At 44.5% G+C, this 576,716-nt stretch overlaps 1 protein-coding gene across 1 annotated transcript; it reads left to right on the top strand.

Moving 5' to 3' along the window:
- Window positions 1-155,637: 155,637 nt before the first annotated feature.
- SKAP2 (src kinase associated phosphoprotein 2) lies at window positions 155,638-518,662 on the top strand. Its single transcript, XM_073677891.1, has 13 exons — window positions 155,638-155,849; window positions 199,652-199,757; window positions 225,472-225,497; window positions 261,186-261,287; window positions 349,697-349,771; window positions 351,182-351,265; window positions 365,399-365,523; window positions 366,402-366,456; window positions 376,618-376,683; window positions 424,246-424,329; window positions 454,650-454,759; window positions 517,130-517,231; window positions 517,575-518,662. Exons 1-12 carry the CDS (start codon window positions 155,807-155,809, stop codon window positions 517,220-517,222), a joined length of 969 nt encoding a protein of 322 aa, XP_073533992.1. The 5' UTR covers window positions 155,638-155,806; the 3' UTR covers window positions 517,223-517,231; window positions 517,575-518,662.
- Window positions 518,663-576,716: the final 58,054 nt, after the last annotated feature.

The raw sequence follows: 576,716 nt of genomic DNA, 5'->3' as shown, positions 1-576,716 counted from the left end.
GACAAGAAATCATCACTTGGTTGGTTTATTGATTCAGGAGCAACGAGTCATATGACAAGTGACAAAAATTTCTTTACTGATCTTGATTTAGATAAGAAAGAAGCCATTTATCTTGCAGATGGAAGCAAAATAACCGCATAAGGTATTGGACAAGGTATGCTTAATTGTTCAAACAAGTTCGAACAAGATTCAAAGATACTTGTACAGGATGTGTTGTATGTTCCAAAATTGGAAGGCGGATTATTATCTGTGAAACATTTAACAGCAAAAGGACTTACAGTAAAATTCAAAGACAATGAGTGTGCAATTATTGCAGGAAACAAGGTGATAACTAAAGTCAAGGCAGGTGAACAATTAAATCATTTTGACACACCAAAGGAGCAGATGAAGGTATGTACACATGATCACAAAAACTGTATTCACATGTGGCATAGACGTCTAGGACATAGACACCCTGACAGTATAAGGGAACTACAGAGAAAAGAATTGACAAAAGATTTAAAGATATCAGATTGCTCAATTACCATAAGATGTGAATGTTGTATAAAATCCAAAGCCATAAGGATATCTATTCCAAAAGAAAGTGAGATGAAAAGCGAAAGACCACTTGATTTGGTGCATACTGACGTATGTGGACCCATGAAAGTGACTACATCAGGAGGCAATAGATACATGTTGACTTTTATAGATGACTACTCAAGATACACAGTCACATACTTAATTAAAAACAAAAGTGAAGTTTTTGATAAACTTGTAGACTATGTAACAAGATCAAGTAACTAATTTCAAAGGAAGCCAATGGTCATCAGAAGTAATAATGGAGGTGAATTTACAAGTCACAGAATAGAAGACTACTTAAGACAAAGTGGAATAGAACACCAGAAAACTGTTCCATATACACCTGAACAAAATGGAGTAGCAGAAAGGAAAAACAGAACTCTAACAGAAATGATAAGATGTATGCTGACGGATTCCAAACTACCAGAGAAATATTGGGGTGAAGCAGCAATGACAGCTACATATCTACAGAACCGACTTTTTTCCAGAAAACTGATGAAAACGCCATATGAACTGTGGCAAGGTATGAAACCAAGTGTCAATCATTTAAAAGTTTTTGGATGTAAAGTTTTTATATTCATTCCAACAGAAAAACGTTCCAAACTTCAAAACAGATCCATGGAAGGAATATTTGTTGGATATAGTGAAAATTGCAAAGGATATAGAATCCTAGATCCCAAAACAGACAGAGTTGCGGTGAGTAACAGTGTGACATTCATTGAAGATTTAAATGAAGACATTATGATTTCAGTTGAAACAAAAAATGAGAAAAACAATAGTGACATAACTGAAGAAATATCTGATGAGAAAGAAGTAGAAATTAATGAAGAACAAAATACTGAAAGTGAAGAATCACAACTACAAACAGACACAGTACAAAGACGTTCTATGAGAGAGAACAAAGGAAAACCACCAAAACGTCTCTCATACAAGACAAGCATAAGAAAAATCTATGAGCCTACCTCTTGGGAAGACATATCTAAACTTCCTGAAGAAGATAAATGAATAGAAGCAACAAAAACAGAAATTAAATCCATGCATGATTCAAATACATGGACACTAACAGATTTACCAGAAGGAAGAAAAGCCATAGGATGTAAATGGATTTTTAAAGTAAAATACCAAACAGATGGCACAGCTGAAAGATACCGAGCAAGACGCGTAGCTATAGGGTATTCTCAAAAATATGGAGAAGACTATGATGAGACATTTGCTCCAGTTGTCAAACACACTACAATAAGAACTTTACTTACAGTTGCAGCAATGAAACAGATGGAACTAAGACATCTGGATGTAAAGACAGCTTTTCTGAATGGAGATTTAACAGAAGACATTTACATGGAACAACCTCCAGGATTCAAAGATGAAAGAAATCCAAACAAAGTTTGCAAACTACAGAAAAGCATATATGGTTTAAAGCAAGGAGCTAAAGCGTGGAATGACAAAATCACGGAAGTACTTACAAATGAAAAATTTCAAAGAAGCAAAGCTGATCCATGCTTATACTCAAAAAGGCTGATTAATAGATGGATTTATGTACTCATATATGTTGACGACATTTTGATTTGTTTTAAACAAGAAAGGGATAAAGAAAACATTCTAAAAATCCTGAAGCAACATTTCGAAATCAAAGACTTGGAAATGTAAAACAGTACCTAGGAATACAGGTAGAAAGAGAAGAAGACGGAAGTTTCCTACTGAATCAAAATCACATGATTCAAGACATAACAGAAAAATTTGGATTAAAGGATGCAAAAACAGTAAAGTCTCCAATGGAAACTAATTATCTCAAAGAGATGAACAGTGAAAAAATATGCTACCAAATAATGAAGAATACAGAACAGCAGTAGGAAAACTACTGTATCTAGCGACCGTTACAAGACCAGACATCGCAGCAGCAGTAGGAATCCTGAGTAGAAAGGTATCAAAACCAAATAAAGCTGATTGGAATGCCGTGAAGAGAGTAATGCGTTATTTGAAAGGAACTAGCAATGTTAAGCTGAAATTACCCACAAGTGATAATTGTATTTTAACAGGATATGTTGATGCAGATTGGACTGGAGATCCAACTGACAGAAGATCTACCAGTGGACATATTTTTTTCTCTCAGGTGGACCAATAAGTTGGACAAGTAAGAAACAGTCAATTGTGACACTGTCTTCAACAGAAGCAGAATATGTTGCCGCAGCACATGCGAGTCAAGAAGTACTGTGGTTAAGACAATTGTTGACAGAATTAGGACAACCACAGTTGGAACCAACAAAACTGAAAGAGGACAATCAAGGATGTCTTGTTCTTGCTGAGATGGAAAGAATCAATCCAAGAACCAAGCATATTGATGTGAAATATCATTTCTTGAGAGATCATCAGGAACAAGGAGTCTTGAAATTAGAGTATTGTCCTACTGAAGAAATGACAGCAGACATCTTCACGAAGGCGTTGAATGCTGATAAACACCAGAGACTAATAAAAAAATTGGGTTTGATTGAATAAGTCCTTACTGTTGAGAAAGGGTGTTGGCATATGCAACAGATTAGGACTTATTATAAGTGAAAGGAGGACTTTATACTAACCAGACAGCAGATGGCGATAGTGTGTAAAGTTATATGCTTGCTGTAATATGGGGAGGGAAGCTCTCAATTGTTGGTTGTTTTCTACTTCCTGTGTGCTTTTTTCTTTCCTGTATGTGTTATGTTAGCAGCACACGGACTGTGTGACACTGAATTGTATCTCATGTTTATCCAGTATGAAGTAAATACTTTTTACTCAAGATATCTTGCTGATTGAAGCTCTCGTAAGTACAGTGGTGACTGTAAGAAGATGCACTCTGCGACATGAGGTAGCTAAGATGATTGTCTATATAATGATGGTAGTCTCACGTTCGAAGCTTTAGTGGATGGTGAGATATGGAGCCTGAAAGTCAAAAGTTGAAATCATTGCTACCCTTTTGCTTGTTAGTGTATATTTGTCCACCATCCTGGTATATATGTTCCCCAACCTCGAATATATGTCCTTTATCCTGGACCCCATCCCGGTGTATATGTCCCTTATCCTGGGTCCCATCCTGGTATATATGTCCCCCATGCTGGTGTATGTCCCTAATTCTGCCGCTTTTCTTTAATGCATAGAAAAGAAAAAGATTCTACTCACCTTCTCTACTTTCCTCCACCGTGTGGGGTCCCCTTCTGAAGATGACAGCTGACTTCTGCGTGCAAGCGACGAGCATATGGCGTCACTACCATAAATGAGTATATACCAACATTTTCCCTTTAAGGAGAAAGAGGGGGAGATATCAAGCGCAATAGAGTCTTATCTGGAGGACAGATTGGTCTAGGGGTTGCTTATCCCACAACTGAGGAATCAAGGTGTGACAGCTGCTGTGCTACCCTCAGGTCGGGAAATCCTGCCGTATAGAACAATTGGTGGAGGATAGGCGTAGTAGTCTGCGCTGCTGTGCTAGATTCAAGAAATCCGGAGGATGTGATGAGATATTAGATCATGCGGTTTATTCTCAACACCTTTTGAAGTTGACCCAACTTCTTCATCAGGAGAACCACAATGTTAACAAAAAAAAAGATTTTTTCCTTTAGTAACTCAGAATTCTTTAGCACTGTGTGTGAAAATGACTTTATGTCATAGTTACAAAATAAATGCTCTTGCCATTCAGTCTTATACTTCACTGTGTTCCAAATTATTATGCAAATAATATTTTCTCAGATTTTCCCAAATTACCTATATGAATTGCAGTCATTGTAATTTTCCAGTCAAATAACTATTAGAGTACAATTGAAAGGTTTTTGTACAAACTGCCTATGATAACAGTATATTTTTAAAAAAATAAAAAACTCAAACTGCACTCAAAATGCATGTTCCAAATTATTATGCACAGCAGAGTTTTCAACCTTTTCATTTTAATAAAGAACAAAAAAATGGTCATTTTTGAAATTATAAGCATCAGCAGGTTATTACAAACTGAAATCAAACAGTTTTCAACTCAAAACTTTATTCTAGGTGATGTTACATTTGCACATAGGACCCCTTGTTCGAAAGGAGCTTCTGAACTCTCTCGTCCATTGAATTTGTCAGGTTTTGGATGGTTTCTGCTTTAATTGTTTTGCATGAGGACAGAATACCCTCCCAGAGCTGTTGCTTAGATGTGAACTGCCTCCCGCCATCATAGACACTCCTTTTGATGATGCTCCAGAGGTTCTCAATGGGGTTGAGGTCAGGGGAGCTTGGGTGCCACACCATAAGTTTGTCCCCTTTTATGCCCATAGCAGCCAGAGATGCAGATGTGTTATGTGCAGCATGAGACAGGGGCATTATCATGCATGAAATGATCTCGATGGTCCAGATGGATGGAGTGGAGGATGGCTGGTTGATGGACACCCCATGCAAATGCGGCTACGGCGCTAACAAGGAGGAGGTGGAGTAATGTTTTGGGCTGGAATCAAGGGGAGAGAGATTGTCGGCCCTTTTAGGATCCCTGAAGGGGTAAAGATGAACTCCATAATGTATGTTGAGTTTCTCAAACAGCACTTCCTTCCATGGTTCAAGAAGAAGAACCGTGCATTCCGCAGCAAGATCATTTTCATGCATGATAATGCCCCGTCTCATGCTGCATATAACACATCTGCATCTCTGGCTGCTATGGGCATAAAAGGGGACAAACTTATGGTGTGGCACCCATGCTCCCCTGACCTCAACCCCATTGAGAACCTCTGGAGCATCATCAAAAGGAGTGTCTATGATGGCGGGAGGCAGTTCACATCTAAGCAACATATCTGGGAGGGTATTCTGTCCTCATGCAAAACAATTAAAGCAGAAACCATCCAAAACCTGACAAATTCAATAGACGAGAGAGTTCAGAAGCTCCTTTCGAACAAGCGGTCCTATGTGCAAATGTAACATCACCTAGAATAAAGTTTTGAGTTGAAAACTGTTTGATTTCAGTTTGTAATAACCTGCTAATGCTTATAATTTCAAAAATGACCATTTTTTTGTTCTTTATTAAAATGAAAAGGTTGAAAACTCTGCTGTGCATAATAATTTGGAACATGCATTTTGAGTGCAGTTTGAGTTTTTTATTTTTTTAAAAATATACTGTTATCATAGGCAGTTTGTACAAAAACCTTTCAATTGTACTCTAATAGTTATTTGACTGGAAAATTACAATGACTGCAATTCATATAGGTAATTTGGGAAAATCTGAGAAAATATTATTTGCATAATAATTTGGAACACTGTATATGACAATATATTTTATGCTTTGTGGTTTTTAATTATTAGTTAATTATGTATATCTTTGAAAATAGGTAAAAACACCATTTCTGCATCTGTTAAGTAAATTAGGTTACTTGCGGTGTTTTCATTGCTTTTGTGTGTGTTTTTTTACATGCGTTTTATCATGTTTTTGACTGTGATTTTTGTCTATTGTTGGTGTGTCACGTTATCAATGAAGCTGCTTTGTTTTTGATACTTCCTGGTATTTGGCTTTGACAAAATTTTGATATAGTCATGTGCGGATTGCATGCAGGTCAATTTATGCTGAGTAAAAAAAGCACAGTGGGCATGAGATTTCTATAAATCCCATCATTTTGTTGGAACGATAAGACCAGATGCACACGTTGAGTATTTGATGAGTTTATTTCCTCAGTATTTGTAAACCAAAACCAGGAATTGGTGAAAAATGCAGAAGTGGTGACGTGTTTCTATTATACTTTTCCTCTGACTGTCCCATTCCTGGTTTTGGCTTACAGATACTGATGTAAACTACTGACTAGTGTTGAGCCACCCCCGTAGTGTTCGAGTTCGGTTCGGTTCGTCGAACACCCGTGTGTTCGCCGAACTGTTCGTCGAACACCTTCGAACACCGTTAAAACCAATGGCAGGCAAACAAAAACACATAGAAACACATAGAAAACACCTTCAAAGGTGTCCAAAAGCTGACAAACTGCTCAGAAGACACAACTAACACATGGAAAAGTGACAAGTACATATAGTCATGCGAAAAGAAAAGAGGTGGAGGAGTAAAAGGAGGGGGAGACACAGATATAGGCATGTCATGCCCTTCTAAAATCCAAAAAGTGAGAAGCCGAGACGGCCAGTCCGCTCCTGCCCGTGCCACCTCCGTGTCGCCGGGTTTGTGCCAGAGCCGCGGTGAACCCTGACGGCCAGCCCCCCTCTCCCAATACTGGTGCCTGTCCGCTGGTGGGTCGAGAGAGCCCCCGTGTGGTGGAGGCAGCTCTAAGCTTTTTAATTTAAATTGTCCCTCTAATTTGAATGAATACACTTTAAATCCATTTACAAGGATCTATTGGAGGGCAAGTCTCATGCCAGCAGCCGCGTAATTCCAGCTCCAGTAGCGTCCACTAAAGCTGCTGCAGTTAAAAAGCTTTTATAAGGATCGAGCTCGGCTGTCCACCGCAAGGCATCCTAGTGCCAGTCCCAGCCCCTATGCCTTGGGGTGCCTCCTGATGCTCTTCACTAAGTATCCCGTGGTCCCGAAGCATTTCCTTTGAAAAAATTAAGTGTCCAAACTACAGGTGGTGTAGCTTGCTTAACAGCCGGGATAATCCGCTGACTAGCAGACACTGCTACTAGGCACAAAGTATTTCCTGGGCTAGATGCAGTTAAAAATTTGTAAGTAGATACTCTCGTTGGATGCTGAGAAAGCATTCCATAGAGTCTCCTGGCACGCCATATATGATTCTCTTAAAAAGCTTGGGGTAGGGGTCTAGGGGACCCTTTTATAGCCAAAATCACGGCCCTGTATCACAATACGTCACCTAGGCTGAAGATAAATGGAACTGTAGCACCGAGGGCTCGGTTGCTACAGACGTATTGCACCTCACCCAGAGGTGTGATATCTCACTCTCAGATAAGGATGGAGTGTGGATCAGGACCCGACACCTGCATGCATTACACCACATTGCCGTGGGGCAGGGCGACCAATATGCCCCTGAGATGGGCACGACAGTCCCTGTCCCTGGCTGGAGTGGGGGGAGGGAACACTGAGGAAGGGGAACCCTGCAGTGCAGGAGCAGGGAGGAAGCAGTTCCTGGGTGCATTGAGAAGGGAGTATAAAAGGTGGGCACCATCTTAGTTCAGTGCAGAGAAGTCTGAGCAGAAGTGGCAGGGAGCAGGGGCTCTGCATGAGCTCTGCTCCGGAGGCGGGCCTAGTAACAGAGGCCCAGGCCTACAAGAGGGAGAAGGAAGGAAGAGGAGCGGAGAAGGCTCCAGGAACGAGGAATGAAGGGATCCCAGGGGTGCGGACGGGCGAGTCGCCACCGCACGCCCGAATCCACCTGCGTGGAGGGGTCAGGCCAAAGGGGGAGACCGGTCCCCGAACTAGTGGAGGCAGGAAACGACCCTCAGCTAGAAACCGGAGGCTCTGACATTTTATGTGGCGCAGCCCCTTGCTCCACCCGCTAGGAAGGCACCACATAGGGTCAGGGAAACTGGCGCCAAGTTTACCAAGAGGAGGCCCGAGGCAGCCGGACAGAAGTGTTGGTAAGAAAGGCCAGACAAAGGACACACAAAGGGGGTCCTGTGAAGCGCTCCAAAGTTATCTGGGAGTTGTCTGAGCCCCTCACCTGGTGAGCACAGTACGACGTGGGCAGCCGTTACCTGCAGACGTGGTCTGGATAATAAGAACTGTGAGTAAAGGCCCTGAACTGCATCACTGACTCCGTGTCGTTACTGCTGCTGCCCTGCACCATCACCCCCATCCTCCGCATACACTGCCCTGAGGCTATACTCCTCCCGTGGGGAGTTATGCTACGCTCTGCTGCACCCACAACACCAGCCTTAGCGGTCTGCCCTGTAGCGGCGGTTCACTCTGACCGCAATCCACGGGTGGCGTAGTCGGACATTTAAACATCAAAACCACATAAATAGTTCCGCCACTGGTTTGACCGCCCTGAGCCACGGAACCGGATCGCCGCCACGAAGACTACAACCACCAGCATCCACCAAAAAGGGTCCGGCTCCGGGTGTCCCAAGGCCCAGGGGGTGCGTCAGAACATTTTCATCACCTTTCACAATCACCAATGGGACAAGGCAGGGATGTCCTCTGTCCCCTCTCTTATACATCCTAGTGACGGAGCACCTGCTCTCATCAATTCGCCATAACCCCAATATTAGGTGGATTGAGGTGGGAGGCACCGAGTACAAGTGCTCTCTATTTGCTGATGATGTCCTAGTATATATCACTCAATCACATATATCCATCCCTGCTGTTATGGCTGAAATAGATCACTTTGTTACATGGTAAAATTTTAAAATCAATGCAGCGAAGTCTGAGGCCCTCGATGTCTCCCTCCCTAAATCCATATAGGATTCCATCCAGTCCAACTTTCCCTTTGCCTGGCCCTCACAGGGTATCAAATACTTAGGAATTCCTATTCATAGAGACCTCTCCCATCTATGTTATCTTAATTTTGGGCCCTTTATTGAACAATTCCATACAGACCACGGTTGGCAAGTTAGAACTGTAAGATTCACTACGTGAACCACTGGTGTTTTGTGGAAAAGCACATGTACACCGCGTTCCAAATTATTATGCAAAAAGTGTTTAGGAGTGATAAGGGAAGAATTTGTTTGTTTGTCAGTTAAACTCATTGATGGTGATGTGTGTCAGGGCTCTTTATATCACTGTAAGCAATTGCAGACACCTGTGCTAATTAGTTTGGCAGGTGTGTCCAATGAAAGGCAAGACTACTTAAGAAGGCTCTCTCACATTATTAAGCAGCCTACATTTTCTGCCAAAATGGGAAAGAAAAAGGATGTGTCGGCTGCTGAGAAGCAACAAATTGTGGAGTGTTTAGGTCAAGGCATGACTACAATCAACATTGTGCGATGATCAGGATGAAGTGTCTTGGCAATCAAGAAGTATGTAGCTGATTCACAGTACACACGTGTGCGTGCTGATAAGGGCAAATTGAGGACTCTTTCCTACAGGCAATTACGTCAGGTTGAAACAGCAGCGGCAAAAAAGCCTTGTCATAGCAGCAGACAAGTTTTTGAAGCTGCTTGTGCCTCCAACGTCCCCCGAACAACAAGATGCAGGGTCCTTCAGAGGTTTGCAGCTGTGCATACGCCATCCTGTCGACCTCCTCTATCCACTTCACACAAGCAGAAACGGCTCCAGTGGGCCAAACATTACATGAAGACTGATTTCAAAACTGTTTTGTTCACGGATGAGTGCCGTGCAGCGCTCGATGGTCCAGATGAATGGAGTGGAGGATGGCTGGTTGATGGACACCCCACGCAAACACGGCTACAGCGCCAACAAGGAGGAGGTGGAGTAATGTTTTGGGCTGGAATCATGGGGAGAGAGATTGTCGGCCCCTTTAGGATCCCTGAAGGCGCTAAAGATGAACTCCATAATGTATGTGGATTTTCTCAAACAGCACTTCCTGCCATGGTTCAAGAAGAAGAACCGTGTATTTCACAGCAAGATCATTTTTCTGCATGATAATGCACCATCTCATGCTGCACATAAAACATCTGCATCTCTGGCTGATATGGGCATAAAAGGGGACAAACTTATGGTGTGACCCCCATGCTCCCCTGACCTCTACCCCATTCAGAACCTTTGGAGCATCATTAAAAGGAGTGTCTATGATGGCGGGAGGCAGTTCACATCTAAGCAACAGCTCTGGGAGGGTATTCTGTCCTCATGCAAAACAATTGAAGCAGAAACCATCCAAAACCTGACAAATTCAATGGACGAGAGAGTTCAGAAGCTCCTTTCGAACAAGGGGTCCTATGTGAAAATGTAACATCACCTAGAATAAAGTTTTGAGTTGAAAACTGTTTGATTTCAGTTTCTAACAACCTGCTAATGCTTATAATTTCAAAAATGACCATTTTTTTGGTCTTTATTAAAATGAAAAGGTTGATCGAAAAGTTTGGGGGATCTAAGAGTGTGGCAACCCAGTAGTCATGATTACTTCGAATTCTGACAATATGAGGGTCATGCTGCAGGTAGTGCAGCAAGAAGGCACTTATGTGTCTTGCGCATCTCGGAGCCCCAAAATTATTTTCCGGGCTAGATGCAGCTAAAAATTATTTTTAATTTTAAATCTGGTGAAGCTTATTATAGATGGCCTAATAGGATCAGTGCTGCACACTGCTACAAAGCCCAAATTATTTTCCAGTCAAGATACAGATAAACATGATTAGTAATTTGAAAGCTTAAAACGGTTGGTAGGGTGATTTTAACCAATCATCAAGCTTTTACTCTCCCCAGGATGACACAGGGGTAGAAAAGTCGTTTCGGATCCATGATTTGTTCATCTTTATGAACGTGAGTCTGTCTACATTATCAGTGGAGAGCCGCGTGCGCTTATCTGTCAGCACACCACCAGCAGCGCTGAACACACGTTCAGACAGAACGCTGGCTGCGGGGCATGACAAGATCTCCAAGGCGTAAGTGGCTAGCTCCGGCCATTTATCCAGATTGGAAGCCCAAAAAGAGCAAGGGTCCAGTGACACAGTCGTGGCTTCAATGTTTACTTGGAGATACTCCTGTACCATCGTCTCTAGGCGTTGACTATGTGTCAGACTTCTTGTCTCCTGTGGCCTTGCAAAGGATGGGCTAAAAAAGTGGTGAAATGATTCCGCAAAATTGATGTTACCAGCAGATACTGTGGTTCTGTTACGGTTTGAGTGCTGAACACTTGACGGTCCCACGGTTGGCAAGTTGGAACTGTGAGATTCACTACGTGCACCACTGGTATTTTGTGGAAAAGCACATGTAAGATTCTGCAACAGTCTCTGCTGATACTCCTGCATGCGTGCATCCCTTTCTATGGCAGGAATAATTTCTGCAAATTTACTTTTGTACCGGGGATCTAACAGTGTGGCAACCCAGTAGTCAGGATTATTTCTAATTCTCACAATTCGAGGGTCATGTTGCAGGTAGTGCAGCAAGAAGGCACTCATGTGTGTTGCGCATCCAGGAGCACCAAGTCCCTGTTGTGTTGGTGGCGAGGTAACAATCATGCTTCCTTCCTCTGTCCTCTCCCCCCAACCTCGCACAACAGAAATGTGATCAAGGTCTCCCTCATCTGATGAGTCTTCCATCAGTTCGTCCTCCACGTCTTCCTGGGCTCCTGCACCTTCCTCACTAGTTTGGCTGCTACCATGCGCCCTGGTAAAATCATCTCCCCCACCCTCACATGCCTGCCGCCCTGGTGCTGCCGACCATCTGGACCTTGCAGATGTTAGCCCTTCCGCATACAACTCCTCCTCCTCTACTTCCTCCACCTCCTCTTGTGCCACCACCTGACTCCGAATTCTGTTTAACATGTGCTCCAGCATGTAAATCACCGGAATAGTCATGCTGATAATGGCATCGTCAGCACTAAACATCTTCGTCGCCATTTCAAAACTGTGCAGAAGGGTGCATAGGTCCCTGATCTGAGACCACTCCTCCAGCGTGATTTGCCCCACCTCTGAATCTCGTTGGCCCAGGCTATACGTCAGAACGTATTGCACCAGGGCTTGTCGGTGCTGCCACAGTCGCTGCAACATGTGCAGAGTTGAATTCCACCGGGTAGGCACATCGCATTTTAGCCGGTGAAGTGGCAGGCCCAACGACTTCTGTAGAGATGTAAGTCGCTGAGCTGCGGGATGCGAACGGCGGAAGCGAGCACACAGCGACCGTGCCCTCTGCAGAAGGCCATCTAGTCTGGGATAGTGGGCTAAAAATTGCTGGACAACCAGGTTCAACACGTGAGCCATACAAGGCACGTGTGTGACATTGCCCCGGCGAAGGGCCGCACCCAGGTTTGCAGCATTGTCGCACACGGCCTTCCCTGGTTTCAGGTCCAGTGGAGACAACCATTCATGAAATTGGTTCTCCAGAGCTGACCACAACTCCTCAGCTGTGTGACTCACATTTCCCAGACATTTCAATGTAAAAACCGCCTGATGACGTTGAGCCCTACTGCCAGCATAGTAAGGAGGTGTGCAGGATCCCTTCTGCGCAGTTAGAAAGCTTGTGGCATGACCAGACAGGCTTTGGGTGCAGGTGGAAGACCGAGAGGAGGTTGAGGAGGCAGAAGCAGTGGAGGAAAAATGACATAAAGAGGATTGACGCACAACTCGTGGGGACGGCAAGACTTGGACAGCAGCCCCTTGTCCTGCTGTCACCATAGTTACCCAGTGCCGAGTCAGCGACATGTAACGCCCCTGTCCATGCCTACTCGTCCAAGTGTCTGTGGTGAAATGCACCCTGTCACACACAGAGTTTCTCAAAGAAGCGGTGATGTTGTGTGCGACATGCTGGTGGAGCGCAGGCACACCTTTCTTTGAGAAGTAGTGCCGACTGGGCATCTGGTACTGGGGCACTGCGACGGACATAAGGTCTCGAAAATCCTCTGTGTCCACCAGGCGGAAAGGCAGCATTTCTGTAGCCAAGAGCTTGCAGATGGTGAAATTCAACCTCTTAGCTTTCTCCTGGCTAGGAGGAAATGGTCTTTTACTTGTCCACATCTGAGGGACCGAGGGCTGGCTATTGTGCTTAGACGGGGTTGATAAGGGTGTCCCCGGCAAACTGCCGGTCTGTGAGGAAGATGCAGGCGGACATGTTAGGTTGCCTTGATCCAAAGGTGGTGCTATCGATGTCGGACAGCGCTCAAGACCAGCTGGTGTTACCACCTCCAAAGAAAATGATGACCTGCCAATCACGCTGGCTGTTGCGGGTAAAGAGGTGGCAGGTCTGCGCCCCAAAACAGGTGTGACTGCTGTCCCCCCAGTCACAGAGGATGAAGAGGCCGCGGATGCACAAGATATGGCAGACGGTGGTTGGCCCGGCCGGCTAGACCGCATTGTAGCACACTGAGCTTCCCACTGCAACTTATGCTTCATGTCCATGTGCCGGTTCATGCATGAAGTACTCAAACTATGTATTTTTTGGCCTCTACTTAGCTTTTGCTGACAAATGTTACAGATAACACGAGTTGGGTCATCTTTATCGATCTGAAAAAATGCCCAGGCTATGCAAGGCTTAGCACCCATGCGACCTGAAGAGCCACCACGACTTGTGGTGAGAGGCAGAGTTGTGTTTGAGGATGCAGTTGTTGACGTGCTTCCAGTACTACGTCTCTTTCCAGGAAGGCGCAACCTGACCTCGTCGTCACTAGCATCTTCCTCCACCTCCTCTGCTGACCTCATCTCTTGGCTGACTGTGGGTTGACAGTAAGTGGGATCTCCGACCTCATCATCATCACCCTGTGCGTTATCACACCCGTCGTCCTCAGAGCCAACCTGTTCCTGCCCTGACAAAAAACTAAAGTTGTCGCTCCAATCAGGTATTTGAGTCTTATCATCGTCCTCCTCATTGTCTCCACCAACAGGAGTTACAGTTTGGGAATGAGGGTCTACATTATGGTCAGAACCTTCTGCGTCTGGTCCTGGATCCGACTCATAAAGATTCTGGGCATCAGTGCAGATCATTTCCTCGTCTGGATTCACAGAAGCGCTGGAGTCGACCTCTGATTCCCAGGCTATAGTATGAGTAAACAGCTCTGCAGACTCAACCATCTGTTCTACCTCATACTCAGACGGGCAGCTGGAGATTTGGGAGCTGTGAGGAAGCAAGTGCGATTTGGGTGACACCTTTGAGGACTGGAGTATTTGTGATGTTGAAGTTGATGTGGAGGAGAGCCCACTTAAAGGAGCACTTGATATCCGTTGAAGCACCTGCTGTTTTTGTGCCTCATCTGGAATTTGTAGCGATTGGCGTGGCTGTAAGAAAGGGATCTTATCACATTGTCCGCTAAAAGAAGTAGACATTTTAGTTTGGCTGGAAGATGGTCTTTCTTCTGCACCTACCCCACGGACACAACCTTTTTTCCCCTTCCCAACACGCCTATTCCCCTTTCCACCAGCAGCAGGCCTTTTTCCACTCATTTTGGTGGTTAACTAATTCACAACTCTGGAGTTGTTTGCACAAAAAAACAATGGATGGTAACCGAACAGAGCTGAGTGGCCAAACTGTGGTATTAGGCCAAAACTATTGGCTGGGTTAGATGCAGAAAAAAATTATTTTTAATTTGCAACCTGATGGAGGTCAGTATAGATGGACTAATAGACCAAGTCCCACACACCGCTAGAAGCCCAAATATTTTTTCAGAGCTAGATGCAGAAAAAAATTATTTTTAATTTGCAACCTGATGGAGGTCAGTATAGAAGGACTAATAGAACAAGTCCCACACACTGCTAGAAGCCCAAATATTTTTTCAGAGCTAAATGAAGAAAAAAATTATTTTTAATTTGCAACCTGATGGAGGTCAGTATAGATGGACTAATAGACCAAGTCCCACACACTGCTAGAAGCCCAAATATTTTTTCAGAGCTAGATGCAGAAAAAAATTATTTTTAATTTGCAACCTGATGGAGGTCAGTATAGATGGACTAATAGACCAAGTCCCACACACCGCTAGAAGCCCAAATATTTTTTCAGAGCTAGATGCAGAAATTTTTTTTATTCAATTTGCAACCTGATGGAGGTCAGTATAGATGGACTAATAGACCAAGTCCCACACACTGCTAGAAGCCCAAATATTTTTTCAGAGCTAGATGCAGAAAAAAATTATTTTTAATTTGCAACCTGATGGAGGTCAGTATAGATGGACTAATAGACCAAGTCCCACACACTGCTAGAAGCCCAAATATTTTTTCAGAGCTAGATGCAGAAAAAAATTATTTTTAATTTGCAACCTGATGGAGGTCAGTATAGATGGACTAATAGAACAAGTCCCACACGCTGCTAGAAGCCCAAATATTTTTTCAGAGATAAATGAAGAAAAAAATTATTTTTAATTTGCAACCTGATGGAGGTCAGTATAGATGGACTAATAGACCAAGTCCCACACACCGCTAGAAGCCCAAATATTTTTTCAGAGCTAGATGCAGAAAAAAATTATTTTTAATTTGCAACCTGATGGAGGTCAGTATAGATGGACTAATAGACCAAGTCCCACACACCGCTAGAAGCCCAAATATTTTTTCAGAGCTAGATGCAGAAAAAAATTATATTCAATTTGCAACCTGCTGGACGTCAGTACAGAAGGACTAATAGAACAAGTCCCACACACTGCTAGAAGCCCAAATATTTTTTCAGAGCTAAATGAAGAAAAAAATTATTTTTAATTTGCAACCTGATGGAGGTCAGTATAGATGGACTAATAGACCAAGTCCCACACACTGCTAGAAGCCCAAATATTTTTTCAGAGCTAGATGCAGAAAAAAATTATTTTTAATTTGCAACCTGATGGAGGTCAGTATAGATGGACTAATAGACCAAGTCCCACACACCGCTAGAAGCCCAAATATTTTTTCAGAGCTAGATGCAGAAATTTTTTTTATTCAATTTGCAACCTGATGGAGGTCAGTATAGATGGACTAATAGACCAAGTCCCACACACTGCTAGAAGCCCAAATATTTTTTCAGAGCTAGATGCAGAAAAAAATTATTTTTAATTTGCAACCTGATGGAGGTCAGTATAGATGGACTAATAGACCAAGTCCCACACACCGCTAGAAGCCCAAATATTTTTTCAGAGCTAGATGCAGAAAAAAATTATATTCAATTTGCAACCTGCTGGAGGTCAGTATAGAAGGACTAATAGAACAAGTCCCACACACTGCTAGAAGCCCAAATATTTTTTCAGAGCTAAATGAAGAAAAAAATTATTTTTAATTTGCAACCTGATGGAGGTCAGTATAGATGGACTAATAGACCAAGTCCCACACACTGCTAGAAGCCCAAATATTTTTTCAGAGCTAGATGCAGAAAAAAATTATTTTTAATTTGCAACCTGATGGAGGTCAGTATAGATGGACTAATAGAACAAGTCCCACACGCTGCTAGAAGCCCAAATATTTTTTCAGAGATAAATGAAGAAAAAAATTATTTTTAATTTGCAACCTGATGGAGGTCAGTATAGATGGACTAATAGACCAAGTCCCACACACTGCTAGAAGCCCAAATATTTTTTCAGAGCTAGATGCAGAAAAAAATTATTTTTAATTTGCAACCTGATGGAGGTCAGTATAGATGGACTAATAGACCAAGTCCCACACACCGCTAGAAGCCCAAATATTTTTTCAGAGCTAGATGCAGAAAAAAATTATATTCAATTTGCAACCTGCTGGAGGTCAGTATACAAGGACTAATAGAACAAGTCCCACACACTGCTAGAAGCCCAAATATTTTTTCAGAGCTAAATGAAGAAAAAAATTATTTTTAATTTGCAACCTGATGGAGGTCAGTATAGATGGACTAATAGACCAAGTCCCACACACTGCTAGAAGCCCAAATATTTTTTCAGAGCTAGATGCAGAAAAAAATTATATTCAGTTTGCAACCTGATGGAGGTCAGTATAGATGGACTAATAGAATGATGCTATGCCCAAAAGATTTTACTTCACTAGGTGCAGTAAAAAAATTGGTATTCTATACACAGGTGGTATATCTTGCAACACAGATAGGCTACTCCACTGACTAACACACTCTGCAATAGGCCAAAAAGGATTAGCTTTGCTAGATTCAGCCAAATGCTGTGAAAAAAACTTGCACAGCACTGGCACAGACCTGCCTGGCAAAAACTGATAGGAACTGATGTAACCTAGTCCTGAAAAGGACTCCAATTACAATTAGTCTTTACTCTCACAATCTATCTATTTAAGAGCACAGACCTGCCTGATAAAAGTCGTAGGAAATGCTGTAACCTAGTCCTTAAAAGGACTGCAATCACAACTATTCCCTACTCCCAAGCTATCTGTATATTTGTGCGAAAATTGGCTTGAAATTAACAAGGTATAGCGCACACAGCAACAGCGGTGCCGTCTAACACTCAGCTGCAGCAGTGAGAAAATGGTGGCGACGGGGAAAATGGCTTGGTCTTATAGGGCAAGGACATGTGACATACACTGCCAATCACACATGCCCTTGCTTGTGTGAAAAAAAGCACTTCGCTCCGTGTGTGCGCTGCTGATAGGCTGACAGATTGCACCTCCCCACTGCAAATGCGGGAAAGAGAAAAAAAAATGGAGATCTTCATTGTTCCTGCAGAGATCCATCCCCTGCCCCTCCCCCCGCCCCGCTGTACACTCAAACTGCGTATTAACATTAATTTTCATCATTACTGAGAAAAAATCCAGTTATGATTTTGGTGCACGAACAGTTATCGAACATAACCTCGAACAGCCGAATTTTTCTCAAATTGTTCGTGTTCGCCGACCGGCTCGAACACCGCCCAAAACAGCTCGAATTTGAGATTGGCGAACAGTTCGAGTAGAACAACGCTCATCTCTACTACTGACCAAATACTGAACGTGTGACCGTGGCCTAAGGCTACGTTCCACGATGAGTTTTTGACGCTGCGTATTTTTGAAAAAAATGCAAGTAATCTAATAGGTTCAGAAATGCTGTAGAAAATCTACAACATCAAAAACTCACCAAAAAGCTCATCATGAGCACACAGCCTTATAATTGGAGCACACCTTGTCAAACTTCAAGATAGACATTGACTGAGTCCAAAAATCAAATATTCCAAACGCCACTGCTGCTTTTACCAATCACAAAACTTTTTTAATTGTGTTAGGGTGAAGGGGTTTCTAAGTGCTACTGATTTATCAAAAGATTAAACATTATCTTTTTTTATCAAGTAACAGAACCACTTGTGTCCACAAGCTGTGACTGATATTGTATCTTTTTTTTAATCAGATAAATTTTTATTAAACATAACAAAACTTGGAACAGATATTACATGACAATACTCGTCTTACAATATTACAGTAAGTCTCCCCCCTTCCCTTACCCCCCCCCCCACCATGGAGACCTTTCTTTCTGTTTCTTTTTTTATTTTTATTTTATCCCCCCTTCTTTCCTTTCCTTTTCTTCCCTACTTTACTCCTTTTCTTTCCTTCCCCTACTCCCTTTCCTTCTCTTCCCCTTTTCTTCTTTCCTTCTTCCCTCTACACTCCGCCATACAGTTTAGCAAGAGTTTTACTCTACAGTAGTATATATAGGTCATACGCTAATTAATCTTATCCAACTATGGCTGCCATAATTTATGGACAAATATTGTATCTTAACCAAATTCAAGTGAATGAGTTTAACCTCAAAGAATTGCACAATTATTTTTTTAAAAGTTCATCACAAAAGTTTAAGGAGGGTCTTAATGTCTTTCTTGAAAAATATAATATCACAGGTTACATGCATCATATTCTGTGATGGGACATTGATACAGGGAATTAGTCTGATTGCTGTACATGGAGACGGGAAGCTATATCCGTATAATTTGAGGCAATTAGCATCTGCCTCATGGGGTTTTTGCTTCCCTCTGGATTGACATATTAGGTTATAGGTTGTAATTGTTGGATTTGTGTCTACCTTTATCCTTAAAAACTATTGTGAAGGATCCGCACCTCTTCACCCCTCCTGACGTCACTATTAGAGATGAGCGAACCTCTCAAGGTTCGACTCGTTTCAGATCGGTGAACTTCCCGATGTTTTCCAAACAACTCGCTGAACAGTTCATTGAACATATCCGAATCCCATTGCATTCAATGGGAAGCAAAACCAAACGCATGCACAACACCTTCAAACGGTCGCAAAAGCTGCCAAAACAGCTCAAATTATGGGCAGACACCAGAAAAAGTGGCAACAATTGACCCACAGTACAAATTTTATAATGGCACAGCAGCAGTCAGCCATGGGCCATGCATGAGGTATCAGGGTCTGTGTCAGCATTTACAGCTTTGAATTTGACTTCAAATTAAGACGAGGTAGGTGAGGGATTAGTGTAGGCCTGCTATGCTGAAAGCCCTGATACCACATGCAACAGTTCAAGCTGCTTTTCTGCTCAGCCACACTCAGGTGGCACAAACGTCAGTTTCATAGAGTACTATTGGTACAACAATTTAGGCACACAGGTAGTTGACTGACAGTAATTTCATCAGAGTAGAACTAGTATAATGGGCCACTGACACCCCTTCCACTACAGCCAACCCAGCAGATGGAGACCCACTCAGGAGTCTCCAAATGTCCAAAAATTAGGGGCAGACACCACCAAAGTGGCATCAATTTCACTAGAGTAAATAGTATAATGGAGACCGACACCTCTTCCACTACAGCCAACCCAGGAAATGGAGACCCAATTAGGAGTCTTCACATTTAAAAAAAATAGTGTTAACATCAGCAGCAGCAGAAACAGCAGGCACAGAAGCCATGACAAAGATATCACAGACTGCAATAACGCGAGATCATCATCTAGTCTGCACAGTCTACGATTGGGGTGCAAAAGTCCTTGGAGATTTTTAAGCGGTCTACACTTTCAGGGGACAGCTGGATGCACTTATCCATTAGGACACCACCAGCAGTGCTGAAGACACGTTCTGAGAGAACCCTGGCTGCTAGGCATGACAAAACCTCCAAGGTGTGACAGGCGAGCTCAGGCCACTCTTCCATTTTTGAAATTCAAAATGTAAAAGGGTCCAAACCCTCCCTGATCGTATTGATATTGAGCTTGAGATACTCCTGTACCATCCTCTCCAGTCGTTCATCACATGTCAGACTTGTACTCTGTTGTTCTGATGCACGAGCTGGTCTAAAAAATGTGTGAAAGGACTCACAGAAATTGCTTCTGCCACTTATGCTGCTGCTAATGTTTTTGCATTGACGAATTGATGTTCCTGAGGTTGGAAGTCTAGAGCTGCTATGCACACTGTGTGCCTCACTGCTGTCTTGGGGAAAACCTCTCTTAAGGTTGTCTAAAAGCGTGTGAGGGTCCCTTTCCATGGCGGGAAGCATCTGGCAAAATTTACTCTTGTACCGTTGATCTAACAGTGTGGCAACCCAGTAGTCAGCAATATTTCGAATCCTAACAATACGGGGGTCATGTTGCAGATAGTGCTGCAAGAAGTGTGTCGGGCTCTTCCATGAGGTCCAAGCCCATGTTGTGTTGGTGACTGAGCAACACTGATGCTTGTTTCCTTCATCCCCTCTCGACAACCACGGTCAATAGAGAGGGGATCATTATCCTCTTCATCTCCTGACTGTTGCTCGCCCATCACCTCTTCCTCCTCATCCTTCTCCATTTGTTCCTCGGCTCCTACACCTTCACTAACAGTTTGTCTGGTAACATGAGCCCTCCTCGATTGCTGTAATACACCCTGTGTTGGAACCCGCCTGTGTGACGACAATGTGGAACTTAGAGACATTATTATCCCTTCCGTATTCTCCTCTGATTTATCCTCTTTAGCCATTCCAGGCTCCAGGTTCAGCCATTGCTGAAACTCAGCCTGTATAGCTATCCACAACTCTTCATCTGTGTGACTGCGATCTCCAAGACATATTAATTTTAACTCTGCCTGATTGCAATGAGCCCTGGCTACGCAGTATCGAGGTGGTGGGGATTCGCTCTGCACTGCTGGAACGTGTGTCTCATTTAGGCAGAGGTTGAGGGCACAGGTGGAGGCCCTAGAGGAGGTGAAGGAGGCAGAATCAGTGGAGGAAGTGTTCGATACAGAGGTTTGTCCTGCAAGCCTTGGGGATTCCAAAACTTGTGGAGCAGCCCCTTCCCTGCCTGGCCCCACAGGCACTAGAGTCACCCAGTGCCCAGTCAGTGAGATGTAATGCCCCTGGCCATGCTTACTCATCCAGGTGTCTGTGGTGAAATGCACCCCGACAGACGTAGATTTAGTCAAGGAATGGGTGATGTTGTCTGCGACATGCTAGTGTAGCGCAGGCACAGCTTTCTTAGAGAAGTAATGGCGAATGGGCAACTGGTACTGGGGGACTGTGACGGCCATCAGCTTTCGGAAACCGTCTGTATCCATCAGGCGGAAAGGCAGCATTTCCGTGGCCAACAGATTGGAGATGGTGGAGTTCAACCTCTTAGCTGCGGGACCGCAGCTTGCTGCTGTGCTGAGAGAGTGTGGAGTAGGGTGAACACGACAAACTGCTGGACCGTGAGTGAGGTGCAGGCGGAGATGTTACAGTGGATTGAGAAAGATGTGGTGTGCTCGGTGAAGCAAAAACAGCAGTCATGTCCACTTCCATTACAGCTGAAGGGCTCTCACTCAGCCTGACTGTAGTGGGTAAACAAGTGGAGGTTCTGCGGCCGGAGAACTGTGTGACAACACTTGGCACGGTGACGGAGGAGGAAGAAGCAGCAGATGCAGGTGATGGGGCAGCCGATGGTTGGTGAGGCCCACTGGTCCGCATTTTATCGCAGTGAGATTGACATACTAATGCATGTTGATCATACATGTGACTGTTCATGCATGTAGTAGTCAAATTATGCAATTTTTCCCTCTACTGAGTCTTTTTTTGCAAAGTTGGCAGATAACGTGAGTTGGCTCATCCTTTGCGGTCTTAGAAAAGGCCCAGGCTAGGCAACTTTTGCCACCCCTGCAAGCTGCAGACCCGTGACCGCTGCTGGCCACAGCCACAGTTGTGGCTGAGGATGCAATGCTCAGCATTGTTGCATCACTCTATGTCTGTGCGGTAGGCCGCAAGGTAACCTACTCGTCTTCTTCCTCCTCCACCTCCTCAGATGAGCTACTCAGCGACGTGCCTCTGGGTTCACACCAAGTGGGATCTACAACCTCATCATCATCCTCTGTGTTCTCCCATTCCTCGCCCTGAAAGTCACCCTCCTCCTCTTCCTGCCCTGACATCACAGTACAGTCTGCATGCGCCTCAGGTATCTGAGTGTCATCAGGATCAACTCCCCCCCTCAGGGGTTAACATCTGGTGACGAGGGTCAGGATTCTGCTCAGACCCTACTTCGTCCTGCCCTGGATCCAACATAAAAAAATTTTGGGCATCGGTGCAGATGCTTTCCTCCTCTTGAGTCTGTGATTTTTTGGAGCAGACCTCTGATGCCCATGGCATAGAGTGGCTGAACAGCTCTGCAGACTTGCCCATCTGTGGCTCCCTACAGTCAGTTGGGCGATTGGGCAGTTCCCGTGGGGAAATAAGGGTAATTGGGGTGTCACCTCTGAGGAGGCTTGTATACAGCAGAATATATGCGTCAAAAAAAATTCAAGCTGAGATGTGGCCTACTGTATCAGGTTAGTAACAGAAGACATTTGATTTTTTTTACTGTGGACGAGCTCTGGATACAGCTGAATTTCACTGCCAAAAAATTGCAAGCTGAGATGTGGCCTGCTGTACTGCGGTATCACGTTAGTAACAGTAGAAATTAGATTTTTTTTACTGTGGACGAGTTCTGAATACAGCAGCATTTCACCACCAGAAAATTACAAGCTGAGATGTGGCCTGCTGTACTGCTGTATCACATTAGTAACAGAAGAATATATATACTGTGGAGGAGGCCTTTAAACAGCAGAATATATGCGCCAAAACATTTCAAGCTGAGATGTGGCCTGTTGTATCATATTAGTAACACAAGAAATTAGATTTTTACTGTGGACGAGACTTGTATACAGCAGAATATATGCGCCAAAAAATTTCAAGCTGAGATGTGGCCTGCTGTATCACATTAGTAACCGAAATAAATTAGAGGTTTTTTTACTATGGACGAGCTCTGGATACAGCTGAATTTCAGAGCAAAAAAATACAAGCTGACAGGCCTGCTGTATGTATCATGATAGTAAAAAAAAATTAGAGTTTCAAAGGTGTACTCCTGCATGCAGCACAATATCAGCAGTGGACAACTGAGTTCTATGCTGAAATGTGGCCTGCTGTCTCTGTCTGGATCACACTAATAGCAAATATGATTGATCTGCTGGAAGGTTGATTTCACAGCCACACATGATCCTATCTATCTAAACTATCTGACTTAGAAGGAACCGCCTAGCTAACTATCTCAAATCTCTCAGTATCCAGGAGCAGCGTCAGGAATAGCCTCTCTGCGCTGTTACACTGACAAAATGGCGCTAAAACAACATGTCTGCTCTTTATATGAAGAGGGATGTGTGACTTCAGCAGGTGGTTTCTGTGCCCTGATTGGCTTGCCTTAATCTGCACACATTAAGTTAAGAAAAAAAAAAATAACAGCCCGCCTCTACTCTGAACGCTCCCATACCTTCCCCTCATCAAGCACTCCCCCCCACGCTCATCATACAGCACCACTACTCCAGCAAAAGTCCTAATAAATACGGTAGTGGAAACGCGAACATTTCCCGCACTTTTACCAATTTGGGGTGGTTTTCAGTAAAAACACTCGGGTGTCCGATCACGAATCCGAATGTGCAATGTTCATGATGAATTTGAACATTTTCGAACATGTTCGCTCATCTCTAGTCACTATTACATCATACAGATCACGTAATGCGGTCTCCCCACTTTCACTAACATGACATTCCGCACCTCACTGGGGACACATAAGGTTAGATTGGTACAGTTTTACACAGACACCCCCTGTCCACATGGGTCCAGGAAAGCACAGGGAGTGAGAGGAGGTGTCCCACATAGTCACTGACGTGGCATCACACTCACTCACACCCCTAACAGGCTGAGAGGCCCCTTTTCACTAGCCCCAGTGAAACAGAACCTTATCAGCCTGGTAGAACTGCCACCAGTTACTCGTTCGATATAAGCCCGGTGTAACGGGTCCGGGAGGCGGACTGTAACGGGTCCGGGAGGCGGAACCTCTGAGCTACTATACAAGGGGGCGGCCCTTGTAAGGGAGCGGGTGGCAGTCTCTGGGTGAACGGACAGGGAGTTACGGCAAGTGATTAGGGCAGTCTCTGGGTAAGGGGTAGGTACGACCTGTGATGGCAGAGCCTCCGGGTAGGCTAGCAGGCAGGTGGTAGATGTGTGCTCCCAGGTGAGCAAGCGAGAGTCTCTGGAATAGCTGATGGTCACCGCACGTGACAACGGGACCTCCGGGCTGGCAAGCAGGCAGGTAACGGAGATGCGCTCCCAGGTGAGCGGGCAAGAGTCTCTGGAATAGCTGATGGTCACAGCACGTGACAACGGAGCCTCCGGGCTGGCAAGCAGGCAGATAACGGAGAAGCGCTCCCAGGTGAGCGGGCAAGCTGGTCCATAGACAGACTGACCGGAGTAGTAAGGCAGACCGTCGGACCTCAGGCAAGCAGGCAGGTAGCTGACATGCGCTCCCAGGTGAGCGGGCAGGCTGGTCCTTAGACAGACTGACAGGAGAAGTAAGGCAGACCGTCGGACCTCAGACTGGCAGACAGGTAACAAGTATTCAGGCAGGAATCAGGCAGGTAACTGGCAGGTACTGGCAGGTAACTAGCAGGAAACTGGCAGGTAACTGGCAACGGGACCTGAGGGCTGAAGCACAGGTGAGACACAGGTGCAAACAACATTGCTCGGGCACCTCCATTTTGGAGGAGGTGCCTTTTATATGATGAAGTCCTCCGGCCATTGGCCGGGGACTCTTTAGGGCGGCGCGCGCGGCCCCTTTAAGAGGAGGGGAGCGCGCGCGCGCGCGCCCTAAGCACAGGGGCCGGGAAGGAGCGCGCGCCGAGAGCAGAGCAGGAGGAGGACGCCGGGACGGAGCGCGCGCTGACAGCAGAGCGGGGAGAGGACGCCGGGCAGGAGCGCGCGCTGACAGCAGAGCGGGGAGAGGACGCCGGGCACGGAGCAGAGCGGTGAGGGGAGCAGCGTCCCTGCCTAGCAGAGGGCAGGGACGCCAGCGCTACAGTACCCCCCCCTTTAGGCCCCCCCTTTTTTAGGCCAGACAGAAATTTAGCTAGGATGAGAGGGGCATGGATGTTCTCCCGGGGCTCCCACGTTCTCTCCTCAGGACCAAACCCCCTCCAATCTACCAGAAAAAAGGTCTTTCCTCTTACCCTTTTGCTGGCAAGAATGTTCTCTACCTCAAACTTGTCCTCAGCAGAAACCAGAGCAGGAGGCGTACCTGTAGACTTAGAAAAAGAGTTAAGTACCACAGGTTTGAGGAGAGATACATGGAAGGAGTTAGGGATCCGTAAGTTGGCCGGGAGTTTCAATTTATAGGCTACCGGGTTGATCTGACCGATGACCACCAGTGGGCCGATGAACCGAGACCCTAACTTATAGGAAGGGATCTTGAGTCGGACATATTTGGACGAGAGCCAGACTTTATCCCCAGGACGGAATTGAGGAGGGTCCATCGCTAAATGCTGCCAGGGGGCAGCAGGTACTGGCAGAGGAAGAAGGCGGCCGGCCGACAGGTGTCTCGGAACTTTGTTGCGGGCGCAGGTCACACAGGCAGAAACAAAGTCCATAACATCCTTGTGCAGGTTAGGCCACCAGTAGTGTCGGGTAATAAGCTGGAGGGTCTTTTTCCGACCGGCGTGGACAGCTAGTTTAGACGAATGACCCCAGTGTAGGATTCTCTCCCGATCAGGTACCGATACGAACGTCTTACCAGGAGGGAGACAATTTAGACTCACGGGAGCCACCTGCATTACTCTGGCGGGATCGATGGGGCAGTCACATGGTCTATGAGGTGGTGATGTCTCTGCCTCCTCCTTAACAAAGACATCAGCACTAGACCAATAAGGAATCGGAAGTCCAGGTAGATTAGCTGGGATAGGAGAGGGACGGACGGAATGGACGGGAACCAGGCAGGTTTTATGACAGGCCTGTCCCCAGTGAAGGACTTCTCCGGTTTGCCAGTCAAGCACGGGTGCATGTCTCTGGAGCCAAGGCAGACCTAGCAAGAGGGCGTGAGGGAGACCAGGCAGAACGTGAAAGGAGATACTCTCTGAATGCAGCATTCCCACCTGCAGAGTAATGGATTCGGTGATGAATTGGATGGGGCGAGGTAAGAGGCCCCCATCCACGGCAACAACAGACAAGGGTACAGCCAGAGGTTTGGTGGGGATGCGGAATTTCTCCACCAGGGACTGTGAAATAAGATTTCCGGCTGCTCCAGAGTCAAGTTGGGCTAGTTCGGAATAACGATTCTCCCCGCAGATGATTGAGACTGACAACAGCAGGGATGGAGAGGATTTATTTTTGTCTAGATCGACCCCTCTGAGTGAACCTAGATACAGGCGTTCTCCCGACCTCTCCGGGCAGGCACGGATCAGATGCTCCTTACTGCCACAGTAGAAGCAGCTCCCCTCGGCACGGCGGAAATCCTGACGGGATTTGACCATCTTGGTCTGGTCGACCTGCATAGGCTCAGGAGAGTGTACCTGTGGAGAAACGGAAGGAATGACGGGTTCCTGGAAAGTAGGAGCTAGACGTGGAATCCTTCTCTCACGGGTGACCTCTTTGGCACGCTCCTGGAACCGTAGGTCAATCCGGGTGGCAAGGGTTATTAGATCATCGAGAGTGGTAGGAATGTCCCGACCAGCAAGTTCATCTTTAATACGGCCGGACAGACCCTCCCAGAAGACGGATACCAGGGCTTCGTTATCCCAGGCCAGCTCCGAGGCAAGGGTACGGAACCGTATGGCATATTGGCCCACGGTGAGGCTTCCCTGACGGAGGCGAAGCAGAGAAGATGCGGATGAGGTCCTCCGTCCGGGTTCGTCGAAGGCTTTCCGGAAAGCCATGAGAAAGGCAGGCAAGTCGGACACCAGGGGATCTCCTCTCTCCCATAGAGGATTTAGCCAGGCCAGGGCCTCCCCGGTGAGATGGGACATGATAAAGGCAATTTTGGCTCGGTCGGAGTTAAACTGGTGGGATAATAGTTCAAAATGCAGGGTGCACTGATTTATGAAGCCCCGAGCCAGGACGGAGTCGCCTCCGAAGCGAGGAGGTGCAGAGAGCCGGGGTCCGGAAAAGGATACCATGGTACTGGCGGAGGTTGTTGGTGGATCAGACAGAGTGTTCAGGCGAGTATTAACATTCCGCAGGTGACCCAGGATGGTCTCCTGTTGGGACCTCTGACGGGACAGTTCAAGACAGAGGTCCGAGAGCGAGGGAGCTTGGGTGCCACCGGGTTCCATGGCTCGAGCAAACTGTAACGGGTCCGGGAGGCGGACTGTAACGGGTCCGGGAGGCGGAACCTCTGAGCTACTATACAAGGGGGCGGCCCTTGTAAGGGAGCGGGTGGCAGTCTCTGGGTGAACGGACAGGGAGTTACGGCAAGTGATCAGGGCAGTCTCTGGGTAAGGGGTAGGTACGACCTGTGATGGCAGAGCCTCCGGGTAGGCTAGCAGGCAGGTGGTAGATGTGTGCTCCCAGGTGAGCAAGCGAGAGTCTCTGGAATAGCTGATGGTCACCGCACGTGACAACGGGACCTCCGGGCTGGCAAGCAGGCAGGTAACGGAGATGCGCTCCCAGGTGAGCGGGCAAGAGTCTCTGGAATAGCTGATGGTCACAGCACGTGACAACGGAGCCTCCGGGCTGGCAAGCAGGCAGATAACGGAGAAGCGCTCCCAGGTGAGCGGGCAAGCTGGTCCATAGACAGACTGACCGGAGTAGTAAGGCAGACCGTCGGACCTCAGGCAAGCAGGCAGGTAGCTGACATGCGCTCCCAGGTGAGCGGGCAGGCTGGTCCTTAGACAGACTGACAGGAGAAGTAAGGCAGACCGTCGGACCTCAGACTGGCAGACAGGTAACAAGTATTCAGGCAGGAATCAGGCAGGTAACTGGCAGGTACTGGCAGGTAACTAGCAGGAAACTGGCAGGTAACTGGCAACGGGACCTGAGGGCTGAAGCACAGGTGAGACACAGGTGCAAACAACATTGCTCGGGCACCTCCATTTTGGAGGAGGTGCCTTTTATATGATGAAGTCCTCCGGCCATTGGCCGGGGACTCTTTAGGGCGGCGCGCGCGGCCCCTTTAAGAGGAGGGGAGCGCGCGCGCGCGCGCCCTAAGCACAGGGGCCGGGAAGGAGCGCGCGCCGAGAGCAGAGCAGGAGGAGGACGCCGGGACGGAGCGCGCGCTGACAGCAGAGCGGGGAGAGGACGCCGGGCAGGAGCGCGCGCTGACAGCAGAGCGGGGAGAGGACGCCGGGCACGGAGCAGAGCGGTGAGGGGAGCAGCGTCCCTGCCTAGCAGAGGGCAGGGACGCCAGCGCTACACCCGGTCCATGAACGAGAATTATATTGGGCCAGAAACCAGCCCCGGTAGCATGGAAAGATAAACCGAGAAACGGATGCATGGATTTGTGGATTAAGATAAAATGGCAGCCCAAGGTTAAATTATATATTTAATCGCCTTAAGGGCACACTAGACAATACACTATATACACGATGGGGTATACATAAATAATGGTCACATATGCAAATACAGGGTATACTACAACAGATATGAGCAAATGGATCATGTCAATTACCGATTTGATCCTCGACCATGTGTGCTGGGCCTCATGGGGGCCTGGGCTACCAGCTGGCTCCTAGTTCCTTCTTAGCACGTTACTCATTATGGGCCCCCCTTTCGAAGTGAACAGCAAGCATGACAGAGACAGTGAGAACATGGCCTTACCTTAGCTTTTATCCCCTTTTGGGTTACTCCCCTCCTGCCCTCTGGGCTGAACCTAAATCCCCTCCCCTTGAGGTTTGTAGCTAAATCTCCCAAAACCTATGAAAGATCATAACTCCTTTCTAGACGATCCTAATGCGGCGGTCCTGACGCCATCAGATCTGGCCAGGCCCCTGCTACGCGTGGAAACTAAACACTGCTTTGCTACCTAGCTTCTACTAGCTGCTCTATGTATCTCCATACCCCTGAGTGCTAGAACGGATCGAGACCCTGGAAGGAGTTCGGTCTGGTTCAGAGATCACAAAAATGTAACCGGTGTGTGATCAGGATGTATGATAAGTCCTTATTCTCCTTATGAAATCATAGCTGACTTAAAGCAATTTAGACAGCATGGTATCCACATGGCAAGCAAGCCTTTTGTTCTGTTCTGAGCTGGTCAAGGTGTGAGATCTGTCACTCATAGCCCTTTGACTCTCGACCTCCTCTGCTGCTAGCTGTTCTGTTACAACTGGATTTTAGAATCCCATGCCAAATAGGATACAAATGATTGATATGGAATTATATCTTCAATATTTTTCACAACTTTCAAAGAAATATTTTTACTTCTTAGACCACTTCTTTACTCTACTACTCTTTTGCTTGTTGACAAGTTGCAGTGAACAATGGAGGTCCAATAGGATATTGTCCTATAATAAAATCGACACCAAGCTGACCTATAAACATATCAGGTCGTGAGACGGACACTTTCATAATCAGATCTACTTTCAGATGAATTGACCTGTACCTAGTTAATTTGTAATCCTCAGAGTTGTATTACCAAGTAAACTCTGTGTAAATTATTCCTAATATGTCTATTTCACATTTCTATTGTACTTTCTGTAAAGTAATAGTTAAGTCTCCCTACCAGGGTAGCTTCTAGACAAGTGGCCTGGTGGGAGGAGCCCCTGGGTGTACAAAAGTGAGCTTCAACCATTATTCTAGTGAAGTTCTAGAGTTTCAGAGTTTCAGGAAACACCTTAAGAGTTGGGAATCAGCCTGAAGAGCATGTGAGGGGATTATTCTTACTCGTCCAGCAGGCTGAATAGGGATGGACTGACTGGAGGAAACCTGTAGGATAACTTGAGGACTAGAACCTTTGAGGCAGATGGAATTCCCTGGTCTGCACAGCACCCTTAGCCTACCAGAATACTACGCTATGGACGCAGGAGGAGTACGGGTCTGGAGAGTGGTCCCCCATGGTGGAGAACAGGAATCCCACAACATAATGAAGGTCAGGGGGAGCAGGGATATAGGGGTCTGCTGGGGAACACCACCCCAGTGGGATAGAAGAAGACTCGCTGTCTATCACACCTTATATCTGCTGTTTCCCTGCATCTGTCGCTAAACGCCCATCTGAGGAACTTTGTCATCTACACATATTTACTCTGTACCATCTGTGGCTGTGATCCTCCTTGGCTGTGTTTACAAGTAAAGTTCCATCAGCTTGAAAAGTTCACCTACCTCTGTCTCTTGCCTCTCCTGTCTCCCTCCGCACCAACATCACAGGGAACATCAGCAACATCACAATCAGAAGAAACAGTAAGAAACTAAGTTTAACCCCTGCACACCCGCAGCCATGTGCCCTTATTATTTTGTGCCTCTGAAGCATCAGGCATTGGGCATGGCCACCACCGACAGTGTAACGAGGGACCACAGAGCATCCGACCTATGCCCGGCGTACTGGAGGGTTCCCATTGCTCTGCGCTCTGGTGCGTTACACATTGACAACATTACACACAGATCCTTTCCTAACCATGACTTGGGTTTTTATGTCATTACAAAAAAAAAGATAAAAATAGTAAAGAAAGCCATGAAACATGACATGTGTATGAACAGATCATGCCTGTGACACAAGGTTTAATGTCTGATATCGTCCTACAGATGGTTTGGGTCAATGGAAAGATTTTTTAAACAGCGGAAGCATCTGATTGTGCAATACTTAAATCAGGAACATTGATTATTCACACCGCCTGGCTTCTTAAAGCTTGTGAAGTAATTAGGGCTTTTTGTGTGGATTATCCACTCAGAAAAGGTCAAATAACTACAAACAGTGCCAAAAAAACAAAAGCCACCAAGGACCAGTGCAATCCGTGATCAGTTAAGAAATGCTAAGGCAGGTCCTGATAATTATGTGCTTATTCCAGGTTCTGCAGAATTTGATCGCACTGTCATAGAAATCCAATGAAGATTGAATGATTACCGCTTTTTTTCCTTGAAGTTGCTTCAGGTCCCTGATGCCTGTCAAATAAACTAGTTTGTCAGAGACACCAGACTGCAAGACTAAGGAATTCACTTTGGGTTCCAGAAGAATGAAGATTTTGCATATTGCTCTGCACATTAAAACTGTCTAAAGGAAAGATTACACTTGCTTATCGCATGAATATTTAAATTAATTTTCGGGAAGATACTGCAGGAATCAGGACATTGGATGAGCACATATTTTGCAGTCATTTTGTGTATAATCATCCATGTCTTTTTTTCAATGGGAACAAAATGCACAGGCTTTAAGTTTAAGAAACTGATAAACTTTACTGATAAAATGCTCATTTACTATTCTAAGATGCTCCATTTTATGATGCTGTATTTTCTTATATTTGTGTGATGACATCACTGTGTTTATTATTCCTGTGCTGTGACATCATTGTGTTTGTATCCTCTATAGCCTTATCCTTGAGATATGATGCTAGGTTTATTTTCCCTATACTGTAACATCACTGTGGACCCTAGCAATTAGCTGAGCCTGAGACATCACAATGTTCATTACTCAAAAAACTACAACATCCCTGTGTGTGTATTTTCCATACTCTGACTTCTGTGTGTGCAATAAGCCTCTTTAAGCTTCACAGTTTTTATTATCCATGCACTCTGGCATCATACAGTATTTAGTCAGTATTTCACGTCAGTATTGTAAGCCAAAACCAGCAGTGGGTAAAAAATGCAGAAATGGTGACGTGTTTCTATTATACGTTTCCTCTGATTGTTCCATTACTGATTTTGGTTTACAAGTACTAAGGAAAAATACTGAAAAAATACTGATAGTGCGAATGTAGCCTTATCCTGCTGTTGTGACATCAATCTAGTCTTTAGTTATTAGCTGTAACATCATTTTGGTAATTATTCTTATTCTGTCACATTTTCACTGTTGCGCAACATCACTTTTTCCCATAGGGTGACATCATCTTTGGCAATGGGGCATTCCTTATTTCCTTATGACTTCACAATGTTATTCTACATATACAGTGCAATCATTATGTGCACTTTTCCTGTTTTATCCTTGTATTATATGTCATCTCGATGTGTATTATTTGCATACAGACATAGCAACACTACATATTATTTTCCAGGTACTATGAGGTCACTGCGTTTGTATGTCAGTATGCAACTTTATACATAGAAAGTAGAAAATCATTGAGTAGACCCACCTACTGGACTCTTAAAGGCCCCAATACACAGCAGACTGAAGTCAGCGGAAGCGATATTGGCAGGATCATCCAACAATCTAATTTCTATGGCAACTTCTTACTCTTCCCCGACAGGGGCGAGAAAGATTTGGCCTATTGAATTTCAAAGGCGATTCTTTTGTTTGCCACAAAGATAAACGCTTGGCTCATAGAGAGGACAAGATTGCTGAGTATGCCTGCGTATGGGAGAGTTGGGAGAGAGCTGTCAGCTGAACATCTACCTAATGTGTAACATCATCACAGTAAATGCATACTTATTGCTAATATACAGACTAAGCCTAACATAATGTTACTTTATTATACTTTGGTATCTTTTTTCAACTATTTTTATTATTAATTTATTATGCTTTGCTTATACAGCGCTACCATAGTCCACAGTGCTTTACAGACATTATCATCACTGTTCCCAAAGGGGCCCATGATCTAAATTCCCTATCAGTAGGTCTTTGGAGTGTGGTAGAAAACTGGAGAACCTGGAGGAAACCCATGTAAACAAAGGGAAAACATACAAACTTCTTGCAGATGTTGTCCTTGGTGAAATTTGAACCCTGGACCCCAGTGATGCAAAGCAACAGTGCTAACCACTGAGCCACCGTGCTGCCCATTTATATCTGCTGTGGCGCCCCTGAGGGTTCAGTCGCCACAGGGGTATTGCACCTCAGTTTGAGGTGTGGTATCTCCTCTTCCAGGTAATGATGGAGCATCACCCAGGACCCCACTTCACACTCAACACTACACCACTCCAGTCCTGTAGGGGGCCTAAATGCACCAGGGTGCTACCCTGTCCTGGGATAGAGGAGATGGGGGGAACCAAAAGATAGGGGGAACCATGTAGTGGGTGAGGGTGGAGGACACACTTTTAGGAAGCACTCATTGATTCATATTTAATCTACGGCCATCTTAAGTTCAAGGTCTTTGATTGTGGTCTTCTGCCAGGGTCCAGCGAGTGTCTGCAGCTGACTGAAGATACACGGTCCTCGTTCTCTGGCCTTGAGACGAGGAGCGGGCCAGAGTTAACCTGTGTCTACCCGGTCAAGGTCCTGACCTAAGAAGGCCTTGGAGGGGAGCAGAGGAGATAGGCTCCACAGGAAAAAGGATCCAAGGGGTTATGGACGGAGCGGAGTCGTCACCTGTATACCTCACTCTGGCCTAGTCAGATGGATTCCTGCTGCAAGAGGGGTGACCGGCCCCCGATATCTGACTTTGTTACTTCACGTCCGGAGGCTTAGTGGATCCCAGGGAGATACGGATGGAGCGGAGTCGCCACCTGTATCTCTTAAACTGCGGTTATCCAGTGGGACCCTGCCTTACACCACGTTCATTCCACACAGTCAGGAGAAGGAGAGGAACACGCTGACGGGGTCTTGACAGGTGCTCCTGATCTACCTGGGAAGTGCTGAACCCCCTTCCTGGTGGCTGCAGTACGCCGTGTGTAGCAGAGGGAAGCTTTGCGGCTAAAGTTCATCTGAAGTGAGTAAAAAACCCTGGATGACTTCACACACCGCCTCAGCCTGTTATTTCCTGCGCGGCACTGCACCCACCATCCCTTCTCACGCTGCCCTGAGGCCTGCTCCGCCTGTGGGGAGCCGTCCCATCTTAGCTGCCCATAACATCAGCCTCAGTGGACTGTTGCAGTGCTGGTGTCCATCACAGGAAACCACAGGTGGCGTAGTCGAAATACCACTCATCCTAAAAGAAGCTCATTATTTTGATGTGACAGCCCTGGGCACGGAACGGGTCCAGGCTGCGACTGCATCCCTGCGACACCTACACTGACCCGGCTCCGAGTAACCCCATTTCCCAGGGAGGGCGAGGCTCTGTGCATCCAGCTTCAAATAGCTGAATGTGCAGTGCCTTACTTACACTTGCTTCTCAGTGCTGCAAGCTCCTTCCCCATGTTGTTTATGGCTCATGCCTGGTTCCACTTCTTCCAGTTATCATAACTCTAACCTAAGTGTACAATTTACATTATGCTAGTGTGCACTTTCTACTCCTTTGCAGTACCCTTCCTGGGAAATTATATTTTTTACAAAGCTGCCTGTGTGTTATTATATCATTGGTAGCTCATTTCCAGCAGAACTCAATTCTACTGCACTCCTCCACAACAAAGCTTTTAATTACTAGGCAGCACAGAGCTGGATTGTGTTTGTTGCCTGTGGCTGATATATCAGTGATGTGAAACTGCTAATACTGCTAAATTGATGCATATAGCAAAGGTTTATCTTTTGACATATGCATAAATAGAGCAGCATTTGGGTTTTCACATCACTGATCTGTCCTAAGTAGGCAACAAATACAGCATGGCTCTGCATTCACTATTAATTACAAGCTCTTTTGTGAAGTTGTGCAGGGGAGATGAGCTCTGCTATATGAGCTCTGCTCAACTCTTCTCTGCCCCATCCTGCAGTTTATCAGTACTCTCAGCTGCCGATATATAGCCCCATTCTGCAGTATAGCACTCCTCCCTATATAGCCACATCTTGACATATATCTTTCCTCTCTGCTCCTCTATACACAGTCCTGTCCTGCAGTACATCTCTCCTTTCAGCCTGCTTTATATACAGCAACATCCTGCAATTCCTCTATATACAGCTTTGTCGGCAGCATTATATACAGCCACATCTTGCAGTATATCACTCCTCTCAGCATCTCTGTAAACAGCCCCACCCTGCAGCATATCTCTCATTTCATCCCTCTCAATTCATAGCCCTATTCTGCAGTATATCTTTCCTTTAAGCCCTCTCTGTATACAGCCCCAGGATATTACTATCAGACTCCTCTCAACTGGAGCCTTGAAGGGCATCATTTGGAGGTGATATGAGCAATATGGGGTAGATTTATAAATGGGTTATATTGCCATAAACAGATAAATAAATGTGTACATTATTATGAGACCACATTGTGATTTTGGGAATAACTTTAAACGTTTTCCACAAATCTGAATATACAGTAAATCTACTTAGGAGCTCCTTTTCATTAGAAAGCTACTTGTGCATTTATATACTTTCTATGAACATATCTTCTAGGTGTGCTGATGTACCATAATATCCATATAGTATTTGCAAACCAGCATGCACAGAAAAAATGGGGCAGTTACCTATGGTAGCCAATTAGATTCCACCTTTCCCTCCAGGTTTCAGATCTTCACTTTTTAACACTGGTTCTCATCCATTAGGTTCAAGCGCTGTAAAGAATAGTATCTGTTCCTCTGTGTTGTAATCTCACATGTGTTACAAAAGAGCTCAATATTGCTACAATAATTGCACAACCCTGGAAATGCCTTCACAAATCGATTGTCATATTACCTGTAAAGTACATACAGTTTTTAAGATATGTGTGCATTCCGTAAATCACTACAGTTTACTATAGGTTAACTATATTTATTCTACGTGTTTCTACTAATTCCAAAATATTGATCATTTTAATTAAGGATTAACCTGCTATTTTCCTTCTCAATGGTTTACTTATGGAGGGCCATTCCTCAAAGTATTCTAAGTGTCAGGTACATGAAGCTGATGATGGCTGTGTTTGTATTCCCTTAATTACTGCTGCTAACATAAGAATTCAACAAAGACATAAACCCCTGGACACTCAAAAATAAATGTGGGATGTTTGGAGAGATCAATTCTTCAGAAGCTTCTGTTTATATTATTTGTAGAATAAGAAGCTTTGATTGGTTGGCATCTGAGTACTTTGACCCCCCCTACTGATGGCTAGGAAAAGGGCTCTGTGGTGGGCCTCTCGCCTTTAACTCCGGTTGGCTTCTGTATGCATAATTTGGAAATGGTGAATATGGGCATTAAGTGTCATGATTTCTCCACTCAGTGTGTCTAGGACTCAGTGATGGACAGCTCTGTCATCCTATCCTTTGCTAAATTGGAAAAATGTACTTTTTCTATTCAAGAAATAGCATTCCTGGGGTTCATTGTATCAGCTGAAGGGTTTAAGATGGACCCTGGGAAGACTCAGGCTATAATTGATTGAGTTAAACCTCGTGATCTGAAAGCATTGCAATGATTTTTAGGATTCGCCAATTACTATAGAAAATGTATTAGGGGTTTTTCTAGGATCGTTGAACCCTTTGCTGACCTCACATGTAAGGAGGCAGATCTTAAGATTTGGTCATTGGATGTTATTGGCTCCTTTGATAAATTAAAGTAGTGCTTCATGTCCGCTCCAGTTTTGATTCAACTCGATCTCCAGAAACCATTCATCATAGAGGTGGATGCCTCAGAGGTTGGGATTGGGGCTGTTTTGTCTCAATGTTCCAAAACTCTGACCAACTTGCAACCATGTGCATTTTTCTCTAGGAAATCTTTGTCTGCTGAGAGAAATTATGATGTTGGTGTAGCATCGGTGTCTCTGGCCCCTGACAGGCAGAGACGCCGTCCCGCTTACCGCCGCGCTCCCGGCCCGGCGTCTTCCAGCTCTCCTGCTGCTGCTGCTGTCCCAAGGAGTCCCCGGCCAATGGCTCGTTCAGGTCCCGCTGCTAGTCTGACTTCCAGTCCAGTCCGCCAGCCTGACTACCAGTCCAGTCCGCCAGCCTGACTACCAGTGCAGTCCGCCAGCCTGACTACCAGTCCAGTCCGCCAGCCTGACTACCAGTCTAGTCCACCAGCCTGACGTCCAGTCCGCCAGCCTGACGTCCAGTCCGCCAGCCTGACTACCAGTCCTGTCCGCCAGCCTGACTACCTGTCTGCGCCAGCCAAGTGTACTCTCCAGCCCGACGGTCTGCCTACGATCCAAACCCACCAGTCTGTCTATGGGCCAGGCTTGCCTGTCTACCCAGAGAACGTACCAGTTACCTGCCGTGCCTACCAGCCAGCCTACCTGGAGGCTCCTACCAGTTACCTGCCATGCCTATCAGCCAGCCTACCTGGAGGCTCCTACCAGTTACCTGCCATGCCTACCAGCCAGCCTACCCGGAGGCTCCTGCCAGTTACCCATGGGAGTCACCTGCTCTCATACAAGGACTGGCCCAGAGTAGCACCTGGTCCCTCTGCTCGGTCCTTCCCTGGTTCACGGAGTCGATTGAGCCGCCATGCGACCTTTGTCAGTCCGAGTTGATACCTAGTTACGCCCCTCTGGTCCCTCCTTGCACCGCAGCACAGAGGTTCCACCACCCGGATCCGTAACAGTTGGGAATCATAAGCTGCTCGCTGTCAAGTTAGCTTTTGAAGAATGGAGAAATTTTTTGAAGTAGCTATTCATCCGGTTACAGATCATAAAAAAATAGCTTATATTGAATCTGCCAAACGTTTAACCCCTAGACAGGCCAGAAGGTCCTTATTTTTTTCTAGATTAATTTTTCTATCACGTTCAGATCAGGGTCTAAGAATGTTAGGGTTGACACTTTGTTACGCAGCCTTCATTCTGTTTTTCCTCCTGCTCCATCCTCCATTCTTCCTCTAGGAATTGTGATTTCTATGGTATCCTCAGAATTGTAAGCTGAAATTCGTGAAGTCCAATCATTAGCCCCATCAGCTACTCCTGAATCTAAATTATTTGTGCCTATGTATCTAAAATTGCAGGAGTTTCATGATTTCGTCCTAAGTGTTCACCCGGGGGCCACAGCTACACAGAAAGCTGTCGCTAGACTCTTTTGGTGGCCATCCATGCTTAACAATATTAAGGACTTTGTATCTGTTTGTGAGGTTTGCGCATGAGCTAAGTTTTTCATAACCGGCCGGGCAATTTGTTCCATTGCCTATTTCATAAAGACCATGGATTCATCTGTTCATGGATTTCATTACTGATTTGCCTTTGTCTGGTTGAAAAAGTGTTACTTTGGTGGTATCTGACCATATCAGTGAACAAGTTCAATTTGTTCTGTTATCGGGGTTACGTAATGCTGAAACGCTTTCCAGGTTATTCATTAATCATGTGGTGAGATTACATGGCATTCCTTTAAACATTGTATCAGATAGGGGGTGCAATTTGTCCCTAAATTCTGGAGAGCATTTTGTAGGAAATTTGGGATTGATTTGTCATTTTGCTCTGCTTACAACACTGAAACCAATGGTCAGACAGAGAGGACAAATCAATTGTTAGAACAAATTTTAAGATGTTTTGTTGCGGCTCAGCAGGAGGACTGGTCCTCATTTTTGCCTTTTGCTGAGTTCACCTTTAACAGTCAGGTCAATCAGTCCACTGGAACCTCGCCTTTCTTTTGTAAGTATGGCTTTCATCTTCATTTTGGTGAATTTTATAGGATGAGTTCTGGGTGTCCTGGAGTAGAGGTAACCATTCAGAAACTTGGGTATGTTTGGAGGGAGGTTCAGAGGAATATTGGGGTTGCTCAGTTTCGTCAAAAACGTAAGTCCGATAGAAAATGTTTGGCAGATTCCACTTTGAAAGTTGGTGATAAAGTTTGGTTATCGTCAATAATATTAGGCTAAAAGTACCTTTGGCGAAGTTGGGTCTTAAATTTATTGGCCCATATGAGATTCTGGAGGTAGTCAATCCAGTTGCCTTTAGAATAAAGCTTTTGCAGTCCCTTCGTGTCCCCAATGTTTTCCACAGATCCCTGTTGAATTTGTTTGTTCCTTTGGTGTTGTCTATCTCATCCCCGCCTCCTCCAGTGTCTGTTGATGGAGATGCAGAGGATCGTGGATTCTCGGAGGGTCCGAAATTCCCTCCAATATCTTGTTCAATGGAGGGGATACGAACCCGAGGAGAGATCCTGGGTTTCAGCTCGTTCGGTGAAGGCTGATCGTTTGGTTGGAGCTTTTCATTATAGGTTTCCTGGGAAGCCTGGTGATCCGGTGGCCCTCCCTAGAAGAAGAGTGTATTGATTCCTCTTCTCATTGTGCCTGGGACTCAGTGATGGACATTTCTGTTTTCCTGTCCTGTGCTGGGGCATGCTGAGGTGTCGGTGGTTTGATTGACAACTCAGTTGACCTGTCTGAGACTGGGAGGTGCAGAGATTTCTCCAGGTGTTCCATGGTCTTAGTAATTGCCATGTTATTTAGGTGAGCTGTCAGGCCCAGATCATTGCCAGTCAAAAGCTTCTGCTCTCTGGTGTGTGTTTGTCTGGTTCCTGTGCTGTGAGTTCTGATCTACTGCTGCCTGACCTTTGGACCGTGTTCTGACTACCCGTTTGTTTTTGCTCCTTTGCTTAGATCCGCTATTTCTCTGGTATTCTGACCCTGGACTGTAGCCTGACTTACGCCTTCGTCTTTTCCCTTAGTTGACTACGTGCTTTTTTGGTACTGACACCAGAACGTCTGACTTCTCTGCCTCACGACCTGTCTGTGAGTATTGACTAGCGTCACATTAAGGTTCTTTTACATGGGCCAATAACCTGATGAGCAAACGTTCATAAGAACAGCTGATTGTTGACAATGTAAATATACAGTATTTATGCTCCTGTAACCTGAAGAGCAAGCAAAAGGCGCGCTCATAAGGTGATCTGTTTATACCAGCATAAATACCTATGTTGGCATCACATCTCACCAGATAGAGATGAGCGGATCAATTTGTGGAGGATCAAGTTTGAGGCAAATTTACTGAAGTTTGCGGGTTCACATGAATTCAAGCATTTTGAGATTCAATTTGGAGCTTGCAGAACAAACTTGCAGAGCACTAATTTCCCACACTGCTGAAGCATCAGAGAGCAGGCAATCGTAATTTTGCATTACCACACGGACCTCCTCATAATGCCCTTATGATATATTACGGATTATCATACCATGTATAGTGGTGGTTAGTACCTGGGACATCACAGATCAACAGTTCCCAGCACAGTAAGTACGGTAGAGTCATTTTACATCTCCAGAGTCACTAAGTTAGTCTCTCTCTTCTGTAGAGTATAAGTTCTTATGATCAGCGGGGTCCTCTCTCTCTTGGCCAAAAAGTGTAATCCCTTATGATGAACGAGATTCTATCTTGTCGCCCTCGTGTATTTTACAAGCCATTACAAGCTTTCCAGTATTGAAATCTGCGCAAATGTATTTGCTGTAAATCTAATTTTTGGGGAAAATTTGGTGAAGTCGATGAATTTGAATTTCAAAAGATCTGCTCATCTCTAGCACCAGATAAACACAGAATAATAATAATAATAAACTTTTTATTTATATAGCGCCAACATATTCCGCAGCGCTTTACAATTCAGACAATTTACAGACATTATCGGCACTGTCCCCATTGGGGCTCACAATCAACATGTGCCATCAACAACATAATTCTGTAAGAGGACAGAATGGTCCTATTAGCAATTGTCCTTTCCCATACAGTTTTGGCCGGCCAATGGGAATGCGCCATCAACTTGTATACAGTCGATTGGTGCTCAGTGATGGCACCCATGTAAATGGGTCTTTAGTTTATGACTGATAAGTCTCATTCTAGGTTTTCTGATTGTAAGATAAATAAGGTATGAGTTACAATGACTATGGAAAACCCAGTGCAAATTTTAATTGAGTTTGTTCCAAACTTTGAACTTTGCTGATTATAAAATGAGACAACCCATTGAGTATGTTCTCACTGTGGTTTTTTAAGAGTTTTTAGAGTAGAAACTGAGCAGAAATTTGTTAAATCTGCCTCAAAAACTTAAAACCACTCAAAAAATTGGAGTTACTGCTCCAAAAAGACTCATTGTGAATATACCCTTGTGCTATGTCCATACAGAGTCTTTTTGAGGTTTTGTAGCAGAAACTGAGAGGAAAACTCAATGTTATTGGGGTGTTTTGAGATTTGGAGAGTTTTCACATCTGTGTGCAAATGGTCCTTGGGTAAAAGTTTAAAGTGGGGCCCCAAATGCTAACATATTGCACCATCACACAGAAACATTTTCAACAGGGTTCGGAAGGAAAGGGGCGCCATTTGACTTTTAACTGCAAAATTTGCTTGAATAATTAGTGCTCGCCATGTCGCATTTGGGGAGCCCCTGATGTTCCTAAACAGTGGAAACCCCCCACAAGTGACACCATTTTGGAAATTAGACCTCTCAGGGAACTTATCTAGATGTGTAGTGAGCACCTTGAAACTCCAGGTGCTGCACAGAAGTTTATAACATTGAGCCATAAAAATAAAATTTTCACATTTTTCCCACAAAAATGTTTTTCAGCCCCCAATTTTGCATATTATTAAGGGTAACAGGAGAAATCATAAAATTTGTTGTGCAATTTCTCCTGAGTAAGCTGATACCCCATATGTGGGGGAAAACTACTGTTTGGGCTCGGAAGGGAAGGAGCGCCATTTGACAATTTAAATGTAAAATTTGCTTGAATTAGTGGATGCCATGTCGCATTTGGGGAACCCCTGATGCTCCTAAACAGTGGAAACCCCCCACAAGTGACCCCATTTTGGAAACTACACCCCTCAAGGATTTTCTCAAAAGGTATAGTGAACATTTTGAACCTAGAGGTACGACACAGAATTTGATAACATTAGGTTATCATATTGAATTAGTTGTCATTAGTCTTGAGCGCAAGTGCTCAAGAAAAAAATGATGACGATATGGCGACTAGTGTTGAGCGCAAGTGCTCGCTACTTGAGTTTGCATCGGGTATCGCGGGTGCTTGAGTGACATGCTCGAGTGCCCACATGTTTCACGGTTGTTAGACACCCAAAAAAAACATACGGGGATCGCTCGTGTATGGCAGGTAATCCCGCGTGTTTGTTTTTGCTGTACAACAACCGCGAAACATGCGGGGCGAGGACTCGAGCATGTCACTCGAGCACCCGCGATGCTCGGTGCATACCCGAGCACCCGATGCATACTCAAGTAGCGAGCACTTGAGCTCAACACTATTCGCCATATCGTCATCATTTTTTTCTTTACTTTGAAAAAATCCCAACCCAACACAACCGTAAAAAAAACCCTAGCCCTAATCCTAATCGTAACCCTAACCCTAACCCTGGGCTAACCCTAACCCTAACCCTGGGCTAACCCTAACCCTGGGCTAACCCTAACCCAAACCCTGGGCTAATCCTAATAAAAAATATATATTTTTTATTTTATAATTTTTATTTACCTAAAGGGGGGACAAAAGGGGGTTTGATTTATTATTTTTTTATTTTGATCACTGTGATAGGGTTTGTCACAGTGATCAAAATGAACCAATAGGGAAAATTCCCTGTTGTTGCCGGGCACCGGCCGGCAGATCTCAGCGAGCTCACTGCGCACGCAACCGACATTTTTTTTTACAGGAAGATGCCGGGGAGCCGGGGGACGATCAGTGGGAGATCTGAGGACCGTACAGGTACCGGGTGGGCTCGGGGGGCTTCATTTCTCACTCCTCTGACATGTATATCATGTCAGAGGAGAGAGAAATAATTGCAACCACCGGCACACTTTTTTTTTTCGTGATCGCTGTTATTCACTGACTAATGGTGATCACGTGATCGGGGACCAGAAAAACCAGCCCTAATCATATTTTCCAGGGTCTCAGCTACCCCCGGTAGCAGAGACCCCGGAGAATTTCCAACTCTGGGGGGCGCTACAGCCTTATTCCTTAGCGACGCATTTTCACGGTGCTGAGGAATAAGTACCCTTAACTGACGCCGTGAAAATGAGTTACAGCAGTCATTAAGGGGTTAAATGAACGTTAATCGACAATATTGAAGTCGTTCAACGCTTGTTTCCCAGCCTCTTTACAATGGCTGAAAAAGATTGATAGGAGCAGAACAATCCCTAATACATCAACCTGTCCCCATACAATATCTTGTTATCAGCAGCATATATGCAGTTTTCACCGGGCGATGTGCTGCTGAGAACAATGATTTTTGTCCTGGCATAAACAAGCCAATCACCCAATGGATAGGCAACTTTTTGCTTGTGTAGTATAACGCACCCCATAGTCCTCCACATAGTATAATGCACCCCATAGTCCTCCATATAGTATAATGCACACTCCATAGTCCTCCATATAGTATAATGTACACCCCATAGTACTCCACATAGTATAATGTGCCCCATAGTCTTCTATATATTATAATACACTCCCCATAGTCCTCCATATAGTATACTACATTCTCCATAGTCTTCCACATAGTATAATGCAGACCCCATAGTCCTTCATACAGTACAATACACTCCCCATAGTCCTCCATACAGTATAATGCACTCCCCATAGTCCTCCATACAGTACAATGCACTCCCCATAGGCCTGCATACAGTATTATGTATTCCTCATAGGCCTCCATACAGTATAATGCACTCTCCATAGGTCTCCATACAGTATAATGCACTCCCTATAGGCCTCCATACAGTATAATGCACTTCGCATAGGCCTCCATACAGTATAATGAACTCCCTATAGGTCTCCATACAGTATAATGCACTCCCTATAGGCCTTCATACAGTATAATGCACTCCGCATAGGTCTCCATACAGTATAATGCACCCCATAGTCCTCCATAGAGTATAATGCATTCCCCATATAGTACATATAGTATAATACACTCTCCATAGTCCTTGATAGAGTATAATGCAACCCCCAAAGGGTATAATTCAGCCCCCATAGGGTATAATGCAGCCCCAATAGAGTAAAATGCAACCCACATAGAGTAAAATGCAGCCGCCCATAGAGTATAATGCAGCCCCATATAGAATAATACAGCCCCATATAGTATAATACAGCCCTATATAATAAAATACTGCCCCATAGAATAAAATGCAGCCCCATAGAATAAAATGCAGCCCCATCTAATAAAATGCAGCCCCATAGAATATATTGCAGCCCCATATAATAAAATGCAGCCCCACAGAGTAAAATACAGCCCTATAGAATATAATGCAGCTCCATATAATAAAATGCAGAACCATAGAATAAAATGCAGCCCCATAGAATATAATGCAGCCCCATATAATAAAATGCAGCCCCATAGAGTATAAAGTATTAATGCCATCACATCCTCACTGATTATAAAAAAAATACAATACTCACCCTTCCCCAGCAGCTATGGTCTCTGCAGCGCGTCTCCTTACCTCAGTAGCTCCATTGCCTGATACAGCTTGTTGCGCGATGAAGTGACGTTATCGTGCCCACGGCGTCAAGACGCAAAGGGGGATGATGGGAGATGGAGCATCATGTGATGCTCCCTCCTCCATCATTGCTTTCGATTGTTGATACAGTTGAATTAGCAATGCAGGGGTGGGAGGGGAAGCCCGCACTGCTGCTGGGCACACCTGACCCACGGGCCCCCTATCGGCCACTGGGGAGGCCCCTGGAGGAGTAGGAGCCCTAGGCAAATGCCTAGTTTGCCTGCCCTTAATGCAGGCTCTGGCCTTAGGATATGTGAAAGCAGATTTTTTTTAGGAGTTTTTGTAGCAGAAACTTATGGGAAACTGAGCAGAATATCTAAAAATCCTCCTCACAAAATTCAAAACTTCATAAAAAATGATTACATTAAGCTTCAAAGACTCAGCCAAAAGACTCAGTTTCACATACCCTTGGTCTGTCTTTAAATCGCGCACATTGACAAACATTCAAACAAAAACACACATTGTGGGAACTATTTAAAAACATATAAGTTATAAATAGTTCCTTAATTTATGATAATTATTTCTTAAGTATAAAAGGGGCCTAAACTTTAAAAAAAAATACAAATAGGGAGCATTATCCAGTTCTTGCTTTCTGCAGCAACCACTATTATGTAAGTGAATGCAGGATGAATCAATGCATCAGCCATAAATTCCACCTAGTGGCAGCTTTAGTTATGCAGCATCATGTCAGACACTGTAGTTTAGTTGGCTCTTTAAGAAAGCAATCATTTTCAGTGCATCCCATGGGGTTATCAGTCTTCTATAGTTGTCATCTTTTAATGGAAGAATATGTATATTTTAAATTGTTTACTAAACCGCCCTGCTTGTCTCATGATTGTCTTTTTTTGTGATATTCATAAAAATTGTAAAATAAACTACTAAAAAGGATTACAAATCTATTAAAAACACAACAGCTAGAAAACTGGCATCAGGATCGTGGCAGTGGTATTCCTTAATGTCAGTGACCTCTGTCAATGGTGTCTTACCACTGAAAAAATTGTTAAAGAAAGATTTGAGATATTAAGGTGTTGACTTGGCCTCCAATTTCCACAGATTTAAATTTGATTGATCTGCGGGATCCGCTGCAAATACAAATAAAATCCATTGATGGATCCACATACAGCAGCCAGAATATAATATACCACCTGTCCCAAATTCGATAAAACTGTCCTGATTTTTTTTTAAAACAGCATCTGCAAATTTGTGGCATCCCGGACTGGAATAGGAATTTGTGGTAGGGCAGGGAGCGATACTAAAGCATCTTTGAATCTCCGACACCAATGTTGGAAACTATACTAATATTATATTAGTCATAGTACCTATGATTAGCTAAAGGGAACGGGGCACTTTGTCTACACGGGCAGAGCTGCTGAACTGAGTCCTTGGCTGCAGCGCTGCAGGCAGTAGCTGACACCAGGAACAGCAGCGGAAACTCAGCACTGGACCTGGGAAGGGTGAATAAAGAACTTTTTTTTAGCACCCCAAGGACCAGGATTTTCTGAAAGGGGACAACCCTTTAAGTTACTTTAAACAGAACCAGTTGGCCACAAAGTTAATAAAACATTCGACAGCGGTTCACATTCTTCATTTTCTTTATCATCAAGAGAAGACTCAGCATTGGAGGCAGGAGCCCTATTTAATGGTCACCTCTAATATAGAAGAAAGGAGGCTTTTCAGAGTGACTGTCCAATAAAAATATTTCTAAATATTCTCCTAATTTAGCCCAAAATCATAAATTAATCTGACACGTTGGTGATCATATTAATGTGGGGTTCTCATGTATGACCTATTGCAGGTAGCTATAGCTTTTCGCTCTGTACCCGCATTGTATGCTCATAGACTAAATAACACATCATACTTTGAGGGAACGCACAGACTGAAGTGCTAAAGCGCTGCAGAATTTGGGTGACCCAGTTACAATGTGTATCACCACCAGTATAAAATTAGAAAAGCCTGATATAAGTGACTAACAACGTCCCCTGGGACAGACTCCCAGCCATATTTTTGCTTTTTTTGTGATTTCTTGAATAATTTAAGGTGAAACATAAATGCAGTAGTAAGTAGAACCATGTGTGCCTTCACAGAAAGTAGCCGGGATTTCAATTTAAAAAGACAGTTTATAATTTTTCTGTCATCGTACTTTAGGAAGCGTGATTCCTGAGCTTATAAAGTGGAATGATTTGGCCTGAGTTATATAATAAGCAATAAAAATACATTTACACCTCCTTGTTAGCAGTAGATTTATTAACGGTCTGAATCACTTCATGTCATGTCTAACAGCCTCAGGAAATACCGGCTGTGTGGTTCCCTGTACATGACCTTTAAATAGGATATTCGCAGTTGTAAAGTGGGCGCATATTTTCATATCATAGATTTGTGTCTGGGATTTGTGTCATGTCTTGTAATGTCATGGAACATTATTTTCAGTGGTTATTCAATTATTAGAGAATTATTCAGTTATTAGTCATCTGAACCGATGTCATAAGAACTGGTTGATTATCTTAATCTGGTTTCACCAACAACTGACAGCTATCTCTCCTGACTCCCCCACACATGAGCGCTTTGTTCAGCCCACCATTTGTGTGTTTTCAATGGGGATTGAAGTGTAAGACACCAATAGACATTCCTCAAAGTAGCTTATTTCCCACAACATCTTTCAGGGAGTATTGAGAGGATCTCATACATGATTAGGGTATTGCAAAATGTCTACTGCACACATGTCAAACTCTGGCCCGCAAGCCAAATCTGTCCCTCAGGGTGATTATATTTGGCCCGTGACACCGGGGACTATGTGGAGCCATTATACTGTATGGAGGACTATGTGGGGCCATTATACTGTATGGAGGACTATGTGGGGCCATTATACTGTATGGAGGACTATGTGGGGCCATTATACTGTATGGAGCACAATGTGGACCCATTATACTGTATGGGGGACTATGTGGGGCACATTATTCTGTATGGAGGACTATGTGGGCCCATTATACTGTATAGAGGACTATGTGGGGCCATTATACTGTATGGAGCACTATGTGAGGCCCATTATTCTGTATGGAGGACTATGTGGGCCCATTATACTGTATGGAGCACTATGTGGGGCCCATTATACTGTATGGAGGACTATGTGAGGCCCATTATTCTGTATGGAGGACTATGTGGGGCCCATTATACTGTGTGAACGTCTATGTGGGGCCATTATTCTGTATGGGAGACTATGTGGGGCCATTATACAGTATGGAGGACTATGTGGGGCCATTATACTGTATGGAGCAAAATGTGGACCCATTATACTGTATGGGGGACTATGTGGGGCACATTATTCTGTATGGAGGACTGTGTGGGGCCCATTATACTGTATAGAGGACTATGTGGGGCCATTATACTGTATGGAGCACTATGTGAGGCCCATTATTCTGTATGGAGGACTATGTGGGCCTATTATACTGTATGGAGCACTATGTGGGGCCCATTATACTGTATGGATGACTATGTGGGGCCCATTATTCTGTATGGAGGACTATGTGGGGCCCATTATACCGTGTGAAGGTCTATGTGGGGCCATTATTCTGTATGGGAGACTATGTGGGCCCATTATAATGTATGGAGGACTATGCAGGGCTATTATACAGCATGGAGGACTATGTGGGTGCCATTATACTGTATGAAGGACTATGTGAGACCCATTATACTATATGGAGCACTATGTGAGGCCCATTATACTGTATGAAGGACTATGTGGGACCCACTATACTGTATGACGGACTATGTGAGGCCCATTACTCTGTATGGAGAACTATGTGGGTCCCATTTTACTGTATGGAGGACTATGTGGGGCCATTATAATGTATGGAGCACTATGTGGGGCCCATTATACTGTTAGAAGGACTGTGTGGGGCCCTTTATACTGTATGAAGGACTATGTGAGGCCCATTATTCTGTGTGGAGGACTATGTGGGGCCCATTATACTGTGTGAAGGTCTATGTGGGGATCACAGTTGGGGCAACATACTGTGATGGGTCACCATACTTTGCTGGGGGGGGGTACAGTAGGGTCATCATACCGAGCGTGTGGAGGGAATTGTGGAGGAATTCACTGTGGGGGTATCATACTGTGTTTGTGGGGCACTTTTGTTGGCATCATACTTTATTATCTGTATTATTTATTAATTCAAGGTTTTTTATCCTTTGTAATTACATATTTAAAATTAGGCTATTGGGGCAATGCCTTTGGAATCCTAGGGGAACTGTTACTCAGGGTGACCATAGGCTGCAGCTTCTCTCAGGCACACAATAGATTCAGTTGCTGACCAGACACATCTGACAAGAGTCTTTTTCAACAGTTTAACAGTGGAATTTAATCTGAAGCATGGCCAGTGCAATTTAGGAATATTACAGCAGCAATCTTCATTACAGTACAGTCTGAGTTTCTTGAGCAACCGACTCCAGTAACAATACAGTAGTTTCTTCACAAGGCACAGTATTACAGTCTCTTCAGTAGCATAATTCAGCATAGATTAGATCTCTTAGCAGTACACTTCTATGCATACACAACCACAGGCTTTTCCTTCACAAGGACACAATGGTACAGAGCATTCTTTATCCTGCATGGAGATAGAGGGGGGAGAGTGTGATGAGGGATATGATCCCTGTCACACAATTTCTTCCAGTCCTTATCTTCCTGCCGATAACTGTTAGTTCAGGGATTTTATCTGACCTGTGTTTAGTTTCTCTCCTGATCTGAATCCTGTTCAGTTGCCTTCAGTCAGATACAGATAACACACTACCTTTCTATTCGGCTTCAGCCAGACTACAATAACAAGTTCCCCACAATCCCTCTGGAGCTCTGCTAAAATACTCCCTGTCTCCTGTGACTTGTGTTATTTGTAACAATTGCTGGATGCTTTGGAAGCAACAGCACTACTTCTGCATGTTACACATACTATATTATTCCAGTATGCCCCATTTGTGATTATGTGCTAATTTTTTTCTAAGATCTATTAACTAAAATGTACTTTGTTTGTGGGACAACCCCTTGAAGTTTGTTTCCACATGAAAAGTTGCATCATTATATTTAATGATAAGGAAAAACTTTCTCAATTGTAGACATTTTTTTTAATAAACATTAAGGTTGGCACTCGACGTCCAAGCTTTTAATTTTGGCCCTCTGCATATTTTATTTTGACATCCCTGGTTTACGGCAAGACATAACGCTGAGTGACGAGGAAATAAATGGCCACAGCAGCTTTTATTGATTACAACATATATCAAACAAGCATAAATGCAATTGATGAGGAGGAGGAGATCCTGGATGGACTTACACCTTTGGACAGCATCAAAATAAATATACCCCAGTCGCGCCGCTCCAACTCGGGGTTGACAATTGTCACAATGCTGTCCCCTCTACAAATTTCTACCTGTGCCCCTGGAACCGTTCTAGTGGGAAGTAAACCATATAGTAACTCAACCATGAAGGGTCATCCTACCACCAAAGTGATCTTACCCCCATTAACCTAGGGTTAATTAACCCTGACCTCCTCACCTCCACTAGAGCAGGCTTAATTCTCTGATGCACATACAGCTGAAGGGTATTGCGGCATGCTGGGCAATCAGAGGCCAGCAGCTGACATTGACACGTGACGGGGCGCATGACAATGACGTCCCGCTGCACGCCGAGCACTGCTGGCTTCACAAGAGGACGCACACAGTGTGGGAGCGAAGGAACGGTGAGTATTTATTTATTTTTTAAAAAGCATTGGCCATACTAGTGTGGATGTGTATGGGGTGCATTATATTACTATGGATGTCTATAGGGTGCATTATACTACTATGTATGTCTATGGGGGTGCATTATACTATTATGGATGTCTATGGGGTGCTTTATACTACTATGCATGTCTATGGGGTGCATTATACTACTATGGATGTCTATGGGGTGCATTATACTACTGTGGATGTCTATGGGGTGCATTATACTAATATGGATGTCTATGGGGTGCATTATCCTACTGTGTATGTCTATGGGGTGCATTATACTACTGTGGATGTCTATGGGGTGCATTATACTACCATGGGTATCAATGGAGGTGCATTATACTACTTTGGATGTTAATGGGGCGCACTATATTACTATGGATGTTTATGGGCTGCATTATACTACTCTGGATGTCTATGAGGGTGTATTATACTAGTATGGATATCTATGGGGTGCATTATACTACTGTGGATGTCTATGGGGTGCATTATACTACCATGGATGTCAATGGGGGTGCATTATAGTACTTTGGATGTCTATGGGGGTGCATTATACTACTCTGGATGTCTTTGAGGGTGTATTATACTAGTATGGATGTCTATGGGGTGCATTATACTACTGTGGATGTCTATGGGGTGCATTATACTACCATGGACGTCAATGGGGGTGCATTATAGTACTTTGGATGTCTATGGGGGTGCATTATACTACTATGGATGTCTATGGGGTGCATTGTACTACTATGGATGTCTATGGGGTACATTATACTACTATGGATGTCTATGGGGTGCATTGTACTACTATAGATGTCTATGGGGTGCATTGTACTACTATGGATGTCTATGGGCTGCATTATACTACTCTGGATGTCTATGAGGGTGCATTATACTAGTATGGATGTCTATGGGGTGCATTATACTACTGTGGATGTCTATAGGGTGCATTATAGTACTGTGTATGGGGTGCATTATACTACTATGGATGTCTATGGGGGTGCATTATACTACTCTGGATGTCTATGGGGGTGCATTATACTACTATGGATGTCTATGGGGTGCATTATACTACTATGAATGTCTATGGGGTACATTATACTACTATGGATGTCTATGAGGGTGCATTATGCTAGCATTGATGTCTATGGAGTGCACTGTACTACTGTGGATGCCTACGGGGTGCATTATACTGCTGTGGATGCCTACGGGGTGCATTATACTACTGTGGATATCTATGGTATGCATTGTACTACTCTGAATGTCTATGGGGGTACATTATACTAATATGCATGTCTATGGGGTACATTGTACTACTATTGATGGCTATAGGGTGCATTATACTATGAGTTGTGCAGTATACTATATAGGGGACTATGAGGAGTTTGTTTATACTTCTTCTATGGAGCCCCATGACTTCTATGTACAGTATGCTGCTGTTGAGTATAATGGTTTATTTTCTTCTATACGTTAAAGAACAGCGGCAGAACGGGGAACATATATACCAGAATGGGGACTATATACCAGGATGGGGCCCAGGATAAGGGACATATACCAGGATGGGCGATATATATACCAGAATGGGGCCAAGATGAGGGACATATACCAGAATGGAGGATGCATAAATAAAATGTATTCAGAATGGGGGGGCCCTGGTCCAAATCTTGCACCGGGGCCATCAGACTATAGTTGCGCCACTGGGTACAAGTCAAACTTTATGTCTCTGATATTATCCCTGGATGACTGCATGCCAAGATCATTTCCTCCAACATGTAAAACACGATAGTCCTGGGGGCAATCGAGCCTAAAACAGTAATGTAATTGAGGGAGGACCCCACCCCATGCCATTCCATTGTACTTTAGACTTTTCACCATTAAGGCCCAATAATCCGCCCTCCAGCCAAGAATCTGCTCTCCGCATGCCCCAATACACGAACCTGTGTCCCACAATCTAGACCAAACACGTGGGGAAAAAAACCTGTGGGGAAAAAAACTAATTGGCAACCCCGAACATGAACACTGTCACACACGTAGATCGTGGACACACTTTGCCACTGGGCCGGGCTTACCTAGGAAGGGCGTAGCTAAGTGGCGACCTGGTTTTTGCTAGAGCTCCTGATGGTGGAGTTAGGCTTCAGCTGCAGGTTAGCCGCTAGATACCACTTCTAGGCAGTTCCTGGTACTGCAGTTGCTGACTCCAGGGGTCAGGATCGCAGATGCGGACACGGGCTCGGAGTCACAGGCAGGACAGGATTTGGAGTCTGTTTAGATGACATAGGTTCTGGGTCACTGGGCAGAACGGACACTGACTCAGAGTCACAGGCAGGACAGGATTCAGATACTGGAACAGGTTCTGACAGTACAGACTTGGGAATGCTAACCAGGACAGACACTGTTGCTGGTTCAAGTCTCCTTGTTTTTTAGAAGAAAGAAGATAAAAAACACAATTGGAGATTCATGATTTTGCTTTTCATTTAAATTTTCTTGGATATTGATTTTTTGCCCTCATCTTTTGAAATACACCGAAGCTTGACTTTTTTGGGGAAAAGAAGGAAACGTTTTAATTACCCTATTGTTTTGTTGTTTGTAATTCTGGCAATTAAACTTTATATTAAAATTAATCTACTCCACATTATAATCAGCTTCGTAATAGAATGTAAATCTAGAACAAGTAATATAACTGCCACAATTATGCCTCAGTATGCTACAGAGAATAAGAAAACAGAACAGAACATCTCTAGCACAACAGCAATTCTGCCTCAAGGATATTCTTGATTGTTGGATAAACTCAGAATGTTTTAAAGTGGCCAAACCCATTAGATGAATATTGGCCAAACTTACAGATTTTCTTGGCACCAGTTGTGTATGTAAACAGAGTCCCAACCACAGATATAGAGAGAAAGAGTAGTGGAGCATGTTGGATTTCAACATACTTGATCCTTTTTTTACAAGGAAGATAAGCCGACGTCATAACCGATAATCTAACTGCATGGGAAGGTCAGAGGAATTTAAAGTGTATGGACATTTCATATTCCAAAATCAGAAATCTTGAAAATCATAGAATGTAGAGTGAAGTTCACATACATCTAAACAATGCTTCTGTGGCGCCCCTGAGGGTTCAGTCGCCACAGAGGTACTGCACCTCACCCAGAGGTGTGGTGTCTCCTTCTCTCAGGTAGGGAGGGAGTGCTGCCCGGAACCCCAACACCCACATTCAACACTACACTGCTCCAGGCCGGCAGGAAGGGCAAGATGCATGTGCACAGTGCTGAGCCCTGTCCCTGACTGGAGTGGGGGGAACCCAGAGGTAGGGGGAACCAGTAGTGGGTGTGGGTGGAGGAAGCAGTTAAAGGGAGCATCATTGTAGGAGGTATATAACGGGGAGCCATCTTAGGGTGGCAGGTCACTCAGTGAGAGGAGAGAGTGAAGACAATCTGGGAGCAGGGTGTCTTTAGGAGCTTCTGCTCCACGAGTGGGGCCTAGATATAGAGGCCCAGGAGGGGAGCAGAGGAGAAAGGCTCCGTTCTATTGAAGGGATCCCAGGGGGTACGGCGAGTGCAGGACGGCACCCGTACGCCCCTAATCTGTCAGAAGACAGAGGGATCAGGCCGCAAGAAGGGGACCGGCCCCTGGACCAGCCGTGTTACTCCAGGTCTCGGCTGGAAAAAACGGAGGCTTCTGGCTTTTATAGTGCAGTTGCCAAAGCCTCGTTCTAGTCACCGTGAGGCTCAAGCAGGTCCAGGAACTGCAGTGGGGAAGCGCAGGGCAGGAGGGAGAAGACCCAGCGTGAAGTCGGTCTGGAGAGGAACATAAGAAAGCAGGGTTCCGTCAGGTGCTTCTAATCTACCTGAGAAAGAGCTGAACCCCCGGTCTGGTGAACGCAGCGCAACGTGGGAGGCTGTAAGCTAGACAGTGCAACCTGAGGAACTTAACAATTGTGAGTAAACTTGGAAGACTGCACCCCACCGTCTCTGTGATTATTGTCTGCGCCATCACCCCCTGCACTACAACACCCAGTGCAACCTCCATCGTCCACACTGCCCTGGAGCTAGCTCTTCTTGTGGAGAGCCACACCATCCCTGCTGCAGTAACATCAGCTTCAGAGGACTGCTCCGCAGCGGCGGCTCCCTTTAGCCACATTCCACAGGTGGCGTCACGAACTCTATAAATCCCATATAAATAACATTCCCCCCCCTTTTTATTGACTGCCCTGGGTCACGGACCGGGCCAGCCACTGTGACATATTCCCCCCGGCATCTACCGGCCCGGCACCGGGTTCCCCACGGCCCAGGGGGCGCGTCACTTCCCATGCATCACTTAAATATTAAGAGCCAAGAGAGGGATTGAATCCCATCCTGTGAGATCAAAAAAGCCTTTCCCAATGCCTTCTGTGGGAAAGGATTTACTGATTTCACTGGACGGGATAGGAAATTTGCTCTAAATATATGGTTACTGCTATGAACGCTCTGTTCAAAGGCCTTTTGTAAATAGGTTCCCACAAACATGGTCAGAAGTTGGTGGCGATGTCTAGTTCTACTATGGGAAATAGGTTTTCAGTCTAAAAGTCCTATACACATTCTGTTCTTATATAGATTTTCTCCCCTAACGAGACACCCAATGAAATCAGTAAGAAAAGTCGTACAGGCACATATTGCTCTGTCTTGTCTATAGGACCTCACATTCACAATCATTATTCCGAGCATCTGTCTTAATCGATTTCATTGTAATGAGCTTATAACGTGGCTCACCCTCAGTTTCATATCAAATTTCAGACCACCTAACAGATTTTTGTTGGAAAAATTATTAAAAACATGCATTTCAAGTGAATTCTTACCTTGATTCACCGAAGACTATTAAAAGCAAATGGTCTAAACAATTGAATAAAACAAGTTCAGGCTTTTTCACTATGGGATTTTACCTTGTTTTACTGCCAGGACATTTTGATGTATAACATTAGAAGAAATTTTCTATGACCATAATCTGCAACAGGTGTGTAACAAGCTCCAGATTTTTATTCACACTGAATAAAGCGTGGCTTGTGGTCTACCTTAGACACGTGATGCGATAATGCCATTGGACTCTCATCTCTGGAAATAATTGTTCCATGATGTCCAGTAGTCCTCAGTGCTGAAAGATCTTCAAGCTGATGCTTTCTCAGGACAGCATTTCTTTTTATAAATGCAATACATCTGAATATGATTACCAGTCAGGATCCAAGCTGGGATAAGCATGGGAGGATAGGAAATGGAAAATCAGTTTCAGAAAATAGTCATGGGTCAATGATTTATAGCATTCTATTCATTACATTGGTGGTCACCAATAGAAAGAAGAAAAGACGTTTTTAGGATTTTGCACAGATTCTGAAAATTCTTCACAGAAAAAAATATTATCTGAAAGTTTCAGATGGGGTGATCTTTTTAAAATGCATGGAAAATACGGTCCTACAAGATAAAACAAACAGATCCATCAGTTGTGCATTTGCTCATTAGTCTACCTACTGACAATTGCATCCAGCATATAAAAGAGGAGTAAAAAAAAGCTTCATGCACATTAGTGTATCACAGCTATTATATCTAAGTGTCCCTCCAATTTCATATTTCTGTTGGATTTCATGTGAGTTTAACAGAATTCTTTTTGGCATTTCACAATATGTATTAACTCTGGCCACTAGGGCTACTTTATAGTCATACTTCCTGTTCTTTCAAGAAGAGTTTTCAGCAGATTATCATCCCAGACAGGATTATATTGACAAGTAACACCTCTATAAACTCCTGAAAAGTCAGAATTATTATTATTATTTATTATTAAAGTGTCATTAATTCCATGGCACTATACGTGTGAAAAGGGGTATACATAATAAAACAAGTACAATAATCTTAAGACAATGGAAGTCACTCACTGGTACAGAAGGAGACAGGACCATGAGAGACCACAAGAGAATTCATGAATTCCAAAAAGTGATGACGTTTGCACATACTCATTAGATGCTTCATTACTAAAGATAGGGTTGGAATAAGTCTATTGCTGCTAATGGTACATATGGATTTCCTGAAAGAACAAAAACTATGAGCCTACAATAGCTCCTTGAGAGGGTGAATTGTGGAAACCTGGAATCTTTTAATAGGGCTTCCACGGATAGACTTTGCTCAATCTACTCCATTTAGCAGGTCCAAGAGGTACCCTGGCCTTCACCCTTTAATTACTATATATAGATCGGAACTTACTACCATGGATTGTATCCACAAAGTCGTTGCTGGAGTGGACTAGTTGATGGAGTAACTTGGAAGAGGATAGTCGACTAGCCAGGTCAAAACCAGAGAAGGCTTGTAGAAGACAAAAATTAGGAGACATAGACAAGGCCAGGTAGGTAGCCAAGGTCAGAACCAGGAGGATAAAGTCAGAGGTAGAATCGTCAATCAATCCAAGGTCAAGAACAGATGTCATGCAAATAGGGTTAGGTAGTAATGAGTCAGGAATCAGTGCGCTTATAATGATCAAACTCCAAGCAGACTATTGGGAGTTTAAATAGGTAATAGTTTGGGCTTGTGGGTCACAGCAGGGAGCTGTCACGGGTGTGTTGCCACGAAGATCGTCACGAGTACACAGCCTGACTTCTCGCAGCTTTTCATTCAGACTTACAGAGCGGATCGTGGTGTTTGGAGTTGCTGAGATAAGTGTATTTGAAAGTGTTATTTCCCTTTCCTCGCTTTATCATTTATCTCCTTTCCCGTTGGTGTTCCCTCTGTTGTAGTTTTGTTGAAGTTGTATGCAAGGTGGTTTTGGTTTTTCCCTTGTACTGTCTCGTTCGTCTAAATACTGTGTGTGGGCATATTATCGCTGGTTCCCAATTGTTGTGATCGGGGTCCTTCTCAGGACTAGATTACTGTGGTGCAGGGATCCTCAGGAGGTAGGGGTTACGCTGGCGGCCTGGACCTCTGTACCTTTAACAGTACCTCCAGGATGAGGGATTAGTCAGGGCCCCAGCTTAGGGTCAGCTTAGGCCCCCTACCTCCAGTATTCTGTGACAGTGTGACATTTTCACCGACCAACTTAGTTTTTCTCCAGCTACCATGGATCCAGTAGCCGGTCTAGCTCAGCAGTTGCAGAGTTTGTCCATGGGGCTGGCGGACGTTAGGTCCAAGGTTTTGCATCCTCTGGAGCAAGCCGGACCAGAACCTAAAGTAGCTCTCCCTGACAGGTTCACTGGGGGGCGGGACAAGTTTTTTGTTTTCCGGGAGGCATGCAAATTGTACTTTCGGCTGCGGCCTCGGTCATCGGGCAGTGAAGAACAAAGGGTGGGAATTGTCATCTCGCTCCTACAAGGGGACCCACAATCTTGGGCGTTCTCTCTTCCCCCTAGCTCCCCAGTTCTCCAGTCAGTGGATAGGTTTTTCGCTGCTTTGGGACTCGTATATGATGACCCAGATCGGATCTCCCTTGCTGAGTCTAAGTTACGTAGGATTCAGCAGGGAGATCGTCCGGCGGAGGAATTCTGTTCGGAGTTCCGTAGGTGGGCCACGGACACCCAGTGGAATGACCCGGCTCTTAGGAGCCAGTTTTGTCATGGTTTATCCGACAAATTACAGGATGTGTTGGCACAGTATGACTCTCCCGCGTCACTGGAAGCCGCTATGGCCCTTGCTATTCGCGTTGACAGACGGCTTCGGGAGAGGTGCGGGATAACTCTACCCCCTGTAATGTCTCCACCTCTTACAAGGTCCCCTCATATGGTGGTTCCCCTGGTCAGTCCGGAGGAGCCTATGCAATTAGGAGGGACATCATTTCGGGGAAGGGGACCGGTGGTGCGCCATAAGACAGGAAGGTGTTTCCTCTGCGGGAAAAAGGGACATTTTATTGGGGGGTGTCCATCCCGCCCCTTGCTGAGTAAAGAGTCGTCGAAAAAACTGTTGATCCCAGGTTGTGTGGTGGACGGCAATCTGGGAGTAGGTATTTCGTCCCTAGGTTCGTCTCAGTTTCTCGTACCGGCGGAGGTGGTGGTGGGTACGAGAACTGAGAGGATATCTGTTCTTCTGGATAGTGGGGCCGGGGCTAATCTGGTTGATGCTCGGTTTGCCCGGGTTCAAGGTATGCGATTGAGTGAGTTGGCTAAACCCATCCCCATATTCTCGATCGATGCCAGGCCTCTCGGTCAGGGAAGTTTTTTGCAAGCTGTGCATGGCGTAAAACTTCAAGTGGGGGCAATACATAAAGAACTGTTGTCTTGCTACGTGTTGGAGGGTCTTCCCACTCCTATAGTGTTGGGCCTTCCTTGGTTAGCTAAGCATAACCCTGTTATTAATTGGCAAACCAGAGAGATAAGCCAATGGAGTAAATTCTGTAATAAAAACTGCATGAACACGGTCATCGGTGCGGTTACTCCTTGGGTCTTACCTCCATTTCTGGCAGACTTTGAGGATGTATTCTCGGAGAATGGGTGTCAGGAACTACCTCCTCATCGCGAGTATGACTGTTCTGTAAAACTGCTCCCTGAGGCCAAGTTACCTAAAGCTAGGTTGTATAACCTTTCTGGTCCTGAGAGGCAGGCCATGAAGGATTATATTTCTGAAAGTCTGGCTAAGGGGCATATTAGACCTTCATCTTCACCGGTGGCCGCGGGGTTCTTCTTTGTTAAGAAGAAAGATGGAGGCCTACGCCCTTGCCTGGATTTCCGTGAACTTAATCGGATTACGGTCCGAGATCCGTATCCGCTCCCACTTATTCCCGATCTCTTTAATCAGATCGTGGGCGCCAAATGGTTCTCTAAGTTGGATCTCAGGGGGGCGTACAATTTGATTAGGATGAAGGAGGGGGATGAGTGGAAGACGGCTTTTAACACTCCGGAGGGGCATTATGAGAACCTTGTCATGCCATTCGGTCTGACTAATGCCCCGGCGGTGTTTCAACACTTTGTTAATGATATTTTTCGCCACCTGGTGGGACAGTTTGTTGTCATATATCTGGATGATATCTTAATTTACTCGCCGGATCTGGTGTCTCATCAGGAGCATGTTAGACAGGTGTTACAGATCTTGCGGGATAATAAACTGTATGCCAAGTGGGAAAAGTGTGTGTTCGCCGTACAGGAACTCCAGTTTTTAGGCTTCCTGGTTTCTGCGTCCGGTTTTCGTATGGACCCTGGGAAAGTGCGGGCAGTTCTTGAGTGGGATCGGCCGGAGAATCTTAAGGCACTACAACGTTTCCTGGGGTTTGCTAACTATTACCGGAAGTTCATTCGTAATTTCTCGTCCGTGGTTAAGCCTCTCACAGACATGACTAAAAAGGGGACGGATTTTTCTAGGTGGTCTGACAAGGCTTGTCAAGCATTCTCCTCCTTGAAAAAATGTTTTGCCTCGGCACCCATACTCATTCAACCTGATGCGTCTCAGCCATTCTTTGTAGAGGTAGACGCTTCCGAGGTAGGGGTGGGAGCAGTATTGTCACAGGGTTCGTCCCCTGGTAAGTGGCATCCGTGCGCCTTTTTCTCTAAAAAATTGTCGTCCGCTGAGAGGAATTACGATGTCGGCAATAGGGAACTCCTGGCCATTAAGTTAGCTTTTGAGGAGTGGCGCCATTTTTTGGAGGGGGCAGTTCATCCGGTCACCGTCATCACCGATCACAAGAACCTGCTATATCTGGAGTCCGCTAAACGTCTGAATCCCAGACAAGCTAGGTGGTCATTGTTTTTTACCAGGTTTAATTTCGTCGTTACATATCGTCCTGGGTCTAAAAATGTAAAGGCGGATGCCTTATCTCGTAGTTTCCCTGGGGCCGGGAATACGGACGACCCGATTCCTGTTCTTCAGGAGGGGGTGGTGGTTTCGGCAGTATGCTCTGAGCTGGAGGAGGAGATATTGGAGGCTCAGGGGGACGCCCCTGTTGGACCTCCGGGGAGACTGTTCGTTCCAGATCAGTTGCGACAAAAGGTGATCGAGGCACACCATAACTCAGTTTTTGCTGGACACCCGGGGAGTAAAGCAACTGTGGATCTCCTCTCGCGTCGGTTTTGGTGGCCTAACTTACATAAAGAGGTGGTAACTTTTGTCGCGTCCTGTGGGGTTTGTGCGCGCTCTAAGACCTCACATACCCGTCCGTCTGGGGCCCTCTTACCTTTGAAGATCCCGGAGCGTCCTTGGACTCATCTGTCTATGGACTTTATTACGGACCTCCCTCCGTCTTCGGGTAAAACGGTCATACTCGTTGTAGTGGACAGGTTCAGCAAGATGGCACATTTTATCGCTCTTCCGGCTCTCCCTAATGCTAAAACTCTTGCGCAGGTGTTCATTGGGGAGATTGTGAGGCTTCACGGGGTACCCTCCGAGGTGGTGTCTGATCGGGGGTCTCAGTTTGTGTCCAAGTTCTGGAAGGCGTTTTGTGCACGGCGGGGGATGCATTTGTCATTCTCGTCGGCTTTTCATCCTCAGACCAATGGTCAGACGGAACGTATGAACCAGAGCTTGGAGACATATCTTCGGTGTTTTGTGTCAGAGAACCAGGAGGACTGGTCTTCTTTCCTACCTCTGGCAGAGTTTGCTCTCAATAATAGGCGAAGCGAGTCCACTGGTAAGTCCCCGTTTTTTGGGGCATATGGTTTTCACCCCCAGTTTTGTACTTTCAGTAGGGGGGGCTCTTCGGGGGTTCCGGAGGAGGAACGATTTTCCTCATCTCTCGCTTCAGTATGGAGAGGGGTGCTGAAGAATCTGAATACTATGGGGAACCGATACAAACGTATGGCTGATAGGAGGAGAGTGTCTGGTCCGGACCTAAGTGTGAACGATCAGGTATGGTTGTCTACCAGGAATATTAAACTTAAGGTTCCCTCCTGGAAACTGGGTCCCAGGTTCATCGGGCCGTACAGAATCAGTTCTGTTATTAATCCGGTGGCATTCCGTCTTGACCTCCCCCCTACGTTTAAAATTCACAACGTGTTTCACAGATCATTGCTTAAGAGGTATGTGGCGCCGGTGGTACCGTCACCTTTACCTCCCCCTCCTGTGGTTGTCAATGGTAACTTGGAGTTCCAGGTATCGAGGGTCATTGATTCACGCTTTAATCGCCGGTCCCTTCAGTACTTGGTTCATTGGAAGGGGTATGGTCCTGAGGAGAGGATGTGGGTTCCTGCGTCGGATATTAACGCAGACCGATTAGTTCGGGCCTTCCACACGACTCACCCGGATAAACCTGGCCCTGAGGGTCCGGAGGCCCCTCGTAGAAGGGGGGGTACTGTCACGGGTGTGTTGCCACGAAGATCGTCACGAGTACACAGCCTGACTTCTCGCAGCTTTTCATTCAGACTTACAGAGCGGATCGTGGTGTTTGGAGTTGCTGAGATAAGTGTATTTGAAAGTGTTATTTCCCTTTCCTCGCTTTATCATTTATCTCCTTTCCCGTTGGTGTTCCCTCTGTTGTAGTTTTGTTGAAGTTGTATGCAAGGTGGTTTTGGTTTTTCCCTTGTACTGTCTCGTTCGTCTAAATACTGTGTGTGGGCATATTATCGCTGGTTCCCAATTGTTGTGATCGGGGTCCTTCTCAGGACTAGATTACTGTGGTGCAGGGATCCTCAGGAGGTAGGGGTTACGCTGGCGGCCTGGACCTCTGTACCTTTAACAGTACCTCCAGGATGAGGGATTAGTCAGGGCCCCAGCTTAGGGTCAGCTTAGGCCCCCTACCTCCAGTATTCTGTGACAGTGTGACAGGAGCTAATTAAACCTGTTGACCAGCTGTACTCCAGAAACACATACCTCCTGGCCTGGGCAACACCACAAGAACCATACAAAGCAATACATTTGGCTGGATCATGTCTGTATAAACAAGTGATTCTAGCAACACCACCATCTCCATCTCCAGTGGTGTCTGCAGAGTTCATTTAAGCAGGACTGTTTTTTTAAATACAGATCATGAAATAAAAAACATACATATAAGGGTGCTTTCACACTGCGTTCTGTGTCCCTGTCGGGGCATATGTGGCGCCCCTGAGGGTTCAGTCGCCACAGAGGTACTGCACCTCACCCAGAGGTGTGGTGTCTCCTTCTCTCAGGTAAGGAGGGAGTGCTGCCCGGAACCCCAACACCCGCATTCAACACTACACTACTCCAGGCCGGCTGGAAGGGCAAGATGCACTGTGTTCTGCTGAGCCCTGTCCCTGGCTGGAGTGGGGGGAACTAAAGAGCGGGGGAACCAGTAGTGGATGTGGGTGTAGGATGTAGAGTAGGGGAGCACCATAATAGGTCTATATAAGGGAAGCCATCTTAGGGTGGCAGGGGAGTAATGCAGAGGACATAGAGTGAGTAGTAAGGAGAGGAGGGGAGCAGAGTCTCTTTAGGAGCTCCGCTCCATAAGGGGACTAGTAATAGAGGCCCAGGAGGGGAGCAGAGGTGGAAGGCTCCATCGACAGAAGGGATCCCAGGGGGTATGGTGAGTGCAGGACGGCACCCGTACACCCGAATCTGCCAGGTGTCAGAGGGATCAGGCCGCAAGAAGGGAACCGGTCCCTGGACCAGCCGTGATACTCCAGGTCTCGGCTGGAAAACCGGAGGCTTCTGCACTTCCATGGTGCAGTTGCCACAGTCTCACCCTAGTCACCGTGAAGGGCATCCAGTAGGTCCAGGAACTCCAGGTTGCCCAGAGGGACCTCAGAGCACCCGATCGGGACTGTGTGTGGGAAAGCGCAGGGCAGAAGGGAGAAGACCCGGCGCGAGAAGTTGGTCTAGTAAGGAATATAAAGAAAGTGGGGTTCCGTCAAGCGCTCCTGATATACTTGAGAAAGTGTTAGACCCCTTATCTGGTAGATGCCGTGCGACCCGGGAGGCTGACACCTGTACAGTGTACCTGAGGAACTTGAACAGAACTGTGAGTAAACTCGGATGACTGCACTCCACTGCCTCAGTCAGTTATTTCCGCTGCGCCATCTCCCCTGCACCACAAGCCCCAGAATCACCATCATCTATACAACTCTGCCCCGGGGGTCCGCTCCGCCTGTGGGGAGCAGAAACATCCCAGCTGCCATTTCATCACCCCCGGAGGTCTGCAGCAGCGCCGGTAACCATTACCGGAAACCACAGGTGGCGTCACGAAACAAACTATACACTAAAAAAACCTTTTTCAAGAGAAACCCCAGAGTACGGGCCCAGGAGCCGACTGCCATGACATCCTAAGCAAGGTAAAAGGCCCGGGTACCGAGTCCCCCTATATCCCCCTGGGTGACACACATACGTCCAAAATCACCCATCACGCTAACGGGGCGAATACACTGTAATGAGGCAGACAGAGCGAACGTGTGCTCTGATGTGCATCATTTTCAGGAGTGTCCACCTACTGAAGACGTACAATAAGGGCTCTTTCATAGGTCCGTGTTTCTGGTACGTGTAGTGACAGTTTTCACACGTACTGGAAACACTGACACATGCAGACCCATTCAAATGAATACATCTGTGCACATGTCAGTGTGTTTCCACGGACCGTGTTTCCGTGTGCTCCACACGCTGACATGTTCGTTTTTTTGCGGATGCATGGTCGACAAAACGTCCCACATGGATGACATCCGTGTGTCATCCATGTGACACGTACCGGCGCCTGGGAATCAGTGTACAGTTAGTGCTGTTCCCAAGCGCCGGTGCTGAACACTGCCCTCATCATGGTTTCCCTCCGGCGCTGCGGTCAGCACCAGCAGGGACAATGATGATGGTAGTAGTAGTCTGCACCCGAAGTGTCCCTGTGTAAAAATAAGAATAAAATAATAAAATCCTTATACTCACCTGTCCGGAGATGTCCCCTGCTGTAATCCATGCGACTGATTAGCAGAGGAGCCGGGGAGAATGAGCGGCTCCAGAGCTGTGCTTAGTAAGTGACAGGACACCGCTCCTGAGCTCAGCAGAGATCCGGGGCCCGCTCGCTGCAGATCTTCATTATCCCCAATTGGGGAATAAAGTTCGTGACGCCACCCATGGTATGCGGCTATAGGGGGCCGCCCCTGCAGTGCAGATCCATTGGGGCTTATGGTGACGCAGCTGAGATAGTGCAGCTCTCCACAGGCAGAGCTAAGCCCCAGGGCAGTATATAGGACTTGATGAGGTAGATGTTGTTGGCAGGGACAGTGTAGTGCAGGGCCGGTGATGCAGCAATAAATCAAGGACACAGTGGGGTGCAGTCTTCAGGCTTTACTCACAGTTCTTAGGCAGTTCCAGGTTACCGCTGCAGCCGGTTATAACCGCCCATGTCATCCTGTGTCCTCCGGGGAAGTGATCCACCCAACTCTCAGATAACTCGGGTGCACTTGAACGGGACCCCTTTCTTGTGTACCTTCCCAGGTCGTCTCTTTCTGCGCTAGCTCTCTCCCTCCTGCCCTGCGCCTCACACACAGTGTCCCGAGCCAGTGGCTGCGGGTCTTGTTCAGCGACGTCCTGTCTGTCCCCTTTGTCCTATATGGGCACCTATTCAGCGATTGTGTGTGGATTTTCGCTACGGCACATGAAGATACCGCAGCCTCCGGTTTCCTAGCTGAGTCTTGAAGTACTCCACTAGTCTAGGGCCGGTCCCCTACTGCGGCCTGATCCCTTCACGGTCAGCGTGAACTCGGGCTCATGGGTGGACTCGCACTTCTCGTGCTCGTAGGATCCTTTCTCTCTCTGGAGCCTTTCTCACTGCTCCGGTGTCTCTCCTCACTCTCCTACTGGGCCCCTTTGATTGGGCCCCCTCGCCGTCTGGACCTTACACCACACGGTCCTCCCTTGCTCCCCTGAGCAGAACTGAACTCTTCTAGATGTTTCTACCTGTCTTTTATACTCTTCCTTCAGTGCTCCCCTAAGCTACTTCCTCCACCCACCTCCTCCACTTAGTTCCATCCCCCTGACAGGGACCAGGCCTGTGCTCTCCCTTAGGAGCTATCTGGACCTTCCCTAAGGAGTGGTGTAGTGTTGGATGTGAGTGTTTGGATCCCGGGTAGTGCTCCCTCCTTACCTGAGAGTGGGGTACCACACCTCTGGCTGAGATTCAGTACCTCTGTGGCAACTGGACCCGCAGGGGCGCTACACATACACTGCCGAAAATGATGCACGTCAGAGCACACGTTTGCTCTGTCTGCCTCATTACAGTCTATTGGACCCGTTGGAGCATGCGTCCGCAATAAACAGTGCAACATAGAGGCTAAAGGAGGCAAACTGTGAAAATGTTTTAATGAAATCCAATTACTAAAATTATTTTTAGATAAAATTACATGCATTTAAGTAAAGAAAAAACCTGTCCCCAAAGGTGGACATCCCCTTATTAAATGTCCAGCTATTTACTGCTAGCTGTAACATAGGAACTTATTGCTTACATTTATTACTTTAACTCAATAATAAAATGGTATGCATTAGCTCCTTGGTAAATTTAACATGTATTTTATTTTTAGGTTTAAGCCATGTTCAATGCACCTGTTTGCCCATTTGCCATAGAATATACTGTAATATAAACGTATCACTCTCAGGCACAAAGCTCTCCACAGCGCTGCACCGCTACATATATCTCCTGTTGCTTTTTTATGTTTTTTTGTTAAGGTGGTGTATATATTTTCTTCCTTATGTAATGGAAAACAAAGGCAACATAATTATGTCAGGGACACTTTTATTGATTTTATTGATTAGAATAACCAACTAGCAACCACCTGCTTAACCTACGGCAGGATACACCTCAGCATCAAAAAATCACCAGATAAAGCCTTGAGGATTCTCTTAAAACTTAACTTTTACTTGTTATTATAAAAAATATTGACCTCAATTGCCATAGACCCAAGAAGCTTAACCAAAAAAGGCCATGCTAACCTCAGAACATTAAGAGCTACACTGTATATATAACAGACACAATAAACTCTTATATCTATAAATGTCATATCTCTTCACATGTAATGTCCTGACGGTTAGATAACATACATGATCATAAACAAGTGCTCAAAAATAACAAAGAAGGAAAATGTGTGGATCTCACCCATTTCGCTGGTATGCATTTCTCAGCTCAGGGATAGTCGTCCATGTTCATAAGTTCTTTTCCTGGACTATTCTACCCTATCGTGCCCCGGTAATGGCTCCTGCCCTTGCAATGGCAGTACCCAAGTATACCCTCAACTTAGTCCCATAAAAACCCTCCCGACGTGTTTCTTTCTCCTTTCGGAGAAGTCATCAGAGGAGTATGTTAGGCATTTGGGAAGGCACGGGTATTATATAGAAAATAAGTGACTCCGTGCTTAAAAAGTGTAAAAGTGCTTAAAAACACCAAAAGAGATTCCTCACTGTGGTGAGTGATCTCTCATAGTGGTGCAGAGTGCTGCCTCCACTCTTTTCAGCAAAAATAATAGGGAGTTAACCCACACCTATACCTACGCTGTTTAAATAGGCTTGTATTCCCTCTCTTTTCATTTCTTAATCTCCATATTCAGTTACTCTATTTATGAAGATAAACACATTTTTCCTTTCCCTTATCCTTGAAATATGCAAATCGCATTTCAAATAATGTGTGTTACTGCTATTTTTCTTTTTTAATCCCCATATATTAAGTAACTTGAACCAGCTTCGGTAGTCATGTGCTCCATGTCATGTGATTCCCACCGTGACGTCATATCCGGTTACGTGGCCTACCACAGTCACATGACTCTGCTACACACGTGGTCAAAATTGTTGGTACCCCTCGTTTAATGAAAGAAAAACCCACAATGTTCACAGAAATAACTTGAATCTGACAAAAGTAATAATAAATTTCAAATCTATGAAAATGAACAAATGAAAGTCAGACATTGCTTTTCAACCCGGCTTCCACAGAATTTAAAAAAAAATTAAACTCATGAAATAGGCCTAGACAGAAATGATGGTACCTCTGAAAATAATGTGACAAAAGGGACATGTTAAATCAAGTTGTGTTCACTAATTAGCATCACAGGTGTCTACAATCTTGTAATCAGTCAGTGGGCCTGTATATAGGGCTACAGATACTCACTGTGCTGTTTGGTGACATGGTGTGTACTACACTCAACATGGACCAGAGGAAACAAAGGAAAGAGTTGTCTCAGGAGACTAGAAAGAAAATTATAGACAAGCATGTTAAAGGTAAAGGTTATAAGATCATCTCCAAGCAGCTTGATGTTCCTGTGACTAGAGTTGCACATATTATTCAGAAATTTAAGATCCATGGGACTGTAGCCAAGCTCTCTGGACGTGGCCGCAGGAGGAAAATTGATGACAAATCAAAGAGACGGATAAAACGAATGGCAACAAAAGAGCCCAGGATAACTTCTAAAGAGATTAAAGGTGAACTTCAAGCTCAAGGAACATCAGTATCAGATCGCACCATCCGTCGTTGTTTGATCCAAAGTGGACTTCATGGGAGACGACCAAGGAGAACACCATTGTTGAGAAAAAATCATAAAAAAGCCAGACTGGAATTTTCCAAACTACATGTTGACAAGCCACAAAGCTTCTAGGAGAATGTCCTATGGACAGATGAGACAAAAATGGAAGCTTTTGGCAAGGCACATCATCTCTATGTTCACAGACGGAAAAATTAAGCATATCAAGAAAAGAACACTGTCCCTCCTGTGAAACATGGAGGAGGCTCTATTATGTTCTTGGGCTGCTTTGCTGCATCTGGCAGAGGGTGTCTTGAATCTGTGCAGGGTACAATGAAATCTCAAGACTATCAAGGGAGTCTAGAGAGAAATGTGCTGCCCAGTGTCAGAAAGCTTGGTCTCAGTCGCAGGTCATGGGTCTTGCAAAAGGATAATGACCCAAAACACGCAGCTAAAAACTATTCTGAAGTGGCCTTCTATGAGCCCTGACCTAAATCCTATTGAGCATCTTTGGAAAGAGCTGAAACATGCCGTCTGGAAAAGGCAACCTTCAAACACGAGACAACTGGAGCAGTTTGCTCATGAGGAGGGGCCAAAATACCTGTCCAGAGGTGCAGAAGTCTCATTGACAGTTACAGGAATCGTTTGATTGCAGTGATTGCCTCAAAAGGTTGTTCAACAAACTATTAAGTTAAGGCTATGTGCCCACGATGCAGAAATGCTCAGGATTTTTTCCTGAGCGTTTCTGCATCTCCCTGGCAGAAAAAAACGCATGCGGATTGTACATGCGTTTTCCTGCCAGGGACATGTGGAAATGGAGCGTTATTCAATGACATTTCCGCATGCGGATTGACAAGCGCTTTCCAAGCGATTAGCATCACTTGGAAAGTGCTTGTGACAACTAGGTCACACTATATAAATCCATGCAAACTGCATGGATTTATATAGTGTGACCCGAGAGAGTGGTTAAAAATAAAAAAATAAATATATACTTACCCTCCGATGGCCCGCTCTGGCTTGTTTCGCTCGGTCCCGGCTGCCGGCAGCAGTGGATTGAAAGACCTGCCGACGTCAGCGTCGCGTGACCTGTCACATGACTCTGACGTCAGCGCAGGTCCTTCAATCCACTGCAAAGTACCGGGAAGCAAGTAGGAGCGCAGCGTGGGCCGCCAGAAGGTAAATATACATTTATTTTTTATTTTATTCTTTTTTTACAGATTTTTCAATGGTACCTGGGTGTGGATGAGACTCTCCTCTCATCTACACCTGGGTACCATCCGCACATTAGAACGCTTGGATTACGCATCTACATATACAGTGATGCGTACTCCATGCGGTCTAATGCAAGTCAATGGTGGCGAAGACGCAGCACTTCCGCAAAATAATTGGTAGTGCTGCGTTTTTTTCCGCAATGTAATCCACAGCGGAAATTTCCGCAGCATGTGCACAGCACATGCGGATTATCATTGGGGAACATGGCTGCCCTTCTACCATGCGTTTTTAATGCGTTTCCGCAGCTGCAAAAACGCTGCAGAAACGCATTAAAAACGCATCGTGGGCACACAGCCTAAGAGTACCATCATTTCTGTCCAGGCCTATTTCATGAGTTTAATTTTTTTTAAATTCTGTGGAAACAGGGTTGAAAAGCAATGTCTGACTTTCATTTGTTCATTTTCAAAGATTTTTAATTTATTATTACTTTTGTCAGATTCAAGTTATTTCTGTTACCATTGTGGGGTTTTCTTTCATTAAAAGAGGGGTACCAACAATTTTGACCACATGTGTACTTGCCACACTTCTCTGCAAGGTCCTCAAAGTCATGTGCTCCATGTCATGTGATTCCTCTCTACTCTCAAAATCACACCTCACAACCTGTGCACTCAGTCCAATCTCGTCCCACCTGATCCCAAACCTCACCACTGTCTTCATCCCAACCCTAATCCATCTCTTCAACCTATCACTAACAACTGGTGATTTACCCTCATGTTTCAACCATGCCTCGATCACACCTATCCTCAAAAAGCCCTCCTTTGACCCATCCTCTTTGTCCTGCTATCCCTCATATCACTTTTCCTCTATGCCTCAAAACTACTGGAACAACATGCCCATCTCGAACTGTCCACCTGTGACACCCCAGGGGTCTGGTTGCCACAGTAACGTAATGTTATGTCTGAGAGCAGGTGGGAGGTCCTTTAGTCAGGGATCCTGTGCATGCCACACCTCCTGCCCAGTCTTGGGAGGGGAAGAACTTCCCCTATATAAACCTGGGGCTGAGGCAGGGTGAGTGAGTAGAAGAGGAGAAGAAGTAGAGACAGCATAGGAAGAAACAGCAGTTACAAGGAGTCAGGGGCTGGCAGCTGCAGAGTTCGCCCTGACTAAGAAGACTTTTTACCGGACCCGGAGTCCGAGGCTGTGGGGACTAATTCCTGCCCAGCAGCAGAATCCGTCAGGCAGGGGATTTCAGGTCCTCTGGCCCAGAAGCCCGAAGGCACGGTCACACGCGTGGGACCAGCACCGCCATCGTGGAGCGGAAGCCATTAGAAGGCCCCGAGTCACCGGCCATACGGGTGAGCACCACACGGTACACTCAGGGACGTGGGCTACTTACATCAGCTCCTAGCAAGGTAGCCAGAAGAGTACAGTCAGTTTGGGAGGCCTACAACTACGCCTGGCCAGGGGAGATCCCATCTGCTCAAGGACTGACCAGGCCCCATCCGCTAGCAAGTACTCCGGGAGGGTCTTTTGTTGTTACCAGTAAAGACCCTGAACTACACCGTACCGTCTCTGAGTGGTTCCTGCTACCCCCATCATCCACGTCGGCTGCCCTGAGGCCATACCCCTCCCGTTGGGGGTTATACTATCACGCTGCACAATCCCACCATCGGCCTCAGCGGTCTGCCCTGCAGCAGCAGCCCCCTGGCTGCACTCAACGGGTGGCGTAGTCATCAACCATTTACTACTAATGGACTGCCGTCTAGTTTGACTCCCTGGGCACGGACCGGGTCACCGCCACGAGACTACAACCCTCCACAGATCCGGCTCCGGGTAAGCTCCCGCATGCGCAGCGCAGCGCGACACAGGCCCAGGGGCGCGTCAACTTTGGCGTAGTCGGCAGGATTTCGTGCCCGCAACCACCGGGTACTGCGTGCCTGAAAAGCAAAGACTGTTCAAACTTACCAGTGGTGAAGATTCCCGCTATCCGTGGAGGTTTCCCGCCATCCGGCGCCATCTTCTACCTTCTTCCCGCCATCCGCGAAGTTTTCCCGCCATCCGGCGCCATCTTCGACCTTCTTCCCGCCATCCGTGGAGTTTTCCCGCCATTGGACGCCATCTTGAGGACGCCGCGCGGGAAGAAGAGGGGCGTGGACTCCGAAAGCGCGCGAGAACTGAAGCCCCGCCTCACGTCCGGACGTTGCGTAAGGTCCTGGAAGGAGCCCAGCAGACGCCGACGTCACAGGAGCGCGACGGAAGGTCCTCAACCCTGACGATCCACTGCGGAGCCGCGGCCTACGGAAGAGGATCATCGCAAGGTAGGCCACGGTCCACTAGGGGGGAGGAAGATGTCGGATACGGAGGAGAGCTTCACTGCCTCAACCCCCGCCAGCGCTACCGCTGCTGCAGTTATGCCCTTCACCATGCCCTATATCCCGGGAGCAGCTTGGCTACCCCAGTACTCAGGGGAGTCACATACCCTGCATGACTTTAGAGAAAAGCTGGATAGCCTCTTCCAGGTGTACCCCCTCACAGAAGAGCAAAAAGTGAGCATCCTGGTGGCCCAACTAACCGGGGCAGCCAAAAGAGAAGTAAAATCTTGGCCACCTGGGAGGAGGACTGTCGCAGAGATACTAACCCGGCTGAGGGACACCTTCGATACCCGCACCTCAGCCGAGATCAAGCTTAGATTCTACGGGTGCAAGCAGCGAGCGCATGAGAGTATAAGGGACTATGCACTAAACCTACAAGAGGCCCTGAGGGCCATAAAGCAGACCGACCCTGATGGGGTGGGAAACGAGGACAGGCTGTTGACTGAACAATTTATAGAGGGTTTATATTGCAATGCCCACCGAACCCAGTTGCGGGCAATGGCCTTACAGGATCCCCATCTGGACTTTGCACAGTTCAAGGATAGAGCTATCCGGGTGCTCCGAGAACCAGCACCGGGTGGCGTTGTGACCCACAGGCGCCCAGCTATCACTTACCACCAGGAGGCGGCGCCCTTGTCGACAGGGCCTGTGGGAGCTCATGCGCAGGCTTTGGACAATGACCCGGCTCCAGACCTACACCATCAGGTCCAAGAGCTAGTTAAGAGCGTTGCTGCGCTAACCCGAACTGTGCAGTCTTTACAGGTTTCCACCCCAGGGAAGATCCAGCTGGCATCCGGACCGGAGGACATCCCGTGGCGTCGACCAAGGAGGACCCCACCGGCCAGAGGAAGACCCAGTGACCGATACAGCGAGGACGGACGACCCATCTGCCGCCGCTGCAATCAACCCGGACATATGGAAAGGTACTGTTCTTTAAACGGGCACAACCTGGGGTAGAGGGCCAACCCCCAGGAAAAAGATCACCAGGCCCATCGAACTGGCGCGACAGATATGTGGGAGGACGTCCAGTCTTGCCTGTGGTACTGGATGGCATTCCCATGAGTGCCCTACTGGATACCGGGTCACAGGTCACCACCATCCCGTACGTGCTCTTCAAGCAGTACTGGAATGACTCGGATATTACCCGCTACCCTGACGACGACTTGAGTATCATCGCCAGCAATGGCCAGCCCGTGCCACAGATCGGATTTAAAGAGGTGACCCTCAAAATCGGTAGAGTCGAACTGGCCGCACAGGGACTGATCATTGTAGATATTGATAAACATGAGAGTCACCCAAAAATAACTCTAGGAACTAACGTAATTGAAAATTGTCTTGCAGAGGTGATTTTCCTTTTACAGCAGGTTGCCAAGAACGCCAGCTCCGGCGAGCAGCGGGTGCTCCAGAAAGAGATCCGGGCACTGATGCAACGGCAACAAGTGGAACTCTCCGGCGGTGAGATTGGTAGCGTAAGAATGTGTGACCCTTTTCCTATTGCCATGCCCCCAAAAAGTGAAATGATGATTTGGTGCCGGGCAGCTATTGGTCTGAGAGGTAGAGATTACCAGGCAATGGTAGAACCAGTTTACTCAGACAGTAGGCCCACCATTTTGACAGCACGGGGGGTGGTCAATGTACGCCATGGGAGGGTGCCCGTTCGCATAATAAATATCGGGGAGAGGGAAGTGTACCTGCCCCGGTATGCCACGCTAGCCAAATTATATACCACTAATCAAAATTCTATACAATCTGTGGAACCCTTGCCTCCATCTCACCCGGAGGAAGGTAACGGCTCTAAGAAAGACGTGGAGGACTGGTGTCAGCAACTACATCTGGGTACTGACTCCACTCCCTCACATCAGAAACAAGGAGTCTATCGGGTGGTTCAAGAGTATGAGAGAGTGTTTAGTAAACACCCGTTAGACTTCGGGCGAGTCAAGGGGGTAGAACACCGCATCCCCACGGGAGATCATCCTCCCATAAAAGAGAGGTATCGACCCGTACCCCCTGCACATTACCAACACGCCAAGGGGATGCTTAGAGACATGAAGGAGGCTGGGGTAATCCGGGATAGCTGTAGCCCCTGGGCAGCCCCACTAGTTTTAGTCAAAAAGAAAGACAACACCATGAGGATGTGTGTAGATTACCGGAAAATCAACCGTATCACACACAAGGATGCGTACCCCTTACCAAGGATAGAGGAGTCATTGGCTGCTTTAAAATCTGCTAACTTCTTCTCTACCTTGGATCTCACTAGCGGGTACTGGCAGGTTCCTGTAGCAGAGGCGGACCGGGAGAAGACCGCATTCACCACCCCGATGGGACTTAGCGAGTTCACCTGCATGCCGTTCGGACTCTGCAACGCCCCAGGAACCTTCCAACGATTAATGGAGTGCTGTCTGGGCCACAGAAACTTCGAGACGGTCCTGTTGTACCTGGACGATGTCATCGTATACTCCAAAACTTATGAGGACCACCTGAAACACCTGGCGGAGGTGTTCGAAGCTCTGGCGAGTTACGGCCTAAAGGTGAAACCCTCCAAGTGTCACCTCCTGAAACCAAAGGTGCAATACCTGGGACACGTGGTGAGCGCTGACGGAGTGGCTCCCGACCCCGATAAGATCACCGCAATTAAGGGATGGCCAAGCCCCTCCAGCGTAAAAGAAGTGCGGCAGTTCCTAGGGTTGGTAGGCTACTACCGAAGGTTTATTCCCGGTTTCACCAAAAAGGCAGCACCTATGCAGGACCTCCTGATAGGCCAGTCCCGGAAGGCCAAGAACCAGAAGCCGCCCTTCAAATGGGAAAAGCTAGAAGAAGAGTCCTTCCGCCAGCTGAAGATGGCCCTCACGGGGGATGAAATCTTGGCGTACCCGGACTATAGCCAGCCCTTCATCCTCTACACCGACGCCAGTAACATCGGGCTAGGAGCCGTACTGTCCCAGATTCAGCAGGGGAGAGAACGAGTAATCTCCTATGCCAGCCGAAAACTGCGACCCACCGAAAGGAACCCCGAAAATTACAGCTCATTTAAGCTAGAGTTCCTGGCCGTGGTATGGGCAGTCACCGAGCGCTTTAGGCATTACCTCGCTTCTTCCCGGTTCACCGTATACACGGATAACAACCCGTTGACACACCTGGACACGGCAAGACTCGGTGCCCTGGAGCAGAGGTGGATGGCCCGTCTGTCCAACTACGAGTTCACAATCAAATACCGGGCAGGACGCTCCAATACTAACGCGGACGCCCTGTCCAGGATGCCCAACCTGCCGGACGAAGGAGAAGATCCGGAGGGACTGGAAAAAGTTGAACTCCCTGCGTTCCACCGTCATGGGACTATCCAGTATTCCCACCGGGTAAGGGGTAAGCAGGCTGCTACGTTGAACCCCTTACCCCACTACAACTGGGCGGAAACGCAAGACAGCGACCCTGCCGTCCGACTGGTGAAGGAGATGCTGACTCGGCCGGAGGCTCACCTTGAACCAGACGCTCCGGAGGAAGCCAAACAACTATGGGCGGAGAAGAGTCGACTATTCCTTTACAAGGGGAAGTTGTGCCGCAGAATGGTCAACTCCCGGACGCATGAACTACTCTGGCAAGTAGTGGTGCCCCGAAGAGACGCAGCCATGGTGATGGAGGCATACCACGACGGAGCTGGACACTTCGGGTGGAAAAAGCTGGAGTTCCTGCTGCGCGAGCGGTTCCACTGGGTAGGCATGAGGGGAACCATCGAGAAGTGGTGCAGAGACTGTGGCCCGTGCAATCTGAGAAGGAAGGACCGGGCCAGCCAGAAGACTCCCCTGCAGTCCATCGTCACCCGGCAACCGTTGGAACTGGTAGCCTTGGATCATGTAAAACTGACCCCAAGCAGAAGTGGCTACGTCTACGCGTTAACCATCGTGGATCATTACTCCCGGTTCTTGGTTGTCGTCCCCGTCAAGGACTTAACGGCTCAAACAGCAGCTAGGGCCTTCCAGCAGCACTTCTGCCGTCCACACGGGTACCCGGACCAAGTGCTGACGGACCAGGGACCTGCCTTTGAAGCGGAGGTCTTCCAGGAATTCTGCAATCTGTATGGCTGCCGGAAGATAAGGACGACACCCTACCATCCGCAAACTAATGGACTTTGTGAAAAAATGAACCAGGTGGTAATGGATCTTCTAAAAACATTGCCCCTGGAAGAACGCAGTCTGTGGCCTGAGAAGTTGCCTGATCTGGTGGACCTATACAACCACATCCCGGTAGGTTCCACCAACTGTACCCCGGCTTACCTAATGAGGGCGAGACCTGGTAAGTTACCTGTTGACCTGGAAATGGGAGTCCTGACACCTGAGGACACTTCACCAGAAACAGACTGGGACACAGAGAGGCAGCAGCAGTACCGGAGAGTACAGGAGAGCGTGGAGCGAAGTCTCTGTCAGGCTAGGGAAAGACAAGAGAAGACTTACAACCAGTATGCTCCCGCTGTTCCCCTGGTACCCGGAGAGCAGGTCTTGAAGAGGAAAAGACGGCTCCACAAGTTGGATGACCAGTGGGAGAAGGACCCGTACACCGTACTGCCCTCAAGCCACGAGAACCCGAAGGTCTGTACCATCAGTAAAGACGGAGGGGAAACCACAGCCATTGTATCCCGGGACCACCTGAAGAAGTGTCCCGAACAACTGAGGAACCCTGAAGAGGAACAAGAAGACCATCGACCCGTGGGAGAAAGGGAAGATATGGTTAGTACCGTGCTCGGGGACTTCCCTCGGTCTTGGACTCAAGTCAATGGTGCAGTTGTGGTACCCGTACTCACCTTCCTCCAACCATCATCCCAAGAACCTACGGAGCAACGGGTAGAGCTGGAAGAACAGCCGGTCCAGGAGGCAGAAGACTCCACACAAGTAGAACAGGAGAATCAACCCTCTGCTTATAGTGAGCCTGCCGTACCCCTAGTGAGACAAAGAGCCGGTAGACAGCTGCCCAGTTTACCCTTGACAGCTCCTACACCCTGTAGTTCAGGGCCAGACAGTCAGCTCCGTAGGTCCACTAGGGCCACTAGAGGCCAGTTACCCGCACGTTGGAGGATCTAAATGTTTAAGCTATTTTATAATGTTTACCTGTCTATAGTTGCTTGTGTGTAATTTTGTATTTCTAGTTGTTTTTAGGAATCCTTGGTGGATTTACCGGGAATCCTTGTATATAGTTGGAGCGTAACCCAGGATGGACTAAAGACTGTTAAGGACTCGGGGTAGAACAGACCCCTACCTGGTTACGTCTCCCTGTGTTGGTGAAATGGACACCTTGCTTTCTTCAGAGACTGCACCCGGTTGCGGACACGCCGTAACCATCTTTATGTGTTTTCTTATTGTATTATTAATGTTTTGCCTTGTTATGTTTTCTAAATGTGTTTAGTCCCGGAGTACTAAATTTTACTAGGGGGGAATGTGACACCCCAGGGGTCTGGTTGCCACAGTAACGTAATGTTATGTCTGAGAGCAGGTGGGAGGTCCTTTAGTCAGGGATCCTGTGCATGCCACACCTCCTGCCCAGTCTTGGGAGGGGAAGAACTTCCCCTATATAAACCTGGGGCTGAGGCAGGGTGAGTGAGTAGAAGAGGAGAAGAAGTAGAGACAGCATAGGAAGAAACAGCAGTTACAAGGAGTCAGGGGCTGGCAGCTGCAGAGTTCGCCCTGACTAAGAAGACTTTTTACCGGACCCGGAGTCCGAGGCTGTGGGGACTAATTCCTGCCCAGCAGCAGAATCCGTCAGGCAGGGGATTTCAGGTCCTCTGGCCCAGAAGCCCGAAGGCACGGTCACACTCGTGGGACCAGCACCGCCATCGTGGAGCGGAAGCCATTAGAAGGCCCCGAGTCACCGGCCATACGGGTGAGCACCACACGGTACACTCAGGGACGTGGGCTACTTACATCAGCTCCTAGCAAGGTAGCCAGAAGAGTACAGTCAGTTTGGGAGGCCTACAACTACGCCTGGCCAGGGGAGATCCCATCTGCTCAAGGACTGACCAGGCCCCATCCGCTAGCAAGTACTCCGGGAGGGTCTTTTGTTGTTACCAGTAAAGACCCTGAACTACACCGTACCGTCTCTGAGTGGTTCCTGCTACCCCCATCATGTTAGAACCTTGCTGTTAGGTTTTTTTTCCTTTGCTGGTCACATGACCTTGTTGGCCTATTTAATCCTGCTCCGCCCTTCTGGCTTTGCTGGACTTCATTGTATATCTACTTTCTAGCTAGCCTGTGCTCTGTATCTAACTCTGTTAGTTTGCTTGGTCTACGGACCTCTAGGTTCTATCTATTTTGTTTGTTCGTCTGTCTGCTGCTATTTCTGTTAGGAGGTGTCCCATATTCCTCCCAGTCCTTAGTACTTGTAGGGATTCCCTCCCCAAATCTATAGGTCTCCGTACAGACTAGATTAGGACTTTAGCAGGTCTGATCGCAGGATCAGGTTCCCTGTTACATCGTAGGGATTCAGCTGAGTCTTATAGTAGGGACAGATCTCCTCTCTTTCCTTAGCTTTGGTAGCAGAACATAACAGTAAGTCCAGCCTGTAAATTCTCTAAGGAAAGATTTTTTTTTGTTCCATCATGGTGTCGGTTCAGGATTTGGCTAAACACCTGCAGGGACTCTCTCTGGAAGTGGCCGAGCTCCGTCAGCACGTGAGTAACTGTCCTGGAGCATATTTCTTGGAGCCTAAGGTATGTTTGCCGGATTTATTTTTTGGTGAACATCGAGAATTTTTTTCATTTAAAAATGCTTGCTTATTGTATTTTCGTTTGAGACCCAAGTCCTCTGGGGATGAATCCCAGCGCGTAGGGTTCATAATGTCACTTTTGCGCAAAGAGCCTCAGGAGTGGGCCTTTTCTTTGCAACCTAGTGATACATGCTTCAGATCAGTGGATAGTTTTTTTTCTGCTTTAGGACTATTATATGATGATCCTGACCGTGTGGCATCAGCTGAGACTGAGTTGAGACGTTTAAAACAAGGATCAGGTAATATGGAAAAATATTGTACACATTTTCGTCGTTGGTCCACTCAAACAGGGTGGAACGATTCTGCTCTGAAAAGTCTATTTCTTGCTGGGCTCAGTGAAAAGGTTAAAGACCTGCTAATTGCTTATCCTACACCTGAGGATTTGCAACAGGCTATGCAATTAGCTATACGGGTGGACAGAAGACTGCGTGCTAGGGTTAATGAGAGCAAATCCTCTGCTATGTCAGTTTCTGGTTATGATAATGTGTGTACTAACAGTGGTGAACCGATGGAGATTGGATCGGTGGCACCTCGCTCTCAAGAAAAACACCGTCGTTTTTCAGAAGGCTTGTGTTTCTATTGTGGAAAATCTGGTCATTTGATTAAAGGCTGTGAGCTTCGTATGAAGAAAGAAAAAAAAAATGGTCAGTCACGCCCGTATTGCCTGTTTAAATTCCAAGGGTATATTTTTAGCTGCTTCCACGATTGCTCAGGAAAAATTAATGGAATTTCGGGTGTTTGTTGATTGCGGGTCTACACTGAATGTTATTGATGGGGGATTCGTGGAAAAACTCAATTTAAAACCTGAACCTTTATCATCCCCCATTGCTGTGGTTTCTGTGGATGGCTCCCCTTTGAAGAATATTACTCTCAAGGTCAGTGAATTTCCTCTCACTATTAATGGTGTTCACCATGAGAAATTGGATTTGGTAGTGTTGAATAACTTGCCTTCTCCAGTAATATTGGGTTTGCCCTGGTTAAAATTTCACAATCCTGTACTGGATTGGTCTACCAGTGAAATTAAATCCTGGAGCCATAAATGTTATGACAAGTGTTGTAACGGGCGTATTGCAGCTGTGGATAGGGGAGAATTGCCTGTTCCTATTCAGGATTTTTGGAGAGTTTTTTCTGAGAAAGAATCGCAGGTTTTGCCTCCCCATAGAGACTATGATTGTTCTATTGAATTTGTCCCTGGAGCGACTCTTCCTAAAAGTCGTTTATTTAACCTTACTATTCCTGAGAGGAAGGCTTTGGAGGAATACATACAGACAAGTTTGGCCGCCGGTCACATTAGGCCCTCTAAGTCTCCTGTGGCGGTTGGATTTTTTTTTGTAAAAAAAAAGGACGGCGGTTTACGTCCTTGTCTGGATTTTCGTGAGATTAACAAAATTACGGTACGCAATCCTTACCCACTGCCATTGATTCCTGATCTGTTTAACCAGTTATTGGGGGCCAAGTGGTTCTCTAAAATTGACCTTAAGGGGGCATACAATCTGTTGCGCATGAAGGAGGGTGATGAATGGAAGACTGCTTTTAACACTCCTGTGGGTCATTTTGAGAATCTGGTTATGCCTTTTGGTCTTACTAATGCTCCTGCATTTTTTCAGAATCTGATTAATGACATCCTTAGACCTTTGATCGGTAAAAATGTGGTTGTGTATTTGGATGACATTTTGATTTATTCGCCAGATCTGGAGTCTCATTGGCGGAGCGTGCGTGAGGTATTACAGTTATTAATGGACAATTCGCTTTTTGCTAAGCTGGAGAAATGTGAGTTCGCTGTACAGAGAATTAGTTTTTTGGGCTACATTATCTCCAGCAAAGGTTTTGAGATGGATCCGGTTAAGGTTCAGGCTGTGCAGGAATGGCCTAGGCCTATTGGTTTGAAATCAATACAGAGGTTTTTGGGTTTCGCCAATTACTATAGAAAATTCATAAAAAATTTTTCTAGTATTGTCAAACCTCTGACTGATCTCACCAGGAAAGGTGCTGATGCGGTTCAGTGGTCTTCTGAGGCCATTGAAGCTTTTGTGTATCTCAAGGAGAGGTTCACCTCTGCTCCCATCCTTATGCAGCCTGATGTTACTAGGCCGTTTTTGGTTGAGGTTGATGCTTCCTCTGTGGGGGTTGGCGCAGTATTGTCTCAGGATAACGGGGATGGATTACATCCCTGTGCATTTTTTTCAAAAAAATTTTCGGAGACTGAATTGAATTACGATATTGGTAATCGGGAATTATTGGCTATTAAACTCGCATTTGAACACTGGCGCCACTTCTTGGAAGGTGCGGAATTTCCCGTTCAGGTTCTTACGGATCATAAAAATCTGATATATCTTGACGCTGCCAAGCGCCTGAATGCCCGTCAGGCTAGGTGGGCACTGCTTTTCTCGCGGTTTAATTTCTCCGTTACTTACATCCCTGGTACTAAGAATGTTAAGGCGGATGCCTTGTCTCGCAGTTTTTCTCCCATAGTCGGTGCTGAGAAAGAGGAAAACATTTTACAAGAAGGTGTTGTGATAGCTGCTTTAGACTCCGTTTTGGAAGATGAGATTCTTAAAGCTCAGGAGAATGCCCCATCTAACACTCCTCATGGGAGGTTGTTTGTGCCTGGGACCTTTAGGAGAGATTTGTTTGTTGAGTGTCACGAATCTCGGTTGGCAGGTCATCCCGGAATCTCTGAGACCAAGAGACTGGTGGGTCGCAGTTTTTGGTGGCCTGGATGGCAGAAGGAAGTCATTAAGTGGGTGCGCCAATGTACTATATGTGCTAGATCTAAGTCCTCACATACTCCTGCTGCGGGGTTGCTTTGTCCTTTGGAGGTCCCCAGTGCTCCTTGGACACATTTGGCTATGGACTTTATAACTGACCTTCCCCCCTCTGAGGGTTTTACTGTCATCTGGGTGGTCGTGGACCGTTTTAGCAAGATGTGTCACTTGGTTCCCTTCGTCAAACTGCCCTGCGCTAAAACTCTCGCTAAGGCCTTTGTCAAGGAAATTGTCAGACTTCATGGCGTTCCTACTGACATTGTTTCTGATAGGGGTCCTCAGTTCGTGGCTCGTTTTTGGCGTGCCTTTTGTGACAGGTTGGGAATTCATTTGTCGTTTTCGTCCGGATATCATCCTGAATCTAATGGCCAGACAGAAAGGAAAAACCAGGATGTTGAGCAGTTCTTGCGTTGTTTTGTGGCAGACAATCAAGAGGGGTGGTCTGAGTTTCTGCCACTTGCCGAATTTGCTCTGAACAATCATACATCTTCTTCTGCTGGTTGTTCGCCTTTTTTTTGTTGTTCTGGGAGACATCCGTCGTTTGGGTCGTTCTCCAAGTTGGGATCTGCCGTGCCTGAGGAGGAGAATTTTTCCGGTGATTTGGAAAGAGTTTGGACGGATGTGCGTGGTAATCTTCAGGAGGCCAACAGAAAATCTAAAGACTACTTTGATAGGAAACGACAGGAGGTTTTGTTCGCTGTTGGTGACATGGTTTGGTTGTCCTCTAGGAATCTGCGGTTGAGGATTCCTTCTAAGAAATTGGGTCCCAAGTTTGTAGGGCCCTTTAAGGTGCTTCAGGTTGTCAACCAATCTGCTGTTAGGTTGGAGGTTCCTACCTCCTGGAGAATTAATCCGGTCTTTCATGTCTCTCTGTTAAAAAAAGCTGTTGTGTCGGATGGTGACGCCTCTGCCTCTGTTCCTCCGGTGGTGGAGGACGGGGAATATGAAATTTCTCGCATCCTTGACTCTAGACGGTATAGAGGTAGTTTGCAGTATCTTGTGGCCTGGAAAGGTTTCGGACCCGAGGATAACTCTTGGGTGAGGTCAGATGATGTTTCCGCGTCCAGACTTATCAGAGCGTTTCACAGGAGATTTCCTGATAAGCCTGGTCCTAGGGGATCCGGAGGATCCTCTTAGAAGGGGGGGTACTGTTAGAACCTTGCTGTTAGGTTTTTTTTCCTTTGCTGGTCACATGACCTTGTTGGCCTATTTAATCCTGCTCCGCCCTTCTGGCTTTGCTGGACTTCATTGTATATCTACTTTCTAGCTAGCCTGTGCTCTGTATCTAACTCTGTTAGTTTGCTTGGTCTACGGACCTCTAGGTTCTATCTATTTTGTTTGTTCGTCTGTCTGCTGCTATTTCTGTTAGGAGGTGTCCCATATTCCTCCCAGTCCTTAGTACTTGTAGGGATTCCCTCCCCAAATCTATAGGTCTCCGTACAGACTAGATTAGGACTTTAGCAGGTCTGATCGCAGGATCAGGTTCCCTGTTACATCGTAGGGATTCAGCTGAGTCTTATAGTAGGGACAGATCTCCTCTCTTTCCTTAGCTTTGGTAGCAGAACATAACACATCATCCACGTCGGCTGCCCTGAGGCCATACCCCTCCCGTTGGGGGTTATACTATCACGCTGCACAATCCCACCATCGGCCTCAGCGGTCTGCCCTGCAGCAGCAGCCCCCTGGCTGCACTCAACGGGTGGCGTAGTCATCAACCATTTACTACTAATGGACTGCTGTCTAGTTTGACTCCCTGGGCACGGACCGGGTCACCGCCACGAGACTACAACCCTCCACAGATCCGGCTCCGGGTAAGCTCCCGCATGCGCAGCGCAGCGCGACACAGGCCCAGGGGCGCGTCACACCCACCTTTCCTCTTGCTCCCTCTTTGACTGCTTACAATCTGACTTCCGACCGCATCACTCCACTGAAACTGCCCTGACTAAAGTCATCACTGACCTACTAACCGCCAAATCCAAGCGACACTACTTCTCCTCCTCTTGGACCTGTCCTCTGCTTTTCACACAGTGGACCATTCCCTTCAGTATCATCTCTAAGCTGATGACACACAGATCTACCTCTTTGGACCCGATATCACCTCCTCACTGACCAAAATCCTAAAATGTCTGTCCTCTATCTCATCCTTCCCCTCTGCCAGATTTCTAAAACTTTACATGGATAAAACAGAATTTATCATCTTTCCCCCATCTCACTTAACTCCCCCAACAGACCTATCCATTAACGTAAATGGCTGCTCTCTACCATACATCTGTGACATAGTCTCATGGTACTTACCTGCACGCAACCTCCGATCCTCACAAGATCTCCTTCTCTACTCCTCTGTTATGTCCTCTTCCCACATTCTCATACAAGATTTCTCTCGTGCATCCCCCCTACTCTGGAACTCTCTACCCCAACATATCAGACTCTCTCCTACCTTTGAAACCTTCAAAAGGAACCTAAAAACCCAACTCTTCCGACAAGCCTACAAGCTGCAGTAACTCGTGCTCCACCATACCGCTGCACGACTAGCTCTACCCCCACCTACTGTATCCTCACTTATCCCTTGTAGACTGTGAGCCCTTGTGGGCAGGACCCTCTCTTCTCCTGCACCAGTCGATCACTTGTATCGTTTAAGATTATTGTACTTGTTTTTTATTATGTATACCCCTTTTCACATGTAAAGCGCCGTGGAATAAATGTCGCTATAATAATAAATAATAATAATAATATACAAATGAGGCTAAAGAGCTATTTGTAGATCTGAAGCCTCTGTCACTCAAGATCTATTCCCCACCCAGTGCCACCTCTTTTAAAACACACATACTATTGAATAAAGCAGTATCACTGCAGGAAATCATATTTAGCTTTTGCTTAGCACTCTCATGTCTTCCCTAAGATGATGCTGGCAGTGCAATGATGTCATCACGTTGCCAGCATCGCTCAGTAGGAGAGTGGACAAAACCCAGGGCCACATGGGAGCATTGAAAGTGAGGCAAGTGCGTTTTTATTATTTTCCAAGACGCACGCGATCTCTTAAAGCACCTTTTCGACGTTTTTTTTTTTATTTCAACGCTGCAATGGTACCATCAATGTAATTTCCCTGCCCCTAGTAATATACTTACCAGCCACTGTTTTCTTCTCGACGCCGCTCTGGTCATCTTCTGCTGCCAGATTGCTCCAGAGTTTGCTGGGCAAGAGAAGATCACTACTTAATGTAAGTCTATGAGAGCCAAAAAAAGGCCAGAACGAGCCTCTCATAGACTTGCATTGAGAGCTTGTGACCATTACCGCTGACTTTTGGTCATTCAGAAAGTGCAGGCACAAGATGGTGAATCGGGACCGGAGTGATGCCAGGAAGAGCAGAAGACAGTAGCTGGTAAGCATAATACTAGGGGTAGGGAACTTACATTAGGGATATCACTCTGGCGGTAGAATAAAAAATATAAGATGCCGCAGTGATGCTTTAATGAATATAACAGGAGAAACAGAGTTTATATAGGCATAAAACCAGTATAGCTTTATTAGATACAAGATAGTAAAAAAGCCACAACAGTGGCGACACAAAGTAAATAACAGATTACAAAATACAGTACATGGTAACATATGTAGAGAGTATATGTGGCAAAACCCCCCCCCCAAAAAAGGGGGAGTGGTAAGCAGAGAACATATAGAATATACCATAAGTAAAGAGTATCCGCACAAGTGTGCAAGTATGCATCAAATGTCGAGGAGAATTCAAATACCGCTTACCAGTCACTAATAAAGGAGGGCTAGCAGAAGAAAGGTGACAGGTAGACCAGGAACAGGATAAACTCAAGGCACCAAGAGGCCTCTTGAGAAAGCCCATAGCATCGGGGCGAAACGCGCGTCGAGGCTCCCTTTTGGTCACTTGGTGCCTTGAGTTTATCGTGTTCCTGGTCTACCTGTCACCTTTCTTCTGCTAGCCCTCCCTTATTAGTGACTGGTAAGCGGTATTTGAATTCTCCTCGACATTTGATGCATACTTGCACACTTGTGCGGATACTCTTTACTTATGGTATATTCTATATGTTCTCTGCTTACCACTCCCCCTTTTTTTTGGGGGGGGGTTTGCCACATATACTCTCTACATATGTTACCATGTACTGTATTTTGTAATCTGTTATTTACTTTGTGTCACCACTGTTGTGGCTTTTTTACTATCTTGTATCTAATAAAGCTATACTGGTTTTATGCCTATATAAACTCTGTTTCTCCTGTTATATTCATATTTAAAATTGAGTAGGCTTGTGGCCATTAGAAGCTATGTATTTTCTAGTTGTCTTCCCGCCACGACTCTAAAAGATGAAGGCCGTTCTGTGTATAGTGATGCTTTAATGTAGGTTTATATTCAGTGGGCACAGTGTATATTTATTTATATGGGAGGGACGGCATACATTTATTTTTATATATTTAGGGGACTCAGTATATATTTTTAATGTTTTCGGGGCACAGTAAATATTTATTCACTTATTAATTGGACACAGTGTATATTCATATATTCAGGGGAGCAGAACATTTTTTTTTATATATATTCAGGGGACATAGTATATTTATAACATAACCAGGGATGCATCCTTTTGTCTGAAGCCTCTATAGACTGCGCCTGTGCAGTGAGGCCTAATCAGAAGAACGCATCCACAGTTCAGAGGTGACAGGGAGGACTAGGATGGAGAAGTGTGGTGCCGAAGATCGCGGTATGTGTAGGCGCTGATCGCATACCACGATCTCTGGCGCCATGAGGACATATCACAATCACCGGTGAGTCTGAAGGAGAAGTGTGGCACCGGAGTCAGCACCTGCGCATAGCGTCATATCCGGCGTCTTTTTGTTGAAGACAAATTTACACACAGTGTCTTCAACAAAATGGCACCGGATAGCGCGGTATGCACTCCTGCGCTGCAGGATGATGCGCTGCAGGGGAGTGGGGGAAAGGTGAGTAGAATTTTTTTTTTTTGGATGGATGGTTGGAACAACGGCAGTGCAGGCAGGATGAGCAGCATATATTAGGATGGGGACAAGGATGGGGGAGCATACACCAGGATGGGGAAGCATATACTAGGATAGGGAAGCATATACCAAGATGGGGGAGCATAAAACAGGATGAGGGAGCATATACCAGAATGGGGGACTGGCATGGGGGAGCATATAACATAATGAGGAGCCAGGATGGGGGAGCATATACGAGGATGGGAGAGCATATTACAGGATGGGGGAGCACATACAAGGATGGGGGAGCATATACCATTTGTGGGACCAGGATGAGGGAGCATATACCAGGATGGGGGACCAGCATGGGGGGAGCATATAACAGGATGGGGGAGCATATACCAGGATGGGGGATCATATTCCAGGATGGGGGACCAGGATTGGGGAGCATATACCAGGATGGGAGAGCATATACCATGATGGGGGACCAGGATGGGGGAGCATATACCAGGATGTGGGAGTATATACCAGGATGGGGGAGCATATAATAGGATGGGGGAGCATATACCAGGATGGGGGAGCATATTTCAGGATGGGGAAGCATATACCAGGATGGGGGACCAGGATAGGGGAGCATATACCAGGATGGGGAGCATATATCAGGATGGGGGACCAGGATAGGGGAGCGTATACAGTACCAGGATGGGGAGCATATTCCAGGATGGGGAAACGGATGGGGGAGCATATAACAGGATGGGGGAGCATATTCCAGGATGAGGGACCAGCATGGGGGAGCATATACCATGATGGGGGGCATATATCAGAATGGGGTAGCATATACTAGGATGGGGAGCATATAACAGGATGAGGGATCAGGATGGGGGAGCATATAGCAGGATGGGGGAGGGGACCAGGATGGGGGGAGCATTCGGTTTCAGTCATGAGGTCAGTGGCAGCGGTGGTTCAGTCATTGCTCTGAGAATACAGAGAGGCCACTGTAACCACGCTCCCAGCATTTACTGACAGCCGGCCTCCATGTAGAGCGAGTGTCAGTTAGTGCCGTGGGTGCGGTTACAGCGGCCGCTCTGTATACTCAGAGCGGTGATCGAACCGACACCGCTCCCGTCTCCATGAATGAAACCGAATGCTGATGGGGAGAATAAAGTTCATTTTCTCCCCGCTGCATTCAGCTACGTACAGGCGCCAGGCTGCATAATAAATCTGTTAACCTGCAGATTAACTGCATATCGGCAGGTTAATAGTGTTATTTCTGATGACAGAATCCCTTTAATTTTGTAATACAATACTTCAATAAAATGGCGCAGGAGTCAGAGCATGTGCATACCGATCTATCCGGCAGTATTTTTTTGAAGACACTCTGTCTGCGAATTTGCATATACAGTGTCTTCAATAAAATGGCGCCGGACAGCACGGTATGCGCGCGCGCTGACACCGGCACCATTTGGCTGAAGTAATGTACTACAACATCAACATAGCAGTGCGCATGCACCGCCCATTGCCATTAACTCTATAGCTGGCGTGTGCGCACTGCTACGTTGACGCTGTAGTACACTACTTCAATAAAATGGATCCGGAGTCAGCATGTGAGCATACCTCGCTATCCAATGCCATTTTATTGAAGACACTGTATATGCGAATTCGCAGACGCAGTGTATGAAAAAAAATGGTGCCAAAAATGTACCAATAAAATTGCTCGCCACCCGGGCGTAGAACGGGTGCAATAGCTAGTATTTTTATATTCAGGAAGCACAATGTATATTTTTACATGTTCAGGAGGCACATTGTATGTGTTCAGGTCATTTGTAAAAATTGTTTTGTAGGGGTGTCTTTGAGTTTTTTTTCTATAAAGGGTGCTCCAAAGCTAAAGAGGTTTGGAAATACTTTCAAAAGAAAAAATGGGAGAAAAGGGGGGAGGAGAAGTTCAGCTCAACAAGAGTGGAAGAAATGCCTCCTTCAAAAACTGCGGTGCACGGACTCCAGATTGGCTTCTGGGCAGAGAGCAACGTAGAGAAGAAAAATTCCAGTATCCGCCATGATATGAAATATTAAAACATGATTTTTAATTGCGATTTTTTTTAAATATGTAAGAACAAGACATTTCAATAAAATCGAAGAGACAAAAAGAGGGGGAGGGTGACGGGGGTGGGGTGGGGGGGGGGACACAGGTCTACGTGTTTGGAGCTGAATGCTCTTAATCCTGACAGGATCAGGACAGTGTCAAGTGTTCATAACAAATATTAAGATTTCTTTTTTTTTCAGGACCAGGTTAGAAAGGAAACTGAATGATCTCCCCCATTGTTTTCTCAATGCAGGCCAAGGTGTATAATGACAATTTCTGGAATAGCCGAGTAGTAAAGTGAACAAGTATAACTCGTTTATACCCTTATAACTAGTGAATTTTAGAGGCAGCCTGGAAACTTAGAAAATCTTTAATATTTTGAAGATTTTCTACCTTAAACTGTTCTGCAATATATATTTACTTATAGTTATGTTTTACAATGTAGCAAAAATCTGTGTAATGCTATTAGAGAGATATCATAGCTTACAATGTCAGGATTATTTATGAACACAACCTGAGGGGTTATTCGTATTTTAAAATGTTAGAGCGTATTGCTCGGATATGCCAAAACATAAGTGTTGAGGGTCAGACCAATGGGAAATGAATATTGTGGTGTTCTGATCTGTCTCACCACTGTGCTGGCAACAACTGGGAAGGAGTCACTGCATAATTCCTTAACCCTTTAAGGACAGGGCACATTTTTATTTTTTGCACTTTTGTTTTTTCTTTACCTTCTTCCAATAGCCTTAAAGAGTTTTTCCCACAAACAAAAGTTCATTTTAATCAGCAGATCTTGGAAAAATAATAACTTCCACAATTGGATGTGTTTAAATAAAATGTTCCTGTGCTGAGATAATCTTATAAATGTGCCCCTGCTGTGTACTGTGTAATGGCTGTGTCTGACCGTACAGGAATATGGTCTGATCATACCACATCTCCTGGGCAGGGGAGGACACAAAAGAGTATACAGATAACACAGCAGGGGATGGCAGATGATTCTTTCATTGAAGTAATACATTGTTTAAAAACAGACAGTGAAATGTTTTATCTCACAAAAAGAATAAATGCAATTAATACTGATATGGTCCTATAGATAGCAAAAACAGAAATACATGAAGAAGACCAAAAGAATAATAATTAACAAAATAGTGACTGGATTAAGGAAAGGGAAGGAACACTTCAGCCCACGCTATCCGGCACAGTCAGTGGCTTCCTCAGGGGTAATGAGGGTCCTAGATAGTTGTCATTAAATAATGTAAGTGCCAATGCAGCTGATACATTTGATCACTAATCAAGGGTAAATAATGATTACCTGGGACGCACGTGTAGCGCCCCGAGGGTTCGGCCGCTACAGGGGTATTGCACCTCTGCCAGAGGTGTGATATTCCACTCCCGGGTAAGGATGGAGTGTGACCAGGGCTCAGTTAGCTGCATACAGCACACTCACCCCATTTCCGAAGGACAGCTCAACGGTACTCCAATTAGACAGAAATGCAGGTACGACAGACCATGTCCCTGGCTGGAGTGGGGAGGGGGGAGGAATACCCAGTGATGTAGGAGCAGATAGGGGACAGTTCCTGAGCGTAGGTAGGAGCCCATTGGTTGCTGGTCACCTGGGATCATGGCTAGGGGGAGGTATAAAAGGTGGGCACCATCTTAGGACAGTCAGTCAGTTCAGTCTGTGCAGAGAGAGGAGAAGACAGGGAGTAGAGGCTCTGTAGGAGCTCTACTCCAGAGTGGGCCTAGGAAGAGGCCGAGGAAGAGAGTGGAGTGGAGAGAGAGAGAGGAGGTGAAGGGGAGTTGGGATTACTTCTCAGCCCAGCTCCACGAGAAAGGAGAAGAAGGAGGAACAGAGAAGGGAAAAGAAGAGAAAGAAACAGAAGGGCTCAGGAACAAGAAGGAAGAAGGGACCCTAAGAACCCAAGAGAATACAGGGTGAAGGGTCAGGCAGATTAAGGGTGCCGGATCCCAAGTTGGTGGAGGAGAAACTACCCTCAGCCAAAGACCGGACGTTGTGATCATTTATTGGTGCGACACCTCATTAAACCTGCTAGGAAGGCACCATATAGAACAGCGGGGAACGGGATCCACGTTTTCCCGCACAAGTTCGCGGCAGCTGGACAAAAGTGGGTCACTGGTGAGGCAGGCCAGAGGAAGGATTGAAGGGGGTCCTGAGCCATACTTCCAAGCTGCCTGGGAGTTGACCGAGCCCCTCAACTGGTGGACGCAGCTCGGCTCGGGCAGTCATTGCCAGCTGAAGTGACTTGGATATTAACTGTGAGTAAAGACCCTGGACTGCAGTACGTTGTCTGTGTGCTTATTCGCTCCTCCAGCACTACCGGTACTGGGACTCTCAACACCATCACTCCCACCATCCACTACACTGCCCTGGGGCCGCACTCTTCCCGTGGGGAGTCACACCATCCCAGCTGCATACATCATCAGCCCCAGCGGTCTGCCTACGGGTGGCGTAGTCGGACATCATTTAAAACATCTAAAAGACTGTCACTGGTCTGACCACCCTGAGCCACGGGACCGGGTCGCCACTACTACCCCCATCGTCTCCCTACTGCCCGGTTCCGAGTGCCCCACGGCCCAGGGGGCGAGTCACACGGACATGGCAGCACAGAAAGAGTCCTATTGTGCAAGCACTAATGGGTGTAAGTCCATAGTTCGGTGTCATTAGATTAATTATTTTTACATTTCTAATGTTATATCTAATAAAGCTTATATTTTTTTAGTAGCTATAGGTATCTAAGTACATTACTTGGTGCTTACAACATTCTCACTTTTCTTTATTTTCTCAGTACCATAAGTCCAGGTGTGTAGATCCAGTTGGATGAATGCGTAGGTGGGCTGCGCTGCTGGAGTAAATCAATTCTTCAGAGATGATGAGAAAAATGCGTTCCAACACCATACCAGGGTCTTTTTCAAGGGAAAAAAACAAAACTCACTGCCTGTTATGATCTGCTACAAGCACTAAGGAAAGAAAGGAGATCTGTCCCTACAATAGAACTAAGCTAGATCCCTACGATGTAACGGGGAACCTGATCCTGCGATCAGACCCGCTAAAGTCCTCGGCTAGCCTGTACGAAGACCTATAGATGCAAGGGAGGGATCCCTACATGAACTAGGGACTGGGATAAAGTTGGGCACCTCCTAGCAGAAATTGTAGCAGTAAAAGACAAACACACAACATAGAACATAAAGGTCAGAAGACCAAGCTAAACAGACTGAGAAAGGTAACTAAGCACCAGGCTAACTTAAGAGTAGAAATTACAATGAAGTCTAGCAAGGCCAGGAGGGCGGAGCAGGATTAAATAGGCAAACAAGGTCATGTGATCAGCAAGATAGAAAAAACCTAACAGGAGAGTTCTAACAGTACCCCCTCTTCTATGAGGATCCTCCGGATCCCCTAGGCCCTGGCTTATCAGGAAACCTCTTGTGAAACGCTCTGACAAGTCTGGAAGCAGAAATATCATCCGCCCTCACCCATGAGTTATCCTCGGGTCCGAAACCTTTCCAAGCGACGAGATACTGCAAACTCCCTCTATACCGTCTAGAATTTAGGATGCGGGAAATTTCGTATTCCCCGTCCTCCACCACCGGAGGAACAGTGGCAGAGACGTCTCCATCCGACACACAAGCTCTTTTCAACAGAGAAACATGAAACACCGGATTAATCTTCCAGGAGGTAGGAACCTCCAACCTAACAACAGATTGGTTAACTACCTGAAGCACCTTAAAGGGCCCTACAAACTTGGGACCCAATTTTTTAGAAGGAATCCTCAACCGCAGATTCTTAGAGGACAACCAAACCATGTCACCAATAGCAAACAAAACCTCTTGCCGTTTCCTATCAAAGTACCTCTTAGATTTTTTGTTAGCCTCCTGAAGATTACCACGCACATCCGTCCAAACTCTCTCCAAGTCACCGGAAAAACTCTCCTCCTCAGGCACAGCCGATACCAATTTGGAGAATGACCCAAAAGACGGATGTCTCCCAGAACAACAAAAAAAATGTGAACAACCAGCAGAAGAGGATGTATGGTTGTTAAGAGCAAACTCAGCAAGTGGCAGAAACTCAGACCACCCCTCCTGATTGTCTGCCACAAAACAACGCAAGAACTGCTCAACATCCTGATTCTTCCTTTCTGCCTGGCCATTAGACTCAGGATGATATCCGGATGAAAACGACAAATGAACTCCCAACCTGTCACAAAAAGCACGCCAAAAACGAGCCACGAACTGAGGTCCACTATCCGAAACAATGTCAGTAGGAACGCCATGTAGTCTGACAATTTCCTTGACAAAGGCCTTAGCGAGTGTCTTAGCGCAGGGCAGTTTGATGAAAGGAACCAAGTGACACATCTTGCTAAAACGGTCCACGACCACCCAGATGACTGTGAAACCGTCAGAGGGGGGAAGGTCAATAATAAAGTCCATAGCCAGATGTGTCCAAGGTGCACTAGGAACCTCCAGAGGGCAAAGCAACCCCGCTGCAGGAGTATGTGAAGACTTAGATCTAGCACACACCGTACATTGACGCACCCACTTAATGACTTCCTTCTGCCATCCAGGCCACCAAAAACTGCGACCCACAAGTCTCTTGGTCTCCGAAATTCCTGGATGACTGGCCAACCGAGACTCATGACACTCAGCAAACAAATCTCTCCTAAAGGTCCTAGGCACAAACAACCTCCCATGGGGAGTGTTAGATGGGACATTCTCCTGTGCTTTAAGAATCTCATCTTCCAAAACGGAGTCCAATGCAGCAATCACAACACCTTCTTGTAAAATGCTCCCCTCCTCCTCAGCACCGACCATGGGAGAAAAGCTGCGAGACAAAGCATCAGCTTTAACATTCTTGGTACCCGGGATGTAAGTAACGGAAAAATTAAACCGCGAGAAAAAAAGTGCCCACCTAGCCTGACGAGCATTCAAGCGCTTGGCGGAATCAAGATAGATCAGATTTTTATGATCAGTGAAAACCTGAATGGGAAATTCAGCACCTTCCAAGAGATGACGCCAGTGTTCAAATGCGAGTTTAATAGCCAGCAATTCCCGATTACCAATATCGTAATTAAGTTCAGTCTCAGAAAATTTTTTTGAAAAAAAAGCACAGGGATGTACTCCATCCTTGGTTTCCTGAGACAACACCGCACCGACCCCCACCGAAGAAGCATCAACCTCAAACAAAAACGGCTTAGTCACATCAGGCTGCATAAGGATAGGAGCAGAGCTGAACCTCTCCTTTAGAAACACAAAAGCTTCAATGGCCTCAGTAGTCCACTGAACCGCATTAGCACCTTTCCTGGTGAGATCAGTCAGTGGTTTGACAATAATAGAAAATTTTTTAATGAATTTTCTGTAATAATTGGCGAAACCCAAAAACCTCTGTATCGATTTCAAACCAATAGGCCTAGGCCATTCCTGAACCGCCTGAACCTTCACAGGGTCCATTTCAAAGCCTTCGCTGGAGATAATGTAGCCCAAAAAACTAATTCTCTGTACAGAAAACTCACATTTCTCCAGCTTAGCAAAAAGCGAATTGTCAATTAATAACTGTAATACCTCACGTACGCTCCGCCAATGAGACTCCAGATCAGGCGAATAAATCAAAATGTCATCCAAATACACAACCACATTTTTGCCGATCAAAGGTATAAGGATGTCATTAATAAGATTCTGAAAAAATGCTGGAGCATTGGTAAGACCAAAAGGCATAACCAGGTTCTCAAAATGACCCACAGGAGTGTTAAAAGCAGTCTTCCATTCATCACCCTCCTTCATGCGCAACAAATTGTATGCCCCCCGGAGATCAATTTTAGAGAACCACTTTGCCCCCACTAACTGGTTAAACAAATCAGGAATCAATGGCAGTGGGTAAGGATTGCGTACAGTAATTTTATTAATCTCACGAAAGTCCAGACAAGGACGTAAACCGCCGTCCTTTTTTTTAACAAAAAAAAATCCAACAGCCACAGGAGACTTGGAAGGCCTAATGTGACCGACGGCCAAGCTTGTCTGTATGTATTCCTCCAAAGCCTTTCTCTCAGGAATAGTAAGATTAAATAAACGACTTTTAGGAAGAGTCGCTCCAGGGACAAATTCAATGGTACAATCATAGTCTCTATGGGGAGGCAATATTGTGACTCCTCCTCAGAAAAAACTCTCCAAAAATCCTGAATAGGTACAGGTAATTCCTCTTTTTCCACCACAGCAATACGTCCGTTACAACACTTGTCATAACACTTAGGACTCCAGGACTTAATTTCATTGGTAGACCAATCCAGTACAGGATTGTGCAATTTTAACCAGGGTAACCCCAAAATTACTGGAGAAGGCAAATTATTTAATACCACCAAATCCAAATTTTCTTGATGAACACCATTAATAGTGAGGGGAAATTCACAGACCTTGTGAGTAACACTCTTCAAGGGGGAGCCATCGACAGAAACCACAGCAATAGGGGATGACAAAGGTTTGAGTTTTAATTTAAGTTTTTCCAAGAATCCCCCATCAATCACATTCAGAGTAGAACCACAATCCACAAATATCCGAAATTCAATTAATTCTTCCTGAGCAGTGGTAGTAGCAGAAAGAAATACCCCCTTACAATTTAAACAGGCAATACGGGCGTAACTGACCTTTTTTTTTTCTTTGTTCATACGAAGTACACAGTTCTTAATAAAATGATCAGATTTTCCGCAATAAAAGCACAAACATTCAGAAGATCTGCGGTCTTTTTCCTGAGAGCGGGGTGCCATCGCCCCGATCTCCATTGGCTCTCCAATGTCAGTACAGACCCTCTCAAGACTCGGAGCTGACATGGCAAAGGATTTACTTTCATTAACCCTTGCACGCAGTCTCCTGTCCACCCGTATAGCTAATTGCATAGCCTCCTGCAAGTTTCCAGGTGTGGGATAAGCAATCAGCAAATCCTTAACCCTTTCACCTAGCCCCGCAAGAAACAAACTTTTCAAAGCTGAATTGTTCCACCCCACCTGGGCAGACCACCGACGGAAGTGAGAACAATATTTTTCCACATTACCTGATCCCTGCCTCAAATGTCTTAATTCAGTCTCAGCTGATGAGACACGATCAGGGTCATCATACAACAAACCCAAAGCAGAAAAAAACCTATCCAATGATCTAAAGCATGGATCACTAGGTTGGAGAGAAAAGGCCCATCCCTGAGGTTCTTTGCGCAAAAGTGACATTATGAACCCTATGCGCTGTGATTCATCACCAGAGGATCTGGGTCTCAAACAAAAATACAATAAACAAGCATTTTTAAAGGAAAAAAATTCCTGTTGATCACCAAAGAATAAATCAGGCAAAAGTACCTTTGGCTCCACAAAATGTGCTCCAGAACAGCTACTCACGTGTTGTTGGAGCTCGGCCACCTCCAGAGAGAGTCCCTGCAGGCGTTGAGCCAAATCCTGAACTGACACCATGATGGAAACTGGAAGTCTTTCCTTAGAGATATTTTTGGGCTGGACTTACTGTTATGATCTGCTACAAGCACTAAGGAAAGAAAGGAGATCTGTCCCTACAATAGAACTAAGCTAGATCCCTACGATGTAACGGGGAACCTGATCCTGCGATCAGACCCGCTAAAGTCCTCGGTTAGTCTGTACGAAGACCTATAGATGCAAGGGAGGGATCCCTACAAGAACTAGGGACTGGGATAAAGTTGGGCACCTCCTAGCAGAAATTGTAGCAGTAAAAGACAAACACACAACATAGAACATAAAGGTCAGGAGACCAAGCTAAACAGACTGAGAAAGGTAACTAAGCACCAGGCTAACTTAAGAGTAGAAATTACAATGAAGTCCAGCAAGGCCAGGAGGGCGGAGCAGGATTAAATAGGCAAACAAGGTCATGTGACCAGCAAGATAGAAAAAACCTAACAGGAGAGTTCTAACACTGCCAGGCTCAGTCAGTCTTTAATTAGCTAAAGTGTCTGGGCATTTTAACAATCATACTATTACTATCATACAAGGAGGGACCAGAGGGGCGTAACTAGGTATCAACTCAGACCGACCAAGGTCGTACGGCAGCTCAATCGACTCCGTGACCAGGGAGGGACCGAGCAGAGGGACCAGGTGCTACTCTGGGGATCGACCTTGTATGAGAGCAGGTGACTCCCACGGGTCAGAAGGCAGCGACTGACCGGTACAGCAGATGAGCACGGCAGGCAGGCTGACGCGTGATCCGGGCAGACGGACTGGCAGGCACGGCAGGTAACAAGCAGGAGCCTCCAGGTAGGCTGACAGGTAGGCATGGCAGGTAACAGGCAGGAGCCTCTAGGTAGGCTGTCAGGCAGGTATGGCAAGTGACAGGCAGGAGCCTCTAGGTAGGTTGTCAGGTGGTCACGGCAAGTGACGGGCAGGAGCCTCTAGGTAGGCTGTCAGGCAGGCACGGCAGGAGATGGGCAGGAGCCTATAAGAAGGCTGTCAGATGGTCACGGCAAGTGACAGGCAGGAGCCTCTAGGCAGGCTGTCAGGTATACACGGAAGGTGCAGGCAAGAGCCTCCAGGTTACAGGCAAGTTCTCCAGGTAGGCAGGCTAGCCTAGCCCATAGACAGACTGGCGGGTTTAACCGTAGGCAGACTGTCGGGCTGGAGAGTGTCCTTGGCAGGCGGAGACAGGTAGCAGGTGAAGGCTCCGGATAAGCGGACTGGCCAAGCCCATAGACAGACTAGCGGACTGGACTGTAAGCAGACTGTCGGGCTGGACTGGTAATCAGGCTGGCAGACTGGACTGATAGTCAGATGGACTGGACTGGTAGTCAGACAGGCAGCAGGACCTGTGGGCTGAAGCAGAGTTTAGCAAACAGAGCAACAACCTTGCACGGGCACCTTCAAATTGGAGGAGGTGCCTTTTATAGGGGAAGTCCTCCGGCCATTGGCTGGGGACTTTTTAGGACGACGCGCGCGGCCCCTTTAATAGGGAGGGAGCGCGTGCCCTAAGCACAGAGCCGGGGAAGCTGCGTGCACCTGCAGCAGCTGCAGGGAGACCAGAAGACGCCGGAGCAGGACCGAGGCGGTAAGGGAGACGGCGTCTCTGCCGGGCAGGAGGCAGAGACGCCGATGCTACACATACCTCTAGTAATTAGGAAGTGATGGCTTATTCTAGCAATATGCCATCTCTTCAATTCACCAGCACAGGTGGCAAAGAAGTAAAGGGTACATCAGACGCAGCCCACTTACAGGATGGGGCCCACCGAGTTTCCCCAGAACAGGGCACCACTTTTATATGTACAGTTTGAAGCTGATGGTTAAGGCCAGTGGCCTACTATCCTCTAAATTGTAGGCCACCACACTTGATTTATTGCTGCAACTTACAGGATCAAACTTGTGTTGATCCTTAAAGGGATATAATTACTTAATAATTAATGGGGCATTATACAGTTAGGTCCATATATATTTGGACAGAGACAACATTTTTCTAATTTTGGTTCTAGACATTACCACAATGAATTTTAAACAAAACAATTCAGATGCAGTTGAAGTTCAGACTTTCAGCTTTCATTTGAGGGTATCCACATTAAAATTGGATGAAGGGTTTAGGAGTTTCAGCTCCTTAACATGTGCCACCCTGTTTTTAAAGGGACCAAAAGTAATTGGACAGATTAAATAATTGTAAATAAAATGTTCATTTCTAGTACTTGGTTGAAAACCCTTTGTTGGCAATGACTGCCTGAAGTCTTGAACTCATGGACATCACCAGACGCTCTGTTTCCTCCTTTTTGATGCTCTGCCAGGCCTTCACTGCCGTGGTTTTCAGTTGCTGTTTGTTTGTGGGCCTTTCTGTCTGAAGTTTAGTCTTTAACAAGTGAAATGCATGCTCAATTGGGTTGAGATCAGGTGACTGACTTGCCCATTCAAGAATATTCCACTTCTTTGCTTTAATAAACTTCTGGGTTGCTTTGCCTTTATGTTTTGGGTCACTGTCCATCTGTAGTATGAAACGACGACCAATCAGTTTGGCTGCATTTGGCTGGATCTGAGCACACAGTATGACTCTGAATACATCAGAATTCACTCGGCTGCTTCTGTCCTGTATCACATCATCAATAAACACTAGTGACCCAGTGCCACTGGCAGCCATGCATGCCCAAGCCATCACACTGCCTCCACCGTGTTTTACAGATGATGTGGTATGCTTTGGATCATGAGCTATACCACGCCTTCGCCATACTTTTCTCTTTCCATCATTCTGGTAGAGGTTGATCTTGGTTTCATCTATCCAAAGAATGTTCTTCCAGAATGGTGCTGGCTTTTTTAGATGTTTTTTTAGCAAAGTCCAGTCTAGCCTTTTTATTCTTAATGCTTATGAGTGGCTTGAACCGTGCAGTGAACCCTCTGTATTTACTTTCATGCAGTCTTCTCTTTATGGTAGATTTGGATATTGATACGCCTACCTCCTGGAGAGTGTTGTTCACTTGGTTGGATGCTGTGAAGGGGTTTCTCTTCACCCTGGAGATTATTCTGCGATCATCCACCACTGTTGACTTCCGTGGGCGCCCAGGTCTTTTTGCATTGATGAGTTCACCAGTGCTTTCTTTCTTTCTCAGGATGTACCAAACTGTAGATTTTGCCACTCCTAATATTGTAGCAATTTCTCGGATGTTTTTTTTTCTGTTTTTGCAGCTTAAGGATGGCTTGTTTCACCTGCATCGAGAGATCCTTTGACTGCATGTTTACTTCACAGCAAAACCTTCCAAATGCAAGCACCACACCTCAAATCAACTCCAGGCCTTTTATCTGCTTAATTGAGAATGACATAACGAAGGGATTGCCCACACCTGTCCAAGAAATAGCCTTGGAGTCAATTGTCCAATTACTTTTGGTCCCTTTAAAAACAGGGTGGCACATGTTAAGGAGCTGAAACTCCTAAACCCTTCATCCAATTTTAATGTGGATACCCTCAAATGAAAGCTGAAAGTCTGAACTTCAACTGCATCTGAATTGTTTTGTTTAAAATTTATAGTGGTAATGTCTAGAACCAAAATTAGAAAAATGTTGTCTCTGTCCAAATATATAAGGACCTAACTGTAATTTTTATGAGAGTACGAAGGGAGTAATATTACTTTTTAAAGGGCTTTAGGGGACATTATTACTTTTTTAAGAGGCACTGTGTGAGTCTAGTTACATTTAAGAGGGCAATGGCACTAAGGGGGAATAATTTCTTTTTAAGGGGGCACTAAGGAGCATTTTTGTTTTCTAACAAGGGAACTAAGGGGGCAGTATAATTCTATTAAAGGCAGAAAAGAGGCACTATTACTTTCTAAATCTCTCGCAAAGGGCATTATTCCTTTTTAAAAGGGCACACTAGGAATTATTACTTTGTAATGGACACATTAGTGGCAAGTGTAACTATGTGGAGGCACAAGGAGGGCATTATTATTGTGTAAAGCACCAGTACTGTTAAAGGGCACTAAGAAAATCACTATTACTCAGGGGCACAGAAGATTTAGCTTTTACTGTGGTGCACTATTTATTGTGCACTATTACTGGTTGGGGCACAATATTTTTTCCTGGGGGGAACAATCATTTTAGTACTATATTTGTTGATGTAATTATAGCAATACTTGAGCAACTGAAGTACTACTGTAATAGGAGCAGATGAGGCATTAACTGGCTCAGAATAGGGGGTAGTGGCAGAATTGAGAGTTCATGTAGGTTAGGAATTGGTGGAGATGGTGCTAGTAATATGTAAAGTTTGTTGCAAACTCTATACACAAGTCATGGCTGGAAAATGTCTTTGTGGCCGTCCGGGTCAGATGGAAAACATAGGAAAAATGAACAAATCCAATTAGAAAGGATGTCATTGGGATTTATCTGTAGTGAGATCCCCTATACAGTCTGCAGACTTTGTTTCTACTACTATGGGGTCACTGTATGGTGGTAATATTAGTTTTGGCCTTTGTTTAGTGATTTTGACTCCATAACAGCACGGTTGTTGTTGAGGTGCCCATTATACTACCTATAATTAGAGGAGATAGCTGTTGGCTGAACAATCATTTAGCCCACAACTATCAATTGCGTATGGGGTCTTCAGCCTCTGGTCGTTACTTGTTTTGCCTTTGCACTCAGTCCATACACTGGTGAAATCTTCTAAATGCTGAATGTACAGATCCAATGTGGGCAATATATTCCACTAAATCATGGAAATACTCTACTTCGTGAACACATTATTAAAATATAAAACATAAGTGAATATCTAGTGCAAATTATCTATAGTTTAAATCTTTTTTGTCATAAGCATCAAACTGAAAATACACAAGGTTTTTACCACCTAATCTGAGAGCACCTGAAGAACTGAACTGGAATGTGAATTGGTGTGCATGCAGCATGTAAGTGCATGTTCACACATGGCCACTAAACAGAAAAAAACAAAGACAGAAACACAATACACAAATACCCTGCAATAAATAAATAAACTGCAATAGTTCATGAAAATAATAAAAGGTACTTAGTTAACATAATTTTGATCAAAATAATGCGAAAGTCATCCCACCTCGTCACGGTGACCCTATTTGGGACAGTCTTAACTCTAATATTTTAAACCTTACGGTTTGTCAAGTGACATGCATGTGGATAAGGGCAGAGAGACTGAACCACTAGTGGGAAGCAAGATGAATAAACTTTCCAGCTCAGGAAAAGGGCGGCCACACCCTTATATGCACTTGTGCACATTAGACTGAAAAAACCTGAAGAACTGAACTGAACTGAACCATAAGGGTCGCCGTGACGTGGCGGGATGGCTTTTGCATTATTTTGATCAAAATTATGTTAACTAAGCACCCTTTATTATTTTCATGAAATATTGCGGTTTATTTATTTATTGCAGGGTATTTGTGTGTTGTGTTTCTGTCTTTGTTTTTTTCTGTTTAATGGCCATGCGTGAACATGCTCTTACATGCTGCATGGACACCAATTCACATTCCAGTTCAGTTCTTCAAGTTTTTTCAGTCTTATATGCACACGTGCATATAAAGTTGTGGCCGCCCTTTTGCTGAGCTGGAAAGTTTATTCATCTTGCTTCCCAGGTCTCTGCTTCCACTAGTGGTTCAGTCTCTTAGCCCTTATCCACATGTATGTCACTTGACAAACGGTAAGGTTTTAAATGTTAGAGTTAGGACTGTCCCATAAGGGTCGCCGTGACGAGGCAGGTTGGCTTTCGCATTATTTTGATCAAAATTATGTTAACTAAGTACCCTTTATTATTTTCATTCACTATTGCGGTTTATTTATTTATTGCAGGGTATTTGTGTATCGTGTGTCTGTCTTTGGTCTAATCTGAGAGCAGCATAATGTAGAGACAGACACCCTGATTGCAGTGATGTGTCACTTACTGGGCTGCTTTCTGTAGTTTTGATAACATCACTATTTTATTAGCAGGAGATTATCACTAAAGGACTAGTAACCTGCTGCCATGTAGTCAGGGCCGGCGTCAGCACCCGGCGCACCCGGGCAAATGCCGGGGCCCTGAGCAGGCAGAGGGGCCCACTGGCAGTCGCGCACCGCGCTGGGCTATGGGCGGAGGAGAGCGGTGTCAGCGCCCGCCCTTCTCCGCCGCTTGCTCAGGGCCCCGGCAGCTGGATACTTACCTCTCCCCGTGCCTCCGCAGATCCGTTGTCTTCCTGCTCTGAGCTCCCTGTGACGTCTCAGGTCAGAGGGCGCGGTGACGTCTTTTCACCGCGCCCTCCCCTGGCCGTCACAGGGAGCGCTGAGCGGGAAGACACCGACAACACTGGTGACGCACCCCCTGGGCCATGTGCAAGGGATACCCGGAGCCGGATCTCGATGGGGGTAGTAGTCCTTGTGGCGGTGACCCGGTCCGTGCCCAGGGTGTCAAACTAAGTGGCAGTCTATGGCAGTAGATGTTAACTTGGATGTCGACTACGCCACCCGTTGAGTGCAGCTTTGCAGCCGCCGCTGCAGAACAGTCCGCTGAGGCCGGTGGTATGGGTGCAGCGATGATGGTATAACCCCCAACGGGAGGGGTATGGCCTCAGGGCAGCAGGTGAAGATGATGGGGGTTGTGACGGTCAGTAAGAAGAGTCAGAGTCAGGAGATGCAGTTTCAGGGGTTTTACTCACAAGTGTTCTCTCAGTCACTCTGGCCTTGAGTGACCACCCGAGCCGCGCTGCGTCCACCAGGTCCTGGACTCGGCTAACCCCCAGGCAGTTCTGAAGCGTGGTCCTGAGCTCCCTTCTCTCTCTCTGTCTCTGGCCGTTCCCACCAGGGATCCACCTTTGGCCGGCTCCCTCGGGTCTCTTAGTGGTCAAACCTCCTCTGGGTTCCCTGACCCTATGCTTGGTGTGCCTTTCTGGTGGATTTGGTGAGGGTCGTGGCAAATCTTGACCACGACCTCCGGTTCCTGGCTGAGGATAAGTGGCCTCCACCAGTTCGGGTTCCGGTACCCGTGTCCGCCAACCCTTCACCCTTTCTGGTCTGTTTCTGGGTTCTTGGGGTTCCCTCTGTCTTTCTCTCTGGGTCCTTCTTACTCCTCTCTCCTCTGCAGGCTTGGCTCTGGAGCTGGGCCCAGCCGGAGCCACAGCTCCCTGTCAGCCCTCCTGGCTGAACTCCTCTACTCTGCTCCTCAGGCTAAAAAGACCCTGTCCTAAGATGGTGCCCACCTTATATACCTCCCTCTATGTGTGAGCCCAGGTGACTAGCACCCAATGAGCTCCTAGCTTTACCCAGACTACTCCCCCTATCTGCCCCTACACTACTGGGATGTTCCACCCCCCTCCCACTCCAGCCAGGGACAGACGCTGTCGTACCTGCACATATACTGGTGGGAGTACCGTAGTTCTGTCCCCCGGAAATGGGATGTATGTAGTGCATGCAGCCTACTGAGCTCAGTCCCACACTCCATCCTTACCCGGGAGTGGAATACCACACCTCTGGCTTGAGGTGTAATACCCCTGTAGCAGCCGAATCCTCAGGGTGCTACATTCCCCCCTGGTAAATCACAGCACGTCCTCGGGCTGTAAAAGAGCAAAAACATAAAACATACAAGCTTTTTAAAGTGCACTACATATAAAATATATAAACAGTAACCTTCAATCATCCCTTTATGGGAGGTACTTCTCTTTTAAAATGTTACGGACACATCATAAAATAATATTAACTCTTTCATCATAATAAAACTTTTCATATACAACATTTTTGACCTCTGGCCACTTGTGCAAATTGTGACCAGGTAAGTGCCACAGTCTCTGATAGAAAAACCAGTTTCCTATAAAACCGGTAGGGGGCACTTTAGGAAGCGCAACTATTTACAAGGGATATGGCCGCTCTCAGTCCTCGGCCAGTGGGGAAAAGGGGATGGCTGCTCACAGTCCTCAGCCTGTGGGGAGATGGGACACACTGGAACAGTTCACTGGTCCCAACGGGGACTATATTTTAACTAGCAGCAGTACTTATAACAGTTCTCATACCCCGACGGGTAACTATATACAGTGCTCCTACTGTACATCAGTGGCGACGTCCTCCTGCTCCTTCCTCCGTGTACCCTTCAGACCCGTCCGGGTCCTCTTGCTCCTCCTGACACCTCAGCTCTTTCTCTGTCAGTCGGTGTACATGAAGGGCATAGGGTCCTTTGGCACATTGGTGCCGGGTGAAGGTGACCTCATCACCCAGGTAAAGGTCACGACCTCTGTGTCCCTCCGGTAGGTGGGACTCGACATCTCTTCTGGTCACTAAGACGTCGCCGGGGGTGTGATGATCTCTGATGAAGCCCCAACCGTGCTGCAGTTGGAATTTGATTACAGTCCCGGTGGCACGGGGACCGTGGGCTGCACGGGGGTTCCTTCGGGTCCGGCTCTTTTGTTCTGCGCTCTTTACTTGCAGCCGCTCCTCGCGGACCCGTCTCTCTCTCCGTTCTCGCTCAAAGACTTCCAACTGCTGGCGGCAGCACTCCGCACGCTCCGCTGCAGCCGCCCGGGTCTCTTGAGTGAACCCGATGAGGTCTCCTCCTGCGGGGTCCCACTCAACCTGCGCCTCCTCTAACGAGAGCGGGGTCATCTTGACGGGCGCCGGAACCGGGATTAGGGGCTCATCCAGGGGTCTTTCTTTCCGGAGTCGGGGATGATGGTACTCCGGTGGCCACGCAAAGGGCTGCCCATCCGGGCAAGTGTGCTGGGCAAACAAGTCTTCACCCAGGTGCGGCACAGTGGAAGTTGAGGGCGCGGTGGTGGCAACGGCGCCCGGGATCACTAGGCCTTGCGACCAGGCTTGGGGTACCCTGAAGGTAAAGGGCACCGTGAAGACGGCGGCGCCCGGGGGCACTCGGCCTTGCGACCAGGCCGGTGGCGTCTCCTGCTTGGCCGCGCTCAGGGTTGAGGCGCGTAACGTCACAGGGGGCGTGGTCGCGGCTCCTGCTTGGGGCCTAGTCTGGAGCGGTAGCGGTGCGGCAACGGGCACGATCAGTGGGACTTCGGGCTCTGCGACGGGGAGCGGGGGTAGGCTTACGGTGGCTGGGCTTGGGGTAGTGACGTCCCCTTTACTTGCCTCCGTCTCTTCAGCTCCCTCTGCGGCGTCGTCTCCGGCCTCCGTCCCTTCTGCATCCTCTTCAGGGGCAGGCGTGCTCCTCGCTGCGGGTGGTGTGCTCCGCTGGCGGCTTCCAGCCTGCTGGGCCATCTCCCTGCTCCACTCCATCAGCGTTTCTCGCTGCACCTGGGCCATCCTCCGTGCGAGGCCCTCCAGCGCGGTCTGTGCACGCTCCCGGTCTCGGGGGAGCTGTGCCAGGATCTCCACCAGGTCTTGTGGGGTGGTGGCTTGCATCAGGCTCCTGACCACAGGGTCGGTGCTGCCTGCCTCTCCCTCCATCTCCGGGTACGGCTCCTCCAGACTTCACCCATCTTCGCTCTTTTGTTCTCTCTCCGCCCCCAATCAGGGCGGTCCTGGGGCAACTTGGTGATTGTCAGTTCCAGGGGCAGACCCCCCACGCTGATGGACATCTCAATCATTTCAGTCTCTGCTGGTGGGGGCTGTCTTCGTTTTTGGCGCCATTCTTGGTCCTGGCCCACGATGGGAGGTGGCCTCTTGCCACCCTCTGGCACGCCCATAATGGCGTCCGCTCTGCCAGGGCGGGAAATCTTCTCAGATGGCGGGAACCGCTTCCCAGTGGCGGGAAACACTGCAGATGGCGGGAAAAGACTGCAGATGATGGGCAAATGGCGGGAACCGATCCGAGATGGCGTCCGATGGCGGGGACCCTCCGGAACCGGCGGGAGACTTCTTTTTGAGGTAAATGCGAACTTTTCTTCAGGCACGCAGTACCCGGTGGTTGCGGGCACGTTATCCTGCCGACTACGCCAAAAGTTGACGCACCCCCTGGGCCATGTGCAAGGGATACCCGGAGCCGGATCTCGATGGGGGTAGTAGTCCTTGTGGCGGTGACCCGGTCCGTGCCCAGGGTGTCAAACTAAGTGGCAGTCTATGGCAGTAGATGTTAACTTGGATGTCGACTACGCCACCCGTTGAGTGCGGCTTTGCAGCCGCCGCTGCAGAACAGTCCGCTGAGGCCGGTGGTATGGGTGCAGCGATGATGGTATAACCCCCAACGGGAGGGGTATGGCCTCAGGGCAGCAGGTGAAGATGATGGGGGTTGTGACGGTCAGTAAGAAGAGTCAGAGTCAGGAGATGCAGTTTCAGGGGTTTTACTCACAAGTGTTCTCTCAGTCACTCTGGCCTTGAGTGACCACCCGAGCCGTGCTGCGTCCACCAGGTCCTGGACTCGGCTAACCCCCAGGCAGTTCTGAAGCGTGGTCCTGAGCTCCCTTCTCTCTCTCTGTCTCTGGCCGTTCCCACCAGGGATCCACCTTTGGCCGGCTCCCTCGGGTCTCTTAGTGGTCAAACCTCCTCTGGGTTCCCTGACCCTATGCTTGGTGTGCCTTTCTGGTGGATTTGGTGAGGGTCGTGGCAAATCTTGACCACGACCTCCGGTTCCTGGCTGAGGATAAGTGGCCTCCACCAGTTCGGGTTCCGGTACCCGTGTCCGCCAACCCTTCACCCTTTCTGGTCTGTTTCTGGGTTCTTGGGGTTCCCTCTGTCTTTCTCTCTGGGTCCTTCTTACTCCTCTCTCCTCTGCAGGCTTGGCTCTGGAGCTGGGCCCAGCCGGAGCCACAGCTCCCTGTCAGCCCTCCTGGCTGAACTCCTCTGCTCTGCTCCTCAGGCTAAAAAGACCCTGTCCTAAGATGGTGCCCACCTTATATACCTCCCTCTATGTGTGAGCCCAGGTGACTAGCACCCAATGAGCTCCTAGCTTTACCCAGACTACTCCCCCTATCTGCCCCTACACTACTGGGATGTTCCACCCCCCTCCCACTCCAGCCAGGGACAGACGCTGTCGTACCTGCACATATACTGGTGGGAGTACCGTAGTTCTGTCCCCCGGAAATGGGATGTATGTAGTGCATGCAGCCTACTGAGCTCAGTCCCACACTCCATCCTTACCCGGGAGTGGAATACCACACCTCTGGCTTGAGGTGTAATACCCCTGTAGCAGCCGAATCCTCAGGGTGCTACACTGGCGTTCGGACCCGAGCAGCGGGCAGCAGGTAGCAGGTGAGGAGAAGGGAGGTGAGTATTTGATTTATTTTTTTTTTTAATGTATGGAGGCATGGGGCAGTATAAAGAGAAGGGGGGGGGCATCCTGCATGGGGTATTATAAAGAGAGGGGGGGACATCCTGCATGGGGCATTATATAGAGGGGGGGTGACATCCTGCATGGGGCATTATAAGGTGGGGAACAGCCTGCATGGAGCATTATAAGGGGGGGCAGCCTGTATGGGGCATTATGTGGGGGGGTAACAGCCTGCATGGAGCATTAAAAGGGGGGGGCCTGTATGGGGCATTATGTGGGGGGGAACAGCCTGCATGGAGCATTATAAGGGGGGGGGGGCATCCTGCATGGGGCATTATAAAGAGGGGGGGCATCCTGCATGGGGCATTATAAAGAGGGGGGGACATCCTGCATGGGGCATTATATAGAGGGGGGGTGACATCCTGCATGGGGCATTATAAGGTGGGGAACAGCCTGTATGGGGCATTATAAAAGGGGGGGCAGCCTGCATAGTGCATTATGTGGGGGGAACAGCCTGCATGGAGCATTATAAGGGGGGGCAGCCTGTATGGGGCATTATGTGGGGGGTAACAGCCTGCATGGAGCATTAAAAGGGGGGAGCCTGTATGGGGCATTATGTGGGGGGGAACAGCCTGCATGGAGCATTATAAGGGGGGGCAGCCTGTATGGGGCATTATGTGGGGGGTAACAGCCTGCATGGAGCATTAAAAGGGGGGAGCCTGTATGGGGCATTATGTGGGGGGGTAACAGCCTGCATGGAGCATTAAAAGGGGGGAGCCTGTATGGGGCATTATGTGGGGGGTAACAGCCTGCATGGAGCATTATAAGGGGGGGACAGCCTGTATGGGGCATTATGTGGGAGGTAACAGCCTGCATGCAGCATTATATGGGGGCCAGTATCCTGTATGGAGAGTTATAAGAGGACCGGTATCCTGTATGGAGCGTTATAAGGGGACCGGTATCCTGTATGGAGCGTTATATGGGGGCCAGTATCCTGTATGGAGTTTTATAAGGGGACCAGTATCCTGTATGGAACGTTATATGGGGGCCAGTATCCTGTATGGAGCTTTATAAGGGGACCAGTATCCTGTATGGAGCGTTATATGGGGGCCAGTATTCCGTATGGAGCCTTATATAGGAGCCAGTATTCCGTATGGAGCCTTATATGGAGGCCAGTATTCCGTATGGAGCCTTATATGGGGGCCAGTATTCCGTATGGGGCATAATATGGGGGCCAGTATTCCGTATGGAGCCTTATATGGGGGCCAGTATTCCGTATGGAGCCTTACATGGGGGCCAGTATTCCGTATGGAGCCTTATATGGGGGCCAGTATTCCGTATGGAGCCTTATATGGGGGGCCAGTATTCCGTATGGAGCCTTATATGGAGGCCAGTATTCCATATGGGGCCTTATATGGGGGCCAGTATTCCGTATGGGGCCTTATATGGGGGCCAGTATTCCGTATGGAGCCTTACATGGGGGCCAGTATTCCGTATGGAGCCTTATATGGGGGCCAGTATTCCGTATGGAGCCTTATATGGGGGCCAGTATTCCGTATGGAGCCTTATATGGAGGCCAGTATTCCGTATGGGGCCTTATATGGGGGCCAGTATTCCGTATGGGGCCTTATATGGGGGCCAGTATTCCGTATGGAGCCTTACATGGGGGCCAGTATTCCGTATGGGGCCTTACATGGGGGCCAGTATTCCGTATGGAGCCTTATATGGGGGCCAGTATTCCGTATGGAGCCTTATATGGGGGCCAGTATTCCGTATGGAGCCTTATATGGGGGCCAGTATTCCGTATGAAGCCTTATATGGGGGCCAGTATTCCGTATGGAGCCTTATATGGGGGCCAGTATTCCGTATGGAGCGATTCACCGGTTTCTGAGCTATTATGGAATTTACAATAGATAACACTCATGTAATGTAAGAAGTGAAATCTTTGCATTGTAACATATATTTCTCCGCTGTATCTCTGCATCATGAATCGTGGTATGTGTTAAAGGGGCCCACTGAGATTCTTTCGCCCGGGGCCCAGAAAAACCTGGAGCCGGCCCTGCATGTAGTCCTCCATATTCATGAGCCTTGTATAACCTCGCCCCCACCACTGATTGGCAGCTTTCTGACTATGCACAGTGTACACAGAAAGCTGCCAAACAGTGGTGTGGGAGGGCTTATACAAAGCTCAGCATTCAGAGAACTGTGAGATCTGCAGCAGATAAATATGTGATTTTATCAAAACTACAGCACGCAGCCAAGTAAGTGATACATCACTGGAATCAGGGTTTCTGACCCTACATCATGCTGCTCTCAGATGGGGTAGAAAAAACCTGGTGACAGATTCCTTTTACCTAACACAATATCATCTGCATCTTGTATTTTAATTGGAGAAGACAAGAGAACCAGTAATTCTTGTTCAGTGGTAAGCTTTGCAAAATCATGTCCCAAGCACATTTCTTGGTCTCATTCAGATGTCAGTTTTTTCACATATGAGAAAAAACGGACCGATTATTCTGATCAGACTCTGATCGGAGTTTGATCACAGTGTGATCCGAGTGTCATCCAATTTTCTTCGCCTTCTCCATTCTTCCAGTCTGTGGAAATCATCCGAGTGTGATCCGATTTTTTCAGTGATCCATTAACTTTCATTGACGATTTTGTTCTGACAATCGGATCAATATTGGACTTGTCTCTGCAATTTTCTGTGAACCTTTCGGTCCGTGACAAATCAAGGTCATGTGAATGGCTCCACTGACTATCACAGGTACGAGTGAAAATCATGGATAGCACTTGTATGTGAAAATCTGACGTCTGAATGAGGCCTTACAATCAGACAGATGGGATTGGATGTATTCAAATGATTTTTCTTTAACTACAGTAAATGTACAACCTTGAAAATGTCTTTCCTGCACTGACAATAATCTTCCTCCTTTCATTACAACTCTTAGCATCAGACACATAAAGTGACTGTACATGTGCGCTCTGGCATGGTAAGTATCACACATTCGAGTGGCTTTCTAGCACCATATGGCTTATCGCAGTAAGGAAGGATGTGAGAAATTTATAGAAAAAGAAAACAAAAAAAAACATTGCTTCCTGAGTACAAACTGTGAATAGTTCCAGCTAATATATGCGAGAAAAAGTGACACTGGAGGTAATTATGTAGAGTAGGTTTTACAACTGCGCTCATGTATTACAGGAATTTACTAGATTTGACATATTAATAAAAGAGCAAAAATGACATAACACTGATAGAAATATAAAAATTGCCCTCTTACAGCATAAGGATGGTATGCCCCCAGTACACACCAGCACTGGTGGAGCATGGCGCCTCCGTGGCACAATTAGAGTCCCTATGTATCTCTATGGCAGCCCTATTATGGCTCCATACAAAATGGAGTAGTGATCATGTTGCATGAACACAAAAGGAGAGGAGCAGACCAGCTCCAGCTTTGCATAATATGGTGCAATCATGTGTTTTACTGAGGACCATTCATTTTAATTAGAACTGGGTGATCCTACATTATCCCTGCAAAGACCACTCTGCACCTGGGTCCGAATATTTCTTAAATATTACAGTTGATTACTGGGGGTTTCAGGTGCCAGGCCCTCAGCAATCACTAGATCCCATGTAGGTTTACCCTGATATGAAAGCCACATAAAAGGGGTTGTCTCAAAATTGCAAAGTATTTGTAATTACCAACAATTTTCAAATTTACTTATTAATTACAAAGAGATTTTTAATAATTTACTGCTTATTGCCTAGGTTACAGCTACCGCTGCAGTCTGTCAGTGGTGGCCGGTCTCCCAGTCAAGGTGGTCAGTGCTTACAAACTCTTTTTTAAAGTTTTAAGTGTGGCACCCCAGGGGTCTGGTTACCACAGTAATAGAAATATTACGTCTGAGAGCAAGTGGGAGGTTTCCTGGTCAGGAGCCCTTAAACATGCAACACCTCCTGTCCCAGACCAGATAGGGGAGGAACTTGCCCTATATAAACTGGATCTGGGGCGGGGTTAGTTGAGTCAGAGCCTGGAATTTGTTCCAGGCACAGGGAAAGTAACAGCGAGGAGCTCTGTAGGAGCAGAAGCTGAAGACCAGGGACTTGAGCTAACCGGAGTTCGTCCTGGCAGAAGACGCTAAAAACCGGACACAGGAGTCCGAGGCTGTGGGGACTTATATATACCCAGCAGCAGAAACCCGCCGGCAGGGAATTTCAGGTCCTCTGGCAATAGAAGCCCGGAGGCTCAGTCACGAGCAAGGGACCAGCACCGCCATCGAGGAGCGGGGGCTATCAGAAGGCCCCAAGTCACCAGCCATACGGGTGAGCACCACACGGTACACTCAGGGACGTGGGCTACTTCCACTCGCTTACAGCAAGGTAGCCAGGAAGAGTGCAGATAGACGGGGAGGCCTACAACTCCACCTGGCCAGGGGAACTCTAGTTTGCTCGCAGACTGACCAGGCCCCTTATGCTAGCCAGTACTCCCGGGAGGGTCTGCCTTATTATCACCAGTAAAGACCCTGAACTGCACTGGAAAGACTCTGAGTCGTTCCTGCTGCGCCCGTGCACCATCACTCCCATCATCCACATTCCCTGCCCTGAGGCTATACTCTTCCCGTGGGGAGTTATCCCATCCCTTTGCTGCGCACACCACACCAGCCTCAGCGGTCTGCCTCGCAGCGGCGGTACATCCTGACCGCAATCCACGGGTGGCGTAGTCAGACATTAAACCATAAAAACCCTATAAAAGACTGCCACTGGTTTGACCACCCTGAGCCACGGGACCGGGTCACCGCCACGGAGACTACAACCCCCAGAGACCCGGCTCCGGGTAACCCACACTCGTGCACACACGGCCCAGGGGGCGCGTCAACTTTGGCGTAGTCGGCAGGATTCAAACCAACCCGCCACAAACGGGTATTGCGTGCCTGAAAAAGACTTTGCACTTACCTGAGTGAAGTTTCCCGCCATCCGGAGCCGTTTCCCGCCATCTTCAGTCGTTTCCCGCCATCTTCAGTCGCCTCCCGCCATCTTCAGTCGTTTCCTGCAGTCTTCAGCCGTTTTCCCGCCATCGGACGCCATCTTCAGGATGAGACCTGAAGCTCCGCCCCACGCACCGACTCTGCGCAAGGTCCTGGAAGGGAGAGAGAGCGACGCTGACGTCACCAGGACGCGACGCAAGGTCCTCGTCCGGAGCAGCACCAGCGGAGCCGCGGCCTACAGAAGAGGATCGTCGGAAGGTAGGCCACGCTTAACTAGGGGGGAGGAAGATGACGGATACGGAGGGACCCTCTACCACCAGCGCGGCCACTGCCACAGTAATGCCGTTCACAATGCCATACATCCCCGGAGCGGCCTGGCTGCCACAATACTCAGGGGAGTCGCATACCCTAAGCGACTTTAAAGAGAAACTGTACAGCCTATTTAAAGTGTACCCCCTGACGGAGGGACAAAAAGTGAGCATATTGGTAGGCCAGCTAACCGGCGCAGCCCAACGTGAAGTAAAGTCCTGGTCAGTCAGGGATAAGGAGACCGTAAAGGAGATCATGGCCCGTCTGAAGGACACTTTTGATACCCGCACCTCAGCCGAGATCAAAATGAGATTTTATGGGTGCAAGCAGCGGGCCCAAGACAGTATAAGAGACTATGCTTTGAGTTTGCAAGAGGCCCTGGGAGCCATTAAACAGGCAGACCCTGACAGTGTGCGGAATGCAGATGAACTGTTGACTGAGCAATTCATTGAGGGTCTGCTGTCCAACACCCACCGAACCCAGTTACGTGCAATGGCCTTGCAGAACCCTGGTTTAGACTCTGCAAAGTTCAAAGACAGGGCCATCCGGGTGCCCCGAGAACCGGCACCGGGTAGCGCTGTAACCCACCGGCGCCCTGCTATTACCTATCATCAGGAGGCGGCGCCCTTGTCTACAGAGTCTGTAGGAGCTGGTGCGCAGGCTTTGGATAACAACCCGGCTACAGACCTGCACTATCAGGTCCAAGAGCTGACTAAAAGCGTAGCCGCGCTAACCAGAACTGTGCAGTCTTTACAGGTCTCTTCCCCAGGAAAGATCCAGCTGGCGTCTGGACCGGAGGACGTCCAGTGGCGCCGACAGAGGAGGATCCCAACGTCCAGAGGAAGACCCAGCGACAGATACAACGAGGACGGACAACCCATCTGCCGCCGCTGCAATCAACCCGGACTGGCAGGTTCCTGTAGCAGAGGCGGACAAGGAGAAGACCGCATTCATCACCCCAATGGGTCTCAGCGAATTCAACTGTATGCCGTTCGGGCTCTGCAACGCACCAGGAACCTTCCAGCGGTTGATGGAATGCTGTCTGGGACACCGGAATTTCGAGACGGTCCTGTTATACCTGGACGATGTCATCGTTTATTCCAAAACCTACGAGCACCATCTGAAACACCTGGCAGAAGTGTTTGACGCCCTGGCAAGCTGCGGCCTAAAGGTGAAACCCTCCAAGTGTCACCTGCTGAAACCAAAGGTGCAGTACCTGGGACACGTGGTGAGTGCTGACGGAGTGGCTCCCGACCCCGATAAGATCACCGTGATTAAAGACTGGCCAAGACCCTCCAGCATAAAGGAAGTGCGGCAGTTTCTCGGGTTGGTAGGCTACTACCAAAGGTTCATTCCCGGTTTCACCAAAATGGCAGCTCCTATGCAGGACCTCCTGATAGGTCAATCCAGGAAGGCCAAAAACCAGAAGCTGCCCTTCAGGTGGGAAAAGCTGGAAGAGGAGTCCTTCCACCAGCTGAAGATGGCCCTCACGGGGGATGAAATCCTGGCGTACCCTGACTACGGCCAGCCCTTTATCCTCCACACGGACGCGAGCAACATCGGGCTAGGAGCCGTACTGTCCCAGATCCAGCAGGGGAAAGAACGGGTAATCGCTTACGCCAGCCGAAAACTACGGCCCACAGAGAGAAACCCTGAGAATTATAGCTCATTTAAGCTAGAGTTCCTGGCAGTGGTGTGGGCAGTGACCGAACGTTTCAAGCATTACCTTGCCTCTTCCAAGTTCACCGTGTACACGGAAAACAACCCGTTGACACACCTGGACACTGCAAGACTTGGTGCCCTGGAGCAGAGATGGATGGCCCGCCTGTCCAACTATGAGTTCACCATCAAATACCGGGCGGGACGCTCAAATGCCAATGCAGATGCCCTGTCCAGAATGCCAAACTTACCAGACGTAGGGGAAGATCCAGAAGAACTGGAAGAAGTCGAACTCCCTGCGTTCCACCGTCATGTGATTACCCTGCATTCCCACCGTGTAAGGGACAGGCGCTCTGCTACGTTCAATCCCTTACTCCACTACAGCTGGGGGGAGACACAAGACAGTGATCCCGCAGTCCGTCTGGTGAAGGAAATGCTGACACAGGCTGATGCCCGTCTTGACCCAGACGCTCGGGAGGAGACCAAGCAACTGTGGAAGGAGAAAAGTAAACTGTTTCTTTACAAGGAGAAGCTGTGCCGGAGAATGGTCAACTCTAGAACACATGAGCTGACCTGGCAGGTAGTGGTCCCAAGACGAGACGCAGCTATGGTTCTGGAGGCATACCACAACAGAGCAGGACACTTCGGATGGAAAAAGCTGGAGTTCTTGTTGCGTGGACGGTTCTACTGGGTAGGCATGAGAGGAGCCATCGAGGGGTGGTGCAGAGACTGTGGCCCGTGCAGCCTAAGGAGAAGAGACCATGCCAGCCAGAAGACTCCCCTGCAGCCCATCATCACCAGGCAGCCACTGGAACTGGTAGCCCTGGACCATGTGAAACTGGCTCCAAGCAAATCTGGGTACGTCTATTCCCTCATCATCGTAGATCACTACTCGCGGTTCCTGGTGGTGGTCCCTGTCAAGGACTTAACAGCTCAAACAGCAGCTAGAGCCTTCCAGCAGCACTTCTGCCGTCCACACGGGTATCCGGAGCAAGTGCTGACGGACCAAGGGCCAGCCTTCGAAGCGGAGGTCTTCCAAGAGTTCTGCAATCTGTATGGCTGCAGGAAGATAAGAACAACGCCCTATCACCCTCAGACCAACGGACTATGTGAGAAAATGAACCAGGTGGTGATAGACTTGCTAAAAACGTTGCCCCTGGAAGAACGCAGTCTGTGGCCTGAAAAACTGCCTGATCTGGTGGACTTGTATAATCACATCCCCGTAGGTTCCACCAACTGTATCCCGGCTTACCTAATGAGAGCAAGACCTGGTAAGCTGCCTATTGACCTGGATATGGGAGTCCTGACACCTGAGGACACCTCACCAGAGGCATACTGGGATACAGAACGGCAGCAGCAGTATCGGAAAGTACAGGAGAGCGTCGAGCGAAGTCTGTCTCATGCAAGGGAAAGGCAAGAGAAGACTTATAACCAGCATGCTCCCGCTGCTCCCCTGGTACCTGGAGAGCAGGTCTTGAAGAGAAAGAGGCGGCTCCACAAGTTGGACGACCAGTGGGAGAAGGACCCGTACACAGTACTGCCTTCAAGTCATGATAATCCAAAAGTCTGTGTAAGTCAGTAAGGATGGAGGAGAGACCACAGCCATTGTCTCCAGAGACCACCTGAAAAAGTGTCCCGAGCAGCTGCAAAGCCCAGACGAAGATCAAGAGAACCCTCAACCGGCAGAGGAAAGGGAAGAAATGATCAGTACCGTACTCGGAGACTTTCCCCGGTCCTGGACTTAAATCAACAATGCAGTCGTGGTACCCGTCCTCACCTTTCTTCAGCCAGCCCCTCAAGGGCCTACAGAAGAACAGGGAGTGTCAGAAGAGCAGCCAGCCCAAGAGGCAGAAGAATCCATACCAGCAGCCCAGGAGAATCAACCCTCTGCTAGTAGTGAGCCTGCCGTGCCCCTAGTGAGCCTAAGAGTACGCAGAAAGCTGCCAGGCCTACCCGCAACACCTCCTACACCCTGTAGTGCAGAACCAGATAGTGGGTTACGTAGGTCCACCAGGAGCACTAGAGGACAGATGCCCCCTCGCTGGAGAATCTAGAATGTAATGTGAATTTACCTGTAAACTACAAATGTTGAAAATGGTTTGTGTTTGCTGCCTGTTTATTAATTATGTTTCTCTAGTTACCCTGCAGGTTTATTTGGAGTGACAGGTTATGGACGCTGAATAACCGGAACTACATTGTAAATAGTTGCACTTGGTGCCTCTTGCGAAGACGGCCACGGAAGAAAAACCTGTCTGGCGTGGTCCCGTGTGGTCCAAAGTAGTTCGCTTCGCCTTGCAGCCACGCCCAGGGTCAACGTTTGGGGTTTACTTTGGACAGGTCCCCTACTCTGTTCTAAGACTTCACCTTGGGTGATATGGACACCCGGTTACGGAAATGCCGTGACCGTCAAGACGAAATGTACTTTTTCCTGTTATTGTTTATACCCTTGTATTTGTGTTTTTCTTAAAAATGTGTTTAGTCCCGGAGTACTAAGTTTCACTAGGGGGGAATGTGGCACCCCAGGGGTCTGGTTACCACAGTAATAGAAATATTACGTCTGAGAGCAAGTGGGAGGTTTCCTGGTCAGGAGCCCTTAAACATGCAACACCTCCTGTCCCAGACCAGATAGGGGAGGAACCTGCCCTATATAAACTGGATCTGGGGCGGGGTTAGTTGAGTCAGAGCCTGGAGTTTGTTCCAGACACAGGGAAAGTAACAGCGAGGAGCTCTGTAGGAGCAGGAGCTGAAGACCAGGGACTTGAGCTAACCGGAGTTCGTCTTGGCAGAAGACGCTAAAAACCGGACACAGGAGTCCGAGGCTGTGGGGACTTATATATACCCAGCAGCAGAAACCCGCCGGCAGGGGATTTCAGGTCCTCTGGCCATAGAAGCCCGGAGGCTCAGTCACGAGCAAGGGACCAGCACCGCCATTGAGGAGCGGGGGCTATCAGAAGGCCCCAAGTCACCAGCCATACGGGTGAGCACCACACAGTACACTCAGGGACGTGGGCTACTTCCAGTCGCTTACAGCAAGGTGGCCAGGAAGAGTGCAGATAGACAGGGAGGCCTACAACTCCACCTGGCCAGGGGAACTCCAGTTTGCTCGCAGACTGACCAGGCCCCTTATGCTAGCCAGTACTCCTGGGAGGGTCTGCCTTATTATCACCAGTAAAGACCCTGAACTGCACTGCAAAGACTCTGAGTCGTTCCTGCTGCACCTGTGCACCATCACTCCCATCATCCACATTCCCTGCCGAGGCTATACTCTTCCCGTGGGGAGTTATCCCATCCCTTTGCTGCGCACACCACACCAGCCTCAGCGGTCTGCCTCGCAGCGGTGGTACATCCTGACCACAATCCACGGGTGGCATAGTCGGACATTAAACCATAAAAACCCTATAAAAGACAGCCACTGGTTTGACCACCCTGAGCCACGGGACCGGGTCACCGCCACGGAGACTACAACCCCCAGAGACCCGGCTCCGGGTAACCCACACTCGTGCACACACGGCCCAGGGGGCGCGTCATAAGCATGGCTCTGAAGCCGGGAAGATCTCTGCTTGCAGCATTTGAGTGCGCACAGTTCAAGTCATGGTGCGAACCTGACGTTTGCCCAAACTGTCAATCATCCAGGAGTGCACACCTCCGCCCCATGCCCCCGGCAGGCAGGAAGCAGGGAGGCTGGGATTTATTAGGCCACATGCACATGTTGCATGTTTGAGTTTTTTACCTCCATATCTTCCCCATAGCCTGGAAGAGGTCATTTACATATAAGAAAAACGTGGATTTCTCTGGAATAAGACATCAGATCGCAGATATCAAGGTATCATTATATTCAGCTTCCTATGATATACATGCCCATATAGATGGCTTCAGGGGGTTGATCCTACTGACAGATTCACTTTATTGCTGCTGTTATCCTTTCACAACTATATAATTGTGATTCTACTATTTTTACCTGAAAGTTATGCTTGTCATGATATTTAGTATTTACTACACCATATATGCCATTAATAATATTGCTTGAGATGAACTTATTGTTGCCAGCTCCATATTGTGCGGATCTCAGTCATAGGACTTGCACATTACTATTAATGCAAACCGCGCTCTATGGTTATTTAGCTATATAAAGCTTTGAACGGGATTTTTTTCCTTCCAGCAACACTTATTCTCTGCATGTTAATGTTTTTATATGCTTATTTTGATACAATAAAGATTATATCAATATTTAAAATAGTCTCTTGTCATCATAGGATTATATTAGGTAAATTATATTACTTGCGTTTTTTCATTGCATGTTTGAGTGTGTTTTTATTGCTTTTTTACACTGCTGTTTTTGTTTCCTTTTGGTATGTCATGTTTAGAGATGAGCGGTGTTCGACTCGAACTGTTCGCCAATCTCAAATTCGAGCTGTGCTTGGGCGGTGTTCGAGCCGTTCGACGAACCCGATCGATTTGCAAAAAATCCGGCTGTTCGAGATTATGTTCGATAACTGTTCGTGCACCAAAATCGTAACTGGATTTTTTCACAGTAATACTGTTAATCAATGTTAATAGACAGTTTCAGTGTAGAGTGGGCGGGGGGAGGGGCAGGGGATGGATCTCTGCAGAAATAATGCCGATCTCCAATTTTTTTTCTCTCCCGCATTTACAGTGGGGAGGTGCAGTCTGTCAGCCTATCAGCAGCGCACACACGCAGCGAAGTGCTTTTTTTTCACACAAGCAAGGAAGGGCATGTGTCATTGGCTGTGTATATCACATGTCCTTGCCCTATAAGACCAACCATTTTCCCCGTCGCCACCATTTTCTCACTGCTGCAGCTGTTAGACGGCACCGCTGCTGCTGTGGGCGCTATACTTTGTAACTGTGTGAATTGCAAGCGAATTTGCTCTTAAATAGACAGATAGGTTTAGAGAGTAGGGATTAGTTGTAATTGCAGCCCTTTTGAGGGCTAAGTTACAGCAGTTCCTAGCACTTTTTGCCAGGCAGGTCTGTGCCAGTGCTGTGCAAGTGTTTTTCACAGCATTTGGCTAAATCTAGCTAAGTCAATCCTTTTGGGCCTCTAGCAGTGTGTGTTAGTCAGTGGAGTAGCCTATCTGTGTTGCAAGCTACACCACCTGTGTATCTAATACCAATTTTTTACTGCACCTAACCAAGTAAAACCTTTTGGGCATAGTAGCAGTGTCTGATACTCATTGGAGTAGCCCATCTGTACCAAGCTACACCACCTTTGTATTTAGTAACAATTTTTTACTGTATCTAGCCAAGTAAAACCTTTTGGGCATAGTAGCAGTGTCTGGTAGTCAGTGGAGTAGCCGATCTGTACCAAGCTACACCACCTTTGTATTTAATAACAATTTTTTACTGCATCTAGCCAAGTAAAACCTTTTGGGCATAGTAGCAGTGTCTGTTACTCATTGTAGTAGCCCATCTGTACCAAGCTACACCGCCTTTGTATTTAATAACAATTTTTTACTGCATCTAGCCCAGTAAATCCTTTTGGGCCTGTAGCAGTGTCTGTTACTCATTGTAGTAGCACATCTGTACCAAGCTACACCACCTTTGTATTTAATAACAATTTTTTTACTGCATCTAGCCAAGTAAAACCTTTTGAGCCTGTAGCAGTGTCTGTTACTCATTGGAGTAGCCCATCTGTACGGATATGCAGCGATACTAAATAACCAATGGTGCACAAGCTTATGGCCTCTGTATTGTGCAGAACAAGTGCTGACAAAAAAACAGACACTCCTGGAACTCTTCCCAATAGTGGTAGCAATAGAAATATGGGGCGCGCGCCTGGCTAACAAAAATATACGCTTCATAACAAAAAACACCAGCCTAGCGCACTGCATTAATAAGATGGCATCATTGTCTCTCCCAGTGCTAGGCCTACTATGCCGGCTAGCATTCCTGTGCCTAAAACACAATGTATGGGTCCGCGCTCGCCACGATGCTGAGGGGTCTAACGCTGCTGCTAACGCTTTATCACAATTTAATTGGCAGATTTTCACAGAGCTCCTCCCCAACGCCCACCCATCGGGCAACAGTTTCCCACCCTCCCTATGGGATCTAGTGGCGAATAGTTGATGCCATTAATCAGAGCGTCAGTTGCCCCGTCGACGTGGCAAGCATACGGTAAGGCATGGGAAGAGTGGACATGACTAGTAGCAGGCAGACGGGTTGACCAATGTGAACAAGCCAGATTACAAGTCACCATAGAATTTCTCCACCAGCTAATGATGAGGGGCATATCAGGGGGGTCAGCGCAGCAGTGTCTGACCAGAGTAGCATTTCACTTCCAACTACTGAATTGGGGAGATGTGACAAAGAGATTCATCATCAAACAATCCATAAAAGGGTGGAAAAGGGGTCAGCCAAGTCAGGAGTGTAGACGTCCCGTCCCGTGTCAATAAAACTGATTTCTCACATCATATCTCTAACACCATTAACATGACACTCACAATTTGAAACAACACTACTGTCTACTGCATTTGCGATCGCCTTCTTCGGGGCGCTATGCATAAGCGAATTAGTCCCTCAATCCAAAATTACCACCAGTGGAGGCTTATTACACCAGGACGTAGTCATAGCCAATAATGCAATACGTCTACGCATACACAAATCGAAAACGGTTCCAGCGGGCAGGGGCACTTGGGTACTTCTACAACCCACAAACGGTACACTGAGTCGGTAACAATAGTAAAAACATACAGTATAGACCAAAAGTTTGGACACACCTTCTCATTTAAAGATTTTTCTGTATTTTCATGACTTTGAAAATTGTACATTCATACTGAAGGCATCAAAACTATGAATTAACACATGTGGAATTATATACTTAACAAAAAAGTGTGAAACAACTGAAAATATGTCTTATATTCCAGGTTCTTCAAAGTAGCCACCTTTTGCTTTGATGACTGCTTTGCACACTCTTGGCATTCTCTTGATGAGCTTCAAGAGGTAGTCACCGGAAATGGTTTTCACTTCACAGGTGTGCCCTGTCAGGTTTAATAAGTGGGATTTCTTGCCTTATAAATGGGGTTGGGACCATCAGTTGTGTTGTGCAGAAGTCTGGTGGATACACAGCTGATAGTCCTACTGAATAGACTGTTAGAATTTGTATTATGGCAAGAAAAAAGCAGCTAAGTAAAGAAAAACGAGTGGCCATCATTACTTTAAGAAATTAAGGTCAGTCAGTCCGAAAAATTGGGCAAACTTTGAAAGTGTCCCCAAGTGCAGTTGCAAAAACCATCAAGCGCTACAAAGAAACTGGCTCACAGGAAAGGAAGACCAAGAGTCACCTCTGCTTCTGAGGATAAGTTTATCCGAGTCACCAGCCTCAGAAATCGCAGGTTAGCAGCAGCTCAGATTAGAGACCAGGTCAATGCCACACAGAGTTCTAGCAGCAGACACATCTCTACAACAACTGTTAAGAGGAGACTTTGTGCAGCAGGCCATCATGGTAAAATAGCTGCTAGGAAACCACTGCTAAGGACAGGCAACAAGCAGAAGAGAGTTGTTTTGGCTAAAGAGCACAAGAAATGGACATTAGACCAGTGGAAATATGGGCTTTGGTCTGATGAGTCCAAATTTGAGATCTTTGGTTCCAACCACCGTGTCTTTGTGCGACGCAGAAAAGGTGAACGAATGGACTCTACATGCCTGGTTCCCACCGTAAAGCATGGAGGAGAAGGTGTGATGGTGTTGGGGTGCTTTGCTGGTGACACTGTTGGGGATTTATTCAAAATTGAAGGCATACTGAACCAGTATGGCTACCACAGCATCTTGCAGCGGCATGCTATTCCCTCCGGTTTGCGTTTAGTTGGACCATCATTTATTTTTCAACAGGACAATGACCCTAAACACACCTCCAGGCTGTGTAAGGGCTATTTGACCAAGAACGAGAGTGATGGGGTGCTACGCCAGATGACCTGGCCTCCACAGTCACCAGACCTGAAACCAATCGAGATGGTTTGGGGTGAGCTGGACCTCAGAGTGAAGGCAAAAGGGCCAACAAGTGCTAAGCATCTCTGGGAACTCCTTCAAGATTGTTGGAAGACCATTTCCGGTGACTAGCTACCTCTTGAAGCTCATCAAGAGAATGCCAAGAGTGTGCAAAGCAGTCATCAAAGCAAAAGGTGGCTACTTTGAAGAACCTAGAATATAAGACATATTTTCAGTTGTTTCACACTTTTTTGTTAAGTATATAATTCCACATGTGTTAATTCATAGTTTTGATGCCTTCAGTGTGAATGTATAATTTTCAAAGTCATGAAAATACAGAAAAATCTTTAAATGAGAAGGTGTGTCCAAACTTTTGGTCTGTACTGTATATAACCATCAGATCACAAAGTAATTTCTTCCTATCACACATTGATAGAACGCCATTATCAAGATACCAGTTCCAAGCTATATTTAATAAATGCCTAACATCGGCAGGGAACCACCCCAAAGATTACGGGACACACTCATTCCGCATAGGCGCAGCCACGGAAGCAAGAGCAGGACTGTCAGAAACGGAAGTTCAGAGGATAGGGAGATGGCGATCCATGTGTTTGGCGAGATACATAAGGCCACTCGTATATATATTGGGCAGAAAAAAGGGCAAAAGTCCGCCCAGGTGGGAGGAAATTAGAGTTTCATAACACATATTTCAACTGGAGAGGTATTAGAGGCCTGCAATGGCCACAGGTACTAATGGAGGTAATCAAGGTAGGGAGAGAGGCAAGAGGTCCGGTCATCTTAGTTATACAGGGCGGGGGAAACGACCTAGGTCATCACAAGAGCGCATAACTAATGGCAATAATGAAACTAGACACTGAGTGCTTCAGAGAATTTTTCACAAAACTAACTATAGTATGGTCAGAGATTGTGCCGATAGCGGTATGGCAAGGTGCGCGAGACATCACGGCAATCGAACGGACAAGGCTGGTAATAAATATTCAGATGGCAAAATTTAGAAGAGACAGAGGCGGTGTAGTGATACGACACCGACAACTGGAAGGAGATAAAGCAGGCCTCATACAGGCCGACGGTGTTCACTTAATGGATATTGGACTGGACATATTCCTGTCAGGACTCCAGGACGGAGTGGAACAAGCGTTAAGAGTGATGGATGGGGGTCAGAGTCCTGCATACGAGTACGCAGGATCCTCCATGGCCTGGAAATAGAAAGGACATGTTGGATAGTTACACTTGTTGGCCAACTTGCCGGTGTGGAGACACAGGGCATGCTGCAGCAAGCTGAATTATTTTAGAAATAAAATGCCTTTCTAATGGAATGAGTATAAAGAGTTAATAAAGCTGTGACCGATCCTCACCCATCCAGTTGTAAGAGTTACATTATTGTATTGTCAAGGAAAGGGGGGCGGTAGGGGGACTGAGCGTCTGGGTTTGGTTGGGGGTCCCCACAGTCTGCCTAGGCTAGATGCAGTTAAAAATTCTTATTAGATACACAGGCGGTGTAGCTTGCTTCAGAGCTGGGCTACTACGCTGACTAGCAGACACTGAAGCTTTGGAGCAGACCTCTGAGTAAACAGCTCTTCAAACTCAACCATCTGTGTTACCCCAAGCCATAGTGTATGTAGTTTCTTACGGTTAAAAGGGGGCGGGGGAACGACCCAACCCACCTGGAATTGACGATGCCAACGTCACGTAGAAACAAAGCAAGGGGACTCCAAAAAGAGTATCCATTTTTTCCAAAAATTGTGGCACAGACACCACTTAAGTGGCATCAATTGCCCCAGAGTTGCTTAAAATGGTTGGTGAGGTGATTTTACCAAATCCTCAAGCTTTTAGTCTCCTCAGGATGACACAGGGGTAGAAAAGTCCTTGCGGATCCATGATTTGTTCATCTTTATGAACGTGAGTCTGTCTACATTCTCAGTGGACAGCCACGTGCGCTTATCTGTCAGCACACCACCAGCAGCGCTGAACACACGTTCAGAGAGAACACTGGCTGCAGGGCATGACAAGATCTCCATGGCGTGAGTGGCGAGCTCCGGACATTTTTCCAGATTGGAAGCCCAAAATGAGCAAGGGTCCAGTGACACAGTCATGGCTTCGATGTTCATTTGGAGATACTCCTGTATCATCCTTTCTAGGCGTTGACTATGTGTCAGACTTCTTGTCTCCTGTGGCCTTGCAAAGGATGGTCTAAAAAAGTGGTGAAACGATTCCACAAAATTGCTGTTACCAGCAGATACTGTGTTACTGTTACGGTTTGAGTGATGAAGACTCGACAGTCCCACGGTTGGCAAGTTAGAACTGTGAGATTCACTACGTGCACCACTGGTGTTTTGTGGAAAAGCACATGTAAGATTCTGCAACAGCTTCTGCTGATACTCCTGCATGAGTGAATCCCTTTCTATGGCAAGAATTATTTCGGCAAATTTATTTTTGTACCGGGGATCTAAGAGTGTAGTCGGGATTACTTCGAATTCTGACAATCCGAGGGTCATGTTGCAGGTGGTGCAGCAAGAAGGCACTCATGTGTCTTGCGCATCCAGGAGGACCAAGTCCTTGTTGTGTTGGTAGCGAGTTAAGAATCATGCTTCCTTCCTCTGCCCTCTCCCCCCAACCTCGCACAACAGAAACGTGATCAAGGTCTCCCTCATCTGATGAGTCTTCCATGCCCATCGCCAGTTCGTCCTCCACTTCTTCCTTGGCTCCTGCACCTTCCTCAACAGTTTGGCTGCAACCATGCGCCCTGGTTAATCCCTCTCCCCCACCCTCCCATGCCTGCCGCCTTGGTGCTGCCGACCGTCTGGACCTTGGAGATGTTATCCCTTCCGCATACGACTCCTCCTCTACTTCCTCCACCTCCTCTTGTCCCACCACCTGACTCCGAATTCTGTTTAACGTGTGCTCCAGCATGTAAATCACCGGAATAGTCATGCTGATAATGGCATCGTCAGCACTAAACATCTTCGTCGCCATTTCAAAATTGTGCAGAAGTGTGCATAGGTCCCTGATCTGAGACCACTCCTGCAGCGTGATTTGCCCACCTCTGGATCTCGCTGGCCCAGGCTATACGTCAGAACGTATTGCACCAGGGCTTGTCGGTGCTGCCACAGTCGCTGCAACATGTGCAGAGTTGAATTCCACCGTGTCGGCACATCGCATTTCAGCCGGTGAACTGGCAGGCCCAACGACTTCTGTAGAGATGTAAGTCGTTGAGCTGCGGGATGCGAACGGCGGAAGTGAGCACACAGCGACCGTGCCCTCTGCAGAAGGCCATCTAGTCCGGGATAGTGGGCTAAAAATTGCTGGACAACCAGGTTCAACACGTGAGCCATACAAGGCACGTGTGTGACATTGCCCCGGTGAAGGGCCGCACACAGGTTTGCAGCATTGTCGCACACGGCCTTCCCTGGTTGCAGGTCCAGTGGAGACAACCATTCATGAAACTGGGTCTCCAGAGCTGACCACAACTCCTCAGCTGTGTGACTCACATTTCCCAGACATTTCAAAGTAAACACCGCCTGATGCCGTTGAGCCCTGCTGCCAGCATATTAAGGAGGTGTGCAGGATTCCTTCTGCGCAGTTAGAAAGCGGGTGGCATTACCAGACAGGCTTTGGGTGCAGGTGGAGGACCGAGAGGAGGTTGAGGAGGCAGAAGCAGTGGAGGAACTTCTAGATAAAGAGGATTGACGCACAACTCGTGGGGACGGCAAGACTTGGACAGCAGCCCCTTGTCCTGCTGTCACCATAGTTACCCAGTGCCCAGTCAGCGACATGTAACGCCCCTGTCCATGCCTACTCGTCCAAGTGTCTGTGGTGAAATGCACCCTGTCACACACAGAGTTTCTCAAAGAAGCGGTTATGTGTGCGACATGCTGGTGTAGCGCAGGCACACCTTTCTTTGAGAAGTAGTGCCGACTGGGCATCTGGTACTGGGGCACTGCTACGGACATAAGGTCTCGAAAATTCTCTGTGTCCACCAGGCAGAAAGGCAGCATTTCTGTAGCCAACAGCTTGCAGATGGTGAAATTCAACCTCTTAGCTTTGTCATGGCTAGGAGGAAATGGTCTTTTACTTGTCCACATCTGAGGGACCGAGGGCTGGCTGTTGTGCTTAGACGGGGTTGAGTAGGGAGTCCCCGGCAAACTGCTGGTCTGTGAGGAAGATGCAGGCGGAAAAGTTAGGTTGCCTTGATCCAAAGGTGGTGCTCTCGATGTCGGAGAGCGCTCAACACCAGCTGGTGTTTCCACTTCCAAATGAAATGATGACCTGCCAATCACACTGGCTGTTGCGGGTAAAGAGGCGGCAGGTCTGCGTCCAAAAACATGTGTGACTGCTGTCCCCCCAGTCACAGAGGATGAAGAGGCCGCGGATGCACAAGATGGGGCAGACGGTGGTTGGCCCGGCCCGCTAGGCCGCATTGTAGCACAGTGAGCTTCCCACTGCAACTTATGCTTCATATCCATGTGACGGTTCATGCATGAAGTACTCAAACTATGGATTTTTTGGCCTCTACTTAGCTTTTGGTGACAAATATTACAGATAACACGAGTTGGGTCATCCTTATCGATCTGAAAAAATGCCCAGGCTATGCAAGGCTTAGAGCCCATGCGACCTGAAAAGCCACCACGACTTGTGGTCAGAGGCAGAGTTTTGGTTGAAGATGCAGTTGTTGACGTGCTTTCAGTACTCCGTCTCTGTCCAGGAAGGCGCAACCTAACCTCGTCGTCAATAGCATCCTCCTCCACCTCCTCTGCTGACCTCATCGACTGGCTGACTGTGGGTTGACAGTAAGTGGGATCTCCAACCTCGTCATTATCACCCTGTGTGTTCTCACACCCGTCGTCCTCAGAGCCAACCTCTTCCTGCCCTGACCGAAAAGTCAAGTTGTCACTCCAATCAGGTATTTGAGTCTCATCATCATCTTCATCATTGTCTCCACCAACAGGTGTTACAGTTTGGAACAAGGGTCTACATTAAGCTCAGAACCTTCTTCATCTGGTCCTGGATCCGACTCATAAAGATTCTGGGCATCAGTGCAGATCATTTCCTCGTCTGGATTAACAGAAGCTCTGGAGCAGACCTCCGTTTCCCAGGCTATAGTATGAGTAAACAGCTGTGCAGACTCAACCATCTGTGTTACCCCATACTCAGACGGGCAGCTGGAGATTTGGGAGCTGTGAGGAAGCAAGTGCAATTGGGGTGACACCTCTGAGGACTGGAGTATTTGTGATGTTGATGTTGAGGTGGAGGAGAGCCCACTTGAATGAGCACTTGATATCCGTTGAAGCACATGCTGTTTTTGTGCCTCATCTGGAATTTGTAGCGATGGGCGTGTCCGTAAGAAAGGGATCGTATCACATTGTCCACGAAAAGAAGTAGACATCTTAGTTTGGCTGGAAGATGGTCTTTCTTCTGCAGATGTTACTCCTCCCCCACCGCGGGGGGGCTCCACCCACCAGCGGACAGGCACCAGTATTGGGAGAGGGGGGCTGGCCGTCAGGGTCCACAGCGGCTCTGGCACAAACCCGGCGACACGGAAGTCGCGCGGGCAGGAACAGACTGGCCATGTCGGCTTCGCACTCCAGCGTAGTCCCTCTGCCCGCTCGCGCCCGTAACCTCAAAGGGATGCGCAAGCGGCTTTTCTTCCCAGGGCTGTTCCCTGCCCAGCAGGAACGTGGGGGAGCTCAGGTCAGCCTTCCACTGTACTCCCTTACCTCCCTCGCCCTCTTTCCTTCTTCCGTTCTCCATCTAACACTTCGGTTCTGTGGTGTCCGCTCTCCCTCCAGCCCTCGCCTTCTCACAGGTGGACTACCGTGTGTATTCACACTGTGGCGAATCTTTTGGGCCCAGGCATAAGAAGTTGTCGAGGGAATGGATAATATATGCCCCCTTAGAAACGTCCATTACAACCCATTTGAGGAAGCAACTAAACGCCTCAAATAGTGAGCAGGATCTGGACCACCCCATGGGCAAACAGCAATCTATATAGTATGCTCCTTCCCAGAAGCAGCCCAATAGGTGGACACTATTCGGAGGCACAGGTAGTAAGTAACCGGAACGCCACATCAATGTCTGTTTTGGCCATTAGGGTGACCCTTCCCAACTTCTTGATCCGCCTGATTGCCTTGTCAAAGGATGTACAGTATATACTACTGTACTTGGTTCCTCGTCGATGTTGTCGTTTACTGACCTGCCCCTTGGATATGACAAATGGTGGATTAGTCCAAATGTATTGGGTTCCGTTTTTGGCACAACTCACAACGGGGATACCACTACGTCTTGTAAGGAAAGTGTTCTGAATGGAACCGCCATTCTACCTAAAGATATTTCTTTTTTTAATTTTCTTGTCACGACGTCTGGGTGTTGGTAGGCTGATTTTAGATTTTTACTCCAGCCTTTCTTGATTTTAGAAGGGCATGACATGCCTATATCTGTGTCTCCCCCTCCTTTTACTCCTCCACCTCTTTTCTATTCGCATGACTATATGTACTTGTCACTTTTCCATGTGTTAGTTGTTACGGGTCCGGGTGGTGGAACCTCTGTGCTGAGGTGCAAGGAGGGACCCAGAGGGGCGTGACTAAGTATCCACCCGAACCGACCCTGGTCGTACGGCAGCTAACGACACCGTGACCAGGGAGGATCCGGGCTGAGGGACCAGGTGCTACTCTGGGGACAACCTTGTAAGAGAGCAGGTGGCTCCCACAGGTCAGATGGGTGGGACTGACCGGTATGGCGGATGGACACGGCAAGCAGGCGGAAGTCTCCGGTAGCAGACTGGTGGTCACAGTTCGAGAAAGCAGGGCAAGTAGCAGTCTTTAGGTTTACCAGGAAGGTGGTCACAGCAAGTGATGGCAGGTTCTCCAGGCAGGCTGGCAGGAAATAGGCAGGTGCTCCCAGGTGAGCGGGCAGACAGATGAGGCGGGTAATTGGCCGGTAACTGGTGGGCGCTCCCAGGTGAGCCGGCAGACAGACGAGGCAGGTAACTGGCAGGTAACAGGTGGGCGCTCCCAGGTGAGCGGGCAGACAGATAACGCAGGTAACAGGCGGGTGCTCCCAGGTGAGCGGGCTGACGGACACAGCAGGTAACAGGCGGGTGCTCCCAGGTGAGCGGGCAGACAGACGAGGCGGGTAACTGGCCGGTAACTGGTGGGCGCTCCCAGGTGAGCCGGCAGACAGACGAGGCAGGCGGATGCTCCCAGGTGAGCGGACAGATAGCCAAGGCAGGTAACAGGCAGGTAACAGGTGAGCGCTCCAGGTGAGCAGGCTGGCTCGGCAGGTAACGGGCAGATAACAGGCTGGCAGGCAGGACGAGAAGTGAGGCTAGCAGCGGGACCTGAGGGCTGAAGCACAGATCAGACACAGTGCAAACAACTTTGCTCGGGCACCTCCATTTTGGAGGAGGTGCCTTATATATGGGAAGTCCTCCGGCTATTGGCCGGAGACTCCTTAGGACGGCGCGCGCGGTCCCTATAAGAGAGGGGGAGCGCGCACGCCCTAAGCACAGTGCCCGGGAAGGAGCACGCGCCGGCAGCAGAGAGGAAAGGAGCGCTGGAGGACGCCGTGCGCTGAACAGGAAGGTGAGAGGGACGGCGTCTCTGCCTAGCAGGAGGCAGAGACGCCGATGCTACATTAGTTGTGTCTTCTGAGCAGTTTGTCAGCTTTTGGACACCTTTGAAGGTGTTTTCTATGTGTTCCCATGTGTTTTTGTTTGCCTGCCATTGGTTTTAACGGTGTTCGACGGTGTTCGACGAACAGTTCGACGAACCGAACCGAACACGAACACTACGGGGGTGGCTCAACTCTAGTCATGTTTTAAATAAAGCTGATTTGTTTTTGATACTTCCTGGTATTTGGCTTTGACAAAGCGTTATGGATGCAGTCAGGTGCGGATTATATGTGTTTTTACTGTATTCCCACAGCAGAAACGCACTTAATAGGCATATGCACATAATACAATTCCATGGGGAAATTCCGCACATAACACTCAGCGTACCCGCAAGGGAAATTAGCGTGTTGCAGACTTCAAATATACACCGCAGGTCAACTTATGGAGCATAAAAGAGCACAGTGGGCATGAGATTTCTATAAGGGCTCTTTCACATGTTAGTGTCTCCGGTACGAGTGGTGACAGTTTCCACACGTACCGGAGACACTGACACACGCAGACCCATTCATTTCATTCAGACTCACACGCAGACCCATTCAGAACACCCATCTCAGTGTGTTTTCATGGACCGTGTGTCCGTGTGCTCCACATGGAGACAAGTCTGTTTTTTTGTGGATACACGGTCCGCAAAACACACCACACGGCTGACATCTGTGTGTCGTCCGTGTGACATGTACTGGCGCCTGGGAATCAGCGCTACAGTTAGCTCGGTCCCCAAGATTCGGGTGATGAACGCTGCCCTCACCATTCTTCCCTCCCGCAGTGTCCCCACCTATAGAAATAAGAATAAAATAATAAAATCCATATACTCACCTGTCCTAGGTGTCCCCCCGCTGTAATCTATGCGACCGCTGCTGCCGAGGAGCCGGGGAGAATGAGCCGAAGCTGCACTCAGTGAGTGACAGCACATTGCTCCTGAGCTGCAGCTCCAGAGCGGCTCATTCTCTCCGGCTCCTCTGTAGCAGCGGTCGCATGGATTACAGCGGGGGACACCTAGGAGAGGTGAGTACATGGATTTTATTATTTTATTCTTATTTTTACAGGTGGGGGCACTGCGAGAGCAGACTACCACTACCCTCATCACTGCCCCTGTGTTCAGCATCGGCGCTTGGGAATAGCACTAACTGTAGCGCTGATTCCCAGGCGCCGTCCGTGTGATCCTGATGCAGCACATGGGTGGCACACAGTTGCCACACGTGTGACACACTCGGACACACGGTCACACTGGACATTGATATCTCCGTTTTTTCCAGTACCGGAGATATGCGGACATGTGAAACCGGCTTAAATCACATCCACTCTGCTTGAACTGTAAGACTCCATTCCCACGATGAGCTTTTGGTGCGTTTTTCAAGCTGGGTATTTTTCTGCTTCAAAAACATAGCATCTTACAGTTCCAGCAAAGTGGATGGATTTATAGAGATCTCATACCCACTGTGCTTTATTTTGCTCAGTTTAAACTGACCTCTGTCAAGTCCGTAACATGTCAATTTCTCTTGCGGGTACGGTGAGTTTTCTGTGCGAATTTTCCCCATGGACTTGCATTAGATGACAAAATCCACAAGTAAAAAACACGTGCGTTTTTAGTGCATTTCCACGCCAGAGACGCATGAAAACGCATGTAATCTGCACCTAAGTATCTCAATAAAGTTTTCTCAAAGCCATACACCAGGAAGTTGAAGGAGGGTGGCGGGCTGATGAAAAGTAGACGCCATGGCAACAAGTGGGTTAAATGTGTTATCAGTCATGTCTTATGATTAGTGTGATAAAGTTTGCTGTGTTTTATCCCTATGGCCATTATTGTATACTGGTTCTCCTACAGGCTCTGCATAAGGCCATCCCTGGGAATGCGGGAGGTCTGTCCACTAGGGGAACCATACAATAGGTAGGGATATAGTTTGCATTACATTGCTTAGAGACTAGACAGTTAACTCAGGGATTAGCTCATCAGTTGGGAGGGGTTAGAACAGTTTTATAGAAAACAATTTCTGGGTTTCAGGCAGTTAGTCAGAGTTGGAGTTTGTGACTCACACACCCCAGTTCGAGGTCCATGACCCTTACAGCACAGGACTGGTGCAAGTTAAAGAGAGTGAAGTGGAGAAAGGAAGGCTGAACAGACAGGGAGACAGATTCCAACAGCAGATACAGTGGTGGAGAAAGTGTTTTATCAGCGCAAGTTTTCTAACAGAATGAGGAGACCTCTGATTCTCCATCTGGACGCCGGCACAGTCCTGGGCTTAAAGCTTGAAAGAGGTACTGAGAAGCAGACCTCTATATCCCCGATGGGGAAGATGTCAGCTGGGTCACAGAAAAAGTGGAAGATAGTGGGTCTCAGTGACGCGCCCCCAGGGCCGTGGGGTACTCAGCAGCCGGGCCTCTGGATGTCGGTGGGGGATATCACGGTGGCTGGCCCGGTCCGTGGCCCAAGGCGGTCACTGAAAGGGGGGGAATATTATTTATAGGGGATTTTGTAATAGTGTTCGTGACGCCACCTGTGGTATGCGGCTAAAGGGAGCCGCCGCTGCGGACCAGTTCTCTGGAGCTGGTGTTACGGCAGCAGGGATGGTGTGGCTCTCCACAGGAAGAGCTAGCTCCAGGGCAGTGTAGGGGTTGTTGGTTGTGCTGGGCGTTGTAGTGCAGGGGGAAAGATGGCGCAGATGAAAGAATGGACAGAGGCAGTACGGTGCAGTCATCCGAGTCTTCACTCACAGTTGTTAAGTTCCTCAGGTTGCACTGTACGGGTGCCAGCCTCCCATGTCGCACTGCGGTCACCAGGCCGGGGTTCAGCTCTTCCTCAGGCACATTAGGAGCACCTGATGGAACTCCACTTTCTTGTGTTCCTAGCTAGACCGTCTTCACGCTGGGTCTTTCTCCCTCCTGCCCTGCGCTTCCCCACTCTCAATCCCGCTCGGGTTCTGTGAAGTCCCTTCTTTCTCACTGGAGTTTCCAGACCTGCTTGACCCTCACGGAGATTAGAATAAGGCTTCGGCAACTGGACTCTGAAAGCCAGAAGCATCCGGTTTTTCCAGCCGAGACTTGAAGTTACACGACTGATCCAGGGGCCGGTCCCCTTCTTGCGGCCTACGATCCCTCTGTCTTCTGACAGATTCGGGGCGTACGGTTGCTGTCCCCCACTCGCCGTACCCCCTGGGATCCCTTCTTTAGATCGGAGCCTACTCCTGATGAGACTCTGCTCCCTGTCTGACTGTCCTCGCTCACTCCTCTACTCAACTCTGACTGAGAGACTAACTGCCAAACTCCACCCTCCAGTATATATATGTCCCTGACGGGCTCCCTCTGCTGGTCTGAGGTGGTAGGGTGGAGGTGTGTGAATGTGTGAGGGCCTCTTGTGGAGAAGTCCATCCATGCACCCTTCTGGGTTCTGTGGCACCAGTGCGCAGCAGGACGCCACATCAGGACAGTACGGGGACAAACACTAAAAAGGCACATAACCAAGGGAACATCACTAACAAAAGACCATGTCTTAATCTGTATGTTGCAGCTGTGTGTAGAAGAATTGCACAGTAAAAGCAAACCTGTTAATCAGGATCTAAGATCTTGTATGAAGCCGGTTCCGATCCCATGGACGAAGTAACAGCGAGTAAAGAACAGATTCCATCACACAAAGCACTCCACTCTCAGTCCTTTATAGAAGAGGGCTTACAGGGCGCTAAGAACTCAGTTCCGGCCCACAGCATGTTGAAACCAGCCCTGTGTCCCCCTTCAAAGTATCAAAAACAAAGCCGCTTTAATTAAAGCATGACACACCAAAAAGAGACAAAAAACGCAGCATCAAAAATGCATGTTAAAAAAACGCACTCAAAACTGCAATGACAAAACACAAGTAACTTAATTTAAATAATAGGAACATAAATGCTGCAGAAATTCTGCAGTGTCAAAAACTCACCAAAAGCTCATTGTGGGAACATAGCTTAAGATGCTGCATTTATTGCTTAGCAAAATACGCACCATCAAAAACTCATTGTGGGAACTAGCCTAAAGGCTCAGTCAGATGTCAGTTGTTCTTGCACTAGTGCTATCTTTGTTTTTCACGGCTAGCACTTGTATCTATGATAGTCTATGAGGCTGTTCACACTTGATGCGTTATGTGAAGTTTGTGCTAGGGAAATTGCACAGCTATCTATGCCAGCACTCCGCGAGTTTCCCACAGAATAATCCTATGAGGCCCTGAATTGATCTGTCCAAAAGGGGACAGCACCCTTTCTGCCGTTCCTTCCACAATTTCGGGCAGAACATGAAAGAAAACACAGCAAGAAAATAAAAGAAAATGCAAAAATATTTTAATTTTTAAATAAAAATTTGACAGTAGAAGGATTAATATAATGGCAGATTTAAGGCTGTACTACAAGATCAATAATAACTAATTAAGTATCCTCTAAGTCTATGTTAGCTATCACACTGTAAACCATATGGTACATAAATATCTTCTTGTGTCGACCATTAGGACTACACTTTTTATAAAGGATTCATTAGGGAATCTAAAGGGCTCCCTTATGAATAATTACATCAGAATTCACTGATCTTTACTGCAGTTTTCCGGCTATTATCACAGTGCTAGAAAAACATAGGCCAGAGAGAAGGGGGAAAATGTCATATGTTGAAGACTGAAGAAAAAAATGTAACATTTTTATGGATAATTAACATTATATATATATATATATATATATATGTATATATATATATATAATAAACCATATTATTGCTGCCTGCTAATACAAGAGTTTCGGAATCCTTAAATGGTAGTTATCGCTTATCTGATGTTTTTGTACTTTATATGTTTTTATTTATGCTTGGAAATGCTTAGTTATCTCATTGTTACACTGTTTGCAGCATCCCCATCAGATTTATTTTTCCAAATATTTTTTGGGTTACAAGATATCTAACAAGGCTGAAAACACAACAGAATGAACCCAGCTGCAAAAACACAAAGTCATGCTGACAAAAATGTGCCTAAAATTCTTAAGTGGAAATAAAGCATAAAACATACTGAGAGCCAGTAACGGTAGAGGTGAACTGAAACGGACAGGAAGGAGTCCTGCTGGGTGAAGCTAATAGGATTTGAAGGCAAAAAATTTGTATTGTATTCCGAGTTTAATAACCCCTATAGCTCATGAAATCTAACACATTCATTTATTCACTGGCTTCAGTTATTACAATACAGTGCCAATTTAAAATACATTGGCATGGAGTGCAAGAGAACAAACTGCTCCAGTCCATATCTTCCTAGGCACAAGTTAGCAGAGATGGGACAAGCTATTTTAGTGTCCAAAGCAGAGAAGGAACATTTCGCTCCATTTCACCCACACACACCCGCACACATACACACTCACATTCACAGTGTATGTTTGCTATATTAACGAGGACAGCACCCAATGTTTATGCTAATGTATCTTTAGGGTCTGTGAGGTAGTGAGAGGAATCATATATGAGGGTCATTATGTGTACCCCAGAATGTGCATAGAAATACTATACTGAACCCACTGGAGAGCAGTGTAATTACAGCCACAGCTGTGGCTACAATGCAAAGTAAAAGAGAGTATGGACTTGGTCAAACTATTTGACCAAGGCAGATTTAGGAAAACCTGACATGGGCTTTTATTTTTGGAGAGATCTGTAGGAAGGTAGTGGGACAGATCTCTCCCTCCACTCCGGGTCTTGGAAGTGGCCCATGTCTACGATTCGCGCATGCATGCAAAATCCAAAAATGTGGCTGGTCAGGAATAGGGTAAAATGGCTTGATACTGAACTGGTTAAATAGGGTGCTTTGGACCCCTATGAACCTCTAAACCCTGTCTTGCAATTAGTCTGTTGACCGACCCCAGTCTTTGGCCAGTCAGCAGGACCTAATTTGCATACTGAACTAAATGGAAGAGACACATCAGGCTGGGTTCTTGGAATTGCTCTCAGCTGTGGTTTAGTGTTGAAAGTCCTGAATAAAGAACTCCGTACTGCTAGATCGGAATGCCAAAATCCGTATAATAATTGAAAATGGGGTTTAAACCAGACAACCCTATATACTGTACATAGCAAGAAAGTCCATGTGGTTCTCTCCTAGGAATGAGTATTATGTTCTCATCAAGCATGTGTTCCGCAACACAGGCATTTAGGGAAAAGATTGTCTACCTGAAGCTAATACATACATCACCAAAGACAATGTGGTCTGCACAGAACTGTTTATCCTAAGAAGAAAACTGCATCGGACCCCACAGATTATAATGGGTTTAATCTTGGTTCTCTGCTGTGGTTCTAATATAATTAACCTTCCAAAAGTGTAAACAGCCATATTTGTCTAACCCAGCCCTGAATGCCTAATATGTAATATAAATGTTTCTAAACTATTGAAGATAATAAGACAAAATTGTGCTCATAATAGTGTAATAAGTAAAACTTAAACACTTTCAATAAGATGCCATTTAAATAGTAATTAGATTTTGCAACCTTCTAATGCTACTCGGCATTGTTATAAACACTTTAATCAGGAACCCTGGGACGGCCAATGTTTTATTTATGAGCACTTAGGTGGGACTAATGGTCCTTATCATCCATTCATTTTGCTGCTATTACATTTATGTGGACTTAAACAGCTATTACCCTCAATGGGCATTGTATTCATTTCAATGGTTCAGTCTACAAGCAAGGATTATTACTTCAGATAAGAGACATCATTGCATCTTAAAGAAGTGTAGTCATTTTCAATGTTAAATGGTTATTTAGCTGTATCTCTAACTTTTTATTGGTTTGCTTGTCATATTTGAGAAGATTTACTTTTATTATAGTGATGGAGCATTAAAGAAGTTAGAGATTGCTCACAAGTTCTCATGCCGGGATTTTACTGGAGCTGAAAGAGGGTATCTAATACTTATAGGCGTTGTTAACTACTAGGAGAACACTTCTCACTTGCCATTCCAGCGGAGTCGTCACTGAGCCCCAGAAATGCGAGTGCCAACACCGCTGGAACAGTGCCAGCACAGGCGGTGAGTATAGGTGTTTTTATTTTAATGGGGGCAAACATTCAGAGTGAGAAGTGTTGTCCTAGTAGTGGACATCCCCTTTAATTCCCACAAATTCAAACATTTTGAGACTTGATTTGCGGTTCACAAAAAAACCCTTTTTCGGGCACTACTTCCTACACTGCTGAAGCAGCCGAGAGCAGGTAAAAGTCATTTTGCATGGCATTGTAGGCTTCCCCTTAATGCCCTGCAGCTTAGAGATTATCATTATCAGATAATCAGATTTTCATACCCTGTGCAATGGTACCTGGCCCATCACAGATCGGCGGTTCCTAGTGGAGCACAGTTGCTGGGTAAGTCTCTGTCTCCAGTATAGTGTAAGCTCTTATGGTCAACACGGTCTTCTCTCTCGCATCTGCAAATTATAAGCATTAATGGTCAGCAGGTTGCTCTCTCTTTATATCCTCTCCCCCATGTCTATTTTATCAGCAATTTCAAGCTTCTCAGTATTGAAATTTGTGCAAATTTATGCACCACAAATTAAATTTTGGGGGAAAATTCAGCAAAGTTGGCAAATTCAAAATTCAAAAGATTCATTCATCTCTAGTACATTTGTAGGACAAGGATTTTAGGGATGAGGCCTTTGAAGATCTGTTGAGGATGTGAACACTGGGTTTACCACTCGGGTACTCCTTGAGCTTCTATTGTGGGGAGACATATAATTTGAAACTTAAGTTGATGCTTGAGCACAAAATGCCTTCTATGTTTTAGCAAGTGAAGATAAGTACTGCTTCCTAACCTCTTTGAAGACCTTCTATTACATATAGTACATTCACCCTGCTTACTAGTAAAATAAATTACAATCCAAGGCATCCACAGATTTGAGTCTCAGTAAAATGATTACTTAAGAGGTAGCACTTTTTGTATTTGTGATTGGGAACAACAAAATTGGTGCCTGAGATATTTATCCTGTTTTTAGGTCAGTTTTTATCGCTGATTCTAACTCTCCTCTTATTTTTCTTCCATCGGCTCTAGTTAATGAGATGTGATATACCCTGTGTATAAGTATACAACCAATTAAACACTAGGACCGAGGTCTTCTAAACATTATTATTTATGACTTCTTGGTTATTAAAACAAATTCAAACATATAGATTTATTTTATTTATGAATAATTTACATCAAAGAATAACACTTAAACATGCATAAAAAGTTGTCATAGACACACTGTTCATTTACTGAGTTCCCTTGCAAAAGCGACGCTTTAAATATTCCTTGCGGTGAGTTCCACCAGGGCAATCACTTTGAATAGACCAGCAGTAATCCGCATCATGTGGGTAAGCATGGCAAAAATACCCGCCTTTAGCTTCTCCGTGGTCAGGGCTGGAAATCTTCCGCAGATGTAGTTGAAGCATATTCCCTCTTTATTTAGAGCCTTTACAAACTGTTTTATTAAACCTAATTTGATGTGCAGTAGTGGTAAAATGATCTTATTCCTGTCAATCAATGATTCTGCGATTACATTTTTTTCTCCTACTACCATGCGTTCTCTCAGAGGCCCCTGTTTTCTCACCCAGTGCTCATTTTTTGATCTACTATCCCAGATACAGATAAAAGAGGAATACGTAGTGTATCCACTCTGCGGTCCCAGGAGATTATTCACCATCTCTAGATCCATACAAATTGGCCACTGGTGATTGTGGTATGATATTTTGTGTAGGACCAGAGCAATTGTGTTTTGCTCTTCAGTCATCTTAGTTGAGTGAACTATTGGGATTGATCTATATTTGTTTCCATTGTGTAAAAGCACACATTTTAGGCTCCACTGTCTATGAACATCTGCCATTTGCTTGGTCGATATTGTGATATGCCCATTTTCATCAGCAAGCCTTGAACATTGGTGCAATAAACAAAATCACTTTCCTCTGAGAAGAATGGCAGTAAATCCTATTCACTGTTGCGATAGTATGTGATTTTTTTTTCTGGATGTAATAAATTCCTCTCTGCTAGTCTAGACGCCAACAATTCTGCTGATTTCTTTGGGAGATTTAGCTCTCTAATGAGGTCAATGAGCTCTGGCTGATTAAAAACGTGTGGTACTGATGAGGTTCCTTCAAAAATACTGTCATCATGACTACTGTTTATAGGTGAAGAACAGGATTCATCTTCAGAGAGCTCTTCTAGCTTATTGAATGATGGGACAGGTATTTCATCTGAGTGTAAAACAGGTCATTTTGTCGAGTCTAGGTCAGGATACATTAATTTCCTCCAATTATGTCCATTAATGCCCTTTATGTTATCCACACAGAAGTAACAATCACACTGTGATTTCTCTGTTCTCTCCAGACCATAGGTATGCCAAATTTCAGACATTTTCTTGTACCATTTGTCCAATGCCAAAGGTGCTCCTACAAGTTTTACAGACCATGTGTGGAGCCCATGTCTTATCTTGGTCCCCTAGTTTTATTTTGAAATAGCTTTCACAAAATCAGAAATGGATTTTCTTGGTTCCCTCAATGATACTCTCAACAAACGTAGCAAAAGCAATCGGGATGATTCAAACATGATCTTCGTGAGGAGGCCATGTTATCACCTGCCACACATTTCCGTGGAACACGCTGCCGACAAAATCAGTATAGAATCCCAGATGATCAATTATGTATTTGACTAATACCTTAATACATATTTAAATGTGCATTGCATTTAATAAGTATTCAAGTACTTGTCACATACCTTACAGATCATCTTTGATGTTATAATTAATACCCCTGTTGAGGAAAAAATCACAAATTCATGTGTGGGCAACTGAACATTATGTCAAAAAGTAGAGATGCTACAAAAAAACTAAAGACATATTCTGATTCAGAGGACTGAAAATTAGTGTTGGGCGAACATGCTCAAATAAAGTGTTATCAAGCATGCTCGGCTAATATGTTTGCCTCCCCTCGACTGCATGTTTTTTGGCGGTAGACAGACGCAACACATGCGAGGATTGCCTAACAAACAGGCATTCCCCACATGTGTTGTGTCTGTCTACCACTGGAAAACATGCAGCTGCCGGGTCGTAAACATAATAGACCAAGCATGCTCGGTAACACATTATCCGAGCACGTTTGCTCAACATTACTTTATATACATCACACCTAATATCTGAGGCACCAATTTTTTTTCCATCTGTCTCCTATTATTAAAAATATTAGTTTCTACAATTGATTGCTCAATGGTAATTCAGGAATTTAGGAGACATTTGAATTGAGCTTTCTGTCTGTAGAATGGCGTAATGGGGGTTCAAACATTGAAAATTAACTTTTTAAGGGCAGTAACTACTAGTGTCGGACTATTGAGAGTAGTTGTTACAATAGAGGGGTTGTAGGTCCTAAAGGAGTTTTAATGCAAGTCATTTTTTGATGCTATCCCATCTTAATCATAAAGGGTAATTTCAGTAATCCTCTTTGTCTTTCCTCCATTTCGCCAACAGTCACGTGACTACTACAGCATCAAGGGACTTCATTAGTCATCTGGGGTAACAATAACCATCAGTTCCCTGTATCACAATTCTTCACACACGTCTAGTGGTTGTTGTGTCACAGCATCTCCCGAAAAGGACATAAAATTAAAAAAAAATCACAGAAAAAAGTCAGAAGTGTTTGCAAACACAATTTTCAGTGCTGCAGGAAGCAGTATCCTATGAACAGCATCTTATGACATAGTACTACCCCTGCCAGTTTTGTTGGATTGAAATAAAGGGAAGGGGGTTCAGTTGTGTTCAGAAAGCGGAAGGTAGTAAGAGAATTTGAAAAATAAACTTACCATGATGTACAGGGAATTATTAATCCTGAGCCTTTTTTCCAATTTGAACTGGAGGGACCATTTATTAATTATTAATTATTTATTTATTTATTACTAAGTTAGTAGAATGGACAGTGCTTATTAGTCAGCTAAAAAAATTGAGTGATAAACCCTGTTTAACTCCTTCCCTCCTGGGCAATTTTCTGTTTTTGCACTTTCATTTTTTCTTCCCCTTCTTTCAAGAATCTTAACTTTTCTATTTTTCTCGTAGCTTAGCCGTATAAGTGCTTGTTTTTTTTTGTGGGATGAGTACTTTTGAATGACACAATTCATTTTATCATGTGTTGTACTGGAAAGCAGGAAAAAAAATTACAAATGTATCAAAATAACGAAAAAAAAAGAAAGCGCAATTCAACAATTTTTATTTTATTTACATGGTTTATTATACGGTATAAAAAAATTCAGAAATTTGTAAAAAAATAAAATTTTGCTTGTGTCACCATTTTCTGAGAGCCGTAACGTTTTAAATTTTCTTGTGACGAAGCTACATGAGGGCTTGTTTTTTTTTTTTTGCACTTTAAGTAAACATTTTTATATTTATACCATTTAGGGGTAGATACAATGTCTTGATTGACTCTTATTGCATTTTACTGAGCTGTTGCAGTGGTCAAAATACTGCAATTCTGCTGTATTTATTTTTCTCGTTACTCCGTTTATTGCTACTTCATTTTGATAGATTGGACGTTTACCAATATGGGGATACCACATACAGTACAGACCAAAAGTTTGGACACACCTTCTCATTTAAAGATTTTTCTGTATTTTTGTGACTATGAAAATTGTACATTCACACTGAAGGCATCAAAACTATGAATTGACATATGTGGAATTATATACTTAACAAAAAAGTGTGAAGTATTTCCGGTGACTACCTCTTGAAGCTCATCAAGAGAATGCCAAGAGTGTGCAAAGCAGTCATCAAAGCAAAAGGTGACTACTTTGAAGAACCTGGAATATAAGACATATTTTCAGTTGTTTCACACTTTTTTTGTTAAGTATATAATTCCACATGTGTTAATTCATAGTTTTGATGCCTTCAGTGTGTATGTACAATTTTCATAGTCATGAAAATACAGAAAAATCTTTAAATGAGAAGGTGTGTCCAAACTTTTGGTCTGTACTGTATGTGTGTTTTTATTTATTTATTTATTCATTTTTAAATTTTTGAATTAAAAGAAGTGCACAGAAGAAAAGTAAAATCTGTTCCAGAATCAGTATAACGGTGTCAATTAGAGGAAGCTCTCAGTTTAAATTAAACTATCCAGTGAAATGTCCTCTTTCGGTATTTGTAAGCCTAAACTAGGACTGGATGAAAAATATAGAAGTGGTGCACGTGTTTCTATTATATGGGTGTGCTCAAAAGTTTACATACCCCGGCAGAATTTTTCCTTTCTTGGCCTTGTTTCAGAGAATATGAATGATAACAAAAAAACTTTTTCTCCACTCATGGTTATTGGTTTGGTGAAGCCATTTATTGTCAAACTACTGTGTTTTCTCTTTTTAAATCTTAATGACAAGCAAAAACATCCAAATGACCCTGATCAAAAGTTCACATACCCCAGTTTTTAATACTGTGTATTGCCCCCTTTAACATCAATGAGAGCTTGAAGTTTTTTGTGGTAGTTGTAGATGAGGTTCGTTATTTTCTCAGATGGTAAAGCTGCCCATTCTTCTTGGCAAAAAGCCTCCAGTTCCTGTAAATTCCTGGGCTGTCTAGCATGAACTGCGCGCTTGAGATCTCCCTAGAGTGGCTTAATGATATTGAAGTCAGAATACTGAGATGGCCACTCCAGAACCTTCACTTTGTTCTGCTGCAGCCAATGACAGGTCGACTTGGCCTTGTGTTTTGGATCGTTGTCATGTTGGAACGTCCAAGTACGTCCCATGCGCAGCTTCCGGGCTGATGAGTGCAAATTTGCCTCCAGTATTTGCTGATAACATGCTGCATTCATCTTTCCTTCAACTTTACCAAGTTTCCTGTGCCTTTGTAGCTCACACATCCCCAAAACATCAGCGATCCACCGTGCTTTACTGTAGGAATGGTGATTCTTTCATCATAGGCCTTGTTGACCTCTCTCCAAATGTAACATTTATGGTTGTGGCCAAAAAGTTCAATTTTGGTCTCATCACTCCAAATTACCTTGTTCCAGAAGTTTTGAGGCTTGTCTCTGTGCTGTTTGACATATTGTAGGCAAGATACTTTGTGGCATTTGCGCAGTAATGGCTTTCTTCAGGCGACTCGACAATGCAGCCCATTTTTCTTCAAGTGCCTTCTTATTGTGCATCTTGAAATAGTCACACCGCTAGTTTTCAGAGTGTCCTGAATTTCAGCTGATGTTATTTGTGGGTTTTACTTTGCATCCCGAACAATTTGTCTGGTAGTTGTGGCCGAAATTCTTGTTGGTCTACCTGACCGTGGTTTGGTTTTTACAGAGCCCCTGATTTTCCATTTGTTAGTCACAGTTTGAACGCTGCTGACTGGCATTATCAATTCCTTGGATATCTTTTTGTATCCCTTTCCTGTGTTATACAGTTCAACTACCTTTTCCCGTAGATCCCTTGACAATAGCCCCTGATTTTCCATTTGTTAGTCACAGTTTGAACGCTGCTGACTGGCATTATCAATTCCTTGGATATCTTTTTGTATCCCTTTCCTGTGTTATACAGTTCAACTACCTTTTCCCGTAGATCCCTTGACAATTCTTTTGCTTTCCCCATGACTCACAATCCAGAAATGTCAGTGGCTGGATGAAAGATGCAAGAGTCTGTCTGGATCCCAGAAACTCACTCAGCTTTTATACACACACATTGATTACAAGAAAACAGGTCACAGGTGAAGATGTTACCTTTAGTAGCCATTCAAAGCCATTTGTGTCAAATTCTGTGCATGTTATCAGGCCAAAATCACCAGGGTATGTGAACTTTTGACCAGGGTCATTTGGATGTTTTTTGTTGTCATTAAGATTTAAAAAGAGAAAACACAGTAGTTTGACAATAAATGGCTTCACCAAACCAATAACCATGAGTGGAGAAAAAGTTTTTTTGTTATCATTCATATTCTCTGAAACAAGGCCAAGAAAGGAAAAATTCTGCAGGGGTATGTAAACTTTTGAGCACAACTGTACTTTTCTTCTGATTGTTCCACTCCTGATTTTGACTTACAAATACTGATGTAAAGTACTGAATGTGTGAACGTGGCCTTAATGTTCCAGTGTGCATCTTTCTGACTTATAGGCCACTAGGCGCAAAAGCACCTTACCTCCTAAAGTAGTGTTTATCCAATGAGTGCTGAACAAGACTGGTCATGGGCTTTCACTGATTAATATGAATGATATTGTTTTTTGTTTGTGTTTTTTTTTAATGTCCCAGGATGTAGAAATATGTTGTCCTTATAGGATTTTACTAGGAATCTAGGTTTAAAGTGAGCCGGACAGATGATATATGGTGCCCGTTCCACAGGCAGCATACATCAGACACTGGCTGTATGAACTCAGCCGGATGTGTTTGACTCTGAAATGCTGCAGTGTTTCAGAGAAAAACATATTTTTATTAGCCCTGGGGAACTGAGCCACGCTGTAGACTAGTTGAACAGGCGGTTCGCTGGCAGGTTCTCCACACCTGCTGCCCTGGATTGACAGGTCTCTGCTTATATGCGCATGTAGGCAGCAACCTGTCTGTCCAACTAGTCTACAGCATGGGTATGTTTCCGGGGGCTATTAAAGTATGTTTTTCTCAAACTCAAACATACCTGCTGAGTTTATGCAGCCAGTGCCTGATACATGCTGCCCATGGATTGGGCAGCATAAATCGGCTATCAGGGTCTCTTTAATATGTGTTGGGCTATCAGCTCCACAGCCCCCTACCTCTCTGCAAATCATCTGGTCTAGAGCCCAAAGGGTAGATTTAAAGAGTAACTATCATTATAATTTTTATTTCTTGAATATAAGCAACTTTGTAATACATCTTATCAGAGAAATCCGTTTCTTTGTCATCCAGGACTGATCTTTTATGCTCAAAATTCTCGAAAATTAATTTCAGGAGAGCATGCGGCAGAATATCTGTGTCTGCCTATAACTCCTCCCTCCACCTCCCCTCTCCATAGAATGTTATAAGCACCAACTGTCATCACCTATCTCAGTAATGTTTAAATTTGTCATCCTGAATACAGACTCATGAGTCAAGAGTGAGAGATCAATCCAGGAGGTAAAAGAAGAAAATTTCTCTGATAATATATACAGTATTACTCTGCTTATTTCCATAAGTTCTATTAATTTATTAAATAAAAATTAAAATGGTGGCTACTCTTTAACCCCTTTACCCCCGAAGGCTGTTTGCACCTTCATGACCACGCCAATTTTTACAATTCTGTCGAGTGCCACTTTATGAGGTAATAACTCTGGAACACTTCAACGGATCCACCTGATTCTGAGATAGTTTTTTCGTGACATATTGTACTTCATGATTGTGGTAAATTTCTTTGATATGACTTGCATTTATTTGGGAAAAAAATGAAAATTTCACAAAAATCTTGAAAATGTAGCAATTTTCAAACTTTTAGTTTTTATGCCCTTAAATCAGAGAGTTATGTCACACAAAATAGTTAATAAATATCATTTCCCACATGTCTACTTTACATCTGCACAATTTTTGAAACATAATTCTTTTGTTAGGAAGTTATAAGGGTTAAAATTTGACTAGCGATTTCTCATTTTTCCAACAAAATGTAAAAAATTTTTTTTTTCAGAGACCACATTATATTTGAAGTGACTTTGAGGGGTCTATATGACAGAAAATACCCAAAAGTGACACCATTCTAAAAACTACACCCCTCAGGGTGCTCAAAACTATATTCAAGAAGTTTATTAACCCTTCAGGTGCTTTACAGGAATTTTTGGAAGGTGGAAAAAAAAATGAACATATAACTTTTTTTCACAAAATTTTTACTTTAAACCCACATTTTTTATTTTCACAAGGTTAATAAGAGAAATTGCACAACAGATTTTGGGGTCCATTTTTTACTGGGCACACCAATACCTCATATGTGGGGGAAAACTATTGTTTGGTCACACAGCAGGGCTCGGAAGGCAAGGAGCGCCATTTGACTTTTTGAATGCAAAATTTGCTGGAACAATTAGCGGACATTGTGTTGCGTTTGCAGAGCCCCTGATGTGCCTAAGCAGTGGAAATCCCTCACAAGTGACTCCAATTTGGAAACTAGACCCCTCATGGAACTTATCTAGATGTGTTGTGAGCACCTTGAACCTCCAGGTGCTTCACAGAAGTTTATAACATTGAGATGTTAAAATAAACAAATCACATTTTTCCCCCAAAAAATGTTCTTTTAGCCCCAAATTTTGCATTTTCACATAGGAGAAATAAGGAGGGTAATAGGAAAAATTGCACCACACAATTTGTTGTTCAATTTCTCCTGAGTACAATGATACCTCACATGTGAGGAAAAACTATTATTTGGATGCACAGCAGGGCTCGGAAGGGAAGAAGCGCCATTTGACTTTTGAATGCAAAATTTGCAGGAACAATTAGCAGACATCATGTCACGTTTGGAGAGCCCCTGATGTGCCTAAACAGTGGAAATCCCCACAAGTGACATAATTTTGGAAACTAGACCCCTCATGGAACTTATTTATGTGTGTGGTGAGCACTTTGAACCCCCAGAAGCTTCACAGAAGTTTATGACAATGAGCCGTGACAATAAAAAAAATCTAATTTTTCCCACAAAAATGTTTTTTAGCCCCAAATTTTGCATTTACAAAAGGGTAACAGGAGAAATCGCACCATACAATTTGTTGTGCAATTTCTCCTGAGTACTCTGATACCCAATGTGTGGAGAAAAACTACTTTTTGGGCGCAAGTCAGGGCTTGGAAGGGAAGGAGTGCCATTTGACATTTTGAACTCATAATTTACTGGAATCATTTGTAGATGCCATGTCCCATTTGGAGAGCCCCTGATGTGCCTAAACAGCAGAAACCCACCAAAAGTGACCCCATTTTGGAAACTAGACCCCTCAAGGAATGTATCTAGATGTGTGGTGAACACTTTGAACCCCCCAAGTGCTTCACAGAAGTTTATAGCGTTGAGCTGTAAAAATAAAAATCACATTTTTCCTACAAAAATTTTATTTTAGCCCAAATTTTTTTATTTTTACAAGGGTAACAAGAGAAATTGCACCATACAATTTGTTGTGCAATTTCTGCTGAGTACACCGTTATCCCATATGTGGGGGAAAACTACTGTTTGGGCGCTCGTCAAGGCTCGGAAAAGAAGGAGTGAAGTTTTGGAATGCAGATTTTGATGGAATGGTCTGCGGGTGTCATGTCGTGTATGTAGAGCCCATGATGTGCCTAAACAGTGGAAACCCTTGACAAGTGACCGCATTTTGGAAACTAGACCCTCAAGGATCTTATTTAGACATGTGGTGAGCACTTTGAACCCCCAGGTGCTTCACAGAATTCTACAACTTGAAAATGAAACAATATATATTTTTCCCATAAAAAGTTTGTTTTAGCCCCAAATGTTTTCATTTTAACAAGGATAGCAGGAGAAAATTGACCCCAAAATATGTTGTGCAATTTCCCCTGAGCACACCAAAACACCATATGTGGTCTAAAACTACTTTTGAGGCACAGTGCAAAGCTCAGAAGGGAAGAAGCACCTTATTGGAGTTCAGATTTTGCTGAGATAGTTTGAGTGTGCCATGTCACATTGGCAGAGCCCCTGAGGTGCCAGAACAACAGAAGCTCCCATATGTGACCTCATTTTACAAACAATACCCCCCAATGAATTCATCTAGGGGGCAGTGATCGTATTGACACCACATGTGCCTCATAGAATATTATACCATTGGGCGGTGATGAAAGAATAAATTACATTTTTATCACTAAAATGTTGTTTTATCCCTAAGTTTTTAATTATTCTAAGGACTAATAGGATAAATTTTTTCAACAAACTGAGGTCCATTTTTTTCTGTGTCCGCCAATACTCTGCATGTAATCGGGAAATACTTTTCAGGCACAGTGCAAAGCTCAGAAGGGAAGGAGCACCATATTATAGTGCAGATTTTACTGTCATCGTTTGTGGGTGCCATGACCCATGTACAGTACTGCTCAACTGCTTAACCACATGGCGAGACTCTGGAGGGACAGAGCGCTATTTGCCTCCTGGGGCACAGATTTTCCTAGAATAGTTTGCAGACTCCATATACAGAGCCCCTAAGTGCTAGAAGAGCAGACCCCCCACCCTTCAAGTGACTCCATTTTAAAAATTTTGGATTTTATCTTCAGGTCTAGTGATGATTTTGACTCCATGTGTGTTTTCCAGAAACAAGCAGCAATGGATGTTGCTGAGTGAAAATTGCAAATTGATGTTGTAGTGACCAGTATTTTGTGCCCAGCTCATGCTTCTGGGAACATGCACCTGTAAATTATGTGGCTCTCATTGCTACAGAAATGCCAAACATGTGGACACTAAATGTGGTTTAAGCACACTGTGGTGCTCAGAAAGGAGTGGCATTTGGATTTGGGAGTGTAGAATTTGCAGGATTTCTTTTAGGGGGCGAGGAGCCATAGTGCTTTTCCAGAGCCTTTGTACTACCAGTAACGTAGAAGCCTCCTATATTTTCCTTAACAGATGACAGACCTGAGCGTTTTGTTTTTGGAAATTGAGTTGAAACTTTTGTTGGGAACATTTTACATAACATTTTGAATCACATTTATCTGGCGCTCCACACTGAGCTCTACACAGTGCGTCCATCTGAGTCATTCTAGGGTATCTTCTAGCGGGGGTTCCATCTGAATCACGTATTTCAGAGATTTACACAGAAACCCCGGTGTAAGTGCTCAGCGCAGAGTGCAGGACAAATGTGTGCCGAGCTATACTGCGATCTTTGGGAGGCAGAATGAACAAATCAACAGCATGTGAAGCATTGGTTTTATTTATTTTTTACGCAGTTCCTTGTGCAGTATAGGTGCTTAGACAACTTTATTCTTCGTGTCAGTGCGATTACAGCGATACCAGATTTATATCGGGTTTTTATGATTGGCAGCTGTCACACGCTAAAAGATGCTTTTTTTTGCAAAAAATATTTTTTTGCATCACCATATTTTGAGAACTATAATTTTTCCATATTTCAGATGACAGAGTCACGCAATGGCTTGTTTTTTGCGGAATAAGTTGAAGTTTTTAATGGTTCCATTTTCAGGCACATGACATTTTTTGATCGCTTTCTATTCCGATTTTTGGGAGGCAAACTGAACAAAACCCAGCAATTCAGGAATTGTGTTTTTGGAGTTTTTTTGAGGGCGTTTAGCATGTGGTAAAATTGATAAGGCAGCTTTAATCTTCGCATCAGTATGATTACCAGTGATACCACATTCATATAGTTTTTTTATGTTTTGGTGCTTTTAAACAATTATATTGTAATAGTGTAATAAAATAATTATTTTTGCATCACTTTATTCTGAGAGCTATAACTGTTTTATTTTTATGCTGATGGAGCTGTATGGTGGCTTGTTTTTTGTGGGACAAGATGCCGTTTTCAGCGATACCATTTTTATTTACATTTGTCTGTTTGATTGCGTTTTATTCCACTTTTTGTTTGGTTGTACGATGAAAATGCATCTTTTTTTGCTGTTTTTTATTTTATTTACGGTGTTCTTTAAAGGGATTAACTAGTGTTACAGTTTTATGGGGAAGGTCTTTCTGGATACGGCGATACCAAATATGTGTATTTTTTTTAGATATAAAATTAAAAATTTATCAGTACAATATAAAGCATAGCAATGCAGGATTATTGCTATGCTTTGTAACTGTTAGCTCTGCACTGACACAAGCTAGTTAGATCATGCACTGCGCATGATCTAACTAACGTACTAGTGCCTGGTGACCCGGATATCGTCATGACGACATCGGGTCACCATGGCAACGATCGGGCTCCATGACGACGTCGCGGTGTTTCTGATCCAAGAGCAGAGGGGCTTCTATCCCTCTGCCTGCCCACTAAATATTGCGACCGCAGCATTTAGGGGGTTAAAGTGCTGGGCATGCCGTGTGTCAGCTGTCATCCTCAGCTGACACCTGGCGGCGATCACACGAGCACAGTCCCTGTGTGCACAAAATCGCCTGGATGTACTCCTCAGCACGTCCAAGGTCGGTAAGTACTTACCAACCAGGACATACTGAGTACTTCAAAAGTCGGTAAGGGATTAAACGGGCTCTGTCAGCACAAAATGACTGTTCAAACCAAGTACAGCCGTTTGGTGCATCATGGTTGGGACAATTATTAAAATGCACCTTCCCACCTGTTTGCTTTCCCCCTATCTTGACCCCCCCTCTTCTTTGATTGACAGCTCTGGCTTCATATAGCCAGAGAAGGGTGGAGACATATGGAAAACAAGCAGGTGGAAAGGTGTAAGTAAATGATTGTTCCCACCATTAAGCACGAAGTGCCCATACTTCACAGTCATTCTGTGCTGACAGTCTCTTTAACCTCTTTACGGCATAGGGCGTATTAATACGTATCTGTGCCCTGGGCCTTATGGACCAGATACGTATTTATACGCCCTATCTTTAATGCGGCACCGCGACCGAAGTCACGGTGAAAGCATTAAAATTCCGGTGCCATCTTACCTTAGGGTAGATGGCGCCGGCATCTCTGGGGGTGTCGCCACCCCTTCACACCCACGATCGCTGTGATTGGCTGTTCAATTCTGAACAGCCAATCACAGCATTTCTCACTGTTTCCGGCAATCAGATTGCCGGAAACAGTGATGTGCAGCCTAGGATCGGTGCTTCTAAGAGCACCGATCCTAGGCTGTTGCCTAGAAACCAAAGCCCTGTCCCCAAACTGCTAGGATCGGTGCGATCGCCGATCAAATCGATCACACCGATCACAGCGGGACCGCGCAGTAACAGGGAGGTCACGGGCCGGTGACCAGCTTGTGACCTGCCTGTCATCTCCCCATGACCCCCTGTGATGTCATAGATCCCCCAGCCAGCCCCCAGCCAGCTCTGATTGGAGCGATCGATGATGACATCGATCGCTCCAGAGTACCTGAACACAGGTGACAGGGCGGTCACAGGGCGGTGACCGGCTTGTGACCTGCCTGTCACCTCGCTATGACCCCCTGTGGTGCGTGCCCAGGCCCCAGCCATCTCTGATTGGTGCGATCGATGTCATCTTCGATCGCACCAATCAGAGTACCTGACCGGGAGGTGACCGGGTGGTGACCGGCCTGTGACCTGCCTGTCACCACCCTGTCACCCCCCTGTGACTGCCCTGCAGATCCTCACACTTGGTGAGGATTTCTACAGAGCGGTCACGTCTGATCTGCGCTGTGCTGGGCCTTCTAGTGCCACAGAATCTTCTGTTACACTACAAGACCTTTCTCCTACCTGCTCCAGTCGCTGCTGCTGCTCCGGCATCCTGCTGTGGTCTCCAGGGTCCTGGATCTTCTGCTCCGGTGTCCTGCTGCTGTCTCCAGGGTCCTGGGTCTCCAGCTCCTTATCCTGCTGCTGCGGATCCTGCTCCAGAGCCTCTTCCAGAACCTGTTGCTGATCCTGCTGAAAGAAGGGGTATGCGCTGTGCGGTGCCATTTGCTACCCTAGGTATGTCTTATTTCATGATATGACATGATGTGATTTTGTTTAAATCCCTATACATTGTAGTTCCTTGTTCCACCTGGGACTGTTAGTTCCACGTATATGTGCTTGGAGTTTTGGTGCTGCACACACTTGATAGTATACACACACTTTTGACGTAAATAACTTTATTATACGTGTGTGTTATCGCTACTATCTCCTTGCCCATTCACACTGGTCTGGATTTTCCTACTTACTTATATACATTACCTTTTTCCCTCGTGGAATCTTATAGTGTGGAACAGTGTTCTAATTACTTTGTATACACATTTCGGCATAAATTATTACATATATTTCATATATTTATGGGATTTTAATTAAATTATTTGATATGTTTGACATATTAAGATGGAGTATTGAAAAGAATTTTAATCCGTAAAAATAAAAAAGTGTTTTTTTTTCCACTTTTTCATTTTTACGAATCAATTTGTGAAGCACCTGGGGGTTCCAAGTGCTCACTATGCATCTAGATAGGTGCCTTGGGGGGTCTAGTTTCCAAAATGGTGTCACTTGTGGGGGAGCTCCAATGTTTAGGCACACAGGGGCTCTCCAAACGCGACATGGTTCCAAATTGTTAGCGGACACCATGTTGCGTTTGGAGAGCCCCTGTGTGCCTAAACATTGGAGCTCCCCCACAAGTGACCCTATTTTGGAAACTAGACCTCCCAAGGCACCTATCTAGATGCATTGTGAGCACTTGGAACCCCCAGGTGCTTCACAAATTAATCCGTAAAAATAAAAAAGTGTTTTTTTTTCCACTTTTTCATTTTTACGAATCAATTTGTGAAGCACCTGGGGGTTCCAAGTGCTCACTATGCATCTAGATAGGTGCCTTGGGGGGTCTAGTTTCCAAACTGGGGTCATTTGTGGGGGAGCTCCAATGTTTAGGCACACAGGGGCTCTCCAAACGCAACATGGTGTCTGCTAACAATTTGAGCCGATTTTCCATTCAATTTGTTAGCGCAGTGGTCCCCAACCTTTTTTGCACCAGGGACCGGCTTGAAGCAAGATCATTTTTCCATGGCCCAGCAAGGAGGGGGTGGGGTGGGCGGGGCTTTGGTCAAATGGGGGCGGGGTAATGGAGGGATTTGGAGTTTAGTGCATATTTATCATATAGTGTAGACCAGGTCCCCGCCAGGAGCTATGCCAGGAGCCCCACATAATGTGCTGTGCCAGGAGCCGCATCACTGAGGCCCCATCACGCCCTGCAGCAGGACAGGGCAGCTGTCCTGACAGCTGCTGTTCAGCTGCATTTACTTCATCCCAGGGGCGGACACAGACTGTAGTGGGCCCCTGTGCAAGAAATTTTTGGGGGCCCCCCCCGCCCTTCATAAGGCAACAAAGTTATGTAAACATAACCCCCCCATGTGCATCTCTCACCCCCCCATGTGCAGCTCACCCCCGTGCATCTCTCATCCCCCTCCGTGCATCTCTCATCCCCCTCCGTGCATCTCTCATCCACCCCCCGTGCATCTCTCATCCCCTCCGTGCATCTCTCATCCCCTCCGTGCATCTCTCATCCCCCCCGTGCATCTCTCACCCCCCCGTGCATCTCTCACCCCCCCGTGCATCTCTCATCCACCCCCCGTGCATCTCTCATCCCCCCCGTGCATCTCTCACCCCCCCCGTGCATCTCTCATCCACCCCCCGTGCATCTCTCATCCCCCCCGTGCATCTCTCACCCCCCCGTGCATCTCTCATCCACCCCCCGTGCATCTCTCATCCCCCCCGTGCATCTCTCATCCCCCCCGTGCATCTCTCACCCCCCCGTGCATCTCTCATCTCTCCCCTCCCTCCCATGTGCATCTCTCATCTCTCCCCTCCCCCCCATGTGGATCTCTCATCTCTCCCCTCCCCCATGTGCATCTCTCATCTCTCCCCTCCCCCCATGTGGATCTCTCATCTCTCCCCTCCCCCATGTGCATCTCTCATCTCTCCCCTCCCCCCATGTGCATCTCCCATTCCCCCCACTCCTAGTTAATTGTATTTAAAAAAAAATAAAACTTGTTATACTTACCCCCATGCGATCCCTGCAGAATCCTGGCGCTCGTCCAAATCGCTGACACCAGGTTCTCCTGACTTCCGGCCATGTGACGGCGCCGTCACATGACCGGAAGCCAGGGGAATCATGAAGGTGCTGCCGCAGCAGCGCAGCGCTAAGATGTCCCGGACCCGGCGCTTAGCATGCGGCCGGGGGCCCCATGAGGAGAGAGACGCACAAGAAGGGGGCTCCGAGGGGGCTCCTACCGGCCGGGCCCCATACTGGAGTCAGGGCAGTCATGCCCTGATGGCGGCCCTGCTGGAGGCTGGAGGGGCCCCCTCTCCCCGCGGACCGGCTGAAAAACCCCAACGGCCCGGTCCTGGTCCGCGGACCGGCGGTTGGTGACCTCTGTGTTAGCGGACACCATGTCGCGTTTGGAGAGCCCCTGTGTGTCTAAACATTGGAGCTCCCCCACAAGTGACCCCATTTTGGAAACTAGACCCCCCATGGCACCTATCTAGATGCATAGTGAGCACTTGGAACCCCCAGGTGCTTCACAAATTGATTCGTAAAAATGAAAAAGTGGAAAAAAAAACACTTTTTTATTTTTACGGATTAATTTGTGAAGCACCTGGGGGTTCCAAGTGCTCACTATGCATCTAGATAGGTGCCTTGGGGGGTCTAGTTTCCAAAATGGGGTCACTTGTGGGGGAGCTCCAATGTTTAGGCACGCAGGGGCTTTCCAAACGCAACATGGTGTCCGCTAACAATTTGAGCCGATTTTCCATTTAATTTGTTAGCGGACATCATGTTGCGTTTGGAGAGCCCCTGTGTGCCTAAACATTGTAGCTCCCCCACAAGTGACCCCATTTTGGAAACTAGACCCCCCATGGCACCTATCTAGATGCATAGTGAGCACTTGGAACCCCCAGGTGCTTCACAAATTAATCTGTATAAATAAAAAAGTGTTTTTTTCCCACTTTTTCATTTTTACGAATCAATTTGTGAAGCACCTGGGGGTTCCAAGTGCTCACTATGCATCTAGATAGGTGCCTTGAGGGGTCTAGTTTCCAAAATGGGGTCACTTGTGGGGGAGCTACAATGTTTAGGCACACAGGGGCTCTCCAAACGCAACATATTGTCCACTAAGAATTTGAGCCGATTTTCCATTCAATTTGTTAGCGGACACCATGTCGCGTTTGGAGAGCCCCTGTGTGCCTAAACATTGGAGCTCCCCCACAAGTGACCCCATTTTGGAAACTAAACCCCCCCAGGGCACCTATCTAGATGCATAGTGAGCACTTGGAACCCCCATGTGCTTCACAAATTGATTCGTAAAAATGAAAAAGTGAAAAAAAAAACACTTTTTTATTTTTACGGATTAATTTGTGAAGCACCTGGGGGTTCCAAGTGCTCATTATGCATCTAGATAGGTGCCTTGGGGGGTCTAGTTTCCAAAATGGGGTCACTTGTGAGGGAGCTCCAATGTTTAGGCACACAGGGGCTCTCCAAACGCGACATGGTGTCCGCTAACAAATTGAATGGAAAATTGTCTCAAATTGTTAGCGGACACCATGTTGCGTTTGGAAAGCCCCTGTGTGCCTAAACATTGGAGCTCCCCCACAAGTGACCCCATTTTGGAAACTGGACCCCCCAAGGCACCTATCTAGATGCATACTGAGCACTTGTAATCGCCAGGTGCTTCACAAATTAATCCGTAAAAATGAAAAAGTGTTTTTTTTTTCACTTTTTCATTTTTACGAATCAATTTGTGAAGCACCTGGGGGTTCCAAGTGCTCACTATGCATCTAGATAGGTGCCATGGGGGTCTAGTTTCCAAAATGGGGTCAATTGTGGGGGAGCTCCAATGTTTAGGCACACAGGGGCTTTCCAAACGCGACATGGTGTCCGCCAACAAATTGAATGGAAAATCGTCTCAAATTGTTAGCGGATACCATGTTGCGTTTGGAGAGCCCCTGTGTGCCTAAACATTGGAGCTCCCCCACAAGTGACCCTATTTTGGAAACTAGACCCCCCAAGGCACCTATCTAGATGCATAGTGAGCACTTGGAACCCCCAGGTGCTTCGCAAATTAATCCGTAAAAATAAAAAAGTGTTTTTTTTTCCACTTTTTCATTTTTACGAATCAATTTGTGAAGCACCTGGGGGTTCCAAATGCTCAGTATGCATCTAGATAGGTGCCTTGGGGGGTCTAGTTTCCAAAACGGGGTCACTTGTGGGGGAGCTCCAATGTTTAGGCACACAGGGGCTCTCCAAACGCTACATGGCGTCCGCTAATTATTCAAGCAAATTTTACAATCAAAAAGTCAAATGGCGCTCCTTCCCTTCCGAGCCTTGCCATGCGCCCAAACAGTGGTTTTTCCCCACATATGGGGTATCTGCGTGCCAAGGGGAAATTGCACAACAAATTTTGGGGTCCATGTTTTCTTGTTACCCCTGCGAAAATAAAAAAAATTGAGTCTAAAGTAACATTTTTGTGAATGTTCATTTTTTTCTTCCACATTCCAAAAATTCCTGTGAAGCACCTGAAGGGTTAATAAAGTTCTTGAATGTGGTTTTGAGCACCTTGAGGGGTGCAGTTTTTAGAATGGTGTCACTTTTGGGTATTTTCTGCCATAAAGACCTCTCAAAGTGACTTCAAATGTGATGTGGTCCCTTAAAAAAATGGTTTTGTAAATTTTGTTGGAAAAATGAGAAATCACTGGTCAACTTTTAACCATTATAGCTCCCTAACAAAAAAAAAAATTGGTTCCAAAATTGTGCTGATGTAAAGTAGACATGTGGGAAATGTTATTTATTAACTATTTTGTTAGACATATCTCTCTGATTTAAGGGCATAAAAATTCAAATTTTGAAAATTGCAAAATTTTCAAAATTTTCTCCAAATTTCCATTTTTTTCACAAATAAACGCAAGTGATATCGAAGAAATTGTACCACAATCATGAAGTACAATATGTCACGAAAAAACAATCTCAGAATCAGGGGGATCCGTTGAAGTGTTCCAGAATAATTACCTCATAAAGTGACAGTGGTCAGAATTGTAAAAATTGGCCTGGTCATTAACGTGCAAACCACCCTCGGGGTAAAGGGGTTAAAGGAAGCCATGAGACACCCAGTCTTTAATCCAACCTAACACTTCCTCTTTTGAAGTTATGATGCTTTCTATGAGCACTTAGCATGTGTATTCGCACTTTTTGATGTACATAGGAACATAGAGCCATTGACATCTCTGATATCATGCAGCTCTGGTGACTGATGCATATGTTCTAATTTGAATTTCAGGAAATAAATTCTAATTCATTGCACAATTCTGTGCTTCTGGCCTGTGGGAGGAGGAGAGGACATACCAGCTGATTTGTCCAGTTACTTCCTTAAACTCTGCAACCACTCTGTTGCCTGTTCTTTCTTCCTCTGCATAATTTTACTTCCCTGTTTTCATACACAGTGTAAAAACTACGTGCTTCATTGCAGGCTATTCAGTGTTGAAATATCGCTTTATTCGGGCACAACAAGCCATTCACAATGACTCAACTGCTACCCGAGGACATTAAGAACATTATAACAGGTAAATGACACCGGCTGAGGCTAAGTGCGGCTGTACAGGTAGATTCTTAAAGGGGATCTGTACTGATGTTATGACCTGCTCATGTGAATGGCCAGAACAGGTTATGTAGCTTTGTAATTATCTGTATATAATCGCTGAGCTGAACTCTTTGGTAACTTGCTTTTCTACTCATGCTGCTACATTATGGGAGTCAGAGTACAGAATTTATGGTCGTTCTGAGCATATTGGCAAAATCCACATAGTAATTATATTCATTGATAGCACATCGGTATAATGATCAGGGATCAAATAGTCACTTACAAATCCTTGTAATATGTGTACTTTATGTGCATAAATAACCGAATAGCTATTATAAATAATACAGTATACAGCTTCACCTCTTTTATTTAGTCCTCTTTTGTTCTTCAGTTTATGGTATAGACTAGAGATGAGCGAATCTTTTGAAACTCAAATTTGCCAAATTTCCCCAAAAATTTAATTTGCAGCAAATAAATTTGTGGGAATCTATAAATTGGAAAACTTGCAGTTGTTTGAAAAATACACGTGGTGAGAAAAGAGTTGGAAAGAGAACTTTGATGACCATAAAAGCTTACACTCTACAGGAGAGAGATAGGACCCCGCTGACCATAAGAGCTGACATTCTCCAGCAGAAACAGAGGACTCTGCTGACCATAAGAGCTTACACTCTACAGCAGACACAGCAAGGACCCCACTGACCATAAGAGTTTACACTTCACAGGAGAGAGAGATAGGACCCCACTGATCATAAAAGCTTACACTCTACAGGATTGAGAGAGAAGACTCTATTGACCATAAGAGCTTACACTCTACAGGAGAGAGAGGACTCTGTTGACCATAAGAGCTTACACTCTAAAGAAGAGACAGAAAGGGCTCTGGTGACCATAAGAGCTTACACTCTAAAGGAGAGAGAGACCTGCTGACCATAAGAGCTTACACTCTACAGGAGAGACAGAGAGGACTCTGGTGACCATAAGAGCTTACACTTTAAAGGAGAGAGAGACCTGCTGACCATAAGAGCTTATGATGAGCCCCCTGGGCGGCGTGGGGGAAACCCGGAACCGGGCCTTTTAGGATGCTGGGGGTTGTAGTCACCGTGGCGGTGACCCGGTCCGTGCCCAGGGTGGTCAAACCAGTGGTGGATCTGTTTGTTTGGTTTTGTTATTATAAATGTCCGACTACGCCACCCTGGATTGCGGTCACTGTGAACCGCCGCTGCGGGGCAGACCGCTGAGGCTGATGTTGTGTGCGCAGCAGAGGGTAGTATAACTCCCCACGGGAGGAGTATAGCCTCAGGGCAGTGAGTGCAGATGATGGGGGTGATGGTGCGCGGGAGCAACAGTAATGACTCAGAGTCCAGTGATGCAGTCCAAGGTCTTTACTCACAGTTTTACACTCCAAGCCACTTCTGCAGGTAATGGCTGCCCGCGTCATACTGTGCTCACCAGATGAGGGGCTCGGCCAACTCCCAGGTCTCTTTGGAGTGCTTTTCGGGACCCCCTTCGTGTGTCCTTTCTCTGGCCTGTCGTACCCCACAAGTGACCTCGTTTCTGTCCAGCTGCCTCGGGCCTTGGCGGGCAAACGTATGTTCCGTTTCCCTGGGTCCTATGTGGTGCCTTCCTAACGGGTGTAGTGAGGGGCCGTAACACGTGCAATGCCATGGCCTCCGGTTACTAGCTGAGGGTAGTTGCTCTCCTCCACTAGATGAGGGATCCGGTTCCCTTTTCTTGGCCTGACCCCCCTACTCTGGTAGCGGCAGGCATACGGTGGCGACTGGCCGGTCCGCACCCCTGGGGTCCCTTCACTCCACTCCTGGAGCCTCCTCCGTTCCTCTCTTCTCTCTGCTCTTTCTCCTCTCAGTCTGGGGCCTCACAGGCTAGGTCCGCCTCCTGGAGCAGAGCTCCACAGAGCCCCGCTCTGTCACTTCTCCCCTCTGACTGAACACCGTCCCTAAGATGGCTCCCCTCTTATATACTCCTCCTTACAGTGCACTCTGGATCTACTCTCCCCACCCACACACTACCGGGTTCCCCCTCTCTAGGTGTTCCCTCCCGCCACTCCGACCAGGGACAGGGGCAGTTGTGCTCGCTCTTGGGAGCATTGTCGCCCTGTCCCCCGGAAATGTGGTGTAGTGCATGTGGGTGTTAGGGTCCTGAGCCATACTCCATCCTTACCTGAGAGTGAGATATCACACCTCTGGGTGAGATGCAATACCTCTGTAGCGACCGAACCCTCGGGGCGCTACACTTACACTCTAAAGGAGAGAGAGAGAATCCTGCTGACCATAAGAGCTTACACTCTAAAGGAGAGAGGGACCTGCTGACAATAAGAGCTTACACTGTAAAGGAGAGAGAGACCTGCTGACAATAAGAGCTTACACTCTAAAGGAGAGAGAGACCTGCTGACCATAAGAGCTTACACTCTACAGGAGAGACAGAGAGGACTCTGGTGACCATAAGAGCTTACACTCTAAAGGAGAGAGAATCCTGCTGGCCATAGGAGCTCACACTCTAAAGGTGAGAGAAACCAGCTGACCATAAGAGCTTACACTCTAGAGGAGAGAGAGACATGCTGACCATAAGAGCTTACACTCTCAGGAGAGAGGATCCCCCCAATAATAAGAGCTTGCACTCTATAGGAGAGAGAAACTTACCTAGTGATTCTGGGAATGAAGAACTAACCTGCCATACAAACCCCTGATCTGTGATGGCCCAGGTACTGACCACCACTGTACAATGTATGATAATCCTCTAGATGTCATAGCTGTAGGGCATCATGGGGAAGCCAGGGCAGCCACGCAAAGAGACATTAGCCTACTGTCTTATGCATGAGCAGGGTGGGAAATGGTCTTGGGAATGTTCCACTACCACTGTTCCAGTAGTCCCTGACATTTTGTCCTGCAGCAATAACCATCCATGTGCATGCAGCAGCCAATCACTGGCGGTATAGTTTACTGCTGAAGCCAGTGATTGGGTGCAGCAGTCACGTGAGGGAGTCGGTCACATCATTTTTGCTGTTTTTAACTGCTATGCTGCTGTGATGATGCTGAAAATCCTGATGCAGTGGTCATGTGGGTAGTCAGGGATGTCATTGCTGCAGGAAAAAATGTCAGGGACCTATAAAACATTGGCTTTGGGAGAATAGTAGATTTATCCAGTAAGTGATGTGTCTTTCATTATTTTATGCTATTTCTTCCCCTATTTCCCTCTTGGCCAGCAGGGTCTGTGTGCGAATAGTCCACTACATCACCCCAGACAGTCTTGATCTCTACTATTAATGCATTACCTTAGGTCACTAATCCCTTTACTCACCCAGATTGCTAGGGGTATTACCTCTTTATTCTGACTAGTACTATGGAGGACCAGAAGAGTAATAAACACTGTTAATCCTGTACATTGTTTCAGTTTTTTTTAGAGTTGGCATAATTTAAGAAAACTTTCACCCATTATACAGTAGGCCTTTGATTTATTTTTTACTGGTTTATTCCACATTAGAGTGTTCTTTAATGTTTTTTAAGCTCTCTTATGTTGATTGGTGTAGAAAACAAAAATACTGTAGGCATTTATAGTAAATATATTAAGCTCTTGCACAGATAACAAAGCTGTGGTTATGCCTCTTACATTGGAGACAATATATACCGTACCTTTCATACTCCTGTATTTTATAATTAAAGCTTGTCTTGGTAATAACATGTAATAAAAATGCAAGGATAATGCAATAGGGAAATCCTCTTTCTTTTTGGTAGTATTTTGTCTCTGTAGCTTTTATACGCATTTTAGAAAAAACTGTGACATCCGAGGAGTCAAGATGCCCATTCAGTAATTGCCATAGGTGGTTGTTGTTTTCCAGGTATCTGATGTATAATGATTATCAGGAATGGATATGTATAAATCCAATATTAGTGCATAAAACCAATATTAGATTACTAGAAGTTGTGCACATTAGAGGGTGCTGTATAAATAGCAATTTCCTGATTTGCAGTTTTTACAAAGTTAAGATTTTCTGCTGTTGTTCTTAGTTCTCCTGGTGATTACATGTTATAATACTTGAACGGACTCCATATTAGAAGCCATTACTGACCCCTCTGCAAAAAAAATGTACCCAAAATATATTATTTAAAAAATATGACTGTATGAATAGCAAAGACTACATACACATTGAGCGAAATTCAATGCAAGCTCGTGTTGGGTTGGAATAACCACACCATCTTTGCACATTGAGGTCACAATTAAGTAACATAGTAGAGTCCACTTTCCTGTAAGTTTTATATCATTACAGCCATATTTTGCAATAATAGAAATAATCTTTATTGTGATCATCTGACAAATTGTGGGGACCTCAATCAGTGGCAAATCTCACAGTGATGCTGTATAGGTTCCATGAGTCACTTAGTGACCCATGGATGCCATTTAGTATCAGAAATTAGCTTTTACTAAAGGTAATTAAATGTGTTAGTAGTTAATGATACATAGCATTTTGCATTTAGCCCCAAATGTTCTAGTTTGGTCTCATTTGACTAGAGCACCTTCTTCCAAATGCTAGTTGTGTCCCCTACATGGCACATGGAAGAAGGCACTTTGGTCAGATGTGATCAAAGTACAACTTTTGGGGCTAAATGCAAAACACTATGTGTTGTGGACAACTAACACTGCACATCATCCTGAAAACACCATCCCCACCATCAAACATGGTGGCAGCATCATGTTGAGCGGAGGATTTTCTTCAGCAGGGGCAGGGAAGCTGATCAGAGTTGATGGGAAGATGGATGGAGCTAAATAAAGGGCAATCCTGGAGGAACATCTGATAGAGACTGCAATAGACTTGAGACTGGGGCATAGGTTCACCTTCCAGCAGGACAATGACCCTAAACACATTGCCAGAGCTACAATGGAATGGTTGTGATCAAAGCATATTCATGTGTGTGAATTGCCCAGCCAAAGTCCTGACCTAAATCCCATTAAGAATGTGTGTCAAGACTTGAAAATTGCTGTACACAGATGCCTCCATTCAATCTCACTGAAAGAGAACTATTTTACAAAGAAGAATTGACAAAAAATTCAGCCTCTAGATGTATAAAGCTGGTAGAGACATCCCCCAAAAGACTTGCAGCAGTAATTGTAGTGAAAAGTGGTTCTACAAAGGTATTAGACTACAGGGGGTGTGACATACAGAAGTAGTGCTGTTGCTTTAAAAGCATTCAGCAACTATTAAAAGTAACACAAGCACATGAGACAGGAGGTGTTGTGCTCCAGAAGCATCCAGCAACTAGAGGGGTTAACACAGTCACAGGAGAAGGGGAGTGTTTTAGCAGAGCCCCAGGGGGATTGTGTGGAAGTTGTTTACTGTCTGGCTGGAGCCGAAGAGAAAGGTGGTGTGTGTGTTCTCTATCTCACAGAAGTGCCCCTGCAAGTGAAAAGGATTCAAGTCAGGAGTGAAGCTAAGTACAGGTCAGGTAGAGTTCCTGAACTAGCAGTGCAGAGTATTGTCAGGCAGAAAGATAAGGACTGGAAGAAATGGTGTCACAGGGATTATCTCCCTCAGCAAACCCTCCCCCCTCCTTTATCTCACTGTGCTGTAAAGAATGTTGTGTTCATTAATGTGCCTTTGCATTATAACTGTGCTGTCCTGTACTACTGGGAAGACTGTAAACTGCTGTGCTGCTAAAGAAACTGTACTGTTTGTCACTGGAGCCTGTTGCTCATAAGACTTAACTTGCACTGGCTGTGCGGCTTCTTATTAAATGCTACTGTTCTACCGTTTATGAGAACTCTTGTCAAGTGTGTCTGGTCAGCAAGTGAAACAACCTATGTGTCTGTGCCTGAGGGTCCATACCCCTGTGTGCCTGAAAGAAGCTGCAGCACATGGTCTATGGTCGCCCTGAGTAATGGTTCCCCCAGGATTCCAAAGAATTCATGTAACCTGTTTCGCCCCTATCTGAACCTAGCAGCTTGCGTGTAACAGGGGGCGGAATATAAATGCTCGTGACTATTTTCAGCTTTATATTTTTTAAATATTTAGAAAGCCATGTATCATTTCCTTTACAATTCACAAATACTTGCTACTTATTGTTGGTATATCACATAAAATCCCAATAAAATCCATTCAGGTTTTTGGGTGTAAAGTGAAAGAATGTGGAAAAGTAAACGGGGTATGAATACTTTTTCAAGGAATAGTATAGAAAATGGGGCAATTAGTAACTTGTAAAGTAGTGATCCAAAATAATGTTTACAGAAGAATGCAAATACAGTATAGTCCATTTAAGGCTATGTGCCCACGATGCAGAAATGCTCCGGATTTTTCCTGAGCGTTTCTGCATCTCCCTGGCAGAAAAAACGCATGTGGATTATACATGCGTTTTTTCTGCCAGGGACATGCGGATGTGAAGCTTTCTTCACTTGCATTTCCGCATGCAGGTTGACAAGAGCTTTCCAAGCGATTTTAGCATCACTTGGAAAGTGCTTAACAACTTGGTCACACTATATAAATCCATGCAACCGGCGTGGATTTATATAGTGTGACAGTAGAATGTTAAAAAATAAAAAAATAAATCTATACTTACCTTCCGATGGCCCCCGGAGTCTTGCTTCGCTCCGTCCTGGCTTGCCGGCAGATCGCGGTACACTACACTGAAGGACCTGCCGTCACATGACTAAATGACGTCAGCGCAGGTCCTTCAGTCCACCACGAGCTGCCGGCATGTGAAGACAAGGAGACCGGGGGCCATCAGAAGGTAAATATAATATTTATTTTTTATTTTATTCTTTTTTTTACAGGTTCTATGGTACCCGGGTCTGGAGGAGAGTCTCCTTTCCTCAACACCCGGGTACCATCTGCACATTGAAACACATGTTATCCGCATGTACAGATGCAGTGATGCGGAATCCAAGAGTTCAAATGCAAGTCAATGGCGGCGAAAACGCTGCGCTTCCGCAAAATAATTGGTAGTGCTGTGGATTTTTCCGCAAAGATAATCCGCAGTGGAAATTTCCGCAGCATGTGCACAGCACATGCAGATTATCATTGGGGAACATGGCAGACCTTCTACCATGCGTTTTTAAGCATTTCTGCAGCGTTTTTGCCGCTGCGGAAACGCTTAAAAACGCATCGTGGGCACACAGCCTAAAGGTGCCATACACTGCATTTCTGCAGATTATACAGTGATTGGGGCTGCACACTGTTTAGATCTGGCTAATGTTGGAACTTCAAGCAGCTGGATAGGCCATCAATATATTTTGGCCGGATAACTCTTTTAAATAATGTTTCCATTTACAGCCCGTATAATAATATGCAGTTACATTTGCTACATTTTAACATGCTTCAATCTTTATTTTAGTGGAAGATGTCACTTTGTTGTGTCTGGCAGCAACTATTTTCCCTCTCGCCATTGAAAAGCAATGCATGCTCAGCCAAACCTAGCGTGCATGTACGGATGGGTTGAGATTCATAGCTGTCAGCAAATATGCATTTGGACAGCAGCTATCTGAGGTGTATAGCCACCTTTTACTTGGTGTAAATGGCACCTCTTTATTCCTGAGTTTTGGTCACTGTCTCCTTGTACGTGAATCTAATCTTTTTATCCAAGGGGGGTGTGGTCCCCAACACTTCTATATGAAAGCCACACCCACTTGGTTAACAAGAATACATTTATATGCAGATTCAGAAGAACAGCAACATTTACACCAGGTAATTAAATAATAATACAGATTTATGGCAAGTGACAGCTTCTGTTTAAGGGAGTATTCACATCTGCTGGTTTTCATGGGGTCAATAACTGCTAGTAAGTAAAACACAGCATGCACTTTTATGTAAATTAATATGGTTGAGCTGCTGTCTGGTCACTCCTCTGTATTTTTTTTTGCCCTATTTTAATAAATGTTAAAATTATACAGGTGATAATTAGTGTTATATTCAGTGAGTAACATAAAGGTATGTCCCAGGCAAATGTGCATGTTACATTCATGGAAAACATCTGCCAGTTATTTTCTTCCTTGGAAAAAAAAGTTGAAAGTTAAGTGGAAAAAATACAGAAAACTCAATTTTTTTATGCTTTACACAAAAAAGGAGAATTAAAATCAAATAGAAGTACAACTTGAAGTGCCAAAAATAAGACCTCATATTGAGCATTTATGTAAAGATTATAAGTTATGCTATACTGAAAATCTGGTGTGATCCTCAAGGTCAACAATGATTTGGCCCTGAGGGAGTTAAGGCAGCTCTAAAAGTAGACTTTCTCTTTACAGTAAACACATTAGTAAACAGCATGATATCAAATGCAGGAGGCTGAGGACTGGTGTCATATACAAGGGTTGCAGAACCACAGATTGTTTGCATATTTATAGTTTCTTAGTTCTGGCCTTGGTTGAAGCACCATTATAGCAGAATCTCATGATGCCTTGCTGCTTTAGACCTGCAGGCACGGTATACCCCTTGCGTTAAAAAAAGTTAGGTATTGTCTCAACAGTAGGACGCTGGAGGTGGCCACATATTTCCTTTCCATGACCAAATTAACAGCTCCATGCAACTTTGGTAGTTAATACCAATTGTTAAATATACTTATTTTCTATATTTATTTATTCAGGACTTCTTACCAGATGCAATACTCCAAAGAAAATGTCAATATATCTCTTATAAAAAAAGGAATGATTTATTGGATTGTCCACCAAAAAGAATCATTGCAGAAAAACATAAAATAGGTGAAGTAGTTACAAACAGATTGTCCAGTTGTTCATAATTAGTTCATTAGTTGAAGTTCATCCATCTTTTCCTAGATTCTGAATGGTAATTTATGTCTGTCTGTGTCAATATCATGGCTGCACGTGTATTAGGCCTTTAGAAGTACATGTCAGCTGCTCAGCATACAGACCCTTGAATGAGAAGTCAAGTAAAGAGAAGAGCAACCCCTCCCTGTGTGTCACATGGTTTATATATGTGTCTCACATAGCACCTGTTTCTATATATGACGCTACCATCTACCCTGAACCAAGTGTACAAGAATAACCTAAATGTCATGTCAGCAAATACACCCAGTACAGAGCTGAGAGTAAAAATTAATAACCATAATTAATATTTAACACCAGTCAGTGTATTGGTCTGAATGTGGTAGGAGAAATCCAGCTCAACGGTATGAAATCTTCAACTTGATTTGTATATGATTAAGACATGTCCACATGCATCATTAGTCCATAGTCTGAGTAAGGGTGCTGAGTTCACCAGAAAAACACAAAGAAGCACGTAGATTTTCCTATCTATGGACTAATGATGCATCCGAAGATATTTTAATCATATACAAATAAAGTTGAAGATCTTATACCGTCAAGCTGGACTTCTTCTACCACATTATGATCATCGTGGGTGGCAGCGACGTTCAGTCATTCTCCGGAGGGACTAGGCAACTGCGTTGAGCTGGTTCTTTTCTTTTTTCCAATGTATTGGTCTGTTCACTTGTTAATAACAATAGATTAGAGATGAGTGGATCTTTTGAAATGATAACTCGCTGGGATCTCTGAGTTTCCCCAAAAATTTGATTTGCGTTGAATTAATTTGCTGAAAATTGCAATGTTGAAGATCCGGAAATGTCTTGAAAATAGAAGGGGAGAGGAAGAGAAAGACAGACCATGTGATGTTAGAGCTTGAAGGCTTTATGGGGAAGCTCGCCTGGCTGCATTCTGAGTTTTCAGCAGTGTGTGAAATAGTGCAGGGCATTTTTTTCGGGGAGCTAATCCTCGTGAATCGAATCGCAGAATGTTCGAATTCCCAAGGACCTGGAAATTTCAGGAAATTCAACTCACGTCGAAGGATCAATCTGTTCATCTCTACAGTAGATACTATAATAACTATTGCTTAGGCTTATAGTATCAGAGCTTCATCTTAAATATTTTATATTTATAATTATCTAGCTATAGAAAAGCTACTTAATGAATTATGACAATCTATCTTTTGTTGGAAAGTTACTTAGAGAGGACAAAAGTGGCCAGCTTTTGCTCTTAGTTTATTCCTGCTACTTCCTTGAGGTTTTTTTTTAATCCACCAAATGGTTCCAGATGTGTGGAATTTTTGATTTTGTGTTAATTTTTACATCTTTTTGACCTTGCAACATGTTCTCTTTAAAGTGGATAATTGTCAAAAAGTATTTTCTGTTTCTTTGAGCAAATTTCCATATTCGAAAAAATATAAAAAAATCTTTGGCACCTATAAAGTCTTAAAATATTTACTTATTTGTCGAAGTTTAAATATAAAAGGCAGAACAATTCATGTTTAGGTGACCTTTATTTTTTTTTACTGTATTTACTAGAGTGAGAAATAAATTCTTCAACTGGAACTTTTCAAATAGACCACAAAACTTCCAGCAACATTGGTGATATGAATATTTCATAAACCTTGTACTCAGGAATCTGACCTGCAGACGGATAATCATTTAAGTATGAAAGTGGATCAATGTAATGAGGCTAAGAGTTTGTAGAATGTCATTTGGGGTTTTATTTCTTCCATGCCAGGTTGCAGTACCTTTTTTTATGGAGTTTCATACTAGTATTGCCCTCTTGCTTTGTGATAAGAACTTTTTTACAAAGAATAATGCAACATATTAGTTTATTCTTTATGTCGACAAAGTACTTAACTGATGTGGAGTCTAATATTAGGAATAAAGGGCTATCTTTTGTCCCAAAAAAGTGTCTGTGTCTGCTATTTCAACATAAACTCATTCAAATGAATAATAGGGTGAGAGCCCAAAAATTTTGTGCAAATTTTTAAGTCTCATCCCTGAGATAAATTCCGTTTGGTGTGATTGTAACATACACAAAATTTCGTGACATTGCAACATTGTTTTCTGGTGGCTTAATCATCGCAAAACTAACAATTTGTAATAAATGTCTTGCAGCAAAGTAAATGTACAATTTTACAGTAGTTTCACTTTTTTTTAACGAAACACGCTTTATTTGGCTCAGAATAGTCATGGCGATGCTTCTCCACACACTGGAGAATAAACTGTTTCTGGTCTTCTGGTCTTCTTGAGTGCTCAGTGACGAATTGAATGGACTCATGAGAGCAATGGAGCATTCAGCGGCATCATTCACTCTTTTCAATCTGGCGACTTTTGAGGATGCATCAATGTAACTTGCATTAGTGAAACAGACAAGGATCTTGATGAAGAAAATCTTGGTATATTTCCAGTGCAACCAACAGTTTTTTTTGTGTTGGACGACATGAAGTGATGAAGCTTCTTGTGTGACACAAGGTCTTCCGCAAGCTGCACGCAAGTTGAGCAGACCATCGTTGCCTTCCTTCTGCAGAGCCAGTACCATCTCAACCTTTTCTGCGGTTGGAGCCTCACTGTCAAAAAAAGTCAGACCCACCATAAGGTGTCTGTTGAAAGTTTTTATTGCTGCCTCAGCAACAGGCATGTTGATTCCTTTGTGTGCCACAAATTCTTGCAGTAATGTCAAGTCATTTTGCAGCGATGTGGCTGAGATCTGACAGAGGTACCAAGCCTTCAAGTATAAGCGGACAGGAAAAGTGCAAAATTGACAGAGAGTTTTTAACTCTGTCAAAGTTCAACGAAATTGGTGACGAAACATGAAGATCTTCAGAGCGCATATCACTTTGGCCATCCATCGAGACCGATGGTAGGCGCCTGGAGTAACATAGTAACGTAGGTTGAATAAAGTCCTAGGTCCATCAAGTTCAACCTCACTTGTAAATTTTGTCTAATTTAACTGTAACCCACCATGTTATGTGAATCGAGGAAATCATCCAGCCCTTTTTTGAAAGCAGTTATGGTGTCTGCCATTACTACCTCTTGTGGTTGGGCTTTCCACAGTCTGACTGCTCTGACAGTAAAGAACCCTTTCCTGTTTAGGTGCCGGAATCGCCTTTCTTCCACTGATAATGAGTGCCCCCTGGTCCTTAGTATGGTCTTTGGAAGGAATAAGTCATGTGCTAGTCCTTTGTACTGACCACACATATATTTGTACATGTAAATGAGATCCCCTCTGAGGCGTCATTTTTCTAAGCTAAACAAGCTCAAACCTCTCATCATATGAGAGGCCTTCCATCCATCCCTTGTAATAATCTAGTTGCCCGCCTTTGAACTGACTCTAGCTTCTGAATATCCTTTTTAAAATGTGGAGCCCAAAACTGGATCCCATATTCCAGATGTGTCCTCATTAGTGATTTATAAAGTGGTAATAGTAAGTTGGGATCGCGGGATTTTCTCTCTCTTTTTATACATCCTAAAATCTTTTTTGCTTTTGCGGCTGCAGCTTGACATTGAGTACTGCTGCTCAGCTTACTTGTAACCAGAATACCCAAGTCCTTCTCCTGTTCTGAGGTCCCTAGTATACTCCCATTTAATGTATATGTAGCAATAGGATTACTCCGTCCTAGGTGCATTACTCTACATTTATCTACATTAAACCTCATCTGCCAAGTGTTTGCCCATTCAGTCATTTTATCCAGATCGTTCTGCAATATCGCAATGTCAAGATCAGATTTTAATATCCTACATGTCATCAGCAAAAACTGACACTTTACTCACAATCCCATCCCCAAGGTAATTGATAAAGAGGTTAAAAAGAATCGGTCCTAACACAGATCCCTACGGCCCCCACTGCTGACTATATCCCATTTAGGGAACGTACAATTTATGACGACTCTTTGTTTCCTATCATTTAGCCAATTCCTTACTCATCTACATATAGTTCCCCCAAGTCCTTGCTTCTGTAGCTTCATTATAAGGCTGCTATGTGGTACAGTATCAAATGCCTTTGTAAAGTCCAGATAAATCACATCAGCCGCATTGCCAACATCCAGATTTGCACTTACCTCCTCATAGAAACCCAACATGTTGGTTAAACACGACCTATTTTTCATGAAAACGTGCTGATTGTCATTTATTATATTATTCTGTGTGATATATCTCTGCAGGTCATCTCTTATGATGCCCTCAAAAACTTTGCACACTACTGATGTCAGATTTACTGGACGGTAATTACCTGGATCCACCTTCTTACCTTTCTTAAATATTGGTACCACATTGGCTATCCTCCAATCTTGCGGCACCACCCCTGTTACAAGGGAGTCTAAAAACATGATTTACAGCGGTCTGTCAATTACTGAGCTCAATTCCTTGAGTATCCGTGGATGAATACCATCTGGGCCAGGGGATTTGTCAATGTTTAATTTGCTCAGACTCAGATGAATGTTGATGTGTACGTCTGGGTTTGCCGGCGAACCAAGGAACAGGAGTGCCAGTGTTAGCAATGCCTTGTAATCATCTCTTGGATGGCATTGTGCAAGCTAGTTGGTGTCTCTACAGTGTTCAAGCGCGCAGGCGCCCGGAAGTCACAGTCACTCCCCGGCGCCTGTGCACTAGAACACTGCAGAGACAAAGGGGGCGAGGAGCAAAAAAAGCGCTCCTGATGATAGCGACGATTTGCGCTTGCGCGGGAAGTGAGTGAGACGAGTGCACGTCACAGGGCCCTGTGACATGCATGGAAGTGGGGAATATGCAAAATAAGTAGTGTTGAGCCACCCCCGTAGTGTTCGAGTTCGGTTCGGTTCGTCGAACACCCGTGTGTTCGCCGAACTGTTCGTCGAACTGTTCGTCGAACACCTTCGAACACCGTTAAAACCAATGGCAGGCAAACAAAAACACATAGAAACACATAGAAAACACCTTCAAAGGTGTCCAAAAGCTGACAAACTGCTCAGAAGACACAACTAACACATGGAAAAGTGACAAGTACATATAGTCATGCGAAAAGAAAAGAGGTGGAGGAGTAAAAGGAGGGGGAGACACAAATATAGGCATGTCATGCCCTTCTAAAATCCAAAAAGTGAGAAGCCGACACGTTCAGTCCGCTCCTGCCCGTGCCACCTCCGTGTCGCCGGGTTTGTGCCAGAGCCGCGGTGAACCCTGACGGCCAGCCCCCCTCTCCCAATACTGGTGCCTGTCCGCTGGTGGGTCGAGCGAGCCCCCCTGTGGTGGAGGCAGCTCTAAGCTTTTTAATTTAAATTGTCTCTCTAATTTGAATGAATACACTTTAAATCCATTTACAAGGATCTATTGGAGGGCAAGTCTCATGCCAGCAGCCGCGTAATTCCAGCTCCAGTAGCGTCCACTAAAGCTGCTGCAGTTAAAAAGCTTTTATAAGGATCGAGCTCGGCTGTCCACCGCAAGGCATCCTACTGCCAGTCCCAGCCCCTATGCCTTGGGGTGCCTCCTGATGCTCTTCACTGAGTATCCCGTGGTCCCGAAGCATTTCCTTTGAAAAAATTAAGTGTCAAAACTACAGGTGGTGTAGCTTGCTTAACAGCCGGGATAATCCGCTGACTAGCAGACACTGCTACTAGGCACAAAGTATTTCCTGGGCTAGATGCAGTTAAAAATTTGTAATTAGATACTCTCGTTGGATGCTGAGAAAGCATTCCATAGAGTCTCCTGGCACGCCATATATGATTCTCTTAAAAAGCTTGGGGTAGGGGTCTAGGGGACCCTTTTATAGCCCAAATCACGGCCCTGTATCACAATACGTCACCTAGGCTGAAGATAAATGGAACTGTAGCACCCTGAGGGCTCGGTTGCTACAGAGGTATTGCACCTCACCCAGAGGTGTGATATCTCACTCTCAGGTAAGGATGGAGTGTGGATCAGGACCCGACACCTGCATGCATTACACCACATTGCCGTGGGGCAGGGCGACCAATATGCCTCTGAGATGGGCACGACAGTCCCTGTCCCTGGCTGGAGTGGGGGGAGGGAACACTGAGGAAGGGGAACCCTGTAGTGCAGGAGCAGGGAGGAAGCAGTTCCTGGGTGCATTGAGAAGGGAGTATAAAAGGTGGGCACCATCTTAGTTCAGTGCAGAGAAGTCTGAGCAGAAGTGGCAGGGAGCAGGGGCTCTGCATGAGCTCTGCTCCGGAGGCGGGCCTAGTAACAGAGGCCCAGGCCTGGAAGAGGGAGAAGGAAGGAAGAGGAGCAGAGAAGGCTCCAGGAACGAGGAATGAAGGGATCCCAGGGGTGCGGACGGGCGAGTCGCCACCGCACGCCCGAATCCACCTGCGTGGAGGGGTCAGGCCAAAGGGGGAGACCGGTCCCCGAAACTAGTGGAGGCAGGAAACGACCCTCAGCTAGAAACCGGAGGCTCTGACATTTTATGTGGCGCAGCTCCTCGCTACACCCGCTAGGAAGGCACCACATAGGGTCAGGGAAACTGGCGCCAAGTTTACCAAGAGGAGGCCCGAGGCAGCCGGACAGAAGGGTTGGTAAGAAAGGCCAGACAAAGGACACACAAAGGGGGTCCTGTGAAGCGCTCCAAAGTTATCTGGGAGTTGTCTGAGCCCCTCACCTGGTGAGCACAGTACGACGTGGGCAGCCGTTACCTGCAGACGTGGTCTGGATAATAAGAACTGTGAGTAAAGGCCCTGGACTGCATCACTGACTCCGTGTCGTTACTGCTGCTGCCCTGCACCATCACCCCCATCCTCCGCATACACTGCCCTGAGGCTATACTCCTCCCGTGGGGAGTTATGCTACGCTCTGCTGCACCCACAACACCAGCCTCAGCGGTCTGCCCTGCAGCGGCGGTTCACTCTGACCGCAATCCACGGGTGGCGTAGTCGGACATTTAAACATCAAAACCACATAAATAGTTCCGCCACTGGTTTGACCACCCTGAGCCACGGAACCGGGTCGCCGCCAAGAAGACTACAACCACCAGCATCCACCAAAAAGGGTCCGGCTCCGGCTGTCCCAAGGCCCAGGGGGTGCATCAGAACATTTTCATCACCTTTCACAATCACCAATGGGACAAGGCAGGGATGTCCTCTGTCCCCTCTCTTATACATCCTAGTGACGGAGCACCTGCTCTCATCAATTCGCCATAACCCCAATATTAGGTGGATTGAGGTGGGAGGCACCGAGTACAAGTGCTCTCTATTTGCTGATGATGTCCTAGTATATATCACTCAATCACATATATCCATCCATGCTGTTATGGCTGAAATAGATCACTTTGTTACATGGTCAAATTTTAAAATCAATGCAGCGAAGTCTGAGGCCCTCGATGTCTCCCTCCCCAAATCCATATAGGATTCCATCCAGTCCAACTTTCCCTTTGCCTGGCCCTCACAGGGTATCAAATACTTAGGAATTCCTATTCATAGAGACCTCTCCCATCTATGTTATCTTAATTTTGGGCCCTTTATTGAACAACTCCATACAGACCACGGTTGGCAAGTTAGAACTGTAAGATTCACTACGTGAACCACTGGTGTTTTGTGGAAAAGCACATGTACACTGTGTTCCAAATTATTATGCAAAAAGTGTTTAGGAGTGATAAGGGAAGAATTTGTTTGTTTGTCAGTTAAACTCATTGATGGTGATGTGTGTCAGGGCTCTTTATATCACTGTAAGCAATTGCAGACACCTGTGCTAATTAGTTTGGCAGGTGTGTCTAATGAAAGGCAAGACTACTTAAGAAGGCTGTCTCACATTATTAAGCAGCCTACATTTTCTGCCAAAATGGGAAAGAAAAAGGATGTGTCGGCTGCTGAGAAGCAACAAATTGTGGAGTGTTTAGGTCAAGGCATGACTACAATCAACATTGTGCGATGATCAGGATGAAGTGTCTTGGCAATCAAGAAGTATGTAGCTGATTCACAGTACACACGTGTGCGTGCTGATAAGGGCAAATTGAGGACTCTTTCCTACAGGCAATTACGTCAGGTTAAAAGAGCAGCGGCAAAAAAGCCTTGTCATAGCAGCAGACAAGTTTTTGAAGCTGCTGGTGCCTCCAACGTCCCCCGAACAACAAGATGCAGGGTCCTTCAGAGGTTTGCAGCTGTGCATACGCCATCCTGTCGACCTCCTCTATCCACTTCACACAAGCAGAAACGGCTCCAGTGGGCCAAACATTACATGAAGACTGATTTCAAAACTGTTTTGTTCACGGATGAGTGCCGTGCAGCGCTCGATGGTCCAGATGGATGGAGTGGAGGATGGCTGGTTGATGGACACCCCACGCAAACACGGCTACAGCGCCAACAAGGAGGAGGTGGAGTAATGTTTTGGGCTGGAATCATGGGGAGAGAGATTGTCGGCCCCTTTAGGATCCCTGAAGGCGCTAAAGATGAACTCCATAATGTATGTGGATTTTCTCAAACAGCACTTCCTGCCATGGTTCAAGAAGAAGAACCGTGCATTTCACAGCAAGATAATTTTTTTGCATGATAATGCACCATCTCATGCTGCACATAAAACATCTGCATCTCTGACTGATATGGGCATAAAAGGGGACAAACTTATGGTGTGACCCCCATGCTCCCCTGACCTCTACCCCATTCAGAACCTCTGGAGCATCATCAAAAGGAGTGTCTATGATGGCGAGAGGCAGTTCACATCTAAGCAACACCTCTGGGAGGGTATTCTGTCCTCATGCAAAACAATTGAAGCAGAAACCATCCAAAACCTGACAAATTCAATGGACGAGAGAGTTCAGAAGCTCCTTTCGAACAAGGGGTCCTATGTGAAAATGTAACATCACCTAGAATAAAGTTTTGAGTTGAAAACTGTTTGATTTCAGTTTCTAATAACCTGCTAATGCTTATAATTTCAAAAATGACCATTTTTTTGGTCTTTATTACAATGAAAAGGTTGATCGAAAAGTTTGGGGGATCTAAGAGTGTGGCAACCCAGTAGTCATGATTACTTCGAATTCTGACAATATGAGGGTCATGTTGCAGGTAGTGCAGCAAGAAGGCACTTATGTGTCTTGCGCATCTCGGAGCCCCAAAATTATTTTCCGGGCTAGATGCAGCTAAAAATTATTATTAATTTTAAATCTGGTGGAGCTTAGTATAGATGGCCTAATAGGATCAGTGCTGCACACTGCTACAAAGCCCAAATTATTTTCCAGCCAAGATACAGATAAACATGATTAGTAATTTTAAATCTGGTGGAGCTTATTATAGATGGCCTAATAGAATCAGTGCTGCACACTGCTACAAAGCCCAAATTATTTTCCAGCCAAGATACAGATAAACATGATTAGTAATTTGAAAGCTTAAAACGATTGGTAGGGTGATTTTAACCAATCATCAAGCTTTTACTCTCCTCAGGATGACACAGGGGTAGAAAAGTCGTTTCGGATCCATGATTTGTTCATCTTTATGAACGTGAGTCTGTCTACATTATCAGTGGAGAGCCACGTGCGCTTATCTGTCAGCACACCACCAGCAGCGCTGAACACACGTTCAGACAGAACGCTGGCTGCGGGGCATGACAAGATCTCCAAGGCGTAAGTGGCTAGCTCCGGCCATTTATCCAGATTGGAAGCCCAAAAAGAGCAAGGGTCCAGTGACACAGTCATGGCTTCAATGTTTACTTGGAGATACTCCTGTACCATCGTCTCTAGGCGTTGACTATGTGTCAGACTTCTTGTCTCCTGTGGCCTTGCAAAGGATGGGCTAAAAAAGTGGTGAAATGATTCCGCAAAATTGATGTTACCAGCAGATACTGTGGTTCTGTTACGGTTTGAGTGCTGAACACTTGACGGTCCCACGGTTGGCAAGTTGGAACTGTGAGATTCACTACGTGCACCACTGGTGTTTTGTGGAAAAGCACATCTAAGATTCTGCAACAGTCTCTGCTGATACTCCTGCATGCGTGCATCCCTTTCTATGGCAGGAATAATTTCGGCAAATTTACTTTTGTACCGGGGATCTAACAGTGTGGCAACCCAGTAGTCAGGATTATTTCTAATTCTCACAATTCGAGGGTCATGTTGCAGGTAGTGCAGCAAGAAGGCACTCATGTGTGTTGCGCATCCAGGAGCACCAAGTCCCTGTTGTGTTGGTGGCGAGGTAACAATCATGCTTCCATCCTCTGTCCTCTCCCCCCAACCTCGCACAACAGAAATGTGATCAAGGTCTCCCTCATCTGATGAGTCTTCCATCAGTTCGTCCTCCACTTCTTCCTGGGCTCCTGCACCTTCCTCACTAGTTTGGCTGCTACCATGCGCCCTGGTAAAACCATCTCCCCCACCCTCACATGCTTGCCGCCTTGGTGCTGCCGACCGTCTGGACCTTGCAGATGTTAGCCCTTCCGCATACAACTCCTCCTCCTCTACTACCTCCACCTCCTCTTGTGCCACCACCTGACTCCGAATTCTGTTTAACATGTGCTCCAGCATGTAAATCACCGGAATAGTCATGCTGATAATGGCATCGTCAGCACTAAACATCTTCGTCGCCATTTCAAAACTGTGCAGAAGGGTGCATAGGTCCCTGATCTGAGACCACTCCTCCAGCGTGATTTGCCCCACCTCTGGATCTCGTTGGCCCAGGCTATACGTCAGAACGTATTGCACCAGGGCTTGTCGGTGCTGCCACAGTCGCTGCAACATGTGCATAGTTGAATTCCACCGGGTAGGCACATCGCATTTTAGCCGGTGAAGTGGCAGGCCCAACGACTTCTGTAGAGATGTAAGTCGCTGAGCTGCGGGATGCGAACGGCGGAAGTGAGCACACAGCGACCGTGCCCTTTGCAGAAGGCCATCTAGTCTGGGATAGTGGGCTAAAAATTGCTGGACAACCAGGTTCAACACGTGAGCCATACAAGGCACGTGTGTGACATTGCCCCGGCGAAGGGCCGCACCCAGGTTTGCAGCATTGTCGCACACGGCCTTCCCTGGTTTCAGGTCCAGTGGAGACAACCATTCATGAAATTGGTTCTCCAGAGCTGACCACAACTCCTCAGCTGTGTGACTCACATTTCCCAGACATTTCAAAGTAAAAACCGCCTGATGACGTTGAGCCCTACTGCCAGCATAGTAAGGAGGTGTGCAGGATCCCTTCTGCGCAGTTAGAAAGCTTGTGGCATGACCAGACAGGCTTTGGGTGCAGGTGGAAGACCGAGAGGAGGTTGAGGAGGCAAAAGCAATGGAGGAACTTTGACATAAAGAGGATTGACGCACAACTCGTGGGGACGGCAAGACTTGGACAGCAGCCCCTTGTCCTGCTGTCACCATAGTTATCCAGTGCCCAGTCAGCGACATGTAACGCCCCTGTCCATGCCTACTCGTCCAAGTGTCTGTGGTGAAATGCACCCTGTCACACACAGAGTTTCTCAAAGAAGCGGTGATGTTGTGTGCGACATGCTGGTGGAGCGCAGGCACACCTTTCTTTGAGAAGTAGTGCCGACTGGGCATCTGGTACTGGGGCACTGCGACGGACATAAGGTCTCGAAAATCCTCTGTGTCCACCAGGCGGAAAGGCAGCATTTCTGTAGCCAAGAGCTTGCAGATGGTGAAATTCAACCTCTTAGCTTTCTCATGGCTAGGAGGAAATGGTCTTTTACTTGTCCACATCTGAGGGACCGAGGGCTGGCTATTGTGCTTAGACGGGGTTGATAAGGGTGTCCCCGGCAAACTGCCGGTCTGTGAGGAAGATGCAGGCGGACATGTTAGGTTGCCTTGATCCAAAGGTGGTGCTATCGATGTCGGACAGCGCTCAACACCAGCTGGTGTTACCACCTCCAAAGAAAATGATGACCTGCCAATCACGCTGGCTGTTGCGGGTAAAGAGGTGGCAGGTCTGCGCCCCAAAACAGGTGTGACTGCTGTCCCCCCAGTCACAGAGGATGAAGAGGCCGCGGATGCACAAGATATGGCAGACGGTGGTTGGCCCGGCCGGCTAGGCCGCATTGTAGCACACTGAGCTTCCCACTGCAACTTATGCTTCATGTCCATGTGCCGGTTCATGCATGAAGTACTCAAACTATGTATTTTTTGGCCTCTACTTAGCTTTTGCTGACTAATGTTACAGATAACACGAGTTGGGTCATCTTTATCGATCTGAAAAAATGCCCAGGCTATGCAAGGCTTAGCACCCATGCGACCTGAAGAGCCACCACGACTTGTGGTGAGAGGCAGAGTTGTGTTTGAGGATGCAGTTGTTGACGTGCTTCCAGTACTACGTCTCTGTCCAGGAAGGCGCAACCTGACCTCGTCGTCACTAGCATCTTCCTCCACCTCCTCTGCTGACCTCATCTCTTGGCTGACTGTGGGTTGATAGTAAGTGGGATCTCCAACCTCATCATCATCACCCTGTGCGTTATCACACCCGTCGTCCTCAGAGCCAACCTGTTCCTGCCCTGACAAAAAACTAAAGTTGTCGCTCCAATCAGGTATTTGAGTCTCATCATCGTCTTCCTCATTGTCTCCACCAACAGGAGTTACAGTTTGGGAATGAGGGTCTACATTATGGTCAGAACCTTCTGCGTCTGGTCCTGGATCCGACTCATAAAGATTCTGGGCATCAGTGCAGATCATTTCCTCGTCTGGATTCACAGAAGCGCTGGAGTCGACCTCTGATTCCCAGGCTATAGTATGAGTAAACAGCTCTGCAGACTCAACCATCTGTTCTACCTTATACTCAGACGGGCAGCTGGAGATTTGGGAGCTGTGAGGAAGCAAGTGCGATTGGGGTGACACCTTTGAGGACTGGAGTATTTGTGATGTTGAAGTTGATGTGGAGGAGAGCCCACTTAAAGGAGCACTTGATATCCGTTGAAGCACCTGCTGTTTTTGTGCCTCATCTGGAATTTGTAGCGATTGGCGTGGCCGTAAGAAAGGGATCTTATCACATTGTCCGCTAAAAGAAGTAGACATTTTAGTTTGGCTGGAAGATGGTCTTTCTTCTGCAGATGTTACTGTTGCTTTAACACCTACCCCACGGACACAACCTTTTTTCCCCTTCCCAACACGCCTATTCCCCTTTCCACCAACAGCAGGCCTTTTTCCACTCATTTTGGTGGTTAACTAATTCACAACTCTGGAGTTGTTTGCACAAAAAAACAATGGATGGGAACCGAGCAGAGCTGAGTGGCCAAACTGTGGTATTAGGCCAAAACTATTGGCTGGGTTAGATGGAGAAAAAAATTATATTCGATTTGCAACCTGATGGAGATCAGTATAGATGGACTAATAGAACAAGTCCCACACACAGCTAGAAGCCCAAATATTTTTTCAGAGGTAGATGCAGAAAAAAAATATATTCAGTTTGCAACCTGATGGAGGTCAGTATAGATGGGCTAATAGAGAAAGTCCCACACACTGCTAGAAGGCCAAATATTTTTTCAGAGCTAGATGCAGACAAAAAATTATTTTGAATTTGCAACCTGATGGAGGTCAGTATAGGTGGACTAATAGAACAAGTCCCACACACTGCTAGAAGGCCAAATATTTTTTCAGAGCTAGATGCAGAAAAAAATTATATTTAGTTTGCAACCTGATGGAGGTCAGTATAGATGGACTAATAGAACAAGTCCCACACACAGCTAGAAGCCCAAATATTTTTTCAGAGGTAGATGCAGAAAAAAATTATATTCAGTTTGCAACCTGATGGAGGTCTGTATAGATGGATTAATAGAACAAGTCCCACACACAGCTAGAAGCCCAATATTTTTTCAGAGGTAGATGCAGAAAAAAAATTATTTTTAATTTGCAACCTGATGGAGGTCAGTATAGATGGACTAATAGAGAAAGTCCCACACACTGCTAGAAGGCCAAATATTTTTTCAGAGCTAGATGCAGAAAAAAATTATATTCAGTTTGCAACCTGATGGAGGTCAGTATAGATGGACTAATAGAACAAGTCCCACACACAGCTAGAAGCCCAAATATTTTTTCAGAGGTAGATGCAGTTAAAATTATTTTTAATTTGCAACCTGATGGAGGTCAGTATAGATGGACTAATAGAGAAAGTCCCACACACTGCTAGAAGGCCAAATATTTTTTCAGAGCTAGATGCAGATAAAAATTATTTTTAATTTGCAACCTGATGGAGGTCAGTATAGATGGACTAATAGAGAAAGTCCCACACACTGCTAGAAGGCCAAATATTTTTTCAGAGCTAGATGCAGATAAAAATTATTTTTAATTTGCAACCTGATGGAGGTCAGTATAGATGGACTAATAGAGAAAGTCCCACACACTGCTAGAAGGCCAAATATTTTTTCAGAGCTAGATGCAGAAAAAAATTATATTCAGTTTGCAACCTGATGGAGGTCAGTATAGATGGACTAATAGAACAAGTCCCACACACAGCTAGAAGCCCAAATATTTTTTCAGAGGTAGATGCAGATAAAAATTATTTTTAATTTGCAACCTGATGGAGGTCAGTATAGATGGACTAATAGAGAAAGTCCCACACACTGCTAGAAGGCCAAATATTTTTTCAGAGCTAGATGCAGAAAAAAATTATATTCAGTTTGCAACCTGATGGAGGTCAGTATAGATGGACTAATAGAACAAGTCCCACACACTGCTAGAAGCCTAAATATTTTTTCAGAGCTAGATGCAGAAAAAAATTATATTCAATTTGCAACCTGATGGAGGTCAGTATAGATGGACTAATAGAATGATGCTATGCCCAAAAGATTTTACTTCACTAGGTGCAGTAAAAAAATTGGTATTCTATACACAGGTGGTATATCTTGCAACACAGATAGGCTACTCCACTGACTAACACACTCTGCAATAGGCCAAAAAGGATTAGCTTTGCTAGATTCAGCCAAATGCTGTGAAAAAAACTTGCACAGCACTGGCACAGACCTGCCTGGCAAAAACTGATAGGAACTGATGTAACCTAGTCCTGAAAAGGACTGCAATTACAATTAGTCTTTACTCCCACAATCTATCTATTTAAGAGCACAGACCTGCCTGATAAAAGTCGTAGGAAATGCTGTAACCTAGTCCTTAAAAGGACTGCAATCACAACTATTCCCTACTCCCAAGCTATCTGTAGATTTGTACGAAAATTGGCTTGAAATTAACAAGGTATAGCGCACACAGCAACAGCGGTGCCGTCTAACACGCAGCTGCAGCAGTGAGAAAATGGTGGCGACGGGGAAAATGGCTTGGTCTTATAGGGCAAGGACATGTGACATACACTGCCAATGACACATGCCCTTGCTTGTGTGAAAAACAGCACTTCGCTCCGTGTGTGCGCTGCTGATAGGCTGACAGATTGCACCTCCCCACTGCAAATGCGGGAAAGAGAAAAAAAAATGGAGATCTTCATTATTCCTGCAGAGATCCATCCCCTGCCCCTCCCCCCGCCCCGCTGTACACTCAAACTGCGTATTAACATTAATTTTCATCATTACTGAGAAAAAATCCAGTTACGCTTTTGGTGCACGAACAGTTATCGAACATAACCTCGAACAGCCGAATTTTTCTCAAATCGTTCGTGTTCGCCGAACGGCTCGAACACCGCCCAAAACAGCTCGAATTTGAGATTGGCGAACAGTTTGAGTAGAACAACGCTCATCTCTAAAAATAAGAATATAGGCGGGGATTTCTTGGCATTCCCCGGGCGCCAAGCATGTGAAAACCAATTTTTATAGCTACACATTTCTCTACAAGCAGACCTCTACTATGGGCCATACAGGTATGTATAGATTTACTTTTCTATAACCTGTATACCCATATTATATCTCATATCTCCCAGGGGGTGACAGATTCCCTTTAATTAGACAGTAAGACACAATAGGAGTGGTGTAGGCTGCTGCATAAATATTTAGAAATTAGACTTACCTAAAACAGTGAATAATACTGAATGTTATCTGTAATCTGGCAAGTTTACATTGAAACATAAAATATAAACTAATATTAAATATTGTTTACAAATTATAAATAAGGAAATTGGAGAGAGTTTCAAGGAGCGGTGGGGCCCTTATTGCTTCTCTATATTGAAACTACCCAAATCCTATTTTAGTGGCTAATAAGTATTCAAAGGCTGACATTGAGCCACTTTTTAAACACAACCAAAAGAAATTTTTTTTTAAAGGATATTATAGATCATTATGTGTAACAATTATAGGGGGTGAGACTTTGAATAAAACTCATTTTTATTTTTTCTATAGAACGTATTGTCACCCTAATGAATATGTACAATACCTAATATAGTCCATTGACAAGTATTGTGCTGTTTTTGGGAAAAAATCAGACCCTATCTTATAATTCTTGGCAACCGTTTTAGCTATAAGTGCTGAAGGTTCAGCAGTAGAGATGAGCAGATTAGGCAAAATTAGAATTTGCCTGTTTGTGCTGATTTTCCTGGGAAATTAGATTTTTAGAGAAGATATACTCAATGAATTGAATGTCTCTCATTATGTACTTGGGTCTGGAGAGACATAAAATGCAATAAATAAAAAAAGTACCTATATTACCGCTAAACTCTCCGACCCTCCACTCCTCACCATCACTCATCCGATGTTCATTACATCTTCTTATGAGCTGTGAGTGTTGTATCTCATAACTTCACGCTAGGCTGGAACTTTTGGGTCCAATGAGACCCTGGAGGGTTCTACGCAAGTGAGCGATAGATTACAATGTCATGATGTCATGACATGTGCCAAGACCTTATATGTGCATTTGTAGAACCATCATGAGCCTCATCAGAGAAAGGAGTACTAGCCTAGCGAGAAGAGGCCTGGGGATTCAATGCTTGCAGTGCTGATAAAAAGATGTGATCAGTAGCAGATAGGAGTCTTTGCCGAATTGTAATATTCGAGTAGAATACAAATCCATTCGAATATATTTGCTCATCTTTATTCAGAAATCATGCCAATGTAGTTGGCACCAGACCGCTAAACCCAGTGTGTGGCTTCCATATTCAAGGGCCGATGCCCCAGATGTCTGGTCGGTTGCCCCAGCACTCAGGGCAAGTGTCTCTTTTAATTGAAATTTTGTCAATATGATGCTAATACAGTTGGATCCTGTGGTAGAGCTGGTAAACATAAGATTCCTGCCTTACCCCTCTTCTTAAAGTATTCAGTGGCATGACCAATTCTCATATAATACTACAAATGGATACTGTTTACATTCTGTAGAGAAGGGCTAAAGACTTGTATCAGATGAGATGAAAATCAGCTGAACCTGCTGATTTTGACCGGTCTGGCCGACCATCTGATGTGCATCGGGGCCTCCCAACTCTTCCACTACAGTTGATGTCGAGGGACAGGAATATCGGCCAGTTAGAATTTCAGCACAAGGTTCTTTTGTTTTCAGGGGAGATAATCCGCAGACAGAGATGTCTACTAGCAATTTTCTCCTTTCACCCATTAAAAACATACGAATGCCGGGCGCGATAGCTGTCAGCCGAATGTTCCTTCAGCAGACAGCTATCTATTGTGTATGACCAGACTAAGGTTTTCATCAGATCATCTGTATAATGATAAATAAGCACATATCGATTCAAATTAGATTCAAATAGAAGCATAAAAGAAAATGAGTGTGTAATCGCTTTTTATAGAAGCCAAAGTTGATGAACATGAACGATTTAATCCATAACGAATATATTGGTTGTAAATTAACAACAAACCATTGTTTTAATTGAAAGGAAGGGGAGAACGGCACATCCAGTCTTAAATAAAAATCTCCAAACTTTAATAGAAGTTCATTTTATTTAAAAACTGTGAACTGGTGAAGTCATGGACGCGTTTCTGGTGCACAATGCTCCTTTAGTCATAGTCATTGCTTTAAAGTGACCAATGACCGTGTCTTATCATTTTAAATGAAGTCAACCATGTTTAAATTTTTGTTTCGACAATTGAAGGAAAGATCTTTCAACCAGATCTTTGAAAAAATATTCGCAGATGTTTGTTGATCGTCTGTGTCATTAAATATGAATGGCCAGTTTGAATGTATTTAATGGCCGATATGGATTAAATTGGCTATGGCTACATCTGTGTCACGCTGGTTCACCCGACCATGGTATTTTTCCATATTTCATAATCCGTATGACCATCTTTAGTATCATCAATAGTAAACAAACACTTCTATATGTCCTCTGTTTTGGTTTTTCTAATCTTTTTGTGACTTGTTTTGCTCAATTTCCGCTGATTATTACAACTCTTTTTATTTTCTCTTCACAAGAAAAAAATCTGAAGTCGTCTGAAATACAGCCGCTGTACTAATCTTTCAAGTTCCTCTCACTCTCACTACTTCTACCAAAATTCAGATAAAAATATGAGGTTACAATAGGAAAATATGAGGTTGCACCTGTTCATTTATGATCTTGTCTTCATGTATGTTCAGCACCATGCTTTCTGATCTGCCAAGGATTTATATCTTTCATCGCTTCTCCCTGTAACCTGCAGTTGAGATTTTGTGCTGAACTGATAGATTTATTATTACATACTATATGCTCTTTAAAGCTCGGCCATGAAATAATATATTTAGCAGAAGGGAGGAGTCCAGTAGTAGAAGAACAGGCACAATTCCTTAGCTGGCTATACTCATAAGATAGCTGCTGGCAAAATGAGTACTTAACATTAAGCTGTGGGCCCCCAAGATGCATGTTCAGGTCACGCACGTGCATGATCATTATCTCTACTGCTGAACAATGGCTGGTATTGCTGTGATCATGGGAAAATACTTATGGTAACAAAATATCGATTTATGCTGTACTAGGTCAATGTTCTTTCTTATACTAGTGCCCAAGATTACCCTTGCCAGTGTGCTTTGTGAGTCAAGTTAGGAACTTCAGAAATAGCAGGGCAGATGAATATTAAAAGAGAACAAGAAGTGTTGCAATAAGCCAATGTCATGTCTATGTGAGAGAAGGTATCAATAAAACTTGAGTAGAGGAACGAAAAAGGACATCTGTCTTAACCACTATTATTCAAAGAAAACAAGAGACCCTTGTTTCAAGGAGTAGTATATTCTTTAAGGAGAGCTTCATGAGTAATGTGGTTATGACCCACTGTGACATATTGCAAAAAAGGCTACAGAGAGATATATTGCTCTCAGACAAAAATAGAACTGGACAGATTTTGAGCAAAATGACATTGTTCATAATCTTCAATAATTATGCCATGCTCCACACAGGGGAGTATAATATGTGAGATCGGCATGTACAGTTCTTGTATTTGTAGCTTTGTGTTCCATGTTGTGCTTTTTCATTCTACATTTCTGGAAAATAGAAATAGCACCAACTACTCAATATAAACAGGGCACATAGAAGTGACAAACCAGGCTCTGAAATATCCTGAACTTGATGTGTTTTTGAACATTTTGGAATGCTCACTTGGAAAAAATGTAAGAGTGTGGAAGAGTCCTGGGATGTATGACAATGTGGCCCATCCTAGGATCAATACCGTGCACTATGAAAGCCTTTGGTCTTTAGTTTACTTTCATATAAAAAAAAATCAGAATGGCAGAGGTCCTCTCAGCAGATCAAACTGGACAGTTTTTGTTTTTATTTTATTCCTGGTGCTCCCCTGATTCTGTTTTTTTTTTAATTTGATGACAGTTTTATGGTCTTTATCAAGGAGGCGTTGCTCACAGAGTAATTTTGCAGAGCAGTCTAAAGATGCGTGAGCAAAGAATTTTCACTAAATAAAAAGGCTTATATCTCTGGTGACCGTATGATGAATTAAAAAAAAAAAGAATTCTCAAAGGAGCAACAGGAGTAAATTAAGGGCAAAAACTGGCCACTTTTGACTTGGTTGCAGGTGCTCTTTAAGAATATTTATCATGAAATAAAAAAGGTCTGAACAAAGCTAGAACGTTTTATGAACAAGCTAAAATATCAGAAAGACCTTCATTGTAGGATACCTATCCACAGCTGGGGGTCAGGCTGCTAAGACCCATATTGAGAATGAGGAACATTAGTGAACATGTGCAACCGCTGCTCCATTTACTGTTTATAATTCCTATAGAAGACAGCTAAAAGACAGTTAATGAAGCAGGGGTTGCATATTCTCACTAAGATCCCGATTCATGAAGACTGGCGTTGTTCACACTGGTCTTGATGAGGGGCTGCGCTGCAGTCAGACGCTCCTGATTCATGAAGAGATGCATGCCTCTTCATGAATCTTGCGTGCCTCATGAGTTGCGTGCGCCTCCCTGTGCTACGCCTGAAGAGATATGGTGTCACACCCGCATCATGCCCCTGTCCTTCCCCAGCTCCGTCCATTTTGGTGGAGCTGGGAGAAACTGCTGTGAAGGGCTAAGGATATGGACATACTGTCTACGTTTCCCTCTTGAAGAAACCAGCTTGTCCTAAAATGTTATGTGATGTATAGTGTGACTTGTGATGTGATTTAAAGGCGTTAGCAATACTGATAGTGTGTGTAGTTTGACCATAGCAACAGTTAGATTTAATGTTTGGGACTAGCCCAAAGTGGGAGGTTATGAGTTGCAGGGAAAGTGACAATTTCCTGTCAGAGAAACTGACCCGGGCCCTGGAGTGCATGGCAAGTGGACGTAAAGGTCCAAGGTGAGCAGTGCCACATTCTGGGGTGTCCCTATGTGAGAGGAGACCAAAGGACAGGGATAGCGAGATCCAAAGCAGAAGTGACTAAGAGACAGAGTGACCTTTCCGGAGATGTGTCCTGGAAGAGGACACCTCACAGAAAGGCCTAAAGTTTACAGCTCACAAGGTAACGGGCCTAAACAGGACTGAGTACGTGAGACGAGTAAAGTGTCCCTGGTGGAAGTTCCAGAGCGTCATCATTATCAGCCATACTGGCACCCTAAAGGGAAAAGAGGACGCAAAACCATGGACAAGTAAACTACTCTTGTGCAGCAGGACTGTAGTGTTAAAGCTGGGTTGTTGTGAAGTAGTGAGAAACAGTGGACATAGAGAACAATAGAGAAACGAAGGAAGGAAACTGTGTGGAAAATGCTTTCAGTTGTAAAGGAAATGTTCATAAGACTGTGTGCCTGCAATCTTTTGTATATATTCCCTACCAAGTTCCCATTTAGTAAAAAGTTTAGTTTTGAATAGTGGTCTCCCTCATTGAACTGTGAAACATCTGGTCCTGGAAAATCAGCAACATCGGTTACATGCGGCCTGCATGGGCGTAGCACTCTCACAGCACAAGTCCACATACCCAGCCAGGTCACGCACTTTCATGTAGTGATGGGTGCCTCCCCCAAGGCTACCACCGCACGTCATGTTGCAAAGGCGTCAAATGTTGCAAAACTTAGACGCAACTCTGAGTTGGGCTTAAATTTTGCAATTTTTCAAAGCTTTTAACCCAGAATTCTGGCATGAAAGTTTTGATGAATTTGGAGCTTACTGCATACAACCTGAGATGCAGACAGAAAAAATCAAACAAACAGAAGTGTAGTGCTGTGCTCACATCTTCTGAAGATTGGATTAGCCAAGCATAGCAGCATATCTTTCTTTCTAAAGAGATGGTGAGATGATTGCATGGGGGCAGGCACACCAACTGAACACGAGAAACAAACCCTGCTTAGCAATACTAATGTTCCAGATTCCTTGAAGTTGGCATCTCGCCATGTCCTGACTAGAGATGAGCAGATCAATCCTCGGAGGATTGAGTTTGATTTGAATTTCCTGAAATTGGCAGGTTAACGCTAAGTCAAACATTTTGAAATTCAATTTGTGGTTTGCAAAAAAATAAAAAAAACTTGCCCTGGAACATTTCTCACACTGCTTGGATGAAGCATCAGGGAGCAGGCTAATGTCATTTTGGGTTGCTGTGCAGCAATCCCAATAGTTCTCTGCATTTATGAAATTTTACAGATTATCATACCTGGTATCGTATTGATCAGTACCTGAGTCATCACAGAGCACAGTTTTTACAGCTGAGTCATTTTCCATCTCATGCATCACTGGGTATGGCTCTCTCTTCTGTAGACTGCAAACTCTTAGGGTCAGCAGGAACCTCTCTCTCTCCTGTACAGTGTAACCTCTTATGGTCAGCGGGGTCCTCTCTGTCCTGTAGAGTGTAAGTTCTTATGGCCGGTCCTCTCTGTCCTGTAGAGTGTAAGTTCTTATGGCCGGTCCTCTCTGTCCTGTAGAGTGTAAGTGCTTATGGTCAGCAGGGTCTTCTCTCTCGCCTGTTTAGTGTAAGCTCTTATGATCAGCGGGGTCCTCTCTGTCCTATAGAGTGTAAGTTCTTATGGTCAGCAGGGTCCTCTCTCTATCCTGTTTAGTGTAAGCTCTTATGATCACCAGGGTTCTCTCCCTACTCTTCCCCACGTGGATTTTCATGGATGCATGATAACATTCTGACTGTCTTTGAGGCTATTTTTTCCCCTATAGAACACGAACCCATTTTCAGGAAGGAGAGGTTTTCTGTCTTTTTATGAGGAGTTTTTTTGTCTTTTTCGAGACTTTTACATTTCACTACACTTTCTAGTGCTATTCTATATTATGTGTTAGGTTTCTCATCATGTACAAGTGCGACTTCAATGCCGTGTTACACTGTAACTAAACTGTGACAGAAGCCATATACCAGTAATTTATCCTTTAAAAGCCCTTCAGTTTTTTATTATGCCCAATTTCCACCTTATTCCTGCTGTGATCAATCATTTCTAAAATTTCAGCTTAGCACTCAACAGCAAAGTAGTTAAGAACTCCATCTAGTAGAAATTGTCACCAGCCTGGCAACTTAGACAGAGTATTCAACAATAATGTTGTCTGAAGCCTTTACTCTGTTAACCTCTTGATGTGGTCTACTTTGGACTACAGGATGCAAAGTTTTTATTGTCCTTTTATCTTTCCCAGATGTAAAAAACCCCACAACTTTTTTCATGTTCTGTGAGAATTAAAAGTTTGATCTTTGCAGGACAAGTCACATTTTTTAATTCCCCAGTTTGGGATGTACAGTTTAACTTTTAACATTTTTGGAAATATAATGGAGAAAAAAACAGCAATTCTGCAATTGCTGGGTTTTATGGTGATCATTATGCAGCATAAATTTAAAAAATCTTTTTGACATTTTTTGGTCCCAGTAGGGGAACTTGACCAGTGTTTCATTTAAGCTGGCCAATCTGTTAAGGAATGAATTAAAACATCATACTAATTAGGTCAATGAGCCCATTAGGGCTCATACTCTTCTGTGAGAAAAACGGACAAGTGTAATCCGACAAAAAATCGGATTGCACTCTAATGTTATTCTATGATTGCCTGCTCATATGTGATTTTTTTTCTCAGCTCAGACCAAACTGAGAAAAAAATATCAGCATGCTGTGTTTTGCCACGTATATCAGACGAGATTCGCCAATTCAAGTCAATGGGTGCGATAAAAAAATCGCACGGCACTCGGACATGGCACAGCACTCGGAAAGTCCTCACGCTAAAAAAATATCAGCATGCTGTGTTTTGCCACGTATATCAGACGAGATTCGCCAATTCAAGTCAATGGGTGCGATAAAAAAATCGCACGGCACTCGGACATGGCACAGCACTCGGAAAGTCCTCACGCTCGGGCTGATGTCAGTGAGGTGAACGGAGTTCATTGGATATGAACTCACTTAATTTGCCAGGTGCCACTGGAGTTGGCGTGTAATGTACCTTGTACCAAGGTAAAGGGCTGTGTGTGAATCAAATCAGGAGGCCTGGCCAGCTTGACTATTGAGAGAAGCATCTCCACCCACATGACTTCTTAAAGGTGATTATAATATAGCACATACTGCTTTTAAAATACTTTTCTGTGATGCCACATCAGGCAGAATATAGAGTGACGCCTTTTGCTTTCCGAAGTAACAGGTTAGTGGGTCTTTGGGGGCCAAAAACGTCCAAACAAGTTCCATTTCATGGGGTTACCCCATTGGACAATCCCAGCTAAATTTGCACTTCTTTAGGACTATAAAGTTATGAGTTGGGTAAAGAATTATGCTAATGAAAGATTTTTTTTACTTTAGCTGGAAAAGAGCAAAATAACTGAGGAATGTTGGAGTCACTAGTGCTGGAAGCCTTTCATGCAGCCACACTACATTCTAATAATCAAAAATTATCCCAGGTTTATTCGGGTGTTCTAGATAGAAAATCCTTAAAGAGGACATTTTACCAAATTTTTCATGTTGAACTGGATACAGGATGCAACAGAGGCAGCAAAGTGGATTTTTTTTATCTTGCTTCTCCATTGCGGAGTTATTAGCATTCAAAGTACTTGACACCTCATGAGTTAATTTTTGAGAAGTTCAAATGGGTGTTATCAGATAGTTTTCACTAGGGGCATGTACTTCTTCACCCTGTATAATGTTGACAAATCATAAGCAGGCAGCAACCCTCAAAGGAAAGAACATAGCCGCAATAGCTTAAAGCACGTTTTTTAGTTGGTAAGATGTAATGATACAGATCTGATCTCGGTCTAACCACCTGCATGGGTGGAGGGGTAGTGCAGCTAAGTTTAGTTGTGTCACATTACAAATCTTTCTATCAGCTCTCCTCTCATAGCACTGTCATCTCTGCTCCTCCCCTCACACGGTCTGTCTAGAGCTGAGACCTCAAGCTGTCAGTAACCAACTATACTTATGTACAGTACAGACCAAAAGTTTGGACACACCTTCTCATTTAAAGATTTTTCTGTATTTTCATGACTATGAAAATTGTACATTCACACAGAAGGCATCAAAACTATGAATTAACACATGTGGAATTATATACTTAACACAAAAGTGTGAAACAACTGAAAATATGTCTTATATTCTAGGTTCTTCAAAGTAGCCACCTTTTGCTTTGATGACTGCTTTGCACACTCTTGGCCTTCTCTTGATGAGCTTCAAGAGGTAGTCACCGGAAATGGTCTTCCAACAATCTTGAAGGAGTTCCCAGAGATGCTTAGCACTTGTTGGCCCTTTTGCCTTCACTCTGTGGTCCAGCTCACCTCAAACCATCTCGATTGGGTTCAGGTCTGGTGACTGTGGAGGCCAGGTCATCTGGCGTAGCACCCCATCACTCTCCTTCTTGGTCAAATAGCCCTTACACAGCCTGGAGGTGTGTTTGGGGTCATTGTTCTGTTGAAAAATAAATGATGGTCCAACTAAACGTAAACCGGATGGAATAGCATGCCGCTGCAAGATGCTGTGGTAGCCATGCTGGTTCAGTATGCCTTCAGTTTTGAATAAATCCCCAACAGTGTCACCAGCAAAGCACCCCCACACCATCACACCTCCTCCTCCATGCTTCACGGTAGGAACCAGGCATGTAGAGTCCATCCGTTCACCTTTTCTGCGTCGCACAAAGACACGGTGGTTGGAACCAAAGATCTCATCAGACCAAAGCACAGATTTCCACTGGTCTAATGTCCATTCCTTGTGTTCTTTAGCCCAAACAAGTCTCTTCTGCTTGTTGCCTGTCCTTAGCAGTGGTTTCCTAGCAGCTATTTTACCATGAAGGCCTGCTGCACAAAGTCTCCTCTTAACAGTTGTTGAAGAGATGTGTCTGCTGCTAGAACTCTGTGTGGCATTGACCTGGTCTCTAATCTGAGCTGCTGTTAACCTGCGATTTCTGAGGCTGGTGACTCGGATAAACTTATCCTCAGAAGCAGAGGTGACTCTTGGTCTTCCTTTCCTGGGGCGGTCCTCATGTGAGCCAGTTTCTTTGTAGCACTTGATGGTTTTTGCAACTGCACTTGGGGACACTTTCAAAGTTTGCCCAATTTTTCGGACTGACAGACCTTCATTTCTTAAAGTAATGATGGCCACTCGTTTTTCTTTACTTAGCTGCTTTTTTCTTGCCATAATACAATTTCTAACAGTCTATTCAGTAGAACTATCAGCTGTGTATCCACCTGACTTCTGCACAACACAACTAATGGTCCCAACCCCATTTATAAGGCTAGAAATCCCACTTATTAAACCTGACAGGGCACACCTGTGAAGTGAAAACCATTTCCGGTGACTACCTCTTGAAGCTCATCAAGAGAATGCCAAGAGTCTGCAAAGCAGTCATCAAAGCAAAAGGTGGCTACTTTGAAGAACCTAGAATATAAGACATATTTTTATTTGTTTCACACTTTTTTGTTAAGTATATAATTCCACATGTGTTAATTCATAGTTTTGATGCCTTCAGTGTGAATGTACAATTTTCAAAGTCATGAAAATACAGAAAAATCTTTAAATGAGAAGGTGTGTCCAAACTTTTGGTCTGTACTGTATGTTGTGCTCAACTTGCTGCAGTGAGATCAGAGCATACTTTCATTACATCTCACACAGGAGTAGTCTAGAACAGACAGATTTCTCATGTGTGAGACATAATGATAGCCCTGATCTAGCTGCTGAGTGATTAGAAGTTGCCTGAGCACAGTAGACATTAGTGTGATAACTTGCACATCTCTGGACAGACTGTGGGGGATGGAGCACTATAACAGATGTGACATGCTATGATAGGAGGCAAAATGACAGAAGTGTTTGTATTATAACACAGATAAACTCAGCTGTGCTGCCTCTCCCCCCACACTGACTCATGCAGGAGGTTAGACCAGTACATCAGGGGTGTATCATTACATCTCATACACGAGAAACCTGCTCTAAGCTTTGGTGAGGCGTGTTGTTCTTTCTCCTGAGTGTTGCTGCCTGCTTATGATTGGTCAACTCAGCATCATACTGTCACACTGACACTGCGTACAGGAGGTCAGGGGCCTAAGCTGACCCTAAGCTGGGGCCCTGACAAATCCCTCTACCCGGAGGTACTGTTAAAGGTACAGAGGTCCAGGCCGCCAGCGTAACCCCTACCTCCTGAGGATCCCTGCACCTCAGTAATCTAGTCCTGAGAAGGACCCCGATCACAACAATAGGGGACAGGAAATAATATGCCAACACACAGTACTTAGACGAACGGGAGAGTACAAGGGTCAAACCAAAAACCACCTTGCATACAAAAACTACACCACAACTACAGAGGGAACACCAACGGGAAAGGAGATAAATGATAAAGCGAGGAAGGGAAAAACCACACCAAATACACTTAGTTCAGAACTCCAAATACCACGATCCGCTCTGTTAGTCTGTATGAAATGCGTTCACCGACACTTCCCTAACAGACCGGCAGGCATTTGAAGGAGTCCCACTACTGCAGCATTGATTGCAGCTGGGCGAGGCTGGACCTGTCTAGCACAGAGAGAGAGAGTTAACTCCCTCACTGCCGAAAAACACAAAACACCAAAAACTCAGCTGCGAGTTGTCAGGCTGTGTAATCGTGACGATCTTCGTGGCGACACACCCGTGACACATACAGGGGGAAGAAGTTTTCACTGGGATGTATACTATCTGATAGCACCAACTTGGACTTCACAAAAATTAACTGACTAGGGGCCAAATACTTTAATTGTTAATGTGCCCACAACATAAAGGTGATAAAAAAAAAAAAAAAAGCAAAAAATGTTTTACTCTGCTCTGCAGCCACTATTACCTCCTCTGTCAAGTTCCACATAAAAAATTTTGTGAAAGGTCCTCTTTAAATTAAAAAGAGATGAACAAGGGTCTATTTTCTAGGTCAGTCACATCCTTTTTGTGAGATGCGACATGGTATTACACGTGCCCCATTGTGTTTATCTATAATTTGCAGGTTCCTGATTTCACTTTTCAGGCCCAATACCAGGAGGCCTCACTCTCCACCTTTAAAATTCCTACCTGAGAGTATTCATCACTGTGTAAGCATGCACATTAGGCATAAGCAGTTTATCACAGCAGTTAAGATTGTCTGAGCTGATCATCCTATTTCATTTTAAAGTCTTTTCCTCTGCTCTATTTTACCCAAGTGCTTGTGGTACATTTTATCTCTATTTTCACAAATCATTTCTCTCTGTAATTGACACTAAGTAATTTGTAAATGGTATGTTATCACTTATCTGTGCTCCGATCCCTCTACGCTTGTATTAACTGTTCCTTTAAGTATTGCAGTACATTTTCCCACTGGAGAGAGCTTGCAGGCAGTCAGGATTGCTAATGTAAACAGTAGCTAAACAAATATTGCTATCTATATTCGGAAGGAATGTCTTGTTAACATTTTTGATACTTTTTTTTCTTATCTCAGCTAGACTTTCCTGGTGAACCTGATTCCTGAGCTAGTTTTCCTGCAGATTTTTCTGGCACATGATGTTAGCCGTTTGTGGAAGACAATACAGTTAGGGACAAAAACATATGAAGTCACAAAAATGACAGAATCAATGTTTCATGTTTATAAGATTGTCGACATGATGTAAAATAACAGGTACCGCTTGTCATACAGTGGGGAAAATAAGTATTTGATACACTGCCAATTTTGCAAGTTTTCTCACACAAAGAATGGAGAGGTCTGTACCTTTTATCGTAGGTACACTTCAACGGTAATAGACAGAATCTAAAAAAAATCCAGAAAATCAAATTGTGTGATTTTTACATAATTAATTTGCAGTTTAATGCATGAAATACGTATTTGATCACCTTCCAACCAGCAAGAATTCTGGCTCTCACAGACCTGTTAGTTTTTTTTTAAGAAGCCCTCCTACTCTGCACTCATTACCTGTATTAATTGCTCCTGTTTGAACTCGTTACCGGTATAAAAGACACCTGTCCACACACTCAATCAATTTATGATTTCATGAGGAGAATATGGACTTATAGTACGTCCGAGACATATATCGTGTACATGTCAGAGATTCCCAAACCAGACCGCACACTGTCCAGTATCCCGATCTGTTCTGGCCTCACAGGGTGGGGAGATACGTAGAATATCTGGTAGGAAACAGATAGTACAGCTGTGCTTAGTCTCCACACGAAGCAGGGGCCCGGCTGTATCCGAAGACACCAGAACCGCCTCCTTAGAACCGTCCATTAAGGAGTTATGACCCATCTGAAGTTTTGGAGTTATTATCTGTCAGGGGCATGGTGAGGGGACTCAGGTTCAGCCCAGAGGGAAGGAGGGAAGTTGCCCAAGGGAGATATAAGCTAGAGTAAGGCCATGTGGCTCTCTCTCTTTGAACCAGTGTGGGGCCACGTCAGTAACTGAGTGGGCCACCTCTTCTCACTCCCTGTACCTTCCTGAGCCCAAGAGGACAGGGGGTGTCTGTGTAAAACTTTACCAATCTGACCTTACATGTCCCTGAGGGGTCCATATCACGTGATCCATCTGACGTAATTGTGACGTCAGGCGGGAGGTTTCTGTGTGGATCCTCCACACCCCTCTTCAGTGCAAAGCAGGAGATTTGATTTGGCTGGGTGAGAGGCCTCTGAAGGGCGGTCTAAGGGGGAAGATTCGCCTTGTGGAGAATGCCAAATCAAATCTCCTGCTTTGCACTGATGAGGGACAAATGACTTGAAACATATGTCTGGAAATGGAGTGTCTGGTTTAGCTTTTCATCATCAGGTGGCAAGCCCTGTAAAGGGTCAATATTGACTTTTAGGATTGCAAAATGCAATAGATGGCATCTCAGTTCAAGTCCTCTTGCTTTCTGAAAAGACTATTTACCAATTTAAATTCCAAGAGGAGCATTGCATGGACTATATGTCTATTTAGATCGGTTTGACGCTCTCCACAAGGAGAAAAGTTTCCCCCTAAAAAGATGCTAAATCCATTTTATCAGCACTTTTACACTGACTTGAACTTCATATGTGACGGCTGTTAGCTTAGTGAAATGAAATAAGCATAAAAATTGTAACAGCGCTCGGACTGTCGGCTATGTGACAACAAGGTGGACTGCGGATGGACAATGGCTTCCTAAAAGTCTTCTTATTTAATCAATAAATGTCATTTGTCATGGGTGTCAGATTTTGTACACATTTTCTGAAGATTCTGTAAATTCATTGCAGTATTCTAAAAAATAAAACTCATAATACAAGTCATATCTTTCTAAGGTTACTTTTAATCTGGGAGTAAAAAAAAAAAATCCCATATCTTTAAAAGGGTTTTCTGGCTTTGGAGAACCTATGCCCCCAGCCACATTTTTTTTACTCAATTTGATTTTAGTAAATAATTCTATTATACTGTATATTATATTAAAAGTAACATTGTACATAGCTAAGCAAGTCAAAGGGTTTTTTCCTGTCCTTTACTCACCCTCACTGGGTCCAGCAGTGAACTTTCGCTGCTGCTCCCAACATCTGTTGTCTGCTAAGTTCACACATCATGGTTTTTTCAGCGTTTTTTGCGGCAGATTTTTATGAAAATTTTCAGCTGCCTTTTGCAGTACCAGCAAAGTCTATGAGAAACCAGAATTTTCTGTTCATACATCTTGTTTTTTTTTTTGTTCAGTATTTTGTGCCTTGGTTGGGTTTTTGGAAAATAGAGTATGTCACTTCTTTCAGTGTTTTTCCAGCGGTTTTTCACCCATAGAAAGTAATGAGTGGTGAAAAAAACGCTGAAAAAATGCACCAAAAACTCAGGTACCATTTTTTTGAGCGGTTTTTCAGCATTTTTTATGGCAAAATAGAATGGGGTTCTTTTTTTCACAGAACTTTATGTACATGCATAAATAGAGACAGAAGGAAAGTGAAAAAAATGCTGAAAAAACGCACCAAAAACGCATAAAATAAGCACCAAAACTGCAAGAAAATCTGCAGCAAACCTCCCTTGAGAGATCAGGCTTTGCTGCAGATTTGTGACGCAAAAAAACCATGATTTGTGAACATAGCCTTAGTGTCTGCAGCGCTGACGTTGAATCGACATCATAAAGGGTGGTCCTCCACTCAGAACTCCCCTCTAGGTGTCATAAAGGAGAGTAAGGGTATGTGCATTACAAGGTCGGCCACTCATTTAAATTTCTTTGAACTAATGTTACATTTTCTTTGCAGTGGCCATTGAGGTCTGGACGCATCTTTCCCTCATTGATGAGGCCACATGTTTATGGCGATCAATTGATTGCCTTGCAGGTTCTTTCTCTTACAAAAAAAATAAGATGCCATATATATTCTCTGGAGGACCTGCACTGTAATAGAACGACTCAGGCAGCAATCCACAAAGAAACTATGCTTGTATTACACGTCTCAACAATGAAATAGCAACACTATGCAACTTAACAATCATGGAATTCACAGGATGTCTAGACATGTTAATGATATGGAAATGATGAAAAAATGAAAAGATTTTCAAAACATCTTGATTTATTCATTAACGAGTATGAGTGCCACACTCAGAAATAAACGCACTTGCACGCCTTGGCTGCTACCACTAAAGTTATTAATGAGTGTCTGACAAATTTTCTGCCACACTGAATGCACTTGGACATGCAAATCATCAAGATCCGCTGCAGACAGCTCCCTTTGCATTTTTTTAAAATATTTCAGTGTAAAAATGAAAAATACAATTGTGGAATTGTTTTTTTTTATTTTGCATTCCTCCATAAAAATAAAATAATTATAAAGGCTATCCAATAAATTATTTATGCATCAAACTGGTACCAATAATGGATGCAACTGATCCCACAGATGCAACTGGCTATGTCTATGAGCTTAAAAAACATTTATGGGCCTTGGAATGTAGTGACATAAATTATGCTTTCTATAACACATTTCATTGCACAAAAATGTAAAAAAAAAAACCTAAATATTTAGCACCACCTCAAATGGCATGTTATTTTCATCGCATTACAAATAGTGAAAAGAACCCACAAAACTTAGTGTTATTCCCACAATTGCATTATTTTTCCCAAAGTACAATAACTATATACTTATTGTTAATATACAGACTAAGACACACATGTTTCTTTCCACCTTTGTGTCTTATATCATCTCTACATGCCCTACTGTGCATCCAAACTGAATGAATGGTCTTATTTATACATTGCTAAAACTGCATTTCCCAGCAGCACTTGCTTATCCACAGTGCTGCAGATCCCTCCCTCTTTCTCCTGTGTGCTCCTAACTAGCCCAATCTCTCTGCTTTATCATCAAGCTGATCTACATGCAAAATTTACCTTATGCTTCTCTACACTCCACTGTCTGGTCCTGGACAGTACCCTGCCTGACCAATTTTATCTTCTTCATCTGTATAAATATAGCTGCCTGTGTTTTTATATAATTGCTATCTGGTTTCTCTCAGAGCCCAACTTTCTTGTATTTCAATGGAGCTTGTAATTACTAGGCAGTGTGGAGCTGTATTTGTTGCCTGCCTCTGCCAGATCAGCATGGCGAAAGTCCAAATGCTGCTCTGTCGATGCATATGGCAAAGAAGGTTATCTTTTGTCACATGCATCAACAGAGCAACATCTGTAGTTTTATATCACTGTTCTCCCCCAGCAAGCAACAAATAACTCAATTCCTCTCAGCTTCTCTATATACAACCCATCTTGCACCATAAAACTCCTTTCAGTTCACTATGCACAGCCCCATTGTTAGGAGGGCGGTTGCAAACTACTTTAATTTAATGGAACGCAACCGACCCCGGGGTCCGCAATGCAGCCTGGAGGACTGCTGCCGAACACTTTCCGGGTGGAAAGGAAAGCGACAACTTAAATATTAAACCCTTCCGTGTTTCTCCACACTGGAACGGGTAGAGCAATTCGCACTATCTCCGTTAGCTGCATGAGAGATAGGCAGACAAAAACTATCTGTAGTCCTGTTACAGCACAGGGACTACAGTGGCGGCGCTAGGATGCGTGTGCGACTGCGCCAACGGGTACACGTGCCCCCCAGCCAGTGTGCTACCGGACTGAAGGGTTCAACTCCACGTGACGGACAGGCGTTAGCCGTGCACAGGACGTCTGCAGGCTGCTCGGGGTGATAGGCGACCCCTTTGGCTGAGCCAGGCTGCTAGACGAAGCTACCTGCCTCTATGGAGCTAACCTGCCTAAGCGACCTGTGCTAATTAGCCGAGCGAACTCTGGCATCGGCAGGTCACGGAGTGAACAGCTAGGGAGCACGTGGAACAGAGTTGTCCACACAACGGCATCACTTGCTCAAATGATCTGAGCGCGTTGCCATGTTTGTGGGCGGGCCTTTTAAAGACTAAGCCCTGCCCACCGACGCGACATTGGTGACGTTACCCGTGGACCACTCAGGCGGTGCCAGGTCACCGGGTCAGGTGGGTGCCAACCCACCAATCATGATCCGCCAGGTCACGGACATGCTTAGTGCGGCAAATCCTGGACTTAGATTCCACAAGCCCTGTCTCCCTCTGCAACCCAGGCTTAACATTGCTAGGCACAAATACCTGGAAGATAAACAGTGCTTGCCGATCAGCTAGGCGTTGAGGCTGATGGTGATGCTGAGCAGAAATGGGAGACCACAGAAGGTCCTGGACCCTTTTCAAATCCAGCACCAGACTGATGCCTAACACCCATTCTGCAGTATATCACTCCTTTCAACCCCTCTATATGCAGCCCTATCATGCAGCACCTGCAATAACCAGCACTGCTGAAGCTTCCTGGCATGAACTTTGCACTGAAATGATGGCTTCCCCCCTTCCAGGGATATGATTCCTCACAGTAGAAGCTCCACTATGGGCACATCCCTAAGCAGAGCTATTCTGCCAGGATGCCAGTTGAGAGAGGCTGTGCTGTGCACGATCAACCAGTAATATTGTAATTTCAGCAAAATGGTTCCAAAGGCAACAGGAGGCTAAATAGAGTCGAGTCTGGAAGGCCATGCTTTGGGGGGAGAGTGATCTGTGCAACATGGGGAAGATATTAAACTGAGCTATATTGGCACAAATGAAAAAATGTATGTATACTTTTATTACAAAACTTTATTTTTACTTTATTAGAAGATTATTAAATGCTTGGGTTGTTTAGGCATCAATCCCTCCACACTGGCTTTAGGGGGTCAGATGCACCTTAAAGGAGTATTCCCAACTCCAAGATCCTATCCCAATATGTAGTAGGTGTAATAATAATAATATTAGCAAATACCTCCAATCAGAAATGTAGTACAGTTTTTCTGATTCGCTGTGTCTCTTTCCTCTCGTGCAGGTATTGCAGGTCCTTAGGTATCCATGGGTACCACCACTAGCAACTAGCTAACTAACTGTCACTATATCAGTGGTCATAACCATAGATACCTAAGGTCCTGCAATGCCTGCACATGAGGAAAGAGACATAGTGAATCAAGTGAATCAGAAAAACTATACTACATTTCTAATTGGAGGTAATTGCTAATATTATTATTATTACACCTACTACATATTGGGATAGGATCTTGGAGATGAGAATTCCCCTTTAAGGGAAAATTTTTGTTTAAAGTCTTTGGTTCTAAAAATGACAATGGATGATTTTAGATATGGAACAATGTGACATAAACTGTTGGGGTTGTTAGTATTTGAGTAGAATAAAAGGATGCATTATGTGGACCAGTTCTCAAACTGTGAGGTGCCCACTAGTTGTTGGTGAGGTACGGCTGGGAAAGCAATTTCATAGAAGCGATCATCTTCTACACAACCCTTCTATGGCTACAACATTATTTAGTTTAGCGATATAACTGACTCACTGTGTACTTGTTACAATGTTATATTGTGTTCAAAAGGCAAAGATTTCCATTACAGATAGTGAGGCCAAGACTTCATCTTGTTTTATCTGATAAGACCCCAGGAGAAAAAAATTGAGAAGCCATCATATAGACCAGTGTTTCCCAAACGCCATCCCTATGGCCCCCAACACGTCATGTTTTCAGGATTTCCTTAGTATTGTACAGGTGAGAGAACTGGTGGCAATTTCTGATGCCATGATAGTAATTCCATCACCAGTGTAATAGCAAGGAAATCCTGAGAACATGATGTGTTGGGGGCCCTGAGGACTGGAGTTTGGGAAACACTGACATAGACAAATAGCGAGGATGTTCTGACATTTGTGTATTCTGACATTTTTGCACAATTTTTGTTGTACTCAGACAGATACATGACCACAAATTATTAAAGTGGAAAAAGAACAGTATAAGTTCAGTTCTCCTCTTTTGGAAGGTAGCAATTACAGTAATAAAAGATGAATGCTACAAATTACATTTTCTAGCATACCTTGATTGCAACTACTTTTTGAATACTGAAGCATAATACAAACCATCATTGGAGATACAATGTAACAAATATTTCCGAATTTCACTTTCTTTTCATTCTAGAATTGGAAACTTATCTGTGTGATGTCTTAAAAGGAGAAGCCTTATCCAAAAAGGCAAAGGATAAAAAAGATTTCCTTATAAAGAAGATAAAAGACATTAAAAACAAGTATGTATCAATAGATTATTTAATTTATTAAAACATAGATAATATACACATGGAAACATATTTAACATCCAATTTCACAAACGCATTAGCTCCAGGCTGGCTTACCATCATGAATATGGTTCGAATGATGCTTTCAAACATGATAATTAATTCCAATCATCCATTATCTACATGTCGACATTATCCAATTTCTGACATTATTTGTGACACATACTGATCAAATGTGCACACATATTGACTGACCTAATGCAAATTTTACAGTTCTAGCAAAATGGCCAAATATCATTTGTGTAACGTTCTTCATATAACTATTGTCACTTGAACAAACATGTCACTTGGCTTCAGAGAAATAAACACTTCATTATTCCCTGTCTAGCGAGACATAGTGAACATACTGTATATATTCTATTATAGCTACTATGATAAACTATATGTATGCTGTATTAGCAACATATTGTGCACGGCTGTAACAATACTTATACAGATTTTGTCCAAATGCTGTTTTTTAACACTTAAAATAAATTCATAGTTTAATAGTTTTTATGGTTGAAGTCCATCGAGTTCAACCTTTAGCCTAACATGTTGATCCAGAAGAAGGCAAAAAGCCCATAAAGCAGATTCTAATATAACACCCTTTTAAGTCGCCTCCGTGGGCAGGGGGTCTGGTAGTTCTCACCTCAATATGGCGCAGTGCCTCCACCCAAATCTTGCTGGGAGCTGTAGTGGGATGCAAGAGGGTGTTCCTCTTCTGCCAGGGGTCGACTCGGGAAACCCCTGTCCACACTCCGCATACCTTCACAAGAGATGAGGTTGGAACAATTAACAGGTTTATTCATGAAGAGGGTATATGATGAATATGGTGTAGCAGGTAACAATAAAACAAATAGTATTACACAATCTACAAATACTAATACAATATAGGGCTTTGCAGTTAACCTGAATGTTAGGGGTGACGCTTCCCTTTTAAATCGTAACAAGCACACTCCTAACTAATTCTGATTAAACTGTAAATGGCTGCAGCAATGGAAACAACACAGTTCAACGTTGGGACCCAGTAGCCGCGGGTGATGGAGCTCTTGCAGAGTCTGTTGGTGCCCGTCATGCTATAGGAACAAGATCGCCTTCATTTACTGGTCCAATTATAACTCCAAGTGTGTTGAACTACAAGTATCAGCAATGCTTCTTTATAGATAGTTCTCATATACTTGTCCCCAGTGGAATCACAAGTCCCAGCAAGCTGCTCACTCTTTGATATGGAATTTCTGCAGTCACACAGGGTTACAGCCTGGAGATTCAGGATTCAATTGTTTAGGGATGGAAGGCAGAGTTCTTCTTTATGCAAAGCCAGGAGGAGGTAGACAACCCCGGATAACCTGGGTGGTCTGTAGTTGTGGTGCAACTCCAAGGCTCACTTTCTTCTCACATAAAGCTGCAGAACTATCAATCCTCACACTGTGCTCTCCTTTTGGATCACTAGAGTCTCCTCTCAGTAATGGATGACAGCCCTTATGTTCTCTGGTAATGTCTCCTCCTCCCCTCTTTTCCAGCTCAGCCAATCAGTCCTGTCCTATGCTGCTGCTCCTCTTCTTCCAGGTGGCCAAGGCAATGCAGCTAAGTGAGGGGTAATGTCTGTTACTGAGGAACACTGTCTGTCCCTATCAGACTCAGTCTTTGTACACCAGTCTGCCCTCACAGGGGTTACACTAATTTCCCCATATTAGTAGAAAAAATCCTTCCCGACTCCACATACTGCAATTCAACTTCCTATCACTGAATTTAATACCAATAACCATAAATATTTTTCAAGAAAGGCATCCAGGCCCTCCTTGCCCTTTGATTGTGAATCAACCATTACAATATCATGTGGCAGAGAGTTCCATAGTCTCACTGCTCTTACATTAAAGAATCACCTTCTGCGATTATGATTAAATCTTCTTTCCTCTAGATGAGGAGGATGACCCCTTTGTCAACATTGCAGGCCTAGGTGTAAAAAGATCATTAGAAAGATCTCTGTACTGTCCCCTGATATATTTGCACATTATAATAAGATCACCTCTAAACGTTTGTTTTTCCAAACTGGCTGGACTGGTTTTCTGACTTTGTATTGCATTCTAACCATTCCCTTAATAACCTTGGTTGCTCTTCTCTGCATCCACTCTAGTACAGCTACATCCTTATTATACACCAGAGACGAAAACTGTACACAGTATTCTAAATGGGGCCGCACTAGTGACTTGTATAGAGGCAAAACTATGTTCTCATCATGAGCATCTTTGCCTTTTTTAATGCATCCCATTATTTTATTTGCCTTGGGAGCAGCTGCCTGACACTGATCACTAAAGTGGGGTTTGCCGTCCACCCAGACGCCCAAGTCTTTTTCAGTGACAGTTTCACCCAGTTAATTATACGTTTCATTTCCTCTGCCCAAGTGTATAACCTTACATTTATCTACTGTACATTAAACTTCAGTTGCCATTTCTAGGCCTAAGTATCCAGTTTACATAAATCCCTTTGTAATATAAAATTGTCCTCCTCTGTGTTGATTACTTTGCAGAGTTTAGTATCATCTGTAAATATTGTAATTCTACTCTGTATGACTCCTACAAGGTCATTAATAAATACGTTAAAAAAGAGGGACTAATACTGACCCCTGTGGTAACCAACTGTTAATTGTTCCATTAATACACATCCTCTGCTTCCTGTCGCTGAGCCAGTTGTTAACTCAGTTATGCATATTTTCCCCTCATTCCATTATTCCCGTTTTATGTACCATCTTTTTGTGTGGCACATATCAAATGCTGTTGAAAGGTCCAGATAAAATTCATGGCATTACCATGGTCCAGTCTGGAGCCTACCTTCTCATAGAAGCTGATCAGATTAGTTTGACCGGAACGATCCCGCATAACCCATGATGATGTTGGTTCACGAGGTTATTCTTATTGAGATACTCCAAGATCGCATCTCTTAAAAATCCCTGAAGGATTTTACACACAGTAGTGGTTAAACTTACCAGACTATAATTTCCAGGCTCAGATTTTGTTACATTTTTGAATATTGGCATTACATTTGCTATTTGTCAGTTCTGTGCAGACCCTATTATTATGGAATCCTTGAATATTAGAAATAATGGTCTACACGCAGTACTTAATTCTTGTTGACTCTGCTGTGTATGCCATCTGGGCCCGAGGATTTGCCTATTTTAGTGTTTTTGAGGCGTTGCTGTACTTCCTGCTGAGTTACACAGTTGACATTTAATTGAGAATTTACGGTATTTCTGATCATGTCATCTGTCATGGGATTTTCTTGTGTAAAACCTGTAGAGAAAAAGGCATTTAATACATTGGTCTTCCACCATTTCTCCCAGATTATTTTTGTGGAGGCTGACACTATCAATTTTGAGATTCTTACTGTTATTGATACATGAAAGCTTATTATTTTATTATCACTATTACCCAAGTGACTTTCAACCCGAACTTTCTTTCTGTCCTATTGGTAAAAATTAGGTCTAGAAGGGCGTCCCATCTTGTTGTGTACTACACTAGTTGTGAAAGATAATTGTCTTTCATTATTGTCAAAAACCTGTTTCCTTTGCTGGACCTGCAGGTTTCTACTCCCCAATTTATATCAGAGTATTTGAAGCCCCCAATAATAATTATTTCTTCCTGATTTGCTGCCTCATCTATTTGCTTTATGAGGATATTTTCTGACGCTTCCATTATATTTATGTTTGGAGACTTATAACAAATCCCTGTCAGTATTTTATTATTCTTTTGACCTCCCCTTATCCCTACCCATAGGGACTCTACATTTTCATTGGCCTCACATATACGATCATTCTGGATGAGTTTTAGGTATGATTTTACATATAAACTAATGTCACCGTCTCTTTCATAACCCAGGTCACTATTTACACCATCTTTCCCTCCTGTAAAGTAATTGTCCTCCCCACAGTACCTAGTTTAAACAGTCCTCCAGCCTTCTAGCCATTTCCCCCCCCAGCACAACTGCACCATGCCCAATCAGGTGCAGCCCGTCCCTAGTGTAGAGCGTGTAGCCTACAGTGAAGTCGGCCCAGTTCACCAGGAACCTGAAACCCTCCTTCCTATACAAATTCCTGAACCACTTATTCCCCACCATAAGCTCCTGCTGCACATTGTACAGGTAGTATTTCAGAGAATACTACCTTTGAGGTCCTTACCTTTAGCTTTCAGCCTAATTTGCTAAAATCATTTCTAAGGACCTTCCACCTACCTCTAATTTTGTCATTGGTGCCAATGTGCACCATGACCACTGGGACCTGACCAAACCCTCCCAGTAATCTGGCAACCCGATCTGCAATATGCCGAACTCGAGCACCAGGAAGACAACACACCATTCAGCAATTCCAATCTTTATGACATATTGCTCTATCTGTTCCCCTAATAATGGAATCCCCCACTACCAGCATCTCTCTGGCCTAATCTTCGCTCCTATTTCCAATTTACTGGAGCAGACACTGCCCCGGCTTTCAGAGGACATGTCTTGCTCAGCAGTGCTACCTCTATACTGACACCCTCCTCATCTGCCAACGTAGCTACTTGATGGAGTGTGTCAGACCAGGACTTCCTGATAATCTTTCTACTGCCTTGCCTCGTGGCACCCAGCTAGCTGCCTCACTGTCCTGCAGCTTTATTACTAACGTCCTCTTCCCACATCTACCTCAGCGAGCACCAGCTCAGTATGCTGCAAACTCATTTCCATATTGTCTATGGATCTGTGTTACCAGCTGCTCATTTAGATCCAGTGTCTGGGCTTCCAAATGTACAATGTGCACTCATCTCGCACAGCAGTATGCACCATAAAATGGCTGGTCAAGCATTGCATACATGCGACAAGCTGTACATTGGATGGCATTGTCTATAATGGATCACATATTACTAATGGGGATTACACAACATAAGAATATAAACAAGTAAATGTATACAGTGAATTAGTGCAAGTTACTCTCGTCTAGACTCCCTGAATCCAAAGTCCTTCAATCACAAGTCATAAACTTATTCCAAATCACACTTAGGAACTAATCACTCACAAGTTCTTCATTCATTGTATTAGAAGCTCTAAATACAGTTGATTTTCCCTTAGCTGCAACACGTCCTGCAACTCACTGCAATATCTGTAAAAAAGATGATAAATTTATTAACTTCATTATATTATTATTAATCATGAAATTGTGAAAGTCACTATATGAGACAGTGTATACGAGGATAACAGGAGGTGGACATCATATATACTATAATGTTTAACCCAATAAAGGGGTTATCTAGCGTTTTTAAACTGATAACCATAAATTATTAACCTCTTCACTCTCCTTGACATATTATTACGTTATGGGATGCGACTGGAACTTGTAGAAGATGGCAGCTATATTGTATATTTGGCATCAAATTAATATCAGTTAATGGTACGTTTGCCGATTGCTGCAGTTAACCTCTCTAAATGCTGTTTCAATCACTGACAGCAGCATTTAAGCACCGCTATCCAGCCCCAACATTAGTTTAGGTGTCGATCCCTTTCCCCCGCAACATGATAACAGGGAGCCAATGGGTTTGTATCACAGGAGGCGACTGGCTGAGGGCCCCAGTGCCTGTCATGTGATCTCTTCTTTGACTTTATAGGAGACCTTCATTTTCACTATATACAACAATACTTCAGTATTGATGTATATAGTACAAGCAATCAAACAATAACAGGATCAAGTCCGCTAGAGTGCTTAAAATCTAATTGGATTCAAGCCCCTTTTCCCCAATTAACAATAAAGAAATGTAAAAAATAAAAAATAGATACATATTTGGTATCACTTCATCCAGAAAGTCTGATCTATGAAAATAGAAAATTAATTAAGCTGATCGGCAAACCAATTTTATTTTTTTCTTTTATAAGAATCTGAATATTTTAAGCCAGTAAAATGGTAAAAAAAAACTATACATGTTTTGTATGAAGTTTAAGAAAGCAGAAGGTAAGGTCCTGAATGGCAGATATGTGCCACCGAGGTGGTTGGCCTCGGTAATGTAAAATCTGTACCAGTAACAGTAGGTTACTCAGAGGATTAATTTGACGGGATTTAGGAGCAACCAAAAGGTTGGGTGAAAAATGTCATTCCCATAATTCAGCCCGGGGCTTACAGGCCTAATAACAACAGCTGGGTTAGCAGAGTGGAATGTGGTGGAGCTGAACAGAGGTGTGTTTGTCTGATGAATGCGTTTAAACTTCTTGCGCTGCTACTGCCTGAAATTCTGAGATTGTTGAGGCTGCTACATTTACTTTGTTTCATTGTGCCTGAAGAAAGGACTGTTTATGTCATTCTATTCATTTGTACTGGAGAAAAGCTGTTTAAAAGCCCTGTGCCGATACGTATCTAAGCGGCTACCAGAGAGTTGAAACCCTACACAAGGTAATTGTACTCACCTGCAAAATCATGTTTCCAGGTAATTTTTACTGCACAATTAGCACCATAAAAATAAGACCCAAACAACAATAGCGGAATTGCATTTTTTTATTTCACCATGTCACCGCACTTGGAATTTTCTTAGTCATTTTCCCTTACTGTTTAAGGTAAAATGAATGGAGTTATTCAAAGCTACAACTCATCTTGCAAAAAGCATGCCCTCATATGTCTATATCAGTTAAAAATAAAAAAGTTATGGCTATTTGAGAAAGGAGAGGGGACAATTAATACGCAAAAGTTAAAATTGGCTGTAGAGGTGGATCCTCTAAGCCACAGTCTGGGTGAGCACATGGATCCCGGGCGTTGATGCATAAAGCAGGGAGACACGTGGGCAGTGAGGATTTGGCACACACAGGAATCTCAGGAGCAGCAGGACAGATGAAGTGGAACCCAGCAGGGATGAATGCAAGCACAAACACAAAAAGCACAGATGGTGGAGCACACCAAACATAGGACTAGAGTCTCAATCCCAAGACACAGGTGTACGTCTTAAAGGGCCTTAAATAGGTCTACGGAAATTATGTCATTAATCCATACCGGGGAACTTGCAAAACCCGATGTGGAGCACAACAGAGGGCAGCGGACTCAGGGGAAGGAAGCAGAGCCGAGGATAACTTTCAACTTCTGATCTGTGTTCAATGTTTTGTTGTGAATAAAATATGGCTATAAGAGATTTCAAAATCATTGCATTCTTGTTTCCTCTACATTTTACACAGCATCCCAACTTTTTTGGAACGGGGGTTGTATACTCGGTGAGGTTTTTGTCTCATTTATATAACAGAGTCATTTTGTTAAATACCTAGAAAGTTCTGAACTGATGAATCTCTTAATAATTTTTGTTGCCAGTCAGAACTTCTTGTTTCCGACACTGAACTCCCAATCCTCTGTATAGACATGAATTTGACTTAAAAAATTCTTTCTGTCCGTGGCCACCACTAGACAGAGCTTAGGAACCTACTGCATGCTGTTATACATTTACCCCAATAATAAAACATTATGCAGTACGTACATAAGCTTCTCTTCTCTAGTGACTACTAAATGTAACCTGCATGACATGTTTTGATTCAGAAAAAATGGTGCTTTGACTTAGGTGACTATATAGAGTATAGCATATTAAGTTGTTAGCACAGAATGTTGAACCTCAAAATAATCTGATGATAAATAGTGAGCAAATGCTACATTATCGAAATAGAAGTAAATTGTAACGTTGTCAACTTTACATTAACTTTTAAATATGGATATCCATTAATGTGAGCAGCTAGGTGATCCACCTTACAAATATAGACTAAGATAAATGCCTCTTTTGACTATATTTATACTTACTGATTAGGAACTGGAACAATTAGAAAATAATCCCATTAGGGTAATTTTGTTAATGTAATTTTTTTTGTCAGCCTTGACATAATAATACTTAACTATAAAAACCTGCCATAAAAATTGTTACAAACATTATCAGAGATGAGCGAATTGATGTGGAGTACCCTAATCCAGCAGCCACATATGTATTCTGTGGCCTCCAGATAGGAGATCAGCGAACCACCTTCTGCCTGTCCATCCTCGGCTCCCGGGAGTGTTGGTATGATGTTAAAAGATAAGGGGCCAAAGCCCCAAAGTACCCCGTCACTTAAAAGAACATCTATACATACAGTGCCTTGAAAAAGTATTCATACCCCGTGAACTTTTCCACATTTTGTCATGTTACACCCACAAATTTAAAGTATTTTATTGGGACTTTATGTAATACACCAACACAAAGCAGCAAGTATTTGTGAAGTGTAAAGGAAATGATACATGGTTTTCTAAATATTTTAAAAATATAAATCTGAAAATTGTGACAAGTATTTGTTTTCATCCCCCTGTATATAATTATCATATACCACTTCTGATGGTATACGAAGACAAAACATTACCATTACCTACACATTAAAACACAATAAAAGACCAATATTACCACTTTAAAAGGCCAATAAACCCTGCTACAACATGATCAGGCGTATGCGCTGACGGGGCCATAGACTAAAATGGTGCCGACCGAGTGAACGTGCGCTCTGTTGTGCATTATTTTCAGGCTTGAACGCCTACTGGAGGTGGACACACAGATGTATAGTGGGGAAAAAAAGTATTTAATCAGCCACCAATTGTGCAAGTTCTCCCACTTAAAAAGATGAGAGAGGCCTGTAATTAACATCATAGGTAGACCTCAACTATGAGAGACAAAATGATAAAAAAAAAACTGAAAATCACATCATCTGATTTGGAAAGAGTTTTTTTTCACATTTTGGTGGAAAATAAGTATTTGGTCAATTACAAAAGTTCATCTCAATACTTTGTTATATATTCTTTGTTGGCAATGACAGAGGTCAAACGTTTTCTGTAAGTCTTCACAAGGTTGGCACACACTGTTGCTGGTATGTTGGCCCATTCCTCCATGCAGATCTCCTCAAGAGCAGTGATGTTTTGGGGCTGTCGCTGGGAAACACGGACTTTCAACTTCCTCCAAAGGTTTTCTATGAGGTTGAGATCTGGAGACTGGCTAAGCCACTCCAGGACCTTGAAATGCTTCTTACGAAGCCACTCCTTCATTGCCCTGGTGGTGTGCTTGGGATCATTGTCATGCTGAAAGACCCAGCCACGTTTCATCTTCAATGCCCTAGCTGATGGAAGGAGGTTTGCACTCAAAATCTCACAATACATGGCCCCATCCATTCTTTCATGTACATGGATCAGTCGTCCTGGTCCCTTGGCAGAGAAACACCCCCAAAGCATGATGTTGCCACCCCCATGCTTCACACTAGGTATGGTGTTCTTTGGATGCAACTCAGCATTCTTTCTCCTCCAAACACGACAAGTTGTGTTTTTACCAAACAGTTCTACTTTGGTTTCATCTGACCATATGACATTCTCCTAATACTCTTCTGGATCATCCAAATGCTCTCTAGCAAACTTCAGACGGGCCCGGACATGTAATGGCTTAAGCAGGAGACACATCTGGCACTGCAGGATCTGAGTCCCTGGCGGCGTAGTGTGTTACTGATAGTAGCCCGTGTAACGTTGGTCCCAGCTCTCTGCAGGTCATTCACTAGGTCCCCCCATGTGGTTCTGGGATTTTTGCTCACCGTTCTTGAGATCATTTTGACCCCACGGGGTGAGATCTTGTGTGGAGCCCCAGATCAAGGGAGATTATCAGTGGTCTTGTATGTCTTCCATTTTCTAATTATTGCTCCCACAGTTGATTTCTTCACATCAAGCTGCTTGCCTTTTGCAGATTCAGTCTTCCCAGCCTGGTGCATGGCTACAATTTCGTTTCTGGTGTCCTTCGACAGCTCTTTCGTCTTCACCATAGTGGAGTTTGGAGTGTGACTGTTTGAGGTTGCGGTCAGGTGTCTTTTATACTGATAACAAGTTCAAACAGGTGCCAGTACTACAAGTAATGAGTGGAGTACAAAGGAGTGTCTTAAAGAAGAAGTTACAGATCTGTGAGAGCCAGAAATCTTGCTTATTTGTAATTGACCAAATACTTATTTTCCACCAAAATTTGAAAAAAAATTCTTTCCAAATCAGACAATGTGATTTTCAGGTTTTCTCATTTTGTCTCTCATAGTTGAGGTCTACCTATGATGTCAATTACAGGCCTCTCTCACCTTTTTAAGTGGGAGGACTTTCACAACTGGTGGCTGACTAAATACTTTTTTTCCCCACTGTAGTAGGCCTCGTCATGTTCACCTCCAGTAGGAGTATACGTCCAAAAATAATGCACGTTTTGCAGGGAAATTGGACGTAAACCCAGATAGGACTAACAAATGAGTGCTAAAACGCAGTGTGAAAGCACCCTAAGTTCTAGCTGACGTTCTTTGTGACTGGGGCCGTTCACTTGTCCCGTCATTTCCATCTGGCCTAGACCTCCATGACAACTTCTTCCATGAGTGACTCATCTACAGTGTTTATAAGAAAGACATATTTGATTTCTCAAATTTCCAGCACCGTCCCCATTTATTCCCAACCTACACAAATTTCTCACCCTGCCTGCACCTGTGGCATGGAACAGTGACCTCAATGCTTTATAAATTGTATTAGTACTATAATTATCTCCTCCCCAAAAAAATGCTACAGTAATAGTAATCATGCCCTCATTGTGCTATCTGGAAAGTAATAAGGACCCCAATGTCCTTAACTTTGAAGGTTACAATGCCCCAAAAGCCCCTTTTAGGTAACAATAACCCCTGAGTGTCTCCTTAAAGTGACAATGCTCTCCAAAAAAGTAATAGTGCGCCAAGAGCCCCCTTAAAAAGTAGTAATGCTTGACTACCTTCCTTAATAACTAATAATGCCCCTTTAGTGCCACAATTAAACCTAACAAGGTCTCTGAAAAGGGGTTGGAAGAGAAAGGGAGAAAAAGCGCGCTATGTGAAGGACCTGATAGGTAGATGTGATGGAAACAGCCAAAAGGCCACTCACCTATTGGAGTTGTGCAACCCTGCACAACTCCGGTGTTAGTGTGAGGATGGAAGGAGCAGGCATGTCTCACCGCAAGGTACAGGTAATTTGGCACACCACGTGCCGTGTGCTGCAGACCGCCGCTCGTGCTCACCGCTTCCAGGTTCCAAAATTGCAGGCCACGTGTCCGCCCACAGATCACGTGACTCAGGATCAGATGTGCATCACCACAGGTCCTGAAAGTTAGGAGAGTGCAGCCCCCAACCACAGGTCCTGAGTTGAGCAGCCAAAGGGGAATTTTATAGTGGGGGGATTTAGGAATGATTAACTAGAATCTGCTCCTGCCGCTAACCCCCAAAGGGGGACTGAAAGTGGTCCAAATTAAATAAAATAAAAAAGCGGTCTATAGGGCGCTAAAAGAATGAACACTAGAGATGAAAAAATTTTTAGGGCTAAAAAATAAATTTAATGAGCCCTTTCCACAACGCGTTTCAATAGTGAACTATCTTCCTCAGGTGAAACAAGGGTATGAGCACAAACATAAAATATATATAGACAAAGATTCACAGTGATTGGTTGATACTAATTAGTTAATCTGGGTCCAAACATAGGAAACCCTTCATGTGCTGGTGCGAAGTGTCCACATTGGTGTAACGGGTCCGGGTGGTGGAACCACTGTGCCGAGGTGCAAGGAGGGACCCAGAGGGGCGTGACTAAGTATCAACCCGAACCGACCCTGGTCGGACGGCAGCAAACGACACCGTGACCAGGGAGGATCCTGGCTGAGGGACCAGGTGCTACTCTGGGGACGACCTTGTAAGAGAGCAGGTGGCTCCCACGGGTCAGATGGCTGGGACTGACTGGTATGACGGATGGACACGGCAAGCAGGCAGAAGTCTCTGGTAGCTGACAGGTGGTCACGGTACGTGACAGCAGAGCAGGTAGTAGTCTCTCGGTTTACCAGGCAGGTGGTCACAGCAAGTGACAGCAGAGCCTCCAGGCAGGCTGGCAGGAAACAGGCGGGCGCTCCCAGGTGAGCGGGCAGACCGACAAGGCAGGTAACAGGCAGGTAACAGGTGGCTCTCCCAGGTGAGCGGGCTGACGGACACAGCAGGTAACAGGCGGGTGCTCCCAGGTGAGCGGTATGACAGACACAGCAGGTAACAGGTGAGCGCTCCCAGGTGAGCGGGCTGACGGACTCAGCAGGTAACAGACGGATGCTCCCAGGTGAGCGGACAGACAGACAGGGCAGGTAACAGGCGGATGCTCCCAGGTGAGCGGACTGGCAGACAGGGCAGGTAACAGGCAGGTAACAGGTGAGCGCTCCAGGTGAGCAGGCTGGCAGGCTCGGCAGGTAACGGGCAGATAACAGGCTAGCAGGCATGACGAGGAGTCAGGCTAGCAGTGGGACCTGAGGGCTGAAGCAGAGATCAGAAACTGTGCAACAACTTTGCTCGGGCACCTCCATTTTGGAGGAGGTGCTTTATATATGGGAGGTCCTCCGGCCATTGGCCGGGGACTCCTTAGGACGGCGCGCGCGGTCCCATTAAGAGAGGGGGAGCGCACGTCTCTGCCTAGCAGTGGGCAGAGACGCCGATGCTACAGTACCCCCCCTTTAGGCCCCCCCTTTTTTAGGCCAGAGAGAAATTTCTCAAGAAGAATCGGGGCGTTGATGTTCTCCCTGGGTTCCCACATTCTCTCCTCAGGACCAAACCCCTTCCAATCCACCAGAAAAAAAGTTCTCCCCCTTACCCTTTTGGTGGCCAGAATACTCTCTACTTCAAAGACGTCCTCAGCAGAAACCCGAGCAGGAGGAGTACCTGGATTGTTGGAAAAAGTATTAAGGATAACGGGTTTGAGGAGAGATACGTGGAAGGAGTTGGGAATGCATAGGGTGGCCGGGAGTTTTAATTTGTAGGCTACTGGATTAATTTGCCTGAGGACTTCGAAAGGACCGATCAATCGAGGACCCAACTTGTAGGAGGGTACTTTGAGCCGCACATGTTTGGAGGAGAGCCAGACCTTGTCTCCTGGACGAAATAGAGGCGGATCCAGACGTCTCTTATCAGCATATCTCTTCATCCACTCGGAAGACAGAAGAGCGGACCTAGTACTCTCTCAAATGGTAGAAAATTCGCTGACAAGAGACTCCGCAGCGGGGTTGTCCACAGAAGCGGAGACGGGAACCGGAATCCGGGGATGTTGGCCACAAACTATAAAGAACGCGGACTTGGAAGAGGATTCGCTCTCATGGTTATTATAAGAGAACTCGGCCCAAGGTAGGAGGTCCACCCAATCGGAATGGTGGGCATTAACGAAGTGCCGGAGGTAGCTGGTAAGGATCTGATTGATCCACTCCACTTGCCATTGGACTGTGGGTGGTAAGCGTAGGAGAAATCCAGGGTGACGTCCAGCAGCTTACATGTGGCTCTCCAGAAGCGTGAGGTGAACTGAACCCCTCGATCCGACACGATGTGGAGGGGTAGGCCATGGAGACGGAAAATGTGGCGGATAAAGTCCTTAGCCAGCTCGGGTGCAGATGGGAGACCAGGCAGGGGAATGAAGTGGGCCATTTTAGAAAAGCGGTCAGCGACCACCCAAATGACTGTACACCCGGCAGAAACAGGAAGGTCGGTGATAAAGTCCATAGCAATGTGCTGCCATGGAGCAGTGGGTACGGGAAGGGGCAGAAGATGACCGGCTGGTAGATGTCTGGGAACTTTGTTGCGGGCACAAGACGAACAGGCCGTGATGAAGTCTACAACATCCTTACGCAGGGTAGGCCACCAGTAATGCCGGGTAATGAGCAGGAAGGTCTTCTTTTGGCCAGCATGGCCAGCTAGTTTAGAAGAATGACCCCAGCGAAGAACCTTCTCACGATCTGGTACAGCTACAAACGTCTTACCGGGTGGAAGACGAGTCAGATCCAAGGGGGCCACATTCATCACCTTGGAGGGGTCGATGATGTGCATAGGCTCCTCCTCTTGATCGGAAGACAGGAAGGATCAGGACAAGGCATCAGCTTTGACATTCTTGTCCGCCGGGTGGAAATGTAAGATGAAGTCGAAGCGGGCAAAAAACAAAGACCACCGGGCCTGACGCGGATTAAGTCTCTGGGCATTTTGGAGATATGCCAGATTCTTGTGATCCGTGTAGATGATCACCGGGTATAAAGCCCCTTCAAGCAGGTAGCGCCACTCTTCCAGCGCCAATTTGACGGCTAGCAATTCTCGGTCTCCTATGGAGTAGTTGCGCTCAGACGAGGAGAAGATTTTGGAGAAGAAGCCGCAGGTTACCATTCTCCTGGTAGAAGATTTTTGGGTGAGTACCGCTCCGGCTCCGGAGGAGGAGGCTTCAACCTCCAGGTAGAATTGTTTATTACAGTCCGGACGCTGCAGGACTGGGGCAGAGGCGAAGGCTTTCTTTAAGGAAAGAAAGGCCTCCTTGGCTTCGGGCGACCATACCTTGGGATTAGCCCCCTTACGGGTGAGCGCAGATATAGGAGTAGTCCGGGACGAGAAGTGTGGGATGAAGAGACGATAGTAATTGACGAAGCCCAAGAATCACTGTATCGCCTTCAACCCCTCCGGACGGGGCCACCTCAGGACAGCAGAGAGCTTCTCGGAATCCATTCGCAAGCCTGTCTGGGAGATAACATAGCCCAAGAATGGAAGGGAGGCCTGGTCGAAGAGGCACTTCTCGTACTTGGCATAGAGGTGGTTCTGCCTGAGTCTAAGCAGGACCTGACGAACATCCCTCCGGTGTGTGGGGAGATCCGGAGAGAAGACCAAGATATCGTCCAGGTATACCACCACGCAGGAGTACAGAAGATCGCGGAAGATGTCATTGACCAGTTCTTGAAAGACGGCGGGAGCATTGCAGAGACCGAAGGGCATCACACGGTACTCATAGTGACCGTCCCGGGTATTGAATGCTGTCTTCCACTCGTCTCCTTGACGGATATGGACCAGGTTATATGCTCCCCGAAGATCCAGCTTGGAGAAGATCCTGGTGCCTTTGAGGATATCAAACAACTCGGAGATGAGCGGCAGGGGGTATTTGTTTTTTATCGTGATTTGATTGAGTCCTCTATAGTCAATACAGGGACGTAGCGAGCCGTCTTTCATTTTGACAAAGAAGAATCCGGCTCCAGCCGGGGGGGTAGATTTTCGAATAAATCCCCTAGCCAGATTCTCTTCAATGTATTCAGACATGGCCCAGGTTTCGGCCGCAGACAATGGCTAGATACGCCCACGGGGCGGAGTGGCGCCTGGTACCAGGTCGATCGGGCAATCATATGGCCTATGGGGTGGCAACGTCTCTGCTTCCTTTTTACCGAAGACGTCCGCATAGGGCCAGTATGGAGCCTGGAGACCGGGTAGATTAGCTGGAGTAGGCGGAGGGCGAGCTGGGCGGACCGGAACCAGGCAGGTCTTATGGCAGCCTGGTCCCCACCGGAGTACTTCACCGGATCGCCAGTTCAATACGGGTTCATGTATCTGTAGCCAGGGTAGACCAAGCAATAGGGAGTGAGAGAGTCCGGACAGCACATGGAATGAGATTTCCTCAGAGTGCAGCATTCCCACTTGCAGGGTTATGGGTTCAGTGACGAGCAGGATGGTCACCGGGAGAAGTCTTCCATCCACGGAGGCGACTGACAATGGTTCAGCCAGGGGCTTGGTGGGAATACGGTATCTCTCTACCAAAGACTTGGAGATGAGGTTTCCAGCAGCTCCAGAGTCCAGGTGGGCGATTTCAAAGTGGCGATTCTCTCCCCAAGAGATAGAGACAGACAAGGTTAGAGATGGAGAGGGCTTACTTTTGTCTAGGACAACCTCTCCAAGCGGACCTAGACACTGGAGTTTTCCGGCTTCTCCGGGCAGGAACGGATCAGGTGCTTTTTACTGCCACAATAGAAACAGCTCCCCTCGGTTCGGCGTGACTCTTGGCGAGATTTGACCATCTTTGTCTGGTCGATCTGCATGGGCTCGGGTGAGTGTGCCCGGGGAGTGACAGATGAGGAGACAGGTCTCTGGAAAGTAGGAGCAAGGCGGGGAAACCTCCTCTCACGGGTGGTCTCTTTGGTACGTTCCTCGAACCGGATGTCAATTCGGGTAGCTTGTGTCACCAAGTCATCCAGGGTGGTTGGAATGTTCCGACCGGCAAGTTCGTCTTTAATCCAACCGGAGAGGCCCTCCCAGAAGACGGACACCAGGGCCTCGTTATCCCAGGCAAGCTCAGAAGTGAGGGTACGGAACCGTATGGCATATTGGCCCACGGTGAGACTCCCTTGGCGGAGACGTAGCAGAGAGGAGGCTGACGAGGTCTTTCGTCCCGGTTTATCGAAGACTTTCCGGAAAGCAGTGAGGAAAGCTGACAAGTTGGATACCAGGGGATCCCCTCTCTCCTACAGGGGATTTAGCCAAGCCAGTGCTTCCCCAGTGAGATGGGACATGTTGAAGGCCACTTTGGCCCGGTCGGTGGTAAAGTGATGTGCCAAGAGTTCAAAGTGCAGGGTGCACTGGTTAATGAAGCCTCGAGCCAAGGCGGGGTCTCCACCAAAACAAGGCGGTGCAGAGAGCCGGGGACCCGCACCGGTTACCATGGTATTGATGGGCAGCGGCGCTGCCGGGGCGTGAGTCGTACGACTGGAGGCAGGTCCTGGTGGAGCAGTCAGTATGTCCAGGTGGGAGTTGACATTACGCAGGTGGTTCAGGATGGATTCCTGTTGGGATCTCTGAAGGGAGACTTTGTGGAACAGGTCAGAGAGCGAGGGAGCTTGGGTGCCACCGGGTTCCATGGCCCGAGCAAACTGTAACGGGTCCGGGTGGTGGAACCTCTGTGCCGAGGTGCAAGGAGGGACCCAGAGGGGCGTGACTAAGTATCAACCCGAACTGACCCTGGTCGGAAGGCAGCAAACGACACCGTGACCAGGGAGGATCCTGGCTGAGGGACCAGGTGCTACTCTGGGGACGACCTTGTAAGAGAGCAGGTGGCTCCCACGGGTCAGATGGCTGGGACTGACCGGTATGACGGATGGACACGGCAAGCAGGCAGAAGTCTCTAGTAGCTGATAGGTAGTAGTCTCTAGGTTTACCAGGCAGGTGGTCACAGCAAGTGACAGCAGAGCCTCCAGGCAGTCTGGCAGGAAACAGACGGGCGCTCCCAGGTGAGCGGGCAGACCGACAAGGCAGGTAACAGGCAGGTAACAGGTGGCACTCCCAGGTGAGCGGGCTGACGGACACAGCAGGTAACAGGCGGGTGCTCCCAGGTGAGCGGTATGACAGACACAGCAGGTAACAGGTGAGTGCTCCCAGGTGAGCGGGCTGACGGACTCTGCAGGTAACAGACGGATGCTCCCAGGTGAGCGGACAGACAGACAGGGCAGGTAACAGGCGGATGCTCCCAGATGAGCCGACTGGCAGACAGGGCAGGTAACAGGCAGGTAACAGGTGAGCGATCCAGGTGAGCAGGCTGGCAGGCTCGGCAGGTAACGGGCAGATAACAGGCTAGCAGGCATGACGAGGAGTCAGGCTAGCAGTGGGACCTGAGGGCTGAAGCAGAGATCAGAAACTGTGCAACAACTTTGCTCGGGCACCTCCATTTTGGAGGAGGTGCTTTATATATGGGAAGTCCTCCGGCCATTGGCCAGGGACTCCTTAGGATGGCGTGCGCGGTCCCTTTAAGAGAGGAAGAGCGCACGCACGCCCTAAGCACAGAGCCCGGGAAGGAGCGCGCGCCGGCAGCAGCGAGGAGGGGAGCGCAGGAGGATGCCGCGCCAGGAGCGGGAAGGTGAGAGGAACGGCGTCTCTGCCTAGCAGTGGGCAGAGATGCCGATGCTACAATTGGTTTCACATAAGCCACCTACACATAAATACAAAAAATCGAAACATATTAAGTAAGATATAGAGTGAAGTAATACATGTTAAAAAACAGTTATTCAAACCTGCATCATAAAAAAGAGAAAAAAAATTTAGGACCCCATTTTAGGACCCTTTATACCTAACAAGCATTAGGTAACAAGCCGAGCATTATTTATAGGAAGAACAGAAATTTGCGAAACTTAATAGCACCAAGTAATACATCCCTGAAATCTAGAATACAACCCTCACAAGAGGGCGTCTGTTCGGGGTGTCTTCCATGTAATATGCCTAAATGTTTGTGTTGTAGAGTCATTCAAAATGGTAATCAAAAGAATTTTTCATCATATACCACAGGAAATTTTTTTTCTATCAAACACAATGTGAATTGTCAGTCGACACATGTGATCTATTTACTTGAGTGCACTTGCAACCTCCAGTACGTGGGTCGAACGATACAAACTATGCAAGCACGTCTAAATAAACATAGACATAACATTCGAATAGGTTATCAATTACAAAGCGTATCCAAACATTTTAGTATTGTTCATCAAAAAGATCCAGGAGATATGAGGCTTACTATTATAGACCACATACCTGATACTGTCCCCGACCGATTAGTGAGTTTGATTAATAAAGAAAGTTTTTGGATCTTCAAGTTGGGCACGTTGGCCCCTGAGGGTCTGAATTTGGCCCTTGAAAATGTAACCAGCTCTTAAGGTCATTTCCTTCTCCTTTCTAATGGATTATTATTGCTATGTTTTAAATGTGTTTTTTTTTTCTATTTTTTATGATGCAGTTTTGAATAACTGTTTTTTAACATGTATTACTTCACTCTATATCTCACTTAATATGTTTTGATTTTTTGTATTTATGTGTAGGTGATTTCTATGAAATTGATGTAGGCACTACAGATGTATTTTTGTATAACTGTTTATCAACATGTATTGCCATATTCTATACCTTATCCAATGTGTTTTTGATACTTTGTATTCATGTGAAGGTGGCTTATGTGAAACCAATGTGGACACTTCGCACCAGCACATGAAGGGTTTCCTATGTTTGGACCCAGGTTAACTAATTAGTATCAACCAATCACTGTGAATCTTTGTCTATATATATTTTATGTTTGTGCTCATACCCTTGTACCACCTGAGGAAGATAGTTCACTATCGAAACGCGTTGTGGAAAGAGCTCATTACATTTATTTTTTAGCCCTAAAAATTTTTTCACCTCTATTGTTCATTCTTTTAGCGCCCTATAGACCGCTTTTTTATTTTATTTAATTTGGACCACTCTGAAAAGGGGTTTACATAGAGATAAAAGCAAAATCCCTAATGGGGCCACCTCCCCACAGAGTTAGTAAAGTCATGATGCATAGGTGCCTACCCCCAAACATCTAAAGACTAGGAGAGATACATGTATTGTTGCACTTATACTGTAATGTTGACCCTTTTAAAGCCTCTTAGTGTTCTCACCTACTATAATGCCACTTTCATGCCCCCTATGGAGTATGATTACTCCAAAAGTGGCACCAACACATATTATGATGACTTCAAAGGTGCCCCCAATGATGTCCCCATAGCGCCTCAAATACAGTATAATGTCACGACAGTGACTTCCCACAATATAACCTCCAGTCACCACCACAGTACAATACCCACAAAATCCCCACACAATATAAATTCCCCAGCCTCCCACACAATATGATGCCCCCAAAACCCATACACAACATGATGTCCCCGCAGCCCACTTCCACACATGGTATGATGCCCCCACAGCTCTACTACACAGTATGATGCCCCCACTGCCTTATACACAGTACATTGGTCCACCCAGCTCCCACACAGTATGATATAGTTTCCTTCACTGTAGGGCTACTAGTAGGGAGCTGGCCACACCCCCACAATGCCCCTTCACCGTGGACTGTAGACAGGGCGACATTATCAGGGGGCTGGTGTGACAGCAGCTGCTCCTCACTGCTCACCCCTCTGGCTGGGACATTACAGCAGTGTGCAGCTCCATGCAGTGGTAATATTAGCCAGTCTGATAATAGCAGTTTCTCTGCATAAAACGGGGGGCTTGGCCACATTCCCTCTTTTCAGGCTGGCTGTTACTCACAGGGGGGAGTAGCACACTGGTGTATGTTGTAATGTCCCAGATGGGAGGGGGGAGCAGTGAGGAGCGGCTCCTGCCACACAGAATTACAAGTGTTATAAAGATAATATAAGTGCACTGGGCATCTCATCTTTATAGTTTATGAGGGCAGGGACAGTACAACATTTTTTTATCTCCCCGGAGTACCCCATTAATGAATGTTATTTTCATCTGGTATTCATCTGAACAATTAAGCACTATGGCACTTTATATGTATGCCATGATATTGTATTTTTCACTTATATGCAATCTCATGTATGTTCACTTGACTTTATTCCTGTATACTTTACAACAATTCTGTAATTGGACTTTATATGTATTTTTGCTAATGATGCACAATTATGCTGTTAATCACTTTTTCTATAAATATATGGCTAATGCACTTTGTTATTGCTTGAAGAAGGATCACACTTCTGAACTGAAACATCGCCACTATGGGCTTAATAAACCACTCTTTTTGCTCCTTTGTGGAGTGCTGCTTATAGTTGTTGCTATTCATCTGGATGGTTTGGTTATTGCCAGGGAGGCTTTGCACCCAAACCTTCTCTGTGCTGCTCCTTTTTTTAATCTATCTATCTACAGCAATGGCTGAAAGTGTTGGCACAATTGAAATTGTTCCAAAAAGTGAAGTATTTCACCCAGAAAATTATTGCAATTACATATGTTTTGTTATACTCATGTTTATTTTCCTTGTGTGTAATGGAACAACACAAAAAAACTGAGAAAAAAAGGCAAATTGGACATCATTTCACACAAAACCCCAAAAATGTGCTGAACAAAATTGTTGGCACCTTTCCAAGATTGTAGATAAACAACTTTGTTTCAACGATGTGATGCTCATTCAAACTCTCCTGTAGCAAGTAACAGGTGTGGGCAATATGAAAATCACACCTGAAACCAGATAAAAAGGGGAGAAGTTGACTCAATCTTTGCATTGTGTGTCTGTGTGTGCTACTCCAAGCATGGAGAACAGAAGAGGAGAAGGAAACTGTCTGAGGACTTAAGAAACAAAATTGTTGAAAAATATCAAGGTTACAAGTCCATCTCCAGATATCTTGATGTTCCTTTGTCCACGTTGTGCAACATAATCAAATAGTTTACAAGCCATGGCACTATAGCTAATCTCCTTGGATGTGGACGGCAGAGAAAAATTGATGAAATGTTGCAACGCAGGATAGTCCGGATGATGGATAATCAAGTTCCAAAGAAATTCAAGCTGTCCTGCAGGTTCAGGGTACATTAGTGTCAGTGTCAGTGCGAACCATCCATTGACATTTGAATTAAATGAAACGCTATGGCAGGAGACCCAGGAGGACCCCTCAGCTGACATAAAAAAACTAGACTGCAGTTTGCCAAAATGTACGTGAGTAAGCTAGAATCCTTCTGGAAAGTGTCTTGTGGATAGATGAAACCAAGATAGAGCTTTTTAGTAAAGCACATCATTCTACTATTTACCGAAAACAGAATGAGGCCTACAAAAAAAAGAAGACAGTTCCTACAGTCAAATATGGTGGAGGTTCCAAGATGTTTTGTGGATGTTTTGTTGGCTCTAGCACTGGGTGCCTTGACTATGTGCAAAGCAGGGGCGGAACTACCGCCCGTGCAGCCGGTTCATTGAACGGGGGCCCCGAGGGAGAGGGGGCCCCTCCAGCCTCCAGCAGGGCCGCCATCAGGGCATGTCTGCCCTGACTCCAGTGTGGGGCCCAGCCGGTAGGGGCCCCTTTGGAGCCCCGTTGGGGGACCCCTCTTGTTAGTCTCTCTCCTCATGGGGCCCCCGGCCCCATGCTAAGCGCCGGGTCCGGGACATCTCAGCGCTGCGCTGCGCTCCTGCGGCAGCTCCTTCATGATTCCCCTGATTTCCGGTCATGTGACGGCGCCGTCACATGGCCGGAAGTCAGGAGAACCTGCTGTCAGCGATTTGGACGAGCGCCAGGATTCTGCAGGGATCGCATGGGGGTAAGTATAACAAGTTTTGTTTTTTTCAAAATACAATTTACTAGGAGTGGGGGGAATGGGAGGTGTGTGTGTGTGTGTGTGTGATAAGAGATGCACATGGGGGGGGGGGAGATGATAAAAGATGCACATGGGGTGGGGGGGATGAGAGAGGTGCACATGTGGGGGGAGGGGGATGAGAGAGGTGCATGTGGGGGGAGGGGGATGAGAGAGGTGCACGTGGGGGGAGGGGGATGAGAGAGGTGCACGTGGGGGGGAGATGATAAAAGATGCACATGGGGTGAGGGGGATGAGAGAGGTGCACATGTGGGGGGGGATAAGAGATGCACATGGGGGGAGATAAGAGATGCACATGGGGGGGGGATAAGAGATGCACATGGGGGGAGATAAGAGATGCACATGGGGGAGGGGGATAAGAGATGCACATGGGGGGATGAGAGAGGTGCACATGTGGGGGGATGAGAGATGCACATGGGGGGGATGAGAGATGCACATGGGGGGATGAGAGATGCACATGGGGGGGATGAGAGATGCACATGGGGGGATGAGAGATGCACATGGGGGGATGAGAGATGCACATGGGGGGATGAGAGAGGGGCACATGGGGGGGAGGGGGATGAGAGAGGGGCACATGTGGGGGAGGGGGATGAGAGAGGGGCACATGGGGGGGTGGTGAGAGCTGCACATGGGGGGGATGAGAGAGGGGCACATGTGGGGGAGGGGGATGAGAGAGGGGCACATGTGGGGGAGGGGGATGAGAGAGGGGCACATGTGGGGGAGGGGGATGAGAGATGTGCACATGGGGGGTGGTGAGAGCTGCTCATGGGGGGATGAGAGCTGCACATGGGGGAATTGGGAGAAAATGAGCTGCACATGGGGGAATTGGGAGTAGGGGGATAATGAGCTGCACATAATGAATGTGGGGTGGGGGAGAGTAAATGATAAATGACGATGGGGTGGGGAGAGCACGGACATGATATAATGAATTGGGGCAGGGGGTGCATGTAAATAATGAATGCAGGGAGCAGGAAGTATAGAGTAGAGGTTCTAATTAAATTATATATTAAGTGCCTATTTACAGTTAATGGGGGCACCGTGGTGGATTACAATTTATATTTGGAATGGTAGGTTGCATAATAACTAACCATATATTGATGGTGGATGCACGTCTGTATTCAGCTGCGTAATGTAGAAGTTGGGGAATGTGCTCTAGATAACTGTGTTATTTTATGCAGAGACGAGTCCTGGCTGGAAGACGTGATGGCGGTCTGTGCTGGATGAAGGAGAAAAGCGTAGCTGAAGGACTTCACCTAGAGACGTCACCAGTGAGTCAGTGCATTACATGTACACTTACACTATATACTATGTACCGGGCTCCTGTGTATAATGTCACTGGTGATCACTGTATTACCTGTACACTATATACAGAGCTCCTGTGTATAATGTCACTGGTGATCACTGTATTACCTGTACACTGACAATATATACGGAGCTCCTGTGTTTAATGTCACTGGTGATCCCTGTATTACCTGTACACTATATACAGAGCTCCTGTGTATAATGTCACTGGTGATCCCTGTATTACCTGTACACTATATACAGAGCTCCTGTGTATAATGTCACTGGTGATCACTGTATTACCTGTACACTGACACTATATACAGAGCTCCTGTGTATAATGTCACTGGTGATCACTAGATTACCTGGACACTTACATTATACATACCATGTATAGAGCTCCCGTGTATAATGACACTTATGGTAATATTAGTAATGTGGTGGTAATATTAGTAATGTGGTGGTAATATGTGGTCTGGTCATGGTGTGGCAGTTTTTCTCCCTTCTGTGTGGTATTATTCGGTCACTATGTTGTGGTAATATGTGGTCTGGTGATGGTGTGGCGGTATTCCCTGTATGTGGTATTATTGGTCATTTTAAAAAAAAATGTATATGACACATTCCCTTAAAGAAAACTAAATAAAAATATATCTAAAAAGAGTATTGGATATTTTAAGAAAATTTTAATAGGTTAGAGTAGGGCCCAGCCAGAAGAGTCTACCTTATCGTGGTGGCGGCTTTAAAAATCTTTTGGCCAAAACAAAAGCTGTTGGCTATGTATGTGGCACCGTCACATGGCCGAACGTCAGGAGAGCCTGGTGGCAGCGACGTGGACGAGCGCCAGGATTCTGCAGGGATCGCATGGGGGTAAGTATAACAAGTTTTATTTTTCTTAAATACAATTAATTAACTAGGAGTGGGGGGATGAGAGATGCACATGGGGGGGGTGAGAGATGCACATGGGGGGGTGAGAGATGCACATGGGGGGGATGAGAGATGCACATGGGGGGGATGAGAGATGCACATGGGGGGGATGAGAGATGCACATGGGGGGGTGAGAGATGCACATGGGGGGGTGAGAGATGCACGGGGGGGGGATGAGAGATGCACGGGGGGTGAGCTGCACATGGGGGGGTGAGAGCTGCACATGGGGAGGTTATGTTTACATAACTTTGTTGCCTTATGAAGCGCAGGGGGGGCCCCCAAAAATTTCTTGCACAGGGGCCCACTACAGTCTGTGTCCGCCCCTGGTGCAAAGCATCATGAAATCTGAAGATTACCAAAGGATTTTATGTCACAATGAAGCGCCTAGTGTCAGAAAGCTGGGTTGGCATCCTAGGTCATGGGTGTTCCAGCAGGACAATGACCCCAAACATACTTCAAGAAACAACCAGAAATGGATGGAAACAAAACTCTGGAAAGGTCTTAAGTGGCCAGCAATGAGTCTGGATCTAAATCCCATTGAAAACCTGTGGAGAGATCTTAAAATTGCAAATGGGAGAAGGCGCCCTTTAGATATGAGAGACCTGGAGCAGATTTCAAAAGAAGAGTGGTTCAAAATTTCAGTTGAGAAGTGTAAGAAGCTTATTGATGGTTATAGGAGACGATTGATTGCAGTTATTCATTCCAAAGGGCGTGCAACCAAATATTAAGTTGAGGGTTCAACAATTTTGTACGGCCCATTTTTGGGGGTTTTGTGTGAAATGATGTCCACGTTGTCTTTTTTTCTCTGTTTTTTTGTGTTGTTCCATTGTTTCAATACACACAAAGGAAATAAACATATGTATAACAAAACATGTGTAATTGCAGTAATTTTCTGGGAGAAATACTTCATTTTCTGGAACAATTTCAAGGGTGCCAACACTTCTCTCCATAAATGTATCTATCTATCTATTTATCTATCTATGTATGTATCTATCTATTATCTATCCCAACTCCGTACCCTCCAATACTAATAGAATAAAGCAGGCAGTACTCCAAGGGGGGTACTGTTATAGACCCATAGCCAAGGGATGTTTTGGTTCTCTAATTATGTCTTTCGAGCCTTAATATCTGAATATATGGTTTCTCTTCCATGTATATGCTACCATTTCCCCAGACCATTCTAGCATTGGCATTTATTACACTTTTACACAATTCGGGCCATTGATAATTGTTAATTTAAAGGCAATAAAATGAGTATAAGTAGAAATTTGGTAATTATATTTGAATAATATGTTTGTTAGAGATCAACCAATTTACATAGTTTGGAATGGCTATATAACACTAAAATGCTTATGAATCCTGACTAATGGCACAAACGACACAGTTAATGTCAGCCGTTCTGACACCTCTAGGGCGAAAGTTCTGCATTTTATTACCTACTATACTTAGAATAATTATAGCCAGGCATATTATCTCAGATTACATAATGGATTTCTTTTTCTAATTAACAGAAGTATGGCCTGATAATATGATTATCCTTACATCAGTTTTCTTTCTTTTTCAGCTACCCACAGGAATTCCATGATAAAGGTAATGCTTGGTGACCCACCGTCCCCTTACATTGTATAGTACAGCTACAGACAAATACAAATTCAGTGTCTGGAGCAAACATGCAGAAATGAGGATCACAGCACACCCTGCTGGTAGAGAATTGCACTGCAACTGAAAGTAGTTTTTTTTTTTTTTTTTTTTCTCAAGGAACTTCTCTTGCATAATCATTAACTATTAATGTACTAGTACAGTTTCATGGCTGAAGATTATTTATCTGTGTTTTATAAAATTATGACAATCCAAAAGTAAATTCATGCAATGAATATATAATTCTAATCTCTTAGACTATATTGTATTGCCATGTTTTTCCAGTCTTTAAGCCATTAACTGAAACTAAATGCAAAAAAAAAATCGCAAATGTGGCAAATAAGAATTGCAGTTTAATCAACCTTTATAATTTTATTTTTAACAGTTTCCTATTATATATGTATTTTGTCAGCCAGAAAACTTCAGAAATGTTGCTTAAGGCTGTGTGCCCACGTAGCATTTTTCAAGCGTATATGCTGCGGAATTTCCGCAGCGTAAATGCTTGAAAAACGCATGTATATCCGCACCCCATGGTCCCCAATGGGATTCCGCAAGTTCTATGCACATGTTGCGGATTTTTCCGCAGCGTTTATGCCGCGTTCAAAAATCCGCAGCATGTCATTTAATTTTGCGTTTCCGCAAGCGGAATTGCCTTAGTCCAATGCATAAAAAACGCAAGGCAATTCCGCGTGTGGAAAACGCGTGATAAACGCGCGAAAAATGCGCGATAAACGCGTGCGGAATTCCGCATGCGTTTTTCCGGGAGAGGACTTGCATTTATGCAGCAGAAATTTTCTGCTTCATAAATGCAACGTGGGCACATAGCCTTATACTTTTTCTACGCTGTCATTGGAACTGTTTTCATACTGATTATCAAAAGTTTTCATAGAATTACCGATGTGCGAGCAAATATTTATATTATATTGACTTTTCAACAAGATCATACCTGAATATTTGTGTATATTCTGGCTAATAGCACATCTAAGTCAGGTCTTTGTGTCTGGTCAGATTTAGATGTTTTGCTTCACAACAGCCTCATCATTATAGGAATAACTTACCTTTATTTCTTACTATTCCTATTGCTGCTGTACCATCCACTCCGTCTCGTATACAATACATCCATAATGATGTCACATCAATCTGCAACAATTGGTCAGATAAGGTCACTCTAGATAACAACATAAGTATCCATTTAAATAGTGTAGGGCAGTAGATACACAGTAAGGTAAGTGTATAGAGACGTTTAAAGGGGAATTCCGATCTCCAAGATCCTATCCCAGTATGTAGTAGGTGTAATAATAATAATAATAATATTATCAAATACCTCAAATTACAAATGTTGTATAGTTCTCCTGATTCGCTATGTTGCTTACCCCATGTGCAGGGCATTGCAGTAGTTTAAGTATCCATGGTTATGACCGCTAACAACCAACGAACTGTAACTGTAACCATGGATACATAAGGTCCTGCAATGCCCTGCACATGGGGTAAGTGACATAGCGAATCAAAGAACTATACTACATTTCTAATTGGAGGTATTTGCTAATATTATTATTATTAGTACACCTACTACATATTGGGATAGGATCTTGGAGATTATAATACCCCTTTAAGGGTATGTTCACACAGTGTTTTTTTGCGTTTTTTTATCCACATGAAAAACATAGACTATTGACAGGAAATATGCTGATTATATTACTCACATTTTTTTATTCGTTTTTTGTGTGGCTTATTGATGGGTTTATGATGTATTTTTTATGCGTTGATTTGATTGGGTAAAAAAATATTCATCAATAACGCTAAAAGAATTAACATGCTGCCGTTTAAAAAAAAAAAGCACCGCAGCTCAAAAAATGCAAGGAAAGAAAACTCACCATGTGACTGAGATTTTATAACTCTCATTTATTTGCTGTTATTGTAAAACGTTATGTTTTTTAAGCACAAAAAAAAACTCACAGAAAAAACGCAGCAAAAACGCTACTTGCGATTAAGCCTTAAGGAGAATGTGTCATCAGAAAATAATCTATTGTTTAAATCAGGTGTTTGTTTTAAATATATTTTGAAAAAACTTTTGGAGATTTTTTTTTCCAGAATCCACACTAAAATTAAAAATAAGAATTTTTTTTTTAAATAATTGGGGGAAACAGGGAAATTGTTGAGGAGATTTTTTTTTTCAAATAAAGATTTTTTTCTGTGTGTTTTTTTCAAATAAAATATTTTTGGGTGTGTTTTTTTTCTCTTTTTACTTACAGGGTTAGTAATTGGGGTGTCTGATAGACGCCTCCCCATTACTAACCTCGGGGCTTGATGTCAGTGGACATTACACAGCTGACATCAACCCCAAAATATTACCCCGCTTGCCGACGCACCAGGACAAGAAGTATGAGCCGGGCAAAGTGCCAGAATTGGTGCATCTAATGGATGTGCCTTTTCTGGGGCGGCTGTGGGCTGCTATTTTTAGGCTGGGGAGGGCCAAATATCCATGGGCCTTCCCAGCCTGAGAATTCCATCCCCTAGCTGTCTGCTTTAGCTTGGATGATTATTAAAAATGGGGGGGACCCCACGCCGTTTTTTTAAAAATTATTTAAATAATTTAAATAAAACCTCGTGTGGGCCCACTATTTTTAATAGCCAGCCGAGATAAAGCAGACAGCTGAGGGCTGCAGCCCGCAGATGTCTGCTTAACCTGTGTTGGTTATCAAAAATATAGGGGACCCCACGTCTTTTTTTTTTTTACATGGTTCACCAGCCAATCACAGCCATGCCAATACTTGGCATGGCTATGATGAGACCGGAAGTGACCACACAGGAAAAGCTTGTTGGTTGGCTGCGCTGCAGTCTTTCAACAAGCTTTGTTTGGGCTGCTGAAACTGAACAGTAAGACCTATTTCAAATGTCCGGATATTTCCAGCACTGGAAAAACCAGTACTGGAGATATCCATGTCCGTATGTACCTGTGTGGAATCAGTGGTACAGATAGTGCTGTCTCCAAGTGCCGGGTGCTGAAGGAATCTCTCATCATTCGATCAGCACCAGCAAGGGACAATGTTGAGAGTAGTATTCTGCTCCTGATGTCCCCAAAACCTGTAAAACTAAGAATAAAATAAAGAAATTTGCGGCGTGCAAAATACGGACATGTCAGCATGTTTTGCCCATGGAGACACAGTCCGTGTAAACACACTGGCATGTGCGAGGACCCATTCATTTGGATGGGTCTACATGTGTAAGTGTCTCCAGTACGTGTGAAAACTGGCACCACATATACTGGAGACACTGATGTGTGAAAGAGGCCTTACAAAGACTTCTGTGAGAAGTCCTTGCCCGGGGTCTGTGCACGGACACTAGATGTCCTGTACGGACCCCAAACTTTACTATTCGGATTCACCCATTTTTAATTGTAATAAGAAAACATTGAAAAAATTAAAATAAATATATATATATATATATATATATATATATATATATATATATATATATATATCTCAAAAACCTGATTTTAAACAATAAGTCATTTTCTGATGACACATTCACTTTAATGTTTTAGTTTTTAAGCTAAGTACCACTGCATTGTCACAGAATACAGGACTGACTGTGCTCAGCCACCAGACTAAAGTCACATGCATAGATGGACAAAGTTCATATTGCTAGTAAAGCCAGGAGGTGCTACCCTCAACATCAAAACTGAATGTCTTTGTATGTATCTTTGAAGGGTGCCACTTTTTAAAAGTGTTAGTAGACAGTTCATTTGTGGTGGCACAACACCTTTAACTCAGCATTCTCACAAATCTTACATTTTACAAAGGACAACCCAAGGCATTCACTGGGAATGTTAGTTATTGTTAGATATTGTTCTAATGTTTTAGTTGATTCAATAGCTTTTAGTGGCAAATTGGTGTCATTAGTAAAACTTAAAGTTATAAAAAACTAAAGACAGACATGTCCTTAGAGCCAGATGTTCGTAATTTCTGCCAAACCTACATGTATATTCTATGGCTCTAGGGTCTGTAGATAGGGTATGTAGTTTACTCACAGAGCTTCCACATACAGTATAATTGTTTAGCCTTATGGACAGTGAATAGGTATGCAATAAACACTCCGGGAGAGGATTTCCTACCACAAGAAGAGTATTGTGTACATGAAATTCTCGTGTAATGTATTTCCTCTTTAGTAAATGATTCTCGGAAGATTCTGTAGCGGAATTTAACCTGGCAAATCAATTGAGCATGGCTAAATATCTATCTATCTATCTATCTATCTATCTATCTATCTATCTATCTATAGCTATCTATCTATCTATCTTTACAATTCCCTTCACCTGGAGTAAAGACTCAGTTTGCAGTTTTTACTGGTATCAAAATAATCTGGTTGTCACGATTAATCTGGTTGTCACGATTCCACCACTCATGGTGTCCTATGGACGCTATGAATGATAGCTCTGCCACCATATGGGATCAAGGGCTAGCTGAGCTGTCAGGTTTGTGAGTGATAGCTAAACTGCCCAATCTGAGGCAGAGATGTGAGTATTGTGATTGACAATTCAGCTATCCTGTCTGGTTTGATCTGTGGGATCTCCTCCAGGCGCCATCCTTCTGGGTGATTTCAGGGCTCTTTAACATTCTGACAATTGTCAGACCATTGCCAGTTGTAGCTTTGTTCAAGAGGTGTGTGTTTACTCTGAGTTGTATTCTGATCTCCGTTGACAACCTTGGATTACCGTTTGACTCACCCCTTTGTTTTGATCCGCTACCTTTCTAATACTCTGATCTTGGACTGTGACCTGACTACGCTTTTTATTTTTCCCTTTGTCTATCACGAGCCATCATGGTACTGACCCCAGACCTCTTGACTATCCTGCCTCACAGCAAGTCCGTAAGTAGTGACTAGCATCCCATTGAGTAGTGACTAGTGTCACACTGGCAAGGGCAAAATGTGCTTTGCTGACACTCTCTTATGGCACCCACCACCTTGGCCACATGCCATCTACTCAGAGCTATTCCACCTCCTTAACTGTGGAGAAATCTTATCCAGTGTGGTTTGGCAATCTTGTATCAAGTTTTTGATATAATTTCTACCATTACAACTATGCAGCATTGAACCATTACTGTGACCTTTAGTTGCCTTAGAACTTAAAATTAATTTCTAAGCTAATTAATAGTTATTATTTTAGCAGTTAGAATTTTGATTTTCTGATACAGAGCTCCAAATCTCCTTATAAAACACATTTTTAATCTACAGCCCCCATTAGAGGGAGGTTAGCTTACTACATACTGTTAAACATTAAAGGGGTTGTACAGTCAAAAGTGATAAGTCTGCGGTCACTCTGTGTGACCCTCCAACGCAGGCACTATGCACTGCGGGGATTCGCTGGTTTCAGATGTGGTAACAGAGGGTATGTACTATATGTGTTATACATACCCCTGGCCAGTGGGCGTGGCCTCACTCTCCATACACTTGTATTGAGCCAGGCCGCGCCTTCTAGTTGGACGCGCCCACTGGCTGCCCGCGTCATTAGATGGGGTGTGGCCTCGCTCCACATGCTTGTATAACTTATACATACCCCCAGTTACCGGGTCTGAAACCGGTGAATCCCTGCAGCGCACAGTGACTATGCTGGGGGGATTCATAAGTCTGCAGTCACACAGAATGACTACAAACTTATCACTTTTGACCGGCCAACCCCTTTAAGCTCAGTATTAAAACAGTATGCAGTAAACTCTGATGCTCCCTCTAGTGGTAGACATAGGTTTGAAATCCATGTCTGTGGAGAGGATTTGGAATATTATATTAGAAAACAAATCTGTAACCACTATAAAAATATATGGAGAATTTAGCCCCTTTCTGCACCCTGATGTGCGTGCCACGCAGGGTTACAGTATATGGAGTGGACTCAGGAGCTGAGCCTGACCCATACAGGTTGGGTGTCAGCTGTGTTATACAGTCGGCACCTACCTCTAACAGGAGTGAATGAACCTAGGTCCCATTGCTGCTGTTTAACCATTTAGATGATGCTGTCCATCACTAACAGCAGCATTTCTATGGTTTCTTAAAGGAGTTGTCCAGGTTTGTCTTTAAAACTGTGCTCACGCTATGTGGTTGCAGACTTGTGAATCCTCACATTGCACACAGCGTGATATGTCAGGATTCTTTGTCGCCTGGAGCAGGCGGTCATGTGACTGTAAGTATGGGATATGCACATCTCCGGCATCATTCCTACTAGACCTCGTTCAATCTCAGTGAATTGAGCAATGCTACGCACGTCACATGACCGCCTGGTCTCGCCACTGGCACCGGAGAATCCTGACAGCGCACGCTTGGCGTGATGTGAGGATTCACAAGTCTGCAGCCACATAGAGGTACTGTAAACTTATTTTTTCGTGGCAACTGTGGACAACCCCGTTCATGCCTGTGCACCCTTTAGGACTCCCATAGACCCCCACAACATATACCACACAATTAACACTGTAAGAACCAGACCCCCACAAAAAACGCAATGGTGTTTTTCACTATTTCACCCCATTTTTTTTCATTTTACAGTACATTATATGGTAAAATGAATGGTGTCATTCAAAACTACAAGTTCTTCTGCAAAAAACAAGGCCTCTCACAGCTATGTTGGCAAGAAAAAATAATACTAATAAAAAGTAAAAAGTTTTGGCTTTTGGAAGTTGGGGAGGGAAAAATGAAAGTGCAAAACCTAAAAATGGTCATAAAGGAATTAATCAACTCAGAAATTTCACTGATAAAACGGTGTGAGGCAGTGACCAGGATCGTATACGAGGGACGTTATATATCCCCCAGAATGTGTACAGAGACCTATTAAAACCATTGGAGTGCATTGCAGTCACAAACTCACCTGCGGCTGCAATGCAGAAATGAAGGTGAGCATTGACCTGGTCTGGCTATCTGGCTAAGGCAGATTAGTAAAACCCGGCAGGGCCTTCATTTCTTGGGGGAGGCTACAGGAAGGCAGCGGGGTGGCCTCCTCCCTCCAACCTGGGTTTTCCAGTGGCTCATGACCACAGGTCCTTTAAAAACCCTGCACTAAGGATTAGTGTTGTTCTATATTGGAACCTGCTAGGAGTATAGCAGGAAAGCTCAGCAGGATTGAGTGTGGCTGAACCCATGCCTGGGAAGGCTCTGCACCTATCAGGCTCTGAGCGGCCCAGCGTGGCCGTTGCCCACGGCAACCGTTGTTTAAGGACTCTTGTTAACCCGGCTGTGAACCGGAGGACTTTTTCTGTTTATGACGCGCCCCCAGGGCCGTGGGGTACTCGGCAGCCTGGCCAATGGATGCCGGTATGGGGAGCAGAGCTCCTAAAAAGACTCTGCTCCCTGTCTGACTTCTCTCTTTTACTGCACTGCCACCTTAAAATGGCTTCCCTTTATATACCTCACTCTATAGTTCTCTCCTAAACTGCTTCCTCCACCTACACCCACTACTGGTTCCCCCTACCTTTGGGTTACCCCCACTCCAGCCAGGGGCAGGGCTCAGCAGCAAAACACATTGCATCTTGCCCTTCCAGCCAGCCTGGAGCAGTGTAGTGTTGAATGCGGGTGTTGGGGTTCCGGGCAGCACTCCCTCCTTACATGAGAGAAGGAGACACCACACCTCTGGGTGAGGTGCAGTACCTCTGTGGCGACTGAACCCTCAGGGGTGCCACATTCCCCCCTGGTAAAACACAGCACGTCCTTTATGGGAGGCACATCACTTTAACGTTACAGGTTATGTTTATCAAACATCATAGAACACTTTTCATAACGTTCTTGTAACAGGGTGTCTTTTTTCTTTAGTAAACAAGTGCAAAGGTAGCAGCATGAGGGACCCATCCGCAAACATCCGGGGTATAGATTCTGGTTGGGATGACCTTGTTCCAGCTCGGGCTCAACATCCCGCCAGTTCACGAAGATGTCCCTCGCGAAGTCGGGATCCCGTATGAAGCCCCACCCAGCCTTCAGGTCGAACTTCACTACAAGTCCTTCTTCGCAGGGGCTGGGGTGGGCTGACTCCGCCTGATGCACTTGAGCCTTTGCGGCCTTGTTCCGGACCTCCAGATGCTCGCAACGTGCCTGCCGAGCGCGCCGCTCCTTCTCCAGCTGCTGGAACTCCCGCCTGAAGAATTCCTTCCTCCGCAGGGCTTCGGCCTGGGTCTCCTGCGGGAACTCCTCTCCGCTGGAGTAGGCAACCAGGGGCGCTGGTGTCAGGAGTAGCGGACACGGCTGCTGGTCCTCACACCGGGCAGACCAATCAAAAGCCGGTGCGTCCTACACCCACTCGGGTGCCGGAGGTGGAGGCTCTGGGAGGGAAGCAAGCAGAAGGTTCCTGGCTTCAGTGCCCGGGAGTGGAGGTTCCGGGAGGGCACTAAGTGGAAGGTCCTCAGGGTCAGCGCCCGGGGGTGAAGGTTCCGGGCAGAGCAGCTGCTCCTGAGAGGCATGACAGAATTTGGGGCGTGCTGGTGAAGGAGGCCCAGGAGCAGGTCGGCGCTTGCAGCGCCCAGGACAGGGGAACTCTTCTTACCTGCTCCTGTGCTGTATACGGCCTCCTGGTGCTCCTCTGGCACCACCGGGGCTGGGGTGCCGCTGCTGGCATCCGGTGCTGCTCTCCGCCATGCTGCCAACTTCTCTAGCAGCTCGCTCCTACATTTGGTGACCGCTGCTTGCTGGGCCCGTTCCACTTGTTGGCTCAGCTCCAGGACTTGACTCTGGAGGAACTCCGCGTCCTCCGGGGATAGTTTTCCAGCTTCTCCCTCCAGGGTGAGGGGGGTCGCTTGCCACTGTAGCAGGCCAGAGTCAGAGGCTTGTTCTTGGCGTCCGTCCATGCTGGCTGCCAGGTGCGGTTTGTCTAGACTGGTTAAGACCACACCCTGTCTCCATTCCTTCTCTTCTCCTCCTCTCCTCTTTCAGGGGCGGTCCCATGACAATCTGCTGTCGGTCACTCCTTGCGACGTCCTCCCTGCCTTGATGGACACATCTATGCGGACAGTCACTGTTGCAAGGGGCAGGGTATGCTTTTGGCACCATTCTGGCACCTGGCCTACGATGGGAGGTTCCATTTTGTTGTCTTTGATCACGCACATAATGGCGCCCGTTCTTCTGGGGCGGGCACCACATTCAGTATCATAACACAGTTCTTTAGGCACACTTTACCCGCCGATAACGGGTTAGTCACGTATCCTGTTCGTGACGCCAGAGCTGACGCGCCCCCAGGGCCGTGGGGTGCTCGGCAGCCGGGCCAATGGATGCCGGTATGGGGAATATCACAGTGGCTGGCCTAATCCGTGACCCAGGATGGTCAGTAAAAAAAAAAGGAAATCTATAGGGGATTTGGAAAGTTTGTGACGCCACCTGTGGTTTGCGGCTAAAGGGTGCCGCCGCTGCGGAGCAGTCCTCTGGAGCTGGTGTTACGGCAGCAGGGATGGTGTGGCTCTCCACAGGTAGAGCTGGCTGTAGGGCAGTGTAGGAAGTGTAGGTTGCGCTTGGCGCTGTAGTGCCGGGAGGGAAAGATGGCGCAGATGAAAGAAGGGATGGAGGCAGTGCGGTGCAGTCATCCGAGTTTTTACTCACAGTTCTTATGACAGTTCCACTGGTGCACTGTACAGGTGTCGGCCTCCCACGTCACGCTGCGTTCACCAGGCAGGGGTTCAGCACTTCCTCAGGCAGATTATGAATACCTGACAGAACCCCACTTTCTTGTGTTCCTAGCTAGACCGTCTTCACGCTGGGTCTTTCTCCCTCCTGCCCTGCGCTTCCTACTCTCAATCCCGCTCGGGTGCTCTGAAGTCCCTCCTGTCACGTTGGAGTTCCCGGACCTGCTTGACCCTCACGGGGATTAGAATGAGGCTTCGGCAACTGACTATATAAGCCAGAAGCCTCCAGTTTTCCCAGCTGAGACGTAGAGTAACACGGCTGGACCAGGGGCCGGTCCCCTTCTTGCGGCCTACAATCCCTCTGTCTTCTGACAGATCCGGGGCGTACAGGTGCCGTCCTGCACTCGCGGTACCCCCTTGGATCTCTTCTGTAGATCGGAGCCTACTTCTCTGCTCCCCACCTGGGCCTCTAGGACTGGGCCCTGCTTGTGGAGCAGAGCTCCTAAAGAAACTCTGCTCCCTGTCTGACTTCTCTCTCTTACTGCACTGCCACCCTAAAATGGCTTTTCTTTATATACCTCACTCTGTAGTGCTCCCCTAAACTGCTTCGTCCACCCACACCCACTACTGGTTCCCCCTACCTTTGGGTTCCCCCAACTTCAGCCAGGGACATGGCTCAGCAGGAAAACACATTGCATCTTGCCCTTCCAGCTGGCCTGGAGCAGTGTAGTGTTGGATGCAGGTGTTGGGGTTCCGGGCAGCACTCCCTCCTTACCTGAGAGAAGGAGACACCACACCTCTGGGTGAGGTGCAGTACCTCTGTGGCGACTGAACTCTCAGGGGCGCCACATTTACCCGTGAGTTGCTGAATAAAGTTGTTTATGTTGGACTTGCTTGGGTCACTGCCTCAGTTACTGCACGGTGTGAACACCGCCGCCTTACAACGGAGAAAATTAAATGATGTCTTTTTTAAATTTTGAACAATTAATTAATTTCTAGGTAACCATGTCGGATTTCAGAGCCAATATCCTTTGCTGAGGTCAATCACGCTGTGGTCTCCATTCACTTCCTCCATTGCCAGAAATACTGCTGTGTGTCAGTGTAATTCATCATTTCTAATTTGATGAAAATATTTGTATTTCTTCCTGTCATTACAAAAGAAGAAAAATATTTTACAACTTTACACAATCTTTTAGCTCTTTGTATATAACTGGTTGCAAAATTTCAGTTATAGAAAAAAATGTCAGTCTCTTACATGTTTCAGCACTTGCTGTAAAAAAATCTGTTGGATTTCTGAATTGTAAGTAGTTCCTGGCATAGATTTAGTGTGTGATCAAAGAATTTAGTAATAGAAACTGATATTTTGCACCTCCCAGGCATATATTCCAGATGGAAAAGAATTCCAGTTCCACCTGATAACATGAGAGAGTACTGACAGTTCATTCACCTCCCTACAAGCAGCAGGATAGCGTCCAACATTTCCAAACTTTGAACCAAAGTGACTAGATGGATTCTCCTAAAAAGAAGCATATCCCACATATGTGCTTCTGCTCTCATTATACTAGGAGACAAAACCATCTGGATGGAGGCTGAAGATGCCCAATGCAAAACATTTCACACACTATGACTTTCGTGAATTTCTGTAAAAAAAAAGTCTTAGGTCAGGTAATCTTGTATAAAGTTTTAAAGAGAACCTGTCAGCAGGATTTTGTTATGTAAACTACAGACAGGGCCAGATTAGTGCTGTAATACTGATTAAAGTGATACCTGTGGTGAAGAAATCAATTTTGTGGTTCTTGTGTAATGAGTGTTTAAAGTTTTGCAGTAATCATGTCTTCGTGCATCGGGGCAGGACTGTGGGGCGGGACCATGGGCAGTGTCTTTTCTTGGTGCTCTGGCCCCTCTGTCTGCCTTCTTTTTGAATGACAGGTCACTGATCTGTCATAGCCTCCTATTTTAAAAATTGTAATAAAATTTAAATATTGTGCCAGTGCAGGACTTTATTTTGTGTCCAAAAAAAATTATGTTTCTCACAAAATGGCAGCGGCTCATGCGCGGTCACATCCAAGGATCTATACTAATTCTCAATATGCACATGCGCTGCCCAGAGGACCATCATGGGAGCACGCAGAAGAGGAGACTATAAACATTGCGCTGGTCCTCTGGGCATGGTGATCTGCGCAGATTGAAAATTATTATAGACCTTTAGATGTGACAGCGCATGTGCTGCCGCCATTTTGTGGGAGACCTAATGTTTGTTTTTTTACACAAAATAAAGTACTGTGCGGGCGTAATATTTAAAATAGGAGGCAGGGCACTTACAAATCAGTGACCTGTCATTCAAACAGGAGGCAAACAGAGGGGCCAGAGCACCAAGAAAAGAGACTGTCCTGTCCTATGGTCGGTCCGCCCTGATGCATGAAGACTAGAGATGAGCGGTGTTCGACTAGAACTGTTCGCCAATCTCAAATTCGAGCTGTTTTGGGTGGTGTTCGAGTTGTTCGACGAACCCGAACGATTTGCAAAAAATTCGGCTGTTCGAGGTTATGTTCGATAACTGTTCGTGCACCAAAAGCGTGTCCTGCATGTCTGGCGCTATTTAGAGCACCAATCATGCAGGGATTGTCTGCCACTCACTGTAATGCCACAGCCATGGTGGTTGTGGCATTACAGTGATTGCCCAAATCGATGGGAACAGTGCCAACAGTGAAACATGAAAAGCCCGCAATTCAGCAGCGGCATACACCGGTACCCGACAATTTAGAACAGAAAGAATAGAGCTTCACACATAGATTAGATAGATAGAAACATGTCAGCCACATATATATGAAGTACAGTGAAAGTGCTGCTTACTGTACTTGTCATTTAGCGTAAAGGATTTATCAAAAAAAATAATAGTGTTTTCATGCACCGTCTCTTTAAAAAAGCCGGCCGGCAATTCAGCAGCGGTACCCGACAATTTATAACAGACAGAATAGAGCTTCACACATAGATTAGATAGATAGAAACATGTCAGTCACATATATATGAAGTACAGTGATAGTGTTGGTTACTGTACTTGTCATTTAGTATTAAAATAAAGGATTTATTATTAAAAAAAATTGGCGTGGGGTTCCCCTTAATTTTAGGCTCTAGCGGAGGTTAAGCAGACAGCTGGGGCAGATGTTTGAAGCCTGGGAAGGGGGTAATACCCACGCAGCTTCCCAGGCTACTAATATCAGCCCCCAGCTGAATACATAGCCTTTACTAGCTATTAAAATGGGGGACACCCCAAAAAAAATGACGTGGGGTCCCCCCTAATTTAATAGCTAGCAAAGGCTAGGCAGACAGCTGGGGGCTGATATTAATAGCCCAGGAAGGGAGCCATGAATATTGGCCCCCTCCCAGGCTAGAAACACCAGCCGTCAGCCGCCCCAGAAATGGCGCATTCATAGGATGCGCCAATTCTGGCACTTAGCCTCGCTCTTCCACGCTGCCCTGGTGCGGTGGCAGGGGGTAATAGGGTTGGGGTTGATGTCAGCTTATAATGCCAGCTGACATCAAGCCCAGGTTAGTAATGGAGAGGCGTCTATAAGACACCCCCATTACTAACCCCATAGTCAAAGTTAAAAAAAACACAAACACCCAGAATAAAGTCCTTTAATTGAAATAAAGACACAATCCTTTATTGTTCTAAATTAAACCATACTTACCGTCACGCCCATTCCAGCTGAAGCCAACGATCTCCTGCAATAAAAGAAAAATAATAAAGCAACCTCATCCTTACCTTTCCATGGTTCCCACGACAGCTTCAGCTCTGCTACATCGAGATGACAGGCTGGACCGCAGCAGAACGCTGCCATCCAGCCTCTCATCCCGCAGACACTGAGAAGCGCAGGCTTGCTTGCGCTGCTCAGCGTCTCTCTGTGACGACATCCAGATGAGCCGAGTTCATGTCCAATGAACTCGGCTCACCTCATGCACGTCACTGACAGCGTGGGAAAATTCTCACGCTGAAGCGGTGAGTGCAGGAGAATTCTCCCACGCTGTCAGTGACGTGCATAAGGTGAGCTCATGTCCAATGAACTCAGCTCACCTCCTGCACGTCACTGACAGCGTGGGAGAATTCTCCTGCACTCAGCGCTTCAGCGTGAGAATTCTCCCACGCTGAAGCGCTGAGTGCAGGAGAATTTTCCCACGATGTCAGTGACGTGCATAAGGTGAGCTCATGTCCAATGAACTCAGCTCACCTCCTGCACGTCACTGACAGCGTGGGAGAATTCTCCTGCACTCAGCGCTTCAGTGTGAGAATTCTCCCACGCTGAAGCGCTGAGTGCAGGAGAATTTTCCCACGCTGTCAGTGACGTGCATGAGGTGAGCCGAGTTCATTGGACATTAACTCGGCTCATCTGGATGCCCTCACAGAGAGACACTGTGGAGCGCAAGCAAGCCTGCGCTTCTCAGTGTCTGCGGGATGAGAGGCTGGATGGCAGCGTTCTGCTGCGGTCCAGCCTGTCATCTCGATGTAGCAGAGCTGAAGCTGTCATGGGAACCATGGAAAGGTAAGGATGATGTTGCTTTATTATTTTTCTTTTATTTCAGGAGATCGTTGGCTTCAGCTGGAATGGGCGTGATGGTAAGTATGGTTTAATTTAGAACAATAAAGAATTGTGTGTTTATTTCAATTAAAGGACTTTATTCTGGGTGTTGTGTTTTTTTTAAATACTTTACTAGAAATTCATGGTGGTCATGTCTAATATTGGCGTGACCCCATGAATTTCGGGCTTAGGGCCAGCTGATAATGCCAAGCTGGCCCTAACCCCTTTATTACCCAGTGAGCCACCGCATCAGGGCCCTGGATGAGTTGGGTACAGCGCCAGAAGATGGCGCTTCTATGAACGCGCCATTTTCCGGGGTGGCTGCGGACTGCAATTTGCAGCGGGGGTGGCCCAGAAAGCTTGGGCCTCCCTGCGCTGCGGATTCCAGCCCCCAGCTGCCTAGGTGTACCTGGCTGGACACAAAAACAGGGCGAAGCCCCACGTCAATTTTCTTTAAATTATTTCATGAAATAATTAAGAAAAAAAGGGCTTCCCTATATTGTTGTGTCCGGCCAGGTACAAATAGGCAGCTGGTGGTTGGGGGCAGCCCGTTCCTGCCTGCTGTACCTGGCTGGACACAAATATAGTGCGAAGCCCCACGTCAATTTTTTTTAAATTATTTCATGAATTTCATGAAATAATTAAAAATAATTGAAGTGGGGCTTCGCACTATATTTGTGTCCAGCCAGGTACAGCAGGCAGGAACGGGCTGCCCCCAACCACCAGCTGCCTATTTGTACCTGGCCGGACACAACAATATAGGGAAGCCCTTTTTTTCTTAATTATTTCATGAATTTCATGAAATAATTAAAAAAAAAGTACGTGGGGCTTCGCCCTATTTTTGTGTCCAGCCAGGTACAACTAGGCAGCTGGGGGCTGGAATCTGCAGCGCAGGGAGGCCCAAGCTTTCTGGGCCCCCCCCCGCTACAAATTGCAGTCCGCAGCCACCCCGGAAAATGGCGCGTTCATAGAAGCGCCATCTTCTGGCGCTGTACCCAACTCATCCAGGGCCCTGGTGCGGTGGCTCACTGGGTAATAAAGGGGTTAGGGCCAGCTTGGTATTATCAGCTGGCCCCAAGCCCAAAATTCATGGGGTCACGCCAGTATTAGACATGACCGCCATGAATTTCTAGTAAAGTATTTAAAAAAAACACAACACCCAGAATAAAGTCCTTTAATTGAAATAAAGACACAATTCTTTATTGTTCTAAATTAAACCATACTTACCATCACACCCATTCCAGCTGAAGCCAACGATCTCCTGCAATAAAAGAAAAATAATAAACCAACCTCATCCTTACCTTTCCATGGTTCCCACGACAGCTTCAGCTCTGCTACATCGAGATGACTGGCTGGACCGCAGCAGAACGCTGCCATCCAGTCTGTCATCCCGCAGACACTGAGAAGCGCAGGCATGCTTGCGCTCCTCACTGTCTCGCTGTGACGGCATCCAGATGAGCCGAGGTCATGTCCAATGAACTCGGCTCACCTCATGCACGTCACTGACAGCGTGGGAAAATTCTCACGCTGAAGTGCTGAGTGCAGGAGAATTCTCCCACGCTGTCAGTGATGTGCATGAGGTGAGCTCATGTCCAATGAACTCAGCTCACCTCCTGCACGTCACTGACAGCGTGGGAAAATTCTCCTGCAATCAGCGCTTCAGCGTGAGAATTTTCCCACGCTGTCAGTGACGTGCATGAGGTGAGCCGAGTTCATTGGACATGAACTCGGCTCATCTGGATGTCGTCACAGAGAGACGCTGAGCAGCGCAAGCAAGCCTGCGCTTCTCAGTGTCTGCGGGATGACAGGCTGGATGGCAGCGTTCTGCTGCGGTCCAGCCTGTCATCTCGATGTAGCAGAGCTGAAGCTGTCGTGGGAACCATGGAAAGGTAAGGATGAGGTTGCTTTATTATTTTTCTTTTATTGCAGGAGATCGTTGGCTTCAGCTGGAATGGGCGTGATGGTAAGTATGGTTTAATTTAGAACAATAAAGGATTGTGTCTTTATTTCAATTAAAGGACTTTATTCTGGGTGTTTGTGTTTTTTTTAACTTTGACTATGGGGTTAGTAATGGGGGTGTCTTATAGACGCCTCTCCATTACTAACCTGGGCTTGATGTCAGCTGGCATTATAAGCTGACATCAACCCCAACCCTATTACCCCCTGCCACCGCACCAGGGCAGCGTGGAAGAGCGAGGCTAAGTGCCAGAATTGGCGCATCCTATGAATGCGCCATTTCTGGGGCGGCTGACGGCTGGTGTTTCTAGCCTGGGAGGGGGCCAATATTCATGGCTCCCTTCCTGGGCTATTAATATCAGCCCCCAGCTGTCTGCCTAGCCTTTGCTAGCTATTAAATTAGGGGGGACCCCACGTCATTTTTTTTGGGGGGTCCCCCATTTTAATAGCTAGTAAAGGCTATGTATTCAGCTGGGGGCTGATATTAGTAGCCTGGGAAGCTCCGTGGGTATTACCCCCTTCCCAGGCTTCAAACATCTGCCCCAGCCGTCTGCTTAACCTCCGCTAGAGCCTAAAATTAAGGGGAACCCCACGCCAATTTTTTTAATAATAAATCCTTTATTTTAATACTAAATGACAAGTACAGTAACCAACACTATCACTGTACTTCATATATATGTGACTGACATGTTTCTATCTATCTAATCTATGTGTGATGCTCTATCTTTCTGTTCTAAATTGTCGGGTACCGCTGCTGAATTGCCGGCCGGCTTTTTTAAAGAGACAGTGCATGAAAACACTATTATTTTTTTAAATAAATCCTTTACACTAAATGACAAGTACAGTAAGCAACACTATCACTGTACTTATTATATATGTGACTGACATGTTTCTATCTATCTAATCTATGTGTGAAGCTCTATTCTTTCTGTTCTAAATTGTCGGGTACAGATGCTGAATTGCCGGCCGGCTTTTTTAAAGAGACAGTGCATGAAAACACTAATATTTTTTTTAATAAATCCTTTACACTAAATGACAAGTGCAGTAACCAACACTGTCACTGTGCTTCTTATATGTGTGACTGACATGTTTCTATCTATCTAATCTATGTGTGATGCTCTATTCCTTCTTGTCTAAATTGTCGGGTACCGGTGTATGCCGCTGCTGAATTTGCCGGCCGGCTTTTTTAAAGAGAGTGTCTTCTGAGCAGTTTGTCAGCTTTTGGACACCTTTGCAGGTGTTTTCTATGTGTTTCTATGTGTTTTTGTTTGCCTGCCATTGGTTTTAACGGTGTTCGACGGTGTTCTAAGGTGTTCGACGAACAGTTCGACGAACAGTTCCTCGAACATCCCGGTGTTCGACGAACCGAACCGAACCCGAACACTACGGGGGTGGCTCAACACTAATGAAGACATACACTCATTAGACAAGAACCGCAAAACTGATTTCTTCACAACAGGTATCATTTTAATCAGTATTACAGCACTAATACGACCCTGTCTGTAGCTTGCATAGCAAAATCCAGCTGACAGGTTCTCTTTAAGAGTATTTCTAGCAGATACAAAGTTTATATATGGCTTTAAACAATAGTCAAGTTGAAATATTAAAGTGAAAGCTAACATCTTTAGTCAAGCTGTAATTATGATTAAAGGGTCAGATACTAATTTACGTTTGTCAGTAGAACTTCTTTCATCCTTTTTTTCCCCTCTCTCTCCCTCCTTCCTTCTTCTTTCCCTCTCAACCCCCTCCATCCGTCTATCTCGCCCTTGTTCCTTCATTCCTTCTCTCCCTCCCTAATTTCTTTCCTTCCTTCTCTCCCTGCCCCCGTTTTGCCTAACCCTTCTCTCCTCTCCTTCTTCCTTCCTTCTCTCTCTATTTCCCTCCATCCTAACCCTTCTACCCTTTCTCCTTTCCTTCCTCCTCTTTATTTTTTTCTTTCATTTCCGCATTTCTTTCCTTTCTTTCTTTCTTTCTTTTCCCAGAGCTGCATCGAAGGTCTCTTATTCATGTTGCAAGGCTTGTTGAAATGTCACTGGCGTTTGTGATTTTTTTTGAAGCTGAAGAAACTTATAAAGATTATTTTGTAATTATCATTATTTTCCAGTTTACAGTGAATGCTGCTGATGTCTTCATATCAGAATTACAGGCTGTGGACATGGATCACTTATAATCATAATGACTTATTATGCTTTTCCAATGTGTTCGTAAAAAATATTGTCTGTCCGTAATTTTTTGATAAGCCATCCAGAAAAAAAATGAAAAGTCAAGTTGGCAACCCTGGTCAGACTTACAGGATAGCTACTTCAATAGGTGGTGCTATTTTTTTCTCCTTTCACGCCCTAATTTGTATATTGCACCATGTTTACCTCAGTTCCTCAGTAATTATTTTTGACAAATTTTACTATTACATACGTACAGTTTTACAGGAAGCCATCATTCTAGATTTGGAGCGTGAGAAGATACCACATATGTACAGGTTTTTTGTTGCTCTTGACTGGATTTCAACCCAACTCAACGATTTTAGGAAAAGTGCCACGGCAGTTTATGATGCAGGTTTTTTTCTCTATATTTGTCACTCCATTTGACTTCACTTCTGGCTTTGCTTTAAAAAAAACTGCATGAAAAACTGTAAGGACTCGTTCATATGTCAGTTTTTCTCATACTAGTGCTATTCGTGTATTTCACACATAGCACTTGTACCTATGATAGTCTATGGTCATATGGTATGATATGTCTATATCATCAATTGGCACTTATTATGTGCCATTGATCCGCAAGTGTAAAAGGACCCTTAGATTTTCCAGTTCCTTCCTAGATACTTCTAGTATTCATTAGTTTACAAAGCCTCCTTTTGCAGCAGTTCCATTTTTGCTTTGCAGTGTATTACCCTAGAATATGTCCAATATTTGCACAGGCGCTAAGTAGTTGAACACATGAGTAGGCTTGTCTTCCAACTGGCAACACAGAAAAGTTACTGATTAAATACCACATTTCTGGAAAACAAATCACAATTATTTGGGAGAAAACATGTTGTTTCAGTTCAGCTTTGATTCCTTAGACTCCTGCACTGTTAATACCGTGTAGCTGTAGTTTTCGACATATGTGTCAGTACTTGTTAAGCAAGCTGCAGCTGCTGGAATCAAAGGCAGAGTAGAGCGTCACGGCCTCGCCATTCAGCATGGAGTGTGAAACACAAACAAACTGGTACAGACATTGTGCTCACCCCCTTTGGAGCAAGAGAAGTAAGCACAGAGGCAAAGAACGTGTTAAAACAGTTCTGGCAATATTTCATTTTGTGGGTGGAATGGCGTTATTTGTGTAGCCCTATACCCCCCGGGATTACAGAATGTGCTTTGGTTACACGGTGCTTATGTAACTGAAGGTGGAGCCGTCACCTGTGGATAGAGATGAGCAAATCTCAATTTAGTCTGCCAAGTAAGGTGCAGAAACGATGCCAAAATGTACCATTTACTTCTACTGTACTTACTGAGGATGTGCAATAGCCGGCTGCTGGTGGATATGTACAAATGACATCCTTACAAAATTGTATTTGGTTCCAGGGGCGTGTATAGAAATCATTGGGCCCCATAACAGAAGTCCTAATTGGGCCCTCGACAAAAAAAAAAAATAGGGTCATAGAAGAGCATGTCTCACAACTTTGCAGCCCTTACAAAGTCATTTTCCTCCTATTCAAGCCCCTAGATTCCCCTTTTATTGCTCTCATAAAGTATGATGCCAACAAAAGTGCCCCCAGATACAGTATGATACCCCCACAGTGAATTCATCCACATGCACAATATGATGACACTACTGTACTCCACCCGCCTTTCCGGAAATGTATGGTGACCCCAACACGAGGGGGTCGTTACCCCCAACATGTCGCACTGGTGTGCAGGCATCCTGTTCCTCCCTGCGGGTGTCTCAGCATGTAGGAGTTTCTCCTGTGGATCTACAACAATGTCTGTTTAAGGTAGCAGTACGCACAGAAAGTGAACTACTTTTTTGTATATATCCTTTCTGGATAGTATTTTTGCACTTTATTGGTATAAATATTTCTATTTGAAGAATACATTTGTCTGGAGTTTCAATTTATATGGGATTGGACCATTTATACTAAAACAAAAATGATCACCTCGGCAGCACATCGGAAACATGACATGTTCTGATAATCAAATAATATTATATTTATTTATTTTACTCACTTATATAGCACGATTCATTTTACAGCGCTTTACAGACATTATGGGCACTGTCCCCATTGGGGCTCACAATCTACATTCCCTATCAGTATGTCTTTGGAATGTGGGAGGAAACCGGAGAACCCGGAGGAAACCCACGCAAACACGGGAAGAACATACAAACTCCTGGCACATGTTGTCCTATCTGAACGGAACACTCTATTAGCGATCATTCTGTCCCCATCATTCTTCACCAGCCTGTGCAAGGAAACCGGCTAATAAGCCGTAAACGACTTGAGTATAATCAATCAAATAAGGTTTAAAGGGATACAGTCATGTGAAAAAACACTATTAACCTGCAAATATGGGGTTAATCTGCAGGTTAATAGTGTTTTGAACCTGCCCGGAACCGGCACATAGACCCCCGCTACCAGGAAAAAATGAAATTTATTTCTCCCAGGGAGCGTTAGGGGGTTCAGTCACTGCTCTGTGTATAACTGCGCCCCTGCACTGACTGACAGCAGGCCCTAATGCTGAGCAGCTGTCAGTCAGTGCCTGGGTGTAGTTACAGCCACCTCTCTCTAAACACTGAGCAGTGACTGAACCCGCATCGGTGCCGCCACTATGACTGTAACCTAATTGCTGCCTAGGGGTTTATAAAGTTAATTTCCTCCCGGCAGCGGAGTCTAAGTGTGGGTGCCACACGGTGTCAGAACGCTATTAACGTGCTGATTAACTCCATATCTGCAGGTTAATAGCATTTTTTCATGTGACAGATTCCCTTTAACAGTCTAAAATCAACTTGTGTAAGTGCACCCTATATATTTTTGCGTGAAATGCAATATGATAGTATTTGGGGCCCCATTGTTAATTTTTGCCCAGGGTCTCACCCTCTCTCTAAAACTGGCCCTGCTGGAGTCATAGGAGAGCTATGCTTGAAGTAAATTTGATGTAAATTGGCCTATACCGCATGTTTTTTTTTTGCCTTCCTCTGGATCAACGCTGCGGAATAGCTGCAGTGCACAAGAAATAGGCTGAACTGGATGGACGCTTGTCTTTTTTCGGCCTTATAAACTATGTAACTATGAAGCAAACTGAGAGAAACTGCAGTGCGCATGATCGACATGAGCTGGGACAACAGGATAGTGGGGCATTTTCTGAGTTTCTCTGGGTTTTATGTACAAAAAGGGGCTTATTGAAAAATGGGTTATTTTGGCACAAATAAATAAATGTGTACTTTATTATAATACCACATTATGATTTTGGGAATAATCCTTTAACCCCTTTAACCCCTTTCTGATGTGAAGTGTAATAATACTTCCTTTGTGCCCTGGGCCTTAATGACCAGGTACATATTATTACGTCTCAAGGAGCGGATCTCCGGTGGGTGTCAGCTGATTCTGACAGCTGACACCCGGCACATTAACCCCCGAAGTGCTGCGATCAAAGTCGATTGCAGAATTTCCGGAGCAGGCAGGGGTAAGACAGCCCCTCTTACCTTGGATTGGAGACCCCGTGACGTCATCTTGGGGTCCCGATCGTTGCCATGGTGACCCGATGTCATCATGACGACATCCGGGTCACCAGGCACCAGCAAGTTAGTTAGATCATGCGCAGTGCATGATCTAACATGCTTGCTTGCAATGCAGCGCTGACAGCCCGCATAGCTTAGGGATGCCCTTGCATCCCTATGCTATACAAGCGATCAGCCTGCAAAAAATGAAAGTCCCATAGTGGGACAAAGTAGAAAAGTAAAAAAAAAAAAATATATATATATATATATATATATATATTGTACCCATAAATAAATATTATTATGGAAAAAAAAAAAAACATATTTGGTATCGACGTGTCCGGAATGACCTGACCTATAAGGGTGTCCCACTAGTTAACCCCTTTAGTGGACATGGTAAAAAAAATAAAATAAAAAACAAAGCAAAAACCGGTGCTTTATCTTCATACTGCCGAACAAAAAGTCGAATAAAATGTAGTAAAAAAATTAAAGTCAATAAAAATGGTACCGCTGAAAACTTCATCTTGTCTTGCAAAAAAACAAGCTGCCATACAGCTCTATCAGCCAAAAAATAAAAGTTATAGCTTTTAGAATAAAGCAATGCAAAAAAAATTCTTCTTTCTATTAAATAGTTTTTGTGCAAAAGCGCCAAAACGTAAAAAAATTATAAATGTAGTATCACTGTAAACATACTGACCCGAGGAATAAAGCTGCCTTATCAATTTTACCACACGCGGAACGGCATAAAAAAGTCCCAAAAAAACAATCCTGAATGATTTTTTTTTGTTTATTCTGCTTCCCAAAAATCGGAATATAAAGCAATCAAAAAATGTCACGTGCCCAAAAATGGTACCATTAAAAACGTCAACTTGTCCCGTAAAAAAAAAGCCATCACATGACTCGTGTCAGCTGAAATATGGAAAAATTATAGCTTTCAAAAAATGGTGATGCAAAAACTAGTCTTTGCAACAAAAAAAGCGTTTTTTAATGTGTGACAGCAGCCAATCATAAAAACCCGATATAAATCTGGTATCGCTGTAATCGCAACGACCTGAAGAATTAAGTCATCTAATCACTTATATCACACGAGGAACAGCGTAAAAAATAAATAAAACCAATTCTTCACCTGCTGCAGATTTGTTCATTCAACCTACCAAAGATCGCAGTATGGCTCTGCTCACATTTATCCTGTGCTCTGCGTTGAGCGCTTATACCGGGTTTCCATGTAAATTTCTGAAATACGTGATTTAGATAGAACCCCTTGTGGAAGATTCCCTGTAATGAGGCAAATAGAGGCACCGTGGACGCCATCTGGCCTGTGATCCGGCGGTGTTCGCCTTTTTTTCATTAGGAGTGGAAAAAAGTGCCGTCGGCCACAGTTTTGTGAACCTCTGGAAAAAAAGGACACTGCTAAACAGAGGCCAGATGGAGTCCAGAGTAACTCTGCTGCCTCATTATAGTGAATGTATCCCTCAGGGTTTTCATCTGAATTATGTCACTTGGAGATTTAAATGGAAACCCTGATATCAGTGCTCAGTGTAGAGCACAGGATTAATGGGAACATTTTACACAACATTTTGGATCACAATAAAAGTTTCGACTCAATCCACAAAATAGCAAGTCCTCACTCAAGTCCCTCATCTGTTAACGGAAATATATTGGGCTTCCACGTTACTAGTAGCACAAAGGCTCTGGAAAAGCGAAATGACCCTTGCCCCCCAAAAAAATGCAACAAATTCTGTGCTCCCAAATACAAATGCCCACCTCCCTTTTGAGCCCCACAGTGTGCCTAAACCACAGATAGCATCCACATGTTTGGAATTTCTGTAGCAATGAGAGCCCGCCTAATTTACGGGTGCATGTCTCCAGAAGCAAGAGCTAGGCATACCATACTGGCCACTACAACGGCAGTTTGCAATTTTCACTCAGCAACATCCACTGCTGCTTGTTTCTGGAAAACACTCATGTAGTTAAAATCCTCACTACACTTGTAGATAAATTCCCAAAGGGGTATAATTTCCAAAATGGAGTCACTTGAGGGGGGATTCTGCTGTTCTAGCACTACGAGATAAGTGGAGTCTGCATACAATTCTAGGAAAATCTGCGCTCCAGGAGGCAAATAGCACTCCGTCCCTCCTGAGTCTCGCCGTGTGGCTAAGCAGTACTGTACATCCACAAATGGTGTATTTCTACATTCAGCAAAAATTGTGCGACAAATTTTGGTGCCATTTTTACCCATTTCCCAGTGTGAAAATGAAAAATTTGGGGCTAAAACAAAATTTTGTTGGTAAAAATCTAATTATTCTTTCTTCACCGCCCAATGGTGTAAAATTCTGTGAAGCACATGTGGTGTCAACAAGCTCACTGCACACCTGGATGAATTAATTGAGTGGTGTAGTTTGTAAAATTGGGTCTCTTATGGGGGGTTCTGCTGTTTTGGCACTTTAGGGGCTCTGCGAATTGACATGGCACCGTCAAACCAGCCCAACAAAATATGAACTACAATATGGCGCTTCTTCCCTTCTGAGCTTAGTACTGTGCCTCAAAAGTAGCTTTCGACCACATATAGGGTATCAGTGTACTCAGGAGAAATTGCACAACAAATTTGTGGGTCTATTTCCTCCTGCTATCCTTGTGAAAATGAAAATATATAGGGCTAAAACAACATTTTTGTGGAAAATTTTTTTTTTTTTCATTTTTACAGTCCACGTTGTAAAATTCTGTGAAGCACCTGTGGGTTCAAGGTGCTCACCACACATCTAAATACCTTGAGGGGTCTAGTTTCCAAAATGGGGTCACTTTTGGGAAGTTTCCACTATTTAGGCATATCAGAGTCTCTTCAAATGCAATATGACTCCCCCAGACCATTTCATCAAAGTCTGCATTCCAAAATGTTACTCCTTCCTTTCTGAGCCCTGCCGTGCACCAAAACAGTAATTTTTCCCTACATATAGGGTTTCAACGTACTCAGCAAAAATTGCACAACAAATTTTGGGGTCCATTTTCTCCTTTTATCCTTGTGAAAATAAAAAAATTGGGGCTAAAAAACATTTTTTGGGGAAAAATGTGATTTTTTTTATTCTTACGGCTCATTGTTATGAACTTCTGTGAAGCACCTGGGGATTCACGGTGCTCACCACACATCTACTTAAGTTCCCTGTGGGGTCTAGTTTTCAAAATAGGGTCACTTGCGGGGGGTTTCCACTGCTTAGGCACATCAGGGGCTCCCCAAATGCGACATGGTGTCCGCTAATTATTCAAGCAAATTTTACATTCAAAAAGTCAAATGGCGCTCCATCCCTTGCGAGCCCTATCGTGCTCCAAAACAGTGGTTTTCCCCAACATATGTGGTATCACCGTGCTCAGGAGAAATTGCACAACAAATTTTGGGGTCCATTTTCTTTTGTTACCATTGTGAAAGTTAAAAAAATTGGGTCTAAAGTTTTTTGTGAAAAAAAAGTTAAATGTTTATTTTTTCCTTCCACATTCCATTAATTCCTGTGAAGCACATGAAGGGTTAATAAACTTCTTGAATGTTGTTTTGAGCACATTGAGAGGTTCAGTTTTTAGAATGGTGTCACTTTTTGTTATTTTCTGTCATATAGACCCCTCAAAGTCACTTCAAATATGATAGGGCCCCTAAAAAAATGGTTTTGTAAATTTTTTTGGAAAAATTAGAAATTGCTGATCAAATTTTAATCCTTATAACTTAAAAAAAAAAAAAAAAAATTATGTTTCAAAAACTGTGCTGATGCAAAGTAGACATGTGGGAAATGTTATTTATGAACTATTTTGTGTGACATAAGTCTCTGATTTAAAGGAATAAAAATAAAAAATTTGAAAATTGCAAAATTTTCACAAAATTTCCATTTTTTCACAATTAAACGCAAATCATATCGAACCAATGTTACCACTATTAGGAAGTACAATATGTCACAAAAAAACAGTCTCAGAATCAGTGGGATCCATTGAAGCGTTCCTGAGTTATTGCATCATAAATTTACACTGGTCAGAATTGTAAAAATTGGCCTGGTCATTAAGGTGCAAACAGCTTTGGGGGGTAAAGTGGTTAAAAAACCTCCTGTGTTGCTTTCACGGTATGTTTAGAGTTATTGTCCATCTGTACTGTGAAACGCCGTCCAATCAACCTTGCTGCATTTCTTTTGAATCTGAGCAGAAAATATAGCCCTGTACGCTTCAGAATTAATCCGGCTGCTTCTGTCTTCAGTCACATCATCGATAAACACTAGTGACCAAGTGCCATTGGAAGTGCCAGTGGAAGCCATGCATGCCCATGCCATCACAATGCCTGTTTTCAGAGGATGTGCTGTGCTTTGGATCATGAGCCGTTCCAAGCCTTCTCTATACTTTCTTCTTCCCATCATTCTGGTAAAGGTTGATCTGGATTAGCTCTAATGAAGTCTTTTCTTTATAGTAAACTTAAACACTGAAACCCTTCCTGGAGAGTGTTCTTCACTTGGGTGGATGTTGTGTAGAGGTTTTCCTTCACTATGGAAAGGATTCTGCAATCATCCACCACTGTTGTATTTCGTGGATGTACAGGACTTTTTGCGTTCTCAAGCTCACCAGTGCGTTTTTTTTTTTGCAGAATGTAAAAAACGGTTGATTTAGACACTCCTAACATTTATTATATCTCTCTGATGGATTTCTTCTTTTTTTTAGCCTAATGATGGTCTGTTTCTCTTCCATTGAGAGCTCCTTTGACTGTATGTGGTGGGTTCACAGCAACAGCTTCCAAATGCAAATGCCACACTTGAAATCACCTCCAGACATTTTACCTGCCTAATTGATGATTGATTAATGAGGGAAGAGCCCATGCAGTCCATTAAAGGGTTTTTGAGATATTGTCCAATTACTTTTGGTCCCTTTAAAAAGAGGCAGCTAAATGTTTAAAAGCTGTAATTTCTAAACCCTTACTCCAAATAGGATGTGAATATCCTCAAGTTGACAATCTGCACTTTAAGCCCACATTGATTATATAACTATATATTGAATATGTTTTTGAAAACAGCTAAAATGCGAAAACTTGTGTAACTGTCCAAATATTTCTGAACCTAACTGTACATACAAGAATAGTTGTGATTGGGAGAAGAAAAGGAACAGCATCCAGCCAGGGTGTTGAATTCAATCTTGTCTTTATTCTTATTATATACAGCGTTTCGACCACAAAATGGTCTTTATCAAGTATTTGATAAAGACCATTTTGTGGTCGAAACATTGTAATGATGGCAGAGTAAAGACAAGATTGAATTCAACACCCTGGACTGGATGATGTTCCTTTGCTTCTCTTCTGTGTATTTATCCCAAGTGGGTTCCTTGGGACGTGGAACAGGCATCTTCCCTCAGCGGGTGCTGTCAGCCATCCTTCTTCTATTATATAGTTGTGACTGGGAGACCAAGAAATTGGTCCGATGAGAGCTTTTATCATGCCTCTCAGCTGTCCCATTAACATAAGGATTGTTGCAAGGGGAGGGGCTTATGCAAATATGCAGCTAAAATGAGCATTCAAAATGGAAATTAAAATGTGGCTTAAAATGTCCTGAAAATGAGGATTAAAGTGTTGGGCAGTATGTTAATGTAACTGATGTGAAGTAGATTTTTAATATGTTTGGAACTCAAAGGAGAGGAATCCTAGTTTTGTATTGACTGTACATAATGAATCAGGAGCACAGAAAAGTCAATCTTTCTAGCTGGAGGAACGATAATATCATCACACAATTGTAAAATCCATAAGGAAATCTCCAGGGAGGAGACATATTATCCTCACATTGAAGATATGGGATTAATTAGTATAACTGGGGAAGTGAGAAACTAATTATAACTGGGGAAGTGATAAAGAGCTGACAGTTCAACCTCCATTGAAGTGGGGCATCCTGCCTTGAACAGGTAAGTACAAAGAATCTGATGAGAACCAGCCAAAGAGGCTAAGATTCATATACTCAGAGGCTGAGAAGTACACTTTGGAGGCAAGAATTTTCTCTGTTCAAAGGAGTTATCTCAGGCTTTCTGGAGCCAGTGGTCACTTATAAATATTGGAGTTTAAATTGTTCCAATATTTATGGGAGATATATTTTCGGCGTCGTAGCAAAGGAATGAACATAATACATTCACTCACATCACCGTAAGACCATTCTAACACCTTCAGTTTAATATCAGCAGATGGATGTTCCTATCCATGCCAAGTTTCACCTACACAGAAAGGCAAAATCGTGATAGGAAACATGAAAACAATATCTACTGCCTGAGACCCCCAGGGGCTAAAATGTCCTGAAAGCCTGATCTAACAAAAATCAGAGTTTGGGTTTTTTGTAATTTGTCATACGCTACCTGTAACAGGTGTCTAATGGGCCTGTATAAACAATAGGTAGTGGCAGTAGTGGGATCTGCGTGATCTCTCCAGTGTCTCCCTTGACAATCTGCTGGCAGTGGTGGGATCTGTGTGATACCCCCTGCTGTTATCCCTGAAACACACCATGCACATTTATGGTTCCTGGTAATCTATTTGACCAGTAATGAAAATTCAGTAGAGGAACAGAGACATGTATTTAATCTTGTAACTGCATTATCATCGAGGCCAGGGCAACATTGTAAAGTCTGTAGCCTGTAGCCGTTGCACAACAGCAATGGAAATGCCTGCTCATGTGTCCAGACTCTGCTGGCTTGGTGCTTTGAATGAGAACTACATTGTTCCATTGTTTTCCAGACAGATTGCAGCTCACTTGTCTGCAGATGGATGTGATGCTTTCACTATATTGTGGTGTGATGTTACTATGTAACAACACTGCATCCTTTATCATCATCTCCAGGAATAAAGTAGTATCTGAATCTCATTCATGTGTTATATAAAAAGTTAATACATGGATGAAGCTAGTTTTTAATAACAATCTGAGCATATGACAATGTGGTTGAAAAACAATTCCCTAAATTATGTTAGATGCCACATGACTATTTTATTGTCCTGTAAACCCGTGCGTTGTACAGAGCTGTAGCATGGCATCAATAGTGAGAGGGCTGCATGAGGATAAAAGGAGGAGATTATTTTTTTCTTGTAGGATATCTGAAATCCACAGCGCCTTTATTTATTTGTCACAACTGAGAAAGAACACCACAATAAAATGATTGATCTCTGATGTCTGGTGCCTTAATAGAAGAGTGGAAGCCGTTATAGCTGTAAAGGGGGACGAGCTCCACATAAGGGCTTATTCACATGTCAGCATTTTGCATCAGTGTTTGTATGCCAAAACCAGGAGAGGAACTTACAGAGAAAACTATAATTGAAAGACTGACATTTGTCAGTTTTGGCACACAAATACTGATCAAAAATACTGATGTGTGAATAAAGACTTAATGTGCATGGATTTGGAATGGGATGTCATAAAATCTCTCGTAGTTGTAATGTGTAAGTGTTCCAATATTTTTGTCCATATAGAGTGATTTTAAAGGGAATCTGTTACCAGGTTACTGCTATGTAATCTGAGAGCACCATGATGTAGAGGCGGAGATCCTGATTACAGTGATGTGTCCCTTACTAGGCTGTGTTTTGCTGTTTCAATACAATCAGTTACCAGGAGGTTATCACTACAGGGCAATCTGGCCTCGTGCCTCCTACTCCGACCCCCAGCACTGATTAGCAGGTTTCTATCAATATACACTGCACACAGAAAGCTGCCAATCAGTGGTGTGGGCGCGTTATACAGCTCAGCATTCTGAGCACTGCTAGATCTGCAGCAAAGAAAACTGTGATTCTATCACAACTGTTGCACCCAGTAAACTAAGTGACACATCACTGGAATCAGAGTCTCCCTCCCTACATCATTCTGTTGTCAGCTTACAAAGCGAAAACCTGCAGACAGATTCTTTGTAAGTCTTTTCTCCTGAAGAAAATGTGGCATGCTTCATCAGATGTTGAATTACGAAGTTACATACTTTCTACCTAGACCCAGTAGGGACAATATCTCCATTAGGTAACATACAGACGGTTGTGTCAGATTTTGTGACCACAAATTGCGATCACTGAAATACAGATAGCAAAGGGCTTCCATGTACATTCTGTTTTTTTTCTTTTGCTATTCAGAATTTAATGGCCAAGTCTGAGATACAAAAATGGCCCAGAATAGGATGTGCAGTGAGATTCTTTCTGATCCGTCACATAAGTCTGTGCCTTATTGTATATGTTCGTGCACATTTTTGTTTTTTCAAATACACAGTACATGGACAAGTAAAAGCTCTTATACATTGCCGTGTGATGGCAACATACAGCGGAGCGCAGAGTGCTATTGCTCTGTAAAATGAGTCGCAGGGACTCTGTGCCATAGTATTGTCCCCATGTACATCTCAAAATATGTTTTTATGTAATCCAATTCACCTACAAAGAATAGTAAGATCCACCATATAGTAGAATAAGACAACTGCCGATTTTTCCACCTGTGTCTTCCCTGCAATTATCTCCATTGACTTTGCAGCCATCGCTCCTCTGTAGCATGCATTTTATAAGATATTTTAATTAGCTGTGAAGTTTTAATTATCCCTCCATGCCTCTAGCTGAGATTCCAGCGTTCGTCTTGTGCTATAACTTTTTACAAAGAAGTATTTTTAAACTGATCATTAATTTTATGATCACAGAAATGAGATGCAGAATTTATGCTGTTGTCATTGGCACAAGCTCAAGGCACCACTGACAGTATTTCTGATTGTAATAGAATGACTGTGAACTAATGGGGCTCTAAGAATTCTTCTCAACATACAATTCATTTCAATGTCCGATTAGTGTGTAATGTTCCTAATTATAATGCCCCTAAACTTCAATCACAGCATTACTTGGCAAAATACAAGTAACAGATATTAAGTGCCTTTAGACAAAGATGAATGAGGATTCAGGTCCCTGTTACAGGTCCAGAAAAGAGGTTTCTTACAGTTCATTGAAATAAACTCATAACATCAGTGACAAACTTTTAGTGGTATTGTTTCAGAGAGAGAAAATGTTTCCAGTGTTGAATTTTCATATGGTCCCATATATACTGTAGATGCAGTTCTTATATTGCTAGATCAGACACCATATACAGATGTAACGGAGCAGGGTTTGTCATTCAGCATGTGCTGTGAGAGATGTGGTTGGTTTTCCATAGGACTCTTGGGAAGCTTATTAGTATTTATTAGTAATGAACTTTTAAGATGGGGAAATAATTGGTGGAATGAGCCTTCATAAAACTCATTCCATATCATTAGTAATGTTGAGTGAATTTGTTCGACATTTCAAATTCAGGTTCGTGTTCGGGTTTCCGACTTGTTTGCGCCAAAAAATCGGCTCTGCCCATGAACATCCCTGATTTGTCACGCTGTCACGCAGATAACATCTCCTCACTCTCCTCCTGGGCCCCTTTGACTGGGCCCCCTCGCTGTCAGGACCTTACTCACCACTGTCCTCTGAACAACCAACAACCCTTCTAGATGTTTCCACCCTGCTTTTATACTCTTCTTTCAGTGCTCCCCTAAACTACTTTCTCTACCCACCTCCTCTACTTAGTTCCATCCCCCTACACAGGCCTGTGCTCTCCCTTAGGAGCTAACTGGACCTTCCCTAAAGAGTGATGTAGTGTTGGATGTGAGTGTGTGGGTCCCGGGTAGTGCTCCCTCCTTACCTGAGAGTGGGGTACCACACCTCTGGCTGAGATGCAGTACCTCTGTGGCAATTGGACCCGCAGGGGTGCCAAATAAACAGTACCTATTTTATCCCTAGTTTAATTCTGTGCTTACCCTGCACTACTCACATTATACATTAACGCATTATATAAGAAGCACATCACTATTCACATTACATGTAACACTGCATGACACTGTACACATAGTGCGATTGTTGTCTTCAGGAGTAGGAACGCAGCAGAGCAGTCCATCATTATTTCGCTCCTACAGATCCTCTCTTCCTTTGGCACCACAGACCTGGCCCTCTGCTGCATCGCTTCATACCTTACCAACCACACATTTAGCATCTCCCATTCAGATACTACCTCCTTATCCCATCCTCTTTCTGTTATTGTCGCTCAAGGCTCTGGAACCTCTTACTTTTCTCAAGAGTTTCTATCAGCCAAATCCTCCTTTTTCTCATAACACTTCCTAAAACTCAAAGCGGAAAAAACTTCACACTTTCTCCTTTCTTACAAGTACGCTGCCTGGGTGCAATCCTTGATTCTGCTCTGTGCTTCAAACCACATGTCTAAGCCCTTACCACCTCCTGGCACCTTCAACTCAAAAGCATTTCTTGAATTCACCATTTTCTCAACCCCTAGTCAACAAAAATGTCAGTAAATACCCTCACCACCTCCTGCCTCGACTACTGCAACATCCTCAGCTGTGGTCTCTCATTTAACAATCTTGCATACATCTACAGTACTGCCCGATAAATCTACCTCTTCCCTTCCTACTCCTTGGTTTCTTCTCTCTGTCAACCCCTTTACTGGCTACAAATACAGCAAACAATTCAGTTTAGAGTACTAACTATAGATCTCCGAACTAATCTCTGGATACCTCCCAGCACATAATTCTGGTCCACACAAGATCTCTTTTTTTCCTGCACCCTTATATGTTCCTCAAACAACCATCTCCAAGATTTTTACTGAGTATCACCCATCCTCTAGAACTCACTATCTCAGTAAATCAGATTGTCTGCCACAATTTAGGCCTCCAGATGCAATCTAAAAACTAAATTCTTCAGGAAAGCCTACAGCCTGCAAAAACTCAGCTGCCACCTCTCTGCCACTAGAACTGCTCCTATCCCCCCTCCACCTACAATACTCTGTAGATTGCAAGCCCATTAAGGCAGATTGCGCTCCTCCTCTATATCAGTCAGTCACTAATTTGCTTACTTTTCTTGAATATTATATAAATGTATGTAAACTCTCATCACAAATACAGTACCCTGGAATTAATGATGCTTTAAAATAAATAATAATAAGCTCGTGCCAGTTTCCACATCTTGCCACATGTTGCATTCGTAATGATCTTGAGTACTGTGTCAGGAGTTTGGCTGTAATACACAATCAGTCTCTTTCTGCCCTGCCAGCATTGGAATTAACCATTATCTCAACAGTTCAACCAGTTATATGTTGAATTTAGTAGCGGCCATGGCATCTGAAGTATTTCAAAGAGGGGGCTCATTTTGTTTGCTTATTGGCACTCCACAATGTGAATGTGGTGTGATGATGGGTTACTTTGTCAGTCTTGAGGCCTAACAATGCCCCCAGATCTGTCTTTTTTGTCTGCCTATTAGGCCTTGCCAGATGCATGGCCTAACAGGTTGCCTGTCAGTATACAATTTTTGCACTGACGAGGGGCAATACCCCGAAAACACAGTGTCTGCAAATTGAGATTTTGATTTGATTTTTATCCTAAGTCATATTGCAAGACTTGTTAAAGAGTCGATATTGACTTGTAGGATTGCTGCTTCCAATAGTTGGGACTAGAGTTCAAGTCCTCTTCCTCTCTGAAGAGACAATTTGCATATTTAATTTCCCAGAGGATCATGCAAGGCATTAAAGCCTCTTCATACTACCAGACCTGGCATGTCACTCTCCAGTAGGAAAGAACTTTCCCCTTAGACTCCAGTCTTAGCCTCTCACCCAGCCAAATCAGATCTCAGGCTATGTGCCCACGTTGCAGAAATGAAGCAGAAAATTTCTGCTTCATTTCTGCATGTCCTCTCCCAGAAAAACGCATGCGGAATTCCGCACGCGTTTATCGTGCGTTTATCGCGCGTTTTCCACATGCGGAATTGCCTTGCGTTATTTATTGCATTGCAAAGACAATTCCTCTTGCGGAAACGCAAAATTAATGGACAGGCTGCGGATTTTTCCACGCATCAAAAACGCTGTGGAAAAATCCGCAGCATGGGCATAGAACTTGCAGAATCCCCTTGGGGACCATGGGGGGCGGATTACATAGCGTTTCACAAGCGTCTACGCTGCGGAATTTCCGCAGCATATACGCTTGAAAAACGCTACATGGGCACATACCCTCATACTTTGCATTGACGAGAGACAATACCTCGAAACACCATGTCTGCAAATTAATATTCTGATTTGGCTTTTATCCTAAATCATATTACAAGGCTCGTTAAAGGGTAGATATTGACTTGTAGGATTGCTATTTCCAATAGTTGGCACTCGAGTTCAATTCCTTTTCCTCTCTGAAGATACAATTTGCATATTTTAATCAAAAACATTATAAAAGCAATCAAAGTATCGCTGGCTGCTTAAAGTTTCCCCTCTTCAATGTCTCCACCTCCAAGAAATGAATAAATAAAAAAAATCTCTTTTTAATTAAAAAATGTCATTTTTTTAAAAGTTTGCCATGTAACATACACATACTTGGTACTACCGAAAATGTCATAACCTGTAAAATAAATATATTTAATTGTTATTTATACTGCATGGCATATTATGGAAAGAAAAAAGAAAGATGGTAGATTTGCGGTGCCACTTAAAATAAATATAATATATATATGTGTATATATGTCATGCGTCTGCGTTCGAACCCTTGAGCCTGTGCTTTGATGGTCGGCTTCTCTGTACACCGAACCACAGCGGACACATCTTTTCTCTGGGTATTTAGTTGCTTCAGTATATTTAGGGTAACAGATGTTTTCATTTACTCATTTTTCTGCCCTATCTCCTTTTGGGTGCGGCTTTATATAATTTCGCTCGCTTTTATTTCCTGCCGGTGATAGTCTCATTTGGATGTCCAGCCATACTTTCAGGCAGCATAGGACCAAGTTGCCATAGTCTAGACTGTGGTTACAGCTATGTCAGCTCACGCAGGAACCACTAGGCACTGCGAGTTCAGGATCTCTAGTCTGTGCAAGAGCCGGCAGTTGCATTTTTTTTTGGTGTGTTTTCTATTTTCTCGAGTGAGTAGCTACACTATCATAACAATACATGTATATAAAATATATGTATATCCTCAAATGGTATCATTATAAACTACTGCTCCTTCCACACACAAAAAAAATCATTTTAGCATCACTAATTGCATAGTGTCGGGCTCATTACAAGCCAGAATTTTGATAACTGTAAAGCAAATGTAACAAGATGTGTGGCTCTGTGAACTCATGACAGACTGATATTTGAACTTTTCAATTATGTGCTGAAGGAGAACATTTTTTTAGGAACATTGGCGATTGGCGTGCGTATAGGTGGGGTCACTTTTGAGCAATATTTATTAAATCAAACTTTTTCATGAGTTGCAAAAATTCTATATGAATGTCAGCAACAGACACAAAGTGATACATGTCAGCTAATGTCTCCAAACTCTGTATTAATCAAAGATAATAATTGTGTGAAATTATAGGTAATTGGAAACAAACAGCGCTGTCACTTTAGGTTGTGCCCATATTATCTACATTGGCTACAAGTGGCCTAAGACCACCCAATCAAGATACCAGAATAAAATAAAATCTAAAGTAATAACAATGTTCATTATATTGTAATCAAATATATATATTAATTTACTTATCCATATTGTTATTGTAATCATCATTATTGTTATTAAAATGAATAATATTCTAATATTAATAACTTGCAGCAAATACAAGGTAATTTCCTATTAAGCTGATTGTAAATTCTACAAGATTTGTTTACATTTTTATTTTATTTTATGTAAACATAATTCCTCTTCATCATTTTACATTTTATATCTAACAAATATTTGCACCTTTTATTGTGCCTATTAATAGTTTTAGGATAAAAAAAATGAATGAGCTGATGCCAGATTTCTCTCTGAACTTATTACACAAGCTGACATTTTTTTTTCTTTCCCTTTAGGAGACTCGGAGGATGTGGAAGAGTCGGATGGGTTTCCTCGCCCCCCTGACACATCTTCTCTTGTTTCAGATCGCGATAGGGATGAGGAACTGCCTTCTGACGGTATGCTTCTGTTTGCTTTACAATATACTGCTCTCATATAAGTGCATGTAACAAGATACTAGAAATAGAATTATAGAACTTCAGAAACAGATAAAAAAAATAGAATAGGGTTACAGCTCCCACGGGTGTTTTCTTTTCCTCTTAATCTTTTAAGAACTGAAGAGCTCCCTCTAGTGGCTCTTTAAACAAAATTGATTTTATTTTACTGCAAAAGTTTTTGTTAAATAGCTATCTATTAACATCATTTTATTTGTATTTTTGGCTTGGACATATCATTTCCCATCACATATTTTATTCATCAAAATAATTTAAAAATATATATTTTTCAGGATTTTTTTGCAGCTTTTGTTTAAAGTCAATTTCAACAGTTTAATGTGTTTTATTATTATATGTATAATTTATCTGTATTAAACAAAACTCCAAAGTACTTCTTCCCTATGAATAAAAGCTACAATAGCTATGTAATGATGCTAGCACTTTATACTTATATATAAATCTAGTTTTATATATCTAAAACAACCGAAACAAAGTATTAAAAATTCTATTGTTTTACCATTTTTTATTCGTTTTTAATTTTTAAAAAAAAAATACATTGGATTATGCATTTATCAATGACTTTAATCTTATAAGTTTATTTTGTATTTATTTTACGTGCCGTTTTTATTTTTTTTTTAGTCTTAATAATTACACTTTTTATTTTAAATAGTGGTATGATGCAAGCAAAATAATGTTTAAAAAAATCTGAGCTTTTTTTTTTTTTTAATTGGAAGAGCTAGAATTTTCAATACTAAATGCAAATACTGTATTATAAACTATGAACGCGCTATGTATGTTAGTAGGGTTAAAAAAAAATAATTAAAAAAAAGTAACACTTGCTTTTTACAGGATTTAGAAGCCTGTTTCAATATGCCGGAGACAAAGCCAGAGAATACTTTCCTCCTAGCCTGCCATTATGTTAACATTTTATTTTTTCCTTACAGCAATAATTGATGATGCTGTATATAAAGAACCGTTTAGGAAAAGTTAGCAAATGATATTTTGCAGTAACTTCCATGGGCATTGTATGTAGTCTCCGGCGATTTAATTACATGCAGCGAGTGAAAGCATTATAAGTTGGTTATAAAGTTATGATTGAGTAATGCTTGGTGACATGATATGATGATCAGGCAGGGCCACTCTGTCTCTAAGTACAATTGCTAAACTAAAATATGCTTCCTGCAATACAGCACTCAAGGTTTTATGTTATCCAGATCATTCCCGTTGGATACATAAATTGCCTTTATGGGGTATAAAATTATGTCTATTGCAGAACAGGGATAAGTGAGCTGCATGCATGTGTAATAAATACTGTACTCGGCGATTCGGGGAAACAGGTTTTGTCATCTTTACCCCTATATATTGGAGCAGTTAGTATATTCCATCGTCTTCTGCCCAAATATGATTTACTTTCGCTGGAAATGAAGCACTATTTTGCTTTCCTGGAGTATTCATCAGTAACTAACTGAAAACGGCTCCCTAAATGCTCGCTTATTAGATTTAGATAAGGCCGGGACTTAATATATGTTTATTGTATGAACAATATCATTTGACGATAAGTCTGTAATAATGACCGTAAAATCCACTGATTTAACATGAATTCAGATTTTACTACTAGATTAAAAAATATTAAGTTCAAAGGTATATAGAGCGAGCGCCTGCAAACCAGGCATATGCCCAGTTCACTGGAATCGCCCATTGGGCCGTAATCAGACGGGTCGTATTGTGCTCGTGTTTAACCATTCAGTCTCCGAATGTGACACCTTGACGTCCTGCCGTTCGTACAGCGCCATATTGATCACCGGTTCTGTAAGTTCACTCGAGCAGTAAAAAAAAACAAAACTCCAGGACGTCTGAGTGTTGCATCCGGAATACAAATAGTTAAACACGGGTACAATACACCCGTCTGGACGAGCCCTGGCCTCTTTCCTTTCACTGCACAATTTTTGCAGTTGTTTCTATGAAATGGATTATTTTGCAACATTAAACTCGATTCATTTTAAAAACACATGCAGCTTCAATTTTAAAATTTAAAACCAGAAATTAAAAAAAATATATTTATTTGTTTTTTTTTCTAATAAATTCTTCAGCTGTCACACAATTCTTTATTAAATCTATTCTACCAGGCAGAATTTTCACAATGAGCGAAACCAAATTAGCCCAGGTCACGGCGAGGTCTGTTATTAAATCTTATTGTTATTTTGTCCTTTTGACTTTCGTCTTTGTGGTTCATACCAACAAAAGTATATAAACTGATAGATTATGAACTCTAAACATGATAAGTATTTTTCATAATGTTAATGTAATTTTCAAGGAACCCAAAAGGTCACATCCCTATATTTCTATATGCATTAGGAATCTCTCATTCTGCTTAATATTTCTCCCTCACTGTTCCTCTGGTTCAAAAGTTCATCCGGTTCCCCAACGGCCACCTAATTTTCTAGTTATTCCCCGAAGCCATATGTGTTTTGGTTTCTTTATGGATTATTAGGTACTGTAGGAAAGTCAAATAAGTTATATCTTCTAATGAAATCCGAGCGCACTTCAGATCAGTGATGCCTGGACTTGATTGCTAGTGGCAATTATCACCGTCTGGGTGTAAAGTGATTGGTTTTACATGGTACTGAGCAGAAGAACAGAAATCTACAGTCAGAGGCATACAAATAATGTAATTACATATCACAAATATATATTACGTAGGTAATATGGAGAATGTGTTTTATGCTGATTCATAGCAAAATGGCATCAAACCAAGTTCACATGCAGGTTATTGTGAGCGAGTCACAGGCTTCGGGTAGAAATGTACATTTTTACATTGGACTTTGATGCTGAAGATTAATGGAATTTCAATGAGAGGCTAAAGTGGTCACCAATTTGTCAGGACAAGTAATGGGGATTCTATAGTCCTGTCTTCTCATTAATATCAATTGTATGAAAGGTGCTTCATACAATAGAGGAGGGATAATTGATTTTGGAATAGGGATCCTGTTTCATTTATTGACGTGTTGGTTATATGACATCTAAATGACAGATTTCAATATCTGCACTCATATTAAAGGTATCAGAATTGTATTATTTTTTCTATTGATGCGCACTGACTAATAACTCCCTGCTAATGAAAATAAACCTGGCTTGAAAGAGCTTGCGTTGAATACGTTTTGGTTCGGCAGCTGAAACAACATTTCGTTGCGTTTTTGCTGCGTTTTTTATGCAAAATTTAAGCTGCGTTTTACAGTACCAGCAAAAGCTATGAGATTTCAGAAATCTCATGCACACACATTGTTTTATTTTCTTGACTGATTTGGAAAACTGTTGTGTTTTTGCAAACTGCAGTATGACACTTCTTTCAGCATTTGTGCAGCGTTTTTTTTACCCATGGAAAGCAGTGCAAAAATGCAGCAAAAAAATGCAGGTATCAGGTTTTGCTGTATTTTTGGTGCCAAAACCTTAAAGGGGTTGTTCAGTACTATTAATATTTGGCCATTCTATTTTTATGGTTAAAAGAAGTATCTTTGTGAATACCTTGCTTTGCAGTTACTGCCTGTGAGCGGCGCTATCGCTGGCCGCTCACAGGCATCATGTGACCCCGCGCTAATGTCATTTCAAGTGAGGCATGACATCAGTGACTTTCTCCCCGCGATGACTGCTGGGCTGTGGGCGGGGTTATCCCGCACGTCACACCCAGCATCCACCGCGCGCTTTCCCAATGAATGGGGAGAGGGAGAGCGCGCGGTGGATGCCGGGTGTGATGAGCGGGGTAACCCCGCCCACAACCCAGCATCCACCGTGGAACGCAGAAGAGAGAGACCCCCGACTGCATCCGGAGCCATGAGGTAACATCAGCGGATGTCAGAGCCGGCTGCAGCCGGAGGTCACGTGATGCCTGTGAGCGGCCAGCGATAGCGCCGCTCACAGGCAGAAACTGCAACGCAAGGTATTTACAAAGATACTTATTTTCAACATAAAAATAGAATGGTCAAATATTAATAGTAGTGAACAACCCCTTTAAGGAAGTTGCATTATCTTTTTTTGGGGGGCACTAAAGTTTTTTAGGATGCACAAGAGACAATAAAAACGCAGCAAAAAATGCAGCAAAAGCATAGCAAATACGCAGAAAAAAAATCAACAAAAACTCAGCAAAACCTGCTTTTTTGAAGCTGCTTTTTTACTGCCAAGAGAGCAGGTTTTGCCTGCAGAAAAAAAAGCAGCAAAAACGCAACATATGAACATAGCCTTACATATAGCAAAAGCAATGAACTGGGATGCAAATTGGCGTGCATGCAGCATGTAAGCGCATGTTTACACTGGCCACTAAACAGACAAAACGCAAGAGAAAAGTAAAATGGGCAAATACCCTGCAGCAAATAAATAAATAGCAACAGTGCATGAAAATAATATAGGGTAGCTGGTTAACATATCTTTGATAAAAAAAATGTAAAATCCATCCCACCACGCCACGGTGACCCTATTCGAGACGGTCTTAACCTTACCATGTGTCTAATGACGTAAGTGTGAATAAGGGCTGAGAAGGACCGAGGCTCTTCAATTACATATAGTGGAATCATTTAGTCAGCACGCATGGGGTTAAAATCCAGTCCTGAAAATCTTTCTTTTATGAGTTATTTGCAATGAAATAGGTTTACAGTCTGCTGAAATAGAAAATGTGCCTATGATAACACAACTTGTATTTTGCATTCTACGTCATATTTAGCATTTTTTCATGTTTTTATTACAATTTTTACACCATTTCAGGCTAAGGGATAAGGAACAAATAGCAAACTATGATTCCATTCAGAGATATATGTGTTATTGATATAAAAATCTTCGTACAGTCATTAAAGGGCTGTTTATAAACATCCATACAATAGAAGGAAAGGGGTTTTCATGGGACAAAGGTTTCCATAATAGAATGGCACTAGACATCCAGGGACTCATACTATTGCACCTTATCAATAAAGCTGGCCGCAGCTGCCCTGTCAATAGTAATAAAGTTACAGACCACAATGTGCAGAATTCTAACTAGATCCTTGATCTTCTGGGAAGTCTAATCTCTTCTAGAAACAAATGTCCTTTTGACTCGCCATGTATTTATCTCTCACTTGCTGCAATGGTTTTTAATTACGTGATGTATTTGCTTAGGATGAGTGGTAAATCCTCAGATGGCGAGGATGCAGTTAGGTAGCACAAGGCTTCAGTCTGGACTCTACACATCCATGAAGAGGTTAACATTGCATCATCCAGTTCAGCCCTTTCCCAGTTAGCCATCTCTATGGCTTCTCACAAATTCCAGAACCCTGCTGCCTTTATTATCCTTCCCAATTATTTTTACCAGCATTCAAGACTTTTTGGATGACGAAACTAAAGGTTAAAGGAAGATGGTTTTAAAAGATGTGTTTCTGGAAATGTTTAAAGGTTTACAAAGGAATGGGCAAATCTAAAGTACATTGCATTGTACAATTAAAGCCCAACACAGAAGATTGATCAAGCTGTGAAGCCATATGCAAATTAACCAGAAACACATTAGAGGGAGGGTTGATGCACTCTGACACACCCCAAATGCACTTCCAGACTAATTTGCATGTGGCTGAATTTTTCAGCTCTGCCATATCGGATTGCTGCAAAACAGGTATAGTTTTTATTGTTCTTTTACGAGCTATACAGAAAGATCATTCGTTTTATTAGTAAAATTGTATTGTCAGATTCCATTTAATTATGTCAATGGGCACTGGCAGTTACAGGAATTCAAGCATGTACTGTATATGTCATGGGTGCTGCGTTTATATAAAAAAATATATTTTCAAATTTGAAACTATGTGCCCTTTAAGTAGTGATGCATTTAAGGTTTATGGTTTTGTAGCTGAATTTCACACCTTCCTATAGTATATATACATCAGGTTATTGTATGAACAATTACTAATGAAAAAAACAAGACAAATTGCATGTACATTACTGATTTGGCTCGGGCTAAGCAGCAGTAGTCTACAGGGCACAGTTTGTGCAGAATGACTGCACACATGGTCAAATGGAGTCATTTGGCTGGCAGCGCCACAATGTGCATGGGCTCCTTTCATTACTGTCAGTGGCTGAGAAGTGTGTGATTTATACTCCCTTAGAGGATATTGGAATTTATAGTTCACGCTAATATCTGTGTGTATCATGGTGCATACTGAACAGTGTGAATACAGCGGTATTCTAACTAAATACAGTGACTTAATAAAAATTACACTACCCATAAAGGTCTCCAATATTAGTACATGTGTCCCAGATTGTTGGGCTTAAAATGATTCCACTATTATCTACAGGATAGGTGATAAATAGCTAATTACTGCTTGTCCCACCCATTGGACCCCCCAGCTGCCTTAGACCCCCTTTTTTAATGGAGTCATGGTTGCACATTCATCCTACTACTTCATTAAGTATAATGTCCTTGACCGCCAGTCTCCAAACCCTACCATACATATAAGTTCGTATGGTCCGCAGCCATCTCGGCTGGCTCTAATGTACACAGGACTGCTTGTTAATCTGACAGCACCTATGTTCTTTACAAGAGATATGTCTAGTGGTGGCTTATCTTGAGGAGAACAAAAAGGATCGGCAGTCCAAAATCAGATATGGTGGATCCTTAACTCCCCCAACAATCAGTTGTCTGGGGCTTCCATAAACGTTAGACCATCTGCCCAACCTGTTGATATCAAGGGTTCAGAATAAATTGGTCTAATGTATATATGGGGGGCTTAAAACTTTGTATGGAGCGGTAATTCACATGCCCAACCACTACTTTGCCTAAACCAGTAACTTGAGAGCCTTTTTATGCGATCTGTGGATGTCACTGTGGAGACACGAGGGTCAGTGGGGACTCTTGTCTGCTGGCACAAGACCGCATTGACCTGGGCTCATGCCACTGAACGCCAGCTCTCCTTTCCCGTAATACTACTCAGACAACACAGGGTTAGGGTAAAATACTGTGGCAATACTTTACTGAACCACCACAGACAAAAAACATAGAGAACAGTCCAAGCAAATACCCAAGATGGTGCAAATTACAGTGTCTCCCCTTTCCGTTGACTCACCGGGATGTGAGCAGCTGCGACTTCAGGGCTAGCAGGACCGACAACCCCTACCAGTAGCGCCCCACTTTTGGCGGGCACCCACAGAGAGGAGTTAACGACAAGCTTAGGAAGGTGACAGTCCATTGAGGTACGTGATCAGTTGACCGGAGGGTTCCAACCTGGCTTCTCCGAATGTCTCCATGGGGATGGGGGACTGGAGGGTTCCAATCTGGCTTACCCAAACGTCTCCATGGGTTCAATGATGGTCAATGGAGAAGATCTGTATTCTTCCAGCTAGGTCCATGGGCCTTTAGGCTGGCATCATGTAGAATATCAAATCTGTGTTCCTCTTCATACAGCCAGGGTGTCTTGGCTGCTGTTCTGTAGAGTCTCTCTGCAGAAGGATATAGATCCCTTTTTATACCCACATCAGTGGTTCAGACCATCATTCACAGGTCAGGGGTAAGGTGAGATGATATTAACTCTCATTGTTTGAGTATTAATCAATCTGCATAGTTTGGTCTTCACTGTTATGCAGGTCAACCAGCTACATAGACTTATACAATGGGTAATCAACATATTAGCAAGCATTGATTGTTCAATGACCCTGCGTCCCTATCCTCCAAAGATAGCTACACAATCACCTGTAGGAGCTGATATAATAGGTAAACAGCAGCCATTCAACAATTCACAAACATCAATTCAAGAGTCAACGTTCAGACAATAGTCTGTTTCTTGACCCACTGAAAATATACGTCTGGCATAATTAGCCAAACAATAAGCAACTCATCATAATAAACTAGCCAAGTATTGTATTTTAGTTCTATGCTAGATCATGTATTTTTAGTTCTGTGCTAGATTGTCTTACATTTTAGATTATTGGATGCCAAATTATAGTAATTCCATTTAAAATAAAATAAAACTGTACAGTAATTGTAGTAATTTACTTGGCTTCATTTCACTTTTTGTAAAGCGTGGAGAAGACTAAATATGCCAAATTTTAGGAGTTTGTTCTTCTATCTCTATAGTCAGGACATAGTTTATAAACCTGTTACTTTGTATTAATGCTCTCTATTCTACAGAATTACAGAACGTTATACTTAGAATAACAGTATAGCTACATGACTGTCACTTGCCAGCGAGGAGAGACTAAACATTTCTGAGGTCTTTCTGGCTGCAGTTTTAATGTCTAATTTTTATGGACGACTAAGATGTAAATTAATCAGTCGGTAACTTTATTAAGTGCAGACCTGCTCCATGGCTTGCAGTCATTATAAAAATTACAATATAAATCTGCATACAAGGAAAGAATAAATGAGTGTAATGTCATCCAAAACCTATCCTTAGGATAGGTCATCAATATCTGATCAGTGGGGGTCCGACACCCTACACCCCCACTCATCAGCTGTTACCGGGTGTAAACTGTTTATGGAGTACAAGCAGTATAACTCCATAAACTTTTTTTTGTGGTTGTTTGGTGGTTTTACATCTTATCATCCTATCCACATGATAACTTTATAACTCGTGGTGTCCCTCTATTATTCCTCCTGGCAATGTATAAATAACTAATAGTGTCAGACGATGCAGACACACCCTATTTACACCCAATTATCAATTTATTCATTTGTTTCTAGAAGGAATAACAGAGGAAAGTTACTTTGTTACATTATAAGAAAAGTTGCATCAAAATTGTTATTAGGTAATACAAGTATTTAATAAAAACAGACATATTAGGACTGAGTGAGAAAAATGAAACCTACTGTAAAAAGACTTATCTGAACCCATATTGATTTTCCTTAACCATATGAGTCAAGTATAAGTAAATTATATTTTAAGGTTTTAAGTGGATTGTTGAAATTCCTTTGGTAGAAAGGCATTAACCTCATAACGTGTTTCACTTCTAATTGTTATACATATTTAATTATTTGTGTTATGTCTACATAAAGTGCTAGATTTGGCAGTTTGATTGTGAAAATGATTTTTCTTTACAATATCCTGTTTGCTATTGCTAGTATTACTAATCCTAATGTTACTTATGCTGTGCTAGCTCAGTTGTTAGTGATGTCACGTCCGCCTGCAGGAGTGAATAAGCACATAAGTTTGTAGGTGTTATTGTAAAATCATTCATTCATTAATGTCCACAAGTTGTCATGGCTGTCAATAGTATGTGGTGGCTGCATTATGGGGTCCCAGCCTTAGACATGCAACATAATAACAAAAGAGAAATCTAAATTAAATCAATATTTGGTGGGACCATCCTCCGCCTTCAAAACGTCATCAATTCTTCTAGGTACATTTGCACAACTTTTGATGGAACTTGGCAGGGAAGTTGGTCCAAACATGTTGAAGAACTAACTACAGATCTTCACTGCGCGTATGCGCGGGGAGCCGCTTGTCACAGCGCATGCGCGGCTCCCAGCGCTGCACGCTTTCCTGCCTGGACATGTCATACTGCTCAAGCGCCCCACACTGACTTCAGCTTGAGCCGGGAGCAAAATTCAAATACGTAGGCAATGCCAGCCCTGACTGAATGTGGCGCCTGCCCATGACTGAATACAAGGATCACACCCCTTTGACTGAACGAGCAGGTATGATATAAGTATAGAAAATGTTATATACTCATTATATTGGTGCCAATTTTAATGAAAAAAGCGTGTTAGTGATGCACATTGCATCACTACCAATGCTATGGGGGCAGTTTACATAGTAGATAACACATGACAGGTTCCCTTTAACACCCACACCCTTTGTTAGTGAGTTTGGGCAAAGTTGTCCTCCACAATACAAACCGGTGTCAAGTCCCCCTCTATTGCCCTACATATAGAAATGCCATAGCGTGTCATGCAGTCATCCAACCACATGGTGGCAGTATTAAGGTTACAAACCGACATGGGTTTATATACAGTACAGACCAAAAGTTTGGACACACCTTCTCATTTAAAGATTTTTCTGTATTTTCATGACTATGAAAATTGTACATTCACACTGAAGGCATCAAAACTATGAATTAACACATGTGGAATTATATACTTAACAAAAAAATCTGAAACAACTGAAAATATGTCTTATATTCTAGGTTCTTCAAAGTAGCCACCTTTTGCTTTGATGGCTGCTTTGCACACTCTTGGCATTCTCTTGATGAGCTTCAAGAGGTAGTCACCGGAAATGGTTTTCACGTCACAGGTGTGCCCTGTCAGGTTTAATAAGTGGAATTTCTTGCCTTATAAATGGGGTTGGGATCATCAGTTGTGTTGTGCAGAAGTCTGGTGGATACACAGCTGATAGTCCTACTGAATAAACTGTTAGAATTTGTATTATGACAAGAAAAAAGCAGCTAAGTAAAGAAAAACGAGTGGCCATCATTACTTTAAGAAATGAAGGTCAGTCAGTCCGAAAAATTGGGAAAACTTTGAAAGTGTCCCCAAGAGCAGTTGCAAAAACCATCAAGCGCTACAAAGAAACTGGCTCACATGAGGACCGCCCCAGGAAAGGAAGACCAAGAGTCACCTCTGCTTCTGAGGATAAGTTTATCCGAGTCACCAGCTTCACAAATCGCAGGTTCACAGCAACTCAGATTAGAGACCAGGTCAATGCCACACAGAGTTCTAGCAGCAGACACATCTCTTCAACAACTGTTAAGAGGAGACTTTGTGCAGCAGGCCTTCATGGTAAAATAGCTGCTAGGAAACCACTGCTAAGGACAGGCAACAAACAGAAGAGACTTGTTTGGGCTAAAGAACACAAGGAATGGACATTAAACCAGTGGAAATCTGTGCTTTGGTCTGATGAGTCCAAATTTGAGATCTTTGGTTCCAACCACCGTGTCTTTGTGCGACGCAGAAAAGGTGAACGGATGGACTCTCCATGCCTGGTTCCCACCGTGAAGCATGGAGGAGGAGGTGAGATGGTGTGGGGGTGCTTTGCTGGTGACACTGTTGGGGATTTATTCAAAATTGAAGGCATACTGAACCAGCATGGCTACCACAGCATCTTGCAGCGGCATGCTATTCCATCCGGTTTGCGTTTAGTTGGACCATATTTTATTTTTCAACAGGACAATGACCCCAAACACACTTCCAGACCGTGTAAGGGCTATTTGACCAAGGAGAGTGATGGGGTGCTACGCCAGATGACCTGGCCTCCACAGTCACCAGACCTGAACCCAATCGAGATGGTTTGGGGTTAGCTGGACCACAGAGTGAAGGCAAAAGGGCCAACAAGTGCTAAGCATCTCTGGGAACTCCTTCAATATTGTTGGAAGACCATTTCATGTGACTACTTCTTGAAGCTCATCAAGAGAATGCCAAGAGTGTGCAAAGCAGTCATCAAAGCAAAAGGTGGCCACTTTGAAGAACCTAGAATATAAGACATATTTTCAGTTGTTTCACACTTTTTTGTTAAGTATATAATTCCACATGTGTTAATTCATAGTTTTGATGCCTTCAGTGTGAATGTACAATTTTCATAGTCATGAAAATACAGAAAAATCTTTAAATGAGAAGGTGTGTCCAAACTTTTGGTCTGTACTGTATATATATTAGATATATTATATATATTAGATTATTGTATTCCTCAGGATCAGAGGAAGCGTGATCGACTCGCAAAACGGCTGTCAGTCACATTGTCTCCACAATCTCTGCTTATTTTAACACGCAGTGGTGAGTGCCCCGTTTTTCTTCCCACAATATGAAATGACTTTTTCCTGGTGAGCACCCTTGAGACGGTTTATTAGCTACTGAATCTTGACAATTTTTTCATTCCTGTTTAATGTGTATACTGTGTATGGAAGCAGTGCTGGATCCCTGTTTTTCTACATTTACTGGTCACTATGTATATATTAGATATTAACAGTATGTAGTCAGCGTCTACACTACCCTTAATAGAGACTGTAGATAGATTTCATCTCATCTTATAAATCTTGAAATTTGGAACACTGTTCCAGAAAAACAAAGATGTGATCACTATAACGATATATTTAAAGGTTCGGGGGCTGACACTGCCAGAAGAGGCCCCTGTGCAAGAACAATATATGGGCCCTTTGCAGTCCAATAGTTCATCATAATGCACAAATCCACGGTTTTGGAGGTTGAAGTGCCCCCCTTTATGTCTTGGGGTTGCACTAATGCTGTGTCCACCCATATATAACGGTTTATCGACCACTAAACATCCTCTTATTAATGACCCCAGGGTGCCGCATAAATGAAATAAAAATATTTATTTCCTTTCCGGACTGGTGCCGCGCCTCTGCTCTCAGCCCTATGTCTGCTGCCAATCTCCTGACATAAGCATGGCTGCTGTCTTCACATTTTTGTCCCACTGGAAGACACACAGTAGACATGCACTTTAAGAATTTGCAGCATATCAGTAGTAATTAAAGAGGTTGTCCATAACTAGGTCATCAATGTCTGACTGGTCGGGGTCAGACACTGGCATGCCCGCCGATCAGCTGTTCTCTGGGTTGACGGCAGCTGCCGGCCTGAACTGCTCGATTGCTGAGCTGCTCCGTCTTCTGATAGTGGCCACGGCAGGGTACTGCACATACGCCTCCTATTTAAATCAAGCAGTTGCCGCCGACACTGAGAACAGCTGATCGGCGGGCGTGTCAGATCCTTACCGATCAATGAAAAAGTAGTGGACAGCCTCTTTAATGTCAATTTTGTTAGAAATAAAAAGCATTTACCAATTTTAGCCATAATATTTTAACCTCTTGATCTTACAATTGCTTTAATAATTAAAAATTATAAGATTGTTATACGAACAAGAAAAAAAAACCTTACCATCAAGTTTACAAAATGACTTCAGCCCCTAAAATGGTACTTGTGTAAGTAGCAATGACACAAGCGGTAGGACAGCTACTCCTATGTCTGTATGGCCACTGTTCTCCTAAATCCATACCAACAGCACTTGCAGAAGGAAATGCTTGAGTGGCTCAGAAGCTTTAATAGTAACCTCAGGGCCTAGCACAATTACAAGATATCTTATGTCTGCGGCGTATGAAGGTTGTGACCCGTGAGCAGCATATGTCTGCCTTGGCTAGCTGTGTGATTCATTTGGGAGGCTATCTATGGCCGGTCAGGCCCAGGGAAGGTGGTGTGCAGTGGCATTTTAGATTAGGAAAGATTCAATAAGTGCGAGGATCACTGCCCAGAGCTAGTTATACACATCCCGGATCTTTATCGCGGCTTGTGCACCGTCTTCCAGGGACTTTCACCTATTTACTACTGGAGATTAAAGTGGTCTTAATGTGACCTGCTCTAATTTATTGCTATGATGTTACTGTAATCACATTTCATTACTTGGAAGTCATTAGCGCAGACTTTATCCTTCTGGTATCTATAGCGTATATATATTCATGCGTTCTGTATCTGAGAGATGCATTAGCTCCAGCTTAATAATGATAAACATATCTTCATAATTCTCTCATCCATGATTTTCGGTTCCTTCTAAGCTCTGCGTTGCTGACTAGCAGCATGAGCCCGGCCATCAGGAGGGTATTGATTGCCCAATATTGTTTCATTATGATTGACCCGATGCAAATGATAGCAGAGGGTGCAGGCATATGGACACGATATCCTCAGCACTCCACAATAATGGACATTCATTTCATGTCTGCTACATATGCACTTTCTACATTGCGGTTTGGATCAGTGATTCCAATTAGACGTATGTGTAGCCAATATAGGGGCTTAGATGATAGAGTGGTGACAATTACTTGCATTAAAGTTTTATTACCAGACGTATTTCAGAGCAAAAATAAGCAAAAATGCTTTTTTCCCCCTTCTTTTGGAGTGAGCGAGCTTTTGCAGGAACATTAGTTCCCGATTCTCTGCCAGTGTAAATATACATCATTTGTTCCTCAGGTGATTTTATTTTCATGCATGCATACAAATGCAAACATGCACACAGATGGGGCTTGGATAGGACGCCAGTCACACAGGTACGTGTGATGCACAGTGTCCGGCTTAAAGCCTATTGATGATGCCCATACTATTAGATCAGGCGGGCTGCCCAGCACTATATAAGTGCACCCCACAAGACAGATGCCTCAATTCTCCCAACCAACTGTAAAGGGCCTGGTTCCATCATGCATAAAAATGGAAAATGTGCAATAAAAATATGAAAAAGAATGTATAAAATAAATACATTACGGGAGATATTGGTCGATATTTTGGCCAAAATACGCAAGCTCGCAACCTGTGCCAAGGGTCCTCACTCTTGCAAATCCTAACACAGTCCCCTATCAGTATGTCTATGGAGTGTGGGAGGAAACTGGAGAACCCGGAGAAAACCCACACAAGTATAAGGGAGAACATACAAACTCCTTGCAGATGTTGTCCTTGGTGGGATTTGAATCCAGGACCCAAGGTTGCAAGGTTGCATTGCTAACCACTGAGCCACCGTGCTGCTGTACATGTAGCAACCGTTCTGTCTCCATAATTGCTCATCAGCCGGTGTAAATAGATGAGCATACAAGCGCCAAACAGCCTGAATATAATCAATTTGTTATTAACCTAACATAGGCCCATGTAAATGGACCATAAAGATAATAATAAGGGTAAGGCTACACACAAAGCTTGCAGTGCAGATGAAAACTGAGCAGATAAATGGATTTGTTGCTAATATGTGTGGTATTTAAATAAATTATTAATGAACCCATGATTTTGCCGATAAACAACACTGTAACCAGTAAAATCCCATAACCAATAAACATCTATTTGGTTAAGCTGTGAGAGGTTTACGCAGCAAAACTTGCAGTTTCTTTACTTCCAAGAGAGCAGGTTTTGCCTGCAGAAAAAAACGCAGCAAAACCGCAATGTGTGAACATCGCCTTACACTGTAAATAAATGGGCTGTAATAATGGGCTGTGTAATACACACATATATTGGGTTCTCCAGAGTAGGAGTTGCTCCGTATAGTCAGGTTGTAGTCACAGATTTCCTCACTCCTCATAAGCCCAGAATTCTGCTATGTAATATATGAAGAAAAAAAAAAGTAAATATTTATGTAAAGTGTGAACACGGCTTTGTATTTATTGTGAGGATATGTTTTATATTATGTGATTTTCAAGTTCTTTGTCTCTGGTTTGTAATTCTGATAATAGAGCAGGACAGTGTATTAAATTATACATTAATATGAGCCCTCAATACCTAAAATAAAGGCTGGCAAAAAATGGCAGCTTTTTTTCGGATAGTTTCTTTAGGTCTGTCGAGATGATCTGGATCTAAATACCTACATTTTATCTTGTATCCAGTTTGTTTTCCTAGAGACAAACTTCTCCATTTGTAACGGACATTATAAACGACACTAATTTGTGCATTAGTTCTATAAAATAGATTTTTGATATAAATAAATCTCACTAAATTTAAAATGTTAAAGGAAGCCATATTGGGCTGCAGGTTTGTGGGAAAATACTTCAAGTTGCATTAATATCAGCAGTAGATACAGATGTTCGGAACATTTCTTGTCCTGGTAAAGTTCACTGAAATTGGTCACATACTTATTTACTAAGAGGGCTTTGAGATGACAGAGAAGTTCTGCGGAGCTACTTGCTCTCCACTGAGAGGGTTAACATGCAGGGCAATCAAGGCTGGGAGTCTAAGAGCTTGGCCAATAATCCATTCTCCTATCCAGACCCTTGGGATTGCAAGTTGTGGGAAACAGCACATCCTAAGCATCTGTTCACTGCAAGGTGAAAATCGTCACATGTAGATTTCATATTTCGGAATAGATAAAGCATACTTCATTTATACAGTAGCCTGTACTAAAATGTTTTCTCTTCTGAAGCTTTACAAAGCTGAAACTATTTAAACTATTGGCCAACATTGAGTATAAAAAAAGAGAAATTTCCGTTTTGGACAAATCTGAGCAATTTGCTATTTGATTCATGAGAATCCCCCCAAAAAATGCCTGCTTCCATTTCACACATTGCAGAAAATTGTATCATCCATAGAAAGCTCAAATGACTTCAGGCGGGAACCACACAGGCTTCTTCCAAATAATGCCTTGCAGCTATCACATCACATGTTATAGTGCAGCCAATCAGGAGGGACTAGCATAGCCTGTATAAAAGCAGAGGCAGGGAATGCAGTAGCCATTTTATGGTGATTTAGAGAGAGGGCGTCAGAGCTCACAGCTCAATGTTTGTCCCTAAAACATTGGACAAATACTCCAAACTGTAATGTATTGTACAATGGCAGCACTGAAGAAGATAAGTGCAGTGGTCTGAATAATACAGAGATTTAATTGATAGGTGGAGAGAGAAATAGAAGAGGAGTCAGCAGCAGTCGAAGACTTGGTGTGATTGAATAGTGATATGATATAGCTGGCATCTGTCCTGCTGCATTTGAATTACAATTATATATTTTTTTCTTCACTGTGAATTCACTTGAAAACAGAAGCAAGACCGCACAACATTTTTTTCAGAAAAAAATATTCTTGCTTGTTACAAGCAACTGTAGTAAGTTTTTGCATTTCTTGTGCAATCTTTTTTTGTAAGAGGGAAGCAATAATAATATTTTTTTAAATAGAAAATAGTATTCCCCAAAAATCAAGAATTGAACTGTGACTGTCTTCCTTACAAAGTGTGCATGTCACAAACAACTTTTTTTGCACATCTGTAAAATTGTGTACACACTGCAAGAGTAGAGTGCCCTGTTGTAGGTGTAGTCTTTTTGGATGTGTACCTACTTAGTATTTCTTATGTAATTTTGTGGGCAATGGGGTTTAATTTTGATTTTTGCACACCTGTTTTACCAGTTCAATTTGACAACTATACATATCAGGCCTATGCTGCAGTCTGCTGACACATTTGCTTTTTGTATATGTATCATGTGAACCTACCTACCTACCTAGCATTTCTTGTTAAATCATTTTTGGCAAGGTTAAAATATTTGGGGTTGAAAAGATTGTAAAAAGTGAACTACCGTATAATGTTGTACAAAATGTATGCTAAAAGAAAAATGGCAATGTACAGGATAGTTTTAAGGAAAAAAAACACAATATGGCTAAGGATATAGGATCTGCTAACACCATGCTCACTGGGTCCAGCCATCTGGTGAGAAGTGCTACAAACGCAGGTTACATTTCACCTCCTTGGCCTCCAGCAAGCATACTAATGGGGAACAGGTGAGGGTATTATGGAATATATGGCACATCATTCATCTCAGTCACTTCAAGGTGTGGTTACCTCTGACAGCAACACTGTCAGTTTGAGTCAGTGTTCTCCACAGAAGAGTCTGCACGATCACAAATGATAAAGAGGAATATATTTTGGACTATTTTTATTTAAAAAACATGAAAAGTCTGTAATAGCGCCGTATTATAATAGGGACTGTTAGTTAATACCGGTTATCATCTGTTTCTATTGTGAGGTCACTTTGACATTACTAAAGCTTTGTTTGTTTTAAAAAGCATAAAAGGGGTTGGATACAGTCCTAGGAGACTTCAGAGTATTACACATGTCTTTCCAGGCCAATTAAAGGCTTTGCAGTAATGTGATCCATCAATTCGCTACAAATAAAAATTTTTTGAAAAACATAAATTTGAATGTCAAAAGATTCGATCATTTTTATTGATGAGTGAAAAAACTTGACCCTGAGGAAGGCACAAAATGTAACTAATATGGGGCTCAGTGTATCAATAACTTGAATTTGAAATGGATATTTTCCTAAGTAAAAATTCTAAAAGGGAGGGAGGCAAAATCATCAACTGCCCCCAGTTAAATGTTAATAAAAAAAGGAATACATTCTTTTGAACAGCCCCAGGGAAAATCAGCAAAGAAAAATTCTAAGCATCAATGAACAGGCAGTACCTTGGAGATCCAGCAAAGTCACTCACTGACTTGAGCACCTGCTCCTTGCAATGACCCTAGTCCAAGAATACATCACAATGGATACATTTAAACTCACAGACTTAAAACTGAATGTTATGTTTGTGGAAAACCAAATTTTGTGATAAGGAATTTACTACAAAACAATAAAATCAATGCAAATAATACTCTGTGTATGAACTGAACCCAATCACATAGGTGAGCACATTCTGGATGAATTATGAGAATGAATGGTTAGCTTATGAGCTTCTCAGAACATGAATCACTACATAAACCACATTTCACAACTCTGTAGATGGACGTCAGGCCATAGCTTTATAATAATCACACGTGTCCTTGAGATATAATGAGAATCGCATACACTGCACACTATGAAACTACGTGTCAGTAACAATGTACTAACCCATAACAGCGTGTAGGTAACATAAATGAGTGCATCACTTACAACATGTACTGCCCATAACAACACAAAGGCCACATAAACAGTTAGAATCATTAATGCAATATGTGTTACCTTACCTTATACCTAGCTATCTAAGATGCATATACTCTGTGAATCAGGCAGGATCTGTGCACGCCCCGTACACCGTCTGTCTATGAAGATCAGAATAAAAGCTACATTCATTTAATTGCACTAACGGTACATTCGCATGTTGCTTTCATATTCCATTTTTCTGCCATGATTACTATGAAATTGCAGCAAAATTATTTGATTTTTCCAAAGTCACTGTGAAATCTCGACAGTTTGTTCAGTCTGGCAGTGATTGTTGCAAAAAATGCTATTTGTCCACAACATGTGAATGCCCCCTAGAGGAAAAAGCATAGCGAGTCAGAATCTCATTTTTATTTGATAAATTGTGCCCCACTCATTGGTGCCTTAGGCAGCTGCCTACTTTGACTACTCCTTGTTCCAGCCAAGCCTTGATTTATTTAATCAGTAGAGACGTTTCCCCCATCTCAGCGAATGACCATTGGCCTTTGTCCTAGCCACTTAAATAAACTCTGCCTATGATATACACATGATGGAACAAGTGGCCTCAGTATGATACAAATAATTCTAGCACTGTTTCCTCTGCTCTTATACATTTTTGTCCACTAAGAAATGGCATTTTCCATGATGTATTGCAGGCAAGGCCATTTATACCCCAAATTCAATGCCTAATACTTTAGATTAGCAGCAGACATTAAGTGGGAACCAAACGATTTACTCTGCCATTATAGCAGCTAGTTTGCAAATATTAATTAAATATTGTTATCACTCATTAGTATTATTATTGGGTAATAACAATTGTAACTGTAATAGTAATATTGCTGGAAATGTGCATCTCCCACTGTTTAAATGTTTTCTCAGACTTTTATTTGTTGAACATAAATTGAGGAAATGATTTGTCTATGATAAAAAGAGTAAAAAAAAAAAAAAAAAGTTAAAATTCACCAGACATCATTCTGCTGTAATTTCCCAGTTGTGTCTATGATGCATATTTAATGCTTAGCCTATTCAGTTGTCACCGGTGTTATTTATTATTGACGTGCCGAGATCCGAACGCAAGGTTTTGGAGATATCACATCAGCTTGCAAGCTGTAATTTAAAGATGTAGCAAACCAGCAGCTACCTTTAATTACCCGGCATCAGCGCTCATTAGGATTTATGCATCCAGCATATCGCAAAACGCCTGTGATTGTTTGCTGTTTTTTTTATTTTTTTATTATTCTATTTATTTATTTTTTTTATAAGCCCAAAGATTTAAAAGGAGACGCGGCCCCATTTCTCTTCTGACTCAGAGGGAGTTCAGTGACCTTTTTGCGGCAAATTATGTAGAAAGAAAATATTTATATTCATTTAAAATAACCTCGGTGAAGAAATAGTCTCATTACCCTGTTTGATCAATTCCTTGTAGCCGGGGCTGCAGCATGCCGCTCTTGCCATTGGTTGATGGAATACACTGAGAAGTAGCTAATGGTAATGGTGCTCATCAGGACTGGGTTCAGGCAGCGGTCAGCAACAAATAATGCAGGACTGTTCCTAAGTTTGTGGCTAGTGGAATTTGCTACATGCCCCAAGCCAGCAGCTTCTCTGATTTTGGCTATTTGATTAGGACCGAGGCAAAAACTGCATTTGAACAACATAGATCTCTAGTGCCTCCGAAAGATTTTCTTTTGAAAAATACGTTAATGCGGTGAACAAAATATTATATAGAAATAAATATTATATTTATTGCTCAAATTAAATAGTGTAAAAAAAATATAAAATTAATATGTAAGCATAAATAAATAAATTAAAAAAATACAACTTTTTACATTATGGAAACAAAGCTCATCCTGATGTAAATGTAAACATGATGTGTCACCGGGATTTACAACAGTGCATTTCCCACAGGAAATGAGCCTGGAAGATGGGAAAACCTGTCTCTCTTTTATTGAAGACAGAGGTATTTACAACCCTTCTAGCAAGGGACAAGACAGAGGGGCCCTGATAGCCTTCATTTTATGGTGCTTCAGAAGCCCTTGCTTGGAGGGAAAAAAAAAAGCAGTTTTTATGGCTTTATGGCATCACGGCGAATTAGCACAATGTTTAGATGGGAAGTTCAGACAGACCAGGCTGGTTCTGGGGAAGTCTATGGAGGCAGCTGACATTTATTCATTTATTTACAGGGGTTTATTTTTTACATTTTTGAACCTGTTAAGCAACATTACACTCTAAATACCTGTCAATATATTAAATATGCTATTCACTCCCTCCAAAAATGTTTTCATTTTTTTGTTACTGTTTATTTTTTGTTGCCTTTATGACTATAATATATAACACAGCCCAGTACAGAGATTGGCAGCTCTCATCCTGGCCCTGGGAATTTTTTTAATATGGGATATAAAGTAATATGAGACCTATTGCGTAATTGTAGATTGTTTCTCATCATTAGGATTTACAAATACGGTTTTAACTTGTTTATGGGGGACTGAGTCGTTTTTGTTAAAGCAGCATATTATATTGTAGTGGTAATAAGAGCAGGTCATGAATAAAATATAAACTTTACTTTTATCATTTTTGTGCATGCTAGTAATGCAATTTAATGGAGATGAGTATAAAAGAATAGTGACGATTTATAACAAAATAATCATTAAACTTAGAAAAATGTGTAAGTTGTTGTTTGACTGAACTTGACTCAATCCAGATATTTAATTTTAATTTATAACTATTGGTTAAATATACCGAATGAACTGCAATTACCAGACGGATTTTTTTTCTCTCCAGGCCATAAATAACTTTGGAACTAGTTAGTATGATGTGTTTTTTCACTACTTGTTTTGGATAGGTTTGCAAAATGCTGTACACTATACCTTATAAATGACAAATACCTATAAATACCAATGCTAAAGATGCCATCCAAAAGATGTTATTCATTATGTTTCAGCTGTTTTTGTGCTATGTGGACCTTCTACAATGATGGTTATTACAGCACCTGTAACGGTGGATACACAGCTGCATCTTATTGCACTGCGGTGTGTTAGTTTTCACTAATATTCTGCAATTTTGTCAAGTTTGTATACAAGCACTAAACTCTTTACTTCCTATATCAATGTGTGTGTAAACAGAAGCACAAATGTCTCTGAAATCTCCCAAAAGTGAATTATGTCCAGTGGTCTAATAAACAATAGAGGGTGTAAAATATTTTGGGGTTATCATTTAGACCTCTCAGCTTGTTCCCAGCTGTCAATCACTTCCTATATCAGCTAATTTGCTGTCTATACATGTGAACCTTATTGAGAGTAGAGTGATACAACATTTCAGCCAGGCTTGGACTGGCCCACTGCAGAACAGGAGAATCATCCGGTAGGCCCCTTTGAAGGAGTGCTAATAAGTTGTGCTATTACACTTGATTCAAAATTTGCAGAAACATGTATCTAATCATTCATTAAACAAGCTAGCCAAATTAATATTACATAGAAGCAAAAATAAATTTGTTTACTAGGGTTAAGTTATTTTTGCTTGTAGCTGAACAGTGGCCCCCAAGAGTCAATGTTATTGGTGGGCCTTTGCCAATCCAGTCCAACGCTGTTGGAGAAAGGAGAAGAGTATAACACACAGGTGTACATGTGGCCAGAACTGACAAGTGGGATTTAAAGAGGGGTTTCCATGAGGAATACACTTGCTTTGCTTTTAGCATTGGTACTTTTGTAGTGCTGCTGGATCCTAATGGATGGGAACATTGTGAGATACTTCTGTTTAAAGTTCATCTGTTTCCTATAATTACATCTAATTCAGAAGCAAAAAGTTTTCATCATATTGAAGATTGGGATTGGAGGGGGAGGGTGTTGTTCCTTGGACTAAAGGATGGATTTCCTTAACTATTCTCTGACAGTCACAGGACAAGTAATTTCTGGTTGAATTGCTAAACTTTATCACTGTGTGAAACGTCCTAGAAGTTCTTTAGTGATGCTTCTCCTACAAATCATCTAGTTAAACGGTTATTCCCATCTTTTACAATGGGTAGGTTTACGCTTGATTTTTTTTAAATGTATATGTTCCCCCACTTTCTGGATCCTCTTCTTTTTGTATGTTATGTTTAACAGCTTACTGTTAAGGGGGGGACTTAGCGGTGGCCGAACATGCGCAGTGCTTATACGTTTTTTCCTACTGAGTATAGAAGCAGCGCACTGAGGCCAGCCAGGATTAGCTGGGCCTAATTTCAAGCCCCTAATCCTTAGTCCTCTCTGCACTCCGATGCTGCAGAGGCAAGGCTACCGTAGACAGCAAACACAAACAAAGGAGAAAAAAGAAAATAGTAACAACAATAACATAACAATAATGAGTGGGAAAAAAATAAACTTTATTGATAAAAATATATATATGAATATAGTTAAGGCATGAGTCCTATAGTGAGAATGGGCTCATGCATAGAGGACAAATAATAATGTGCTTGATATCCTATATTGATAAGGACATAATGGCAGCAATAATGTTATTTTAAACAAAACAATACTGAGATAGGGCTGTGACCAAATATACAGGGTAACTACAAAACCAAGTAAAGTAGTTATAAAGTACAACTAGCGTAAAATAACAACATGCCCATCATAGTCCTCTCCTGCTGGAATGACGCCAGGCGTATGCTTATGGATGAATGAAGCAGGAGCGCCCTTTTCCCGGCATTACAGAAGTCGGGACATTGTGGGACATTACACCAATCATTTAAAGTGTAACTGTTGTTTTAGGAGAAGTTGCAGCAGAATATCTGTGTTTGCCTTTAGATCCTCCCTCTACCTCGTCCTCCTTCCCCTCTCCATAGAACTTTATGAAAACCAACTATCATCTCCTATCACATTAACAATGAGATCTGTATTCACTAAAGACAGATTTTGCCTGTGAATTGAGAAAATTAATAATGAAAAATCAGTCTAGAAGAAGAAAGAAGATCATTTCCCTTATAAGATATTTGACAATGTTACTTATTTTCATATTTAATATTGATTTCTGAAACAAAAATATAAAACGACAGTAACTCTTTAAAACAAAAACAGGATTGATGCAGAAATTTTTGCAAAACACACATACTACCTGGGGATTTCTGTGGTCATAACATCTAGTTTTAATCATCGCTAGCATTGCTTTGCAGTGTATCATGTATCAATCAGTATTGCTTGGGATGTTTATAGGTGTTCAGTGCATGTTGAAGCATTCAGCAAGATTTTTTTTATATATTTATCCAAAATTGCAAGACATCTTTAAAATGTTTAGAAAGCCTGATTAATGCATGGTTAAGGCCCACGTAGCAGATTTGATGCAGTGCGTTTTTGCCTCTCTCTGGCAGAAAAAAACGCATGCAGATTTACATGCGTTTTTTCTGCCAGAGAGAAGCGTTTTTTCAGCGTTTTTACATGCGTTTTCGCATTTGTTTTTTCAAGCAGTTTTCCAAGCGATTTTGAGCATCACTTGGAAAGTGCTTGACAAATTGGTCACACAATATAAATCCATGCAACCGGCATGGATTTATAATGTGTGAACCACTGATGCTTTAAATGTAGCATCTATAGTAAAAAAAAAAGAGAATTAAAACGTTAAAAATAAAAAAACCTGTATACTCACCTCTCCGGTCTCCTCCAGTCTGCTCCCGGCCACGTCCTCTCTCTTCATCGTCCCGCAGTGTACTGTCAGGACCTGCGGTGACGTCATTTAGTCAGCTGATGGTCACGCGACCATCACCTGACCGCCGACGTCAGCGGTCGCGTGACCATCAGGTGACTATATGACGTCACCGCAGGTCCTGACAGTACACCGCGGGACGCCAAGGAGAGAGGACGTGGCCGGGAGCAGACCGGGGGCCGCCGGAGAGGTGAATATACAGGTTTTGTTTATTTTTAACTTTTTTATTTCTTTTTTTCACCGCGTGGTAGCCGGGATGAAGAGGAGTTGTAGTCTCGTCTTCATCCCGGGTACCACACGCACCGCGATTACGCTGCAAATTCGCGGCCATTGAATTTAATTGAAAAGCAGCAAATCCACATATACCTGCGGGTTTGCTGCGTTTCAATGTTCCTCAATGGCCGCGAATTTGCAGCGTAATCGCGGTAGAAATGGTCATGCTGCGTTTTGCAACGTAATGAGAATTTGGCGCGTTAATTAGCGCATCATGTGCACAGCACATCCGAATTCACATTGCTTTGCATGGCAGACTGTTTTACAAGCATTTTCGCAGCCGTAAAAACGCCGCAAAAACGCTACAAAAACGCTACGTAGGCACTTAACCTAAGGCTCCATAAATACAAAGAGCATTCATCAAGCTTTTTTTTTAACCCTCGAGTGTTTGAGCCTAAAGATCCCTATTCTGTTTGCTATCTTCTGTTTTGACCATGCAGCACACAGAGTCTCCAGTAATGTAGTACCTGCTGCCATTTGATATATCTCGGTTACTTGTGTCCTATGTACACATTTAAAATTCCACTTACTCATTTCTGCCTCGACACAGAATAGCCATCATTTATCTTTATAATTAATTTTCTTGGCTTGCTAAAGTTGCTGAAGTGTTTACAAAAAAGAAGGATCTTTGACTAATGGCCTAACATTAAAAAATGCACCAGAACAGAATATAGCTAAATAAATATGTTGGTTTAAGTAGCACTACAAATGATGTAATGGACTGGGAACAGTATTTCAAAAGTATACAAATAGTCTCCGGGCCATAATTCTTCCTGAAATGCATATTCTGAAGAAAGCACAGGCTTTAATTCTGTTGATGTATTCTAAGGAACTTGATATAGCCATTTTAGTCTTTTAATTTGTTAATATGTGCCGATTTACCGTAGCAATTTTACGATCATCCTCTTTTTTTTTTCCCTTTTTAAAAGAGCCCTTTCGGTTAAATGTAGCATTCCCTCTAATGATATAATTTCTCCTAGATTGCAGAGACATTGGCTTTTTCTAAACTGAGTTAATTGTTATAAAGCACTTCACTTCAGCAGAACTTCAAACAGTATGTTCACTTCCATCTCATATTGAGGTCATTTTTCTTCTTCTCTCCGTTAGCCCCCACTCTGTCTTACGACTAAAACAATTGCAATAGTTTGCTATTTGTTAGAGGTAGTCTGATGGATTGCCCTGCATCCACTATTAAATTGGTGAGGTATTTATTTGGGATATTGTATATTTTAGAAATAGATCTAGATATACCCTGCTATTTCCGATCTGTTTTTCTCACAAATCCTCAGTGGCATGTGGAGATTTCTTCTCCAGCTAGACAGTGATGAAACGCGTTGTTTGTTTTGAGGTTCGTTACAACAAAGCATCCAAAGCACAATATGAAAAGAATGTTTCGTAAAAGACACCTCGTTGCATCCAACCTCTAAATACACACACGGGTGCTGGACTTTTTGTCTATCGCACACAATGGAGAGGACAAATACTTTGTTGGCTGTCTAAAGATTTGCTCATTCACACCCATTGCAGGTGAGTGATGCATGTCAGAGGCTATGGACGGAGTACAAAAACTATTCAATTGTGTGAACAAACAGGTTTCAGTATGAACCTACTCAACAATTATTTCTACTCCGTTCAGACATTTTTTTCTTATTATTGAAATATATAAAAATAATCAACATCAGAATAAGCAGTAACATATTTAGAGACTTCCAAACTAGGCTCCTTTATACCACCACCCTCCTAACCACCTGCAACTGGGGCCCTTGTGCCCCCATTCCATTTTCAACTACAGTTCTCATTTATTTGCTAAACTTTGCAGCACCTGTAAAGATCACTTTCCTGCAAAGGTTGTTGTCATAGGCTGTAATGGGCAAAAGACCAACTTGGCTTGGGCTCTCCACAAGTATCTGTTCTTTTACCATTTAATCTTTATTTCTTCTACAATTACACTATTCTCCATAGACAGGTATTAATTATTATTACAACTATTATTACTATGCTTGCTTATATAGTGTTAACATATTCTGGAGCACTTTACACACATAGGCATCACTCAATGTCCCAAGTGGGACACACAATCTAAATTCCCTATCACTATGTCTATTGTTACACTCCTTGGATGTTGTATACAGCTGAACTCTGCTCCTGTGTATAAACTCTTGGCATATTTTATAAGGGTGCACATAGGTACTTTTTATCTTCTGTCTTTTTAAATAAATCATCATTGTGTTTCAGGGTAATTAGCTACATATAATAGTCAAAGCTTTTTAATATGTGAAATTTTGCTCCAGAATATTCCACTACAAATGCAACTTCTTAACATTAAATAAGCAAATGAAGCACATAGATCCGGGATGTCAAACTCAAATACACATAGGGCCAAAATTAAAAACTTGGACAAAGCCGCGGGCCAACTGTTAGAACCTTGCTCTTAGGTTTTTTTTTCCTTTGCTGGTCACATGACCTTGTTGGCCTATTTAATCCTGCTCCGCCCTTCTGGCTTTGCTGGACTTCATTGTATATCTACTTTCTAGCTAGCCTGTGCTCTGTATCTAACTCTGTTCGTTTGCTTGGTCTACGGACCTCTATGTTCTATATATGTTGTTTGTTCGTCTGTCTGCTACTATTTCTGTTAGGAGGTGTCCATTTTCCTCCCAGTCCTTAGTACTTGTAGGGATTCCTTCCCCACATCTATAGGTCTCCGTACAGACTAGCTTAGGACTTTAGCAGGTCTGATCGCAGGATCAGGTTCCCTGTTACATCGTAGGGATTCAGCTGAGTTCTATCGTAGGGACAGATCTCCTCTCTTTCCTTAGCTCTGGTAGCAGAACATAACAGTAAGTCCAGCCAGCAAATTCTCTAAGGAAAGATTTTTCTGTTCCATCATGGTGTCGGTTCAGGATTTGGCTCATCGCCTGCAGGGACTCTCTCTGGAGGTGGCCGAGCTCCGTCAGCACGTGAGTAGCTGTCCTGGAGCACATTTCTTGGAGCCTAAGGTATGTTTGCCGGATTTATTTTTTGGTGAACACCGAGAATTTTTTTCATTTAAAAATGCTTGCTTATTGTATTTTCGTTTGAGACCTAAGTCCTCTGGGGATGAATCCCAGCGCGTAGGGTTCATAATGTCACTTTTGCGCAAAAATCCTCAGGAGTGGGCCTTTTCTTTGCAACCTAGTGATACATGCTTCAGATCAGTGGATAGTTTTTTTTCTGCTTTGGGACTATTATATGATGATCCTGACCGTGTCGCATCAGCTGAGACTGAGTTGAGACGTTTAAAACAGGGATCAGGTAATGTGGAAAAATATTGTACTCATTTCCGTCGTTGGTCTACTCAAACAGGGTGGAACGATTCTGCTCTGAAAAGTCTATTTCTTGCTGGGCTCAGTGAAAGGGTTAAAGACCTGCTAATTGCTTATCCTACACCTGAAGATTTGCAACAGGCTATGCAATTAGCTATACGGGTGGATAGAAGACTGCGTGCAAGGGTTAATGAGAGCAAATCCTCTGCTATGTCAGTTTCTGGTTATGAGAATGTGTGTACTAACAGTGGTGAACCGATGGAGATTGGATCGGTGGCACCTCGCTCTCAAGAAAAAGACCGTCGATTTTTTGAAGGCTTGTGTTTCTATTGCGGAAAATCTGGTCATTTGATTAAAGGCTGTGAGCTTCGTATGAAGAAAGAAAAAAAAATGGTCAGTCATGCCCGTATTGCCTGTTTAAATTCCAAGGGTGTATTTTTAGCTGCTTCCACGATTGCTCAGGAAAAATTAATGGAATTTCGGGTGTTTGTCGATTGTGGGTCTACTCTGAATGTAATTGATGGGGGATTCGTGGAAAGACTCAATTTAAAACCTGAACCTTTATCATCCCCCATTGCTGTGGTTTCTGTGGATGGTTCCCCTTTGAAGAATATTACTCTCAAGGTCTGTGAATTTCCTCTCACTATTAATGGTGTTCACCATGAGAAATTGGATTTGGTAGTGTTGAATAACTTGTCTTCTCCAGTAATATTGGGATTGCCCTGGTTAAAATTTCACAATCCTGTACTGGATTGGTCTACCAGTGAAATTAAATCCTGGAGCCATAAATGTTATGACAAGTGTTGTAACGGGCGTATTGCAGCTTTGGATAGGGGAGAATTGCCTGTTCCTATTCAGGATTTTTGGAGAGTTTTTTCTGAGAAGGAATCGCAGGTTTTGCCTCCCCATAGAGACTATGATTGTTCTATTGAATTTGTCCCTGGAGCGACTCTTCCTAAAAGTCGTTTATTTAACCTTACTATTCCTGAGAGGAAGGCTTTGGAGGAATACATACAGACAAGTTTGGCCGCCGGTCACATTAGGCCCTCTAAGTCTCCTGTGGCGGTTGGATTTTTTTTTTGTAAAAAAAAAGGACGGCGGTTTACGTCCTTGTCTGGATTTTCGTGAGATTAACAAAATTACTGTACGCAATCCTTACCCACTGCCATTGATTCCTGATCTGTTTAACCAGTTAATGGGGGCCAAGTGGTTCTCTAAAATTGACCTTAAGGGGGCATACAATCTGTTGCGCATGAAGGAGGGTGACGAATGGAAGACTGCTTTTAACACTCCTGTGGGTCATTTTGAGAATCTGGTTATGCCTTTTGGTCTTACTAATGCTCCTGCATTTTTTCAGAATCTGATTAATGACATCCTTAGACCTTTGATCGGTAAAAATGTGGTTGTGTATTTGGATGACATTTTGATTTATTCGCTGGATCTGGAGTCTCATTGGCGGAGCGTGCGTGAGGTATTACAGTTATTAATGGACAATTCGCTTTTTGCTAAGCTGGAGAAATGTGAGTTCGCTGTACAGAGAATTAGTTTTTTGGGCTACATTATCTCCAGCAAAGGTTTTGAGATGGATCCGGTTAAGGTTCAGGCTGTGCAGGAATGGCCTAGGCCTATTGGTTTGAAATCGATACAGAGGTTTTTGGGTTTCGCCAATTACTATAGAAAATTCATAAAAAATTTTTCTAGTATTGTCAAACCTCTGACTGATCTCACCAGGAAAGGTGCTGATGCGGTTCAGTGGTCTTCTGAGGCCATCGAAGCTTTTGTGTATCTCAAGGAGAGGTTCACCTCTGCTCCCATCCTTATGCAGCCTGATGTTACTAGGCCGTTTTTGGCTGAGGTTGATGCTTCCTCTGTGGGGGTTGGCGCAGTATTGTCTCAGGATAATGGGGATGGATTACATCCCTGTGCCTTTTTTTCAAAAAAATTTTCGGAGACTGAACTGAATTACGATATTGGTAATCGGGAATTATTGGCTATTAAACTCGCATTTGAACACTGGCGCCACTTCTTGGAAGGTGCGGAATTTCCCGTTCAGGTTCTTACGGATCATAAAAATCTGATATATCTTGATGCTGCCAAGCGCCTGAATGCCCGTCAGGCTAGGTGGGCACTGTTTTTCTCGCGGTTTAATTTCTCCGTTACTTACATCCCTGGTACTAAGAATGTTAAGGCGGATGCCTTGTCTCGCAGTTTTTCTCCCATAGTCGGTGCTGAGAAAGAGGAGAACATTTTACAAGAAGGTGTTGTGATAGCTGCTTTGGACTCCGTTTTGGAAAATGAGATTCTTAAAGCACAGGAGAATGCCCCTTCTAACACTCCTCATGGGAGGTTGTTTGTGCCTGGGACCTTTAGGAGAGATTTGTTTGCTGAGTGTCACGAATCTCGGTTGGCAGGTCATCCCGGAATCTCTGAGACCAAGAGACTGGTGGGTCGCAGTTTTTGGTGGCCTGGATGGCAGAAGGAAGTCATTAAGTGGGTGCGTCAATGTACTATATGTGCTAGATCTAAGTCCTCACATACTCCTGCTGCGGGGTTGCTTTGTCCTTTGGAGGTTCCCAGTGCTCCTTGGACACATTTGGCTACGGACTTTATAACTGACCTTCCCCCCTCTGAGGGTTTTACTGTCATCTGGGTGGTCGTGGACCGTTTTAGCAAGATGTGTCACTTGGTTCCTTTCGTCAAACTGCCCTGCGCTAAAACTCTCGCTAAGGCCTTTGTCAAGGAAATTGTCAGACTTCATGGCGTTCCTACTGACATTGTTTCTGATAGGGGTCCTCAGTTCGTGGCTCGTTTTTGGCGTGCCTTTTGTGATAGGTTGGGAGTTCATTTGTCGTTCTCGTCCGGATATCATCCTGAATCTAATGGCCAGACAGAAAGGAAAAACCAGGATGTTGAGCAGTTCTTGCGTTGTTTTGTGGCAGACAATCAAGAGGGGTGGTCTGAGTTTCTGCCACTTGCTGAATTTGCTCTGAACAGTCATACATCTTCTTCTGCTGGTTGTTCGCCTTTTTTTTGTTGTTCTGGGAGACATCTGTCGTTTGGGTCGTTCTCCAAGTTGGGATCTGCCGTGCCTGAGGAGGAGAATTTTTCCGGTGATTTGGAGAGAGTTTGGACGGATGTGCGTGGTAATCTTCAGGAGGCCAACAGAAAATCTAAAGACTACTTTGATAGGAAACGACAGGAGGTTTTGTTCGCTGTTGGTGACATGGTTTGGTTGTCCTCTAGGAATCTGCGGTTGAGGATTCCTTCAAAGAAATTGGGTCCCAAGTTTGTAGGGCCCTTTAAGGTGCTTCAGGTTGTCAACCAATCTGCTGTTAGGTTGGAGGTTCCTACCTCCTGGAGAATTAATCCGGTATTTCATGTCTCTCTGTTGAAAAAAGCTGTTGTATCGGATTGTGACGCCTCTGCCTCTGTTCCTCCGGTGGTGGAGGACGGGGAATATGAAATTTCTCGCATCCTTAACTCTAGACGGTATAGAGGTAGTTTGCAGTATCTTGTGGCCTGGAAAGGTTTCGGTCCCGAGGATAACTCTTGGGTGAGGTCGGATGATGTTTCCGCGTCCAGACTTATCAGAGCGTTTCACAGGAGATTTCCTGATAAGCCTGGTCCTAGGGGATCCGGAGGATCCTCTTAGAAGGGGGGGTACTGTTAGAACCTTGCTCTTAGGTTTTTTTTTCCTTTGCTGGTCACATGACCTTGTTGGCCTATTTAATCCTGCTCCGCCCTTCTGGCTTTGCTGGACTTCATTGTATATCTACTTTCTAGCTAGCCTGTGCTCTGTATCTAACTCTGTTAGTTTGCTTGGTCTACGGACCTCTATGTTCTATATATGTTGTTTGTTCGTCTGTCTGCTACTATTTCTGTTAGGAGGTGTCCATTTTCCTCCCAGTCCTTAGTACTTGTAGGGATTCCTTCCCCACATCTATAGGTCTCCGTACAGACTAGCTTAGGACTTTAGCAGGTCTGATCGCAGGATCAGGTTCCCTGTTACATCGTAGGGATTCAGCTGAGTTCTATCGTAGGGACAGATCTCCTCTCTTTCCTTAGCTCTGGTAGCAGAACATAACACCAACCATGATATTTATTAAAAAAAAGTCTACAATTGAGAAAGTTTATTCCTTATCATCAAATATAATGATGAAACTTTTCATATGGAAAAAAACTTAGAGGTTGTCCCTTGAACAAAGTACATTTTAATAAATAGATCTTAGTCTGCCATACTGAAGAATGGGCCACCTCATAGTCCTCCATACAATATAATGGGCCACCACATAGTCCTCCATACAGCATAATGGGCCCCACATAGTCCTCCATACAGAATAATGGGCCTCACATAGTCCTATATACAGAATAATGGGCCGACATAGTCCTCCATAAAGAATAATGGGCCCCACATAGTCCTCCATACAGTATAATGGGCCCCTCATAGTCCTCTATACAGTATAATGGGCCCCACATAGTCCTCCATACAGAATAATGGGCCTCACATAGTCCTATATACAGAATAATGGGCCGACATAGTCCTCCATAAAGAATAATGGGCCCCACATAGTCCTCCATACAGTATAATGGGCCCCTCATAGTCCTCTATACAGTATAATGGGCCCCACATAGTCCTCCATACAGAATAATGGGCCCCACATAGCCCTCCATACAGAATAATGGGCCCTGCATAGTCCTCCATACAGAATAATGGGCCCCACATAGTCCTCCATACAGTATAATGGGCCCCTCATAGTCCTCTATACAGTATAATGGGCCCCACATAGTCCTCCATACAGAATAATGGGCCCCACATAGTCCTCCATACAGAATAATGGGCCCCACATAGTCCTCCATACAGTATAATGGGCCCCACATAGTCCTCCATACAGTATAATGGGCCCCACATAGTCCTCCATACAGAATAATGGCCCCACATAGTCCTCCATACAGAATAATTGGCCTCACATAGTGCTCCATACAGAATAATGGCCCCACATAGTCCTCTATACAGTATAATGGGCCCCAAATAGTACTCTATAGAGTATTTTGGGCCCACATAGTCTTCTATATAGTATAATGGCACCACATAGTCCCCGACGTCGCGGGTCAAACATAATCACCCTGAGGGCCAGATTTTGACATTTGTGTCTAACTTTTCAACAAATATTGATGTATGCTAATGTTGTATGATAACATTTTGGCAAAATTTGAAGACACATCGTCACATTTTAAATAGCACCCCTTCCACCATACCATACCCACTTTCTACTAAGTCACAATTACACATTGATTAAGATGAAAAAATTTGTAAAGGGGGTGTCCATGACAGTGCCTGGGGAGTCAACACGTGGTGTTTAATGTGTCTTTTGGTTGTTCTCCTTGTGTTTGTCTTGTATGTGAAGGGAGTGGAAGGGTGATTTGTTGAAAACAACATAGATATGTATGCAATCAAATCTGGCATCCAATCAGAGGAGTGAAACAAGGGGTTGTTAAATAGGAGCAAGAATGGCAACGCCGCCGACCCCCTGCTGAGTGTGGCCCTGAGCAGAGCGCCTATTTTATAGTAGAGTTCAGTAATTATAATGGCCAGAGTGTGGTTCCTGCCCGACCTGCACCTGCACGGATCTAAAACTTGTAAGAAATATAGTGAACGGGATGTAGTCCAGTTTTTTTTTTTCTTCTGTTACTTATTTTAAAATAAACTTCTCCCATTGTTCTCAAGTAACCAATTTTTGTCTGAATGACTGGTTCCCCTATGTTCATTATCCATTAAAAAGATATGATCCCATCTTCCTATCTATGGAGACGTTGTTCTCGGTTAACTCTAGCAATCCGAAAGAAAATTAATGGAGCGGAGGTGTGTATGCTCAACCTTGATTCAATACGCTGAAAAAAGAGAATGGACAGCACCTCCAAAAATTATACATTGATCTAATGCCTCTCGGCAAAAATATAAATAACTAAACATGAGGTTCTTAGTTTAACATTGTGATCAGACTGTATGAAGCCCACTACCATGTCATGGCGAACCTCTCAGTGGGTCCTAATTTTTATTGTCGAGGTGCGGTCCATGCTCATTTTTTTGTGCATTGCATATTCTGTCCCCTTTCTTGGACCTGCACTCCTAATACTTGGCACAGGTGATTTTAATTAGCAAGAGACTGCAAAGGGGGTCCAGGCTTTTTTTTGCTCACAAATGTGAGCTTGAGGAAGGTGAGTTTCAATGCTCCTTTCATTTGGTGTTGGTCCTGCACGGCGGCCATTGTTGCTGTGTCTTTGTGCTGGTGGGGCGGTGCGGTCTGGAGTCATGAGGACCCAGTCTTGCAGCATCAGTACTGTGAGGCACCAGGCCACCCATCCTGCTGGTACATTGTTGCTGTGGCGGTGGTTAGCGCACATCGCCACTCCTTTAAGCCACTAAAAGTTAGGACTCACTGAGAGGTTCGCCGTGACGTGGCAATTGTACAATTCACAATTATAACAATGTATACAAGTCACTTGTCAAATTGTTTGGACAAAAGAAATTTTATGTTTATTATGTATTTTAAAAATTATATAAGAACAGTAAAAAAATAAGACAAATTTCTGTCTCTGCAAGGGAATTGTTGAGCTGTGTGCACAGTTAGTTCAGAGACGTGTCCAAGTGCAGCTGTGCTCATTGACGTGCCTCATCTCACCCATTCATCCAGTCTGTGATGTGCTAGTGTGAACAGACATGAGTATATGACTCTGTGTGCGATGATGCCGAGCATGTAATAATCTCTTGATGGTAACTTCCACGCATGGTCTGTGAGGCAGAAACATGAACGGAACGCTTACTTAAGTGGATGAGATTATAAATAAATCTCTAAAGTGGTCACAAATATTTTTTTTCTAGTAAATATGTAAGGAAAATGTGTAAACATATTCTCATAGGGTTTTGACAATCACCCCTCATTTTTTTACAGAGGGCTTCCTGTTTTAAGGAATGTTGTTTGGTTTACAAAACCTGTTTGTATGTGCATTATTAAAATATTATGCAGCCACTTTGTGATTCAAGGACTGGGCCCCTCTCTCCGGGAAAACCTGTTCCTTGCCATTCAGACCACCATTTTTTAATCCGTTCATGATTTTGTGTGTTTTTAACGTAAACAAAGCACTAAAATGTTACAATTTGAAATAAAAGTTGCCAAAACAGAAAATTATATACATTTTTCACTTATTTTAGCAGCATGATTAGCAAAAGTGGGCAAGGCGTATGTATGTATTAATTAAGATGGCCAACAACTCTTAGACCGAACTGGCAAACATAACGTCAGAAACTGGCACAAATTTTGGCCCAACTCTCGTACTAGCTCAAAGCAGAAGTAGATTTTATTTTCTGAGTTCCACTAAGCACCAAATTTAATAAGAAGAGAGCAACTTTTTATAAATTTGTTGGAATTTACACCGCTGATTTTTTTTAGACTGGAGTCTGAAACAGTAGTCGAAATAAATCTGCTCCTCAGAGTTAATCGAATAGATCGTCCTTTTCACAACTTTTGTACCCTTATAGATTGTAAGCTTGCAAGCAGGGCCCTCTCTCCTCCTGGTATCTGTTGATTTATGCGATTGTTATTCTGTAATGTCTTTATTGTCTGTACAATTCCCCTCTAAAATGTAAAGTGCTGCGGAATATGTTGGCGCTATAGAAATAATTTTTTTTTTATTATTAATTACATGGAGTTACAAGTGTCTATCTCATCTGTGCAGTATATGTGCAGTTTCGCATCAAATCTATAGACATCTGCTAGATCACTAACCCCTTCATGACTGGGCTATTTTTAATTTTCATTTTTTTCTCCCCTTCTTTCAAGAGCCATAACTTTATTTTTCCATTCCCAAATCCGTATAAGGGCTTGTTTTTTGTGGGACAAGTTGTATGTTTGTAAGAAAAACATGGATTTCTCTGGAATAAGACATCGGATAGCATACAGTACAGACCAAAAGTTTGGACATACCTTCTCATTTAAAGATTTTTCTGTATTTTCATGACTATGAAAATTGTACATTCACACTGAAGGCATCAAAACTATGAATTAACACATGTGAAATTATATACTTAACAAAAAAGTGTGAAACAACTGAAAATATGTCTTATATTCTAGGTTCTTCAAAGTAGCCACCTTTTGCTTTGATGACTGCTTTGCACACTCTTGGCATTCTCTTGATGAGCTTCAAGAGGTAGTCACCGGAAATGGTTTTCACTTCACAGGTGTGCCCTATCAGGTTCAATAAGTGGGATTTCTTGCCTTATAAATGGGGTTGGGACCATCAATTGTGTTGTACAGAAGTCTGGTGGACACACAGCTGATAGTCCTACTGAATAGACTGTTAGAATTTGTATTATGGCAAGAAAAAAGCAGCTAAGTAAAGAAAAACGAGTGGCCATCATTACTTTAAGAAATGAAGACCAGTCAGTGCGAAAAATTGGGAAAACTTTGAAAGTGTCCCCAAGTGCAGTTGCAAAAACCATCAAGCGCTACAAAGAAACTGGCTCACATGAGGACCTCCCCAGGAAAGGAAGACCAAGAGTCACCTCTGCTTCTGAGGATAAGTTTATCCGAGTCACCAGCCTCAGAAATTGCAGGTTAACAGCAGCTCAGATTAAAGACCAGGTCAATGCCACACAGAGTTCTAGCAGCAGGCACATCTCTTCAACAACTGTTAAGAGGAGACTTTGTGCAGCAGGCCTTCATGGTAAAATAGCTGCTAGGAAACCACTGCTAAGGACAGGCAACAAGCAGAAGAGACTTGTTTGGGCTAAAGAACACAAGGAATGGACATTAGTGGAAATCTGTGCTTTGGTCTGATGAGTCCAAATTTGAGATCTTTGTGCGACGCAAAAAAGGTGAACGGATGGACTCTACATGCCTGGTTCCCACCGTGAAGCATGGAGGAGGAGGTGTGATGGTGTGGGGGTGCTTTGCTGGTGACACTGCTGGGGATTTATTGAAAATTGAAGGCATACTGAACCAGCATGGCTACCACAGCATCTTGCAGCGGCATGCTATTCCATCCGGTTTGCGTTTAGTTGGACCATCATTTATTTTTCAACAGGACAATGACCCCAAACACACCTCCAGGCTGTGTAAGGGCTATTTGACCAAGGAGGAGAGTGATGGGGTGCTACACCAGATGACTTGGCCTCCACAGTCACCAGACCTGAACCCTATCGAGATGGTTTGGGGTGAGCTGGACCGCAGAGTGAAGGCAAAAGGGCCAACAAGTGCTAAGCATCTCTGGGAACTCCTTCAAGATTGTTGGAAGACCATTTCTGGTGACTACCTCTTGAAGCTCATCAAGAGAATGCCAAGAGTGTGCAAAGCAGTCATCAAAGCAAAAGGTGGCTACTTTGAAGAACCTAGAATATAAGACATATTTTCAGTTGTTTCACACTTTTTTGTTAAGTATATAATTCCACATGTGTTAATTCATAGTTTTGATGACTTCAGTGTGAATGTACAATTTTCATAGTCATGAAAATACAGAAAAATCATTAAATGAGAAGGTGTGTCCAAACTTTTGGTCTGTACTGTATATCAAGGTATCATTTATTCAGCTTCCTATGACCTACATGACCATATAGACGGTTTAGGAGGGTTCATCCTACTGACAGATTCCCTGTAAATCAGCCATCATCTGCCAGGAAAGATGGGGGCTCTGCGTGCGAGCCTGCTTCAAAGTCAGGACCTGACATATGTCATATGTTGGGAAGTGGTTAAATCGATTGTCCACTTTAGGGATTTTTTTTTTTGCTGTTTAAATTCATATACGTGGGGCTTAAAGAAACTTTTGCCATTGGGTTTCATTACAAATTTTGCGCCATTTGCCTTCTATAGCCTCAGTGTGGCACTGTTTTTGCTGCTAGCTACAGAATGAGTTAACTGAGGATCCATCAGTCAGCCTGTTCTTTTATCAGTCTTTTTCTGAGCTTCTCCTTTGCAGTTGACCTTCATTAAACATTTTACACTGTTTGGCTTTTGCAGGCTCTTTGTTTCCCCGCCACATTCAACTTTATTGTGGTCTGTGGTCATAAATCAGCTGAGAGGAGCTCAGAAAGTCATTTTGCAGCCAGCAATAGAAGGTGCAACACGGAGGCTAAAGAAGGCAAACAGTGAAACATTTCTAATGAAACCCAATGGCAAATCTTATTATTAGCCCCAACTACAGTAAAAAAAAAATGTCCCCATAAGTGGACAACTCCTTTAAGACATCCATTTTGTGTCATATTGTAGACACAATCATTTTGGAATGTAATAAAATAATAAGTAATTTGTTGCACATATCTTCCACTGAATTGAGCCAGGCTTTCTAACATTTTTGTCCTATGATTTAACCTTTTGCATGAGCATATAATTCAACATAGTCACACTATAACCCTTTGTCTAAACATATTTAACCTACGTCCACTCTCCTTGAAGCGCAAGCCCCCCGTGCTGCGTGTAGAGACGAGGTCCATAGATAGTAATCCCGTAGTTAATGCATTGCGTGTACGTTTATTTGTTAGTGTCTGTATGGAAGGTTCCAAAAATAACAGAATGTCAGCACAGTAGGGAACGGCTGTGCGCCTTCTGTCTCTAGGTGCAAGTCCCTTAAGTCTTATTAAATTTGGACAGGTTGATATTGTCGCGTTGTACTTCTGTCTTGATCAGTTGATACAAGGCTGCTTTGAGATCAGTCACAACCGTATCCAATTTTCTCCAAGATGCAGGTTCATTGCTGGGTCAGTACACTTTTTATTGCGGAGAGAATGAGAGGGCATGCTGGCAGACCACAGGTAATAGGCAGCATTTTGTATCCAGGTGAGCAGGCTTTCAGACCTAAGTAATTAGGGGCTATGACTCCTTTGGTAATTCGGCCAATAAAGGTGTTTAATGATAGTATGAACGGTTAGATGTGGTGATTAATTAGCCTGGGCATTTTGGTCTGGCTAGTGTGCATGCTGTAGAACATACTGGAAATCAGCTGGTAGGCATGCCGTCTTGTAAAGGGCTTTCTGCTGTGACACTGGTTATATATCATTGCAGCTGTGCCCTTTGATTACTGGGAGGGCTTGCAGAGTGATTAATAGCCAGGATCAATGTTTCTGCCCAGCATATGACATTTGGTCACAGAGCAACCATATACTTATTCCCCTTTGGCACAACGCTTAGGAGAAATGAAGGATGATACCTGCCAATTTATAGCTGAGGAGCTTCCAGTTTATAAAATGAGTCAACTTTGACTGTACAAAATTATTCCCAATTGAAATAATTAGTGTACCATTAAACACAATTAGAGGTAAGACTACAGGCGCATGCTTGCTGAACCCCAGCCAGTTGACAGATGGTTAAATTGTCCGATTTGGCCGCATTTAATAAAAGGCATACACTTTATTTGCAAAAATGGATTTAAAAGTAAACTTATTACCGCACGCCATAATTATCAACATATATCATACACAATCATAAGGGAGCCGGGCAATGCATTGACATAAGGGTCAGGGCCAGATGTGTCAACGTGATCATTTAGTACAGTGCAATAGACAAGTAATATCCTGCAGTAATTACCCTAAGATATCACAAGAGAGGCGTTTGTATTAAATAAATAAACAAACTATGAATTTCATTGCTAGTTGTCCTTTTATGACACATATTAAGGGACGCATTCATAGACTTCACAAAACAGTATTCAGTTTAGGCAAGTCAATCAATCTGCAAATAAGTAAATTAATTACTGAGCTATGACAGAGCATGAAGCATTCAGTCTTCTGTTTTCAAGGATACCAGCACTATTGGTAATTATTTGTATCTAGCAATTTAAAGGGGTTGTAGGTATTTGATTACCTATCTACAAGATAGGTAATTAATAGCAGATCATGGGGGTCCGACGCCTGGTGCCTCCACTGTTTTTTGCTCCAGCGATGGCCGTAAACACTTTGATTGCAGCTGTTGAGCTCAGCGTCATCAATGTGTAGTGGACACTGCCGGCTGCTGCAGAACAACTCCTGTTCTTTAGAAAAGAGGTTGTGCAGAAGCTGCCGTCAGTGGCCGTTCCACTATGATCGGAGCTGCACTCGGCAGCTCCACACAAGTGTTTACATCTGGCCACCACTGGACCAAAAAACAGCTGTTTGGTCTCTATTGATGACCTATGCAGTAGATAGGAATCACTACTGTCTGAGGCCACTGGTTCAAAAGAGCTACCAGACTTGGCACAAGCCACTCCATCTGACAGATTCCAGAGGACCCCCCCCCCCCGACCACCTTTTAACCCCTGTACAAGGATCTGGTCTTACAATTGGATTAAGTGGTTTGTTTATATGGAAGGGCTGCGGACTGGAAGAGTGAACTAGAGGCAGGAAGGGTCGCCAATGCAAGCGGTCAAGATAGAGACAAAATCGTAAAGCTAGCGGATAGTCAGAATTCAAGCCAAGGTCTAGGAACAGGAATAATCAGAACAACAAACAGGAGCACAGCAATATACACCAGGACAGCAATGATATTGACTGGCAGTGGAGTGAGAGCTTCAGAGGTTTAAATAGCTGACTGCCCCACCCAGGGCTCTCAGGAAGGCGTGATCAAAACCTAGGCCAAAATTAACCCTTTCATATAAAGCAGCACCAAAAGTCCTAGGGATAAAATAGGACAGGCGCTTGTCACGTGTCACAAGCAATAATGGAGCGCTGCTGCCCTGCGGCCAAAGCGGAAGCAGAGGAAGCACGAATTGGCACAGATGTTACAATAGGTCATCAAATACCTATTCCCGAACAAACCCTTTAAAGTTATTGGGAACTTTGTGAATAGTTGTTTTACCTTGAAACCTTTCAGTTATAATGCAATTAGCTTTTAGTGACAGAACGAGAACTGAATATTTCCTGAACTGTGCAGCCTGAAAATTGTATAATTTATTTTCTTAATGAAATCAGAATTAGACCTCATGCACACTGGCATTTTATGGTTTCATGTAACCTCGGAGTTGTACAGAATTTTAAACAATTTGCAATTTTCAAACTTTCAATAATTATCCCTTTAATCCCGATAGTCATACCACACAAAACCATTAATAAATAACATTCCCTCATGTCTGCTTTACATCGGAACCATTTGTAAAATGTTGTTTTATTTTGTTAGCATTTTAGAAGGTTTAAAAATGTAGCAGTAATTTTTCATTTTTTCAAGGAAATTTACAAAACTTATTTTTATAGGGACCTGTTCAGTTTTGAAATTACTTTGGGGGTCAAATATATTAGAAACCCCCAAAAGTGATACCCTTTTAAAAAACGCACCCCTCAGCGTATTCAAAATTTCTTTCAGGTAGTTCATTAACTCTTCAGGTGCTTTTCAGGAATTAATGCAAAAGTGACATGACAGGAATGAAAAAGTTTATTTTTACCACCTAAATTTTGATAACTTCTGAACAGGCCGCTATAGCTGGAAGACTCTAAGGCCGTTATTTGGCCATGAGCTGCCAAGGCAAACATGAAAACCACACAATCAAGATCTCACGGTGCCAAAGGGGTTGAAGAGGGAGTCTCCACACTCTGTTAATTATTTAGATTCTGTAGTCACTATTGACAGCAGCATCTAAGGGGTTAAATTTATGCGGGGGCATTTATGCATATAGCATTTATGCATACTTTATCGAAGTGCCATAATTTAGCAAAGTGCCCTGGCAGTTAGAAAATGGCATTGCTAATATTCATCTTTCTTCTATTCTTACAGGTATATATTTTTCACTGCTTGTGTGATCTGTCCTGAAAACTGCATTATATCTCCATGCAATGCTCTGCAGCCTATCAATTTCTGGTATATATTTTTCACTGCTTGTGTGATCTGTCCTGAAAACTGCATTATATCTCCATGCAATGCTCTGCAGCCTATCAATTTCTGGTATATATTTTTCACTGCTTGTGTGATCTGTCCTGAAAACTGCATTATATCTCCATGCAATGCTCTGCAGCCTATCAATTTCTGGTATATATTTTTCACTGCTTGTGTGATCTGTCCTGAAAACTGCATTATATCTCCATGCAATGCTCTGCAGCCTATCAATTTCTGGTATATATTTTTCACTGCTTGTGTGATCTGTCCTGAAAACTGCATTATATCTCCATGCAATGCTCTGCAGCCTATCAATTTCTGGTATATATTTTTCACTGCTTGTGTGATCTGTCCTGAAAACTGCATTATATCTCCATGCAATGCTCTGCAGCCTATCAATTTCTGGTATATATTTTTCACTGCTTGTGTGATCTGTCCTGAAAACTGCATTATATCTCCATGCAATGCTCTGCAGCCTATCAATTTCTGGTATATATTTTTTCACTCCTCTAGCTTTTTTATTCCATGATACTTAAAGGTCATCACACTTACTTTAAGAGTTTATGATCCATGCCGAGTTTACTAGTCTGTTTTTTTTTTTTTCCCTGCACTTTATGGTCTCCTGTTGTCTTTTAAGCTAGTGATTGATTGTTAATGAGTTAAATCTGTGCAGATCTAAGCAGATACGTCCCTATATATTGAGACTTCGTTAAGGGGCAGCATTTATGCGGGGGCATTTATGCATATAGCATTTATGCATACTTTATCGAAGTGCCATAATTTAGCAAAGTGCCCTGGCAGTTAGAAAATGGCAGTTGGACAGGGCAGGAGACAGGTAAGACATGCAAGACAAACCAACAAACTTGCTTACAGATCATCTTTTTGGCAAACAGTATTCACCATTTGTATCTGTGCCATTTATTTTCTGGTTGCTACAATCATCCACATTCACCGTTCACCCACAAATGCGGCACACTTCATCCATATTAATCCCTCACTCCTCTCTTCTCCTATGTACAGTTGTCATGCTCTCTTCACAATGTTATACCACGCAGATCCATTCATTCCCACCATACAACGCAGGAAACGCTCTCACAAATCACTCAATCATCTGCTCACTCTCTGTATCTTCCTTCTATTAGTCGCAGGTGATATTTCTCCCAACCCAGGACCCTCCAGTAATAATAACACTAACTCTTTCCCTGTTACATTCAGAAACCCTGCTAATCTCATTAATATTCCCTGCATATCTTCTGTCTCATTCAACTGTGCCCTTTGGAATGCACGTTCAGCTTGTAATAAACTCTCTTACATCCATGACTTTTTCCTCTCTAATTCCCTCAACCTTCTGGCTCTCACTGAAACCTGGATCCAGCAGTCGGACACCACCGCCGCTGCAGCTCTCTCCTATGGTGGCCTACATTTCTCTCATACCCCGCGACCTGACAACAGATCAGGTGGAGGTGTTGGTCTGCTTCTTTCAACAAAATGTACTTTTCAGGTTATCCCCCCTGTACCCTCCCTTATCTTCCCGTCCTTTGAGGCCCACACAGTCAGACTCTACCGGCCCTTCTCCCTGCGAGTGGCGGTTGTCTATCGCCCCCCAGGTCCCCCCCGTCAATTCCTGGATCACTTTGCTGCCTGGCTTACAAATTTTCTATCCTGCGACATCCCCACGATAATCATGGGAGACTTTAACATCCCAATTGGCGATCCTCTTTCCCCATCTGCCACGCATCTTTTATCATTAACCTCCTCCTTCGGCCTTTCACAGCTTGCTAATTCTCCTACACATGAGGACGGGAACACATTGGACCTGATTTTCTCCCGGCTTTGCTCAGTACATGACTTTACTAACTCTCCCCTTCCACTCTCTGACCATAATCTTCTTTCATTCTCTGTCAAGAACTGTGACTCTACTCAAGACACTCCCACCGTCCACACTTATAGAAATTTACGCGCCATTAACACCCAGAAATTTATAAAAAGGTTGCAATCATCATTGGCCCCAATCTCCTCCCTCTCATGTCCTGAATCTGCATTGAAGCATTATAACAAAATAATGCTATGCGCCCTGGATGAAGCCGCACCTCCTACACAAAGAACAATTCGGCATAGACGGCGACAACCCTGGCACACGCCTCAAACACGTCTTCTCCAGAGGTACTCCAGGTGCGCTGAACGGCTGTGGAGAAAATCAAATCTGCCCGAAGATTTCCTCCACTATAAATTTATGCTGAAAACATATAACTCTGCCCTTCACCTCTCCAAACAAACCTACTTTAACAACCTCATCATCTCACTGTCCAATAATCCTAAACGACTCTTTGACACGTTTCATTCTCTCCTCAATCAAACAGCACAGGCCCCGACCACCGACCTCAGCGCTGACGATCTGGCTAACTATTTCAAAGAAAAAATTGACCATATCCGACAGGAAATTTTCTCCCAATCCCCAAATGTTATGCATGCTCCCCCCCGCCACATTGTATCTTGCTCATTTTCTGACTTCGAACCAGTCACGGAAGATGAAGTGATCAGGCTCCTTGCATCTTCTCGCCCTACCACCTGCACCAGCGACCCTATTCCCTCACATCTCCTTCAGTCCCTTGCTCCAGCTGTCACCTCTCACCTAACTAAAATTTTCAACCTTTCCCTCTCATCTGGTATCTTTCCCTCTTCTTTTAAACACGCCAGCATACAACCATTACTTAAAAAACCATCCCTCGACCAGAACTGCACGGCCAACTACAGACCTGTTTCCAATCTTCCCTTTATCTCTAAACTCCTGGAACGCCTGGTCCACTCCCGTCTAATCCGCTATCTCTCAGACAACTCTCTTCTTGACCCTTTACAATCTGGTTTCCGCTCTTTACATTCTACTGAAACTGCCCTCACTAAAGTCTCTAATGATCTACTAACAGCTAAATCTAATGGTCACTACTCCCTGCTGATTCTCCTGGATCTCTCTGCAGCATTTGACACTGTGGATCACCAGCTCCTCCTCACTATGCTCCGCACTATTGGCCTCAAGGACACGGTTCTCTCCTGGTTCTCCTCTTATCTCTCTGACCGCTCCTTCTCTGTGTCTTTTGCCGGCTCCTCCTCCTCCCTACTTCCTCTTACTGTCGGGGTTCCTCAAGGATCAGTCCTAGGCCCCCTTCTTTTCTCCTTATACACCGCTCCTATTGGACAAACAATCAGTAGATTCGGTTTTCAGTACCATCTCTATGCTGATGACACCCAATTATACACCTCTGCTCCGGACATCACCCCTGCATTACTACAAAAGACCAGTGATTGTCTTTCTGCTGTGTCTAACATTATGTCCTCCCTCTACCTAAAACTGAATCTGTCAAAAACTGAACTACTCGTCTTTCCTCCCTCCATTAATCTACCTGTGCCCGATATTGCCATCTCCGTTTGTGGCTCAACCATTACTCCCCAGCTACAAGCCCGCTGTCTTGGGGTCATTTTTGATTCAGATCTTTCTTTCACTCCTCACATCAAATCACTCGCTCGTTCATGTCATCTACACCTCAAAAACATCTCAAGAATCAGGACTTTTCTCACCTTTGACTCGGCAAAAACTCTTACTGTCGCTCTTATTCATTCTCGTCTTGACTACTGCAACGCTCTACTAATCGGTCTCCCTCTTACTAAACTCTCCCCTCTCCAATCCGTCCTGAACGCAGCAGCCAGGATCATATTCCTCGCCAACCGCTACTCAGATGCCTCTTCCCTGTGCCAGTCATTGCATTGGTTGCCCATCCAATATAGAGTTCGTTTTAAACTTATCACGCTTACCCACAAAGCGCTCCATGCTTCAGTACCCCCCTACATCTCCTCCCTTGTCTCAGTCTACCACCCTACACGTGCCCTCCGTTCTGCAAATGACTTGAAACTAAAATCCTCCATAATCCGAACTTCCCACTCCCGTCTCCAAGATTTCTCGCGTGCTGCGCCAATTCTCTGGAATGCACTACCCAGGACAGTTCGATTAATTCCCAATACCCACAGTTTCAAGCGAACCCTAAAAACACATTTCTTTAGACTGGCGTATCACCTAAACACACTCTGTCCATCCCAGCTTTCCCCCATATTAAAATCTTCTTCAACTTCGGGTTCAAACCAACCATGCACATAAAAGCCTCTGTCAGGACTGCACACATACTGGCTGGCGACCAGTCCATGTATTATTATTTATCCTATTCAGTATATCAAGGCTGCATTATACAATATATGTACTTTTTACCTTTTGTGTCTCCCCCACTTCCTCATAGACTGTAAGCTCGCGAGCAGGGCCCTCACTCCGTTCGATATGAGATATGCTTATTCTGTATTGTCTGTATAAGTCCCCCCTAAAATTTGTAAAGTGCTGCGGAATATGTTGGCGCTATATAAAAATAAACTATTATTATTAAACTATTATTAAATGGCCATAGTCGGTGCCAACACTGATCATGGCTGATACAGCAGGGTGTCAGCTATAGTGTACACCTGTCAAGGGATACTAGTCTCTTATATCGCAGGTCAGTTTTAAGTCGTATTGGTGGTCCCTAAGGTACCTGTACTTTCACACAAAATCTGTAGAAAATTATCGTCTTGCTGATTTAATCCCCACAGCAAGTTAAAACTACTTTTGGTGCACATATTCAGGCGGTGTAACTGTCCTTCAACTTTTTTTTGAGTGGGCGGTTTATTTTTATCAGCATTCTGACAGCACTATAGGAGCTGTAACTGTCTTATTCCCAGCATGCATTTCTTCTGCAATTGTCCAATAATTTGTCTTCCCAAAACTGAAAGTTTGCTATCTGCTTTATGACTATATACAGCTAGACAGTAAGGAGGGCAGGAGCAGAGAGACAAAGACCTGCCCCTATCTTCTGTAATCCGTTTCAGCTTCTCTGCTGGGAGAGATGAATTACACTTAACAGCAGGCATTTATGGGTAAGTTGGAAAGTATTACCCAGCATTTTGGACAGATTTTTATTTGGGAGGGGTGAGGGGGGACGTAAGAAAATAACATGTATAAAGAGATTGGCATATTGCATATTTATCACATGATTTGTTAAAACGAGAGCAAGTTGTATTAGAATACAGTCACATTTTAAGGTCTCTCTTAAGCCAATTTTCTGTCTATTTTTTGCCCCTTGTAGCTCCTCAAAATCCTTTGCCTTGTTTATAACGGGTTCTAATAATACTTAAAATAGTTGCTTTTCTCAACTATGACAGATCGATTACAGTAATAAATTGAGGGCATAGTCACACGGTTCTGCATGTGAGGATGTGCATTTGGATTTTTTTACTTTGGTATCTGTCAATTTAAAAATGCTAGATCAATTGGGAAGTTGTGTATACCTCCGCTGCCGGTATTGTATCCAATAGAGGAGACCAATTCACCAGAGGGTATCTGTGTGGTTTATTCTCTACGCGTTTCGAAGTTTTTTTCTTCTTCAGGAGAACCACAAAAATCTGTGGTTCTCCTGAAGAAGTAAGAACACTTCGAAACGCGTAGAGAATAAACCACACAGATACTACGTCGGTCTTGCTAATCTGTGGAGCTGCCGCAGCTGGGATCTTATTTGAAACATGTGTTAGTGTTTTCTTTCGTTATCCCTTCTTGGAGGCTTTTTACCACTGTTGAAGTGACCAGGACACACGCCTTACTAGGCGAGATCTCATATTTTCTGAAGAATAGATTGAGCAGGGTCAATAAAATTAACTGAGATGGACTCAACACCAATGGCGTCTGCTCCTCCAGTCTTCACACCACCTCATTCCTAATGCTCTTTGCTCTGGACACCAGTAGAAGAATGTGACTTTCAACCTGTCAGCTTACACTAACTGCAAAAATATAAACCTACATGATGAATGTTGAGTTTTTATCATACGCGGCCATGGAACTGGTGGTAAGTTACATCCTGAAACAATGTTTATTTCCTCCACTTTTGAAGCTCACTTAGGATAACATAAACAGTAGGATATAATGATAACTGTGGAAGAGGAGTCACTCCTCAGAGGTCAGGAAGAGCAGCCGTGATGCAATTTCCTTTGATCTATAAAACACTGTTGGGCTCGGCCGGCCGTAAAGAATTCAATTTTATTTTCATTTCTATATTTTTATTTCAACTTTTAAGACTGCTCAACTAATAATATGGTTTATACTGATGTTCATGTAATAATGATAAATGCTTTATAGAAATGAACAGATCAGGGAAGATTCGACTTCGCCTGTTCATACAGATTTTCCAGGGAAATTCGAGTTGCAGAGAAGTTATTCTCCACAAATTTTATGTCTCTTATTATGCTCCAGGGTCTATCAGACTCCGGAGCATAAGCAACGAAATCCTTATACTCCCCTCACTGATCACCTCTCCGATCAGTGGCAAGATTATAAAAAATCCACTTTTTAATGAATGCACATTTTTGTGAAATTTGAGTAGAATTCAATTCCATTTGAATTTATCTGCTCATCACTAATTCTATATATTACGTCATTATTATACAACACCACTACTTTACAGCCTTACTCTGACTGTGATACATAGACGTCTGAACAAACTGCATACATTAGTATATAGATCTCTTACATCTGATAAAGATGCAATATTTACTTTGAAAATCCATGACTTCTCCACCCATAAAAAAACTGATGAAACACTAAGGGTAACAATCAGGGGTGGATTAAGAGTAGCAAGGGCCCCGGGCAGTTTAGAAGGCGCGGGCCCCCCACCCCACACACACACACACCTGATGTATCACGTGACATGTCACATGATCCCCTGTGATAGATCTTGTGATAGTTCATGTGAAATTAATTTGGCACAATATTAATTATAATAATTTTTTTTAGGCTGTGTGCCCACTACGCGTTTTTTAAGCGTTTCCGCAGCGGCAATTCCGCTGTGGAAACGCTTATAAAACGCTTGGTAGAAGGTCTGCCATGTTCCCCAATGATAATCCACATGTGCTGTGCACATGCTGCGGAAATTTCCGCTGCGGATTATCATTGCGGAAAAATCCGCAGCACTAACAATTATTTTGCGGAAGCGCGGCGCTTTCGCCGCCATTGACTTGCATTGGAATGCATGTAATCCGCAAGACTGCATCTATACATGCAGAATCCATGCGTTTCAATGTGCGGATGGTACCCGGGTTTGGAGAAGAGGAGACTCTCCTCCGGACCCGGGTACCATAGAACCTGTAAAAAAAAGAATAAAATAAAAAATAAATATTATACTTACCATCTGATGGCCCCCGGTGTCTTTATCCGATGCGTTCTGGCTTGCCGGCAGCTCGCGATGGTCTGAAAAGGATCTGCCGTGACGTCATTTAGTCATGTGATGGGTCACGCGACCACTGACGTCGGCAGGCCATCAGAAGGTAAGTATATATTTATTTTTTACCATTCTTTTACGGTCACACTATATAAATCCATGCCGGTTGCATGGATTTATATAGTGTGACCAAGTTGTCAAGCACTTTCCAAGTGATGCTAAAATCGCTTGGAAAGCGCTTGTCAACCCGCATGCGGAAATGCATGTGAAGAACGCTTCACATCCGCATGTCCCTGGCAGAAAAAACGCATGTACAATCCACATGTACAATCCACATGCGTTTTTTCTGCCAGGGAGATGCAGAAACGCTCAAAAAAAATCCAGAGCATTTCTGCATCGTGGGCACATAGCCTTACATTAATTGTATGACTCAATATTGAGCACACGTAGCCATCTATACACAGCAGGAGGCCGCACGGAGCCATCTATACACAGCGGGAGGCTGCACGTAGCCATCTATACACGGCAGGAGGCCGCACGGAGCCATCTATACACGGCAGGAGGCCGCACGGAGCCATCTATACACAGCAGGAGGCCGCACGGAGCCATCTATACACGGCAGGAGGCCGCACGGAGCCATCTATACACGGCAGGAAGCCGCACGGAGCCATCTATACAAAGCGGGAGGCCGCACGGAGCCATCTATACACAGCGGGAGGCCGCACGTAGCCATCTATACACGGCAGGAAGCCGCACGGAGCCATCTATACACGGCAGGAGGCCGCACGGAGCCATCTATACAAAGCGGGAGGCCGCACGGAGCCATCTATACACAGCAGGAGGCCGCACGTAGCCATCTATACAAAGCGGGAGGCCGAACGGAGCCATCTATACACAGTGGGAGGCCGCACGGAGCCATCTATACACAGCGGGAGGCCGCACGGAGCCATCTATACACAGCGGGAGGCCGCACAGAGCCATCTATACACAGCGGGAGGCCGCACGGAGCCATCTAAACACAGCGGGAGGCCGCACGGAGCCATCTATACACAGCGGGAGGTCGCACGGAGCCATCTATACACAGCGGGAGGCCGCACGTAGCCATCTGTACACAGCGGGAGGCCGCACAGAGCCATCAATACACAGCGGGAGGCCGCACGTAGCCATCTATACACAGTGGGAGGCCGCACAGAGCCATTTATACACAGCGGGAGGCCGCACGTAGCCATCTATACACAGCAGGAGGCCGCACGGAGCCATCTATACACAGCGGGAGGCCGCACGGAGCCATCTATACACAGCGGGAGGCCGCACGTAGCCATCTGTACACAGCGGGAGGCCGCACAGAGCCATCAATACACAGCGGGAGGCCGCACGTAGCCATCTATACACAGTGGGAGGCCGCACAGAGCCATTTATACACAGCGGGAGGCCGCACGTAGCCATCTATACACAGCAGGAGGCCGCACGGAGCCATCTATACACAGCGGGAGGCCGCACGGAGCCATCTATACACAGTGGGAGGCCGCACGGAGCCATCTATACACAGCGGGAGGCTGCACGGAGCCATCTATACACAGTGGGAGGCCGCACGGAGCCATCTAGACACAGCCGGAGGCCGCACTGTGCCATCTATACACAGTGGGAGGCCGCACAGAGCCATCTAGACACAGCCGGAGGCCGCACGGAGCCATCTATACACAGCAGGGAGCCCGCACGGAGCCATCTAGACACAGCGGAGGCCGCACTGTGCCATCTATACACAGCAGGGAGCCGCACGGTGCCATCTATACACAGCGGGAGGCCGCACGGCCCCCCCTCCAGAGACAGCAGGAGGCCGCACGGCGCCATCTATACTCAACAGGAGGCCGCACGCAGTCACGCACACAAACATATACAGACATATACATACACGCATAAACACATTTGAAACACAAAAATGCATATAAACAGACATCACACAATGATATCTGCCTGCACACACATACATACATACATACACATACACACACACACACACACACTCTCTCTCACACACACACACTCTCTCACACACACACACACTCACCATCCCCCGGCTCGGCTCCAGTCCTCCTGGCTCCTGTTCCTCTCCGGTGGTAAGTAGCAGTGCAGGCCGGGCGCGCACTGCGTGACGTCACAGCTAGGAGACATGGCAGCGCACAGGGCCGTGTCTCCTAGCAGTGACGCGGCCGGGCCAGCACACAAGGAAGTTAACTGCTGCAGTGCTGGCCCGGCCGAAGAAGAAGCAGCGGCCGTGCACCGCTGCTGGGGGAGTGGTCCGGGGGCCCCCCCCACCACTGTCTGCCGGTATGTGCCGCGGGGCCGCACATATAATGAGGGCAATCCGGCCATAGCCCCCCCCGGAGCCCCGGGCCCCCTGGAGACCCAAGGCCCCGGGCGGTAGCCCAGATTGCCCTCATTATAATCCGCCTATGGTAACAATGGACACACTGACCAAACACTGGCCCAGCACACTGGTGGAAATCTGTCTATGTTTTTCACATATTAGAAAAAAATGTACATATAAATGGTGTCTTTATCATTTTTGATATGGATTTCTGATGCAGATTTTTTAAAATATTTATATCAGATTTATCATAGGTAAATCCAACATGCCGGCAGGTTTTTGCTTTGTAATCTGAGAGCAGCATAATCAGGGCAGGGCAGGGAACCTGATTCCAGCGATGCGTCACTTACTGAGCTGTGTTTTGCTGTTTAATCAGCATTTTATCAGCAGGAGATTATCACTAATAGGACAACTGATTTCATGCCTCCTAGTCCAACCACACCTCCAGCACTGATTAGCATCTCTCTGTCACTATATAATGAACACAGAAAGCTGTGGAGTTAGCGGGATTATACACAGCTCAACAACTGAGCTCTGCTAGATCTGATGCAGAGAAAACCGTGATTATATCACAACTGCTGCACCCAGTAAACTAAAGGAACATCACTGGAATCAGATCAGGGTCTGGGTCCCTACCTCATGCTGCTATCAGATTACATAACAGAAACCTGCTGACGGATTCCCTTTAAACTATGACATAACTTTAATATATAATTTGCATATCCTTGAATAATCTGGTCGTATATAGAAAGTGGAATGTGTAACCAGCTGAAGTAGGCGCTGGCATTGGTGGGCCCCCTTCCCGCATGGGCTTGGACGAGGATGCACCCTCTGCAATTGCAATCGTTACGCCCCTATCTGTTTCTTTTTAATTCCTTTGAATACAGATATTTTCCTTAATTATAATCAAACTAGAACTAAGTACATTTCAGAATCTAAAATACGCCTTAAAATTTCCTCTTAAAGGCTTTTGATGTCTATGAAAGTGTTTAATACCAGGCTGCTATAAGGCCTTATGCACTTGGCTGTATTATGAACCCATGCTGTATGGGTCTACATTACAACGCCTAAATCCTGCATTGGGGCGATATTGTACCTCCTTCTGATTTCACATAGACGCGCACAGAGGTGTTTATCTAAGGGTTTCCATATGAGCCCATGATATAAACAATGTGACTACTTTTTCCAAAGTTACTCTATAATAGAAGCATTGACACTAGATATGAACACGATGCCTGTCTGTGGCTCAATATGGCGAAACACAAATCTTCTACGTGGATGCACTTATAATCTAACATAACTTTAGGGTCCACTAAGACAAAAATAACTACACAATTATTAACATTCCTAAAATTGGCCATTTTTCATCAGTGACTGGATCTGATTTTTACCTATTTTTTTTTTCCTGGGTCCATTTTTACCGTCAGTGTGGCATATGCTTTTCTCATATGCAGAAAACAAGAAATCCAACCTTCTCCTACTGATTATTCAGTAACAAAACAGACTACACTTCAATGACACACATATTACATCCTGGTGCTATATGGTTTTTTTTTACATTCACGTGATAGGGCGAGTTTGATCCACAAATCAAATTTAAAATGGGCATGCCTCCAGTTTTATTTTATCGGTCTACAAAAAATGGACATGCTCATAAAACAAGCCCATAGTGTATGATGAGAATGTGAAACGCAAAGATCAAACACATAGATGAAAACCAGACGTCAAACAGAGGCCTTAGGGTATGTTCACACTGCGTCTTTCTCTTTCAGTCAAAACTATTAGAGCTCTTTTATTTTAGTTGGACCCAACAATCTAATATTGGCCAGGCCTAAGGATACAACATCAATTTTAACCCCTTTCCAACATATCACATATTTTCACATCATATTTCTGGTCCACTTCTTTGATGCAATCTCACAAACTGATCTTACAGGCAGAAAATGTCTGTGTTACACAGCCATCATCTGCCTCGAAAGGAGCAAGTGGAGCCAAGCTCCGCCAGCTGCTGTTAACCAGTTAAATGCAGGTTCTGACCTGACGCATTTACAGTGTATCGATCAGGGTGTGCCGTTTCACGTGCCCATCGCCCACTTTTCCCCTCACAAAGCGATCGCCATGGTCTGCTGAAGGCCCCCACACATGTCATGACTGTTTTCCTATGAAGACCAGCCTGTGGCTGACATTCATAGGAGACCTTGATTTTTACTATATTCTATAAGTAAATAGTATAAGGGATCAGACGATCACAGGTTCTAGTCTCCTAAAGTGACTAGAAAATAAGTTAAAAAGTAAAAAATTTAACTTTTAAAATTATAAAAAAATTTAAATACATCCCCCCCCCAAAAAAAATAATTTAAATTGATTTATTTGATAATGCTGGGTCCATAAGGCTATGTTCACACATGTTAGGTTTTTCAGCTTCACAAATCTGCAGCAAAACCTAATCTCTGGAAGAAATCAGCTGCGTCAAAAACGTAGATTTTGCTGCATTTTTGATGCGTTTTTTCACTGTCCTTCTATCTCTATTTATGCGTGTACATAAAGTTCTGTGAAAAAAAAAAACCCATTCTGTATTTCCATCAGAAGTGCTGAAAAATTGGTGCTGCAAATTTTGATGCGTTTTTTTTCAGCGTTTTTTTTCACCACCCATTCCTTCCTATGGATGAAAAAACACTAAAAAAAACGCTGAAAGAAATTACATGCTCTATTTTACAAAAACCCAACCAAGGCACTACGCAACAACAAAAAAACATGATGTGTGAACAGAGAATTCTGGTTTCTCATAGACTTTGCTGGTACTACAAAACACAGCTGAAAATCTGCATAACAATCTGCAGCAAAAAACGCTGAAAAACCCAACATGTGTGAACATAGCCTAAAAGTGCAAAATATTAAAATTATAAAATTAATGAACCCAATCTGCAAACGATGTAATGGAAAAAAAAATCAAAACACCGGAATTGAGACTTTTTGGTCATCACAACTTTGCAAAAAAAGAAAAAATGCAATAAGGAACATATACAGTACAGACCAAAAGTTTGGAGACACCTTCTCATTTGAAGATTTTTCTGTATTTTCATGACTATGAAAATTGTACATTCACACTGAAGGCATCAGAACTATGAATTAACACATGTGGAATTATATACTTAACAAAAAAGTGTGAAACAACTGAAAATATGTCTTATATTCTAGGTTCTTCAAAGTAGTCACCTTTTGCTTTTATGACTGCTTTGCACACTCTTGGCATTCTCTTGATGAGCTTCAAGAGGTAGTCACCGGAAATGGTCTTCCAACAATCTTGAAGGAGTTCCCAGAGATACTTAGCACTTGTTGGCCCTTTTGCCTTCACTCTGCGGTCCAGCTCACCCCAAACCATCTCGATTGGGTTCAGGTCTGGTGACTGTGGAGGCCAGGTCATCTGGCGTAGCACCCCATCACTCTCCTTCTTGGTCAAATAGCCCTTACACAGCCTGGAGATGTGTTTGTGGTCATTGTCCTGTTAAAAAATAAATGATGGTCCAACTAAACGCAAACCGGATGGAATAGCATGCCGCTGCAAGATGCTGTGGTAGCCATGCTGGTTCAGTATGTCTTCAATTTTGAATAAATCCCCAACAGTGTTACCAGCAAAGCACCCCCACACCATCACACCTCCTCCTCCATGCTTCACGGTGGGAACCAGGCATGTAGAGTCCATCCGTTCACCTTTTCTGCATCGCACAAAGACACGGTGGTTGGAACCAAAGATCTCAAATTTGGACTCATCAGACCAAAGCGCATTGTCCATTCCTTGTGTTCTTTAGCCCAAACTTGTCTCTTCTGCTTGTTGCCTGTCCTTAGCAGTGGTTTCCTAGCAGCTATTTTACCATCAAGGCCTGCTGCACAAAGTCTCCTGTGTTGTAGAGATGTGTCTGCTGCTAGAACTCTGGTCTCTAATCTGAACTGCTGTTAACCTGCGATTTCTGAGGCTGGTGACTCGGATAAACTTATCCTCAGAAGCAGAGGTGACTCTTGGTCTTCCTTTCCTGGGGCGGTCCTCATGTGAGCCAGTTTCTTTGTAGCGCTTGATGATTTTTGCAACTGCACTTGGGGACACTTTCAAAGTTTGCCCAATTTTTCGGACTGACTGATCTTCATTTCTTAAAGTAATGATGGCCACTTGTTTTTCTTTACTTAGCTGCTTTTTTCTTGCCATAATACAAATTCTAACATTCTATTCAGTAGGACTATCAGCTGTGTATCCACCTGACTTCTGCACAACACAACTGATGGTCCCAACCCAATTTATAAGGCAAGAAATCCCACTTATTAAACCCGACAGGGCACACCTGTGAAGTGAAAACCATTTCCGGTGACTACCTCTTGAAGCTTATCAAGAGAATGTCAAGAGTGTGCAAAGCAGTCATCAAAGCAAAAGGTGGCTACTTTGAAGAACCTAGAATATAAGACATATTTTCAGTTGTTTCACACTTTTTTGTTAAGTATATAATTCCACATGTGTTAATTCATAGTTTTGATGCCTTCAGTGTGAATGTACAATTTTCATAGTCATGAAAATACAGAAAAATCTTTAAATGAGAAGGTGTGTCCAAACTTTTGGTCTGTACTGTATGTGGTGCCCCTGCGGGTTCAGTCGCCACAGAGGTACTGCATCTCACCCAGAGGTGTGGTACCTCACTCTCTGGTAAGGAGGGAGTGCAACCCGGGACCCATCCACCTACATCCAACACTACAGCACTCCAGACCAGCAGGAGGGGCAAGATGCACTGATCCATTGCTGAGCCCTGTCCGTGGTTGGAAGGGGGAAACCAAGAGAGAGTGAACCATGTAGTGGGTGTGGGTGGAGGAAGTATATGGGGAGCACCGTCAGAAAGAGTGTAAGAAGAGGGGGAACCATCTAGAAGCAGTCAAGTCAGTGTGAGTACAGAGGAGAAACAGTGGGGAGTGGGAGCTCAGAAGGAGCTCCGCTCAGGAGAGAGGAGAGCGGGCCTGGTGAGAGGCCCAGGAGAGAGAGTGAGAGACGAAGGGAGCGGAGGGAAGGCTCCAGAGACAGAGGGGATCCCAGGGGCACGGCGAGTGCAGGAAGCCACCCGTGCGCCCGAATCTACACGGACGTGGAGGGATTAGTCCGCAGAGGGGACCGGCCCCTAAACTAATGGAGAATAATCAGGCTCAGCTAGATAACCTGAGGCTGCTGTATTTGCAAGGTGCAGCAGCCAACAACCACAATTACATCGCCGAAAAAGTTGGCCACATAGGGTCCAGGGGATTGCAAGTCGCCCGACAAGACCCGAGGCTACCGGCTTGGGACACTGATTGTGAGGCGCAGGGCAGGAGGGCGAGAGCCAGCACAGGGAAGACGACCGAGAAAGGAACATAGAACGGGGTCCCGTTTAAGTACTACTGAGAGACTTGAGAGTTGCTGAACGCCTTCCCTGGTGAACACAGGACGACGTGGGAGGTTACATACTGGCCCTGGTAACCTGGAGTCTTGAACAATTGTGAGTAAACCTTGAAGACTGCACCCCACTGTGTCCTGGAATTATTGCTGCGCCATCACCAGCCCTGCACTACATAGCACCAACAACATCTACCTCATAAAATCCCTATGTCCTGCCCTGGAGCTAAGCTCTGCCTGTGGAGAGCTGAATCAACTCTGCTGCGTCACCATCAGCTCCAGAGGATCTGCACCGCAGCGGCGGCTCCATATAGCCGCATACCACATGTGGCATCACGAACGTTACTATCCTAAAACCGTTATCCCCTTTTATCCTTTGCCCTTTAATTGACCGCCCTGAGTCACGGACCGGGTCACTGCCACCGTGACATCCCCCAGCATTGACCTGCCCGGCTACCGAGTACCCTACGGCCCAGGGGGCGCGTCATATACACTGCTCAAAAAAATAAAGGGAACACTCAAATAACACATCCTAGATCTGAATGAATGAAATATTCTCATTGAATACTTTGTTCTGTACAAAGCTGAATGTGCTGACAACAAAATCACACAAAAATCATCAATGGAAATCAAATTTATTAACCAATGGAGGCCTGGATTTGGAGTCACCCCCAAAATTAAAGTGGAAAAACACACTACAGGCTGATCCAACTTTGATGTAATGTCCTTAAAACAAGTCAAAATGAGGCTCAGTATTGTGTGTGGCCTCCACTTGCCTGTATGACCTCCCTACAACACCTGGGCATGCTCCTGATGAGGTTGCGGATGGTCTCCTGTGGGATCTCCTCCCAGACCTGGACTAAAGCATCCGCCAACTCCTGGACAGTCTGTGGTGCAACGTGACGTTGGTGGATGGAGCGAGACATGATATCCCAGATGTGCTCAATCGGATTCAGGTCTGGGGAATGGGCGGGCCAGTCCATAGCTTCAATGCCTTTATCTTGCAGGAACTGCTGACACACTCCAGCCACGTGAGGTCTGGCATTGTCCAGCATTAGGAGGAACCCAGGGCCAACCACACCAGCATATGGTCACACAAGGGTTCTGAGGATCTCATCTCTGTACCTAATGGCAGTCAGGCTACCTCTGGGGAGCACATGGATGGCTGTGCGGCCCTCCAAAGAAATGCCACCCCACACCATTACTGACCCACTGCCAAACCGGTCATGCTGAATGATGTTGCAGGCAGCACATCGCTCTCCACGGTGTCTCCAGGCTCTGTCATGTCTGTCACATGTGCTCAGTGTGAACCTGCTTTTATCTGTGAAGAGCACAGGGCGCCAGTGGTGACTTTGCCAATCCTGGTGTTCTGTGGCAAATGCCAAGTGTCCTGCACAGCGTTGGGCTGTGGGCACAACCCCCAACTGTGGACGTCGGGCCCTCATACCACCCCCATGGAGTCGGTTTCTAACCGTTTATACTGACACACAAGGTCATGGAGGTCATTTTGCAGGGCTCTGGCAGTGCTCCTGTTCCTCCTTGGACAAAGGCGGAGGTAGTGGTCCTGCTGCTGGGTTGTTGCTTTCCTATGGCCCCCTGCATGTCTCCTGGTGTACTGGCCTGTCTCCTGGTAGCGCCTCCAGCCTCTGGACACTACGCTGACAGACACAGCAAACCTTCTTGCCACAGCTTGCATTGATGTGCCATCCTGGATGAGCTGCACTACCTGAGCAACTTCTGTTGTAGATTCTGTATCATGCTACCACGAGTGTGAAAGCACAACCAACATTCAAAAGTGACCAAAACATCAGCCAGAAAGCATTGGTACTGAGATGTGGTCTGTGGTTCCCACCTGCGGAACCACTCCTTTTTTGAGGGTGTCTTGATAATTGTCAATAATTTCCATCTATTGTCTATTCGATTTGCACAACAGCATGTGAAATTGATTGTCAATCAGTGTTGCATCCTAAGTGGACAGTTTGATTTCACAGAAGTTTGATCTACTTGGAGTTATATTCTGTTGTTTAAGTGTTTCCTTTATTTTTTTGAGCAGTGTATAAACTGAAATTATTTGCCGAAAAACAAGCCCTTACACAGCTCCATCTTCCAAAAATTTAAAACGTTAAGGGTCTCAGAAAATGACAACATAAGCAATTTTTTTTTACAAATTTCTGAATTTTTTTCACAACTTAAATAAAACAAAACCATAAAGTTATACAAGTTTTGTATCATAATCGTACTGTCCAGGAGAATCCTGTTGAAAAGTGATTTGTACCTGTCAATGACTACCGTAAAAACGAAATACAACAGACAAGTATCATGCAAGGTGTCATTCAAAACTACTCGTACAGCAAAAAAAAAACAATTTCTCATACCATACATCTATGTCGACAAAATTTTTTTAAAAAGTTATGGCTCTTGGAAGAAAAGGAAGAGGACAAAAGTGCAAAGATTTAAAATCGTCCAGTTGGGAAGGAGTTAAAGAGGACATGTCACTAGGTCAAGTAGTAGGTAAGTAGTCTGTTTTTGCCCTCATTTTATTCCCTGTGCTCCCGAGTATTCCTTTCAATGTTTTATCTTTTTTTTAAATTCACTATACGGTTTCAGAGATATGGGCTTTTTAATTACTTTTAATTCTTATAGCCTTTGCCAAGGGGGTGTGGCTCACAGGATTATCTGGGGGAGTGTCTTTAGGATGCTCTGCATTTTTACCCTGTGAACCACGTCCCTTGGTAAAGATAAAAAAAAATTAATACTAAATAAAAAGGCCCATAAATCTGGAACCAAATGGTGAATTGTCAGAGTTCCACAGAGACGACACCAGGGAGATCACACAATATCTCACCGTGCCGTCACTTTGTCAGGATTTCGTCAGGGATCCGAGAGCACACGGTCCCCACTACTCACTACGGAGGTATCGGCAAGCGACCAATGAGCATATGTCATTACACCTCTGGATTCCAACGCATGGAATACATGTTTACGCCCTCCGTACAGTCACTGTCAGCTTCACGATAGCCCGATTATTAATATTATTTGCTGCCACCACCAGCCGAGGTTGAAATAGAATACAAGACTGGCCGGACGCCTGCGTTCTGGTAGCATATATGGCTTCGGGGGAGGGAACAATTACAGGACAAAAGAAACAGAACTATTAAATTTTATATTTAATCCAACAGAAAGGCAGTGTTTAAGAAAGATATACAAGATTTTACAAAGGAGATATTACAATACATAAGCAGTTATACCAAAATAATAAAGATTAAGGAAGAGACTTACTATATGATCACTGAGATGATTCAATATAGGTGGAGGAGAGACACTCCTCTTGATTTGAGCGTTATCAAACACGATCCTTCACTATGATAAACATATATTCCCAAGCCAAGAATGCTACTACAACCTCAGCAGACTATTTTATGCTGAAGGGAGAGACCTGCCCACACCCCCCTGTGCTGACATCACAGGGGCTGGGCTCCACCCTTCGTGTTTTTATTAAAAACGCTAACTTCTGTAATAACTTATCGCTCATTTATCGCAGAAGCTTGAAAGCAACACCATTTTTTTCTGTTATGATTTTACCTTCATTTAGAGACCACGCATGGTGTATTTGCGACCCGTTATTCTGGCGCTTTTGCGCTACAGCTCCACTGAGGGGTTTACAGCTATGGAAAAATAAGCATATCGCGCCTTGGCTGTCACTGCTGCTAAAAATATAGGTCCCATTATTATCGGAATTATGGAATTTACAATATTCCATATTCCATATCGGTGCCGGCCTGACGATAGATTTCCTTTTGAAGCTCGAGTAGCAAGCTTCAACAGTTACATGTAAATTATCGCACACCTGCGTCTAATCATCCCCTGCCTCTATCAGGGGAGAAAGACCCTCGCATTTTAATTAGGTTGTAGCTTTACAAGTCACTTCTACTGTAGGTTATAATTTGCAGAGAGGCAGACTATCAGCTCTCCTATGACAAACGGGGGATAAGGGAGGGGTGATGAGGGGCCTGGGAGAAAGACTTCTTAATATCTATGACGGGGGGGGGGAGAATATTTTTCAATATTTCTCAACATTTCCCTGACACGAATGAAAAAAAAAAAAACACGGCATGCTCAGGGGAGCAGCAGGAATAAGATAAGAGCAAAAATTGGCCACTTTTGACAGTCCTCTGTAAAAGCTGTATAACCCCTTAAGTTTCCTTGGCTCACCAAAGCTAATAATTCTGAGAATCTAGCCCCTAACTACAGAGAACATGTGCACATCATGGCACATACAGGACAGTCATTGACTGGCTCCAATGTCGGCACCAAATGGTGTCCAATTCTGCGGGATATTAGGAGACCCTTTATTGTGTCAGAGACTTGGCTCTTTATAGGATCCCCTGGTAGTGTGGTAAGGCAGGCTGATGCTGTAAGATATTAAAATTGAAATATTGTATAGAAATAGACATGGGCACCATTAGTCAGTAAACCTAGATTCTTCATGCCCTATAGAGGCTTCTGAAACTCCATGAAATGTGCATTGAAAGGCCTTCAGTAGCATAAACAGTGCTACACTGTAACTTTTTTTAACATTTTTAAGAAGTTCATCTAAAGTACAAACATATTTTATTTCAACGCTTTCATTTATTGCTCTGTGTTTCCAGTCAGCAATCAATGACTCAAAGTGCTGTGCTGCTGCCCCACCAATTAAATAAACCCTTTTATGAACGTAGCATTGAAATAAATATCGCTCTAATTATACGTGGCTGTTTACATCAATTCTGTTTTCCACATAAATCCCATTGACGTCTCCAATTTATTTATTAGTGTTCCTTCAGCATTTTTAACTCTAATGAGAAAAACAAACCTGAAAGGTACATTGACCTAAAATCACAATTACAGTTCTCACGCTAATATGACAATAAATTCATTTGATAAAGCTAAATACTGATATACTGAACACCCTGTAAAGAGAATTACGACCTCCATAATTACATCCGTGAATTGACCTTATAAACTTAATGATAAAGGCAACTCTACTTTCAGGAGCAGAAATTTAATTTTTAAAGAGCATGAAATATTTTAAAATATGAGAAATTGGATTTACAATGCGTGTAGTCAGATATAAGAGTCTATAAAAGCTGTGGGAGAGGTTTTAGATCTTCTTTTTGAGATATTGTTAGAAGCACATCCTGATGGAATCTGCTTCAAACTAGGCACCGTCAAATGAAAAGGCTGCAAAACAAGAATCCAGGAAAAAACTCGGGTGTGTGCACATGACATACTTTTCAGGCAGATTCCAATACAAAATTGGCTTTAAAAAGCACTAGTCAGGGCCTCTTTCACATGTCAGTGTGTCCGGTACAAGTGGTGACAGTTTCCACACGCACCGGAGACCCTGACACAGGTAGACCCATTAACCCCTTTAAAGCCTGGGGCGTATTAGTACACCCAGGCCATCACCCCCGGTTCAGTGAGCGCTCCAGCGGTGAGCCCGCACTGAACCGAGCACATGTCTGCTGATTATTACAGCTGACATGTGCCCGCAACAGCCGCGGGTGGAATCGCGTCACTTACCCGCCCATTGGTGACCCCGTCACTTGATCGCGGGTCACTGGTGAATGGGCATGACAACCCTGGATCTGCAGCAGACCCCAGTGGTTGTTATGTAATGATCGCTATGAGCGCCACCTAGTGGTCGGCGCTCATAGCACAGGAGCATTTCTGCTACATAGAGGTGATCTGCTCATCACCTCTATGTGGCAGAGGCAAACGGACAGTTGCTGTGTCTAATCTCCTATGGAGACTATAGAAGCAAGCAAAAAATGTAAAAAAATGTTTTTAAAAATATTAAAAAAAATTAAAAATATAAAAGTTTAAATCATCCCCCTTTCGCCCCATTCAAAATAAAATAATAATAAAAAAAACCCACATACACATATTTGATATCGCCGCGTTCAGAATCGCCCGATCTATCAATATAAAAAAAGAATTAATCCGAACGGTAAATGGCGTAACGAGAAAAAATTCTAAAAGCAAGAATTAAGTTTTTTGGTCGCCGCAACATTGCAATAAAATGCAATTACGGGCGATCAAAACAATGTATCTACCCCAAAATGGTATCAATAAAAACATTAGCTCGGCATGCAAAAAATAATCCCTCACCTGGCCCCAGATCCCGAAAAATAGAGACGTTACGTATCTCAGAAAATGGCGCCTTTTTTTTTTTTAAGCAAACTGTGGATTTTTTTTTACTTAAATAAAAAAGAACCTATACATGTTTGGTATCTACGAACTCATAATGACCTTGAGAATAAGAATGGCAGGTCAGTTTTAGCATTCAGTGAACGTGGTAAAAAAAAAAAAAAAACCATCTGTGATAGTGCACTTTTTTTGCAATTTCACCGCACTTGGATTTTTTTTCCCGTTTTCCCATACATGATATGGTAAAACCAGTAATATCGTTCAAAAGTACAACTCGTCCTGCAAAAAATAAGCCCTCACACGGCCATATTGACATAAAAATAAAAACTCTATGGCTCTGGGAACAAGGGGAGCAAAAAACAAAAATGCAAAAACGGAAAATCCCAGGGTTCTTAAGGGGTTAAAATCTATGGGTCTGTGCACATGTCAGTGTGTTTCCACGGACCGTGTGTCCGTGTGCTCCACACGCTGACATATCCGTTTTTTTGTAGATACACAGTCCGCAAAAGTGCCTCACGCTGAACACACATGGATGACATCCGTGTGTCATCAATGTGACACGGATCAGCACCTGGGAATCAGCACCAGCATGGACAATGATGAAGGGAGTGATAGTATGATCCCGCAGTGTCCCCACCTGTAAAAATAAGAATAAAATAATAAAATGCATGTACTCGCCTCTCCTAGGTTGTAATCCATGCGACCGCTGAAGCCGGGGAGAATGAGAGACTCCGGAGCTGCGCTCAGTGAGCGACAAGACACTGCTCCTGAGCCGCTCATTCTCCCCAGGTTTGTTTAATTGGTGGGGCAGCAGCACAGCACTTTGAGTCATTCATTGCTGACTGGAAACACAGAGCAATAAATAAAAACTTTGCAATAAAATATGTTTGTACTTTAGATGAACTTCTTAAAAATGTTAGAAAAAGTTTTTTACAGGATGGGACACTGCGGGAGCAGACTGCCACTACCCTCATCATTGTCCTTTCTGGTGCTGATGGCAGCGCTTGTAGGGAACCATGATGAGGGCAGCGTTCAGCACCGGCACTTGGGAGCTGCGCTAATTGTAGCGCTGATTCCCAGGCGCCCGTCCGTGTGCTCCGAGTCCTGATGCGGCTCACAGGCGGCACACGGTTGCCAAACGTGTGACACACTCGGATACACGGGGCACGGATATCTCCGGTACCGGAAAAAATATCCGGATGTGGGAAACCGGCCTAAGAACGAACATATGCATTTCTCAGCAAAAACAACTTCCCACTCACATCTTCATCTTACGAGCGTTTTTTAACCACTTCAGGTTTCCAAAGGCGCCAAGCTATTAAAAGAAGTAAACTATTCAGTCTTCTGGCGTTTTCCGCTGTGAAGATGCTCTATACTTTTACAATACAAGTCAATGGGAAAGCTCAAAAGACTCCCGGAGGACGTTCAGGTGTCCTTTTGAGTTTTTTGCCAGTATTTTTACATGAAAAAACACTAGTGGTTTCTTCATTGCTGAATTGGTTTAAAAACAACCAAAAAACACCAGTAAAAATAGCCACAAAAATGCTAGAAAAAAATGCTTAAAAAAACGCCAGTAGCCATAAACATTAAAAAAGCACTCAAGAAATGCAAAATAAAATGCTAAGAAAAGATGCTTCAGGGACAAAAAGTACCCTTCTACTTCTCTTCAAAACGACTCCAGAAAAAGAAAAACTACTTCAAAAACTCCCCAAAAAGGAGCCTTTCTGAAAGCAGTTTTTGTTTCTAAATGCTTCAAAAACTCTGTGTGAACATAGCCTTAAAATGTTTGTGTCATCTTTGTCCTCTTTCACTCAATACTATTGTACTTTGTGACAGATCTAAAAAAAATACAGTAATAAACACCAACAATGTTCAGCCCTTTTGATCTGTGGCAGTGGTTGCAGGTTTCCAATACTAAACATGTGTGCAAATAAGCTTTCTCCCAGAAAAGTAAGCTATTTCACTAATGCTCCTAACATCCCTGTCAGCTCTCTCCAGCCAGTTTATTTAGATGCAGCAGTTAGCTGCTCACCTTCCTCCCCCTCCCTCTCAGCTCCTGAATTCGTATCAGTTCTGTAGAATCACAATCCTCCAGCACCCAGCATTGGCAGTTTCCAGAGCAGTTCTCCTAATCATGGCTCCCACTTTCCTGAAGTGTGTGCTTGTTCAAAGTCACTGTTCTCTTTATATGTGAATATGATAATAACATTGTAGACTCAGAACAAACACTGACAGATCATTAATGTCTAGTAGCAGAATGAAGCTACTCACCAGAACTGTCAGTCAAGAAGAGCACCCACCCCCAAGCAACCAGGAAGTAGGGAGAGTGTAAGGAGACTGTAGAGATATGAGCTGCTCAAGAGACACCTTTAGAATACCCCTTTAAATGTTAGAGAGTTTCTAGACATATTTTAGACATAGTTCAGGCTTTTTCAATTGTCTTGTTATCTCTATATATAAATATGGTGATAGCAGTATACACTCCAGAATAAACCATTGATAGCTGAATGTGCTACAGCAGAACTTGTGCTGAGCTTTTTAGCTCTACTAATATTACAGCATTGACTGCTCAAGATAACTGTCACTCAAGGAGGAGAGCCCGCTCTACCAGAAACCAGGAAGTGAGGAATCTGCATAGCTCTGAGCTGCCCAAGAGACTGCTTGAGAATACCCATTTAAAGCATTAGAGCCGGCTGTCAGTCAGTGCCGGTGTGCAGTTACAGTGGCAGCTCACTAAGCGGTGCCTGAAGCCACGCTGACTTACCCATATGACGGAAAGCCCAAAGCTGATGGGAGGAATAAAGCTAATTTCCTCCTGGCAGCGGAGCTCTCAGTGTTGGCGCTGGGCAGCTTCAGAACACTATTAACCTGCAAATTAATCCCATACCTGCAGGGTTTTTTTACATGACCTGTTCCCTTTAATGATGTTTGGGAAGATTAAATGTTAGAAATAAAATGAAACATCCCCATGTAAGAATTAAAATTGTAATTATCCTTTTTTGTTAAAGAGTTATTTATTACCATGTTCTTATGTGGAAAAAAATGCAAAGAGTTTGTAAAAACAAGCAACATTACAATTTACTTTCTATTAAAGATCCTCTCATTCTTATTTAGGTCACTGACCACCTCAGCAGTCTAGCAGCAGTGGCTGAACATGCTCAGGGCTTACAAGCTGAACATGCACAGGGCTTACAAGCTGAACATGCACAGGGCTTACAAGCTGAACATACACAGGGCTTACAAGCTGAACATGCGCAGGGTTTACAAGCTGAACATGCACAGAGCTTACAAGCTTTTTCTAATAGAGCTGGTTAAGGGGACTCTAGAGTGCATTTTTAGCTCCGAATTCTGGGCAGCTTCACTGCAACTGTGCATCTCTGATGCTTCAGATGCAAAGCTATCGGAGAATTGGAGAGCGCATAGGCACATCAGATCTCTACAAAAAAGGGTATTATTTTTATTATGAGACAAACGCTTTTACAGCCATAGCACTTCTATAACGTGAAAATATATGCTTACAGATTCCCTATAAATGCAAATAAGAATCCGACATTTTAAACTTTAAACATTACAGACAAAAATTCAATATCCAAGAAGAGTTTTTCCTTTTGTTGGTAAAAGCCGACACATGGCTTCTCATATATTGTAAGGTTCATATCATGCTTGTTTGTAAACTTTTGATGTAGCAGGTCTGACATAAAACAGCACAGAAGTGGAGGGTAATGTTTATAAAGATTAGCTTGACATCAATAACCTGTGTGAGCTGTCAAATCGCATGTAGCACGCGGAGATATATTAATCTGACATAGTTAGCATTGTAAGTGGTTAGAATAAATAAAGGGATCAAGCAGATGAAGAGGGATTAACTGTGCAGATTGAGCAAATTTAAGTCACTGCAGCAGTGATTTTACAAAGGATTAGCTCGCTTTTACAAATATTGATTACTGATTTGCTACTCTGAAAGAAGATGAAACAGCTCTCACTTGCTGGACTGGGCGTTAGGTGAAGTTTTCATCATTCACACCAATGTTCCTGTCATGAGCATTATTGAAATTGACAGATATATTATATGATAAATGGTTGGGTTAGGGCACAGAATACATTTGTACAATTTTTTGAGCTGTAATGTTACACATGATTTCTTAACTATGAAAGCGGAGAATGTAGCAATTTTTAGAAAAGGAAACCTGTCAGCTGAATTTATACATGGAAGGGAAGATGAAGAGTTCCAGGGCTCACGTGTCAATCAGTCTATATCACAGATGTGGCACAGAGCAAGCAATGTGTGAGAAAATTAAGCCAATCTCTCATAAATTGCAACAACTCTTCCAATTTTTTTTTCCTTATTTACAACATTAGTAAACAGTAAGTAAAACAAAAATGCTCATATTGAGACATATGTATCATCTCGTCGTAATAATTCCACAAAAAATTGTGTGTACATTGTGTGTGCAATAGGTTAGACCTGATTTGCATGCGCCATAGGGTGTGTCCAATACTAGACCACCCTTATTAATTGCCCCAGGGTGCTGCATAAATAATAATAAAAAAAATCTATACTTACCTCCTAGACCGATGCTGTTCCTTATGTCACTTATGATTCTTAAAGGGAACCTGTCATATGAAAATCGCTATTAACGTGCTGATGTGGGGTTAATCTGCCGGTTAATAGCATTCGGGTTTCAGTCATAGGGGCGGCACTGGTGGGGGTTCAGTCATCGTTTTGTGTATAGAGCATGGTGGCTGAAACCGCGCTCCCTGCACTGACTGACTGCCGGCTCAGAATTAGACGCGGCTGTCAGTCAATGCCGGTGGGTGCAGCTACAGAGCAGTGACTGAACGGTGCCTGTGCCACCCGAACGCTGCCCAGATGAATAAAGTTAATTTCCTCCCGGTAGGGGATGGTTAATAGCAGTTTTTCACATGACAGGTCCCCTTTAATGTCAGGAGAGTAGTCATGGAGGAATAACCTCGGCACTCAAAAGCGGATAATATGAAAATAAGATTTTTATTGCAGTCCAAAAAAAGGAGAAACAAAAACGTTTCGGTCACAATAGACCTTCATTAGTATAACAGACTGCCAATATAGGGGTACAAGGCACGGATGCCGGGACAGAATGTCTCAAGGGCTGCCTTAGTTGCTGCGTATGGGGAGCCAAAACGTCGTGTCCACCGCTTGTCATGGACACATGGCTGAGAGTGGAGGATCAGCAGAGATCTGGGAGGTAAGCAGAGAACTTTTTATATTTATGCAGCACCCTAGGGCCATCAACAAAGGGTTGTCCAGTAGAGGACAGCAAATTTAAATGTTTGGTTAAGTACAGGATAAGCTTGTTTGGTGCCTAAGGCAGGGATTATAGAGTGAGACCTTGTCCTCATTCTCAGTTCCTGAAGTAAAATATGATAGCTATTGAATAGAATATCATTAAAGGGTTAGTACCAAGTTAGAACGTATTAAGATGGCTCACTGCAAAGCTCCTTTCTTGGGATCAATGGGAATCCCGGTGGTGGAATACCCAGCTATCAACAAGGTATCACATTCAAAGATTTAGATTGTGAGCCCCAATGGGGACAGTGCCGATAATGTCTGTGAAGTGCTGTGGAATTAATGGCGCTATATAACAGAGGAAAATAAATATATAAATAAATAAACCTATCTTGTGGAAAGTTGATAAATGGCTGAATTAGTCCAACCCCTGTAAATTATTTGCCCTCCCTTTCTCTCCCTGAAGTTTTTTTCTAGGAGGCCACGTTCACACATTCAGTATTTGGTCAGTATTTCACATCAGTATTTGTAAGCCAAAACCAGGAGTGGGTGAAAAATGCAGAAGTGGTGCACCAAATACTCAACATGTGAACGTGACCTAATGCATTCTCTCCATTTATCTCTTCCATGTGCTATCTACACATTGTGACAGAGTCACTGGTATGATTTATGAGGGGAGGTATGTGTCACATAGGTTGCTAACTTATGTGAACTGAAACCAATAAACTTTCTGTCAGCATGTGATATGCTGGAGGGTCAACTCACTTAAAGGGTGTGGTTTTAGGGGAATGACATAGAGATGGGAGGAACGTCATTACCCATACTTCCACCTCAGGGTGTGACTGAGCAAAGTTTAAATGTTCAGCCCTGTTTTTTTTTTTCTGGGTGTTATGTTTGGAGAGACAAGGTCTCCAGACTGGACAGCCATAGCTCAGTAGGGAGCTGAAGGCTGGACATAACCTGTGTGGGCGAACCGCACACACATATATGGACTGTGCTACAGTTTATCTTTTGTTTTGTTGTTTTGCCAAGTAAGGCTGTGTTTACTTTGCTGGAGTGCAGAGCTTTATGTTGTTTAATAAAGCCTGCAAAGAAAACCCTTGTTCCTGAGTCTACTTTCGGAAGTGGCCGAGCGAGTCGTCCTACCACAGTTGGTGTTAGAGTGCGTGCAAGATTCCAGGAACACCTGTACCTGCCACAGAGACTGGTGGATGTCCTGGGTGAAGGCCGCCAGTCAACCAGAGAAGTCTGGCAGCATGAAGTAGCTCATTAAGCACCTGGTGCAGAGCCAACAACAGATGCACCAGCAGCACTTGCAGAGCATCCAGCAGAGCATGCAGCAGCACCAGGAGACAACCAAACTGTTGCTGCAACAGATCCAGTTGTAGCAAAAGTCGCAGCAGCAGCACCAGCAGGAGCAACAAAAGCACCAGCAGCAGCAGCAACAGCAGATACAGCTTCTGGCGGATGCCATCCAGGGCAGAGCAGCCGCCCCACCCCCATGGCCCATTGATGACTCCCATGTCAGGAATGCAGTAAGATGGGCCATGCAGAAGATGACCCCCCGGGATGATGTAGAAGCCTTTCTGACAGTCTTTGAGAGGGTGGCTGATCGGGAGAGACTTCCACCAGAACAGTGGGCAGAGGTTCTGGCGCCATATTTGTCGGGTGAACTCCAATAGGCATATTACAACTTGGTACTGCAGGATGCCAAGGAATACGCCAAGCTAAAGACAGAGATCTTAGCACACCTGGGAGTGAATATGGCAGTGAGAGCCCAAAGAGTCCACCACTGTGCGTATGCCAGCAACAAACCCCCTCGCTCGCAGATGTTTGACCTACTGCATCTCGTTCAGAAGTGGCTGCAGCCAGAGTCTTCCACTCCGGCCCAGATGGTTGAGCGGGTGGTGATTGATAGATTCGTGCACTCTCTTCTCAAGTCGGTACAGACTTGGGTTGCCCAAGGCGATCCCCAGAACGCAGATTACTTCATCGGCCTGGTAGAGAGGTATCAGATGGTTGAGAAATCCCTCGAGAAACCGAATATACTCACTTCTCCGTACTGGGATACCCAAAAGGGGGCGGGTTCACCATGGAAGGGGTCTAGAGCCGCCACTGGGGGACGTCCCACTCCCACTGAAGGTGCCACGAGGACTGTTGTTAAAGATATAGTCTGTTGGCGGTGTCACAACCCTGGACACGTAGCCGCCCGGTCTCATATGTCCCCTCAGCCCATGAACTGCAGCCTAGGAAGACGGGGTTCCTATTATGCTTATCCCGCCTGCAGTTCAGACTGTCGACTCGCCGAGGGGCCGTAGGCATGTGCCGAATCCATTAATGGAGTAAAGGTGCTTGGACTGACTGTCCTTAATCAGAGCTACCCTTCCCCACTAGTTGATCCCTTCCAAAACTGTGGGCGTTCGGTGCATCCATGGCGACCCCGAGGACTATCCCGTGGCCACAGTGACAGTGGGAACACACTGTGGTGCCCAGTCCCACGAGGTTGGGGTGGTTAAGGACCTGATACATCCCGTCATACTGGGCGGTGATTTTTGTTTATTTTGGAACTTGTGGGGGAAGGGAACCGGACTAAGTAGCATGGGAAAAAGCCACGTCCTTGGAGAAGAAAGCCTGATGAAGTCTCAAGTGGATAAGTTCCCACTGTGCATCCTTGCTGGCGATGAGGGCGAGGCGGTGACCGAGGAGGCCGACCTCCCTGAGTTAGATGTGTCTGGAGAAAACTTTGTGACTGCTCAAGGTCGGTACCTGACCTTCAAGGGGGCGTTTGACCAGGTTACTCTATGTGGGGTTGCCCAAGAGCCAGGGGCTGATACCAGGTTCCCCCACTTTGCAGTTCAGGGGGAGTTGCTATATCGGGTGGCTAAACTAAGGGGCGGTGAGACAGTGGAAAAGCTGTTAGTGCCGGGACCATACCAACGGAGGGTACTGTATATGGCACACTCACATATTCTGGGGGGCATCTAGGGGTGGAAAAAACTCAGGAGAGAATAGTGAGGAGGTTTTATTGGCCAGGATGTTACAGGGAGATCTTAAACTATTGTAGGTCCTGCCCCACCTGCCAGATAACTGCGCCCACCTCCCACTTCCTTGGCCCCTTAGTTCCACTACCTGTGATAGAAGTTCCCTTTGAGAGGATTACCATGGATCTCGTGGGCCCCTTAGTTAGATCGGCCCAGGGCCACCAATATATCTTGGTCATCATGAACTATGTGACCCGGTACCCCGATGCAGTACCATTAAGGAACTCATCCAGTAGGAGCATAGCTCAGGAACTTGTCCACATCTTTGCCAGGAACGGCCTGCCGAAGGAAATCCTGATGGACCAAGCAAACCCCATTCATGAGCAAGGTGATGAAGGAGGTGTGTAAAGTGCTTCGAATTACCCAGCTGCAAACCTCCGTTTGTCATCCGCAGACCGATGGCCTGGTGGAGCGCTTTAATAAGACTCTGAAAGCAATGCTCAAAAAAGTCGTCAAGAAGGAAGGTCGAGACTGGGACTACCTGCTTCCGTTTCTACTGTTTTCCGTCAGGGAAGTTCCCCAAGCCTCCACTGGCTTCTCTCCATTTGAACTTCTGTATGGCTGGCATCCAAGAGGTCTCCTAGATATCGCCAAGGAAACCTGGGAGACCGAGGTCACCCCCCCACCGGAGCATCATCGAACATGTCGCCCAGTTACAGGAGAGAATGTCGAAAGTGAAGCCCATCATGAAGGAACATCTCCTCCGGGAGCAGGAAGCCCAGGCGAGGGTATATAACAAGTCGGCAAGGCTGAGACAGTTCCAGCCTGGGGAGCGCGTTCTGGTTCTCATTCCCACTGTCGAAAGTAAATTCCTGGTCGAGTGGCTAGGCCTGTATGAGGTGGTGGAGAAACTCAGTGAAGTGAACTACCGAGTCCACCAGCCTGGCCGAAGAAAGCCGCACCAAGTATACCATGTGAACTTGCTCAAGCCATGGCGGGACCAGGAATCGGTGGAAAATCCTTGCCTGGGAGCCGCTCCTGAAGGCAAGGTGGAAGAGGTCACTATAGAAGAGACTCTATCGCCGACCCAGAAGCAACAATGTCAAGAACTACTACAGCGAAATCAGGAGTTGTTCTTAGAGTTGCGGGGCATACTCAGGTGGTAGAGCATGACGTACTGACAGAGCCACATGTAAGAGTGAATCTGAAGCCGTACCGGATTCCGGAAGCACGCCGAGAGGTGATCTCCGACGAAGTAAAGAGGATGCTATACCTCGGGGTGATAGAGGAGTCAAAGAGTGGGTGGTCGAGCCCAATCGTCCTCATGCCAAAGCCCAACGGAGGGTGGAGGTTTTGTAATGACTACCGCCTGCTGAATGAGGTGTCCAAGTGTGACGCGTACCCGATGCCCCGCGTCGACGAACTCATCGAGAGGCTTGGACTGGCAAGGTACATCACCACTCTTGACTTGGTGAAGGGCTACTGGCAGATCCCCATGACACACCTCCAGGCTGTGTAAGGGCTATGTGACCAAGAAGGAGAGTGATGGGGTGCTACGCCAAATGACCTGGCCTCCACAGTCACCAGACCTGAACCCAATCGAGATGGTTTGGGGTGAGCTGGACCGCAGAGTGAAGGCAAAAGGGCCAACAAGTGCTAAGCATCTCTGGGAACTCCTTCAAGATTGTTGGAAGACCATTTCCGGTGACTACCTCTTGAAGCTCATCAAGAGAATGCCAAGAGTGTGCAAAGCAGTCATAAAAGCAAAAGGTGGCTACTTTGAAGAACCTAGAATATAAGACATATCTTCAGTTGTTTCACACTTTTTTGTTAAGTATATAATTCCACATGTGTTAATTCATAGTTTTGATGCCTTCAGTGTGAATGTACAAATTTCATAGTTATGAAAATACAGAAAAATCTTTAAATGAGAAGGTGTGTCCAAACTTTTGGTCTGTACTGTATATGGACTGTGCTGCAGTTTATATTTTGTTTTGTCAAGTAAGGCTGTGTTTATATTTCTGGAGTGCAGAGCTTTATGCTGTTTAATAAAGCCTGCAGAGAAAACTTGGGTTCCTGAGTCTACTTCCAGAAGTGGCCGAGCAAGTCGTCCTACCACAACATATAAAGTTGTAAAGTCAGAACCAGCTGCCCCAACCTTATATTTGTATTAGGGCTCATCAGGCTTGGCAGTTTTGTCTCCCATCTCTTATATGTTTCTATGCCATGCCATCTGATATTTATCCCTTGAATAAGCCATTTCCCTCTACATATAACCAGTGTTTGGTTACATGAGGTGCCTGTAACAGTGAAAGTCTATTGGTATGTGATAGATACTGCCCTCCACCAATGTACAGTAATTGCAGGAAATTCTATTTGGACTCTGGTACCTACAGTATTAAAGTATCATTCCTCATGTTTGACCTCGATAAAATAAAAACACTTATTGAATGTATTGAACATCAACAGGAAGTCATGGCTGCGGCTGATCTCTGACTTACTCTTGATGTTCGATTTGTCTGCAGGCGAGGACAGTGATGTCAGCGCTAATTGAGCACAGGGTTTGTGTGACTTAGCAACCTCATGCGAGCCCCAGGAACGCGAGTGCTGACACTGCTGGAACAGCACCGACACAGGAGGTGAGTACCGGTGGTTTTATTTTAACGGGGCAAACATGAGGAATGAGAGGGGGTTGTCCTAGCAACCCCTTTAAATGTATATGACATTGGTAAGTCATGATCCCTATATATACTTCCTGAGAATACATAAGTGTTAAGAGTGAAGCAAAAAGCTTTGCGGACCCTGGTTCAGCATTCATGTTGGTATTCTGTGGCAGCTGGATCAGGGCAGTGCAAAAATTCTTGGTCTGCACCTGAATGCCGTCATCCTAGGCATCTAACTATTACAAGGCGTTTGTAACATCACAACCTTGTAAGCGCCACAAATGCCCAAATTGCCAATATTCGAGTGCCGGTCGAGGAGGTTCGCACTGCCCAGGTCCTCTTGCTGCCAGAGACTACCAACATGGACGCCAGACTAAAGTCCTGGAAATCTTTTTTTGCTTACCTCTAATTATAAAGTATATTTGGTTTCTCTTGGTACATTCTGATGCTTTTGTTAGGCTATGTGCCCACGTAGAGTTTTTGTAGCATTTTTGCGGCGTATTTACGGCCGCGAAAACGCTTGTAAAACAGTCTGCCATGCAAAGCAATGTGAATTCGGATGTGCTGTGCACATGATGCGCTAATTTGTGCGCCGAATTCGCATTGGTTTGCAAAACGCAGCATGACCATTTCTACTGCGATTAATCGCGGTGCGTGTGGTATCTGGGATGAAGAGGAGACAACAACTCCTCTTCATCCCGGCTACCACGTGGTGAAAAAAAGAAATAAAAAAGTTAAAAATAAACAAAACCTGTATATTCACCTCTCCGGCGGCCCCCGGTCTCCTCCGGTCTGCTCCTGGCCGCGTCTTCTCTCTTCAGCGTCCCGCAGTGTACTGTCAGGACCTGCGGTGACGTCATTTAGTCACCTGATGGTCACGTGACCGCTGACGTCGGCGGTCAGGTGATGGTCGCGTGACCATCAGCTGACTGACGTCACAGCAGGTCCTGACAGTACACTGCGGGACGCTTAAGAGAGAAGACGCGGCCGGGAGCAGAATGGAGGAGACTGGAGAGCAGACCGGGGGCCGCCAGAGAGGTGAATATACAGTTTTTTTTTATTTTTAACGTTTTAATTCTTTTCTTTTTTTACTATAGATGCCGCATTTAAAGCATCAGTTGTTCACACATTATAAATCCATGCCGGTTGCATGGATTTATATTGTGTGATCAACTTGTCAAGCACTTTTCCAAGTGATGCTCAAAATCGCTTGGAAAAGTGCTTGAAAAAACGCAAGCAAAAACGCATGTAAAAAATGCTGAAAAAAACGCTTCTCTCTGGCAGAAAATGTAAATGTAAATCTGCATGCATTTTTTCTGCCAGAGAGAGGCAAAAACGCTCTGCATCAAAACTGCTACGTGGGCTCATAGCCTTAAGGTGCCCATTCCCTTTAGATAGCTTTATCTTAAACTGCTATTCTTCTTGACCCACCCATGCAATCTTGGTCTGGCTGAGCATACATGGGTTTGCAATAAGGAGAAAGGAATAAGCTGCCGACAGACACCTCTTATCTCCTGAGAACAACATTATTGAGCTTTGAAATTCAGTATGCTCAACATTTCCTTCCCCCTTCCTTCATTATCATAGTTTGTCTATGAGAGCCTCTGCCAAACTACCCAGGCAGCGGTTATCTCACCGAGAACAAATGGATCAGCAGTCCGAAATTGGACATGATGGATCCTTATTTCCCCCAACATCATCTGTCAGGGAAGAATTAGGAGGCCCCATACACATTAGATGATCGGCTGAGCTCACCCGTATCTGCGGGTTCAGCTGACGTGAGTGTAATGTGTATGGGGACGTTGAGCCACAGCAGTAAGCCCAGGAGCAAAATAACAAAAATCCATGGCATTTGGTTACAAACTAGTTATTTGTCCTAGATGGTGCTGAATATAATCTTGTTTGAGATTTAAAAATCTAGTTTCTATGTGAGCGCTGATCTATTCACAGGTAACTTCATCAATGGAATAGCGCTTTCTTCTTGCTTGGTGTCCTGGTTTACTCAACAGAGCTCTGCTGAGAGCTGTGTAAACACCCTGTCATTTTATGGAATATGCAGTGATCCAGGTTGTCCAGGATAAAAGGATTGTGTCTCTTTGTGAACCCTGAACGCATGGCGCCATCAGAACTATCCTGTAGTCATCTATTGGCTGCTCTATTCTAACTAACTCATTGTGTTTCTAGACTGGATAATACTTAATACTGAATTATAGGGACATGTACAACTTCTTTTATCTACTTTTTTTTCTAGACTGGATAATACTTAATACTGAATTATAGGGACATGTACAACTTCTTTTATCTACTTTTTTTTAACTTTCCGTCTGTAGAGCCCCTAGTGAGTGAATTAGGGGATAACTGGAGAATATAATAAAATTAATAATGAGAGAAAATTGTATCGAAGGTAAAGCAATGTTACACGTGAAAGAGATTTTCGCATAATATTTAACATGTTTTTGGTGCACTTTTAAAAATGCACCAAATGAAATAGCATAAAAAGCTGCACAAAATGATTCAATGGTCACTGATGTCTCAACAAACGTCGCATAAATCAATAGTATGAATGAAAATAAGAAACTTTGTAATATACCTAATGAGAGAAATCAGCTTATTTCTCCACTTTTGGGCCACTTCTTCCCTTCCCCCTTCCTCTAACTCATCATCCAAGAGGAGTGGTGTACAAGTTCAATAGTAAGTCTATTAGTCCGCAAACCCTTCTCACCACAGATCAGTGGACGCACCAATAGACTTACTAATGTGCGTGCAGCTCAGGTGTATCTAGGGAAATTATAAATGAGTCCTTTACACATCTTGATGGATGGTACTATCACATTCAATAGATCACAAAGAGTATTGGTATCTCATTAGTGAAAGTTGTGAATTTTCTTTCGCTGAATTATATTTCATTAAAGGGGTTGTCTGGCCTTAGGCTACAAGTCTGCAGACACGCTATATGACTGTAGACTTGTGAATCCTCATGTCATTCGCACTGCGCGCTGTGAGGATTCTCCGGTGCCGGCACAGGTCAAGCGGTGGGCGCTTGACCACAAGTATGTGATTTGCATACATATAGTCATGTACTGACTAGACATGTGCATCCTCGTCTAATGCAAGTGTATTCAGCGATGCCAGACACGTCTAATCAGAATGTGTCCGGAAATATGCGAATCACATAGTTGCGGTCACATGACCGCCATTCCAGATGTAAGGATTCACAAGTCGGCAGTTAAATAGCGTGACTGCAGACGTGTAGCCTGAGGCCAGACAACCCCTTTAAACAGAGATATTTTTTGTGCCTTTGAGAATGTATTCTGCCATATTTCTATATTTCTTACCCTATATCATTGTTACCTGCTTAGGACCAGTTTATAAGAGGCTAATTAAGGAATTGCATTATGAGGAATTTCTAGATATACCACTGACATATCATTTTGGAAAGATTATTTAGTTGTTTGTAAATTTCTGAAATTCATTGAAATTTATTTTGCATATTGTGTTATTTTTTGTACATGTAAATATCCTAAACTTTTGTAATATATCTAAAAAGGGAAAGTGGCATGTTCAGACACCTTCTCAAATCCTAAAAAGAAAATGTGTGATGTATGACAAAGAATATAAGTCATTGAGGAGGGGGAGGGGAGGGGATGCTGCTGCACTTTAAGCTTAGCATTTTACTAAAATAGAATAGTAACGGCCTACAAGTAGTGAGAGAGAAAAGGTCCAGTTATGGATTGGAGAGCCAAAAAAGATATAGCATTTATAGCTGCACTACATCTAATCCACATGGAAAGTTGCCAGAGAAGTAATATATATATAAATACATATAATATATATGCATATTTATACTGTATATATAAATATGTATATATTTGCTGTGTGTGTATATATATAAATATATATATATATATGTATATTTATTTGTGTATGTGTATATATATATACCGTGTATAAAGTTATGCGTGTGTGTGTATGTATATATATATATATGTAGTATATATTCTATTTTTATTCTTGTTGTGTACTCAACTGGTAATTTATGGAACTTAATCCATGTTATGGCAGTATGATCCCTAAAGACTGCTTTGAGCACATGGATCCTACAAAAAATTACGGGATTATATTAAGAAACATCTGTACTATTTAATGCTCTGTCAAGCCATGACAAATTTTGCAGCACTGGCAGAATTCACAATGTCAGATGCTCAGACTTTTCACATTTAGATGATTTTCAAAGGAAGATTTCTATGGCATTTGTGTTCATACATTTTTGTTACACTGCATGTATAAATCTAGCGTATGTGTGTGTTTATAGTGTATGTGAGTGCGCACTGTGCAAATGTTTTAGGAAGATATCGAGGAAATGCTGCAAAGTAAGAATGCTTTCAAAAACAGAAGTGTTAGTAGTTTATTATTTTAGCAATTAACAAACTGCAAAGTAAATGAACAGAAGAGAAATCTAAATCAAATCTGAATCACCTTCAAAACAGCATCAATTCTTCTAGGTACACTTGCACAAAGTCAGGAATTTTGTTGAATTATTGTCAGGTGTATGAGTAAATAATTATACCAAACAAGTAATAATAATCATCATTTTATAACATCTGCAAGGAGTTTGTATGTTCTCCCCGTTGTTTGCGTCGGTTTCCTCCAGGTTCTCTGGTTTCCTCCCACACTCCAAAGACATACTGATAGGGAATGTAGATTGTGAGCCCCAATGGGGACAGTGCCCATAATGTCTGTAAAGCGCTGCGGAATAAGATGCTGAATAAAATAAATAACAATAAGCAGAATATGTAGGTAGAAGCACAGTTTAACTGAAACAGAAAGAGCTGTGTAGGAATTTTAAAACTGACTGAATAGGCAATATTTCCGACAAAGGGGAGGTTGTGTTTCATGTCACAGGTCATAGAGTATGGAAGCTCTAACTATATAATTAGTTCTACCATGGTGATGACTGTTCTATTAAATGGACTATTAATGAAGCAATAGTTAACCCCTTTATGTCCTTGGGATTTTCCTTTTTTGCATTTTTTGATTTTTTGGTCCTTTTCTTTTCGGAGACATAACTTTTTTTATTTTTCTGTCAATATGGCCATGTGAGGGCTTGTTTTTTGCAGGATGAGTTCTACTTTTGAAAGACACCATTGATTTTACCATATAGTGTACTGGAAAACGGGAAAAAAAATTCCAAGTGCGGTGAAATTGCCATTTTTACCATGTTCTCTAAATGCTAAAACTGACCTGCCATTATGATTCTCCAGGTCATTACGAGTAATGTTGAGCGAATTTGTTCGGCATTTCAAATTCGTGTTCATGTTCGGGGTTCCGGCTTGTTCACGCCAAAAAATCAGCTCCGCCCATGAACATCCCTGATTGGCCACGCTGTCACGCAGATGTTATCTGCATTTCCCACCCTAGCCTTATACTTGAGTCAATAAGTTTTCCCAGTTTTTTTGTGGTAAAATTAGGTGCCTTGGCTTATATTCTCGTCGGCTTATATTCGCGTATACTGTATACGGCAAGTATTTTAAAAAAATCCAAAGTTTGTAAAAAATAAAAATTTTTTAAAAAGGCGCCATTTTCTGAAACTCGTAGCGTCTCCATTTTACTGATCTGGGGCCGGGTGAGGGTTTATTTTTTGCTCGTTGAGCTGACATTTTTATTGATACCACTTTGGGGTAGATACGATATTTTGATTGCCCGCTATTGCAATGTTACAGTGGCCAAAATACCGTAATTCCGGTGTTTTGATTTTATTTTCTTGTTATGCAGTTTACAGATCGGATTAATTCTTTTTCTATTTTGATAGATTCTGAATGCAGCAATATCAAATATGTGCATTTTTTATTGTTATATTTTGAATGGGGCAAAAGGGGGGATATTTGAACTTTTATATTAAATTTTTTTAAATATTTTTAAAAATATATTTTTTTTTACTTTTTACATGCTTCAATAGTGTCCATGGGAGACTAGAAGCTGCGATCATCTGATCTCTTGTGCTATAGATAGAAGGGCTTCAGCCCTTCTATGTGTAGCAGAAATGACCATCTGCTATGAACACTGGCCACAGGGCGGCGCTCATAGCAGATCAGCAATGACAGGCATAGGGGTCTTCTGCAGACCCCTGGTTGTCATGCCAACCCATCGGCGCCCTGTGGTCATGTGACAGGGGCGCCGATGGGCGGGGTTTGACGCATTTCCGGCATGCACATGTTAAATGCCGCTGTCAGAGATTGACAGCGGCATTTAACATGTTAACAGCCGCAAGTGGATCCCGATTCCACCCACAGCTGTTAGAAGCACATGACAGCTGACGAAATTAGTTGTCATGTGCTAGAAAAGATGCGGGCTCGCATCAAATGCAGAGACACGACCTGTGACGTACCTACAGGTGCATCTCACTAAATTAGAATATCATCAAAAAGTTAATTTATTTCAGTTCTTCAATACAAAAAGTGAAACTCATATATTATATAGAGTCATTGCAGAGTGATCTATTTCAAGTGTTTATTTCTGTTAATGTTGATGATTATGGCTTACAGCCATAACACATAAACACAAAAGTCATTATCTCAGTAAATTAGAATACTTTATAACAACAGCTTGAAAACTGTTTTTAAAATCCGAAATGTTGGCCTACTGAAATGTATGTTCAGTAAATGCACTCAATACTTGGTCGGGGCTCCTTTTGCATCAATTACTGCATCAATGCGGCGTGGCATAGAGGCGATCAGCCTGTGGCACTGCTGAGGTGTTATGGAAGCCCAGGTTGCTTTGATAGCAGCTGTCACACCAGGTGTGAATGCAACACAGAGAGTCACGCCAGGTGTGAGTGCAACACAGAGGGGAAAGGGAGCCCAGACACTAGGGAAAGGGGGAAGAGGTGACCTCCTAATCTGGACTAGCGTCACCCTGTCTCCCCCTAACGTCCCTATACAGCCTCCACAGCTGTCGCCGATCACGTGCTTCGCCCTACTATCCCTGGCGTAAGGCTAAAGCTGGGAGTGGAATGAGATGAGCACTAGTCAACCTCCAATAGCACTTTATAGACAAAAGAGGAAGACAACACAGGGAAATAATAACTTAGCTTTAGAAGAACTCCAACAGGGCGCACTCAAGACTCTAAAGAGGATGTGGTGCTGCTTCAGCCAAGTTCCAAGTAGAAATTAGAAATTAGTATAACCGGCGACGCCCACCTAGACACACCAGGTATATTTACACCCAGGTATATTTACACCCAGACTAAAGGGAGGTAGTCGCTGGGTTCTAAACACAGCCTCCTATCTAGGCAGCTGTCTGCATTGCCAAATGTGGAGATCTCCTGCAATTGCTGGGTCTGGTGTCTCTCATCTTCCTCTTGACAATACCCCATAGATTCTCTATGGGGTTAAGGTCAGGCGAGTTTGCTTGTCAATCAAGCACAGTGATACTGTTGTTTTTAAACCAGGTATTGGTATTTTGGCAGTGTGGACAGGTGCCAAGTCCTGCAGGAGAATGACGTTTCCATCTTTAAAAAGCTTGTCGGCAGAGGGAAGCATGGAGTGCTGTAAAATTTCCTGGTAGACGGCTGCACTGACTTTGGTCTTGATAAAACACAGTGGACCTACACCAGCAGATGACATGGCTCCCCAAACCATCACTGATTGTGGAAACTTCACACTACACCTCAAGCAGCTTGGATTGTGTGCCTCTCCACTCTTCCTCCAGACACTGGGACCTTGTAGAGTGTGTCAATGACTGCCTTCTGTACATCTGTCAAGTCAGCAGTCTTCCCCATGATTGTGGAGCCTACTGAAACAGACTAAGGGACCTTTTTAAATGCTTAGGGAGCCTTTGCAGGTGTTTTTGTTAATTATTTTAATTTACTGAGATAATGACTTTTGTGTTTTCATAGGCTGTAAGCCATAATCATTAACATTAACAGAAATAAACACTTGAAATAGATCACTCTGTTTGTAATGACTACAGTGCATTGTGAAAGTATTTGGCCCGCTTGAACTTTTCTGCCTTTTGCCACATTTCTGGCTTCAAACATAAAGGTATAAAATTCAAATTTTTTGGGAAAGAATCAACAACAACAAGTGGGACACAATCGTGAAGTGGAACGAAATTTATTGGATATTTTAAACTTTTTTAACAAATTCAAAACTGAAAAGTGGGGCGTGCAATATTATTCAGCTCCTTTACTTTCAGTGCAACAGACTCACTCCAGAAGTTCAGTGAGGATCTCTGAATGATCCAATGTTGTCCTAAATGACTGGTAATGATAAATAGAATCCACCTGTGTGTAATCAAGTTTCCGTATAAATTCACCTTCTCTGTGATAGTCTCAGGGTTCTGTTTCAAGTGCAGAGAGCATCATGAAGACCAAGGAACACACCAGGCAGGTCCGAGATACTGTTGTGGCGAATTTTAAAGCCGGATTTGGATACAAAAAGATTTCCCAAGTTTTAAACATCTCAAGGAGCACTGTGCAAGCGATCATATTGAAATGGAATGGGTATCAGACCACTGCAAATCTACCAAGACCCGGCCGTCCCTCTAAACTTTCATCTCGAACAAGGAGAAGACTGATCAGAGATGCAGCCAAAAGGCCCATGATTACTCTGGATGAACTGCAGACATCTACAGCTGAGGTGGGAGAGTATGTCCATAGGACAACAATCAGTCGTGCACTGCACAAATCTGGCCTTTATGGAAGAGTGGCAAGAAGGAAGCCATTTCTCAATGATATCCATAAAAAGTCTCATTTGAAGTTTGCCACAAGCCACCTGGGAGACACACCAAAGATGTAGAATAAGGTGCTCTGGTCAGATGAAACCAAAATCTAACTTTTGGCCACAATGCAAAACGATATGTTTGGTGTAAGCAACACAGCTCATCACCCTCAAAACACCATCCCCACTGTCAAACATGGTGGTGGCAGCATCATGGTTTGGGCCTGCTTTTCTTCAGCAGGGACAGGGAAGATGGTTAAAATTGATGGGATGATGAACGGAGCCAAATACAGGACCATTCTGGAAGAAAACCTGTTGGAGTCTGCAAAAGACCTGAGACTGGGACAGAGATTTATCTTCCAACAAGACAATGATCCCAAACATAAGCAAAATCTACAATGGAATGGTTCAAAAATAAACGTATCCAGGTGTTAGAATGGCCAAGTCAAAGTCCAGACCTGAATCCAATCGAGAATCTGTGGAAAGAGCTGAAAACTGCTATTCACAAACGCCCTCCATCCAACCTCACTGAGCTCGAGCTGTTTTGCAAGGAAGAATGGGGAAGAATTTCAGCCTCATGATGTGCAAAACTGATAGAGACATACCCCAAGTGACTTGCAGCTGTGATCGCAGCAAAAGGTGGCGCTACAAAGTATTAACTCAAGGGGGCTGAATAATATTGCACGCCCCACTTTTCAGTTTTTAATTTGTTAAAAAAGTTTAAAATATCCAATAAATTTCATTCCACTTCACGATTGTGTCCCACTTGTTGATTCTTCCCCCAAAAATTAGAATTTTATATCTTTATGTTTGAAACCAGAAATGTGGCAAAAGGTAGAAAAGTTCAAGGGGGGGCAAATACTTTCACAATGCACTGTATATATAATATATGAGTTTCACTTTTTGTATTGAAGAACTGAAATAAATGAACTTTTTGATGATATTCTAATTTTGTGAGATGCACCTGTATATGTCATAGGTCGTAAAGGGGTTAAACATGTAGACTTTGGGACCCCCAATCATATGATCAGTGGGAGTAACAACAATCAGACCCCAGCAATTAATTATTTATCACCATTCACAGGATAGGTAACATATGTTTTTTTTTATGGGACAACCTATTTCAGAAGGTCAGCTCTGTTTATTCATACATTTCCAGGAAGAATAACAGAGGAATAGCACACTAAATTGATCTAAGTAACAGTGCTACAGAACCATTATTGTAGGTTTATCCTCATAGATTGTAAGCTTGCGAGCAGGGCCCTCACTCCTTTTGGTATCTGAGTTATGTTTATTCTGTAATATCTTCTGTACAAATTCTTTCTAAAATAGTAAAGTGTTGCGGAATATGTTGTGTATTTATGTATATAAAAATAAAAAATTTCATTAGTACAAATATATACTAAAACAGACAAAAGACATGTTTAATGCAAAAGCTGAAAAATATTCTCTTCATTAGGAGGGAATGTGAGTACGTATTAACCTGTAAATGTAGATATATTCAGACTCATCACAAGAAGGGCAATGTCAGGGGCGACTATACAGAAGTTACGGTCTTTAGGTATATTTAATAAAGACCAAGTAGGCTAAATTACTGGGATCTCGTCTGGTATTAAAGTTTGGTAAGAACTGTATAATAGTATCATTTGTTCTACTACTTTGTGCAAACATGGAAAGATCAGAATTAATGTATTATTTTTGGAGTCTCACTACAAGTTAATTTACTGTCAATTATGCCTGTAATGGTCTATGTGGCCATAGAAATCCCATTGTATGAGGGCATATTAACTCCCCAACCTTTTGGTGCATGAGCCATTCCGTCACAATAAGAAGAAATTGAGAGAAAAACAACACTGACAGTTGTCACCTAAAGGGCATCTCCGCTGTTAACAGAGACAATGATATTGCATTCTTATCTTTTAACATTAAAGATAGGTTTGTGTAGTGTTAAAAGCAGGAAATGTCAGAGAACGTCCGCTGCCACATGACGGAAATGTAGTCAGCGCGATATTTAAAATATCTGATGGCCCCTTTAACGGAGTGCTCCTTCTCGCTCTTGGCACAGGTTATTGAGAAAGATGAATCTCTAGTATGCTCATTTTGCCGCTACTGTCTCCCTGATATAAAAAATTGCCCTTGAATTACGATGTTTTCATTGTATTTCTTACTTTACTGCAGCGGCTTCTCGTAATAAGGCTAATTTAGATGATGTGTCCTCCGGACCTTGCTCAACCTCCCGTCTATTTTTTTTTCTTCTAGCTGTCATTTTGTGATTACATTTTTAAACATTTCCACAAAGTCAAGTACTATTTGTTACATTGTGATTTAAGCTGTAAGTCATAGAGATAAAGTACCAGCACTTCAGCTTCTGCTTTTTTACAAAAGAGTCTATACAAGAGGTCTTGTCATATTTAGTATCAATCATGTTTCCCATGCCAGGCCATCTCGTATATTGACAACTAGGAAATTATATTTATGTACTGTCCATCCAAAACAATTTGAAATAGCCCTGCCAGCCGAAAGCTATATTAGACCGAGTCTGCGCTACTGACAGATCCTCAAGACATTAACCCCCTTATGAGTATGAAAATCACCGCCTAATCCAATTCTAGTCATTTAACCCTTTCTCCACAAAGCTTGTTTACATCTTCCTGACCAGGCCATTTTTTTAAATTCTGACCAGTGTCACTTTATGAGATAACTCAGGAACACTTCAACGTATCAAAGTGATTCGTGGATTGTTTTTTCGTGACATATTGTACTTCATGTTAGTGATACATTTAAGTCAATATTTTTTGTGTTTTACTTGTGAAAATATTGATTTTTTGACAAAAATTTAGCAATTTTAAAACTTTTAATTTTTATGCCTTTAAAGGGGTTGTTTACTACTTTATATTATCCCCCCAATGTATTCCCCCCGGGGCCCATAATGCTTTTTGCAAATACCTTGTGATGCAGTTTCTGCCTGTGAGTGGCGCTATCACTGGCCGCTCACAGACATCACGTGACCCCCGGCTGCAGCCGGCTCTGACATCCGCTGATGTCACGTCATGATTCCGGATGCAGCCGGGGGTCTCTCTTCTGCGTTCCATGGTGGATGCTGGGTTCTGGGTGGGTTTTTTCCCCTGCGGTAACCCCGCCCACAACCCAGCATCCACCGCAGGGACCACGTCACTAATGTCACACCTCACTTGACGTGACATCAGTGGCGGGTCACGTGATGTCTGTGAGTGGCCAAGGATAGCACCGCTCACAGGCAGAAACTGCATCACAAGGTATTTGCAAAAAGACTTATGGGCCCCGGGGGGATACATTGGGGGGATAATATAAAGTAGTGAACATCTTCTTTAAGCCACATAGTTATATCACATAAGATAGTTAATAAATAACATTCACCACATGCCTACTTTACATCAGCATTAGTGATGAGCAAGTATGTTCCGTTAACCCTTTCAGCGAGCATTCTCGGCCGAGTATCTTCAGCGTGCTCGGGTGTTATGTTTTAGTCACGCCGTGTGCATGATTTGCGACTCTTTGACAGCTTTAATACATGTGAGGAAAGCCTAAGAATCAGGCATTCCTCACATGTGTTAAAGCTGTCAAACAGTCGCAAATCATGCGCAAAGAGTGACTCAAACATAACACCTGAGCACACCGAAGATACTTGGAAAACACCTGTGCATGCTCTTAAATCTCGAGTAGCAAGCATGCTCGCTCATCACTAATCAGCATAATTTTTGAAGCTTTATTTTTTTTGTTAGGAAGTTAAAAGGGTTAAAAGTTTATCAGCAATTTCAAATTTTTCCAACAAAATTTAGAAAGCCAATTTTTTGAGGGACCACATCACATTTGAAGTGACTTTGAGGGGCCTGTGTGACAGAAAATACCCAAAAGTTAAATTATTTTAAAAATTGCACCCCTCAAAGTGCTCAAAACCTTCACTGCCTATTAATATAAACCCTCTACTGTCTGCTTTGCCTTTGCTGGTTATTAAAAATGGGGGAACCTCAAAAAATGATGTGGGGTCCCCCCTATTTTAAATAACCAGCTAAGGCAAAGCAGACAGCTGGGGGCTGATATTAATATATTTGGAAGGTCCATTGATATTGGCCCATTTCCAGCCTAATAATACCATCCCTCAGTCGCCCCAGAAATGGTGCATCCATTAGATGCACCAATTCTGGCGCTTAGCCTCGCCTCTCCCCAATTACCCTGGTGCCTAGGTATCTATCCGACACCCACATTACTAACCCCATATTTAAAAATAAAAAGACACACACAGGAAAAAAAAGACACACACAGAAAAAACAAGTTTATTTGAATAAAGACTCCCCCACAGATTCCCTGGTTTACCCATTTATTATTGAAAAATAATCCCAGCAGCTCTAACGTAATCCATTGTGGCTCCCACGACATCCAGGGATTCTCTATTGCAACCTATGGAGCGTCTTTCTGAGAATGATGTTTCATAGATTACTCGTGGGAATGTCTCACGAGCGATGACATCAGTAACAAGGCTATATAGGTCACTCTCGGTCATGTCTCACATTACTGACGTCATCGCCCTTAAGACATGACCGTGAGTGACCTATGCAGCCTCGAGAACGAGGTTCCATAGGTCACTCGCGGTCTTGTCTCATGGGCGATGATGTTACATATGTTGCCGGAGAGAATCGCTGAATGTCGTGGGAGCCACAATGGATTATGTCAGAGCTGCTGGGATTATTTTTTAATAATGAATGGGTAAACCAGAGAATGTGTGTGTGGGGGGGTGTCTTTATTCAAATAAACTTTTTTTTCCTTTGTGTCTTTTTCATTTTTAAATACAGGGTTAGTAACAGGGGTGTCTGATAGACACCTCTCCATTACTAACCCCTGGGCTTGATTCCAGCTGACATTACACATATTACACAGCTGACTTCAACCCCAAAAACTGTTACCTCGATTGCCACCGCACCAGGGCAATCGGGAAGAGCCGAGGCTAAGTGCCAGAATTGGTGCATCTGATGGATGCGCCATTTCTGAGGTGGCTGAGGGCTGGTCTTATGAGGTTCGGAATGGGTCAATATCAATGGACCTTCCCGGCTTATTAATATCAGCCCCCAGCTGTCTGCTTTGCCTTAGCTGGTTATTAAAAATAGGGGAGACCACACATCATTTTCTCTTGGGTCCCCCCATTTTTAATAACCAGCAAAGGCAAAGCAGACAGCTGGGGGCTGGGAAGGTCCATGGATATTGGCCCATTCCCAGTAAAATAAGACCAGCTCACAGCTGTCCGCTTTCCCTTGGCTGATTATTAAAAACGGGGGACCCCATGTTTTTTTTCATTTAATTATTAACAAGTACAGTAAACTACACACACAAGTCACTGCTCCACTCCTCCACGTGGACCTCCGCCTCCTGGTTCAAGGTTATTATTTTTTTATTCTATGTTATTTTAAGTAATTTCCTTATCCACATTTGTTTGCAGGGCAATTGTCCTGCTCTTACTTTGCTTCCTTTTGCAGCCTCCTAGCCCTTACTATGACCATTTTGCAGCACCAAAGTTCGGGCCCCCTATTAACTTTTATGGGGTTTGGGGTCCAGTTCAAGTCAAGTTCTGGTACCCGAACCGAGCTTTGGACTAAAGTTCTGCCAAACCCAATGTTCCATGGGTCCTTTCATGCCTAGAAATAATTGCACATAGTTCACTCTCCAGTTTTTCTACCTCTAATCTGAAAACTTTTAATTGTATATTATTATAGCCCCAGCAAGAGTGTAAAATTGGTTTTACAAAATCTAAGGTGAATGGCAAATAAACATTTTCTGAAGCAGATGTTTCAGATTCCTCATAGCCCGACGTACAGTAATCTTTGTATGGGGCTGGTAATGGTCTGATATTATAGAAAACAGCTGTATGATTAGTAAACCAGCTCCAACATTATGTCCTGCACTTCATTCATTGTGAGGACAGCATGCTGGCAACCATAACCCACCTGCTCTGGAAATTGTTTTATATATGTAAGAAAGGTTTACGTGCTGTTCATGGTATAATATATATTAATACTGACAAGGAAATTACATTGCAAAACCACTTTTAATTTTCTAGGAAATGTGTATCCACCAGTTGCTGCTCAGGATCTGGTTGTTACAAAAGGAGGTTATCTTGAGAAACGAAGGAAAGGTATGCCATATTTCTGTGTTAAAATATCAAAGCCAGATGTACTTATTTTATGCAATGTTCTGTGTGCAAACGTTCTCTTAACCCCTTCATGAGCAAGATAGTTTAGAGGGGTTGTACAAGATTAGAAAAATATGGCTGCTTTCTTCTTGAAATAGCTCTATACCTGACCACTTGTATTTGATGCTTGAAGCTTAGCTCCACGGACGTGAATACCAATACCAATACTTCGCCTAATTTGTGGATAGGTGTGGCACTGTTTTTAGGAAGAAAGCAGCCATGTTTTCTAATCCTGTACAAGCCCTTTAATAAAATATTATTCATGATCACCAGAAAAAAGATTCTTTATTATACAGCAGTCAAGTCCTTTGGATCTTATAGAGAGAATATATGGGGGCATCTACTTTCAGTGCAGAGCATGCCGTAATATGTTGTGGAATGAATCAAAGCCAACAAAGTAGTATACTGTACAGCAGTACTGAGCACATTAAGATATATATGGATCCCGATGACCCAAGTTGTAATACGCCAACCCCTCCACCTTCTCATCCCAAAAAGTAAAAGAAGGTGGACTAACTGAAAATTCTGAACATATGTTGTTTATTGTGTTTTGGAGATTGTTGGCTAAATATTTGAGTCAAAATGTTTTGACTATGGGTAAAGGAAGAACATTCCTAATTTTAGAAACTTCTAAACGGAACCACGTTAGATTATCCAGAACATTTAGATGGGTCCTTTTTTATCTGTGATCTTCATGAGGACCTTTCTCTGGATTTTTTTTTAATTTAAACTGATTACCTTCTCGGCGCTGCTTTATTGATTCTGGGATAGTTTTTCTTTGTCTTCTGTGCCCTTCCATTCCAACATTATGCCTCCTGTTTAAAAAAACAGTGCAAATTTTCCTTTCAACCAACTGGGAGTAGACCACAGATCTTCTTTGTGCCCAGTTAGTCGAAAGGAAAATTTCCACCTTTATTACTGGGGGGGCAGGGCATAACTTTGGAATGGAGGAGCACAGGAGAAAAAGAAAAATTGTCCCACAATCAGTTTAAATTGTAAAATTCATTAAAATGTTCTCTTTAACCCATCATATCCTGAGATTTGGGGGTGTGAGATGACAAGATTTAAAAAACAACTTGATTTTGTGATACTTTGTCATAATATGTCACTACAACGTAGTGACCACACAGTGGTTGTGATATAAGTTGGCACTTGTCAAGGGTTTTTATTTCATGTTGAAATATTCTTGTATTAACATTGTTTCGCATGAAATTGGTGTTTTTAACTATATTTGGGCGAAGTTAAGGGTAGACTTGGGTAGACTCATCCAGACCTTCACTGTGTGCTCCTAACTCGATGTGAGCAATAGTCTAAGAACCTGTTTTAATACTGAATGCTTTTTCTCCATGTCAGATCACAGCTTTTTTGCATCAGAATGGCAAAAGCGTTGGTGTGCACTGAGTAACAACATCTTTTACTACTATGGGAGTGATAAAGGTAATATTCCTTTTTTTTATTTTATATAAGAAGTGTAAGGCAGCACTAGTCATCATAATGGGGAATACTCGCTGCACCGGGTAAATTAAGCACACGTGCAATGTCCTTCCGGTATTTCACAATACAGCCGTTTATTATTATCATAAACCGCAGTTCACACAGTCCATCTTAGTTTATCACCGGCATGTTTACACACTTAACATCCGGGAGTCTCTCAAGTAGCAGACAGGCCCAAGTGGCCCAAGTAACAGCCTTCAGCAAGGTAATAAAATAGCAATGTCCATATCAATGTCCATATAACACAGTGTATTACCTTTGCCGGGTTTAGCTGCTGCAGTCCATTAGGCTTGCCACCACTGTGGCTTTGCGGCTTCCCAGGTAGGGGTCTCCAGCCGTCGTTCCCTCAAAGGCCACTGAAATCCACACAGGATCCAGGCTTTGCCTTTCAGGACTCTTCACCAAGCCTCTGCCTTCCAAGGCCACTAGCATCCACTCACAGGATCCAGTCTCGACCTCTCAGGCTGCTAGGCTTCACTCAGCCTCACTAGGCCTCACACGAACGGTGTCCCACACACATGGGGAACTGGCCTCATGCCTCTCACAGAACACACCTGTCTCCCATCAAGCAGGGTTTATATATGCATCCCGTGCACACACACACATACTGACAGGACCTTGCTGATGTCACAGTCATGTGATCAGACAGACATTCTGTGCGCGCAGGACCTGTGCTATGTCACAGTCATGTGACCAGTCACCTGAGGGGGAAGGTACATGGTCAGGTAAAACACATCCTGGACCATTACCGTAATGCCAGCAAGTCGCTGCATTACATATCCCCCACTCTGTTCAAACTTGTGGGGTTGAACACATAATATACACAATCACTATAACCCCCAGCTCACATAGAGACCATGTACTTTACAATTGTGCTACTCAGCCCCTGGAACATTAGTCAACGACATTAGCCCATTCCTTAGGGACCTACCATTTGTCACTGTCACTGTCTTCATCAGGTCACCTTTCCGGGTTGTAACCTTGTCAGGTCTCCCCCGCTCCCAGCGGTCAGTCATACAGCGGTGTGACTCACATGCCCTGGTATCTAAGGTCCGGTTCGACTCCGTAATGTCCTGTCCTCTATTGGGTCGTTTGTATGGGCTGCTCAAACCTGAGTTACTGGAGGTCTCACTACCTCTAAACCCACGCCCACTACTCTCAGGACATCTTGAAAGGTCCCTAACTCCAGCTATAGCTGTTCTGTTATTTAGGGGGCCCTTTCTCTGTCTGGTCTCATAATTTCTAGACGGCTGCCATCTTCTGCTACTCAGATGATGCTGTCTAACCACTCGCAGTCTAGCGAGATTCAACTGTTCTACCTCTTGCAGGTAGGTCACTCGGTACTCCAACAGCAGGCTTTCTTCTGTTCCTACAGCGGAGAATGATACCATGCCGTCTTCGTCTGGCATCCGGTCCTGACGATCACGTGGACTGCTTACTTTCACCACACATGACTTCTTGACCATCATCTGCATGGCTCGACCATTTCTCCCAACGAGCTTCCTCACCAGAACATGAGGCAACCGGATGACCTCTTCACGCATACTGTGAGCTTTCCTCATCAACTCCAGTTGTCTAACGGCTTGTTCCGTCTTCAACCGGAGAAACCGCTTCGTGCGAATACATCGCCAGTGCATGTCACTTAGGATAGCCACCCTCTTCACTGTGACTTCGGTCGTGGACAGGACCACCAGCTGTTTAGCTTCTGAGGTCAAGTACACCATACAGGCTCCCACGGCCTTCTTAAGCTCCTCATGCACGGACTCACTGGTGCATTCTTCCCTCAAATCCTCGGGCACATCTACGAGGCACTTGTACCAAGACGTTTCGGTCTCACCAGTGGTTTCCATACGATCAACCAGCTCAGGGTTCTGGGACAACTGACTTTCAGCTTCTTCCCCCTTTACGCTTCCCCTGAGCTGACTCACAGCTACAAATTCACCAATTTTTGTCTTGACCACTTCCATCACATATTTATCTGTGGTTAACACTCTCTTAGCTCTCCTCAGGCCCACCCTCTCTTGGTATAAGGGAGTGAGTGCAACGTGTTCGCCCTTTTCCTTCTCCAAGAAGGCCTCGTTCACTGAGTGATACTTTGTCAGGCGACTTTGAGCCCGGAAACTTCTTCCTCTAGCTCTGCCACTCGCCTCTCAGCGGCCCGTCTCTGAAGCTCCTCTTGCTTCCAATGGGTTTGTAGCGACTCCTTGATCTCGGTTCCTACATCCACCGAATCATCCGAGCTCACATCACTCGAGGAGGTATCTGCTTCATACCTCCCATCACCAGCAGCCCACTCCTGGCCCTGGTCTGTGGCTTCTCCGATAGACTCCTCCATCTGCTTCTGCTCAGCCTCCATCTTGCTGAGCCTTTCCTTAAGGCACGTCTCTGCCCTCTGGAGATTATCACAGAATGTCCGCAGCTCCTTCACCTGAGCTTCCAGACCTAAGGTCTTTCTGCGGAGATCACCATTTTCATTACGGGTGTCCTGCAGAGTGGTCTCAACCACTTGGCGTATGTGCTCTGCATCCACCTTATCATCCTCTAGTTTTCCTTTAACCCTGAGGAGATCCTCATAGTCTCTCTTGATTTGTTGCAGTTCCCTATTTAGCTTTTCACCATATTCCTTCTTGGAGTCACATAGCTCCCGGTTGAACTGTTTGCGCAGTCATTTTAGGTTTTTGTCACGTCCGGAAACTTCAACCTGCAGCGCCTCTTTTAAGGCAGACAGCTCTACGTGTACCAGGGAGAACCTATCTTTCAACTCGCACAGCTCATCTTCAAACTCCGCTTTGTCAAGCCCCAACTGAAAAACCTCCTCTTTATTTCTCTGGAACTTTTCCTTCCAATTGTTGACTTCCTTGCTGTTTTCCTCCAGTTCTCGCTGCAAGTTCCTCACAACCTGGTTTATTTTCTACCGTTCAGACTCCAGGCCCAGCTGGTCTGAGGACACGATCTCCAGGTTTCCACATAGTTGCTGCACGTCACTCTGACCCTGCTGGCTGAAAGGCTCCAGCTCTTGGTCACGACTGGCCGCCTCCTCTTTCAGGGCTGTCAGATCCTTCTGACTCGGTACCGTACCGGAGGTTGCTACTGGCAACGTCACCTCCTCTTCTGCCTCGGAAGGAGGATCCACCCTTGAAACAAAGGTACACGTACTACATTTTCCTTATTTTCACTTTCAGCCAAGTCTACAGGAACAACCTTTTTGTGGCCCTTGCGCCGTCTACGAGATGGGGACTTTCTCACCTCGTCTAGCCCCTCCTGACTGACCTCCCCTTCTACTTTCGTAGTGTCACCGTCAGCTACGGGGTCTGTGTCACTCCCCATGGTGTTGTGGACTAACAGGTCACCTCCCACTTTGACGTCACCCCCTTCTACTGGAGCTACCCTGTTATCAACGGTCACATTGTCATTTTTAGGAGGTACCAACCCACCACCAGTAATTTTTTTCGATTTTCTATCCTCCACGCTGTTTTGAACAACCGCCCCTTTTTTAGACTCCGCCCCATTTTCAACAACCACACCGGCAGGGGAATTTTTACAAGAAAAATCAACAATAGTCTTAGGACTCAGTTCACAACAGCTCTTACCACCTCCCCGGGCACTCTGAGACAACAATGGCGCCCCCGGGGAGTTCACAGAATGGTCCGCTGCTGCCTCTCTGTACCGGGCCAACAGCTCCTGCCCTTCCTGCACCACGACCTCTTGTCGTTTCTCCCATACCTGCTGTTGTTTCTCAAATGCCTGCTGCGAGTCCTGTTGTTGTTTCTCCCATACCTGCTGTTGTTTCTCAAATGCCTGCTGCGAGTCCTGTTGTTGTTTCTCCAATGCCTGCTGCTGCGACTCCAATGCCTGCTGCGAGTCCTGTCGCTGTTTCTTAAATACCTGCTGCTGCGACTCCAACAGGCATTTCAATCGATTAACAGCTTCAGACTCATCTGCTGCTCCCTTCACAGCCATCATTATCTGCTCCTGCATTTCTTCAGGAAACTCCATTATGCCGAAGAGCGATTGCACATGGTCATCTAACTCCTTCTCCATTCCGTCTGGAGATACTGCACCATTCATGGCCATCACGGAACACACTAGACACTTTACACCGCTCTCCCCGAAAATTTTCGTGGCCCCGCCGAGCCACCGCAAAACCGGATTTGAGTGTGACGACAATCTTCGCAACCCCGCCGAGTTGCAGCAAACAACCGGATTTGAGTGCGACGACAATCTTCACAACCCCGCCGAGTTGCAGCAAACGACCGGATTTGAGTGCGACGACAATCTTCGCAACCCCGCCGAGTTGCAGCCAGATGCTTTAATTCCACATTTGTCGTCCTGTGCTGTTGCCCCTAGCAACCGGGCTGCAGTTGCCTCAAGCAACCGGACTGCAGTTGCCCCTAGCAACCGGGCTGCAGTTGCCCCTAGCAACCGGGCTGCAGTTGCCCGCATTCTCGAACCATATGTAAGGCAGCACTAGTCATCATAATGGGGAATACTCGCTGCACCGGGTAAATTAAGCACATGTGCAATGTCCTTCCGGTATTTCACAATACAGCCGTTTATTATTATCATAAACCGCAGTTCACACAGTCCATCTTAGTTTATCACCGGCATGTTTACACACTTAACATCCGGGAGTTTCTCAAGTAGCAGACAGGCCCAAGTGGCCCAAGTAACAGCCTTCAGCAAGGTAATAAAATAGCAATGTCCATATCAATGTCCATATAACACAGTGTATTACCTTTGCCGGGTTTAGCTGCTGCAGTCCATTAGGCTTGCCACCACTGTGGCTTTGCGGCTTCCCAGGTAGGGGTCTCCAGCCGTCGTTCCCTCAAAGGCCACTGACATCCACACAGGATCCAGGCTTTGCCTTTCAGGACTCTTCACCAAGCCTCTGCCTTCCAAGGCCACTAGCATCCACTCACAGGATCCAGTCTCGACCTCTCAGGCTGCTAGGCTTCACTCAGCCTCACTAGGCCTCACACGAACGGTGTACCACACACATGGGGAACAGGCCTCATGCCTCTCACAGAACACACCTGTCTCCCATCAAGCAGGGTTTATATATGCATCCCGTACACACACACACATACTGACAGGACCTTGCTGATGTCACAGTCATGTGATCAGACAGACATTCTGTGCGCGCAGGACCTGTGCTATGTCACAGTCATGTGACCAGTCACTTGAGGGGGAAGGTACATGGTCAGGTAAAACACATCCTGGACCATTACCGTAATGCCAGCAAGTCGCTGCATTACAGAAGGTATATTAAAACCCTAATATTGAATGAACCTTTTAATTTTTCTATCAAGAATAAATGCAGTAATTTATTTTAAAAAGTTGTAGATGTTTTTGTGGTGTACATAAATGGTTTGATAGGACATTTCACACATTTTTTTACTTGATTGAAAACATAGCACAATCTGTTGGCACATGCAACAGATTAGGACTTATTATAAGTGAAAGGAGGACTTTATACTAACCAGACAGCAGATGGCGATAGTGTGTAAAGTTATATGCTTGCTGTAATGTGGGGAGGGAAGCTCTCAATTGTTGGTTGTTTTTACTTCCTTTTCTTTCCTGAATGTGTTATGTCAGCAGCACACGGACTGTGTGACACTGAATTGTATCTCATGTTTATCCAGTATGAAGTAAATACTGTTTACTCAAGATATCTTGCTGATTGAAGCTCTCATAAGTACAGTGGTGACTGTACGAAAATGCACTCTGCGACAGGTTATGGGCCCAGACACTACAGGCCCGCACTACAATCCCAGTTTATAACCCCAGATAATGGAGCACACAGATAAGCTCTGTAAACAGAAGGAAATAAATCCAGATACAGAGTGACAAAGGAATTCATGATCCCAGGAGCTGGATATAATTACAGAGAATTCAACACAGGCAAGACATACAGGAACTATCAGCAAGAAAAAAAAAACAGGAGAATATCTTCAGTACAACTCTCTAAACAAGTAAGAATATATAAAGATGATGAGTAACACAGAACTGAAATTCACAGTAGCTAAACTGAATAGTGAAAATTATCAGTTATGGAAATTCAAAGTAGAGATGTTGTTATCTAAGGATGATTTATGGGAAGTAATTGTTACAGAAAGACCAGATCAAGATAATCAGACATGGGATAAGAAGAATAGACAAGCGAGAGCCACCATTAGCTTATTAGTGGATGATGCTCAATTAAAACATATAAGAAATGAAGAAAAAGTGAAAGGAATGTGGGAAGCATTAAGAAAACTGTATGAAAGACCTAGCTTGAATCACAAGTTATTTTTATTAAGAAAGCTTTAGAGTATGAGATTGAGTGCAAATGACGACATGCAGAAGCACATATTCTCAATGATGGAAGTGATATCACAGCTAAGATCTATTGGTGAAGACATTAAAGAAAGTCATGTAACAGCTATATTATTGTGCAGTTTACCAGATTCGTATACAGCCTTGATAAATGCCCTTAAGACGAGACCAGAAACTGACATTACATTAGATTTTGTGAAAACAAGACTAATAGATGAATATCAGAGAAGAGAAGAACAAAGAAATGATTCTTCTACTGAAAAGCACAGTGAAAATGCTCTTAAAGCTACAGAATTTAAAAAACCCTATAATAAAGAGACAAGAGAATGCTTCAGATGTAAGAAAAAGGTCATTTAAAGAAAGACTGTACCATATGGAAAGCAGAACAACAAAAATTACAACATAAAAAGCATACACAGAAAGTAAAAAACACAATTTCCGATTCATGTGAGAATAATTGGAATGGCACATTTAAAGTAACAGACAAGAAATCATCACTTGCTTGGTTTATTGATTCAGGAGAAACGAGTCATATGACAAGTGACAAGAATTTTTTTACTGATCTTGATTTAGATAAGAAAGAAGCCATTTATCTTTCAGATGGAAGCAAAATAACCGCAGAAGGTATCGGACAAGGTATGCTAAATTGTTCAAACAAGTTCGGACAAGATTCAAAGATACTTGTACAGGATATGTTGTATGTTCCAAAATTGGAAGGCGGATTATTATCTGTGAAACGTTTAACAGCAAAAGGACTTACAGTAAAATTCAAAGACAATGAGTGTGCAATTATTGCAGGAAACAAGGTAATAACCAAAGTCAAGGCAGATGAACAATTATATCATTTTGACACACCAAAGGAACAGATGAAGGTATGTACACATGATCACAAAAACTGTATTCACATGTGGCATAGACGTCTAGGACATAGACACCCTGACAGTATAAGGGAACTACAGAGAAAAGAATTGACAAAAGATTTAAAGATATCAGATTGCTCAATTACCGTAAGATGTGAATGTTGTATAAAATCCAAAGCCACAAGGATATCTATTCCAAAAGAAAGTGAGATGAAAAGCGAAAGACCACTTGATTTGGTGCATACTGATGTATGTGGACCCATGAAAGTGACTACATCAGGAGGCAATAGATGCATGTTGACTTTTATAGACGACTACTCAAGATACACAGTCACATACTTAATTAAGAACAAAAGTGAAGTTTTTGATAAACTTGTAGACTAAATAACAAGATCAAGTAACAAATTTCAAAGGAAGCCAATTGTCATCAGAAGTGATAATGGAGGTGAATTTACAGGTCACAGAATAGAAGACTACTATAGACAAAATGGAATAGAACACCAGAAAACTGTTCCATACACACCTGAACAAAATGGAGTAGCAGAAAGGAAAAACAGAACTCTAACAGAAATGATAAAATGTATGCTGACGGATTCCAAACTACCAGAGAAATATTGGGGTGAGGCAGCAATGACAGCTACATATTTACAGAACCGACTTTTTTCCAGAAAACTGACGAAAACTCCATATGAACTGTGGCAAGGTATGAAACCAAGTGTCAATCATTTAAAAGTTTTTGGATGTAAAGTTTTTATATTCATTCCAACAGAAAAACGTTCCAAACTTCAAAACAGATCCATGGAAGGAATATTCGTTGGATATAGTGAAAATTGCAAAGGATATAGAATCCTAGATTCCAAAACAGACAGAGTTACGGTGAGTAACAGTGTGACATTCATTGAAGATTTAAATGAAGACATTATGATTTCAGTTGAAACAAAAAATGAGAAAAACAATAGTGACATAACTGAAGAAATATCTGATGAGAAAGAAGTAGAAATTAATGAAGAACAAAATACTGAAAGTGAAGAATCACAACTACAAACAGACACAGAAAAAAGACGTTCAATGAGAAAGAACAAAGGAAAACCACCAAAACGTCTCATACACGACAAGCATAAGAAAAATCTATGAGCCTACCTCTTGGGAAGACATATCTAAACCTCCTGAAGAAGAACCTAATAAATGGATAGAAGCAACAGAAACAGAAATTAAATCCATGCATGATTCAAATACGTGGACACTAACAGATTTGCCAGAAGGAAGAAAAGGCATAGGATGTAAATGGATTTTTAAAGTAAAATACCAAACAGATGGCAAAGCTGAAAGATACCGAGCAAGACTCGTAGCTAAAGGGTATTCTCAAAAATATGGAGAAGACTATGATGAGACATTTGCTCCAGTTGTCAAACACGCTACAATAAGAACTTTACTTACAGTTGCAGCAATGAAACAGATGGAACTGAGACATCTGGATGTAAAGACAGCTTTTTTGAATGGAGATTTAACAGAAGACATTTATATGGAACAACCTCCAGGATTCAAAGATGAAAGAAATCCAAACAAAGTTTGCAAACTACAGAAAAGCATATATGGTTTAAAGCAAGCAGCTAAAGCATGGAATGACAAAATCACGGAAGTACTTACAAATGAAAAATTTCAAAGAAGCAAAGCTGATCCATGCTTATACACAAAAAGGCTGATTAATAGATGGATTTATGTACTCATATATGTAGACGACATTTTGATTTGTTTTAAACAAGAAAGGGATAAAGAAAACATTCTAAAAATCCTGAAGCAACATTTCGAAATCAAAGACTTGGGAAATGTAAAACAGTACCTAGGAATACAGGTAGAAAGAGAAGAAGACGGAAGTTTCCTACTGAATCAAAATTACATGATTCAAGACATAACAGAAAAATTTGGATTAAGGATGCAAAAACAGTAAAGTCTCCAATGAAAACTAATTGTCTCAAAGAGATGAACAGTGAAAAAAATATGCTACCAAATAATGAAGAATACAGAACAGCAATAGGAAAACTACTGTATCTAGCGACCGTTACAAGACCAGACATCGCAGCAGCAGTAGGAATCCTGAGTAGAAAGGTATCAAAACCAAATAAAGCTGATTGGAATGCCGTGAAGAGAGTAATGCGTTATTTGAAAGGAACTAGCAATGTTAAGCTGAAATTACCCACAAGTGATAATTGCATTTTAACAGGATATGTTGATGCAGATTGGGCTGGAGATCCAACTGACAGAAGATCTACCAGTGGACATATTTTTTTTCTCTCAGGTGGACCAATAAGTTGGACAAGTAAGAAACAGTCATTTGTGACACTGTCTTCAACAGAAGCAGAATATGTTGCCGCAGCACATGCGAGTCAAGACGTACTGTGGTTAAGACAATTGTTGACAGAATTAGGACAACCACAGTTAGAACCAACAAAACTGAAAGAGGACAATCAAGGATGTCTTGTTCTTGCTCAAAAGGAGTCAATCCAAGAACCAAGCATATTGATGTGAAATATCATTTCTTGAGAGATCATCAGGAACAAGGAGTCTTGAAATTAGAGTATTGTCCTACTGAAGAAATGACAGCAGACATCTTCACGAAGATGTTGAATGCTGATAAACACCAGAGACTAATAAAAAAGTTGGGTTTGATTGAATAAGTCCTTACTGTTGAGAAAAGGTGTTGGCATATGCAACAGATTAGGACTTATTATAAGTGAAAGGAGGACTTTATACTAACCAGACAGCAGATGGCGATAGTGTGTAAAGTTATATGCTTGCTGTAATGTGGGGAGGGAAGCTCTCAATTGTTGGTTGTTTTTACTTCCTTTTCTTTCCTGAATGTGTTATGTCAGCAGCACACGGACTGTGTGACACTGAATTGTATCTCATGTTTATCCAGTATGAAGTAAATACTGTTTACTCAAGATGTCTTGCTGATTGAAGCTCTCGTAAGTACAGTGGTGATTGTAAGAAGATGCACTCTGCGACAGAATCAGACTGCAAACTTATGAATCCCCCCAGCTCACACACTGTGTGCTGCGGGGATTGGCCCGGTTTCAGACCCGGTAGCAGAGGGTATGTATGAGTTGTATATACTCCTAGCCAGTGGGCGCAGCCTCACTTTCCATACACCTGTATGTATGGAGCGAGGCTGCTGTTCATGATTATGGCTTACAGCAAATGAAAACACAAAAGTCATTATCTCAGTAAATTAGAATACTTTATAACAACAGCTTTAAAATGTTTTTAAAATCCGAAATGTTGGCCTACTGAAATGTATGTTCAGTAAATGCACTCAATACTTGGTCGGGGCTCCTTTTGCATCAATTACTGCATCAATGCGGCGTGGCATGGAGGCGATCAGCCTGTGGCACTGCTGAGGTGTTATGGAAGCCCAGGTTGCTTTGATAGCAGCCTTCAGCTCGTCTGCATTGTTGGGTCTGGTGTCTCTCCTCTTCCTCTTGACAATAAGGTCAGATGAGTTTGCTGGCCAATCAAGCACAGTGATACTGTTGTTTTTAAACCAGGTATTGGTATTTTGGCAGTGTGGACAGGTGCCAAGTCCTGCTGGAGAATGAAATTTCCATCTCCAAAAAGCTTGTCGGCAGAGGGAAGCATGAAGTGCTCTAAAATTTCCTGGTACACGGCTGCGCTGACTTTGGTCTTGATAAAACACAGTGGACCTACACCAGCAGATGACATGGCTCCCCAAACCATCACTGATTGTGGAAACTTCACACTAGACCTCAAGCAACTTGGATTGTGTGCCTCTCCACTCTTCCTCCAAACTCTGGGACCTTGATTTTCAAATGAAATGCAAAATTTACTTTCATCTGAAAACAACACCTTGGACCATTGAGCAACAGTCCAGGTCTTTTTCTCCTTGGCCCAGGTAAGACGTTTCTGGCATTGTCTATTAGTCATGAGTGGCTTGACACAAGGAATGCGACACTTGTAGCCCATGTCCTGGATATGTCTGTGTGTGGTGGCTCTTGAAGGAATGACTCAAGCAGCAGTCCACTCCTTGTGAATTTCCCCAAAATTTTTGAATGGCCTGTTCTTAACAATCCTTTCAAGGCTTCGGTTATCCCCGTTGTTTGTGCACCTTTTTCTACCACACTTCTTCCTTCCACTCAACTTTCCATTAATATGCTTGGATAAGCACTCTGTGAACAGCCAGCTTCTTTAGCAATGATCTTTTGTGGCTTACCCTCCTTGTGGAGTGTGTCAATGACTGCCTTCTGGACATCTGTCAAGTTAGCAGTCTTCTCCATGATTGTGGAGCCTACTGAAACAGAGTAAGGGACTTTTTTAAACACTTTGGAAGCCTTTGCAGGCGTTTTTGTTAATTATTCTAATTTACTGAGATAATGACTTTTGTGTTTTCATTGGCTGTAAGCCATAATCATCAACATTAACAGAAATAAACACTTGAAATAGATCACTCTGTTTGTAATGACTCTATATAATATATGAGTTTCACTTTGTGTATTGAAGAACTGAAATAAATTAATTTTTTGATAATATTCTAATTTAGTGAGAACTTGTGTGTGTGTGTGTGTATATATATATATATATATATATATATATATATATATATATATTTTTAGTCGGAACTTAAAGGGTTTGTTTGGGAATTTAAGTTAGATATCAAAAAGATACAGATATACAGTTTAATCCAGAAGTTTCCATACACTATATAAAAAGACTAATATGCATGTTTTTCTCAATATCTGACATGAAATCAGAATAAACCTTTCCCGTTTTAGGTCAATTAGCATTTCCATGATTTTTAATATTTGCCAAATGCCAGAATAATGAGAGAGAGAATGGCATTTCTATTACTTACTGCAAAGTCAAAAGTTTACATACATTACATTAGTATTTGGTACCATTGCCCTTAATCTGAATGACTTAGGCCAAACATTTGGGATATCCTTCCACAAGCTTCTCACAATAGTTGGTCGGAATTTAGGCCCATTCCTCCTGACAAAACTGGTGTAACTGATCCAGGTTTGTAGGTCGCCTACATGAAATTCTCATCAGATGTCAGTAACAAGCCATCCAATCCACAGAGGCAAAGAAATAGATGTCCATAAATTAAATTATGTTTAATAATGAGAAATTATATAGGAAAAAAGTATTGAATACGCTTGCTGAAATTTGTTTAATACTTCGTACAAAAGCCTTTACAGGAGGCTTTACGACACCTCCTGTATGGAGAAACTAGTCGCATGCATTGCTCAGGTGTGATTTTGGCCCATTCGTCCACACAAACACTCTTCAAATCCTGAAGGTTCCATGGGCTCCTTCTATGAACTCTCAGCTTTAGTTCCTTCCATAAATTTTCTATTGGATTCAGATCCGGTGATCGCCTGGGCCATTCTAGCAGCTTTATTTTCCTTCTCTGAAACCAATTGAGAGTTTCCTTGGCTGCGTTTTTGGGATCATTGTCTTGCTGAAATGTTCACCCTCCTTTTAGCTTCATTATCCCAGTAGATGGCAACAGATTTTTATGAAGAATGTCTCTGTACATTTGTCTATTCATCCTTCCTTCAATCATATGAAGTTTCCCAGTGCTGTATGTTTTAAAACCGCCCTGTGCCATGATGTTCCCACCTCCAAAATTCACTAGGGGTATGGTGTTTAGGGGTTGATATGCAGTGCCAAATATGGTGTGTATCCAAAGAGTTCAAGTTTGGTCTCATCTTACCAGACTATATTCTCCCAGTATTTCACAGGCTTGTCCATGTATTGTTGAGCAAACTTTGAACACGCTTGAACATGCTTTTTATTCAGCAATGAAGTCTTGCGTGGTGAGCGTGCATACAGGCCATGGAGGTTGAATTACATATATTTTTTTTAAAACAATTGTACCTGCTGAATTCAGGTCTTTCTATAGCTCTCCACAGGTGGTCTTTGGCCCTTGGACAACTCTTCTGATCATTTTTTTCAATCCTTTCTCTGAAATCTTGCGGGGAGCACCTGGGTGTGGCTGGTTTATGGTGAAATAATGTTCTTTCCACTTCCGGAATTTGTCCCCAACAGTGCTCACTGGGAACTTTAGTAGCTTAGAAATTCCTTTGTAACCAATACCATCAGTATGTTTTGCAACAATAAGGTTGCAAAGGTCTTGAGACAGCTCACTGGTTTTACCCATCATGAGAAGTTTCTTGCCTGGCATCTTGGTAATGAGACACCTTTTTATAGGCAGGATTGCTTTCTCATTACTGATAGATTTCAGTTGGTTTCATGACTTTCCATGGCTTTGTACACATCTCTTTCTTCATATGTTCAATACTTTTTCCCTGTTTCATATCTCATTATTACAAATAACCTAATTTATGGACATCTATGGTTTGATCTCTTCCTTGTGTGGATTGGATGGGTTTTTACCGACACCTGGTGAGAATTTCTTGTCAATAGCACCTTTAGAAATGAATTTACTTAGAAAATTGGTGAGGTGTTCAATACATATTTCACCCGCTGTATATTAATGTGTCATATTAACGGATTATTTATTTGACTCCACCGGATAGTGCAGATAATTTGCCAAGGTTATTTGCCTACAGTATCATAAATATTTCCTTATTTTATGTTTTCTCGATATGATTGTACATGGATTTTTCGAAAATGTGCCTGAAAAAAAAATCTGAAAAGATGCTCATTGACATAGGATAAGTACATAGCACCAGCTGGAGTACTCTTCTCTAGTCAAGACTTTAATGAGTCCCTGGTATAAACTTTGCATATGGCTGCATCTAGCGTGTTTTATGTAATTCTGCAGTGATTTCCTAAAAGCTCCAGGCACAATACCATTATTTGTATGGCCAGCCAATAGAGATTTAACTACTGGTTGTTACTTTTTCTCTATCTCTGGCAGACAAACAGCAGAAAGGTGAATTTTCTCTAGAAGGGTACAGCGCCAGGATAAATGATACTCTACGCAAGGATGGAAGGAAAGATTGCTGTTTTGAAATCTACGCTCCTGATAAACGCGTCTATCAGGTTGGACTTTTTATGCATCTGTGTAAATTAAATTGATAAAACTGTAGCATCGGCAGTCTGGGAGAAAGAGGAACATTTGGGTTGTAACAGCTCACTAATCGGCAGACACATCTGTACAGCGCGCTGTTGCATAGGGGAATGTAATAAGAAAAAAAAATAAAATTCCCATAAAGTTCATGTGTCCCAAATTAATATGCAACATTGCTTCATACATATCAACTGTATCTGTTTCTTCTTCTATGTTTTACCGATGCCAATGATTATTTTTACTGTGTGATATGGTAAAGAAAAGATGAATTCCCAAGAAGATAAATGCTGATTTATCAATACAAACACCTTAAATACTAAATCACAACATGACCGCCAGGGGTATGAGGGAATCAGACCAAACTTGAACGTCAGTGGAGCACTTCAGAGATGTATCGTTTCTCCATCAATACAGAATGTAACTCTAATACACTTTAAATATCTGAAATTGCATTTGAAAATCATTTAATTAACTTGTCAGGTAATGTGTTGGAATCTGACAGGAACATTTTTAAGGAAACTTTACCCAGCAGTCTAAAGATATTCACGGGTGTCTTCTAATTGTCAAGGGCAAATTTCGTTCATCAGTTTTGGCTTTGACATTGATGAAGAGAAGCAGTTTTTTTCTGCACAGCTGCCAGCTGCTGATCAGAGTTTCAAATCCATCATCCTCTGCTCCAATTACGTAAATTTGTCAAAATTAACTGTACATTATAAGAAGCATCCTTGCAAGAAAAGTATCAGTAGACACGTAAAGAATTGCTAATGTCTCCGCAAAGAAATGACATGAATGCTCGTGTTTGCAGCCAACAAATCATTGGTGTCTGTTCCTTTTACATTTTTTTTTTCAGTTTGCTGCATCAACCCCCAAGGAGGCAGAAGAGTGGATAAATGCAATTCAGCAAGGTAAATACCAGAAATACTAGATTATAATGTCATATGTCCTATAAAATATGTATAATTATTTATAATAGTATAATAATACAATATTAAAGGTGTTGTCCATTACTTGGAAAACCTCTTCCAAAATACAACTGGACCTCCTGTAAAATAAAAACACCATACACTCATCTACCATACTGGCACCATTCCAGTGATGTTGGCGCGGTGTCTGCCAGCACAGACATGACTTTGTTATGTCAAGTGAATACTGCAAACTATCAGGGGGCTACTGATGGGCTGCAACGCACCTTTCTCACATCGCACTTTTCAGTTCAAGGAAATTGTGAAGGTGGTAGCCCATCAATGGCCGCTGATAGGCTGCAGTCCTCACATGAATAACAATGTCACGCAAGCGCCAGCAGACACTGTGCTGACATTACTGAACGGTGCTGGTGCGAGAGGTGAGTGTACGGTGCTTCTATTTTACATGGGGTCCTGTTCCATTTAACAAAGGGTTGGAAGAGAAAGGGAGAAAAGCGCGCTATGTGAAGGACTTGATAGGTAGATGTGCCGGAAACAGCCAAAAGGCCACTCACCTATTGGAGTTGTGCACCCCTGCACAACTCCAGTGTTAGTGTGAGGATGGAAGAAGCAGTGCCGTGTGCTGCAGACCACCGCTCGTGCTCACCACTTCCAGGTTCCAAAATTGCAGGCCACGTGTCCGCCCACAGATCACGTGACTCAGGATCAGATGTGCATCACCACAGGTCCTGAAAGTTAGGAGAGTGCAGCCCCCAACCGCAGGTCCTGAATTGAGCAGCCAAAGGGGAATTTTATAGTGGGGGGATTTAATAATGATTAACTAGAAGCTGCTCCTGCCGCTAACCCCCAAAGGGGGACTGAAAGTGGTCCAAATTAAATAAAATAAAAAAGCGGTCTATTGGGCGCTAAAAGAATGACCACTAGAGGTGAAAATTTTTTTCAGGGCTAAAAAATAAATTGAATGAGCCCTTTCCACAACGCGTTTCGACAGTGAACTATCTTCCTCAGGTGATACAACATGGTTTTGGTTATGTTTTGGGGTTGCTTTGCTGCATCTGTAGCGGACCACGGGGCAGGACTCAAATACGGTACAGTAGACGAGAAGGCAGAAACAAAACATCGGCTTTATAGGCCAGAAAATAAGCCTAACAATTATTGTAATGATAATAGCAATGATAGATACAAGGTGAGATAGCTGGAGCATGTCACACAAGCTGCGCTCCAGCTATTTCAATGCAAAGTTCAATACAAACAATATAAACAATTTGTACAAACTACTCTCTGCTAAATTCCTACCTGGCTTCCGATAATCAGGCCGCTCTGCTACAGCGTCCTAGATAAAGAAACCTGCTCTACACCCTAACATAGTTCAACACTGGTGTCACACTCACAGTTCTGTAGCACTTAGAAGAAACTCTGCTGGCTGATGATTGGTCCAGATGTAGTAGAGCCGAGTTTGTTGTTTTGAGATTTTCCTTCAGGTTGATGGATCCTTCCTCTTCCGGATCTGAGAAAGTCTCCTTCCCACTTTCAATGTTGAGGGATCACTGGTACCATAGAGTTGTTTCCTCCCTCAGGTTACAGATGCTGAGGGAGAACTACCCTGGCTGTGCAATGCACCTCTTTCCTTCTGACACGGTCCTGGAGATCGATCCTGTGATAACCAGGCACTATCTTCTCCCTTGCTAGAACACACTTATTGTCCTGCCTGTCCCTCACAGGTACCAATCTCTCACAGGGCAGCACAAGTCTCTCACATGCAAAAGTCTCTCACAGGCACGAGTCTCTCTCTTTACTTCTTGAACCAACACTTCCTGTTTCTTGTTCAAACCAACACACAGAAAGCTGGGGAGAAGCAGGGGAGAAAGGACTAGTCCAAGTGCACACAACTCAAAGGGGAGTATTGTCTCTTAAAGTCACAGTGTAATTCAGTTGTTAGCAGGGGCTGACCCCCTAGAGATCTGGCACAAACATCTGGCAAAACATTGGATTGTTCTGAAGTGGCTACTATGAGCCGTGATCTAAATCTTATTGAACATCTGAGGAAGGAGCTGAAACCTGCAGTCTGGAAAAGGCACCCTTCACACCTGAGACAGTTGGAGCTGTTTGCTCATGAGGGGTGGGCCCAGGGCCGGCGTCAGCACCCGGCGCACCCGGGCAAGTGCCGGGGCCCTGAGCAGGAGGGGGGCCCACTCACCGTCGGGCACCCCGCCACGCTATGGGACCCATGAGCGGTGCAGTGCCGGTGTCAGTGCCCGCTCCCCCCGCTTACTCAGGGCCCCGACACAATACTTACCTCCAGGGCCGGCGTCAATACTTACCTCCAGGGCTGGGCAAGTGCCGGGGCCCTGAGCAGGCGGGGTGGGGCCCAATCACGGTCGAGTACCCCACCGGGCTATGGGCGGAAGAGAGCGGTGCCAGCTCCCGCCCTTCTCCGCTTGCTCAGGGCCCCGGCAGCCGGATACTCACCTCTCCCCGTGCCTCTGCAGCTCCACTGTCTTCCTGCTGTGCGCTCCCTGTGACCTCTCAGGTCAGAGGGTGCGGTGACGTCTTTCCACCACGCCCTCCCCTGAGCCATCACAGGCAGCGCAGAGCGGGAATAAGCCGGAAACGCTGGAGTCCGGACCTGAGCAGCGGCAGCAGGTGAGGAGGAATGAGGTGAGTATTTGATTTTTTATTTCTTTTTTAATGTATGGAGGCATGGGGCATTATATGGGGGGATGACATCCTGCATGGGGCATTATATGGGGGGGTGACATCCTGCATGGGGCATTATATGGGGGGAGTGACTTCCTGCATGTGGCATTATATGGGGGGGTGACATCCTGCATGTGGCATTATATGGGGGGGTGACATCCTGCATGTGGCATTATATGGGGGGGTGACATCCTGCATTGGGCATTATATGGGGGGGTGATATCCTGCATGGGGCATTATATGGGGGGCGACATCCTGCATGGGGCATTATATGGGGGTGACATCCTGCATGGGGCATTATAAAGAGGGGGGTGATATCCTGCATGGGGCATTATAAAAAGGAGGGGTAACATCCTGCATGGGGCATTATAAAGAGGTGGGGTGACATCCTGCATGGGGCATTTTAAAGACAGGGGGGTGATATCCTGCATGGGGCATTATATGGTGGGGGAAAGGGACATCCTGCATGGGGCATTATATGGGGGGGCATCCTGCATGAGGCATTATATGGGGGGAAAGGGACACACTGCATGGGGCATTATATGGGGGGAAAGAAACATCCTGCATGGGGCATTATATGGGGGGTGACATCCTGCATGGGGCATTATATGGTGGATGACATCCTGCATGGGGCATTATATGGGGGGTGACATCCTGCATGGGGCATTATAAAGAGGAGGGGTGATATCCTGCATGGGGTATTATATGAGGGGGAAGGGACATCCTGCATGGGGCATTGTATGGGGGGGAAAGGGACATCCTGCATGGCGCATTACACTGTGTGCCGAATTATTAGGCAAATGAGTATTTTGATCACATGATGCTTTTTATACATGTTGTCCTACTCCAAGCTGGATAGGCTTGAGAGCCAACTACCAATTAAGTAAATCTGGTGATGTGCATCTCTGTAATGAGGAGGGGTGTTGACTAATGACATCAACACCCTATATAAGGTGTGCTTAATTATTAGGCAACTTCCTTTCCTTTGGCAAAATGGGTCAGAAGAGAGATTTGACGGGCTCTGAAAAGTCCAAAATTGTGAGATGTATTGCAGAGGGATGCAGCAGTCTTGAAATTTCCAAACTTTTAAAGCGTGATCACCAAATAATCAAGCGTTTCATGGCAAATAGCCAACAGGATCGCAAGAAGCGTGTTGGCCAAAAAAGGTCCAAAATAACTGCCCATGAATTGAGGAAAATCAAGCGTGAAGCTGCCAAGATGCCATTTGCCACCAGTTTTGCCATATTTCAGAGCTGCAACGTTACTGGAGTATCAAAAAGCACAAGGTGTGCAATACTCAGGGACATGGCCAAGGTAAGGAAGGCTGAAAAACGACCACCTTTGAACAAGAAACATAAGATAAAACTTCAAGAATGGTTCAAGTAATATCTTATGACTGATTTCTCAAAAGTTTTATGGACTGATGAAATGAGAGTGACTCGTGATGGGCCAGAGGCTGGATCAGTAAAGGGCAGAGAGCTCCACTCCGACTCAGAAGCCAGCAAAGTGGAGGTGGGGTTCTGGTATGAGCTGGTATCATCAAAGATGAACTTGTGGGACCTTTTCGGGTTGAGGATGGAGTGAAACTCAACTCCCAGACCTACTGCTAGTTTCTGGAAGACAACTTCTTCAAGCAGTGGTACAGGAAGAAGTCGGTATCGTTCAAGAAAAACATGATTTTCATGCAGGACAATGCTCCATCACATGCTTGCAACTACTTCACAGCGTGGCTGGCCAGTAAAGGTCTAAAGGAAGAAAAAATAATGACATGACCCCCTTGTTCACCTGATCTGAACCCCAGAGAGAACTTGTGGTACATCATAAAATGTGAGATCTACAGGGAGGGAAAACAGTACACCTCTCGGAACAGTGTCTGGGAGGCTGTGGTGGCTGCTGCATGCAATGTTGATCGAAAACAGATCAAGCAACTGACAGAATCTATGGATGGAAGGCTGTTGAGTGTCATCATAAAGAAAGGTGGCTATATTGATCATTAATTTTTTGGGTTTTTGTTTTTGCATGTCAGAAATGTTTATTTCTGAATTTTGTGCACTGATATTGGTTTACCTGGTGAAAATAAACAAGTGAGATGGGATTATATTTGTTTTTTATTAAGTTGCCTAATAATTTAGCACAGTAATAGTTACCTGCACAAACAGATATCCTCCTAAGATAGCCAAATCAAAAAAAAAAACACTGCAACTTCCAAAAATATTAAGCTTGGATATTCATGAGTCTTTTGGGTTGATTGAGAACATAGTTGTTGATCAATAATAAAAATAATCCACTAAAATACAACTTGCCTAATAATTCTGCACACAGTGTATATGGGGGGGGGGTGACATCCTGCATGGAGCATTATATGAGGGGGTGATATCCTGCATGGGGCACTATAAAGAGAGGAGTAAAATCCTGCATGGGGCATTTTAACCCCTTTCTGGCCCAGGGCGTACTAATACGTATCTGTGTCCTGGGCCTGATACGTATTAGTACGCCCTGGCGATTTCGCCCACACACAAGCGGTGTGGGCGAGATCGCCGCCGGGTATCAGCTGATTGTTATAGCTGACACCCGGTGCTATGTGCCATGAGTGGCCCCGCACCGCTCCCTGCACATTAACCCCCGAAATGCTGCGATCGAAATCAATCGCAGCATACCGGTGGCAAGAGGAGGTAAGCGCTATACTTACCTTCTCTGCCTGCATCCCGCGGCGTCTGAGTCCGATCCCGGATGTTGCCATGGTGACCCAATGTCATCATGACAATATCCGGGTCACCAGGAGGCAGGTAGTTGCTTTGGTCATGCGCAGTGCACGACCAAATTAACTTCTCCCTGTGCAGCGCTGACAGGCTGCATAGCACAGGTATGGTTCTGCATTCCTGTGCTATACAGCCTATCAGGCTGCAAAAAGTGAAAGTCCCATAGTGGGACAAAGTGTAAAAGTAACAAAAGTATCAGAAAGTGAAAAAAAAATTGTAAAAATATAAAAAAAATAATAAAAAATAAATAAATAAAAATATATTGTACCCATAAATAAATAATCTTATGAAAAAAACAATAAAAGTACACATATTTGGTATTGCCGCATCCGGAACGACCTGATCTATAAAACTGTCCCGCTAGTTAACCCCTTTAGTGAACACGGTAAAAAAAAACCGAAACATAAAACAATGTTTTATCATCATACCGCCAAACAAAAAATGGAATAAAACGCGATCAAAAAGTCGAATATAAATAAAAATGGTACCACTGAAAATGTCATCTTGTCCCGCAAAAAACAAGCCGCCATACTGCTCCAACAACCGAAAAATAAAAAAAGTTATAGCTCTCAGAATAAAGCGATGCAAAAACAATTCTTTTTTCTATAAAATAGTTTTTATTGTGTAAAAACGCCAAAATATAAAAAAATATATAAATGCAGTACCACAATAAAAGTACTGACCCGAAGAATAAAGCTGCCTTATCAATTTTACCACACACAGAACGGCATAAAAAAAATTGTTGGTTTTTGTTTATTTTGCCTTCTAAAAATCAGAATAGAAAGCGATCAAAAAATGTCATGTGCCTGAAAATGGTACCAATAAAAACGTCAACTTGTCCTGCAAAAAACAAGCCATCACATGACTATGTCGGCCGAAATTATAGCTCTCAAAATATGGCCATGCAAAAACTAGTCTTTGCAAAAAAATACGTCTTTTAGTGTGTGACAGTTGTCAATCATAAAAACCCAATATGGATCTGGCATCGCTGTAATTGCACCGACCCGAAGAATAAAGACGTCTAATCACTTATACCGCAAGAGGAACGGCGTAAAAAATAAACTTTAGGGTTGTGCTAGGGTTAGGGTTCTGCTAGGGTGTGGGTTAGGGTTGTGCTAGGGTTAGGGCTGTGATAAGGTTAGGGTTGGGCTAGGGTTTGGGTTGTGCTAGGGTTAGTGTTGGGCTAGGGTTAGGGTTGGGCTAGGGTTAGGCTTGGGCTAGGGTTAGTGTTGGGCTAGGGTTAGGGTTGGGCTAGGGTTAGGCTTGGGTTAGGGTTAGGGTTGGGCTAGGGTTAGGCTAAGGTTAGGGTTAGGTTAGGGTTAGGCTAGGGTTAGAGTTGGGCAAGGGTTGGGCTAGGGATAGGGTTGGGGTTGGGATTTTTTCAGAAGTAAAGAAAAGAAAATGACGACGATATGGCGACTAATGTTGAGCGCAAGTGCTCGCTACTTGAGTTTGCATTGGGTGCTCGGGTATGCACCGAGTATAGCGGGTGCTCTAGTGACATGCTCGAGTCTCTGTCCCAAATGTTTTGCAGCTGTTATACAGCCAAAAAAAACTTGCGGGGATTGCCTGCCATGCACGAACGATCCCCACATGTTTTTTTTTGAGGAGTGTAATAACCGTGAAACTTGCGGGGCAGGGACTCGATCATGTCACTCGAGCACCCGCGATACATGGTGCATACCTGAGTACCCGATGCAAACTCAAATAGCGAGCACTTGTGCTCAAGACTAGTGACAACTTATTCAATATGATGACCTAATGTTATCAAATTCTGTGTCGTACCTCTGGGTTCAAATTGTTCACTATACCCCTTGATAAAATCCTGGAGGGGTGTAGTTTCAAAAATGGAGTCACTGGGAGCAAGGGGGGGGGTTCCACTATTTAGGCACATCAGGGACTCCCCAAATGCAACATGGCGTCGCTAATTCAAGCAAATTTTACATTCAAAAAGTCAAATGGCGCTCCTTCCCTTCCAAACCCTGTTGTGCGCCCAAACAGTGGTTTTCCCCCACATGTGGGGTATCAGCTTACTCAGGAGAAATTGCACAACAAATTGCATGGTGCAATTTCTCCTGTTACCCTTATGAAAATGCAAAATTGGGGGCTGAAAAACATTTTTGTTGAAAAAATGTGAAAATTTTATTTTTACGGTTCAATGTTATAAACTTCTGTGAAGCACCTGGGGGTTCAGGGTGCTCACCACACATCTAGATAAGTTCTCTAAGGGGTCTAGTTTCCAAAATGGGGTCACTTGTGGGAGGTTTCCACTCTTTAGGCACATCAGGGGCTCTCCAAACGCAACATGGCGTCCGCCAATTATTCAAGAAAATGTTACATTCAAAAAGTCAAATGGCGCTCCTACCCTTCCGAGACCTGCCGTGCGCCCAAACAGTGGTTTTTCCTCACATATGGGGTATCTGCGTGCTCAGGGGAAATTGCACAACAAATTTTGGGGTCCATTTTTTCTTGTTACCCCTGCGAAAATAAAAAAAATTGTCTCTAAAGTAATATTATTGTGAAAAAAGTTAAATGTTCATTTTTTTCTTCCACAGTCCAAAAATTCCTGTGAAGCACCTGAAGGGTTAATAAACTTCTTTAATGTAGTTTTGAGTACCTTGAGGGGTGCAGTTTTTAGAATGGCGTCACTTTTGGGTATTTTCTGTCATAAAGGCCCCTCAAAGTCACGTCAAATGTGATGTAGTCCCTAAAAAAATGGTTTTGTAAATTTTGTTGTAAAAATGAGAAATCGCTCGTCAACTTTTAACCCTTATAGCTCCCTACTAAAAAAAAATTTGGTTCCAAAATTGTGCTGATGTAAAGTAGACATGTGGGAAATGTTATTTATTAACTATTTTGTGTAACATATCTCTCTGATTTAAGGGCATAAAAATTAAAATTTTGAAAATTGTGAAATTTTCAAAATTTTCTGATTTTTTCACAAATAAACGCAAGTGATATCGAACAAATGTTACCACTATCATGAAGTACAATATGTAATAAAAAAACATTCTCAGAATCAGCGGGATCAGTGGTCAGAATTGTAAAAATTGGCCTGGTCATTAAAGTGCAAACCACCCTCGGGAGTAACGGTGTTAAAGAGAAGGGGGTGATATCCTGCATGGGGCATTATATGGGGGGGAGGGACATCCTGCATGGGGCATTGTATGGGGAGGAAAGGGACATCCTGCATGGGGCATTATATGGGGGGGGAAAGGGACATCCTGCATGGGGCATTATAAAGAGGGAGGGAGGGGATATCCTGCATAGGGCATTATATGGGGGGACATCCTGCATGGGGCATTATATGGGGGGGAGAAATTACATCCTGCATGGGGCATTATATGGGGGGAGAAGTGATATCCTGCATGGGGCATTATATGGGGGGAGTGACATCCTGCATGGGGCATTATATGGGGGGTGACATCCTGCATGGGGCATTATATGGGGGGTGACATCCTGCATGGGGCATTATAAGGGGAGGTACAGCCTGCATGGGGCATTATGTGGGGGGAACAGCCTGCATGGAGCATTATATGGGGACCAGTATTCTGTAAGGAGCATTATAAGGGGACCAGTGTCCTGTACGGAGCGTTATAAGGGGACCAGTGTCCTGTACGGAGCGTTATATGGGGGCCAGTATCCTGTTTGAAGCGTTTTATGGGGGCCAGTATTGTGTATGGAGCGTTATATGGGGGCCAGTATTCTGTATGGAGCGTTATATGGGGGCCAGTATTCTGTATGGAGCATTTTATGGGGGCCAGTATTCTGTATGGAGCATTTTATGGGGGCCAGTATTCTGTATGGAGCATTTTATGGGGGCCAGTGTGGAGCAATTCGCCGGTTTCTGAGCTATTGTAACATTTACAATAGATATCTATCATGTAATGTAAGAAGTGAAATCTTTGCATTGTACTATATATATATTTATCTGCGGTATCTGTGCATCATGAATCGTGGTATGTGTTAAAGAGGCCCACTGAGACTCTTTCATCCGGGGCCCCACGAATACCTGGAGCCGGCCCTGAGTGGGCCAAAATACCTGTAGACAGGTGCAGAAGTCTCATTAAGAGTTACAGAAATCGTATCTTGGCAATGATTGTCTCAAAAGGTTGTGCAAAACATATTAAGTTAAGGGTGCCATTATTTTTGTCCAGGTCATTTTGATTTTCATTATTTTTATTTTTCTGTTAAACCACAATTTAAAAGCAGTGTCTAATTTTCAGTAGTTGATATTTGGCAAATTTAAATTAAAAATTACATTTCTCAATTTTAACTTAATTCAATGACCATTGTGGGTTTTTCTTACTTTAACAAAAAGGTGGCAACCATTTTTTCCCACGTTTGTAAAGCCTTAAAACTTTGCATCACCTTATTGTTCTGTGAATTTAATTGGGGAATTTATGAATACATTCACAAATAGGCATTATCATTCCCCATGCCAAAAGGGTGTGACCTTACACTGACCAATCAATGCTGTACTATCATGAAACACACCCTCAATGACAAGAGTAAAGGTAACACCCAATTATAAATGTATTTATGTGTATGGACACACCCTTTAAAGTAACCCCCTGAGAGAAAGCTAAAAGTGCTACTTTTGCTGGAAGAAACTGCCCAACCCATCCAGTAAGGTTATACTTAGCTTTACTGGATACTAAAAAGGTGTTTTTTTTCTCTCTTGTAGACGGTGAAACGTATGATGATGTGAGCCAGTCAGGTCCAAATGATGACATTTATGAAGTGCTTCCAGGTATGAATCCTAATTATTAGATCTCTTACTGTCATGCTCCTAAAACACCTGTGCACATTTGTATAAAGAGATCTCTATAATATATCTGTTACATATACAGTCCATAATAGTCATCCCAACTAGAACATTTATGGGGACAATAGGGGTCCGGAGTCCTATTTCACAGATTCAAGGTCACTTCTTCAATGGACATTAATGAAGAGCTGACTGCAAGAACTGTTCATTAAATGGGTTTTCCCACAAACAAAAGTTCATTTTAATCAATAGATCTTGGAATAATAATAATCTCCACAATTGGATGTGTTAAATAAAATGTTCCTGTGCTGAGATAATCTTATAAATGTGCCCCTGCTGTGTGCTGTGTAATGGCTGTGTCTGATCATACAGGGACATGGTCTGATCATACCACATCTCCTGGGCGAAGACGGGGAGCAAAAGAGTATACAGACATTACAGCACGGGATCACAGCTGATTTTTTTCTGTGAGGTAAAACATTTCACTGCCTGTTTTTAAACAATGTTTTACTTCAAAGAATCAGCTGAGATCTTTTGCTGTAATGTCTGTAGACTCTTTTGCTTCCTCCTCTGTCCAGGAGCTGTGGTATGATCAGACCATGTTCCTGTACAGTCAGACACAGCCATTACACAGTACACAGCAGGGGCACATTTATAAGATTATCTCAGCACAGGAACATTTTATTTAAACACATCCAATTGAGAAAGTTATTAATATTCCAAGAGCTATTGATTACAGTGAACTTTTGTTCATGGGAAAACCCCTTTAAGTCTATGGAAGTTATTGAAAGTGGTAAGTTCTGCTTGCTGTGCCATTATTGTCTTAAAGCGAACCTGTCACCAAAAAATGCAATGTGATCTGTGGGCACCATATTATAGAGAAGCAGGAGGTGAGCAGAATGATATGTGATTTTGTGAGAAAAGATTCAGTATAACCTGTGATTTATTCATTTATACCTCTGCTCTTTCTGGGATTTCCGGTCCTGTGGACGGTCCTATCAGTGACTGACAGTTATTTATGTATGCACACATATATAAAGACAGCTGTCAGTTATTGATAGCCCCACCTACTGGACAAAAACCCCCAGAAAGAGCAGAGGATTAAATGATGAAAATACAGGTTATACCTAGTCTTTTCTCACAACACTATACATCAATCTACTGGTATCCCCATGCTTTATAGCATGGTGGCTGCAGATTATACTCCATTGTCGTGGTGACAGGTTTCCTTTAACTGTCAGCAGACAATGACTGTTCAAACCAAACCCAAGTGCTCTGTGTACCCTGGGTGTGAGTAAGCAGTTCAGTTCCACCTACTGTTTTCCATCTGTCTCCATCCTCCTATTCTTGGATTGATATCTCTGGTTTTACAGTAGCCAGAGTCGCAGGGATAGATGGAAAACAAGTAGGTTGGAGGATTCACTGAACTACTCAGCCACAATAAAGGTGCACGGAGCGTCTGGGCTTGGTTTGAACAGTTATTTTCTACTGACATTTTCCCCGTATGACCAACTTAAAATGTTAATTTCCCTTTGAATCTTGCTTGATTGTGTTACTTGATTGTGCATATATGTTTTCATTCTGGACCAAACAGGCATAAATGTTCATTGAGACCTCTCCTTGGCATTTCCAGGACAGGATCCTTTTTATAATGATTGTTCTGTTTGCATAAATGTAGTATGAATCCTAATCTGCCATATGGATTTCTCATTATAAAGCCTTGTTAAATTGTTCTGCAAGTTTATGCAGCCAATAGTCGTGCTGGTAATCTGCAAATGACAATACAGTAATTTACCATATAGAACAATAAAAGGTCCCTAGAATTGACATTGCTTTCCCCTGAAATTTGCTGGCTGCAAGTGTTTACTTGGCGGCACATAACTATACTGATTCTAGATAATGGCACAAATAGAGCCATTATAATGAAAAGGATCAGTCCTTATGGGAATTCTCTGCTTCTTACCTACTCTAATTTAATGACTTCCATGAACTAGTGAATTTGTCATCTTTTGCTAGGACTAAAGCTTTCCTGGAAATATCATACATTAAAGGGCACCACTTGTCCCACTATTTCGGTACATCAGCCAGGAGTAAACTCAGCCATCATGGTCTAGTACACTCGTGTATTGCAATGTGCTTTTCTCCATAGAAACTCAACCAGAATAAGAGAGTGCAAAAGAGAAAGGTTAATGCAGGGCATGCACTTGAGTCCATGCTAGTATAAGGCAAAGTAATAGTGTCTGTGAAAAACTCTTCATAGGGAAATGGTTATGTGATTACACAGAATGAACTCAACTCGAGTGGACCAGATCATCGTCTCCATTCACACAACGCTATGCTGTAAATACACATTTTATTGATATATAAGACCTGCAGCTCAGCTGAGGTTCAGATAGAGCAGATAGTAGCTGGTTTCTACAGCTTTTAACCATATGACTTCATTTCTAATGCACCAGATAGTAGCATTTTATTTCAATACTCGCCACCTAGTGGCAGAAATATGCAATGTACTGTGATGAAAATGTCATTTCACAAGCCAGCATCTGTAACATCTGTAAATAATCAAGGAGCTCAAAATACACTATATACTGTGCCATAGCAAGCTAAAATGCCATATTGTACCTCAATGTACAGGGGAAGACTGAAATATTATCTAAGGGGCTGTGTACACAACTGTGAAGAATACAGCATTATATACCATGATTAGGAGGTTTACCATCTAGAAGTAGTGCTAAATACAGAAGTTCCCAGAGACATTATGCAGCGGCTCACAGAGTGCCTAAACCTTCACCTGAATGCACTGCCACCGTACAGGGACATGGGATAAGGCATGCTAGGAGGACTCTAACCTTTCATTTAATTTATTTATATATTTATTTTGGAACTTTAAGAATGCATATAAAGTATACCGCTGTTAACAGCTTGCTAGTCCTCATTAATGAGGTTGTCCACTACTTTAACATTGATGGCCTATCCTTAGGGTAGGTCATCAATGTCTGATCGTTGAGGGTATGACACCCGGCACCCCGCCGATCAGCTGTTATCGGTGGCAGTTGCGGGAAGTGTTCAGCTACCGAGCTGTTCCGTTTACTGATAGAGGCCACGGCTGGGTACTGCACATTCGTCCCCTATTCAAATCAATAGGGGGCAGATACGCAGTACCTGGCCTTGGCCACTATCAGTAAACGGAGCAGCTCGGTAGCTGAACACTTCCCGCAGCTGCCACCGATAACAGCTGATTGGCGGGGGTGCCGGGTGTCATACCCTCAACGATCAGACATTGATGACCTATCCTAAGGATAGCATTGAGAAATATACGTTGCTCCTGGTATGTGCAGAGGTGCCCAAGAAGGGTTCCAACCCGTAGGTAATATAGTAGATAAAGCTTGGCACTCAAAAGGTTGCAGTGAAAAACCTCGTTTAATAGGCAATCTTTATGGTTGTAACGTTTCGGTCCTACATTTGAACCGTCATCAGAACTGATTGCCACTGGGTGTCAGAGTGAACTGCTTGTAGTAGCGCTTGGAGCTGCGAAGTTCGTCACCTGGGAATGGCGCTCCCTCGCTGCTACAAGCAGTTCACTCTGATACCCAGTGGCAATCAGTTTTGATGAAAGTCCAAATGTAGGCCCGAAACGTTACAACCATAAAGATTTTTTTTACTGTTTCACATTGTCCCAGTATGTCCCAATATAGGACATCAACTTTCCCAGTCCTGATCATTGATCTAATACTCTGCAATGCTTCTGTACTGCAGAATATCAGATCAGCGTCTGACAGACAGGGGGGAGGCATCTCAGCTTTTGCTCTCTGAGCAGGCACTGGCAGACCACATTCTCTGAAGACCCTGAAGGACCCCGCTGCCATCTTGGGACTGGGGATCATCATGGAGATCATCTGCATAATGCGATCGCATCACATTGTGATGATGGAAGCTCAGAGGGAGCCCATTCCCTCTGCGATGCCCTGCAATGTCCCTGTCAATATTGACAGCGTCGTCACAGGGGTTAAACGCCCGCGATCAGTTCTAGCAGGGGTGTCAGCTGTCACATAGAGCTGACATCAGCACTCGATCGTAGCAGTGCTCAGCATGAGCCCGTGCGATTGCAGCGCCGTATATATTCGGTGCATTGTCGAGAAGGGGTTTAATAGGTTGTTCACTACTTTAACATTGATGATGTATCCGTAGGATAGTAGATAAAACTTGGCACTCAAAAGGTTGCAGTAAAAAACCTCGTTTAATAGGCAATCTTTATGGCTGTAACGTTTCGGTCCTACATTTGGACCTTCATCAGAACTGAATGCCACTGGGTGTGAGAGTGAACTGCTTGTAGTAGCGATTGGAGCTGCGAAGTTCGTCACCTGGGAATGGCGCTCCCTCGCTGCTACAAGCTGTTCACTCTGACACCCAGTGGCAATCAGTGTCAGGACCGAAACGTTACAACAATAAAGATTGCATATTAAATACGTTTTTTCACTGCAACCTTTTGAGTGCCAAGTTTTATCTACTATCCTACGGATAGATCATCAATGTTAACGTAGCAGACAACCTATTAAACCCCTTCCCGACAATGCGCCAAATATATGCGGCGCTGCGGGAGCTGCATTCCCGCAAAGTGCCATATTTAAATGGCGCTGCGATCACGCGGGCTCTCACTGAGCACTGCTGCGATCGAGTGCTGATGTCAGCTCTATGTGAGAGCTGACACCCCTGCTAGCACCGCTCGTGGGCGTTTAACCCCTGTGATGCCGCTGTCAATAATGACAGGAACATCGCAGGGCATCGCAGAGGGAATGGGCTCCCTCTGAGCTTCCATCATCACAATGTGATGCGATCGCATTGTGCTGATGATCTCCATGATGACTCCCAGTCCCAAGATGGCCGTGGGGTCTTTCAGGGTCTTTAGAGAAGGTGGCCTGTCAGTGCCTGCTCAGAGAGCAGAAGCTGAGATGCCTCCCCCCAGTCTGTCAGATGCTGATCTGATACACTGCAGCACAGAAGCATTGCAGAGTATTAGATCAGTGATCAGGGCAGGGAAAGTTTATGTCCTATATAGGGACAATGTGAAACAGTAAAAAAAAATAGTTTATAAAACTTTTAAAAATATTTTAAAAAAGTCACAAAATAAAGAACAAAAAGAAAGAAAAAATATTAATCAAATAAATACATTTATCTGTGTAAAAAATAAAATAAACAAAAAAGTACACATATTTAGTATTGCCGCGTCCGGAACAACCCGACCTATAAAACTGTCCCACTAGTTAACCCCTTCAGTTAACACCGTAAAAATAAAAATAAGGCAAAAAACTATGCTTTATCATTATAGAGCCGAACAAAAAGTGGAACAAAATGTGATAAAAAAAAACGAATGTAAATAAAAATGGTATCTCTGAAAATGTCATCTTGTCCTTCAAAAAACAAGCCACCATACAGCTCCGTCAGTGGAAAAATAAAAAAGTTACAGCATAAAAAAATCCCCAAAAAACAATTGCTGAATTGCTGGTTTTTGTTCATTCTGCCTCCCAAAAATGGAATAGAAAGCGTTCAGAATATTTAATTTGCCCAAAAATGGAAACGGCGTAAAAAATAAATAAAATTAATTCTTCACCTTCTGTTGATTTGTTCATTCTGCCTCCCAAAAATCGCAGTTAGGCTCAGTTCACATTTATCCTGTGCTCTGCGCTGAGCACTTACATGGGGGCTTCCGTGTAAATCTTTGAAATACGTGATTGAGACGGAAACCCTGGCTGAAGATTCCCTGTGAGGCAAATGGAAGCACTGTGAACGCCGTCTGGCCTATGATCCGGCGGTGTCTGTCTTTTTATTAGACGTGAATAAAAGTGCCGTTGGCCACAGTTTTGTGCACTTCTGAAAAGAAGGACGAAGCTGAACACAGGCCAGAAGGAGTCCAGAGTAACTCTGCTATCTCATTATAGTGAACGGATCCCTCGGAAACCCCAATATAAGCGCTCAGCGTATAGTTTTGTTTGTGGTACTAAGTGCTCAGCGTAGAGCACAGGATAAATGTGATCCCAAATGTTATGTAAAATGTTTTCAATAACATCTTCAACTCCATTCACAAAAAAATGAAAGTCCCCACTAAGGTCCATCATCTGTTAACGGAAATATAGGGGGCTTCCACGTAACTGGAAGCACAAAGGCTCTGGAAAAACTAAATGGCTCCTCGCCCTCCAAAAGAAATCCAGGGAATTCTGTGCTCTCAAATCAAAATGTCCCCCTCCCTTCTGAGCTCCACAGTGTGCCTAAACCGCAGTTAATGTCCACATGTTTGGCATTCCTGTAGCGATGAGAGCCTGTCTATTTTACGGGTGTATGTCTCCAGAAGCGCGAGCTGGACATAACATACTGATCACTACAATGCACTGGTCACTACAACAAACTGGTCACTACAACATTTTGGTCACCACAACAGCAGTTTGCAATCTTCACTTAGCAACATCCACTGCTGCTTGTTTCTGGAAACACCCATGGAGTCAAAGTCGTCACTACACCTGTAGATAAATTCACAAATGGGTATAATTTCCAAAATGGGGTCACTTGAGGGAGATTCTGCTCTTCTAACATGTAGGGGCTCTGTATATGGAGTCCACAAACTATTCTAGGAAAATCTGCGCTCCAGCAGGCAAAAATCGTTCGATCCCTCCCGAGTCTTGCCGTATGGCAAAGCAGTACTGCACAGCCACATATGGGGTATTTCTACATTCAGCAGAAATTATGGGACACATTTTGGTGCTATTTTCACCCATTTCCCAGTGTTAAAATGTAAAATCTGGGGCTAAAACAAAATTTTGGTGGTAAAAAATTAAATTATTTTTTTCACTGCCCAATGGTATAAAATGCTGTGACACACCTGTGGTGTCAATATGACCCCCTAGATGAATTCATTGAGAGGAGCAGTTTGTAAAATGGGGTCACTTATGGGGAGTTTAGCTGATCTGGCCCCTCAGGGCCTCTACCAATGTGACATGGCACCTTCAAACCAGTCCAGCAAAATCTGAACTCAGATATGGCGCTTCCTCCTTTCTGAGCTTTGCACTATACCTCAAAAGTAATTTTCGACCACATATGGGGTATCTGCGTACTCAGGAGAAATTGCTCAACAAATTTTGGTGTCCATTTTTTCCTGTTACCCTTGTGAAAATGCAAAGGGCTAAAAAACAATGTTGCGGGAAAATTTTTAAATTTTTTTTATTTTCAACGTTATAAACTTCTGTGAAGCACCAGTTTCAATGTGCTCACCACACATCTAGATAAGTTCCCTGAGACGTTTAATTTCCAAAATGGTGTCACTTTTGGGGGTTTCCACTGTTTAGGCACATCAGGGGCTCTCCAAACGTAACATGGCATCCGCTAATTATTCCAGCAAATTATGCATTCAAAAAATCAAATGGCACTCCTTCCCTTCCAAGCCCTGCCGTATGCCCAAACAGTAATTTTCCTACACATATTGGGTATCAGCATACTCAGGAGCAATTGCATAACAAATTGCATGCTGCAATTTCTTCTTATGAAAATGCAAAATTTGGGGATAAAAAACATTTTTACGGGAAAAATGTGAAATGCACAAAAAATTGCATGGCACAATTTCTCCTGTTACCCTTGTGAAAATGCAAAATATGGGGCTAAAAATATTTGTGTTGGAAAAATTGGATTTTTTTTTATTTTCATGGCTCAACATTATAAACTTCTGTGAAACACCTGGGGGTTCAAGGTGCTCACTACACATCTATACAAGTTCCCTGAGGAGTCTAGTCTCTAGAATGGTGTCACTTTTGGGGGGTTTCCACTGTTTAGGCACATCAGCGGCTCTCCAAACGCGACATGGCATCCGCTAATTATGCCAGCAAATTTTACATTCAAAAAGTCAAATGGCGCTCGTTCCCTTCTGAGCCCTGCCATGCATTCAAACAGCGGTTGTCCCCCACATATTGGGTATCAGAGTGCTCAGAAGCAATTGCACAACAAATTTTGGGGTCCATTTTCTCCTGTTACCCTTGTGAAAGTAAAAACAATTGGGTCTAAAGTAAAATTTTTGTGAAAAAAAGTTTAATGTTTATCTTTTCCTTCCACATTCCATTAATTCCTGTGAAGCACCTGAAGGGTTAATAAACTTCTTGAATGTGGTTCTGAGCACCTTGAGGGGTGCAGTTTTTAGAATGGTGTCACTTTTGGGTATTTTCTGTCATATAGATGCCTCAAAGTTACTTTAAATGTGATGTGGTCCCTAAAAAAAATGGTTTTGTAAATTTAGTTGTAAAAATGAGAAATCACTGGTCGCCTTTTAACCCTTGTAACTTCCTAACAAAAAAAAATGATGTTTCCAAAGTTGTACTGATGTAAAGTAGACATGTGGGAAATGTTATTTATTAATATTTTTGTGTGACATGACCCTCTGATTTAAGGGCATAAAAATTAAAAGTTTGAAAATTGCAACATTTTCACAATTTTGCCCAACTTTCCGATTTTTTCACAAATAAACGTAAGTCATATTGAATAAATTTTACCACTATCATGAAGAACAATATTTCACAAAAAAACAGTCTCAGAATCACCGGAATCCGTAGAAGCGTTCCAGAGTTATTACCTCATAAAGTGACACTGGTCAGAATTAAAAAAATTGGCCTGGTCAGGAAGATGAAATCAGGTTATGGGGAAAAAGGGTTACTACTTTATGTGGAGTCTTCACTTCTATGGTAAATGGTGTGCGGTTTGGCTGAGCCGGACCTCAAGGAATTCACATTTTTTCCATACATTCCTGAAATAAATTGTAGAGATTTTGTAGAAAACCACAGTGTTAATTTCCCCTGATCTTTTCTATTTTGCTAGTTTATGACTAGAGATGAGCGTTGTTCTACTCGAACTGTTCGCCAATCTCAAATTCGAGCTGTTTTGGGCGGTGTTCGAGCCGGTCGGCGAACACGAACAATTTGAGAAAAATTTGGCTGTTCGAGGTTATGTTCGATAACTGTTCGTGCACCAAAATCATAACTGGATTTTTTCTCAGTAATGATGAAAATTAATGTTAATACGCAGTTTGAGTGTACAGCGGGGCGGGGGGAGGGGCGGGGGATGGATCTCTGCAGGAACAATGAAGATCTCCATTTTTTTTTCTCTTTCCCGCATTTGCAGTGGGGAGGTGCAATCTGTCAGCCTATCAGCAGCGCACACACGGAGCGAAGTGCTTTTTTTCACACAAGCAAGGGCATGTGTGATTGGCAGTGTATGTCACATGTCCTTGCCCTATAAGACCAAGCCATTTTCCCCGTCGCCACCATTTTCTCACTGCTGCAGCTGCGTGTTAGACGGCACCGCTGTTGCTGTGTGCGCTATACCTTGTTAATTTCAAGCCAATTTTCGCACAAATATACAGATAGCTTGGGAGTAGGGAATAGTTGTGATTGCAGTCCTTTTAAGGACTAGGTTACAGCATTTCCTACGACTTTTATCAGGGAGGTCTGTGCTCTTAAATAGATAGGTTGTGGGAGTAAAGACTAATTGTAATTGGAGTCCTTTTCAGGACTAGGTTACATGAGTTCCTATCAGTTTTTGCCAGGCAGGTCTGTGCCAGTGCTGTGCAAGTTTTTTTCACAGCATTTGGCTGAATCTAGCAAAGCTAATCCTTTTTGGCCTATTGCAGAGTGTGTTAGTCAGTGGAGTAGCCTATCTGTGTTGCAAGATATAACACCTGTGTATAGAATACCAATTTTTTTACTGCACCTAGTGAAGTAAAATCTTTTGGGCATAGCATCATTCTATTAGTCCATCTATACTGACCTCCATCAGGTTGCAAACTGAATATAATTTTTTTCTGCATCTAGCTCTGAAAAAATATTTGGGCTTCTAGCGGTGTGTGGGACTTGGTCTATTAGTCCATCTATACTGACCTCCATCAGGTTGCAAATTAAAAATATTTTTTTTCTGCATCTACCTCTGAAAAAATATTTGGGCTTCTAGCAGTGTGTGGGACTTGGTCTATTAGTCCATCTATACTGACCTACATCAGGTTGCAAATTAAAAATATTTTTTTTCTGCATCTAGCTCTGAAAAAATATTTGGGCTTCTAGCGGTGTGTGGGACTTGGTCTATTAGTCCATCTATACTGACCTCCATCAGGTTGCAAATTAAAAATAATTTTTTTCTGCATCTAGCTCTGAAAAAATATTTGGGCTTCTAGCGGTGTGTGGGACTTGGTCTATTAGTCCATCTATACTGACCTCCATCAGGTTGCAAATTAAAAATAATTTTTTTCTGCATCTAGCTCTGAAAAAATATTTGGGCTTCTAGCAGTGTGTGGGACTTGGTCTATTAGTCCATCTATACTGACCTCCATCAGGTTGCAAATTAAAAATATTTTTTTTCTGCATCTAGCTCTGAAAAAATATTTGGGCTTCTAGCAGTGTGTGGGACTTGGTCTATTAGTCCATCTATACTGACCTCCATCAGGTTGCAAATTAAAAATAATTTTTTTCTGCATCTAGCTCTGAAAAAATATTTGGGCTTCTAGCGGTGTGTGGGACTTGGTCTATTAGTCCATCTATACTGACCTCCATCAGGTTGCAAATTAAAAATAATTTTTTTCTGCATCTAGCTCTGAAAAAATATTTGGGCTTCTAGCAGTGTGTGGGACTTGGTCTATTAGTCCATCTATACTGACCTACATCAGGTTGCAAATTAAAAATAATTTTTTTCTGCATCTAGCTCTGAAAAAATATTTGGGCTTCTAGCGGTGTGTGGGACTTGGTCTATTAGTCCATCTATACTGACCTCCATCAGGTTGCAAATTAAAAATAATTTTTTTCTGCATCTAGCTCTGAAAAAATATTTGGGCTTCTAGCAGTGTGTGGGACTTGGTCTATTAGTCCATCTATACTGACCTACATCAGGTTGCAAATTAAAAATAATTTTTTTCTGCATCTAGCTCTGAAAAAATATTTGGGCTTCTAGCGGTGTGTGGGACTTGGTCTATTAGTCCATCTATACTGACCTCCATCAGGTTGCAAATTAAAAATAATTTTTTTCTGCATCTAGCTCTGAAAAAATATTTGGGCTTCTAGCAGTGTGTGGGACTTGGTCTATTAGTCCATCTATACTGACCTACATCAGGTTGCAAATTAAAAATAATTTTTTTCTGCATCTAGCTCTGAAAAAATATTTGGGCTTCTAGCGGTGTGTGGGACTTGGTCTATTAGTCCATCTATACTGACCTCCATCAGGTTGCAAATTAAAAATAATTTTTTTCTGCATCTAGCTCTGAAAAAATATTTGGGCTTCTAGCAGTGTGTGGGACTTGGTCTATTAGTCCATCTATACTGACCTACATCAGGTTGCAAATTAAAAATAATTTTTTTCTGCATCTAGCTCTGAAAAAATATTTGGGCTTCTAGCGGTGTGTGGGACTTGGTCTATTAGTCCATCTATACTGACCTCCATCAGGTTGCAAATTAAAAATAATTTTTTTCTGCATCTAACCCAGCCAATAGTTTTGGCCTAATACCACAGTTTGGCCACTCAGCTCTGCTCGGTTACCATCCATTGTTTTTTTGTGCAAACAACTCCAGAGTTGTGAATTAGTTAACCACCAAAATGAGTGGAAAAAGGCCTGCTGCTGGTGGAAAGGGGAATAGGCGTGTTGGGAAGGGGAAAAAAGGTTGTGTCCGTGGGGTAGGTGCAGAAGAAAGACCATCTTCCAGCCAAACTAAAATGTCTACTTCTTTTAGCGGACAATGTGATAAGATCCCTTTCTTACGGCCACGCCAATCGCTACAAATTCCAGATGAGGCACAAAAACAGCAGGTGCTTCAACGGATATCAAGTGCTCCTTTAAGTGGGCTCTCCTCCACATCAACTTCAACATCACAAATACTCCAGTCCTCAAAGGTGTCACCCAAATCGCACTTGCTTCCTTACAGCTCCCAAATCTCCAGCTGCCCGTCTGAGTGTGAGGTAGAACAGATGGTTGAGTCTGCAGAGCTGTTTACTCATACTATAGCCTGGGAATCAGAGGTCGACTCCAGCGCTTCTGTGAATCCAGACGAGGAAATGATCTGCACTGATGCCCAGAATCTTTATGAGTCGGATCCAGGACCAGACGCAGAAGGTTCTGACCATAATGTAGACCCTCATTCCCAAACTGTAACTCCTGTTGGTGGAGACAATGAGGAAGACGATGATAAGACTCAAATACCTGATTGGAGCGACAACTTTAGTTTTTTGTCAGGGCAGGAACAGGTTGGCTCTGAGGACGACGGGTGTGATAACGCACAGGGTGATGATGATGAGGTCGGAGATCCCACTTACTGTCAACCCACAGTCAGCCAAGAGATGAGGTCAGCAGAGGAGGTGGAGGAAGATGCTAGTGACGACGAGGTCAGGTTGCGCCTTCCTGGACAGAGACGTAGTACTGGAAGCACGTCAACAACTGCATCCTCAAACACAACTCTGCCTCTCACCACAAGTCGTGGTGGCTCTTCAGGTCGCATGGGTGCTAAGCCTTGCATAGCCTGGGCATTTTTTCAGATCGATAAAGATGACCCAACTCGTGTTATCTGTAACATTTGTCAGCAAAAGCTAAGTAGAGGCCAAAAAATACATAGTTTGAGTACTTCATGCATGAACCGGCACATGGACATGAAGCATAAGTTGCAGTGGGAAGCTCAGTGTGCTACAATGCGGCCTAGCCGGCCGGGCCAATCACCGTCTGCCATATCTTGTGCATCCGCGGCCTCTTCATCCTCTGTGACTGGGGGGACAGCAGTCACACCTGTTTTGGGGCGCAGACCTGCCACCTCTTTACCCGCAACAGCCAGCGTGATTGGCAGGTCATCATTTTCTTTGGAGGTGGTAACACCAGCTGGTCTTGAGCGCTGTCCGACATCGATAGCACCACCTTTGGATCAAGGCAACCTAACATGTCCGCCTGCATCTTCCTCACAGACCGGCAGTTTGCCGGGGACACCCTTATCAACCCCGTCTAAGCACAATAGCCAGCCCTCGGTCCCTCAGATGTGGACAAGTAAAAGACCATTTCCTCCTAGCCATGAGAAAGCTAAGAGGTTGAATTTCACCATCTGCAAGCTCTTGGCTACAGAAATGCTGCCTTTCCGCCTGGTGGACACAGAGGATTTTCGAGACCTTATGTCCGTCGCAGTGCCCCAGTACCAGATGCCCAGTCGGCACTACTTCTCAAAGAAAGGTGTGCCTGCGCTCCACCAGCATGTCGCACACAACATCACCGCTTCTTTGAGAAACTCTGTGTGTGACAGGGTGCATTTCACCACAGACACTTGGACGAGTAGGCATGGACAGGGGCGTTACATGTCGCTGACTGGGCACTGGGTAACTATGGTGACAGCAGGACAAGGGGCTGCTGTCCAAGTCTTGCCGTCCCCACGAGTTGTGCGTCAATCCTCTTTATGTCAAAGTTCCTCCACTGCTTCTGCCTCCTCAACCTCCTCTCGGTCTTCCACCTGCACCCAAAGCCTGTCTGGTCATGCCACAAGCTTTCTAACTGCGCAGAAGGGATCCTGCACACCTCCTTACTATGCTGGCAGTAGGGCTCAACGTCATCAGGCGGTTTTTACATTGAAATGTCTGGGAAATGTGAGTCACACAGCTGAGGAGTTGTGGTCAGCTCTGGAGAACCAATTTCATGAATGGTTGTCTCCACTGGACCTGAAACCAGGGAAGGCCGTGTGCGACAATGCTGCAAACCTGGGTGCGGCCCTTCGCCGGGGCAATGTCACACACGTGCCTTGTATGGCTCACGTGTTGAACCTGGTTGTCCAGCAATTTTTAGCCCACTATCCCAGACTAGATGGCCTTCTGCAGAGGGCACGGTCGCTGTGTGCTCACTTCCGCCGTTCGCATCCCGCAGCTCAGCGACTTACATCTCTACAGAAGTCGTTGGGCCTGCCACTTCACCGGCTAAAATGCGATGTGCCTACCCGGTGGAATTCAACTCTGCACATGTTGCAGCGACTGTGGCAGCACCGACAAGCCCTGGTGCAATACGTTCTGACGTATAGCCTGGGCCAACGAGATTCAAAGGTGGGGCAAATCACGCTGGAGGAGTGGTCTCAGATCAGGGACCTATGCACCCTTCTGCACAGTTTTGAAATGGCGACGAAGATGTTTAGTGCTGACGATGCCATTATCAGCATGACTATTCCGGTGATTTACATGCTGGAGCACATGTTAAACAGAATTCGGAGTCAGGTGGTGGCACAAGAGGAGGTGGAGGAAGTAGAGGAGGAGGAGTTGTATGCGGAAGGGCTAACATCTGCAAGGTCCAGACGGTCGGCAGCACCAAGGCGGCAGGCATGTGAGGGTGGGGGAGATGGTTTTACCAGGGCGCATGGTAGCAGCCAAACTAGTGAGGAAGGTGCAGGAGCCCAGGAAGAAGTGGAGGACGAACTGATGGAAGACTCATCAGATGAGGGAGACCTTGATCACATTTCTGTTGTGCGAGGTTGGGGGGAGAGGACAGAGGAAGGAAGCATGATTGTTACCTCGCCACCAACACAACAGGGACTTGGTGCTCCTGGATGCGCAACACACATGAGTGCCTTCTTGCTGCACTACCTGCAACATGACCCTCGAATTGTGAGAATTAGAAATAATCCTGACTACTGGGTTGCCACACTGTTAGATCCCCGGTACAAAAGTAAATTTGCAGAAATTATTCCTACCATAGAAAGGGATGCACGCATGCAGGAGTATCAGCAGAGACTGTTGCAGAATCTTACATGTGCTTTTCCACAAAATACCAGTGGTGCACGTAGTGAATCTCACAGTTCCAACTTGCCAACCGTGGGACCGTCAAGTGTTCAGCACTCAAACCGTAACAGAACCACAGTATCTGCTGGTAACATCAATTTTGCGGAATCATTTCACCACTTTTTTAGCCCATCCTTTGCAAGGCCACAGGAGACAAGAAGTCTGACACATAGTCAACGCCTAGAGACGATGGTACAGGAGTATCTCAAAGTAAACATTGAAGCCACGACTGTGTCACTGGACCCTTGCTCTTTTTGGGCTTCCAATCTGGATAAATGGCCGGAGCTAGCCACTTACGCCTTGGAGATCTTGTCATGCCCCGCAGCCAGCGTTCTGTCTGAACGTGTGTTCAGCGCTGCTGGTGGTGTGCTGACAGATAAGCGCACGCGGCTCTCCACTGATAATGTAGACAGACTCACGTTCATAAAGATGAACAAATCATGGATCCGAAACGACTTTTCTACCCCTGTGTCATCCTGGGGAGAGTAAAAGCTTGATGATTGGTTAAAATCACCCTACCAACCGTTTTAAGCTTTCAAATTACTAATCATGTTTATCTGTATCTTGACTGGAAAATAATTTGGGCTTTGTAGCAGTGTGCAGCACTGATCCTATTAGGCCATCTATACTAAAGCTTCACCAGATTTAAAATTAAAAATAATTTTTAGCTGCATCTAGCCCGGAAAATAATTTTGGGGCTCCGAGATGCGCAAGGCACATAAGTGCCTTCTTGCTGCACTACCTGCAGCATGACCCTCATATTGTCAGAATTCGAAGTAATCATGACTACTGGGTTGCCACACTCTTAGATCCCCCAAACTTTTCGATCAACCTTTTCATTTTAATAAAGACCAAAAAAATGGTCATTTTTGAAATTATAAGCATTAGCAGGTTGTTAGAAACTGAAATCAAACAGTTTTCAACTCAAAACTTTATTCTAGGTGATGTTACATTTTCACATAGGACCCCTTGTTCGAAAGGAGCTTCTGAACTCTCTCGTCCATTGAATTTGTCAGGTTTTGGATGGTTTCTGCTTCAATTGTTTTGCATGAGGACAGAATACCCTCCCAGAGCTGTTGCTTAGATGTGAACTGCCTCCCGCCATCATAGACACTCCTTTTAATGATGCTCCAAAGGTTCTGAATGGGGTAGAGGTCAGGGGAGCATGGGGGTCACACCATAAGTTTGTCCCCTTTTATGCCCATATCAGCCAGAGATGCAGATGTTTTATGTGCAGCATGAGATGGTGCATTATCATGCAGAAAAATGATCTTGCTGTGAAATACACGGTTCTTCTTCTTGAACCATGGCAGGAAGTGCTGTTTGAGAAAATCCACATACATTATGGAGTTCATCTTTAGCGCCTTCAGGGATCCTAAAGGGGCCGACAATCTCTCTCCCCATGATTCCAGCCCAAAACATTACTCCACCTCCTCCTTGTTGGCGCTGTAGCCGTGTTTGCGTGGGGTGTCCATCAACCAGCCATCCTCCACTCCATCCATCTGGACCATCGAGCGCTGCACGGCACTCATCCGTGAACAAAACAGTTTTGAAATCAGTCTTCATGTAATGTTTGGCCCACTGGAGCCGTTTCTGCTTGTGTGAAGTGGATAGAGGAGGTCGACAGGATGGCGCATGCACAGCTGCAAACCTCTGAAGGACCCTGCATCTTGTTGTTCGGGGGACTTTGGAGGCACAAGCAGCTTCAAAAACTTGTCTGCTGCTATGACAAGGCTTTTTTGCCGCTGCTCTTTCAACCTGACGTAATTGCCTGTAGGAAAGAGTCCTCAATTTGCCCTTATCAGCACGCACACGTGTGTACTGTGAATCAGCTACATACTTCTTGATTGCCAGGACACTTCATCCTGATCATCGCACAATGTTGATTGTAGTCATGCCTTGACCTAAACACTCCACAATTTGTTGCTTCTCAGCAGCTGACACATCCTTTTTCTTTCCCATTTTGGCAGAAAATGTAGGCTGCTTAATAATGTGAGAGAGCCTTCTTAAGTAGTCTTGCCTTTCATTGGACACACCTGCCAAACTAATTAGCACAGGTGTCTGCAATTGCTTACAGTGATATAAAGAGCCCTGACACACATCACCATCAATGAGTTTAACTGACAAACAAACAAATTCTTCCCTTATCACTCCTAAACACTTTTTGTATAATAATTTGGAACGCAGTGTACATGTGCTTTTCCACAAAACACCAGTGGTTCACGTAGTGAATCTTACAGTTCTAACTTGCCAACCGTGGTCTGTATGGAGTTGTTCAATAAAGGGCCCAAAATTAAGATAACATAGATGGGAGAGGTCTCTATGAATAGGAATTCCTAAGTATTTGATACCCTGTGAGGGCCAGGCAAAGGGAAAGTTGGACTGGATGGAATCCTATATGGATTTGGGGAGGGAGACATCGAGGGCCTCAGACTTCGCTGCATTGATTTTAAAATTTTACCATGTAACAAAGTGATCTATTTCAGCCATAACAGCATGGATGGATATATGTGATTGAGTGATATATACTAGGACATCATCAGCAAATAGAGAGCACTTGTACTCGGTGCCTCCCACCTCAATCCACCTAATATTGGGGTTATGGCGAATTGATGAGAGCAGGTGCTCCGTCACTAGGATGTATAAGAGAGGGGACAGAGGACATCACTGCCTTGTCCCATTGGTGATTGTGAAAGGTGATGAAAATGTTCTGACGCACCCCCTGGGCCTTGGGACACCCGGAGCCGGACCCTTTTTGGTGGATGCTGGTGGTTGTAGTCTTCGTGGCGGCGACCCAGTTCCGTGGCTCGGGGCGGTCAAACCAGTGGCGGAACTATTTATGTGGTTTTCATGTTTAAATGTCCGACTACGCCACCCGTGGATTGCGGTCAGAGTGAACCGCCGCTACAGGGCAGACCACTGAGGCTGGTGTTGTGGGTGCAGCAGAGCGTAGCATAACTCCCCACGGGAGGAGTATAGCCTCAGGGCAGTGTATGCGGAGGATGGGGGTGATGGTGCAGGGCAGCAGCAGTAACGACACGGAGTCAGTGATGCAGTTCAGGGCCTTTACTCACAGTTCTTATTATCCAGACCACGTCTGCAGGTAACGGCTGCCCACGTCGTACTGTGCTCACCAGGTGAGGGGCTCAGACAACTCCCAGATAACTTTGGAGCACTTCACAGGACCCCCTTTGTGTGTCCTTTGTCTGGCCTTTCTTACCAACACTTCTGTCCGGCTGCCTCGGGCCTCCTCTTGGTAAACTTGGCGCCAGTTTCCCTGACCCTATGTGGTGCCTTCCTAGCGGGTGTAGCGAGGGGCTGCGCCACATAAAATGTCAGAGCCTCCGGTTTCTAGCTGAGGGTCGTTTCCTGCCTCCACTAGTTCGGGGACCGGTCTCCCCCTTTGGCCTGACCCCTCCACGCAGGTGGATTCGGGGGTGCGGTGGCGACTCGCCCGTCCGCACCCCTGGGATCCCTTCATTCCTCGTTCCTGGAGCCTTCTCCGCTCCTCTTCCTTCCTTCTCCCTCTTCCAGGCCTGGGCCTCTGTTACTAGGCCCGCCTCCGGAGCAGAGCTCATGCAGAGCCCCTGCTCCCTGCCACTTCTGCTCAGACTTCTCTGCACTGAACTAAGATGGTGCCCACCTTTTATACTCCCTTCTCAATGCACCCAGGAACTGCTTCCTCCCTGCTCCTGCACTACAGGGTTCCCCTTCCTCAGTGTTCCCTCCCCCCACTCCAGCCAGGGACAGGGACTGTCGTGCCCATCTCAGGGGCATATTGGTCGCCCTGCCCCACGGCAATGTGGTGTAATGCATGCAGGTGTCGGGTCCTGATCCACACTCCATCCTTACCTGAGAGTGAGATATCACACCTCTGGGTGAGGTGCAATACGTCTTTAGCAACCGAGCCCTCAGGGTGCTACAGTTCCATTTATCTTCAGCCTAGGTGACGTATTGCGATACAGGGCCGTGATTTTGGCTATAAAAGGGTCCCCTAGACCCCTACCCCAAGCTTTTTAAGAGAATCATATATGGCGTGCCAGGAGACTCTATGGAATGCTTTCTCAGCATCCAACGAGAGTATCTAATTACAAATTTTTAACTGCATCTAGCCCAGGAAATACTTTGTGCCTAGTAGCAGTGTCTGCTAGTAAGCGGATTATCCCGGCTGTTAAGCAAGCTGCACCACCTGTAGTTTAGACACTTAATTTTTTCAAAGGAAATGCTTCGGGACCATGGGATACTTAGTGAAGAGCATCAGGAGGCACCCCAAGGCATAGGGGCTGGGACTGGCAGTAGGATGCCTTGCGGTGGACAGCCGAGCTCGATCCTTATAAAAGCTTTTTAACTGCAGCAGCTTTAGTGGACGCTACTGGAGCTGGAATTACCGCGGCTGCTGGCATGAGACTTGCCCTCCAATAGATCCTTGTAAATGGATTTAAAGTGTATTCATTCAAATTAGAGAGACAATTTAAATTAAAAAGCTTAGAGCTGCCTCCACCACAGGGGGGCTCACTCGACCCACCAGCGGACAGGCACCAGTATTGGGAGAGGGGGGCTGGCCGTCAGGGTTCACCGCGGCTCTGGCACAAACCCGGCGACACGGAGGTGGCACGGGCAGGAGCGGACTGGCCGTGTCGGCTTCTCACTTTTTGGATTTTAGAAGGGCATGACATGCCTATATCTGTGTCTCCCCCTCCTTTTACTCCTCCACCTCTTTTATTTTCGCATGACTATATGTACTTGTCACTTTTCCATGTGTTAGTTATGTCTTCTGAGCAGTTTGTCAGCTTTTGGACACCTTTGAAGGTGTTTTCTATGTGTTTCTATGTGTTTTTGTTTGCCTGCCATTGGTTTTAACGGTGTTCGAAGGTGTTCGACGAACAGTTCGACGAACAGTTCGGCGAACACACGGGTGTTCGACGAACCGAACCGAACTCGAACACTACGGGGGTGGCTCAACACTATTTATGACAAGATAATGGAATAATGCTGAGGTAGGACTTAGGGTTTAACACTCCCAGTGACCTATTACAGATACTGCACTGGTAGAAGGCTCTTACTGAACTCAGTTGCCTTTCTGCCATTATGAAGGGTTGTGTTAACCACTAAGTACTGGAGGGCCAGTACCTAGGGATGCATCTTGGGAATGGAGGCATCAGCTGACAAATGAAACATTTTAGATCTCATATTTTTTGTCATAACCCCTCAAAATCCAGCATATTTCTGAAGTGTGGAGAAAGGGGCTGCATGGCAGAAGATAGTCAATGAGAGAAAATAAATATGCAAATTGCCTCTTCAGAGAAAATGAGGACTTGAACTCTATAGCGCCACCTGTTGGAAGCAGCAATCCTACAAGTCACAATCGACCCTTTAACAAGTCTTGCAATCTGACTTAGGATAAAAGCCAAATCAGAACATCAGTTTGCAGACACGGTGTTTTGGGCTGTTTGCCCTCGTCAGTGCAAAGTATGAGAACTGATTTGGCTAGATGAGAGGCTCTGGACTGAGGACTGAGAGAAACTAGTAATGTTCCTCCTGCATTACGCACAGTCAACTGCACCACCACCAAGGATCCAGGAAGGGACGCTTCACCCTGCTCTGATTGAACCTGTTCTAGGGAGAAAGATTATAAAGCCGCACATTTTTTGGAAAACATAGATCCATTGATGTACTGCTGGCTGCATAAACTCAATAAGAGGGGCAAATATAATGGGAAGCACGGTGGCTCAGTGGTTAGCACTGTCTCTTGCAGCGCTTGGGTCCTGGGTTTAAATCCCACCAAGGACAACATCTGCAAGGAGTTTGTATGTTCTCCCCGTGTTTGTGTGGGTTTCCTCCAGGTTCTTTGGTTTTCTTCCACACTCCAAAGATATACTGATAGGGAATGTAGATCGTGAGCCCCAATAGGGAGAGGAATGGCAATATATTTGTATATTTGTATTTCTGCAGAACATGATGGTTCTATATAAGAATAATAAATACATCATCTGGTGTTTTTGGAGAAGCTCTGTATGGCTGGGACAATAGTATAGACGTCAGAGGAACAATAAATTTCAAGACACTTAAAGAGTAACTGTTATTTCAGAAATTTCAATTGTACATGTAAAAAACTTACTAATACATCTTACTAGAGAAATCTGCTCCTTTCCTCAGGAACTGATCCTTCATTATCACAATTCTCAATTCATGGCTATGACGCGCCCCTGGGCCTGTGTCGCGCTGCGTTGCGCATGCGGGAGCTTACCCGGAGCCGGATCTCTTGAGGGTTGTAGTCTCGTGGCGGTGATCCGGTCCGTGCCCAGGGAGTCAGACTAAGTGGCGCTGTATTAGCGGTAGATGTTGGACGACTACGCCACCCGTTGAGTACAGCTAAGGAGCTGCTGCTGCAGGGCAGACCGCTGAGGCCGGTGGTAGGATTGTGCAGCGTGATAGTATAACCCCCAACGGGAGGGGTATGGCCTCAGGGCAGCCGACGTGGATGATGGGGGTAGCAGGAACCACTCAGAGACGGTACGGTGTAGTTCAGGGTCTTTACTGGTGACAAAGATAGACCCTCCCGGAGTACTGGCTAGCGATTGGGGCCTGGTCAGTCCTTGAGCAGATGGGATCTCCCCTGGCCAGGCGGAGTTGTAGGCCTCCCAAACTAACTGTACTCTTCTGGCTACCTTGCTAGAGGCGGGTATAAGTAGCCCACGTCCCTGAGTGTACCGTGTGGTGCTCACCCGTATGGCCGGTGACTCGGGGCCTTCTAGTAGCTTCCGCTCCACGACGGCGGTGCTGGTGCCATGCGTGTGACCGTGCCTTCGGGTTTCTTGGCCAGAGGACCTGGAATCCCCTGCCTGACGGATTCTGCTGCTGGGTAGGAGTTAGTCCCCACAGCCTCGGACTCCGGGTCCGGTAAGAAATCTTCTCAGTCAGGGCGAGCTCTGCAGCTGCCAGCCCCTGACTCCTTGTAACACTGCTCCCACAGAGCTCCTGTTGTTTCTTCCCATAGCTGCTTCTCTTCTCTGTCTCTACTTCTGGCATGGCCCAGGAGCTGGGCCCAGCCGGAGCCACAGCTCCCTGTCAGCCCTCCTGGCTGAACTCTCCCTCTGAACTCCCTAACCCTGCCTCAGCCCCAGGTTTATATAGGGGAAGTTCTTCCCCTCCCAGGACTGGGCAGGAGGTGTGGCATGCATAGGATTCCTGACCAAGAGACCTCCCACCTGCTCTCAGACATAACATTGCTGTTACTGTGGAAACCAGACCCCTGGGGTGCCACATTCCCCCCTAGTGAAATTTAGTACTCCGGGACTAAACATATTTTTAGAAAAACATAACAAGGTATAAACAATAATAATACAATAAGAAAAACACATAAAGATGGTTACGGCGTGTCCGCAACCGGGTGCAGTTTTGAAGAAAAGCAAGGTGTCCATTTCACCAAAACAGGGAGACGTAACCAGGTAGGGGTCTATCCTGCCCCGAGTCCTTAACAGTCTTTAGTCCATTCCTGGGTTACGCTCCAACCATGTACAAAGGATTCCCGGTAAATCCACCAAAGACTCCCATAAATTACTAGAAACACATAATTATTTACAGGATATGGCCGCTCTCAGTCCTCGGCCAGTGGGGATAAGGAATGGCTGCTCACAGTCCTCAGCCTGGTTTAAGATAGGGGCACATGGGGAACAATTCACTAATCCCAACGGGGACCATATTTTAATTAGCAGCAGTCCTTGTACCCTTACGGGTAACTATTTACAGCTCTTTATTCACGCTACTTCCCTTCAGTAGCTATGTCCTCTTTGTGCTCCCTCCTGAGGGTAGTCTCAGACCCGTCCGGGTCCTCTTGGCTTTCCTCGTTTTGGTAGTACTGCAGATCCTCCTCGGTTAGCTGGGTTAGTATCTCTGCGACAGTCCTCCTCCCAGGTGGCCAGGACTTTACCTCCCTTTGGGCTGCCCCGGTTAATTGGGCCACCAGGATGCTCACTTTTTGCTCCTCTGTGAGGGGGTACACCTGGAAGAGGCTATCCAGCTTTTCTCTAAAGTCATGCAGGGTATGTGACTCCCCTGAGTACTGGGGTAGCCAGGCTGCCCCCGGGATATAGGGCATGGTGAAAGGCATGACCGCAACAGCGGTGGCGCTGGCGGGGGTTGAAGCGGTGAAGCTCTCCTCCGTATCCGGCATCCTTCTCCCCCCTAGTGGACCGTGGCCTACCTTGCGATGATCCTCTTCCGTAGGCCGCGGCTCCGCAGTGGATCGTCAGGGTTGAGGACCTTCCGTCGCGCTCCTGTGACGTCGGCGTCTGCTGGGCTCCTTCCAGGACCTTACGCAACGTCCGGACGTGAGGCGGGGCTTCAGTTCTCGCGCGCTTTCGGAGTCCACGCCCCTCTTCTTCCCGCGCGGCGTCTTCAAGATGGCGTCCAATGGCGGGAAAACTCCACGGAAGGCGGGAAGAAGGCTGAAAATGGCGCCGGATGGCGGGAATCTTCACCGATGGCGGGAAGAAGGCTGAAGATGGCGCCGGATGGCGGGAATCTTCACCGATGGTAAGTTTAAAAGTCTCTTTTTTTTTTTCCAGGCACGCAGTACCCGGTGGTTGCGGGCACGGAATCCTGACGACTACGCCAAAAGTTGACGCGCCCCTGGGCCTGTGTCGCGCTGCGTTGCGCATGCGGGAGCTTACCCGGAGCCGGATCTCTTGAGGGTTGTAGTCTCGTGGCGGTGATCCGGTCCGTGCCCAGGGAGTCAGACTAAGTGGCGCTGTATTAGCGGTAGATGTTGGACGACTACGCCACCCGTTGAGTACAGCTAAGGAGCTGCTGCTGCAGGGCAGACCGCTGAGGCCGGTGGTAGGATTGTGCAGCGTGATAGTATAACCCCCAACGGGAGGGGTATGGCCTCAGGGCAGCCGACGTGGATGATGGGGGTAGCAGGAACCACTCAGAGACGGTACGGTGTAGTTCAGGGTCTTTACTGGTGACAAAGATAGACCCTCCCGGAGTACTGGCTAGCGATTGGGGCCTGGTCAGTCCTTGAGCAGATGGGATCTCCCCTGGCCAGGCGGAGTTGTAGGCCTCCCAAACTAACTGTACTCTTCTGGCTACCTTGCTAGAGGCGGGTATAAGTAGCCCACGTCCCTGAGTGTACCGTGTGGTGCTCACCCGTATGGCCGGTGACTCGGGGCCTTTTAGTAGCTTCCGCTCCACGACGGCGGTGCTGGTGCCATGCGTGTGACCGTGCCTTCGGGTTTCTTGGCCAGAGGACCTGGAATCCCCTGCCTGACGGATTCTGCTGCTGGGTAGGAGTTAGTCCCCACAGCCTCGGACTCCGGGTCCGGTAAGAAATCTTCTCAGTCAGGGCGAGCTCTGCAGCTGCCAGCCCCTGACTCCTTGTAACACTGCTCCCACAGAGCTCCTGTTGTTTCTTCCCATAGCTGCTTCTCTTCTCTGTCTCTACTTCTGGCATGGCCCAGGAGCTGGGCCCAGCCGGAGCCACAGCTCCCTGTCAGCCCTCCTGGCTGAACTCTCCCTCTGAACTCCCTAACCCTGCCTCAGCCCCAGGTTTATATAGGGGAAGTTCTTCCCCTCCCAGGACTGGGCAGGAGGTGTGGCATGCATAGGATTCCTGACCAAGAGACCTCCCACCTGCTCTCAGACATAACATTGCTGTTACTGTGGAAACCAGACCCCTGGGGTGCCACATTCCCCCCTAGTGAAATTTAGTACTCCGGGACTAAACATATTTTTAGAAAAACATAACAAGGTATAAACAATAATAATACAATAAGAAAAACACATAAAGATGGTTACGGCGTGTCCGCAACCGGGTGCAGTTTTGAAGAAAAGCAAGGTGTCCATTTCACCAAAACAGGGAGACGTAACCAGGTAGGGGTCTATCCTGCCCCGAGTCCTTAACAGTCTTTAGTCCATTCCTGGGTTACGCTCCAACCATGTACAAAGGATTCCCGGTAAATCCACCAAAGACTCCCATAAATTACTAGAAACACATAATTATTTACAGGATATGGCCGCTCTCAGTCCTCGGCCAGTGGGGATAAGGAATGGCTGCTCACAGTCCTCAGCCTGGTTTAAGATAGGGGCACATGGGGAACAATTCACTAATCCCAACGGGGACCATATTTTAATTAGCAGCAGTCCTTGTACCCTTACGGGTAACTATTTACAGCTCTTTATTCACGCTACTTCCCTTCAGTAGCTATGTCCTCTTTGTGCTCCCTCCTGAGGGTAGTCTCAGACCCGTCCGGGTCCTCTTGGCTTTCCTCGTTTTGGTAGTACTGCAGATCCTCCTCGGTTAGCTGGGTTAGTATCTCTGCGACAGTCCTCCTCCCAGGTGGCCAGGACTTTACCTCCCTTTGGGCTGCCCCGGTTAATTGGGCCACCAGGATGCTCACTTTTTGCTCCTCTGTGAGGGGGTACACCTGGAAGAGGCTATCCAGCTTTTCTCTAAAGTCATGCAGGGTATGTGACTCCCCTGAGTACTGGGGTAGCCAGGCTGCCCCCGGGATATAGGGCATGGTGAAAGGCATGACCGCAACAGCGGTGGCGCTGGCGGGGGTTGAAGCGGTGAAGCTCTCCTCCGTATCCGGCATCCTTCTCCCCCCTAGTGGACCGTGGCCTACCTTGCGATGATCCTCTTCCGTAGGCCGCGGCTCCGCAGTGGATCGTCAGGGTTGAGGACCTTCCGTCGCGCTCCTGTGACGTCGGCGTCTGCTGGGCTCCTTCCAGGACCTTACGCAACGTCCGGACGTGAGGCGGGGCTTCAGTTCTCGCGCGCTTTCGGAGTCCACGCCCCTCTTCTTCCCGCGCGGCGTCTTCAAGATGGCGTCCAATGGCGGGAAAACTCCACGGAAGGCGGGAAGAAGGCTGAAAATGGCGCCGGATGGCGGGAATCTTCACCGATGGCGGGAAGAAGGCTGAAGATGGCGCCGGATGGCGGGAATCTTGACCGATGGTAAGTTTAAAAGTCTCTTTTTTTTTTTCCAGGCACGCAGTACCCGGTGGTTGCGGGCACGGAATCCTGACGACTACGCCAAAAGTTGACGCGCCCCTGGGCCTGTGTCGCGCTGCGTTGCGCATGCGGGAGCTTACCCGGAGCCGGATCTCTTGAGGGTTGTAGTCTCGTGGCGGTGATCCGGTCCGTGCCCAGGGAGTCAGACTAAGTGGCGCTGTATTAGCGGTAGATGTTGGACGACTACGCCACCCGTTGAGTACAGCTAAGGAGCTGCTGCTGCAGGGCAGACCGCTGAGGCCGGTGGTAGGATTGTGCAGCGTGATAGTATAACCCCCAACGGGAGGGGTATGGCCTCAGGGCAGCCGACGTGGATGATGGGGGTAGCAGGAACCACTCAGAGACGGTACGGTGTAGTTCAGGGTCTTTACTGGTGACAAAGATAGACCCTCCCGGAGTACTGGCTAGCGATTGGGGCCTGGTCAGTCCTTGAGCAGATGGGATCTCCCCTGGCCAGGCGGAGTTGTAGGCCTCCCAAACTAACTGTACTCTTCTGGCTACCTTGCTAGAGGCGGGTATAAGTAGCCCACGTCCCTGAGTGTACCGTGTGGTGCTCACCCGTATGGCCGGTGACTCGGGGCCTTTTAGTAGCTTCCGCTCCACGACGGCGGTGCTGGTGCCATGCGTGTGACCGTGCCTTCGGGTTTCTTGGCCAGAGGACCTGGAATCCCCTGCCTGACGGATTCTGCTGCTGGGTAGGAGTTAGTCCCCACAGCCTCGGACTCCGGGTCCGGTAAGAAATCTTCTCAGTCAGGGCGAGCTCTGCAGCTGCCAGCCCCTGACTCCTTGTAACACTGCTCCCACAGAGCTCCTGTTGTTTCTTCCCATAGCTGCTTCTCTTCTCTGTCTCTACTTCTGGCATGGCCCAGGAGCTGGGACCAGCCGGAGCCACAGCTCCCTGTCAGCCCTCCTGGCTGAACTCTCCCTCTGAACTCCCTAACCCTGCCTCAGCCCCAGGTTTATATAGGGGAAGTTCTTCCCCTCCCAGGACTGGGCAGGAGGTGTGGCATGCATAGGATTCCTGACCAAGAGACCTCCCACCTGCTCTCAGACATAACATTGCTGTTACTGTGGAAACCAGACCCCTGGGGTGCCACATTCCCCCCTAGTGAAATTTAGTACTCCGGGACTAAACATATTTTTAGAAAAACATAACAAGGTATAAACAATAATAATACAATAAGAAAAACACATAAAGATGGTTACGGCGTGTCCGCAACCGGGTGCAGTTTTGAAGAAAAGCAAGGTGTCCATTTCACCAAAACAGGGAGACGTAACCAGGTAGGGGTCTGTCCTGCCCCGAGTCCTTAACAGTCTTTAGTCCATTCCTGGGTTACGCTCCAACCATGTACAAAGGATTCCCGGTAAATCCACCAAAGACTCCCATAAATTACTAGAAACACATAATTATTTACAGGATATGGCCGCTCTCAGTCCTCGGCCAGTGGGGATAAGGAATGGCTGCTCACAGTCCTCAGCCTGGTTTACGATAGGGGCACATGGGGAACAATTCACTAATCCCAACGGGGACCATATTTTAATTAGCAGCAGTCCTTGTACCCTTACGGGTAACTATTTACAGCTCTTTATTCACGCTACTTCCCTTCAGTAGCTATGTCCTCTTTGTGCTCCCTCCTGAGGGTAGTCTCAGACCCGTCCGGGTCCTCTTGGCTTTCCTCGTTTTGGTAGTACTGCAGCTCCTCCTCGGTTAGCTGGGTTAGTATCTCTGCGACAGTCTTCCTCCCAGGTGGCCAGGACTTTACCTCCCTTTGGGCTGCCCCGGTTAATTGGGCCACCAGGATGCTCACTTTTTGCTCCTCTGTGAGGGGGTACACCTGGAAGAGGCTATCCAGCTTTTCTCTAAAGTCATGCAGGGTATGTGACTCCCCTGAGTACTGGGGTAGCCAGGCTGCCCCCGGGATATAGGGCATGGTGAAAGGCATGACCGCAACAGCGGTGGCGCTGGCGGGGGTTGAAGCGGTGAAGCTCTCCTCCGTATCCGGCATCCTTCTCCCCCCTAGTGGACCGTGGCCTACCTTGCGATGATCCTCTTCCGTAGGCCGCGGCTCCGCAGTGGATCGTCAGGGTTGAGGACCTTCCGTCGCGCTCCTGTGACGTCGGCGTCTGCTGGGCTCCTTCCAGGACCTTACGCAACGTCCGGACGTGAGGCGGGGCTTCAGTTCTCGCGCGCTTTCGGAGTCCACGCCCCTCTTCTTCCCGCGCGGCGTCTTCAAGATGGCGTCCAACGGCGGGAAAACTCCACGGAAGGCGGGAAGAAGGCTGAAAATGGCGCCGGATGGCGGGAATCTTCACCGATGGCGGGAAGAAGGCTGAAGATGGCGCCGGATGGCGGGAATCTTCACCGATGGTAAGTTTAAAAGTCTCTTTTTTTTTTCCAGGCACGCAGTACCCGGTGGTTGCGGGCACGGAATCCTGACGACTACGCCAAAAGTTGACGCGCCCCTGGGCCTGTGTCGCGCTGCGTTGCGCATGCGGGAGCTTACCCGGAGCCGGATCTCTTGAGGGTTGTAGTCTCGTGGCGGTGATCCGGTCCGTGCCCAGGGAGTCAGACTAAGTGGCGCTGTATTAGCGGTAGATGTTGGACGACTACGCCACCCGTTGAGTACAGCTAAGGAGCTGCTGCTGCAGGGCAGACCGCTGAGGCCGGTGGTAGGATTGTGCAGCGTGATAGTATAACCCCCAACGGGAGGGGTATGGCCTCAGGGCAGCCGACGTGGATGATGGGGGTAGCAGGAACCACTCAGAGACGGTACGGTGTAGTTCAGGGTCTTTACTGGTGACAAAGATAGACCCTCCCGGAGTACTGGCTAGCGATTGGGGCCTGGTCAGTCCTTGAGCAGATGGGATCTCCCCTGGCCAGGCGGAGTTGTAGGCCTCCCAAACTAACTGTACTCTTCTGGCTACCTTGCTAGAGGCGGGTATAAGTAGCCCACGTCCCTGAGTGTACCGTGTGGTGCTCACCCGTATGGCCGGTGACTCGGGGCCTTCTAGTAGCTTCCGCTCCACGACGGCGGTGCTGGTCCCATGCGTGTGACCGTGCTTTCGGGTTTCTTGGCCAGAGGACCTGGAATCCCCTGCCTGACGGATTCTGCTGCTGGGTAGGAGTTAGTCCCCACAGCCTCGTACTCCGGGTCCGGTAAGAAATCTTTTCAGTCAGGGCGAGCTCTGCAGCTGCCAGCCCCTGACTCCTTGTAACACTGCTCCCACAGAGCTCCTGTTGTTTCTTCCCATAGCTGCTTCTCTTCTCTGTCTCTACTTCTGGCATGGCCCAGGAGCTGGGCCCAGCCGGAGCCACAGCTCCCTGTCAGCCCTCCTGGCTGAACTCTCCCTCTGAACTCCCTAACCCTGCCTCAGCCCCAGGTTTATATAGGGGAAGTTCTTCCCCTCCCAGGACTGGGCAGGAGGTGTGGCATGCATAGGATTCCCGACCATGAGACCTCCCACCTGCTCTCAGACATAACATTGCTGTTACTGTGGAAACCAGACCCCTGGGGTGCCACAGCTACAATCTGTCTTCAGTGAATACACACTTTCTCATTACTAGATAGGAGATGACAGTTGGTTCTCATAAAGTTCTATGGAGAACTGTCATTTCAGGATGATTTGCAAAAGAATTTATGAGTTTCCTTTTAGCTCCTCCCCCTCCTCCATACTTCACAGAAAATTACAGTTGGTGCTTTTAAAATTCTATGTTGGTAATGTGAAAATATGTGTTTGCTAAATACAGATTTTACCCATGAATTAAGAGTGAAAGATCAGTCCAGGAGGTGAAAGCAGATATCTCCGATAAAATATATTACAAAGTTGCTTATATTTTCGTGTACTATTGATTTATCAAAGAAAATTTTAAATGGCGGTTATAAGAATAAGCAAAAATAAAAATAGGGGTAAACAACATACTTGTTTTACTGGCCATCTATGACTATCACTGGTATGGGGGCATGACTGTAATAGGATCATCCTCAGATGCCCAGGCTATAATAGGAACAACTGGGAAAGGCACAAGTTGTAACAAGCCGCAAAGGTTTAACCACAGCCCTATTTGCACCATATATACTGATGCTTATGAAAGACTTGTAGCTGAAAGTTTACTCGTACACCTGTGATGAATATATATTCTTTGTGTCTTTAGGGCACTTAGTCATAGTTATAGAGTCTTCTTGTATGTTCATACATTCTTCATGTGTCAGCCTTTGGCTATATATCCATGTAATGTCAGTGCTGGGATCTGGCAGTGGCAGCGTATGAGTTGTATGAATTTGGCTTGTCTTGTTCTGTTGTGGTATTTTCCACAGTCTCACTTTAAAATGTCACTTTTCCCACCTGCTACATGTTTAATAATTTGCCCTAATGGCTCACTCACACTACCGTATTTTCCATCCGAGTGATCCGATAAAACACTTAGACCAATGTTATGCTATGGGCCCGCGTACATGTCCGATTTTTTACGAGGACCAAGCCAGTACGAGGAAAAAATCACAGCGTGTCCGAGTTTGATCCAATATTCAGATTGCAATCGGCCATGCAAGTCAATGAGTGCGTGGAAATCATCCGTGTACTCGCACAGGGGCCCAAGAGGCAAGGTGGCCTATTTCTACCTCCAAAACAGGTGGAATTGTGTATTATGATGAGCTATTGGATTATAAGGGGCCCATATACTGTTCTTGCCCAGGGGCCCTTTTCTGTCTGTGCCCACCACTGATGTCATATTTCAGCTTATTATATATAAAATCCCTATTAATAAGACACATGAATGACAATTGAGCAGTAGCCATACATAGGGGTGTGTGATGCGCCCAGGGGATGGGGATGACTCGGTACCCGGGCCTTTAACCTGGTTTGTGGATGTCGCGGTGGTCGGCTCCCGAGCCCGTACCCTGGGGTCACTCTTGAAAAAGGGGATTGGAACTTGGATAAAATAAATAAACAGTTTGTGACGCCACCTTTGGTACCTGGTAATGATTACCAGCGCTGCTTCAGACCTCCGGGGGTGTTGGGATGGCAGCTGAGGTGTTTCTGCTCCCCACAGGTGGATCGGGCCCTGGGGCAGGGATGGTGTGAAGGGATGCAGGAGAGAGGGGACCCAGCCGGGTCAGAGGAAGAACAGACACGCACACAGGGGTTCGCTTCAGTACCTTTACTGATGATGATAGTCAGGTACGGTCGGGGGTACTTGTAGGTGGTGTGCACTTCTGGACTTGCTCCCCAGTGAGCAGGTGTAAGGCCTGCTTTCTGTATCTTCCTGTCTCTCTCCCTGGAGCTTCTGACCTCCCTGGAACAGGATCTAGCTTCCTTGATGATTCTCTCACCCGTCTGCTTGGCGGCGACGGCTTTCCCCTGGTTACCACTATCCCTGGACGCCGGGGCCTTCGTGGTACCTAGTCATAGAATCATAGAATGGTAGAGTTGGAGGGGACCTCCTGGGTCATCTGGTCCAACCCCCTGCTCAAAGCAGGATTCACTAAATCATCTCAGACAGATGTCTGTCCAGCCTCTGTTTGAAGACGTCCATTGAAGGGGAACTCACCACCTCTCGTGGCAGCCTGTTCCACTCATTAATCACCCTAACTGTCAAAAAGTTTTTTCTAATATCTAATCTGTGTCTCCTCCCATTTAGTTTCATCCCATTGCTTCTAGTCTTTCCTTGTGCAAATGAGAATAAAGACGATCCTTCTACAATGTGACAGCCCTAGTCCTCTAAATGTGCGGTATTCACGGGTGAACTGAGGGATATAAAATCCTCCTCGGTATGCCAGATTCCCTACTGGGCATAGAGATCCCAATAGGCACGGGCCGGGTGCCCGGCTTGCATCTGGGACGAACCTTCTATGGTCCCTCTGTCCCAGATGGCTCTTTTCCTCTCCTCTGCCTTCTGGCCCACTCTAGGCCCTCACTAGCCAGGCTAGCCCGCAACCTGGGCCTAGCCTGGCTTTGAGCCACACAGACTTCAGCTTGTCTGGTGCTGCAGCATCGTGTCACACTCACTGCTTCCCACTGACTGACTTCCTGAACTCCACCCCCCAGTATATATATACCTGACAGGGCTCCATCTAGTGGACTTGGGTGGAGGTGTCTGCATGTATTGAGGCCACTGAGGAGAATCCATCTGTGCAACACCCAGGAGTTCTATGACAGCCTGCAGCCTCTGGGCGTCACATGTGCATAAACATAAAGCAATTAGTTAATTTTATAGTATAATAAAGTGCATAAAGCTGCTATACATTGTGTCCCAGGGAACAGACGATATGGTCTGGGCATAAACGCCAAATATTATATTACCAGTAGACTTAAACTTTGTACTCTATATAATGTATTTGGCAGAAACACAGTGTATTGGTAATACTGACCCTGCAATATAAAAGCCTGCTCCCAAACACATTTTCACTCCAAATTTCAACTTATTAATATATAAAGTTGGAATCACAGTGAATCCTCAGCAGAATTTTGTAATGATAGATGTCATTGCAGAAGGCCCACTATATGGTGAAATTATTTAGTCACTGACCATGAAGGCTGCATTATTTTGGCAGCTCTGCTTTTAGGGTATGTGCCAACGATCAGGATACAGCAGCGCTTTGGACGCAGCATATTTTTGCAGCTTCCAAAACGCTGCGTTCTAATCACCCAGGTAAATCCGCATGTGTTCATTGAACAATGCAGATTTACCGCACCCTATACATTCTATTGTGGAAAAATTTCTGTTGCAGAGACTGTCGTCTCCGCAACAGAAATTGACATGCTGCGGCTCGTAAACCGGCATCTCAGGTGAGTTTACGCCGTGTCAAATAGAAACACAGCGGGCATGGGATTTATAGAAATCCCATCCACTGTGCTTCTAATGTGGAATGCAGTATTTTGGATGTAGCACAGGTGAGCTGCATCCAAAATGCTGCTATTCCTGATCGGGGGCACGCAGCCTTATAAGTTTAGCGTATTGTTATGATTCTTCTTCTGTACAATTGACATGTGTAATGAACATTGCAAAACTGCAGCAATTTGTGGTAATTCAGCATGTGGTTCTGAGAGGCAGAGTGCAGAGTGCCAGGACTTCCTTAGTGGAGGGAGAGAGCCTTCAGACTAAAAACAGTGGTGTGAAAAAGTGTTTGCCCCCTTCCTGATTTCTTATTCTTTCGCATGTTTGTCACACTTAAATGTTTCGGATCACAAAACAAACTTAAATATTAGACAAAGATAACACAAGTAAACACAAAATGCAGTTTTTAAAGGAAGGTCTTTATTATTAAGAGAAAAAGAAATCCAAACCTACAGGGCCCTGTATGAAAACGTGTAACATGACCCTCTTAGTAACCCACGCTATGTATGTGGGCCTGCTTAGTAGCCCCCAATATGTGTGAGGGCCCCCTTAGTAGGCCCCATGCTGTATGATGGTTCCCTTAGTAGCACCCACGTTGTATGATAGCCCCCTTAGTAGTCACCAAACTATTATGATGGACCCCTCAGTAGCCCCCACACTTTTATGATGCCCCCCTTAAAAAACCCTATACTATTATGATGGTCCCCTTAGTAGCCCCCACACTATTATTAGCCCCCTTAGTGGTAGCTCCCACACTATTATGGCCCCCTTAGTAGTAGCCCCCATACATAATGACACGATCACACAATCTTAAAAAAAAAACAAGCATCATATACTTACCTAAACTTGGCAAGTCCAGCAGACAGTGGCAGGTCCTGGGAAGTCCGACGCGGTGAAGTCATCCCGTCAAGACTCTAGCGTTCGGTGCGTGGCGCAGCACAATGTCATTGCGTTGCTCTGCTCTGAAACTACCATTCTGTAGGCCTCAGGCCAAATGCAAATACAGAACAGAGACCAGCAGTGCAGAGAGACCATTTCTTCCTGCTTTGCCGCATAGTTTAAGTGTATTGGCGAACTGTGCACGCCGATACAGTTGAGGGTAGCGGTAGCTCTGGGTGGGCCCCTCTAGGTCGGGGGCCCAGCGCAAACACACCCTCTGCCTCCCCAGTAGCTAGACTACTGGTTTTGAGTTTTGAGACTTATGGACTTTCTATTGAATCCACACACTCATGGGTGAACGCTCATGTTAAATTAGAGCACTCCTGCTTCTAACGAAGTTCACATGTCAAGTGTTTGAGCGGAGTGATGGATATCAGTACACGGACCCCTACTAATCTACATACAAGAAGCCCAAGAAAAGTGTAGATACTCTTTAAGGCATAAAGAAAACACCGAGAAAGAGTTGTCCTCTAGGGAATCCTCTCTATGAGCCAGGAAGAGGAGCTGTTAATTGCTCTGGTGGACTCAGACTGGCTATTACATAAAATGCTATTCATTGAAGTGATCACTGTGGATTGCAAGTTCTTTACTGGTAGGCGGGGTGCTCTCTCTTAAAGCACCAGTCTGTCACTGGAAGCAACAACTTATCCTGGAATGCGGCCACAATGAAAAAAAAATAGTTTTTCTGGAAAGGGTCCTTACTCCTTAACCCACTGCCACCGTGGACAATTTTCATCACATTTTTGCTTTTTCATTCCCTTCTTTCAAGAGTCATAACTTTTTTATTTTTCAGTTCACACAGCCACGTGAAAGTTTGTTTCTGTGCAGGACAAGTTGTACTTTTGCATGACATCATTCATTTTTCCATACAATGTACTGAAAACTAAAAGCAAATTTTAAGTAGGGTGAAAAAAAATGCAAATGCGTCTTTTTTTTTTTCCGACGTCTTGTTTTTACAGCTTTCAATGTTTGGTAAAAATGACCTGGCAATATGATTCTCCTAATTAGTACGATTGTGATGATACCAAATTGATATAGTTGTGATGCAAAATTTTATAAAAAAAAATTATTTGGTTTGTATTGCCATTTTCTGAGATCCATGAATTTTTTTTCTGTCAACGGAGGTGTTTAAGGTTTTTTTTTGCATGGCGAGCTGTAGGTTTTATTGGTGTTATTGCTACTGTTTTTGGATACTTAAGATTTTTTATCAATTTTCAATAATTTTTCGTGCTTAGTTCCAGTTGCTGCTGTTAGAGGCAGATATCGGCTGTATGGTACAACTGGCATCTGCTACATATGGGTTATGCTTTGATCTTGAGTCCGCGTACATGTACTGCAGATGTCAGAAAAGAGTTAGACTTCCTGTCAATTCAGTACTCAGGGTGAACAGATCAATTTGTCTGTTTTGCCACTTTGCCATGTCGATGATTTAGAGAATGCACTACGAGAATTAATTCAGAATTATTCTCATAAATTTGCCTAAAGTGAAGTACAGATGTAATATTTCTTAAAATGACAAACATACCAAAATGCAGTATGATATCCCGATGCAGAAAAATATAACGCAACACCTAACTATGCAAGTGCAATGACTTTTATTGTGTTAAATGTTAATTTTTTGCATCGGAATATCGATTGTGTGTTCGTTTAAAAAATTCTACTTCTATACAAATGTCGTAGATTAGTTTACCAACATATGTCAATGTGCTGTAAATCAGCAAAAGGCAAATCAGGTAAACAATTTCCTCACTCCAATCTCAAATTAACTGATGGGTATTTCATGCAAAATATTGTTATATATCAGGTACTAAATGATTCATCTAAAAGAGGAGGACGTGGCTGCTTCTAAAGGGTTAATCTACTTCAAGAGATAATAGCTGCTCATAAAGGGTTACCACTATGGGGGACAGAGCTGCTTCTAAATGTTTAATCTGAGTCTTCAACTGCATATACACAGAGCCTACAGCAGACACATCTTTTCTCCTAGCTCAGATGCAGCTGGGTAATAGCAGAAAGAGCCAACTCTTATATTAAATTGGACAAGATATTTTTTACCTTTTATAATTATTTATGTTTGAGAAAGTCTTTTCCTTTACATGTTACATCATGAAGTTTTCCAAGAGTTGATAGATCTTCAAAACCCCAAAAGGTTTTTTTTAACCAAAAACAAAAGTGGGATGGGTCTAATGTAAGAGCTCATCCAGTGTTAAAATGTACTGAAAACAAGGGAAAATGACAGTATTTGTTGTTGTAACATATCACATTAATACAACTCTTGACCTGCGTGCTGCAGAGATTAAACTTTAATGGTCAGAGCTGTGAAAAAAACAAAAATGGAGCTTGTTATTTTTATGTCTTTGGTCACCTTTAATTTCTTTAAATTGCGTTTGTCTGCCGGTCACCCCTGCAATAAGAGCAAAGTCTGTTCTCTAAACAATTTGTAAGCAATTGTGGAATAGAAAAAAACATCTGGTCACCAGACTTTTCCTGCCGAAGCTGCCAAATGCTGGATTTCCTATTTGTAAAGTGTAGTACAGTAAGAAGACTTGTCCCTCTCTAGTCATGTCCTATAAATTACTTTCTCAGGCATTGCTCTCATCTGGGCCAAGTTTATATCAGTGTACAGTAACCGCAGTTACCTAAATTTCCTTGTCTCTGTGTACAGAAGAGGCTGCATGTTGAAATTAAGCGCAGCTTGTAAATACTTCACATTTTTGTGCTATTTGGGGGATGAAGCGCCCGGCTCTGTTCTATATCACGATGTCATTCAGCTAAAATATACAAAAATAAGTTAAACGCGCATTATTTATATCATGACTATTTCTAAAACTCACAGGCTGTATGGTTGGTGATACATTTTACTACAGGCACCTAATGATTCATCATGTATAAAGTACAGAACTTTTAAAACCCCATAGAAGTCTAAATCATTTTCAGCATTCGCATAAGGACTACCAAGCAGAAGATTCATTGGCGGCATCTTGGATCCCTTCATCAAAGCTATAGTTTATCTACATGTGACATGTTTTACCTAAGTGCAGTAAACGATAATTTTAAGACCTACATAACGTGTGCAATCTCAAATTATGAAACTTGGTTTGTTTCCTTAGCCATAAAGTATTTGTATTATTTACTCAATGCATACATTTGGTCAACACAATATAATTATTATAATTCAGAAAACTGCCCTAATAAATAGCTTACCTGCCCCAACCCAAATAAAGGTTAGGGCTACATGGTGATATGATGTTTCTTGGTTTACATTTTGATTAAAGTGTATAAACCCAATGCTACATTACAGCGACCTCAGGGTCCCTACTCTGTTAAATGTACACTGAATTTCAACAATCGCCACTGCAACACAGCATTCACGGGTGGAGTAACCGAGGTGCCCAGCAGCACCGCTGCTGCCAAGCAAAGCCCTCTAGAATCTGTGCCACACAACCCAACCCTGTAATGTCTGCTAATCAGCATCAACACAAATGACTGTCACAAAAAATCCAAGTCAAGCATGCCTGCTACCTGTAAGCGATTAAACGGCCTCCTTACATCCAAGTCGCAACTCTAAAATATTGTTGTTGCGCAACAATTGAAGAAAAATTGCAATGTAGCTGTGTTTAAAACACTCAATAAGTTTTTATTCTGTTTTCGAGGCACTGTTTATTATTTTTATATTTTATCTACGTCGGCCAGTGTGATGTCAAAAGTAGTTTTAATGTCACTCCCATTATCACACACAGCTCACCTGAATCATAAAAGTTGATAGTGGACATAGGAATAATTCTGCTCCAGCTCCTACGGCCATCGATTCCTAATGCGCTTGTGATTTTTACCTGGTTCAGATGTTGTGCTTTACTATTAAATTCTGACTTTACATTATGTATAATTTACTAAACTCTGAAACATAAAATTAGCTCCAACAAGTGGCTGCATCTAATAATCCTTAAGAATGCACACAAAAAACGGACTATGCAACACCCCACTGGAATTAAATATTTAGTCAGTAGATGTGAGAGGATGAAATAATAGGTAGGATATAAAATACTATCATTCTTGTTCCAAATAGGTTTGTAGGAGTAATACTTACTTAAACAAGACTATCTTCCGAGAAATCTTAATCCTGGCTATCCACACTTAAGCATTGATGTACATTTACTGTTTATTATATGAATCCATTTATATGAATCTTTATCATCAATATTTGCTTTAGAATTGGGGATGTGGTGTTCCTCATATTAGGAATCTTATATTATTTAGGGCTACAAATATAACTCCAAATATTTTTAAATTGATACAATATTTTACATTTGTCTGCAGCAGTGGTCCTTAGAAAGGTTATTGAGAAACAATCGATTAATGGAGGTGCCAAAAGCTAGAACCCCACCAATTAATGTTATTAGCCTATTGTAAGGATAGGCCACTAATTTTGTAGGCACAAAAAAACACTTTAAGTTCCATAACAGGACTAGAAAAATTAGGGAAAAAGTATATACAATGTTTAAAAAATAAAAAGTCAAGTAAAAATGCTAGAAAAACACACCTTTTTCCCCTTATACAATGTGCATTTATTAATTAAAATGATTGTCTGTGTAAAAGTAGTAATACTTAAAATGCTATGTAATCTGTACATTGGCTTAATCATAATGACCGGGAAAATACAGTTAACCTATTTCTTATACCTGCTGGGGAAGCACCAAACCATAAAAAACAATGACAGAATTGCTGTTTTTATTCCATCTCCCCCCCACAAAATTAATAATATATGATATGTGTCCCAATGTGTTGTCATTACAAAATATAACATCAAAAACAAGTTTTCAAATAACTACATACATGAAGATAAAAAACAAAAATGTTGCTGTGTCCTTAAGTTCCAAACTCCACATCCCTGAGGGGTAAGGCATAACAATCACTTGCAAATGACTCTTGTGTGTTATTTTTGTCTGTGTAATGCATTCTTTCCTCGGTAAGACATGAAGAAAAATTTGTAAAAATAAGTGCTGAACGTTGATATGACGACTTTTCACATTTGAAAGGCCGGTACTTATGTGTAACAATAATCACGTTTTTTTTATACATTCCAATGCATTTCAGATTACCCGTCTTTCCTCCTGAGATGTCTGATAATGGCTGGCTGACGCCTGTTTATATGATGCCATTAATGACGACAAATGATAAGTTTTAGATCATCAAAGAACAACAAACAGGCAAATTCTTGCTGATACCGCAATCGCTGCGCGTGGTCACATTTAACTATATTAAGGATCATTTGCTCAATACACATTTAATGAGTTAACTGTACACAATAGGCAGCTAACGTTTTGGCCAATCCTGCATGTTTTTATATTTCAAAGGAAGAAAAGTGTGTGAAAATAAAGAATTGTGCATGTTAATATTCAGCAGAGGCTAATTCATCTTTGCCCCAACACCATAAATCAGTGGACTATTCACATCGTGTATGAAGCCTTGGTTGTAGGTATAAATCTGAAGAACTCCCAACACTTACATCTGATGGAAGGCTGCAACGTATCTCCCTGTATAGGCATACAGTGGGATATGTTCAGGGTTGAACGGGCCCACCAGAGAACTGGAGAATCCTCCTGTGGGCCCTACCTTCTCCTTCAGGAGAGTTCATAGTGCAAACCTTGCAGCTGCTATGGGGCTCTTGAGTGGGGGAGAAAGGTAGGCCCTCAGAATCAAATCCTCTGGTGGGCCCAATGTTCTTTAGTCTGACACTGGATATGTTGCATATACAGATTTCTTCCAGGAGCTTGTAACCAGCCATTTATGGGCCCTGGGGCATAGTGGTGTGGGAAGAACGTGACTCACCCACCACACCCTCTATTGTGTTGGTTCCACAGTTGCTCAGCATCACCGACTCTTTTTAGGTCTTCATGGCAATCCCCTCTTTGACCACCTCCAGCAGCAGCTCACTTGCCTCCAGGTGCTCCTCCTACCTAGCGTTCCTGCTACTAGTTATGAACCTGAGAAAGAAGCTTAACCAGCCATTTGGTCAGCAGCCAGAGTGCTCTCTGATCCCTCTCTGCTTGGGGAAATTTCTGTGACATGTCTGTATATGGATAGTGATGTCACAGGCACTTGCTGAGGTATCAACATAACAGATATCTGTGACATATATCATACAATGGCAACTTTCAAATCATTCTTGCAGAGTCCCAAAGTCAACAAATCTCTTAGGCCTGCCTAAATGTGTGTAGAAATCAGTTATGACTAGGGATGAGCGACCCATGAAAGTTTGGGTTCTGGTGCCCGACCAAACTTTAGTCCAAAGTTCTGTTCAGGTACCAGAACTTTACCCGATCTTGAACCAGAACCCGATCTCCATTGAAATGTATGGTGACCTGAACTTTGGAGCTGGAAAATTCTCTCTCTCTCCCACTCTCTCCCTCTTCCCCTGTCCACCTCTCCCTCTCCTCCCGGACTTCTACAGAAACACCGAACAGTAAAACAGACTTCTGGGAAAAGTTTGTGTTCGGAAATCAGCAACGTGTCCGGTATGAACCCTGACCTTTAACCCCTTAACAACATTAGACGTACTAATACGCGTCTGTGCCCTGGGACTTAAGAGCCAGACCCGTATTAGTACGTCATGACGATCGTGCGCGCACACAAGCTGTGCGGGCGCGATCGCCGCCGGGTGTCAGCTGATTGTCACAGCTGACACCCGGTACTATGTGCAGGGAGCGATCACGCATCACTCCCAGCACATTAACCCCCGTGATGCTGCGATCGAAGTCGATCGCAGCATTGCGGTGGGAGGTGATCGCAGATATTCACCTCCTCTTGCGGCTTCCAGCACTGTCTGCCGTGGCTTCCAGGATGTTGCCATGACGACCCGATGTCGTCATGACAACATCCGGGTCACCAGACAGCAGGAAGATTTTTTGGACATGCGCAGTGCATCTCCAAACAATCTTCTCCCTGTCCAGCGCTGACAGCCTGCATGGCACAGGGATGGTGCTGCATTCCTGTGCCATGCAGGCGATCAGAGAAAAAAAAGTGAAAGTCCCATAGTGGGACAAAGTAATAAAGTATAAAAACTATCAGAAAGTGAAAAAAAAAAAAAAATTGTAAAAATATAAAAAAAATAAAAATAAATAAATAATCCACCAAAAATAAAAATATAATGTACCCATCAATAAATATTATTATAAAAAAAAACAAACAAAAGAATAAAAGTACACATATTTGGTATCGCCACGTCCGGAACAACCTGACCTATAAAACTGTCCCACTAGTTAACCCCTTCAGTGAACACGGTAAAAAAAAAAAAAAAAACGAAGCAAAAAACAATGCTTTATCACCATACCGCCAAACAAAAAATGGAATAACACGCGATCAAAAAGACAAATATAAATAAAAATGGTACCACTGAAAGCGTCATCTCGTCCCGCAAAAATCAAGCCACCATACAGCTCCATCAGCCGACAAATAAAAAAGTTCTAGCTCTCAGAATAAAGCTATGCTAAAAAATATTTTTTTCTATAAAATTGCTTTTATTATGTAAAAGTGCAAAACATAGAAATACGATATAAATGTGGTACCGCTGTAAACGTACTGACCCGAAGAATAAAGCTGCCTTATCAATTTTACCACACGAGGAACAGAATAAAAAAAAATAAAAAAAAAAACAATTTCTGAATTGTTGGTTTTTGTTTATTCTGCCTCCCAAAAATCGGAATAGAAAGCGATCAAAAAATGTCACATGCCTGAAAATGGCACCAATAACAACGTCAACTCATCCCACAAATAACAAGCCATCAAATGACTGTCTGCCAAAATCTGGAAAAATTATAGCTCTCAAAATATGGCGATGCAAAAACTAGATTTTACAAAAAATGCGTCTTTTAGTGTGTGACAACTGTCAGTCATAAAAACCCCATATGATTCTGGTATCGCTGTAGTCTCACCGACCCGAAGAATAAGGTCGTCTAATCACTTATACCGCATGAGGAACGGCGTAAAAAATAAACTCTCAGGTTAGGGTTGTGCTAGGGTTAGGGTTGTGCTAGGGTTAGGGTTGTGCTACGGTTAGGGTTGTGCTACGGTTAGGGTTGTGTTAGGGTTAGGGCTGGGGTTGGGGTTAGGGTTGGGGTTAGGGTTGTGATGGGGTTGGGATTTTTTTCAAAAGTAAGAAAAAAAGATGACGATATGGCGACTAGTGTTGAGCGCAAGTGCTCGCTACTTGACTTTGCATCGGGTGCTCTGGTATGCATTGAGTATCGTAGGTATTTGAGTGACATGCTCGAGTCTCCGCCCCATATGCTTCACGGCCCAAAAAACTTTGCGGGGATTGCCTGCCATGCACGAGCGATCCCCGCATGTTTTCTTTTGGGTGTCTAATAACCGTGAAACTCATAAAAATGAAAAAGTGTTTTTTTTTTCACTTTTTCATTTTTACAAATCAATTTGTGAAGCACCTGGGGGTTCCAAGTGCTCACTATGCATCTAGATAGGTGCCTTGGGGGGTCTAGTTTCCAAAATGGGGTCACTTGTTGGGGAGCTCCAATGTTTGGGCACACAGGGGCTCTCCAAATGCAACATGGCGTCGCTAATTATTCAAGCAAATTTTACAATCAAAAAGTCAAATGGCGCTCCTTCCCTTCCGAGCCCTGCCGTGCGCCCAAACAGTGTTTTTTCCCCACATATGGGGTATCTGCGTGCCCAGGGGAAATTGCACAACAAATTTTGGGGTCCATTTTTTCTTGTTAAAATAAAAAAAATTGGGTCTAAAGTAACATTTTTGTGAAAAAAGTTAAATGTTCATTTTTTTCTTCCACATTCCAAAAATTCCTGTGAAGCACCTGAAGAGTTAATAAAGTTCTTGAATGTGGTTTTGAGCTCCTTGAGGGGTGCAGTTTTTAGAATGGTGTCACTTTTGGGTATTTTCTGTCATAAAGACCTCTCAAAGTGATTTCAAATGTGATGTGGTCCCTAAAAAAATGGTTTTGTAAATTTTGTTGGAAAAATGAGAAATCGCTGGTCAACTTTTAACCCTTATAGCTCCATAACAAAAAAAAAAATTGGTTCCAAAATTGTGCTGATGTAAAGTAGACATGTGGGAAATGTTATTTATTAAGTATTTTGTGTGACATATCTCTCTGATTTAAGGGCATAAAAATTAAAATTTTGAAAATTGCAAAATTTTCAAAATTTTCGCCAAATTTCCGTTTTTTTCACAAATAAACGCAAGTGATATCGAAGAAATTTTACCAAAATCATGAAGCACAATATGTCACGAAAAAACAGTTTCAGAATCAGGGGGATTCGTTGAAGCGTTCCAGAGTAATTATCTCATAAAGTGACAGTGGCCAGAATTGTAAAAATTGGCCTGGTCATTAACGTGCAAACCACCCTTGGGGGTTAAGGGGTTAAAGTGATTACATCTCAGGATTGTAGGCTGCAGTGCTGAGTAGACGTGAAGTGGACAGAGAATGGGTGGACTCCTATAAATGGAGTGTGGTTATGACCAAAAATTTTGGAACCATGCTACACATGTTGCGAGGCTTAATCTCTCCCAGTACAAACATCCAAAAGTTTTCAAGTGTGCAGTAAACAGACAAGTTTATCAGGATACCATTATCTGGAATATGGTTGTCTAGTTTCCTTTCAATACTTGATTTGTTTGTGTTACACTGTCTGACAATGGACCTTATGGATACTCTTAGCATGATAAACATAGGGCAGAAAAATGTTTGCTCAGACAACCTTAGATCTTCTTTCTAGTTTTCTAGCGTTGTTGGATTTGCAGTTTTTAATCATGTGATGTTATAGACCTAATGGAAAAGAGAAGAATTAGCTGGGTAGAAAGGCAAAATGAGCAATTGTAAGTACACAGTGCTGTAAAATATGTTGGCTGCAATATTAAGAGGACAGAAACTTTCATCTTCTTTAAGTAAGATTTTCTAGTTTTGTGGCTATAGGGAAGTGCATTTGTAGCATGGAAACGATTATGTTGACTGTATGGAGCTGTGAACTACTGACCTGTCGCACACTTTTTTCCTCACCGGTTCGTTGTCTCTAATGACAGCCGTTAGTTCGTCCAGTTTGTTTTTTGGTCCGTATGTGTTTGGAATAATAAATTATTTGATGGCGACACCCACATTGCCGTTGAGAGGCATGTAAATACAAGCTGCTTATTTGTAAGAATCTTCCAGATTTTCTGTATGATTTCCATGGTAACTATCTAATGAAAACCCCACAGCCATCTGTGCACTTTGATTGATCGTTTTACATGGCAGAAATGGTTTTGTTTAATGTTAAAAAAGAGCATAGAGACCCACATACTAATAGATACATATGTACACACACAAATCCATAGGACCCGCAAACTCTCATTTATTATTATTAAACCACTTAATGTCTGTGCGTTCGCATAAGGCTTTGTAATTCAATGTAAATGAGCCATTGATCGAAATCGCCCAGAATGAATCTAAGCCTAAATGTAATGTATTTTATACTTGGTACATTAGTGACCGCGCAGTCTGCTTTTACGAAGATTGCGTGTAACATGTAATATGTAGCATACTTCTTTTGCAAAAGTCACACTACCATCAATAGTAAGAATAATTGGTCTAATATTTTGCAGACTTGCGTTTATGAAAAAGCAATGAAAAAGGGCAAAAACATGTGAAAAATACATAGTATAAACATTGCCACCTAAGCAGATATGGCAAATCAATCACCTTAGCATGTCAGGTATATATCAATCAATAAAGCAGCTTGCTAGACCTTGAAGCCCACCTTTTATACCCTCAGTCAGCAGAACCCACCTTCCTTTGCTATAATCGTTATCACAGTACAGATTGAAGTATGCTGATGTCTGCTTTCTGGAGGTTTAACAGATAAGACAACAAGAATTTGTAACCTGAAGTGCCAGGATCTCAATGAAAAGTCTGTAAGAAAAGGGCCCTCAACTATCTATGTGCTATTTATAGAGAAAGGGAATATTTTTATGGCACCATGGCCCAGTTGTGACAGTTAGGCCTCTTTCACATGTCCGTGTTTCCAGTACGTGTGGTGACAGTTTCCACACATGCTGGAGACACTGACACACGCAGACCCATTCAAAACTATGGGTCTGTGCACATGTCAGTGTGTTTCCATGTACCATGTGCCCGTGTGCTCCACACGCTGACATGTCTGTTTTTTGAGGATGCACGGTCCGCAAAAGTGTCTCATGCTGAACACACACGGATCCGTTTATCATCAGTGTGACACGTAGCGGTGCCTGGGAATCAGCGATACAGTTAGTGCTGTTCCCAAGCACCGGGTGCTGAACACTGCTCTCATCATTGTTCTCTGCTGGCGCTGCAATCAGCACCAGCAAGGACAATAATGAGGGAATTAGTGTCTGCTCCCGCAGTGTCCCCCGCTATAATCCTCTGACCGCTCACGCTGAGGACCCAGAGAGAATGAACCGCTCCAGCGAGCAGGCCCCAGAGCTGAGCTCAGGAGTGGTCTCCTGTCACTCAGTGAGTGCAGCTCTAAAACCACTCGCTGTAGCAGCTCATTCTCCCCGGCTCCTCTGTTGAGCGGTTGTATGGATTACAGCGGGGGACACTTAGGACAGGTGAGTATATGGATTTTATTATTTTATTATTATTTTTACACAGAGACACTGCATCAGCAGACACTACTACCCTCATCATTGTCCCTGCTGGTGCTGATCGCAGCGCCGGCAGGGAACCATGATGAGGGCAGCGTTCAGCACCGGTGCTTGGGAACAGCGCGAACTGTACACTGATTCCCAGGCATCGGTACCTGTGATCCTGATGTGGCACACAGGCGGCACACGGTTGCCACATGTGTGACACACACGGACACACGGGACACAGATATCTTCGGTACCGTTTTTTTGGGGACCAGAAATATACAGACTTGTGAAACCGGCCTTACTTGAGCATCCCATATAAATTAATTTCTGGGGGCAACACAATTGGACACTGCACCTAATCAATGTGAATTTCAGAAGAGAAGAGGCACTAATGATGATGATGAGATAGTGCATCTCAATGAGATTTTCCCAAATTCCACCACAGTGAAAAGGATTGGAAGTGCGGGGACTCCGCTGACATTTTGTGAAAGCCTGGGGCCCGTCGCAGCTTCCCACTGCCGAACACTCCCTCCTCCCAGCCCAGGGCCACAGCATCGCCACACCCTTGCAACCACTGCCAGGTTCCTGCAGCACCCTGCCTCCTGGAACTCCATTCCACTGTAGCCCCCACCATCCTCAGTAAGCTACCGTAAAAGAAGACTATAAGAGGCATCACCACTTTATTAAAAAAAAGTATTTTTTCCTATTTTCTACTCCCATATTTGGGATGCGTCTTATGGTCCGGTGCATCTTATAGTCCTCAAAATATGGTATGTAAAAAAATACTTGTAACACAGACCTGTGAGCACTCACCATAGATTATTATTGGTACATGTTTTATCGTGAAAGCCATCGATAGAACACAGACGTGACAAACAGACGTCGTCTGAATGAGGCCTTAGGCTGGTTTCACATGTCTGATACTCATGGTCTGATTATGGTATGGATCATTGGACGCAGGTCTCCTGATACACAACACCTTCATAAGTGCAGGTTGTAAGTGTGACAGATTTTTAATTGTGACCCAAGTAACCAGATAAAATCTTTTTTGATCTGGGTATATAGAATGCAGATATATTTGCAAACATTTTATTTGTGTATCTTATGTGTATCTTATTTGTGTATCTTATAAAAATTAAAGGATCATTCCCGTCTTTTACATTTGTAGCATCTGGTTTGCCAGTGCTGGAGTCCTGGGTTCAAATCCCAAACATCTGCAAGGAGTTTGCATGTTGTCTCCATTTTTGCTTGGGTTTCCTCCAGGTTCTCCAGTTTTCTCCTCCAAGAACATACTAATAGAGGATATAGATTGTGAGCCCCAAAAGGGGCAGTGATGATAATCTCTGTAAAGTGTGGGGAAAATAAATGGTGCTAAATAAAATGCTAATAGCAGTCCCACAGCGGGGACCGGTATTGTATTATTTATTATATGTATTATCTCTGAGTAAACTAAATTAGACAAGTGCTGAATCTCAAATACATTTGTTAATTTAGAATTATGGGTATATCTAATAATTGTTCTACTTTTTTTTTATGTATTTCGCTATTTACAGAGCAATGAGGCCATTTTGGGGTATATGCCATAATATGAATACTTTGTTAACAACGTAGTTTTGATAGTGCTGTAATTTAGATGATACTATATTTATAATTGAGAGTTTTTTTTTTAACTTTTAAAATAAACTAATTTAGGCATTAATATTAGGGAACAATATTGCGCAGTATACAGTGTTACAGAATATATCCCAGGGGAGAAAAGTCCTGTGTGTTAAGTCTATGCAGTGTTATGTTTAGCTGTGCAATAATAGACAATTAAGTTCCATTCCTGTGACGAGTGCCTACCTGAGCCTGCATGCGGTAGAGCATTGACGGCAATCACGATTATCTGCAGCCCATTGATTCTAAGTGACCAGAGACGTTGCCTCCTTGAGGCCATGTGAAAAGACTTTGTGGTTTCCATTTTTGAAAGTTGTCATTCTCACTGACAATTTCACGGGGAAGGCCAAAGATTGATGGGACCAGGGAGGCCAACCAATCCGTCACCATGAGAGTAACAGATTAAGTCATATTGGCAGGTTGTTGTGAAAATGTTTGCATTGCAGCTGTTTGTACTTTTACCTGTTGTCTTGCCCACTTCCCCTCCTTTGTATGGATCTCTGCGGAGGAAGCAATGTATTGAACTCCACCAACAATAACCGAACGTGCAGCTATTGTTTTAGCTGATGGGGTATTCTGACTTTGTTTTATTTTCTACATTTTCTGCATTTTATTGACTTGAGTCTGACAATGATATTATCACACAATTGCAATAATTTACACAATCTGTTTTTTGTTTTGTTTTAGAGGAAAGTAATCCCGTGAGCCCACCTGAGATATCCAAGCCTCTGAGTGCCCCTATAATCCCGGCTCCGTCAAGCAGTCCTTCAGGTGATAACAATGTAGTGTTAATTCTCCAGGTTTAATGTATTCATGTCGGTGAAAGTTGTCCGTCTGTTCTGGATGTTGTGTGGCAGCTAAGCTACTTAGATCCATTTAGGATTCACAAAACACACTAGAGAAGGATTTCTAAAGTAAGCCGGTTTATACAAGGCATTCCTTCCTGAATTACTTTGTAATGACTCAATTAGCTTTCATTTCTGCACAAAGGAGATTTACTTGCATAAATTAGCTTATCATCATTGAGGAAGTGTCACCGCTAAAGGACAGTTTATAGATACAACATGCAGTCGCTGTCACACCTATGAGAATGTAATATAGACATCTGTGTATACTTTGTGCTTGAACAGAACAGACTTCTGCCATTCAGAGGATGACAGGGGACAACAAGTAACCCAGGGGACTGGCAATGTAGACGTTTGTGAAAAGGTCAACTTGACACAGGCTCTGACAATCGACCCACAGTTCTGTCTTCTTTGATAAAAATCAGATAAACCTAAGACCACTAATTGATCTGCAGCCTGTTTAAATGTTGGCCATGCATATCTTCATTGCATATGATTATAGCAAAAAGCAATCGAATTGGAGAAAAGAGAGGCCCAACGACTACAACAGATGCATAGAAATGAGTGAAGGACAGAAGTCTGGAAACAAGGAAGTTCAGCTACAGTGCGTTACCGTAGTATGATAGCGTATTGTTAATCATCTTATGCCTTCCCTTAAAATTGGGACATATTTGGGATAAAGCACACGTGTCAAACTCCAGCCTGTGCCCGCAAATCTGACCCGCAGTTTCGTTATATTTGGTCCCCGACACCAGAACTGACACCCCTATGTGGGGTCATTATTCTGTATGGAGGACTATGTGGGGCCCATTATTCTGTATGGAGGACTAGGACTATGTGGGGCCATTATTCTGTATGGAGGGCTATGTGGGGCCTATTATTCTGTATGGAGGACTATGGGGACCCATTATTCTGTATGGAAGACTTTGTGGGGCCATTATTCTGTATGGAGGACTATGTGGAGCCATTATACTGTATACTGGTTGGCCCACAACTTTGTACAAGTTTTTCATTTTGGCCCTCTGTGTGTTTAAGTTTGACATCCCTGGGCTAAAGTCTTGGAATTGCTTCTTGCCATCGCACTGCTCGTGGGGAGGTAGCATTTTTATATTGTCAACAGCTATTTCTCCCGACCCTCCCATACATTCAGCAAAAGCCTGTACGGGGAGAAGGGGAGTAATCCTCTTCCAGATACTTCTGGTGGTTTATCTCTCCCGAGAACAAAAGGATTGGGCATGTTGAAATGTACCTGCCCTATCTTTCTTTCCTTTGAAATCTGTCATAGGGTGAGAGACAGGAGGCCCCTATACACATTAGGTGATTGGCAATTTTATTCAACATTAATCTAAAATTATGGCTAATTAGAGGCTTGCACCAACCATGTTCTCGTGTAATCCTTTTGCTCAAGCACTCAAATCCAAAACCTAAGGTTATGTTTTATATTGCATTTAACATGTAGGATATATTTCTAGTAAAAGATAAAAATGGTATGATAATGTAAAAAACACATGGGACCCGATTCATCAAAACTTTTACACTAGTATTCTACCATAAAAAGCTTTGAAAAGTCACATAATTTTGGCGCAACTTGCGCTAAAATGTTGTAATTTATGACGTTCACAAGCCAATTTTTGCCCAGCTCTGACAAAGGGAGTGGAGCTGAGTGGGTGGGACAGTGGTGTGGGGTGGCGGCCCTAGGATTTGTGGTGAGGTACACGCAGCGGTGTACCTCCCTTGTCTGCCGCTCCTGATTCATGAAGAACCATACACCTCTTTCTGAATCAGAGGCATCTGACTTCAGCGCATCGCCTCATCAAGGTCGGCGTGAACAACACCGGTCTTTATGAATCGAGCCCATGATTTCTCTGCACAAAACTCATATTCTACTCAACTCCATTGGATGACGTGGGGAGCCCGAAATTGAGAAATGATGACACCAATTCCATAGAAGAAGCTACATTGACATCAAATATTCAAAGGAAGCACGGGTACTGGAGGTGTTTTCTGTCTCCCATCCCCATGTCTCATATAGGGAAAAGGTTGTAACTTTTTTTTTTGTATAGAAATAAAATGTCAGGGCTCAGCATAGTGACTATATAATTTTTGTGCAATAGTGATGAAGCTCCACTATTACCCAAGATCTCTCGTTTATGAACTTGACCTTTACTGGTCTTCAAATGATTGAATTCTAATAAAATTGCATAAGTTATGGAAGTTAGATTGAAAGCTTCATTAGGGCTCAGTGGAATATTATTAGATAAAATAGCGTTACAATGGAAACTTTTAGCAAAAAAATTATACAAATATATGATATTTCTGTTATCATATGTCAAATGAGGCATTTGAAGCTTCCCTAAAAATATGTATTCCTGAAAAATATGCATTCCTGAACTCAAGGGCATTGTGCTTTTAATAATACAGAAAGATTACACAACACCGACAGCAGAAGATGTATTTCTTATCAGGGCTTAGCACCTCTATGAAAGCAAAAGCATGGTGGCCCTATCTTAACTGTGTCCTGTAAGGAAATGTAGTCTGGGTCACCCTCTCAGCTGTACGTGCCATATACATCACTTCTCTTCTGCTGTCAGGAGAAGGGTGGACATGGAAACCATGATCAGGAAGTTCCTTTTCATTCTTTCCCTCGTCTGACATGTGGACAGGAAACAAAAGGCTGATTTCAGGGCCCACACAGGAAAGCACAAACTGGTTACCATGAGTTTGTAGGCTCGCTTTGTGTTTTGCAGAAAGGAAGTAAGCACATCACATTGTATGTCACCACTGCAAGGCACTAAAAATGTCTACAAAATTGTGTGAAAACCACTTTCAAGTTCTGCTTTTTATTCAGTGCCGGTTACTAAGAATTCTTCAGCCTTTATCAATCATTGCCTTTTGCTTAGGGTCACACTATATACCAAAAATAAAATATTTTATGCTTTGTAATTGTCTAAACCATGTCTTGTCATCTTTTTTTCTGCAAAGGCCTCACAATCCAGGATATGGAGATTGTTGAAGTCCATGCAAAAATTATATATTTATCTCCATTTATCTGCCACTTGGTTCACAAAGAACACCAATTATGTTGTTAAACCAGAGATTGTTGTAGCCATAAAAAGCCAAACCAACATATAATCATTCTGTTGAGACTGCCTGAGACGCTGAGAAGTACTGGCCGAATTATGTTGCGACTAGTTTTGATTATATTTTAGCATTGCACAATAATATAAGTCAAAGCAGAAAATTGTTGAATATATCAAAATATTTATGGACCAATATGAAAAACGAACGAACGTATCTACCAATTTTTATTGACGTCTTTCCAGGAGGTGTTATCAGTGCTACCAATTTTCCCCAAACCATGCCCCTTTTCATTGGCCATGCCCCTCTACACCCCTACAACATATCCTTTCTTCATGGCCTTCTGCCACGTGAATGAGAGGCTTCGTCTGGTGATGAGACATCCCTACGTGAGACACAGGAAATTCTCTGGAAGAATTGCTTTCCAAGAGGTTTCAGTAGTGCACGGAGGATTTGTCAACTCTTCTGGGACTCTGGAAAGCTTTTCTTTTTCTGGCAGTATTTTGGATGTACTAGGAAAAGTGGCAAATACGCAATAAATAATCTAATAGCAAAATTAGTGTACTACCTTGTGGCGCCCCTGAGGGTTCGACCGCCACAGGGATGCTGCACTTCTTTAATGGAGTGTAGTGTTCCTCCTCTGAGGTAAGAACAGTGCGATGGTCAGGACCCTTCCTTCACATCCAACACCACACTTCTCCCACCAGAGGGGGCTAGAATGCACTAGGTGCTGCCCTCCTGGTTGCAGGGAGACTGGGGAACCAAGAGATAGGGGAACCAATTAGTGGGTGAGGGTGGAGGACTCACATTTTAGTGACACTTAATAATTTCATATTTAATACACAGCCATCTTGGCTCTTGGTTCTTGTTCTTTTGACTGTTCTTGTAATGTGATCACCCTCCCTGAGAGTGGATCCTATGTGGACCTGCAGAGGACGGAGACACGGCCCTCGTACCTTAGCCTTGGGGTCGAGGGGCAGGCTGCAGATAATGAATGTCTCAGCCCGGTCAAGGACCATGACCAAGAAGCCCCGGAGCTTAAGAGTGTAGCTCCATAGCAAATGGATCCCAGGGAGGATGCAGACGGAACGGTGTAAGCCACCTGTCCTCTCTATGCTGATCTAGTCAGAGGGATTCCGTCTGCAAAAAGGGGTACCGGCCCCCGACACCTGATCTTGCTATTCTACGTCCTGGTCAGGGAAGCGCGGGTAGGCCCTGAGGATCCCATCGGGTATCGGAAGGAATGGCGCTGCCACTCGTGCCCTTTTTCTGAGAGGAGTTCAGAGGGAGATCCGGCCTATTTACACACACACAGACAGGAAAGGACCCGGTCTGAAGTTTAGGAACACTCTGGTGCAGGGTCCTGATCTAACACTGGACTTACTCGGAGGTTGTCGGACCCCCTTCGTCTCTGGTGACTGCAGAACTCCGCGAGGAGCAGGGAGTCGCCTTCCTACTACCATATCTTATGTGAGTAAAGCCTTGGAAGTTCACCCCTATGGCCTCCGGACTCTTTATTCTGCACTACACCGCGCTACGCAGCACCAGACCTCCTAGACTACTATCCCCGTCATCCTGCCTCTCTGCCCTGAGGCCTTGCTCCGCCTGTGGGGAGTAGTAACAACTCTGACTGCCATAACACCATGCCTCAGCGGACTGCAACGGCGCTGGTGGCCCCTCACCAGACTCCACAGGTGGCGTAGTCGTAACCAGCCACTCAACCCGGATAAGCGCCCATACCACCCTTTTTTAAATGTGACAGTCCTGGGCACGGAGCGGGTCCGGCTGCACCCCATCTCTCCATCAGGACCCGACTCCGAGTTCCCCATCTCCCAGGGTAAACAGGGGCTTCCGAGAAGAGACGTCACAACCTTAATTATGCATTGATGTGGGTTAAAGAAGTTGTATCCTCTTAATAAATGGGTAAAATTGCAAAGTGCTTGTAAAAACTAGCAACTTTGCAATTTACTTCTTATTAAAAATCCTCTCCATTTTCAAGTATAAAGGGATTTTTAATTCTAAAGTGTACTGCTCGTTTTCTAGACTAGGGGCGCGTGCTTGCAAGTGCTGCTCTGAAGCTGGCTGGATCAATGGATTCAGTGAGCTTTAGCTCCACTTTGCTCTTTCGATGCTGTAGAGCTACAGCTGCCTCTGATTGCAGCATTGGAGAGTCAGTAGTTCAGGTCACACTGTAATCTTCAAGAATGCACCACCCCTGACAAGAAGGAAGCCGATAGGCCAGGAAGCAGTGCGCTCCTGAACATAGTGACTATTTAAAGCATTTTTAGCCTTTACAAATATTCCCTTTAAATCAATAGTACAAGTGAATATAAGAAACTTGGTAATATATCTTATTAGAGAAATATCCTTCCTTCTCCTCTTATGCGCTACTTTTTCCCCTATGACCTACCTCCTGAACTCTACAACCACAAGGAAAAAACAGCTTCACTAAAGCAAGACAGACTGCCAGCACCAGAAAGTGTGATGTTATATGTCCGATTATACTCTATTGGTAGGGGAAGGTGAAGAGGAATGAGCAGCAGAGTCAGACAAGCAAAGGTAGACAAGATAGGCAGATCTGCTGCAGTGTGAGATTAAGTTATCCCAGAGCTGGATTCACAGCTACACTGTTCACTATTGTTGTGTAAAGTGCTGGAGGGCAGTACCCATGGTCAAGCTGCTGCTCCATGTTGCCTGGGCACTTTACATGAAAATTGAGTCCCAGACCCAGTGTGCTGTCATTTGTGTTGGGCGTCACACTCACTTGCAGGCCGCAGGCCTCATGCTTCTCCACGTCTTTGGTTTCTGGAGTCACTGCACATGAATCAGGGGACACCCCGTTTGTTTCATTACAAAGACATTTACTCAACAATCCATATGCATCATATTGCAACATGTAGTATCGAGCACAGCACTTTCCATTTCTTGCTTCCATAATACGTACACTTCCAGATTTTCCTTCCATTCTACCTGGACTATCCCTTTGGCCATTGATCCTGTCATCCCCAGGGATTCCCAGTCCAGATCAGCAGTACACCTGAAATCTATTATCTTTCCCACATGTGGTTCCATGTCCATCTTCCTCTATATGGAAGGGGTGAGGTACTCTCCATAGCACCTGCATCGGGCCTTGACCTCTGGACTAGTGTTGAGCCACCCCCGTAGTGTTCGAGTTCGGTTCGGTTCGTCGAACACCCGTGTGTTCGCCGAACTGTTCGTCGAACTGTTCGTTGAACACCTTCGAACACCGTTAAAACCAATGGCAGGCAAACAAAAACACATAGAAACACATAGAAAACACCTTCAAAGGTGTCCAAAAGCTGACAAACTGCTCAGAAGACATAACTAACACTTGGAAAAGTGACAAGTACATATAGTCATGCGAAAAGAAAAGAGGTGGAGGAGTAAAAGGAGGGGGAGACACAGATATAGGCATGTCATGCCCTTCTAAAATCCAAAAAGTGAGAAGCCGACACGTTCAGTCCGCTCCTGCCCGTGCCACCTCCGTGTCACCGGGTTTGTGCCAGAGCCGCAGTGAACCCTGACGGCCAGCCCCACTCTCCCAATACTGGTGCCTGTCCGCTGGTGGGTCGAGCGAGCCCCCCTGTGGTGGAGGCAGCTCTAAGCTTTTTAATTTAAATTGTCTCTCTAATTTGAATGAATACACTTTAAATCCATTTACAAGGATCTATTGGAGGGCAAGTCTCATGCCAGCAGCCGCGGTAATTCCAGCTCCAGTAGCGTCCACTAAAGCTGCTGCAGTTAAAAAGCTTTTATAAGGATCGAGCTCGGCTGTCCACCGCAAGGCATCCTACTGCCAGTCCCAGCCCCTATGCCTTGGGGTGCCTCCTGATGCTCTTCACTAAGTATCCCATGGTCCCGAAGCATTTCCTTTGAAAAAATTAAGTGTCTAAACTACAGGTGGTGCAGCTTGCTTAACAGCCGGGATAATCCGCTCACTAGCAGACACTGCTACTAGGCACAAAGTATTTCCTGGGCTAGATGCAGTTAAAAATTTGTAATTAGATACTCTCGTTGGATGCTGAGAAAGCATTCCATAGAGTCTCCTGGCACGCCATATATGATTCTCTTAAAAAGCTTGGGGTAGGGGTCTAGGGGACCCTTTTATAGCCAAAATCACGGCCCTGTATCGCAATACGTCACCTAGGCTGAAGATAAATGGAACTGTAGCACCCTGAGGGCTCGGTTGCTACAGACGTATTGCACCTCACCCAGAGGTGTGATATCTCACTCTCAGGTAAGGATGGAGTGTGGATCAGGACCCGACACCTGCATGCATTACACCACATTGCCGTGGGGCAGGGCGACCAATATGCCCCTGAGATGGGCACGACAGTCCCTGTCCCTGGCTGGAGTGGGGGGAGGGAACACTGAGGAAGGGGAACCCTGTAGTGCAGGAGCAGGGAGGAAGCAGTTCCTGGGTGCATTGAGAAGGGAGTATAAAAGGTGGGCACCATCTTAGTTCAGTGCAGAGAAGTCTGAGCAGAAGTGGCAGGGAGCAGGGGCTCTGCATGAGCTCTGCTCCGGAGGCGGGCCTAGTAACAGAGGCCCAGGCCTGGAAGAGGGAGAAGGAAGGAAGAGGAGCGGAGAAGGCTTCAGGAACGAGGAATGAAGGGATCCCAGGGGTGCGGACGGGCGAGTCGCCACCGCACGCCCGAATCCACCTGCGTGGAGGGGTCAGGCCAAAGGGGGAGACCGGTCCCCGAACTAGTGGAGGCAGGAAATGACCCTCAGCAAGAAACCGGAGGCTCTGACATTTTATGTGGCGCAGCCCCTCGCTACACCCGCTAGGAAGGCACCACATAGGGTCAGGGAAACTGGCGCCAAGTTTACCAAGAGGAGGCCCGAGGCAGCCGGACAGAAGTGTTGGTAAGAAAGGCCAGACAAAGGACACACAAAGGGGGTCCTGTGAAGTGCTCCAAAGTTATCTGGGAGTTGTCTGAGCCCCTCACCTGGTGAGCACAGTACGACGTGGGCAGCCGTTACCTGCAGACGTGGTCTGGATAATAAGAACTGTGAGTAAAGGCCCTGAACTGCATCACTGACTCCGTGTCGTTACTGCTGCTGCCCTGCACCATCACCCCCATCCTCCGCATACACTGCCCTGAGTTATGCTACGCTCTGCTGCACCCACAACACCAGCCTCAGTGGTCTGCCCTGTAGCGGCGGTTCACTCTGACCGCAATCCACGGGTGGCGTAGTCGGACATTTAAACATGAAAACCACATAAATAGTTCCGCCACTGGTTTGACCGCCCTGAGCCACGGAACTGGGTCGCCGCCACGAAGACTAAAACCACCAGCATCCACCAAAAAGGGTCCGGCTCCGGGTGTCCCAAGGCCCAGGGGGTGCGTCAGAACATTTTCATCACCTTTCACAATCACCAATGGGACAAGGCAGTGATGTCCTCTGTCCCCTCTCTTATACATCCTAGTGACGGAGCACCTGCTCTCATCAATTCGCCATAACCCCAATATTAGGTGGATTGAGGTGGGAGGCACCGAGTACAAGTGCTCTCTATTTGCTGATGATGTCCTAGTATATATCACTCAATCACATATATCCATCCATGCTGTTATGGCTGAAATAGATCACTTTGTTACATGGTAAAATTTTAAAATCAATGCAGCGAAGTCTGAGGCCCTCGATGTCTCCCTCCCCAAATCCATATAGGATTCCATCCAGTCCAACTTTCCCTTTGCCTGGCCCTCACAGGGTATCAAATACTTAGGAATTCCTATTCATAGAGACCTCTCCCATCTATGTTATCTTAATTTTGGGCCCTTTATTGAACAACTCCATACAGACCACGGTTGGCAAGTTAGAACTGTAAGATTCACTACGTGAACCACTGGTGTTTTGTGGAAAAGCACATGTACACTGCGTTCCAAATTATTATACAAAAAGTGTTTAGGAGTGATAAGGGAAGAATTTGTTTGTTTGTCAGTTAAACTCATTGATGGTGATGTGTGTCAGGGCTCTTTATATCACTGTAAGCAATTGCAGACACCTGTGCTAATTAGTTTGGCAGGTGTGTCCAATGAAAGGCAAGACTACTTAAGAAGGCTCTCTCACATTATTAAGCAGCCTACATTTTCTGCCAAAATGGGAAAGAAAAAGGATGTGTCGGCTGCTGAGAAGCAACAAATTGTGGAGTGTTTAGGTCAAGGCATGACTACAATCAACATTGTGCGATGATCAGGATGAAGTGTCTTGGCAATCAAGAAGTATGTAGCTGATTCACAGTACACACGTGTGCGTGCTGATAAGGGCAAATTGAGGACTCTTTCCTACAGGCAATTACGTCAGGTTGAAAGAGCAGCGGCAAAAAAGCCTTGTCATAGCAGCAGACAAGTTTTTGAAGCTGCTTGTGCCTCCAACGTCCCCCGAACAACAAGATGCAGGGTCCTTCAGAGGTTTGCAGCTGTGCATACGCCATCCTGTCGACCTCCTCTATCCACTTCACACAAGCAGAAACGGCTCCAGTGGGCCAAACATTACATGAAGACTGATTTCAAAACTGTTTTGTTCACGGATGAGTGCCGTGCAGCGCTCGATGGTCCAGATGGATGGAGTGGAGGATGGCTGGTTGATGGACACCCCACGCAAACACGGCTACAGCGCCAACAAGGAGGAGGTGGAGTAATGTTTTGGGCTGGAATCATGGGGAGAGAGATTGTCGGCCCCTTTAGGATCCCTGAAGGCGCTAAAGATGAACTCCATAATGTATGTGGATTTTCTCAAACAGCACTTCCTGCCATGGTTCAAGAAGAAGAACCGTGTATTTCACAGCAAGATCATTTTTCTGCATGATAATGCACCATCTCATGCTGCACATAAAACATCTGCATCTCTGGCTGATATGGGCATAAAAGGGGACAAACTTATGGTGTGACCCCCATGCTCCCCTGACCTCTACCCCATTCAGAACCTTTGGAGCATCATTAAAAGGAGTGTCTATGATGGCGGGAGGCAGTTCACATCTAAGCAACAGCTCTGGGAGGGTATTCTGTCCTCATGCAAAACAATTGAAGCAGAAACCATCCAAAACCTGACAAATTCAATGGACGAGAGAGTTCAGAAGCTCCTTTCGAACAAGGGGTCCTATGTGAAAATGTAACATCACCTAGAATAAAGTTTTGAGTTGAAAACTGTTTGATTTCAGTTTCTAACAACCTGCTAATGCTTATAATTTCAAAAATGACCATTTTTTTGGTCTTTATTAAAATGAAAAGGTTGATCGAAAAGTTTGGGGGATCTAAGAGTGTGGCAACCCAGTAGTCATGATTACTTCGAATTCTGACAATATGAGGGTCATGCTGCAGGTAGTGCAGCAAGAAGGCACTTATGTGCCTTGCGCATCTCGGAGCCCCAAAATTATTTTCCGGGCTAGATGCAGCTAAAAATTATTTTTAATTTTAAATCTGATGAAGCTTTAGTATAGATGGCCTAATAGGATCAGTGCTGCACACTGCTACAAAGCCCAAATTATTTTCCAGTCAAGATACAGATAAACATGATTAGTAATTTGAAAGCTTAAAACGGTTGGTAGGGTGATTTTAACCAATCATCAAGCTTTTACTCTCCCCAGGATGACACAGGGGTAGAAAAGTCGTTTCGGATCCATGATTTGTTCATCTTTATGAACGTGAGTCTGTCTACATTATCAGTGGAGAGCCGCGTGCGCTTATCTGTCAGCACACCACCAGCAGCGCTGAACACACGTTCAGACAGAACGCTGGCTGCGGGGCATGACAAGATCTCCAAGGCGTAAGTGGCTAGCTCCGGCCATTTATCCAGATTGGAAGCCCAAAAAGAGCAAGGGTCCAGTGACACAGTCGTGGCTTCAATGTTTACTTGGAGATACTCCTGTACCATCGTCTCTAGGCGTTGACTATGTGTGAGCCTTCTTGTCTCCTGTGGCCTTGCAAAGGATGGGCTAAAAAAGTGGTGAAATGATTCCGCAAAATTGATGTTACCAGCAGATACTGTGGTTCTGTTACGGTTTGAGTGCTGAACACTTGACGGTCCCACGGTTGGCAAGTTGGAACTGTGAGATTCACTACGTGCACCACTGGTGTTTTGTGGAAAAGCACATGTAAGATTCTGCAACAGTCTCTGCTGATACTCCTGCATGCGTGCATCCCTTTCTATGGCAGGAATAATTTCTGCAAATTTACTTTTGTACCGGGGATCTAACAGTGTGGCAACCCAGTAGTCAGGATTATTTCTAATTCTCACAATTCGAGGGTCATGTTGCAGGTAGTGCAGCAAGAAGGCACTCATGTGTGTTGCGCATCCAGGAGCACCAAGTCCCTGTTGTGTTGGTGGCGAGGTAACAATCATGCTTCCTTCCTCTGTCCTCTCCCCCCAACCTCGCACAACAGAAATGTGATCAAGGTCTCCCTCATCTGATGAGTCTTCCATCAGTTCGTCCTCCACTTCTTCCTGGGCTCCTGCACCTTCCTCACTAGTTTGGCTGCTACCATGCGCCCTGGTAAAACCATCTCCCCCACCCTCACATGCCTGCCGCCTTGGTGCTGCCGACCGTCTGGACCTTGCAGATGTTAGCCCTTCCGCATACAACTCCTCATCATCATCACCCTGTGCGTTATCACACCCGTCGTCCTCAGAGCCAACCTGTTCCTGCCCTGACAAAAAACTAAAGTTGTCGCTCCAATCAGGTATTTGAGTCTTATCATCGTCTTCCTCATTGTCTCCACCAACATTAGTTACAGTTTGGGAATGAGGGTCTACATTATGGTCAGAACCTTCTGCGTCTGGTCCTGGATCCGACTCATAAAGATTCTGGGCATCAGTGCAGATCATTTCCTCGTCTGGATTCACAGAAGCGCTGGAGTCGACCTCTGATTCCCAGGCTATAGTATGAGTAAACAGCTCTGCAGACTCAACCATCTGTTCTACCTCATACTCATACTCAGACGGGCAGCTGGAGATTTGGGAGCTGTGAGGAAGCAAGTGCGATTTGGGTGACACCTTTGAGGACTGGAGTATTTGTGATGTTGAAGTTGATGTGGAGGAGAGCCCACTTAAAGGAACACTTGATATCCGTTGAAGCACCTGCTGTTTTTGTGCCTCATCTGGAATTTGTAGCGATTGGCGTGGCCGTAAGAAAGGGATCTTATCACATTGTCCGCTAAAAGAAGTAGACATTTTAGTTTGGCTGGAAGATGGTCTTTCTTCTGCAGATGTTACTGTTGCTTTAACACCTACCCCACGGACACAACCTTTTTTCCCCTTCCCAACACGCCTATTCCCCTTTCCACCAGCAGCAGGCCTTTTTCCACTCATTTTGGTGGTTAACTAATTCACAACTCTGGAGTTGTTTGCACAAAAAAACAATGAATGGTAACCGAGCAGAGCTGAGTGGCCAAACTGTGGTATTAGGCCAAAACTATTGGCTGGGTTAGATGCAGAAAAAAATTATTTTGAATTTGCAACCTGATGGAGGTCAGTATAGATGGACTAATACAAATAGTCCCACACACAGCTAGAAGCCCAAATATTTTTTCAGAGGTACTGTAGATGCAGATAAAAATTAGTTTTAATTTGCAACCTGATGGAGGTCAGTATAGATGGACTAATAGAGAAAGTCCGACACACTACTAGAAGGCCAAATATTTTTTCAGAGGTAGATGCAGAAAAAAATATATTCAGTTTGCAACCTGATGGAGGTCAGTATAGATGGACTAATACAAATAGTCCCACACACAGCTAGAAGCCCAAATATTTTTTCAGAGGTACTGTAGATGCAGATAAAAATTATTTTTAATTTGCAACCTGATGGAGGTCAGTATAGATGGACTAATAGACCAAGTCCCACACACTGCTAGAAGCCCAAATATTTTTTCAGAGCTAGATGCAGAAAAAAATTATTTTTAATTTGCAACCTGATGGAGGTCAGTATAGATGGACTAATAGACCAAGTCCCACACACCGCTAGAAGCCCAAATATTTTTTCAGAGCTAGATGCAGAAAAAAATTATATTCAATTTGCAACCTGCTGGAGGTCAGTATAGAAGGACTAATAGAACAAGTCCCACACACTGCTAGGAGCCCAAATATTTTTTCAGAGGTACTGTAGATGCAGATAAAAATTATTTTTAATTTGCAACCTGATGGAGGTCAGTATAGATGGACTAATAGACCAAGTCCCACACACTGCTAGAAGCCCAAATATTTTTTCAGAGCTAGATGCAGATAAAAATTATTTTTAATTTGCAACCTGATGGAGGTCAGTATAGATGGACTAATAGACCAAGTCCCACACACTGCTAGAAGCCCAAATATTTTTTCAGAGCTAGATGCAGAAAAAAATTATATTCAATTTGCAACCTGCTGGAGGTCAGTATAGAAGGACTAATAGAACAAGTCTCACACACTGCTAGGAGCCCAAATATTTTTTCAGAGCTAAATGAAGAAAAAAATTATTTTTAATTTGCAACCTGATGGAGGTCAGTATAGATGGACTAATAGACCAAGTCCCACACACTGCTAGAAGCCCAAATATTTTTTCAGAGCTAGATGCAGAAAAAAATTATATTCAGTTTGCAACCTGATGGAGGTCAGTATAGATGGACTAATAGACCAAGTCCCACACACCGCTAGAAGCCCAACTATTTTTTCAGAGCTAGATGCAGAAAAAAATTATATTCAATTTGCAACCTACTGGAGGTCAGTATAGAAAGACTAATAGAACAAGTCCCACACACTGCTAGAAGCCCAAATATTTTTTCAGAGCTAAATGAAGAAAAAAATTATTTTTAATTTGCAACCTGATGGAGGTCAGTATAGATGGACTAATAGACCAAGTCCCACACACTGCTAGAAGCCCAAATATTTTTTCAGAGCTAGATGCAGAAAAAAATTATATTCAGTTTGCAACCTGATGGAGGTCAGTATAGATGGACTAATAGAATGATGCTATGCCCAAAAGATTTTACTTCACTAGGTGCAGTAAAAAAATTGGTATTCTATACACAGGTGTTATATCTTGCAACACAGATAGGCTACTCCACTGACTAACACACTCTGCAATAGGCCAAAAAGGATTAGCTTTGCTAGATTCAGCCAAATGCTGTGAAAAAAACTTGCACAGCACTGGCACAGACCTGCCTGGCAAAAACTGATAGGAACTCATGTAACCTAGTCCTGAAAAGGACTCCAATTAAAATTAGTCTTTACTCCCACAACCTATCTATTTAAGAGCACAGACCTCCCTGATAAAAGTCGTAGGAAATGCTGTAACCTAGTCCTTAAAAGGACTGCAATCACAACTATTCCCTACTCCCAAGCTATCTGTATATTTGTGCGAAAATTGGCTTGAAATTAACAAGGTATAGCGCACACAGCAACAGCGGTGCCGTCTAACACGCAGCTGCAGCAGTGAGAAAATGGTGGCGACGGGGAAAATGGCTTGGTCTTATAGGGCAAGGACATGTGACATACACTGCCAATGACACATGCCCTTGCTTGTGTGAAAAAAAGCACTTCGCTCCATGTGTGCGCTGCTGATAGGCTGACAGATTGCACCTCCCCACTGCAAATGCGGGAAAGAGAAAAAAAAATGGAGATCTTCATTGTTCCTGCAGAGATCCATCCCCTGCCCCTCCCCCCACCCCGCTGTACACTCAAACTGCGTATTAACATTAATTTTCATCATTACTGAGAAAAAATCCAGTTATGATTTTGGTGCACGAACAGTTATCGAACATAACCTCGAACAGCCGAATTTTTCTCAAATTGTTCGTGTTCGCCGAACGGCTCGAACACCGGCCAAAACAGCTCGAATTTGAGATTGGCGAACAGTTCGAGTAGAACAACGCTCATCTCTACTCTGGACGTTGCAGGAATGTTGACTGGGAATGTCGTAAGGCCTCATGCCGCCCAGAACAATTTGTACTCCTTGTGCTGTCAGTCCACTGCACTTTGAACTTGACCATGTCACATTACTCAAAGAACTCCAACTTTATCTTCCTTCAAACAGGAAGCAGTCTGCTTTCCCTGGCACTAGCCATCCCACTGTGGGCTAGTCCCAAACATTAATTGTATCTGTCCCTGCAGTCTGTTGCTGGGCAGATCTCCATAACAAATATTATGCTTCTTCTAACAGTATGCACTAAGCATAGTACACTTACAATGCCTATCACACACTATCTTAGGTCCTAAATCCTAATCTATGTCTTATCCTATGCAGTCCACTACCAGCACTATGCATTACCTTTACACTATGCATATTGCTATATTATAGTCTAAACCACAATACACACTAAAAACCGCAGGACATAGTCTACACTTCTCATGACACATTATATGTATACAAACATATGACACAGATTCCCATGACGCAATTGGTGTCTTCACGGGCAGGAACGCAACAGTACAGTCCACACCCCTACAGTTGTCTAATGCCTTCCATGCTGCTGCTTGCAATAAAATGCAATAAGAAGCGATTAAAACATTGTATCTGCCCCAAAATGCTATTTCTGAACATGTTCTAACCACAGACAGAGACATCATACTAGACATCAGCTAGTCTCCTTTCACTAGTTCAGAGAGAACTGAAAACTGAAAATATAGTCTGCAGAGGGCAAACGTGCAGGAAAAATGCAGGATAGAAGTTATATAATGGCCAGAAGTAGTGTTATTTCTCATGTACACACACAACAGCTGATTCTGAAAACTTACCTGAAATATTATTATTATTTATTACAAATAACCAGAACGCTTTAAAAAATTATATAACCCATCACTTTCAAATCCCACCTCTAAAGCAATGGTCATAGCCGGTCACTGTCTACTTACCTGTAGATAAGTAAGTGCCACCTGCCCATGTGACCACTGCAGCCGATCACTAAACCAAGCAGTGATGTCTGTTTCAATAGCTTAATACCACTGGGTCCAGTGAATGGCTGCAGTGGTCACATGGGTTGATGGCACTTGAATAACTGCAGGGAAGTAAACAGAAATCATCAGAGTAAAGATTTTTTCTTTTTTTTTATTACTTTAAAGCATTTTTTTGCTTTCAAAATATACGGTATTTCCTGGATAACACTTAAAATAAAGCACACTTATTATATAGAGACTGACAAATAGCATACAATCCTGCAAGAATATCCCGCATTCTCCATGGACTGTAACATACCTTGGCAGACCTGATGAGTAAAATAGAAAACACTATACAATAACATTCTGCCAGTAATTCCCAACTGTGTCACATCAGTGGGAGACTGACAACTAGGACCTCCACCAACATTTGCACTGGTGAAGGCCTTTGTACATTACGTGTCATCACCTCTACAATGAAATCACGGCAAGCTATACAAAGCTACTCATCATTAGCGAGATGCTCCCTATCCTGAAGATATTACACAGCTTCTCTTGCAGTTGGGAATATAACAGAAATTAATTACCCACAAGGTGCAACACAATTTTTGCAAGATCATGAAATTCCTCCTCTTCTATTAAGAATTTGTCGAGCTTGTCAGTGACTTATCGTTAGAAGTAATTCTGGAGTAAGTTGCATGTTTTCCTTGACATTGTGCAATTAGCAATTTATCGGTACCATTCTCTCACATGGAGGAACCCTGAGGATTTATCGCTAAGTGTTTCACTTTCTCTATGAGCGTTCAGTTATCAATACCGCTCATTTTGTAAAGCTGTCTATAAAGTGTTTTTCGCATACTAAGTTACTTCAATTTAATTTATTCCTGATCTATGCATTATGCACACAACTTGCTAATGATATGTAAATGTGGGTTATAAAGTGCTATGGAATCCACCGGGCCCGCTGTTTAAAGATCTTATAACAACCTTAGATTGGCGGTAAAGTCTCAACTGTGTTTATGTTTCCATCAAAATCAAATGATGCAATTTACATGCAGATTGCCATTGTCAAACACATGGTATCTTGTCAAAAACTTGGCATGAGGATTCGTTTTTTTTCTTTGTAATTACCCATTTGCCAACTTTTAAGCTAATTCTTTAGATTCCACTCCAAAACCTTCATAACCGGACAATTTTCTGTTTTTGCCTTTATTTTTTTAATACTATTATTTATTATTCCTCTTTTTCCAAGAGCCAAAACTTTTTTTCATTTTTTTTTCACTCATGTGAACGCTTGTTTTGTACTTGCAGTTTTGAATGGCACCATTCATATTACCATATAATGTACCGAAAAACAGGAGAACATTTGCAAGTGGGTTGAAATGGTAGAAATAAGAACTAGTTTTTTTTTTTATATTTTGGTTGTTAAAAAAGTTCAGAACTTTGTAAGAAAAAAATTGATTTGTGTCCCCATTTTCTGAGACCCATAACTTTATTTTTCTGTCGATGGAGGCCTTGTTTTTTACACACTGAGCAGATGTTTTTATTGATAAGATTTTGGTAAACATACTATGTTTCGATTGCTTTTAAGGGCTTGCTGACACCACCAGAATCTCTGTCTAAGTGCAAAGCGACAAAGCATCAGATCGCACAATGGGGGTCGTTCACGTGTCCGATTTTTTTTTCCTCAGACCCAGCCGGATTATGTCCAAGTTTCATCCGATTATCGGATAGCACTGGGTCATGCAAGTCAATGACTGTGTGGAAATTATCAGACTGCTCTTGAATGCAATACTATTTCCATTCACTGACACAATGGAGAAGATGAAGACATTTTGTTCTCCATCTTCTCCTCACTGTGTGCTCCGGTTCTCTCATCCAAGACAATCTGATCACTAGTGTTGAGCCACCCCCGTAGTGTTCGAGTTCGGTTCGGTTCGTCGAACACCCGTGTGTTCGCCGAACTGTTCGTCGAACTGTTCGTCGAACACCTTCGAACACCGTTAAAACCAATGGCAGGCAAACAAAAACACATAGAAACACATAGAAAACACCTTCAAAGGTGTCCAAAAGCTGACAAACTGCTCAGAAGACACAACTAACACATGGAAAAGTGACAAGTACATATAGTCATGCGAAAATAAAAGAGGTGGAGGAGTAAAAGGAGGGGGAGACACAGATATAGGCATGTCATGCCCTTCTAAAATCCAAAAAGTGAGAAGCCCACACGGCCAGTCCGCTCCTGCCCGTGCCACCTCCGTGTCGCCGGGTTTGTGCCAGAGCCGCGGTGAACCCTGATGGCCAGCCCCCCTCTCCCAATACTGGTGCCTGTCCGCTGGTGGGTCGAGCGAGCCCCCCTGTGGTGGAGGCAGCTCTAAGCTTTTTAATTTAAATTGTCTCTCTAATTTGAATGAATACACTTTAAATCCATTTACAAGGATCTATTGGAGGGCAAGTCTCATGCCAGCAGCCGCGTAATTCCAGCTCCAGTAGCGTCCACTAAAGCTGCTGCAGTTAAAAAGCTTTTATAAGGATCGAGCTCGGCTGTCCACCGCAAGGCATCCTACTGCCAGTCCCAGCCCCTATGCCTTGGGGTGCCTCCTGATGCTCTTCACTGAGTATCCCATGGTCCCGAAGCATTTCCTTTGAAAAAATTAAGTGTCTAAACTACAGGTGGTGTAGCTTGCTTAACAGCCGGGATAATCCGCTGACTAGCAGACACTGCTACTAGGCGCAAAGTATTTCCTGGGCTAGATGCAGTTAAAAATTTGTAATTAGATACTCTCGTTGGATGCTGAGAAAGCATTCCATAGAGTCTCCTGGCACGCCATATATGATTCTCTTAAAAAGCTTGGGGTAGGGGTCTAGGGGACCCTTTTATAGCCAAAATCACGGCCCTGTATCGCAATACGTCACCTAGGCTGAAGATAAATGGAACTGTAGCACCCTGAGGGCTCGGTTGCTACAGACGTATTGCACCTCACCCAGAGGTGTGATATCTCACTCTCAGGTAAGGATGGAGTGTGGATCAGGACCCGACACCTGCATGCATTACACCACATTGCCGTGGGGCAGGGCGACCAATATGCCCCTGAGATGGGCACGACAGTCCCTGTCCCTGGCTGGAGTGGGGGGAGGGAACACTGAGGAAGGGGAACCCTGTAGTGCAGGAGCAGGGAGGAAGCAGTTCCTGGGTGCATTGAGAAGGGAGTATAAAAGGTGGGCACCATCTTAGTTCAGTGCAGAGAAGTCTGAGCAGAAGTGGCAGGGAGCAGGGGCTCTGCATGAGCTCTGCTCCGGAGGCGGGCCTAGTAACAGAGGCCCAGGCCTGGAAGAGGGAGAAGGAAGGAAGAGGAGCGGAGAAGGCTCCAGGAACGAGGAATGAAGGGATCCCAGGGGTGCGGACGGGCGAGTCGCCACCGCACGCCCGAATCCACCTGCGTGGAGGGGTCAGGCCAAAGGGGGAGACCGGTCCCCGAACTAGTGGAGGCAGGAAACGACCCTCAGCTAGAAACCGGAGGCTCTCACATTTTATGTGGCACAGCCCCTCGCTACACCCGCTAGGAAGGCACCACATAGGGTCAGGGAAACTGGCGCCAAGTTTACCAAGAGGAGGCCCGAGGCAGCCGGACAGAAGTGTTGGTAAGAAAGGCCAGACAAAGGACACACAAAGGGGGTCCTGTGAAGTGCTCCAAAGTTATCTGGGAGTTGTCTGAGCCCCTCACCTGGTGAGCACAGTACGACGTGGGCAGCCGTTACCTGCAGACGTGGTCTGGATAATAAGAACTGTGAGTAAAGGCCCTGGACTGCATCACTGACTCCGTGTCGTTACTGCTGCTGCCCTGCACCATCACCCCCATCCTCCGCATACACTGCCCTGAGGCTATACTCCTCCCGTGGGGAGTTATGCTACGCTCTGCTGCACCCACAACACCAGCCTCAGCGGTCTGCCCTGTAGCGGCGGTTCACTCTGACCGCAATCCACGGGTGGCATAGTCGGACATTTAAACATCAAAACCACATAAATAGTTCCGCCACTGGTTTGACCGCCCTGAGCCACAGAACCGGGTCGCCGCCACGAAGACTACAACCACCAGCATCCACCAAAAAGGGTCCGGCTCCGGGTGTCCCAAGGCCCAGGGGGTGCGTCAGAACATTTTCATCACCTTTCACAATCACCAATGGGACAAGGCAGGGATGTCCTCTGTCCCCTCTCTTATACATCCTAGTGACGGAGCACCTGCTCTCATCAATTCGCCATAACCCCAATATTAGGTGGATTGAGGTGGGAGGCACCGAGTACAAGTGCTCTCTATTTGCTGATGATGTCCTAGTATATATCACTCAATCACATATATCCATCCATGCTGTTATGGCTGAAATAGATCACTTTGTTACATGGTAAAATTTTAAAATCAATGCAGCGAAGTCTGAGGCCCTCGATGTCTCCCTCCCCAAATCCATATAGGATTCCATCCAGTCCATCTTTCCCTTTGCCTGGCCCTCACAGGGTATCAAATACTTAGGAATTCCTATTCATAGAGACCTCTCCCATCTATGTTATCTTAATTTTGGGTCCTTTATTGAACAATTCCATACAGACCACGGTTGGCAAGTTAGAACTGTAAGATTCACTACGTGAACCGCTGGTGTTTTGTGGAAAAGCACATGTACACCGCGTTCCAAATTATTATGCAAAAACTGTTTAGGAGTGATAAGGGAAGAATTTGTTTGTTTGTCAGTTAAACTCATTGATGGTGATGTGTGTCAGGGCTCTTTATATCACTGTAAGCAATTGCAGACACCTGTGCTAATTAGTTTGGCAGGTGTGTCCAATGAAAGGCAAGACTACTTAAGAAGGCTCTCTCACATTATTAAGCAGCCTACATTTTCTGCCAAAATGGGAAAGAAAAAGGATGTGTCGGCTGCTGAGAAGCAACAAATTGTGGAGTGTTTAGGTCAAGGCATGACTACAATCAACATTGTGCGATGATCAGGATGAAGTGTCTTGGCAATCAAGAAGTATGTAGCTGATTCACAGTACACACGTGTGCGTGCTGATAAGGGCAAATTGAGGACTCTTTCCTACAGGCAATTACGTCAGGTTGAAAGAGCAGCGGCAAAAAAGCCTTGTCATAGCAGCAGACAAGTTTTTGAAGCTGCTTGTGCCTCCAACGTCCCCCGAACAACAAGATGCAGGGTCCTTCAGAGGTTTGCAGCTGTGCATACGCCATCCTGTCGACCTCCTCTATCCACTTCACACAAGCAGAAACGGCTCCAGTGGGCCAAACATTACATGAAGACTGATTTCAAAACTGTTTTGTTCACGGATGAGTGCCGTGCAGCGCTCGATGGTCCAGATGGATGGAGTGGAGGATGGCTGGTTGATGGACACCCCACGCAAACACGGCTACAGCGCCAACAAGGAGGAGGTGGAGTAATGTTTTGGGCTGGAATCATGGGGAGAGAGATTGTCGGCCCCTTTAGGATCCCTGAAGGCGCTAAAGATGAACTCCATAATGTATGTGGATTTTCTCAAACAGCACTTCCTGCCATGGTTCAAGAAGAAGAACCGTGTATTTCACAGCAAGATCATTTTTCTGCATGATAATGCACCATCTCATGCTGCACATAAAACATCTGCATCTCTGGCTGATATGAGCATAAAAGGGGACAAACTTATGGTGTGACCCCCATGCTCCCCTGACCTCTACCCCATTCAGAACCTTTGGAGCATCATTAAAAGGAGTGTCTATGATGGCGGGAGGCAGTTCACATCTAAGCAACAGCTCTGGGAGGGTATTCTGTCCTCATGCAAAACAATTGAAGCAGAAACCATCCAAAACCTGACAAATTCAATGGACGAGAGAGTTCAGAAGCTCCTTTCGAACAAGGGGTCCTATGTGAAAATGTAACATCACCTAGAATAAAGTTTTGAGTTGAAAACTGTTTGATTTCAGTTTCTAACAACCTGCTAATGCTTATAATTTCAAAAATGACCATTTTTTTGGTCTTTATTAAAATGAAAAGGTTGATCGAAAAGTTTGGGGGATCTAAGAGTGTGGCAACCCAGTAGTCATGATTACTTTGAATTCTGACAATATGAGGGTCATGCTGCAGGTAGTGAGCACACAGCGACCGTGCCCTCTGCAGAAGGCCATCTAGTCTGGGATAGTGGGCTAAAAATTGCTGGACAACCAGGTTCAACACGTGAGCCATACAAGGCACGTGTGTGACATTGCCCCGGCGAAGGGCCGCACCCAGGTTTGCAGCATTGTCGCACACGGCCTTCCCTGGTTTCAGGTCCAGTGGAGACAACCATTCATGAAATTGGTTCTCCAGAGCTGACCACAACTCCTCAGCTGTGTGACTCACATTTCCCAGACATTTCAATGTAAAAACCGCCTGATGATGTTGAGCCCTACTGCCAGCATAGTAAGGAGGTGTGCAGGATCCCTTCTGCGCAGTTAGAAAGCTTGTGGCATGACCAGACAGGGTTTGGGTGCAGGTGGAAGACCGAGAGGAGGTTGAGGAGGCAGAAGCAGTGGAGGAACTTTGACATAAAGAGGATTGACGCACAACTCGTGGGGACGGCAAGACTTGGACAGCAGCCCCTTGTCCTGCTGTCACCATAGTTACCCAGTGCCCAGTCAGCGACATGTAACGCCCCTGTCCATGCCTACTCGTCCAAGTGTCTGTGGTGAAATGCACCCTGTCACACACAGAGTTTCTCAAAGAAGCGGTGATGTTGTGTGCGACATGCTGGTGGAGCGCAGGCACACCTTTCTTTGAGAAGTAGTGCCGACTGGGCATCTGGTACTGGGGCACTGCGACGGACATAAGGTCTCGAAAATCCTCTGTGTCCACCAGGCGGAAAGGCAGCATTTCTGTAGCCAAGAGCTTGCAGATGGTGAAATTCAACCTCTTAGCTTTCTCATGGCTAGGAGGAAATGGTCTTTTACTTGTCCACATCTGAGGGACCGAGGGCTGGCTATTGTGCTTAGACGGGGTTGATAAGGGTGTCCCCGGCAAACTGCCGGTCTGTGAGGAAGATGCAGGCGGACATGTTAGGTTGCCTTGATCCAAAGGTGGTGCTATCGATGTCGGACAGCGCTCAACACCAGCTGGTGTTACCACCTCCAAAGAAAATGATGACCTGCCAATCACGCTGGCTGTTGCGGGTAAAGAGGTGGCAGGTCTGCGCCCCAAAACAGGTGTGACTGCTGTCCCCCCAGTCACAGAGGATGAAGAGGCCGCGGATGCACAAGATATGGCAGACGGTGATTGGCCCGGCCGGCTAGGCCGCATTGTAGCACACTGAGCTTCCCACTGCAACTTATGCTTCATGTTCATGTGCCGGTTCATGCATGAAGTACTCAAACTATGTAATTTTTGGCCTCTACTTAGCTTTTGCTGACAAATGTTACAGATAACACGAGTTGGGTCATCTTTATCGATCTGAAAAAATGCCCAGGCTATGCAAGGCTTAGCACCCATGCGACCTGAAGAGCCACCACGACTTGTGGTGAGAGGCAGAGTTGTGTTTGAGGATGCAGTTGTTGACGTGCTTCCAGTACTACGTCTCTGTCCAGGAAGGCGCAACCTGACCTCGTCGTCACTAGCATCTTCCTCCACCTCCTCTGCTGACCTCATCTCTTGGCTGACTGTGGGTTGACAGTAAGTGGGATCTCCGACCTCATCATCATCACCCTGTGCGTTATCACACCCGTCGTCCTCAGAGCCAACCTGTTCCTGCCCTGACAAAAAACTAAAGTTGTCGCTCCAATCAGGTATTTGAGTCTTATCATCGTCTTCCTCATTGTCTCCACCAACAGGAGTTACAGTTTGGGAATGAGGGTCTACATTATGGTCAGAACCTTCTGCGTCTGGTCCTGGATCCGACTCATAAAGATTCTGGGCATCAGTGCAGATCATTTCCTCGTCTGGATTCACAGAAGCGCTGGAGTCGACCTCTGATTTCCAGGCTATAGTATGAGTAAACAGCTCTGCAGACTCAACCATCTGTTCTACCTCATACTTAGACGGGCAGCTGGAGATTTGGGAGCTGTGAGGAAGCAAGTGCGATTTGGGTGACACCTTTGAGGACTGGAGTATTTGTGATGTTGAAGTTGATGTGGAGGAGAGCCCACTTAAAGGAGCACTTGATATCCGTTGAAGCACCTGCTGTTTTTGTGCCTCATCTGGAATTTGTAGCGATTGGCGTGGCCGTAAGAAAGGGATCTTATCACATTGTCCGCTAAAAGAAGTAGACATTTTAGTTTGGCTGGAAGATGGTCTTTCTTCTGCAGATGTTACTGTTGCTTTAACACCTACCCCACGGACACAACCTTTTTTCCCCTTCCCAACACGCCTATTCCCCTTTCCACCAGCAGCAGGCCTTTTTCCACTCATTTTGGTGGTTAACTAATTCACAACTCTGGAGTTGTTTGCACAAAAAAACAATGGATGGTAACCGAGCAGAGCTGAGTGGCCAAACTGTGGTATTAGGCCAAAACTATTGGCTGGGTTAGATGCAGAAAAAAATTATTTTGAATTTGCAACCTGATGGAGGTCAGTATAGATGGACTAATAGAGAAAGTCCGACACACTACTAGAAGGCCAAATATTTTTTCAGAGGTAGATGCAGAAAAAAATATATTCAGTTTGCAACCTGATGGAGGTCAGTATAGATGGATTAATAGAACAAGACCCACACACAGCTAGAAGCCCAATATTTTTTCAGAGGTAGATGCAGAAAAAACTATATTCAGTTTGCAACCTGATGGAGGTCAGTATAGATGGACTAATAGAACAAGTTCCACACACTGCTAGAAGCCCAAATATTTTTTCAGAGGTACTGTAGATGCAGATAAAAATTAGTTTTAATTTGCAACCTGATGGAGGTCAGTATAGATGGACTAATAGAGAAAGTCCGACACACTACTAGAAGGCCAAATATTTTTTCAGAGGTAGATGCAGAAAAAAATATATTCAGTTTGCAACCTGATGGAGGTCAGTATAGATGGATTAATAGAACAAGACCCACACACAGCTAGAAGCCCAATATTTTTTCAGAGGTAGATGCAGAAAAAAATATATTCAGTTTGCAACCTGATGGAGGTCAGTATAGATGGACTAATAGAACAAGTCCCACACACTGCTAGAAGCCCAAATATTTTTTCAGAGGTACTGTAGATGCAGATAAAAATTAGTTTTAATTTGCAACCTGATGGAGGTCAGTATAGATGGACTAATAGAGAAAGTCCGACACACTACTAGAAGGCCAAATATTTTTTCAGAGCTAGATGCAGAAAAAAATTATATTCAGTTTGCAACCTGATGGAGGTCAGTATAGATGGACTAATAGAGAAAGTCCGACACACTACTAGAAGGCCAAATATTTTTTCAGAGGTAGATGCAGAAAAAAATATATTCAGTTTGCAACCTGATGGAGGTCAGTATAGATGGATTAATAGAACAAGACCCACACACAGCTAGAAGCCCAATATTTTTTCAGAGGTAGATGCAGAAAAAAATATATTCAGTTTGCAACCTGATGGAGGTCAGTATAGATGGACTAATAGAACAAGTCCCACACACTGCTAGAAGCCCAAATATTTTTTCAGAGGTACTGTAGATGCAGATAAAAATTAGTTTTAATTTGCAACCTGATGGAGGTCAGTATAGATGGACTAATAGAGAAAGTCCGACACACTACTAGAAGGCCAAATATTTTTTCAGAGGTAGATGCAGAAAAAAATATATTCAGTTTGCAACCTGATGGAGGTCAGTATAGATGGATTAATAGAACAAGACCCACACACAGCTAGAAGCCCAATATTTTTTCAGAGGTAGATGCAGAAAAAAATATATTCAGTTTGCAACCTGATGGAGGTCAGTATAGATGGACTAATAGAACAAGTCCCACACACTGCTAAAAGCCCAAATATTTTTTCAGAGGTACTGTAGATGCAGATAAAAATTAGTTTTAATTTGCAACCTGATGGAGGTCAGTATAGATGGACTAATAGAATGATGCTATGCCCAAAAGATTTTACTTCACTAGGTGCAGTAAAAAAATTGGTATTCTATACACAGGTGGTATATCTTGCAACACAGATAGGCTACTCCACTGACTAACACACTCTGCAATAGGCCAAAAAGGATTAGCTTTGCTAGATTCAGCCAAATGCTGTGAAAAAAACTTGCACAGCACTGGCACAGACCTGCCTGGCAAAAACTGATAGGAACTCATGTAACCTAGTCCTGAAAAGGACTGCAATTACAATTAGTCTTTACTCCCACAACCGATCTATTTAAGAGCACAGACCTCCCTGATAAAAGTCGTAGGAAATGCTGTAACCTAGTCCTTAAAAGGACTGCAATCACAACTATTCCCTACTCCCAAGCTATCTGTATATTTGTGCGAAAATTGGCTTGAAATTAACAAGGTATAGCGCACACAGCAACAGCGGTGCCGTCTAACACGCAGCTGCAGCAGTGAGAAAATGGTGGCGACGGGGAAAATGGCTTGGTCTTATAGGGCAAGGACATGTGACATACACTGCCAATGACACATGCCCTTGCTTGTGTGAAAAAAAGCACTTCGCTCCGTGTGTGCGCTGCTGATAGGCTGACAGATTGCACCTCCCCACTGTAAATGCGGGAAAGAGAAAAAAAAATGGAGATCTTCATTGTTCCTGCAGAGATCCATCCCCTGCCCCTCCCCCCACCCCGCTGTACACTCAAACTGCGTATTAACATTAATTTTCATCATTACTGAGAAAAAATCCAGTTATGATTTTGGTGCACGAACAGTTATCGAACATAACCTCGAACAGCCGAATTTTTCTCAAATTGTTCGTGTTCGCCGAACGGCTCGAACACCGCCCAAAACAGCTCGAATTTGAGATTGGCGAACAGTTCGAGTAGAACAACGCTCATCTCTACTGATCACATTATGCTGACACTTGGATCAAACTCTGATCAGAGTTTGATTATAGTGTCATTTGCAGAGCAAAAAAGGCAAATTGGACAGAATTTCACTCAAAACCCCCAAAGCGGGCCGGATCAAATTGTTGGCACCCTCAACGTAATATTTGGTTGCACACCCTTTGGAATAAATAGCCCTAATCAATCGCTTCCTATAACCATCAACAAGTTTCTTACTCTTCTTAACTGAAAACTTTGGAGCACTCTTCTTTTGCAAACTGCTCCAGGTCTCTCATATTTGAAGGGTGCCTTCTCCCAACAGCAATTTTAAGATCTCTCCACATGTGTTCAATGGGATTTAGATCTGGACTCATTGCTGGCCACTTCAGAACTCTCCAGCACTTTTTTTCCAACCATTTCTGGGAGCTTCTTGAACTATAGCAAAAATTTGAAAAAATGATATTGGCTCACCAACTGCTGAAAAATGGCTAGAGTAGAGGCTACGGTGCATGGAGGCTCTGACTTCTGGATGAGGATATAGCAACATGTACAAGGATCCCGCATCTGCAGGAAGTAAGGTAAGTATGTTAAAACATTATTTTATTGGCGACATTATTAAAAATAGGGAAGAAAATCAAAATAAAAAAAGGACATACAGAATAATAAAAAGGACACTGGTCTATGCGTTTTGAGCATAACCGCTGATTAGGACTTTTTATTATTCTGTATGTCTCTTTTTTAGTTTTATTTTATTCCCTATTTTTATAATGTTGCCAATAAAATAATGTTTTAACATACCTTATTTCCTGTGTGATTGCTGGATCTTCGTACTTGCTGCTTCTTGAAGTATGTTCGGCGTCATTGTCCTGCTGGAAGACCCATGGCCTAGGACGCAAACCCAGCTTTCTGATACTGGGCATAACATAGTGACCCAAAATCCTTTGGTCTTCAGATTTCAATATGCCTTGCACACAGTCAAGGCACCCAGTGCCAAAGGCAGCAAAACAACCCTAAAACATCTTTGAACCTCCACAATATTTGACTGTTGGTACTGTGTTATTTTCTTTGTAAGCCTGATTCTGTTTTCAGAAAACAATAGAATAATGTGCTTTACAAAAAAGCTCTATCTTGGTCTCATTTGTCCACAAGACGCTTTCCCAGAAGGATTTTGGCTTACTCGCGTACATTTTGACAAACTGCAAACTAGCTTTTTTATGTCTGTGTCAGCAGTGGGGTCCTCCTGGGTCTCCTGCCATAACGTTTCATTTGATTCAAATGTCGATGCATAGTTTGCACTGACACTGATGCACCCTGAGGCTGTGTGCACACGATGCGTTTTTCATGCGTTTCCGCTGCAGAATTTCTGCAGCGGAAACGCATCAAAAACGCATGGTAATCCGCACCCCATGGTCCCCAATGGCATTCCGCAATGTCAATGCACATGCTGCGGATTTTTCCGCAGCGTTTCTGCAGCGCTCATAAATCTGCAGCATGTTCATTAATTTTGCGGAAGCGCAGCGGAAGCGCCGCCATTGACTTGCATTGAGACGCATAGAATCCGTGTCTGTACATTTGTACAAGCGGATAATATGCGTTTCAATGTGCGGATGGTACCCAGTTCTGGAGGAGAGAAGACTCTCATCCAGACCTGGGTACTATTGTACCTGTAAAAAAAATAATAAAATAAAAAATAAAGTTTATATTCACCTGTCCGGCGGCCCTTGCAGCGCTTCTCCTTCCAGGACCTGAGATGACGTCGCGGTCATGTGACCGCAGCCTGTCTCGCGAGATGCCGGCAAGCCAGGAAGGAGCGCGACAGCACACGCGGCGGCATCGGAGGTAAGTATAGCTTTATTTTTTTTATTTTTACGGTCACACTGTATAAATCTATGCCGTTTGCATGGATTTATACAGTGTGACCTAGTTGTCAAGCACTTTCCAAGTGATGCTATCGCCTGGAAAGTGCTTGTCAGTCCGCATGTGGAAACACATGCGTTAACGCATGTGGATAAGCATGTGAATCCGCATGTATTCCGCATGTATTCTGCAGGAAAAACGCATGCACAATCTGCATGCGTTTTTTCTGCCAGGGAGATGCAGAAATGCTGCAAAAATTTTCTGCTTCATTTCTGCATCGTGGGCACATAGCCTGAGCCTGCAGCATAGCTTGAAATTCTTTTGAACTTAATTGGGGCTGCTTATCCACCATCTGGACAATCCTGCATTACAATCTTTCATAAATGTTTCTCTGCTGTCCACATCCAGGGAGAGTGGCTACAGTACCATGAGTTGTAAATTTCTTGATTATGTTGCACATCATGGACAAAGGAACATCAATATCTCTGAAGGTGGACTTGTAACCTTGAGATTGTTGATATTTTTCAAAAATTTTGGTTCTAAAATCCTCAGACAGTTCTCTTCTCCTTCTTCTGTTCTCCATGCTTAGTGTGGCAGACACAGACACACAATGCAAAGATCGAGTCAACTTCTCCCCTTTTTATCTGGTTTCAGGTGTGATTTTCATATTTCCCACGCCTGTTACTTGCCACAGGTGAGTTTGATCAAGCATCACATGCTTGAAGCAAAGATGTTTACCCACAATTTTGAAAAGGTGCTAACAATTTTGTCTGGTCCATTTTTATGTTTTTGTGTAAATAATGTCCAATTTGCATTGTTTCGCCATTTTCAACATTGCAATAAAATGCAATAAGAAGCGATTAAAACATTGTATCTGCCCCAAAATGTTATTATTAAACAAAGTCAGCTCAGGGAACAAAAAATAAACCACTACCCAGCCCCAGATCACAAAAAATGGAAACACTACGGGTTTCAGAAAATGGCGACACACGCAAAAACCTTTTTTCGTACGAATATCGGAATTTTTTTTACACCACTTAAATAAAAAATAAATTATACATGTTTGGCATCTGCATACTCGTACTGACCTGGGGAATAATATTGCCTGGTCAAATTTACCACATAGTGAACATGGTAAATAAAAAACCCAAAAAAACAATTGTGGAATTGCACTTTTTTGCAATTTCACTGCACTTGGATTTTTTTTTCTCATTTTCCAGTATACTATATGGTGAAATCAATGGTGCTATTCAAAAGTACAACTTGTCTCACAAAAAAACAAGCCCTCATATGGCCATAGTGCTGGAAATATAAAAAGGTATGGCTCTTGGAAGAAGAGGAGGAAAAAACGGAAAATGGTAGCAGTTTCTTCCACTGCTGTTCTCTCAAATGCATGTTTGCAGTATTCCCAATAGAAGTGTTCATTATCTGGGGATAACACTTTTAATTTATTTCTGATATCGTTGTAGGATTCAAAACTTTATCTTACGATTTATTTGTTTGTTTACACAGGAAAAGAAACAGACTATGCAAATTTCTATCGAGGCTTATATGACTGCACAGGGGATCACCCTGATGAATTGTCATTTAAATACGGTGATGTTATATATATTCTCAGCCGGGTAAGTTTCACAAGTGCACTTCTATGTTGAGAACCAGATTGGTACTTCAATTGTTTGGCAAAATCCATACAAATATACTTGGCACTTCCAGTAATACTGCATGTGCTACCCAAAATTATATCTCTCATACAAACTGTCCTTACACTCACAGTAATAAATTATACTGTCAATCTAATACAATCACATTTAAAAACATCAGTTAATAACAGGAATCAACTTAAAAGCATGTTTATACATACAAGGCGTTGGCTAAGATTCAGCAAAGAGGCATTATAATGGACAATAATTATAGGATGCCCTCAATTGCCTACTGATTATACATATATTATTTTCATATTTCCTTTCATAGTAGATGATTTTGATTAGGAATTATTTCCACAAGAGAGGTCAACTAGGATCACTGTACTACACAGTTCCTATCTCCAGGAAGCCTCTGTTATGTGCTCATGTGTTTAGAATACTCAGCATTTTATGGTGACATTTCCAATGTAAGCTGATGTTATATAATGTCTATTAACCCTCTGTGCCCTGGCAATTTTTCATTTTTGCGCCTTCATTTTTTCCTCCTCATCTTCTAAGAGCCATAACTTTTTTATTTTTCTGTCAACACAGCTATATGAGGGTTTGTTGTAGGACGAGTTGTTGTTTTTCATTTCACCATTCGTTTTACCATACAATGTGCTGAGAAACAGAAAAAAATTCTAAATGGAGTTAAATGGTAAATGGTATCTTTTTTTAATTTAAGTGATGAAAAAAATTCAAAAGTTTGTAAAAAAAAAAAATTGGTCTATGTCATGTTTGTTTTGAGACCAGTAACATTTTTATTTTGCCTTTGATGGAGCTGTGTGAGAGCTCGTATTTTGCATGGTGAGCTGATATTTTTTATTGATACCATTTTGGGGTAGACAAAAAATTTTGATCACGTTTTATTGTAATTTTTTAATGAAAGTGCCTGAAAAAAAAGAAATTCTGGCATATTAATTTATTTACTTGCTACAGCTTATCCCGATCAGGCTAATTAATTTTAAATTTTGATATACTCTTATGGATGCAGACTTTTATGGATGGGGCAATACCAAATATATATGCATATATATACAGTGGGTACGGAAAGTATTCAGACGCCTTTAAATTTTTCATTCTTTGTTTCAATGCAGCCATTTGGTAAATTCTAAAAAGTTAATTTTTTTCTCATAAATGTACACTCTGCACCCCATCTTGACTGAAAAAAAACAGAAATGTAGAAATTTTTGAAAATTTAATAAAAAGGAAAAACTGAAATATCACATGGTCATAAGTATTCAGACCCTTTGCTCAGACACATATTTAAGTCACATGCTGTCCATTTTCTTGAGATGGTTCTACTCCTTCATTGGAGTCCAGCTGTGTTTAATTAAACTGATAGGACTTGATTTGGAAAGGCACACACCTGTCTATATAAGACCTCACAGCTCTCACTGCATGTCAGACCAAATAAGAATCATGAGCCCAAAGGAACTGCCCAAGGAGCTCAGAGACAGAATTGTGGCAAGACACAGATCTGGCCAAGGTTACAAAAGAATTTCTGCTGTACTCAAGGTTCCTAAGAGCACAGTGGCCTCCATAATCCTTAAATGGAAGAAGTTTGGGACCACCAGAAGTCTTCTTAGACCAAACTGAGCAATCGTGGGAGAAGATCCTTGGTGAGAGAGGTAAAGAAGAACCTCAAGATCACTGTGGCTGAGCTCCAGAGATGCAGTAGGGAGATGGGAGAAAGTTCCACAAAGTCAACTATCACTGCAGCCCTCTGCCAGTCAGGCCTTTATGGCAGAGGGGTCCGACAGAAGCCTCTCCTCAGTGCAAGATATATGAAAGCCCGCATAGAGTTTGTTCAAAAACGCATGAAGGACTCCCAGACTATGAGAAATAAGATTCTCTGGTCTGATGAGACGAAGATAGAACTTTTTGGTGATAATTCTAAGCGGTATGTGTGGAGAACGGCACTGCTCATCACCTGCCCAATACAATCCCAACAGTGAAACATGGTGGTGGCAGCATCTTGCTATGGGGGTGTTTTTCAGCTGCAGGGACAGGACGACTGGTTGCAATTGAAGGAAACATGAATGCGGCCAAGTACAGAGATATCCTGGATAAAAACGTCTTCCAGAGTGCTCTGGACCTCAGACTTGGCCGAAGGTTCACCTTCCAACAAGACAATGACCCTAAGCACACAGCTAAAATAACAAAGGAGAGGCTCCAGAACAACTCTGTGACCATTCTTGACTGGCCCAGCCAGAGCCCTGACCTAAACCCAATTGACATCTCTGGAGACACCTGAAAATGGCTGTCCACCAACGTTCACCATGCTCCAACCTGAAGTAACTAGAGAGGATCTGCAAGGAACAATGGCAGAGGATCCCCAAATCCAGGTGTGAAAAACTTGTTGCATCATTCCCAAGAAGTCTCATGGCTGTACTAGCTCAAAAGGATGCTTCTACTCAATACTGAGCAAAGGGTCTGAATACTTATGACCATGTGATATTTGAGTTTCTCTTTTTAAATAAATTTGCAAAAATTTCTACATTTCTGTTTTTTTTCAGTCAAGATGGGGTGTAGAATGTACATTAATGAGAAAAAAAATGAACTTTTAAGAATTTACCAAATGGCTGCAATGAAACAAAGAGCGAAAAATTTAAAGGGGTCTGAATACTTTCCGTACCCACTGTATATATATATATATATATATATATATATATATATATATATATATACACATATACACACACACACACATATACAATGGGGAAAATAAGTATTTGATGCACTGCTGATTTTGCAAGTTTTCCAACCTACAAAGAATGGAGAAGTCTGCAATTTTTGTCGGAGGTACACTTCAACTGTGAGAGACAGAATCTAAAAAAAAATCTTAAAAATCACGTTGTATGATTTTTATATAATTAATTTGCATTTTATTGCATGAAATAAGTATTTGATACTATAGAAAGACAGAACTTAATATTTGGTACAGACACTTTTCTTTGCAATTACAGAGGTTAGACGTTTCCTGTAGTTCTTGACCAAGTTTGCACACATTGCAGCAGGAATTTTGGCCCACTGCTCCATACAGATCTTCTCCAGATCTTTCAGGGTTTGGGGCTGTCACTGGGCAACATTGAGTTTCAGCTCCCTCCAAAGAATTTCTATTGGATTCGGGTTTGGAGAATGTTTCCTACGGAGCCACTCCCTAATTGCCCTGGCTGTGTGTTTCGGGTCATTGTCATGCTGGAAGATCCAGCCATGACCCATCTTCAATGCTCTTACTGAGGGAAGGAGGTTGCTGGCCAAAATCTCTCGATATATAACCCGATCCATCCTCCCTTCAATACGATGCAGTCGTCCTGTCCCCTTTGCAGAAAAGCAACCCCAAAGTATGATGTATCCCCCACCATGCTTCACAGTTGGGATGATGGTGTTCGGGTTGTACTCATCCTTCTTCATCCTTAATTTTATTTATCCACTACAATTTTAAATAGCTAAATAAAAGTTAATTCTTAATCTTTATATTACACTTTGCCACTTTTTGCTCGTCGTTCCATTGAATACCTGTGGTTTATATCCCTCTGCTGATATTATAATATACTAGAGTGGGATGGCCGTTTTTTTGTCCACGGGCATTGATACCAGCCAGTGGGTCACGGAGGCCAAAGAGGTTTTTTCTGAACGTACATTCTCTCAAGCAAAATATGCACCCACATTCTCAGCCGCATTTAGAGAACTCACAAAAGTTTACAAACAGCAGATCAGTTCATGGTGGGAGGTACAGACCTTGGAAAATTACATTAAGGCAGGAATTGTACCGCGCAATCTCCGTATCACCTTACTACCCTCATTTCGTTATAAAAATCCCGGCTTTCTGAACCTTTGGGAGAAAGAGGCCACAGAAAGCTCCCTTAGGTTCATGAAGCTATTAGTGGAAGAAGAAAAAATAACGTTAAATACTCTTAATGACTCCTTAAAAACACAATTGGAAACTACAAAGAAATTTGCTTCTGAACCAGATTTTGCAGTGAAAGAGACTCTACTCCAGAATACACTAGAAAGGTACCAGTACCATCTAAAAGAACGTAAATATAAATTTTTTATTAGAGACTTGCAAGAATTCAAAGACAATAAAGCCTATACGTATCCAACCAATAGAGCCTTTAGGCAACCAGATACAGATTTATCTTCCACTGACACTGATTTATCTGAACCGGAAGGTAGGGATAGATCTCAACAGGGGGAAACAAAGAGGGAGGGGGGCAGAGGACGAGGTAATAATAGGAGACCCACCTCTGGAGCACATTTTTTAGAGGAGGGCTATCCCCTACGCAGCAGATCCTACCTGACAAACCCCCTAACCTCCCAGTGACCGCTCAAAATAATTCTCAGGTCATCAACCTCTCTTCGAGGACCTTATCTGTTGCTGAAATGACGGTCCTAAGTAAAGGCTTGAGCTTTGTACCTACCACTGACCATGATTTGTTTGAAACGATCAAAGATATAATCTTATTTGTGAGAAAATTAAAATGGCGTAAACATTTCATTAGGGATGAGAAACTTCTATGTACTGATATTGGAATTCAGGAGGATCTACTGGGGGATATTAGGACCCTTTTTCATCTAAGCGACCCAGATCCTAATACTGAAGGGAAAGGTCCCTTTACTAGTTTGAAAGCAAAAAGTACTAAGATGCCTCCTCCCCAAAATGACCTAGGCCCCATCAATGTATTCTTGAGTACGGTGACCAATGATTTAAAAACCATAAGTAAACAACCATTATGGAAAAAATATAACCTGACACAACAAGAAATACAGGCCTTAAATATCCTTGAAAAAGATCGGACGATAGTTATAAAACCGTCCGATAAAGGCGGAAACGTCGTCATTATGAATCTGGGTGACTATTACACAATGTGTACTAATATTTTGCAAGATAAGAAATGCTATTGCGTACTAGATTCTAACCCCACTAAAAAACTAGCTCTAGAACTGTGTGATCTGGCCAAAGAGACCTTAGAGAGTGGGGTAATCACCAAACAAGAGCGAGACTTTATATGTCCAAGCCATCCGGTAATGGCAACTTTTTACAGCTTGCCTAAAGTACACAAAGGACTAACACCTCTCAAGGGACGCCCAATTGTGTCAGGAGTCAACAATTTGACCCAAAACCTTGGCATCTATTTGGATAAAATTCTTGGCCAGTTTGTGACGGGTCTAAACTCATTTGTAAGTGACACAACAGCTCTACTTCGTAGCTTAGAGAATATATCGGTGGATCCAGAGGTCAAATTAGCCAGCATCGACGTGGAATCACTTTATTCATCTATTCCACACACTAAAGGACTAGAGGCAGTACAACATTTTTTGAGGGGGAGAGGCTGTCAATATAATGAACACAACAGATTCATTTTGGAGGGGCTGAAGTTTTGTTTGTCGAGGAATGTTTTCCTGTTTGACAGGAAGTACTTCCACCAGCTCAGCGGTACAGCGATGGGCAGCCCGTGTGCCCCGTCATATGCAAACCTGTACCTGGGCTGGGGGGAAGAAACTGTAGTCTTTGGGGATGCACCTGTTGAGGGGAGTGAACATATACTGCTTTGGACCTGTTATATTGACGACATCCTGATATTATGGAAAGGGGAGACTGCACATTTTGATAGCCTGAATCTACATTTCACCTTTGAGATAAATGAAAAAAAACTCCCCTTCCTAGACATTGATTCAAAAAGAAAAGGATGGAGCATTGAGCACCAAAACTTTTAGGAAAACAACAACTACAAACTCCTTGCTCAGATGGGAAAGTAACCATCCCACCCCCCTCAAGAGGGGCATCCCTAAGGGACAGTTATTGCATATCCACAGAAACTGTTCCGATGACGCCTCATTTGCCGAACAGGCTAGGGATTTGTGCATTCGCTTCCGAGAGAGAGGGTACCCAAACAAAGTATTGTCCAGGGCCTATGGGGAGTCATTAGGCAGGGAACGCACTTCCCTGTTACAACCTGTCCAGAAACCTCAAGAGGAGGATAACCCCTGCAGGCTGGTCACCACTTTCTCTAATGGTGCAGATAGGGTCCGCCAAACTTTGTTGAAGCACTGGCATATTCTCCAAATGGACGTTGACATAGGGATCTTAGTTGGCAATACACCCCAAATCACCTATAAAAGAGGTAGATCCCTGAGAGATAGACTGGTTCACAGTCATTTCACTAGCCATCAAGCAGAGAATTGGCTATCAGTGTCCACAAAGGGATGTTTCAAATGCAGTGGGTGTGTAGCCTGTAAATCGATCACACAAGGCAGAAACTTCACAAGTAGCAACACAGGGGAGTCGTACACAATTAATCAATTCATTAACTGTAGATCCAAAGGTATCATCTACAAAGCCACATGTGTTTGCGGTCTTGAATATGTCGGTAAAACAAAAAGAGAATTCAGGAGGAGGGTGGGCGAACATCAACGGGACATTGCCCTGAAAAGAGATACACCCATAGCGAGACACGTTAACTCCATACACCCTAACCAGCTTGAAGTCATGAAATTCATGGGTATTGAAAAAATTTCACCTTTACCCAGAGGAGGTGACTGGGATAAATTAATTTTACAAAGAGAGACCAAGTGGATCTTTAAACTAAATACTGTTGCCCCTCTGGGCCTTAATGAACAATTGTCATTCAGATGTTTCCTTTGACATAGGGACTTCATAGGGACAGGAGTGTAGGGACAGCCGCCGAGGAGTGGGGGCGCCTTTTGCGCAGGGTCCTAGGGTGCCAACCTCCACTGTCAGGCAGGGTGAGCCCACCTTAGGGTAAGACTAGGGATAGTTTTGCCTATATCTCCTCCTACAGCCCCTGCCTGTGACTCCCCATCATTATTGCCCCTTATTCCATCAAGTGGAATAATATATCCACTTTTCCTAACTTGCTTTGGGTTCATTTCTCTCCCGTTGGCTAACTACCCATTACTACTCCTTAAAAATGACTATGCTTATGTTTTGAGTAGGTATGGTTTGGTGGGATCTGCTGCTCTGTGGATTGGGGGCCCACATATATACACATATAGTGGACTCCATTGGCACTTCACCTCTCCTCTAGTTTTCCCCTCCTATGTTAGCTCTTTCTCTACACAGTAAAAAAGCCTTTACCTACATAATCTAATTGATCTATGGATGAGAGAATTGTACCTCGGGAATTGAGTAACTATTTCCTCTGCACCCCTCCTTGTTCTTGAACCCCGTGATAAACCGTTTGTTCCCACCCTATCTAGGGCACTACGTGATGTTTCCAATTTTTATCATCCCGTAAGTTGCATTATCTTAATGGTGACCTTATAGACCCGCAGAATAGTATACACACCCATTACTCCGTAGTCGTGTCCGGGTGATTTATATCAGGTTACCATCACAACACTGCAAGCATCCGCTCGGTCAGAGGCCGACGTCATCGGAAATGACGCTTGCGTGTCACTTGCCGGCTCATGCGCTCCAAACACCGGAAGCTGAGGGGCCGGAAACCGGAAGTGACGTTACCGCTATAGTGCGGTAATACCGGCATATTTAAAAGAAGCGCGGGCGCTACTCAGCAGCCGTGCCATCTCCATTTCAGGCTGATAGACCCATCAATACTACCGCTCTCTCCCCTGATGAATCAATAAGATGAGGAAACGCGTCGGGAGGGCACTCCTCACCCTGTTGGTCTGAAGTTCTGCCAGATGAAAGGAGTCTTGTACTCGACTGGTTAATGCCACATCCAAAGGGTTTGCCTCAAAACTGCACAGATATGAGTCAACAGCGATGATACTGACATTCTAACGGTGAGACTGTTCCATATATTAATTGTTCACCAAGTACTTTATGTCACATCCAGACTCTATATCACAATTGGTCTATCTTCTTTTCCTCACCCATCTCTGAGTTAATGTCATGGGTGTAGGAGAGCTTTAATGCATGCCTGTCTGTTTAATATGCTTTGATGTATACCTAAAGAAACATTCATTGTATGACAGCCTTTTTTGATTTGGACTAAAACCACTTAGTTGGAATTGAAGTGGTGGTCTATAGCGTTATGTAACTGTGGTCCGCTATGTTCCTGTATAAAAAGGAACTACAGTTATATGAAAAAGTTTGGGCACCCCTATTAATCTTAAGCTTAATGTTTTATAAAAATTGGTGTTTTTGCAACAGCTGTTTCAGTTTGATATATGTAATAACTGTTGGACACAGTAATGTTTCTGCCTTGAAATGAGGTTTATTGTACTAACAGAAAATGTGCAATCTGCATTCAAACAAAATTTGACAGGTGCATAAGTATGGGCACCCTTATCATTTTCTTGTTTTAAATACTCCTACCTACATTTTACTGACTTACTAATGCACTTTTTTTGGTTTTGTAACCTCATTGAGCTTTGAACTTCATAGCCAGGTGTATGCAATCATGAGAAAAGCTACTTAAAGTGGCCACTTGCAAGTTGTTCTCCTGTTTGAATCTCCTCTGAAGAGTGGCATCATGGGCTCCTCAAAACAACTGTCAAATGATCTGAAAACAAAGATTATTCAACATAGTTGTTCAGGGGAAAGATACAAAAAGCTGTCTCAGCGATTTAACCTGTCAGTTTCCACTGTGAGGAACATAGTAAGGAAATGGAAGAACACAGGGACAGTTCTTGTTAAGGCCAGAAGTGGCAGGCCAAGAAAAACATCAGAAAGGCAGAGAAGAAGAATGGTGATATCAGTCAAGGACAATCCTCAGACCACCTCTAGAGAGCTGCAGCATCAACTTGCTGCAGATGGTGTCACTGTGCATCGGTCAACTATACAACGCACTTTGCACAAGGAGAAGCTGTATGGGAGAGTGATGCGAAAGAAGCCGTTTCTGCAAGCACGCCACAAACAGAGTCGGCTGAGGTATGCAAAAGCACATTTGGAGAAGCCAATTTCTTTTTGGAACAAGGTCCTGTGGACTGATGAAACCAAGATTGAGTTGTTTGGTCATACAAAAAGGCGTTATGCATGGCGGCAAAAAAACACAGCATTCCAAGAAAAACACTTGCTACCCACAGTAAAATTTGGTGGAGGTTCCATCATGCTTTGGGGCTGTGTGGCCAATGCCGGCACCGGAAATCTTGTTAAAGTTGAGGGACGCATGGATTCCACTCAGTATCAGCAGATTCTTGACAATAATGTTCAAGAATCAGTGATAAAGTTGAAGTTACGCAGGGGATGGATCTTTCAGCAAGACAATGATCCAAAACACCGCTCCAAATCTACTCAGGCATTCATGCAGAGGAACAATTACAATGTTCTGGAATGGCCATCCCAGTCCCCAGACCTGAATATCATTGAACATCTGTGGGATCATTTGAAGAGGGCTGTCCATGCTCGGCGACCATCAAACTTAACTGAACTGGAATTGTTTTGTAAAGAGGAATGGTCAAAAATACCTTCATCCAGGAACTCATTAAAAGCTACAGGAAGCGACTAGAGGCTATTATTATCGCAAAAGGAGGAGCTACTAAATATTAATGTCACTTTTCTGGTGAGGTGCCCATACTTATGCACCTGTCAAATTTTGTTTGAATGCAGATTGCACATTTTCTGTTAGTACAATAAACCTCATTTCAAGGCAGAAACATTACTGTGTCCAACAGTTATTACATATATCAAACTGAAATAGCTGCTGCAAAAACACCAATTTTTATAAAACATTAAGCTTAAAATTAATAGGGGTGCCCAAACTTTTTCATATAACTGTATATTAGGAGTGTTACCAGTTCCACAGACTTACTTTTTTCAGGCGGCTGAGTACCATTTGTAAGACTCGCCATCGCTTCTTTCTTATATTTTATATTTTAATTTTATTTATCCACTACAATTTTAAATAGCTAAATAAAAGTTAATTCTTAATCTTTATATTACACTTTGCCACTTTTTGCTCGTCGTTCCATTGAATACCTGTGGTTTATATCCCTCTGCTGATATTATAACATCCTTCTTCTTCCTCCAAACACGGCGATTGGTGTTGATACCAAAAAAGTTCTATTTTGGTCTCATCTGACCACATGACCTTCTACCATGTCTCCTCTGGATCATCCAGATGGTCATTGGCGAACTTCAAATGGCCCTGGACATGTGCTGGCGTGAGCAGGGGGACTTTGCATGCCCTGCAGGATTTTATTCCGTGACGGCGTAGTGTGTTGCTAACGGTAATGTTTGAGACTGTGGTCCCAGCTCTCTTCAGCTCATTGACCAGATCCTCCTGTGTAGTTCTGGGCTGATTCATGACCTTTCGCAGAATCATCCTTGCCCCACGAGGCGAGATCTTGCATGGAACCCCAGACCAAGGAAGATTGACAGTCATCTTGTGTTTCTTCCATTTTCTAATAATTGTGCCAACAGTTGTTGCCTTCTCACCAAGCTGCTTGCCTATTATCCTGTAGCCCATCCCAGCCTTGTTCAGGTCTACAATTTTGTCCATGGTTTCCTTAGACAGCTCTTTGGTCTTGGCCATGGTGGAGAGGTTGGAGTGTGATTGAGTGTCTGGACAGGTTTCTTTTATACAGGTAACGAGTTCAAACAGGTGCAATTAATACAGGTAATGAGTGCAGAGTAGGAGGGCTTCTTAAAGAAAAACTAACAAGTCTGTGAGGGCCAGAATTTTTGCTGGTTGGTAGGTGATCAAATACTTATTTCATGCAATAAATGCAATTTAATTATTTAAAAATCATACAATGTAATTTTCTGGTTTTTATTTTTAGATTCTGTCTCTCACAGTTGAAGTGTACCTACGATAAAAATTACAGACCTCTCCATTCTTTGCAGGTGGGAAAGCTTGCAAAATTGGCAGTGTATCAAGTACTTATTCTCTCCACTGTGTGTGTATATATATAAAATATATATAAAATTTCTTTATATTTAATGGAGGCAAACATGAGTGATTTGAAATTTTATGTATTTTTTTATATTTTTAAAAACTTTTTTTTTCCTTTAATTTTAGTCCCCTTAGAGGACTTGAACTTGTGATCATCTGATCACATATACTATAACTAAAATACCACAGCTGAGCTTCAGAGGAGGGCCAAGGTGGCAATGATGGGGGCCTTCAGAAGGCCCCCGGCTACAATGGTAACACGTTGATTCCTCAAGATTGCATTGCAGGGAGCCAATAGATGCTGATGTGTGTGAGCATCGGCAAACACATCAATTTAAATGCCACTGTCAGAGATTGACAGCAGCATTTAAATGGTTAACAGCCAAGGGCTGACCATGATGAATATATGTGTGTAGGGGGATAATCATATGCTCATGCAGCAGAGCTCTTTTGGCCCTGTATATATTAGATATATACACATGTAATGTGTATGGAAGCCTCCCGGCTTTCCATCAACAACTGATGTCAGGGAAGAGAAAGATTGGGCTTGCTGAATCTCAATGCCCATCCAGAGGTGTCTGGAAGCTGCTTACTCCACTCTCCCCATTATAAACAAATGCATGTCCATCCAAGGCAAGTGTGTATGTGTGTGGGGGAATTGGGAAAGATAGATGTCAGCAGATTGAGTGTTTGGCTGACAATGATATAAGGTGTATGAGTGCCTTTAGGTTTAGGAGGAAAGTGTGTTTATGGTTTACCACCCAATAATATAATGCAAGAATAAAGATATTGAAAGGAAAAAAATATGTTTATATTTGTGGAAAGCTGGAGATTTTTGTAGCGTTAAGAAGAAAATGATCTTAAAGGAAAGCTCTAGGTGGCTGTAATATTTTACTGATAGTTTACTTATAGGGAGAGGTTTGTAGCTAGTGCTTGTATCACTGCAGGCAATGTAACTTCTAGCTGTTGTAAGCTAACCACATGCATATTTGTATATTCCCCAATATTGTTATAGCCATTATATAAAAAGACTGCTAATCAAGTTCATATTCAGAATACTTACAGTTGAAACCAGAAGTTTACATACACTATATAAAAAGACACATCTGCATGTTTTTCTCAATATCTGACATGAAATCAGAATAAACCTTTCCAGTTTTAGGTCAATTACGATTACTATAATGTTTAATATTTGCCAAATTCCAGAATAATGAGAGAGAGAGAATGTTTTAAGGCATTTTTATTACTTACTGCAAAGTCAAAAGTTTACATACACTAAGATTACTATGGATTTAAACAATTCTGGACTGCCCATATGATGATGTCCTGTGTTTGGAAGCTTCTGATAGTTTTTTTGGCAACATCTGAGTTAATTAGAGACACACCTGTGGATGTATTTTAATGCACACCTGAAACACACTGCTTCTTTGTGTAGCATCGTGGGAAAGTCTAAAGAAATCAGCCAAGATATCAGGAAGGAAATTGTGGACTTGCACAAGTCTGGCTCATCTTTGGGTACAATTTCAAGATACCTGAAGGTGCCTCGTTCATCTGTACAAACAATTATATGCAAGTACAAACAAGATGGGAATGTCCAGCCATCATACCGCTCAGGAAGGAGATGGGTTCTGCGTCCCAGAGATGAACGTGCTTTGGTCCTACATGTGCATATCAACCCAAGGACAAAAGCAAAAGACCTTGTGAAGAGGATGGTGGAAGCTGGTAAGATTGTGTCAATCACCACAGTGAAGCGAGTACTGTATCAACATGGGCTGAAAGGCCACTCTGCCAGGAAGAAGCCATTACTCCAAAATAAACATAAAAAAGCCAGATTAATGTTTGCAAATTCACACAGAAAAAAAGACCTTAATTTTTGGTGACATGTCCTGTGGTCTGATGAAACTAAAATTTAACTTTTTGGGTATAATGACAATCATTACGTTTGGAGGAAAAAGGAAGAAGGTTGGAAACCGAAAAACACCAAAACACCATCCCAACTGTGAAACACGGGGGTGGCAGCATCATATTGTGGGGTTGTTTTGCTGAAGGAGGGGCTGGTGCACTTCACAAAATAGATGGCATCATGAGAAAAGAAGATTATGTGGCAACATCTTAAGACATCAGCCAGGAAGTTAAAGCTTGGGGGGAAATGGGTCTTCCCAATGGACAATGACCTGAAGCATACTGCCTAAATGGTAACAAAGTGGCTTAAGGATAACAAAGTCAATGTTTTGGAGTGGCCATCACAAAGCCCTGATCTCAGTCCTATTGAAAATGTATGAGCAAAGCTGAAAAGGCAGGTGCGAGCAAGACCACCTACAAACCTGGATCAGTTACACCAGTTTGGTCAGGACTCAGGAATGGGCCCAAATTCCGACCAACTATTGTGAGAAGCTTGTGGAAGGATATCCCAAATGTTTGACCCAAGTCATTCAGTTTAAGGGCAATGGTACCAAATACTAATGAAATGTATGTAAACTTTTGACTTTGCAGTAAGTAATAAAAATGCCTTAAAACATTCTCTCTCTCTCATTATTTTGGCATTTGGCAAATATTAAAAATGATGGTAATCCTAACTGACATAAAACGGGAAAGGATTATTCTGATTTCATGTCAGATATTGAGAAAAACATGCAGATCTGTTTTTTTATATAGTGTATGGAAACTTCTGGTTTCAACTGTATGTCTGTATTTCCTTTTATAACCTGTAACTTACATGGTCTATTAATCCTCCCATAGCAGTCAATGGAGACTTAGACCACATTCACACATTCAGTATTTGGTCAGTATTTTACATCAGTATTTGTATGAGCAGTGGGTCAAAAATGCAGAAGTGGTGACGTGTTTCTATTATACTTTTCTTCTGATTGTTCCTCTCCTGGTTTTGACTTACAAATGCTGATGTAAAATACTGACCAAATACTGAATGTATGAACGCCTTAAAGGGGTTCTCTGGCTTCAGTTCCCCCTCCCAGCTGCAGTTTGTTTTTAAAAATAACAAATTGTGCTTTACTCACTCTCCCAGGGTCCAGTGCTGAGTCTCCGCCGTTGTGCTCAGTGTCTCTGGTTCCTTTATTGGAAAGCACCCTCTGTTCAGAGCAGCTGAGCTCAGTTTTTGACTGCAGCACTTTCAACATGAAGTCAGCGCTGCAGACAATAAAAGACACAAGGAGCAGCAGCAGAGACTTTGTGATGGACCTGGAGATGGTGAGTAAAGAACAGTTTGGTTTTTCTTAACTGAATCTGCAGCTGAGGGAGAGGGGGTATAACATTTTTTGAACAATACGTTGCACAGGACTATAGAATGAATCCGGAATTAGACAATTACATAAAACAAGAAAAAAGGAGGAAAAAAAGCAAGAAAATAATAATTCTTATACTAAGTAAAACTTTAATGGTGCTCTAAGGTAGAGGAGAGGGTAATGTGATCCTGAGTTGGTGGTCTAAGTTGGAAAAAGCAGTGGTGTTCTAATCTGTGTAGCCATTGACTGTTTCAGGCTCTAGGATCTAAGGGTTAAGGTTTCTCCTTGTGGAGAGGGACATGCCAGGTCTGGCACGCCAGTGTGAGGAGACTTAAACGCCTTGCACACACATAGGATGCGGCATGAGGTTCAGGTTCCTAGGATGTCGGTATTGTGGACATTGCATTGGCCTATGATGTCAATGCCGCATTCTGTACAGTCTCACATAGTTACATAGGTTGAAAAGACCTAGGTCCATCAAGTTCAAGCTTTACAAGTCCAGTAATATTTAAGTGCTGACAGATCAATTTCACTAAATTTGCTGTTGTTTCCCCTGCTGCTACTATATGATGGAGAATGTTAGCTCACGAGACTGGAACATTTCTTCTTCCCATGAATATAAGTGATCAAGGAATGTGCTTGGTAAATACTGGGAACCGGCAAGCTTCCATCGTCAGCAGCGTGTATTCTGCCCGGTGCTTGTCCCTTCAGTGAAGTCCTCACTATGATTTATGAAATATGATTCATCTACCTTCAAAGGTCCAACAATAGCGGAGCAGCAATCCTCCATATTCTTAGTATGCACAACGTCATTTGCTGGATCTCATAATGAAACAGCCATTAATTACACTGTCTGTATTAGCAATGACATGTTATGCCGCCACAGACTGTTATTCCGATAATCCCCAATCTATCACCAGTAACCAGTCGGTGTAAGCCTTCAATTAATGTTTTCTATATACCCCTGTAGTCTGCGGATATCTATCCAAGTAATTGGAAAGAGTAGTGTTGTGGCTTGTTCACACAAAGCAATTTTGATGCGTTTCTTTCAGTGCTGTTTTTCGTGTAGAAAAAATTCAGAGTTTTACAGTAACAGCAAAATGAATGAGCCTTCCAAAATCTCTTTTGCACAAAGATTTTTTTTCTTATGTTTTTTTTCCCCTGCGGTGTGTTATTTTAAAAGCACAGCATGTCCATTATTTTGTTGTAGTTTTCCCCCCTAAGGCCGGGGTCACACTGGCGTATGTTCTCTCGTGCAAGAGAATCAGGGCCGATTATGCAAATGACACTCAGCTTAAACTGTCAGAGTGTGAGCCGACTGTGAGTGCTCTGCGCTCCGATCCTCTCACAATTTCTCTATCTCCTCCATTGCCGGCGTTCGCAGTAATCGCACTGCACTCGGGTGACATCCAAGTGCAGTCCAATGTTTCACATGCACCCATAGACTTAAATGGGTGAGTGCAATCCGAATATCAGATGCACTCACAGCATGCTGCGATTGTTTGCTCATGCCAAATCGGCATGAGAAAAAATCATAGATCTGAGCTGCCCCACAGTATAACACTGGTCCTAGTGCAGTAAGATAAAACATCGTGTGAGCAAGCCCTTACGATCAAAATGGCTTAGCACCAAAAAACGCATAAAAAACTGCATCAAATACACATAAAAAATGTGTGCCGATTACACTGCAGTTTTTGGCCATAGTCTGTGTTTTTCATGCAGTAAAAATGCATCAAAATCATTACATGTGAACATACCCTTATACATAATTTATTACCACTGTTAGGGTATGTGCACACGATGCAGAAATGCTCAGGATTTTTTCCTGAGCGTTTCTGCATCTCTCTGGCAGGAAAAAACGCATGCGGATTGTACATGCGGATTGTACATGCGGTTTCCTGCCAGGGACATGCGGAAATGAAGCGGTCTTCACTTTCATTTCCGCATGCGGGTTGACAAGCGCTTTCCAAGCGATTTTAGCATCACTTGGAAAGTGCTTGACAACTTCACACTATATAAATCCATGCAACCGGCATGGATTTATATAGTGTGTGAATGTCAAAAAATAAAAAATAAATATATACTTTACCCTCTGATGGCCCCCGGTGTCCGGCCTCGCTCGGTCCCGGCTGCCGGCAGTGAAGACTTTAGGACCTTCCGACGTCAGCGTCACGTGACCCGTCACATGACTCTGACGTCAGCGAAGGTCCTTCTTCATTCAACCGCGAAGTGCGGGGAATCAAGCAGGAGCGCTGCGCGGGCCGTCAGAAGGTGAGAATATATATATTTTTTATTTTATTCTTTTTTTTTTTAATGGTACCTGGGTCTGGATGAGAGTCCTCTCCTCCACACCCGGGTACCATCCGCACATTAGACCGCATGAAAAGCGCATCAACATATACAGTGATGCGGATTCCATGCGGTCTAATGCAAGTCAATGGCGGCAAAAGAGCAGCGTTTCCGCAAAATTAATTGACATGCTGCGGATAAATCAGCATCATGGGCACAGCACATGCGGATTTCAATTGGGGAACATTGCTTCCCTTCTACCATGCGTTTTTCATGCGTTTCCGCGGCGTTTCCGCAACTGCAAAAACGCCGCGGAAATGCATGAAAAACGCATCGTGTGAACTCAGCCTTAGGGCTTGTTCACATGTATTTTTGCCCCATTTTTTACCACGCGTTCTTCAAGGCTAAATAATGCTGCAGTTTACTGTCCCAACAATATGAATGTGATTTCAGAAATCTCATGCACATGTCCTTGTTTTTTCCCTGCAGATTCTAACTATTATATATTACTGTGTTTTTTTTTTCAGATCTGCAGCCCCTCAATTCTTTCAGCATTTTTCACTCACTCAAATCAATGGGGTAAAAAATGCAGAGAAAACCATGTAAAAAGACAGATGTTGCAGATTTTCTGCACCTTTTAGGTAAATTCGGTTGCTTGCAGTTTTTCTTTGCATTTTTGAGTCCTTTTTTTTACGTGTTTTTGACCTCCCGTTTTTGTCTCTTGTTCATATGTCATGTTTCAAATAAAGCTGCTTTGTTTTTGATAATTCCTGGTATTTGTCTTTGACAAAACTTTATTGATATAGTCATGTGCGGATTAAATGAATTTTTAATGCTTTGCTGCTTTGGATTTTCTGCATCTAATGCAAGTCTATTGTAAAATTCCTCACAGAAAAATCAGTGTCCTCGCAAGAGGAATTGACATGCTGCGCATTTTAAACATGCACTGCAGGTCAGTTTACGCTAAGTAAAAAAAAGCGCAGTGGGCAGATCTCTATAAATCCCATCCACTTTGCTAGAACTGTAAGACGCTGCGTTTTTGATGCAGTGAAAATACACAGTGACAAAAACTCACCAAAAACTCATTGTGTATACACAGCCTTAATGTCAGGAAATGTAGGGGAGGGAAAATCTAGTGGAATGCAGAGCACCAGCGCTGAAGAAAGGGATTAATAGACTCCTGGGACAGAGCAATGACCTTTACGTACTGTATCTTGAATACATTCACAGCTGATGTTGGTCATTTACAAATTTTGGGCGTCATGATTACTTGGTACTTTAATGCAATTATATGAAGTAACATAATGTAAAACCTTACCACGTCCAGTCATGGAGTAATGTGAGGGCTCGCTTTTTGTGGGACACACGGGCACATGGGAATACATCAAAGTGTTTACAACAGAAAGCTTAACACTTTAAAAAGTTATAAATAGGTGCTGTGCAAAAATCTTGCCACTCCTGGCGTTTTCACACACTTTTCAGGCCAAAATGGGCGGAACTGGGAAGCTACGCCTACCTATCAAGTTCATCAATACTGGCAGTGTTTTATGCCTGGTATGTTACATTTCTGGTGAGGCGCACGCCACTTAGAAGATGCGCTTCTTAATTGATTTGGCGCATCCTACTTCAAAACGCCCCTTCATTAAGACTGATGTGTAGCGAGGTCACACATTACATACATTAGATACTGCTTATCTAATCCCAACTTGTGTGATACTCTCCGCTGAGCTCAATATCTAATCCCATCATGTGATAAACTACACTTAGCCCTGTATCTAATCCCAGTGTGTTACTCTAAGCGTACCCAATCGCGCATGTGATATACTTCATGAATCTAACCCCAGCTTATGATACGGTGAGCAGCACCAACAACAGAATCGGTGGTGCCGGCCGTCCTCGGTGACACTGTACTTGACAGTATGACTGGCAGTCAGTCACCAACATAATGGCTACTCACCAGAGGCGTAGCTAGGGTTTTGGTTCAAGGGGGGGGGCGAAACTTCTGAGTGGGCCCCTAACCAGGTAATCCTGATTACAGCTATGGTGGCGCACCCAGATAGTGGATGTAGGGGAATCTCAGCAGATGACCACGCTGTTACTGAAAATAATATCTATACAAAGACCAGCACTGATATTACCGCCATGTGGTGAAATATATTGATAGATACCAGTCCTGCAGAACATATAAGAGATCACAGCACAGTTATACATAGTAACTTACAGCTGACGTTCTTTCTGATTAAATTGTTCACTTTTCCCGTCTTTCCATCTGGCCCAGACCGACACGACAACTTCTCCATCCAGGACTCAGAGTCTCAGGTCTGCAGAGATCACAACAAAGACACATTTGACTCCTTACATTTCAGGCACCGTCCCCATCTATTCTCAACCTGCACAAATGCCTCATCCTGCTGATACCCCAATACTGAGCCTCTGTTGCCGTGTGTGTCCCTATTACTGCACCTGCTGTGTGCCCTCTAGATGGTAAAACAACCCTCTAGAATATAGTAATGCCATGTGCAAGTACCCTAGAAAACATTGCCAACATTTTGCCCCCTAGAAAGTAATAATGCCCTCTGTGTGCCCCTTTGAGGTTAAGTGCCCACGTAGCATTTTTGTAGCGCTTTTGTGTCGTTTTTACGGCTGCAAAAACGCCCCAAAAATGCTTGTAAAACAGTCTGCCATGCAAAGCAATGTGAATTCGGATGTGCTGTGCACATGATGCGCTAATTTGCGTGCCGAATTCGCATTGCGTTGCAAAACGCAGCATGACCATTGCTACCGCGATTACGCTGCAAATTCGCGGCCATTGAGGAACATTGAAGCGCAGCAAACCCGCAGGTATATGTGGATTTGTTGCGTTTCAATTAAATTCAATGGCCGCGAATTTGTAGCGTAATCGCGGTGCGTGTGGTACCTGGGATGAAGAGGAGACTACAACTCCTCTTCATCACGACTAGCACCCGGTGAAAAAAAGAAATACAAAAGTTAAAAATAAACAAAACCTGTATATTCACCTCTCCTGCGGCCCCCGGTCTGCTCCCGGCCACATCCTCTCTCCTTGGCGTCCTGCAGTGTACTGTCAGGACATGCGGTGACGTCATTTAGTCACCTGATGGTCACGTGACTACTGACGTCGGCGGTCAGGTGATGGTCGCGTGACCATCAGCTGACTAAATGACGTCACCGCAGGTCCTGACAGTACACTGCGGGACGCCAAAGAGAGAGGACGTGGCCGGGAGCAGACTGGAGGAGACCGGAGAGGTGAGTATACAGGTTTTTTTTTATTTTTAACGTTTTAATTCTCTTTTATGTTTACTATAGATGCTGCATTTAAAGCATCAGTTGTTCACACATTATAAATCCATGCCGGTTGCATGGATTTATATTGTGTGACCAACTTGTCAAGCACTTTTCCAAGTGATGCTCAAAATCGCTTGGAAAACTGCTTGAAAAAACGTATGCGAAAACGCCTGTGACTCGCCCCCTGGGCCATGGGGCACTCGGATCCGGGCAGTAGGGGAACGATGGGAGTAGTAGTGGCAACCCGGTTCCGTGGCTCAGGGTGGTCAGGCCAGTGGTAGTCCGTTATGCGCTGATGATTATGTCCGACTACGCCACCCGTGGATTGCGGTTATTAGGAACCGCCGCTGCATGCAGACCGCTGGGGCTGATGAGGTGTGCAGCTAGGGTAGTGTGACTCCCCACGGGAAGAGTGCGGCCCCAGGGCAGTATAGTGGATGGTGGGAGTGATGGTGCTGAGAGTCCCAGTACCGGTAGTGCTGGAGGCGCGAAGGAGCACACAGACAACAGGTTGCAGTCCAGAGCCTTTACTAAAACAGGTAAACTGACCCATAAACAGTCCCGGCTAGGAGGGGACCTGGATGTCTGAGAGCAATGGGGAAATTGGCCCTGGTCAGGGTGAGGGTGTAGGCCTACCGTGCTTTCTGTGCTCCTTCTGGCTATCTCCTCCTTATAGGGTAACAGCCCACGTTTCCGAGCTTTCCGTGTACTCTCGCCTGTATGGCCTGCGACGTGGGTTCCTTTCTGCTCCCGGCCTGGTACGGCTTTACTGGTCCCTTCTGTTGTGGCAGAGCCTCCAGGTTTCTTAGGCCAAGGAACATACAGTCCCCTGCGGACTGGTTATCTGCTGTGGGATGTGGAATCCTCCCAGCCTCAGACACCAAAGTCTGGTAAATTAAGTCATTTATCTGCTAAGACAGGCTCACTTCGCCTCTTGTCTCTAGCTTGTGGCTCTCCTCCTGCCACACTTCCTCTTAGGTGCAATACAACTTTCTGTCCCTGCTCTGCTCCGGGACAAGTCTCAGTACTGAGACAGGTCATCCAATTCTCTCTAACCCTGCCCCCAGTTCCAGCTTTTATAGGGGCAGCCTGCTCCCCCTACTGGCCTGAGACAGGAGGTACTGCATGCTAATGTTCCCCTGACTAGAGAACCTCCCCCTTGCTCTCAGACACAGCTTTATTACATTTTGTGGCATCCAGGCCAGGGTGACACATTCCCCCCTAGTAAAATTTAGTACTCCGGGACTTAACAGTAAACAAAGACAATATGCATGACTATAAAACACTATCAGGAAAGTGACGCACAGATTGAGTTCTTAAGGTCACAGTGTGGTCTGTGACCGGGTGTCCATATCACCAATACAACGGGGAGCCTTAACCAGGAGGGGGTCTGTCCTACCCCAAGTCCTTCACAGTCTTAGTTCCTTCCTTGGTTAGGCTCCGAACGCAGTCCATACAAGATTCCGGTTATAAAAAGTCCCTAACCTTCGAGTCTGTACGGCAACTGTAAGAAACTGAAACACAGAATTACCAAACATGCATGTAACTTGGCAAATATTTCAACATTTGGCAACAGGGTTATTTACAATTTTAGTGCACTCTATATTCTCCAGCGAGCGGGTATCTGCCCCTTTGTGCTCCTGGTTGATCTCCTTAACCCACTGTCTGGTGGTGGACTGACCTGGCTTTCCCCACTAGCATTAGGGGTACAGCTACCAGCTGGGTGTACAGGTAGGGCAGGCAGCTGTCTGTGGGTTCTTTGGCTTACCGCAGGCATGGCAGGCTCACTGTCAGCAGAGGGTTGACTCTCCTGGGCTGCTGATACAGGCTCTTCTGCCTCTGGAACCGCTTGTTCCTCTTCACCTTCCGGCTCTGGTGTTGGTTGTTGCTGTGCCGGTTGCAGGAAATGCAGGACGGGTACCACTATTGCATCGTTTATTCAAGTCCAGGACTGAGGGAACTCTCCGAGAACGGTGCTGATCATTTCTTCCTTGTCCTCTGCGAGTTCAAGGTCACTCTGATCCTCTTCTGCACTACGGAGTTGCTCGGGGCACCTTTTGAGGTGGTCCCTGGAGACGGTACTAGTGGTTTCTCCTCCGTCCTCGGTGATCACGCACATCTTCGGGTTGTCGTGGTCAGACTGCAGTACTGTGTAGGGTTCCCTTTCCCACTGGTCGTCCAACTTATGTAGCCTTCTCTTCCGCTTCAGGACCTGCTCACCAGGTTCCAGGGGACCAGCAGGGGCGTGTTGGTTGAAGAGTTTTTTTTGCCTCTCTCTCACCTGGGCTAGGCTCTTCTCCACACTCTCCTGTACCTTCTTGTACTGCAGTTGCCTTTCCGTATCCCAGTCCGCATCCGGGGAGGTGTCCTCAGGCGTCAGGACTCCCATCTCCAGGTCTACGGGCAGCTTACCTGGTCTGGCTCGCATCAGGTAAGCCGGGGTGCAGTTGGTAGCATTCACCGGGATATGATTGTATAAGTCTATCAGGTCCGGCAGTTTTTCTGGCCACAGGCTGCTTTCCTCCAGGGGCAACGTCTTCAGGAGATCAATGACTATATTATTCATTTTCTCACACATCCCGTTGGTTTGTGGATGGTAAGGCGTTGTCCGAATCTTCTTACAGCCATAGAGGTTGCAGAACTCTTGGAAGATTTCAGCCTCGAACGCTGGACCCTGGTCTGTCAGGACCTGTTCCGGATACCCGTGTGGACGGCAGAAGTATTGCTGGAAGGCTCTGGCCACTGTTTGGGCTGTCAAGTCCTTTACCGGGACCACCACTAGAAAACGGGAATAGTGGTCCACGATTGTCAGGGCATAGATGTATCCTGACCGGCTTGGAGCCAATTTGACGTGGTCCAGAGCTACCAGCTCAAGAGGCTGCGTGGTGACGATGGGCCTCAAGGGTGTCTTCTGGCTGGCACGGTCCTTCCTCCTTAGGTGACCAGGGCCACAGTCTCTGCACCACTTTTCTACAGCCCCTCTCATGCCGACCCAAAAGAACCGTCCCCTTAGCAGGAACTCTTTCAACCGAAATGCCCCGCTCTGTCATGGTAAGCCCCCAGGACCATAGCTGCATCCCGCCTTGGGACCACGACTTGCCTGGTCAGCTCATGTGTCCGGTGGTTGACAATCCTTCTACATAGCTTGCCTTCATAGAGGAACAGCTTGCTCTTCTCTTTCCATAGCTGCTTGGCTTCCTCTGGAGCATCCGGATCTATGCGGGCATCTTCCTGGGTCAGCAGATCTTTCACCAGGCGGATTGCAGGGTCACTATCTTGGGTCTCGGCCCAGCTGTGGTGAGGTAGGGGATTGATCATAACGGTGGTTAAATCTTCCTCCTTCACGCGGTGGGAGTATTGAGCGGCTCCGTACCGGTGAAACGCGGGGAATTCTACCTCCTCCAGCTCTTCTGGGTCTTCGTCACCTTCAGGTAAGTGAGGCATTCTCGATAGGGCGTCAGCGTTGGCATTAGTTTTGCCTGCCCGGTACTTGATCACAAAGTCATAGTTGGAGAGACGGGCCATCCACCGCTGTTCCAGGGCACCCAGTCTTGCATTGTCCAGGTGTGTCAACGGGTTGTTGTCCGTGTACATGGTGAACTTTGCGGAGGCCAGGTAATGCTTGAAGCGTTCTGTCACGGCCCACACCACCGCCAAGAATTCTATCTTGAAGGAGCTGTAATTCTCCGGGTTCCTCTCGGTGGGCCTCAGCTTCCGGCTGACGTACGCGATCACCCTTTCTCTGCCCTGTTGGTTTTGGGACAGTGCTGCTCCCAGTCCCACATTACTGGCGTCCGTGTGGAGAATAAAAGGCTGACCATAATCAGGGTAGGCCAGGATCTCATCCCCTGTGAGGGCCATCTTCAACTGGCGGAAGGACTCCTCTTCCGGTTTATCCCACTTGAAGGGCGGCTTTTGGCTCCTGGACTTAGACTGTCTGATTAGGAGGTCCTGCATAGGAGCTGCCATCCTAGTGAACCTGGGGATGAACCTTCGGTAGTAGCCTATCAATCCGAGAAACTGTCTCACCTCTTTGATGTTCGAGGGGCTTGGCCAGCTCTTGATTGCCGTGACCTTGTCAGGGTCGGGGGCCACTCCTTCCGCGCTTACCACGTGCCCTAGGTACTGGACCTTTGGTTTCAGCAGGTGACACTTCGATGGTTTCACCTTCAGGCCATAGCCTGCCAGGGCTTCGAACACCTCGGCCAGGTGCTTTAGATGGTCCTCGTAGGTTTTCGAATAGACGATCACGTCGTCCAGGTAAAGGAGGACCGTCTCGAAGTTTCGATGCCCTAGACAGCATTCCATCAGCCGCTGGAAGGTCCCTGGTGCGTTGCAGAGCCCGAAAGGCATACAGTTGAACTCGCTCAGTCCCATCAGGGTGGTGAAGGCGGTCTTCTCCTTGTCAGCCTCTGCCACAGGAACCTGTCAGTACCCGCTAGTAAGGTCCAAAATAGAAAAGAAGTTAGCTGATTTTAGTGCGGCTAAAGACTCCTCTATTCTAGGCAGCGGGTATTCGTCTTTATGGGTGATACGGTTGATTTGTCTATAGTCTACGCACATTCTCATGGTGCCGTCCTTCTTTTTCACCAGAACCAAGGGGGCTGCCCAGGGGCTACAGCTATCTCTAATGACCCCAGCTTCTTTCATTTCTTTTAGCATGCCCTTTGCGTTCTGATAATGTGCAGGGGGTACAGGTCTGTGTCTTTCTTTTATCGGTGGGTGGCTCCCTGTGGGGATGTGGTGTTCTATCCCCTTTACTCTGCCGAAGTCCAGCGGGTGCTTACTAAAGACTCTCTCGTACTCCTGTACCACCCGGTAGACTCCTTGTTTTTGGTGCAGGGGAGTGGAGTCAGCACCCACATGGAGTTTCTGGCACCAGTCCTCCTTTTGTTTCTGGGAGCCATTACCCTCCGCCTGTGGAGATGGAGGCAAGGGTTCCACGGCCCTGATAACTTTGTGTTCGACAACAAACAGTTTGGCGAGTGTAGCGTACCTGGGTAAGTGTACTTCCCTCTCCCCAATGTTAAGGATGCGGACGGGCACCCTCCCATGACGGACATCAACCACCCCCCGGGCTGTCAAAATGGTGGGCCTGCTGTTTGAGTACACGGGTTCTACCATGGCTTGGTAGTCTCTACCTCTCAACCCGATTGCAGTCCGACACCAGATCATCATTTCACTTTTGGGAGGCATGGAAATGGGGAATGGGTCACTCAGTCTTACGCTACCGATCTCACCACCAGACAGTTCTACCTGCTGCCGTCTCTCATCAGGGCTTTTATCTCCTTGTTGAGGACTCTCTGTTGGCTGGAACTAGCATTCACCGCCACCTGTTGTAGAATTACAATTACCTCTGAAAGACAATTTTCAATCACGTTAGTACCCACAGTTATTTTAGGGTGACTTTCACGACGGTCAATGTCCACAATAATTACTCCCTGTGCCGGCAGTTCAACTTTACCAATCTTAATGGTCATCTCCTTGAACCCCATCTGCGGCACGGGTAAGCCATTACTGGCGATGATGTTCAAGTTACTGTCTGGATACCGTGTGATATCAGCATCAGTCCAATACTGCTTAAAAAGTACATAAGGGATAATGGTTACTTGCGACCCAGTATCCAGCAAGGCGCTCATGGGGATACCGTCCAGCACCACGGGTAAAACCGGGCGCCCCCCAACATACTTATTACGCCAATTGTAAGGGCCTGGTGATCTTATGCCTGGGGGTTGGCCCTCTGCCCCAGGTTGGACCCGTTTAAATTACAGTACCTGGAAATGTGTCCGGGCTGGTTGCATCGGCGGCAAATGGGCTGTCCATCCTCTGCGTAGCGTTCTGTGGGCCTCCCTCGGAACGACGGGATCCTCCTCTGTTGACGCCACGGGACATCCTCCGGACTTGAAGCCAGCTCGATGGGTCTTGACGGGTCCACTTGTAACGCCTGGACGGTCCTGGTAAACGCCGCGACGCTCCTGGTCAGCTCCTGGACTTGGTGGTGCAGATCTTTCGACGGGGCTTGGTTCAGGGCCTGTGCATCAGCCCCCACGGAGTCCATAGAGGAGGGCGCCGCCTCCTGGTGGTAGGTGAGAGCAGGGCGCCGGGGGTTTATAGCGCCACTTGTTGCGGATTCACGAGCACCCTTATGGCCCTGTCCTTGAATTGGGCAAAGGTCAGATCAGGGTTCTGAAAGAACATGAGGCGCAGCTGGGTCCTGTGGGCGCTAGACAGCAGACCTTCTATAAACTGTTCTGTTAGTAGCTTATCCGTTTCCTGCACGCTGCCAGGGTCAGCTTGTTGGATGGCCCTCAAGGCTTCCTGCAAATTTAGGGCATAGTCTCTGATGCTGTCCTGTGCCCGCTGCTTACATCCATAGAACCTCATTTTAATTTCAGCGGAGGTACGTGTGTCAAAGGTACCCCGCAGCCGGGCCAGAATACCCTTCACGGTCCTTTTCTCCTCAGTGGGCCATGATTTTACCTCCCTTTGGGCTGCACCAGTTAACTGCCCTGTTAATATGCTGACCTTCTGTTCCTCTGTCAGGGGGTAGACTTGGAACAAACTGTACAGCCTTTCCTTAAAGTCAGTTAGGGCATGTGGCTCCCCTGAGTACTTGGGCAGCCAGCCCGCTCCAGGGATGTAGGGCAGGGAAAATGGCATCACCGCTGCTGCAGCTGCGTTGGTGGTAGTGGGCGCCTCTGTATCCGACATCTTCCTCCCCCCTAGTTAAGCGTGGCCTACCTTCCGACGATCCTCTTCTGTAGGCCGCAGCTCCGCTGCTGCTGCTCTGGACGAGGACCTTGAGTCGCGTCCTGGTGACGTCAGCGTCGCTCTCTCTCCCTTCCAGGACCTTGCGCAGCGTCGGTGCGTGGGGCGGAGCTTCGGGTCTCGCACGGTTTGGACGTCCACGCCCCTCTTCTTCCCGCGCCGCGTCCTGAAGATGGCGTCCGATGGCGGGAAAATGGCTGAAGATGGCGGGAACCGATGGAAGATGGCGGGAGACTGCTGGAAATGGCGGGAAACGGCTCCGGACGGCGGGAAACCTCTTTTCAGGTAAGTGCAAAGTCTTTTTCAGGCACGCAATACCCGTTTGTGGCGGGTTGGTTGCAATCCTGCCGACTACGCCAAAGCTGACTCGCCCCCTGGGCCGTGGGGCACTCGGATCCGGGCAGTAGGGGAACGATGGGAGTAGTAGTGGAAACCCGGTTCCGTGGCTCAGGGTGGTCAGGCCAGTGGTAGTCCGTTATGCGCTGATGTCACGGGTGTGTTGCCACGAAGATCGTCACGAGTACACAGCCTGACTTCTCGCAGCTGACTTGTTGGTGCTTTGTGTTTTCTCGGCAGTGTAGGAGTTAATTCTCTCTCTCTCTGGGCTAGCTGAGGTCCAGCCTCGCCCAGCTGCAATCAATGCTTCTTTAGTGAGACTCCTTTATATTCCTGCAGGTCTGTTTGGGAGGTGTCGGTGAAAGCTTTTCATTCAGACTTACAGAGCGGATCGTGGTGTTTGGAGTTGCTGAGATAAGTGTATTTGGAAGTGTGTTTTCCCTTTCCTCGCTTTATCATTTATCTCCTTTCCCGTTGGTGTTCCCTCTGTTGTAGTTGTTTAGAAGTTGTATGCAAGGTGGTTTTGGTTTTTCCCTTGTACTGTCTCGTTCGTCTAAATACTGTGTGTGGGCATATTATTTCTGGTTCCCTATTGTTGTGATCGGGGTCTTTCTCAGGACTAGATTACTTAGGTGCAGGGATCCTCAGAAGGTAGGGGTTACGCTGGCGGCCTGGACCTCTGTACCTTTAACAGTACCTCCAGGATGAGGGATTAGTCAGGGCCCCAGCTTAGGGTCAGCTTAGGCCCCCTACCTCCAGTATTCTGTGACAGTGTGACATTTTCACCGACCATCTTAGTTTTTCTCCAGCTACCATGGATCCAGTAGCCGGTCTAGCTCGGCAGTTGCAGAGTTTGTCCATGGGGCTGGCGGACGTTAGGTCCAAGGTTTTGCATCCTCTGGAGCAAGCCGGACCAGAACCTAAAGTAGCTCTCCCTGACAGGTTCACTGGGGGGCGGGACAAGTTTTTTGCTTTCCGGGAGGCATGCAAATTGTACTTTCGGCTGCGGCCTCGGTCATCGGGCAGTGAAGAACAAAGGGTGGGAATTATCATCTCGCTCCTACAAGGGGACCCACAATCTTGGGCGTTCTCTCTTCCCCCAAGCTCCCCGGTTCTCCAGTCAGTGGATAGGTTTTTCGCTGCTCTGGGACTCGTATATGATGACCCAGATCGGATCTCCCTTGCTGAGTCTAAGTTACGTAGGATTCAGCAGGGAGATCGTCCGGCGGAGGAATTCTGTTCGGAGTTCCGTAGGTGGGCCACGGACACCCAGTGGAATGACCCGGCTCTTAGGAGCCAGTTTTGTCATGGTTTATCCGACAAATTACAGGATGTGTTGGCACAGTATGACTCTCCCGCGTCACTGGAAGCCGCTATGGCCCTTGCTATTCGCGTTGACAGACGGCTTCGGGAGAGGTGCGGGATAACTCTACCCCCTGTAATGTCTCCACCTCCTACAAGGTCCCCTCATTTGGTGGTTCCCCTGGTCAGTCCGGAGGAGCCTATGCAATTAGGAGGGACATCATTTCGGGGAAGGGGACCGGTGGTGCGCCATAAGACAGGAAGGTGTTTTCTCTGCGGGAAAAAGGGACATTTTATTGGGGGGTGTCCATCCCGTCCCTTGCAGAGTAAAGAGTCGTCGAAAAAACTGTTGATCCCAGGTTGTGTGGTGGACGGCAATCTGGGAGTAGGTATTTCGTCCCTAGGTTCGTCTCAGTTTCTCGTACCGGCGGAGGTGGTGGTGGGTACGAGAACTGAGAGGATATCTGTTCTTCTGGATAGTGGGGCCGGGGCTAATCTGGTTGATGCTCGGTTTGCCCGGGTTCAAGGTATGCGATTGAGTGAGTTGGCTAAACCCATCCCCATATTCTCGATCGATGCCAGACCTCTCGGTCAGGGAAGTTTTTTGCAAGCTGTGCATGGCGTAAAACTTCAAGTGGGGGCAATACATAAAGAACTGTTGTCTTGCTACGTGTTGGAGGGTCTTCCCACTCCTATAGTGTTGGGCCTTCCTTGGTTAGCTAAGCATAACCCGGTTATTAATTGGCAAACCAGAGAGATAAGCCAATGGAGTAAATTCTGTAATAAAAACTGCATGAACACGGTCATCGGTGCGGTTACTCCTTGGGTCTTACCTCCATTTCTGGCGGACTTTGAGGATGTATTCTCGGAGAATGGGTGTCAGGAACTACCTCCTCATCGCGTGTATGACTGTTCTGTAAAACTGCTCCCTGAGGCCAAGTTACCTAAAGCTAGGTTGTATAACCTTTCTGGTCCTGAGAGGCAGGCCATGAAGGATTATATTTCTGAAAGTCTGGCTAAGGGGCATATTAGACCTTCATCTTCTCCGGTGGCCGCGGGGTTCTTCTTTGTTAAGAAGAAAGATGGAGGCCTACGCCCTTGCCTGGATTTCCGTGAACTTAATCGGATTACGGTCCGAGATCCGTATCCGCTCCCACTTATTCCCGATCTCTTTAATCAGATCGTGGGCGCCAAATGGTTCTCTGAGTTGGATCTCAGGGGGGCGTACAATCTGATTAGGATGAAGGAGGGGGATGAGTGGAAGACGGCTTTTAACACTCCGGAGGGGCATTATGAGAACCTTGTCATGCCATTCGGTCTGACTAATGCCCCGGCGGTGTTTCAACACTTTGTTAATGATATTTTTCGCCACCTGGTGGGACAGTTTGTTGTCATATATCTGGATGATATCTTAATTTACTCGCCGGATCTGGTGTCTCATCAGGAGCACGTTAGACAGGTGTTACAGATCTTGCGGGATAATAAACTGTATGCCAAGTGGGAAAAGTGTGTGTTCGCCGTACAGGAACTCCAGTTTTTAGGCTTCCTGGTTTCAGCGTCCGGTTTTCGTATGGACCCTGGGAAAGTGCGGGCAGTTCTTGAGTGGGATCGGCCGGAGAATCTTAAGGCACTACAACGTTTTCTGGGGTTTGCTAACTATTACCGGAAGTTCATTCGTAATTTCTCGTCCATGGTTAAGCCTCTCACAGACATGACTAAAAAGGGGACGGATTTTTCTAGGTGGTCTGACAAGGCTTGTCAAGCATTCTCCTCCTTGAAAAAATGTTTTGCCTCGGCACCCATACTCATTCAACCTGATGCGTCTCAGCCATTCTTTGTAGAGGTAGACGCTTCCGAGGTAGGGGTGGGAGCAGTATTGTCACAGGGTTCGTCCCCTGGTAAGTGGCATCCGTGCGCCTTTTTCTCTAAAAAATTGTCGTCCGCTGAGAGGAATTACGATGTCGGCAATAGGGAACTCTTGGCCATTAAGTTAGCTTTTGAGGAGTGGCGCCATTTTTTGGAGGGGGCAGTTCATCCGGTCACCGTCATCACCGATCACAAGAACCTGCTATATCTGGAGTCCGCTAAACGTCTGAATCCCAGACAAGCTAGGTGGTCATTGTTTTTTACCAGGTTTAATTTCGTCGTTACATATCGTCCTGGGTCTAAAAATGTAAAGGCGAATGCCTTATCTCGTAGTTTCCCTGGGGCCGGGAATACGGACGACCCGATTCCTATTCTTCAGGAGGGGGTGGTGGTTTCGGCAGTATGCTCTGAGCTGGAGGAGGAGATATTGGAGGCTCAGGGAGACGCCCCTGTTGGACCTCCGGGGAGACTGTTCGTTCCAGATCAGTTGCGACAAAAGGTGATCGAGGCACACCATAACTCAGTTTTTGCAGGACACCCGGGGAGTAAAGCAACTGTGGATCTCCTCTCGCGTCGGTTTTGGTGGCCTAACTTACATAAAGAGGTGGTAACTTTTGTCGCGTCCTGTGGGGTTTGTGCGCGCTCTAAGACCTCACATACCCGTCCGTCTGGGGCCCTCTTACCTTTGAAGATCCCGGAGCGTCCTTGGACTCATCTGTCTATGGACTTTATTACTGACCTCCCTCCGTCTTCGGGTAAAACGGTCATACTCGTTGTAGTGGACAGGTTCAGCAAGATGGCACATTTTATCGCTCTTCCGGCTCTCCCTAATGCTAAAACTCTTGCGCAGGTGTTCATTGGGGAGATTGTGAGGCTTCACGGGGTACCCTCCGAGGTGGTGTCTGATCGGGGGTCTCAGTTTGTGTCCAAGTTCTGGAAGGCGTTTTGTGCACGGCGGGGGATGCATTTGTCATTCTCGTCGGCTTTTCATCCTCAGACCAATGGTCAGACGGAACGTATGAACCAGAGCTTGGAGACATATCTTCGGTGTTTTGTGTCAGAGAACCAGGAGGACTGGGCTTCTTTCCTACCTCTGGCAGAGTTTGCTCTCAATAATAGGCGGAGCGAGTCCACTGGTAAGTCCCCGTTTTTTGGGGCATATGGTTTTCACCCCCAGTTTTGTACTTTCAGTAGGGGGGGCTCTTCGGGGGTTCCGGAGGAGGAACGATTTTCCTCATCTCTCGCTTCAGTATGGAGAGGGGTGCTGAAGAATCTGAATACTATGGGGAACCGATACAAACGTATGGCTGATAGGAGGAGAGTGTCTGGTCCGGACCTAAGTGTGAACGATCAGGTATGGTTGTCTACCAGGAATATTAAACTTAAGGTTCCCTCCTGGAAACTGGGTCCCAGGTTCATCGGGCCGTACAGAATCAGTTCTGTTATTAATCCGGTGGCATTCCGTCTTGACCTCCCCCCTACGTTTAAAATTCACAACGTGTTTCACAGATCATTGCTTAAGAGGTATGTGGCGCCGGTGGTACCGTCACCTTTACCTCCCCCTCCTGTGGTTGTCAATGGTAACTTGGAGTTCCAGGTATCGAGGGTCATTGATTCACGCTTTAATCGCCGGTCCCTTCAGTACTTGGTTCATTGGAAGGGGTATGGTCCTGAGGAGAGGATGTGGGTTCCTGCGTCGGATATTAACGCAGACCGATTAGTTCGGGCCTTCCACACGACTCACCCGGATAAACCTGGCCCTGAGGGTCCAGAGGCCCCTCGTAGAAGGGGGGGTACTGTCACGGGTGTGTTGCCACGAAGATCGTCACGAGTACACAGCCTGACTTCTCGCAGCTGACTTGTTGGTGCTTTGTGTTTTCTCGGCAGTGTAGGAGTTAATTCTCTCTCTCTCTGGGCTAGCTGAGGTCCAGCCTCGCCCAGCTGCAATCAATGCTTCTTTAGTGAGACTCCTTTATATTCCTGCAGGTCTGTTTGGGAGGTGTCGGTGAAAGCTTTTCATTCAGACTTACAGAGCGGATCGTGGTGTTTGGAGTTGCTGAGATAAGTGTATTTGGAAGTGTGTTTTCCCTTTCCTCGCTTTATCATTTATCTCCTTTCCCGTTGGTGTTCCCTCTGTTGTAGTTGTTTAGAAGTTGTATGCAAGGTGGTTTTGGTTTTTCCCTTGTACTGTCTCGTTCGTCTAAATACTGTGTGTGGGCATATTATTTCTGGTTCCCTATTGTTGTGATCGGGGTCTTTCTCAGGACTAGATTACTTAGGTGCAGGGATCCTCAGAAGGTAGGGGTTACGCTGGCGGCCTGGACCTCTGTACCTTTAACAGTACCTCCAGGATGAGGGATTAGTCAGGGCCCCAGCTTAGGGTCAGCTTAGGCCCCCTACCTCCAGTATTCTGTGACAGTGTGACAGCTGATGATTATGTCCGACTACGCCACCCGTGGATTGCGGTTATTAGGAACCGCCGCTGCATGCAGACCGCTGGGGCTGATGAGGTGTGCAGCTAGGGTAATGTGACTCCCCACGGGAAGAGTGCGGCCCTAGGGCAGTATAATGGATGGTGGGAGTGATGGTGGTGAGAGTCCCAGTACCGGTAGTGCTGGAGGCGCGAAGGAGCACACAGACAACAGGTTGCAGTCCAGGGCCTTTACTAAAACAGGTAAACTGACCCATAAACAGTCCCGGCTAGGAGGGGACCTGGATGTCTGAGAGCAAATGGGGAAATTGGCCCTGGTCAGGGTGAGGGTGTAGGCCTACCATGCTTTCTGTGCTCCTTCTGGCTATCTCCTCCTTATAGGGTAACAGCCCACGTTTCCGAGCTTTCCGTGTACTCTCGCCTGTATGGCCTGCGACGTGGGTTCCTTTCTGCTCCCGGTCTGGTACGGCTTTACTGGTCCCTTCTGTTGTGGCAGAGCCTCCAGGTTTCTTAGGCCAAGGAACATACAGTCCCCTGCGGACTGGTTATCTGCTGTGGGATGTGGAATCCTCCCAGCCTCAGACACCAAAGTCTGGTAAATTAAGTCCTTTATCTGCTAAGACAGGCTCACTTCGCCTCTTGTCTCTAGCTTGTGGCTCTCCTCCTGCCACACTTCCTCTTAGGTGCAATACAACTTTCTGTCCCTGCTCTGCTCCGGGACAAGTCTCAGTACTGAGACAGGTCATCCAGTTCTCTCTAACCCTGTCCCCAGTTCCAGCTTTTATAGGGGCAGCCTGGTTCCCCTACTGGCCTGAGACAGGAGGTACTGCATGCTAATGTTCCCCTGACTAGAGAACCTCCCCCTTCCTCTCAGACACAGCTTTATTACATTTTGTGGCATCCAGGCCTGGGTGACACACATGTAAAAACGCTGAAAAAACGCTTCTCTCTGGCAGAAAAAACGCATGTAAATCTGCATGCGTTTTTTTCTGCCAGAGAGAGGCAAAAACGCTCTGCATCAAATCTGCTACGTGGGCACATAGCCTAATAGTCACAATAACACAATAACCTGAGTTCCCCTATAACAATAAGTGCCACTTCAGATTTAATAATGTCCTGAGTCTGCGCCCATGTACAGCTCCCCTCTACACAGTATGATGCTCTCCTATATACAGTATAATGCCCCCTCACTGTATAATACCCCCCACATGCAGTATACTGACCCCTTAGTAGCCTCCAAACTGATGGCTCCCACACCGTATGATGGCCCCCACACTGTGCAAAGACCCCACATTATCTCCCACACTGTATGATGGCCCCCACACTGTGCAAAGACCCCACATTATCTCTCACACTGTATGATGGACCCCACACTGTACAAAGACCCCACATTATCTCCCACACTGTATGATGGCCCCCACACTATACAAAGACCCCACATTATCTCCCACACTGTATTATGGCCCCCACACTATACAAAGACCCCACATTATCTCTCACACTGTATGATGGCCCCCACACTGTACAAAGACCCCACATTAACTCCCACACTGTATGATGGCCCCCACACTATACAAAGACCCCACATTATCTCCCACACTGTATTATGGCCCCCACACTATACAAAGACCCTACATTTTCTCCCACACTATATGATGGCCCCCACACTGTGCAAAGACCCCACATTATCACCCACACTGTATGATGGCCCCCACACTGTGCAAAGACCCCACATTATCTCTCACACTGAATGACCCATAATGCCCCCCCATAGGTAGAGTCTGTAGTATAATGCTCCCTCTTCCCATAGGCAGAGTCTGTAGTATAATGTCCCCCCTCAAAGGCAGAGTCTGTAGTATAATGTCTCGCCCCATAGGCAGAGTCTGTAGTATAATGTCACCCCCCCTCATAGGCAGAGTCTGTAGTATAATGCTCCCCCCTTCCCATAGGCAGAGTATGTAGCATAATTATCCCCCCCATAGACACAGTCTGTAGTATAATGCCCCCTCCCCTTCCCATAGGCAGAGTCTGCAGTATAATGCTCCCCCCCCTCATAGGCAGAGTCAGTAGTATAATGTCCCCTCGCTCATAGGCAGAGTCTGTTGTATAATGTCCCCCCCATAGGTAGTATAATGTCCCCCACATAGGCAGATTCTGTAGTATAATGCTCCCCCCCTTATAGGCCGAGTATGTAGTATAATTATCCCCCCCCCATAGGCACAGTCTGTAGTATAATGCCCCCTCCCCTTCCCATAGGCAGAGTCTGTAGTATAATGCTCCCCCCCTCATAGGCAGAGTCAGTAGTATAATGTCCCCTCGCTCATAGGCAGAGTCTGTAGTATAATGTCCCCCCCATAGGTAGTATAATTTCCCCCCCCCATAGGCAGATTCTGTAGTATAATGCTCCCCCCTTATAGGCCGAGTATGTAGTATAATGTCTCCCCCTCCATAGGCAGAGTATGTAATATAATGCCCCCCCCATAGGCAGAGTCTGTAGTATAATGTCGCCCCCCCAATAGGCAGAGTCTGTAGTATAATGTCCCCCCCATAGGCAGATTCTGTAGTATAATGCTCCCCCCTCATAGGCAGAATTTGTAGTATAATGTCTCTCCCCCATTGGCAGAGTATGTAATATAATGCCCCCCCATAGGCAGAGTATGTAGTATAATGTCCCCCCTCATAGGCAGAGTCTGTAGTATAATGTCTCCCCCCCTCATAGGCAGAGTCTGCAGTATGATGTGTCCCCCACTAGGCAGAGTATGCAGTATAATGCCCCCCTGGTCTCCCAATAGGCAGAGTCTGCAGTATGATGTCGCCCCCCCATAGGCAGAGTCTGTAGTATAATGTCCCCCCCATAGGCAGATTCTGTAGTATAATGCCCCCCCTCATAGGCAGAGTATGTAGTATAATGTTTCCCCCTCCATAGGCAGAGTATGTAATATAATGCCCCCCCATAGGCAGAGTCTGTAGTATAATATAATGCCCCCCCATAGGCAGAGTCTGTAGTATAATGTCGCCCCCCCATAGGCAGAGTATGTAGTATAATGCTCCCCCCCTCATAGGCAGAGTATGTAGTATAATGTCTCCCCCCATTGGCAGAGTATGTTATATAATGCCCCCCATAGGCAGAGTATGTAGTATAATGTCCCCCCCTCATAGGCAGAGTCTACAGTATGATGTGTACCCCAATAGGCAAAGTATGCAGTATAATGCCCCCCCGGTCTCCCAATAGGCAGAGTTTGCAGTATGATGTGTTTCCCCCCCAATAGGCAGAGTATGTAGTATAATGTCCCCCCAGCAAAAAATAAATAAACACAATACTCACCTCTCCTCCTCGTTCCCCTGCTGCTCCGAGTGCCGCGCTCAGCCCGCAAATCTTCAGCACAGCGGGCCGGGTGCCAAGTGATGACGTCACTGACGTCAGACGCAGAAGAGGGGACTGATGGGAAAGGGAGCATCTCACTCCCTCTCTCATCAGTGAACTTGCGGTGACGGGCGAAGGGGCCCGATGCTGGCACCGGGGGCCCCTCCTCCTGCTCAAGGGCCGCATAGCGGCCGCCAGGCAGTGCAGGGACAGAGTCTCCCTGCTCTGTCCCGGAGTGCAACTATATGCTGTGCACGACGGATACAGTTACACTAGCGTAGCTCCGGGTGGGCTCCCTCCGAGCGCTGGGCCCGAGGCCACCACCCCCTCTGCCCCCCAGTAGCACGCTCCTCACTGTGATCCTGCTTCATTCTTTCTTATCTTTTTACACCCAGAAGGGGAGGAGAGGAGTAAGGTCACACACATGTGAGCAGACCCCGACCACATTTACTGCAGTCCGTAATGTGAGCTAGTTGTACACTAGGTTTTCATGGCAAATTTCAACAGCTGCTTCCCCTAGTACTTAAAAGTGGAAATACCAAACCTTTTTAAATTATTTTTCATATTTTACTTAATTAAAAACAAATGATAATATTTAAAACAAAAAAATAAAACATTAATACTTTACATTTTTTCAATTGTTGGAAAAACATTTTTTTTCATGGCCCTTCCCTTTAATGAATTGGGCCCATGTAGTTCTTGATTGTGCCATTTTTGGATGCATCTATCAGACACTGGTTGCATGATCTGAGCCAGGTATGTTTAACTATGAAATACTGCGGCGTTTCAGAGAAAAAATATAGTTTAAAAGCTGTTGGGGACTGAGCCGCACATGAGACTAGGCAGATAGGCGATTCCCCTGTGTTTTTTCACCGCCCTCTGCCCTAGATTGCCAGGTCTCTCCCTGCGTGCTCTTGTAGGGAACAACCTCCAAGGAAGCAGGGATTTTCTTGTCAGTCTTGAATCTCTGATGAATCGGGAGCATCTGACAAGTGGCATGTGCCTCCGTGTGCCTTGTCACAAATCTTCCTGCCGTTCCTGATAGGAGTAAGCTTCTGGTGTAAGGTACGCCACAACTCATCACGAAATCATGAATCATTGATGAATGAATCACTTTTGCCTTGTGATATGGAGTCCATCATGCTGGAAAATGCATTGTACATCACCAAATTGCTCCTGGATGTTTGGGAGAAGTTGCTCTTGGAGTACTTTTAGATTCCTGACAGTGTTCTTAGGCAAAATTGTGAGTGAGTTCACTACCTTGGATGAAAAGCAACCCCATATATCTCAAGATGCTTTACTTTTGGCATGACACAGGACTAATGGTAGTGCTCATCCTTATTTCTTCAGACAATCATTCTTCCAGGTGTCCCAAACAGTCAGAAGGGGCCTTCATCAGAGAAAATAACTTTACCCCAGCCCTCTGCAGTCCAATCCCTGTACTTCCTAGAAAGTTATTTTCTGTGATGAAGCCCTCTTCAGACTGATTGGGAAATTTGGAAAAATTATAGTGCAGAGAATAAAAGATGAGCGCTACCATGAGTCATGCGTCATGCCAACAGTAAAGCATCCTGAGACCATTCATGTTAGGGTTTGTTTTCATCCATGGAGGGGGCTCACTCACAATTTTGCCTAAGAACACTGCAATGAATAAAGAATGATATCTAAACATCCTCCAAGAGCAACTTCTTCTAACGATCCAGGAACAATTTGGTGATGAACAATGCTTTTTCCAGCATGATGGAGAGCATGTCACAAGGAAAAAGTGATAACTAAGTTACTCAGTTAAGAAAACATTGACATTTTGGGCGCATGGACAGGAAGCTATCCAAATCTCAATCCCACTGACAACCTATGGTCAATCCTCAAAAAGCGGGTGGACAAAAAAAACCCACAGAAATTCTGATAATCTCCAATCACTGATTAAGTAAGAATGGGTCGTCATCAGTCGGGATTTGGCCCAGAAGCTGATATCCAACTGCTGGGGAGAAGTCTTGAAAAACAAAGGCCAACACTGTAAATATATTTAAAACTTAATATGTTTGTCAAAAGTTTTAAAACTTATGAAATGCTTATGCAAACTTTTTGAAAGCCAAAATATGTCAGTCTGAAAACTGTTGGCCACGACTGTATCTCCCCCAAGATATTGTCATGTATGAAACAGAGCGCAGTATTTCACTTAAGCTGAGGACCTCGGTAAATCTTCACAATGTGACAGGACAATTGTCCAAATCTTCAGCCATTGTGTGAGACTTTGGCACTATCTACTTGCATATAGAACTTAATTAACACAGAAATGAAGGAGAGAAGATTCAGTAACTGTCTGTCTGGCAGCTGCAGGAACCTATCATTTGTTTTATATGAAGAAATGCGAGGGAACGCTTTGGTCACATAAATAAAATGATAGATAATGTTGTAATTGCTGTCATTTTGCATACAGTCCTTGACATTCCGGTTGCTAATTAAGGTGGCATGTCAATGAATGCATGTCTGAGCTGTGCGTCTGAGATATTGCTACCTTGAATATTTATGCAATTTTATATCCATGTATATTTAAAGGAATGCTAAATCTTGTAACAAACTGAGCGGCTCTGGTGAAAAGGAAACATTGCAGCATCATTATCAATATTGTTTAAGCCTTAGATAAGGCAAACTACAGTATTATAATGCACCAGATTTATCATAGAGGTTCATACTGTTTGATAAATTTAGTTTATATAAGATGGAGTAGTCTAAGTTTACACCACTTTTTAGATGACTTACTTTGTGTCAGAAATGTGTGTCAAAATTTTGGCACATTTTTTGGTGCAAAGTTTTGCACTTTAGGACTTGCCCCATTCCTCTAAGCCATGCCTCCCTTCATCAACGTCTGTTTTGGACAAGGCACAGAAAGGGTCTAAAAAACATACCCCCTTTTAGAATTCTGGCAAAATTTGCTTGATTAATTTCCTTAGCTTCTTTTTTGCACCAATTTCTAGGGGTTGTTCCTATTCAGCAAGTTATCCCCCATCCGACAGTTGGAAACTCTAGTAATCCTAATCCAGTAATCCTAAAAACAAGGTTCTGAAATGCTCCATTCATTGTCTATAGGACTACTGGAGGCTGCTACAGTGCTCAGATAGATGTACAGGGCTCAGCTATCTCCAGCTGTCCCACAGACAATAAATGTAAATGGGCATGTCAGTGGTCAGGCCTCCAGCTATAGTAGAGATAATTACATGATCCTGGACGAAGCCAGTGCAAACAGAATAGAATTATTGCATTTCGTAACATGGAAAAGGTGCACATTAGAAATACGATTTTTTTGTTAAAAATTTAATTTTGTTTAAAAAATATATATATATATATATTTTCCAACATTAATGCCCATTAATTAAAAAAAATGAAGGTTTTCATGGACCACAAAAACCCAGATTAGTTTTTGGAGATAAAAGGGTGCCTATTATGTTTAAAAATTCTGACAAGTCATAGTAAGGGCTCGTGCACACAACCGTAAAAATCAGACGAGTGCTGTCCATTGTTTTGATTGATAGCACTTGTCCCCATGTTATTCTATGGGGCTGTGCACATGTCTGAGTCAATCTGAGGAAAAAATAACAGCATGTACGATCTGCATCCGACTATCGAGTCGCACTTGGCCTTTCATGTTTATGGGTCCGTGGAAAAAATCGGACTGCACTGGAATTACATCCGAGTATGGTGTGAATTTCACAGACTGACAGAATGGAGAACAGCGAGAATATATTTTTTTTGTCTTTTCCATATCTGTGAAAATCAGATCACACTGTGATCACACTCTGAACAAAATCTGATCAGAGTGTGATTAGCATAATGGGATCGATTTTCTTGAATGAAAGAAAAACTTTTGTGTGACCCTAGCCTAACATGTCTATGGATCCATACACTGCTATCTCTGCACTCCTGGGAATGCTGAGCAGAGCTCAGAAATAATGGGGCACAGTGATGAGCTGAACACTTCTGCCCCTTTATTTTAGGGATTAGTGGGGGTCTCTTCATCCAGACCCCCACAAATTACTACTTCTAAAATGAAGTTCTTTAAAATGATAGGTACTCTTACAAGGGGTTGCTTTCTGAAAACACAAGGACACCATAGAAAGAGGTCACCTTCTCAGAGCTCCATCTTTGGCCAGTATGTGATAGTTACATTAACCCACTAGCTTCTGCTGCAAGTGAAAATTTATGGCTGTCTGTAGCTTCCAGGTGCCATTGTATGGAGCCGGCTCAGGAGCTGAGCCTGCTCCACACAGGGCAGATGTCAGCTGTGTTACATAGCCAACACCTGACTTCAACAGCAGAGATGTGAGATAGCTCTAATCAGTACTGTTTAACCACTTAGGCCACAGCCCCACTATCAGTATTTGGTCAGTATCCGGTCAGTATTTTTTCTCAGGAGTGGGAGCCAAAACCAGGAGTGAGTGATAAATGCAGAATTGGTGACTTGTTTCTCTTATACCTTTTCTCTGATTGCTCCTCATCTGGCTTCGGCTTCCACTGCTGAGAAAAAATACTGACTGAATACTGACCAAATACTCTTAGTGGGGTCGTGGCATTACAGTAAATGGCGCTGTCAGTCTCAGCAGCAATCTAGTGGCGTAATTCCTGCTGGAACATTCGTTCAGGCACTCTTCTGTCCCCACAACTCATTTATGGGGTATTCATGGATTACCAGGACAGCTGGTGACCTACTGAAGGCACTCCTTACCTGCAATCTTGGTGCTCCATAGACCATTATTTTTACTACATATGGTAATCCTGGAGAATCACAAGTTTAAGCAAACACAGGTTCCTAAAAGGGACTAAAATATAAAGTGAAAAGTAGAATAAAACAAGTTTTTAAAGGAATATAAAATATAAAAAACATAGGAATTTGAATTACTTACATTTTCACCATCTAAAAATAAAGAAATGAAAAAAGGTATTCAGTATTGCTACATCCAAAAAAAAGTTAAATGTATCCAACAATAAATGTAACCAATAAGGAAACAACATAAAGGATGTAAGAAAATGAAATGGCGACACAAAACAAACAATGTCCACTGCATTTTTTTTTATTATTTTACCTCACCTGCAATTATTTTTGCAGTACATTATGGTGAAATAATGATTGGTGCCAGTCAAAGCTTCATGTCCCACAAAGAGCAAGCCCCTTTATGGCTATGTCAATGCAAAAATAAAATAATTATGGCTCTTGGAAGGGAAAAAAACAAAGGTGCAGAAAAGAAATATAGCCTGATCCTTAAGGGTTAAAGAGCATTCCCAGCTTTTCCTGTTTGCACCTTTTCATAAACCATTTCTGTGTTAGGCCAGGAACAGATGAGCGTATGGAAAATCGTGATTCACAAATGTACATGATCACATACAGTTTCTTAGGTTAATAATGGCAAAGTATCTGTAAAAATTGGATGTAGAATGTGGGATTCTAATTTTTTTTTTATTACACACCCATAGCCATAGACTTAAATAAGTGAGTCTCACCCAGGACTCGGAAGAGAATAGTGTATGCTGCGATTATTTTTCTTACGGACACTCGGACCAAGAGAAAAATGATTCATCTGAACAGCCCTATTTTTTTCACTGAAGAGGTGTGCTTGCTTCCAAGCCAATAAAAAGAGTCTGGAAGGTCACTTGTTTTTATTAAATTGTCTCCTTAAAGGGAATGTGTCAGTAGGTTTTTACAATGTAATCTGACAGCAGCACAATGTATCACTCGGTTTACTGGGTGCAGCAGCTGTGATAGAATCACAGTTTTCACTGTTGCAGACCCTTGCGATGCTCGGAATGTTGAGCTGTGTATAACTCCGCCCACACTGCTGATTGGCAGCTTTCTGTGCACAGTGTATATTAACAGAAAGATTCTAATCATTGGTGGGTGACAGGTTGGACTAGGAGGCACGAGGCAGCTTGTCCTGTAGTGATAAACTCCTGCTCATAAACCACTGATTTTATTGAAACTCTCTTCCCCCTACATCATGCTGCTCTCAGATTACATAGTGAAAACCTTCTGACAATTTCCCTCTACGCACCAGATCCTTGAGAGACAATTGCAAATCCAAAGCAAATCAAGAGCTTTATGATTTGCAACCATGTCTCACGGATCCCCTTGGGATTTAATGGTGCAAAATGGGATCACTGTAGGACCTGCTATGAGTCACACGGATCTGAGTCTTGGATCTGTGATTTTACTGGATGTGTGACTACATCCCTTCTACTCTATGGGTCTGAGGTCTATTGATAAAAAACCGAACAGCACTTGGAAATTTCATACAAATGTGTGAATGCAGCCTTATATTGGTCTCCCCCGTTGGATATAGATAATGGGAGTTGTAACAGATTTTTCTCATCATGTAAACTTACAGTATCATAGAATCTAAGCAGGTAAATGTCTTCCTATGAAATATTTCCTTCCATAAATGTATGTCTTATAAAGAAATAGGTGAGGAGCTCTTATTAATGTTGTTATATAAAGAATTTTAAAAATACAAAAATATTAATAAAGGATAGTATAAAAATAATAGAAGTAGTACTATTAGCGCAATCACTGCAGTGATATAAAATTTATTTTTATTTTAGCAATTAAAAAGTGATGTAATGATTACTTTTTCAACATAGAAAATGTTTTTTTCAGCCAGTAAACAGCAAGATGAATGTGCATAAACCCAAGTACAAGCACTTTACCATCCTTCTGATGAACACATAGTCCACTAAAAGCACATATGGGGATAGCATGTGCTTTATATTAGGTTCTACACCATCTAGTGGCAAGAATGAGTTGGTGCACTTTTTTTTTTTTTTTTTGGAGTAGACTAAAGTTCTCCTCGTCAAGTGTCAGCCATGTGCAGAAATGAATCATGACAAAACCATGTTGTTGATAAGTTGTTACAAGCAATTATAGCGCGCTTAAGGTTGAATGCATCAGTAACATTTCTGACAGAGCACATGACGCTTTCCTATTCAGTACAACATCCAGTGCAGAAGGGAATAGGCAGGGAGAGACTATGTGCCACTGATAAATGAGCCTCTAAGTCACATGAAGAATATGCTAGGGAATGGCCACTTGAAACGCCTTCAATATTTGCCAATACATTATTTGGACGTAACCACAGTAGTTGTCACTGTACCCTTACAAAAACGCCCGCACTGATAAGGCATGTATTCGGTGTATATTACTTCTTCATAATTCATCCAGACATTGTTTATAGATGAATGTAACATATATAATCCGTACATTAAGTTGGCCAAATTATTTTTAACTTAATAAAAACATTTTGTCAGCGGCTGCGGCTTTTCTAAACATTGATGAAGTTTTTATTAAAGGAAAAGCCCGCAATTCATATGGTATTTATTTAACCAATCCAAATCAGCCTATTTATAATATTCAGTCCATAAGAAGGCATTCATTCTTCAGCATTGTCTTAGGCTATGTATGTTTTTCTTGAAAAATGCTCAAGTCTGTATGTCCTTCTGATTTCACATGATACAGTTACATGCTGTTATGTGAGTGCATTTCAGCCTCTGGCACCGCAAGCAGTGCTATCTATCCCTCAAAGCTTTGGGGCATTTGGGCAGATTTTAACCTCTGCACCTTAAGTGTTATAAATCTCTGGGCTGTTTCCCTTAAAAGGAATCTAATGTTCCAGTTTTGCTCCTGACTTTTGCACCCTTGGGTTCCCATATGGTTGCTTTCATATTTTTTAGAGAATGTGGCAGCAGATTGGAAAAGTATTACAGTAACACTGGTTTGATTATTTTCCACTGATTGAATGGCAGTAAATGAATCATGTTTTATCACAAAACTGAACTAAACAACTGGTTCGGACCAGCGGCATGGCTGCACCTCGAATGGTGTGTTCTCCCATGATGCTAGCAGAGACATTGTGCCTCCCCAGCATCAGAGATGCACAGTGTCACTCAAGTGTCCGTTTATCAGGCCTATTACAAAGCAGTGCTTAGAAGATCTATGGCAAAGAGCTTGTAAAAACTGAGCTCCTTCTTTAGGAGACCGGCCACTGCTGATAACCTAGGTAACAAGCAGTAATCAGAAAAATCGTTCCATTCTAGAGAACGGAGGGGATTTTTACCAAGAAGTAAATTACACAGTTGATTCTTTTTACAAGAACTTTGCAAATTTACCCACTCAAGAACTTGAGAATAAACCTTTAAAGGGAACCTGTCACCTGATTCAAGTCAACACTGGCAGCATGAATCAGAGCCTGGCTGCAAGGTATTTGGAGTAGTTGGAGTGTTTCAGACAAGACATACTTTAAAGATCTGGCCAGAGAAAATAGCCAGAGATGAGACTAGTCCAGCAATGCCCACGGCCAGTCTCTCCAGCACCGCAGCTGATGATTGACAGATCTCTCCTATAGCTAGAGACCTGTCAATCACCTAGCATAGATCTTTAAAGTATGTTGTCTCAGAAACACTGAAGCATTTCAGAGGAAAATATACCTGACTATAATCCTGCTTGCAGGTTCTGATTCGTGCTGCCTGCAGTTTTGGGCAGCATGAAGCAGGTGACAGGTTCCCTTTAATTCTGTTTGTATCCATAAGTCAATACTTTCATTACGGTAAGGGCTTGTGCAGATGACTGTATTTTCAGTTCGAGTGCGATCCGATAAAACATCAGATTACACTCGGGCCAATGTTATTCTGAGCCTGTCCAAGGACAAAATTGCAGCATTTACAATTTGCATTTGAATATTGGATCACACTCGACAATGCAAGTCAATGGGTCCGTCTATAAAATTGGACCCCACTCGGATGATTTCCCGATGCGCTTCCATTTTCATGAACTGACAGAATGGAGAAGATGGAGCCATTTTTTTCCATCTTCTCCACATCTGTGAAAATCAGATCACACTGTAATCAAACTCTGAGAGAATATACTTTTGTGTGACCTTAGCCTTAGATGGGTTTTCTTACAAAAGCACAGTCTGGCTTCTCTAATCACCAGTGATCAGCAGGTATTGCCAAGGAAGGCTTCATCTGGAGGCAGCTACAAAGGAAATGTAGCATTATAGTTATTGGAACAAATGGCCAACTATGTAATGCGTGGATGGGTGTGGTCCAACAGAGCCTAAAATTTATTTAGAAAAAAAAGTGTTTTTCTTATTAAGCAACCCCTTTAAAGAGAATCTGACAGTAGGATGAATCCTCCTAAGCTGTCTATATGGGCATCTAGGTCATGGGAAGCAGAATAAAATGATACCTTGATATCTGATATCCGATGTCTTATTCCAGAGAACTCCTGGACTTTCATATATGTAAATTAGCTGCTCTGGGCTATGGGCTGGCATTGATCTGCATGAGACTTCGCTTCCAGAGCTTATATTAAATCATCGGAGATGCTACCAGTGTGATTTGTAATTGTGTAATAGCCGCTCTCTGCTCTCCTGATCTCACTGCAGAGCTGTGTGTGATTATACCTGACACATCTGCAGGCTCCTCTCAGCTTCCAGCTCACAGGCTGATATAAGAAATTGTGACAGGAAAGGATCCTCTGAATAAAATCTTCAAGCTTTATTCATTTTTCAAAAAGTTTAAATTTCCGCTTGCTGATGGTAGACAGGGTTACAATACAGCAGAGCTGTGTGCACAGCAGCACATGTGTTTCTAAGGAGACAAAGTTCAGTTTTACTGTTCTGTGTTAGTTACATGTCTCACTCTGCTACTGCCCCCTTTTATTAAAAACAAGCTCTGGAGGCAAATTCTCAGGGAGATCTGTGTCCAGCCCATAGCCTGGAACAGCTCATTTACATATAAGAAAAATATAGATTTCTCTGGAAATCCCTCTCCCCTCTGTACCAGTATGTCATTGTTTGTTCACTGCAATTTATATTTGTATTTTGTGTGTAACCTCTTATATACAGCATCATGGAATCAATGGTGCTCTAAAAATAAATAATAAGACATATCACTATGTGCAGCTTTTTATGACCTACTTGTCCATATTGATGGCTTAGGAGGGATTATCCTACTGTAGCACGGCGCATGTAAGTGTTGGTCCTGGATGGGTGTGAGGGCTTGTGCTGAGAGGGCATCACGCCCGTGCAGGCCGCATGTAGCCGATGGTGTGGGCTGGCCAGGACCATAGGTTCCACAGTTCAATAAAGGAGACCATCATTCAAACACAGTCTTTACTGAATGATAACTTGGCATTTGTTATATACAAGAGATAGCGGGTACAAAGTCTTATGGTTCTTTACTCCAAAGCATACAGCACTCTTTTTCACACAGTTTCCTTCCTCTATAGCCTACTCCAGGGCTAGTGAGGCATACTGTTTCTCCCTACTTCGCCACTACTCAGCTTCAACGCCAAAGTCCTGATCAGCAAGTCTCTACTCACTCAGGGGTTCCGCATCCTATTTCTTCCACTACTGGCGCCCTGGATCTACTACTTGGGACCCCCACTAGTCCCACAAAACTCAGTCCAGTTTATGCCTGTTACCTTCGACGTTGCAAGCTCTGGGGTTTCGTGATTCTGCTTCCTTTGCAAGGACCCTTCTCCGGAAGGTTACTATGACTAGTCAATCACTTCTCCTCAGGATCTCGCTATCCCTGTCCTTAGATCTCCTTTTATTGTATTGTAAGAGTGAAGACCGGGGTGTAAGTACTTTCAGAACAAGGGATCCAGAACTGCCGGGGCCGTACCTCTGGTTGCAGGGGGAAGACAGACTTCCAGCACACGAATCAGGTGACTGGGAAGCTGGGGGCGTGTCCAGAGTGAGAGCTGGGAGGTCAGGTGACCGGAAAACTGGTGGTGTGGGTAGAGAGAGGGAGAGACGAGGACTTTTGCGCGGGAAAGCAAGAGCAGAGTCCCGCTCAGGAGAGCAGAGTCCCGCTCAGGAGAGCAGTGTGTGAGGGTCCAGGCTCCTGGCTCCAGTACTGGGAGCAAGAGCCGAGTGCAGTGGACCGGAGGAGTCAAGTCGACTAGAGGGAGAAGAGATCCAGAGTCTGTGGAGCCGAGCACGTGAGGTGCCGTGTTATGGACTAGGGGCTCAGCGGGTAAAACCGGAGACTGCCCGCTGCCGCCAGAAGACGGAGCATTGTTTGGGCGGGGAAGCCTGAAGAAATCAACACTGGCATCAGCTGGCAACTGCCTTGTGGAGGAAAAAAGTCAGCTAAGTGTAAAAACTGTCGATTACAACCGGTTCGACTCCGCTATGTCTAGTTAAACTGTGAACTGTCAGTTAAAGACTTTTACCTGCTACTTCCCTTGTTTTCCCCCATATTTTCCCCTGTTACTCCCTGCGTGGAGATTGACCCTGTTATTATAAACTTCCCCTGTTTATTAACCCTGTATTGGCTGCTCTGTGTTTCTGTGTGGCTGCATCTAAAGTACCCGTGTTACATTTGGCGTAGTCGGCAGTATGCAGTCGTTAGACACAGACACTGCAGAGCAGTCCATCCTGGGAGCCTCTAAATCTAGCTTGCCGCTGGGGGCCATGTTCAGCAATCTCCCAAAGTTCACCAGGGACAATATGATGCTATGGGACTGGATTGAGAGAGTTAGGAGTATGTTATGTATGCATCTGATGACCCCAGCTATGCAAGCCGAAATAGCCTTACTGGCCCTGGACGGCGAGGCCCGACAATCCGTGATGTACCGCCCTCCCCATGACCGGGACACTGTAGAAAAAGTGGTGCGGATACTGGAGGAGATGCATGGGGATCCCACCAATGTAGGAGAGCTGAGGATACAGCTGTTTCACCAAGTGTAGCAGGAGGGGGAGACTGTGACGCAGTATGTTAATGCCTTACAGAGGGTGCATGCCTATATCACTAGAAAAGATGACATGGGGAATTTGGGAATGGGCTCCCCTGACGTGATCTTAAGGGACCAGTTTGCGGCAGGCCTCAGGGATGTGCAGCTGAAGCAGGCATTGCGGGAGCGCCTGTGCGCCAACCCACGTATGACTTTTCTAGAAGTGGGGGCGGAGGCACGTGTGAGAGAGCAGGAGATGGGGGTGACGGCCCTGGCAGGGATGGTCGGAGTAACAAGGTACCCACCCCGCCTGCAGCTGAACCTGAATGGGCTTGAGAGATGCAAAAGGAGATACAGGAGACGCGGGATGCATGGTCCAGTCTCAAAAAGACCCCTGCCCCGACACCTGAGATACCCAGATCGATTGCTCCAGGTATGGAAAAAATTTAATTCAGGACCCCCCCTGCAGGAGAGTTCCGTAGGGGAGTGAGGCAGCCCTACACAGACAGAGACACAACCTGCTGGAAGTGTGGAGGCGCAGGACATTACGCCAGGGGCTGTGCTAGCCGAGGGTGGCCCCTGTCGTGGCAGCCGTTAAACTAGAGGACTTCGTGTTTGGGGGACACAGTCCAGAGCCTGAGGAAGGGGAAAGAAAAAGAGGAAGCCCCAAGGACCTGGTTTCCACCAGCCCGACTGTCTGGGCCGAAATAAGGCTGTTCACTGCCTGATTGACATGGGATCCCAGGTGACCACGATGACAGAAGCCTACTTTCAACAGTGATTTCCAGAGATAGCGCGGCCTGAATGGGGACCAGTAATTAGACTCACGGCAGCCAATCAATTACCCATCCCGGTCGCAGGGGTGGTGTGGATGAAGATCCGAGTGTGTGGAAAAGATGTGGGAAAAAAAGGAGTCGTCCTGGTCGCAGGGGGAACCGGAAGTGGACCCCCGGTGACCCTCGGCATGAATATGCTAAAAGAGATCGGGCAAATCCTGATTAGTGAGCCGAAGGAGATTCCTCTAGACCAGTGGGACCCGTGAACCCCCCAGAGGTGGGTCTTTCAACAACTAATCCGAGCTGCTCAGGCTCAGGAGACATCGAGTGAAGATCCTGGGGAAAATAATAGTGCCAGCAGCTACGGCGCTCACCTTACCGCCTGGACAAACTGTACTCACATTATCCGCACGGGACTGCACACCTCTTGACGGGGTCAAAGTTCAGATAGCACCAACATCGATGGACAAAGTACCCCCCAGACTCTTGGTGGCTCGGACACTGGCCACCGTTCAGGGTGGGAATGTTATAGTGCGGTGTGTTAATCTGGACGAAGATGATCTCACACTCCCTCCCAGGGCGGAAATAGCCCAGATTCTGGGAAAGCCAGAGAAGTTGGTGTGACCTGATGTGATACAGCTGTCCGCTGTGCGAGGAGACCCCTGGACTCTGGCGGTCACCGTGCCGCCGGAATCCCACCATGCTAGTGCGAAGGGAGGACGAAGAATCCTAGAACAAATGCGGGCTGAATTGACGGGACTTACACCTCGACAAGTGCAGCAGGTTGAGGAGGTACTGGAGCAGTACCAGGAAGTCTTTGCTTGCCATGAGGATGATTTTGATTGCACCGAAGCCATTACCCACGAGATTCCCACGGGGAGCGTTGCCCAAGTGCGGGAGAGATACCGGCAGATACCTCGACAGATGTATAAAGAGGTTAAGGAGATGCTAGCCCATATGTTACAGAATGGTGTGATACGGGAGAGTCAGAGTCCGTGGGCAGCCCCCATTGTCCTGGTTCAGAAGAAAGATGGGACCCTGCGGTTCTGTGTGGACTATAGACGACTGAATGCCTGTACAGTACGGGACTCTTACCCACTACCCCGAATCGAAGAGTCCTTGTCGGCCTTGGGGAAGGCAAGATACTTCTCCTCCTTGTACCTGGCCAGTGGGTACTGGCAGGTGCCCGTGGCCGAACATGACCGTGCGAAGACGGCGTTCATATTACCCATGGGACTGTTCCAATTTCTATCGGATGCCCTTCGGCCTGACTAACGCCCCCGGGACGTTCCAGCGTCTGATGGAGAGGTGCCTGGGCAATTTGAACTTCGAGGCGACACTGATTTACCTTGATGACATAATTGTCTATGCCGCCAACTTCGAGGAGCACCTCCAGCGACTGGAGCAAGTACTGAGTTGCCTACAGAGTCATGGCCTTAAGGTGAAGCCCCAGAAATGCCACCTGTTCCGCAAACAGATCGAATATCTCGGTCATACTGTGTCCGGTGAAGGAGTCAGGCCCACCCAGGAAAAGGTGGCCGCCGTACAGGAGTGGCCTACTCTGAAGACAGTGAAGGACATTCGGGCCTTCCTGGGACTTACTACCGAAGATTTGTGAAGAACTTCACCCGCATAGCCAACCCATTGCTGGAGCTACTTAAGGGAGTGCCGGTGGGCTCCAAGAATCAGGCGATTTGGTAGGGAAGCAGCCAGGAAGAGGCCTTCCGTGCCCTAAAAATGGCCCTGATCGAGACCCCAATACTTGCCTATGCGGATTTCTCCCAACCATTCATACTCCACACTGATGGGAGCCTGCATGGTCTGGGAGCCGTGTTATCCCAAGCACAGGAGGGGAAAGAGCGCGTGATTGCGTACGCCAGCCGCTCCCATCACAATTCCGAGAGGAACGCAGATAATTATAGCTCTTTTAAATTAGAGTTGCTGGCTCTGGTTTGGGCAATGACCGAGAAGTTTGCAGAGTATTTGTCCGGGTCCGAAGTACTGGTGAGAACAGATAACAACCCGCTGGCCCACCTTGAGACTGCGAAATTGGGGGCCCTGGAGCAGCGGTGGGTGGCCCGCATGGCCAGGTACCGGTATAAGATCGCCTACCGGCCTAAGGCAGAGAATACTCACGCCGATGCCCTCTCCAGAGTGACATATGAACGGCCTGATCGTGACCACGATGAAGATTTGGAGGCGGATGAGACCCCTAGCTTCCGAAGTTTCGTGGAACTGCTGGCCGTGGCACAGGAACAGATCGGAGAGACGTCGGAAGACCAAGTGCTAGGGCGGCCAAGAGATGACTGGATCCGACTTCAACAGACTGACAGAGAAGTTGCTCAATTACGTCAATGGGTGGTTTTGCCGCAAGTCCCCAGTCGAGAAGAGAGGAGTACCATGTCCCTGGGAGCACTGAAAATGCTGGGACAATGGGAGAGACTGTGTTTGCGAGATGGGCTGCTGTACCGACGGGTGCAGCTACTGCGAGAGTTTGGGACCACCTGGCAAGTGGTGATCCCAGAGAAGTTGGTCGGAGTAGTGGCTAAGGAGGCTCATAAACGTAGGGCTCACTTCGGACCAGAGAAGACGTTTCAGTGGTTGCAGAGGCTGGTGTATCATCCCCGACTGCGAGCAACAATAGAAGACACTTGTCGAAGATGTCGAAGCTGTGAACTGGTTAAGCCCCTGGAGCAACGGGTCCCCATACAAACCATTGTGACTTCTGCCCCCTTGGAGGTGCTGATGATCGACTATTTGACTGTTGGACCGGCGCATCTCGGGTATGAACATTGCCTGGTAATGACAGACCACTTCACAAAGTTTTGTGGTAGTGACCCCGACAAGAGACCAGACCGCTGAGTCAGCTGCGCAGGCCATCTGTCGAGACTTCATTCGGGTGTACGGGTGCCAAAGAGGATCCATTCCGATCAAGGCGCCTGCTTCCAAGGCCGGGTGATTGATGGAAGAGCTGCACCGGTTGTACAACATTGAGAAGTCACGGACTACTCCTTACCACCCTCAAGGAAATGGGGCCTGTGAACACTTTAATCGGACATTGATCCAAATGCTCCACATGTTGGAGGAAGATTGGAAGGTACGATGGCCTGAGTTTGTGGCCGAGCTGGTGTGGGTCTACAACAACCGAGTGAATAGTACAACGGGGTTCACTCCTTATACCTTGCTGTTCGGGCGAAAGGGGCGACAGATTACCGAGTTAGAGCTGGACCCCGAGGAGAACTACCCACGGACGGGGATGCCTTCCTGGGTCCGGGAACATCGGCATCGACTGCAGACCCTCCGACGGTTGGTAAAACAAAAGTTTCAGGAGCTCAAACATCATGAGACATTGCCTCTTTGAGGGACAGCTCTGAGGCCCGGGGAGCGGGTGTTGGTTCGGGACAGGCAGCCCCGGGGCAAATTGAGTAGGCGGCGGCAACGGACCCCGCACCGAGTGAAGCGCAGGATTGGCGCTGAAGGACCTGTGTATGAAGTTCAACCCGAGGGGGCTGAAGGAGCCCCTACCAGAGTGGTTTATCGTAGTATGCTGCGACCCTGTCTGTCTAAAGATGATGAGGATGGAGAAGAATCACCTGCTTCTAGAGAGGGTCTTGTCACAGTTGCCCCAAGCCACGATGTGGACGAAGAAGAATTGTTGGTTCTACCTCCGAGCCCCAGCACTCGATTACCTGCAGTTCCCAGTGCAGGCGGCAAGGGAACAACCTTGGTTGAAGCCACCGGGCAGGCGGACATTGGGAATCCGAGTGACCCTGCACCCCCCATCAGTCAAACTGAGTTACTCCGGTCAGAACGAAACAGCAGGAGTGCCTCCTCACCGTCACGAACAAGATCAATTCATATGGTACCGTATCGTCCAGGAAGTCCAAGAATGTGAACGTTTGGTGAAGGAACTCTCGCCCGTGGAATGGCGAGTTAAAGGAGAGTGGGGGTGTAAGAGGGAAGACCGGGGTGTAAGTACTTTCAGAACAAGGGATCCGGAACTGCCGGGGCCATACCTCTGGTTGCAGAGGGAAGACAGACTTCCAGCACAGGAGTCAGGTGACTGGGAAGCTGGGGGCGTGTCCAGAGTGAGAGCTGGGAGGTCAGGTGACTGGAAAACTGGTGGCGTGGCTAGAGAGAGGGAGAGACGAGGACTTTTGCGCGGGAAAGCGAGAGCAGAGTCCCACTTGAGAGCAGAGTCCCGCTCAAGAGAGCAGAGTCCCACTCAGGAGAGCAGTGTGAGAGGGTCCAGGCTCCTGGCTCCAGTACTGGGAGCAAGAGCCGAGTGCAGTGGACCGGAGGAGTCAAGTCGACTAGAGGGAGAAGAGACGCAGGGTCTGTGGAGCCGAGCACGTGAGGTGCCGTGTTATGGACTAGGGGCTCAGGGAGACCGCCCGCTGCCGCCAGAAGACGAAGCATTGTTTGGGCGGGGAAGCCCGAAGAAATCAACACTGGCATCAGCTTGCAACTGCCTTGTGGAGGAAAAGAGTCAGCTAAGTGTAAAAACTGTCGATTACAACCGGTTCGACTCTGCTATGTCTAGTTAAACTGTGAACTGTCAGTTAAAGACTTTTACCTGCTACTTCCCTTGTTTTCCCCCATATTTTCCCCTGTTACTCCCTGCGTGGAGATTGACCCTGTTATTATAAACTTCCCCTGTTTATTAACCCTGTATTGGCTGCTCTGTGTTTCTGTGTCGCTGCATCTAAAGTACCCTTGTTACAGTATATCACTCCATTACAGCGCTGCTCTCTTCACTTTCCAAACCCTATCTAACCAAAAACAGGAACAGGAAGCAGTCACTTGCCCTAACACTAAGCCACTCCCACTATGGGCTAGTCCAAAACATTAACCCTATCTTACCCTAATGTCATTACCTAAACTGTACACTATGCAATACACTATCACATCCTACTCTGTACATTACTTATAACACTACTACACAATTCACATGACATGATCTATACAAAGACGTATGACACCATACACATTACGTGATTTGTGTCTTCAGGGGTAGGAACACCACAGAAAAGTCCACCACCCTTACACTACTGACAGATTCCCTTTAAAGAATAGTATGAGCACTTCCGAACATCCCTGACGCTTTCATTCTCCCGCTCTTGTGCTGGGACAGACTAGGTACTAGGGACAAGAAGCCCTATATAAGTTGTACCTGCTAAGTGTCACAAACCTAGAAACCAGTAGGTTTCATTAAACTGTAGAAAGTGGGGTAAGCCAGACACAAGCCAGACAAATTATTGCCTGTCATCTTATTTATTATGTTTGCTTATGTAGCACCAATATATCCACAGCACTTTAAAGGCATTGACATCACTGTCCTTATTAGGGCTCACAATATAAATGCCCAATCAATATGTCTTTTGAAGAGTGGGAAGACCCCGGAGAACTCAGAAAACCCACGCAAATATAGGGGCCGCAAACAGTAGTGTTAATTCAGTGTTAGAACAGTTTTTCTTGTAGGACATATGTTTTCTAAGAGGTGCTGTCATTTTTACAGCATAAAATGGTTTGATTGATTATATTTATTAGGTTTGTCTCCAGCCAGAATAGACCCAGTCCTATGTTTCCAGGCTGATTACGTACCACTATTATCTGATGTTCCTACAGTCCACCTGTCAACTGAATACAATGAGGAGAACATTTCATGGGTTCAATCACTAATTCATTAGCCGATGACCAATGACAACTCAGTAATGATTAGTATTACCTAATAAGTGCACAGTTTCAACATGCTCTAAAGTGATCCATAGTTTGTAGCCCACCACCTTGCTTCCCATGAAGCTCCCACTGTCACTGAATAGGGCTCGTTTAAAAGAAAACTATGGACTAGTATTATTTGGATTTTGAGAAGAAGTAGGAGCACCCTGAAAAACTTTTTTGTCTAACTCAATAATTCTTTTTCAGGCTAGTCTGAAAACCAACTAAGGCCACGTTGACGCGTTCAAAACCAGGAGTGGGTGATAAATGCAGAAGTGGTGATGTGTTTCTATTATACTTTTCCTCTGACTGTTTCACTCCTGGTTTTGGCTTACAAATACTGATGTAAAATACTGACCAAATACTGAATGTGTGAAGTGGCCTAATTAATTCAGCTCTTAGTGAATTAATTGGTCTAAGTCCTGTGCAGTCACAGTTCTGTGTGCGGATGGGATTTTCATCTTCCAGCCTCATTGCTAAATTGACATGAAGAATTATTTGTTAAAAATGAAGAATATTTGTAAATACATTGTATTTCTTATGTTTCACTGATCCTAAGTAAGGCCATGGCCCCACTATCAGTATTTGGTCAGTATTTTTTCTCAGAAGTGGGAGCCAAAACCAGGTGAGGAACAATCAGAGAAAAGGTATAATTGAAACAAGTCACCAATTCTGCATTTATCACCCACTCCTGGTTTTGGCTCCCACTCCTGAGAAAAAATACTGACCGAATACTGACCAAACACTGATAGTGAGGCTGTGGCTTAAGGCTTAGTTTTCATCTATCTGACGCGCCCCTGGGCCTACTTGGTGTAGCGTTGCGCACGCGGGGACTACCTGGAGCCGGGCCTGTTGGGGGTAGTAGTCTCGTGGCGGTGACCCGGTCCGTGCCCAGGGAGTCAAACTGTGTGGCTGAGTATTAGCAGTAGATGTTGGACGACTACGCCACCCGTTGAATGCAGCTATGGAGCTGCCGCTGCAGGGCAGACCGCTGAGGCCGGTGGTACGATTGTGCAGCGTAGATGGTATAACCCCCAACGGGAGGGGTATGGCCTCAGGGCAGCCGACGTGGATGATGGGGGTAGCAGGAACCACTCAGAGACGATGCGGTGTAGTTCAGGGTCTTTACTGGTAATCAAGGTAGACCCTCCCGGAGTACTGGCTAGCGATCGGGGCCTGGTCAGTCTTTGAGCAGATGGGATTTCCCCTGGCCAGGCGGAGTTGTAGGCCTCCCCAACTAATTGTACTCTTCTGGCTACCTTGCTAGAGGCGGGTAAAAGTAGCCCACGTCCCTGAGTGTACCGTGTGGTGCTCACCCGTATGGCCGGTGACTCGGGGCCTTCTAGTGGCTTCCGCTCCACGACGGCGGTGCTGGTCCCACGCGTGTGACCGTGCCTTCGGGTTTCTTGGCCAGAGGACCTGAAATCCCCTGCCGGTCGGTTTCTGCTGCTGGGTAAGGATTAGTCCCCACAGCCTCGGACTCCGGGTCCGGTGGTAACTCTTCAATCAGGGCGAGCTCTACAGCTGCCAGCCCCTGATTCCTTTTAGCACGACTTCCCCAGAGCTCCTGATCTCTCTTTCCTATAGCTGCTACTCCTCTTCTCTCTCTACTCTTTTCTCTACAACCCTGCCTCAGCCCCAGCTTTATATAGGGGAAGTTCTTCCCCTCCCAGGACTGGGCAGGAGGTGTGGCATGCATAGGATGTCTGACCAGGAAACCTCCCACCTGCTCTCAGACATAATATTGCTATTACTGTGGAAACCAGACCCCTGGGGTGCCACATATCCATAGCATCAGGATGTAGAAATGAGCACTGTTGCTTTGCAGCGCTGGGGCCCTGGGTTCAAATCCAACCAAGGACAACATCTGCAAGGAGTTTGTATGTTCTCCCCATGTTTGCGTGGGTTTCCTCCGGGTTCTCTGGTTTCCTCCCACACTTCAAAGACATACTGATAGGGAGTGTAGATTGTGAGCCCCAATGGGGACAGTGATGATAATGTGTATAAGCGCTGTGGAATTAATGGTGCTATATAAGTGAGTAAAATAAATAGAATACATTTTGCTGGATTTGAGTGAAGTAAATCCAATTTTGTTTTGGTCAAATTTGATGCAAATTTGATAGACTTAAGCCCCCGTCTCACATAGCGAGATCGCTGCTGTGTTACGGTTTTGGTGACGCAACAGCGACCTCACCAGCGATGTCGCTATGTGTGACACTTTGCAACGATCAGGCCCCTGCTGTGAGGTCGCTGATCGCTGCAAAGTGTCCTGGACCATTTTTTGGTCGTTGCCCTCCCGCTGGTCAGCACACATCGCTGTGTGTGACCAGCGGGACCAACGATCAGGCTGGTAACCATGATAAACAGCGGGTTACTAGGGACACACGCGCTCCTAGTAACCCACTGTTTATCATGGTTACTGCTCTGCTACCGTGAGCGGTAACCTCCCGCTCATCGTAGCAGGCTCGTAACCATGATAAACAGCGGGTTACTAGGAGCGCGTGTGCCCCTAGTAACCCGATGTTTATCATGGTTACCAGCCTGCTCCTGCTTCAGCAGGCTGGTAACCAGGAGCAGGACATCGTGGAACGATTCTTTCCACGATGTCACTGCTCCCTGATCGTTGGTGAGCCTGCCTGTTTGACAGCTCACCAGCGATCACATAGCAACGCAGCAACGATCCCTGACAGGTCGTATCGTTGTCGGGATCGTTGCAGCGTCGCTAAGTGTGACGGGGCCTTTAGAATTGATTTAGTCACCTCCTCGATCAGGTTTCCTGTGCCTCACCTAATCACAACTGATGTGAAAACAGCATTGGCTGTCATCTGGTTATTTTATTAGTTTGTACTAAATAACTGGTGAGTCAGATTGAAAAATACAACACGCAGCATTTAGTCACTTGCCAATGACAACTAGACGGATTGTGAACATATTTATTGGCTGTAATTCACAGAGTCAGTGCAAGATAAGTAATGTAACCTATTTTATATTACTTATATAACACCACTGTCTCAACGTATACGTAAAATATTATCTTACAATCAGTTTTTTGGTATCTGGCGATGTTCATAGGATCCATTGACATGGCATAGCTTCTGTCCACACTGGTGATGTATCGTCTGCTGCATTTTCTCCATAGATTATGGCTGCATATTTTTTTGTGAAAATAAAAAAGCCACACATTTTTTTTCAAAAATGCAATGAAAATAATAATAAATAAATAAAATACTTAACCATGGTAGTGCTGCATTGAATGAACTTGAATGTCCCAAATGGCACCTGTTGTATGAAAAAAGTACAATATTAATATCGAATTTGCAATATTAATACAATTAGATTGTATAATAGACTTTTTTTTATAAGATGTATATAGTGAACCCTATTAAGCACAGGGACTTGTGGGATAGTTACAATCTCTGCATAGGGCTGTGGCTTATGTGGACGCTATATAAACAATGGGAAGAAATTAATTTAACATCAATAAAAGACCTATTCTTACTACTATGAAGTTAACTGATTCTCTAAAATTTCACTACGAATTAAAATTTGTACCAGGGTCCAGCACACAGGATTAAAATGTCACTCTTAATCCATAAACTATAAAAACTCAGAGTATAAAATATTTCCTGGATACTTTGGAAAACTTCTGGCTGAAGTGGACTGAATTTTTAATCTTCCCCTCTGATGCCCCCTAGTGGTGATCTCCGTCTTCTCTTACAAATCTGTGCCCTGTGTGTATGAGACAAAAATGACATCACAAACCTTCTATAAATCAGGTCTTGTGGTTTTTAGGAAATACGTGAATGTGAAATGTACATGCTTAGCAGAAGTGAGCCATCTATATTTAAGAAGAGCATAAAATGTGGGGGATTCGATCAGTTATGTTCTGTATCCAGGATATTCTAAGTGCAGAAGGGCCAGATGTTCAGATGTTCTACTGCATGCCATAAAATTAGGATCACATGTCTACCTACAATTTATAGGCGAACATTCTTAAGCTTTGCTTTCTAAGATCTAACCAACGTGTGCTAGTCGGCTTCAGGCTATGTGCTTCAGCAGAGTAAATCAAAAGTGGAGAGGAATTATGACATTTCTCAAATTCTCACACAGCTGCACTTATTATCTATGCCACCTTTTCTTCTACACAACAATTAAAAATACTTTTTAGAACGTTAAAACTATATATTGTATTGCATCGTAAAATGTAATAATGTAAATATTTATGAGAAATGAATTGATTAGAACTTTCCCTGCTGTGTTAGACGTCTTACATTTATGCTATTCAAATATATGGAAAATATTAGCTAGAAACACTATAAATAGTATATCATAGTGTGTGTATGTATATATCTATGTATATAGATATATAGACACATATATGCACACAAACACATATAGTGTTATTTATAGTGTTTATTATAACGAATATATATGTTTATTTAATATACATACATGCGTATATATATGAATATATACAATAAAAGCTTATTTATAATGTCTATATCTAATACTTGAATTAATGTATATCTTCTTTTTTTTTTAAAGGAGAACGGCTGAGCTAGTTGTACTCTTGATATAGCTTATTACATCAATGTTTTACGCTGCAAATTACCCACAGTTATATATTGCTAGAAATGTTGTATAGTCATTGTCATTGCCTCAGTTGAAGTGAAAGCAAATGAAAATAAATAACACACAAATTTTTACAAAAACCATAGTATACAATTTTTAGCAGTGTATGGCTAAGGTCACACAACAGTTTTTTTCTCTCCGTCCAAAAAAAACCCAGTCTGATTATGCTGATCAGACTTTGATCGGAGTGGGACCAGTTTTTCTCGGAGGTGGGGAACAAAAAAAAAGTTTATCCACATTCTTCAGTCAGTCGGATGTCATTGGAGCGCGGTTCGATGTTTTCCACGGACCCATAACACTCGGATCAAAGTCGGACAATTCATCGTTTTTTTCGTCAGACCACTTGGTTTGGGGAAAAAATCAGACATGTGCCCAGCCCTATAGAATAACATGGGTGCGAGTGGTATCTGTCAAAACCACAGATTGCACTCGTCTGATGTACACGGTCATGTGCACCTGCCCTAAGACTAAGTTCACAGGCTGCTTGTTTGGTGCAGATTTTTCTTGCATTTCTGGGAGCAGAATAGCATAATAAAGTACAGCTGAGTAGATGAGTAGATGAGGTTTCAGCAAATGTCATGTGCACATTGCTGTGGATATTACTGTGAGGTGCAGATTTTACAATCTGCATCATGTTAATTTTCACCCTTTGAAGTGTAAAAAGCAAAATCTATTGCAACAAAATAAGCCTGTAATAAGCGCTGCCCAGCAGATACGTTTCGGGGAGAATATGCACCAAATATGCAGTTTGTAGACTTACCCTTAGGGTTCGCTCACATGAGCATACAATTCGGACCAGTGTGATCCGATAGAAAAGGGATAGCAGTCAGACCAATGTTATACTATGAGGCAGTGCACATCTGCATATTTTTACTCAGCCTTTTTCGGCGTGAGAATAAAATCGCATGCCATATGGACCATCAGTATAACATCTGATATTTACAGATAAATTACTGTTCTGTAACATAGGAAACTGTAAATATTCCTGTAAATGGTTAATAGCTGCTGTAAAAAAAGGACTGTATACAGACCGCACACTGATGACAAGTGAGAAAAATCGTCCCACTTTTCGGCATGAGAATGGGACCCATTTTTTTTTTAAATTCAGTGACCCCAGCCTAACTACAATGATCTATTATACCACTTACTATTAACCCTTCAATTTTTATAATATATATTTTTGTATTTTTCTGTTTATATTATTTTTTTTTTGTAATGAAAAATCTATGTGATATTTTTCTGTGCAAGTGTCACCGGGGCCTAAGCTAAGCTTATGGTATGAAAAAGAAAGTGAGACTATTGTGTGTACGCACATTGTGATGCTTTACTTACTTTATGATTTTTTTTGGTATATTACGTATAGACATTGTAATCGTAAAAAAGTGTGATAACAGTGGTAGAATATGTAGTACAGGTTGTGCAGCAATATGCCTGGTATACACAAGTTGTGAGGGATGTATCAAATTATGCCAAATTTATTATGCCTCTATTTTCACAACTATGGTGCAATTTGCACCTTTTTTTTCCATGCAACCCATAATTAATGGCTCTGCTGCAAAGAGATTGCCAAAACTGTAAAATCTTGTACTATATGTCAGTACGTGCTGATGAAATGTTTTCTCAGTTTCTACTTCACTCTTTTATATTAATGTAATGCATAAGTAGCAATTCCCTAATACACGTCTATTAGCAGAGAGGGTCTCCATAGGAGAACGTTGTACACCTGGAGTATGTATAGGCAGCGGTTATTCCTCGCAGTATCCCAGAAGACATTTTATGACAAACTGTGAATGCTTGTCTATGGCCAGGATGTCCGCGTGTATGGCTGCGGCCCATGTGGCATCTTCCATCTTATCTCCTATCTCTGGATACATTATGAGACTCACTGATGGTTCTGATAGACTGCGGTTCACATAGTAAGATGATCTGTGCCACATCTACATGATCAGCAGTAGACTGCACTATTGTGTCTGGCTAGAAGACGGACACCGCCGGCAAAGGTCAAAAGGGGTCCAAACTTGCAGACTTTTGGACTCTGTTTGTCTTGTTACACTCAATGGCTGTGAGGGGGTTCTGCCTGAATCCCGTTTTTCTGGGCTTTAGACGGAAGCTCTAGACAGAGACACCAAAGTGGGCTCCAATGTGGCCTAACGTCTAATATATGAAGAGTATTAATGAGCCTAATCCTGGACAATCTGGTAAAATATTCCACTGATTAATAAGCTGAAGCATCGCTGATGTCACCTATAAGGGCACATATATAATACAGAACAATGCACTGATCACATGTTACCTTCATAAGAAAAAGGCATTGTGCTGATGACAGGAGGTGAGACCACCAAAGAGTAAAAGGAATAGAATAATATACTTGTGTGAGGTTTTATATTATGTTACCAAGTGTCCTTCCATTTGACTGTAATGTAAAGGGATAAAAATCCCATAGCTCTCTCAGCATTATTATTTTATGTTATAATTATTATTATTATTATTACTAGTAGAAGAAATGCAGAAATAGATCATTTAGATAAAGGCTCAATGTATGGAGCCGAAACGCTGCATCTGTGGCCTAAAGAAACAGCCACGTTTTTTTCAGTAGACGTGATAGTCTGGAAGGCTGCCTGTATGGACTGTAGGTAGATAGATAGATAGATAGATAGATAGATAGATAGATAGATAGATAGATAGATAGATAGATAGATAGATAGATAGATGGATAGATAATAGACATATAGATAGATTTATGGATAGACAGATAGATAGAGAGATAGATAGATATGGGATAGATAGATAATTAGCTTATTTTGTCACTTTAGTCGCCTATTTTAATAGGACTCCTATAACAATAAATGTGCAAAGTAATTGAAAGTAATTTTTAAGTATATGATATGCTTTGATTTTTATTTCCTTTGTTTAACTGTTTACATATGCTTCTGGGTGTGTGTAATAATATAATTATAAATATATTCATTCATAGGACATTAAATATATATTAAATATATAAAAGTATACATAAAACAGTTAAATAAAATAAAAATTAAAGCTCAAAGCATATCATATACTTAAAAATTACTTTATATACTCCAAGACTCCAGAGACACTCTGATTGGGAACTTAGCTTGTGAGCCGCAATGGGGACAGCAGTGATCATGTTTGCACTGTGGAATATAATGGTGATATACATATATATATAAATTAATTTTAAAATTACATCTTTTACATCAATCCATGCATAGTCATATATATGTATATATATATATATTTATATATATATATATTATATTATGTGTAATGAATAGAGGCAGCACACCAAGTTCTGATGTATGAACCTTTCTAAAGCCTTCTTTTGACCTCAGAGTCGAAACATTGACACCGCCACTATGGGCTAATAAACCACAGTTTTCTTTTGCCATATATATATATATATATATATATATCTATATATCTATATATATATCTATATATATATCTATATATATATATATATATATATATATATATATATATATATATATATATATATATATATATATATATATATATATATATTGTACTCATGGTACTTCATCTGAAATAGCTACGATCCCCATTCCGGTGGCGTTCTTTCTCCTGGCTTCCGTAGTTATGATTTGAAGACCAAACATAGGGCAAAAAACATTTAAAAGTAGCTTTGCATTAAATGACATTACATTTGTGCTAGGCAAAAGGTTAATCCAGCTTATTGTTTTGAATTAGGACTACAATAGATTTGGCTGGTGGGTTGGAGAAATGAAGGGATCCATTGGCCTGGTGCCTAAAGCGTACATAATGGAGATGTATGATATTTGAGAGGCCTGGGTAAGTACATTTTAATCCAATCTACCATAATGGCTCATGTGTTCTCCTGTTCTCTGTTTTATAAGCATTTCCTTCCTAAAACCTCTGCAGCAGTTATATTAACTTAAGGACTGTGGCAAAAAATAGCTTTTGAGCCTTAATTAATACTGCTCCATTAGTTGTCTGCATGCGATAGAATCCCACATTGCAGCCGGCGAGCTGCGCGCTTATCTCCGCTCACTATTGTATATTGCCTTCAATCAACCATAGTAATTAATTTCTGTCCTAGATACTGTGATATTTACGATGAACCACGGTGTCTGGTTTTCTTTTCTCACGTCATTTTTTTTTTTTGTTAAATCAGGAATCATCTTTTATCAGAAACACCAAGAAGATTTCACCATCGAGGAATATTTCCAATACTGTGTGCTGTACTGCGGTTATCACATGAGCTTCTTACATAGACATTTTTGTGGTGTTCTGGATATTGAAATTTAATAGCGTGTTAGTCATTTTCTGCATTTATCTGTGTGTTAATAAAATATCACAGGGAAAAAAGGTGAAAATTTAAAAAAACAAAAAGGAATTTTTCAGGAATCAGAAATTTGAAGTGTATCTTTTATTTTATTTTTTAAAACTCTTTACCTTGCTTTATTTCATGTAATTTTGACTTAACTCGTGAAATATTTGCTTGTTCATAATGATTAGAGGAATTTTTGATTTTTTTGGGGGGAAGTATCCTAAGATATTAGAGTCAATGGACATTCAAAAAATTTAATATTAAAAGTGTGCACCACCAATATATATAGTCTATTAGTCATTGTACAGGCAGAAATAAATAACAAATACAACTTTTAATGGAAAATGAAGTAACAAGATATAGTAAAGAAAACTCTTCCCATATGATCTTACACTCCAAAGATAAGAGGATGGGAGAGACTATTACACCCCTACCCTGTAATCTTAGCTACTTTAAGGCTAAACAGGATTTCTAGCTAATTTTTAGTTCCTAATATGTAGCATTTGCATCTGCGATCATCCCTTTACTACATGCATTATGTTCTATACATCGACGATTACATTTCTGAAATAATTGGTGGTTAATGCTGCCAGTGACCAGCAGGTGGCAGATGTTTGATAGAAATACTGAATGCTGAATTCCGCAGCCATCCCCCCCTATAATTTATTTTTATAGGTACACATAAGAAAATTTACTCCACATCCAAAAATCTATTCTTATCCTTTCCTCGCGGTGCCCAGGAGAGGGCGTCCTTCACCAACTGATCATACTATTGCTCTGACCTTTGGTTCACTTTTCAGGTTATTTGCCCTTTTAATGTATGACTGGTGATTTCAACTTTTAACTCTGTGCATCACATGCTACAATGTGTCTGAATGTCTGTGATAACCCTGGATTTCAGTAGAAATAAAAGGAGAATTATTTTTTTTCCAGTTTTCGCTGTCGGGCGTGCATTTCTTTGGTATGAAATCTCGCCTTTGTCTCACGTCTTAAATGAATGATCTAGAAACGTGCTGTCGTGTGCCAGGCGCTGTGCCTTCCTTTCTAAGCGTTCCACCCTGCAAATTTCTAAGGTTCAAATAAAGTTTAATTGTTTGCGAACCTGTTATGACGCTAATAATTCACCAGCCTGCTGTGTAACTAATGAAATTACTTTGTTATGATTAATTTGGAAATAGTGTGTTGATTGTAGTAATTAAGCACAACAAGGTGAAGTAAATGATTTCATTGCCATCTGGCCTCCCCACACAATGAAGAAGTACAGCGCTGCTGTCAGGCGAATGGACCCCGACTCCGTCTTATTCCAATGATATGGGCATGGCGTACATGTCGCAGGCTCTTTTACCTGTCTTATTGCCGTTACCTCTGGATTAAGAGAGAATGGATTCATGTTGCATCAATTACGTACGTATTATGATTGGAAGTGGAACCAAAGAAATGAGCCGGAATACATGTTGGTATGAGAGCAATGTAGGTGCACATTCACATTGTGGCCATTAACAGACCAATCCTATGGTTGGAAGTGTTCAAAGGCTGCAAAAATGCTTCTACTGGTTTCCAGTTATCATATAGGGAAGCTCTGTATATATAGGGATGATTGTATGCCCAGCCATTCCTGCAATAAAGGTATCTCAAAAATGCATTCCAGCCTAAACAAGTTATTATTTAGTAGATTGGTCTCGGACCCCAACAATTACCAGCACAAAACCTTGACCAGGATATGTTGAATCATGGGGTGCGTCACATATTCTCTCTGACACTCCATTCAAGTCTATGACACTGTTGAAGGAAGTTTTCAGCTATCCTTGGCATGAACATAGGAGGGCATGAATGGCCCGCTGTACCATTCAACATATCCTGGCCAGATCTGTGATCTGGTAGTGGTTGAAGGTCCCTGGGTTAGGACCCACACCAATCTAACAGCTGTAGGATAGGTGGTAACTTATTGAAGCTGGAACAGCTCTTTAAAGAAGCACTCCTCCCATCAAAGTCTTTATACTCTTAATATCTCCTTAATATCATCATATTATATAGCATTGTGTACTTACAATTGCTCATTTTGACTTTCTACCCAGTTAATTCTTATCTTTTCCATTAGGTCTATAACATCACATGATTAAAAACAGACTAGCTGAATCCTTCTAAGTTCTATGCAGAAACAGGAGGTCTCTTTTCCCTGCATGAGTCAACACTAGAACAACAATTGTACATCACTGCAAAGTCCTTGGCAGGTTGGAGGAGCGGAGCAGCTGGGCCCGGAGGAGAAGAGGGGGTGGAGCTGGGCTAATAGGGACTTTTAGAAACTCTTTTCAGCTGCTGCTCAGACAAGATCATACACGATATTCAAACAATCTATGTAGAGAACATTCCCTATCTGAGGACAGACCATTGGCTTTACACTCAATGTAGAAATCTTTTAATACGCCTATAGACACTAGACATGGTTCTGTGCACCACACCAAATATAGAGGAAGGCAGCAACAATCTGTTGTCTATTGTGCAGCCACAACCTTACAGAAGTCTGATACATTGGACAGGCTGGATTTTTAGCCAAACTGAACATGTATTTTTAATTGGGATGTCGTATATATTTACCATTGGCAAAAAAAATCCTTTCCGATTCAGATGGTTTGTAGCTATAGCTGGGATTACTTCTCAGCCTTTAGTTGAATGTATGAATTCTCCTGGGTTCATTCAGTATAATTTTATACTGGTTTGTAATGTGGATCATGTAATAATGCACCAGAGAGTTTTACTCTTTAAAGCAACCCAATGATACAGGTTTAAAAAAAGTGGACCTATCAGCGCCCTGTAACATTTGCCACAGGTCCTTATCTGTTTGGACCTTTATGAAATGATACTTTCAGTACACATAGCTGACTCCATGTATGTTCTCCATTGTCCTGCCCTTTATCCTCCTTGGCTGTGCTGTCATCCCCGTCTGACTCCCTTCATCCTTCCACTGTAATACACACATTTGCCATATTTCTTCTTCTAATGATGTTCGCTAGCACCACAGAATCCACTTTAGGCTGGCATAGCATGTCCAGGAGCCGACTGACAAACTGTGTCTGCTTCCTACTGACCCAGATATTGAGCTATCAGTAAATCAAAGCAGCAGCAGTCCTCACTGAGTGACATGGAAATAGAAAACCTCTGCTGCCGCCTTATTATCTTGCCGCACAAGCATGATTGGTGCTTCCCAAGAGGCTTTGCAGCAGCTGTAGACTTCCCCTCCAAAGTGGCTTAGTGCAGTAGCCCACATTATCATTCTAAGAGCCAGAATAGGAAATAAAGAGCCTGGAGGTAAAGACCAGTCTACAGTCTGACCATTATATCAGGGCGAGCAAATGAACTCAGATGTCCTAAAGGATCCATGATCTGATGTGTGAGGGACAGTGACTGCGCTCAGGCTGGCTTTCTTTTCTTTCGCTCTCTCTCTTTCTTTTTCTCTTCTCTTTCTTTTTTCCCTTCTTTTTATCTCTTTCTTTCTGTTTCTATTTTTTCTTTCTTTCTTTTTCTCTTTCTTTCTTTTTCACTTTTTTCTTTTGTTCTTTTTCTCTATTTTTCTTTCTCTCTCATTTATTCTATCTTTTTCTCTCTCTCTTTCTTTCTCTTTTTCTCTCTCTTTCTTTCTCTTTTTCTCTCTTTCTTTTTCTCTTCTCTTTCTTTTTTCCCTTCTTTTTTTTTCTTTTTCTTTCTTTTTCTCTTTCTTTTTCACTTTTTTCTTTCGTTCTTTTTCTCTTTCTTTCTGTTTCTATTTCTTCCTTCCATTTATTCATGCTTACATTACATGTACAGTAAATTATAAGTTTACATTTTATGATGTTTTCTATTTTTTTGCCTAGTGTCAGAGTTATATCTCAGGGGTATGTATCAGTATTGTCATTACCAGCATTGACATTCACCAGCAAGGAATGAATAAGAGCATGAACCTATGAATAAAAGACTGTAGCTGCTTAGTCCAATATTTCTGCACACTGTGACAGGTCTAGACGGTTAATCATTGTATCTCATTTTTCCGTCGGCATATAGGTTGTCCAACTGAAATGAAAGTGAATTTTTATTGTGTTTATTTCCGCTTTAAAAAAGAAATTTTTGGAGGTGCTTGGTAGTGAAAATAGTAATTCAGTTATTTCAGCGTAATGACTTTTCTTTACATAGAATTGTTGTTATATTTTATATTTAGCCAATTGAGCAGATATATCCTACAAACATTTACTGATCATGATATACAAAGTAAAGTTTTTGTTTTCATCTTTTGACAAATAGGTTTCATCTTTTTAAAATATTCTCCCATCTGATTGGCACTGTCCCTGGATTGGGCCAGACTGACTTACGTGCACCAGTCAGCCCTGCTAACCCTGGTCCTATTTCTAGTTAGAATTTTTTTAAATGTAAGAAATCTATTAAAATATTATCATCAGTCATAATCAGTTTCTGTATTTAATATTTTCACTGCTAATTTTTAAAGCTCATCTAATGGCTTGTGCACATTGCTCTATAGGACACCCATAGCTCGCTGTGGGCTGCACTGTACCATGGAAGAGAACAATCATTGCATGATTTATTGCTAGAACTTCATGGACTTGTAATGACTGTAGGTGTCACTATACAGAACCGTACAAAGACCCCCACTAATAAATGGGTTATATACACTACACATTGGGTAAAATTTAAAGCTGAACTACTGACTAATCCATTGATGTTGTGATAATGAGGGCCATGCCCAAATTGTTTCCATGAAGAATAAGTATTAATTTCTTTGTGCACTGTTCATTTTTTGGGGTAACACAACAATGTCTTTTAAGCAATAGTACAATAGTAAATGATGTAGGAGGCACTTGTATACTTGTCGGGGGTACCGAGATTGCAGCCAGAAATGAGTCCTGCTGGCTCAGGGGGTCCAGAAAGTAAAGCCATGCTATGTGTTACAATTGGGAAGGGGGGGATCGAGCTGTTGGTTACTTTGGCCATCCCTTATATTTAGTGTTTAACCACTAAACCCTAAATGAGCTGTTGAAAGTATATAAAACCTCATGCAAAAAAATAGTATTTCAGGCCATGTTAACACTTTGCAGATGGTTTAGCATAATCTGCATTACTACAGAATTACAAAATTACAACAAAAAAACTCAAAGTTGCCACAATCGTCATCATCCATGTATTTTTTAAATACATGGAAATATTCTTCTAACAGATTTGTATAGAAAACACATAGGAGACTTGTAAAAAACATAATTATGGTATTTCCTGCGGTCTTATGGTCACATTCCAATAAATTGTAGAAAAATACCACAACACAAACATGGCGAATGATCTTACCAAGTGGTGTCCTATGATGGTCAATAACTAAAGAAACACACAAAGCCCCAAATGCCGACCAGTTTACAGATACAATTTACAAGGAAAATGTTTTACAATTGTATTTACTTAATCAGATAAAATAATTCTTGATCAGCCAGGTGCTGAGGGATAGATAATGCTGCTGAAGGCATAAATGTAAAGTATGGAAACTCACAGCCGGGCAGCGTGTGGGTGAACCGGCCGTATATGACTGCTTCCTGCTAATGATGCATTGCCCATTTTCTGTAAAAGTAAAATGGTCACTAAAGTTGGCTAAAAATGTCTAATATTATTAGAATCAGGACTTAGGTCAGTGAACTTTTATTCAGTGGAACCGTGGGGTTTAATTGTTATGGGTGTAATAATGATCCACCATAAAACGTAAAGGGGTTTTTCCAAGAATGAAAATTAATTTTAATCAATAGATCTTGGAATAATAATAATTTCCACAATTGGATGTGTTTAAATACAATGCCCCTGTGCTGAGATAATCTTATAAATGTGCCCCTGCTGTGTGCTGTGTAATGGCTGTCGGACAGTACAGAGACTTGGTCTGATCATACCACAGCTCCTGGGCAGGGGGGGGGGGGGGGGGCAAACGAAAGTATACAGACGTTACAGAATGGGATCACAGCTGATTGTTTTTGTGAGTAAAACATTTCCCTGCCTGTTTTTAAACAATGTTTTACTTCAAAGAAATCATTTTCCCGTGCTGTAATGTCTGTATACTCTTTTGCTCCCCCCCCCCCACCAGGAGCTGTGGCATAATCAGACCAAGTCTCTGTATGGTCAGACACAACCATTACACAGTACACAGCAGGGGCACATTTATAAGATTATCTCAGCACAGGAACATTTAATTTAAACTCATCCAATTGTGGAACTTATTATTATTCCAAGACCTATTGATTAAAATGAACTTTTATTCATGGGGAAACCCCTTTAATCTTTACATTTATAGAAACACATTACATTTAAAGGGATATGTAGTCCTGTCTGCAGGCAACATATTATAGGGCTGGGGGAGCTGAGCAGATTAATATATAGGATTGCGGCAAATGATTTAGTATAACCTGTGCTTTACTCATTTGAATCTCTGCTTATTCTGGGCTTTTCAGGCGGCCCTCTGTAGTGAGCCTTCAGTCATGCAGCACGCTCACACTAGAAAGTATTTGAGTTGAATGTTGTAGGCGTTGGTTCCAGAAAATGCAGCAGGATTCATACAATGTGCTATATTACATTTATACCGCATGCTTCCATCACTAGAACAGAAAATTCTGTTTGTCAGTAAAAATGTACAGCTTGTCTAACATGTCGATCTGTTCTCTGCACTGTAATGGCAGCAATTCTGGTGACTTACTGCAGCATATGTCACTGTTTATTTTAACACTTTCTCTGCCACTTGTGGTTGCAGTGCCTATTGTGTTAGGGCTGCCTATTAATTTACTGATCATAAGTGGAGCAAAAGAACATCATATGATCTATCTATCTATCTATCTATCTATCTATCTATCTATCTATCTATCTATCTATCTATATGTCTATTATCTATCTATCTATCTATCTATCTATCTATCTATCTATCTATCTATCTATCTATCTATCTATCTATCCCTCTATCTATCTATCTATCTATCCATCTATCTATCTATCTATCTATCTGATGATCTGTCCATATCTATCAATAATATTGTGTTTAGATTTATTTATTTACTTATATTTATTTTCATTTATGTAGCATTATAGAATACTTAATTAACTTAATTACCTTCTGTATCCCTACTATGTACAGACCTAATATGGATATGGAATATCCATAGGGATTGGTGCATAATTCGGTTAATAAAGTAGATGTACGTTCATCGAGTTTGACTAAAGAAGTTTGTTTTAAAAAAAAAAATCTCACTTGATCCCTGCTAAGAAAAAAAAACATTTAAAAAATGGGGAAAATTGATTGTGAGTACTATTTGCAATATAATGAATTGTTATGAATGCTTGAAAACTCTGTACAGACCTGTGAAATATGACGGCACTATATGAGTGAGCATGTCCTGTATCATACAGAGTACAAGGTGGATTTGTATGACTTATAGGGAATGACATGTGTTTCTACTCTCTCTCTATATATATATAGTCACGTGACAATTTTTATGACATCATGATCGGCATGTGCTATGTAATATGTATAAATATATATATATTTATTTTACTCACTTATATAGCACCATTATTTCCACAGCACTGCACAGACATCATCATCACTGTCCCCATCGGGGCTCACAATCTACATTCCCTATCAGTATGTCTTGGGAGTGTGGGAGGAAACTGCAGAACCTGGAGGAAACCCATGCAAACATGGGGAGAACATACAAACTCCTTGTGGATGTTGTCCTTGGTGGGATTTGAACCCTGGACCCCAGCGCTGCAAAGCAATAGTGCTAAGCACTGCGCCACCATGCTGCTATATATATATGCCAATCATGTCACAGGGGGGATTTCTATGACTTATATTGATGTTGAAAATTGTCACATGTTTATATACTATATATAAACACCTGCCAATCACATGCCAATCATAAGAGTCATACAAATCCCGCCTGTCGCTTCATGATACGCTCACACTTGGTTGCTTATGTAAACTCTAGCGCATAGCTGCTGTTTGCTATGAAGAATTAAAAGCCAATATGGCGGGATGATGGTGGTTCAGCCTGGCTTCTTGGCTCTGCCTCACTCTTGTCACTCCATGGCTTTTAAACACGGCAATGATTGCTCCAGTACAAACTGCCTGTGCACAAAGTAGACATTTCGTCTGCATTGTGGGGAGACCTGGAGACCCGGGAAGCATTTTGGCTATCATAAGTGAATCTTTGATAATGGCGATCAGGGAACTATCAGGAGAGAACGCTCTCTGATCCAAAGCCTTTATAGGCACTAAAACATCTAGAACGAGCACCATGTGTCAGCAGGGGATGTCGTTTACTGGCTCCTTTTTACTTAGGTCAGTTACCGTTAAATGTAGCATTATACCCTGTAGTAAATAGTTCTGAACACGGCGGCTTTCAGTTGCTATGGTAGAATTGATCTCCTCACAATGAAGGCCATTTACGTGACTTTATGGTATTATCAGTATTTCTAATATTATTATTCTATTTATTTTGCTTTACCTTTATTACTATTCTGTAGCCTTTTTAGAGCCCTTATCGTCCCTATTTAGTGCTTCTGGCCTCCTATTTATGTAACTGGTACATTAACATCAGAAAGCTGAGGGATAATAAATTGTAATGAGGCCCAGTCTGCTGGAGGAAGAATGTGGATGATTCATTTGTATTCTGCAAAGCTTTCAGACATCCTTGTGCCTCCCTATGGTGCGAGCTTGTGGTGCTGATCATCTGTTCCTACATCAGGAGGTCTTCATTGCTAAGAACAGCATCTGAGCTGAGAGAAATTGGTTCTGCACCTTCCCGCTACATCTTGTCTTCTTTGTCTTTAACATCTCTCTATTTACAGGCAGCTGTAATTCACGAGATAGAAAATAACCAAAATACAACAGATTTTCAATAATAAATCCCCAAAATGACTTTACTTAAAGATAAATGATCACTCGTTTTCATTAGTGGTAGCTGATCCACATATTTTGCTGTATTACAGACTAGACACAGTAAATTCGCCCTTAAACAGTCCGAAAATGACCAATCATCGCGATAGACGCTGAATGCAAATGGACCTCATATTGGGAATAGCATTTTCCTGTAAATTAGAATTATTCCCATTGCAGCCAAACATCTGCGTGTTAATGTACAATTCAGGCAATCAACATAATAATGAATCAGAACGTCGGCTTGATTGGAGCAAAAACGGAATATGTGAACTCGGCTCCATCAAACTAGTAATGATAAGACAGGAATAATTAAATAAACGGATGTGGATTGTATTTACAGCACCGCACTATGGAATATGGTGACGCTATAAAATAAAAGACTGAATGAATGAACGAATGAAAAACAATATTCAGATTAAAGTGTTATTCCCATCTCTGCCTTTCACGGTCACCAGAGGCAGAGTTACAAAAACAGCCGAGCGAAGATGCACTTTGCTGACTGTATAATTCCATGGAAATTAATGGGAGCTATGCTGTTACTGTCATTCATTTCTATGGCAGTTACACAGGGTGTAGTGCTGCTGTTTTCATAACTTTAAATTCTGACCACGCCAGCATCTCAGTAAAGTCATGAACAGTATCCTCCTGGACCCCACTGACCTTAAAGGGTCTGTCAGTTTTTAGTATTTTAGATGACAAGAATGTCTCTACAGACTCCAAAATGCTTGCTGTCAAACCCACAAAAAAAGCCCAAAGGATGTGCTTGTGAAGAGCACCTAAAACAGATTTCAAGACAACTAACATTATATTTTACACTAATTCTTTACAAAATGTAGAAAGCGCAAACTTAGACAATGTGAGACAGTTAGAACAATGGCTCCCGCTGGGTGAGACACTTTTGTATAAGTTTACATAGCAGCACGGTTGCTCAATGGTTAGTAGTGGGGTCATATCCCACCAAGGACAACATCTGCAAGGAGTTTGTATGTTCTCCCCGTGTTTGTGTGGGTTTCCTCCCACACTCCAAAGACATACTCAGACTCGGACTGGCCCACAGGAGAACAGGAGAATCCTCCGGTAGGCCCCTGTGAAGAAGTGCTAATGATTAATGCTTTTATTCTTGACTCACAATTGCAGAAAAAGGTATCATCTAATCATTCATTAAACAAGTTAGCCAAATTAATATTACTTAGAAGCAAAAGTAAATTTACTAGGGTCAGGTCATTTTTGCAGGCAGCTGAACAGTGGCCCCAAGAATCAATGTTCCTGATGGGCCTTTTGCCACCCCAGTCTGACACTGGACATATTAATAGGGAATTTAGATTGCGAGCCCCAATGGGGACAGTGGTGATAATGTCTGTAAAGCGCTGTGGAATATGATGGCGCTATATAAGCAATGTATAATAATTATAATCACCTGTTGTTTAGTTTATTTTTCATAGCTTTTTTGCACCTTAATTTTGCCACAGTTTTGTGCACATTGTTGCAATACAGCCATACCCTGTTTCTCTAAGCCTCACCCATTTTCTCATAAGCCATGCCTGTTTGCCAAATGCTTTCCAAAAGTTGCAATAATTAAGACTAATACTAGATTTGACAAAATGCAGCAATCCCTGTTACATCTCCACTATAGTCGAGGCGCATTTACAGCAGTAAATCTGTCACGTTTGTTACCATTCAGAGTACGTCAGCGCTTGTAATCCCATAATCAACTAAATTCATTGGCTAAGAAGCAGAAAATTACCCCAAAAAGTAATTCATAACGGCCATTTACTGACACAATGTAACATCTTGTAACATGCATTTATTTCACTGACTTTTAAAGCTTTCCTGTGGTTTCTATCCAATATGTTAACACACTGCTCAAAAGTCCTTTCTATATATTTCGTACCTGTGCCTGCTATAAGCAACAATCCTATTCTTTGCGTTAAATCGATCTTAATACACTAACTCATATTTTCCAGCGAAAATATCATTATACAAAGTGGAAAACTCACAGTATTTTAATATTTACTGGTTACAATAATAAAAAAAAAAGAAAAAATTTGAATGAAGTATTAATACTACGTCAGAAACAGCTCCCCTAGTGTTGGAGAATGGTTTTACATAAGAAAGAATATAAAAATACTAAACATAAAAAATGTTACAGCAAATCAATCTCATTCATTTATATAAATTTTGCCCTGAAACATGCAAATACACTTTTTTTTTTGCAGCCCTTTATCTGTAATTTTTGATAGTAAAACATTTTATTAGAATGCATTATAGATGGGTAAACAATCTCTTTAATGTGGCACAAACGGTGCATATTTGCACTGGACCTGGGTGACAAAAGTGTTAAGTGTTAGCCATGGCGACTTTAATAAATCCTGCTCCACCTGTATAAAGAGACAGGAGATAAGGCATACAATATATCTTCCAGGGTAGATATCATGGCTACTTATCATCCCACTACATGCCTGAAAGTTAGCCAATCCGTTTATATTATACCACTATTTACCAATAAAGACATTATTTCTCTCCGAGCCTCCCTCTCCAAACATTATTATCATCATTTATTTATATGGCACCAGCATATTCTATGGAGCTATAGATTATGAGAGACAAAGAGTGAGCAGCATGCATAATGAAACATGCATATTTAATTGTTTCTCACAGTAACGCTACAGACGGAAGATAGAGCACCTTCGTCTTCAGAGCCATTTTCATTTTGCAAAAAAAAAAAAAAAAACAGTCTGCGTTACCAGTTCCCTCATATATATAATATCTCCACGTGCTTCGAAAGCAGCGAAAATACTAAAAAAAATAAATAAATTGCTGAATCTTGGTCGTTGCAAAGCTGTGCTAAATAAAGCTATATTTCTCATGGCGAACAAGGGCTAAAAGATTTTTTTAGCAAGCTGCCATGTTTGAATTATCTGCACAAAAAGGCATTGGGGAAAGAGAGCTGCCGAAACTTGTGCCAAACAGATGGCACACCCTGCTGTGTTTTTGATTGAAAAAGCAAGGTAACATTTGCAGCCATGTCAAAGAGACAGTGATCAGCTAAACAAATTGGTCTCCAAAGTGCACAGTTCCTGGAACAAACCCTGCTTCAGGGTGTGACATAGAGGTTGTAATTCACACTAATGCTACGTTTGCTGCTGCAAGCTAAGGCTTCCCAATACCAGACAGGAAGGAAATGGACTGAACTGGTGTCTGCTTTATGATGCGAAATGCTCCTGTTAATTCACCTGGTCAGGGAAGAGTGCGGCGATGGAGTTAATGGTGTCAATATCATATGCACCAGGAATGAATATTAATAGTTGAAGCAAGTAAATGTGTATTCCAATATATCATGTAGAGATGCACTCAACAGAGATCTCTGTGTCTTGCCGACAAGTATATCAGCAGCACTAAAGTTCATGTTAGGGGGTGAAAGACAAGGCCACATCATCAAAAGAGGTTCGTCTGGATGCAAAGAGATTAAAAAAGTGCACACCCCTTCTGCATGCGGCACAAACATCAGATGTGGCAGAATAAAAACATGGTGAGGGGGTTAGGGGTGGGCTCACTTGTCTCAGCTGGCAGCCCTATTCCGCTTCAGTAAAGACAAGGTACAGAAACGTCCTTTGGGTGACATTCAAAACTCGATATAAATCCTCTGCTTTACGAGACTGCAGTGCAATAAATTACTTAGCCTAATTGTAGATGTAATGAATTACCATAATTAGTCATGGGCTACATTAAATTAATCAGCATGGTACATTATTTTGCTAAATTACATCTTTGCCTTCCGAAGCCACCAGTGCAGCAATCAGTGTTTCTTGCAAGAGGAGAATGATGCTGTAATGAGAAGCCTCTCTGCTCTCACTCAGTGACAGGATATGAATTTTGATGGCAAGACAGGAAGAAGTGAAGACGGTGAAGCTACAGCTTACGCCTGAAGTCTCTGCGCTTCTTAATGATGCTGTAGCCTTCCTACGGGGGATCAGTGAGCTGCGTTACGTGAAGGTTGGGGAGATGTGGAAGAAAACATTTAGACGCTGCTCCGAGGCAAACAATATAGGTGATAACAACAACTTAGGAAGCAGCGGGGAGACTACTTGGGAACGTTATCATAGATGTGGCATGTTATTCCACAGAGACTGATGACGGACTTTAACTCCATGCATAATACTTCAAAAAGAAGAAAAAAGAACAACATTAAAAATTAGACATAATTCTTATAAATCACAAATGTGGTCAGAAAAATGACAACGAAAACCAGCCCGACCTTCTAATAACAGAATATAGTAGCGGACTCCCATCATATACAAAAAGCGAGAGGGCTAATGGTATCTGAACAGATCATGTTAGTTTTTGTCAGGACTTGGCTTTATGTAAGTACTAGCTGTAGGAAAACAGAGATCCGGCGTTGCTTCCATTCACACTGTGTGCTGATTAGCCGCCTGGATGGTGCTCACCAGGAGATAGTCCAATAATAAAGGACAAAATGGGGCGTTCAGCACTGCGAGTTAAGATAAGCTTTATTTGCGGTTCCAATCAGAGATGGTGGAGACAATGTGGCTGACAGACGTTTCGCATGTAAACCACGCTTCCTCTGAGCCATCATGTGACTGCCACTATGATGGTTTTCATCATCTCTGTTGTCTGCATAGTGCAAATCACACTTTGAGCTAAGTTATGTCTGACTTTCTGTCTGGTTGCTATGCATTTACTGCCTAACAACCAGTCGTTATAATGCAGGCAGCATATCTCTAACGTGATATGTGCATTGGGTGCAGCTACAGAGGTGTCCAAGAGGTTAAAGGAAACCTGCCACCAGGTTTTCCCAATATAAAGTACTGTCACCACCATTAGTGCCTGTTTTACAGTATTCTAGGAAGATGATTATGAGTCTCCAACCCCTCTGCACAGCCTCAAAAATATGTTTTATAATGCTACCAATCAGAGTGGTTCTCTCCCATGGGTGTCTCTGGTCTTCATCAGCGCCTTCCCTCTGGTCGTAAATGCTGTCCTCCTTCCCTGCTTCATGTAGATGATGCATCCTACGTCATCGACCCAGTGTCCCCCACATGGTCTCCTGTGCAAGCGTACTTCGCTCTGCCCTCAGCAGGGCAGACTAAAGTTCTGTAATGCGCATGTGCCGGTGGAGGCCAAAGAGCGCCGAAGACCCGGAAGTAAAGTACACCTGCACAGAAGCGCGTTTGGGGGATACTGTATATATGATGGAGGATGCATCATCCACATGAAGCAGGGAAGGAGGACAGCATTCACGACCAAAGAGGAGATGCTGGATCAAGGTCAGAGGCGCCCATTGGACCGCACCACACCGTATGGGTGCTTTATAAAATATATTTTTGGAGCTATGCAGTAGGGTTTGGAGACTCATAGATATCTTCCTAGAATACTGTAAAACATGCAGTAAAGGTGGTGGTCATACTTTATATTGGCAAAACCTGTTGACAGATTCACTTTAAAAATACTGGTGGCTTCTTACTGTCCCATAGAACGCACAAGAAGCATTGAGGGAATGAGATAGTCACAATTAGAAGGACTTTACACTTTCAGGAAAGTGGACCCAAAACACTCTAAAATACCTAATATGAACAGAGCAGGTTCTCATGCTCCCCGAGTCCAGAGGTATGTATATAGTTATTTTAGAGCATTTTTGTGACGCCCAGCTGCGCTTGGTATCACAGATCCTAGAAGTGTGTATTGATGGATTCCTCCACAAGAGGCCCCCATAAACATTCACACATCTCCACCTTCCACCTCAGACCAGCAGAGGGAGCCCGTTAGGGATATAAATAGGGAAGGTGGAGCCAGGCAGTTCAGTTCCTGCAGAGTGAGACACAGAAACAGGTCAGTCTGCAGTGGAGCTCAGTGATTCAGCAGTTCCTCTGGAGAGTTCAGCAAGTACAGGTCTGAATGCAGAGTTGAGCTCAGTTGAGTTGTAGCTCAGAATAGTGAGCTTTAGGTGTGCCGGCGCCATAAGATCGGTGAAGCGCGGCAAGCTGCCGTTAGTGTTTATAGCCTAGTGAGGGCCCGAGTAGGCCGAAGGCGAGTGGAGAGTTAGTACATAGGGGGCAAAGGAGCTTAACTAGCTCACCCCGAAGAATTTACCGGACACCGGGTCCAAAGCTTACCGGGATCTCTATGACCCAGTAAGGCATAACCGGGATCCCTGGAGAACTACAAGTCTCAGGATCGCTAAAGTGCTGATACGTAACAGAGCCGGGAGACACATAGGCCCCGCAAGCTGAGGAGCGTGTACTCCAAGGAAAGGCCCTACCACAAGGTCAGCCAGCGCAGGACAGAGACAAAGTTAGGCCTAGCTCCAGGCAGGTCAGAAACTTACTACGCAGAGGCAAGTAACAGGAGGCCCTACACCCGCTCATTGGGGAGGATCTTGACATGCACCCATCACCCTACAGTGCTCCGGGACGTGCCTGAATTTCCATCAGTAAAAGGTACTGAAATGCCTATCGTGTCTGTCCCTGTTCTTGCTCTGACCCGGCTGGGTCTCGCAAGTCCTGCATTCCCCTTTCCGTATGCTGCCCTGAGGCCTAGCTCCACCTGTGGGGAGCTATACCATCGAGCTGCCTTATCATCGGCCTCAGTGGACTGCGCAGCGCTGGTGATTCTCACCAGGAGCCACAGGTGGCGTCGCAAACTTTTATAAAATTAACAACTATCAACGCTTTTAAAGAGTGACCCCCAGGGTACGGGCCCGGGAGCCGACCACCGCGACATCCCCAAGGCCAGGCTAAAGGCCCAGGCACCCGAGTAATCCCCATCCCCCTGGGCTAGTCATTTTGGGTCCAGTTTCCTGAAAAGGAAATTCCCATTAATCGTTGTGGTGTTAGTGGAGTGATAAGCTTGATGATAAACTATCAGAAAGCATAGGTGTTCTTGTCTTCCTCTGTCCCGAGCTCAGGGGTGTAGCCAGTTGTGTGGCAAGCAGGGGCATGTGTTCTAGGTGTGAAAGGCAGAAAGGGCACCACAATGTTTAGATACAGTGCTAGATCAGTGGACAGAACCTTTTCCCATGGTAAAATAATGCCTAAATGCAGCTCTGCAAGCAAATAGTATAGCATGATTATTTATTCATGTAAAAGTGCCCCATAACTGAGGGCAGTAGCGTGGAGAAGAGACTTGATACTAGATGGCTCTTTTTCTATTCATTATTGCTGCATGAATCATAATGTGTAATTTTTCTAATATAGCTGCTGAAGATGAGCCAACACTTTTGCTTTACTTACTACATAAGGATAGATTTTGATTGTCTACTATCTCTAATAGCTGTCATTTAAGCTAGCATTGTTGTAGTCAACCATCTCACTGCAACCTGGGCATGACAAATGTACATAGATATCGAATGATATCCTACACACACAGAACTGGTCAGATTTCTGGGTTGTCTGGGAAAGCTTGATGAATAATAATAATAATAATAATAATAATAAAAATCTATAGAACATAAATGGAGTAGAATGGAAATATGCATTGCCAGGTCACATTTTGTATTGTACAGAATTGATATCAAAGTATGTTTAAACTTTATTAATAGACAATTATTAACAACTACAAAAGACAAAACCATTTAAAAAAAACATAAAACCCAAGTAAAAGGAAAATGGTCAGTGTGGTCAGATTAGTAAATAGCATGAAAATACACTAAAAATCAGGCAGTGTAACAAAGTAATATAGGCATAGGAATATAGTTCTCACAGATTACAGAAACATGGAGTTTATATAACCACACCATAGCTAATAGTATAACCAGTCCCTGAATATATAGAGCACTTATGCAACAAATAAACAATTATATCACTGGGAGATATCAATTTGAAGATCTAGGAGACCTCCTGGATTAGCACTCATAAAATATCAACTAAGACTGTACTGAAGCCTATACCCACCATGTTACATCATGCATAAAGACCACACTGCCCAGTACCCCAACGCGCGTTTCGTGTGCAGCTACGTCAGGGGGTACTCAGGGCGAAATGCGCATCGGGGTACTGGGAGTGACACACCGGCTCTGGCATGCCAAGGTAAGGAGGCTTATTGTCCCTGAAATTCTCCTCTGGGAAATTTAATATGCAAATTGCCTCTTCAGAGAAAAAGAGAGACTGAAGACCTGTAAGGTGCTTGGTCCTTCCGCTGAAGCTAAGGCCTGGTGTCCATCCGGTGGCTAATACCCTGTCGCTTTGGGATGACTTTTACGCTTTTTTGATCAAAATAGTGTTAACTAAGTACTCTGTGTTATTATCCATGTACTATTAATATTTATTTACTTATTTACTGACTACAGGATATATACTCAATTTGTTTTTATCTTAGTTTTTTTCTGTTAAATGGCCATAGTGTGAAAGTGCTCCTACACATTGAATTTAAACCAACAAATGTTCTGGCTCATTTCTTTTGTTTTATCTACAGTGGTCACAAGTATTCACCCTCCTTGACTTTTTAACTATTTTGTAAAATTACAAACTGTGTTTACATATTTTAGTAATCCGATTTTTGTGTGAAGCATCAGCGCTAGTGATGAGCGAGCATACTCGCAAGTACTCGCTACTCGCCCGAGCATCTCAGTACTCGAGATGCTCGGAGCTCGCCGAGTACTTGCGAGATGCTTGGGAGGATGCTCGGGTCCCCTCTTTGCATGTTTGGGATTGCCTGCCATTCACTGTAATGTCGCAGCCATGGTGGTTGTGGCATTACAGTGATTGGCTGGCCGCACAAAGTAATCAGGTCTATATCAGACCTGGCGCCGCTGTACTCGTCACAGTCACTCCTGAATCAGGCACAGTAAGGAGAGGTGCTGCTGCGTCAAGGAGAGATTTGCTTGTGTATTAGGTAGCGTAGGGAGAAAAGCCATACATTACACATATCCATCTTAACAAACAGTCCTTCTGAGGACTAATCCATCTGCAGAGATATCAGGCAGGCAGTGTATATAGGCAGGCGGTGTATATAGCAGACTGCAGTGCCTATAGCACAAGAGGCTCCATTCCAATTCTGCTTTCTGCTGCTGTTAGATATTTCTATACAAAGGCCCAGATCTCAGGGGCCAGGAATACTTTTTTTGGATCTTAATCCTCATTATTTGCTTAAAAAGCAATCCAGAAAACACTGTTTTTCTGCGCCATTTGTTTGTTGGCACTGCAGAATACAGCCAGGTCCTTTCTATATTAGAGCACTAGAAATCCAGCTATTTAAAACTGTGTTTTCTCCATCACACGGATCACATATACGTTGTCAGAAAATGGCCTCCATTAAAAATTTCTTTCAGTGTGTCAGTGAAGCAATTCACACCAGTTTGCTGTTCAAACTAGCTACCCACAGGCCAGGTATTTAAAACTCTGTTTTCTCCGTCACACGGATCACATATACGTTGTCAGAAAATACTGCCATTTCTGGCCTCCATTAAAAATTTCTTTCAATGTGTCAGTGAAGCAATTCACACCAGTTTGCTGTTCAAACTAGCTACGTACAGGCCAGGCATTTAAAACTCTGTTTTCTCCGTCACACGGATCACATATAAGTTCACTCCAAACTCAGTCATTTGTAGTGAGCGTGGAAGATACTGTCCTCCATTTAAAATGGGCAAGGCACGTGGCAAGGAACGGGTACTGGACGTGATGGTGATGGTGCATGCAGAGGCCGAGGACAAGGCCGTGGGCAAGCTGAAATTGTGCCACAACAAACACCCACATCTTCTCTCCTGACCTTCCTGTCCCAATTCCTAGGGGACCTCAGCACACCACTATTGAACCCAGAGCACTGTGAAAATGTTGTTGGTTGGATAGCGGATAATGCTTCCAGTCACTTAGCCACCACCACCACCCTGTCTTCCACACGGTCAAATCTCAGCAGCCTTGAGTCTGGACCGCATATTCCTCACCCTGATCCTCCTTCCTCCCACCATGCCGAGTCCCGGAGACAACTGATCCCACACTTGGACACTCTGAAGAGCTGTTCACTTTTCCATTTATAGATTCGGGCCTCTCGCCCGGTCCACTTGAAGCAGGGCAAGAGGAGATCGCATGTAGCGATGCCCAAATATTTGAGCAGCCACAGTCACACGAAGGCGATGGTGGGAAAGTGTCACAAGAGGTGGACGATGATGAGACACAATTGCCAGAAAGTCAGGAGGAGGACCAGGGTGCGGAAGTGGAAGACGAGGTGGTGGATGATATAGTGACTGACCCAACCTGGCAGAAGGACATGCAAAGTGAGGAGAGCAGCACACAGGGGGAGGGAGGCAGAGCACCCCAACAGGCAGGAAGAAGCAGTGTGGTGCCGCAGACAGAAGGAAGGTAACCGTTCCCCGTAGCACCAACACGAAGGAAGTTGCCAGTACAACTATTAGGTCTTCCCGAGTCTGGTTGTTTTTTAAAGACTCTGCCGATAACCCCAAAAAGGCGATTTGCACCACCTGCCAGGCCAGCATCAGCAGGGTTGGCAAAACGACCAGCCTGACCACCACCAGAATGATCAGGCACATGGCAGAAAAGCACCCGACTTTGTGGGCCGAACCCCAGGGTCCAGGAACAGTGTCTGCGGGTGGCACCATTGCTTCTTCCGCTGTCGTGCATGCAAGCCAATCCCCTGTCCATGGTGCATGCGAAGATGCCTCCTGCCCTGCACCTGTCATTGCACGCTCTCAAGTAGCAGCATCAGGGAGCACATCCACGTCCTTGTCCCAGCACAGCGTTCAGTTGTCCACACCCCAGTCCTTGGAAAGCAAGCATAAATACGCAGTCAACGCCCCACAGGCCACACAACTAAACTCTCACATTTCACGACTGCTTGCGCTTGAAATGTTGCCTTTTAGGCTCATGGAGACGGAAGCATTCCGCAACCTGATGGCGGCGGCCGTCCCTCGGTACTCGGTCCCCATCCACCAAGTTTTCTCCTGGTGTACCGTCCCCGCATTACACAAGCACGTGTCCCAAAACATTAGCCATGCCCTCTGATAGAGCAGTCAGATCTATGGCTCACACCGCTGAACCTACAGCCAGGCATGGTCATGTGCGACAATGGCCGGAACCTGGTGGCGGCTCTGAGGCGAGGTGAGCTCACACACGTACCATGCCTGGCCCATGTGCTTAACCTCATGGTTCAGCGGTTTCTCAAATCCTACCCGGAGCTGCCGGATCTGCTTGTTAGAGTACGCCGCCTGTGTGCCCATTTTAGAAAGTCACCTACAGCTTCCGCCTCCCTTGCTGTGTTTCATCAGCGTTTGCACCTTCCGGCTCACAGACTGGTGTGTGATGTCCCCACGCGTTGGAACTCTACACTGCAGATGTTGGGAAGGATTTGTGAGCAGAAGAGGGCAGTTGTTGAGTAACAGCATCAACAAGGCCGTCGGTATTCAGTTCAGACTCCACACATAAGACCTCAAGAGTGGACATGGATGTCAGACATATGTACCGTCCTCCAAAACTTTGAGGACTCCACCAAGATAGTGAGCGGCGATGACACCATAATTAGCGTCACCATCCCGCTTCTCTGTCTTCTGAAACGATCTCTGCTCACAATCAAAGAGGATGCACTGCAGGCGGAGCACGATGAGATGGAGCAAGGAACCATACAGGGTGATTACACACAGCCCAGCCTCATCTCATCCCAACGTGGATCGGGTGACAATGAGGAAGAGGAGGAGGAGGAAGGACAGGAGCTAGTTTCATGCGTTATAGACTGTACTACCTGCACAACTGTCATACCGTCTGTTCAGCGTGGATGGCCAGAGGACAGAGAGGAGGAGGAGGAGGAGAGCATGGTCAGTCATCCTCTTGGTGAGGACACGGAAGTCTTGCCTGTTAGTAGTCTGGCACGCATGGCTGAGTTTATGTTACGCTGCCTTTCCCATGACCCTCGCGTTCTCAAAATTTTGGGTGACAGTCATTACTGGTTGGTGACACTTCCAGACCCACGCTACAAGGAGAACTTTATATCTCTTATTCCTGTGGCGGACAGGTCTACAAAAATGGGGCTGTACCAGAAAGCACTTGTTGCGGAACTATTAAAAAAATTCTCATCTGAAAACGCTGTCGGCAGAGGGCACACTTCGTTGGACAACCAAGGAGTACAGGCGAGAGAGACACAACTTCAATCCAGCAGAGGCAGGAGAACACTGTCAAAGTTCTGGGAGAGTTTTCTCAGCCTCTCCCATCGCACAGGCCCTGAGGCGCGGGGTACTATCACAAAATTTGGGAAGATGCTGAGGGAGTACCTTGCCGACCGTACCAACGTCCTCCGTGATTCCTCTGTGCCTTATAATTATTGGGTATCCAAGCTGGATATGTGGAATAAACTGGCTCTCTATGCCTTGGAGGTCCTGGCCTGCCCTGCCGCAAGAGTTTTATCAGAGCGGGTTTTTAGTGTCGCTGGTGGAATTATAACTGATAAGTGCATCCGTCTGTCAACTGAAAATGCTGGTAGGCTGACTCTTATAAAAATGAACAAGGGCTGGATTGGGCCAGACTTCTCAACACCACCGAATGATAGCAGTGTAACATAAACTCAAATTCAGTGTCTTTTCTTGGGTGGTGTATTCCCATGCACCTTTTCACACCCACACATTGGTATATGCTTCCTGATTTTAGCTATTTGCTCTTGTCCTCCTCCTTCTCCTCATCCTCATCCTCCACCACCATATCACCAGAGTGACCGTGGTCCGTGATGCAACCCACACATAATTTTTTAAAGGGTGGTTATGATGCCCGTAATTTTTTTTTTTTATGAAGTATGTTCATACCAGGGGTAAATGTTTGTCAGCCCATACACTTAGTGCATGGGCATTGCAAGTATAGGAGGCCCGCTCCTTTCTAATGGGAACATTTTTTTATGAGACCCTCCTCCACGTCTCTTCCAAGGTGCATTGGAGTGTCTCCCAATTTTTGGCAGCCCTTGCATTCACTACATAGGCCAACACTATGGGAGACCCACTTCCTAATAATGTGAATATTTTTTTATGAGGCCCTGTACGTCTCTTCCAAGGGGCATTGGAGTGCCTCCAAATTTTTGACAACCCTTGCATTCACTGCATAGACAAACACAATGAGAGACCCACTTCCTAATAATGGGAACATTGTTTTCAGGAGGTCCTCTGACCTCCACGTCTCTTCCAAGGGGCATTGGAGTGTCTCCAAATTTTTGGCAACCCTTGCATTCACTGCATAGGCAAACACAATGGGAGACCTACTTTCTAATAATGGGAATATTGTTTTCAGGAGGCCCTCCTCTAAATCTCTTCCAAGGGGTATTGGGGTACATCCAAATTTTTTTGGGAACAATAAAACATAGCCGGCTGATGGCTCTCTAAGAATAGTGAGGGCCGACTGCTGGCCCTTTAAGAATAGTAAAGGCCGCCTGATAGCCCTATAAAAATAGGCTTTGTGACTCTCAGAGTCCCTCCTTCATAAAGGAAGCACGATGTGTCTGATGATATCTCACATACCACATGGCCAGATAAGGTTGTAAAATGTTAAAATGACATTTCCTGGTGAATGCATTTGTCACGGTTGAAAGCAATGCAAAAGTGAAAAAACGCATCAAAAATGCTATGTGTGAACATAGCCCAAGGTATTGAGAAGCATTTTTGTTTTTGGTTATTTATTTTGCTTTATATACAAGTCATTACCCTGGAAAGGATGTTCCTTAACATATTTCCCAGGAAATTCCATTTTGGTTATGTTTTTGTATGTTTTATTGTGAGTCTGTAATAGTGGCGTAATACCTCTGATAACGTTGTTGACAGAAGTGACCAGGGGTCTTCCCCATGCTGTTCCCATGTCATTTGAGCACTGTTCCCATCAATTTGGGCAATTTTTAGGCCCTCTGCAGACCGCCGGGGGGGGGAGCCGTCTGAAAAATGCTCGAGTTTCCCATAGCATTACATTGGGCTCGTTGCTCGGGTCGAGCACCCGAGTATTCCAATGTGCTCGACCCGAGCATTGAGCACCCCAGCATTTTAGTGCTCGCTCATCACTAATCAGAAATAAATAGTCTAAGTTGGTGAAGTGAGAAAAATACAGTGAAAGAAAAAAGTATTTGATCCCTTGCTATTTTTGTAAGTTTTCCCACTGAAAAAGACATGAACAGTCTATCATTTTAAGGGTAGGTTAATTTTAACATTGAGAGATAGAATATCCCCAAAAAATCAAGAAAATCACATTGTATAAATTAGATACATTTTTTTGCATTTTGCAGTGAGAAATAAGTATTTGATCCCTCTGGCAAACAACACTTAATACTTGCTGGCAAACACAGCAGTCAGATGTTTTTTGTAGTTGATGATGAGGTTTGCGCACATGTCAGGAGGAATTTTGGTCCACTCCTCTTTGCAGATCATCTCTAAATCATTAATATTTTGAGGCTGTTCCATGGCAACTCGGAGCTTCAACTCCCTCCATAAATTTTCTATGGGATTAAGGTCTGGAGACTGGCTAGGCCACACCATGACCTTACTGTGCTTCTTTTTGAGCCATTCCTTTGTTGCCTTGGCTGAATGTTTTGGGTAATTTTCTTGCTGGAAGACCCAGCCATGACCCATCTTCAATGCTCTTACCGAGGGAAGGAGGTTGTTGGCCAAAATCTCGCGATACATGACTCCATACATCTTCTCTTCAGTACGATGCAGTCGTCATGTCCCCTTTGTAGAAAAGCACCCCCAAAGTATAATGTATCCCCCACCATGCTTCACGGTTGGGACGATGTTCTTAGGGTTGTACTGTAGAATGTAACCCGCAAGGGTAGGGTCCTCTTCCCTCCGTACTGTTCTATCATTGTAAGTTTGTTTACTGTAAGTGATATCTGTATTTGGTATGTAACCCCTTCTTATGTACAGTGCCATGGAATCAATGTCGGTATATAAATTAATAATAATAATAATAATAATAATAATCCTTCTTCTTCCTCCAAACACGGCGAGTTGAGTTAATGCCAAAGAGCTCAATTTTTGTCTCATCTGACCACAGCACCTTCTCCCAATAACTCACAGAATCATCCAGGTGTTCAGTGGCAAACTTCAGACGGGCCTGCACATGTGCCGTCTTGAGCAGGAGGACCTTGTCAGTACTGCAGGATTTTAAACCTTTAAGGCGTAATGTGTTACCAATGGTTCTCTTGGTGACTGTGGTCCCAGCTGCCTTGAGATCATTAACAAGTTCTCCCGTGTAGTTTTAGGCTGATCTCTCACCTTCCTCATGATCAAGAATACCCCACGAGGTGAGATTTTGTATGGTGCCCCTGACTGATGTCGATTGACAGTCATTTTGTATTTCTTCCATTTTCTTACTATTGCACCAACAGTTGTCTCCTTCTCACCCAGCGTCTTACTTATGGTTTTGTAGCCCATTCCAGCTTTGTGTAGGTCAATGATTTTGTCCCTGACATCCTTAGAAAGCTCTTTGGTCTTGCCCATGTTGTAGAGGTTAGTTTCTGATTTATTAATTGAGTCTGTGGACAGGAGTCTCTTATACAGGTGACTATGTAAGACAGCTGTCTTTAATGCAGGTAATGAGTTGATTAAGAGTGTCTAACTGGTCTGTAGGAGCCAGAACTTATAATGGTTTGTAGGGGATCAAATACTTATATCTCACTGCAAAATGCAAATAAATTTATTTAATTTATACAATGTGATTTTCTTGTTTTTTTTTTGGATATTCTATAACTATAGACTGTTCATGTCTTTGTCAGTGGGCAAACTTACAAAAACAGCAAGGGATCAAATACTTATTTTCTTCACTGTATAGGCATAAATTAAATTGATGGGATCAAAAACTAAAAATTGGCATGTGCATATGTATTCACCCTTTTTGCTATGAAGCGCTTAAAAATGTCTGGTGCAAGCAGTTACCTTCATAAGTCACATGCTTAGTGAAGGGAAGTCCACCTGTGTGCAATCTAAGTGTCACATGGTCTGTCAGTATATATATACTTTTTCTGAAAGGCCACAAAGGCTGCAACACCATTAAAGGCAACCTGTCACGTCCTAACTGTCCTCTAGACTGCCCCCATAGCATTGTTAGTGATGCAATGTGCATCACTAACAAGCTGTTTTCATGAAAATTGGTACAGCTATAATGATTTTATAACATTTAATATACTTAGATCCTACCTGCCTTTTCAGTCATAGGGGCATATACAAGTGCGCCTGCGCCCCACAATATCAGTCCTTGCCGGGAACAGGATTCAAATACATGGGCGGCGCCAGTGACTCGCCCCCTGGGCCGTGGGGCACTCGGATCCGGGCAATAGGGGAACGATGGGGGTAGTAGTGGCGACCCGGTCCGTGGCTCAGGGTGGTCAGACCAGTGGTAGTCCCTTTATAAGTTTTAAGTGATGTCCGACTACGCCACCCGTGGATTGCGGTTATTAGGAACCGCCGCTGCAAGGCAGACCGCTGGGGCTGATGATGTATGCAGCTGGGATAGTGTGACTCCCCACGGTAAGAGTGCGGCCCCAGGGCAGTATAATGGAAGATGGGGGTGATGGTGTAGGGCGTCCCAGTACCGTTAGTGCTGGAGGAGCAAGGAGCACGCAGACAACAGGTTGCAGTCCAGGGTCTTTACTAGAACATGTGAATTGACCCACAAACAGTCCCGGCTAGGAGGGGACCTGGATGTCTGAGAGCAATTGGGAAATTGGCCCTGGTCAGGGTGAGGGTGTAGGCCTACCGTGCTCTCTGCGCTCCTTCTGTCTATCTCCTCCTGATAGGGTAACAGTCCACAGTCCCGAGCTCACTGTGTATTCTCGCCTGTATGGCCTGCAACGTGGGTCCCTTTCTGCTCCCGGCCTGGTACGGCTTTGTTGGTCCCTTCTGTTGTGGCAGAGCCTCCGGGCTTCTTAGGCCAAGGAACATACAGTCCCCTGCGGACTGGTTATCTGCTGCAGGACGTGGAATCCTCACAGCCTCAGACACCAAAGTCTGGTAAAATGGAGTTCTTTGTCTGCCAAGACAGGCTCACTTCGCCTCTTGTCTCTGGCTTGTGGCTCTCCTACTGCCACACCTCCTCTTAGGGTGCAATACAACTGTACCTCTCTGCTCTGGGACACGTCTCAGTTCAGAGACAGGTCATCCAGTTCTTCCTAACCCTGCCCCCAGTTCCAGCTTTTATAGGGGCAGCCTGCTCCCCCTACTAGCCTGATACAGGAGGTAATGCATGCTAATGTTCCCCTGACCAGAGAACCTCCCCCTTGCTCTCAGACACAGCTTTATTATATTTGTGGCATCCAGGCCAGGGTGACACATTCCCCCCTAGTAAAATTTAGTACTCCGGGACTAAACAGTAAACAAAGACAATATGCATGACTATAAAACATTATCAGGAAAGTGACGCACAGATTGAGTTCTTAAGGTCACAGTGTGGTCTGTGACCGGGTGTCCATATCACCAACACAACGGGGAGCCTTAACCAGGTGGGGGTCTGTCCTACCCCAAGTCCTTTACAGTCTTAGTTCATTCCTTGGTTAGGCTCCGAACGCAGTCCATACAAGGTCCCGGTTATAAAAAGTCCATAACCTTTGAGTCCTTACGGTAACTGCAAGAAACTGAAACACAGAATTACCAAACATGCATGTAACTTTGCAAACATTTCAACATTTGGCAACAGGGTTATTTACAATTTTAGTGCACCCTATATTCTCCAGCGAGCGGGTATCTGCCCCTTTGTGCTCCTGGTTGACCTCCTTAACCCATTGTCTGGTGGTGGACCGACCTGTCTTTCCCCACTAGCGTTAGGGGTACATCTACCAGCTGGGTGTACAGGTAGGGCAGGCAGCTGTCTGCGGGTCCTTTGGCTTACCGCAGGCATGGCAGGCCCACAGTCAGCAGAGGGTTGACTCTCCTGGGCTGCTGGTACAGGCTCTTCTGCCTCTGGAGCTGCTTGCTTTTCTTCACCTTCCGGCTCTGGTGTAGGTTGTTGCTGTGCCGGTTGCAGGAAATGCAGGACGGGTACCACTATGGCATCGTTTATTCGAGTCCAGGACTGCGGGAACTCTCCGAGAATGGTGCTGATCATTTGTTCCTTGTCCTCTGCGGGTTCAAGGTCACTCTGATCCTTTTCTGCACTACGGAGTTGCTCGGGGCACCTTTTTAGGTGGTCTCTTGAGACGGTACTAGTGGTTTCTCCTCCGTCCTTGGTGATCACGCACACCTTCGGGTTGTCGTGGTCAGACTGCAGCACGGTTTAGGGTTCCCTTTCCCACTGATCGTCCAACTTATGTAAACTTCTCTTGCGCTTCAGGACCTGCTCATCAGGTTCTAGGGGACCAGCAGGGGCGTGTTGGTTGAAGAGTTTTTCTTGCCTCTCTCTCACCTGGGCCAGGCTCTTCTCCACACTCTCCTGTACCTTCTTGTACTGAAGTTGCCTTTCCGTATCCCAGTCCACATCCGGGGAGGTGTCCTCAGGTGTTAGGACTCCCATCTCCAGGTCTACGGGCAGCTTACCTGGTCTGGCTCGCATCAGGTAAGCCGGGGTGTAGTTTGTAGCATTCACCGGGATATGATTGTATAAGTCTATCAGATCCGGCAGTTTTTCTGGCCACAGGCTGCATTCCTCCAGGGGCAACGTCTTCAGGAGATCAATGACTATGTTGTTCATTTTCTCACACATCCCGTTGGTTTGTGGGTGGTAAGGCGTTGTCTGAATTTTCTTACAGCCATAGAGGTTGCAGAACTCTTGGAAGATTTCGGCCTCGAACGCTGGACCCTGGTCTGTCAGAACTTGTTCTGGATACCCGTGTGGACGGCAGAAGTATTGCTGGAAGGCTCTGGCCGCTGTTTGGGCTGTCAAGTCTTTCACCGGGACCACCACTAGAAAACGGGAATAGTGGTCCACGATTGTCAGGGCGTAGATGTATCCTGACCGGCTTGGAGCCAATTTGACGTGGTCCAGAGCTACCAGCTCAAGAGGTTGCCGTGTGACGATGGGCTTCAAGGGTGTCTTCTGGCTGGTGCTGTCTTTTCTCCTTAAGTTACAAGGGCCACAGTCCCGGCACCACTTCTCTACGGCACCTCTCATGCTGACCCAAAAGAACCGTCCTCTTAGCAGGAACTCCAGTTTCTTCCAACCGAAGTGCCCTGCTCTGTCATGGTAAGCCCCCAGGACCATAGCTGCATCCCGCCTTGGGACCACGACTTGCCAGGTCAGCTCGTGTGTCCGGTGGTTGACAAGGCGTCTACACAGCTTTCCTTCATAGAGGAACAGCTTGCTCTTCTCTTTCCATAGCTGCTTGGCTTCCTCTGGAGCATCCGGATCTATGCGGGCATTTTCCTGGGTCAGCAGATTTTTCACCAGGCGGATTGCAGGGTCACTATCTTGGGTCTCGGCCCAGCTGTGGTGAGGTAGGGGATTGATCATAACGGTGGTTAAATCTTCCTCCTTCACGCGGTGGGAGTATTGAGCGGCTCCGTACCGGTGAAACGCAAGTTCTACCTCCTCCAGCTCTTCTGGGTCTTCGTCAACTTCAGGTAAGTGAGGCATTCTCTATAGGGCGTCAGCGTTGGCATTGGTTTTGCCTGCCCGGTACTTGATCACGAAGTCTTAATTGGAGAGACGGGCCATCCACCGCTGTTCCAGGGCACCAAGTCTTGCACTGTCTAGGTGTGTTAACGGGTTGTTGTCCGTGTACACAGTGAACTTTGCGGAGGCCAGGTAATGCTTGAAGCGTTCCGTTACGGCCCACACCACCGCCAAGAATTCTAGCTTGAAGGAGCTGCAATTCTCCGGGTTCCTCTCGGTGGGCCTCAGCTTCCGGCTGGCGTACGCGATCACTCTTTCTCTGCCCTGTTGGTTTTGTGACAGTACGGCTCCTAGCCCCACATTACTGGTGTCGGTGTGGAGAATAAAAGGCTGGCCATAATCAGGGTAGGCCAGGATCTCATCCCCTGTGAGGGCCATCTTCAACTGGCGGAAGGACTCCTCTTCCGGTCTATCCCACTTGAAGGGTGGCTTTTGGCTTCTGGACTTAGACTGTCCTATCAGGAAGTCCTGCATAGGAGCTGCCATCTTAGTGAACCCGGGGATGAACCTTCGGTAGTAGCCTACCAACCAGAGGAACTGCCTCACTTCTTTGATGTTCGAGGGGCTTGGCCAGCTCTTGATTGCCGTGACCTTGTCAGGGTCGGGGGCTACTCCTTCCGCACTTACCACGTGCCCTAGGTACTGGACCATCGGTTTCAGCAGGTGACACTTCGATGGTTTCACCTTCAGGCCATAGCCTGCCAGGGCTTCGAACACCTCGGCCAGGTGCTTTAGATGGTCCTCGTAAGTCTTCGAATAGACGATCACTTCGTCCAGGTAAAGGAGGACCGTCTCGAAGTTTCGGTGCCCTAGACAACATTCCATCAGCCTCTGGAAGGTCCCTGGTGCGTTGCAGAGCCCGAAGGGCATACAGTTGAACTCGCTCAGTCCCATCGGGGTGGTGAAGGCGGTCTTCTCCTTGTCAGCCTCTGCCACAGGAACCTGCCAGTACCCGCTAGTAAGGTCTAAAGTAGAAAAGAAGTTAGCTGATTTTAGTGCGGCTAAAGACTCCTCTATTCTAGGTAGCGGATATGCGTCTTTGTGGGTGATACGGTTGATTTGTCTATAGTCCACGCACATTCTCATGGTGCCGTCTTTCTTTTTTACCAGAACCAGGGGGGCTGCCCAGGGGCTACAGCTATCTCTAATGACCCCAGCTTCTTTCATTTCCCGCAGCATACCCTTGGCGTTCTGATAATGTGCAAGGGGTACAGGCCTGTGTCTCTCTTTTATTGTTGGGTGGCTCCCTGTGGGGATGTGGTGTTCTATCCCTTTTACTCTTCCGAAGTCCAGCGGGTGCTTACTAAAGACTCTCTCGTACTCCTGTACCACCCGGTAGACTCCTTGTTTTTGGTGCAGGGGAGTGGAGTCAGCACCCACATGGAGTTTCTGGCACCAGTCCTCCTTTTGTTTCTGGGAGCCATTACCCTCCGCCTGTGGAGATGGAGGCAAAGGCTCCACGGCCCTGATAGCTTTGTGTTCGACAACAAACAGTTTGGCAAGTGTAGCGTACCTGGGTAAGTGTACCTCTCTCTCCCCAATGTTGAGGATGCGGACGGGCACCCTCCCATGATGGACATCAACCCCCCCCCGGGCTGTCAAAATGGTGGGCCTGCTGTCCGAGTACACTGGTTCTACCATGGCTTGGTAGTCTCTACCTCTCAACCCGATTGCAGTCCGACACCAGATCATCATTTCGCTTTTGGGAGGCATGGAAATGGGGAGCGGATCACTTAGTCTTACGCTACCGATCTCACCACCAGACAGTTCTACCTGCTGCCGTCTCATCAGGGCTTTTATCTCCTTGTTGAGGACTCTCTGTTGGCTGGAACTAGCATTCACCGCCACCTGTTGTAGAATTACAATTACCTCTGAAAGACAATTTTCAATCACGTTAGTACCCACAGTTATTTTAGGGTGACTTTCACGACGGTCAATGTCCACAATAATCACTCCCTGTGCCGGTAGTTCAACTTTACCAATTTTAATGGTCATCTCCTTGAACCCCATCTGCGGCACGGGCAAGCCATTACTGGCGATGATGCTGAAGTTACTGTCTGGATACCGTGTGATATCAGCATCAGTCCAATACTGCTTAAAAAGTACATAAGGGATAGTGGTTACTTGCGACCCAGTATCCAGCAAGGCGCTCATGGGGATACCGTCCAGCACCACGGGTAAAACCGGGCGCCCCCCAACGTACTTATCACGCCAATTATAAGGGCCTGGTGATCTTATGCCTGGGGGTTGGCCCTCTGCCCCAGGTTGGACCCGTTTAAATTACAGTACCTGGAAATGTGTCCGGGCTGGTTGCATCGACGGCAAATGGGCTGTCCATCCTCTGCGTAGCGGTCTGAAGGCCTCCCTCGGAACGACGGGATCCTCCTCTGTCGACGCCATGGGACATCCTCCGGACTTGAAGCCAGCTCGATGGGTCTTGACGGGTCCACTTGTAACGCCTGGACGGTCCTAGTCAACGACGCGACGCTCCTGGTCAGCTCCTGGACTTGGTGGTGCAGATCTTTCGACGGGGCTTGGTTCAGGGCCTGTGCGTCAGCCCCCACGGAGTCCATAGGGGAGGGCGCCGCCTCCTGGTGGTAGGTGAGAGCAGGGCGCCGGGGGTTTATAGCGCCACTTGTTGCGGGTTCACGGAGCACCCTTATGGCCCTGTCCTTAAATTGGGCAAAGGTCAGATCAGGGTTCTGAAAGAACATGAGGCGCAGTTGGGCCCTGTGGGCGCTAGACAGCCGACCTTCTATGAATTGTTCTGTTAGCAGCTTATCCGTTTCCTGCATGCTGGCAGGGTCAGTTTGTTTGATGGCCCTCAAGGCTTCCTGCAAGTTTAGGGCATAGTCTCTGATGCTGTCCTGTGGCCACTGCTTACATCCATAGAACCGCATTTTAATTTCAGCGGAGGTACGAGTATCAAAGGTACCTCGCAGCCGGGCCAGAATATCCTTCACAGTCCTTTTCTCCTCAGCGGGCCATGACTTTACCTCCCGCTGGGCTGCGCCAGTTAACTGCCCCGTCAGTATGCTGACCTTCTGTTCCTCTGTCAGGGAGTAAACTTGGAACAAACTGTACAGCCTTTCCTTAAAATCAGTCAGGGCATGTGGCTCCCCTGAGTACTTAGGCAGCCAGGCTGCTCCAGGAATGTAGGGCAGGGAAAATGGCATCACCGCTGCTGCAGCTGCGCTGGTGGTAGTGGGTGCCTCTGTGTCCGACATCTTCCTCCCCCCTAGTTAAGCGCGGCCTACCTTCCGACGATCCTCTTCTGTAGGCCGCGGCTCCGCTGATGCTGCTCCGGACGAGGACCTTGCGTCGTGTCCTGGTGACGTCAGCGTCGCTCTCTCTCCCTTCCAGGACCTTGCGCAGCGTCTGTGCGTGGGGCGGAGCTTCGGGTCTCGCGCAGTTTGAACGTCCACGCCCCTCTTCTTCCCGCGCGGCGTCCTGAAGATGGCGTCCAATGGCGGGAAAACGGCTGAAGATGGCGGGAACCGACGGAAGATGGCGGGAGACGGCTGGAAATGGCGGGAAACGGCTCCTGATGGCGGGAAACCTCTTTTCAGGTACGTGTACAGTCTCTTTCAGGCACGCAATACCCGTTTGTGGCGGGTTGGTTACTATCCTGCCGACTACGCCAAAGCTGACTCGCCCCCTGGGCCGTGGGGCACTCGGATCCGGGCAATAGGGGAACGATGGGGGTAGTAGTGGCGACCCGGTCCGTGGCTCAGGGTGGTCAGACCAGTGGTAGTCCCTTTATAAGTTTTAAGTGATGTCCGACTACGCCACCCGTGGATTGCGGTTATTAGGAACCGCCGCAGCAAGGCAGACCGCTGGGGCTGATGATGTATGCAGCTGGGATAGTGTGACTCCTCACGGTAAGAGTGCGGCCCCAGGGCAGTATAATGGAAGATGGGGGTGATGGTGTAGGGCGTCCCAGTACCGTTAGTGCTGGAGGAGCAAGGAGCACGCAGACAACAGGTTGCAGTCCAGGGTCTTTACTAGAACAGGTGAACTGACCCACAAACAGTCCCGGCTAGGAGGGGACCTGGATGTCTGAGAGCAATTGGAAAATTGGCCCTGGTCAGGGTGAGGGTGTAGGCCTACCGTGCTCTCTGCGCTCCTTCTGGATATCTCCTCCTGATAGGGTAACAGTCCACGGTCCCGAGCTCACTGTGTATTCTCGCCTGTATGGCCTGCAACGTGGGTCCCTTTCTGCTCCCGGCCTGGTACGGCTTTGCTGGTCCCTTCTGTTGTGGCAGAGCCTCCGGGCTTCTTAGGCCAAGGAACATACAGTCCCCTGCGGACTGGTTATCTGCTGCAGGACGTGGAATCCTCACAGCCTCAGACACCAAAGTCTGGTAAAATGGAGTTCTTTGTCTGCCAAGACAGAGCCACTTCGCCTCTTGTCTCTGGCTTGTGGCTCTCCTACTGCCACACTTCCTCTTAGGGTGCAATACAACTGTCCCTCTCTGCTCTGGGACACGTCTCAGTCCAGAGACAGGTCGTCCAGTTCTTCCTAACCCTGCCCCCAGTTACAGCTTTTATAGGGGCAGCCTGCTCCCCCTACAGGCCTGAGACAGGAGGTATTGCATGCTAATGTTCCCCTGACCAGAGAACCTCCCCCTTGCTCTCAGACACAGCTTTATTATATTTGTGGCATCCAGGCCAGGGTGACACACCAGCAGTGAGTGAATGCTGTGCCCGCCCATGACTGAATATGACAAGCACGTCCCTATGACTGAAAAGGCAGGTAGGATCTAAGTATATTAAACGTTATAAAATCATTATAGCTGCACCAATTTTTATGAAAACAGCTTGTTATTGTTAGTGATGCACATTGCATCACTAACAACGCTATGGGGGCAGTCTAGAAAGCAGGTAGGACATGACAGGTTCCCTTTAAGCAAGAGGCACCACTAACCAAACAACATTATGAAGACCAAGGAGGTCTCCAAACAAGTCAGAGACAAAGTTGATGAGAAGTACAAGTCAGAGTTGGGTTATAAAAAAATATCTCAATCTCTGATGATCCCCCAAAGCACCATCAAATCCATTATCATCAAATAGAAAGAACATGGTACCACAAGAAACCTGCCAAGAGAGGGCTGCCCACCAAAACTGTTAGCCTGGGTAAGGAGGGTATTAATCAGAGAGGCAGCACAGAGACCAAAAATAACTCTGAAGGAACTGCTGAGTTCTCAAGCAGAGACTGGAGTATATATCCATACGACCACAATAAGCCATACAGAGGTGGCCTTTATGGAAGAGTGGGCAGAAAAAAGTCTTTACTTATACACAAAAATTGTAAGGCTCATTTTCATTTTGCCAAAAGACATGTGGGAGACTTCACAGATGTATGGAGGAAGGTGATGTGGTCAGATGAGACCAAAATTAAACTTTATGTCTGGCGCCAAACAAACACTGCTCGACACCCCAAGTAAAGCACAGTGAAACATGATGATAGCAGCATCAGGCTGTGGGGATGTTTTTCGGCAGCATGGACAAGGAAAATGGTCCGAGTCGAGGGGAAGATGGATGGTGTGAAATACAGGGATATTCTTGAGCAAAACCTGCTTCAGTTTGTCAGTGATTTGAGACTGGGACAGAGGTTCACCTTCCAACAAGCCAATGACCCAAAGCATACTGCTAAAGCAACACTCGAGTAGTTTAAGGGGAAACATGTAAATGGTTTGGAGTGGCCTAGTCAAAGCCCAGACCTTAATCCAATGGAGAATCTGTGGTCAGATATAAAGATTGCTGTTCACCAGCGGAAACCATCTAACTTGAAGGAGCTGGAGAAGTTTTGTCTTGAGGAATGGGCAAAAATTCCAGTGGCAAGATGTGGAAAGCTCATAGAGACTTATCCAAAACGACTTACAGCTGTAATTTTCATAACAGGAGGCTATACAAAGTATTGACTTTAGGGGGGTGAATAGTTTTGCACACTAAAGTTTTCAGTTATGTTGTCCTATTATTGTTTACTTCCAAATAAAAAGAAAACCAAATGTTCACAGTTGCAAACATGTTCTTTACATGAACTGATGCAAACCCTCAAAAAAACAGTGAAATTCCAGGTTGTGAGGTAGCAAAACACGAAAAATGCCAAGGGGGAGGAGTAGTGATGAGCGAGTTTGTTTGGTTAACCCTTTCGGCGAGTATACTCGTGCGAGTACCGAGTATCTTCAGCGTACTCGGTGATATGTTTGAATGACTCCCATGTGCATGATTTGAGACTGTTTGACAGCTTTTGGCTATGTGCCCACGATGCAGAAATGAAGCAGAAAATTTCTGCAACATTTCTGCATGTCCCTTGCCAGAAAATCGCGTGCGTTTTTTGGTCGCGTTTTTGACGCGTTTTTGTATGTGGATTTTACATGCGTTTTTGTAAGCTTATTTCATGCGTTTTTGAGCACAAATAAAGTTATTGAAAAAAAAAAAAAAAAAAAAAGAGGGAAATCCTGATGTCATTTCCTAGTTCAACCCCTCTTCACCATTTTGTTTTTTGCAAAAGACAGTATGCCACAGGAATTGCAGCCCCTGCGGGTCAGCAGACCATGCCTAAACCTTCTGCTAATGACTTGCTTAAATCTCCTGCACTACAACGTTGAGCAGGTAATATAAACTAAGTTTTTTTGGGGTACATTATTTTTATGTAGTGTGTGTACTAACCTATTATTGTTCTATAGGAGCGTTTAAGGAGGAGAAGACGACCAAAAAAAATTTGGGTGCACCCTATCTTGCAGGAGCGGACGGACAAGGGCCACTTTAATGTTCTCTACCAGGATTTAAGGAGGTAAGATATATGTGAAGAAAGTATAATGTCACCCGTCTATGCTGTTTTTTTAAGGTTTTGTTTGTATACTATGTTACAAAATTATCTTTTAATAATTTTTTTTCTCTGTTTACTATAGTTTTCCTGAAAAATTTAAACAGTTCTGCCGTCTGAACATTATTGCATTTGATCGGCTGCTGAGCCTTATGTCTCCTGACCTGGACTTCCAAGACACTGTAATGCGAAGGGCCATCTCTGCTGAGGAAAGGCTGCTCATCACCTTGCGGTAAGTTGAATGTTGATTTATATGTACCTGGTTTTGTTCGCCACCCTGCGGTGATGGCTGGTGTACCTGGTTTTGTTACCCTGTGGTGATGGCTCCACTGTGTCTGTCTTTGTGTACATATTTTTGGCTTGACCATGAGATCACCATGCACAGAGATCAGATTGAAAAGGTCACTGATGTGTAAACTCTAGAGCAAACATCGTAGGCAAACACAGACACAAAGTCAAAACACATTATAAATTGATATGTGTGAACTCAAGAGAAAACAAAAGATGACCAAAAAAGATTGAAAATGTGGAGCCCCCCCCCCCAAAAAAAAAAACACGCCCATTGTTGGAATAGTTTTTTGTAATAAAGACCTTAATTTTTTAAAAGATGAATCAATAATGGATAATTACTGTTGGCTTGTATTTCTTTTTATGGCTTTTCTAATTATCTATTTTTCCTTTTCAGGTTTTTGGCCACAGGAGAGAGCTATACATCACTGCACCTCCAATTTAGGGTTGGTAAATCCACCATTTCCAGAATTGTGAGGTGCACATGTACCGTCATCTGGCAGAAGTTGCAGCCCATCGTGATGCCTTCTCCAACCGAGGAGACTTGGCTGCAGGTCGCAGCAGGCTTTCAAACTGTGGCCAATTTCCCAAACTGCATAGGTGCTGTCGATGGCAAACATGTGAGAGTTCAGCAGCCACCACGATCAGGATCACGCTTCTTTAATTATAAGAAATATTTTTCTGTGGTCCTGATGGCGGTGGCTGATGCACATTTCAAATTTGTTGCCATTGACGTTGGTGCTTATGGCAGTACTGGGGACTCTCGGGTGTTTAGATCATCACAGATTGGGCTGCAAATTCTTCAAGATGGCGTAACGCTCCCAGCCCCAAGACCTTTGCCGGGTTCCACACATCCAGTTCCTTTTGTGATGGTATCGGATGAGGCATTTCCCTTACAGACCAACCTGCTGCGCCCATACCCACGAAGGGCACTGAATGCCCGGCGGAGGATTTTCAATTATCGGCTGAGTCGTGCACGCAGATATGTGGAATGCACCTTCGGAATCATGTGTAGTCAGTGGAGGATCTTTGACACTGCCATCCAGTTGGATACGGAGACCGTTGACACTGTAATTAAGGCATGCTGTGTACTCCACAACTATGCTCGTGAGTACAGCACCGAGCAAGATGAGGAGTCACAGCTATCTGAATTAATTCCAGTTGTCAACTCCGGTCAGGGAAGGCCATCCAACTCTGGTGCCAGGGTGCGAGAAACCTTCGCTGACTACTTCATGAGTCCTGAAGGTGCCGTGCACTGGCAATACTCCTGTGCTGGTGTTGAGCAGCCTGACCAGCAGAGAAGATCTGATGAACAATAAAAGAAGAACTTCCTCCTTTTTTTTTAAATAAAAATGTAAAAAAAAATGTTTCTAAAAAAAATAAATTTTGGTTAAACTTAAATTTGTCTAAAATATTTCTTGAATTGCAACCTTCTACGTTTTGTTTTCCGACAATACGTCAACGCAAAAGTGAACAACCCACAAAGACCAGAGCCTGTAAATTGGCATTACTACCTAGAGCGCTCTTCACAAGTACAGTCTGCTAAAGTCAACCCTCACCATTGTTATTTGCTTGCGCTAAGAACAGAACTAGCAAATAACAGTGTTGAGAGTAGTATTCATCCAAAAAATAGTTGTGGTCCAAAATATCAAAGTATATTTCTAATTTAAAAACGACTGTATACAGCCGACCACATACGTAGATTAGTTTGAACAAATTTCAAAAATGTAGAGTTCCTCTGACCTGCGCTATGGTGAGCGCAGATCAGGGGAACACTTTTTCATTACAACCCAATCCAACCACATATACACTTGAAAAGAAAAATTAACAGATAGTTTAAATAATTTTTTTAATACGTAATATAGAATAACTGTAAAAAAACTTTGTAAAAACAAAAAACAACAAACTTCTAGAAAATTTAATCGGACAAACATTGCCCATAACTTGGGAAGAAATTACACACTGTGTACAGCACACCTGTCCTGTAATCAGTTTTGGGCCCTAAAATACGGGCAGCACCTGTAGGTTGTTTAATTATATAAAAAGAAACACCTTTTCTTACAGTCCCCTACGCCTGAAGCCTGGTATAGGTGACCATAAGAAAAGGTCTTTGTTAATTGTCTGATTCTCTAAAACATTGTGTATCTATCGACCTACAGGTGCTGTCTGTATTTGCTAGGGTCCAAAAATGCTGACAGGGAGGGGTAAAATTATTTAACTACATGTTTTGAAGGTCTTCTTCAAAGCTGTACCCAGGAAACATTTCTTGAGAAAAAGTAGAGTTGGGGGATGGTCCTCTGACAAATGATGATGCACCATGAGCCATTTGGCGACCATAACTTGGTTGCATATCTTCTGGACGGTATGCTGCAGCAACCTGCCCAAAACGCTGGGTTGCAGCTGCTGGTCGTGGTGGAGGCACACTGGGTTTGAAACAATTAAATATTCCGCATACTACGGCTGGGGGCGAGGGCATAACTGCTGCCTCTTCAATTGCCATGACCATAGCGCCTGCTGCAGTCATGTACATGTTCTGCCTATCTCGTGGCAGAGATCTGATGCGGGCAGCTTGGGCTGAGCAAAATTTATCGATGGCATCTTCCTGGGATGCCCTTTCCACAAGGCTGAGGGTTCGATTTGTGAGTGCTTCAAGCACAATAGTCCCACCCCCGTGGCTTTTGGCCTTTTTTTTGCCCGCCCTTCTCGATGCCACGAGATGAGCAGAACCAGACCCCCTCCCAGTGGGCCTCAACACATCACCAGCAGAGCTTCCAGCGTCACTTGGAGCAGGAGCAGGAGAATCAGTCACCAAACCCGTCCGATGTCCGCTGGATTGGACAAAGAATGTGAGGGCCAACCAGATGCTGAAGATGCCGAAGCAGATGGATCCGGTGAGGAAAGCTGGAAAAAGTCCTCGGATTCCTCCTCTGCTTGCTCTGTGCTTGTGTCCTCTTCTGCTGTTGGGGCCCTGATGTTTCCTTCAGTTCTGTATATAATAAAAGGTAAATCCCAATGTAAATACAACATTTTTGGAAACATTTCAATTAATATGTTTTGGGAATTTACCTCCGCAAACGCCTACTGGTTAGTATGAAGGCCAGCTTGTCCGCAAAAGGAAATTTTCTTTTTTTTGGTGATGAGCCACTTTGCACCGACTGGTGATACTTCACCAGCCGGTCGGTGACCGATCTCCACCGATTTTTAATATCAGACACTGCAATGACAAAACCAAAACAATTTATGAACTGCTTTAACACCAAAAAGTGCAATTATAAATAGATATAAAAATAAATGTAAAAATCAAAACTTACTAATTTCCTCTTGGGCATCACGTTCCACATTCACCCACTGGGGATACATTTGGCTCAACACAGAGGCCCAGGCGTCTTTTTTCTTCTGCTTGTCTTTGTAGTCAGGACTAGCTCGGTCCCATATTTCGGGATATTTTTCAATCTACAGTGAATAATAACGTGTGTGAATATTATTTTAAAAACAAAATGGAGGAATAAAAGATTAACCCCAAAAAATAATTAAATAAACATATGGAGATATGTACGCACACACACCAACACTAACCCCTCACCTATATTGTACGGTTCTTTCACACGTCAATCTCCGGGACGAGTGTTGATGCCATTTTCCACACACAGCGGAGACCCACACACAGACCCATTGCAAAGCATGCTCGGTCACACTTATCTGTACTAACGTGGATATGTGGACGTGAGAAATCAACCTTACAGCGTATGCAGGAGCTTTCAGTGAATGAACCTACATACACTGTACAATAATCTTTCACTTTAATAAAATCTTTTAACCAAAAAAAATAAGTGGGCTCACGCATAGTTTTAATAACTAGCAAAGGGAAAGCAGACGGTTGTTGGCTGATGTTATAGTCTGTGAAGTAGCCAATAACCATGGACCCTTCCTTTGCTATTAATACCAGGCCGCAGCAGTTAGCTTAGCCTTTACTGGCTACTATATAGGAAGCCCCCCCCAAAAAAAGTGACATGGGGTCCCTCTATAAATTGTAGCCAGCAAAGGCTAGCCACTTTGCCTTTTCTGGCTACTATATAGGAAGACCCCCCCCCAAAAAAGTGACATGGGGTCCCCCTATAAATTGTAGCCAGCAAAGGCTAGCCGCTTTGCCTTTTCTGGCTACTATATAGGAAGACCCCCCCAAAAAAAGTGACATGGGGTCCCCCTATAAATTGTAGGCAGCAAAGGCTAGCCACTTTGCCTTTTCTGGCTACTATATAGGAAGACCCCCCCCAAAAAAAGTGACATGGGGTCCCCCTATAAATTGTAGCCAGCAAAGGCTAGCCGCTTTGCCTTTTCTGGCTACTATATAGGAAGACCCCCCCAAAAAAAGTGACATGGGGTCCCCCTATAAATTGTAGCCAGCAAAGGCTAGCCGCTTTGCCTTTTCTGGCTACTATATAGGAAGACCCCCCCCAAAAAAAGTGACATGCGGTCCCCCTATAAATTGTAGGCAGCAAAGGCTAGCCACTTTGCCTTTTCTGGCTACTATATAGGAAGACCCCCCCCAAAAAAAGTGACATGGGGTCCCCCTATAAATTGTAGCCAGCAAAGGCTAGCCGCTTTGCCTTTTCTGGCTACTATATAAGAAGACCCCCCCCAAAAAAATGACATGGGGTTCCCCTATAAATTGTAGCCAGCAAAGGCTAGGCGGACAGCTGCGACCTGATATTAATAGCCTAGAAAGGGGCCATGGTTATAGGCCCCCTCCCAGGCTATAATATCAGCCCTCAGCTGCCCCAGATTTGGCGCATCATATTTGTGCGCCAAATCTGGCACTTAGCCTCGCTCTTCCACGCTGCCCTGGTGCGGTGGCAGGGGGTAATAGTGGTGGGGTTCATGTCAGCGCCAGCTGACATGAAGCCCAGGTTAGTAATGATGGGCGTCTATAAGACACCCCCATTACTAACCTACAAAGTGTTAAAAATAAAAAAGACAAACACCCAGAAAAAAATAATTTATTTGAAATAAAACACAATTTTATTTAATTCTAATTTTACTAAAAAAAAAAAATAGTTACCTGTCCACGTTCCTGCGCTGATCTGCCATGCACAGCTGTCACATCTGGAGATGTGACAGCTGTCATGGCTGCTGTAAGCTCACACTGCCGGGAACACGTCCGCTCCCAGCAGCATGAGCCCCTGACTGAGGTCACCGGAGTGCATTCAGTCAGCGCTGCTCCGGTGACCTCCTTTACAGCCCTGTTGTACCGTGGGAATTTCTCACGATACAGCGGGGCCGTAAAGCAGATCACCGGAGCAGCGCTGCCTGAACTCCGGCAAACCCGTTCATTCTAGCGGCGGCAGCGGTTCAGATCGGTCACATTCTATGTGGCTGCTCTGAACTGGAGATCATCGTGGGACACTCGTGGACTACTACGGAGGGGTAAGGATAAGGTTGTGGTTTATTATTTTATATTTTATTACAGGAGATCGATGGCTTCGGGGAATTAGGTGTCTAGGTGAGTATAGGTGTAGTTTTTTATTTTTTACTTTATTTTAGGTGGCGATCGGCAGGGAAAGGTAATGTATAAACTTTTTTTTAGGTAACCACTGGCCACCAATGAAAAAAAAGGGGGCAGTAGATTACATATTATTGGGGCCAATAAACAAAAAACTTTAATAATGATAGCACCCCCCCCCAAAAAAAAAAAAAATAGGGGGGGGGATAGGGTCAATAATATATGGAGGCACATATGGGGGCTATTAAATTTAATTTTGGGGCACATTTTACAGCAGGATCAGTCTGATGGGAACTACTGCTCCCATCGAGCTGATCCTGCTGGCATGAGTGGACGGGGGACAGACATAGGCCGATGGGAGTAGTAGTGTCACATCGGCCTATGTCTGCCTGCTGACACCCGCGCACACAGACCCCACATACACACCACACAGACACATACAGACACTTACCACACTAATCATGAATCCCACGTTGACATTCATCCGCTTGTACCATCCCACGTTAGCAGCCATGATCCTGAGAGACGGGAATATTATGGGATTCTTGTCTTCCTGGATTATGGGATGCTCATGGGATGGATGGATGGAACGCCCAATTGTGACGTCACTTCCTATTTGCTGCGGTTTTGAGGTACAAGACCGCAGCAAATGCGCTTCACTTCCGCAATTATTTTTACATATTTGCGGATTTGAAGCGGCCCAATGCAAGTCAATGGCGACGATTACGCCGCGCTTCCGCAAAATTAAATGACATGCTGCGGATTTTTCCGCGGAGCATAAACGCAGCGGAAAAAACCGCAGCGTGGGCATTGACAGTGCGGCTTCTCATTGAGGACCATGGGGGGCGGATTACCAAGCGTTTTTGAAGCGTTTATGCTGCGGAAATTCCGCAGCATAAACGCTTGTAAAACGCTACGTGGGCACACAGCCTAAAGCTGTCACACAGTCGCAAATCATGCACACGGGAGTGATTCAAACATATCACCGAGTATGCTGAAGATACTCGGTACTCGCATGAGCATAGTCGCCGAAAGGGTTAACCGAACATACTCGCTCATCACTAGGGAGGAGGGGATTTGAATACTTTCTCAAGCCACTGTATGTCAACAGCTCCTATAACAACCTATATGGTATGTCTCTATGGTTCAATTATACAAAGAGTAGTCTCACCATCTTTTCATTGCCTTCTATATCTTACATTCATTTGGTAGGTTACACTAAGAAGGAGACGGGAGTATTACTGCAAGATCACACTACACAGGGTTTGTTTGAAGTCTGTTATTTTGGAGACACCGGATTTAATTTCAGTCAAGACATTTTACATGATTACTTCATTATATTTTTACTGAGTTAGTAGAGGTGAGTGAATATATTCAATTGAATTCCAGTTGCATATTACAAAAATCTGTATTCACCAAAATGTTTTCTTTTGTAATTTGATTCCAAACAGATTCAGCAGAATGGAGGCCATAAAAGGACATCAAAAGGTACTCACCTTACCACTCACTTCTCCCACCTTTTTGCTCCTTACTGTCACCCGTACACTCCATGTCGCATCTTTTCATCACCGACAGCGCTGAAATCCCCGGACCTCTCACAAAAGGCCTGAATTTCTAGCTCTTATGATGTCCAGAATGGTTCTGCGCACGTGAGAGCAAGGTCACTAAGCACATCGTGACATCATTACATAGTAAACTTTTGTACACTTGTGCAGAACCCTCTTGGAGCTCCTCATGCTAGTGTGTCACCCTGGCCTGGATGCCACAAATATAATAAAGCTGACAGTGGGTTAAGGAGATCAACCAGGAGCACAAAGGGGCAGATACCCGCTCGCTGGAGAATATAGGGTGCACTAAAATTGTAAATAACCCTGTTGCCAAATGTTGAAATGTTTGCAAAGTCACATGCATGTTTGGTAATTCTGTGTTTCAGTTTCTTGCAGTTAACGTAAGGACTCAAAGGTTATGGACTTTTTATAACCGGGACCTTGTATGGACTGCGTTCGGAGCCTAACCAAGGAATGAACTAAGACTGTAAAGGACTTGGGGTAGGACAGACCCCCACCTGGTTAAGGCTCCCCGTTGTATTGGTGATATGGACACCCGGTCACAGACCACACTGTGACCTTAAGAACTCAATCTGTGCGTCACTTTCCTGTTAATGTTTTATAGTCATGCATATTGTCTTTGTTTACTGCTTAGTCCCGGAGTACTAAATTTTACTAGGGGGGAATGTGTCACCCTGGCCTGGATGCCACAAATATAATAAAGCTGTGTCTGAGAGCAAGGGGGAGGTTCTCTAGTCAGGTGAACATTAGCATGCAATACCTCCTGTCTCAGGCCAGTAGGGGGAGCAGGCTGCCCCTATAAAAGCTGGAACTGGGGGCAGGGTTAGGGAGAACTGGATGACCTGTCTCAGTACTGAGACTTGTCCCGGAGCAGAGCAGGGACAGAAAGTTGTATTGCACCTAAGAGGAAGTGTGGCAGGAGGAGAGCCACAAGCCAGAGACAAGAGGCGAAGTGAGCCTGTCTTAGCAGATAAAGGACTTAATTTACCAGACTTTGGTGTCTGAGGCTGGGAGGATTCCACATCCCACAGCAGATAACCAGTCCGCAGGGGACTGTATGTTCCTTGGCCTAAGAAACCTGGAGGCTCTGCCACAACAGAAGGGACCAGTAAAGCCATACCAGGCCGGGAGCAGAAAGGAACCCACGTCGCAGGCCATACAGGAGAGAGTACACGGAGAGCTCGGAAACGTGGGCTGTTACCCTATAAGGAGGAGATAGCCAGAAGGAGCACAGAAAGCACGGTAGGCCTACACCCTCACCCTGACCAGGGCCAATTTCCCCATTGCTCTCAGACATCCAGGTCCCCTCCTAGCCGGGACTGTTTATGGGTCAGTTTACCTGTTTTCGTAAAGGCCCTGGACTTCCGGCCTGCTGTCTGTGTGCTCCTTCGCGCCTCCAGCACTACCGGTACTGGGACTCTCACCACCATCACTCCTACCATCCATTACACTGCCCTGGGGCCGCACTCTTCCCGTGGGGAGTCACACTACCCTAGCTGCACACCTCATCAGCCCCAGTGGTCTGCATGCAGCGGCGGTTCCTAATAACCGCAATCCACGGGTGGCGTAGTCGGACATAATCATCAGCGCGTAACGGACTACCACTGGCCTGACCACCCTGAGCCACGGAACCGGGTTGCCACTAGTACTCCCATCGTTCCCCTACTGCCCGGATCCGAGTGCCCCACGGCCCAGGGGGCGAGTCACTAGGTTGGTACTTCTGGCTCTGATGAGGCGCGGGGATATTTTGCGCATGCGCACGAAAGGTTACGGTGTATGTCTTGACGTGACATCATGATTTTTCACACACTTGTGCTCCACCCACCTGGGCCTCATCAGACTTGGCTTGAGATGGCATGAGATGGCCTGGGTATTCAGCGCGTGTGGCGGTAAAATTAATATGTGACGAGGACCGGATGGGTGACAGTGAGGAACAGAGGGGCCGGAGAACTCACCTCTTTGAATTCGAATACTAAAAATAGTGGAAAAAAAAAGAATAAAATCTAAATTCTTGTGTAAAAAAATTTGCATATTGCATTCTATTTTAATTACGGTAGTTTATCATTCTATGAAGAAAAGTAAATCCATTGATTAATCAAGTCAAATTTAGTAGTTAAAGGATTGGTCTGGCACCTAAAATGTCCTTTCTAACTGTTTATCCTTACACACTAACCACTTTTGTAATTAGCTTTACTATGTACGTGCCTACACTTTTCCCTATCTAGCTAATCCCTAAATGTCACAGGAGGCTGGGGCTGCACTCACTTCTTTGCAGCGTCTATTACTGCTCCTAGAACAGAACTTCATCAAGGGGTGATACTGCGGTTAATTACTACAGTTTCTTGCTTCACCGCCCTCTGAAGATGTCTGGATTCATTGTGATAGACGCTGCTGAGAAGTGGGTGCAGTGTCGGCACTCTTCTTCTATCTCTGGCTCCACTGCATCATCTTCTAACTGTGAAACAAGAACAAGACGTCTTCAGGGGATATTGATAGAAGCAGTGAGTGAGAGTGATCAGCCCTGCCCACTGATGATGATTCATTTTAGGGCGGTGAAAGTCGCGGAGCCGATAGGCTGGTGCCTAGTATGCCTAATTGGTAATCAGGCACTTCAACAAAATGGTATACAAATAATTTACTTTATACAAGGGATCTACGAGAATAAATGTCTGTCATTAGCTGTGTCCCAATGTCTTTGTTGTAGCGCCGTAAAACCAAATGTGTCTGTGAAGACATTGAAGTCACTGAAATGAACTAAATAATAGAAATAGTTGTTATGCCGAGTAGAGAGTAAATTCCATAATTACAGAGAAATTTTCTATAAAATATTTCATAGTAGCACAATACAAGTTTCTTTTTCTTATACCTATGAATTCATACCAAAATAAACTAGTTTATAAACTGCTAATCTTATTAACATTCAGTGCATGCCCTCTCCTATCGCATTTGTGCTCTCTGGAACGCGCGGTCTGTGTGTAACAAACTAACTTACATTCACGATTTTTTCCTCTCTAATTCCCTTAACCTTCTGACTATTATAGAAACCTGGATCCAGCAGTCAGACACCACCGCCACTGCTGCTCTCTTGCTTGGTGGGCTGAAATTTTCACATACCGCCAGACCTGAGAACACACAGGGTGGAGGTATTGGTTTGCTCCTTTCGTCACAATGTGCTTTCCAGGTCATCTCCCCGGTTCCCTCACTTATGTTTCCTTCCTTTGAAGTCCACATCCTCAGACTCTTGAAACCCTTCTCCCTGCGAGTGGTGGTAGTGTATAGCCCTCCAGGCTCCTCCCATCCTTTCCTGGATCACTTTGATCCTGGCTTCCTCACTTTCTATCCTGTGACTTCCCTACCCTCATCATGGGTGACTTTAACATCCCCATCGATGATCCCCTCTCCCAATCTGTCTCTCATCTACTTTCTCTAACCACCTCATTCGGCCACTCACAGTTTACTAACTCTCCTATGCATGAAGACGGAAATACTCTGGACCTGGTCTTCTCCCATCTCGCAACATGACGTTACTAACTCCCCTCTCCCGCTCTCGGACCACAACCTTCTTTCCTTCTCTGTCAAGAACTGTCTCCTCACCCGGGACACCCCCACTTACCACACTTATAGGAATACACGTACCATTAATACCCAGCAGCTTATGGACAATCTACACACATCTTTAGCCCCCATCTCCTCCCTCTCCTGTCCAGACTTAGCATTGTCACACTACAATAATACACTGAAGAGTGCCCAAGATGAAGCAACACCTTCTAAACGCAGAAAGACCCAACACAGACAACGGCAGCCCTGGCACACAATGCAAACACATTTTCTTCAGCATTGCTCAAGGTGTGTGCTGAGTGTCAGTGAAGAAAATCACTTTTAGCAGAAGACTTCATCCACTATAAATTCATGCTCAAAACCTATAACTCTGCCCTTCATCTGGCCAAAAAATCCTACTTCACCACCCTCACCACTTCACTATCCAACAATCCAAAACGACTTTTTGAAACCTTAAACTCCCTCCTGAAAACTAAAGTACAGGCCCCCATCACCAACCTCAGCATTGAGGATCTGGCCACTTATTTCCTAGAAAAAATCAACCACATCTATCAGGACATCTCAGCCCAATCTCCTCAGTGCCTGGATCCCCTTCCCTGCCACACTTCAAGCTCACTTGCCTTCTTTGAGCCTATCAGAGAAGAAGAAGTTACCCAGCTCCTCGCTTCTTCTTGGCCTTCAACCTGCAACAGTGACCACATTCCCTCACATCTCCTGCAGTCTCTCTCACCGGTGGTCACTACTTACCTGACTAAAATATTTAACCTCTCTCTTTCTTCAGATATCTTTCCCTCCTCATTCAAACATGCCACCATAACCCGTTTATTTAAAAAGCCATCCCTGGACCAGAACTGCACTGCTAACTACAGACCGGTCTCAAATCTTCCATTCATCTCTAAACTTCTGGAACGCTTGGTCCACTCCCGTCGAATCCGCTATCTCTCAGATAACTCTCTCCTCGACCTCTAGAATCTGGTTTCCGCTCTTTACACTCCACTGAAACTGCCCTCACTAAAGTCTCTAATGATCTACTAACAGCTAAATCCAAAGGTCATTGCTCCCTGCTGATTCTCCTGGATCTCTCTGCTGCATTTGACACTGTGGATCACCAGCTCCTGCCACTATGTCCGCTCTATGGACCTCAAAGATACTGTTCTCTCCTGGTTCTCCTCCTACCTCTCTGACCGCTCCTTCACTGTTTCTTTTGCTGGCTCCTCTTCGACTCCTCGTCCCTTTACTGTCGGGGTTCCGCAGGGCTCAGTCCTAGGCCCCCTCCTATTCTCTCTATACACTGCCCCTATTGGACAAACAATCAGTAGATTTGGGTTCCAGTATCATCTCTATGCTGGCGACACCCAATTATACACTTCTTCCCATGACTTCACCCTTACCCTAATACAAAATACCAAGGATTGTCTGTCCGCTGTCTCTAACATCATGCCCTCCCTCTATCTTAAACTGAATTTCTCCAAAACTGAACTTTTTGTGTTTCTCCCCTCTACTAACCCAACTCTACCTAACATCGAAATTACCTTTGAGGGTTCAACCATAACTAATAATAATAATAATAATAATAATAGTTTATTTTTTATAGCGCCAACATATTCCGCAGCACTTTACAAATTTTAGGGGGGACTTATACAGACAATACAGAATAAGCATATCTCATATCGAACGGAGTGAGGGCCCTGCTCGCGAGCTTACAGTCTATGAGGAAGTGGGGGAGACACAAAAGGTAAAAAGTACATATATTGTATAATGCAGCCTTGATATACTGAATAGGATAAATAATAATACATGGACTGGTCGCCAGCCAGTATGTGTGCAGTCCTGACAGAGGCTTTTATGTGCATGGTTGGTTTGAACCCGAAGTTGAAGAAGATTTTAATATGGGGGAAAGCTGGGATGGACAGAGTGTGTTTAGGTGATACGCCAGTCTAAAGAAATGTGTTTTTAGGGTTCGCTTGAAACTGTGGGTATTGGGAATTAATCGAACTGTCCTGGGTAGTACATTCCAGAGAATTGGCGCAGCACGCGAGAAATCTTGGAGACGGGAGTGGGAAGTTCGGATTATGGAGGATTTTAGTTTCAAGTCATTTGCAGAACGGAGGGCACGTGTAGGGTGGTAGACTGAGACAAGGGAGGAGATGTAGGGGGGTACTGAAGCATGGAGCGCTTTGTGGGTAAGCGTGATAAGTTTAAAACGAACTCTATATTGGATGGGCAACCAATGCAATGACTGGCACAGGAAAGAGGCATCGGTGTAGCGGTTGGCGAGGAATATGATCCTGGCTGCTGCGTTCAGGACGGATTGGAGAGGGGAGAGTTTAGTAAGAGGGAGACCGATTAGTAGAGCGTTGCAATAGTCAAGACGAGAATGAATAAGAGCGACAGTAAGAGTTTTTGCCGAGTCAAAGGTGAGAAAAGTCCTGATTCTTGAGATGTTTTTGAGGTGTAGATGACATGAACGAGCGAGTGATTTGATGTGAGGAGTGAAAGAAAGATCTGAATCAAAAATGACCCCAAGACAGCGGGCTTGTAGCTGGGGAGTAATGGTTGAGCCACAAACGGAGATGGCAATATCGGGCACAGGTAGATTAATGGAGGGAGGAAAGACGAGTAGTTCAGTTTTTGACAGATTCAGTTTTAGGTAGAGGGAGGACATAATGTTAGACACAGCAGAAAGACAATCACTGGTCTTTTGTAGTAATGCAGGGGTGATGTCCGGAGCAGAGGTGTATAATTGGGTGTCATCAGCATAGAGATGGTACTGAAAACCGAATCTACTGATTGTTTGTCCAATAGGAGCGGTGTATAAGGAGAAAAGAAGGGGGCCTAGGACTGATCCTTGAGGAACCCCGACAGTAAGTGGAAGTAGGGAGGAGGAGGAGCCGGCAAAAGACACAGAGAAGGAGCGGTCAGAGAGATAAGAGGAGAACCAGGAGAGAACCGTGTCCTTGAGGCCAATAGTGCGGAGCATAGTGAGGAGGAGCTGATGATCCACAGTGTCGAATGCTGCAGAGAGATCCAGGAGAATCAGCAGGGAGTAGTGACCATTAGATTTAGCTGTTAGTAGATCATTAGAGACTTTAGTGAGGGCAGTTTCAGTAGAATGTAAAGAGCGGAAACCAGATTGTAAAGGGTCAAGAAGAGAGTTGTCTGAGAGATAGCGAATTAGACGGGAGTGGACCAGGCGTTCCAGGAGTTTAGAGATAAAGGGAAGATTGGAAACAGGTCTGTAGTTGGCCGTGCAGTTCTGGTCGAGGGATGGTTTTTTAAGTAATGGTTGTATGCTGGCGTGTTTAAAAGAAGAGGGAAAGATACCAGATGAGAGGGAAAGGTTGAAAATTTTAGTTAGGTGAGAGGTGACAGCTGGAGCAAGGGACTGAAGGAGATGTGAGGGAATAGGGTCGCTGGTGCAGGTGGTAGGGCGAGAAGATGCAAGGAGCCTGATCACTTCATCTTCCGTGACTGGTTCGAAGTCAGAAAATGAGCAAGATACAATGTGGCGGGGGGGAGCATGCATAACATTTGGGGATTGGGAGAAAATTTCCTGTCGGATATGGTCAATTTTTTCTTTGAAATAGTTAGCCAGATCGTCAGCGCTGAGGTCGGTGGTCGGGGCCTGTGCTGTTTGATTGAGGAGAGAATGAAACGTGTCAAAGAGTCGTTTAGGATTATTGGAAAGTGAGATGATGAGGTTGTTAAAGTAGGTTTGTTTGGAGAGGTGAAGGGCAGAGTTATATATTTTCAGCATAAATTTATAGTGGAGGAAATCTTCGGGCAGATTTGATTTTCTCCACAGCCGTTCAGCGCACCTGGAGTACCTCTGGAGAAGACGTGTTTGAGGCGTGTGCCAGGGTTGTCGCCGTCTATGCCGAATTGTTCTTTGTGTAGGAGGTGCGGCTTCATCCAGGGCGCATAGCATTATTTTGTTATAATGCTTCAATGCAGAGTCGGGACATGAGAGGGAGGAGATTGGGGCCAATGATGATTGCAACCTTTTTATAAATTTCTGGGTGTTAATGGCGCGTAAATTTCTATAAGTGTGGACGGTGGGAGTGTCTTGAGCAGAGTCACAGTTCTTGACAGAGAATGAAAGAAGATTATGGTCAGAGAGTGGAAGGGGAGAGTTAGTAAAGTCATGTACTGAGCAAAGCCGGGAGAAGATCAGGTCCAATGTGTTCCCGTCCTCATGTGTAGGAGAATTAGCAAGCTGTGAAAGGCCGAAGGAGGAGGTTAGTGATAAAAGATGCGTGGCAGATGGGGAAAGAGGATCGCCAATTGGGATGTTAAAGTCTCCCATGATTATCGTGGGGATGTCGCAGGATAGAAAATTTGTAAGCCAGGCAGCAAAGTGATCCAGGAATTGACGGGGGGGACCTGGGGGGCGATAGACAACCGCCACTCGCAGGGAGAAGGGCCGGTAGAGTCTGACTGTGTGGGCCTCAAAGGACGGGAAGATAAGGGAGGGTACAGGGGGGATAACCTGAAAAGTACATTTTGTTGAAAGAAGCAGACCAACACCTCCACCTGATCTGTTGTCAGGTCGCGGGGTATGAGAGAAATGTAGGCCACCATAGGAGAGAGCTGCAGTGGCGGTGGTGTCCGACTGCTGGATCCAGGTTTCAGTGAGAGCCAGAAGGTTGAGGGAATTAGAGAGGAAAAAGTCATGGATGTAAGAGAGTTTATTACAAGCTGAGCGTGCATTCCAAAGGGCACAGTTGAATGAGACAGAAGATATGCAGGGAATATTAATGAGATTAGCAGGGTTTCCGAATGTAACAGGGAAAGAGTTAGTGTTATTATTACTGGAGGGTCCTGGGTTGGGAGAAATATCACCTGCGACTAATAGAAGGAAGATACAGAGAGTGAGCAGATGATTGAGTGATTTGTGAGAGCGTTTCCTGCATTGTATGGTGGGAATGAATGGATCTGCGTGGTATAACATTGTGAAGAGAGCATGACAACTGTACATAGGAGAAGAGAGGAGTGAGGGATTAATATGGATGAAGTGTGCCGCATTTGTGGGAGAACGGTGAATGTGGATGATTGTAGCAACCAGAAAATAAATGGCACAGATACAAATGGTGAATACTGTTTGCCAAAAAGATGATCTGTAAGCAAGTTTGTTGGTTTGTCTTGCATGTCTTACCTGTCTCCTGCCCTGTCCAACTGCCATTTTCTAACTGCCAGGGCACTTTGCTAAATTATGGCACTTCGATAAAGTATGCATAAATGCTATATGCATAAATGCCCCCGCATAAATGCTGCCCCTTAACGAAGTCTCAATATATAGGGACGTATCTGCTTAGATCTGCACAGATTTAACTCATTAACAATCAATCACTAGCTTAAAAGACAACAGGAGACCATAAAGTGCAGGGAAAAAAAAAAAAAAAAAAACAGACTAGTAAACTCGGCATGGATCATAAACTCTTAAAGTAAGTGTGATGACCTTTAAGTATCATGGAATAAAAAAGCTAGAGGAGTGAAAAAATATATACCAGAAATTGATAGGCTGCAGAGCATTGCATGGAGATGTAGCACCCTGAGGATTCGGCTGCTACAGGGGTATTGCACCTCAACCCAGAGGTGTGATATTCCACTCCCGGGTAAGGATGGAGTGTGGACCTGAGCTCGGTAGGCTGCATGCACTACACACATCCCATTTCCGAGGAGCAGACCGACGGTACTCCCACTTAGAAATGTGCAGGTACGACCGAGTCTGTTCCTGGCTGGAGTGGGAGGGGGGTGGTACATCCCAAGTAGTGTAGGGGCAGATAGGGGGAGCAGCCTGGGTAAAGATAGGAGCTCATTGGGTGCTGGTCACCTGAGCTCACACATAGAGGGTGTATATAAGGTGGGCACCATCAAAGATCAGGGTCAGTCAGTCAGTCTTTGCAGAGAAGTAAGAAGCAGAGGAGCAGAGCAGCCCCAGAGAGAGAGAGAGGAGAAAGCAAGAGAGACCCAGAGGGGGAAACAGAAGAGAGGACTCTGAGACCCCAAATCCAATCCACGGGTGAAGAGTCGGCATCAGGGTACCGGAACCCAAGCTGGTGGGGGCAAAAACACACCCCAGCCAGAGACCGGAGGCCGTGGGCAGCGTCTGCCACGGCCACCCACCACATCCACCCCGAAGGCATACCACGTGGAGGGTCAGGGAACCCAAGGCCAAGGGTCTCCCAACAGAAGGCCCGAGGGAGCTGGACCTGGGTGGATCACTAGTGGGGACGGCCAGAGAAAGGACAGAAGGAGAGCTCAGGGTCACGCTCCGGACTCGCTTGGGGGTTGGCTGGATCCAGGACCTGGTGGATGCAGCACGGCTCGGGAGGTCACTTGAAGCTGGAGTGACCGGAACATCAGCAGTGAGTAAATACCCTTAACTGCATAACCCGACTCTGTCTTCCTTTAACATCTATGCTGCACCACCACAACCCCCATCCTCTGCACCTGACCCCCTGAGGCTATACCCCACCCGTTGGGGGTTATACCATCAAAAGCTGCACCTACACCATCAGCCTCAGCGGACCCTGCTGCAGCGGCGGCCATAGTGACCGCAATACAACGGGTGGCGTAGTCGACATTAAGAACTTATTAACATCTGTAGGACTGCCACATACAACTGAGTTTGACACCCTGGGCACGGACCGGGTCACAGCCACTCGGAAGACTACAACTCCCATCTGATCCGGCTCCGGATATCCCCCCTAAAGAATATGGCCCAGGGGGCGCGTCAACTTTGGCGTAGTCGGCAGGATTACGTGCCCGCAACAACCGGGTACTGCGTGCCTGAAGAAAAGAACAAGTTTACCTCAAAAAGAAGTCTCCTGCCGGTTCCGGAGGGTTCCCGCCATCGGACCCCATCACCAGTCGATTCCCGCCGGTTGTCCGCCATTAACCGCGTTTTCCCGCCATCTGCAGAGTTTCCCGCCACTGGGAAGCGATTCCCGCCATTTCCAAAGGTTTCCCGCCTTGGAAGAGCGGACGCCATTATGGGCGTGCCAGAGGGTGGCAAGAGGCCACCTCCCATCGTGGGCCAGGACCGAAAATGGTGCCAAAAGTGGAAACCGCCCCCACCAACAGAGACTGTGATGCTAGAGGTGTCTGTCAGCGTGAAAGAACAGCCCCTGGAGCTGACAGTCACCAAGTGGCCCCGGGACCGCCCTCGAAGTGGGAGGAGACGAAAGGAGAGAACAAAGATGGGTGCCGCCTGGAGCAGTCTAGAGCGAGCGCACCCGGAGGCAAGAAGCCTGGAGAAGAGTATCGGAGGAGCTTACCCGGAGATGGCGAGAAAGCAGAGCAGCACCGGCCCGCTGGCCAGGAGCCTGCTGGAGACGACTGTAGGAGAGCAGAGCAGCACCGACCCGTTGGTCAGGAGCCTGCTGGAAACAACGACCCCACTAGGCCTAGTGGAGGTCCTAGCACAGCTCCCCCGAGGCCGGGAGTGTGCACAGACCGCTCTGGAGGGCCTCGCAAGGAGGATGGCCCGGGTGCAGCGAGAGACGTTGGCGGAGTGGAGCCGTGAGATGGCCCAGCAGACCGAGACCTGTGAGCGGAGCACGCCACCCGAGACGAGGAGACAGACCGCCTCTGAGGATGACGCGGGAGGACTGAAGGCCGGAGACGGCGCCGAGAAGGGAGCCGAACGAGTGGAGGCAGGTAAAGGGGACGTCTATACCCCAGACCGGGAAACCGCGTACCTGCCCCAGCTCCCCGTCGCAGAGCCCGAAGTCTATCCTGCCGTGCCCGTCGCGGCAACGTCACCGCCGCAGGCTAGGCCTCAAACGGGAGCCGCGACCCCTGTGACGTCACACGCCTCGACCCCGAGCGTGACCAAGCAGGAAGTACCACCAGCCTGGTCGCAAGGCCTAGTACCCCCGGGCGCCGCAATACCAACAGCGCCCCCTACCTCCGCGGAGCCCCCGGCCTGGTCGCAGGGCCAAGTAGCCCAGGGCGCCGCCGTCCTTACGGTGCCCTTTACCTTCCAGATACCCCAGGCCTGGCCGCAAGGCCCGGGCAACCCGGGCGCCACCACCACCGCGCCCATAAGACCAAGAGTGCCGCATCTGGGAGAGGACCTGTACGCCCAGCATACGTGCCCGGATGGGCAGCCATTTATATGGCCACCGGAGTTCCACCATCCCCGACTCCGGAGAGAGAGACCCCTGGATGAACCCCTGATCCCGGCTCCAAAGCCCGTAAAGAGGATCTCGCCCCCGCTAGCGGAAGCACAGTTTGAGTGGGACCCCACCGGAGAAGATCTTATGGGATTCACTCAAGAGACTCGGGCAGCTGCAGCGGAGCGTGCTGAGTGCTGCCGCCAACAGCTCGAGGACTTCGAGAGGGAGCGGAGAGAGAGGCGGGTCCGGGAACAGCAAGCTCAAGTAAAGAGCGCGGAGCAGAAGAGCCGGGCCAGGAGAGACCCCCGTGCAGCGCATAGTCCCCGCACCACCGGGACTGTGATAAAGTTTAACCTGCAGCATGGGTGGGGCTTCATCCGAGACCACCACACCCTAGGCGACGTCTTCGTAACCAGGAGAGACGTTGAGTCCCACCTACCGGAGGGACACAGAGGTCGTGACCTTTACATCGGGGACGAGGTCACCTTCACCCGGCACAAGTGTGCCAAAGGTCCCTACGCCCTCCATGTGCATCGCCTGACGGAGGAAGAGCTGCGGTGTGAGGAGGAAGAGCAAGAGGACCCGGACGGGTCTGAAGCCAAAGGTAACCATAAAGCAAGAGCAGGAGGACGCCGTCGCTAAGGACAGCGAAGCAGAAGCTGTATATAGTTGCCCGTCGGGGCACCGTGAACTGAAACTGAAACCGTAAACTGAAACCGTGAACTGAAACTGAAACTGAAACTGAAACTGTTGCTGTTGCTAATATAGTCCCCGTTGGGACCAGCATGTGTGAACTGTTACCCGTATTTCCCTAAATCCCACTGACCGAGGACTGAGAGCGGTCATTCCTCCCTAATACCTGGCCGAGGACTGAGAGCGGCCATATCCCTGTATATAGTTGCGCGTCCTAAAGCGCCCCCTACCGGTTTTATAGGAAAACCAGTTTTCCAGAGAGACTGTCGCACTTTACCCGGTCACACGTTGCACAGTGACCGGAGGAGGAGCCAGAGGCGACGAGAATGTTTTATATTGATATATATATATATAATGTTTTATATGTTTTATATGTTTATGCAAAAATTTGTATGTTTTTGGTGTTATGTCTTACAGCCCGAGGACGTGCTGTGATTTACCAGGGGGGAATGTAGCACCCTGAGGATTCGGCTGCTACAGGGGTATTGCACCTCAACCCAGAGGTGTGATATTCCACTCCCGGGTAAGGATGGAGTGTGGACCTGAGCTCGGTAGGCTGCATGCACTACACACATCCCATTTCCGAGGAGCAGACCGACGGTACTCCCACTTAGAAATGTGCAGGTACGACCGAGTCTGTTCCTGGCTGGAGTGGGAGGGGGGTGGTACATCCCAAGTAGTGTAGGGGCAGATAGGGGGAGCAGCCTGGGTAAAGATAGGAGCTCATTGGGTGCTGGTCACCTGAGCACACACATAGAGGGTGTATATAAGGTGGGCACCATCAAAGATCAGGGTCAGTCAGTCAGTCTTTGCAGAGAAGTAAGAAGCAGAGGAGCAGAGCAGCCCCAGAGAGAGAGAGAGGAGAAAGGAAGAGAGACCCAGAGGGGGAAACAGAAGAGAGGACTCTGAGACCCCAAATCCAATCCACGGGTGAAGAGTCGGCATCAGGGTACCGGAACCCAAGCTGGTGGGGGCAAAAACACACCCCAGCCAGAGACCGGAGGCCGTGGGCAGCGTCTGCCACGGCCACCCACCACATCCACCCCGAAGGCATACCACGTGGAGGGTCAGGGAACCCAAGGCCAAGGGTCTCCCAACAGAAGGCCCGAGGGAGCTGGACCTGGGTGGATCACTAGTGGGGACGGCCAGAGAAAGGACAGAAGGAGAGCTCAGGGTCACGCTCCGGACTCGCTTGGGGGTTGGCTGGATCCAGGACCTGGTGGATGCAGCACGGCTCGGGAGGTCACTTGAAGCTGGAGTGACCGGAACATCAGCAGTGAGTAAATACCCTTAACTGCATAACCCGACTCTGTCTTCCTTTAACATCTATGCTGCACCACCACAACCCCCATCCTCTGCACCTGACCCCCTGAGGCTATACCCCACCCGTTGGGGGTTATACCATCAAAAGCTGCACCTACACCATCAGCCTCAGCGGACCCTGCTGCAGCGGCGGCCATAGTGACCGCAATACAACGGGTGGCGTAGTCGACATTAAGAACTTATTAACATCTGTAGGACTGCCACATACAACTGAGTTTGACACCCTGGGCACGGACCGGGTCACAGCCACTCGGAAGACTACAACTCCCATCTGATCCGGCTCCGGATATCCCCCCTAAAGAATATGGCCCAGGGGGCGCGTCAGAGATATAATGCAGTTTTCAGGACAGATCACACAAGCAGTGAAAAATATATACAAGAAATTGATAGGCTGCAGAGCATTGCATGGAGATATAATGCAGTTTTCAGGACAGATCACACAAGCAGTGAAAAATATATACCAGAAATTGATAGGCTGCAGAGCATTGCATGGAGATATAATGCAGTTTTCAGGACAGATCACACAAGCAGTGAAAAATATATACCAGAAATTGATAGGCTGCAGAGCATTGCATGGAGATATAATGCAGTTTTCAGGACAGATCACACAAGCAGTGAAAAATATATACCAGAAATTGATAGGCTGCAGAGCATTGCATGGAGATATAATGCAGTTTTCAGGACAGATCACACAAGCAGTGAAAAATATATACCAGAAATTGATAGGCTGCAGAGCATTGCATGGAGATATAATGCAGTTTTCAGGACAGATCACACAAGCAGTGAAAAATATATACCAGAAATTGATAGGCTGCAGAGCATTGCATGGAGATATAATGCAGTTTTCAGGACAGATCACACAAGCAGTGAAAAATATATACCAGAAATTGATAGGCTGCAGAGCATTGCATGGAGATATAATGCAGTTTTCAGGACAGATCACACAAGCAGTGAAAAATATATACCAGAAATTGATAGGCTGCAGAGCATTGCATGGAGATATAATGCAGTTTTCAGGACAGATCACACAAGCAGTGAAAAATATATACCTGTAAGAAGAGAAGAAAGATGAATATTAGCAATGCCATTTTCTAACTGCCAGGGCACTTTGCTAAATTATGGCACTTCGATAAAGTATGCATTAATGCTATATGCATAAATGCCCCCTTGGGGTCATATTCCACACTATACTTTCCTTTATTCCCTATATCCGATCACTCACCCGCTCTTGTCACCTGCATCTTAAAAACATCTCCAGAATCCGACCTTTTCTCACCTTTGAAACTGCTAAAACTCTTACTGTCGCTCTTATTCACTCTCATCTGGACTACTGCAACTCTCTTCTGATCGGTCTCTCTCTTACCAAACTATCTCCTCTCCAGTCTGTCCTGAATGCGGTAGCCAGGGTCGTATTTCTGTCCAGCTGCTTCACCGATGCCTCCATCTTGTGCTAGTCATTACACTGGTTATCCATTTGCTACAGGGTCCAATATAAACTCTTCACTCTCACCCACAAAGCTCTCCACAGTACTGCACCACCTTATATCTCCTCTCTCATCTGTCTATCGCCCTACACGTGACCTCCGTTCTAGAAATGACCTAAGACTAACATCCCCCATAATCCGAACCTCGCACCTCCGTCTCCAAGACTTCTCTTGTGCTGCGCCAGTTCTCTGGAATGCTCTACCCCAGACGATCCAACTGATGCCTATATCCCACGTCTTCAAGCGCACTTTAAAAACCTATCTCTTTAATCAAGCCTACCACCTCAACTCAGTAAACTAACTTTCCCCTGTTCCCTCCTTCTAAATATTATTCAGAATCTGCTCCCTACTAGTCATCTGTCTCCACACCCTCCATGTACACGATAACTGCACTCGATACTTGATTATTGCACTTAAACATATGGTCTGATGACCGGATCATGCAGCCTTATATGAAAATCCCTATTTATTATAATTGCTAGACCTGAAATAACAAGCACTTGACACCTATTGTGTCCCCCCATTTCCTTGTACATTGTAAGTTTGCGAGCAGGGACCTCACTCCTAATGTAACTGTTTAAACTGTCTTACCTTGTATTAAATTTATTGCCTGTACTTGTCCCCGCTTAATTGTAAAGTGCTGTGGAATATGTTGGCGCTATATAAGTAAAAATTATTATTATTAAGGTTCTTCCTCATAAACATGGGTAGAAAGGTCAAATTCCCAGCAGGAAGACTAATGTTATAAAATAGAAGATTGTAAGAAAATAATAAAAGAAATAATCAAGATTTCTTTTAGGAGAGCGAAAAATGGAAAAGTAAACTGTGCTTACTGTAGTTACTTCTACAGAAAAATGCATAGGGATGCAGAAAACCCTGTATCGTAATTTGTGATTTTGTCCTGGTGGGATCCCATTTAATTAGTGCAAGGAGGTATTGAGTTTTAGCTTATTATGCATATTGTTCTCCAGATGTATAGAACCTTGCCAAGAATCTAATGACCTGACCCTGTTCTGTAAATCAGCAGCAAATTGTGCCATTTAATCCCTGCAAAGGCAGAGGGCTCATTCTGTAAGGTTGGTGCTGTCACAAAAAAATCTTGGGTTATGGGATGAATGATCTGCTGTTAATAATCTGTCCCTTGTCTTCT

The sequence above is a fragment of the Phyllobates terribilis genome, unplaced genomic scaffold, assembly GCF_046119375.1.
Source record: "Phyllobates terribilis strain yellow unplaced genomic scaffold, ASM4611937v1 Scaffold_4__5_contigs__length_816908805, whole genome shotgun sequence".
Classification (NCBI taxonomy): Eukaryota; Metazoa; Chordata; class Amphibia; order Anura; family Dendrobatidae; genus Phyllobates; species Phyllobates terribilis.
This window is presented reverse-complemented; position numbering and strand designations above follow the sequence as displayed.

Excerpts from the sequence above, each read along its gene's own strand:
- SKAP2 (XM_073677891.1), top strand. The coding sequence starts at position 155,807 with ATGACTCAACTGCTACCCGAGGACATTAAGAACATTATAACAG. Across the intron at positions 365,524-366,401 it reads CTGATAAACGCGTCTATCAG|TTTGCTGCATCAACCCCCAA; the intron begins GTTGGACTTTTT and ends TTTTTTTTTCAG. Across the intron at positions 424,330-454,649 it reads TCCGTCAAGCAGTCCTTCAG|GAAAAGAAACAGACTATGCA; the intron begins GTGATAACAATG and ends TTGTTTACACAG.